The sequence below is a fragment of the Hyperolius riggenbachi genome, chromosome 1 (genome assembly GCF_040937935.1).
Source record: "Hyperolius riggenbachi isolate aHypRig1 chromosome 1, aHypRig1.pri, whole genome shotgun sequence".
NCBI lineage: Eukaryota > Metazoa > Chordata > Amphibia > Anura > Hyperoliidae > Hyperolius > Hyperolius riggenbachi.
This window is the reverse complement of record NC_090646.1, coordinates 360,177,558-360,737,969: the sequence shown is the minus strand read 5'-3', so window position 1 is coordinate 360,737,969 and position 560,412 is coordinate 360,177,558. Positions and strand designations below refer to the sequence as shown.

At 44.3% G+C, this 560,412-nt stretch overlaps 2 protein-coding genes across 8 annotated transcripts; one reads left to right on the top strand and one right to left on the bottom strand.

Annotated features, from left to right (window-relative positions):
* Nucleotides 1–109,441: 109,441 nt before the first annotated feature.
* Nucleotides 109,442–375,379, top strand: FRMPD1 (FERM and PDZ domain containing 1). 3 transcript variants are annotated; one of them, XM_068234237.1, is made up of 16 exons: nt 109,442–109,502; nt 266,303–266,413; nt 267,807–267,964; nt 292,061–292,163; nt 296,674–296,719; nt 299,406–299,510; nt 302,710–302,805; nt 308,226–308,351; nt 315,175–315,294; nt 319,385–319,521; nt 328,819–328,945; nt 334,626–334,721; nt 357,376–357,558; nt 360,579–360,723; nt 364,536–365,405; nt 368,928–375,379. In XM_068234237.1, the coding sequence occupies exons 2-16, from the start codon at nt 266,307–266,309 to the stop codon at nt 371,072–371,074; spliced, it is 4,566 nt and encodes a 1,521-aa protein (XP_068090338.1). In that variant the 5' UTR covers nt 109,442–109,502; nt 266,303–266,306; the 3' UTR covers nt 371,075–375,379. The 3 variants fall into 3 exon arrangements, with proteins under 3 accessions (XP_068090338.1, XP_068090335.1, XP_068090337.1); XM_068234234.1 differs by lacking the exon at nt 109,442–109,502 and adding an exon at nt 110,077–110,305; XM_068234236.1 differs by lacking the exon at nt 109,442–109,502 and adding an exon at nt 113,241–113,300.
* A 30,389-nt stretch (nt 375,380–405,768) lies between these two features.
* On the bottom strand, nt 405,769–559,919 carry LOC137550832 (uncharacterized). 5 transcript variants are annotated; one of them, XM_068271300.1, is made up of 7 exons: nt 559,856–559,919; nt 454,191–454,332; nt 449,477–449,525; nt 448,065–448,218; nt 427,305–427,452; nt 417,540–417,793; nt 405,769–406,104 (listed from the first exon to the last, which is right to left on the bottom strand). In XM_068271300.1, exons 2-7 carry the CDS (start codon nt 454,280–454,282, stop codon nt 405,977–405,979), a joined length of 825 nt encoding a protein of 274 aa, XP_068127401.1. In that variant the 5' UTR covers nt 454,283–454,332; nt 559,856–559,919; the 3' UTR covers nt 405,769–405,976. The 5 variants fall into 5 exon arrangements, with proteins under 5 accessions (XP_068127401.1, XP_068127396.1, XP_068127397.1 ...); XM_068271295.1 differs by lacking the exon at nt 559,856–559,919 and adding an exon at nt 456,533–456,735; XM_068271296.1 differs by lacking the exon at nt 559,856–559,919 and adding an exon at nt 456,533–456,735 and having other exon boundaries at nt 417,558–417,793.
* Between the last annotated feature and the right edge of the window lie 493 nt (nt 559,920–560,412).

The window sequence follows — 560,412 nt, the reverse complement described above, 5'->3', positions numbered from 1 at the left end:
TAGAGTGAGCCGCGTTAGGCTGCTCGATGCCCATAATATCTCCCAGAGTGGCGCTGATTGGCCAGCGGGACCACGTGATGCGGAGCGAGACACTCCGCATCACGTGGTCCCGCCGGCCAATCAGCGCCCGCCAGTGCAGTGAATATTAAGTAGCCATGTGCGCGGCTACTGTAGCTGGCTCTCCCCGCCTCCTCCGCCCCCCACTGCGCATGTGCAAACAGTCTAACGCGGCTATAGCCGCTCCAACGCCGTAGCATGCTGCACTTTGCACAGAACGTGCAGCGTTACATGTAACGCAACGTGGGCTGTGTGAACAGCCCACTTGTGTTACATTGCTGTGCGTTGGGGGAGCGTTACAGGCGCACTAACGTGCGCCTGTAACGTCTTGGTGTGCAAGCAGCCTTAAGGTAGAAATTGAATTGGTGAATAACTCACCCATTCTCAGGAAAACTGACATCATTCTTACCTCGTCTGTTCCCATAGGTTTCCATTGCATCTGATTTGTCTTTGCAGCCTGGCTATGGAAAAATGCAGCAGGACGGGACTTTGTATTTGCGGCCCGGCAAATTGTGATGTGCATTTTTGTTCCATTTGACAGCAATATTGATAACATAGGGTGCATTTACCATCCATTTTTGCAATTAACTGCGTTTCGGTAAACACGTTTTTTCACTTTAGTGCGAATACTTAGTCCACACTGGCCCAAAATGAGCATTCAGAACAGATAGATGCTTTTTTTTAATAAGAATTTTTTTATTGAAAATGTTCAACAAAACAAAACACACTCCAATAATGGAGTAAACATAACATCAAAGAAGAACATTAACCTAGGTGGGTTACAGTCAAGGTCTTAGTCAAACATTGAAAAAGTTGTACATGAAAAACTGATCAAATATATATAAACAGCATTAGCACGTTACATAGGATCATATAAAAGAGAATAAATAGCATAGTAATTGTTCAAGAAAGCACAATAAGAGTTTAGGAGCTTCCATTGGTTGCATACATAAACCATAAATCATATTCAGTTAAAAACTATATCCTGGACCGAGATGTTGATATCTACCGTAAGTTAGGTATAACGGTATCTGAAGAATCAACCCACTTTGACCAGATTTTATTTAATTTATTAGGCTGATTACGAGATTGGTAAGTTATCTTATAAAGAGGTAAAGCCAGGTTCACCAACCTCTTCCAATCTGACAGGCCCGACACCGTACTCAGTTTCCAACAAAGTACCAGAGACTTCCTAGAGTAGAATAATAGAACCTGGAGAAGCAGTTTTTCCTCGGCGGCTGCATGTAATATCTTGCAATATACAGTGGGTTGCAAAAGTATTCGGCCCCCTTGAAGTTTTCCACATTTTGTCACATTACTGCCACAAACATGCATCAATTTTATTGGAATTCCACGTGAAAGACCAATACAAAGTGGTGTACATGTGAGAAGTGGATAGAAAATCATACATCATTCCAAACATTTTTTACAAATTAATAACTGCAAAGTGGGGTGTGCGTAATTATTCGGCCCCCTGAGTCAATACTTTGTAGAACCACCTTTTGCTGCAATTACAGCTGCCAGTCTTTTAGGGTATGTCTCTACCAGCTTTGCACATCTAGAGACTGAAATCCTTGCCCATTCGTCTTTGCAAAACAGCTCCAGCTCAGTCAGATTAGATGGACAGCGTTTGTGAACAGCAGTTTTCAGATCTTGCCATAGATTCTCGATTGGATTTAGATCTGGACTTAGACTGGGCCATTCTAACACATACATATGTTTTGTTTTAAACCATTGCATTGTTGCCCTGGCTTTATGTTTAGGGTCATTGTCCTGCTGGAAGGTGAACCTCCGCCCCAGTCTCAAGTTTTTTGCAGTCTCCAAGAGGTTTTCTTCAAGTTTGCCCTGTATTTGGCTCCATCCATCTTCCCATCAACTCTGACCAGCTTCCCTGTCCCTGCTGAAGAGATGCACCCCACCCCTCTCCCCCCCCCCCCCCCCCCCCCCCGAGCATGATGCTGCCACCACTATATTTGACAGTGGGGATGGTGTGTTCAGAGTGATGTGCAGTGTTAGTTTTCTGCCACACATAGCGTTTTGCATTTTGGCCAAAAAGTTTCATTTTTGTCTCATCTGACCAGAGCACCTTCTTCCACATGGTTGCTGTGTCCCCCACATGGCTTGTGGCAAACTGCAAACTGGACTTCTTATGCTTTCTGTTAACAATGCCTTTCTTCTTGCCACTCTTCCATAAAGGCCAACTTTGTACAGTGCATGACTAATAGTTGTCCTATGGACAGAGTCTCCCACCTGAGCTGTAGATCTCTGCAGCTCGTCCAGTCACCATGGGCCTCTTGACTGCATTTCTGATCAGCGCTCTACTTGTTTGGCCTGTGAGTTTAGGTGGATAGCCTTGTCTTGGTAGGTTTACAGTTGTGCCATACTCCCATTTCTGAATGATCGCTTGAACAGTGCTCCTTGGGATGTTCAAGGCTTTGGAAATCTTTTTGTAGCCTAAGCCTGCTTTAAATTTCTCAATAACTTGATCCCTGACCTGTCTTGTGTGTTCTTTGGACTTCACGGTGTTGTTGCTCCCAATATTCTCTTAGACAACCTCTGAGGCCCTCACAGAGCAGCTGTATTTGTACTGACATTAGATTACACACAGGTGCACTCTATTTAGTCATTAGCACTCATCAGGCAATGTCTATATTCGGCCTATCTGGACGAGCTTACTCGTCCAGATAGGCACTGCTGCTGCCGCCGCATGGTGCGCGCGCTCCCACCGCTAGCCCCCCAATCAGTGAATGGGAATATAATTCCCATTCACCGATCTAACTTCCCGGCAGAAAAACCGACGCTTTCTATTCAGAGAGCGTGGTATTTCTGCCCCCAGGAAACTTCTCCTCTTCTTTTTAGTTCCTGGATGCGAGATCGTTCGCATCCAGGACTTTTTTTTACTGTAAATAAATTTAAAATAAAATAGTAAACTGCACCCACATACATTTTTAATTAAACAATTCTATTATTTTACATTTAAAATTAGCAGTTTCCCTCCCACACCAAAAATTACCCACATACATTTTTTATAGAAAAAAAAAAATACAATAAAAAAAAAAAAAAAAACCACAAATAGTTACCCAAGGTTCTGATGCATGAGGTTTTCGACACTGTGGTGCTGAACCGGTTAAACTCTGTCAAGGCAATCAGTAATGACTGGATGGGGGCCAATTGCAGTCTAGCTGAGGGCACTGCTGTTCTCCACACTTATCCTGCCCAATCTGGGACATTCCTCACATGCTGCTCTGTTGGCCATTCTTGCCCCCATAAGGCAATAGAACACATTGCTAGCTGCCAGAAGTGAATAGTTCCACTGTACTCTGCTGAGGAAAGCCTGGGTAGCGCAGGAGGGGGACCACTAGTCGACCAGGGAATACTATTGGGGGGGGGGGGGGTTCAGTCCATAGGAGCACACTGGCGTTTCTGACCGAGGGTTCAGCAATGACCCACAGGGACCCCATAGCCTGGGACCCTCTACTTAGATCAAAGCAGGTAACCCATTCACACACACCGACACCCCCCCCCCCCCCCCCCCCACCACCACCATCACCATCATAGAGTAGCACAGCAGTGTGATGTTTGCCTGCTCCAGCAATGCATTGTCTCTTATGTTCTTCCTGGCAATTGCATGCTCTGTACTTCCGTACTTTCTACTCCCAAACACATGGCTGTCAGGAAGATTAGAGGAGACCCAAAGCTGTACTGGAGCAGGCAAATATTAAACTGCTCTACTACAAGGCCAGCCACAGTCACTATAGTTACATCACTTTGTTTGAGATTGTTCGGTACATTTTAAATCTTAATAAACAATTTGGCCTGCAACTTATGTTGTAGATTTTGGCCCCTTACATTGAGTTTGACACCTCTGCTGTAGGGGGTTTGGGGACCACTAGCCATCCAGAGATTACTATTGGGGGTTGGGGAGACCACTGGACAACCAGAGAAACTTTTGGGCGTATCACTAGACTACCAGGGAACACTTTGGCAGGGTTAGGAGGCTACAAGGAAATATGGTGTTGGGATGAGAGGCGGGGGCGCTAAGCTACCAGGGAACACTGTAGGTGGATGGGGGGTCTGCCAGCCAACCTGATATTTTATTGATAATGCTTATTTACCGGGGTGAGTTAGTCACCTGTTTAATTTGCCGATCCTAGGTTAAAATACAAGAAGGATGACATTAATTGTAATAAAGTGAATACAAAACTACACTGTTGGAAGTCTTTAAAGAGATTATAAAGTTGGATGGAAGCTCTTTGGAATAAAAAGTTATGACTTGCCCACTTACTTTTAGGTCAACTCACTGCTAGCCTTGTGTGTGCCGGAGATGAAGCGTGCCATGAAAGCGCCACAGCACCTCTCTACAAGGGGGTGGGGCTATGCACCAGAAGCTGGTGTACACAAGGCTTGGGGGTCGAGTTTAAAGGGAACCTAAACTAGGAAGGATATGGATTTTTCCTTTTAAAATAATACAGTTGCCAGACTCTTCAGCTGATCATGCATCTCTAATACGTTTAGCCACAGCCCCTCAACAAGCATGCAGATCAGGTGCTCTGACTGAAGTCAGACTGGATTAGCTGCATGCTTGTTTCAGGTGTGTGATTCATCCACTATTGCAGGTAAAGAGATCAGCAGGAGTGACGAGCAACTGGTATTGTTTAATCACCCTGGCGTTCTATTAAATGCGCCAGGGTGGCGGCGCAGCAGTTTTTTTTTATATATTTTTTTTTAAATCATGTAGCTAGCCTAGCGCTAGCTACATGATGCCCCCCTCCCTGCGGCACCCGCCCGTACCTTACGATCGCCGCCATGACGACGATCGCGATGACGTCAGACGGAGTCCCGATCCACCCCTCAGCGCTGCCTGGCACTGATTGGCCAGGCTGAGCAGGGGTCTCGGGGGGGCGGGCGGTGTGTTACTCGGCGGGTAGCGGCGCATCGGCGGCGATCGTCCCCACTTTGCTTGCTCCGTGTTTGAAAAAAAAATTATGAAAATCGGCCCAGCGGGGCCTGAGCAGCACCCTCCGGCGGTCATGGACGAGCTGAGCTCGTCCATACCGCCAAGGAGGTTAAAAGGAAACATCCATATCCCTCTCAGTTAAGGTTCCCTTTAAAGGAGTTATCAAGGCATATTATAGTAAAATAAGTGCTACTTACCCGGGGCTTCGTCCAGCTCCCAGCATGTCCCTCGCCGCAGCAGCTCTGCCGTCAGCCCTTCGCCGCCTCTGCCTCCCGGTCCGCGGTGATGACGTCAGGCCGACCTGGAGGAGTCGGCCTGTACTGCGCAGTACCCTCCGGTCCACATGGCGATGATTGACAGCTCCACTTTGCGCAGAGCGCAGTACAGGCCGACCTCCAGGTTGACAGCAGAGCTGCGGCGAGGGACATGCTGGGAGCTTGGGGCTGGATGAAGCCCCGGGTAAGTAGCACTTATTTTACGATAATATGCCTTGATAACTCCTTTGAAAGACAAAAGACCCAGGAAGTAATAACTTTTTATTACAAAAGTATCCAACCAATGTCTAATTTTCACTTTATAGTCTATTTTAGGCTGGGTTCAGTTTTAAAGTTCTGCGTTTTACAGTTGCAACACAACAAAAAATTAGTAACGCAGATTAATGCTGTTACCGTCGCATAAAGTAGGTACAGTAAAGCATAGTCATTGGAAACTATGCTTTCCTGTACCTGGTAACGTGTGCGTTTAGAGGTAACGCACTGCAACAGTGCGTTGCCATAGCGCTACAGTGCAACGCTAACCTCGCACTGTGAACATCACATACACTTCTCATTGCAGTGTGGTAAGCTGCGTTATAAAACATAACGCAGCATTGCAACGTCCTACTGTAAACCTAGCCTAAGGCTTTTCTGCTTAGTTTACTTTTAGACTTTAGACTGAGCTCTTAAGAGAACTTTACTGTACATAACTGAACAAATACATTTGCTTCTTTGTACAATACTGTATTCATTTTATAAGTCATTTAGCCAGTATTTGCCCACTTTAAAATCTTACCTCAGCCTGATTTATATTCCTAAATATATTTGCTAGGTGAAGCACTGTGAATTTTTTTTTCTCTGCGCGGTGAGCAGGATCACATGATCTCTCGGAGTATGGTGGAGAGGGCTGCATGAGATTGTAGTCTAGGATAAACATCACTGAGAGTGCAGGGTAACACAGCATTATATAAATATAAGAAGCTTTTCTGTTGCTGAAACCAGGATAATGCTGCCTCAGAGTTACTGGGCCTAACAATAGCTCCCCACAACCCCTTCCATTCTGCGCATGCGGTGGGAGAATATGGGGGGGCCTTCTCATCCTCCCATGTTGCAGAGTAGTGTAAGGAGCAGTGTAATATTTACCTGTTCCAGCAATGCATCGATCTCCTCATTTCTTCCTCACACCGGCACACATATTTATGCTGCCATCTTCCAGCTCTTGACCATGTGACATACATAAGGAGGCGGAGGATGGCAGCACAGAACATGTCGCTGCCAGGAAGAACAGAGGGGACCCAACGCAATGCTGAATCAAGTAAACATTACACTGGGCCCTGTGCTACTCTCCAACACGGGAAGGGGGTTCTAGTGATAAAGTCTAGATTTCTGCCTGTGTGTTTTCTGTTGCTGGCCACACTTGTGTGTATGTGTTTTCTAGCCATTCTGGGGTGAGGGGTTTATGTGTACCAGTATGTTTTGTGTTGCTGGCCACACGGGGGGATGTTGGATCCCCAGGTTGTGCCATGTTAAAGGTTACCACAGTCGAAAAAAAAGTTTGCAGCACATGATGTGACGCTAAGTGTAATGGAGCGCACACGCAGTGCAGGGGAGGCAGAGGAATGAACGTGCTTCTGAGCCGATCGCTATGCGCCGGCCAGAAGTGAAGAGGGGAGGACATACTGCGCGCACAGGGTGCAGTATGTCCGGGTGGGGGGGGGGGTCAATCAAGTCGCCGGGCACCGGGACTTATAGGAGACTAACGGCGGCAGACGGAGGGGGCAGGACTGGCTAACGGTATGTAATTTTAACCCCCCCACACACTGCTGCAAACTTTTTTTTCGACTGTGGTATCCTTTAATTTCCCAAGGTGGTGAAGGGGATTGCATGCCTTGTTCTTACACAAATGAGTATCAATATTGCCTCCGAGCCTCTGGACCTATAATAAAACATAATTAGTGCTTCACAGTTATGTGGTCTAATTATAGCGACCATACCTCTGTTACTTCACTTAAATTGATAGTACCTGCTACAATTTATTTAAAGCCATTGCTTTAAGGCCTCGTTCAGACTATACGCGCTGCCGTGCGCATTTTGGCAGCGCGTATAGTGTGCGACACGCAAGAACGGTAGAAGGGCATAGACAGCCCTTCTACCGTTCCCATCATATGCGCTGCGTGGCAGCGCGATTGCGCTATCGCGTGCTGCACGCATTTTTGGGAATCGCAGCGCAGATCCTATTCATTGTAATGAATGGGATCTGCAGCGCAGCGCATAGGAGCGCAGATGGCGTGCGATCGGACGCGTTGCGTTCCAATCGCACAGCCATCTGCGCTAAATGATGTGAACGAGGCCTTAGTGTTACATAATATTACCAGGCATACAGTATAGTTCATACAGAGATGGTCATTTTTTTCCAAGCACTATGTAATGTTGCATGAAAGTTATAATTTCATTGAGAAACAGTATTATGAGGTAACATTAGGCAAGTGTGCACCTCCCCCAGTAGCAGTATTACATAGCCATGCAAGCACCTATTTATTCAAAGCACACAGAGGTGATTATTATAACTACAGCACCAATAAAGGCCTAATGTAGTGATTGTAGGAGGGCCTTATGTGAACCCTGGTGCACATAATCTATTGCTACCTCACTAATAGTATTAGCCACGTGAACCTCTCTCGTTGCCAGAGATGGAGCTGAAGTTACTTTTAAAACACTGTAATTCAGCCTCCAGCAATAGCTGACAGCCAAATTACATCATTCCCCACAATCCACGTGGACCTGGAGGGGGGAATAGAAATTAACACCGATTTCATTTGTGTAATAAATATTTGTTGGTTGCTATTGGCAACAACACTACACCTTCGTCTGGCACCATATCACAGGAAGTGTGATAACTTGACACTCATCACAGCAAACAGCATAGGAGATAGAACTTCTTAGACGTCAAAGGTCCAAGAGTTTATTTGTATAATATACAGATGTGTTCAGTAGCAATATCTTCATTACAGGTTAACCTTGGCAAGCAAACGGTCTGTAGAATCGTATGCGTTCCATGCATACTTGATCTATCCCTAGTCTAGATCAGGCGTTCTCTTTTTATTATATCTATGCTAGTTGCATTTAGGCCTATTTACAGCATACAGTTACAAAAAGTTACAAGAAGTTGTTCTGTGTAGTAGGCGAGAAGGCAGCGTAGGTGTGATTTATGTGAGAATGCATATTTCTTGTGATTTACGTATGAAAGTTTGTTGAATGGTTTCAATATATGCTGTTGTTCCTTAAAAAGGGATGGCAGGGGTTTGTTTTACTGTATGTGTGGAGAGATTTTTCCCAAGCTGCACGTCCTTGTCCCATTCTCCAGGGGGATGGATGGATCATTTGTTATATGTTAAGGGCTGTTTTTCCTAGTGTGGGTTTTTTTGTTGTGAGAACATAGCAGTGGGAGATTTGTTATGGTTTTTGTTTTTCACGGAGTTCTGTACACAGGATTACGTGTGTATCTGTCCGTGAGTTTGAGCAAAGTTTGAAGATGCAGGATTTGTGTGTCTGAATGTTGTGTGGGATTGCAAGATGTTCTGCAGGGTAAATCATTTTGTAAAAATGTCAATGTGTTGTGTTTTTTGTCAAAGGTTTGTATTAAGATCAATTTCTGGCAGGTTCCAGTTTCCAAGATGGTGACACAGCTCAGGGAAGGGCCGCCCCAAAATTTGTGACATGTGAAGCTCACGTGACATGTGAAGAAGCCTACGAAAAGTCACCCCCTCAATGAGAAGCTGGCAAGCATGTCAACGAGGGTGGGGGCCAGGGATCAGTGCGGTGCAAAGGTGCACCTTGCACGGAGCAGCTGATCTGGAGATCCATAGAGGGGACAAAGACACTCTACAGAGTATCTGCTTCCAGATTATTTTCCCAGAGTCTGGTCACAAGAAAAAAATAATGCCAGAATATGTGAAACAAGAAGTTGCTATGAGACAATCATGGTTACTGAGGTCATAGGAAGTGTCTTCAAGCAAGGTACAGGGAAACTGTAACGATTTGTGTCAGCAAGGAACAGAATTCTGATTATTAGGTGATCTGCAGTATCACCTATAATGCAGATATATATACCTGATTATATGGTGATCTGCAGAATCACCTATAATACTGGTATATCAGAAAGCTGATGTGACAGCAAATAGCAATATAGTGATTGGTGCAACAGTAGTACTGATAGGTTTAGCTATACCTCACCAGAGGAGCTGGTGGGTACTAACAGTACAGCGCCCCTCACCAGAGTCAAGGGCCCTCTGGTGAGAGTAGAGTGGTCAGACTGATAGGGTTGGTAACAGACAGACAGATGCAGTACAAAATCGGAAGGCAGAGACAGGAAGGTATAAACAGGCAGAGTCGGCAGCAAGATCAGATGGGCAGAGGTACAGAATCACTGAGCAAAAGAGTAGTCAGAACGAGCCAGAGTCATGCACAGATAATAACACAGTAATGAATAATCTTTAAGGCTATCAAACAATTCCTATCTTGTGTGAAATCCCCGGTTTCCTCCCCGGATCAAAGAACACCTGAACTATCTAAGGTCTGAGCGCTAACACCAAGTATTCGCAACAGCAGACAAGTTGCGAGTGATTCAGCTAGGCTTATGAAGCAGAGGAGACCCCTCCGGCATGCCCTCTCCTATCAGCCAATGAGGAGCGGCGAGCGTCTCCTCTGACGTCAGCCGAACCGGCCGGTCAGCTGACGCACCTCCTCCCCGCATAAAGGTCCTGTCTGTGCGCGCACGCACGCGATAATGCAACCCTATGTGCGGCTGACAGACCCGTCCTCGGCGTGCTAGATGCCTGAGGCACGGATAGATTGCCAGGCAGGGAGCTGGAGGCAGCTGCGGTGGTAGCGCTGTTCACCGCAGCTGCCTCTCCAATGTTTGTTACAGAGACACATAGATGTCAAATATTCCCCTGAGAATGATTTGCAAGAGTGGATCAGGGTGGTATCTGGAGAGGGTTACTTAAGGGATAATTCCTTTAACCATTTAACGGCATTATAACGTATTAAAACGTCATGCATTACCTTGTTAATGGCAACATGACGTTTTAATACGTCGCGCATTCCCGCCGCTGCTCCGCACGTGTGCGAGCCGCAACCGCTGCCGTTTTCGTCGGGTTTCCGCGTTGAGCAATTGGGGAAGAGGACTGAGCAGTCCTCTACCCAATCGCAATGCCTGGAACAGCGGCCGCATCCATTCATGAAACAGGAAGCCGTCACATTGTATTTAAATGTAAACAAAAAAAAAGGTGGACATTTCCTATATCGGGAAAATGTTCACCAGCGCCATCTTGTGGCCAAAAAGTAAAATTGCACCTACATACTTAACCAATACTAATAAAATGAATAACTTGCATTACCAAAGCCCCCCCAATTAAAAAAAAAAAAAAAACTCATAAAAAAAAAAAAATCAGTTAAAAAAAATACGTAAATCGTTGCTTTAGGGGCTCAGCTTTTTTTATCTATATTTTATGATGGGAAATTACTTTTACTTTACTACATAGGGGCTTGTAATTGTGGACCAGACAAAAGAAAAACAAAACAGAAAAATAACACCTATATTTCAAAATAATATATTGTCGCCGTACATTGTGATAGGGACATAATTTAAACGGTTTAATAATCGTGACAACTGGGCAAATAAAATGTGTCTGTTTGATCCACAGGAGAACATTTAATTTTAAAACTATAGAGGCCGAAAACTGAGAAATAATGATTTTTTTTCCATTATTTTCTTATTTTTCCCTTAAAACACATTTAGAATAAAGGTACAAACTATGAGATAGAGTAAAGGAGGAGTGAGACCTGATTGAATACAAATCAGTCTTATTCAAAAATACAAAACTTTATTCAAACATATGCTCATTATTAAAAACTGCAAGATAAAAATCCCACCATATAGCCCATCCCCCACCCCATCCATGCACATACCCACCCAGGCGTCCCCTATACTCTCCCCCTCCTGAACATAGATGTATCTCTGGATCGTGTGCACACGTGTTAATGGCTGCGCAGCCCTGCAAAAATAGATCAAAACCTTGTTATGAAAAAATGTTGCCGAATCCCTCACAAGCAGAGATTTATGGATATCATAGGAAGTTCATTTGAAAAATGGATTCCAGAACATTCATCCAGTACATAATGATTTCTTCATATCATATAGCCTCCTATATTGTGCACATGATCATCCAATGAAACAAAATGGAGTACTCAGCGTCCCATCAGGCTAGCAAGTCACCTCAGTATAGTATGTTGATATGGCAGAGTGCAGTCCTGTATTATAGCATAGCATAGCACATGCAGTGTGATTCCTAAGGAACTTTTGGCAAACAAGCACATCAAGTAGCAGCATGTATCAAGTTGAAGCAGCAGCAAGGCACATCCAGTGCTAGCCAATTCACAAAGCAAAACAAGCAGACAAGGTGCATGGCAATATTATCAATGTCACTATGCAGGCTGCATGTGCAGTTGAGGTGCCCTCAGGGCTCTTACTGTATCCACCGGTCTGGGGCCTTGATGTTGGCCTGCTATGACGGAGCCTGGAAAGACTAGCCGAGTCTCTGGTGATGGAGGTGTGGAGAGAAGGATGCAGCACCTGGTTTAGGCAGCATGGAGGCATGGAGGGTAAGACCTCATGGTGGAGGACGGCGTCCTCGATCGATTTCGCCGGACTCTGCCGGCTTCTTCAGAAGGCGTGTCTCTCTGTGGACCACGCTGCGTCTATGTGCAGGCCGCCGTCCAATCCGACCGCAGGTACGGCATCTCCCGCCCCCACACCAGGGCCAATGCGAGCGGAGGGGCGCACGCAGGCCCCGGGGAAGGGGCGGGAGACGCCAAAGCAGCCGGATCAGACGGCGGCAGCACAAACAGACACAAGCGTTCCACATCCCATCCCAAAACAACATCACAAAAACAAAATAACTTAACAACATTTAGAATAAAATAATTCTTAGCAAAATGTACTACCCACGGAAAGCCTAATTGGTGGCGGAAAAAACGAGGTATAGATCATTTTCTTGTGATAAGTAGTATTAAAGTTATTAGGGAATAAAATGGAGGAGCACTGACAGGTGAAAATTGCTCTGGTCCGTTAGGGTAAAAACCCTTGGGGGTGAACTGGTTAAGTGAAGCACCGTAAACAGCGGTGCAACATGAGTTCCAAATAGTAAAGGGGGGGGGGGGGAAACAGTACATAAGGGGGTACAGGAGGTGGAAAAAAAAAAAGGAGTTGACCAATCCCGGTGTCCGTCGCCGCGGCTGCAGAGCAGTAAAAGCTTTTTTTTGGGTTGTCGTGGACAGGGCCAGAGATTGATAAAGATGTTGATGCTGGGCTGTGTGTTTTTCTTGTCCACTGATTGGTCAAATTAATTTTTTTCCAGCTCCTACCAAGTTTAGCACGAAGAACAGAACTGAAAGCAGTTCAAGGGGCAATTAAAAAGATGCAAGGAGTTGCCATTTACAGAGGGACAGTATCAGTAGAATGTTTGCCATAGGACTACCTACCTAGTGGGCATTCAGTGATTCTTACGCAGGCATATGAAGCTGGCATGCGTAGCCCTGAACCCTGTGTAGTTAAAGTGCAAAGCACTCCTTCCTACAGGGAGGTAGCCATTTTTTTGGGCAAGTATAGAAGTAGTAGCATTGGCAAACATTGGTCAGAGGTACAACAGGATTTCTAGCAGAGCTGGTTGCGGTCAATTAATTTCTAGGTAAGTAAAAATGAAAATGAGTAAGAGCATTGCAAGTTCAACTGAAAAGCAGGGCCGGATTTCTGGCAAGGCAAACTAGGCACTGGCCTAGGGAGCCAGAATTTCAGCATTGTTTAGGGCGGCTTAGGGGCAGAAAAGTGTTTGCAGCGCAGAGTAAACAACTTAAAAGCCCTTGGCCGCTTTATTCATGCCGCCCGCCTGGGACGGCAACTACAGCTTCCCCTGCACACTCCTCCACTTCCTCCTGCCCAGCGTGTCCCAGTACACACACTCTGCTGCAGGATGCCAGACCCGGACTGTCTGTAACCACCCTGGATTGTTGGTGGCAGGTTGGACAGCCGGGTGTGCAGACACACATCTTGTGAAGGCGGCGGATGAAAGAGTCCATCAGTACACTCTGCGCAGACAGCGATCATGGCTCCAGAGCAGGGGGAGATTTCAGGTAATTAAACAGAGCGTCACGTCTGGCCTGGATTGTCCAGGAGGCTCTGCGGACTTCTGTTTCTTGCTGGCAGCTCAGAGGCTCTTTCATATTTACCTCTCCGTGCACGCTCTATTTTCTTCCTCCTCCAGCAGGTCTGCTCAGCTCTCCGCCCCTTCCCTTGGCATCCTAGTAGCCGAACTGAACTGCAAGAGGAGGAAGAAAATAGAGCGTGCACGGAGAGGTAAATATGAAAGAGCCTCTGAGCTGCCAGCTCTGCACAGGGGGAAGGGAGAATAGTGGCTGGGATGTAAATTGAGCCTCCATTGTGTCTGCACTAATAACAATCAGCATTTTCACACTGTGCAAGACACATGTGTCAATCAGCCTTTCAGAGTGCAGCATGGACTCTGCAGGCAGCATCAGAAATGTCAGGCATGTGTGACAGCCAGGCTGCTTCTCTGCAGTATGGGTCTTTTGTCTGCTTTGCAATTCTGCACTCTTCACATGGGGAAAGGCAATGTCTGTGGGGGAGAAGGGTGCAGGCATTATTTATTTGCACTATGTGTGATGTTGTAAAGGTAAAATGATTATGGTGTGCAAATGGAGCTTGACAGATGGCATTACTTGTAATATAACTGTGGCTGACATAATAGATATATTATTGCACTGCCCGCCCTCTCTCTTAGGCCCATACTCACGGGGGACGGCCGTCGCCGCAACCGCGTGGCACGCGCGTGTTGCGGCGACAGTTCCCCCGTGTGTATGATGCGCGCGCCCCGAACCGTCGCCCGTCGGAGCTGTCGCCAGGCGATTGACCTGTTCAATCGCCGGCTACAGTCGTCGCCGCAGCCTCGCCGGAACTGTCGCTAGCCCCGCATGTGTATGCGGGCTAGCGACAGCTACCCACACACACCACACGGAGCTTCCGGCGGGGGGGAGGAAACTCGGCGACAGCTTCCGCCGCATCGCTAATCCCTCTGCTGCCGTGTGGATGCAGAGGGATTTGGCGACGAGCTGTCGCCGAACTGCCGCCGAACTGTCGCGCACACGCTCCCGTGTGCGGCGACAGCTACAATTGTACCCCCGTGGGTACTTAGCTCTAGACTAGCCCTCCAACCATCCCTCTTACCATCTCCATGCCCATTTGTCCTGTCTCACTTTCCCTGTCATCCTCCGCTATGTGGCTTTCTCTATCTTTCCTCTCTTTCATGCTTTGTCCTTCCTCAGTAGCTATATACTTCTGCCAGTGTACAGTATTTAATAGTGCTGACATCTTCTGCAGCACATTACAGAGTACATAGTCATGTCAATGACTGTCCTCAGAGGAGCTTACAATCTAATCCCTACCATAGTCATAGTGTAATGTCCTACCATATTATTATTATGTATTTGAATAGCACTGATATCTGCTGCAGCTCTTTACAGATTATGTAGTCAATGCCCCACCTACATGTCCTCAGAGAAGCTCAAAATATTATCCCCTACCACAGTTCGGCGGATCGTTCAGAAACAGCCTTATCAGTCCGCTGACAGACAGACTGTACACACGCTGTACTGTCTGCTGAAAACCCGCCCAGCGGGAGGGGACGATGGACCCGTCGTTGCCTTTAGTACAGCGTGTGTACAAGCCTTTAGACCAGTTTTGTGGGGGGGGGGGGGGGGATTAACATTTCTGGGAATGTAGGAGGTAACTACAATGGGCACAGCCTGCCGTGCTCTACAATCAAATGCATTTACAGGCTTCATTTAGATGTGTGTGTTGGGAAGGATGATGGAGGGGGGGGGGGGGGCGGCTGATGATAGCTGGCCTAGGGTGTTGAAAAGTAGAAATCCGGCCCTGCTGAAAAGTACAGGGGGGATGAGGTAAGAGCTTCCAATGAGCAAAGAGCTTCCAAAAGTGAAGTCCATGGGAGCATATTTAAAAATACTTATGACGTACATAAGGTAGTGAAGAGGAGTGTAGCTCCATTCTACCAAAAAGAGTAAACAGAGTTCAAGAGAACTATAAAGAAACGAGATCAATTATGGTATACATTGATCAATCTGAGGTGTACAGAGTAAAAGCCCGCAGGGCAAAACCCGAATCATTAATTAGAATTGATTTGTTTGCATTTCGGTTTCAGGAGTTTGGCAATATGGAATCGAAACACACAAGCAATAGAACACAGCAGTACATGTATCCAGCTACATTTAAGTGGTCAGCAGGTGCTCGTCAGCCAATCAGGATGCACTGTCATACACCCTTTACCTGCCATACCACATCTAGCAGCCATTAGCATTCAGGTGGGAGGCTTCAGTTGGACGCCATCGCAAGATTGCTTCGCTAGCAGGATGGCCCCGTGCAGGCATCCCTCCCACAGGGGTCCCTCCCTAACCGCTCACCTGTCCGCCATGTCCTAGAGCTGAAAGAAAACGTTTAAAAACACACGATTGGTTCGCACGATGGCCAGGGGCTCCGGACCTCTCTCTCAATATGGAATCGAGAAAGCTGAGGTGCTGGCAGCAGACACAGACATGTCAGTCGGATAAGTGAAAGTTTCCAGAGGCCAATCCTGTTTTGGAAAACAACGAGATTACCGAGATCAAAAAGAGACTAAAAAAAACCTGACTGAACAAAGCATAATGCAAATTGCTAATGTTTTTCTGTCCCAAAGTGGTGCTCTCATAATGAAGAGTACGGTGCTGATGGTGATCCTAGGTTGCCATTTCGTCCTAGGAGTCCGAGGAGAGGACATTCTCATGAACAATAAGGGGTTAATGAGAACACAAGGCCCAAGCATGTTTATGTTTGGAGAAAAAGGTGCTGATCCTTTTTCACTTCCCTCTGATTTGCCCGAATGGACCGAACAGGGAAGGAGGAAACGATCACTCGGGCCAGGTGGAAACAGATTTCATGGCACAATGTTGGTGAAAGGTATGAAGGGTCAAGTGTGCTGGAAGTGTGATGTGAATGGCAGCTTAAATCTGCTCTGGAATGTCACACTCCCGAAACCAACGCACCGATCCAAAGTATTGTAAATGGTACATTGCAGTACAATGGGTACATGCAAAAGGTGGAGTGTGTTGTTCAGGATTACCTTGTCTTGGTTCTCCGGAGTGAGATGGTTCTAGACTAGAAAGGAACGAGCAGTAAGCATCACTCCTCCTCCAGGAGAGAAGCAGGAAACAATATCACACTCTGGAGCAGCCAACAGAGGGTGTCTCTGAGACAACTATACACACGTAAAGGCTGGAAAGCAGAAGGGTTTTGGTTCATGGAATGAGAAGTAAAAGTCAAGATCCAGCCACATTTTCAGGTGACAAATAGGGTGGGGAGAGCGATCCCAGGAAAGGGAGAGCCAACACAGGTAACATCATCCTCACTACACGGGTCACAATATGAGACAATACTACATAATCCATATTCAGCCACTTATCCTCATCCTAGATGGGTGAGGAGGGACTCTTAATTGAAAGATTGCAGAGTACATACTTCCTGACCTAAAGTACGCATTTTGCCTCAGGACATAAGGGGGGCAAAGGTCCAATCAGGACAGTTGGGAACATCTTTTGTCATTGAGAGGCTAATCAATTTCCCAGAAGAAAGAGTACCAACAGTATTCTTCTGGGGATGGCCACAAGGGTTAGCATGGGACACGAGTTTAATGGATCAGGGGACTTTTTGGAGTAGAGGTAGAATCCGGGGATATATCAGGTAGTACCCCGGGAACTCTCTATGATGGAAGGGTGATGGGACTAAAACAAGGGAGTTTAAAAATAGCGCTCTTAGTCCGGGAGGATGAAGGACCATGCACATACGGTTTTTGCATCCCACAGTCCCTAGAGTTTAAAGGACCAAATAGATCTTGCATAATAAGGGAAAGTCCCAGCTGCTTACCGGTAGCCGTGTTTCGGCGAGTCCTCCAGGACGGCTGCTGCTGAGACACTGTATGTCTCCGGCGACACTGGAAACACCTGAAATAAATTTAAAATGTAAATGAAGTGTGAGCCCATAAAGGAACTCCTCCCTCCCCATGCCTTCAGTTCAAAACCGAGTACCCATGCATACAAATATAATATATACATACACATAGATACGTCATATAGGGTTGGGAACTCAGGCAGCCGTCCTGGAGGACTCGCCGAAACACGGCTACCGGTAAGCAGCTGGGACTTTCTCCCATCGTCCTCCAGGACGGCTGCTGCTGAGACTAGCGAGAAATGTTTACCTTAGGGAGGGATGATGGCCTGCAAGACCTTGCGTCCAAAACTTTGGTCCTGGCTTGACAGCAGCTCCACGCGATAGTGTTTGATGAACGTGGTATGTGAAGACCAGGTTGCAGCCCTGCAGATCTGTTCTAGACTTGCCCCTGACCTTTCTGCCCATGAAGCTGCCAAGGACCTTGTAGAGTGAGCTGTTATTCTTAAAGGAGCTGTAATATCCGAAGATTTGTAAGCCAATGCAATAACTTCCTTCACCCATCTAGAAATGGTGCCCTTTGATGCCTGTAAGCCCCTATTTGTTCCTGCATAAGAGACTAGCAAATGACTTGACCTCCTCCACTCCGCTGTTCGTTGGAGGTATATTAAGATCGCTCTCCTAACGTCCAGAGTACTCCACTTTCTTTCCCGCTCATTGGTAGGATTTGCGGAAAAGGAAGGCAGTACTATTTCCTGCGATCTATGGAAAGCCGAAGCCACCTTTGGTAAGTATGCTGGATCTGGCCTAAAAACTATCCTGTCTGGATGTACTACCATGTATGGATCTTTGATAGATAAGGCTTGTATATCACCTACCCTCCTTGCTGTCGTGATTGCCACCAAAAAAGCCACTTTAATTGATAAAGATTTTAATGGTACCTCTGTCAAAGGCTCAAATCTTTCCTAAGTCAGGAAATCAAGAACCAGTGACAGATCCCAAGGTGGGACTAATTTCTCCGGAAGAGGCTGAGTCCTAGCTACTGAGGAAAGAAAATTTTTAACAAAATTGTTCTTTGACAACTGTCTATTAAGAAAAACTGATAACGCAGACACCTGGACTCTTAGGGAACTAACCGCTAACCCCAGATCCACTCCACTCTGCAAAAACTCCAAAATAAACTTCAAGTCATTCGTTCTGACCTCATTTTTTTCTTTCCAAAGTAAAAAGGCTTTCCAAATTTTCTCGTATTTCTTTCTAGTTGTAAGTTTCCTACATCTAACCAACGTGGAAACTACCTTCTTCGAAAACCCCCACCCCTCTAGGATGCTTTCTTCAGAATCCAAGCCGTGAGGTTCAGCATTTGAGGATTGGGATGTAGTTGGCTCCCCTGGATTAACAGGTCTCCTCTGCTGCCTAAATGCCAAGGACCCTTGATAGCTAGCTGCTGAATACGTGGGAACCAGGTCCTCCTAGGCCACCATGGACCTATGAATATCACGCTGCAATCTGATATTTCTATCTTCCTCAGTACCCTGGGAATTAGATAAAATGGGGGAAATGCATAGAGGAGGCCCGTAGGCCAATCTACCATCAGGGCGTCTAATCGATTTTCCGGAACTGTGGGGTGAAGGGAACAAAAGTCCTTTACCTTCGCATTTTGAGGGGTCGCAAATAAATCTATTATCGGCCACCCCCATTCCTGTACTATCTGTAAAAAGATTTCTTGATTGAGTTGCCACTCTGCCTCCATAGTCATGCCTCTGCTTAGTGAATCTGCCCACCTGTTTTTGATCCCTTGAATGTGGACTGCTGCCAGAGATATCAGGTTCGATTCTGCCCAGGACATTATCTGTAACGTGAGTTCCCGTAAATTTTCCACTCTGGTACCCCCGTTTCCTCAGGTAAGATACCGTCACTATGTTGTCTGAGTAAACCAGGACCTCCTTTCCCACTACCTGGTCCTGGAGTCGTAACAGACCCAGCTTCACTGCCATCAGCTCCTTGAAATTGGAAGAACTGTCCATTATTTCCTGACCCCAATAACCCTGAACCTGAAAGGTTGAGCAATGAGCTCCCCAACCTGTTAGACTGGCATCCGTATACATTTTGATTGGGGCCGTCTGACACCAACGTCTCCCCAGAGACAGATGCTCTCGGTGAGTCCACCACTGGAGAGACGTTCGCACTTGGTCTGGCAGCTGTACCAAGTCGTCTAATGACTCCTGATTCCTGTCCCAAACAGACAGAAACCAGGCCTGAGTGACTCTCGAATGAGCCTGGGCCCACTCTACTGCCGGGAAGGTTGAGGACATCTGTCCTAGTAAAGACATTACGACTCGTAATGACACACTCTCTCCCTCCCTGAACATTTGCACCCTCTGTACTAACTTGGAAATTTTGTCTTCGGGCAGGAGCACCTTCTGAGTCACTGTGTCCCATAATAATCCCAGAAATACAAGTGTTTGGGTTGGAGTCAAATTGGACTTTTCTTTGCTTATGATCCAGCCTAGTTTTATTAACCATTGTATTGAAAAATCTAGCTGCTTCTTTAAAATTTCCTCTGTTTCTGCAAGAAACAGGAAATCGTCCAAGTAGGGCAGAACCCTTACATTGTGGAGATGTAGGAAAGCACTTACCTCTGCAATCACTTTTGTGAAGATTCTCGGGGCGGATGTAATCCCGAACGGCAGAGCACGATACTGATAGTGGCAAATTGACTCTCCGATCTGCACTGCAAATCTGAGGTATTTGAAGCACGACGGGTGTATTGGAATATGAAGATAAGCATCTTCTAAATCCAACGTCGCTAGAAACGCATATGGAATCATCGAATTTTTGACAGAGGCAATGCTTTCCATGCGGAATTTCTTCTCCACAATGTAAGGGTTCAAGAGTTTTAGGTTCAAAATCATCCTGAACTTTCCCGAGGGTTTGAGAACAAGGAACACTTTTGAATAAAATCCCTGAAAATGTTCCTGGGGAGGCACTCTTTCGATTACTTTTTTCTCCAACAATGAGATTACTAAATCTCTCAGAGCTTGCGCTCTCCGAGGGTCCCTTGGGACTCCTGTTACTAATTTGCTGCGAGGAGGGACTGAACTGAATTCGATTCTGTAGCCTGACTGAATCAAATCCAAAATGAACGGACTTTTGGTTATCTCCTTCCAAACTGGAAGAAAGAAACTCAGCCTTCCCCCCACCGCCTGATAGTCACTTTGATTGTTTATTGGGAGGGTTCTGGGGTCTGTTAAACAGAAATGAACCCCTTCCCCTACCTGCATTATATGTCCATCTTTTGGACTGAAAACCTCCCCTTGTTGTGGATTCCGCCCGCGACGGGGATCTTTTATTGACAAAGGGCTTTTTAGGAATCTTTTTCCTTCTATCCGGAAATTTTTTATTTTTATCCGAGGATCTTTCCAAAACTGAATCAAGGTCTTTTCCAAACAACAACTCGCCCTGGAACTCCATGGAACACAAGTTATGTTTTGAAGCTGAATCTCCCTCCCAAGCGTTTAACCAAACCGCTCGTCTGGAGGAGTTGACCAGTGCTGCAGCCTTTGCTGAAGCCCTTACGTTTTCTGAGGCTGCGTCAGCCAGGAACGCAACCGACTTGGAGATAACTGGCAAGGATTCGAGAATCTTCTCATGCGGCGTTCCCGCAAACAGATGATTCTGCAACCCCTCTATCCATCTTACCAAATTTCTTGCCAAGCAGATTGAAGCAATTGCTGGCTTGAAAGAAAAAGATACTGCGTCCCACGCGCGTTTTAACAATGCCTCTGCCTTTCTATCCATGGGATCTTTAAGGGATCCAGCATCTTCAAAAGACAAGTCAGAGTTTTTTGAATACTGAGCCAAAGCAGCATCCAATTTTGGACACTTAGTCCATGGAGATTCCTCTTCCTCCTTAAAGGGTAATCTCCTTTTAAAAGATCTCAGAATAAAAAACCGTTTCTCCGGATCCCTCCACTGGGATCTTATGAGTTCCTTGATTGAATCGTGTATGGGAAAGACCTTCATTGTTTGTACAATTAACCCTTTGTAAATGTCATCTCTAACAGATGTGGTCGGCAAATCTGACTTTAATTGCTCAGAGTCATAAACCGCTTTTAATAATTCATTTGTGTCCTCTGCTGAAAATAGATAACGGGACGATGTTAAAGATTTCGACTTATCTGAAGTATCTGAATGCACTGCCCCTTCCTCCCCCGAGTCATCAGACACCTGAATGAGAGGCTGTCGACCAGATTCCTGAATAACTGAAGCCTGACCAGCTAGCCCTACGTCCTGCACTATTTCTGAGGTGGCTGCTGAGGACCTAGAATCTTGCACCAGAGTCTGGCTCTGATCCTGATTAACAGAGAGGGCAGACCTGAAAGCAGTAAATGTGTTTGAAATTTCCTCCTTAACTGTATTCATTAAGTCTAATAAAGCTTTAGTTGCCTGGGATCCCTCCCCCCCAGGGCCCGGAGGTTGCTTTGCTTCTAAATAACAATCTCTACATATATTCTTAGTAGCTCCCTCTTGCAGTCTGGCATTACAAACTCTGCATCTAATTTTTTGTTTTGCAGCCGCTTTCTGTGGAGGAAAAAAACAAAACAGCGCTTTAGAAAACTGAAGCTACTGGAAGTAATGGGGAGAAATAGGAAGATAATCTTCCTTACATACCCGCGGACTAGCGCTTTTTTCCCTTGGAATGGCCGCCGGGGTATTCTCTTCTGCACTGTTGGAGGACTGCACCCGCTCCATCTTGCAGCTGAGACGGCGTCCATCGTGCGCCGAAGTACGGCTTGTAAAGCCGCACTTCCTGGTATTAGGCGCCGCCCCCTGCCCTCCACCAGTCCCGGAAGTGGAAATGACGCTATGCTCCCAGTCTCAATGCGCGAGACTAGACCCGGCCAGATCCACTCCCGGCTGCACGCTCCCCGGACGCTAGAGTAGGCGGCCATGGCGGCTTCTCTTACCTCAGAGCCACAGGAAACAAGGTAAACCTACCGCACCATCTCCTGACAGGGTCGAAACATCCCATCAACGACCCTAACCGCCATGAGGTACCTACCTATCTAAAATACAGGTGCCCCAGGCCAAATCCTGTATTAGGACAAAATAACAAACTCCCTGTCTATTCAGGTGACCAGCATGCATGGGAAACAACAAAAAACTGAAGGCATGGGGAGGGAGGAGTTCCTTTATGGGCTCACACTTCATTTACATTTTAAATTTATTTCAGGTGTTTCCAGTGTCGCCGGAGACATACAATGTCTCAGCAGCAGCCGTCCTGGAGGACGATGGGAGAAACCGTGATGGTAAAAGTGGGGGTTCCCACGACTCCTAAAGCTCAGGTAGTCACCCTGCCAGTGGCTAGAGATGTAGAAAACGGTTCACCGGCGAACGGTTCGAGGCAAACTTTGGTGGTTCATGTTCGCCTGGACCAGGCGAACTTTTGCGGAAGTTCGATTCGCCCCATAATGCACTATGAGGGTCAACTTTGACCCTCTGCATCACACAGTCAGCAGGCACATTGTAGCCATACAGGCTACACTAAGTGTAGTTTTTCAAGTAGTATCACTGGGGACACCTGTTTCCTCCACACATCTTACACCATGACCTGAGAGGTCAACATTTTTTGGTGCTAGACAGAGAGGTGAAACAAGGAGACTTGTCGTCATGCTGGCAATTCTCAGAGAAGTACCTGTGTTTGCCGGGGCAAGTCAGATGGAGTGAGGAAGCATGCTGTCTCAATAGCACAGAATGCACAGCTGCCATTCGAAAGATCCATCCTAAAGCCAAACCAATATCTCCGGTGGCTGAAGGAAAAATTTGTTTTTTTAAATACGAGGTCGACTGATACATTCATGGTACATTTTCATAATTGTTCCGACAAGGTTGATCTCCCAAGGGGAACTTGCGGGTGTGAGCGGAGATCTCATTAAAAGAACTCTAAAGTTCAAAGCTCCACTGGAAGTGCCCATCCTGAGAGATAAAACGCCATGGGACAATTGGGTACAGGTTTTGACACAAGACCACACTTTGTTACAACGGTTAAACAAACAGAACACTAAACTAGAAGTGATATTTCACTATGATCAAGGAGGGCGGAGTTCCAGTCTGACCTGGTGGAAAAGGTTTCTGGCGATGTTCCAGGGACACTCAGACTGGGCCTCTGCAGTTCAAAACTTCTTTCTACACCCACTAGTCGTAATGATGGGGGTTACAATCTTGGGCATCATTATACAGGTGAGTTTGTGTGTGAAATTGCGCAAACAAATCAACATGGTTAAGAGATTGGTGTCAGATAAACAATCTCATAAGCCAATATTTCCAAGATGAGCAACATACAAGGTTAGGTGTATAGCTTTCAGCAGTATCTATGATGGAGCTGATTGTTTAAAGGTGTTTTTTAGAAGACATCTGGCAATGCTTCGTTGCTTGACAAACAAGTTTCACTTTTCCATGAACATGAAAGTTTTATGTGACGCAAATGTGGAGAGTTTGTTCAATAGGGACCTAGAAGTAGGGCATCCCCAGAGAGCCTGGTTAAAAGGAGGTCAAGAGGTCTTGCTCTCTCTCAGGTATAACCACCTAGAGCAGAGAAAGTGTGTGAGCACAAGCATCAAAAATTGAAACAAAGAATCATGGGTACTGTCTGAACCAGAAGGGATCTGCAGATCAAGCCTTTTCAGGGGAGCGGTTAGAATTTAAGCATGCTTGAATTGGTAGGCCTCAGTTACTTTAACTGAGGCTAGTTAACCTGCTGGGCGTTCTGATTCCCGTTGGCGTAAGGAAGGGTTTTTTTTCGCCAAATTGGCTACATGATTGGCTGCTCCCTTCGGCGTCCCCCCAGCATCTCCGATCGCCGCCGGCGTGAAGTCCCATCCGGAAATCCCGTTCTGAACGGGATTTCCCCATGGCGAGAATGGAGTGACGTCATCGACGTCACAGGGACTCCCGATCCACCCCTCAGCGCTGCCTGGCACTGATTGGCCAGGCTGCGCAGGGGTCCCTCTTTCACGGTGGATTGGCGGCGACGATCAAATTAAACACGAAACTAGCAAAGTGCTAGCTGCGTTTGAAAAAAAAAAATATTCAAATCGGCCCAGCAGGGCCTGAGCGGTGACCTCCGGCGTCTCTGGACGAGCTCAGCTTGTCCAGAATGCTAGGGAGGTTAAAATACTTGATTTGCAGAGAGTCTTCCTTTAAAGTGAACCTCCGGACTAAAAATCGACTCAGCAGCACTGGAAAGGCTTGGTGTTTCTTTAACGGTTTCACAGCATCAGAACTTTGTTTCTCTTACCCAAGCCTCATTTTTAGCTGCACAGAAGAAAACTGCCCGGGCTTTTTTCCCGATGCTGTGCAAAGCATGATGGGATTTCTGATGTTCTCGTTCTGCTGTTTTGGTGCAATTTTTGTTTTTTTACATTTTGAATTTGATATTTTAACCACTTTACCCCCGCCCGTACAGATTTCTCCGTCCCTTTTTCCATCCTTTAACCCCCAGGGCCGGAGAAATCCGTACTTTGCGCACTCCCGCCGCTGCCCGCGCTCCCGCTCGTAAACACGCCGCCGCCCGCTCGGAGATCAATGAACGGGAAAATCCATTCCCGTTCGTTGATCTAAGCCCCACAATGATCCGCTGCTCTCGTATGGGCAGCGCGATCATTGTGAGAAAAAACAAACACTCACAGCCTCCTTGTACTTCCTGCGAGCGTCCGGAACTACACCCTTAGCATTTTTTACATAGAAATAAATTAGTTTTACACTAAAAATTAACTCATTACCTCCCACACTCCCCAATTTTTATTTTTATTTTGTAATTAAAAAAATTTTTTTAAAAAATTTACAATTAAAAAAAAAAATACATAAATAGTTACCTTAGGGACTGAACTTTTTTAAATATTTACGTCAAGAGGGTATAACACTGTTACTTTATAAACTATGGGCTTGTAATTAGGGATGGACGCAAAACTGAAAAAAATGCACCTTTATTTCCAAATAAAATATTGGCGCCAAACATTGTGATAGGGACATAATTTAAACGGTTTTATAACCGGGACAAAAGGGCACATACATTTCATGGGTTTTAATTACAGTAGCATGCATTATTTAAAAACTATAATGGCCGGAAACTGAAAAATAATTAATTTTTTTCCCACATTTTTCCTATTTTCCCATTAAAACACATTTAGAATAAAATAATTCTTGGCATAATGTCCCACCTAAAGAAAGCCTAATTGGTGGCGGAAAAAACAAGATATAGTTCATTTCATTGTGATAAGTTATGATAAAGTTATAGACGAATGAATGGATGGAGCGCTGAAAGATGAACATTGCTCTGGTCAGGGGGTAAAACCCCTCAGTGGTGAAATGGTTAAGCCTAGTGTGTGCAGCTGGGAGGGGTAATCAGGACACAGGACAGTTGGAACTGTGTCTCCTGCTCCTTGTCACCTCCTTTCAACCAAAAAGATGGCTGCCTCCATGACAACGATGGCAGCCCCCATGAATCACAAACATTTGCCTGTTCTTTTAAAACAGGGTGGGTAAGAGATTATATTACCTATCTATTCTAATTACCATAACTAATGTGACTTGATGACAGTATGTTTGTTTAGTCTGAAGTTCCCCTTTAAAGAGGAGCTGTTAGGTATAAGGTCTCAGAGAAAATAAACACATATATCAGTAGCTAAAGATTGGCTGTACTTACATTACATATGCATTTCACTGTCCACGTTTGGATTTCACAGAATTTGTATATAGTATATGCAGAGATAGATGCTCCTGACAGCTCATGGCAGGCTCCATGTTTTTCTGTCAAATGTGTCGTCATGTCCTGCCTGCTTCCTGATCACAGAAAAGCTCCTACTTGAACAACACAGTGTGCAGTAAATATTAATGAGCCATGTGGCTAGGAACAATAGCTGACTCCTGCAGTGTACTCTGCCCGGAGATTTATCAGTGCTACGCGCTGGACTGATTACAAGCTGCTGTAACGTCTCATTAGCAGCCGAGGGGAGGGCCCCAGAATGCTTTGCAGCATAGTATGCGGCTTGCGTCCTCTTGGGTTTTAACAGCCTTGCTGATAAGCACACATCAAAGGTAACAGATTTTTATCTTCACTAATGGCTTTTGGGCTTCCTTCTAAACGGTTTAACACAGGAGAATAGAGGTTTAAATTAGCTTCTGCAGCCTGACAGTTACTCTTTAAGGAGGATTTCTAGAATCACGGGAGAACAGTGTGCTTCTGACTACACAAGGCCATAGGGCTTATCTAGCCACGATGTTCAGACATCAAGGCAGCCTTTTCTGTAAACATCAAGTGTTTTCATACTTCCTAAAGGTAAACAAACGTCAGGGAACATTTTCCCTCGTTTCTGGGCAATAAGGGAGGAAACTCCATATTTGGCTTGTCCCCTAGGAGCATGCGTAGATAGGGTCATCACATGCTATTATCAGCCAAATGCATGCGATGGGTAATAGATCATCCCTGCGGGATGATGTCACATTTAACTCTTTAGAGGTCAGTAAAAGAATAGTCAGCAAGGGCTCTCGAGGCACTGCTTTCTAATTCTGCTGACCTCTAAAGAGTTAAATGTGACATCATCCCGGCATCTCGGGTCGGCGTCTTCTGCGCTCCAACGAGTGTGTCACGTTGTCGGGCCGACGTCATCAAGATGGTACTGCGCAGGGCAGAACTACTGCGCCTGTGCAGTACCGTCCTGATGACGTCGGCCAGACCACGTGACCCCGCACGTTGGAGCGCAGAAGACGCCGACCCTGAACCCGACCTGCCGAGGTCAGGTTCTGCAGCGGAGAAGACCGGGAGCCTCCGGAGCGGGCACAGGACAGCTGCCATGGGCTGGAGGAAGCCCCAGGTAAGTGGATCTTTTTTTCCCTTGGACACTTACTTTAAAGCAGAGGACGAGTAGGCGAGCTGATGGCAGTCGGGTGCTCACCACAATTAGCTGGGTGGAACACCTGGCTAAAGGAGCCTGGAGAGAACGCTGAGACATAGTTCATACAGATATGAAGACCATTTTTACCACGAGTGTAAGTAATGTTGCTTGTAAATGGGGATTGCCTCTTCCAAGTCTCAAGGGAACAAGAATTTCAACCAGAATGGCTAATACCAGGGCTGTGGAGTCAGTACAAAAATCCACCGACTCAGACTCCTTAGTTTAGTATTCCACCGACTCAGACTCCTCCAATTTGCATATTACAATCTTGTTGATTGAAAACATGTAACGTGAAATTCGTCTTTTAACTGCCAACGCTTAGGAATTTTAAAAGACAACTGAAGTGAGAAGGATATGGAGACTGCCATATTTATTCCCTTTAGTCATAGACTAAAACTAGTTCTTGGTAAGAGTATTTGAAAAGGGTACAGACCAGAACAAAGAACATCTATCAGGCCCTAGGCAATGTAACTGTGGGCACATGTAAGAATGATGTGCAGGTACTCTGCAGGGGAATGAGGAGATTCTTCCTCTATTACACATTCTTCATGTACAATCTAAACCAGGTTTATGGGTGATAGACAACACCTCTGTGTTCAATGTGCACAGCATTCTCAGTGGATTCCCCGCAGCTCTGTGGGGAGTGCATATGTAGAGTATAGTACTACTGTGTAACAAAGTAAACCTGAGACAGATGAAATTAAAGTTTTATACATACCTGGGGCTTCCTCCAGCCCCCTTCAGGCTAATCAGTCCCTTGCTGACCTCCTCCGCCACCTGGATCTTGTGCTATGAGTCCAGGTACTTGAGCCAGTCTGCTATAGTGCACATGCAGAAACTCCGCCGCCGGGAGCGTACTACACCTGCACAGCACTATTGCACAGGTGCAGAATGCTCCTGGCTGTAGGAGCCGCACGCGGCCGGAGTGCGCTGACTGGCTGAATTACCGGGACTCATAGCAGAAGATCCAGGTGGCGGAGGACAGCAAGGGACAGATTGGCCTGAAGGGGGCTGGAGGAAGCCCCAGGTATGTATTTAACATTTTTACTTTCATCCGTCTCAGGTACCCTTTAATTCGTAGTCACCAAACCAAAATTTAACATATTAAATGATTTGATTTCATGAGCAAAGAGAGTGCATACATTTGCATAAATCAGCATCAACACAGAATGATTTTCATCTCTATTAGTGACATGGCTACACATCAGGCTTTATTCTTACAGCATAGATGTTATTTAGTATATATAAGAGATTCCTGTGTACACATCATATATACTGTATAGTCACAATCAGATATGTATATCTGACTTTAAAAATACAGGGACTGCTTTATTGAAGCAGCACAAGTAACTCATTTTGCTTGGTTTATTTCATTTTATGGACTAAGCACGTGTACGTGTACGTGTGCGTGTGTGTGTTTTTATTTATTATTATTTATGATGACTATTATCTGAGAAATAGAACATTTTATCATATTTTCTATTTTAAATTACAGTTTAAATTCATTAGAAGTCGGTGCATTTTTTCCCCCGACTCAGACTCCAGGCACCCAAAATTGCTCCGACTCCACAGCCCTGGTTAATACTCCAATTTCTTTTTTACTAAGCCCATTTATTGAAAATACTCAGTCTATGCACCATTTTTGCCAAGTGCAACACCATAGCTTGTTTGCGTGGCTTAACGCTGGATGCATGGTTCGGTTTATTACTGCACACTTGCTAGGTTGCATTGTGCAATATATGGGGTACTGTAGGATAACAAAAGAATAATAATTTCACTGAGCATTGACTTCTGGAAAAGTTAAACAAATTGAAAGCTCAAATAGATGTGTTTATTTTGAGGAAAAAAAAAAAATCTATTCAAAGTCTCTAATAGGACTATACATCTCTTCTCTTGCTAGGATGGTGGTCAGGACAAATTCTTTGCTTACAAACGAGTAACAATCCATTTGACAATGAACATTTTATTTTTACCTTTCAGAGATGAGAGGTAGTGTGGTAAAAACAAAAATAAAACTCACTAAGAACCATTCATGAATGGAGAAAAAAAATGATGTGTAGCAGTGCACAAGAATGTATGGTCACTTTAGATGAAGGTTTTTAACTCCCAAGAGTTTGTACTGGTCATACAAACAAATTCTTCAGTAGCAGAAATTGGTTTCTAGCACTCCAAGTAATCCTGCATTACTCAGTTCAGGTCCTAAAAGGAAAGCCATTCAGTCCGGCACACTTCTGTAAGAAGAATCTTAAGACAAACAATTTCTTCAAATACTGTCCAACTTCTTTAACAGATATGGCGCTGTAAGACATAAGAAAGTAGGATTAGATAACATTGATTCCAACTAGCTTTCCATTCAGCTGGTATTGCTGACTTCTAGAGACAAGGTCAACCATCAAGAAAGTTTTTAGTTATAGAAGCTGCATTTGATATCTCACACAGAAAATGTAATTTCTGGCATAAAGACCAAACAAGTTGACTTAAAGGAGTACTATCGATTGAAACGACTTTTTTTTTAATACTGTATATTAGTGTACACATTACCACTAGTGCTAGGGGCACTTTATTTATTCACCCAGGTCTCTCTCTTGCTATCCCTGCTTAAAAATTCATTTCTCACACAGCTCATAGTAGTTTGGGTCACCCTGAGCTGCTTGGTTACTCTGTCACACAGCTCACAAATATATTTCACTGTGTCACTCACAGCATGCAGGAGACATGAGGAGAAATAGGCTGATCTGAGGTGGTAACAGGTAACTAAATGAGCTGGAATATTGCTGGAATATAACTAGCTATAAACAATAGTCTGTGTTTACACTCTGTCTGGCTGCCTGCTTGTGGTGATTCACTCCAGGCTGCATCCACTTTACAAGCTGCTGAGAGGGGCAGACCACTGTTTACAATTAGCATTATTAGTATCTTTATCAGTCAAGAGAAGCAAAGATAATAAACACACATTGCTAGAATCTTTAACCCCTTACCACCATATCAATAAGATTCTTTCAGCAAGGTGATAAACTATAAACTGAGGAGTTGATAGCAACTCCCCTGTGCAGACATGGGCTTAGCCCTCTGGGAGCCCTCAGCATATAGATACATTTGTATCAAACACTGATGGCCAAAACTGACGGAGGATTTTACAGCTGAGAGGAACAGCTGTGTGAGGAATCAAATTGCTCCTAGTACTTGTCCTAATGTGTGCTACAACATACAGCATTTAAAAATAAATGCATACATCGATAGTATTCCTTTAATTCTCAAGAGATTTTCTGTTAAGAATTCAGCAAAACCATGGTCAGATTTCTTCTCACTGTTTAGTGAAAATTATTTGCACATTTGGCACAGCTCAAAATTAACTGATGGTGTGGTTCATCAAGTAGAACGCATTTCTTAGTCCACCCTAAACACTAGTATGGATATGGCCCTCAAGGAATGAAGTCCAACATTTGTGGTTTAGATTTAAGTGTATAACTCATTCATAAAAAGCCTTAAAGAGAACCCGAGGTGGTATTTATTTATGTTACTGGGGCACAGAGGCTGGTTGTGCACACTAAGACCAGCCTCCGTTGCCCCATCGTGTGCCTCCATGTCCCCCCTGCGCGCCGCTCTTCCCCCCGCAGTGCTGGCGACACGCAGCGCGTCGCCAGCACAATGTTTACATCTGCGCTGTCCGTCAGCGCCGCTCCCCCGCATCGGCGCTACCCGCCCGCGTCACTTCCCTCCTATCAGCGGGAGGGAAGAGACACGGGCGGGTAGCACCGATGCGGAGGAGGCGTGGGAGCGGCGCTGACAGACAGCGCAGAGGTAAACATTGTGCTGGCGACGTGCTGCGTGTCGCCAGCACTGCGGGGGTATAGCGGCGCACAGGGGGGACATGGAGGCACACCAGGGAGCAACAGAGGCTGGTGTTAGTGTGCACAACCAGCCTCTGTGCCCCACTAACATAATGAAATCCCACCTCGGGTTCTCTTTAAAGGAGTTATCAGGAAAACGTATGTGTCTGTAAATGGCCTACCTGCTGCTGTTTCCCAGTATGTTCTGTGCAGGATCGCATATTTTTTTTTTCTTCTAAACACTGCAGCGGCTCCGCAATTCGGGCTGTTAGTTTATCGTGCCCCGGAAGTTATTCCTCCATGTCATTAGTTCCTTTGTGTGGAATGCAGGGGGAAGTTGGTCCTCAATGCGTCCAGCCGTACGTTCACGTACGGCTGCGCACACGTACTATAGCTGAAGGGATTGGGCTGAAGTGAGTGAGAGGTGGCAGAAGAGGAGGGTTTGGCTTGCGAGTGTCGAAGGCAAGCTGAAACCCTCCTCCGGCGGCTCTAGTACGCGTGTGCAGCCATACGTCTCCATACAGCAGCACGCATTGTGACTTTACTGTGCTACCGTCCCGCAGATGGGAATGTAGGCGCAGTGCTGCTATCCTAAGATGTTCCGGGTCGCTGGAGAGCCGACCAGTGCATACCGCAGCTGAAGGATACATTTGAAAGGGGAACAGATGCCGCGATCCACCGGACAAAAAGGTCAGTTACACGCAGACATGAGTGTTTTAGCAAAGTCACTTTGCCTGATGACTCCTTTAAAGGGACTCAGAGCACCTCTCATGGGCATGCCTTTAAGACTCCGACCAATACTGCAAAGTACTTAAAGATGTATACCTTTCTGTAGCTTGTGCTCTCCTCTTTCATTTGATGCACAAATCACCGTTCTACACCAAATAGTTTTCATTCGATTTCAATGTAAAAATCACGGCTGCCATCTTGGCTGTCATAACTTTCGGGTCACCCGTTTTCTCTGTTAGAGAAGTGCATCACTGAATGAAGCGGTAGTGACACGCATGGCCATTGCAAGAGGCTCCTCCAGAGGGGTCATAGCACGACTTTGTTGGAAGTCGTTTATCTTAAAGGCATGCCCATGAGAGGTGCTCAGAGTCCCTTTAAATTACTTCTTAACCTCCCTGGCGTTTTGATTACACGCAGCCTCCCACCCACTCTTCCGATCGCCGCCTATTCCCGTCAGGAAATCCCGTTCTGAACAGGGATTTCCTTCAGGGCTTTCCCCGACGCCATGTCGCCGAACGGAATGACGTTGTGAAGTCATAGGGAGTCCCGATCCACCCCTCTGTGCTGCCTGGCACCGATTGGCCAGGTTGCGCACGGGGTCTGCGGGGGGGGGGGCCCTCTTTTGCGTCGGGTAGCGGCAGATCGGCGGCGATCGCAGCAAACATGCAGCTAGCAAAGTGCTAGCTGCGTGTTTGAAAAAGATATTATTCAAATCGGCCCAGCAAGGCCTGAGTGGTGACCTCCGGCGTCTCTGGACGAGCTCAGCTCATCCAGAACGCTAGGGGAGGTTAAAGCCAGTGTTTACCTATTTAAAAATAAAAAGGTCAGATACTCACCTAAGGAGAGGGAAGGCTGGTCCTAATGAGCCTTCCCTCTCCTCTCCCGGTGCCCTCGGTGCTGCGCTGGCTCCCCCGTTCGCGTCCGCCGCCGCAGGGACTTCGGAGGTCTTTGGTAGCACTCGGGCTTCCGAAGACGGGTCACTCCATACTACGCACGCGAGTGCATCATAGAGGGCGCTCGCGCATGCGTAGTATGGAGCGGCCCTTCTTCGGGAGCCCGAGTGCTCCCGAAGGCTTCCGAAAGCTCCTTTCGGCTACGGAAGTGGCAGTATTTGACCGAACTGGTCGAATACTGCCACGGGGGATCCTGCGCGGGACCGGGCACCGGGAGAGGAGAGGGAAGGCTCATTAGGACCGAGCCTTCCCTCTCCTTAGGTGAGTATCCGACTTTTTTATTTTTAAGTTGGTAAACATTCACTTTAATCCTAGTCATCTTTTTAGGCAGCATTCACACTTGTCTGACATTGTATGCAGAAATTTTTTTTTTTTTCACCAACGATAATGTAATTGAAAAAAAAAAAAAAAAAAAAAAAAAAAAAAAAAAAAAAAAAAAAAAACCACACTGCTATCAGTTTTTCTTCCTGAATGTGAAAAATCACATTCAAGTGGGAACTAGCCCATCGATTACCATGGGTTATCAGTTTAAATACTTTTTCCTATGCAGTAGGCCTGAGCGATTTCAGGAAAAAAATTTAATTGACAGATTTCTGTCTGAAATAGTGATTTCAATTCACTATTTCCTTCAAATAAAGCTTTGTTCCCCTTCTTTGTCCCGTCTCTCTTTGTGCACAGTCTGGTTCTCTCTTGTCCCTTTTGTCTCTCTCTTCCCCTTTGTATCTCTCTCTGTGCCTCCTCTGTCCCCCAAGCTGCAGCAGTGCTGGACATACCTTCCAGCACAGTCCAGTGATGCCAGTCTATCCACTTTGCCTCCTGCAGGCTCTAATACACGGCATACATACAGGAACCAGGAGATATGCCGTGCACAAGAAACAGCAGATGGCAAGAGAGAACGTACAGCGTTGGACTTGTGCGGAAGGTATGTCCAGCACAGCCGATGCTGCAGGCCCCCACGCGCGGGACTTGGGTGAAGTTTGAAGCCGCTTCTTCAAACTTCCCCATGTGGAAATTACGTTAGCTCGAAAAATCACTGCTTTGACGGTTCCGAAATCGTGATCTTGATAAGTGATTTCGGTTTAAATTTGATTTATCATTCAGACTTACTATGCAGAAAACGTGCACAAGAACAGAAGTATCGCCCTCCTCTGGTTGGTTGGTGTGTGTGTGTACAGAAGTGTGCAGCTTAAAGGGACTCAGAGCTCAGATAAATAAAAAGATTTATACATACCTGGGGCTCCCTCCAGCCCCATCCGCTCAGATCGCTCCCATGCTGCCATCCTCCACTGCCTGCATCTTTGGAAACCGGGTCCCTGCACTTCCGTCAGTCGGCTCCAGTCTACGCAGAAGTGCATGCAAAAGAGATATGCAAAGAGCACACTTCTCCTGCGTAGACTGGACCCGGTTCCCAAAGCTGCGGGCAGTGGAGGACGGCGGCGTGAGAGCAATCTGAGCGGATGGGGCTGGAGGAAACCCCAGGTATGTATACATTTTTTTTTTACTTATTTGAGTTCTGGTACACTTTAGGCAGGGCTGTGGAGTCGGTAAAAAAATCCACTGACTGACTTCTCAGTTTAGGATTCCACCGACTCCAACGCCTCTGATTTGCATATTACAATCTTGTTGATTGAAAGTATGTAACATGAAATTCATCTCTTAACTGCCAACGCTTAGGAATTTTAAAAGACAACTGAAGTTAGGAGGATATGCAGACTGCCATATTTATTCCCTTTAGTCATAGACTAAAACTAGTCCTTGGTAAGAGTACTTGTAGAAGGTACAGACAGGAACAAAGAACATCTGTCAGGCCCTAGGCAATGTAACTGTGGGTACATGTACAATCTGAACTAGGTTTATGGGTGATAAACACCTCTGATCAATGTGCACAACATTATCAGTGGATTCCCTGCAGCTCTGTGGGGAGTGCATATGTAGAGTATAGTACTACTGTGTAACAAGGTAAACCTGATACAAATGAAACTACAGTTTTATACATACCTGGGGCTTCCACCGGCCCCCTAATCAGTCCCTCCCTGTCCTCCTCCGCCACCTGGATCTTTTGCTATGGGTCCCGGTACTTGAGCCAGTCGGGTGTAGTGCGCATACACACACTCCGCTGCCGGGAGCGTACTACACCTGCGTAGCACTATTGCGCAGGTGCAGATCGCTCCTGGCTGTGGAGGTGGCATGCGGCCGGACTGCACTGACTGGCTGAATTACCAGGACTCATAGCAGAAGGTCTAGTTGGTGGAGGAGGACAGTGAGGGGGGACTGATTGGCCTGAAGGGCAGCTATGTATAAAACTTTTCTTTAATTCGTAGTCACCAAACCAAGTTTTAACAACATATCAAATTATTTTATTTCATGAGCAAAGAGAGTGCATACATTTGCATAAATCAGCATAAATGCAGAATTATTTGCATGTCATTGACCATCTCTATTAGTGACACAGCTACACATCAAGCTTTATTCTTACAGCATAGATGTTATTTAGTATATATAAAAGATTCCTGTGTACACCTCATATATACTAGTGGTTCCCAACCATTTTGGAAGTCGTGACACATCACACTAAACGCTCAGATCTCTGTGACACATCACAAATGTAGCTAGTATAGCTGCCCCAGTATTGGTAGTATAGTTTCCCAGTGTAGTTGGTATGGTTGCCCCAGTGTAGGACTGTAGGTAGTCAGGAAGCAGGGGAGGACGGCTGTACTCTGCTCGAATCTGCTAGCTTTCTGCTGCTCTTCCAGCCACAGCACAGGTGCAGCAGTGTGCCTTCCACACATATGCTGGCTGGCTGTAACAGGGAGAGAGACACTCGGGAAGGATGCCGCCTTTTTGCAGGAGCAGGCATATTTATGCTCCTACCTCAGTTCCTTATGGTAAATTCGGTCCTCTCCTCCCACTCTAAGTGTTTATCTCTGGCTCCCTCCTCGCTCTGGCCTCCACCCTTGCTTTGAATAGTTACTGCAGTGTTACAAAAAAAAAAAAAGGAGGCAGAGCGGGGGAACGCTGCGACACATTCCCAGTGCTGCACACTGGTTGGGAACCACCGATATATACAGTCACAATCAGATATGTACAGTGGTGTGAAAAACTATTTGCCCCCTTCCTGATTTCTTATTCTTTTGCATGTTTGTCACACTTAAATGTTTCTGCTCATCAAAAACCGTTAACCATTAGTCAAGGATAACATAATTGAACACAAAATGCAGTTTTAAATGATGTTTTTTATTATTTAGTGAGAATAAAAACTCAAAACCTACATGGAGCTGTGTGAAAAAGAAATTGCCCCCTGAACCTAATAACTGGTTGGGCCACCCTTAGCAGAAATAACTGCAATCAAGCGTTTGCGATAACTTGCAACAAGTCTTTTACAGCACTCTGGAGGAATTTTGGCCCACTCATCTTTGCAGAATTGTTGTAATTCAGCTTTATTTGAGGTTTTCTAGCATGAACCGCCTTTTTAAGGTCATGCCACAACATCTCATTAGGATTCAGGTCAGGACTTTGACTAGGCCGCTCCAAAGTCTTCATTTTGTTTTTCTTCAGCCATTCAGAGGTGGATTTGCTGGTGTGTTTTGGGTCAATGTCCTGCTGCAGCACCAAAGATCGCTTCAGCTTGAGTTGACGAACAGATGGCCGGACATTCTCCTTCAGGATTTTTTGGTAGACAGTAGAATTCATGGTTCCATCTATCACAGCAAGCCTTCCAGGTCCTGAAGCAGCAAAACAACCCCAGACCATCACACTACCACCACCATATTTTACTGTTGGTATGATGTTCTTTTGCTGAAATGCTGTGTTACTTCTACGCCAGATGTAACGGGACACGCACCTTCCAAAAAGTTCAACTTTTGTCTCATCGGTCCATAAGGTATTTTACCAAAAGTCTTGGCAATCATTGGGATGTTTTTTAGCAAAATTGAGACAAGCCTTAGGGCTGGAACCCACAAGAGCGGTTTTGTGAGCATTTTGGCAGCGCTGCGATACGCTAGCGTTTTGCCAAAACGCTCAGCTAATGCTAATGGATGGGGCAACTTCCACAGGAGCGTTTGCGTTTCCCAAAATCGCAAACGCAGGACATGCAGCATTTTTGGAGCGTTAGCGCTTCAATGGTAAGTATGTAAGCGCTGCGCAATCGCTGTGCAAACGCAATGGCGCGCGTTTTGTGAGCGTTTTCAAAATTCAGAAAGTACCCAGAAGGCTTACAGCTTCCCAGAATGCTATAAGATAAGGTTTCTGTTTCCTGTTGACGGCTTGTGGTACAACGGAAGTGCGACAGAGCTGCAGGCTGTGTGAAAAGTGGCTTCTTCAGGGCAATGTCTCGAAAAAAATGGTTTACAACGGAGGATGTCATCTCCAAAGTGCAGCCACATGAAGTTCTGTACAAGAAAACGAGCAGAGACTACAAAGTGAACCAGCTAGCCAACGAATTATGGACAAAAATAGCAAAGGAGCTGTATGAGGAGGCTGGATTGACATGGAATATGCTGTCACCCAAACTTCAGGATACAAAAAGTGAGTACCTTTTGTATGTATAAATGATGTCAAGAGTCCCTCTCTCTCTGTCTGCTTGTGTGTGTATATATATATATATATACATATACATATACATATACATATACACATATATACACATATACACACACACACACACACACACACACACACACACACACACACACACACACACACACACACACGATTGATGATGTTACATTGCCTTCTTTTTGGATAGTGTGTGAGGTTGTAATGGAGCAGGTGGAAGTTATTCATGCACAATGATGTCCTATTTATCCCGCACACAATTATGTAGGACACATGCAGCCTTTACAATTGTCACAGCATTTGCAGTGTTATAATGGTTGTCCTGCCCGGTTGATACTGGTAGTGCAATGACACATATGTATGTACAATAGCGCGAAACCTGTCACAAAATAACATTTTAATACTGTTTTTATATTATTTTACAGTACAACAAGTGAAAACTCGCTGGAAGTCCATAAAGGATAACTTTAGAAGGGAGCTGCTGGAAGAGAAAGTGGAAAGCAAAAGTGGTTCGGGGGCATCCAATAGGACAAAATATAGCTTCACTGCAGAACTAGCATTCTTAAGACCATGTATGGAATTGGACGAGTAAGTGTATAATTATTTTTGACTATTCTTAACATCCATTCACTTTCTGTACAGGCCAACACACACATCTCTCAACACATTTCTTGTTCACACTTGCAATACTTAACAACCTTTGTCCTTCCATAGGACACAAGATAACATGCCGGTTCATCCTGTGGTGACAGTTGATGACGAAGATGCAGAAGAAGACAGGGGAAATACTACTGTATCTTTATTAAGCACCTCAGACACACCAAGTGATGATATGTCTCATAGTAGCAGTGCTACTGTATTGTCTCCTGCGCCTCCTACTACCTCCACTACAAAACAGACAAAACAAATAAGCAGAGGAAGGCGACAAGGTGGAGGTGGCAGATCACAAAGCAGTTTTGAAAGTGGTGTATTAAGTTCTATGCAGGAAGCTGTAGGTGTTTTACATCATGCTAGCTGCGATCACTACAATTTTGCTGTAAGTCTTTTCCTATACATGAAAAAAGTACCAGAGGATAGAATTTTAGATCTCAGACAGGCGATCATAGATCTAGTTAAAAAAGCTATCAAAAATACACCCTCTACCTCTGCTGAACAATCACAGAGCTCTTCTTCATCCTCAACACCCTCACCATCCCCTCCAGTGGCAATTCCACCATATCACAAGCAAGCACCATATGGCACCTTTCCATACCATCACAGCTATTATCCGGCTGAAAATGAGTATGCCTACCAAAATTATCCATATAGGCCCCAAAGCAACATGGGCTATTTCCCCCCTTACCAGGGACAACCAACCAATAATGAGCCAACCCAAGAACCACTGTTATATACAGATATTGCACCAAGAAGGCCTCAACCAACAAGTGACAATACTGGCCCAAAAGCACCATGTTTTATGGATTTGCTATCACGAGATGAAAATTAGTTATGTGTAAGGAGTTTGACACAATCGCTATGTGTTTACAATGTTATTGCTTTGGCCTTCATGGGCGTACATATGACGCCCATGACTTTTTTTTTTTTATGGATGTTACTGTTCTATTATTTATTAATATAACATTGTAATACCAATCAATACTGTATATATGACATCGGGCACAATAATTAGTGTCTTGAAAGCCATGGTTATAAAAAAGTAACATATGTTAACGTACATATTGGTACACAAAACAATGTTTGACATGGAAGGACAACTGAAGTGAGAGGGATATGGAGGCTGCCATTTTTATTGTAAACGAATCAATGCCAGTTGCTAATAATCTGCCTGTAACACTATTAACCATAGCCCATAAACACACAAACAGCATATCATGGGTTGATGACCTTAATATCAGACTTCAGTACAGTAGCTGCATGGTTGTTTATTGTGTTATTCAGATACTACTGCAGCAGGGCTGCCAGACAACTGGTATTGATTAGAACAAAATAAATATGGCAGCCTCCGTATACCTCTCACGTAACTTCAACTTTATTACTGTTGCAATGTTAAACAGATATCTTTCTTTCATGCATGAACAATCGATATGAACAACAATTACTACTTTATGCAAGCATGCAAGTAAGCATGCATGTTATACTTCCTGTAAGGCCACAAACTGCTGGTTTGTTTACAACTTTTCTTGTACAGTTGTTACAGTAAACTGAACTCCTGTTTTAGTGATTGTGTTAGTTGACATGACATTAAAAAGAAGAATAACATATTGGCCTGTTTTATTTTTTGAGTGTATTTCCAGCTAAATTATACGATATATTGATGACATATATTGAGTAACCATTGTCAAGTGTGTTTATTCCATTAGTTACATTATGTCATTTCTCACATGGTGACAGTTTCACTGCTGGTAGGTGATGTTCCTAATCCTTTTTTGTTTGCACATTGCAAAGAAAATTAAACAGCTATTGCCCACAATACAGCAAGGTTGACATACAGTAAACTTCACAAAGTAGATACTTTTCTTGCTTCTTGAGGGAGGGGTTTCACCACAATATCAGCCACAATATCAGCCATACAGCTCCCCCTGATGGTCTGTTTGATAAAAGGAATATATTTCACATGTAAAGGGAGGTATCAGCTACTGATTGGGATAAAGTACTATTCTTGGTCTGTGTTTCTCTTTAAATCTTGGCCAAACCTGACATCATTTGAAACAACCAATGAAATAGCAAAACGCTTTGCTACAATCGCTAATCGCAAACGCTGACAAAACGCTCATCATTTTGCAAAAAAACGCTCCAAAAAACGACGGAAACCGCTTCAGTTATCGCTGGTAAAACGCGCATACCAAACGCTAGCGCTTGCGATTAGCGATTGCGTTGTGCAGTGGGTTCCAGGCCTTAATGTTCTTTTTGCTTAAAAGTGGTTTGCGCCTTGGATATCTGCCATGCAGGCCATTTTTGCCCAGTCTCTTTCTTATGGTGGAGTCGTGAACACTGGCCTTAATTGAGGCAAGTGAGGCCTGCAGTTCTTTAGATGTTGTCCTGGGGTCTTTTGTGGCCTCTCGGATGAGTTTTCTCTGCGCTCTTGGGGTAATTTTGGTTGGCCGGCCACTTCTGGGAAGTTTCATCACTGTTCAATGTTTTTGCCATTTGTGGATAATGGCTTTCACTGTGGTACGCTGGAGTCCCAAAGCTTTAGAAATGGCTTTATAACCTTTACCAGACTGATAGGTCTCAATTACAGTACTTTTGTTCTCATTTGTTCCTGAATTTCTTTGGATCTTGGCATGATGTCTAGCTTTTGAGGTGCTTTTGGTCTACTTCTCTGTGTCAGATAGCTCCTATTTAAGTGATTTCTTGATTGAAACAGGTGTGGCAGTAATCAGGCCTGGGGGTGACTACAGAAATTGAACTCAGGTGTGATAAACCACAGTTAAGTTATTTTTTTTAACAAAGGGGGCAATCACTTTTTCACACAGGGCCATGTAGATTTGGAGTTTTTATTCTCACTAAATAATAAAAACCATCATTTAAAACTGCATTTTGTGTTCAATTATGTTATCTTTGACTAATAGTTAACGTTTTTTGATGAGCAGAAACATTTAAGTGCGACAAACATGCAAAATAATAAGAAATCAGGTAGGGGGCAAATAGTTGTTCACACCACTGTATATCTGACTTTAAAAATACGGGGACTGCTTTACTGCAGCAACACAAGTAACTATTTTTTGATAGGTTTATTTCATAGCATAGCTATTACTGTATATATATAAATTATTTATGATGACTATTATCTGAGAAATAGAACATTTTATAATATTTTCTATTTTAATTACAGTTCATTAGGAGTCTGAGACGGTGCACCCCCCCCCCCATCCCCCCGACTCCAGGTACTCAAAATTGTTCCGACTCCACAGCCCTGCTTTAAGGCAGCCATTGCACATTTTATGCATAAAATTCAGCAAGTGTATGGCAGTCCCCCATTTTTTATGCAATCGTTATGTTTACCCCACTGGATTAAAGCTGAAAGTCTGTACTTCACCTGCCTCAGAGTTGTTTCATTTAAAATGCAATGTGGTAATGTACAGAACCTAAATTGGTCTCTAAATATTTATGGACCTAATTGTACCTCTAGGAACCCTGGTTGAAAAAAGCCCGATCTAAAACACGAGAGGATCTTGAAAGACTGCCTAGATTATAGACTACCAGATTTTTATTTTTGAGAATTGGTTTCCCTATATACTGAAATTTTGGTGGCAGAAATTGCTCTATAAGACTTAAAGAGACACTGAAGCGAGACTAAATCTCGCTTCAGCTCTCATATATAGCAGGGGCACGTGTGCCCCTGCTAAAACGCCGCTATCCCGCGGCTAAACGGGGGTCCCTTCACCCCCAACCCACCCCCCGCAAAAGTTGGTCGCAAATTTGGTCGTGGACTTTGCTTCCTGGAGGCAAGGGCTAACGGCCGCAGCCCTGCCTCCAGTCGCTTCTATCAGACGCGCATCGCCGCCTCTCCCCCGCCCCTCTCAGTGAAGGAAGACTGAGAGGGGCGGGGGAGAGGCGGAGATACGCGCTGACAGACGCGCGTGGGGCAGGGCTGCGGCGGTTAGCCCTGCCCCAATGCGGAAGCGCTCCCCCGCATTACGGAGGGGATTTGGGGGGACAGGGACCCCCGTTAAGCCGCGGGATAGCGGCGTTTTAGCAGGGGCACACGTGCCCCTGCTATATACGAGGTCTGAAGCGAGATCTATTCTCGCTTCAGACTCTCTTTAAGGCTCATACACACATCAGACCATAGTCTTTGGAAAATGAAAGATCACAGACCAATTTTACCCCCTTCCATGTAGTATGCGAGCCATACCTACACAGTCTATTCTATGGAGCTGAACTCCCCAACAGACAGAAATCTTTGCAAGATGCTGCACACACAGATGCTGTACAGACACAAAAGATCAGTATCTGCAAAAGATCTGTTCCTGCCAAAGATCCGTTCCTGCAAATTGCATTCATAGTCTATGATCTCTGCAGATCATCAGACACACCTTGTTTAACAGACATTCATCTGCAGATCAGATCCACCAGGATGGATTTTCAGATCTGCAAATGATTGTCTGATCTGCAGATGGATGTCAGTTAAACAAGGTGTGTATGATGATCTGCAGATCTCATAGACTATCATTGCAATTTGCAGGAACGGATCTTTGGCAGGAACAGATCTTTTGCAGATACTGATCTTTTGTGTCTGTACAGACATCTTTGTGTGCAGCATCTTGCTAAGGCCCCATACACACATCAGACCATAGTCTTTGGAAAATGAAAGATCACAGACCAATCTTACCACCCTTCATGTAGTATGAGAGCCATACCTACACAGTCTTTTCTATGGAGCTGAACTCCCCATCAGAAAAAAATCTTTGCAAGATGCTGCACACACAGATGCTGTACAGACACAAAAGATCAGTATCTGCAAAAGATCTGTTTCTGCCAAAAATCCATTCCTGCAAATTGCAATGATAGTCTATGAGATCTGCAGATCATCATACACACATGATTTAACTGACATTCATCTGCAGATCAAGCAATCATGTGCAGATCTGAAAATCCATCCTGGTGGATCTGATCTGCAGATGAATGTCAGTTAAATCATGTGTGTATGATGATCTGCAGCTCTCATAGACTAGCATTGCAATTTGCAGGAATGGATTTTTGGCAGGAACAGATCTTTTGCAGATACTGATCTTTTGAATGTCTACAGCATCTTTGTGTGCAGCATCTTACAAAGATGTTTTTCTGATGGGGAGTTCAGCTCCATAGAAAAGACTGTGAAGGTATGGCTCTCATACTACATGAAAGGGGGTAAAATTGGTCTGTGGTCTTTCATTTTCCAAAGACTATGGTCTGATGTGTGTATGAGCCTTTAGGCCACATACAGACATCAGACCATAGTCTTTGGAAAATGAAAGATCACAGACCAATCTTACCACCCTTCCTGTAGTATAAGAGCCATACTCTACACAGTCTTTTCTATGGAGCTGAACTCCACATCAGAAAAAAATCATTGCAAGATGCTGCACACACAGATGCTGTACAGACACAAAAGATCAGTATCTGCAAAAGATCTGTTCCTGCCAAAAATCCATTCCTGCAAATTGCAATGCTAGTCTATGAGAGCTGCAGATCATCATACACACATGATTTAACTGACATTCATCTGCAGATCAGATCCACCAGGATGGATTTTCAGATCTGCAGATGATTGCTTGATCTGCAGATGAATGTCAGTTAAATCATGTGTGTATGATGATCTGGAGATCTCATAGACTATCATTGCAATTTGCAGGAATGGATTTTTGGCAGGAACAGATCTTTTGCAGATACTGATCTTTTGTGTCTGTATAGCATCTGTGTGTGCAGCATCTTGCAAAGATTTTTTTTTGATGTGGAGTTCAGCTCCATAGAAAAGACTGTGTAGAGTATGGCTCTTATACTACAGGAAGGGTGGTAAGATTGGTCTGTGATCTTTCATTTTCCAAAGACTATGGTCTGATGTCTGTATGTGGCCTAAGATTTTTTTCTGATGGGGAGTTCAGCTCCATAGAATAAACTGTGTAGAGTATGGCTCTCATACTACATGAAGGGTGGTAAGATTGGTCTGTGATCTTTCATTTTCAAAAGACTATAGTCTGATGTGTGTATGAGCCTTAGGCCACATACACACATCAGACTATAGTCTTTGGAAAATGAAAGATCACAGACCAATCTTACCACCCTTCATGTAGTATGAGAGCCATACCTTCCCAGTCTTTTCTATGGAGCGGAACTCCCCATCAGAAAAAATCTTTGCAAGATGCTGCACACACAGATGCTGTACAGACACAAAAGATCAGTAGCTGCAAAAGATCTGTTCCTGCCAAAAATCCATTCCTGCAAATTGCAATGATAGTCTATGAGATCTGCAGATCATCATACACACATGATTTAACTGACATTCATCTGCAGATTAGATCCACCAGGATGGATTTTCAGATCTGCAGAAGAATGTCAGTTAAACAAGGTGTGTATGATGATCTGCAGATCTCATAGACTATGAATGCAATTTGCAGGAACGGATCTTTGGCAGGAACAGATCTTTTGCAGCTACTGATCTTTTGTGTCTGTACAGCATCTGTGTGTGCAGCATCTTGCAAAGATTTTTTCTGATGTGGAGTTCAGCTCCATAGAAAAGACTGTGTAGAGTATGGCTCTCATACTACATGAAGGGTGGTAAGATTGGTCTGTGATCTTTCATTTTCCAAAGACTATGGTCTGATGTGTGTATGTGGCCTTAGACTTGGTTCACACTCAGACCGCAAAATGCAATAGCTGATCAATTGTTATTTAGCACCAAAAAAATGACTGCAAGCTCAGATGGCTTGTTCACACTTATAGCGATTTCGTTTTTTTTAAGGGCTGGCGATCACCTTAAAAGCACTTCTGCAATGTTGCACTATGTGTGTGTTCTCACATGAGCGATGAGCTTTCTATCCAATGGCAAACGCAGGTCCGGCACCATGTTCTGAGCACTTGCGATTCAATAGAAAAATCGCTAAAAGCGATTTTCCGAGTGCATTTAAAGAAAAAAATACATTGTATTTATTCATTTCCAGGGCAATGAGTTCACTTCCTGACTGATGTCAGGAAGTGAAAACATTGCTACACAACAGCGCTTAGAAAAGCGCAAATCGATCTGAAAGTGCTTAGAAAAGCGCTTTCAAAAAAATCACTCAATAAATCGCTCAGCGCTGGCGATTTATAATGTAAACAAGGCCTTAGGCCCCGTTTACACTTAATCAGTTGGTGTGCGTTAGTATGCTTTTTCCCATAGCAGTGCATTGGGAAGAGGATTTCAGTTAAAACGCGTTAAGTGTAAAAGGTGCCATATGAAAACATGGGCTTTACTTTGAAAATCAGTTTTCTTTCAGTTATAACTGAGAGCAACTGATTAAGTATAAAAGGGCCCTAACTCTCTTGCTGCCTGATCCTTGGTTCGATACCATTTTTGGCGAAAGTCAAAACAATATTCCTTTAGGGCTTCTTCACATCGTGCAAAGCAGGGCTGTGGAGTTGGTACAAAAATCTTCCGACTCCTCAGTTTATGAAACCACGACTCCAACTCCGGGTGGCCAAAATTGCCCCGACTCCACAGCCCTGGTGCAAAGTTCACTTTTCACTAAAATATAAGCGGATTGTAAATGATCAGCTCAATCATTAATAGGGAGCAATTTCTTTGAGTGTTTGAAATGACAATTTTTTCAGTCATTTTGTAATTGAACATGTTGATTAATATTTATTGCATAACTCCTGGTGAGTGTTGTGTAGTACTAATTTATACCTGGATGCACAGGTAGGACGCAGTTGTGGGATTAGCAATCAACTGCTCTGCCAGGACTGTGGAGTCGGTCATTGGCCTCAATTCGCTAAGCAGTTTAAACTAGTCTACTGATGGTTTTTAGCAGGGCTGTGGAGTTGGAGTCGTGGAGTCGGAGCAATTTTGGGTGCCTGGAGTCGGAAAAAAATGCACCGACTCCTAATGAATTTGTAACGGTTATTAAAATAGAAAATATGATAAAATGTTCAATTTCTCAGATAATATTCATTAAAAATAATGTATATATACAGTAATAGTTGTGCTCAGTCCACAAAAATGAAATAAACCAATCAAAATGAGTTACTTGTGCTGGTTCAATAAAGCAGTCCCCATATTTTTAAAGTCAGATATACACATCTGATTGTGACTGTATATATGATGTGTACACAGGAATCTCTTTTATATATGTTACGGCCAGAACCCGAAGTTTGGCCACTTCTAGTTCTGGCCGGCCACTTCGGGTTCTGGCCGGCCAATGCGCGAACTGGCCGCTGCGCTGCGGCCAATGTGAGGAATGGAATGAATCCTGTAACATTCATGTATCTTCTGACCGCAGCGCAGCGGCCAAATGTATCGCAACCTAGTTATTTTAATGAAATTAAGCCGGCGGCAATGAAACAGATGAAGCCGCCGGCTTTTTCTCTGCCTCTCTCTCTCTCCTTCCTCTCCCCGCCTCTCTCTCCTTCTCTTATTATGGGCAGCACTCGTGTCCCCCCTTCAGAGTCGTTCGTCGCGCCAGGGAGAGCAGAGCGGGGAGGCTGCAGACATCGCTTCTGCCAGCACCCCGCTCTGCAGGAACGGCAGGCTTCCCTGGTGCGACGAACGACTCTGGAGGGGGACACGTAGTGCTGCCAATAATAAGAGAAGGAGAGAGAGGCGGGGGGGGAGGAGAGAGAAAGAGGCAGAGAAAAAGCCGCCGGCTTAATTTCATTAAAATAACTAAGTTGCGATAGGTTTGGCCGCTGCGCTGGGGCCAGAATATACATGAATGTTACAGGATTCATTCCATTCCTCACATTGGCCGCAGCGCAGCGGCCAGTTCGCGCATTGGCCGGCCAGAACCCGAAGTGGCCGGCCAGAACTAGAAGTGGCCAAACTTCGGGTTCTGGCCGTAACATATATACTAAATAACATCTATGCTGTAAGAATAAAGCCTGATGTGTAGCTGTGTCACTAATAGAGATGGTCAATGAGATGGAAATAATTCTGCATTGATGCTGATTTATGCAAATGTATGCACTCTCTTTGCTCATGAAATCAAATAATTTGATATGTTGTTAAAATTTGATTTGGTGACTACAAATTATAGGGTACCAGTCAGCGCAGTCCAGCCACGTGCCGCTCCCACAGCCAGGAACATTCTGCACCTGTGCAATAGTGCTGTTCAGGTGTAGTACGCTTCCGGCGGCGGAGTGTGTGCATGCGCACTATACCAGACTGGCTCAAGTACCTGGACTCATAGCAGAAGATGAAGGTGGTGGAGGGGGACAACAAGGGACTGATTAGCCTGAAGGGGGCTGGAGGAAGCCCCAAGTATGTATAAAACTTTAATTTCATCTGTCTCAGGTTTACTTTGTTACACAGTAGTACTATACTCTACATATGCACTCCCCATAGAGTTGCAGGGAATCCACTGAGAATGTTGTGCACAACAGAGAGGTGTTGTCTGTCACCCATAAACCTGGTTCAGATTGTGCATGAAGAATGTGTAATAGAGGAAGAATCTCCTCATTCCCTTGCAGAGTACCTGCACATCATTCTTACATGTACCCACAGTTACATTGCCTAGGGCCTGATAGATGTTCTTTGTTCTGGTTTGTACTTTTTACAAGTACTCTTACCAAGGACTAGTTTTTGTCTAAAGGGAATAAATATAGTAGTCTACATATCCTTCTCGCTTCAGTTGACTTGTAAAATTCCTAAGCGTTGTCAGTTAAGAGACGAATTTCACGTTACATACTTTTAATCAACAAAATTGTAATATGCAAATTAGAGGAGTCTGAGTCGGTGGAATCCTAAACTGAGGAGTCGGAGGATTTTTGGACCGACTCCTCAGCCCTGGTTTTTAGTCTGCTGATGTTTTTAGACCTGGTCTAAAACATTCGGTAATTAGGTCGGTAAAGCAGGGGAATATCGGACATGATGGAATTTATCGAACTTATTAGAATTTATCAAATAGAAAAATGTAACATGTGTTCCCAACATAAGTTCAAGCTACTTTATACTCCACAATAAATAGGAGAAATCTAGCAAAACTAGTTTGTTTTTTTCTAAGCCAATAAACTAGAATCCTGGGGTTCTCGGTTCCACTATCTAGAATAGATTTTATCTTGCTCACTTGACGTTTGCAAGAGCTGCTTTTTCATGTGCCAGTTACCTTCCACATCTCCAATACATGCCAGATTGAATGAACACTCTCACCTAGTTTGCTACCTCTTTAACTTATATACTGTCCATGACTTGCAATTACCCACTCTGTGTGTATTTGTATTGTTTCTGCCTGTGTCTGTTAAAGCCAATGTAAATTGAACAAAAAAAAAATACCCAAAGAAGGAAGGCTCTGGGTCCAGTGGAGCCTTCCCATTCCTCTCATAGTCCCCTCGCACCATCACTGAAATCTCCCGCCACGGGAGGTTTCGAAAGCCTGAGTGCTCCCAAAGACAGGCGGCTCTGCACTGCACCTGCACACGCAGGTGCAGTACAGAGCCATCCGCCTTCAGGAGCACTCAAGCTCCCAGTCTCCCGCAACGGAAGAAAGCAGTCTCCAACCGAGCGGATGCTGCAAATGGAACAGTGGCAGCACAGGAACGAGGGGACCAGGAGAGGAACAGAAAGGCTCTATAGCACTGGTAACCAAGCATTGGGTTTGTGTCACCGCTCCCGCTCTGCCATTTACCGCCTCTGCTCTGTCTGTAATTAGAGCAGGGCTACAAGAAAATGGCTGCCGATGTGTGGACATCAGCATCTATTTCCTTATAGCCATCTCACTACAGAACGAGCAGAGGCGGGAAGAAGCAGCCTATGACAGAGGAGAAGTGGCCGGCTACAAGGAAGCGGCTGCCAGCTCAGAAGGTTACACAAGCGGCAGTTACGGGAAGGGAGTGAAAGCAGGCTGGCCATCTACCTGGCTAAGTAATCCTAGGTCGCGGCTTGGCTTCCTATTGGAAGAAGCTAACAGAGGCAGAGAGTGGCAAGGGGAGCATCTTATCGAGGTGGAGATGCTAGGAGGCTGACTGACAAGCCACACATAAAGCAGGCTATCGACAAACAGATTGTCGCTAACCTGGCAATCTTTTAAGGGGGACAGCACCTCTAGTTTCTAGACTGCAACTAGGTAGGTAGGTAGAGAACGGTTTATTGACAGGTACTGAGAACCAGTTATCAGAGCTATACAGACGCACTGAAAAGGTCTGGGAGCGATGAAGCAAAAAGCTGTACACGAGAGCAACGAGTGCAGCCTCTGGTCCAGCAGGCACTAGACAGAGACTTAATGCAGTAAGGCCGTGAATGGTACTCACTGATCCTCAGCACGGCCACATAGATGAGGAAGTTCCGCACGGAGCTGATAACATCTCGCCGCATCTTTGCCCGCATCTCCTCGGGATCAACTTTGGGCCCCAAACCCTCCAGGCGGAACATGATGTTGACAGTTCGGCAGACTTGCTTCCCCACGAGGACGATACAGACACTTCCGCCTCTCCTGCCTTTGGAGGTCAAAGATTGATTAACCGCGCCTCCTCAGGACGCAGACATTGTACGTAATACGGAGGCCGCCCAGTGATAGTTGTTCGAGCGCCGCCTGCTGTCTGTAGGAGAGGCAGAAGAATCAGTTCGTGCACAGCATAGTAGTGGATGGTGTTAGGATGCTGAAAAACTAAAAATGCATAAACAGATGTTGAGTTTATTTCTTATAGATATAATTAATGAAAGTGTTGCTAAACACTAAAGTCGCACACCAGGACCCTCGCCCATGGCCTTAGTCCAACTTAAACATATTCGGCTGGTGGTCACAGTTTCCTTCTGTGGCCCCTATTTTTTTATTTTACAATTTAGTGGTTGTGACCTAATTTGCTGTGAGCAGTGGTTGTGGGTCCCCTCAACTACACTAGTGCCCACCTGCAGCTATTGTGGACCTTGGGCGCCCGGGGCGCCGAATCGTCTGCTGGCTGGGCCAGTCTTGGCTCCAGTTGGCTCAGTTGTGCCGTACTGTGCATGCGTAGCCTGTCCACCCATGCGCGGTGCCCCCATCTCGGTGTAGTGAATTTTTTTTGCAACGTTATCACATTTTGCATCCAGTTGTACTTATTTATAGGTATGGCTATCAGAAAGTGCAACCTACCAATTGACTTCAACCTATCTGTATCAGAAAATGCAATCCAACCAAACCCTATTCTCACACAGAACCTCTTGCTCAACTAATAACCCCCCTGCAGGGAACAATCTCCCCTCTTGCTCATCTAATAACCCCCCCTGGATGGGAACAATCCCCCCTCTTGCTCAACTAATAACCCCCCGTGGAGGGAACAATTCCCCCTTCTAGCTCAATGGGATCTGAGGTTGCAAAAAATTACAGGCGTGTTAACAGAGAGAAGCCACACCTACGCAGTCATACACTGTCCTCTATGACAAGTTGCAAAATATAATGGGTTGCAAAATCTTTCCTTACATCGGCAACAGGCGTGCAGTGCGGTCGCACAGCATTATTACTATTTAGTATTTATATAGTGCTGACATCTTCCGCAGCGCTGTACAGAGTATATCGTCACTTAACTGTCCCTCAGAGAGACTCAAAATCGAATACATACCATAGTCATATGTCTATGTATGTTTCATGTGGTGTATTGTAACGTAGTCTAGGGCCAGTTTTAGGGGAAACCAATTATCTGTATGTTTTTTGGATGTGGGAGGAAACCGGAATACCCAGAGGAAAACGACACAGACACAGGGAGAACATACAAACTCTTTGCTACGCTACCGCTCTGCCCAGCATGTCTGAGCTGACTGGAGCAAAGAGAATGGTATCCCCATCGGACGACCGGGGTAGCCTGGGAGGATGGTGAGGGAGCCCATGGTCCACAGGGGGCTGGAGGAAGCCCCAGGTAAGTATATAGTAAATGCAGGTCAATTGATTTCTGCATGAAATCTTTCAGGAATGAGCCTCCATCGCTGTACCCCCAAATGTTATATGTGCCCCCCGATGCCTCTACATTAAAATGTCTCACCTGTCTGCTACCACCGAGTCCACATGCTCTTCTTCGGCATTCACGTCCCACGTGACTGCCCGCCATATCATGTGGCGCATGTGTTATCTCACACATATGCCAGTGCTGTATGGGAAAGCCACATGTGACCCAAATATGCCAAAGAGTAGGTAGACTCGCGGTCAGGCCTGGATTTACCTCACAGGAGCCTATAGGCACACATGTCCTGGCACCTTAGACTTTGCCCTCCATGAACCTACAACCCCCACCAAACCGCACTGCAAATGTGCTGGCAGGCCCAGCTGTCACTTCTACCTTCTACTTTCTTTGCCCGTCATAGGCAGCTACAGGTGCCCCTTAGAATTAGGTAGCCAGAAGTACCCTCAGTATTAGGTTGTTCACAATTGAAGGGATAGCTCATCAGCGGAATTCCAAGAGCAGGGTGAGTAACCACTCATTTACACTCTGCATAGGGAAGGAGGGAGGGAGGCACTTGGGGAGAAGAGTGAGCCGCCTTTACATCATCAGGCTCCTGTAGTTACGTGCCTACAGTGCCTTATGGTAAATCCGGCCCTGCTCGCGGTGGCAGCAAACAGGTCAGATATCTTAATGCAAGGGCACCAGGGGGAACATATAACATTTGGGCGGACATCAGTTTGTCGCTTGTGGTATAGCACATTGTTTCTGCCGCGCATCCAATCGACCATGTCGGCTTGAGATTTCCCAGCATTTCATCAGATTTTCATCTGATTCGATAATTATTGCATCAGATGGGCGATCAGCCGAAAAGTCGGCAGATGTATAAGCACCTGCATGCATTGTCCATTGCATAGTTCAGCTACTGAACCACTGTAATAGACTTATTTGCCCCACAGCAGTACATAGTGGGCTAGAATTGAAAACGGGGACCAAGTCGTGGGCCAACCTTAATGTCTAGTGGTCAACTCCCTCCCTCACACAGTTCCCAGGTGTCTAATGCGCTCCATTCCCTATACAGTTCTCAGGTATTCCCATGAACTTGGGCAGCACGGTAGTGGGCGCTCTTGTCTTGCAGCGCTGGGACCCTGAATCAAATCCCAGCCAGGTCAACATCTGCAAGGAGTTTGTATGTTCTCCCCATGTCTGCGTGAGTTTCCTCCAGTTTCCTACCACATCCCAAAAACATACAGATAAGTTAATAAGGTTCCCCCTAAATTGGCCTAGACTTTGATACATACAGTACATGATACATACATAGACATGTGACTATGGTAGGGACTAGATTGTGAGCCCCTCCGAGGGACAGTTAGTAGTGACAAGACAATATACTCTGTACAGTGCTGTGTGATATGTCAGCGCTATGTCATGGCAATTTAGGAGCTGAAATCACACTGATGGCTGTCTCAGTAGACTGAAGCTTGGTTTCATATTTACTCTGCTGCCTCTCCTCTGTAGAAGTCATTCAGCTAGTTTATTATCTGAAGCAGCAGTCGCGCCCCCCCCCCCCCCCCAATAGTTTTACTGCGTCTCCTTCTATTAATCTTACAATCACAGTGTAAGTCTTCAGGGAAGGTCCCCCAGCATCCCCACTCTTTACTTCTCCCACCCATCACTTCAGCTTTACACTAGAAGCAGTAGTATTGGGATTTCCATAGCAGCCAAAGTGGCTGGTATTGGGCCCATAGCCAAGGAGGGCCTGGTCTCCGTGGCCGGCAATACACTGAACCTTATGAACACCCACAACGGGCCCCCTATAGTACACGGTAGCAAGAGGAGCGCAGAACTAACTCACCTCTCCAGTCTCCATAAACCATCCACCTTCTCCTAGTTGTACTTGACTTACACCACTGTCTCTGATCACATGATCCGGCACATGTGCAGAGAGTTACGTCAAATTACTTCTGCTCTCTTCTGCTACTTTCATTACTTTGCATATTGGAGTTGGGGAGATACCTAAGGCCATCTGGCTACCTATGGATGCTAACTAAAACTGGGGTTGTTAATTTTGGCAACCTATACCTATACTGGGGGCCCCACTGGCTACCTATACTGGGGGGCTATCTGGATTCACCTGTGCTTGCCGGTTACTTCTGGCTACCTATATGGGGGGAGCACTATCTTCTGGCTACCTATACTGGGGGACCCTCTGGGTACCTAAACTGGGGGCTATTTATTTAATACTGGAAGCCCCTCTGGGTACCAACTGTTGAGGGCTAGCTCATACTTGTGGGCACCTCTGACTACCTGACTCTGGGCCCCCTCTGGCTTCCAATACTGGGGGGCTACCTAATACTGGGGGAGCGTACCTCTAGATACCTGTACGGGGGCTACCTAATACTGTAGGTCACCTCGAGCTACTTATACTAGGGGACTAACTGATACTGGGGGGCCAAAAACATTTTGCTATATGGCCCCATAGTTTTCAACTGTGCCCCTGACTAGTGCCCTTAACTCGTCTTCCACCCTCCTGAATTTGTCTTTCCACAACAAGCTACTGCCTATTACAACCTCTTTCTCTCATCAGCTTTGGATCACCTGCCACTACCTCCCCGCTCAACACTTTCCACACAGACATGCTCTGCCATTCTCCTTTGCCCTGGAAATGGCACTAACCACTATGCCCAACCTCTCCCTCTCCACTGGAATTTTCTCCTCCGCCTTACAGCGGACCATCGTCCACCCATTGCTGAAAACACCCCCACTTGATCCTTCTAGCTGCCGCCCCATTTCTCATCTTCCTTTCACCTCCAAATTTTTCGAGTGCCTGTTTTACAAACATTTTTTCGACTCCAGGGCCTTATTTGGCCCTTTTTATTCTAGATTTCACCCTGCCTGCTCCACAGAGACAGCACTCACTAAAGTCACCAACAACCTCATCCTGGCCAAATCCAACAACCACTATTCCATCCTTATCCTCCTGGACACCCCCTCTGCCTTTAACATCGTTGACTATCCCCTCCTGCTCCAAACCCTACACTAAATTGGTATCCTCTGTGACCCCTTCCTTCCAGACCTCATTTAAATTTAACAGATCCTCTCCAGCCCCCCCCCCCCCCGACAGAGTCCCCCAAGTCTCTGTCCTTTGCCCCCTATTCTACTCTCTCTTCACCTCCTCCCTTGGCAAACTGATCTCCTTAATTAAAAGGATGCTACCATCTGTTTACCAATTGCCTCAACTATACATCTACCCTAATGGCACCCAAATCTGCCTCCAACCTTTAAAGGGACTCCGAGCAGTGCAAAAACTATGGAAAGATGCATATCATTTTAAAGCTCTCTTTCTCCTCTTTCCAATGATATATAAACCGCCGCCCTACGCCTTTTAGTTTTCGCTATTTTCGCGATTGGAATTGCCGCGGCCACGATTTCGATCGCAAAAATAGAGAAAACTAAAAGGTGTAGGGCGACGATTTAGGTGTCGTCAGAAAGAGGAGAAAGAGAGCTTTAAAATGATATTCATCTTTCCATAGTTACATTGTATTACACAGGGCGACTTTTTCTCAAAGTCAGCAGCTCCATTCAGCAGAATGGAGCTGCTGACTTTAGGAAAAAGTCGCCCTGTGTAATACAATATAATTATGGAAAGATGGATAACATTTTAAAGCTATCTTTCTGACGACACCTAAATCGTCGCCCTACGCCTTTTAGTTTTCTCTATTTTTGCGATCGAAATCGCGGCCGCGGAAATTTCAACCGTGAAAATAGCGAAAACTAAAAGGCGTAGGGTGGCAATTTATATATCATTGGAAAGAGGAGAAAGAGAGCTTTAAAACGATATGCATCTTTCCATAGTTTCTGCACTGCTCGGAGTCCCTTTAACTCATTCAAGTAGGCCTTAAAGGGACACTTAAGTCAAACAAAAAAAAAAAAAAGAGTTTTACTCACCTGGGGCTTCCAATAGCCTGCTGCAGCTGTCCGGTGCCCTCGCCATCTCTCTCCGATCCTCCTGGCCCCGCCGGCAGCCACTTCCTGTTTCGGTGGAAGGAGCTGACAGGCTGGGGACGCGAGTGATTCTTCGCGTTCCGGGCCACAATAGTGCCATCTGTGCTGCTATAGCATATATCATATACCATATAGCAGCATAGAGGGTGCTAATGTGTCTGGGAGCGCGAAGAATCACTCGCGTCAACTGCCTGTCAGCTCCTGTCACCGAAACAGGAAGTGGCTGCTGGTGGGGCCAGGAGGATTGGAGGGAGACGGCGAGGGCACCGGACAGCTGCAGGGGGCTATTGGAAGCCCTAGGTGAGTAAAACTCATTTTTTTTGTTTGACTTAAGTGTCCCTTTAAAGACCCATCTGTTTACCATCGCCTCAACTATACATCTACCCTAATGGTACCCAAATCTGCCTCCACAACTTCATCTCTTACCCCGCACTTTGGATAAAATCTTCACTTGTCTGCCGGCCATCTCCACCTGGATGTCTGACGAAATTGTAAAACTCAATCTGGAAAATAAGTAACTCCCACCCCGTTCATTGAGCCCTCTTCCAGATATCTCTATTGTTATCAACAATACGTCCATCTCTCCTGCACTGTCCCTGTCTAGGTGTCACCCTCAACAAAGCCCTCTCCTTCATCCCCCACATCTAAAAAGGTCTCTGGATCCTACCACTTCCATCTTCGCAACTCAGCAAAATATGCACTTTCCACTCTTTCAGCACTCTATGGATGTCCACCCCTCGCATCACTTGCTCACTAGCGAGGCTCCAGGACCTTGCTAGAGCAGTCCCCGGAACTCCCTTCTCCCATCAAGGCTTGTTCCAACCTTTAACTCATTCAAGTCGGCCTTAAAGACCCATCTGTTTACCATTGCTCACCTGCCATCTTCAAAGCTTCAATCCCTTACCTTGAACATACCCCCCCCCCCCCCCCAAGGTGTTCACGATCTTAGTTTGGAAGCCTATTTGGCAGGGCCCTCCTACCCATGTGCTCCTTTCCACCACCATATGAACTCAGTGACTCATCTGCTATATTTGTCCCTGAAAACCATTGTTTATTGTTAAATCACTACTTAGTGTAACATTATTTATCTTTGTAATGCCCCTGTGTAACATTGTTTAAAGTGCAACTATTAGCCATACTATTAGCCATACTATGCCAGGGGGAAAAAAAACACATATTTAAGTAGATACTTACTTGCATAACAGATGTATTGCACTGTCCACATTTTGATTTCAGTGTAATTTATATAGTGGCAGGGGCCATCTTGGGTCCCACAGGCTTTGGCATCCTCCTCCCCCGCATCACCCCTCACATCTCCTCTCCTCCCTGCACTATTATAGAGCTTAGGCACTGGAGTTCCCATCTATACACTCTGCACTACTGACGGCGGTAGCGTATAGACAGGAAATTCAGCACCTGGAACCATATGGAGGTGAGTCTGTGTGCGCTGCTTTTATTCCTCCCCACTTCGTTATGTAATAGTGCGGGAAGGAGAGTAGATGCGAGGGGGGATGCGGGGCAAAGGGGGATGCGGAAGGAGTTCGAGAGGGCACACAACAGGAGAGGGGCCGAGGACAATGACAGAGGACAGCTTCTGGCCCCCCTAGCAGCTGCATGTGACCAAAAACAGGCAGCCAATCAGAGAGGAACAGAGGTGAAGGACAGAGGCCTGAGCCAATCAGGCTTAATTAGCATGCATTACACCTTCTCTTCTGTGGCAAGCGTACGAGAAAAGAGCCTGAGGGTAGCTACCAATAACTTACATGTTAAAAAGTTTGATTCTGTTTTTATATTTCAGTATTTTTATGAGCTCACAATGTTGCCAGTAAAAATAATGAGGGGAAAATGAACATCTAAGCAAATGAAAAACAACTAGTCAAAGTGCATATTCATAGTCAACTAGTCATAGTTTCATATTGTATGTATTTATTGACCACTGTTGCTACATATAGTGGACACTAGGTGGCGCAATTTCTCTTTTATTGAAAGTGATCATTTAGTTATTCCTTGTCTGTTATGAGTCTGCATGGCATATTTTTAAGACTACAGTATAGAGAATGTTTGGTTCATGGTATTTGTAATTCAGTATCAAATAGCAAATGTTTTTGGTAGTTTTAAAAATCACCTATGAGGCACAAATGCCCACTATATAGTACTTTGGCCTTACAATGCCCTTGGTATGTACAGTATATGAACTATCCTGACTGCAGATGCAGTGATAGATTATAAACTTCACTTTGAAATGGACATTTTTCTCATGTACAGTAATGTTTTTTTCTTTTTTAATGAATGAAAGTGGGATATGAAATAATATTAAATAAAAATGTGTTTTCCTATTTTTTAAAGTGGTCTGAAAGTAAGCATTTGTACTTTGCTCTAAAACAGTGCTGTCCAACTTTGCAGTGATCGAGAGCCATTTTTTTAGACTACATGGTGGGGCCAAAGTTTTTTTAGACTACATGGTGGGGCCAAAGTTTTTTTAGACTACATGGTGGAGGGCCAACTCTATCACCCCCCCCCCTCCCTCCTCGACACACCCGCCCTCTTCCAGAAAAAAAAACAACAACAACAATCTGGCAGCAGTTCCCCACACAACACAGTTAGATTGGGAGCAGTTTCCCCCACAACACAATTAGATTGGCAGCAGCTCCCCACCCACACAACACAATTAGATTGGCAGCAGCTCTGCACACAACACAATTAGATTGGCAGCAGCTCCCCACACAACACAATTAGATTGGCAGCATAGGAAACATAAGGTTAACATCCTGTGTTTACAAATTAACTCTCTGGCATGGCAGTCAGCAGAGGGATCAAATTACTACTACTGCTTAGTCACAGAGGAGGAGGAATTAGGCAGGCTAAACTCACTAAATACCTACAGGGTGCATTTTGATGTGTTTCTTCTGTCCTGGGCAAGAGTTCAGGTCCACTTAAAAAAAAAAGTATGCTATGCGATCATCAACAGAGGGGGATGCAGCAATAAAAAGTAATGCTCGGTTTGTTTGTTTTTCCCCAGTGATCGTGCCGTAAAAAGAAACAAACAAAAACAAAAAACGAGCATTACTTTCCATTGCTGCAACCCCCTCTGCTGAAGATCGCATAACATACTAAAAAAAAAAAAAGTGGAAACAGATCCTCATGCTGCTGTCAGGGATGGAGGGAGGTAGAGAGCCTGGTACGCTGCTGTTGGGGTAAGGAAGAGTGGTGAGGCCAGTACTGGAAACGGCCCTTAAGTGGTTCCTGAGCACAGTCTCACCTCTCAAGTTTGTGGCGTGTGGCTCAGGGAATGGTGGAATGTGTGGCTGCTTGAAACGCACTCAGATGCATTCCTGGGGAGACAAAGTTCTTTGTGCCACGCCTTTTCTCCACCTCTTTCACTCCCACACCAATCATTGAACACGTCTTCTTAATGGACGTGCAGTGGGAGGGCGGAGGACTCGATGACTCAGCCTGAGGGCGGAGTGGACAGAGCGAACAAGGGGGAAAAAATGTATGAGAAATGGTGGAAGAGAAAGAGGGAGAAGAGCAGGCGGGCTGCAGGAAGACATCTGGCAGCCGGATGCGACCCGTGGACCGCCAGTTGGATGGCACTGCACGGTGGCGTAGTGGTTAGTGCTCTCACCTTGCAAGCGCTGGGTACCTGGTTCGAATCCCAGCCAGGTCAACATCTGCAAGGAGTTTGTATGTTCTCCCCGTGTCTGTGTGGGTTTCCTCCGGGCACTCAGGTTTCCTCCCCCATCCCAAAAACATACAAATAAGTTAATTGGCTTCCCCCTAAATTGGCCCTAGACTATGATACATGCACTACACGATATAGACATATGACTATGGTAGGGATTAGATAGTGAGCCCCTCTGAGGGACAGTTAGTGACAAGACAATATATATATATATATATATATATATATATATATATATATATATATATATATATATATAATCTGTACAGTGCTGCATAATATGTCGGCGCTATATAAAAACTTAAATAAATAAAAATAAAATACCTGCTCTAAAAGATTCCTCACAGCTTTAAAGCTACTATTTTTAGCAGTGAAATGGGTAAACAAAGCATTTTGTCCTGCTATTCAGCTTCAAATCCGCATCCAAACGGGAGATAACAGTATCTTTGTTTACATTCCAGTGTTGATACATTTGTCTGTAACAAGTAAAAAACACTTTTTGAGAAGCTGTCTCTGCTTCAGGCACACAAACAGCTCAGAAGAATTAATTGGAAGATTTTAATATATAATAAAAAGCAGTTGGAATAAAATGCAATGACAGTTTTCAAGGCAAGAAAAACTGCACTTTGGAAAAAACTTTTATTATCAATTAACCTCCTTGGCGCTTTTCCCGACCTGAGCTTGGGGTAGAAAAAAGAAGCTGCTAGAGGTGATCCCGAGCTCAGGTTGGGGTAGGCAGTGCAGTGCTTTACCTTTAGTTTTGGAGTCCCGCACGCAATCGCGCTGCGCAGCGGGACTCCAGCCTCTCTCCTCAGCAGTGTGGGGTCTTTCCCTGGCCGCCGGGATCCCCATGTCCCCGCTATTCTTCCGGGGACCCGGCGGCCAATTGGAGCGGCGGTGGCGGCGTGACGTCATCGGGGCGGGGCTAATATTTAAAACGAACTTCTCTATATTAGAGAAATATAGAGAAGTTCATTTATATGTATATTAGCGCCATCTTGTGGTCAAAGTGAAAACTGCAGCGCTGGAGCCCAGGAAGGTAAATTTTTTATTCTGCTGCAGATCTCTCTGCCAGAATGATTTTTTTCAGGTTATAAGGTCTGAAAGAGTGGAAAAAATTGCACCTCTTTTAGACCCTAAAACCAGGAAAGAATCATAACGGCAAGGGGGTTAAAGGCAATGGCAGCGTAGAGCAGATAAACTGTACTTTGGAAACTTGTAATTTGTAGACAGACAATATTACTTGTGCACAAAAGCAAATATGATAACTGTATGAATAATATAAAGTAGAAAAACACATTTTTACTGAATGTTATGTCAGAGTTTTAGACCACTTTAAAGGACCTTATCCCCACACTTTGATTGGCCCAATAGGCTGCCTGTCAAGTTTCCTGTCAAGTCTTTTAAGTGATTGGACCCGCAGGGGCTCAGGGCAGGACGAGTGGAGCTCTCGTCATTGCCAATAAGCAGGCATAAGTTCTTAGTGCTCGCTATGCTACTCTGATAAGACATGTTAACTCTGATAAGGCACACTATATATATTCTCCCTGTGTTTGCATGGGCTCCCTCCAGGCACTCTGGTTTCCTCCCATTTCCAAAAACATACAAATAAGTTAATTGACTTCTCTGTAAAAATTGGCATTAGACTACTATGAACATATGACTACAGTAGGGATTAGATTGTGAGCCCCTCTGAGGGACAGTTAGTATCATGATCATATACTCTGTAAAAAACGCAGCGCCATATAAATACTAAATAATAATTATAAAAATGATGTGATTTGGACTGCAAGCCATTGGCCGACTTGCCTGCACGGAAACTCTGCAGATACTTAATGTAATTGACCTTAGTGGAAAGGGAACCTAACTGTTTGAATGTTGTTCTGCTACCAATTTTTTTTCTGGTAGCAGGTTTTATGCCGCAAATTATCTTTTAGAGCCTTATTTATCAACGCAAATTATTTCAAATTGTGATCCCTTGTTCTGTTGCTCTGCATTTTGCCAAAGCATACAGGTTGCAACAGTATACAGAAACAGTGAGCTACTGTGATTTTCTGTATATTACAGCCATGCTCTGACCCATTGTAACAAGTACGGAAATGGTGCATGTTCATTTTACTTTTGCTGTTGATTGCCAGCCATCATACTACTCAGTGGTTTGTTCCTTGTATAGTTTATCAAATGAAAGTGTAGCAGCCACAGAATGCAATGCCTGATGATCCTATTGTTGAAGAAACTATGCACGTGTGTTAATGTGGACATGCGCAGTGTGTCGAAAGTAGTATAGTAGTATAGTTGTGGTATGTAAAATAAAAATACACACACACACACACACACACACACACACACACACACACACCATGCTAAACTGTTTTATTTAAATAAAACAAGTAGTTAGTCTATCTTTTATTAATGAACTCACACCATATCTTCTTGAATTAGGGTGCCATTTAATAGCTCCCTGACCCCCGTGCCACACATGTAGGTAAATGCACTGTCAGTAACTATGTTTGCATAAAGTCCATATTTGGGCAATGTCCTGACAGGTGGTGTATTCTTCCCTGAGGTGTAGCAGTAGGGTTGGGAAGACTTGGAGGTTTTAACTGATTGAGGGTCTCTCCCCACCAAGATATCATTGAAATTGCAAGGACTTACTCTCCAAAGTTGTGTTTATTGACTTCCTGATGTGCCCTGCACTGGTGTTAGGCCCTGTCAGAAAACCACCACACCATTTAATTAGTACTTTCCTTTGAGATGACCATACAGTATACAGCACCTTAAAAAACTTCTGCTCTGTTATAAGTCCTGGGGCCCACTGGAGCGCTTTCAGCAGTGTTTTGGAATCACTAGTGATTAATGAAAGTCAATGGAGGAGATTCAACAGTAGCAATTGCGGTTTCCTGACATTCTGGATCCTGTAGCATTTTTGGAGTGTTAACTCTTCAATACAAAGTATGGAATCGCTAAAAAAACAACAACTTTTCAATCGCCGTGCAAAGCAATTTTGCAGCGCTTTTACTACTAAAAACCACTAGCTGTACCCATAAAGCCTTGCACTAATGGGAATTTTAAATTGCAATTGCCATACAATTCGCTAAATCTCAAAATTGCCAGAAAGGACTCTGGAAACATTACAAAATTTGCCAAAAAAGTGCTTAAGTGATTTCAATTGCAATTTGCGATTTCTAGTTGGTACCGCCCCTAACTGAGTTGATAGGCATCAGATAATGAGCGGTGCAGAGATTTTTCAAATCAGGTCACACATGAGGTAGGTCTCATTTTGCCACTTATGAATCAGACATCCATATGGTTACCTGCAGTAATTTACTACAAGTTACTCCAGCCTTACTGAATAATAGTAAATGAACTCCAATATTAAAGCGAGACCTTCTGATAGATTTAGAGAAAGGTGGAAAATGGCTTAGAATCTGTTTTAAATCCTGTGAGTGTCCTTGTGAAGAAGAGGCGGTGGCAAGTGAAATCTCTCCTACAGGGACCCAGACCATTAACCTCAGTCTGTGTATCTCTAGTGATTGGATGTGACTGCTAGGATGACAGTTCAGGGGCCCCAGTGCTGTACAAATGAACAATGTATTTGTAGAGCATTTGGGACATGAACTGTAACACTAGTGATTGCAACCGATCGCTACAGTGGCAGTCATTAAAGGGACTCCGAGCAGTGCAGAAACTATGGAAAGATGCATATAATTTTAAAGCTCTCTTTCTCCTCTTTCCAATGATATATAAACCACCACCCTACGTCTTTTAGTTTTCGCTATTTACGCGATTGAAATTGCCGCGACCGCGATTTCGATCGCGAAAATAGAGAAAACTAAAAGGTGTAGGGCGACGATTAAGGTGTCGTCAGAAAGAGGAGAAAGAGAGCTTTAAAATGATATCCATCAAGCCATAGTTATATTGTATTACACAGGACGACACTTTCCCCAGTGTCAGCAGCTCCATTCTGCTGAATGCAGCTGCTGACTTTGACAAAAAGTCGCCCTGTGTAATACAATATAACTATGGCTTGATGGATATCATTTTAAAGCTCTCTTTCTCCTCTTTCTGACGACACCTAAATCGTTGCCCTACACCTTTTAGTTTTCTCTATTTTCGCGATCGAAATCACGGCCGCGGCAATTTCAATCGCGAAAATAGCGAAAACTAAAAGGCGTAGGGTGGCGGTTTATATATCATTGGAAAGAGGAGAAAGAGAGCTTTAAAATGATGTGCATCTTTCCATAGTTTCTGCACTGCTCGGAGTCCCTTTAAGGGCCCATTCACACTTGCAATTGAAAAACACTATCGCAATCGCCCATTGCCCTTAGTGCAGTAACTGGCATATTGTGGCAGTGACTGGAGAGGGAGCGCTGGAGATCGGCTACTTTGTAGCTAAGTCCTGGGTAGCGGCAGTCAATACAGTAACATTACCGATATTTTACTATCCGTAAGATCTCAACTTGAAAGTATCTAGCGGCGCATTAAAATGTATGCTCTCTGAAGCTTTATTCTTGATCCTCATCCTTACTGTAAAATTTGCTAAAATAAATTGGCCTGGAGCACTTGCAAGCCACTAAATACATTTGTGGTTAAAGAGTTAACTACGTTGTATACAATGGATTAAATTAGGGGAAAAAATATCATAAAAAATATTTTAATGATCAGCAATAGTCGCCACCATGTTCCTCTTAGGACAAATACTGTACAGTATATTGTTTTTAGCGTTGACATTAGTGTTAGTCATTAGTATGATGATCTCTACTTTTTCAAATACTCAACCGAAAATTTGTTTTTGTTGCCTGTAGTAACTTCATTACCTTCTTTCATTGCTGCTTTAGAAAACTAAAAAAAAATGCTGAAAGTTTCAAGGGCAACACAAACTGTTTTTTCAGAGTTTTGTAATGTCACTAGTCTATTTAGTATTTTATTGTGCTCTTTTGCAGCATTGATTTTTTTATATGCCATTGTAATGTATCTTTTTTTTAAGCTAAAGGTGGCCATACACTTATAGATTTGCAGCAGATTCGACCATCAGATAGATTTCTGTCAGATGCCTGTCAAGTCGAATCTGACAGGAATCTATCTGATGTGTGCCACACACTAGGAACAGATTTCCAATAGATTTCCAATAGATTTCAAAATGAAATCTATTGGAAATTGATCTAAATGCATTATTGGATCATTAGATCCAATGCAACTCTATGGGCCATCGATCGACCTAGATTTTCCATCCAGTCAGATCAAATCAGCCGCAAATCGATCGACGGATTTGATAGAATCGATTTCTAATCGATCGATTCCATAGAATCGATCGATCGATGTCTGAAATCGACCAGTGTATGGGCCCCTTAACATGTTGCACCACAGTCGATAGGCACCCTGGTGAGGGTATCCGTGTGCTAAGCTGATATGGCGCTGTAGTCCAGCAGCTCCCAAAACATCGGTTGAAGAGATCAGCAGCACCACGTGGATGTATTCAAGCTCTTTATTGCATAAAGATAGCGCCCAGGGACAGCGACAGACGCTGTTTCGGAGACAAGCTCCTTCCTCAAGCTGTATAGGCTCACTCCTGTATGATGTGCTGCTGATCTCTTCAACCGATGGGCCCCTTAACATGCACATTTTGTGAAGTTAGTAGTGAATTTTGTTTAGATTTATTCAGACATCTGGAGTAGCTCTGACATTGTAATCTGATCAGCAATGTCTGGGTAGTATTTTTTTTTTTCATTTTCACCTAACGGAAATGACCATTGTGTTGTTCTGCCTTTTCTGGGTGTAAAGATTATATTAAAAAGATAAGGGTATAAGATAACTTGTCTGAATCATAGACAAGCCTTTCTTGTTGAGCAGCTTTAATTAACCTCTGCTGCAACAGAAATGTTCCCCAGTACTTTGAAGCATTTTGCTTTCTTTTCAGTACCAACATTAACATCTGCATAGAAGCAGAGATTCCTTTCTTTGAGGCCTTAGAGCTGTAAAAATATACAGTGCTTATTATTTTCATTATGTAACTAAAACATTACTTCCATGTTCTTGTAGAAAGAAATAACATTAGTCTCGTGGTAAGTTGTTTCAATAATCAGTGTCATATACACTTTAGCGAATTAGGGCTTGGGCACATGGATGACTTTGGCCCATGCCTTGGCCCACTCGAGTGCTTTTGACTGGGCGCTGGAATCGCTTGCGATTTCAAAAGCGCTGGGCTAATGAAAGTTAATGGTGATGAGCCCACAGGAAAGATTGTGATTATGGAAATCGCATTTGCGGGTCCTGCAGCATTTTTGGAGTGATTGTGCTCCAATACAATCACTTTGCAAACGCAAGCACCAAAAATTGCTTCTGAAAGCGCCTAAAATTGCTCTGGAAATTGCTGTACAAAATGCTTAGCGATTGCGATAGAGATTTGCAAAGTGGATTCCTAGCCTTAATGTTTTTTGAGAAAACTGTGGAGGGGAGGTCATACAACAACAATGGATTATGTGCCTCTATAACTATCTTGGTTGGAATGCCCTTTAAACTCGGGATCATTCTAGTGGGACACAAAGAAGGGGAGATCTATCAATCTCACAGCACTGTGTAGTATTACAAAATGGACTGTACTGCAATGGTATAGGTTGTATGTAATTTTGTAGCACATAACCTCATACCTCTATTTCCCCCTCACTCACACTATGTAGAAGTAAGCAGTGTCTTATACTACATATGGGCAACGCAGCAGTAGCCATCTTTTAAAGCAGGATATCACAGAGATTTTCCCAGTTCCTTTGCAGCTCAGCCATTTCTGTAGTTACACATTGGATGCATCACTCATGAGTAAAGTAAGTTGACTTACATTGGAGGCAGTTTCAGGGAAGAAGTACATTCATCTGACACTATTTTAAAGACAGTGGTCCCAATGCGCAAAATGAGTTTTCACTCTTTCTTTTTGCCTTACTTTAGTTATATGATACCTTTTCAGGACCTTACAATTAATCAGGTACACCTTACCGTGTTTAGAGCATCTTTTGCAGTATTATACTATATATGTGAGATAATAAATGGGTGAAAAGTAAAAACTATTAAGAAGCTATAGTAGTCAAGGCCATCCTTTATTTAACCACTTAAGGACTGCAGTCATAAAACCCCTTAAAGAGAATCTGTATTGTTAAAATCGCACAAAAGTAAACATACCAGTGCGTTAGGGGACATCTCCTATTACCCTCTGACACAATTTCGCCGCTCCTCGCCGCATTAAAAGTGGTTAAAAACAGTTTTAAAAAGTTTGTTTATAAACAAACAAAATGGCCACCAAAACAGGAAGTAGGTTGATGTACAGTATGTCCACACATAGAAAATACATCCATACACAAGCAGGCTGTATACAACCTTCCTTTTGAATCTCAAGAGATCATTTGTGTGTTTCTTTCCCCCTGTTCTCATGCACTGAAGTTTCAGGCTGCTCGTTTCTTCCTGCAAACAGCTTTGCCCTTGTCTGTAATTCTTCAGTATGTGAAAGCCCAGCCAGCTTTCACATACTGGACGATTTATCCAGCTTGTAAAAGATAAGAGAGAAGAGAGAAGCTGCCCTAATCTAAATAATACACAGGCAGTGTGCATAGAGGGGCCTGGAAGGGGGAGTTCATAGCAGAACCACAACACTGAAGAACTTGGCAGCCTTCCAGACACAGGCCGACAAGTCTGATAGGGGAAAGATACATTGATTTATTACAGAGAATGTGATAGTAGAAAGTGCTGCAGTAAGCCAGAACACATTAGAATAGCTTTTGGAACTTGTAGGATGATAAAAAACAGGATGCAATTTTTGTTACGGAGTCTCTTTAAGGACCAGAGCCTTTTTTTTCCATTGAGACCACTGCAGCTTTAACGGTTTATTGCTCGGTCATACAACCTACCACCTAAATGAATTTTACCTCCTTTTCTTGTCACTAATACAGCTTTCTTTTGGTGCTATTTGATTGCTGCTGCGAGCTTTACTTTTTATTATATTCATCAAAAAAGACATGATTTTTGTCAAAAAAATGACTTTTTTTTACTTTCTGTGCTGACATTTTTCAAATAAAGTATAAAGTCCTATACATTTGAGCGCGAAAGTTATTCTGCTACATGTCTTTGATAAAAAAAAACATTCAGTGTATATTTATTGGTTTGGGTAAAAGTTATAGCGTTTACAAACTATGGTGCAAAAAGTGAATTTTCCCATTTTGAAGCATCTCCGACTTTTCTGAGCACCTGTCATGTTTCATGAGGTGCTAAAATTCCAGGATAGTATAAATACCCCCCAAATGACCCCATTTTGGAAAGAAGACATCCCAAAGTATTCACTGAGAGGCATGGTGAGTTCATAGAAGATTTTATTTTTTGTCACAAGTTAGCGGAAAATGACACTTTGTGACACAAAAAAAAGGAAAAAAAAAGTTTCTATTTCTTCTAACTTGCGACAAAAAAAATGAAATCTGCCACGGACTCACTATGCTCCTCTCTGAATATCTTGAAGTGTCTACTTTCCAAAATGGGGTCATTTGTGGGGTGTGTTTACTGTCCTGGCATTTTGGGGGGTGCTAAATTGTAAGCACCCCTGTAAAGCCTAAAGGTGCTCATTGGACTTAGGGCCCCTTAGCGCAGTTAGGCTGCAAAAAAGTGCCACACATGTGGTATTGCTGTACTCAGGAGAAGTAGTATAATGTGTTTTGGGGTGTATTTTTACACATACCCATGCTGGGTGGGATAAATATCTCTGTAAATGACAATTTTTTGATTTTTTTACACACAATTGTCCATTTACAGAGATATTTCTCCCACTCAGCATGGGTATGTGTAAAAATACACCCCAAAACACATTATACTACTTCTCCTGAGTACGGCGATACCACATGTGTGGCACTTTTTTGCAGCCTAACTGCGCTAAGGGGCCCAAAGTCCAATGAGTACCTTTAGGATTTCACAGGTCATTTTGCGACATTTGGTTTCGAAGCTACACCTCACGGTTTAGGGCCCCTAAAATGCCAGGGCAGTATAGGAACTCCACAAATGACCCCATTTTAGAAAGAAGACACCCAAAGGTATTCCATTGGGAGTATGGTGAGTTCATAGAAGATTTTATTTTTTGTCACAAGTAAGCGGAAATTTTAATTGTTTTTTTTCACAAAGTGTCATTTTCCGCTAACTTGTGACAAAAAATAAAATCTTCTATGAACTCACCATACTCCTAAAGGAATACCTTGGGGTGTCTTCTTTCTAAAATGGGGTCATTTGTGTGGTTCCTATACTGCCCTGGCATTTTAGGGGCCCTAAACCGTGAGGAGTAGTCTTGAAACCAAATGTCGCAAAATGACCTGTGAAATCCTAAAGGTACTCATTGGACTTTGGGCCCCTTAGCGCAGTTAGGCTGCAACAAGTGCCACACATGTGGTACTGCCGTGCTCAGAAGAAGTAGTATAATGTGTTTTGTGGTGTATTTTTACATATACCTATGCTGGGTGGGAGAAATGGAAGCAGGAAATTTGGGCGCATTAGGCAGGTGGACAAAAAGGGCGCTGCCATTCACTCCCATAATAAATATCGTTTAATCGGCGCCCAACAGGAAAAAAGGGCGCCGGAGAAAAATAACGTTTAAAAAGCGGCGCCCGGAGACTTTTAATGTTTTATAACTGTTTCTCATGATTACACATTATTTAATGATTTATAATTTTTTAAACATTATTTTTAAACGAAAAACAGTACAATATTTTTTAAAACATTACTTTTAAACGAAAAACCGTACAATTTTTTTTTTTTTTTTTTTTTACATTTTTAAACGAAAAACCGCACCATATTTTTTTAAAACGTCATTAATGCTTATCACAGGGGGGTCTTAGGTTTAGGCACCAACAGGGGGGTCTTAGGTTTAGGCACCAACAGGGGGGTCTTAGGTTTAGGCACCAACAGGGGGGTCTTAGGTTTAGGCACCAACAGGGGGATCTTAGGGTTAGGCACCACCAGGGGGGTCTTAGGGTTAGGCACCACCAGGGGGGTCTTAGGTATAGGCACCAACAGGGGGGTCTTAGGTTTAGGCACCAACAGGGGGGTCTTAGGTTTAGGCACCAACAGGGGGGTCTTAGGGTTAGGCACCACCAGGGGGGTCTTAGGGTTAGGCACCACCAGGGGGGTCTAGGGGTTAGGGATAGGTACAGGGAGGGTTCTGTGTGAGAGTAGGGTTAGGTATAGCTTTAGTAAAATTCTTATTAATGTTTTATAAAACGTTATTATAAATTTCAATTTTTAAACAGGGAAGATTAACGTTTTTAAAATTGCCGATTTTATACACATTATTTAATGATTTATAACTTTATAAAACATTATTTTTAAACGAAATATAACACAATTTTTTTTAAACGTTATTCATGATTATCTTTTAAAACCCTGCGCCCTTTTTTCCCGGTGCCCTTTTTTAACGTACGCGGGAGAAATATCTCTGTAAATGACATATATTAGATTTTTTTTACACACAATTGTCCATTTACAGAGAGATTTCTCCCACCCAGCATGGGTATGTTACACCCCAAAACACATTATACTACTTCTCCTGAGTACGGCGATACGACATGTGTGACACTTTTTTGCAGCCTAGGTGCGCTAAGGGGCCCAACTTCACAGGTCCTTTTGAGGCATTTGTTTTCTAGACTACTACTCACGGTTTAGGGCCCCTAAAATGCCAGGGCAGTATAGGAACGCCACAAGTGACCCCATTTTAGAAAAAAGACACCCCAAGGTATTCCGTTAGATGTATGGTAAGTTCATAGAAGATCTTATTTTTTGTCACAAGCTAGTGAAAAATGAAACTTTGTGAAAAAACAATAAAAATCAATTTCCGCTAACTTTTGACAAAAAATAAAATCTTCTATGAACGCTTCATACACCTAACAGAATACCTTGGGGTGTCTTTTTTCTAAAAAGGGGTCACTTGTGGAGTTCCTATACTGCCCTGGCATTTTACAGGCCCAAAACCATGAGTAGTCTGGAAACCAAATGTCTCAAAATGACTGTTCAGGGCAGGGGCGCTTCTTGCCACAGGCAGTACAAGCAGTCGCCTGCATCGCTGTGCCAATCAAAAGGCGCATCTGCGGCCGCCTGTCCCTACTGCCATGTCATTTATTTTGTCCCCGTGATCCTTTGTCGGCAGCAGCAGCCAGCTATGCTACACGTGTGTGTAGCGACACTTCCGTCTCCCCTCCGCCCCCTGGCGCCAGCCGGCCAATTGACAGAGGGGAAAGCTCTGCTCCAAGACTCAGCTCTTGTGAGCAGCCACACACGCAGTGGTTACTGCGTGTGGCCACGCCCCCTAACTCCGCCCACCGCCAGTCAAGCATGGAGTTTGTCAGTTAGATGCCGATCTGGATGCTGCATCCCCCCTGAAGGTGGGCAGTCTATGTCCCCCTGCATCCACCCTGAAGGGGCATCAGAGCAGAGCGGTGAGCAGGCAGATGGCTCAGCTGCAGGCTATGCTCCGTGCTCGGAAGGGAGAAGAGAGAGAGAGAGAGACAGCTACCAATCAGCAGGATGGATGGAGTGCAGGGAGGAGCACAGAAGCTGGATGGCTGACATGTGAGTAGAGGGACAGGACTGTCAGTGACACTGTGTGAGGCAGCCCCCCCCCCCCCCTCACCTAGTGACAGGAGCAAAGACACAGGCTCTGCAGACGGTAGTCTGCCTTATTTACATAAGGTGCCTTGCATTTGTAACAGGGCTGAAAAGTTCCTGTGTCTGAGTGCCCTGTGATTGCCCTGCTGGACTCCATCCCCCTCCCAGAGCTTCAACATGCTCCCTGTGTGCTCTCTGTTAAACAAGCCCACCTGTGGTGAGACACATCTGTCTCTGCTCCATTTTTCTACATTTCTCCCTCCTATCCACCTATTTTCTTCACCACTTTTCATGTGCCTCCTCTCTGTTGTGACACTCTACCACTTTCCTGGTCTGTCTCTGTTATCTGCTACTGTCTCTCTCTCTCTCTCAGGGGTGCCTGATCCACCGGCCTCACCGAGCAATCGGTTGCCTGAGGCACTGTCAGTTTGTGTCACCTGAGGCGCAGCCAGATTGTGTGACCCCCCACGGTGAACTCGCTTGCATCGTCTAATAGACGCTGTGCCAAATTGCTGGCCGAATCCCGCAGCTCACCTCAGCCTGCAGAGTCTTCCGGCAGGCAGAGCAGGGCTACAGGAAGATGGTGTCCAAAGCCCAGCACTGGAGACTATTTGTGTCTCCAGTACAGGGCTTCGGGCACCATCTTCCCGTAGCCCTGCTTTGCCTCTGTTAGCGCAGGACTTTCGCAGCGGCTGGCTGCAGGGAGATGACTTGATGAGCTGTGCGCTGGGAGAGGTGTCTGCGCTGGGAGAGGTGTCTTCTGCCCGTTTTTTTTTTTTTTTTTTTCACAGGTGCATTATTTTTTTGCGACACGCTGCCCATATTATGATTGTTTTGTTGTGAAACATTGCAGCATTACGATTAGTGATACATTGCTGCATTACTATTATTTTCTAGTAAAACATTGCTGCATTACAATTATTTTTTGGTGAAACATTGCTGCTTAACGATTATTTTCTAGTGAAACATTGCTACAGTACAATTATTTTCTTGTGAAACGCTGCCCACATTACGATTATTTTATATTAAAACATTGCTGCATTACGATTATTTTCATGAAGGGGGTGGACGGGAGAGGGGAGGGAACTACGGGGGGGGGGGCGCCACAGGTTTTTTTGCCTGGAGTGACAAAATGGCTAGAAGCGCCCCTGGTTCAGGGGTATAAGCATCTGCAAATTTTGATGGCAGGTGGTCTATGAGGGGGCGAATTTTGTGGAACCGGTCATAAGCAGGGTGGCCTTTTACATGACAGGTTGTATTGGGCCTGATCTGATGGATAGGAGTGCTAGGGGGGTGACAGGAGGTGATTGATGGGTGTCTCAGGGGGTGGTTAGAGATTAAAATAGATGCAATCAATGCACTGGGGAGGTGATCGGAAGGGGGTCTGAGGGGGATCTGAGGGTTTGGCTAAGTGATCAGGAGCCCATACGGGGCAAATTAGGGCCTGATTTGATGGGTAGGTGTGTTAGGGGGTGACAGGTGGTGAGAGGAGGTGATTGATGGGTGTCTCAAGGTGTGATTAGTGGGGGGAATAGATGCAAGCAATGCACTGGCGAGGTTATCAGGGCTGGGGTCTGAGGGTGTTCTGAGGGTGTGGGCGGGTAATTGGGTGCCCTAGGGGCAGATAGGGATCTAATCTGATGGGTAGCAGTGACAGGGGGTGATTGATGGGTAATTAGTGGGTGTTTAGAGGAGAGAACAGATGTAAACAGTGCACTTGGGAGGTGATCTGACGTCGGGTCTGCAGGCGATCTAATGGTGTGGGTGGGCGATCAGATTGCCCGCAAGGGGCAGGTTAGGGGCTGATTGATGGGTGGCAGTGACAGGGGGTGATTGATGGGTGGCAGTGACAGGGGGTGATTGATGGGTGGCAGTGACAGGGGGTGATTGACAGGTGATCAGTGGGTTATTACAGGAAAGAACAGATGTAAATAATGCACTGGCAAATTGATAAGGGGGGTCTGAGGGAAATCTGAGCGTGTGGGCGGGTGATTGGGTGCCTGCAAGGGGCAGATTAGGGTCTAATCTGATGGGTACCAGTGACAGGTGGTGATAGGGGGTGATTGATGGGTAATTAGTGGGTGTTTGGAGGAGAGAACAGATGTAAACAGTGCACTTGGGAGGTGATATGACGTCGGGTCCGCAGGCGATCTAATGGTGTGGGTGGGTGATCAGATTGCCCGCAAGGGGCAGGTTAGGAGCTGATTGATGGGTGGCAGTGACAGGGGGTGATTGATGGGTGATTGACAGGTGATTGACAGGTGATCAGGGGGGGTAGATGCATACAGTACACAGGGGGGGGGGGGTATGGGGAGAATCTGAGGGGTGGGGGGTGATCAGGAGTCCCCAGGGGGCAGTTTAGGGACTAAAAAAAAATAGCGTTGACAGATCATGACAGGGAGTGATTGATGGGTGATTAGGGGGGTGATTGGGTGCAAACAGTGGTCTGGGGGGTGAGCAGGGGGGGTCTGAGGGGTGCTGTGGGCGATCAGGGGGCAGGGGGGGCAGATCAGTGTGTTTGGGTGCATACTAGGGTGGCTGCAGCCTGCCCTGGTGGTCCCTCGGACACTGGGACCACCAGGGCAGGAGGCAGCCTGCATAATACACTTTGTAAACATTACAAAGCGTATTATACGCTTCCTATCCGGCGATCGTCGGGTTAACAACCCGCTGGTGCTTCTGATTGGCCGGCGGGTTGATGTCGCGGGTGGGCAGAGCCTATTGCCGCCGGATCCCCGGCAAAACAGTGCCCCAGGACCTGACACCATTCTGCGTTATTTGGTCCTGGGGCTGCCACTTTGCTGCCGCCGCCGCCAATATGAAGTAGGCAGTCGGCAAGTGGTTAAGCATCTCCTGAATTTTCACCTTACTCATCTTCTACAGCACAGTAGGGTGAGGGAGACCAGATATGTACCTGCCATGAGGCAGTTTCAGATAAGAGTAAGGGGTAGTAGTTAAACAATGCAACATGTATGAAATGATAAAAAAAAATTAAATATCCTCCTCCATAAAAAGTCCCATCTATGCAACTGCTACTGTTGTGCTCCCTCTATAACATGCTGTCATTATCATTTTTATAACAAGTGATACCATTATGCCCTTTCTATAAAAAAAAGTGCTTCCATTAGGTCCTTATTATATCAGCTGCAGTCATTAGGTTCACATCAAAAAACAAGTGCCAGCCCCGGGCACTCTTCCAGGGTCCCGACTACACCACCATGTGTGTGTGTATGTCTATTCACCCGTGCACAGGAAATCTATGCTTAGGTGCTGCGTGCACCACTCTCCTTCATACTCATGAGGGGCGGTGGTTCTACTGGAAGGGTGGGGCTCCGGTTGCTTAGAGGGGCCAAGCTACGGGAGCTTACTCAGCAGGCACAGTGATTCCAAGCTGGGACCCATATGGCACTGTCACTGTTCGTGCCCCAGACTCTCCATCGGCCTCATTTGGGATTGCTGTTTGTACTGCTGTGAAGGAGACCCTGGACTGATGTGCGTTGTTTAAAAGCAGACAAAAGTGGACAGAAGCATGCTATAGTGTTCAGGCCCTTAGAGTTTGTCACAGGCAGCAGTAAGTCTAGAATCAGCCCTGAAGAATATTGTGTAAATATAGCTACAGTGAGCCACAAAAAGTCATGCATCAAATGCAAACATGTTTCATTTTATTTCAGTTGGCAATTTACCATTCCTATAAGCAATATATTACAATATATTGTGCTGTTTTTAATTGTAATACTTTCAATAATTTTATTACTGTGATATTGAAATATGGAGGGTTACTTTTTTGACTGCCTTTAGTTCTGCTTAAAGCGGTATTGTCACCATAAAAATCTAATTTCAACAGCAACTGATCTGAGGTTATTAAGTGATAAAGATGCTAATCCTGCATTCAAAACTTTTTTTCTGCTGTTATGGTTTGGAGTTATTACATACTATAGGAGCACTGGCCCTAGTGCCAAACAGTGCCAAAAAGTTGAATGCTGGGAGTTCTTTTGAATGCTGGGAGTTCTTTTTATCTATAATATAGTCCTCCTCTTCCATTTATTTCCCTGCCTAGCTGATCACTTGTGTTTACAAGCAAGGCTGAGGTGACTCAGTGATTGGATGTGTAAATAAAAAAAAAGACTCTGGGAGGAGGTAAGCTAATGAATACACAATGAGCAAGAGAAGGAAGGAGGGAAAACAAGAGTCAGGGAGGATATGATGTCAGCATTAGCTTGGCAAGATGGCCACTGCCTAGAATAGGATTTTCTGCTTTTCCTTTATAAAATTCACAGGAATCATTACGTGGATAGCACAATGCATCTGTTATGCAAGTAGAAGTAGCATTTATCTGCTTATATATGTGTTTTTTATTTCTAGGTTAGCATGGGTGTCGCTTGTTCTTTAAAGTATATTTCAAGATTATTGCAGTAAAGTCCCTGTCACTGAAAGTATTAGATACCTAAGATTTACAAATTAGTTCCAAATAAATTGTATACTTCTTTGAGTTCACTTATCCATTATAGAGGAGGTAACACCTCTCAGCAGATAATGCAGCTCACTGCAGAGTGCTTTCTATAGGGCAGGAGAGTGTGTTCTTTGAAATGTTTGTCTCAATCTCAAATATGCTATAAGGCTTTTTCTAGCTGTCAAGTCAATCAATATTTACCAAGGCTCCCAGTGATCACTGATGATATATCTATTGTGCCCTAAGCAAGATAATCATTCACTTTGCATCTCTCTCACTGTTGGATATTGTAGATAGCCCTATATTTTCTACATTATTTCTGCAACAACTGATGTAACAGAACTTTATTTGTCTATAGCCTAATGGATCTATTCATGTTTCATCACATTTTCACATAGTTACAGCCTGGCCTCTGTCAGATTTACTATGACAGCAAGCAATATTTATTGATTTCTCTTATCTATCATTTTCAAGCTTTTATCTATTAAACTGTACTATTTCAGATGTCATTAGCTAGTGATCGAAAGCATTACAAGTAAGTATAAATACAATTCTGGTAATCAACAACAGCCGTTTTCCATGTTCTAAGGCTGCTTTCACAGTGGGACGTTAAAGTCCCACGTTACAGCAGCCAGTAACACAGCCCAACTCACAGCATTGAAAAATCAATGTGCTGTTCACAGTGCACACGTTCCGTAGGAGTATAACGCTGCATGTTAAATGAAAGTGCAGCATGCTGTGCGTTATACTCCTATTTAGCTGCGTTAGAATGTTTGCACATGCTCAGTAATGTTTTTTTTTTAATTTGCCGCATGCGCCGTTTTCGATCGATCAGTATGCGTCAAAAAGTATGCATCAAGTATGCATCAAGAGACGCATAACGCAGTTCAATGTAACGTCCAACTTCAAAGCTAACATGCATTGCGTTAGGGGCACGTTATGCTACCTTAACGTTGCATCAAACGCAACATCTTAGTGTGAAAGAGCCCTAAAACTCATATTTTTGATGCATTTGGATAGAGTAGTAGATTGGCATCTGTATTTGCCAAAAGTCACTTAAAACAAAGACGATAACACCAAATGCTTCTGCATAGTGGGCAGCCTCCTTGGCAAGTCTGCTGTCATGATTATCTATTGCAGCATATTATGTACTAGTTGAATATGATAATAGTGCAGAGTAAGACATGCCCAAAAACCCAAAAGAGTACATGATTTATAGTGATGGTCATGTCTAGGAGAACTCATGGAGAAGCATGTGATCAGTTTGGTCTGGTGATAGGTACGTAAGTCTCCGATTTGTGATCATGGGCTAAAGCAGGATGTGATCACAGCAAATTGTAGCTTTGCAAATCTATCAGCTGATCAAACAAATCACATGTTTCTCCATGAGTTCTCCTAGACATGACCATAACTTTTGATTTAACCTTGAACATGTTCCATGATGGTCAACGAGAGTCAGTTGTCTTTGACCTGCATGAAAATGAAATGCAAACTGTTTGCAGCTTACAATGCACTGTCTGCTAATTTGGATAGGCACAATTATAAACTGCATAAAATTTGCAATTAAATTTGCATGCAAGGTAGAAAAGTGAGCATCCCATTGAACATCCCTATTGATTATCCCAGCTCCATTATGCTGCATGCCACATCCACAAACATGCTTAAGTTGAATGCTATGTTATTTTTATTTATTTTATAGTTGGGAAGCAGAATCACCCCTTGCCAGCTGCTTGGTGGGACTACTGGCTGCTCTATGGAGAACAGAATGTTTGCACATCTGACTGGTAGAAACGCCATAGAGCATTCATCTACTGCAGGGGTGTCCAGACTGGAGAACATCAGGCTGGACAACAGACTGGAGAACATCAGGCTGGGCAGTGGACTGCCAGGCATCAGACAGGGCAGTTGGCTAACAAGCAGGGCAACAGACTGGTGGGCTTCAGACAGGGCTGCAGACTGGATACCATTAGAAAGGGCAGCACACTGGATACCATCAGGCTGGGCAGCAGACTAGCAGAACAGCTTTCTTGTGTCCCTTTTTTAATTGGATAATTATCCAATTTGTGGTAAACAAAAGGATCCGTAGAGCATGGGCTATTCACTTTTGACTTGCACCTCATTCATGTTGTCCAATATTCTGCTCTCTTCACTAAATTCTGTGGCACCTTTGGTTTGAGGCATCCTTCAGCCTCTTAAAAATCCATTCATCTCATCTAACCACACCTAGAATGGGAGACATATTTGTCATGCCAAACAGACCTTAATTTTAGTGGTGTCAGACACACTTTGGTAAGCTCCATCCTATGTGTTTCATCCTCTATCTCTTTGTACTCGTCAGAGACTACTAGCGCACTATACATCAAGACTATGTATCCCCTCTTAAACGCCTCCAACACTGGGGCCCAGGTTAGTCCAACTGGACTACTCGCATAACTCTTAAAGTGTTAGTTACATAGGAAGTAGGTAACAATGATCTAAGACCTGTATAAACAATTGATTAATATGTATGTAGTTGTATGTATGTAGTCGCAAATCCCGGAATTCAGGAGAGTCAGAAAACCCGACATTCTGCAAAGTAAGAAAACCCACCATTCAGAAAAGTCGGAAAACTCAACATTTTGAAAAGTGGGAAAACACCTCATTCCAGAATATCAGATAACTGAAAATTCTGCAAAGTTGGAAAACTGGAAGTTCCAGAAAATCAGAAAACCTGACAGTCTCAGAAAGTCAGAAAATGGAAAATTATAGAACTTTGTAACATCAGAAAATCAAACATTCTGCAATAATGTGGCCATTCACAGGGAGTGTATGGCTGTCTGGTTAGAAGTGGGACAGCGTTTGGTGCACTGGAGTTTGGCAAATTTATGTAAGTAATCTGCCCTCTGATGTGCGATCCACACCATCACATTACAGAATCATGGCAGGAGCAGCGTTGCACCATTTACCTTCATCAGCTTCCAGAACCCAAAAGATGCAGAAGATGCTGTGTATAGATGGAACAGATACGAGTTTGGTTCTTGACAGTTACATGTGGAATTCTTACAAGTTAGCAGAGGCCTCGGGGGAAGATATGGTGGTCCTTGTGGAGGAAGTCGTTTCCCATTCTGGCGAAATGAGTACAGAGTCCATGTGTCAGGTCAGCATAACAGACAACTCCATCCTCTCTCACATGATCTCTTATTTCCTGCCAGCTCCATCTATGAGCTGGCGGGAAATGAGGGAACATGTGAAAGAGGCTGGAGTTATCTGTTATGCTGATGTACACAAAGGTGGAGCAGGGTGGAGTTTTTTCAAGGAGAGGAACTAGAGGGTGGTTTGGGGAAGCTAGATTGCTCTGAATTCTGATCTCATGAAGGTAAGACTAATCACATGTGTGTCTGTGCAGAGGGAAACACCACCTGCTCATGATCTAGTTCCCGAGGTCATAATTCTACAAGTTGTCACTCTCCTCATTCCAGCAGTACTTCGTTGCCACGCAGGGATACATTCGGTGAAGTAAACACAACATTCTAGAATGTCGGAAAACATACATCCCAAAAAGTCAGAAAACCGACATTCTGTAAAAGGTGGAAAAACGGCATTCCAGAAAGTCCAAAAATGGGCATTTTAGAAAGCTGAAAGACTGACATTCTGAAAAGTGGAATACCGACGTTCCAGAAAGAGGGGAAACTGACATTCCAGAAAGTCAAAAAACCGACACTCAATACCCAAAAATTTGGAATAACAACATTCCAGAAAGTCGGAATACCAACATTCCAAAAATTAAGAAAACCAACATTCTGGAAAGTCGGAATACAAACATTCTGAAAAGTTGGAATACCAGCATATTGGAAAGTTGACAAAAAAAACATTACAGAAAGACGGAAGATCAACATTCAGAAAGTCAGAATACAGACATCCTGAAATTTCCGATGTCCAGATTTCATGAAAGTCGGAATAGCTATTCTGGAATGTTGGAATACTGGCATTCTGGAAAGTCGGAATAACGGCATTCCGGAAAGTTAGAATACCAGCATTCTGGAAAGTCCAACTTTCTAGAAAGACTTAAAACCGACATTCTAAAAATTCAGAAAACTAGCATTCCGGAAAGTTGGAATACTGACGTTATGAAAATTATACTAACATTCTGGAAAGTTAAAAAAGCTTAATTCCGGAAAGACTTACCGTAATTCCAGCACTGGGGAAAGTGGGAAAACTGACACTACAAAAACTTGGAAAACTGTCATTCCCAAAACGTGGAATACGACATACCAGAAAGTCAAAACAATGACATTCCGGAAAGGCGAATACAGATATCAGAATACAGATATTCCGTAAAGTCCGTAAAAATACCAACATTCAGAAAATACAGAAAACTGGAAAATCTGAATACTGACATTCCAGAAAGTCAGAATACTGAAAATTTGGAAAGCCATCATTCCAGAAAGTCAGAATACTGGCATCCTGGAAAATTTAGAAAGCTGAAAAGTAAGAATACCGTCATTCTGGAAAATCAGAATGTTGATATCATGGAAAGACGGAATACTGACATTATGAAAATTATACTAAAATTCTGGAAAGTCGAAAAAAAAACATTCCGGAAAGACAGAATACTGACATTCCGTAAACTCAGAAAACTGGTATACCAGAAAGTCAGAATACTGGCATGCCTGAATGTTGACATTCCAGAAAGAAGGAATAAGTACAGTCCAGAAAGTTGGAATACCGATATTCTGGAAAGTAAAAAAAACCCTACATACTGGAAAGATGGAAAACTGACATTATGAAAAATTGGAATACCAACATTGCAAAATTCCGGAAGACAAGCATTCAAGAAAGTCAGACTTCGGCTATTCTGGGAATCCCGACATTCCGGAAAGTGGGAATACTGACATTCAGAAAACTGGCAATCTGGAAAGTGGGAATACTGACATTATAAAAACTTGGAAAACCGGCAATCTGGAGAGTTGGAATACAGACATTCCAAAAAGTCGGAATACCAATATAACGGAAACTTTGAAAAAAATGACATTGTGGATGTCACGATCGCTTCTGCAGCGTGTACTGCTGGCTGCAGTTGTATTACAGCCCAAGCAGTTCTGATTTCATTACATGCATTTGCTTGCAAAGTTTTGTTTGCACTCAAACTAGTTGCTGATTCCATCTGCAGTTGTTCTGCAGTTCTGGCCAGCTCAGGATTGAATAATTACCATTCACCTGTGTGGGAATCTGCATGTCTGCTCCCATTGGATGACCTCAGTATAAAGATCTGCTTCCTGCAAGGCTCCACGGGCTATCATAGTTTCAGATCAGTCTGTTACTCTGTCTGGGCCCACCCGTTCCTAGATCTCGTGTGGACTGCATGGACTCCTGCAAAGGGGTCAGTGAGTCCTTCTAGTCCTGATCCTGTTTATCAGTATTTGTTGCTTTGCTGGTCTTGCATCATATATTGGTTCATCGCCGATATATACGCATAGTATCGCGTTTGTTATTTTCCTTGTATTCGTGTTATGTTAATACATCAGTGTTGCTGATATATACGTACTCGAACTGTTTATATCCTGTGTTCAGTCAGTCAGTTTCCAGCACGTTTCGGTAGGTTGCGCTTAGCGTGATCACCCGTGCTTAGTTAGTTCCTAGTCCTGTTCCTGTTACCTTGCGTGGATTGCGCTCACTACTGCGTAGAAGTAGCGAATCCTTCCTAGTCCTGTTCCGTGTATTGCTCCAGTTCCTAGCTAGTATTCCTTGCTTATGTTATATATCGGTTCATCGCCGATATATACATATGTTAGTCAGTCGTTTGTAGTTTCATTGATAGCTGTAATCATAATACGCTAGGAAATCATACCTATTGTATATTTGTGTGTATTATGTCTGCCTTTTTTGACTCTATTTCCCGACTATTCTGTCCTGTCCTTGTGAGGCACGCCACCGCTGCAATCGCATTGGCTGCCTCATTCCAGCCTGTCTTGTTTTGGACGCTTGCTGTCACTAAAGCAGTGACTAGTTAAGCAAGCATTAATTCTGTCTACCTGTCCAGATCTTCTGAGTTCTGGTTAATGTGCTCAGCGCTACCTTGCGCTGAGCCACTAAAGTGAAAGTATTGTTTGTGGCTGTTCGGATCTACACCTGCTCTGTGCGCCACATCTCCAATTGGAGTTAGTCCTCTCCTCCACTAAACTGGGGATATCCTGGTTCCTTGTGCTTGTGTGTGTGTGTCCTTCATGTCAGGATCCGCGTTGTGTGCTGACCGTGGAGAATATACCACCATGCGTAACAGTGGAAAGGCAGAATTACCGACATTCCGATACTTCTGAAATCTAGAAAATCTGAATACTGACATTCCAGAAAGTCGGAATACCAGCATTGTGAAAATTTGAAAACCATCATTCCAGAAAGTCAGAATACCGGCATCCCGAAAAGTTGGAAAGCTAAAAAACTAAGAATACAAGCATTGCAGAGAGTCGGAATGTTGATATTATGGAATGTTAAAACACTGACATTCTGGAAAGTCAGAATACTGCGAAATGCCAACATTCCAAAAAGCCAGAATGCCGACATAATGCCAACATTGCAGAAAATCAGAATACCAGCATTCCGGAATGTCTGAATGTCGCAATTCCAGAAGGTTGGAATACAGGCATTCTGGAAAGTTGGAGTACCAAAGTTCTGGAAAGTTGGAAAACAGCATTCTGAAAAGTCAAAATACAGACATTCTGGAAAGTTGCATACCAACGTGCTGGAAAGTGGAAAAATTGGTGTTCCAGAAAGTTAGAAAACTGAAAGTCATAATACAGAAATTCATGAAAATCAAAATACCATAATTCCAAAAATGTAGAAAACATTATTCCAGAAAGTGGGAATGCCAGCATTTTGAAAAGTCAGAAAACGGACATTATTTTTGTTACATTAATTACATTCTGAAAAGTCAGAACACCAACACTTCAGAAGGTCGGAAATCTGGCATTCTGGAAAGTTGGAATACTGGCATTCCGGAAATTGAGAATACTTACATTCCAAAAATTCAGAATATGTACATTCCAGAAAGTTGGAAACCTGGCACTTTGGAAAGTTGGAATACTGACATTATTAATAGTCAGAAAACCGGCATTCAACAAAGTCAGAATACCTACATTCCAGGAAGTAAGGAAACCCGAATTATATGAAGTTCCAGGATTCCGGAAAGTCAGAATACTCACAATCTGAAAATTCAGAATACCATCACTCTGGAAAACCAGAATACTCACATTCTGAAAAATTCAAAATACAAATATCCCAGGAAGTCAGAAAACTGTCATTGTGGAAACTCAGAACAATCACATTCAAAAAATTAGGAATCACAACATTCCAGAAAGTCAGAAAACCAACATTCTGAAATGTCAGAATACCAACATTCCTGAAAGTCAGTATACTCACAATCTGAAAATTCGGACTACCTGTATTTGGAATAGTCACATTCCCGAAAATTTGGAATAGGGACATCACGGAAAGTCAGAATACTGACATTCCGAAAATTAAGAAAACCGGCTTTATTAGTATTCCAGAATGTTAGAATACTGACATTAAAAATATTCAGAAAACTGGCATTCTGGGAAGTTGGAGTACCAACATTACAAAAAGTAGAAATAGCAACATACTGGAATGTTGACAAAACCCCCAACATTTTACAAAAATTTGAAATACCCGCATTCCGGAAAGTCAGAAAACCAACATTCCAGAAAGACTTAATATCGACATTGGAAAAAGTCAAAATACTGACATTCCAAAAATTCTGAAAATCTGTATTCCGGAAAAGTGGAATACGGACATTCTGAAAATTTTGAAAACTGCCATTCCCGGAAGTCAGAATACTGGCATTCCAAAAAGTCAGAACACCTGCATTCTGAAAAATCAGAAAATCGGCATTCTGGAAAGCTGGAAAACTGATATTACAAAAATTTGTGAAAACATCAATCTGGGAAATTGGAAGTCAGAAGCTCAACATTCCAGAATGCCAACTTTACGGAAAGTCAGAGTACTGGCATTCTGGAATGTCTTCTGAATGTTGACATTCCGGAAAGACTGAATACAAACTTTCTGGAAAGTTGGAATATTGATATTCTGGAAAGTCGAACATGGCATTTTGGAAAGTCAAAACACAGCAAAGTCCCCAGTATCCGGCACCAGCGGGGATCGCCTGATGCCGGATACATGTGCTTGCCGGTTGCTTGAGTAACCGCCGAAATAGCTCAAACCTCCCCCCTAAATTACAGCGATGGCTGTCAGTCTCCCTGAACCTCCTTGCGGGCTCTCAGTGGCTTTCTGGCTTCCCCCGTGCATGGAAGCCGGAGTGACAGCTTACCCTTAAACACTATTTAGTGAATGATAGATTTCCCACTTGGGATGAATTTCAATTACATATCCCCTTCCCATCATCAGAATTTTTCTAAACATTACAGATTTGGTGGTTTTGTCCGGTGGTGAAGAGATATTGAGCCCAGGTCACCTTCCTCATAAGTACCGCACTGGAAATTCCCATCTCACCTGATCCTCTCCTCTTGCTTCTAGGAGATAAACCACAAGGCTGGAAATATCCACAACATGGGTTGTCTCAACACATCGCAAAAGCAGCTAGGCTCCATATTGCCCACCAATGGCTCCAGCCTTTGTTATCTTTAGACCTTACAGACCACATCATAATGGATATTTTGATTTCTGAACTCCTTCTAGATCTGGTCAATGACACCTTCAAAGTTTTTAATAAGGCATGGCAACCATGGTTGTCCTGTTCAACATCTTTAGGCCTACGTTCCTGTGTGTTTTCTATTTAATTTACCATCTGTTTCATAATTGTAACCTAGTACAATGTATTTATCTTCTAGATGTACATGGCATTATCTGACTTAGGTTCGCTGTGACCTTCATTCTTCTCTCCGTTGTTCTCTGTTATAACTAAGTTATTTTCTACCTGTTTACCATTTGACATAATGCCCTTTGCTAAGGGCTATTCCATTGCTTGACTGTTTTTCCTTATGATATTCTTTCAATAAAAAACGTCTGAAACTAGTCTCACCTTTCTGCCAGCACAACTCCAGTGTTCGGTGCCGCCAAGAATGCTGGTACCACATGACCCATGTAGTGACGTCACAGACACGCCTGTGTTATGTGGAAGGTAGAAGCCGGAGAAGGCCAGGAGTCATGCCAGTGGAGAGGTAAGACTTTACACAGCACACAGGCACTGGGGAAATAATTATACACTTGGGGGGACACCGGCCAGGGATAGCGTTGGTCATCGTGATATCAAATGCCATTACCAAGGCATGCCTGATCAAGCCCTTGTGATCAACATTTCCACCATTCCACCATTCCTAATCGATCTATTTAACCCATTTCAATCAAAAATCAATCAAAAGATCGAACAGGGAGCCATGTTGCAGCACTGGTTCTCTTCCGATTTAATAAAATTATTGTACTGGAAGGCCAATCGGGCTGCAATATTGAGTAATGTATGGGCACATTAGCAGCCTGGCAAACAGAGAGCCTGGAAAAGTTCTGTAAGGAATATACATGTCACCCAGGCTGGGTGATATGTATATTCCTGACAGAACAGGTTTCTCTCCGGGGAGGACACTGTGCATGCGGGACTGTTTTGCAGCTCCAGATTTTTACATGCAGTGGCTTTCTGCTCTGAAATAAGGGCAACGTCAGAGTACATACAAGCAAAAGCTTGTACTATGATACATGAAGAGGGAAAAACGTAGGGAAAAGATTGGATGGAAAAATATTGAAACGAGCAGGAACTGCCAGAGGGGCGTAAATTGAAAGCAATAGGTAGAAGAAAGCATTTCACAGGCTTCAAACTTGCGGTTGTTTTACTGAGCAATCAGACACACTACATGTTATGGGTACACAGACCCTTCCTCAGGGTGTACATTTAAACAGGGCACCACAGTTATTTGGGTGCTGGAGAAAGCTACTAGTGGAAAATCAATAAAATATTCCACTACTTAACTACAGTAGTCAAGTATCGGTAATTTTTTTTACCAATATCTTACTAACATCTAACCTAACTAATTTACACCTAGCTTTAACCTACCCTCACATGAGCTCTGCCTCCACTGATGCTAAATAGGTGCCCATGTTTAAAAGCAATTAGCGGCTATAAGTGGTAATTTAGACACTAGAAGTGTCCAATAAAATAGCAGGCACCGGGGCCGTCCACTATACAAACTGCGGCCTGCGCTGGCACCCAAACTGCGGCAGCACCCCCGGTGCCCAATTTACCTAATTTGCCACACCTTTGTAAAGTAGAAGGAAGCAAGTGAAAAGTCTTTAAAATCATGATATGAACGCAAATAATGAAATAATGAATTCTAAAAGTGATATAATGCATTGCCATTGCACACTGACAAATGTACTTTTCATAATGTGTGCACTCAAGTATGCTGCGCAAATGCTCAGTGAAAATGCTGACATTCATCAGCTGCTTATAAGTCCATTATACTCTGTGACTAAGCGTTTACTTTTGTGCAGTGTTCAAGTATTAAGGCTTTCACTGCCATATGTCTCACAGCACAAGACATCAACAGTTTGATTCCAGAGTCATCTAACTTCTTTAGATCACTGGGAATCATTGTTCCTACAGCCGATTATATAGGGAAAGTCGTTTTGTTAATCCTGACTGATTCTATTTGTTATAAGATACAAAAAATATGTTTTACCTTTGTAATTAGTAGATGGAAGCCACTGAAGCGATACTAAAGTCAAGTAAAAATCATTTTGATTAATTAGACACTATGTGCAAGAATCAATTTCTGTGAAACTCAATAAGTTGCTGAAACTGACGACATAAAAATTGAGCCATGTATGGTCAGCTTTGCAGAAATCCAGCCCTATGCACAGCTGAACCTTTGTGTAATACTTATAAATAGTTAGGCTATGCAGCATTCACAACTCTTCTAAGTCCCCCGCTAGTTGTTATATAACCCAACTGGTACTTAGCCACACCTTATTTTGAGCAATGCAGCAGTGTAATTTAATTATCCTAAATTACTGTAGGATGTACCGTAATAGTGTATTATGTTTACATTACACAATGTATACAGCTGTATAAGAAATCCTTCTTTCATTGCAAGATTGCAAACTGCTTCTGTAGGGGCTGGGAACAGATTGCTGAGTGACAAATCTACTGGGTTCATGAGGGAACAGATGTCAGAGAAATTGGATGTCTAGAGATAATCAGAGGCAGAAGTGTAATCTAAGAACAAGAGTGTCAGGAATGACCTTGCCATTAATCCTTCACTGTATAGTACACTGCTGTGACGTTTAGACTAAAAGTAAATGAGTAAAGCAGCCCATACACTCAGCCGATTTTCTGGCTGACCGATCGATCGCGATCGATCGATCGATCGATCGATCGCAAATCGGTTGGCCAATCGACCGATCGACGGCCGATTTCGATCGATTTCGATGGATTTCCATCGAACTAGCAGGGTGGAAAATTTAGGTCGATCTGATGAGATTGCTTATCAGTTTGCATTGGCCTTAATGGAAATCTGATGGCAAAAAAATGCCATCAGATCGAATTTCAACAGATTTCAAACTGAAATCTATTGGAATTCTATCCTGGTAAAAAATGTTCTAAAAACGCATCAGATAGATCATCAGATGCATTTCTTATCTGTCTGCTGCCAATCTGACGAGTGTATGGGCACCTTTATTCTGTCTGTTGCTTGTTTTTAAAGCAAACCTGAATTACCTTAAACAAGAACTTTAGCAAAAGGGGGGGGAAATAAATCAATACATTGCAAAGTGAGAAGTTAAAAAATAGAAGAGAGATTAAGAAATTATTGATTTTTGTCATGTCATTTGTTCATATTGTTTGATCCACCTTCAGCCCGCATGTAATCATCCTTACTACTAGCAGACATGAAAAAAACAGACAGCACCAACTGCCATGGTCTACAACCACACCCCTAATAATGTGATAGGCTAAGAGGTTGTTTTTTTATAGCTATACATTTGGACGGATGGAAATACTAGTTGCTAGGCAATTGGAAACAGCCGTTATTTTCCACAATGCAACAAAGCTCCCACAGTGTGATGTCAGGACCTAGGTGCTGACATCACATTGTGGGAGGGGTTTCACCACAATATCAGCTATACAGACCCCACTGATGATCTATTTGAGAAAAGGTAAAGATTTTTCATGGGAAAAGGGGTATCAGCTACTGATTTGGATGAAGTTCAATCCTTGGTCACAGTTCTTTGTTAAACTTTCCTTCGCTTGATCTCTGCTGTGTTCTACATATCTAAAGAGCTTTATTTTGCTTATGCACATGCACATCTAACTTTACTGGCCAGACCTGTGTTATGTATTATCTTTGAAGGGATGCTATCCTATCATCAGACTGCAAATTCCACAAATGGCATTAAATGCACATCTGGAATGGTGTGTGTATGTGTGTGTGTGTGTGTGTGTGTGTGGGGTGGGGGGGGGGGCAGTGCAGAGAGCTAATCCTGCCAATTGATAAAGCATTGGCAGGGCTCGGAGGATATCTGAGGATTGGGATATCACAGGGGCAAAGTCAGTGTATATACCGTATAACATTGTGTATTAGCCACCCCTCGGATGAGCTCCCCACTTTTGGTCTAAAACAGAGGCCAAATGTCGTGGCTTGGTGATAAAACTACCCCCCAAAGTGGCACCCTATCCCCCTTTGCAGAGCACTCAGTTGTTTGCATAGCATGGCTCCAGCTTGCATCCTCTTGTCTTCCTAGCAACTTCTTAATGGCCGTTAGAGCTCCAGGCTTACTGTCAATGTGACTGCAGTGAGCTGTGAGCTCTAGCAAGGCTGGATTTATACCTTTTTTTCTCTGTGCCATGTGTGTTGGGACTCCTTTTCCATATGCAGCAGCGCTACGTGCAATCCCCACTTCCATGTATAACATCCATATACTGCAGCACTTCTCTTTCATGAACAGCTCTCTTGGACATCAGCTTCCATTTCCATGTGTCGTTCCCATTTGCAGCCTCCTCTTTCATATGTAGCAACCTCTTTTTCGTGTCCAGGTTCCACCTTGGGGTGCAGCTGCCCAAAGCCCAGGCCTTTGTGGCCTTTCCAGAAATCTGGCCCTGAGCTCTAGTGGCCAATTAAGAAGCTACTGCGGAGATGCAAGAATGCATGCTGGAGTGAGGAGAGGTGACTATGAGTCTCTAGTGTGCTTCCTACCCGAGGGAGGCACCTATGTTCCCTTGGGCAAGACAACTTTGGGTACATCTGAGAGGGACGGGCACATAAACTTAATCTGCTATGCAAACGAGATAAATCAACCTCTTTTACACTTCTACATGCACTAACAGGGTTTGTGGGTGATAGATAACAACTCTAACTAACAACTCAGAAAGTCCCCCTGCTCAAAAAGGCACATACAAAGGCCTGTCTTACTGTTACAAGTGAATAATAATTTAGAGAAGGCTTAGGAGAACATGCTCTGGACCGATTATAAAAAGATAGAGCTCTTTGGCATCAACTCAAACTGCCATGTTTGGAGGAAGAAAAATAACGAGTATCATTCAGAGAACACCATCGCCACAGTCATGCATGGGACTGGAAACATTTTCCTTTGAAGCATCTAAGAGTACAGGAAAACTGCTGGACACTAAGGCGCCAATGAACCTAAAAGTTGTGGATGAGAGCCTCCTTCCCTCAGGCAGAAAATGGGTCGCGGAAGGGTCTTCCAGCAAAACAATAAAACAGTACATACAGTATAAAGGAGTGTCAAAAGAAGAAGCACATTAAGGTCTAAAGTGGCCTAGCCAGTCTCCAAATTCTCAGTCTTATACAAAATCTGTGGAGGGACCTGAAGCTTGACGTTGCCAAGCAGCAGTCAAGAAACAAAGGACTTAGTTTCTGTAAAGGGGAATCACATACTTATTTCCCTCAATGACATACTGTATAAATCAATTTATGACTTTTAGATAATGGCCTCAATTCTGGTAGCTATGTGCGGTGCATTTTATTTTGTTGGCCAAATATCACATACGGTATTTTTTTTTCTCATTTCTAAAATATTTTTCTGCATTCCCGAAAATGCGGTAAAAACTGTGGAAAAAAGTGTGATATTTCAGTGTTAAGCATGCAGTAAATAATAATAATAGTCTTTAATTATCCTCCAAGTTAGAATAGCATTTATGTTATGATCACGTCTGCAGAATGTACTGCTGGCTGCAGTTTTTTTGAAGACTAGCAGTTTTTGATGTCATTACATGCATTTGCTTGCATAGTTTGGGTTACACTCAAACTAGTTGCTGATTCCATCTGCAGTGGCTCTGCAGTTCTGGCCAGCTCAGGATTGAATGATTGCCATTCACCTGTGTGGGAATCTGCATGTCTGCTCCCATTGGATGACCTCAGTATAAAGATCTGCTTCCTGCAGGGCTCCACGGGCTATCATAGTTTCAGATCAGTCTGTTACTCTGTCTCGGCCCCCCGTTCCTAGTCCGTGTGGACTGCACTGACTCCTATAGCCGGATGTCTTCAATCAGCGCGGGCAAGATGGAGGAGGTAAGCTGTTGCCACTGCTCACATGGGGGGCCACAGAGACACAAGGGGGAGGGAGGAGACGCAGGCAGGGGGGAAGCCAGGCACAGCGGGGACAAAGACAGGGAATCCCCGATGGCGGCGGGTCGGCGGTTCATATCGGCGGGCGTTCGTAAGTCGGGGATTCCCTGCCTTTTGGGGAGAAAAAGTGCGTCTTATACGGCGGCAAATACGGTATATTGGCGATGAACCGATACCTGATGCAAGACTAGCAAAGTAACAATTACTGATAAACAGAACAGAACTAGAAGGACTCACTGACCCCTGCGCAGGAGTCAGTGCAGTTCACATGGACTAGGGGGGGGGGGGCGAGACAGAGTAACAGACTGATCTGAAACTATGATAGCCCGTGGAGCCCTGCAGGAAGCAGATCTTTATACGGAGGTCATCCAATGGGAGCAGACATGCAGATTCGCACACAGGTGAATGACAATCATTCAATCCTGAGCTGGACAGAATTGCAGAGCCACTGCAGATGGAATCAGCAACTAGTTTGAGTGCAACCCAAACTATGCAAGCAAATGCATGTAATGACATCAAAAACTGCTTGTCTTCAATAAAACTGCAGCCAGCAGTACATGCTGCAGACGTGATCATAACAATTTAGTTGTTCTTTTTTTTTGGGGGGGGGGGGGGGTGATTATGTAGCAACCTATGGAAAGTATATTTATAGGCATCCCCAATGACAAAAAAAATCCAGTATATATTGGATTTAATCCTAATAATAATAAATAGTAGTTTAGTAGTTTTATTTCTATTTTTTTTTTTTATTACACAGCCTGAATAGGAACGCCACTAAAACAGGAATAGGAACTCCATTAAAAACTGCAAAAAGCAGACAAATTGACTTTACCTCCAGGTACAGGCAGGTCTTAAACTGACAATTATGTGCTAACATGCCCCTTATTTTTCACGAGAATTCCAATTTTTGGTAAAATACCACAAAATTACTGCACATTTTATGACCTAATTTATGACTTAATTTACCACATGCGGTAAATTCTGACTAAAACCTACCAGAATAGCAAACTGCTTTTACCGCATGCGGTAAAATACCACATATGCAGTAAACCGGACACTAAGCCTACCAGAATTGAGGCCAATGTGTTTTTTATGAATTTTAGGGTGAAAATCTCCATTACAATGAAATTACCATAAAAATTACAAAGTTCGTACTAAAAGTACAATTCTTTTAAAAATCACAAGCTAAGTGTTATATCCTAAACAGCAATGCAATAGTGGTTTTGCAATCATGAAAATAATATAGCTTTACTTTAGTGCTTCTAAGGTGAAGCATATCTGAAGGATTAACGGTGCATAGAACAACGTTGACAATGATATAACTGTAGATTTTCCTCTTGTCAGTCTTGATTCCTATTAGGCCTGCTGAGCTAGACGTGATCTTACAGGAACATTTTAGTAGCTGAAAGTTTTGCCTTGGGAATAATTTCTTACCTACAGTATACACGGACATTTGTAGAGCTAAGCATTTCAGTACTCTATTTTAATTATAGTAGAGCTACATTGTAGAGATACATGTAATTCCAGGAAAAATATATATCCATGATTTATTCTACCCAAGCCCTATAGCCATTTGTTTGTAAATCAGACTGAAATATTGCAGCGTAAGTCTGTGACATTTTTAATTTTAATACCATGGAGTGATGTCACTCAGTACTAGAGTTCCTTTTTGGACTTGAAATTAGACCTTATCCCTGACAGGAACCTGTAATGGCAGGAAGTGTGACTAAAATGAATAGCACTGCTGAGTGTAGGCATCTTATGGGCCCACTATGTACGTATAAATTCACTAATCAGTTTCTGATTAGAACCCTGGCATTCTCTTTACCAGTAGGCCTTAATTGCCCCGCCTTTACTAAAACGCCAAATTTAATGCACTTAGCCTGCTTTGAAAGGAAACCTGAAGTGAGAGGGTTATGGGGGCTGCCATGATTATTTCCTTTTAAATTATACCATTTGCCTGGCGTCCTGCTGATCTATCATGCATCAGTAATGTCTGAATCACACACCCTAAACAAGCTTGCAGCTAACCCAGTCACAATTCAGTCAGAAACATCTGATCTGCATGTTTGTTCAGGCTATATGACTAAAGGCCCATACCCATTAAGTATCCATAATCTGCCAGTGGGTACTTAGCTGTAGAGGCAGAAGATCATCAAGACAGCCAGGCAATTATCATTATTTTAAAGGAAATAAATATGGCAACCTCCATATCTCTTTTACTTCAGGTGTCCTTGAAAAGTTTAACAGCAATGTCAGAGCAACTATTAGCAACTAAAGCTTTAAGGTACATACATACGTCTGATATACATACACCCGCCAAGCGGATCCGTGAAAACCAGCCTTACTAGCGAATGACCGTTTATACTCGCCTGATTTGACGTCCAAATGACCGGTCCGAACGACCGGTCGTTTGGAAAAATCAGACGTGTGTATGTACCTTTAGTTGTAGCTAGTGGCAGTGGTACTGCCAGACAAAGCAGAACCTGAGAAGTGGTGGGAGGGGACATAGCCCAAAAAATGTATGTAGTATACAATAATCTACTTTTTCCCAGTAGTATGTGCCAAGGTTCATGTCCCTGTAGTGTACCCCAACTGTCTAGTATATCTGCATTAAGTTCAAACTTTTTAACATCCTCCGACATGTGCCCTACTTTCCAGTACTCTCCAAAGTGTGTTACAGACTTAAAGCACATGACAAAGTACAGTATTTCCCAGTTGTCCATTGCACCTATGATGTGACAGTTGCTTTGGTAAAGCAGTACACATACTTTTATTACAGGTATGTGCCATGAAAAAGCCAGTGGAGGGTGCCTTCGAGATCACAGTTGAAAGGCTGAAGAACTGTCAATGAGGTGAGTTATCTGCAAATTCTGGCAAGTTCACAGATATGACAGTGGACTTGTATGCCTCATATCTTTAAACCTAGCAGAACTACAAGACATCTTTTTGTGACTAAACTAAAATATCAGTGTTATTTGTACTTGGTAATTTTGTATTCAGTTAGTCAGCTATTTATTCTGTTTGTAGCTGCCTATACTAGGGTGTGAAAAGCCCAGTTGTCTAGTAAATGAATTGCTTTTGCCCTGTTCTTATAGGAGCATTATGAACAGCTTCCGTCTTTGTATAAGTCCTCAGCATTACTGGTTCATGGGCTCTGAAATGAGTCTAAGGAGACAGAATGATTTCTACCTTAGCATCAAGGGGTGATATCCTTTTTGGAAAAGCTTACCAAGTTGTGGCCTTTAGGATTGGAGGGTGTCACTGAGAACAGGAGTATGTCCACTATCAGTGAGTACAGGAAAAGAGGAAAATCTTTCCAGGGTAGTTATAGAGATTTAAGAAGAGAAAATGTTTTATATGGATTTTATTATTATCCAGATTCCCATTTGGAAGATCCCTTCACTTCCTGTTTGAGTGGCCATTGGCATGTAAGACAATAAGCGAATGGAAATCTCCACAATGGAAAGCCAGAATGCAATTAAGACCTGACTGCAGTTCCAAATCTTCTCCACCTCTCTACTTTATCCAAACTTTTGGCTGGAGTTCTACTTTAACTGTTGTTACAACTGCTCATGCACCCTCCTGCTGTTGATTCTCCCTCCTGTTTTTGATTGTCCCTGTTGTTGAAAGAGGGAGGTGGTTGAGTTTTTGACTACAGGATCTAGTCCTGAAGAGATTATTGAGATGGGTGTTGGCATGCCAGTTACCCTCCCTCCATTATATGTGTGTGGAGAGTGGCAGTGGCTTTAAGGATGGGGGCAGCATTAAGACAGCCAGGCTTCTGCTGAGCATGGAGGTAGCCTGTCTGCCTTTTGGGGATCAAAAGACTTCTGAAATGACCTGTGGTACTTTTTTTCTGTTTGAACTTGATGGACTGATGTCTAATTTCAACCAAACTACTTTACTATGTTAATTATAATAGGTTACCTTGATGTTGTGCACAATTTAGGGAGCAATGCTAGGTATAGGACATATCGGTAGCAGGAAAAAAGGGCGCGGACGGCTAGTGGACGAAAAGGGCGCTGCCATAGGCTCTAATGCAATTATTGTTAATACGGTGAAAAAAAGAGCACCCGTTAAATATCGCTAACATAGTTAGAACATTACATTTTTTGAAGCATGTTATCGGTTTAGAAGTTTGCAATGTTATAGTGTCATATTATTTTGTTTGTGTGTACAGATTTTACGTTATCAAAGATATTATCATTTCTATGTATAAAAGGGTGTTTCTGCAGGGGGAGTGGTTAGGGTTAGGCACCACTGGGGGGGTTGTTATGGTTAGGCACCACCCAGGGTGAGGTTAGGGTTAAGCAACACCGGGGCAGTTGGTTAGTGTTTGGCACCACCAGGGGGGTGGTAAGGGTTAGGCACCACTGGGGGGGAAGTTGTTATGGTTAGGCACCACCCAGGGGAGGTTAGGGTTATGCAAAACCGGGGGGTGGTTAGGGTTAGGCACCACAGGGGAGGTGGTCAGGGTTAGGCACCACCATGGGAGTGGTTAGTTTTAGGCACCACCAGGGAAGGGTTCTGTGTGAGAGTTGGGTTGGGTTAAGCTGTATTGTTGAATTACGTTAGGATTTTTAATGTTAGTATATTTTCATTATCAACTCCCGTCTGGTTTAAAACTGTATTTATTGTTAACAAATTTCGTTAACAATGTTTATCATTATTGAGATTTCGTTATCTACCGACGGCGTTTCGTTATCCAGCCGGGACCTTTTTCCTGGCGCCCTTTTTTCATGCACGCGACATATCAATTAGAGCAAAATTATTCTAGGGCATAGGATTACCTAACTATGTATAACCTTTATTGGTATCAAATCTGAGTGTATAAGATAGAAGATTAAACATGGAAAAAAATCAGTTACAAAAATGTGTCGATCAATAACTGGATCATACGACCCGCCCAGGGGTCGAGTCCCGTGTGAACGCGGGTGGACTACGTCCACCTACTTTTTCCGGAGATACTTTTTCCGGAGAGTGGACGTCGTCCACCCTATGATGAAGACAGTGGAGGGTAGGCAGTGCAGTGGAGGGGGAGTAGTGGGCACAGCGGTGGGGAAAGGGGGACGTCTTCCCCCTTCCCTCACCTTGGGGCTCCCCCTCCCTCGCTCTCCCCTCCAGAACTAAACATTTGTGGCGGCTGGCAGCGGGCATCAGTGGGCGGGGACTTACCTCCTCCTCGTTCCAAGCGCCTGGAGAAGTTCTGCGTGCCGCTGCTCTGGTCTAGACCAGACCAGACTAGCGGCAATGCAGAGCTTCAACTCCCGCCGGAAGGAGGCGGTAAGTCCCCGCCCGCTGCCAGCCACCGCAAATGTTTAGTACTGGAGGGGAGAGCGAGGGAGGGGGAGCCCCAAGATGAGGGAAGGGGGGAGACATCCCCCCTTCCCCACCGCTGTGCCCACCACTCCCCCTCCACCGCGTTGCCTACCCTCCTTCTGGGGACACCTGGCTACATATACTGGGGACACCTATAGACCTGGCTTCATATACTGGGGGCAGCTATACACCTGGCTACATATACTGGGGGCAGCTATACACCTGGTTACATATACTGGGGACACCTATACACCTGGCTACATATACTGGGGGCAGCTATACACCTTGCTACATATACTGGGGACAGCTATACACCTGGCTATACTGGGGGCAGCTATACACCTGGATACATATACTGGGGACACCTATAGACCTGGCTAACTATTCTGGGGACATTATACACCTGGCTATCTATTCTGGGGACATCTATACACTTGGCTACTTATACTGGGGACACCCATAGACCTGGCTAGCTATACTGGGCTATTTTGGAGCAACTGCTGTCAGATCTGTATTTTTGGGGAACCGCTGCTGCCAGATTATGTGTATTTTTGGTGAAATGCTATCAGATTATATCTATTTTTTGGGGATGCACTACAGCAGAACTCAAACTTCCCCGGCAGGCCTTTTACACCACTGCTAAGGTCATGTATATCTGTCCCCACCCATGACCACGCCCACATTCTGTGGTGTGACCACACTCATTTTTTGACGCACCGCGCAACACGCCGCACAAGGGGATTTGGGGTGAGTCCACTCACCTCTTTTCTCAGGACTAGACCCCTGGACCCGCCGCAACAACATACACACATCATGCTCATGCAATTGTGCTCATAAGTTTACATACCCTGGCAGAATTTATGATTTCTTAACCATTTTCTATAGAATATGAATGATAACACAAACACTTTTCTTTCACTCATGGTTAGTGGTTGGCTGAAGCCATTTATTGTCAAACAACTGTGTCTACTCTTTTTAAATCATAATAGTCTATGTAAACTTATGAGCACCACTGTATATGCACACTTCCTCTGACTGGACCTCCAGCAACTGCCAAATGTACTTGCAATATAAAAATGGTGCATCCACTCCCAGACTGTGGTAGCGTGCAAATATAGATCCGAATGTATCAAGGTGGTATTGTGGGATCAACAATCCCCACTATTTTCTACATAGCATACAATTTGCAGGGTAAATAATCTTGACTGCTTCCTGATAGGGCTGCAACTTACCAGCTGAGAGAGATTGTCTGACTAGCACATTCTTTCTTCTTCTTCTAATCGGCGTGTCCGATCTCTGAGGCTCCCCAATGCAGCTTCTCACGTGACTCGCCAGCATGTGGCAGCAATTAGTACTGGGGGGGGGGGGGGACACTGATGCTGCAGCAGTGTGGAGTCACAGGAGGCTCAGCACCATGATCCACTAGAGTAGGTCAGGACAACTAAGTGCCTTACTCCACCATGGTCCACTTCTACTTATCTCTGCATAGATTACTACTTATTTATTTATTTATTTATTATTAATGGGGGCCTCAGCGTGGAAGGGTACCGTTAGTAATGCACATTACTGTAGCAACGCTAATAGTGTAACTCGCAGTACTGCTAGCGGGAGTAAGGTTAATATTACAGTGCGCTGTTTGTGCACAGCAATATTCCCGCAGTTACATTCATCAAGACCCTTGTCTGCCTTAAAGAGAATCTGAACTGTCCGAATTTGTACAATAAAAAACATACCAATTGAGTCACTGTGATCTCCTGGATCCCTCTTTGCCGTTTCCGCTGCTCCCCGCCGCGATCCTGGCTTTTAATTGTCAGTTTTAGGCAGTGCTTAAAAAGAAAAAACATGGCCGCTAACCAGGAAGTGATGTTTGTATGTGTATAGACACATGTGACAGGCAGCTCCCTCCCCTCTCAGCCTCACAAACTGCATCAGACAAGCTGAAACTGAGAGCAGACACTGAGGAGTAAAGAAAGCACACAGAGCCTGCAGGGGGCTTGCATAACTTGTATTCATTACAACAGAGGCAGCCCATTCCTCCCTGGGTCGACAAAGCTTGACAAAGAAAAGAAGATTAGATATATTACAGAGACAGTGCAACTAGAAAAGGCTTCAGTAATCCAGACCACATTAGAACAGGTATAGGAACTTATAGGATAGAAGCAATAAGGCTGAACATTTTGTTACAGGGTCTCTTTAACTCATGATCTGTCTTTGTATATGTTTATCTCCTGAATTATCTTATAGTTGAGGTGTATTGACTCTACTCTCTGTGTAGTTTTGACAGCATCAGATGCTGCATACTCTTTTCTCATATTCTTATGCATTGAATATTGTCTATGTTTTTCATGTATTAGACAAATGGCTGTTTTAAATATTGCTCTGAAACATGCACATTTGTGTTGCTGTCTGTGTGATTAATATGGGAAGAATTCTAATGTTCTTCTACACCCTGAATCTATGCATCACAGTAAATCTACCTCTTTTTAGATACAGTGCTAATTAAACTTTGATGAAACTTGCAGTGCTGATTTAGGACTTTTACAACACAATCCATCCTGACCTGACACTGCAAAATCCATCTTTCTTAAGAGCTGTTGTGAGGAAGGTCGAGAAAAATACCTTGTTATCCAAAGCTTTAAGTAGTTTTTCTTGAGACCTTATCGGATGGTTGTCAATTTCCATAGGGAGGTAGTAATAATAAAGGAGAACTGCCATGATCCGTGATATAAAAACAAATAAAATTGGCAACACAAAGCGAATATTAAGAGGGACACTGAATCTTTATTTCCCAGAATTATTGTTTTGTTTTTCACTGGGACTAAGAATAGATGTATAATTAAAATCAATTTCAGCTGGATCACTTTGACATTTAGTTTTTAGATAAACATTACAAATTGTATATTTCTTTTAGCACATAAACATTACTAAAGGAATTAAAATAAGATTATTTTATGCAAGCAATAGAACCAGGGTACAATATTGAGAACACACCCTTCACAACCAATGTCACAGATAGTACTCGTGAAAGTGATGTATACCTGTAATTATTAGTCCAAAACAATTACCGTAACGTACTTGTAAACAACACACAACAACTCTTTAATGGTTACATTTGAGCTGTATAACCTGTGATGGGTAGAGGGAGTAAAATTTAAAGCACACCTGAACTGGATTCAAAACTGGGGATTTGATCATACCAGGGGCTTCTTCCAGCCCCCCATGGTCCATCAGGTCCCTTGGTGTCCTCTGAGTCCCCTCCGTTCTCCTGCAGGCAGCTCTGTTAGAACTGCAGCTGGAACACCAGTCGCACCTACAGCATATGCACAGACCCGTTAATGAACCCTTCTCGATCATGCTTCCATCACTGGGAGTGTCCTGTGTATGCTTGGTTCATTCTTTGGAGAACCACGCATGCGCAGAACTCTCCAGGCAATGGAAACAATTGAGAAGGGCATGCGAACAGGACCTTGCATGCACAGTAGGTGTTCTAATCTCAGATCTTACAGAGATGCCAGCTGTGCAACAGAGGGGACCCAGAGGACAAGGATTATGGGGGGTTGGGGGTGCTGGAAGATGCCCCAGGTAAGGTAAAATCCCAAGTTTTAAATCCTGTTTAGGGGTGCTTTAAATACTAACATCAGTAGTGGGAAGCATCCAGATGGTTCAGAGGCTTACCAGATTCTCTTCAAACCCACTCTTCTTGCACAGGACCTTCTTCTTTTTGTGGCCACGCACTCATCCAGATTGTGCATGGATGTCTAATGTCCCAGCAAGCCTCTATAGAACAAAGCCACTTGTCCGTGGTTTTAATTCCTCTGTGACCAAGTGTTTTGTTCTACTGGGTATCTGCAGGCCTTGTTTACAAATGCCCAGTCCGGATGTGCTCATACACAGAGGTAGGGAAACTCTTGATGAATTAGTTTAGAAGACCCAACTCTGGAACAGTGGGCTAGAAAAAGAACCAGGAAGCCTCTGGACTATCCAGAGGCTTCTCATTATGGTGGTATGGATCTAATTTTATCTTTTTTTCCTGCTTCAGGTGCACTTTAAATATCATGATTATTAGACAGTAGTACTGCATAGTTCTATAGATGTCTATCACAATCTTTGAACTTGCGACAGTCCCTGACTCAAAGCTGCTTTCTCAGAATTCCATCTAGTGCATATCAAGCTCCTGAATAGAGACTTATGCAGGCCAGGTATCGAAAGCCAATTTGGTTGTAATATTTACTTAGAATTTTGCAAACATTCAGATGTCTTACTTTGTATCTGCAGAAACATCTACAGACATGCCATATGATTAACAATGGGACAATAGCTATAGCTGTGTAGGTTTTTCGATCACTGCAAGTGAGTACTCCTCAAAATGGCTATCATTCATAAAGCATTACTGCATTCGGTAATGCAGAAAACAGCTGACTTTACCGAGCACTTAGCAAAATGTCAATTCATAAAAGCAGTTCCCGCACGAAAAGCTGAAATGTCCTAGCAGTGAGGTATATTACCGACTTGTGCGTTAATTACCTCAAAACATGTTAGTAAATGTCAATTCATAAAGATTAGAGCAGGCGGTAATGGCACGGAACATACCAACTGCTTGGAAGTGGTGATAAGAGAGCGATAAGAGTGAGGGACTGTGTCAATAGAGACTCATAAGCAGAAGCAGTGAGATCTCCCCCCAGGCAGCAGCAGAGCGATCGGAACAAACAAGGCTTCCCCTGAAGGAACAAACAAGGCTTCCCCTTGAGATGTCTATGCACTGGATGTGAATATCACAGAGCGTGGCATATGTAAAGTTTCTTGAAGTTCTTCTAAGCTGTGTCAATTAGATAGATTGTTAAGAAAGGCTAACAGACAGATTCAGAGCAGATTCAGGGCAAGCAGAGGCAATGTAACAAAACATGCAAAGGAAAGTTGAGATGCCTCTTTTATTTTAATGCTGTCTCTGCACGGAGATATGTAACAACTCAAGCAGATACTCTTCTCATGTTACCGTCAGTTTACTTCGGTAAATCCCCGCACTTCTATCGCAGCTGTGAAGATTTTTATGAATTAGCACACAAAGGTCTAAAATACCGAATGCGGTATTTTCCCAACCAGATTTTTTTTTACCACACAGCCTTTTATGAATGATAGCCAAAGTGGCAATGCTTCTTGATATGTACAGCTAATTACTCATGCAGGAACGGAGGTCTTACTGGTAAGACACAATCTGCCACAATGGGGTCAATTCATAAACTGGCGGTAACATGAGAAGAGTAGCTGCCTGAGTTGTGAATATGAAAAGTACTGATTGTATAGTTGATAACACTGCTGTGTGAGCCTATAGGCCATTTTACTGAAAGCTGGCAGTTAACCGAAATAGTAAGCTTCTTTGTAAACTAGTCTACCTAAGCCCATTTAAAAACGGGCTCTAGGTAGTGATAATACCCCGGTGCCAGTCAGTGCGAGCAGGCGTGTGCCCGCCGCGCGCGCACCCGCCACGAGCTCGCAGATCGCCCGCCCTCCTTGCTCCCTGGCCTGCCCGCCCTCCCTGCTCCCTGGCCCACCCTCCCGCCCTTATGGCTGTCTGTACTGCACACATGCGCAGTACAAAAAAGCCACGGATGCACAGACAGGGAAAGTAGATGGCGCAGGAACAGTTAGGTTTTATTGTATAGGATAACATTCAATTACAAACTGACTTGGGTTGCGGTGATGCCAGTCATAGCATTTTTTTAAAGGAAAGTAGACTATCACTTTACATGGCTGGGGAAAGTTTATTTTTTTATTACAAACAAATTTTACCTTTGATAACTAGAGATGGCCCAAGCTGTTCACCGGCGAACGGTTCACGGCAAACTTCCGTAGTTCGCAATCGCGGAGAACCACGAACTTTTGCGGAAGTTCGATTCACTCCCATACTGCATCATTAGGGTCAACTTTGACCCTCTACATCACAGACAGCAGGCACATTGTAGCCAATCATGTTACACTCCCTCCTGGAGCCCTCCTCCCTTATAAAAGGCAGGCAGCACCAGGCATTGTATTCACTCGTGTGCCTGCAGTAATTAGAGAAGGGAGAGCTGCTGCAGAGAGAGCTATAGGGAAAGCTTAGTTAGGCTCTTGTAGGCTTGTTAGCTTGCTCCTTACTGATTCTTATTGCTAAAAACGCACCCCTCAACAGCTCTTTTGAGAGCTAATCTTGTGCTTGTGATCTATTTGTGTGTGTGTGTGTGTGTGTGTGTGTGTGTGTGTGTGTGTGTGTGTGTCCCACAGACACTTGTGTTGCATAGACAGCCTTGGTAATTCCTACTGTGCCACTGCCAGGCCCAGCACATTCAGTGACTACCTGTGTGTGTGACCGGCAGCTGCACATTTGTAATCCCAATCACTGTACCTGTTCACTGTTCAGTGCACCTACCTACCTATACCTACGTGAGCGCACGCATTGTTAATACCACCAGTCATTGCACCTATCATTGCATTCCGTGTGTGTGTGACAGGCAGCTGCACATTTGTAATCCCAATCACTGCACCTGTTTACTGTTCAGTGCACCTACCTACCTATACCTACGTGAGTGCACGCATTGTTAATACCACCAGTAATTGCACCTGTCATTGCAGTCCGTGTGTGTGTGTGTGTGACAGGCAGCTGCACATTTGTAATCCCAATCACTGCACCTGTTCACTGTTCAGTGCACCTACCTACCTATACCTACATGAGTGCACGCATTGTTAATACCACCAGTCATTGCACCTGTTCAGGGTACCTGTGTGTGTGTGTGACAGGCAGCTGCACATTTGTAATACCAGTCACTGCAACCTGTTCACTGCACCTGTGTAACCGCACATTGTTGTACCAGCAGTCACTGCATACCTGTTCACTGCACCTGTGTAACCGTACATTGTATTAGTCAGGTCAGTGCATACCTTTCACTTCATCCCACCCAATATGGACAAAACAAAAGGCAGAGCCAGAGGCAGACCACCTGGCAGGTCTTTCGAGGTCACGCAGTCGTGATTTTGTGCGACCCTCGACCAAAGTACAATGTTCAGAAGACGGCACGTGCCATCAACCCCCAATATTGTCAGGACGTAGTTGACTAACACAGAACACCTAATCTTTCTCAGCTTCCACACAGAAGCATGACATATCTTCCTCCTCCTGCTCTGCTTCTGGCATCCCACTTAACACTCCCGGGGCTCAGCGGTGTGGAAATTTTTTTTGTGTCTGCCTCAGATGAGAGCAATGTCATCTGTACTCTCTGCCACCGAAAATTGAGCCGTGGAAAGACCAAGACCCGCGTAGGGACAACTACCTTATGAAGGCACATGATTACAAAGCACAAACTGCAATGGGATGACCACCTGAGGAAAAGCAGCACACAAAAGCAAAGCCACACACCGCAGTGGAAGATACCAGGCCGCAATTTTTTCTCAAAAAAGGCGATACCTAAACTGTACCGTGATGTTGAAAGGCAAGTGGTGACATTTTTGGCACACAGCGTTGGGTCAAGGGTCCATTTGACCACGGATGCCTGGTCTGCAAAGCACACTCAGGCCTGCCCGAAGACTAAGTCAGCCAGCACACACAGCATCTCTGCCTGCACGCCGTGTGACTGCCTGCCCCAAGACTAAGTCGGTCCCCACACAGCATCTCTGCCTACAGGCTGCTTGACTGCTTTCTCCGCCACCACCAACAGATTCCTGAATTTTTAAGGCCGCTGCTAGCAGCGGCCGCTATAATAATTTTTCTGGTGCGTGTACATGCCTGCCTAATTTTTCTGGCTGCACTGCGGCTGCAACAACAAAACAAAAGGCATGTACATGTGTCAATTCCCCTTCATGATCATTACCTTGCCGCGGTGAAGGGGCTTGCGTATCACAATAAAGCAATGACCGCCGGCTATATGAGTGTCTCGGGGGGTGGCACACCAATGATAATAAGGTTGTTGCTTCATTGTGGACAGCCCAAATTCGATCAGCTGAACAATCACTGTTGTTCTGTCATTGAGCTACCTCAGCCTGGCGACCATATGGGCTGGAAAACCGATATCGCCTGCACTCTCGCCATGTTGCGCACCAGTCCAGCACGGCTGTCACAACACAAACAGCTGTTTGCGGTGTGTTACACAGTGAGTTTGGTGTATCAGTGTGAAGCAGTACTCTAACTACACTCCCTGATTGATGTATACACATGCAAGATGTTTTAAAGAACTTTAGGCCTCCAATTTAGCATGCAATGTGATTTCTGCCCTTAAAACGCTGCTTTGCGTCAAATCCAGATTTTCCCCCGGGACTTTTGGCGTCCATCCCACTCATCCATGCAAAAACTCAGATGTTAGACCCCGTGAAACATCTTTTCCGTAACTTTTGTGGCCAGCATAAATGTTTCTAGTTTTCAAAGTTCGCCTCCCCATTGAAGTCTATTGCGGTTCGCGAAAGTTCACAACGAACGTTCCGCAACGAATGGTTGTGGAGGTTCGCGAACCTAAAATCGGAGGTTCAGGCCATCTCTATTGATAACAGGAGTGACATGATTAGCTTCCAAACTCTCTCAGACTGCCATGGCTGCAAGCTGCAGCACAGCCTCAGATCGCTGCATGAAGAGAAAGCAGCATACCAGGCAGAGTTCTGCAGCATTTTTTAAAGATGTTCACCAAGCAATGCTTTATGATGGAAGACCTAATACTTAGGGTGCTGGAGTTCACAGAGTTGTATGACAAGGTCCACCTCAGTTATAAATGTCACATGCCATCTCTGAGAGGAAATTGCAAGGACCTTCAGCACAGACCTTGACTGCGCATGAAGAACAAAGAAGATTAATAGTAAATATGAAACTTCACTCCCACAGGAAGAAGTTGCATCTAGTTCAGGATGTTGCCATCAAAGCTGTCATCTCCAGTCTATAAAAATGGGCAGAAAACTCACAGCAATGCAGATATCAATGGAAGACCAACATGGAAACCAAAAGATTATAAGGTATTCGTTAAAATAGATACTGTAAAGGTGGACATACATAAGGCTACTTGGCAGCCGATCGACCATCCAATTCGATTATTATAATCAGAATTGGATGAAAATCGGTGCTGACAATGCGACCAAATTCAGCCAGAAATTGGTCGCATGAATCGGTCGGACATGCTGCAAGATGTAGGGCCAACTTGCTTGATCGGGTGCATGACGGTAATGGCGAGCAATATCAGGACGTGTTACGAATGGGTTGAAACCCCCGATGCTGTCCCCTCTAATGTTTAGTGTGCCCCAGGTGCCCAGTGCCCCACGTGCCTAGTAACATGGCGGGTGTGTAACGTCACACACATGCCATGTTACTAGACAACAACATGGAGCACATGTGTAAATGGCAGAAGGAGCCCGGAGAGCAGGGGTCAGGAACCTTTTTGACTGAGCGCCATAAATGCCACATATTTTAAAATGTAATTCCGTGAGAGCCATTCAATATGTTTCAATCTGGGACAGTAGCGCTCACGTGCCTGTTGCCATGCTGATGTGTATACAGTTGATCAGCCGGGCAGCGGAAGTGTCAGACACGTCTTCAGCTTCTCTTGGGTTTCAGCAACATCAGCAATTTCCCCGAGAGCCATACAGGAGAAATACAGACTAACAGCTTGTACAATTAGCTAGCTGACTTGGAGGTTGATTCACTTTGTAGGACGAGATCCCACACTTAGGCCCAATAGGCTGCCCGTCAAGTGACTGCCTATTGGGACAATCAAAGTGCAGGGATCTTGTTCTACAAAGTCACTGGACCTGACAGGGTCCAGAGTGGGACAATTGGAGCAGACGTTAATTTTGGTGTAGTGTGAGTAGGTTAGTAGTGCATGCTACAGCAGTAGTGTGCACTACTTTGAAAATTTTAATTGCACTGCCAAACTGCTTGAGCAGTGTAGCTTATTGAATCAACCCCTAATGATTTGTCTGTGAGCCAGGTATAGCCATCAAAAGATCCACATGTGGCTCCCGAGCCATATGTTCTCTACCACTGGTATAGAGTGCACTGGGCACCGGGGTGCACATGAAACATCTGGGGGGGGGGGGGAGGGGGTGCAGCATCGGACCAGCGAGGTGCTGCATGCAATGTCACAATAATAATTCTAATAATAATCCTAACATTTGTCATCAAGAGCTGCAGACACTAAAGGCACACTCAAGGGGCCACCCTGCAGTGTTAGGAGGTCTTGCCTAAGGACTTCTTACAGATTAGACACTGACTCTAGCCAGGATTCAATCCCTGGTCTACCATGTCAAAGGCAGAGCCCTTAATCAATAAACTATCCAGCCACTCCGCATTCAGCATGAAATCGATCGAGAATCAGCCAGGGGTGTATGGGCAGCCGACAGATCTCTCTCTAATTGGATTTGATTAGAAAAAGATTAGAGGGAGTCGAATCTGCCCATCATCACTAGATGTATGGCTACCTTAACACTTTGGCATAGTGTAAACCCAGCCTGATAAGTTAAGAGTTCATGCAACATCTGAAACACATAAAGAACAGGAGTGGACTGGTCTATAAACTTACATTTCTAACATGACAATATTGGATAGACCTCATTATAATTAGTATTAAAGCTACACATACTGAATTTATCTCAGCATTGTTCTATATTTCCATTCCAGTTCACTTTAAGCTAGTCGGTCACATTCATGGCGATCTTTTCTCAATTCTATTCCAGACTCATAATCTTTGAACAACAGATTGATGCATCATGCTGCACTGCAGCCTCAAATTCTGATCAGCTAGTTATTTCATACCACCACTATGTGTGGTTTTGTACTGCTCAATGTAAACAAAAACCACAGCTCCGATGCTGCCAAAATAACACTTATTTCTCCACTCCTCCTGATCATTTTTGCCTGCAGGATTCATTGAACATTATTAATCAGCTCCATGGAAAGTAGTCAGTTTTAGACTGACTGAAACAAAACAACTAAAACTGCCTGTGGTCACATGATCACATGATCATTGCATAGTGTGTGACCAGCTTGTACTGTAACTTCATCTGTTCTTAAAAAAAAGACATATTTTAGGCCTGTATTGTTTCTCATATACAAAATAAAGTATCTGGTCATATTTTATTTATTTATATAGCACCAACATATTACACATCGCTGTACATATTGTCGTATATATAGTATATTGTCATGTCACTTAACTGTCCCTCAGAGGGGCTCACAATCTAGTCCCTACCATAGTCATATGTCTATGTATGTATTGTGTGGTGTATGTATCGTAGTCTAGAGCCAATTTAGGGGGAAGCCAATTAACTTATCTGTATGTGTTTGGGATGTTGGAGGAAACCAGGGTGCCCAGAGGAAACCCACACAGACACGGGTAGAACATACAAACTCCTTGCAGATGTTGACCTGGGTGGGATTCCAACCGGGGACCCAGTGCTGCAAGGCAAGAGGGCTAACCACTACACCATTGTGCTGCCCCATCATAGAAAAAAATATGGTCATACAAACGGGCGTTGCTAGGATCCTAAGAGATCCGGGGCACTTTTGGGCATTCCAGATGGAAAATGGGTGTGGCCACGCACTAGAATGTGGGTGTGGTTTTGGGTGGAGCCAAACTTACATGAACTTAACAGCAGTCTAAATAGGCCTGCCCTTCAAATTGTTGTATGAAGCCCCCTCTCCATTAATACAAAAAAAATAAAAAATAATGCAGCATATCACATAAATAGGCAGTGTCACTTAAACATAACTAGGTAGAGTTACTTGGCTTCTGTGCTGGCTGGTCTGGCTTTCTGCTGGGTGTGCTGGCCTGACACCAGTTTATCTAGCAGTTCCCCCATAACATTCCTTGATTTTCTAGTGGATCCCCTCCCATGTTCCCAGGGGCCTCCCATTGAGGCACCACAACTACCAACTTGCCCCCATAGAAGAACCACAGCTTCCTGCATGCCCCCATAAAGACATCACAGCGCCCAGAATGGCACCACAGTACCCAATATACCTACACAGAAGCACCACAGCACCCAGCATACCCCCGATTGATGCACCACAGCTCCCAGCATGCCCGCAATTGAGGCACCACAGCTGACTCTGCCTGGGGGACATCAGGGGCACCCCAGATTAGATCCAGGGCATGTGCCACTGATATTTGGGACTAGCAACACCCCTGCATACAAACTTACTTTACAATATTTAGCTGGACCCCTTATGCTATTAGCATATGTTTATTTCACTGCTAGTAATAATATTATTTTATTTATATGGCGACATCATCATCTGTCACACTATACAGAGGACAATATAGACAAAAGTAGATGCCATATGCCCCTATTACCCACTCTTTCCACCAGGCAATGACAGCCCTGACTCGTTTAAATGGTGGCTTGACCCCAGCTTACTTTAATAAAAGACTTAAAGACTTCCTGTGTGATAGAAGCTTGCTAACATGGGCATCTATCCAAGAAAGATACAATCCTCCTCCTCAACAGCTTTTTCAATATATGCAAATTAAACATTGGATCTCGTCTCTTACATGGGATAAAGCCCCCCCCCCCCCCCACATTCCTCTTTCTTTGAGAACATGTGCCTCAAAAATCCATCTGGATCCGGTTCTATCTCATTTATCTATGCTAGACTCTCACGTATCGACTCTTCCAGGCCGCACCCTTACATATTAGGTTGGGAATGGGAGACAGGACCAAAAAAGCACCACGTAGATTGGGTGGATAGAGAATTTGCGAGATGCTCCACTAACATTTTTGCCATGGGATTAGCAAACAAAGTGCTAACTAGATGGTACCTAGTCAATGTATATAGGTCCTTGGAAACACAAAAGGGCATATTGCAGCAATTTAAATGTCAAAAGGGTGCAAGTGGGAATCAGTCCAGACCAGAATCTCACTAGATACTAGTCTTCATAGACAAGGCAAGATAGCTAGCTCCCTGTATGGTTAGCCAGAAGGGCCCCACGTTTTAGACACCCCCAGTAGTTGGTCATTAGAGTATTAGATGGCCCTCAATATAGGATGCTAGAAGCAGCACCCCCCCTTCAAGGAAAGAGTGTTCACAGTATAGGTAGCCAGAGGGGCCCATAGTATTGAATAGCATCCCCAAGTATAGATAGCAAGAGGTAGACAGCCAGTATAGATAGCCAATAGGTAGCCCCCACAGAGAGTGCATATGTTCCGTCCACGTGGTAATTTGCTTACTCCCAAAACACAGTTGAGCAAAGTGGCACTAAAGGTAATCAGACAATGTTTTCCCCCACAAAAACCAAACATATAAGGCAGCATTCTCCCCCCCCAAAAAAAATTTTTTTTTACAATATTCCAGGTAGTGAATCTTTGGAAAGGCTAAGACTCCTTTTGCAGTACTCAAGTCAGGTATGTAGCTGTGAAAATGACATTAAGTCATTTTATTAAATGCAATATAAATAATTAATATATACAGAAAATTATTATAAGTAATAATTATGAAAACAGTAGCCACAGTATAAAATAAAAGGGGAAACAAAGAAAATGCACAGAAGACCCCAACTGAGGTGACTGTGTCAGTTAGTGCGGCTGAACGGCAGACCGTGGGAGGACAGTGAGGGACTCATCTTATGGGGCTGGAGGAAGCCCCAGGTAAGTATCAAATCTTTACTTTAAGGATTTTGGAAGACAACAACCATGAAATAATAACTGCAGCAGTCATTACCTCATAAGAAAAGCAGCAAACATAACACAGCATATGAAATGCAGCAAACGTTATGCTGTGTATGAAATGCAGCAAACAGTAATAATAATAATAATGGCAGTATTTGTATAGCCCCTTTCTCCTGTCGGACTCAAAGCGCTTGTGAGGCAGCCACTAGAGCGCACTCAGTAGGCAGTAGCAGTGTTAAGGAGACTTGCCCAAGAAACTCCTTACTGAAATAGGTGTTTCTTGGGCAAGTCTCCTTAACACTGCTACTGCCTACTGAGTGCGCTCTAGTGGCTGCCTCACAAGCGCTTTGAGTCCGACAGGAGAAAGGCGCTATACAAATACTGCCATTATTATTATTATTATTATTATTACTGTTTGCTGCATTTCATACACAGCATAACGTTTGCTGCATTTCATATGCTGTGTTATGTTTGCTGCTTTTCTTATGAGGTAATGACTGCTGCAGTTATTATTTCATGGTTGTTGTCTTCCAAAATCCTTAAAGTAAAGATTTGATACTTACCTGGGGCTTCCTCCAGCCCCATAAGATGAGTCCCTCACTGTCCTCCCACGGTCTGCCGTTCAGCCGCGCTAACTGACACAGTCACCTCAGTTGGGGTCTTCTGTGCATTTTGAAATGCAGCAAACATTACACTCCATGTGAAAGCAGATACATAAAAAATGCAGAAAATGTTACCCCACAGAAAAACATTACCCCACATTTGAAATACAGAAAACGTTACCCCTACATATACCTCCCGCATAAACGTTACACCATCATATGAAGTGAACGAACACACACACACACACACACACACACACACACACACACACACACACACACACACACACACACACACACACACACACACACACACACACACACACACACACACACACACACACACACACTCATATACACACACTCTACTGTGCCTCTTCTTCTATGGCACAGTCTTTGCCTCATCAACCCCAGCAGCTCCATGCAGGGATGGGAGGGTGTGCTATCTTAGCTGCGTCCTTTAAGAGACCCAGCCTGATGGTACTCCTAATGGGGGTGCCAGGCACTTACAGTGAGCTGGGGGCAGACTGCTGTGGGCTGCTTTAGAGAGCGGCGCCAGTGTTGCAGCAATGGATGCCTGTGCCACATGAGATCCTGGGCACTGTGATGAGCACTCCATGCCCTGACATCCAGAACACAGTGCCAGCGGTTTACCCGCAGACTTCCTTATTAATGTTGGCCACTGTTGCTGGCCCCCCTTGTCTACAGGCATGCTATTCATTCAACCACAAAGACTAGACAGATCTCTAAAATGGTACATAGTTTGCAGGATTCTATCATTTTTGCTGTTATTCATGTGAATTATTTGACTTCTGTACCTTTTTATTTGCAGATTATGTTGAATGATAGGAAGCCCCCTTCCCCCCTCCCAGAGGCACTAGGAGACCACTGTGGGCGATCTTGCAGGAGAGATGTTATTGCATACCCGTGATATACTTTGTACTGTATATGCCTATTTTACTATAGTGTTAATATGTTACCTGTTAACACATTGAACAGTAATACAACAGCAAATTATTTTAGATGTATTTAATCTTTATCCTGCTGTGGACATTTAACTTTACTATAATTTAATATTTTACATCTGTATTGTTGTTGTCCATAGAGATGTGGATTGCTTCTGCAATACCTTATATCATTTAATTGTTTCCCTTTACATTCTGAGGCGTGCAGACTGCTGCTAATCTACTGTCTGCCAGCATCTTTCGTGTGTGTATTTTACATTTGCTGCTGGCAGACGGGACATGCTCAGAGGGAGGTTAGCTGCCTGGGTGGAGTTACTAGGATGTTCCCGAGCATCTTTTCCTTCCAGTACTGATAGATCAGTGAAAGCTGAAGTACGCTTCTCACTGTCAGCAGCATCTCCTGTTATCAAGAAGGTGCCCCAGCGACCCAGACTGTGGGCTTCACAGAGTGTCTCTAGTAGAGCTTATCTCTCAGGGGTGTGCGCACAGCAGAGGAATCCTATCGTGGACAGCATCACTTTGTAGAATGAAGCGCTGCCCTGGCTAGACTAGAGTATGCTTTGGATGGTGTTGTGTGGGCTTCTCCAAAAAGGTAAAATGGAACAAAACCTACATCCAAGTATCAAGTTAAAGGTTATGTTTTACTGCTTTATTGTCTTGCAAACTTTATGTGATTTCTATAACTATATGCTTAGCTGTGTTTTCTGCTGAGGTAATGTTTACTTGTGGTTTTCTGCCAGACTATAAATTGCTGTTATCCTTGTTCTACCACTGTGATGTTGTTTCAGCTGCTTCAGTACACATAACATACACAGTCATAATAAGGTAGGAAATGCATTTCTGAGATACTCTGGGATAGATGCTTGCTGTCTGGATACATGCACAGTCACCTAGCGATATACAGTAGCAAGGAAAGATTTAGTAACAGAGCTGCTGAGTACATCTTGTATAGGTGATTGTATTCTAATCCTTTCTATCCAGATTCAGTGTCCATCTTATAAAATGCTTATGCTTAAAGTAGTGTACTTAAACTTAATTATGGTAGCACAATATGAAGGTTTGATCAATCATTAAATGTACCATATTTGTATTACTGATTTAGTCTTTGTTCTAAAATTCAGGCTTATCTCTGCAAATGTTTAGATTGCAAAAATAAGGCAGAAGCAGCCCCTACCCAGTGTTTGAAGGTGTGATATGCAGAGAGATATGATAATGAGTTTGGAGAGTAGAAGCAGTAGAGATGTGTTCAAAGCACTTTATTCAAGTAGAGGTGATCATCATTGTAGGCACAGTGTAACAATACCATATGCTTGTATATATTTAAAAAAGGGCTACATTTAATCATACTAGTTACTAGTACATTGTATTATAGATCAGAGCCTCATTTTAAGTTATTTTGTATAATGCTATAACCCTTTAATGAGTCGGTTTCGTATTTTTAGGCACGTAGCATGATACCTCGGCCAGTTGACAATTGTAGACTGTACTTTCACAATAGCTGAGGAATTCATGCATGTATAGAAAGTGCTCATCCACACAATACTGTCCGCTGTCATTAGTGTAAGTCTGGACTCCCACTGTGACATGAGCGAGGATTTCAAATAGAACAAAAAAAAGTTATAGCTGGAAGACAAAACTTCTGCTTTGATTAGTGAGTGTATTAATAAGAAAACGAAAAGCTGCTTTTGTCTGGTGTGCAGATGTCCTCCTATCCCAAGGTTGTTGCTTTAACCATTTAATTCTCTTATTAGTCATATAATGGATCACAGATGTACGGCTCTTTCCCTTTGGAGCCTCACGAACGCATAAGAAAATGATCACTGGGAGGGATAGTTGCTGAAACCTACACAGTAAACCTAATTTTAAAATACTTTTTTTTCTCTGTTTCAAAAAGATGAATGGAACCCTTACAAACAGCAAAATGTGTAGTGATTTTTTTAATTTTTTGCGTATGTCTCATTCTCTAGTTAGAGAGCGAGAGCATTACCAGTCTATCATTATGCTCAAAATATAACATTTCAGTTAGTTCTAAAGTGTACTGCACCTTAGGATTTGCCAACACAAGTTTTTATTATTTCACGTTCCACTAAAAATACTTGCGAAAACCATATGAAACTCAAGTGAACTTCCACCTTTTTCTTCAGAAGCCTTCTGGGTTGTTAAATATCATTTCCATACATTCAGTAAGGCTTGTCTTCACCTCTAAGATTAAGTAGGCCATGGTGGACTTACAATCAATATTACAATATTATTTTGTTTTACGTTACACAATGTTCTCATAAATGATTTTCACACATAAAGTAATGAACTCGCAAGTAGGACTTACTGCTTGGTGGGTATAGTATTCAGTTCCAGTGTTGGCAGAAGGTGACTGGAGCAGTCAGGATGCCCTGTGAGCCACTGATCCTGCACTGCGCACTTGGGACATTATATGTAGATCAGGAGCCTGACCCTCTCACTGCATCTGTCATTCACTAATCTCCAAACTGGGACAAAGTGACTCTTGCACAGGCCTCATTACATGCATTTAGGCTACTGGGTCAGCTGTCCTGCCCCTTCAAATTAGTTGAATATTGTTATTTGCTAGAGAGAACGTGAGAGGGGTAAGTTGTTTACCTTAGCGTTCTCTTGTTTGCGTTTTTATGTTTTGCTTAGTGTTGAAGAGGATCCACTTAAGAGACATATTATAGATGATTACCTCTACTTAGGATGGATACATATATATATATATATATATATATATATATATATATATATATATATATATATAGACATGCTTTTTACCCAAGCAGGAATGGGACCAGTTTTCAGTGATGAATTACCAATACATTTCACAATCATCTCTGTGTCTTCATATTGGAAAGAAGGAAATAAACATCCAGAGTTTTACAAACCTGTCCGAAATGATGAATTATTAAAATGAATCATAAAGGAGTACTTAAAGTTTTTATTTCCCATTCAGTAGACTAATTAGTAACAATTATTTACTGTCATGGAAAGAATGCCAGTATGCGGTCCAGCTTTTCAATCCATGGCAGATATACTGTACTCTTCATGCTAATTAGTAAAATATGTTAAATTTCTTTTGAGTTAATTGTATGGAGGATGGCCCAAAAATACAGGATTTTTTGTGTAATGGGTGCCAGAAATGGTTTATGGTGCTGTTTGTGCAAACATCTACATATGTCTGAAACCTCTCATTATGACTTAATCTCCTTTTAAGGAGGTTCACGTTTTTTTTGTTTTTTTGTAAAGCATTCTCAAAATGTCTTTATTGATTATAATTTCATCACTCATGGCCCCCTCCCCAACTTGTACTATACTTCACTTTGAGGCTTGTCAGAATTTATGAAATGCAGCCCCAGCCACTTGTCATGTGACAAGCCTGGTGCTGGCTCTGAATGGGTAGAGCAGGGAGGGCCCCCAGGTCCCCCCCCCCTGCAGAGTGTCACAGCGGAGCAGTGGGTCAGTGTCGTTATCTTATGGCTTTCAGGGTTACCTCATCATTGTCTGCATCATGATGTCATCGGGGCAAGCCGGAGTCCAGAGGTCGACTGGAGGGCCTGTAAGACAGAGTACCCAGACAGGTGAGCTAAATGCAGTCACCCACAGCTCCGCTGTGTCACTCTGCACCCCACAGTCAACTCTGCAGACCCTTCTGCTGCTGCGGCCAGATTGTTGAACCTGGATCGCAAACTCCCTAAAGCAGCCAGATATTCATGAACTGGTTTCACGAATCTGGCTCATTCCTTATTATTACTGCACCAAAAAGCATTGCATGTCTTGTCTAACAAGTGGCTGTTGCCCACTTAGATGTATATGTGGTGGGATAAGTGCCTCCCCACTGCCTGTATCACTCATTTATGGATCCTCAGGAGTAGTTATAATCTGTCATTTGATGTGTGGTAAGGATCTAGGGCTTGAGCACACTTTTGCATTACTGAGCAGATGTCAGCAATGTATATCAGTGTGCGGTATGCAGGGACATCAGACAGCGACTGAATAGCACTGTCTGATGAATACACATATGTGCTGTGCAGCAATGTGTTTTGGCAGGGCACTGCCCTTTATGCATGGCAGCCCACAACAGAGTAGAACAATAATATTTACATTGGCCTGCCTGCCTGCACAGGCGCACTAGTTGCTCTCTGCTCGGGCTCCAGTGGTAATAGCTGAGCCTGGAAAAGTCAGCTTTACTGCACAGACACAGACCGCTCATGCCTGCACAGTAGAGTGGACCCAACTGGGCTTGGCGATTTCTGCTGGAGCCCGAGCAGAGAGCAGGTAGTGTGCATGTGCACAGCGCCAACAAGTGGACTTTCCTGGTTCATGGCGCTGGATCGACTCTGCTGAGGAGAACGGGTAACTACTCCCCAAGGACTCTTTTTTCCCTTCAGGTTCTTTAAAATACTTGTCTTTCTGGGTCCAGTTGGTGACAGTACATACTGACTGTCTTCACACCTGACCCCTATCCCATCATCACTCACACATGAAGTGGCCACAGAGGAGTGGGAGGGGCAGCAGCTAGTCTCTGCTTATGAGTACACATCATGTGCCCCCTTCTACCTGTGCAGAAAGATTAACTCTTTGTGGTCAGCACTGCAGCTACTGCTCAGTCTCATAATGATTACAATCTGCTGAGTGCAGGCCACATGAGGACTTAAAGCGGACCCAAACCAAACATTTTTTTAAATTAAAAATATTTAGTTTCACCACTCTAACACATACAAAGATAAAAAAACACTCCTTCAAACCTCTGAGCATTTCAGTGCATGCTTTTCACCCTTCTCCTTTCATAACTAGGGTTATACTGGGGGCAGCCATTAGCAATTCCTCCATTGCTACTTCACCAGTTTGCCGGATTTTGTCCCGCAAGGGAGGGGTTCCTCCAATAAATGTAAACTATTTTATATTTGTCGTCATGCAGCTGAAAAAAAGGCTGCTATTTATTATTATAATTTAGAAAGTAGATTTTATTTCTGAAATCTTGTATTTTCAATTTGGGTCCACTTTAAGATAACAGCATAAGTAGGAAGTGGAGAGTGATAGACTCTATCTGGGATCATTCATTTTGCTGCCAGCTCCATGCTTTCCAGAGATATCGCTGGGTCACATAACTTTCTAAAAGAGAATTGGGAGGATGAAGTAGGGCTTTAAGCGCCAGAATACTATAAGAAACTCTTACGGTACAGTCACTTTTGTGGTTTGTTTGAAATACCCAACAACTTAAGGGAATTCTCATAACTATTGAATGCCAGTTCTGCCTCTTCACCTTGCCAGACCAGCTGTTCTGTTTCAGGAAAGGAAAGTCATACATAGATGGTTTTCCAGTAATGTACACACATCACCTCCTCACTTGATGCATATATTTCAAAAATATAGCTTTTGTACTTTTAAATCTGTTTTATCACCACTTTTTTTTGTTAATATATACTAAATGCCATATAGCACATCTATTCTTTCTTGCACACTCTAAACTATTATGCCTCTACAGTGCAACAATGTATAATTTACTGCTCCTTGTTAGCAAAATATTATTTAGGTTTATAAAAAAAACTAATGCCAGGAAAAAATAAAGTAATTTTGGATAGTGTGGTAAGAGGTTAGAACTTTATTTATACTTTGAACTCTGTTTATATTATAGTCCTGTTGGCCCAACTGTGAGCTTTTTCATTGAGGTACGTACACATGCAATAACCGTCTGCCAAAACTGCCGACAACGACCCTTGCAGCCGATGATCCTTCTGTGTGTACAGTGGCTACCGATCAATCCTGCTTGGACATAGGGCGTCATTAAGGATCTGTCGTGTTGGACACATGCCCGAGCATGACTGATTACAATGCTACTTTCAACAACCCCTCCCCCTAACCAAACATGCGCTGACTGTCATCCCTCTACCCCTACCAGGGACAAAACACATCGCTAGGCTTAAGACTAAGGATGGGTCTGTCCAGCATCATTGCCCAAATTCTCACCCAAGCGATCATTTCCTGATCCCTGATGGGCGAAAGTTATTGTATGTGTGTACTTAGCTTCAGGCAGTGTTCACATTTGTCCATGTGAATTCTGCATGCAATTAGTCGTGTTTTCCCACATGCACAGATCAGCATTTTGCAAGCCTTTAATTTTTTTTTTTATCCACGTTTTAATGTGAACAAGCATGTTTTCATGTGAATTTTCATAGGAATGTATCTAAGTAACTTCAAAATCGCATGCTATTATTTGCACAAAATTGATTTTTTTGGCGTTCCTATTCACTTGCATTACATACAAATTGCACATGCAAAATGCAGATATGCTATACTATTTAAAAACACAGGAACACCGCACACTTTAAAAAATGCAGGGAAAAAAATGCAGCATTGAATTACACTAGATGTGTGAATGCGAAATCGAAAATCTGCACATGAATCCTGAGAAGTGTGAACAGGGCCTCTCTTCCTGTCCAAACAGTGTAGGTGTCAGTTGACTTTCAGGAGGAAGGCAGCGTTAAGGTAAGGCTGTACACACACTCAAAAAAAGTTGGCCAGAACAGCCGATGATTACTGCTGCAGCCGATGATTGTTTGCTAATTTATTGTGTGTACACTGGCTGCCCGACGTCACTCTTAGGATCTGTAATGTTGTATCCATAACAAAGCCTAAACAACCCCAATCATATTGTTTTCGTTGTTCCCCCCACGCATGGTAAGCCACTCCTTTGTGCAACACTTGTGATCCCTCTTGGAGGTCTCTGATTACTGCTGCTACTGTCAGTTTTTTTTAATAAAAAAAAGAGCGATTTTTTAAACATTTTTTGTATCCCCCCTCCATTCCCCCTTTCCCCCCTAAATTGGCTCTAGACTGCGATCCATACAAATACACTACACGTACATAGGCATGTAGAACAGTTAAGTGACAGAGCTGTCCCTTGTACATCGCTGCACTAGATCGCAGGGCTGTATACATAAATAATTGTTGTGTTTTTTTTAGTTTCTAAAAGTCTGCCAGCTTCGATTACCGCTGGCATGCTGATCACGGATCCCCGCTCTGCGTCCCGGCACACACGCATTCCCTGCTAATCCCAGACTCTAGGACTTGATGCCAATAGGCGTTAGGCGGTCCTGGCGGCGCCACCCTCCCATCGGCGTTAGGCAGTCGGGAGGTGGTTAAGATCACTGCCGCTGTTTACCTCTGTACAACCACCACTTGTGTTTGTTGGTCTCAGTGCACTATGGCACAGTAGTCAGAAATGTGATGCAGTTACAAAAGTGCAAAAAAGAAAGAGATGCCCGGCACTGCTTTTAAGCTTTAATTGATTAGCATTTGTAACACACTCTGTGCACAACAATAAAGTACCATGTACGAACATGGGGAAAATGCTGTGTGCATTTAGAAGGCGCTGGCTGCTTGAACGAAAACCATAAATGAACACCAAATGTATTGTCCCTGATTTTCCTATTGAGTATTACGGTATTTGTTTTCTGAGCTGGAAAATTACAGTTTCTCAGAAGGATAACCACCAGGCAGATGACCACCATGATGCTTGGGTGTATGAGGCTTGACTTAGCTAATCAGGTTCCTTTAAGTTCTTCCACATAGGACTGTCTATTGATAACAAATCTTCTTTCAGTATAAATGTGGCTAAAATAGGGTCTTTTGCAGTCAAATATCCTGCAGTTCAGTAATTGCACAGAATACAAATGCTACTAATCTAAAAACCATATCTTCCACACTTAATCATATTTGTCTAGATCTAATAATCAGTCTGTGTACTTAAGTTCAGATGACCATTTATTTATGTTCTAAAAGTCTTTCTGTCATCAAAACCGGGCAATTTGTGGTTCTGTGGTGGTCTCAAAGTATAGTACATCATGTCTGCTGCCAAGACAATTGCAGATGTTTGATTACCATTCAGCAATGACCTCAGTTTCACATTATTATAGCACTTTTACTGATACTATCAATTTATTTTGCTGTAATCAGCTTGCAGATGGCCATGTTCCTTCAAGGCCACGTACCTTCTTGGAAGGGCACCAGTAAAAATCCTGAGTTGTCTAAAATAAGCAGAAGAGATGATGGCACAGGGATAGTTGAGGAGGTGGGCATACTTGGTGTAGGATTTTGAAATTGTTTCTCAGTAGCAGCTGTTTAAAAGGTAGAAAATACAGGCAGTTCTCTACTTACAAATGATTGAAGTTGCAATTTTTCAGAGATGCAAAAAAAGTTATCTACACGTACAAAATATACAGTTTTTTTTACTACACATTTTTGTCGTTAAATGTTAAGAGTATTGTATAAACTGTTATAAGTAGATGAACTGCTTCCAGTCCGCGTTGAATGAAATCTACGCCCTGCAGGCGGTTGCACGGCTCTGAAAGGATGTAGATTTTCACTTCCCTGCCGCTACCGACGATCGCGTCACTCTCTCCCCGCCGCAGTTCACTCGCCCTGCCATTTATATGAAAGCGGAGCTCTGTGAGCCGGTCAGGAGACTATTTCATTGGCTCCTGACCGCGTGATTACTATGAGTCAATCCCATTGGCTTACATTGATAGACAGGGTCAGGAGCCAATGAAAATGGCTCCTGACTGGCACACAGAGCTCTTCCGTCATAGCAACGGCAGAGAGAGGGGTCTGTGGCGATAGGAGAATGGCAATATTGGTGAGTATGTGCGTGGATTCGTCGGTAAGCACCGTTTTGTGGTACCAGCAGTCTCTGGTGCATAAGGGGCCAGAGACTGCTGGTACGCAAGGGGTTAAAACATATTGAAAACAACCAATAAACAGTTTATAATATATATCTAAACCAGACTTGTCTGAAAACAAATTACTTACCTATGTTTCAACCTGTTTAACCTCATGAGCGTTACGCCGCTCTGGAGGTTTTGCAGCTAGAGTCCCCCACAAAGATTCTAAAAGATTTAATGCCCCCCACAGGCATTAGCTAGCACTAGGCTAGCTAGCATAAGTAACCGGCATCCTCCAATCGCCGCCGATCCCCCAATTATACTTTACTCAGCCTGGATCCAGCGATCAGTGCAGACTCCCCGCACAGATCTGGTCTCTCTATGGGGAAGATCGTACATGACGTCATGACGTCACTCCCCATAAAGAGACCGGAGCTGTGCGGAAAGGCTGCGCCGATCGCTGAAGCCAGGTGGGGTAATGCATTAAGTGCCTGGATCGGGGGATCAGCAGCAATCGGAGGGTGCTGGCTACTTATACTAGATAGCCTAGTGCTAGCTAAAGCTTGTGGGGGCATTCAATCTTTTAGAATCTTTGTGGGGGACTTGTAATTCTAGCGAGCGGTATGCACGACACAGTGTCGGGCATACTGCTCAAGAGGTTAACACTCTCAACTTAGGAACAAATGTAACATACAATCTCTCAAAACGAATCTGTGTGTAAGTAGGGGACTGCCTGTAGTGCTGGCCATGAAAGGAAACCTAATGTGGCTTAGCTTGAGAGAAAAGGTTTCAGGAATTCCTGGAACAGAAAAAAATATAACGTGACAACCAGGAGCCAGTAGTGTTCTGTGCAAGTACACCAGGGCTACTCATGCTTTTCAGGTTGCCACCATTCGCAACCGGTGTTTAAGTTTGCAGGAAAATGCCGCCCTGTTCGTACTTGGGTTACAACCTCGATAGTCGCATTCCTGGAATTATGAGAGTTGTCCTTAATAAAGGACTTAACTAAAATTACAAGTTCCTTCCAGAGGTGAAAAACATTAGTATTAGGGGTTTGGAGGCACCCAGGTGAAATAAAACAATTACATTTTATAAGAAGGAGAGGTAACTGAAGACTTACCTCTCCTATAAGTTTCAGTCCTATATACACTTTACTAATTCTTTACTGGAGGTAAGCCTTCCATTATCTCATCTTCTTGGAAATTGTAATTGTTTTATTTTACTTGGGCACCTCCAACCACTAATATCATAATGATGTGGCGTAGGTTAATTTGGTCCCTCACTTTAAAGAATAGGAGATATGAGAATCACCAGTATTCTGCACTTGGTAGAAGGAAGTTACTTAGCTAAATATGTGACTCATACCTAGTTATCAAAATAGTTGCGTGATCACTTGTAAAGCATTTTTCATAGACAAATATTTGTGTTCTATGCCCTGGTTTTGACATCTATTGTTCGTAGTATTCTGTGATAACCAGCTCTCCTGGTTTCCCCTTCTTATGCTAGGTACACACCATACAATTTTCTGGCCGATTTACCTGCTAGATCAATTATTTCCAACATGTCCGATGTGAATTTTGATTGATTTATTTGTTTTTTTTAAATCATTTTTAATCAATTTTTCTAGAACTGAACAAAAATTGATCGAAGAAATGACCGAAAACACGATTAAAAAAAGATTGGAAAATAGAAAAAAATCGCTCAAAATTCAGATCGAACATGTTGGAAATAATTGATCTGGCAGGTAAATCTGCAAGAAAATTGTACGGTGTGTACCTTGCATTAGGCAGGAAAAACACTTAGCTGAATTGCATGCGTTTTCCACTATGCGCTACTGGGAAAACGCATGCAATCCTGCTGTTCCCTGCCTAAAGGATTGGTATAAGGGGCAATATTTAAAGGAGACAAGTGGATTTTCTGAGTAGGAGAGAACAAAAAGCATATTATTTGCAATAAAAACAGAACTTATTAAAAAAAAAAGTGTAAATCCTCTTTTTTGTTTTATCAGGTGTGAAAGATGCTCAAATATTGTTTTTATTGCATTTTTTTTTATTTCTTATAGAGGAACACCAATAAAAAACAGTTATTGAGAAAAAAATATCTGATACCAGGGCCCATATGCAATTCACTTTTTCTCCTGAGTTTTCTCCTAGGTGATATTTTTAAACTTGTCAATAAAATGCCTTTTAAATCACCAAGCATGCAAAAAAATACTAAAAATAATTTTTATAGTACTTTTCCATCTACTTTTTGGTACTTTTGCCATTGCAAAGTGACGAAAAGTTATTCTAAATTGACGATGAAAAATTATCACCTAGGAGAAAACTCAGGTGAAAAAGTGAATTGCATATGGCCCCAGGGGCGTAACAATAGACCCTGCAAGAGATGCAGCCATAGGTGGCTCCTCGTAGAAAACTTAGGAGGAAAAGGTAATTGCATATGACACCATGGGCCATATGCAATTCACTTTTTCACCCTAGTTTTCTGATATTTTTAAACTTGTCAATAATTGCCTTTTTAAACCACCAGCAAGCAAGAAAATGCTCAAAAAAAATTGCTAGTACTTTTTACCTACTTACTGATACTTTTTTTCATTGCAAAGTGCTAAAAAGTTATTTTAAATCAAAGATGATTTTTTTTTCTCCTAGGAGAAAACTCAGGTGAAAAAGTGAATTGCATATGGGCTCATGTGTGGCAGTATATTATTTCCTAGGAGATCATTTTAATCTTTATTAAAAAATAACTTTCCAGTATTTTACAATGAAAAAAGTACCCAAAAGTTGGTGAAAAAGTACTATCAAATTTATTTTTAGTGTTTTCTTGCTTGATGGTGGTTTAAAAGGCATTTTATGGCAAGTTGTGAAAATATCAACAAGGAGAAAACTCAAAAGCTAATTGCATATGGACTAATGTGTGCAGTGCTTCACTGCTGTCTGTTTTTATCTGCATGGGGAAAACACATTCAAGTGTGCACTAGCCAACTAAAGAACATTGGTTCTCCATTTACTTGTGCAGAAAGCAATGGCGGGGGGCATCCAAAGTTTTGCAGGGGGGCTGAGTGATTTCTAGTTTTGTCCCTGTCTGATACATGTACCTCTGACTGCCTGTCATGGAAATACACTGTGCAAATAACCTCTTCCTGCTTACATAGTGAGAAATGATCTACTCCCACTTGCAGGCAGGGGGGAGATTGGCTTTGGAGGATGCATACATGATGTAATTGGATAGACCCTATAGAGCCCTGTGAAAACAACAATTGACAAAGCAAAAGGAGAAGCAAGAGTACTACTAAATTAATAAAAAAAATGTAAAAAAGAGATTGAAATCACCTATCATTTAGTTCCATCCAAGGATAATCTTAATCCAAACCTAGATCAGTTTATTTCGTTTGAACTCTGATTTCTGTGAAACCCCGCACGGGTAAAAAATGCATTTTAAGCCACCAGCAAGCAAGAAAATACTTATTCACCTACTTTTTGATACTTTTGTAATTGTAGAGTTTGAAAAGGTTATTTTATAAAGAAGATGAAAAATTATATCCTAGGAGAAAATTTGGGAGAAAAAGTGAATTGGTTCAGGCCCAATATCTTTTGGATGTAGAGAATTATCTGTATACATCAAGGTATTTACCTTGTTGCGTAGTTGTTTGGAGATAGTCCAATGGGGTCCAGTACTTTTGTCAGCTGACTCATTGAAGGAATTCTACACAATTTATTGCATGATCATGGAGATAGGTATCAGTACTGTATGCCTCTGAAGAAGTGACCGTTTTTGGTCCCGAAACACATGTCAGGCTGCACATGAATGCTACTACCGTGATGTATTTAGCAATTTTATTTGTGCCTGTCCCTGTATGTGGACTTTTATGTGATACATTGTTCTCCCCAGCCTCATTTAGCTGGGCGCTTTGCCTGGGTAATTTAGACAGAGACCCCAGCAGTTAATTTGAGGACAGTCAAATAAAGCGATTTACTGTCCCTGTGGTCCTTAAGTAACTCTTTAAAGGAGTTATCAGGGAAAAAAGTACAAATGAGCCTTACTCACCTGGGGCTTTCTCCAGCCCCTTGCAGCCGACTGTCCCACGCTGTCACCTCCGCTCCCCGCCGCCTTCCCGCTCTCGCCGCTCGGTATTCAGGCCGACCGTGGGGTCGGCCTTACTGCGGCTGTGCGAAGCACTGCTGTCAATCATGGCCACGTGGGCCGCGCCGAACTGTGCAGGTGCAGAACTACTGCACCTGCGCAGTTCGCCGCGGCCCATGTGGCCATGATGGACAGCGCCGTTTTGTGCAGCTGCAGTAAGGCCGGCCCCGCGGTCAGCCTGAATACCGAGCGGCGAGAGCGGGACAGCAGTGGGGAGCGGATGTGACAGCGTGGGACAGTCGGCTGCAAGGGGCTGGAGAAAGCTCCAGGTGAGTAAAGCTCATTTGTACTTTTTTCCCCTGATAACTCCTCTAATGCTGGGCATGCAAGGCTTGTTTTTGCCCCTCGATTCTCCCGTTCGAGCCGTTCACCGCTCAATTCTGCAGTCGATTCTCTTATCTTCCGCTTGTTTTTCTTATCTTTTTCCATTCACTGCTATCACAAATCAAGCAGCGAAACGATCAAACGGGAGATCAAACATGTCTGAAATTATCTATCGAGCCATCTGTCTGGCTCAAAAACGAACTGTGTATTTCCAGCATAAGGCCCGTAAAAACAAGCTGTGTGTAGAAATGTTCTGCTACAGAGATAAAGAATTACACACACAGGCACGGGCAAAGTGTATCTCTCCCTTAGCTTATTTTGTAGAGCTGTCAGACACAGGCTGGGATGAGTAGTCTGTGACCTGTCCACACAGGAGCAGCTTGCTAGATAGAAAGGATTGTGTGCCAACCAACTACATATGTAATTAACTTTTCTTCTATAATAGCACTATCATTTGGACAATCAAAAGCCTTTGAGTACTTTTTCTGATAATGGTTTCTGTCATTGTTGAACTAATTAGCCTTAATTTTATCAGCTGGGTGGCAAAAAACATCTACAGCTGACCATACACATATCAATTTTGATATCTTTGAACTTGCCAGTAATCTATTGCTCATACATATCCGATTGACTTTTAATCAATGTTGTGCTGTTTATTGAATGAAAGCCTGACAGGGCATGATAGAAGCCTCTAGGAGATAGGGCAGTACAGGTGTTTTGGAGGAATCAATGGCTTTGCCCTGTATCAAGCAGAATACAGCTTGAAGTTTGATTAAGCTTGATAGGTTTTTGCTGAAACCTATCGAAACTGAGCTTGCAGTAATAAGTCGTTCACTATCCACTGGAACTCTAATGGAACAACTATACTGGGGAGATACCTTTGGCTGTCGGTGCTGGAGGCTACCTTTGCTCAGGGACAACTTTGACTGCCTATATGAAGGAAGGTGTGGTGGTGGTGGTGGTGGGGGGGGGGGGGGCTACCTCTGGCTAACCATATGTGCCAAAGTAAATTGCTGCAATCAGCAGTTATAAGTGTTAATTTAGCGGGTGCGACGGACCCCTTTACAGAATGTAGCTTTATATAGCGGTCACGTGTGATAGCCACTAATCGCAGCAATTTACATCGGCGCCTATGGTGCACCCGAATTACCATGATGCCTTCAGCTCTCAAATTAAATGATTCGATCTGGAGTTCCCTAATTTCTATTTAGCATGGTTAACGTGCACCCATATCTCAATATACTGTATAAGCAACATGACATTTGTTTGAAAACATGCAGACCTGGCACTTTCATCAGTATATAAGGGATGGGTAATGAGATGCTATTGATGCAACTGAGGCATTTCATGGTAATTCCATCCAAATGAATGCAGTTTGAAAGTATACCAATCATTGAACATCCCTAGAGTTTGCCTAGCAACAGAAATTCAAGATAAGCCTTACAGGAATATAATTGGAGGCATGCCATATGCAACATGTAAACCATGCTAGCAAAGGGAAGAGGTATAGACACATAACAGATCATATTGAAAATACTAAAACTAACTTTAGGTGAAACTTTGAAGAAAATTAAATATGAATGACTTCATCATGGTGAGGTTAATGTTTAGGTACAGTGCCAATCCTGCATAGAACTAACCTTCTTTCCTTTTTATTTTTTTACTGCAAGATTAAGAATACACATTTCTAAATGTACTCTAGCTAAATGCATTAGAGGTCATATACTGTAACTGATAACTAATTAGAGGTTATAAAACTCCTGCATGGCTGAGAAACTTTTGAGTGCAGGGAAGAGATAAAAAGTTCATTTGTTTTGGAGGCTGTGTTGGAGGTGCATAAATAATAATAATACTAATTGTGAGTCAGTCCAAACATTTAACCTAGACTGGCAACCATTAAAATCAAATTAAGTCTTTGGGATTCCAGGAAAGTCCTATTTAGGAGTATGGCTATAGATGCAATTGTTTATTTCATCAGCTTATTTTTACTTCAGGTTTACTTTAAGTGTTGAAATGGTCTCTTTATTTCTTTGGAATGTATTTGTCTTTTAAATCAATTAATACAACATACTGAGATTATGTGTTATCAAATGGAATGTTTAAGTTTATTTTTCTGTTAATGTTCAGGAAATGGTGTAGATCTGTAAAGGTTTAGACCATCAATACTTAAATACAAGTTATGAGCAGCTGAAATCTGTATGTTGACTTGAATTTGTTATTCATTTCATGGTTTGCACTATACATTTTATTCATCATGTTACATTTGCCATTGTAATTACCAATTTTGTATTTTGTACCAATGTCCAAATTTGATGTATACCATTGTCTGTATCATTATTTACCCCATGTTTGTTTGATTAAGCAGATATGTTGATACAAAAGATTCCTGAAATAAGTGTTGGAAAATTGTCACATGGCAGGGATTGGGAAATGGTCTCTGGGGGGGGGGGGGCAGTTTTGGTCCAGATACAACCCTAGCCTGTGGGCTAGAAACGCAGCCTGTTACTATAGAGTGAAGCTGAGGGACACACAATGGAGTGGGAGGAGTTAGGAGGGAGAACAATAGAGTTGGGCAGCGTTTGGCCGAGATGTTCCGACAGGCCAGATCTCTCACTGACGCATTGGGGAGTGTCTGTTGTTGCTTTACACACACCAGTGTCTTGGCAGAGGTGGTCTTTAGTTGCCAAATCTAGTGTCTGTGTATGGACCTCAAAAGAGAGCAAATGTCATGTGTTCGGCTAGCTATAATCACAAATGATAAGGTAATCTAATGGTTAAAGGACAACTGAAGCGAGAGGAATAGGGAGGCTACCATATTTCCTTTTAAGCAACACCAGTTGCCTGGCTAGTCTGCTGATCCTCTGCCTTTAATACTTTTAGCCATAGACCCTGAACAAGCATGCAGCATATCAGGTGTTTCTGATATTGTTGTCAGATCTGTCAAAATTAGCTGCATGCTTGTTTCTGGTGTTATTCAGAGACTACTGCGGCCAAATAGATCAGCAGGGCTGCCAGGCAACTGGTATTGTTTAACCTCCTGAGCGGTATGGACGAGCTCAGCTCGTCCATCACCGCCGGAGGCTGCCGCTCAGGCCCTGCTGGGCCGATTTTCTTCAAATAAAGTGCAGCACACGCAGCCGGCACTTTGCCAGCCGCGTGTGCTGCCTGATCGCCGCCGCTCTGCGGCGATCCGCCGCGAGCAGCAGCGAAAGAGGGTCCCCCCAGCCGCCTGAGCCCAGCGTAGCCGGAACAAAAAGTTCCGGCCAGCGCTAAGGGCTGGATCGGAGGCGGCTGACGTCAGGACGTCGGCTGACGTCCATGACGTCACTCCGCTCGTCGCTATGGCGACGATCTAAGCAAAACAAGGAAGGCCGCTCATTGCGGCCTTCCTTGTTTATTCTGGGCGCCGGAGGCGATCGGAAGAACGCCTCCAGAGCGCCCTCTAGTGGGCTTTCAATAGTTTTTTTTTTATTAAAAAAAAACCCTCCCGCAGCCTCCCTGGCGATCTCAATAGAACGCCGGGGAGGTTAAAAGGAAATAAATATGGAAGATTCCATACGCTTCTTATTTCAGTTGTCCTTTAAGTGATCAACAGCAAGGGCTGCTATTCGTAAATGTTTGCTGCACTGGCTAGTTCAGAATGTCTTACCTCCCAAATTGAAAAGGGACTTTAAAAAAAAAAATCACGAGACAGAAAGGTTCTCATAGATTGCAGTGCATGATGATTATTCGGAATATTGTCAGAAATTCTTACAAAATGTCTTGCAGCTGGTGTCCTCTGAGGGTGCTCTCCAAAGGAAGCAAGGACAAGCACTTCAAGTACTCAGCATGTCAGATGATTACCGCAAAATAAATTGATAGTATCACTAAAATGACTTTCATTTTAGTGTTAAAATAATGTGAAATTGAGGTGACGGCTGGAGAGGGATCAAGCACATCTCTGCCATTGTTGATAGCAGACACAATGTACTGTACTTTGCGACCACCACAGAACCACAAATTGCATGGTGTTGATGACAGAACATTTTCTAGAGACACCAATGATAGTCAGACTTTTCTTGACCAACTAAATGGTTGTTAGATCTAGATAAACATGGTTAAGTGTGGCAGATATGGTTTTAGATTACCTGCTATAAATGCTATAAATGAGATGCAATATAATTGTCAAAGTATCACACATTAATATGCAAAATAAAACTGTAATGTCTGTTTTTTATGTTCAAAGAGCACTTGTCTTCAGGCAGGGAACACACTTGTCTTTCAGTTTTCTGCGCGCGGTTCTCTGCGTACGTTTTCTGTACACCAAGTGTGTTTCTATTCAGAAAACCGCGCACGTTTTTTTCACAGCAGCTAATGTAATTGATACATAACTGACAAAATGTGCAGAATCATGATGCAGAATGTCAGTTTTTTTTCTGCGCGCGAAAAACCCATTAAGTGTGAACTAGCACATTGATTAACATGGGTTCTCAGTTTTTTGTGCATAAAACGTGTATGAAAACAGTCAAGTGTGTACCCTTCCTCAAACAAGGGTATCAGTTTGAAGAACAAGGTAAGAACCTGATTACTTTGGCAAAGTAAATAAAAAAATGTATTTCCATTCATAACTAGGATCTACCAAAAGAGACAAATATATGTGTATATATATATATATATATATATATATATATATATATATATATATATATATACACACGTTTAGTGGAAAAGGTGCAATGTCTCCTGTACCTCTTTGTAGCTACTATTCAAGTACATACACTGTACAATGGGCTCTATTCACAAAGGGCAGGTCGGTAAAATAATTGTCTTCGGTAAAATACCTCATCCGATATTTTACACTTTTTTTTTCAAATTCACTATAGTTTTCCCACATGAGGCAGAAGTTCGGTAATTTACCGAACAAACATGCCTCAATTCACTAATCCCTGCTCGGTAAGTGTGACTTACCAGCATGTAGCAGGTCGGCGGGCAGGCAGGGGAGCTGTGTGTAGGACTCTGAGGTTTTCCCTACAGTGCAACCCTGTTAACCCTTTAGATGTGCTGCAGTCACCGGGGGAAGCTCTTCTGTATGCTACAATACAAATAAGCACATTTAAGGGGAGAATTTCCCTCCTCTGCTTTGCTACACTGAAAGTTCCACCCGATAACCGCCCGCTTCAAATCAGCAAAAGAAGCAGGGCTGTGTGGCTCTCCCTATTGGCTGCCTGGCACTCCCCAAAGGCTGTCTGTGAAATCTACCGCACAGAGACAGCATAAGGAGAGCCAGTTATCGGCTGCTGTGAGGTGGAGAAAATTACCGAACACTTTTGGCTGGTAAACTTAATGGGGAAATCTTTGTGAATTGCAATTTCTTGATATTTCTTGAGGCAATTACTGCACAAGTCCGTTATTTACCTCACTAGTCAGTAATGTTTATTTTCTGTGCGGAGATATGTTTAGTGAGTTGTAACTTTAGAAGGTGATCAGTAAAATTGGATGTCTTCAGCACTACCGAATGCAGGAATGCTTTGTGAATAAAGCCCAAAATAATACATTTCTGTGACTGTGGCTGTTAAGCTGGGGTGGGCAAACAGTGCTGGGGGTAGCTGCAAATCTGAGGGCTTGCGGGGAAGGGGGCTGCGGGTTTTCAGACACTACTAATCAAGAAAAGAGAGTGGATGAGTTGAATAAAGTTTGGATTGGCAATTCTTAATCATTAATAAACATGGAACACTTCTCATTTATTGTTGAGCACGCTGCAGGTGCTCTTTAATTAGAAACAATATACTAATACTGAGTATTGTTTTTATTTATATCTAACTACGACGTCTGCTGGACTGACGTCTGCTAACAGTGGTGGGGGGGGGGGGGGGGAATGGTATCTCATATAAATATTGTTTATAATACAGGTAAGAAGGATACTTACATTCCTCAACACAAGAACCTTGTATTGTATCATCATTATTAAAAAGATGTGTAAATCATCATAGAATTATTTACATCTATGTTACATGGTATTGTTAAAATGTATTAAATCAGGCACACTGTGTTAAGCAGAAAATCCTTCTCCTTCTCCATACACATGAATCTCTCCAGTTCTCACTCTATAGCTCTATAAAGTTTACCAAAATGTGAACAGGAATCCAAAAATCAATCTTACTACACATAGGACCAAATTCTAGTTCTTCACTCATTTGCGGCTTTCAGTTTGTTGATAATGCGCAACACATACCATACTGGACCCAACATAGGAGCAGTTGAAAAAGTTGCGGCCAAAAATGGGCGCAATTGTTATTTATCAAATATATTTGGGCATTATTGTGTGTTAATGCTATTTAGCTGGTGGCTGCAATTATATTGAAATTTATCGTATTATTGGTAGCAGGGATCCAGGGGTTGTTAAAGAGAGGGTTCACAGAGAAAAAAAATACTAATCCACTTACCTGGTGCTTCCTCCAGCCTGTGGCAGGCAGGACGTGCCCTTGACACTGCTCCGTAAGGCTCCTGGTCTTCACCCGTGGCTCACGCGACTTGGCCAGGTCGGCTTCCAGGTCGGGCTCTTGTGCGCTCCGACGTGCGTCTCAGGCTGTATGGACGTCCTCCAGACTGTACTGCACAAGCTAGTAATATCGGTATTTATAGTTGTGCCTAAATTAGCTTGCGACTTTTTTAAATGTATGCACCCAACATGTGCATGCATGTTAGTGGAAAGACATTGCCCTCACTTGTAATGTCAGTAAAGAAATACTGTATGTAGTCCCTGTTAGCACTGAACCCACTTGTAGTCCAGTGCTGCAAACAGACATTCTGTAGTATTATCCATGATGCAACTTAAGGCCCAGTTTGGTCAAGCTTTGATCTTAGTCCACAGTATCGGTCTAATCAGCCATACCAAATATCAAAGTCGTGCAAAATTAGCAGTGGCGCCAGCCAAACAAGTCAAATGAGGCTGAAAAAAGGCATCAATGTACTGACTAGCCTTTTCGGTCCCCCTACCTGACAGTACAGGTCTCCTTCCCTGGTAATGGGGAGCTTTCTGTTTTTGGTTGATGGGAATATAGCCAGATGTGGTTTGGTGTGCTGTGCATTATAACATGCTTTTCTGTTCACCACAGTTTTAAGGAGTGATTATTTGAGTAAGGCTAGATTCACTCTCTGTGCATTGCATAACGCACATGTTATAGCGTGTTTGAACTGCAATGGAGATTGGACATACACATTCATTCAAAGCCTGCATGGAGCGAGTTAATGCTAGGTACACACTATGAGATTTTCTGGCCGATTTACTGTCAGATCGATTATTTCCAACATGTCTGATCTGCTTTCCGATCGATTTCCGAGCATTTTCCGATCAGTTTCCTATGGAAGTGAATGGAAATCGTTCGGAAAGCAGATCGGACATGTTGGAAATAATCGATCTGACTGTAAATCGGCCAGAAAATCTCATAGTGTGTACCTAGCATAAGAATAACATGATCCATTACAAAGCAGAGATGTGAACAGACCCATAGAATTGTATGAAAAATACATCAAGTGTTCACATACTTAGTGCTGCCTGATAAATGCATACAAGTGCTGGGTGGACTTTTTCTGAAAATCTGTGTGAATGTTAGGCCTCAGCCTACATTTAATTCTAACTATCTGTCTAGGGAGCTTATTGGCTAATGATACACACTTAAAAGATAAATGAAAGATCTTAGACCAATTTTACCACCTTCCATGTAGTATGAGAGCCATACTCTACACAGTCTATTCTATTGAGCTGAACTCCTCATCAGATAAAAATCTTTGCAAGATGCCGCACACAAAGATGCTGTACACATTCAAGAGATCAGTATCTGCAAGAGATCTGTTCCTGCAATAGATCCGTTCCTGCAAAATGCATTCATAGTCTATGATATCTGCAGATCCTCATACACACCTTGTTTAACAGACATTCATCTGCAGATCAGATCCACCAGGATGGATTTTCAGATCTGCAGATGATTGTCAGATATGCAGATGAATGTCTGTTAAACAAGGTGTGTATGAGGATCTGCAGATATCATAGACTATGAATGCATTTTGCAGGAACGGATCATTTGCAGGAACAGATCTTTTACAGATACTGATCTTTTGAATGTGTACAGCATCTTGCAAAGATTTTTATCTGATGAGGAGTTCAGCTCAATAGAATAGACTGTGTAGAGTATGGCTCTCATACTACATGGAAGGTGGTAAATTGGTCTAAGATCTTTCATTTATCTTTCAGGCTAATTTCACACCAGGACGTTGCGTTAGAGGGGGCGTTAAGGTCGCATAACGTCCCCCTAACTGAACGCCTGGTGGTGCTGGATCTGGACGTCAGAGTGAGCCGCGTTGTGCAGCTCACTCTGGCGTCAGTGATGCCGTGATGCGCACTCATGTGCGCATGCGGCATCACGTGGTCCCGCCGGCCAATCGCCGCACAGAGCGGCTGCTCCAGGAAGTAAACACTGCACGTCATAACGTGCAGTGCATATTAATTAGCCATGTGCCTAGCCGCTCTCCGCTCCTCCCCCACATTACTGAGCATGTGCAAGCAGTCTAGTACTGCATGCAGTACGTTGTCTTGTGACGCAGCGTTACAATGTAACGCAACGTCCGCACTGTGAACAGCCCCATTGATTTTTCATTACTGTGCGGTGGGCTGCGTTACAGGCTGCTTTAACGTGCGCCTGTAACGTCCCACTGTGAAACCAACCTCAAGTGTGTACACACCATACGTTTGTGTTGTTCTTCACTGTAGAGTCAGTCTGGAAAAATCACAGGGGAGAATAGAATAACTATCTTACTTCTTACCATATAAAACAATGTTTGTTTCATTTTAGGTTTCCACATTGGTGGAGTGAAATTTGCATGAAATGTAAATATAATAATGTTGCTCTGCGTTGCTTTTCACTGCTGATAAATACTTGCAGCTAGAATAATAACAATGGCACTGAGTGACTTCAGATGAACAAAGTTGACTGCCTACTGCTGCCTTCAAGTGTTCTTTGGGCTGTTTTTAAATTTGAACCTGCACATGAGCAAGGTATGATGAGGATCTACATAACAACACATATTTTCTGTATGGTAAATTTGCAGTGTTTACAATTTCATAGATCTAAGAGCTGTCACTAAACTTCTGAATTATTTTGTTTACAGTGGTATGAACACGATGACCTATATTTGTAAGCCTCGTACACATGCTAGATTGTTCTCGGCTGAGGCAGCTGGTCAGGTTTTGGTTGTTCCAGTTTGACTGCACTAGCTGCAATGTTTGCTATAGGTGTATGACTCAGACACTACTGATCAAAAACCTCCATACTCCTGTAACTACAAGTTTCCTTTATAAAAGCAAACTCTGTACGAAGGGAATACACATTTGTACTTGTGCAAAGTGACATTTGCCAAAAATAATTTGAACACCTGTTTTTTTTGCTAAGGTCTGTTTATTTACTGTTAATGTTATATACATTTATTAATTTTGTAGAGGAGATGGCACTAATACAAAGAACACGATCTTCCCACTTCTAGGTGACCTCAGTTCCTCCAATGTTGGGAGACATTTATAATGACAGGTTGGGGGGATTTCCTGCCTTGCCATTTGTAACTTACAGTTGCATTATTACTGCTTTCACCATACACCTACACAGGGCAGTTTCTAGGCTAAATTGCACCCAGGGCGAGGGTGTAAAAATCGCCCCCCCCCCCCCTTCTGTGGAGTATAGGTGCCCGCAGTATAGGTTAGCCAGGTCTAGTTGCCCCCAGTATGATTAGCCAACTATAGGTCCCCCCAGTATAGGTAACCAGGCATAGTTGCCCCCAGTATAGATTAGATAGGTAGGTGCCACCAGTATAGGGTAGCCTGTATAGTTCCTCCAGTATAGGTTAGATAGGTAGGTGCCCCCAGTATAGGTTAGCTAGGTAGGTGCCTCCAGTATACGGTAGCCTATAGAGTTGCCACTAGTATAAGTTACATAGGTAGGTGCCCCGAGTATAGGTTAGATAGGTAGGTGCCTTGAGTATGGGTTAGATAGGTAGATGCCCTGAGTATAGTTTAGATCAGTAAGTGCCCCGAGTATAGGTTAGATAGGTAGGTGCCTCCAGTATAGGTTAGCTAGGTAGGTTCCCCAGTATAGGTTAGATAGGTAGGTGCCCCAAGTATAGGTTAGGTAGGTGCCTCGAGTATAGGTTAGATAGGTAGGTGCCTCCAGTATAAGCTAGATAGGTAGGTTCCCACAGTATAGGTTAGATAGGTAGGTGCCTCGAGTATAAGTTAGATAGGTAGGTGCCCCGAGTATAGGTTAGATAGGTAGGTGCCCCCAGTATAGGTTACAAAGGTAAGTGCCCCAAGTATAGGTTAGATAGGTGGGTCCCCCGAGTATAGGTTTGATAGGTAGGTGCCTCCAGTATAAGCACAGCGGCAGGGGGACCAGGTACAACGTAGTTACAACTCACCTTCCGCAATCCCCTGCAGCCTCTATCTCCTTCCTGTCCCGGGCGTCTGTTGCATTGGTAACAGTGCCCCCTGTGATCACATGCGATCACGTCATCACAGGAAGGCGCTGTTACTAACGCAAGGGACGCCTGGGAAAGGAAGAAGATGGCTTGGTGCATGCAGGGATCATGGCAGGTGAGTTGTAACTATGCTATACCCGCTCCCCCCGCTGCTGCGCCCACCCTCCTGTCACTCAATGCGGCGCCCTAGGCGATTGCACTATTTGCATGCCCATAGAAACGAGGCTGCACCTACATCATGTAAGTACTGCAGGCATTACAGTACTTGGCACCTCATATTGGAAACTTCAGTTTATTCAAGATGCCCATTGTGGTGTTCATACATCTAGCCTGTAGATGGTACTGTACTTCTTGTACTGCTGCATAAAATGATCTGTACTGCTGTGGGTTGATGGTTCCTGATATGCTCTTACTTGGAACATGGAGAGAAGACACTGCTTATGTAGAGAGTTGGTGAATCCTGTAAATATACCTGTTTTCAGTTATCTTGCCTCCATGTTAAGACAACAGCCATTATGGAGTTTTGTGATGCCCAGTGAAGTGGACACTTTATAAACATAGTTGTACTTTCTCAATACAGTGAAATAAATGCAGATTATTAAATCAATACATATTTCTGTTGGATTTCTGCTCTTTTCAATCCTCTTTTACTTTTTCCATCGTATATGTCCATTTTTTACATTGTATATGTTTTTACTTTCACTTTTGTTAATTACCACTCTCATTTCACTGATGCCGGTGAGCACTGATTACTGGCACTTTGATCGGCTTTGAGAACACCTGTTCACATTCACTGATCAGTGTCCTAACGGGTGTGCAGGTGGGCAATTGCAGCAGAGTACAAGTATCTATGCACCTGGAGCTAAGGTGAAGTCTCACCAGTTGAATGACCAGTTAATTTTTAAAGGGATTCTGTATTGCGGTGTGCATAGCTGTTGGTAAGGTTCCATTCTAGCATTACCACCTCAGCGGTGCAGTCTGCTATTACTTTTGGGACGTCCCTAAGCTCTTCCTAGCCTCAGTGGATCTCCAAATTCAGCTGGACTTGCTAGTTTTTAAGTTCAGCCATGCTTTGTCTAATGTTCAGCGCTGCGTAATATGTTGGCGCTTTATAAATACAATAAATAAATAAATGTGTCATTATGTGTTTTTTTACATTGATTGAGAAAGAGTATATTTAACATACTTAAAATGGGACCAGTTCCCATCAATTTATTAATTACCTAGTTGACAGCGGCGTAACATTGCTACCCCTAATGGCAGTAGAGCTTAATACTTAATCTATTTTCGGTGTCAAGACAGGTCCTACTCATTGCCTGCATCATAGCCACGTGCTGTGCACTGGGGGGCCTGGCAGACTCTTGTTATGCCTCTGCTACTTGATGGAATAAAAAAGTGATGCTGCTTTCTTCAGAGATTAAATTTATGTAGAATTACGAACACTGACTGGGACAGGGACATCTTATTAAAAAGATGTTGACATCATAGTTATATGGGCAGATAAACACCAGATTCAATTTAACTACCTAACGACCGCATCACACCGATGGGTGTGAAAGCGGTGGCTCCTTCAGGACCGCCTAACACCGATTGGCGTCAAGTCCTGGGTGCGTGTTTTGCAGGAGATCTCTACTTGATTGAGTTCTGCTCTGTCATCAGTCTCCCAGCGGCAATCGATGTACAGCGATTAGATCTGCAAAGCCGTGTCCCCCTGGGAGGCAGAGAAGAGAAGCTGAGTTTTACGGCCCTGCAGCGAGCCCTTAAAGCTGCAGTGGCCTAATTTGTAAAATATAGCCTTGTCACTAGGGAGATGTAAGCCTACGGTCCTCAAGTGATAGTGTACCTACAATACCTTAAAACTAGTTCTTGATCAATAATGCAATATAGGTATATTACTGGAAGTACTTGTCTTGTAAAATGAAACCTTCTCTCTAGCATTGCCATTGAGTACATTACCAAAAAAGACTAAGCAGCAGCATTCTTTCCTCTGGGATGTAGTGTCTGCAGGTGTTATCAGCTAGCAGTTCAACAGAGGTATATGCTAATGACTTTAAAGGGTCATTGTAAAGGTAGTAGCAGCAGTGTTAGTGCCCGTTATGCAGGGATTGATGTTTTGTTTTTGAAGTTTCAGTATAGACACTAATTAACATAATAAAAATAGGTAATAGAGCACAATATTACCAAGTATAAGGTATAATAAAATATCAAATGTTTATGTTTATTAACCCTTTCCAATTCATTTACAAACACCCAAGCCCCCCCAAAGCAGGGGGATTTGATGCCATGTCCGAGCCGTGTGGCGCCTGAGATGGGAACAGCTATAGTACGCATTGGGGTTCCGGCCAGACCCCAAATTACTTCTCCCTCCGAGTTGCTATGACTCTTAGGGGGAAAAGTATTTAACCCCACAGGAATTTGAGCAGCAGCAGGGTGCGCAGTTATAATACGTATCCAGCACTTTATTTTTCATGTGCTGTGAAGGGAGGATGTGGGTGATCTTGCTGTGATGTGCCTGGGGTAGCTGGTTGGGTCTCTACCTACCAACTTAGTCCAACACTTTGATCTGAGGGGCCTGATGCCATGGTGGACTAGATCCAGTGGTGCACAGGGAGCGGGTGCCCAAATGTGCCCATGTAATATTTATTTTTACGTGGTGCAATGTAGTTGACACCATGTCGGATTATATTAGACCGGGGCAGTTCTAGTAACAATGGAGGCCCAGGTCAAATTTAACCTGGGGTACCCCTGATAGACCACCCCCTACTTGTAGTGGCTTAAGTGCCATTTATTGCAGCCCCAAGCTCCAAGCCGGCCCCTCCAAGTTACCCCTCCCCAACTTAGCTGTGCTTCTCATGGAGCCCACTATGCAATGCCCCAATTTGCATATTGGCAGGCCTCGGCACCCTTGATTTTATCAGGAGCCTCCAGGTGTCTGAATTTGCCTTCTTTGTCACAAATTGAGGCTTTGCGGCAGGAGTGGGTTTAGGTTTGGGGGGTAAGTGTTAGGTGGGGTGGTTAAGTATTAGGCATAGGTAGAGAGGGAGGTCTTAGGGTAAGGCATTGGTAGACGGAGGTGTTACGGTTAGGCATCAGTAGAGGGAGGTCTTAGGGTCAGGCATTGGTAGAGGGAGGTGTTAGGGTTAGGTATCAGTAGAGGGAGGTCTTAGGGTCAGGCATTGGTAGAGGGAGGTGTTAGGGTTAGGTATCAGTAGAGGGAGGTCTTAGGGTCAGGCATCGGTAGAGGGAAGACTTAGGGTCAGGCATTGGTAGAGGGAGGTTTTAGGATTAGGCATCGGTAGAGGGAGGTCTCAGGGTCAGGCATTGGTAGAGGGAGATTTTAGGGTTAGGCATCGGTAGAGGGAGGTCTTACGGTCAGGCATTGGTAGAGGGAGGATTCTATGTGAGAGTAGGGTTAGGTTAAGACATAGTAAAATATTGGCAAAGATTATAGATATTATTAAGTCTAGGAGTAAAGGGTTGCCGGCACTACGGGATCTGTAGCCGTGTCACTGGGAGTGAGGATGGACGGATACTCAAAAAGCCACCTTGATGATATTATTGATACTGCGTGCTCATGACTAAAATTACGAAACATACACATAGGATCAGCATCAAAAAAGGAAAACAGTTGAATCAGGCACTGCTGTGTATACTGTTTTAATGGTGTTTTCAATTGTGAGTAAAATCACCATTTGCATCAAAAATTGTGACATTCAAAAGGTAGGTACAAAACATCATCATCTGTAGAAAAATTGTCATGTGCAAACATCTTGTGCGTTCAAACAGTTGCAAGAGGAGGACGTCCTACCATATCAGAGGGTGGAGGTAGTGGGTGCAGGGCAAAAACGATAGCCTAAGGGCCGTTTCGCAAGTGCAATGTAGCACACATCAAATTGATTTTCAAAAAGCAAAAAGATCCAATGCAGTCAGAATCCTACCGCCCTATTTCCCTGATCAAGCAAGACCTTTTTATTATTATTATTGATTTATAAAGAACCAACATATGCCATGGTGTACATAATAATACAGACAATAGTGTACACCAATATACAAAAAACATAATTGGTGCCAAAATACAAAAAACGATACAGAATACAACATACAGAATTGGTAATGACAATGATAAAAGTAACATAATGAATAAAATATATAATGATTTCCAAGACACAAAAGGGGAAGAGAGCCCTACCCTTGCAAGCTTACTATCTAAAGGAATGGGGGGACAAGAGTTGGGGTCGTATACAATAAACATAAAGAGGCAGTGTGTTTTAGAATTTCTTGTAGGAGTGCAATTTGGTCTTAGGACAAAGGGAAAGTGGCCTAAGGTAGAGCATATGCTTGTCGGAACAAGTGAGTTTTTACAGAGCGTTTAAAGGTAGCAAAGGTCGGCGAGTGACAGATGTGTTGTGGGAGGGCATTCCAGAGGAGGGGTGAAGCACATGCAAAATTTTGTAAATGGGAATGTGAGGAGGTAATTCTAGAGGAGGATAACAGAAGATCATGTGCAGATCTAAGATTGCGATTGGGTTGGTATCTGGAAATTAGCGAGGAGATGTACAGGGGAGAGAGATTGTGGAGACCTTAATATCTTAACTAAGCTGATGTGGCTCCATTCTTAACCCTAGTCACCCAAAGACCGACTGTGCCAAGTTTGGGGACTCTAGCTTTAATACTGTGAGAATGACAGCTTTTTACATTTTCTCATTGGAGTCAATAGGGAAAATCTGACTGGTAGTTTGTGGCTCTGCCCACTTTTTCAGTCCCCAAAATATGACAGAATTGACTCCATAACCAAGTGACCCAAGTTTGGTGAGTTTAACGTCAGGGCTGTACAAGTGGAAAAAAAAATAAATTTTCCAATTAAAATCTATGGGAAAAAATGATTTTTTTTTTTGGGGGGGGGGGGGGGGGGAGCGGAAGGTGGGAATGCGTAACAAAGCTGAAGAAGTGTGAAAAGTTTCATAATTTTACTAAAACTGTAGGAGGAGTAGTGTATAGAAAAGAGAGAACATATTTGAATTTTTATTGGTCATTGCAGGTGCAGAAGTGGATTAGGCCATATGTTCCAGATGAGAGCTTTTCAAAACATCTGGAGAGCCCCAAATAATAATTTACAATTAATGCAGTAAAAGCTGCTGTTGAGATGGTTGGTACTTTTACCCCTCACATCTGGCAAAAAATAAATGGGTAATCGGATCCCTTTTGTTGGAAGTGTTATATAGTTATTTGGGTTGAAAAAACATATACGTCTATTGAGTTCAACCAGAAAACAAAGTACAACACCAGCCTGCTCCCTCACATATCCCTGTTGATCCAGAGGAAGGCGAAAAACCCTTACAAGGCACAGTCCAATTAGCCCCAAAAGGGAAAACATTTATTCCTGACTCCAGATGGCAATCATATAAAATCCCTGGATCAACACCACTGGGCATTACCTAGTAATTATAGCCATGGATGTTTTTCAACGCAAAGAAAGCATCTAAGTCCCCTTTAAATGCAGATATAGAATTTGCCATAACTACTTCATGTGGCAATGCATTCCACATCTTAATCACTCTTACTGTAAATTATTATTTCCTAAATAAATGGCTAAAATGTTTTTCCTCCATGCGCAGATCATGTCCTCTAGTCCTTTGAGAAGGCCTAGGGACAAAAAGCTCATCCGCCAAGCTATTATATTGCCCTCTGATGTATACATGTTAATTAGATCCCCTCTAAGGCGTCTTTTCTCTAGACTAAATAAACCCAGTTTATCTAACCTTTCTTGGTAAGTGAGACCTTTCATACCTCGTATCAATTTTGTTGCTCGTCTCTGCACTTGCTCTAAAACTGCAATATCTTTCCTGTAATGTGGTGCCCAGAACTGAATTCCATATTCCAGATGTGGCCTTACTGGAGAGTTAAACAGGGGCAATATTATGCTAGCATCTCAAGTTTTTATTTCCCTTTTAATGCATCCCAAAATGTTATTAGCTTTAGCTGCAGCGGCTTGGCATTGAATACAATCTTTTAACCTGTTGTCGATGAGTACTCCAAAGTCCTTCTCCAAGTTTGATGTCCCCAACATCTGTATCCCGTTTATTTTGTATAGTGCTAGACCATTGGTACAACCAAAATGCATGACTTTACATTTTTCAACATTGAATTTCATCTGCCATTTATGTGCCCATATAGCCATCCTATCCAGATTCTGTTGCAATATGTCACTATCTTCCTGAGAGTTGATGATTCTGCACACTTTTGTATCATCTGCAAAAATAGCAAAATTGCTTTCTACTGCTTTCTATATACTAGGTAATTAATAAATAAAGTGAAGAGCACTGGACCCAGTACAGACCCCCGTGGGACCCCACTGCTAACAGTCATCCATTTTGAGTATGATGCATTGACCACAACTCTTTGTTTTCTGTCCATTAACTAGTTCCCTATCCATGCACACAGACTCTTCCCCAGTCCTTGCATCCTCAACTTTTGCACCAGACTTTTGTGGGGAACAGTGTTGAAGGCCTTTGCAAAGTCCAAGTATATCACATCTACAGCGTTCCCAATATCCACATTAGCGTTCACTACCTCATAAAAGCTGAGCATGTTAGTCAAACAGGACCTGTCTTTAGTGAACACATGCTGATGCTGAGAAATAAGATTATTTTCTACTATGAAGTCTTGTATAGTATCTCATAGTAACCCCTCAAACAGTTTGCATACAACTGATGTTAAGCTTACAGGTCTTTAATTTTCTGGATCTGATTTTTTGCCCTTCTTAAATAATGGTAAAACGTGGGCTGTACGACAATCTACTGGAACTCTGCCAGTTGAAAAAGTGTCACAAAAGATAAGATAAACGGGTTTATCAATAACTAAACTTAATTCCCTTAGGAGCCGAGGATGCATGCCATCCGAGCCAGGTGCTTTGTCTATTTTTAATTTATTTAGTCTTGCCTTCAGAATATGTATGATTGCCGCGCACCTAGCAGCACCACAATAAGGAGCTTTAAAAAATGTTGGCTGCAAGGAGAAAAATTGATCTGTACCCCAATCCATTAGAATTGAACAAAAAACACAGTATTACTCCTGCGCACTCAAAACCAATTTAATACCATCAATTAAATAACAATAAAAATCATACCACACACGAGTAGCTCCACTAAAATCGCAACCACACTGTGAGGATATGGTGTGAGGATATGGATGGTATATGTGGTGATGACGATATGTACAGTAATACGCAGGACATGGCAACTATTTATGATATGGTCATGATATTAGAGGTAACTGCCATCTGGTTTATCTGCTATATCTCACATGTGTATTCTGCTTTGAAGCGATTGTCATCTGGCTGTACTACATTTGCATCTAAAGGATTTTAGAGAAAACCGGTGCACAGGCCCATTATTGTAATGCAGGGATCACCCCAAATTTTGGGGGAAGGCAGGTTGAAAATTGGATACTGCATACATATAGAAATACAACCGCCACTCAAATGATCATTTGCTGCAAAAAAAATTTTTTATTATTCAATATAGAAAAAACGTGGAAACCACCCTATAAAACCAAGAACCCCCATAAAAACACGATGTGGGCATCATTCTAGGAGTACTCCTGGAACACATGCACGCCTCCACTTCAAATCACACACACACACACACACACACAGATAGGTCGGCTGACCCTTTTAACTGCTGGATATGTTTGAATCGGGGGTGCATTAGTAGGCTTGCTGTATGAAAGAAAAAACTTCCACGTCGGACCAGAAATGAAGAGACAGTTGGAGATGCAGGACACTTATGAAAGACTTGTGCGGGACCCCTTTCCAGACATAGTTTCAAGGAGAGATAAAATCATTGAAAAAGCATATGCTGAGGGAGCAATTTCTGCCGCAGAGTTAAAATACATGAAGTCAGAACATTATAAGAAACCAGTCCTTTATATCATTCCAAAGATCCATAAGAACAGTGTTAGCCCCCCAGGGAGGCCCATTGTAGCGGCCATTGATGGGCCCTTGGAAAAAATAAGGATTTTCGGTAATGAAAATCTAAAGGGCCTGGTAGAGGAATTGCCATCTTTTATCAAGGATACGAGAGAGTTGCTCAATCTGATGCAGGAGTTTAAAGTGGAGGAAGAAGACTTGTTGGTCAGTATTGACATAGAGTCATTATATACCTCCATACCTCACGAGGTTGGAGTAGAAGCTACAAAATATTTCCTACGAGAATACAGGGGATGGACGGAGAAAAGAAACCAGGTGGTGGTTGATTTGCTGGAGTTGGTGTTGTTTAAAGAGAACCTGTACTGAGTAAAAATATTTAAAATAAACACATGAGGTAACTTCAAGTGAACATTACAGAGTTCCCTTGCCATCAGTTCCTCTCAGAAGCTCACCATTTTCTTCTGACAATAATCCCATCCAGTTCTGACAATATTTTGTCAGATCTGAAATATATCAGTTGCTGTCAGTAAAATATCAGTTGCTGTCAGTTATAGCTGAGAGGAAAACTGGTGTACCAGGTAATGTCCATGTTTCCCTATGGCTCAAGTGGGCGATGTTACAGTTTAACTGTGTGCTGACCAGAAAGCTGTTATCGGTATTGGCTATTTTCAAAATGGAGGACGGAAAATTTCCTTGATCATAGTGAACAAACAGGACGCGGGACAGGAGAAAGACACTGAGGAGTAGACTACATGGAAGGTAAGTATGACTTGTGTATGCTTATTTTGACTTTTATTTTCAGTACAGGTTTTCTTTAACAACTGTTTCATGGCAGACGGGGAATTGTACCGGCAGACGAGGGGGACGTAGATGGGGGCCGCGTGCGCGCCATCCTATGCATGTTTGCATCTGGGTGCGTGGAAGAGACAGGATGTCTACCCCCAGGAGGCATTTGGCGCGCACGCGGCCCTCTGGTTTCCACGGTTTTTCTATATTGAATAAAAACATTTTTTTTTGCAGCAAATGATCATTTGAGTGGATAGAGCTGGGGTTAATCAGACAATGGCAGAAGTGAAGGGTTTTGTTCCACCTTATCTGGAGCTGAAGCTTTGAAGTCATTGACAATTGAAACATTTACACTTCTGTTGATGAAGGCTGTTAAAGCATTGTGAAGAACTCTAGACTAGTCAGGAAGAATCTCCTCACCAAACGTTTGACATGTGTGTTAAACACTATTTCATTGTGAGGAAATTGAATTATTGGTGGAGGTGCAAACTATATCCTGTGAATTACATCTATTGGAAGGGGTTGGAAATCTCTGCAGACTTTAAAAACGGAGACAGGAAAGCTTTGATGCTAGGAAATAATGTTGTGGAAGCCTTTTGATGTCTGTTAGGATACAATCTTACCTGTTGAATTCTGCAACCTTCAAAAAGCTAAAACAGGAACCCTTTAAAGTTCGCATATCACAGGAAGACTAGGACAAGCGTTCGGTAATGTCATAAATGGGGAAATTGCATTAGTTCCTGGGGGCTGGACATTAAATGCCCCAGGGGACACTTCAGACTATTTAATTTGGTCCAGGACAGTCACAGGTATCTTCTCCTGGAGGTAGCGCATAGCTAGGGATGATCTCGACTCCTGGTCGAAAAAACGGCGTCCTCCCGTCAAACAACGTTCTAACCTAAGCTGGTAACGTTCTTTTTTTCCCCGTTTATTTTTACGCAAATATCCTTGTGTGTATCTTTGTAAACTCTTATCTTGTACTTTTACTTTGTAACTTTTTTACTTTGTTTTTTGCACATCTGTTGTATATATTACTTTCTGCACTGTTCCACGTTTTCCTGGAATATTAAATCGTTATTTAAATAAGTTTGACTTCTGCTGTACTAAACTAACACTCACAGCCTAGAAGAGACTGCAGTGTAACTGTGTATAAGTCCATGCCTAATTGTATGCTTGAACAACACTACCATATGAAATTGTTATTGCATTGTGTGTATGGGGCACTTCTGCGCTCGACAGCAGAGTGGGAGTGGCTAACAGTATCGTTAGGAACGACTGTTAGTGGTTTTGCTGCACGACAGTGTAACTTGCATTACAAGTCAGTGCCTGATTGTGCTGTTTTACTGTACAACTGTACTGTGTGTGTGGGTGCGTGGCGTTCCTGTATTCGGCCTAAAGCGCAAAGCTGACCCGAATATGAAAACGCGGATTGCGCGCTGAGGACTCGACAGCAGAGTGGACTTGTCTAGCAAACCGCTAGTGGTGGCAGTGAGAAGTGTTCTGAGGGGTCACAGCCTTGTTTGTAGCTTGAATAAGGCTGCTCCCCACTTGATCTGTTCAAACAGTCGGGAACCGTATACGCAGGCGTGCCACGGGCCGGTTCCTGACACACACTGTCACTCACATCCAGACAAATCTGCAGGTATGCAGAGACCTTACACACCTCTCACACTGAAAAGTCCTGCAGGATCCTGCTAATGAGCCTGATGGTTCAGAGCGGCAGTTTGAGGATGCAAAAATATGCGAGCAAACACTTTAGTGGCAGATTAAGGATCCAATAAAAAATTCCAATAAAAAGTTCCACAATAAAACAATAAATTCTCCGGATCAATGCCAGTGGTATATATTATCCTCTTAGTAATGTAAAGCAATAAGGCTGCATACTCACGACTCCTGTTATGAGTAGTGGTAACGATTTTTATCAGACTTTGGCAGATTCTAATGAGTCCTGTTACTTAGTAGGTATATCCAGTATAGCTGAACAGTCCGTTAAAGGAGGAGTCGGACTTGCACTCCTGGGAATGAGCAGCTGCGGCCGTCAGATCTCACTCTATGCTGGGATCCGGGTGTTGTATTCAGCGGACACTGTAATCAGCCCCGTAGTCCAGAAGTGATGGTATCGTGGCGTCACATACACTGTATCCAATCACGCTGACATGTTTCGAGAGGATTCGCCTCTCTTCCTCAGAGCATCGTGACTGGCTATACTGATCTGTTCTTATGCTGTCTGCTAGGGGCTGGTGACTCCTCCCTCCTCCATTCAATTCAGCATTAATTAACATTAATTAAAAGCAAAAAGTTCAATATCCCGGTTTAACCCCTTTGGTGCAAGGGAATTTAATGTAAAGATCCAGTAAGACTCTCTGCGAGACATTTCTTTAATATAATCTCCACCTCTTCAGTTGTGCTGCACATGTTCAATTGCATAAAACTTGATCAAGTTCAAACGTCCACTTTTGCATTCCCTGCAGTATTTGCTTAATGGATATTTGTCACTTCCTTTGCTCATATTTTTTGTATGCTCAGAAATTCTTTCACATAGCATTCGCTTTGTTCTACCCACATACTGTTTCAGACATCCACATTCCACAACATATATTACACCTCTACTATTGCAATTCATGTTTCCTCTAATTTCATATGTCTCTCCTGTCACTGTTGATCTAAAAGTAGTGATTGGTAATATTTTCTGAGTACTCCTGCATGGCACACAAAATGAGCACCTTTTAAAACTGCTATCTTTTCCCAGGGGGGCATTCTTAATAGGAATCGTGGGGGCTATAATACTCTTAAGATTCGGGGCTTTCTTAAAAATAACTTTTGGTTTCTCAGGCAGTATGGCAGTTAACGTTTTGCCATTCTGTAAGACATGCCAATATTTATTTATTATTCTCCTCACATTGCTTGCCTGTTGTGTATATTGCAAACTTATGCAAACTGGAAAATCTGAAGATTCTTTTACTCTTGGTTCCAGCAGCTGGGCTCTATTCATTTCCCCCACTTCATCCCTTATCTTTTCAAGCTCTTCTTTATTATAATTCCTCTCAAGGAAGCGGCCCTGTATAATATCAGACTGCTCATTATAATGTATATCCTCAGTACAATTCCTCCGCAGTCTAATATATTGGCCTTTTGGTACATTGCTAAGCCATCGCAGAAGATGACAACTTTCTAAGAATATATAACTGTTCATATCTACAGCTTCAAAAAATGTTTTCGTATGAATCTCATCATTCCTAATAAAAATTGTCAAATCCAAAAAGTTCACCACTTTCCTACTATATTCACATGTGAATTTTAGGTTAAAATCATTATTATTTATCCATGATATAAAGGCAGCAAGGCTCTGCTCACTACCCTTCTACACAAAAAGTGCATCGTCGATGAACCTTTTCCATAGGACGAGATTCGCTCCGGGACCTCCCACACCCCTCTAGTCTTGCCTTCACTTCTTCCTGCGTTAAGTATTTAATATTACAATTGGAAGATTGAGACTCTTCTGCATCTGTAATTTGCAACAGTGATGTTTCCCTTGTGAATACAGAAGCAAAGAAAGCATTTAATAACTGCCTTACCTTGGTCATCCATCATTGAGTTCCCACCCTCATCCTTTAGGAGTCCAATACAGTCAGGAGAGTTGATGTACTTGTAAAACTTCTTTGGGTTAGATTTGATATCCCTAGCGATTTGATTTTTAGCTTCAATCTTTGCCAGCCTAATTTATTTTTTACAGCTTTCATTGTACTCCTTATAATTGCTTAATGCAGCCTCCGTCCCCTCCTGTGCCAAATGGCATAGAAGAATTCTCATACCATGAGAAACTAAATTCTCAGGTCTGATGAGACAAAGATTGAACTCTTTGGTGTGAATTCCAGGCCTCACATCTGGAGGAAACTAACCCTACAGTGAAGCATGGTGGTTGCAGTATCATGCTGTGGGGATGTTTTTCAGTGGCAGGAACTGTGAGAGACTAGTCAGGATAAAGGGAAAGATGACTGCAGTAATCTACAGGGACATCCTGGATGAAAACTTGCTTTAGGGTGCTCTTGAACTCAGACTGGGTTGACGGTTCATCTTTCAGCAGGACAACTACGCTAAGCACACAGCCAACATATTATTATTATTATTATTTAGTATTTATATAGCGCCGACATATTACACAGCGCTGTACAATGTATATATATATATATATATATATATATATATATATATATATATATATATATATATATATATATATCTTGTCACTAACTGTCCCTCAAAGGAGCTCACAATCTAATCCCTACCATTGCCATATGTCTATATTATGTAGTGTAAGTACTTTAGTCTAGGGCCAATTTTTAGGGGGAGCCAATTAACTTATCTGTATGTTTTTGGAATGTGGGAGGAAACCGGAGTGCCCGGAGGAAACCCACGCAGACACGGAGAGAACATACAAACTCATTGCAGATAGTGCCCTGGCTGGGATTCAAACCAGGGACCCAGCGCTGCAAGGCGAGAGAGCTAACCACTACGCCACCGTGCTGCCCATGTCAAAGGAGTGGCTTCAGGACAACTCCGTGAATGTTCTTGAGTGGCCCAACCAGAGCCCAAACTTGAATCCAATTGAACGTCTCTGAAGAGGTCTTAAAATTGCTGTACATCAACACTTCCCATCCAACCTGATGGAGCATGGAGTTCCTGCAAAGATAGTTGTCCTAAGCTTGTGGCAGCATATTCAAAAAGACTTGAGGCTGTAATTGCTGCCAAAGGTGCATTGACAAAGTATTGAGCAAGGCTGTAAATAGTTATGTACATGTGATTTCTCAGTTTTGTTATTTTAACCACTTGCCGAACGCCTTAAGCCGATGGGCGGTGGCAAGGGCTGGGCCCAAACGGCCACAATACGCCCATCGGCGATGGCGGCGGGCGTGGTTATGCGGCGATCACATCATTCATGACGCGATCAGCCGCCGGCGACTGGCTCCGCCCCCCTCGCGCTGTAACCCGCCGGCCGTTCGGAAGCGCCGGCGGGTTACTAGCACCCGGATCGCCGCATGACACGCGTATAATAGGCTTTGTAATGTATACAAAGCCTATTATACAGGCTGCCTCCTGCCCTGGTGGTCCCAGTGTCCGAGGGACCACCAGAGCAGGCTGCAGCCACCCTAGTCTGCACCCAAGCACACTGATTTCCCCCCCTGCCCCCTGATCGCCCACAGCACCCATCAGACCCCCCCTGCCCATCCCCAGACCACTGTTTGCACCCAGTCACCCCCCTAATCACCCATCAATCACTCCCTGTCACTATCTGTCAACGCTATTTTTTTTAACCCTAAACTGCCCCCTGCTCCCTACTGATCACCCCCCACACCTCATATTCTCCCCAGACCCCCCCCCCCCTGTGTACTGTATGCCTCTATCCCCCCTGTAGTAACCCACTGATCACCTGTCAATCACCTGTCAATCACCCATCAATCACTCCCTGTCACTGCCACCCATCAATCAGCCCCTAACCTGCCCCTTGCGGGCAATCTGATCACCCACCCACACCAATAGATCGCCCGCAGATCCGACAAAAAAACACCTCCCAAGTGCAGTGTTTACATCTGTTCTCTCCTCTAAACACCCACTAATTACCCATCAATCACCCATCAATCACCCCCTATCACCACCTGTCACTGTTACCCATCAGATTAGACCCTAATCTGCTCCTTGCGGGCACCCAATCACCCACCCACACGCTCAGATTGCCCTCAGACCCCCCCTTATCAATTTGCCAGTGCATTATTTACATCTGTTCTTCCCTGTAATAACCCCCTGATCACCTGTCAATCACCTATCAATCACCCATCAATCACCCCCTGTCCCTGCCACCCATCAATCACCCCCTGTCACTGCCACCCATCAATCAGCCCCTAACCTGCCCCTTGCGGGCAATCTGATCACCCACCCACACCAATAGATCGCCCGCAGATCCGACATCAGATCACCTCCCAAGTGCAGTGTTTACATCTGTTCTCTCCTCTAAACACCCACTAATTACCCATCAATCACCCCCTATCACCACCTGTCACTGTTACCCATCAGATTAGACCCTAATCTTCCCCTTGCGGGCACCCAATCACCCACCCACACGCTCGGATTGCCCTCAGACCCCCCCTTATCAATTCGCCAGTGCATTATTTACATCTGTTCTTCCCTGTAATAATCCACAGATCACCTGTCAATCACCCATCAATCACCCCCTGTCACTGCCACCCATCAATCAGCCCCTAACCTGCCCCTTGCGGGCAATCTGATCACCCACCCACACCAATAGATCGCCCGCAGATCCGACGTCAGATCACCTCCCAAGTGCAGTGTTTACATCTGTTCTCTACCGTAAACACCCACTAATTGCCCATCAATCACCCCCTATCACCACCTGTCACTGTTACCCATCAGATTAGACCCTAATCTTCCCCTTGCGGGCACCCAATCACCCGGCCACACGCTCAAATTGCCCTCAGACCCCCCCCCCCTTATCAATTCGCCAGTGCATTATTTACATCTGTTCTTCCCTGTAATAATCCACTGATCGCCTGTCAATCACCTGTCAATCACCTATCAATCACCCATCAATCACCCCCTGTCACTGCCACCCATCAATCAGCCCCTAACCTGCCCCTTGCGGGCAATCTGATCACCCACCCACACCATCAGATTGCCCCAGACCTACCCTCAGATCACCTCCAAAGTGCATTGTTTACATCTGTTCTGCCATCTAATCACCCACTGATCACCCATCAATCAGCCGCTGTCACTGATAAACATCAGATTAGACCCCTATCTGCCCCTAGGGCACCCAATCACCCGCCCACACCCTCAGAACGCCCTCAGACCCCAGCCCTGATCACCTCGCTAGTGCATTGCTTGCATCTATTTCCCCCCTCTAATCACACCTTGAGACACCCATCAATCACCTCCTGTCACCACCTGTCACCCCCTAGCACACCTACCCATCAGATCAGGCCCTAATTTGCCTCGTGTGGGCTCCTGATCACTCGGCCAAACCCTCAGATCCCCCTCAGACCCCCTTCTGATCACCTCCTCAGTGCATTGATTGCATCTATTTTCCCCTCTAACCACCCCCTGAGACACCCATCAATCACCTCCTGTCACCCCCCTAGCACTCCTATCCATCAGATCAGGCCCAATACAACCTGTCATCTAAAAGGCCACCCTGCTTATGACCGGTTCCACAAAATTCGCCCCCTCATAGACCACCTGTCATCAAAATTTGCAGATGCTTATACCCCTGAACAGTCATTTTGAGACATTTGGTTTCCAGACTACTCACGGTTTTGGGCCTGTAAAATGCCAGGGCGGTATAGGAACCTCACAAGGGACCCCTTTTTAGAAAAAAGACACCCCAAGGTATTCTGTTAGGTATATGACGAGTTCATAGAAGATTTTATTTTTTGTCAAACGTTAACGGAAATTGATTTTTATTGTTTTTTTTCACAAAGTGTCATTTTTCACTAACTTGTGACAAAAAATAAAATTTTCTATGAACTCACCATACACCTAACGGAATACCTTGGGGTGTCTTCTTTCTAAAATGGGGTCACTTGTGGGGTTCCTATACTGCCCTGGCATTTTAGGGGCCCTAAACCGTGAGGAGTAGTCTAGAAAACAAATGCCTCAAAATGACCTGTGAAAAGGACGTTGGACCCCTTAGCGCACCTAGGCTGCAAAAAAGTGTCACACATGTGGTATCGCCGTACTCAGGAGAAGTAGTATGATGTGTTTTGTGGTGTATTTTTACACATACCCATGCTGGGTGGGAGAAATCGCTCTGTAAATGGACAATTGTGTGTAAAAAAAAAAATCAAAAATGTGTCATTTACAGAGCTATTTCTCCCACCCAGCATGGTTATATGTAAAAATACACTACAAAACACATTATACTACTTCTCCTGAATACGGCGATACCACATGTGTGACACTTTTTTGCAGCCTAACTGTGATAAGGGGCCCAAAGTCCAATGAGTACCTTTAGGATTTCACAGGTCATTTTGAGACATTTGGGTTCAAGACTACTCCTCACGGTTTAGGGCCCCTAAAATGCCAGGGCAGTATAGGAACCCCACAAGTGACCCCATTTTAGAAAGAAGACACCCCAAGGTATTCTGTTAGGTGTATGATGAGTTCATAGAAGATTTTATTTTTTGTCACAAGTTAGCGGAAATTGATTTGTATTGTTTTTTTTTTTTCACAAAGTGTCATTTTCCACTAGCTTGTGACAAAAAAAAATCTTCTATGAACTCACCATACTCCTAACAGAATACCTTGGTGTGTCTTCTTTCTAAAATGGGGTCACTTGTGGGGTTCCTATACTGCCCTGGCATTTTAGGGGACCTAAACAGTGATGACCTGTGAAATCCTTAAGGTACTAATTGGACTTTGGGCCCCTTAGCGCAGTTAGGGTGCAAAAAAGTGCCACACATGTGGTATCTCCGTACTCAGGAGACGTAGTATAATGTGTTTTGGGGTGTATTTTTACACATACTCATGCTGAGTGGGAGAAATATCTCTGTAAATAGACAATTGTGTGTAAAAAAAAATCAAAAAATTGTCATATACGGAGATATTTATCCCACCCAGCATGGGTATGTGTAAAAATACACCCCAAAACACATTATACTACTTCTCCTGAGTACGGCAATACCACATGTGTGGCACTTTTTTGCAGCCTAACTGCGCTAAGGAGCCCAAAGTCCAATGAGCATCTTTAGGCTTTACAGGGGTGCTTACAATTAGGCACCCCCAAAATGCCAGGACAGTGAACACACCCCACAAATGACCCCATTTTGGAAAGTAGACACTTCAAGGTATTCAGAGAGGAGCATAGTGAGTCCGTGGCAGATTTCATTTTTTTTGTCGCAAATTAGAAGAAATGGAAACTTTTTTTTTTGTCACAAAGTGTCATTTTCCGCTAAATTGTGACAAAAAATAAAATCTTCTATGAACTCACCATGGCTCTCACTGAATACTTTGGGATGTCTTCTTTCCAAAATGGGGTCATTTAGGGGTTTTTTATACTATCCTGAAATTTTTTTTTTTTTTCACAAGTGTTTTATTACATTTTCCAATAAACCATAACAGTTGAAACGACCTTTCCAAATGAAGGTATCATACAAAACATGTAGGCGTTACATCTGAGAACCCTCCCTCCTCCCCCCACCCCTCCCCCCTCTGCCCACCCCTTGGTCACTCCTGCTTGATATGTTTGAAATCCAATTGCGTAAGTCCTAGTATCTGCTAAAAAAGTCTTTCATGGTCAAGTACGTTGAGGGTGCCTCAAGCCCGAACTTTTAACCTGCCTAGAGCGCCCAATAGGTCTGCTTTAGCATACCATGAGGTATATTTGAAGGGTTGCATTAGATGATGTAGGTCTGGGTCCGACATTGTATGCAACAAGAAGGGCTTCCATCTGTTGAAGAATTGTTTTGTTTCTTTATCCAAGTTCATTGTTGCGTCCAGCTTTTCCATAAGCATTAGATGCCTTAGTTCCTCAGTAACGTCCCAAAGTGTGGGAGGTGTAGGATATATCCACCTATTGAAGATCGTTTTCCTTGCTGCCAGCATTGTTATGTGTATAATGTCCTGCAGCTTCGCAGGTTGAGCTGATCCGTTCTCCACAGGAGTGGCGTTGAATAGGAGGAGCATCGGTTCCTTCATGGTGGTACCTTTACCCATTTTGCCTGCAAATATACATACTGTGTCCCAGAATGCTTGGATTGAGGGGCAGTCCCATATGCAATGGACCATATTGGCTTGGGGGTGGCCACACTTGGGGCAATGGTTTAGATACCCTGGTCTCGGTGTCTTATAGATTATATTAAAGGCGTATTTAGCCTTGTTTATCAGTAACAGGTGGGATTCCCTCCATTTTTCACTTACTATTACCTTTCTCACCAGGTTATTGCCCCCCAGTATCATTTTTTCTAAGTTTGGAATCTGGAATGTTCTCGTCCAGCTGCTCATGTTATGAACTGCCTTTTCTTCCATCCCTATTGCTGCAATAGACCTTTGGATCTCCGAGAGGGATAGCCTCTCTCCCCTTGGCTTTAGGAAGAGATCGAATGGCAGAATTTCAGCTATTGAGGCTATGCTTTGCAAGTTAGCCCTGACGTACGACCGGATTTGGTTGTAAATAAGAAAATCTGATTTTGGTATACCATAGTTTTGGGATAACTCTCTCAGGGTCAAGAGCCTATGCTCCTGGAGATCCAGAAGGTTGCCTAATTTGGTGACCCCTTTTTCTGCCCAAACTGTGTAATGTTCATGAAGGGAGCCCGGTTTAAAACCGGGATTTCCTCCAAGGGGCATATATTTTGAAATCTTCCAAGGGAGATGAAATAGCTTACGTATTTCCCTCCAAGTTAGAAGGGTGTCTCTATAAATCACATTATACTTAAGACGGAGTGGTAGGGAGGACCATCCTGTGTGCAAAAGGCCGGTAAGCTCCCACGGTTCCGCTACCTGGCTCTCTAACTCTATGTTTGAAAAGTGATCTGTATTGGCAATCCAGTCTCTGACATGGCGAAACATGCATGCTAAATTATATTTTCTGATGTTTGGAAAGCTCACGCCCCCCATCTCTTACGGGAGTTGTAGTCTTGTCAGGCATATGCGAGTGCGTTTACCCCTCCACAGGAATTTAGTGAACGTAGTGTTTAAGGCTCTGATATCTTTGTGCTTTAGCAGGAGAGGAATGACCTGCATAGGGTATAGCAATCTCCCAAAGCTAATCATTTTAATTAGCGCTGCTCTTCCAGTAACCCCTAATGGGATTTCTTTCCAGCCTTGGATTTGCTCAATTATGGATTTAATAAGCGGGGAGAAGTTACGTGTGTACAGGGAGTTCGGGTCTCTGCCAATGTCTATCCCTAGGTACCTTATTTTTTCTTTTGCAACTTGCAGTCCTAGCCCTTTGACAGATTCATGGTCTGCGAATTTGGAAAGCATTAGCAGTTCGGATTTGGCTGTATTAATTTTAAATCCTGAGTGGCGACCTACTTCCTCCATAATTTCTAAAGCTCTTGGTAGTTGCTGAATTGGGTCTGAGAGGAAGAGTAGGAGGTCATCTGCAAATAGGGCCTGCACTACTCTTCTATCACCTAAGCGTATGCCATCTAGGTTGTTATGTAAGCCATGGGTTCCAGGGAGATATTGAATAGAAGGGGTGACAAGGGGCACCCCTGTCTAGTGCCTCTGTGCAAAAAGAGGGGGCGAGAGAGGAAGCCCTGCGTAAATATCCTAGCTTGAGGAGATTTGTACATGGAATGAAACATAGTGATGAATGACCCCTGAAATCCCATTTTAAGGAGGACTGCCTCAATCCAGCTCCATCTAACAGCGTCAAACGCTTTTTCTGCGTCAAAAGTTACCAGGGCGCAATTTTTATGCATTTTAGGGTATGCTTTAACTTGTTCAAGTACTAGAAGTACTTTTCTAATGTTGGTGACCGCTGCTCTCCCTCTGATAAAGCCAACTTGCTCCCCTCTAATTAGTTTAGGCATGCTTTCTGCTAACCTGTCAGCCATTATTTTAGAGAGCAACTTTGTGTCCTGATTGATTAAGGAGACTGGGCGGTAGGATCCTGGATTTTGTGGATCCTTACCCGCCTTGAGAAGTAATTTAATGTAGGCTTCGTTTCCTGTTCCCAGGAAACCCTTGCCCTTTAGTGTCGTGTTGTATACCCTTTGGAGTACTGGGGATATCTCATCGCGCATAATTTTGTAGAACTCCCCTGGGAGCCCATCTGGGCCTGGCGCTTTATGGTTGGCTAAGTTCTTTATGGTTGCTTTAATTTCCCCCTCAGTGATATCTGCGTTAAGGCATTCTACCTCTTCCTGAGTAAGTTTAGGTAATTTTATCCTCCCCAAGATTTTTTGAATGCCCTCAGCGTCTACTTCCCCAGCGTCAGCATATAGTGCCTCATAAAATCGTCTGAATCGCTCGTTTACTTGTTTCGGGTAGTATATCAGGCTTCCTCCCTCGTCCCTGATGGCATGTATTTCTGTAGGTGCGTAATGACCCCGCGCCATAAAGGCTAGAATGCGCCCTGCCTTACTGCCATGTTTATGATACTTCAACTCTATGTATGATCTGGACATCGTTTCTTTGTCCTTAAACCATTTGTCTGAGTTCGCTTTAGCCGAAAGCCAGTCAGTTTTTGTCTGTGTATTTGGGGATAGCTTATATTTCCTAAAGGCCTCCCTGACCCGCAGAGTTGCCTCCATGTATTTTTTAGATGTTTCCTTTTTTTTTGCACTCACATATGCCATTATGCGGCCCCTTAGGACTGCCTTAGCAGTGTCCCAAAAGAGAAGGGGGGTTGCCTTGTGATCTTTGTTGTTTTCGCTGTATTCGAACCACCATCCCTTAAGCAGCGCATGGAATCCTTCATCGCCATAAAGGAAGGATGGAAGCCTCCAGATTATGTCAGTGCCTTTCTGGGTCATTTCCTGTATGTCTAAGATTGCCGGGGCGTGATCAGAGATCACTATGTCCCCGATTTCCACCTCCATTATTCTATTTATTAGGCGCTCGTTCACAAAGATATAATCTAGATGGGAGAAGGTCCCATGCACTGCCGAGTGGAATGTGTATTCCCGGTCATATGGGTGTGTATATCTCCACGTGTCAGTCAGCTGCATTGTGGTTTGGAATTTGGCCAGAGGAGTTTCTCTATTCCCTGGGTGGTGTCTAGCATAGTTTACTCCTGATCTGTCCTCATCTGTATGCATTACTGTATTCCAGTCCCCTCCTATTATGAGATTGTTGGGCATCTCTTTTGTTAACTGCCATTGTAGGCTCTGCAAGAACTGGCTCGTGCCTGAATTTGGGCCGTATATATTAAAGATTGTAACCGTGTCTCCTGGCATGGAAAGCTTTATTCCTAAACCTCTTCCCTCTTCATCTGACCAAAGAAACTCTGATTTCACTCGAGCCGTCTTACTAATTAGAGTCAAGACTCCTGCTTTGCGGTTCGGTGCCGGAGATTCGTACGCCTCAGCTACCCAGCTTTTCCGCATTAGTTTTACCTCCCCCAGTTTGAGGTGTGTTTCCTGCAATATCGCCACATCCGCACGCAGTTTCTTTAGATGGCGCAGGACCTGCGATCTCTTTGATGGGGACCGCAGGCCTTTCACATTCCATGATACAACCTTAAGTGTCATCTAGATATCGGTCGTGTATTAGGTGCCCAGCGCGAGGACAATGGGCTCGGCGATCAGAGTTTCCCTTGATAGCTAGATGAACACACAGCATAAAGTCTCTACATATGATAACCTGAAGCCAGGAGTGACCAAACATAAACCCTCCCCCCCATACTGTACCCCCTAACCCTGTGTACCGTGAACAAATATCAAACTTTCCCCCTGGGCTCAATTTCCAACTCTTCTCCCCTCCTGTATCGGACTTCACTTCTTCCCTGCATGTCACTTCCACCATCTCTATCCCTCAGTGAATCTTCTCTCCTGTTCCCCCGACTTCGCCGTTCTCCATTAAAACAACCGCTTAATGTACATGGGCAGCCATGCAGTTATTGTTAAAGAGACTCCGTAACAAAAATTGCATCCTGTTTTTTATCATCCTACAAGTTCCAAAAGCTATTCTAATGTGTTCTGGCTTACTGCAGCACTTTCTACTATCACAGTCTCTGTAATAAATCAATGTATCTCTCTCTTGTCAGACTTGTCAGCCTGTGTCTGGAAGGCTGCCAAGTTCTTCAGTGTTGTGGTTCTGCTATGAACTCCCCCTTCCAGGCCCCTCTATGCACACTGCCTGTGTGTTATTTAGATTAAAGCAGCTTCTCTCTTCTCTCTTATCTTTTACAAGCTGGATAAATCGTCCTCTGAGCTGGCTGGGCTTTCACATACTGAAGAATTACAGACAAGGGCAAAGCTGTTTGCAGGAAGAAAAGAGCAGCCTGAAACTTCAGTGCATGGGGGAAAGAAACACACAAATGATCTCTTGAGATTCAAAAGGAATGCTGTATACAGCCTGCTTATGTATGGATGTATTTTCTATGTGTGGACATACTGTACATCAACCTACTTCCTGTTTTGGTGGCCATTTTGTTTGTTTATAAACAAACTTTTAAAAACTGTTTTTAACCACTTTTAATGCGGCGGGGAGCAGCGAAATTGTGACAGAGGGTAATAGGAGATGTCCCCTAACGCACTGGTATGTCTACTTTTGTGTGATTTTAACAATACAGATTCTCTTTAAAGAAAAAACAAAAGGAACAATGGCAGTCCCCAGCTAAGGATCATTACTAAACTTACAGCCGCCCGGACAGTCTCTTCTTAGTTGTTTGATCCCGGATCCTCCGCGGGTTGGTGGGCAGATTCTTTGGCCGGGCTTTTAAACGCAGATGGATGTGAGAGGAACTTTTCGGCGTCTGAGGACTTTTTGAAGATATAAACTTCCCCATCTTTGGCCGTTACTTTCAAGGTTGCTGGGTACATCAGGGCAAATTTGACTTTCTTTTTCACCAGCTCGGAGCAGACCTCATTAAAAGCTTGGCGGCGCTTGGTGACATCGGCAGAATAATCATTAAAGATCATTATTTTCTTCCCGTCTAGAAGGAGCGGTTCCCGCCGCGACTTGAAGGCTGAGAGTAACTTGACTTTGTCCTTGTAGTCTAAGTAGCGAACCATTACCAAACGGGGTGGTCTTTTGTCGCCTTCTGCTCTCTGGGGGCCTACTCTGTGTGCTCGTTCTGCTCGGCATACTCCATCTATGTTTAAGAGTTCTGGCAAAGTCTTTTCGCAGAAGTCATCGATGTCCTGGAGTTTAAATTGTTCAGGGAGGCCTACTACCCGCAGGTTGTTCCTCCTCGAGCGGTTTTCCATATCTTCAATGCGATCATAGAACATTTGTTCATGTCTCTGAGAGTCTTCGAGCTGTTTTGTTGTTTCCTCCACGTCTTTTTCCAGGTCCCTTATCCGCCTCTCCGCTTCACCAATCCTTCCCGCATGGTCTTGAAGCTGGCGCGTCACGTGCCCCAGGGATTTTTTTACCGCTCCCTCCACTATGGCTTGGAGGTCCGGCGTGATGTGTTTTGCTACCTCTATAGCGATTGCCCGGTAGTCTTCGCTGTGGAGTGTCCCCCTGAAGCGCTCCTCTTCCATGCTTTCTGAGTCCCACGTTCTCGCGGGAGAATGATTCTCCGGGCTCTGGGAGTTGCGCGGCCTACCCGCCGCCATCTTTGCTGTCTGGGATTCCTGGCGGGCGCCTTTCTCGGCCTTTCTCCGTGAGGACCGGGTAAGATATTTGTCCATCGGCGGTGGTTTTGTATGCTGGGGATGGTGTGCCGCAGAGAGGGTCCCCTCCGTGCGTGTTTCTGGCTGCGGGGTGTTTGCAAAGCCGGCGGATACACGGAGCACTCACTGCTCACCTCCGATCATGCAGGCGCCGGAACCGGAAGTCCTCTATCCTGAAATTTTAGCACCTCATGAAACATGACAGGTGGTCAGAAAAGTCAGAGATGTTTCAAAATGGGAAAATTCACTTTTGGCACCATAGTTTGTAAACGCTATAACTTTTACCCAATCCAATAAATATACACTGAATGTTTTTTTTTTTATCAAAGACATGTAGCAGAATAACTTTTGCGCTCAAATGTATAGGAAATTTTACTTTATTTGAAAAATGTCAGCACAGAAAGTTAAAAAAAGTCATTTTTTTGACAAAATTCATGTCTTTTTTGATGAATATAATAAAAAGTAAAACTCGCAGCAGCAATCAAATAGCACCAAAAGAAAGCTGTATTAGTGACAAGAAAAGGAGGTAAAATTCATTTAGGTGGTAGGTTGTATGACCGAGCAATAAACCGTGAAAGCTGCAGTGGTCTGAATGGAATAAAAGGCTCTGGTCCTTAAGGGCTCTTTCACACCAGAGCCCACTTCTGGCGTTTTAACGCAAAGTCTATACTTTGCGTTAACCAAGGTAAAAGGAAAGTCCATAGACTTTCCTTTTACCTTTCACACCCGACGCTGCGTTTCGATGCGTTGCGGTACGACGCGTCCCGGCGCATTTTATCGTCGGGAATCGGCGCTTCCCCTTCGGGGTAATTAACTACCACCGGAGTTTCCCGACGACACGCCGCAACGCGTGCAGGAGCCGTTCTCCTGCACGCTTTTGGTGTGTAACGAGCCTAAGGGGCGAAAAGACTGTGGTCCTCAAGTGGTTAATTATTTTTAATTTTATTTTAATAAATTTGCCAAAACCTCAAGTAAACCTTTTTTTGTGTAGAATTCTGAGGAGAATAATTACTTTAATCCGTTTTGGACTAAGGGTGTAACATAACAAAATGTGGAAAAATGTGGAAAACTGTGAATACCTTCTGGATGCACTGTAAGTATTGTAATTATCTCATAGAAAGATTTTTATTTTTGCTAAGCAATTAAAAACAGTAACTTCTTGCCCACACGACTATCCCCATTCCTATCTGCATTGAAATCTACCATAAGAATATGATATGTACAGTATGTAGTCCATTTAAGTTCTAAAGTACAGAGTTTGTTATCACCAGCAGTGTTTTCCACTGTAACCCTCGGTCATGCACACACACTTAATGTGTGTCAGCTGTCACTGTCAGGACCTACAGTTCAGTAATACTATCACCAGATTATATAAGTGTTTTATTAGTATCTGCCACTACACTCTCCCACCTTTCATCTGCTAATATCCGTTTATCACACTTCCATTTCTGCAACCGCCTAATAGCTTCAAAGCTTATTCCTCTTAAAGCTCATCTACAGGCACAGATCTAAAAATATCATGAGTAATGAGTACATATACCTGAGTAATCAAAATGCTTTTTTTTTTAGTTTTTTGGTGTACTGAGGCTTATGAAGCTAAAAATCCTATACTGAAGCTTTTATCAGATGACCAGAAGTTATGGAGTACAATTGCTTTTGTTTCACGTCCTGTGGGTATAGTTTCTGCAGTTCTATTGGAGGAATCAACCCCAGTGTTTAGACTAGAAGGTGAAGATACAGTCGTAATCTGCCTGAGAAGACTGCAGCCTATAGCATTGGCAGTCTGTAGTTAAAGGACAACTGTAGTGAGAGCTATGCGGAGGCTGCCATATTTATTTCCTTTTAGGCAATACCCGTTGCCTGGCTGCATTGCTGGTCTATTTGGTTGCAGTAGTGTCTGAATCACACCAGAAACAAGCATGCAGCTAATGATGTCAGATCAGACAAAATTGTCAAAAAACACCTGATCTGCTGCATGCTTGCTCAGGGTATATGGCTAAAAGTATTAGAGGCAGAGGATCAGCAGGACAGTCAGGTAACTAGTATTGCTTAAAAGGAAATAAATATGACAGCCTCCATATACCTTTCAGTACAGTTGTCCTTTAACGAGACACTGAAGCGAAAAAAAAATGATGATATTATGATTTGTATGTGTAGCACAGCTAAGAAATATAACATTAAGATCAGATACATCAGTGTAATTGTTTCCAGTACAGGAAGAGTTGAGAAACTCCAGTTGATATCTCTAAGCAAACAAGCCATTAAGCTCTCCGACTAAGTTAGTCGTGGAGAGGGCTGTTATCTGACTTTTATTATCTCAACTGTAAGTGAACTGTTTACTTTTCCTCTGCTAGAGGAGAGGTCATTACTTCACAGACTGCTCTGAAAGACTCATTTTGAATGCTGAGTGTTGTGTAATCTGCACATATTATAGAATGATGCAATGTTAGAAAAAACACTATATACCTGAAAATAAAAGTATGAGAATATTTTGTTTGCTGCTAATCTTCTAGTAATTATTCATAGTACACAACCAATTCACTATATCATATTTTTTTTTCGCTTCAGTGTCTCTTTAAAGAGAACCTAAACTGAAAATAAAATGTCAAAATAACCATACACAGGTCATACTTACCTCCTGTGTAGTCTACTTCTCAATCTCTTTATCCTCTCCTGCGTCCCATTTGCCCACTGTGATAAATTGAATTCTATGTCGTCCATTTTAAAAATGGCCATTACCTCATAACAGCTTCCTGTTCAGCGCACTGTTAAACTGTAATATCACCCACTTGAGCCATAGGGAAACATGGACATTACCTTGCACATTCAGTTGTAACTGACAGATGCTGATATATAACTGACAGCAACTGGTATATTTCAGTTCTGATATTTTGTCAGAACTGGAAGGGATCACTGTAAGAAGAAAATGGTGAGCTTGTGAGAGGAACTGGGCGGTGAGGTTAGTATGTAATATTCATTTGCAGCTATGTCATGTGTTTATTTTAAATAATTTTACTCACTTCAGGTTCCCTTTAAGGAAGTGTCCAATGTTTGTGTGTGGACTCCTAAACAAGTGTTTTACTACTAATTTTATTTACATTAGTTATTAGGGGTCTTACATGCAGAGCAATAACAAGCTACAATCTTTGCAGCTTATGGCTACACAGATCCAGGAAAACAGTTGTATCTGAAATTTTGCTTTAATAGTACTTTATATAATGTTGACATTGGTTTCCGCAGTTTATTTTATATTAACAGAGTATGAGAGTAACATAATTCAGAGAGGTTGTATTTCTGGTCTGAAAACTCCACCAGATGTTAAAGGATTTTATGCCACAGTTGTAGGCGTGAGATAATTCTAAAGTGATGCAGGCTGAGGTTTTCCCCGTTATGGAGTGTTGAAGGACCCTCAAAAGAACCAATCACCTTTTGCATTCTTGCTACCTACACACCTGAAATGTAACTTTCACAAGGGTTGTAAACAAATTATGATATAGTTTAGAAGAAGCAAGATGAAAAAAAAGAGGTTGATAATAAAGGTCAGCGATGAGAATGTATGCCTGACGTATGTTTCGCAAACCCAAAAAAGCCACTTCTTCAGAGGCTCCATGCAAAGTCATACGTTATCTTGTTAATACAAATTTGTAATAAAAGCAATGTGTGTTTAAAAAGACACTGAAGCGAAAAAAAAAATATGATATTATGTTTTGTATGTGTAGTACAGCTAAGAAATAAAACATTAAGATCAGATACATCAGTCTAATTGTTTCCAGTACAGGAAGAGTTGAGAAACTCCAGTTGTTATCTCTATGCAAACAAGCCATTAAGCTCTCCGACTAAGTTATGCTGGGAATACACGTTTCATTTTTGCCTCCGTTTTAGCCTTCGATTCGTTCGGTAAACGAATCGAGTGTTGAAAACGTATGTGAAAATAGTCATAATCTCATTATAGTTTCGATTAATAGACCCCAAAAACGAACGACTAGTGATCGAACATGTTTGATATTATCTCTCTTTATCCATCTAATCGAGCCATTGGTAGGCTTGATGGCTGTTCAGATCGATTATATATTCGTTTATGCCGTCCGTCCCTGTACTACGTTTCGTTTCTTTGCAGCCTTCGATCATTGGAAAAACGAAACCATCAGAATCGAAAAAAAAACCGAAACCGTGGGTGGTGATATTAACCGTACGATCGATTATTTCGGGATCGAAAAGGACAAAAGGCACAATCGAAACGAAGGTTTAAACGAAGGCAAAAACGAAACGTGTATTCCCAGCATTAGTCCTGGAGAGGGCTGTTATCTGACTTTTATTATCTCAACTGTAAGTGAACTGTTTACTTTTTCTCTGCTAGAGGAGAGGTCATTACTTCACAAACTGCTCTGAAAGAATCATCTTGAATGCTGAGTGTTGTGTAATCTGCACATATTATAGAATGATGCAATGTTAGAAAAAACACTATATACCTGAAAATAAAAAGTATGAGAATATTTTCTTTGCTGCTAATCTTCTAGTAATTATTCATAGTACACAACCAATTCATTATATCATTTTTTTTTTCGCTTCAGTGTCTCTTTAAACAACCAGTATGCATACAAATACTGTATATGACCACAGTCCTTGCTAAAGAGTCCAGTTAAGGGCAGTAAAAGGAGCACAAATAATGTTGAAATGCTGGCATAGTAAAACCTAGTACAGCGTGAATAATTCAGAGGAGTGTGTTTGACTTGCAGTGTGCTGGCATGTTGCTTAATATCACTGGAGTGCAAGGGGCCAGAGAAGGCATTTCCATCACTCTATCAGTCCGTATAATTAATGTATGAATAACATATTATTTGAATGGTTGGAAATCGTGCAGGCCTGAAAATTGAAGTGCTCCGTTAGAGATAATGCTCCTAACGAATTTTGTCCCATATGCAATTAACTTTTCTGCTACGTTTTCTCCTAGGAGATAATTTTGGTATTTTGAAAATATTACTTAGAAGAAAATTCAGGTGAAACATTTAACCTCCTTAGCGGTAACTCCGTGCTACATACGGGGTAGCCGCCGGTGAAGGATCACATGGCCCCAGGACTTGAAAAAAATAAATAAAAATGGTGCAATACGCTAGCTAAGCATATGCGCAAAGTTGCTCCGGTCCCCCGCGATCACCCGTAATAGCCGCCTGTATATGCACCCCCCAGCATTCCCACGCCGGCACAGCCGCCCAAATGGCTCCAGGCTTCGCGATGACGGCGATCGGGATTGCGGCTGACGTCATGATGTCATCTCCGATCGTCGCCATGGCAATGCCGGAAGCCGATCAGGAAACTGCACTTTGCGTGGGATCGTGGCGAGGTATATATAGCCGGCGGCGATCGGCGGGCATGGGGGGGGACCGGAGCAACCTAATACATACGCTTAGCTAGCGAAATGCTAGCTAAAGCGTTCAAAAAAATTTGGTGGGGCAAAAAACCTCCTGCGGACGCAACGTCAGAAACTGCGTACCGCTAAGGGGGTTAAAGGGCAAGTGAAGTGAGAGGGATATGGAGGCTGCCATATTTATTTCCTTTTAAACAATACCAGTTGCCTGGCAACCCTACTGATCTGTTGGGCTTTAGCAGTGTCTGAATAACGCCTGAAACAACCATGCAGCTAATCCTGTCAGATCTGACAATAATGTCAAAAACACCTGATCTGCTGCATGCTTGTTTAGGATCTATTACTAAAAGTATAGGAGGAAGAGGATCAGCAGGGTTGCCAGGCAACTAGCATTGCTTAAAAGGAAATAAATATGGCAGCCTCCATATTCCTTTCTATTCAGTTACCCTTTAATTGCATATGGGCACTTATGTCAAAGATGTAGGCCTGAGACCATTCTGGGGTGGTGCAAGTTGAGATTTCCCCCATTATGGAGTGTTGAAGGACCCTCAAAAGGACCAATCAATCTTTTGTGTTTCTGAAATGTAACTTTCATAAGGGGGTTAAACAAATTCTGGGATAGTTTCTCTAAAGACATCACATGACCCCAATATTGCCACTTCAGAGTATCTGCTACATCATGGATGTCAAACTACATCACATAAGTGGCTTTATTCACTAAACCGTGATAAGACAAATATCACACCATATCAAAGATATCACACGTTATCAAAGTTATCACACGTTATCCAAAGTTATCACACATTATCAAAAGTTATCACACGTTATCAAAGTTATCACACGATATCAAAGTTAACACGCCTTATCAGAGTAGCATAGCTAGTATATGTTACACTGCTCTGCTGTGGTACTCTGCTATATGAGGAGGGAGTGCCAGGGGGAAAGGTGTGCGTGTTTTATCAGCCACATGAGGGGAAGGGACTTGGATCCAAGGAGGATGCCCCATGCTAATTTTGCAGGGGGTTCTTGTGGGTTGCCGGCAGATGTGCGGTTCGTGAGCGGGCGGTGGCGGGTGAGCGGGCAGACACGCGTGGCGGGAGGCGGACGTGCGGCACAGACCTAGAGCCCGTTTTTAAACGGGCTTAGGTCTACTAGTTACTGTATAATCTCGTTATAGTAAACTCCAAGGGACCAAGATAAGTGGTTTACTATATCAGAATTTTCCTAGAAATGGCCCAGCATGACCTGGGACCTTCTGATCTGCACTACAAGTGAAAGTAGCCTGTGCTGTGTTCCACACGCTACCAGAAGCATCATTGCTAACAAGGGAAGAGACACCTAAGATTGCGTAGAACTGTGACAATACTTTTATTAGTGATTGCAAAGTGGAAGTGGTAATGTTGCATCCTCTTTTTTTAACATTCACAATATTCCTTATTTTCCTCAGGCTGTTTATTTGTACAGTACCGTATATCGTGAACTGTATATATGTTTTACAAATGTTACTAGGCATCAACTCACTTGCAACCAGCCTAAAGAGAGAACAGACCATGGGTTTCACACTGACATATGACGCATGTGCCGCCCACTATTTTTAATATATCAGCGTCACGTAGGGGCCAAAAAACATCTTTATTATAACAGATTGGGGTTTACTATACCAGACGTTGCTCCCATAGACTTATAATGGAGGTTAGCTGATACCCATCCATTGTTTAATGCTTTACTGAAAGACCTCTGGAACAAGAGTGAATATTTTTGGCAGTCTCAGTGATGGAAAACTCGCTTGACTCAGCCACTCTATTACTTTGCTTACTTGTGCTGTAGCATTAACTAACTTTTCTGGTGTGCAACTTATTGACAGACAATAGAGAGGTGCATGTCAGCTTGCCTATTCTGTGCACTATTGACAGCACTACACTTTTATCGCTCTACACTGCTGACTCTATCATTCCTAAGCCTGCCTGACACTAGACATCTAGCGAACACTAATGCAGTAGAGACACAGCTGATGTACAGAATAGTACACAGATTGATTCTGTATAACTAACCCCTAACAGGAAAAAAAAGGAAAATAAAGTGGACTTACAAATTATAGCGAAAACAAAATGTAAGGAATTTCAAAACGAAGCACACAAGTAATATCTGCTTTTTAACATGGTGTGAAATCATTTGTTCCTTTATCAGTAGCAAATAATGATCCAAACAATAATCAAAAGCCAATGAGTTTGACACAAATATCTTCTGAAAAGTTCAAAGTTACTCGATTTAAAATATTTTTTTTTATTCAGATTCAGCCTTGAGTCAGAGTCCTAATTACATACTTGGTTTCCTTTGCACTTTACAGCACTCAACCAAGGGCATAATCAGAATCCCAACCAGGCAGTGTAAACAATCACAAGGTGCTCACTAATGATACAATCTTGATTGTACTTTTTTAGAAAATCTATGTAGTAGAATGGTAGAATGGATATTTTAGGTAGTCCCTAATATTACATAGAATTGATTAGACTGTACAATCAAGATTGTATCATTAGTTGGCCTCTTTAGACTGAGAGAGAAGTATGTTGGGATTGGATTAGAGCGTAAAGGGAACCTGCGATGAGAGGGCTATGGAGGCTGCCATATTTATTTCCTTTCAAACAATACCAGTTGCCTGGCAGTCCTCCTGATCCCGTGTCTCTTATACTTTTAACCATAGACCCTGAATAAGTATGCAGCAAATCAGGTACTCTGACTCAGCTGACTCAGGTTTTACTGGATTAACCATATGCTTGTTCCAGGGTTTTGACTCAGATACTACTTATGCTAGAAAATCAACAGGGCTGCCAGGCAACTTGCATTGTCTACAAATAAAGAAATATTACTCCGAGAATTTTATGTGTGCATCAAACCAAGTTGAATCTGACAAATCCAGCTTTGCAAATTTGGCCTAATTGGCTTCTCACGAGACATCGCTCATGCAAATATGGATTTGCTTTCGCATGCCAAATTATGCAGGGTCAAAAACCAATACCGCAAAGCAGTTTTCCTGCGAGAATTAGTTCATGCTACATTAGCACTATCCAGGAGCGCCATGGGGAGGCTTCCCAATGCCCCCATACAACCAGGGGCCGCGGGGCTCCAAGTCCTCTCACTGCTTGGAAACCACAGCTGCACCCCGGAGGGGGAGGCTGGGAGGTGCAGGCGACCCCCCCAAGCGTGGCCAGTGCCGGGAAGAGTGGCCCGCACCTACCTCCCAAAATTTAAAAACAGGCACTTACCTTAAAGGGAACCTAAACTGAGAAGGATATGAAGTTTTCCTTTTAAAATAATACCAGTTGCCTGACTCTCCTCCTGATCCTGTGTCTCTAATACTTTTAACCACAGCCCCTCAACAAGCATGCAGATCAGGTGGTCTGACTGAAGTAAGACTGGATTAGCTGCATGCTTGTTTCAGGTGTGTGATTCAGCCACTGCTGCACCCAAAGCGATCAGCAGAACTGACAAGCAACTGGTATTGTTTAAAAGGAAACATCCATATCCCTCTCAGTTAAGGTTCCCTTTAACGTCCATTGGGTTCTCCTACATGAGCACGACTTGGTAGCTAACACATGAGAAAGGGGTGATGCATGGGCCACCCCAAGCTTACGAGCTCAGGGCTGGCTTTCACACAACACTCCAGGGGGGAGGGCAGGCGCAGACAGCTCGCTCAAGGGCTCTCACTTAGAACAAGCCATCCACCACCCGCCTCCAAAGGGGGGGGGGGGGGTAGAAATGTAAATACTACACAGAGAATTTTATATGTGAATCAAACCAAGTTGAACCTGACAAATCAAAATTCTCTGTGTAGTGTAAATAAATAAATATGGCAGCCTCCATATCCCTCTCACCTCGGTTTCCTTTAAATACATGGGTGTAGCTTTAATTGTATGTAAGTTTGCAGAGGGCAGAAGCAGTCAGCTGACAGAATATATGAGAAATCTTGTGATGACAGAGTGGTCATTGGTGGACTAGATCACTTGACGTGTCACTTGCATAGCACACGCATGAGCACCATTTATTTATTGGGATTGGTTGATGAAATTATAAGTTCAGTGAACAATCATTTTCTACAGTGTTTGATGCTTTCAAATGGTTAGTTTTAAATTTTACAATTTTTTTTGTCCAATCTCACCATTTCTATGTTAAATGAGGGACTACCTAAAATATCCATTCAAAGTATATTCACTCCGTTTACTGTTCTACTACATAGATGTAATGCTGGGGGTGTGACGAACATTACGGAAAGTCGTGCGCATAAACGCCAACGATTTTCGCATGGTTGTGCACAGTTACTGTCAGCCCTGGGTAGAATAACAAATACCTTTCTTTTGCTCTTCTTCTGAGAGCATTGCAGAGAGTACAGTGACCTTCCCCCCACATCCTGTTCAGGTCAGGAAGGAATTTAACAAGGGGCTAACTCCCCTGGGGAGCAGCCATTTGGTCGCTCAGCTCATCTCCACCAAACCAGCTCAAACTAGTTGAGATTCAAAATTTCCCTCCAAGCTCATAGCTTCACACAATGGGAACATTTACTTTATTAATAATTCAAAATAGGTTTGGCACAGCAAGACCAAAATTACATTTCCTGATACCTAGGAAACAGGTCTATAATTCACATGAATTATTATTCTCTAGCTATCAGGAATCAATAGAGAAACCACTTTATCCGGCATGCGTAGAGCGAATTCGTTAGACTAGGCATGTATAGCCTCATTTAATACAGAGTCGCATGCTGCTTATGAATATGGGCTCGGATTTGCGATACACTAATCTTGGGCCGAGTCACACAAATTATTAATAAATTGGTACATTTCTTGCTCTAAGTCTGAGGGTGGCAACCTGGCTTCCAGGAGGGAACCCTGTCTTAAACACACCTACTTTCCAGGTAGTGACCGCCCCAAAACTGAGGTCAGTAAAAAGTGTTTGCGAGGAACTCCGCCTCAGTTCTTCAATTTCCATCGACTAGGGAGGTCCAGACATGTGCTCAAGAAGAACCGGGCGCATGTTGTGTACAAAGGACTTTTAACCTGAATGCCTACCTTTAAACTGGACTATTTTTCTTCATGCTTCAAATGGACTGCTCAGCTAACTAAGTAAGAACTTTCTGATTTTATTCCTTTTATTTTTAAGCTCTGTGTTTATGTGTTAATAGGTGTATATAACTGTATGTAATGCATTTTTGTTATTAAACGTTTAAAAATCGTTTAGCGGTTATGACCTGTTGCTGAATATATACAATCGTACCTATTCTCCTGAAATCGCTACCCTGTGTTTAATAGAAGTATACACTTATAACCCGTATGCGTGAATCCGGCTCAGATAGTCAGATCTGACCCAGGTTCCTGCATACTGCTAGGGGTTAATAGAGCGTTCTCCAAATCCTAGTATAATTACAGTAGCGGGCTGTGTAACTCGCTTGGTGGCAGATCTTTGAATTGTATGGGTGTGGAGTGATTCGGTTGGTATCAGAACGCTCCCTTCGTGAGTCAGTTCATCACATTGCGAACGCGGGTTACCCTTCGTGATGAACAAATGACCGTGTGAGAGGATTTCTGACGCTGATCGACTGACCCACCCGCATACCGGCCTAGCGGTCTGTGACAGGGGGGTCATACTTTCTGACCACCCAGCACAACAAGGCTAAGAGCTGGATAATGGAAGAGGCTACACAGACTGCCCAGAGCAACTGCAGCTCTGGGCTTCTGATAAGACGCAATAGTAGCGCAGTGCGATGTTGTGCTGCTCTTGCGATAGCAAACATTCAGACAGATACAAGACAGACTGGAGTGAGGTAGCCAATAGCAACCGCAGCAATGGCTATCTCGCAAGGACAGGACTAAGAGGACAGAGGCTGACAGAATGAATGCTTGCTAATCTAGTCACTGCCTCAGTGACAGCAAGCATTCACAAAGACAAGAGTGAGGCAGCCAATAGCAACCGCAGCAATGGCTACCTTGCAAGGACAGGACTATGCTAGCTAAGCACGGGTGATCACGCTAAGCGCAACCTACCGAAACGTGCTAAAAACTGACTAGCTGAACACAGGATATCAACGGTTCGAGTAGGTATATATCAGCGGCACTGATATATCACCGTAACACGAATACAAGGAAAATAACAAACGCTGACTAGAATATGTATATATTGGCAATGAACCAATATATAACATAAGCAAGGAGACTAGCTAGATCTGGACTGGAGCAATACAGCGAACTAACTAGGCAATACAAACAATACAAATTATCTGCACTAGAAGGAGTACGTATATATGTCCCTGTGGGAAATATATAATCGTAGCTCCACAAGATAACTGAACTAGAAAGTAGCAAGAGAATGAATATATTTTACAGTATCAAGGGACCCAGTAACAGCTTAGACAGAGCTGAAACTATGACGGGCGAGGTCTAAAAGGGGAGGAAGACTTTTATGTTGGCATCAGCCAATGGATGCAAGCATGCAAATCTCCACACAGCTGAGTGGTAATCATTCAATCCTGAGCTGGCTTGGTTACCATTTGCTAGCTGAAAGACTATCTGTACCGATGCATGCAGTCCTATGCAACAACATGCATACAGGAAATCCAGGGCTATCTGGCTGCAGTTCAGCTGTAGTAAGCCATATGTGGAATGATGACAGCATTCTGAGCTGCCCAGACCTGCAGAGCAATTGCAAATGACAATGTGACTCATTGCGAATGCACAACCGAATGCAAGCAGATAAGCCAGAACTGTCCGTTTGCAGCTCCACCACAATGGACAGAACATGCCACAGGAGGAATCCTTACAATATATTTGGTAGGATTGAACCAAAAAAAAAAACATTGTATAGTTATTTTGCACTGGGGTATTGAAACTGGCTATGCAAAGACATTCTTTACTCATTGAAATCCAGCTCCTTTTTCCAAAATGATATGATTGCAACTCAACAGTGATAAAAGTAGTATTGCGTGTTAGTAGTGTGATGCAACACATACAGTATACGGAAGGATACCTCACTGTCGTATTAATGCGCACATTGTCCAATAAACACACAGCATGCTGTGCATTATTTTGACAAAAAAATGCACTGCTGATGTGAACATACCATAGAAATATAATTGATTATATTGTCAATTGCACGGCACGCAAAGGCTGTAGTTTTGCCTTTACAAGTATCAGGGTGCAATTGTTCTGGACATACAGTAGGTTGACAAAAGCATATTACAATCTGTTCATATATACAATCTGTATATTGAATACTGTATATAGAAACTCTATATAATATTATAAAACAGTACAGTAGAGTCACGGTTATCCAGCATTAGCGGGGATTGCCTGATAAGGAATAGGTGAATTTTCAGTTGCTTGAGAGTACAAGCAGCTAGAGCCACATTGTGACCCCCCACCCTGAGTCCTCTATTTCAACAGTGCGCCATGGAAAAGACATATTAGAGCTCCAGGCACCATACGCTTCTCTTCTACAGCTACCGGCTGTGCTGCTACATCCTCCATACGCCTCCCGATAGGTGTCACATGACTTGATGCACATCCGGTGACACTCAGCAGGACCCTATGGAGGATGCAACAATAGCTGTAAGAAGATAAGAGGATGAGATAGAGGAAGAGAGGTACGGCCCCATGGCCCACGCGTAATTGTTAGTTACTTGAGAGTGACGATTATTTGATTTCTGCATAACTAGGACTCTTCTGTATTACTCAAGTAAGAAATCTGTGTAATCATGTTTCTCTATTAAGCACACCAATAAGTGTGGATTTACACTAGACATTTGTGTTGTGCTGCATTTTAACACAGTGGATGCATGTATTCCTTTACAAGACTGTTGTGGAGCGTGTGTTCACAAGAAATTCACTTGTTATAAGTTGTAACGCATCCTTTGTCTGGAAAAAAATGTGTGCTGTGATAAAGCAGACAGAAATGCAATGGATATATTTGGAGGGCCTAGAGGAAGTTTTGCATGTCTGACTCAATCATTTTGTAAGGTTTTATGTGTACAAACACACTATTTCAGCTACTATCACAGTGTTTTTAAATCAACAGTGGTCATGGCTTTTTTTGCTGTGTTAATAATTCACTCTGAAAAGAAATCTAATTTAGCTAAGCTGTAATTTCCTGGAAGAGATTTTAGTCTTAGCACCTCCCATGCACCTTCCTTTTTAATTTCACTTAGCAGTATGGACCTCAATTAGCAATCATCAGTAAACGATACTTTGGATGACTTGATGATATCCACTAGATGAGTGCGTAAATGAGTGCTAATACCAAACTCCACAGAAGAAAGCAGTAGAAAGCCACTTATATTTTTCTTTGGATCCCCTGGGACCATATAGAATAAGATGCATTTCAGATAACTGTTAAGTTACTCTACTGTGTTACTGCTCTGCAATATGTACTAAAATGAGAGTCTGTCTCAAGTGGAATATTAAGAAAATTATTATTTCCTGTCCTAGTGTTTATCATGTTCTGTGGTATAGAAGGCAAAATAGTGAGCAAAATTCTGTAGGATTCAGATAGTCTTATTGTTGTGTATTTGTATAGCACTGACATCTTTTGCAGCGCTTATACAGATGGTAGTGCATATAGTCTTGTCACTAACTGTCCCTCAGAGGAGCTTACATCTTATCCCCTCAGGCACTGCCATATGTTCCCATTGTAGTGCTATTGTGGCCAGTTTATGGGGGGACCCATTAACCTCTAAATTTTTGGGATGTAGTAGGAAACCCAAGTACCAGGAGGAAACCAATGTAAACACAGGGATTATGCAAACTCTGTACAGATAGTGTCCTGGCCCTGATTTGAACCAGGGACTGTAACGCTGCAAAAGTGCTTCCCATATACATTTACAATACAACTTTATATATAGGTCCATTTAAAGACTGTAAGTATAAAATTCTGTACATATAAAAGTCTTGTCCAGGCAAATATGCAGTGCTGACATCTTCTGCAGCCCGTTATAGAGTGTATAGCCAATGTCACTAGCTGTCCTCAGAGAGGCTTACAATCGAATCCCACTGCCACAGTCATACATATATCATGGTCTAGAGCCAATTTTTTGGGGAAGCGTTTTTACATACAGATGATGCCATCTAGTAGGAGTGACTCTTTATGCAACCAGCAAACAGGGTGTTCAACCATTTCAGGCTGGACTGTCAGGCTGCTGCATACTATTAGGACAGCACTGGGCTCTCTCACTAATGGGCAACCACATACTACTGTACAGATACTGATGCGGACGTGGAGGTAATGAACTGGAGGAAGCCCCAGGTAAGTATAAATTTATTCATTTGAAATGGCTCAGGTTAACGTTGATGTTGAATTATCACAAATAACTTTTGTTTTAAGAAAGCAAAATTACATTTAGTCTATTTTATCCAAGAGGGGGGGAGGGGGGAATTGAGAGGAAGGGTGTCCACATGAAGTTGTCCCTGGGTATGAGGTGCTCTGTAGATAAGATTACTATGCTGGATATCATGTAAACAGCGCTTTCATAATGATATGGATGACTGACAAGCTGCAAATATTTGGTTTTTGCATCCTAATTACATGAACCTTGGAAGCCAGACAAAATAATGTAGGAGGGACAGCATTTCTTTCATTTCTCTGATAATGATAGTTATTATTAGTATTGGTATAAGGTTTATATGACCAAACATGTAGTCATCTCTATTTTCAGATATTATGATAAAAATGTCTACTAAAGGATGCATCATTTGCCAACTTCTGGGCTGCATTGAAAATGTATTTAGTCTCGTGCCACAATGATGGAAATTAATTAGAACTCTTTAAGCCGAAAAGGCGCCTCGCAATGCTGCCAACAACACATGTGCAAGTCATATTTTAAGTTTAGTTTCTGCCTGAACTTGAGCATTAAAGACACTGAATCATTGTTCTGTTTTTAGACAAAATAATGAGCCATTAATGTTTTTTATTTATGTATTTGTTTTAATGTTAGAAGACACTGAGAAGTAGACAGAATTTGCTGTATGCACTAGATCAAGCACGTAAATGCCTTTAGGGCATGTTCCATGCTAGACATGCTGCATAATAGGTGTCAGGGGCGGACATACGGCCGTGCAGGCCGTGCCGCCGCACGAGGGCCCCTGAAGTTCCGTTTTCTTCAGGGGCCCATTAAGTATTTTTTTTTTTTTTTATATTTTTTTTTTTTTATTATTTTATTCCCGGGGGGCCCCCCGACTCCTATCCTCCCTCCCTCCCTCACCTCGGGGGGCCCCCTCCCGATATGCGCGGCGGGAGAGCGAGCGAGCGGCAAATGCAGGAAGGGCTCTCCAGGCATCCGCTAGAGGCCCAGCCGCTTGGTCTCCAATATGTCTCCAGTTGGAGACATATTGGAGACTCAGCGGCTGGGCCTCTAGCGGATGCCTGGAGAGCCCTGAAGACTTCCTGCATTTGCCGCTCGCTCTCCCGCCGCGCATATCGGGAGGGGGCCCCCCGAGGTGAGGAAGGGAGGGAGGGAGGATAGGAGTCGGGCCCCCCACCCGGATAGCCCCCCACCCGGCTACCTAACCACCTACCCACCCGGCTACCTACCTACCCACCCACCAGGCTTCCTACCTACCCACCCGACTACCTAACCACCCACCAGGCTTCCTACCTACCTACCCACCCGGCTACCTACCCACCCACCAGGCTTCCTACCTAACCACCCACCCAACTACCTAACCACCCACCCGGCTACCTACCCACCCGGCTACCTACCCACCCACCAGGCTTCCTACCTAACCACCCACCCAACTACCTAACCACCCACCCGGCTACCTACCCACCCGGCTACCTACCTACCTACCCGGCTACCTACCTAACCACCCACCCGGCTACCTACCTAACCACCCACCCGGCTACCTACCTAACCACCCACCCGGCTACCTACCGGGCTAGTTACCAACCCACCCACCAGGCTACCTACCCACCCACCCGGCTACCCGGCTACCTACCTAACCACCCACCCGGCTACCTACCTAACCACCCACCTGGCTACCTACCTAACCACCCACCCGGCTACCTACCGGGCTAGTTACCAACCCACCCACCAGGCTACCTACCCACCCACCAGGCTACCTACCTACCCACCCACCAGGCTACCTACCCACCCACCAGGCTTCCTACCTACCCACCCGGCTACCTACCTACCCACCAGGCTACCTACCCACCCACCAGGCTACCTACCTACCCACCCACCAGGCTACCTACCCACCCACCAGGCTTCCTACCTACCCACCCGGCTACCTACCTAACCACCCACCCGGCTACCTACCTACCCACCCACCCGGCTACCCACCCACCAGGCTTCCTACCTAACCACCCACCCGGCTACCTACCTAACCACCCACCCGGCTACCTACCGGGCTAGTTACCAACCCACCCACCAGGCTACCTACCCACCCACCCGGCTACCCACGCACCCACCAGGCTACCTACCTACCCACCCACCGGGCTACCTACCTACCTACCGGGCTAGTTACCCACCCACCCACCAGGCTACCTACCCACCCGGCTACCTACCCACCCACCCACCAGGCTACCTACCCACCCACCCACCAGGCTACCAACCCACCCACTCACCCACCAGGCTACCAACCCACCCACCCACTCACCCACCCACTAGGCTACCTATCCACCCAACCACCCATGGGAGCTGCGCGCCGGATGGAGGCTGGGACAGGAGGTCTGCTGCTGCAGGTGAGTAAATGTTTTTGTTTTATTTATATTAGCAGGTGTATGTTCTGGGCAGGTCTGCCACATGATTGCATGTATTTTCTTCGCAAATCTGCCGACATGATTGCATGTATTTTCTGGGCATATCTGCCGACATGATTGCACGTATTTTCTGGGCATATCTGCCGACTTGTTTGCACGTATTTTCTGGGCATATCTGCCGACTTGATTGCATGTATTTTCTGGGCATATCTGCCGACTTGTTTGCACGTATTTTCTGGGCATATCTGCTGACTTGATTGCACGTATTTTCTGGGCATATCTGCCGACTTGATTGCACGTATTTTCTGGGCATATCTGCCGACTTGATTGCACATATTTTCTGGGCATATCTGCCGACATGATTGCACGTATTTTCTGGGCATATCTGCCGACATGATTGCACGTATTTTCTGGGCATATATGTGTATTTTCTTGAGAAAACCTGCACAATTATGTGAATTTTCTGGGGAAAGGGTCACCAAAACTTGGGCCCACTGTCTTTGCGTTGCACTTTTCAAGGGAACCTGAGGTGAGAATAATATTGAGGCTGCCATATTTCTCTCCTTTTAAGCAATACCAGTTGCCTGGCTGCTGTGCTGGTCCTCTGCCTCTTATTCTTTCAACCATAGACCCTGAACAAGCATGCAGCAGGTCAGGGGTTTCTGACAATATTGTCAGAACTGAGAAGATTAGCTGCATGCTTGTTGCTGGTGTAATTCAGTTTATTACTGCAGCCAAATAGATCAGCAGGGCCGCCAGGCAACTAGTATTGTTTAAAAGGAAATAAACCCTCACCCCGGGTTCGCTTTAAGTTACAGTTAGCTCCGCCCTCATCCGGTCATTGCCACGCCCATTTTTTTGCCGCGGCGCTATGCGCCGCAGGCTCTATCCACAATTATAATTTTGCACAGGGGCCCACTGCTGGCTGTGTCCGCCACTGATAGGTGTTATACGTTGTGTATAAAACAACACACACTATGGCCCATATGCAGTTGACTTTTTCTCCTAGGAAATAATTTTTCAACTTCTTTTTAAGAAAGGCATTTTATTGACAAGGTGTGAAACTATCACCTAGGAGAAATCGTAGGAGAAAAAGTGAATTGCATATGGCTCTATGTGCATTTATGTGTTAAATGCATGCATTATTTCAAGGTCTGATACCATAAAATGTGAATTAAATATTTTCTTTTCAATGGTGAATGAAGTTACCAAAGTCTTTTCTAACTACAGAGGATCCCATGGCTCTTAAAGTGGCCATATATACTGTATTAGTTAATCCTCCCTCAATATCGGCCATTAGATAGATCACTCTGATCAAACCTCATAAGAGAGCGATCTATTTTCTGCCCGGACACTGCACATGATTTTCAATAGATTTTCTTCCCCAAGTGTATATGTGTGCCCACCCCCCTTCCCCGTGCCAGTGTGCAGTGTTGAAGGGACACCTGTTAAGCGCCAGCATGAATCCTGGCATCCTCTGGCATCTGGTGTCACAGTGAGCGCCTGTACCACATGACACCAGGCGTATGTAGTGACATCACTCCATGTGCTGGTGTCATAAGGTACACATGCTCATGTTAATATGGGGTGCTAGAGGAGGCCAGGGTTTGTGTCCCCAGACAGGTGAGCCTTTAAAGAGACACTGTAACAAAAATTTCAGCCTTAGTTCTTCTATCCTATAAGTTCCTTTGCCTGTTCTAATGTGCTCTGGCTTACTGCAGCCTTTCCTAATTGCACAGTAGCTGTGTTATCTCTGTTATATGATATAATCTTCTCTCTTCTGTCGGCTCTGTTGGCAGAGGCTGGAATGTGTGGAATGTGCTGCACTGCTTGTCATTGGCAGAAGCTATACACACACCTTCCAGGCCCCCTGCAGGCTCTGTATGACTCACACACTCTGCTTATGTGAGCCTATCACAAGCTGGTTAGTTTGTTTGTAAACACTGCCTAAAACTGGCAATTACAAGCCAGGTTTGCAGCAGAGAGTGGCAGAAACAGCACAGAGGGGCCCAGGAGAACATAATGAATAGAATGGTATGCTTTTTGCTGTAAAAATTTTAGAGTACAGATTCTCTTTAACACTGCACATGGGCAGGGAGGATACATATACATTTGGGTCCATCAGTCATCACTATATCAAACGCAGGTACCGCCACACACCCAATTGAGCCCTTGCTACAATGATTTTACAGCATTCCTGATCCATCTTTTCAATAAATTTCAGCAAGAAATCAAATGTTTGGCCAGGTGGCAATGTTGTGGTATCGAGTCTCCTTCGGTCTTCAACTTACTCCATTTAGTCCCCCTAAGAACTTCAATGATATTAATTTGTCATGTAATGACCCAAACATGAAATCAGTCTGTGATTTGGGGCATCATTCATGTATTGTTTTACACTAGAAAACAAAATCATTTGCGGACATGCCAAACGTACTTTTTATCTTAAAGCATATACTTATAAAAACAGTCAACATAACAGTTGACAAGAAAGATAGCTTATAACCTAACACTAGGAATAGGCAACCTCATTAACTTTATATAGTATAGCAAGGGACAGGAAGTGAGTGGAGATTCCAGGGTATTGTAATGTTCTTGATTATTATGCCCTGCATCCTTGTGTTGATTATTTACTGAGATCTCCTGTAGTGTTTTGCATTTATATTGCCCCCTGTTTTAGTGCCCTCCATTGAATTCCTCCTACACTAGTGCCCTCCATTTACTGCCCTTGTTTCTATTCTCTTCCATTTATGTTGCCCCCTAAAGGTGCCCCCAGTCATAATGCCCTATTATAGTGTCCTTTGTTATATTTCCATGTCTTATAATGACCCATAAAGGTTTCCTCCTTTATATTGCTAAAGCTGCAGTAGAAAAAAGATTTAAAGTAGAACTGTAACCAATGATTGAACTTCATCCCAATCAGTAGCTGATATACCCTTTCTCCAATAGATCATCAGGGGTGTTTGTATGGCTGATATTGTGGCAAAACCCCTCCCACAGTGTGATGTCAGGACCTTGGTCCTGACAGTTTCCGGTCTGTGAGCCTTGTTGCATTGTGGAAAATAACAGCTGTTTCCAGCTTTACTTATCATTAAGTAGCGTTCCAGGGGCAGGTGATAAACTGTATTTACACTTCTTCCCTCAGAACACGCTTGCAAATATTTAGCATAATATGAGCAAGACTTTAGTCCCATAAAGCATCACTTTGGGTATTCATTACTTTATGTCCTTAAAAAAGCACACATATATCCAGGGCCACTGGATAACAGCATGCCTGTGGCCTACAGAGCTTCCAGATTGCTGATGGAGGCTGTTGACCTTCATCTTTGTAAGACCTTATGATGAGGACTTATCAGTAGGAATGTTTCAGCGTACCCCTTTTAAGTTATAAAGAACCATGATGTTTGTAGATACAGTTATCCTCTGAATGTGTCCTCTTCTGGACTTCTCTGTCCCTCTCTGCTGGACTGGCTCCATACCTATGTACTTGAGATCCAAGGTCATATTCACTGAATCCATGGAATGCTCTTCTTCCTAAGGGATTCTTTTGAGCAGCTGTTGTTTACACTAAGCAATCTACATTTCCTTCCCAAGTATCTTCTAATTCAATAACCATTTCAGTTGCAGATGTAATGGTGATCTTTTTGTTTTTATGCTGCAAAACTTGATGTTTTGTTAGTTACCTGTCTCTTTTATAAAACAATGATGGTTGGAACCTGTTATATTTTTATGCCAGATGCTGTTGTATGTGACCCATTAAGAACTGATTAAAATATTAATAACAGTTATGCTGAATAGTTTCTGTGTCACGGTCTTGATCATTTTAAATAAGAGTACCACATTTACTTTAACCCAGTCTACTTGTTTCCCCCAGTCACTGAAATCATATACAATGGCTTAGAAGTAATCATGTTTAGCGTATGAGTATATGCCATCTAATTCAGGTGGTATTTTGATATTTATTTGTTTTTGTACTACATCCTGATTTAATTTTCATTGTCAGCTTCTATAAATGTCTGAATTACATTTCATGTCCTTGTTTTGAAGCTCTTTTACTAAAAACCTTTAAAGTTAGATTAGAGCAGGAGTGAGTAGACCGTGTTCAGCCAATGCACCTTCCTTTTTCATTTTTTTTCTACCCTGTGAACCCCAAAAATCCAGAGTGGCTTTTAGGCGTTCACGTGGTATTTTATGTGTGGCGGATTTGCACAAAAGAGGGTAGATTAGCAGTGTGTACAGTTTGGAAAATTGGTTAATCAGTCGAAACACAAAAATATGCAGAGCCTGCAGGGTAGCTGTGCAGAGTAATGACACTATGGCTATCATTCATAAAGCATTTCCGCATGCGGAAATGCTAAAAACAGCCGACTTTACCGACCACTCGGCAAAGTCAGCATTCATAAAGCCTCTTTCCGCATGGAAAAATGACACTACCGAGCAGAGTGATAAATCACCGCCTTGTGCAGTGATTATCGGTACAAATGTAGCAAAATGTTCATTCATGAAGATCACCGCAAGCGGTGTGAGGTCGGGAAATACCGCTCACTCTGATGTGGCGATACCAATGTAAGTGAATGGAGACACACAGACCTCCCAGGCAGCTGCAGTAGAGCGGAACACGGAGAAATGTATCAACTCGGCAGCTTCCGTGTCTCCGCAAGCCTACCGCCTGCCTACCGCCAGCTTAGTTCGGGGAATCTCCGCACTGCTTCCGCACATGGATACATCTTCATGAATGCCCACCCAAGAAGTCTAAAAATCCGCCAGCGGTGTTTTCCCGCACTGATCCTGTTTACCGACAGCCTGTTCATGAATGATAGCCTATGTTTCCTAAATACTCTGGCAGCACAGGATTGAGTTCCCATATTTTTGCTGCAGGAACTGGTGTAACTGACCGCAGAACTGTGCAGGAGAAAAACCTGGGAAACACTGTACACAACATAGCTTCCCTACAGTTACTGTATCTGTTAGCAATTGGGCTGAGTGACCATAAGTCTCTATATCCATGTGGTCTGTACCTTAAAGCTGATCTGAACATCCTCTCTCCTCTAAAAGATACACAGCAGCATAATAACCCTTACACAAAAAAACATTTCTTTGCACAGTTTCTACTTCCTGATTCATGGAAGCAGACATATTGTTAACATGCTGTACTTTCAAATGAGCTTATCTGCCTTCTCTGCCATGGCAGTCATGTGACACAGGGGAAAGCTCAAATAACAACTTGTGATTAGTCAGAAATGAGGGGGAACTTAACAGACTAAACTCTGTGAATACATACAGGGCGCATTTCTCTCTGTTTTCTTTCTGTCCTGTGCAACAGTTCAGGTCCTCTTTAAGGATCCTTTCACACTATACTCATTGTGTACAACACAGCTGTGCTGAAAAGTTGCATGGGTGGTACTATGCATACAGTGCAATGAAAGTATGCTTCACTGTCACTGTAAACACACACAGTATCCGGTAAATGCACAGCATACTGTGGGTTACTCCGATGGCATTCTATATGAACATACTATAGAAATATCAGTGCATATATTGTCCATTGCAATGGAATGCAACAGGTTCAGTGTGAAAGGACCCTTAGGTTGGCCAAAGGTATAGGGTGGTCGTTCATGTCTATTCTGTTATGGTGAATGCATAAGGTCTGACTTTGAGTTTGGTGGACTATAAATCTTCATGATCACTTGCTGTGTGTATGATAGGTGACTATTCTCCACCATGTCCTGTCTTATCCAATGAGGGGGATCGTGGAAGGTGTCCATATAAAGGTGTACCATATTTTGTAGTTAAGACTGCAATATTGGATCTCTTGTAAACAGCTTTTTCACAATGACCAGTACAAACATTCCAGGTTCACATCCAGATTTCCTTGGAAATCAGACAGACAAATGCAGGAGGTGCAGTATTTGTTTGGCTGAATTCCAAGCTGTGGGCAGTGTGCATGCACACCCAGGATATGTGCTTCTCGCAACCCAACTGTGATAATAACAGTCATTACTAGCATTGCTATACGTTTTTAAAGGGCATCTGAAGTTAAAATAAACTTATGATATAATGATTTGTAAGTGTAGTACAGCTAAGAAATAGAACATTAGTAGCACAGATATGGGTTTCACATCGTTTCCAGTACAAGAAGAGTTAAGAAACTTCAGTTGTTATCTATGCAAAAGAGCTTCTCTAAGCACTCCAACCCAACTTGGGTTGGCTACAGTGCGTTTTTCTGAAGCATTTATCTCAATCTGTCTCTCGCTGTTTCTCGTTTGTTTAAGGTTTTTCTGCCAGGAAGTTCAAAGGGTCATTAGCTCTGCTCTGTTTCATCGTTTAAAATACAGAGTGTAATTTGTAAACTTCAAATATTAGAGAATGATGCAATGTTATTTTTTAAAAAAAAAAGCTATAGAACTGAAAATAAAAATGAGACTCTTTTCTTTGCTTCTAATATTCTATTAATTATCCGTACTACACATACAATTCATTATAGCATTTCTTTTTTTTCGCTTCAGTGTCACTTTAAAACAAAGAATGTATGGTAAGCACCTATTCTTAATTTAAATATTAAGATTAAGAATTTTGCCAAAGGGTAAATTACATTTTTCCAAATTTTGGACTACATTCAAAATGGGATTGTTCTATTGCCACAATGATGGAGATGTTCTGGGTGTGCTCAAATGTAGCTGAACGCACTGTGTATGTCACTTCTAATGTAATGTTTTGACAGAGGAACTCCCAGTAGACTTTCTCCCTGTTGTATTATTCAGAGTCTAAGATTAAAGCTAAAAAAAATTGCAAAATCTGCTGCTTGAAAAGTAATCCTGCAAACTTGTAAGTGGGACTAGAGCAGAAAGCACTTTGCATGAAAAGACTCTTTCTAATTTGCAAGTGCTTGTTCCAGCAATACGTGAGCTAAAATACAGTACCATGGGATGAATGGCCTTTAAGTGATCATGTTATGAAATAAATAGTATGATAGCTGGCTTCCTTTTTTAGGGAATGCTTTTTCTCAGGCATAAGGATGGGCTAGATTTACTAAGGTTCCATAGCACTGCAGGACATATGTGATCCAGCAAATACAGACAGGATGTTCTTTTAAGAGTCTTATTAGATGGCAAAAGTTTAGCTAAGGTGCTATTAGCTATTGTCCTGCAATTGCGATTACCACTAATCGCAATCACACTAATGGGTTCGACCTCACTTACTTCCATTGGCAAAGCGTTTTTGAGAATCGTTGGCGATCCCAAAATGCTGCCAAAAACGTCCTAGTGGGTTCCAGGCCTTATCCTGCCCAATTATCAAAATTGAGTGGGTGGGGGTGATACATCAATCTTTACTGGTTTTTGATCAGAAGGAGACTTGCTGGGCTGTGATGGCATCAACCTGTGTATAGCTAGCTTTAGATATAGAAGCTGGAAGTATTGTACTTCGAGCCACCACACAAGAATGTTATGTAACAAAACCCAGGGTGCTTTATGCACATATACAGGTGTCCTTTAAATGAGTTCACATATACTGTACTGTGCAAACTGTTTCTCTTGGGTTGGCACTTGGGTTGGCACCTCAGTTCATTATAAACGACAGTAACTGACAAACTTTCAGCCATTTTTATTCAGTAGAAGAGTGCCTGGAGGCAGTGAGGGCCACGACATTAAAGTGGAACCGAGATGAACTTTTACTCATTCCATAATTGTGTTCCTTACATATACTTTATAGGGCATTCCTCAAGCCATATACTTTTTTCTTTTTGTTTTAATACTCTAATTCCCTATAAACTAAACAAGCCTCACCCACAGCTTCTCAAAAACGCCAAGGCACTCAGACCCACGTAGCAAGGGCTTATGGGAGCTCAGTCTGGGCAGGAGGAGGTTACTAGCCATTGATTTCAGAGGCAGAGGGGAGGAGGGAGGAGGAGGGGGGGGGGAGTGAGCTGAGGGCTGGAGATGCAGTTGCAGATTACCTGTGTAATGATGACAAACAGAACATGGCTGCTCTCATTGTATCACAGGAATAATGAATCATACACTGTTGAAGCAGTGTGCAGCCAGATTTGCTGTGTAAACTATCTAAACTTTCGATAAGATATATAAACAAGTTACTTGTTATAGTTAGTTTTTCATCTCGGATCCGCTTTAAGGTGGTCTCCAATACATTATGGAGAGGAACAAAGCTTGAAAGGTCTCAAGCTTGAAGACTATATCATGACCCATACAGTTTACAATTACGGTAGGCGTCAGGAAGGGGTGAAAATAAACTGATGAGATATTATTAGTATTATTTATATAGCGCCAACATCTTACTGTACAGAGTATATATTGTCTTGTCACGTAACTGTCCCCCAGAGGTGCTCACAATCTAATCCCTACCATAGTCTTATGCTGGGTACATACCATGCGTTTTCCCGCTCGATCCGTGGGTCGATCGGGATCGATACGATTATTTCCGACATGCTCGATTCCGGTTTCGATCGTTCATCTGTCGATTTTGCAGACTTAAAATGCAAAATCGACAGCTGGAACGATTGAAACCGGAACCGGAACGATTGAAATTAAAGCGGGAAAATGCATGGTGTGTACCCGGCATTATGTCTATGTAGGTATTGTGTAGTTTATGTATCGTAGTCTAGGGCCAATTTTTATGGGGAAGCCAATTAACTTATCTGTATGTTTTTGGGATGTGGGAAGAAACTGGAGTGCTCGGAGGAAACCCACGTACCCAGCGTTGCAAGGTGAGAGCGCTAACCACTACGCCACCGTGCCACCCATGTATTGTAACAATTTTATTTATCCTCTTACTCCTAAAATGACTTTTTTAAATATCCCATGATTTTATTTTATATATAAACATTTGCAAAGTAGATTGAAAGTGTATTGTCTCTGCTCAATGGCTGTAATTTGCTTAGCAGTGAGGTTTGATTGAAAGTTTATTGTCTCTGTTTAATGGCTGTAATTTGCTTATCAGTGAGGTTTGATTGAAAGTTTATTGTCTCTCTTCAATGGCTGTAATTTGCTTATCAGTTAGGTTCACTATATTCCCAACAGGGTAAGTATAAAGGTGCGTACACACGCCGGACTGGAGGCAGCGACGGGTCCGTCGTTGCCTCCCGCTGGGTGGGCGTGCCAACGACAGTCCGGCGTGTGTACGCACTGTCGGCGGACTGACACGGCTGTTTCTGAGCGATCCGCCGGGCGGATCGCTCAGAAACAGCCGTATCAGTCCGCCGACAGTGCGTACACACGCCGGACTGTCGTTGGCACGCCCACCCAGCGGGAGGCAACGACGGACCCGTCGTTGCCTCCAGTCCGGCGTGTGTACGGACCTTAAGACAGAAGCTGTCATTTGCATGCCTGAAAATGAACTCTTTCAGGCAGCAAAATAAGAAAAAAAGAAAATCAGACTGGTTATTAATGTTTTGCACTGTACATACACATGTTTATCTCTCCATGTCCCATCGCCTCAGGTACGCTTTAATGTTGGGGGTAAGTGTCAGGGATTGGTTAATGATGGAGAGGAAGTTAGAGTTAATTTTGAGTGGATGGAGAGGATAAAGAGAATTTCAGTAAGGGGATCAGTTAGGGCTAAGTGATCAACAAGAGATAAGAATTGATAACAGGTTTGCATACCTGAAGTACTTGTGGATCAGCAGGGGTTCTGCTGATATTTCAATATAAAAGAATTGTCAACCAAAGAGTTAAAGCAGTATTTTCATTAAACTCAAGAAAAGGTAAGGTTTAATACGTTTGATGTGTTTAGCAAATTAAGATTTCCCAGCTTTGCAGATTGTTAGAACCTTTATCCAGTGCAGCATGAGTTCCTTTATCATACTTGTGTGAGCAGATGTAGCATATGCTGTAGCACAGTGCTGCAAGGCTGGTCTGCCTCCTGCATAGGCACCATTGTCCCTGAGCAATATTACACCTGTGGAAAAACTAGTAAGTCTGCTTTCTTATTTCCATATTGTGCCACAGGGTCCCATATGGCTGTGGAATTTATAGTCCTTAGGAGGAAACAGGGCACAGAGTAGATAGAAGATTGTGGCAGTACTGTGGATTTCATGTAGGCTATTGCAAGCTAGGAGTGGAGAAACTCTCATTACTTTGGTTGTGGGTGACCTGTCTTTACTAAATACTAGCAGTCAAATGTAGTAGGACAGGCACCACTATATTGTAATAAGCTCTTTTATTTACATCAGATAAAAAGCAGTATTACAGTGACAGACACTGGTAGTCGCTGGAATGCTGCTTTTTCTCTGATGTGAATATAAGAGCTTATTACAATACAGTGGTGCCTGTCCTACTACATTTGATGACTTTTGCTCCGGTGGTGTGGAGACTATTGACTTGGACACACTTGATCTCTGATACACGGTGCTTCTCCTGTCTTTTTCTTGAATAAATACTTGCAGGAGAGAGGGGACCCAGATACCCCAGGGCTGAGGTACACAAATAATGTTACCATATAGAGTACAGTCTTGCAATCTCTCAATCCACACACATTTTTATTACAAATGCCACTTAGTGTTCACGTTTTTCCCATGATAGAGTGCACCACCTAAACACACCCCTAGCTATGTACTCTCTTTCCTCATCATAGAATACTAAGTGTACTGCTTTAAGTAAGCCCTTACTACAACTTAGCCAGCCATTGCTTGTGGCAGTACACCCGTGGGCATCCTATACATGCATCCTCTTTTGGGACAATACATGTGCTGTTCAGTTTGGCCACTGGTACCCTAAGTCCAATACTGGGGCCACAACTGCTATAAAAACAAAAAAAGAGGTTCTAATCCCTTTTCCATTACAAAGTCAAAATAAACATTTAGATTGGATTTTGATAAGAAAGGAAGAACAGTATTTTATAACTTTCTTTTAATGACTTTTTCAAATTTTTAGCCTGAGAAGGCAGCCTTATATCAAAGTTGAGCCTATTTCTCAGGCATAGCATAAAAGTACATCTAGAAAAAGTGGCATGCAGATATCTAAAGTCCTGATTCCAATGACCCTCAAGTAAGCAAAAAGTTGACGTGCTAAAATTAGCATTTAACCAGTTCAGCACCACAGGGTTTTTTGCTTAAAAACCAGAGCAATTTTCACATTTCAGCGCTCCTCCCATTCATTCACCAATAACTTTATTGCTACTCATCAGATGTAAATGATCTATATCTTGTTTTTTTGCCACAAATTATGCTTTGTGAGGGTGATATTTGCTTTTAGTAATTATGTTATTATCTGTGCATTTTAAAGGGAAAAATGAGGAAAAAAAAAGTAAAAATACACTATTTCTCCATTTCCATCCACTATAGTTTTCAAATAAACAATTTTACCATAGGTAAAACTCACACATTATATTTGCTAATTTGTCCTGGTTATCTCAACATTTAAATAATGTTCCTAGTACAATGTATGGCGATAATATATTAGTTTCTGGTTTGTGTTTTTTGTTTTCTCATTGTACTCTATCAGTAATTAAAAGCCCTTATCTTCATGATTAACAGTAATACACTCTCATGGCATACATATTTAAAAGCTAAGTCCCAAGGGTAACTATTTATGTATTCTCAATGCTGTCACTTTTGGTTTTTTTTTATTATAGTATTTATTTGGGGGTACAGAGTATATGAAAATAACAGTTTTATTGCTTTTCATTCAGTTTTCCAGTAAAAAAAAATCACATGACTTAGCCCTCAAACAACACAAAATCTATTCTCTCATTTGTCACGGTTAAAATGATACCCTATATACATAATCAGATAGCTTATTGGGCATACAGCACACTGTTAACCACAAGTACGCCCATGTACTCCCCGTGCTGACGCGGCGGATTTCCTCCACAAGCGTATTATTGCGGACACCCAGGCTAGGTGCTATGCACCCGCAGAGGGCAATTCCCACCGGCAGATGGCGCTGTGGAGTGCAGGCGAACACAGCCGCTGCACAGCCACAGATGCCAAATGGGAATTGTACAGATCCGGGACAAGGTACAATCAGGCAGGGCTGGATAGCCCACAGGGAACAGAGCAAAGGGACAGAACCAATGTGTGCCCACCAAATTAGTCGCCACCCAGCGACGGCGAACACACAACGGCGGAAACGAAGTAGGAAACGCAATCGCAAGAATGGCGATTGCCAATAGCGACACAAGACTGAGCAGGACAGAGCACAAGGGTAGCAAAGGCACAGCAAATCATACAAAGAGAAAGATAAAGAAAATAACAAATGCTAGCTGAACGCGAACACCGCACTCATTCGCAACAGTGCACGCGTTCGTGCGCGGTCTCCGCGTGTTACGCACAACAGAGACAAGCACGCCTAACTAACCAAAGACAGACAAACACGAAACAGAGAACACGAGCGCCTGCTCAACGGTTACCTCACCGAGCCTACAGCAAGCGTTTCGAATCAGACAAGACAGACAAACGTGAAACAGGAACTAGGCAGAAAGGATCCACTGCTCTTCCGTCAGAGCAAGTGTGATCCAAGCAGAAACACAGATCAGAACGATCCACAGCCGCTACCGCTAGCGGTTAGTGCGATACAGGAAGACAGATCAGAAGGATCCACAGCACTAGCGAAAAGTGGCTAGCGCGATCCAGGTACAGAGTAGCAGAACAGAAGGATCCCCAGCGCTAGCGAAAAGTGGCTAGCGCGATCCCAGAAGACAGAACAGAAGGATCCCCAGCGCTAGCAAAAAGTAGCTAGTGCAATCCCAGGAGACAGAACAGAAGGATCCCCAGTGCTAGCGAAAAGTGGCTAGCACGATCCCAGAAGACAGAACAGAAGGATCCACAGCACTAGCGCAAAGAGACTAGTGCGATCCAGAGAAGATAATAACAGAACAGAAGGGCCTACCAGTAGCAACCGCTGCTCTGGTTAGCACCCCACAGACAGACAGAACAGGCAATACAAATAATACAATCCTAACTAGACTAGGGAATCTGCCTAGCGCAGTCCCACAAATAACTCTAAACTAATCTTCAACGAGAAGTAGCATGACTGACACTCACTAGGAGTGTATACTACATAGCAATGGCTGACACTCCAGCAGTGTCCATCAGGAACAGACCATGGAAGGGAAATGTCCAGCAAAGCATTCTGGGAGCAGCATGCTTTTATAGTGCCAGTCATCAAAAGAAGGCAGGTAACGGATTTGCATGACTAATGTATGCAAATCCCTCAGCAACACAAGCTGCACAACTGACAAAAGGTCTCTCTTAAAGAGACCTGCAGAATGCAGACGTGAACAGTGGTCAAAACGCTGCCTGTCTGCACAGGCAGCTGAGCAGATTCTCACAGTACCCCCCCTTCTAGGGTCGAATTCCAGACGACCCTCAAAACTGATATCTCCAAACCATTCTAACAGAAGACTCATGAAGGTCGGGGCAGCCCGACAAGGTCCAATTCCAGAGTCAGACCACTCGAAACCGACCTCATCGGAAACAGAAGCCACCGAAACATGCCCATCAGTACTACCAGTCTCAGTATAACACCCATCAGGACTGTGAACGCCAGAGAAGAAGCCATCGACACCCTCCAGACAATACCCACCACCTTCCAAGGAGCGTCCGAAAATACCAAACCTGCCACAATACCTGTTTGAAGTGTCCCTTACAACACAAAAGCCACCGTTGATCTTATCCAGGGTACCAAGCAAAATCTCTCCCGGAATCTCCCAGAACCTTTTGAAGCTCCACAGAGATCCCAAGAGGGTAGAACAATCACCAGGCTCACATGGAGAATTACCAAGAACCCCTATGGAACCAATGACAATTCCGGATTCAGAATTACGAGGACACCCATCAAGATCAAGACTTTCAGGGACCACTTCTGGGCATGCAAGCAGGCAGGCCATATCAGAGCATGTCTCCACCGAGGAAGCATCTGAGTACGCTGGTACCCGAGGCACACTTGGGCTTTCTGGGTCACAGAGCACACTGGGGTACACCAGCACAGGAGAAACCTCAGGACATGTCGGGGAACTGCCAACCTCAGAGTCCGGCACGTCAAGACCAAAACCAGTACCGGGCAAAGAATCATTATGAGTGGAGGTCACAGGCACTGGACTTTCAAAAGAAGACTCGGATACAAATTCAGAAATTTCTGTGACAATAATATCATCATTGACTACACAGGCGTGAAGCTCTATCAGAGCTGAAAAGGTAGCCAGCAAGGCAGCAATGCCTACTGAAGTGGGCAACACCTCAGAAGGACTTGGGGGGCAGGAGACGTCTCCTACAAGTTCTGCACCCTTTGGGAGGCACTCAGAGTTCTCCAGGAGGTCAGACAGGACCTCAGGAACATCCTTTTTCAAGTTTCCTAAGAAGGATTCTGAACTATCCATGTTACAGGGCAAGGCTTGAACTTTATTTTGTGAACCGGGCAGATGTCCCAGGGAAGGTTCCACCATAAACTGAGACTGAATTTCATCATCAGGACAGGGATACACAGAAATATCTAGTGAAACTAACTCTGGCTTTCTGAGTTTCGTTTCACTGCAAGGAAATTCCTCCATAGCAGTCAAACCCGACTGCAATTCCAAAATAGCAGAGAAACAGGTAACAATGGTTGCAATACCTAGACGAGCCTCTAGGGACACTGCAGGAGATTTTAACCAAAGTAATATTGACTCATCCAGATTACTGGGTGGAGAGTCAGTACTTACTTCAGAATCAGACTCGCAAATGTCAATGCGAGTGGACATAATGTCTTTATTCATGATACAGGGCAGGCTCAGAGACATCTTCTCTGGACAGAGCAAAGGTGCTTCAATATCAGGTTCACAAAACCAAAGTGCTGTCTCATTCTTAGACTCGGCTAATGATGTCGAATCCGAGGAGACAGAACGCAAAATTTGCGAATCCACAATCGCTTTAGGTTGCGAAACCGAACACTCCAAAGACAGGGATTCTGAGGTCTCCAGGCTGCATTGCTCGATCTCAGAAACGCCAGCTGACAATGTACCTTTACAAACGTCACCTGAATGACGTACACGTAATTCATTCAGAATCATTTTCCACATACAAATCAGCGGACTCACAAAGTCAAATTCACACCCCTCTTTTTCTCTTAAGGCGGAAGCATAACTTATACATGCTCTCAAGACAGATTCACTTCTGGCAATGTAGTACTCACAAAACGACTCTGAATCGTTCTCCAATTCATACGACAACGCTTCGAGCTGTTTTTTCTGGAACGGGGGCTCCCATTCACACCTGACTAGGTCTGAGCATTCATACTGAACAATGTTAGGGGAAGTTGTGGCAACAACATGAGGAATCATATTAATTTTACTCTTGAAACTGCATAGTTTGGGAATTTTCCCCATAGCAAGATCATAGATGGAGGATCTTAAAGTAGTACTGAGAGAAGAAGATCTGTTTTTACATGACAAGGGATCCCACAAATCATTGACAAAACTGACACACTCACGCCGATCACAATCGGCAGGAACATCTGAGAGACAGGCATCAGATCGCACAGATTTAACCTCTAAACAAACGGGAGAAACTCCATCAGAATTCACGCAGGTGTCCACAGTCGAGGCACACCCATTCATTTCAGGTCGCACAGTGTCCAAACTCACTTGCTTTACCCCAGAAAGACAGGAATAATCATGTGACAATGGTGTCTCTTTATTGGAAATAATTGGTTGGTGTGTGTGCAATTCGTCCAAAATAGTCTGCCACACATAAATTACCAGATCCACATCACACTCATCACATTCATCAGAATCGATCAAAAGGTACATAGAGTCGAGACAATCATTCAGGTCATCCGCGCTCTTTGCGATATAAAAATCGCAAAAGGCTTTCCAATCGAAATCAAATTCTTCCAACAAGGCCCCAATTTCCCATGAGGCAAATGGCGGTTCAAACAACCCAGTATCTAGGTAATCTCCATATGGGTTGGGGTCAGGAACGAGGACAGACTTTTTAACTGCTTTAATGTAGTGTGCGATCCTACCTATAATAGGATCCACATATGCCTTTGCCTCAGGCAATGACATCTGAACAAAATCGAAGGTTCCCTCTGCCCTGGGAATTTTGGTTTGGCTGGACATTCTGTAACGATTGTGGAATCGTCTCCGTGGTCAGCGCACCAGACGTACGCTGACGCGGCGGATTTCCTCCACAAGCGTATTATTGCGGACACCCAGGCTAGGTGCTATGCACCCGCAGAGGGCAATTCCCACCGGCAGATGGCGCTGTGGAGTGCAGGCGAACACAGCCGCTGCACAGCCACAGATGCCAAATGGGAATTGTACAGATCCGGGACAAGGTACAATCAGGCAGGGCTGGATAGCCCACAGGGAACAGAGCAAAGGGACAGAACCAATGTGTGCCCACCAAATTAGTCGCCACCCAGCGACGGCGAACACACAACGGCGGAAACGAAGTAGGAAACGCAATCGCAAGAATGGCGATTGCCAATAGCGACACAAGACTGAGCAGGACAGAGCACAAGGGTAGCAAAGGCACAGCAAATCATACAAAGAGAAAGATAAAGAAAATAACAAATGCTAGCTGAACGCGAACACCGCACTCATTCGCAACAGTGCACGCGTTCATGCGCGGTCTCCGCGTGTTACGCACAACAGAGACAAGCACGCCTAACTAACCAAAGACAGACAAACACGAAACAGAGAACACGAGCGCCTGCTCAACGGTTACCTCACCGAGCCTACAGCAAGCGTTTCGAATCAGACAAGACAGACAAACGTGAAACAGGAACTAGGCAGAAAGGATCCACTGCTCTTCCGTCAGAGCAAGTGTGATCCAAGCAGAAACACAGATCAGAACGATCCACAGCCGCTACCGCTAGCGGTTAGTGCGATACAGGAAGACAGATCAGAAGGATCCATAGCACTAGCGAAAAGTGGCTAGCGCGATCCAGGTACAGAGTAGCAGAACAGAAGGATCCCCAGCGCTAGCGAAAAGTGGCTAGCGCGATCCCAGAAGACAGAACAGAAGGATCCCCAGCACTAGCAAAAAGTAGCTAGTGCAATCCCAGGAGACAGAACAGAAGGATCCCCAGCGCTAGCGAAAAGTGGCTAGCGCGATCCCAGAAGACAGAACAGAAGGATCCACAGCACTAGCGCAAAGAGACTAGTGCGATCCAGAGAAGATAATAACAGAACAGAAGGGCCTACCAGTAGCAACCGCTGCTCTGGTTAGCACCCCACAGACAGACAGAACAGGCAATACAAATAATACAATCCTAACTAGACTAGGGAATCTGCCTAGCGCAGTCCCACAAATAACTCTAAACTAATCTTCAACGAGAAGTAGCATGACTGACACTCACTAGGAGTGTATACTACATAGCAATGGCTGACACTCCAGCAGTGTCCATCAGGAACAGACCATGGAAGGGAAATGTCCAGCAAAGCATTCTGGGAGCAGCATGCTTTTATAGTGCCAGTCATCAAAAGAAGGCAGGTAACGGATTTGCATGACTAATGTATGCAAATCCCTCAGCAACACAAGCTGCACAACTGACAAAAGGTCTCTCTTAAAGAGACCTGCAGAATGCAGACGTGAACAGTGGTCAAAACGCTGCCTGTCTGCACAGGCAGCTGAGCAGATTCTCACAGTACCCCCCCTTCTAGGGTCGAATTCCAGACGACCCTCAAAACTGATATCTCCAAACCATTCTAACAGAAGACTCATGAAGGTCGGGGCAGCCCGACAAGGTCCAATTCCAGAGTCAGACCACTCGAAACCGACCTCATCGGAAACAGAAGCCACCGAAACATGCCCATCAGTACTACCAGTCTCAGTATAACACCCATCAGGACTGTGAACGCCAGAGAAGAAGCCATCGACACCCTCCAGACAATACCCACCACCTTCCAAGGAGCGTCCGAAAATACCAAACCTGCCACAATACCTGTTTGAAGTGTCCCTTACAACACAAAAGCCACCGTTGATCTTATCCAGGGTACCAAGCAAAATCTCTCCCGGAATCTCCCAGAACCTTTTGAAGCTCCACAGAGATCCCAAGAGGGTAGAACAATCACCAGGCTCACATGGAGAATTACCAAGAACCCCTATGGAACCAATGACAATTCCGGACTCAGAATTACGAGGACACCCATCAAGATCAAGACTTTCAGGGACCACTTCTGGGCATGCAAGCAGGCAGGCCATATCAGAGCATGTCTCCACCGAGGAAGCATCTGAGTACGCTGGTACCCGAGGCACACTTGGGCTTTCTGGGTCACAGAGCACACTGGGGTACACCAGCACAGGAGAAACCTCAGGACATGTCGGGGAACTGCCAACCTCAGAGTCCGGCACGTCAAGACCAAAACCAGTACCGGGCAAAGAATCATTATGAGTGGAGGTCACAGGCACTGGACTTTCAAAAGAAGACTCGGATACAAATTCAGAAATTTCTGTGACAATAATATCATCATTGACTACACAGGCGTGAAGCTCTATCAGAGCTGAAAAGGTAGCCAGCAAGGCAGCAATGCCTACTGAAGTGGGCAACACCTCAGAAGGACTTGGGGGGCAGGAGACGTCTCCTACAAGTTCTGCACCCTTTGGGAGGCACTCAGAGTTCTCCAGGAGGTCAGACAGGACCTCAGGAACATCCTTTTTCAAGTTTCCTAAGAAGGATTCTGAACTATCCATGTTACAGGGCAAGGCTTGAACTTTATTTTGTGAACCGGGCAGATGTCCCAGGGAAGGTTCCACCATAAACTGAGACTGAATTTCATCATCAGGACAGGGATACACAGAAATATCTAGTGAAACTAACTCTGGCTTTCTGAGTTTCGTTTCACTGCAAGGAAATTCCTCCATAGCAGTCAAACCCGACTGCAATTCCAAAATAGCAGAGAAACAGGTAACAATGGTTGCAATACCTAGACGAGCCTCTAGGGACACTGCAGGAGATTTTAACCAAAGTAATATTGACTCATCCAGATTACTGGGTGGAGAGTCAGTACTTACTTCAGAATCAGACTCGCAAATGTCAATGCGAGTGGACATAATGTCTTTATTCATGATACAGGGCAGGCTCAGAGACATCTTCTCTGGACAGAGCAAAGGTGCTTCAATATCAGGTTCACAAAACCAAAGTGCTGTCTCATTCTTAGACTCGGCTAATGATGTCGAATCCGAGGAGACAGAACGCAAAATTTGCGAATCCACAATCGCTTTAGGTTGCGAAACCGAACACTCCAAAGACAGGGATTCTGAGGTCTCCAGGCTGCATTGCTCGATCTCAGAAACGCCAGCTGACAATGTACCTTTACAAACGTCACCTGAATGACGTACACGTAATTCATTCAGAATCATTTTCCACATACAAATCAGCGGACTCACAAAGTCAAATTCACACCCCTCTTTTTCTCTTAAGGCGGAAGCATAACTTATACATGCTCTCAAGACAGATTCACTTCTGGCAATGTAGTACTCACAAAACGACTCTGAATCGTTCTCCAATTCATACGACAACGCTTCGAGCTGTTTTTTCTGGAACGGGGGCTCCCATTCACACCTGACTAGGTCTGAGCATTCATACTGAACAATGTTAGGGGAAGTTGTGGCAACAACATGAGGAATCATATTAATTTTACTCTTGAAACTGCATAGTTTGGGAATTTTCCCCATAGCAAGATCATAGATGGAGGATCTTAAAGTAGTACTGAGAGAAGAAGATCTGTTTTTACATGACAAGGGATCCCACAAATCATTGACAAAACTGACACACTCACGCCGATCACAATCGGCAGGAACATCTGAGAGACAGGCATCAGATCGCACAGATTTAACCTCTAAACAAACGGGAGAAACTCCATCAGAATTCACGCAGGTGTCCACAGTCGAGGCACACCCATTCATTTCAGGTCGCACAGTGTCCAAACTCACTTGCTTTACCCCAGAAAGACAGGAATAATCATGTGACAATGGTGTCTCTTTATTGGAAATAATTGGTTGGTGTGTGTGCAATTCGTCCAAAATAGTCTGCCACACATAAATTACCAGATCCACATCACACTCATCACATTCATCAGAATCGATCAAAAGGTACATAGAGTCGAGACAATCATTCAGGTCATCCGCGCTCTTTGCGATATAAAAATCGCAAAAGGCTTTCCAATCGAAATCAAATTCTTCCAACAAGGCCCCAATTTCCCATGAGGCAAATGGCGGTTCAAACAACCCAGTATCTAGGTAATCTCCATATGGGTTGGGGTCAGGAACGAGGACAGACTTTTTAACTGCTTTAATGTAGTGTGCGATCCTACCTATAATAGGATCCACATATGCCTTTGCCTCAGGCAATGACATCTGAACAAAATCGAAGGTTCCCTCTGCCCTGGGAATTTTGGTTTGGCTGGACATTCTGTAACGATTGTGGAATCGTCTCCGTGGTCAGCGCACCAGACGTACGCTGACGCGGCGGATTTCCTCCACAAGCGTATTATTGCGGACACCCAGGCTAGGTGCTATGCACCCGCAGAGGGCAATTCCCACCGGCAGATGGCGCTGTGGAGTGCAGGCGAACACAGCCGCTGCACAGCCACAGATGCCAAATGGGAATTGTACAGATCCGGGACAAGGTACAATCAGGCAGGGCTGGATAGCCCACAGGGAACAGAGCAAAGGGACAGAACCAATGTGTGCCCACCAAATTAGTCGCCACCCAGCGACGGCGAACACACAACGGCGGAAACGAAGTAGGAAACGCAATCGCAAGAATGGCGATTGCCAATAGCGACACAAGACTGAGCAGGACAGAGCACAAGGGTAGCAAAGGCACAGCAAATCATACAAAGAGAAAGATAAAGAAAATAACAAATGCTAGCTGAACGCGAACACCGCACTCATTCGCAACAGTGCACGCGTTCATGCGCGGTCTCCGCGTGTTACGCACAACAGAGACAAGCACGCCTAACTAACCAAAGACAGACAAACACGAAACAGAGAACACGAGCGCCTGCTCAACGGTTACCTCACCGAGCCTACAGCAAGCGTTTCGAATCAGACAAGACAGACAAACGTGAAACAGGAACTAGGCAGAAAGGATCCACTGCTCTTCCGTCAGAGCAAGTGTGATCCAAGCAGAAACACAGATCAGAACGATCCACAGCCGCTACCGCTAGCGGTTAGTGCGATACAGGAAGACAGATCAGAAGGATCCATAGCACTAGCGAAAAGTGGCTAGCGCGATCCAGGTACAGAGTAGCAGAACAGAAGGATCCCCAGCGCTAGCGAAAAGTGGCTAGCGCGATCCCAGAAGACAGAACAGAAGGATCCCCAGCACTAGCAAAAAGTAGCTAGTGCAATCCCAGGAGACAGAACAGAAGGATCCCCAGCGCTAGCGAAAAGTGGCTAGCGCGATCCCAGAAGACAGAACAGAAGGATCCACAGCACTAGCGCAAAGAGACTAGTGCGATCCAGAGAAGATAATAACAGAACAGAAGGGCCTACCAGTAGCAACCGCTGCTCTGGTTAGCACCCCACAGACAGACAGAACAGGCAATACAAATAATACAATCCTAACTAGACTAGGGAATCTGCCTAGCGCAGTCCCACAAATAACTCTAAACTAATCTTCAACGAGAAGTAGCATGACTGACACTCACTAGGAGTGTATACTACATAGCAATGGCTGACACTCCAGCAGTGTCCATCAGGAACAGACCATGGAAGGGAAATGTCCAGCAAAGCATTCTGGGAGCAGCATGCTTTTATAGTGCCAGTCATCAAAAGAAGGCAGGTAACGGATTTGCATGACTAATGTATGCAAATCCCTCAGCAACACAAGCTGCACAACTGACAAAAGGTCTCTCTTAAAGAGACCTGCAGAATGCAGACGTGAACAGTGGTCAAAACGCTGCCTGTCTGCACAGGCAGCTGAGCAGATTCTCACAGGCTACACATATTATGGATGTGAGATCATGATGGCCACACTTGTTTTATGACTCTTGTGAGCTGGTCCTCAAGACAGTAAGGGGCTCCAATGGGAGGCAAGGGGACATTTGGGGGCTCCGTCAAAGTTTTGCCGGAGGGAGCCCATGGATTGTAGTTAGCCACTGGCAGCAGGGTTATTTCAGGCTACATGTGGCAGTTTATCAATGTTCCTTCCAGTAATTTATTATTATTTTCGATCTGAGTAATATTTTTTAGCTAGCCACATGCACAAAGAGGAACTGTAGTGTAAATAACATAATGAATAAAAGTGCTTATTGTTTACAGTATTCATTTATAGATTATTTAGTCAGTGTTTGCCCATTGTAAAATCTTTCCGCTCCCTGATTTACATCCTGAAACTTATCACAGGTGGCGACTTTTAGTATTGCCAGGGTATCTGTACGGAATGTTCTTTACTGAGAGTTCTATGCACAGAGGAAGATATTGCTTGCTTGGCAGCTAAAAAAAAGCCATTATTTCCCACAATGCAACAAGGTTCACAGACAGCAAACTGTCAGGACTTTGGTCATGAGATCACACTTTGGGAGGGGTTTCACCACAATATTAGCAACAGAGACAGATGATCTATTCAAGAAAGGTAACGATTTCTTGAGGGAAAGGGGGTATCAGCTACAGATTGGAATGAAGTTAAATCCTTGGTTAAAGTTCTTCTTTAATGTTTTCCATTTGCATACATCTCGATACACCTTTCCCCCAGTATATGATCCAATGCTCACTGTTAGGATGGGGACACCCTTGCAAGTGCGATATCGCAGATGGTGTTCATTTTTCTGTTGTGCTACGATCACATTTCAGTTTGAGTTTTCCACACGCAATTTTTTGTTTTTATTTTGTTATTTTTTTGTCTTGCGGCAAAAATAGAATTCAAAATGCGCATAAAATGAGAAAATAAGCAGAAAGTTGTTCACATTTTTACCACAGTGGAAAACATACAAATGGAATGGGGCCAACCACAAGAGAAATGCTGATATTAATTAAAAGTGCATTTCCAGTAATGCGGCAAAATTCGGGCGATATGAGCAAGTGTTTTCTCTGCCTTATCTTCAATTGTGAAAATAGCACAGTATAAAATGTTATTATTACTATTATTAAGAAGTGTTATAAGATACAGAGCCGTCTCACCCACCAGGCAGCTATAAATTCCTGCCTGGAGCGGCAGGAGGAGCCAGGAGCGCTGTTGAGAGTTGAGAGAATAAATGCCTCTCAGCCCACTTAGGTTTCAGTTTACACAGCAGCAGCTAACAGCAGCGCCTGACTGGACTCATAACTGGATTCACTCACTGATTAATTCAGTTCCTTCAGCTCAATGATTCAAAGAACCACAGTACTGAGTCAGTGAGAGAAGGCTCGGAGTACAGCATCAGCTTCTGAGTCCTGACTCTTCACTCTGATTCACTGATTAATTCAGTTCCTCTCTCTCTGCTACTAGTAACTGAGTGGATGTAGAGACTGAGTGTAGCAGGATTAGCAGCCAGGCATGGACTGCCCCCCAGGCTTTTATTCAGTGATTTAGGGATGGTCTGGTGTATTCAGGTTTGTTGTTGTACAGTGATGTGAAATACTAGGCTAGCTGATAAAAGTGCAATTAGAGGACAGGCAAGCTGGTAAATATACACAGCATGATGCAGAGCTTGCCTGGAGGGTCCCTGGGAAAACATCTGTCTGGTCTCTCCCCATTGTTATAATGACTGCATGTGCAGATATGGTGTTAAATAGGTTGAAATGCCGCAATAAGTATATTTTATGGTGAAACGCTCTGCTGCAACTGTTTTGTGGTGAACCCATGCCGCAATAAGTGTAATTTCTAGTGAAACGCAGCAGTATCATGATTTTCGGGGGTCTTGGGGGGTGGGGTTCACGGTGTGTGTGTGTGTATAGTGTATATCTACTGTGTGCTGTGTGTGTATAGTGTGTGTGTGTGTATAGTGTGTGTGTGTGTGTGTGTGTGTACTGTGTGTGTGTACTGTGTGCTGTGTGTGTATAGTGTGTGTGTGTGTGTGTGTGTATTGTGTATAGTGTGTGTGTGTGTACTGTGTGTGTGTACTGTGTATAATGTGTGTGTGTGTGTGTGTGTGTGTGTGTGTATATACTGTGTATAGTGTGTGTGTTGTGTGTACTGTGTGCATGTGTATATTGTGTGTGTGTGTGTGTGTGTGTGTGTGTGTGTGTGTGTGTGTATGCCGCAATAAGTATATTTTATGGTGAAACGCTCTGCTGCATTACAACTATTTTGTGGTGAACCCATGCCGCAATAAGTGTAATTTCTGGTGAAACGCAGCAGTATCATGATTTTCGGGGGTCTTGGGGGGTGGGGTTCACGGTGTGTGTGTGTGTATAGTGTATATCTACTGTGTGCTGTGTGTGTATAGTGTGTGTGTGTATAGTGTGTGTGTGTGTACTGTGTGCTGTGTGTGTATAGTGTGTGTGTGTGTGTGTGTGTGTGTGTATTGTGTATAGTGTGTGTACTGTGTGTGTGTACTGTGTATAATGTGTGTGTGTGTGTGTGTGTGTGTGTATACTGTGTATAGTGTGTGTGTTGTGTGTACTGTGTGCATGTGTATATTGTGTGTGTGTGTGTGTGTGTATGCCGCAATAAGTATATTTTATGGTGAAACGCTCTGCTGCATTACAACTATTTTGTGGTGAACCCATGCCGCAATAAGTGTAATTTCTGGTGAAACGCAGCAGTATCATGATTTTTGGGGGTCTTGGGGGGTGGGGTTCACCACAGGGGTGGGGGGTATGGGGCTGGGGGGCAATCACGGGGGGGGGGGGGGTGCACCACAGGATTTCTCGCCTGGAGTGACAAAATGGCTAGAGACGCCCCTGATAAGATATAAAGCTGTGGAAAAGTATAGGGAAGAATGAATGTCAGGTTGAAGAAGCTGATGACATATTGCAATAAACAGATGGTTTCTGTGTGGCCAAGAGAGTGAGGCTGCTTACAGGCATCAGATGAAAGTGACTCAAGTCTTTCAAGCTTGTGCCATGATGCTGAGAGAACGAATGAGCAGTGTACGTCTCAATATCACAGCACTGCATGTCTGGCAGTGTAACAGTTATTCCATCATCTGGGTGAGAGGTGACAGCTCCTGACAGGAGCGCTAGAGAGTGAATATCATGGTCACCAGTGATTCTATGGTCTCCAGCCAAGTCATTCCGAAAGGGAATTACAAGTGCTCAGACTTCTAGCCAACAAGTACAACATGGATTGAATTTGCATGGAGCTCTGTAGTTTGAAACTATTTTTGTAACAGTTCAGATAGTCGCAGCTGGGTTTAAAAATAGATTATTTAAATGTACCTGAAATGTACCTGAATTAGATTTGTTTGTAATCTTATGTGTCACCATTTTTTCTAAGGAAAAAAACAATCCTTATCCAATTGTTTCTATGTATTTCAACTATTTTACAAGCTATATTATAAAGACATATCTGTTATTTCTCTTTTGTTAGAACTAGTCACTGCTATGAAGGCATGCAAATGCTGCAGTGGAAAATGTGTCAGTTGTTATTAAGATAGACATCATTACTCTAGCTGCCATGTACACATAGGCAGCATCTCCAAATGTGAAGATCTCTACTTCCTATATATTTTATGAGTTAATCCCAGAGACATAACATACTCCCCATGACCTCTACAATCATAAAGGATAGGGGCCCACTTCCATCAAACTCCACAACCATAAGGGATGGGTCGCTCACTGCTCTGCTCCTCCCCTTTCCAGAGCCCTCCTTCTGTACTACCCTGCAGCTGGTGTCCAACTGAATTTGTCAGTAGCACATTGCAGCACAGCATTTTACCTTCTTCAGCAACGTATCAGGCCTACACTGCACTCATTCACTCCTCTCCACTTCAGCCAGGTGCTGTGCTGCAGCATACCTCTGTACAGCTCCAGATGCATGTTATGTTGCATGTAGGAAAACCTGGGAGCTATAGAAGCATGTAGCTGCAGTGGAGGGGAGAGGAGTATTTACCTGACCTGCTGCCGGAGCTGCTAAAAATACTGTGCTCTACTGCACTGTTCTGCATCTGGAAGGGGGTGTCTGAGTGGGGGGGGGGGGGGGTCCACTTGTTCAGTAGGATTGTTTTTTTTTATACTGGTCACACTTAGTGTGGGTGGAGGAGGGGGTAGCTCTGGCCACACTTACTATGGGGCTGGGGGAGAGATGCTACCCTTTCTATGGAAAGGAGAGAGGGGAGTGTTATACTGGCCACACTTTACAGTATATGGGGTGAGCGGTACTATACTTGCTACACCTGCTATGGAGGTGGAAGAGAAGTGCTAAACTAGCCACACTTGTTGTGGGAAGGAGGGTGGGGAGTGTCATGCTGGCCAAACTTGCTGTGGGTGAGATGGGTGTTCTATTGCCAACACTTGCTATATATCTTTTGCACCACACTGTATACTGTTGCCATGATACCAGGCAAGTTTACCTAAAAGCTGCAGACTGGCATTCTGTTATAAAATGACATGTACAGTGAATATATTTGATATGTAGATTAGGAATTTTACTAGTGTATAGTGAGTTTCATTCCCCCTCTAGTACTACTTGTACAGAAATAGGAAAACACTGGTTTTGACATTGCAGCCTTTCTAGCCTGATGAGAACTACCTACCTAAAGCAGCTGTGACTGGTGATGCATAATGTTGGACACTTTATTACCTGCTTGACCATCTATGTAATTTATCTGATTATGTACATTTGCCAAATGATTCATCAATGAAGGATCAGAGGAATTTTTATGTTAAATTAGAAGGTACTTCCAAACTAATCAAGCATGTACAGGGAGTGCATGGATATGATTCTAGCTACCTTGAGTTGCAGGACGAAAAAAAGATCCTCACACTGGAGGAAGGATGAAGAACACCTTCTTTTCCAGAGAAAGTCTTGCAATGAATGATAAAAACACTGGTAAGACTGGTTCCAAAAGCCATTTATATTCCAGGCCCAATTTATGACCCATGTAGATTGCTTGTGTGGTGACCTGTAAAAGTGTGGTTCCTATAGTGGCTGGGCAGATAATGTGCACCTCCTTTTCTACCACCTTACTTTTTTTCTGCACTAATTCTTTAATGAAAAAGTCAGCGCAAGTGTTTACATAGAGCTACATATTACCACAAGGCAGTGCACCACTTGACTCGGCTTCACCCCATTACTTGGAAGTGTTATGCCATTGACCATGCCTTGGTGATGCCAAACAGCCGTCGGGTCACCATCTGTCCCATATCACTAGACGCTCCTACTTTTAAATTCCTGGTGATGCAATAATACGGTAGCTGCAAATTCTGAAAAAGAAACAGTGGCTAGCTTTGTGTTCTGCTCCATATATTGTACATGCCTTCAAGGTGTCCGTTCTCATTTCCAATTTAGGGATGGTCAATGAGATGCAGATAATTATGAGCTGATGCAGATTTCATGCTAATTTTAATCAAATGTATGCACCTTGCAATTGTACGAATGCGACAAATTCTCAGAATTATGTGTCCCTCAATGATTATCCCTACTCAAAAAGTTGGAACGCATTTTATTGTAGTTGTAATGGGCAATTGTGACCTGTACAGCCCTTTTTCTTACGCTATTGTCTGTATACCAAAAGGAAAGTCAGGTTCAGTCACAAAGCAGCAATTCAGCCTAAGTAATATATTGATTTCTTTACAGCAACAGAACAAAGAAGGTGATATGGAGCTCAGCCAGGCTATTTTTAAATGTGGGCAGTTTGGACTATTATACAGTGGTCAGTGTTTCTCTTATTACCACATATAATAAATATCTCCGAAGAGTCTTTGTGTAATGTTGCATCTTGAGTCAAAGCATACAACTGCATTCATCAAAATGGTGTAGTTTTGCTGAAAGAAACCATGAGATGCGTTCATAAGAATTCAGACACAAAATAGTAAAAATTAAAAAAATTGTAAATATCTGTTAACAAAAATAAGCATAACTTTTTGTGACAATAGAGGCTTTTGTAGTATTTAGGAAATTCGTGGCTCAGGAAATGCCTGGTGCAAGGGTTCCTGACCAGGCAATACTCCACAAGGAAAAGTTCATTCTTTATAATAAAGGGTTAAAAGTAATACGTTAATCAAATAAGCAGACTTTGTAATAAAATTTGTTATTCAAAAAAAAACTTTAATTGAATTCAAATAAAAAAAATGTATAAAAAAAAATGTTTTTAATTTGTCATCTCTATTTTTGTGAGCATCCTTCTTTTATTGTCTGTGTGTTTCAATCTCGTGACATTGGCCTCAATTCACTAAGCTTATCTCCTGTCTTTAATAACTCTTCTAGAGTTGTTACCATGGTGATAAGGCATGTATTATTCAGGAAACATTTTACCTCAGGCAAACCTAAAGTTAACTCTTCTGTCTTTAAGTTAACTCTTTAATCCTTAAAATAACTCCAGAGTTAAAGACAGGCTGTTCATTAACTGCGTGTGAAAATAACTACAGAGCAGGTAACTTAACTACAGAGGAGGTAACTTAACTACAGAGGAGGTAACTTGACTACAGAGGAGGTAACTTAAAGCGGAATATAACCCTGCATTTCAACTTTGCTCTAAAACATTATTTACAGCATATTATATGCAACCAGCATTTTTTTTTTACTAGACCAGCATTGGAAGGGTTAAACACAGACGTTTCAAGTTCCGTGGAGAGAACTGCAGAAGTCAGATTGTTACATTGTATTTAGTTAGATGTATTTATTGATAAACAGTTACACACTCTTTGGCAGTCCTCCAAGCTCCTTTTCAGTGAGAGAGATGAGTCACATTCAAGAATTAGATACATGTATGTAAACAAAATGTATCTAATTGCAGGTTCGGATGCGTCTACAGAAATCTCAAGGGACTTTAAAGCCCTGTGTAACCCTTCCAATGCTGGTCTAGTAAAAAAAAAAATGCTGGTTGCATATAATATGCTGTAAATAATGTTTTAGAGCAAAGTTGAAATGCAGGGTTATATTCCGCTTTAACTACAGAGGAGGTAAATTAACTACAGAAGAGGTAACGTAAGGAATGAAGAGATAAAATAACTCTCTTACTAGTGGAGGTAAGTTTTCTCTTGCCTTATTATCTACAGCATGATCTTAGTGAATTGAGGCCATTATCTTCTACTGTGTATGACTTTCTTTTGACATATTCATCTTTAAATTTCCATCTTCTTCTTCTTCGTCTTTGTTCTTCTATTTCTCATATTTTTTTTCTCCTGCCTTGTTGGGAAATGACAGGATGGCATCAATCCTTGCTGCAACCTGCCACAGCATTTATCAGGAGCACTGTTGGCTTTGGGGTTTCCTATTGGCCAGAGCCGAAGCCCCGGCTGGAAAATTCAAATGAGCCCCCAGTAGTTGTAAAATCAAAATTTTAAAATAACACGAACATGTCTATTAATACAGACTAAAAGAAATGTTCAAAGAAGAAATTCAAATACTGAACTTTTCACAAGGGATGAGTTGAGGCAGACTTGTTTGAATTCTTTCACTGAGCTGTTAGCCCTGGGGTTTCCTATTGGCCAAAACCATGGATCAATAGGGAGCCCCAGCTGGAAAATTTAAATAAGCCCCTGGTAGTAGTTAATTCAACATTTGAAAATGCCACAAGCATGTCTAGTAATACAGGCTAATAGGAATTTTCAGTAAGAAATTAAAATACTGCATTTTTCACGGGGGGTGAGTTGGGACGGACTTGTTTGAATTCTCCCACCGATTTCCTTAAGTGTAATCAACCAATGGGAAATAAAAAGTGCATGCTGAAAGTGCTACTGAGCAGTACTGCAACAAATAGCGAATGGCAGCTTGAATGATTATGGAATAATTGAAGTCTAGAAGAGAAGGTAGAACTCAGCTATGGCTCCAAAAGTGCAATAGCTCAGAATCTTGTCTGTTTGTTGCCATTTGTCTAGTGTTTAGCCAATTGTATCATTTTAAGAGAGAGATCACACAAGTACAATCCCTTCTTTTATTCAATTTGGGCTTTAGTTTGTGATTGTTTTAATAGCAGGGTTTTTCTGCACAGTTACTGTATGAGACTATTCTGTTCATTTCAAGCTGGTTACTTTAACTCACTTTTCTGTATGGTGCTATTTTATTAAAAAAATTGGGTATGAGGTCTATGGGAGATTCATGGAGAGCTAGGTAAGTATATAATAGGTAACACAAGATCACATCATTCACTGTTAAAACCTTCATATTTAATTTCACATTAAGAGAATAGACGATACAAACATAAATCATCTTAAAAAAGAATCCAGAGTACACTGGTCTTGTTGGCTACAATATATCACAGTAATACCTATATTCTTTTTGCAAACCATATAGAGCAAGAAAAAAACTAATTCTTCCTGTGGTTTAACCTCCCTGGTGGTAAGCCCGAGCTGAGCTCGGGCTATGCCGCCGTGGAGGATTTCTCAGGCCCCGATGGGCCGATTTGCATAATTTTTTTTTATTACACGCAGCTAGCACTTTGCTAGCTGCGTGTACATAGCAATCGCTGCCACTCCACGCCGATTCGCCGCTACCTGCCGCCCCCCCAGACCCCTTGCGCAGCCTGGCCTATCAGCGCCAGGCAGCGCAAAGGGGGGGATCGGGACTCCCCTGTGCGCCATGAGGTGGATGACGTCGATGACGTCATCCCGTTCGTTGCCATGGCGACGGGACGACAAACAGGAAATCCCGTTCTGAACGGGATTTCCTTTTTGCTCTGATTGCCGAAGGCGATCGGAAGGGGAGGGGGGATGCCGCTGCACAGCGGCTATTATGTAGCTAGTGCTAGGCTAGCTACATTATTAAAAAAAATAATTTAAAGTGCTGCGCTGCCCCCTGGCGGTCTACTAAGGAAATTGTTTCCGACGAGAACCTACTGTACATAAATATGGACTTGTGTCTATCAAATCTTGTTTACATGGCCGAGCGCTTGAATCAACGCATTTCGTCAAGAAAAACTTCACTTTCTCAGAAGATGTTTGGCTCATAGATATACTGTATGTCTATAGTATCCCTTTTAGGTCCACACAGCAGTGTGGATCCCTGCCCTCAGTGCACAGCTTGTAGTTAATTATATGTTAAAACAGCGATCACTCAATTACATAAGTATTATAAAGTACATGGAACCATCAAGTATGGTAAAACAAGGAAAACCATGGCAAAAAAACAGCAGCTTTTTGAACAGAGTCATACATGTGCTTGACCCCAAAGCGGTCAGCTCATCAAATGCAATCTGTATAACAGGGCTTCTGTTTCAAGGTAGATCCAAAGTTTGTAATCAAGGAAGATCCCTCCTAGACAAGAGGAAGGTGTGTAGTGAGGGCTGGTGTAATGACAGCATGGTGTGGTGCTATTTTATACCTCCCTATCTTTACTCCTGAGAGACTGAAGGTACATACACATACTAGAATAAACTTGTCCGAGGCAGCCACTAAAAACCTCCTCCCGCCAGAAATGGATTAAGGTGAAATGGGGCCCCAGGCAAGATAGCAGTGTTTGCCCACCGCTGATGGTCACCTGGCTTTTCTTAGTAACATTTGGTGGGGGTTAGCATCCACCAGGCCCCTGGACTCTCTCCAGGCCTTAAGCAACTGCCTTGGATTACCTTGTGGAGGATCTGGCTCAGCCTGGGGTGAGAATCATTTAGTGTGTGCATGGTGGCCTCAATACACAGGCAGGAAATTTGGCATGCCAGATCATTTTGCCCAAAATATGGTCACAAGCATGGACGCCAGAAATCATATCATCATTTTAAAGGCACTTGTATTGACTTGAAGAAGCAGGCTGAGACCCGTAAAATGCATTGTCCTTTTAATCTTTCAGAATAAATAATTTAATCTTTTTAAAATTTTGTAGTTTGAGTTCTTCCATCTAGAATGGTAAAGACACCTCCTTCCACCTTATTATTATTTTTTGTTTACCATTACCTATTTTGGGGCACCTTCACTCCCAGTTGCTTGAAATGCCTTTTCCTTCTTCTTTTGCATATGCTTTTCTTTGCTCTCTTCTTCTTTTTTCTGTATTTTTTAACAACCGCTAGGAAGAATGGTTAGATGGAATAAGACTAGAGATAACTTTTCTGTTCTTTTATCACTTTTTTTGCGGGTGAATAATTCTGAATAACAATGTGTAAGATCCATGAAGACAGCTTCTGTGCTGCAGCCTTAAACATGAAACACGCCTGTCTTGTCTTTTCTCCATTTTTTCTGAACAAATGCTGCTGAAATAACTTTATTGTTACTTATGAAGTATACAGGAGAAAGATGAAAGGCAGTACATTATGACATGCATTTTTAATGACACTTCACCCATTTGGATTACCACAGTGCATTAGCAACTGCCCAAGTAGCACAATAATGATTTCTAAATCACTTCAATCACTTGCTTCTTTGTGTTTGTACAGTATTCCTGCAGCCAAGTCAGTGCTTGGTTCTTCACAGCAATAAACATTGTATGATTTTTTTTTTTGCTACACTATGCTGTGCTTTTAAATGGAGAGCATTCTTTGTGGATGGATGGTTTAGTTGGGGGACTTCAGTTTTTGTTTTTGTACGCTGCGATTCACAAATGCAGCTAAAAATTACATTAATCTGTTACAATATTTACGCAAAGGCATTATAATGTACGGGGATGGCTGTTCTCCTGCACAGTCTGCTGATGGGGTTATGCTGATGTTTGGCCATTCTGTTCCATGCAGCTGTTCATCAGCAGGTGTCTTCTTGGACTTCAGACATTTCTAATTACCCATCACATATATTTGGCTCTTTAGTGTATCGCTCAGTAGTGCCATACACTACTTTTTTAGTTTTTGCTGATTTTGTCCCGTGGTCCTTCTCCAAGTACTTTGCCCTACCTTGTAATGCTTTATTATCGTTTCTAGGGGCCATATGTTCCTATACTGTGTATTCCTTGGTAATTATCATACCACAACTTTATCCCAGCCTTCCACTTGTTCATTGTTCCCTGTTCCTAGTAAGTTTGCTTTGGGAACATTTAGGTCTGTCTTTGTTGAATGTATACTGGTTTCTAGCCCCATCTTCTAGTCATTCACCTGTCGGTTGCCTGGTTACTATAATAACATTATTACAGTTTTATAGCACCATCATCTTCTATGGGTTTAATCAACAATACACACATGGTTCATGCACAGTACAGTTACAACATCCAAAAATGCAAGTTCAAAAACACATATACACTTAATGCATGCGGCATAATAGATTCTACCAACACAGGTACATATTCAAAAGTACCCCAGAGGCACCCAGTGTTATTCTGCCAGAAAAAAGTATGTCAGTAGTATACCTCCTCTTGGCATCTAGTCCCAAGTGCCACTGCAGCATCTTCCTAGCCAATAGAATTCTCCCAGCAAGCTGCCATTGCAAAGTTGCAAAGTTACCAAGAGACCATATTTTTTTGTTTCTTTCCCAACAATAAAAATGTGAACGTTATTTAATCAACAATATCTGACCCTTGAAAGCCCGAGTGAGTGAGGAGCACAGTGGAACTCTCGACAATCCAACACACACCACACAATCTTAAGTAGAAATTGAAGAGAAATATCTGGCATTCAGGATCGATTTAAATTGAAAAAAACGGGAAATCCGATCGGATTTTTCAGTCGAATGAAAAAAAAAACTTTCGATTTTTCGAGAGATACGATCGTTTTTCTCGAATTACTGTAAAATTGGATCATTTTATTGTATCGTGTGTGGCCACCTTTACATGTACCCACAGTTACATTGCCTAGGGCCTGATAGATGTTTTTTGTTCTGGTCTGTATCTTTTTCAAGTACTACAATAACTAGTTTTAGTCTATGACTAAAGGGAATAAATATGGCAGTCTAAATATACTTCTCACTTCAGTTGTCTTTTAAAATTCCTAAGCGTTGGCAGTTAAGAGACAAATTTCATGTTACATACTTTCAATCAACAAGATTGTAATATGCAAATTAGAGGAGTCGGAGTCGAGGAGTCGGAGTCGGTGCAAACCTAAACTGAGGAGTCGGTGGATTTTTGTACCGACTCCACAGTCCTGCCCGTAACTATGTGATTTCCTCCAGGCACTCCATTTTCGTCTCACATCTCAAAAACATACAAAAAATAAGTTAATTGGCTTCCCCCCTAAATCATCCCTAGGCTATGATGGGCATATGACCTTGGTAGGGAATAGATTGTGAGCCTCTCTGAGGGACAGTTAGTGACAAGTCTATACACGCTTTGAAAGAATGCTGTGGAAGATGTCAGTGCTGTGTAACTACTACTACTACATAATAAATCCCTCCACACACAAAAAAAAAAAAGAGACAGAGGGAGAGAGAGCAGAGCAGATGGACCTCCTCCCAATTATTGTATATCCCATGTCCCCATGCAGGGATTCCCCAGTGAATTTAGAGCTTGCTAGTTTGTGGCCCACAGCAATGACAACCAGCATGGTCCATAAGATTAGTGCCCGGTATCCAATGTTATGAGAGTCAGCAGTTAGTGACAAGACTATAAATTCTAAATAATACATATTGGTAATAATAACCCCCAACTCTTGTATAGGAGGTGCTTATAACTACTGCTACACATGGCGATGACTTATGGAATTTAATATTAATTAGTGTACATCCAGATTCCTCCCATCTCCGAGGTGATACAAGTATTGGGGTATGTTTATACCTAGAACCTATTCCCAAACAGTCTGGAAAACCAGCCACCAATGCCAGGGTCAACAAGTTTCAGCTACTCTGTTAGGGCTGATTCACACTAAAAATCGCAGTCGCTAAATGCTTGCGGTTGCGATTTTGCTTGGCAATTATTCAGCGCTTGCAATTCTCGTTCCAGGAATGAGAATCACAGAGCAATCACTCCCAAGATGCTGCATGCAACACTTTTGTAAATCACAACACTGCAGTGTGAAATAGCCCATAGGGAGTCTCTGTACTAGCGCACTGCTGATCTCCAGCAATTGGCAAGCACAGCACAATCGTCCCCCAATCACCTTCAGCATGAAAGGATACTTAGACTCTTTGCAATTCCTTATCACTATCAGAACAGCTTCATCCCTGGAGGTGTGTTTAAATCCAGATTAAAAGGCTGCCTGTTTAGTCTGGCATATATAGACACATAGCTTTCTTCTGAAACACAGTACACCCCACCAATAATTACTAGCCTGAGACATACCAAGCGATTTAAGGCCCTCTGCACACTGCAAACGCTATTTGCGCTTCCGATTTGCGATTTTGATTTGGATGCTATCAAAATAAGAAGAAAAACACAGCATGCAGTATCAATTGAAAATCACAAATAAGAATTGCATGTAAAGTCACATCAAAATCGGAATCGGAATCGGAATTGCATGTAGTGTGCAAGAGGCCTTAGGGCCTGTACACACTGCTGCGCTTGCGCTGCGCTTTTCAAATCGCACACGCTTTTTAATCGCAAGGTCTTTTGAAAAATAATGAAAATCGTGAAGACCTGTACACACTGGTGCGATGCGCTTTTTCTATTCTCATGAAGGCTTGCGATTTTAAAATCGCATGCGATTTTAAAAGCGCAGCAGTGTGTACAGGCCATTAATCATATGGGAGTAAAGTTCTCTAAAAATGTCCTTGTTCTTTTTACCCATTAACCACTTGATGACCCACCCTTTACCCCCCTTAAGGACCAGCGCTGTTTTTACTGATCTGTGCTGGGTGGGCTCTGCAGCCCCCAGCACAGATCAGGTAGCAGGCAGAGAGATCAGATTGCCCCCCTTTTTTCCCCCCTATGGGGATGATGTGCTGGGGGGGTCTGATCTCTTCTGCCTGCTGGGTGTTGCGGGGGGGGGCGCCTCAAAGCCCCCCTCCGCGGCGAAATTCCCCCCTCCCAGCGCCGTACAAATGTAAACAAAGCGGATTATTTCCGCTTGTGTTTACATTTAGCCTGCGAGCGGCCATCGGCGGCCCGCAGGCTATTCACGGAGCCCCCCGCCGTGAATTGACAGGAAGCAGCCGCTCGCGCGAGCGGCTGCTTCCTGATTAATTAGCCTGCAGCTGGCGACGCAGTACTGCGTCGCTGGTCCTGCAGCTGCCACTTTGCCGACGCACAGTATAAGCGTGCGGTCGGCAAGTGGTTAATAACAAGTCCATACATAGAAGCTGAATGCTTTTGTTTTCCAAAAAGATGTGACAACAGTTTTCATTATTTTACTGATATTACAGCTTATTAATAAATACATTAATAAATAAAATTGTAAACATTTTCAAGCCTTTAGATGTTTGGATTTGTGTTGGTGCCACTGATTTCTGTAGCGAACTATATAAGTGGCTCAGGAACGCTGAGCACTGTGGCTATTCAGCGCTAAAGTAAGCAGTGCTGAGCAGCAGGATATTACTGTATGCTGAATGCTATCCAGGTACAGTATGCTTGGATTTCAGCGAGACCCATGTGTATTACAATCCTGCAGATATTTCCAGACACTGCAAATGAGAGTTTAATTGCTTGCTATGAAAATGAGAAAAAACAGAAGTAGAAGAATAATAGAGAGCTATTGTTCCGGATTTCTTCTTTTGATAAGATTATGGGAAATATTCTCTGTAATTAAGTGGGAAGCAGTAGAGCTGCAGAATGCTAATGCTCCCCCACCCCCTCTCTCCGCACTGAAACTTTTATCTCTCAGTCTATTTGAATTAAAAACATGCTGCATTTGTATCAGCAACATCGGCAGACTTCGGTGGACAGATCATCGGCCTCATTTTTGTAACAAAAGTTTAAAAAGAGGAAATGTGTTGTGATACTGAGGCGTTTAAAAGAGGCCATCTGTAGTGATCCAGATAAGTGGTTAATGCAATATCGAGTATTTAAATAGATTATAATCCTATTAGAGAGATTTGGAGTTGTTGTGCCATATGTCGTTTGGGATTGTATGACTCATATCAATAGACCATTTACAAAAGTTCAGTAGGCCAGTATAGGATCTGTATTATGTTTGTTTGCTACAAAAAAGAAACATAGTTCCGCCTCCTACTTGGAAAGCAGTGTCTTACCTGAATTGTGACTGGATTGAGAAGCACATAAAATGCACATTTTCATCTAAAAATCATGGAAAAATATAAACTTGTTCATAATGATATGACCTGACCAATTATTTATGTCTGTATACATTAAAGAACGACTAAGGTGAGAGGTATATGGAGGCTGCCACATTTCATTTTAACCACTACCTGCCCATGCTGCGTTTTAAAACATCCTATTAGTCCCTCTTAACTGACCACAGGACATTTTAAAACTTCCTCCCTCGCCACCTCTACCATGCACAAGCACACTCTCCCGCCGCTGGCAACGGTCGGAACCCGCAGAGCTGCATTTGGTGAAAGGGAAGAAGTCTTCCCTGAACCAATCATAGTGCCCGTAAGGCAAAGACCATGGCTTCAAGGAGAAGCCATTGAGCTTTTGCTGTGACAGCACTGTCTCTGTGTTCCCTCTAAGCATAGAGACAGTGAGTCTGAGGACATCTAGTGGTAGAAAAAAAAATTCACGCATAAGTAAACATACACATTTTACACATTGTAAATTAAATAAAAATAAATTATTACCCCATTCCCCCTTTCCCTTCCTGCAGGAAGTGATGTCAGACGCTAGAGCGAGGAGTATGCGGTGGAACACACGGAAGGTATGTATCTGCCCGCCGCTGCCCACACTCTAACTTAAGCTGGAGGGGAGCGCAGAGGGGAGAGCCCCGAGGTGAGGAAGAAGGGGGACCGTCCCCCCTCCCCGCCAACTGTGGCCATGGCTTTCCCCTCATGGTGCGTCCCCTCCAGCAGGCATGCTCAGGTCCCCATAGACTTCCATTATGCTCGGTGTTCGGCCGAATATACCGAACGTCTGGACCATGTTCGGCCGAGCCAACCCGAGCCTGAATATCTGGGTGCACAATAAGGGTATAAGAGGCGCCCTGGTGTAATAAAAGCATCTAAAAGCAGTTTAAAAACGGGAAATAAATTTGAGGTAGCTTACCTCAGTGACGAAAAAAATCTTTGTATTTAACAAAGGTTTTTATTAGTAGCACAGGCAACGCGTTTCGCGGGTCAGAGCCCGCTTCCTCAGGCCAATAACAGTGCCAAACTAAATGACAGATTCAGCAAAGGGAGCCTCTCAATGCTGAATCTGTCATTTAGTTTGGCACTGTTATTGGCCTGAGGAAGCGGGCTCTGACCCGCGAAACGCGTTGCCTGTGCTACTAATAAAAACCTTTGTTAAATACAAAGATTTTTTCGTCACTGAGGTAAGCTACCTCAAATTTATTTCCCGTTTTTAAACTGCTTTTAGATGCTTTTATTACACCAGGGCGCCTCTTATACCCTTATTGTGCAATCATACCCCCTTACCTCACCCGTCTGAGGGGTGGGTACAGACCACACGTGGCTTCGACCACGGCGGATATCTGTCCCCTTTCTTTTACCAAGGAGAGCGACCGCACCCAGGTCCCTAGGGACCACCCCGAGTGGAGTCGGGTTTGTTGTCTCCACCTGCTTCCTGTGGTCGGTTGCCCCTCTGCAACCCACCTTTGTGAGTAGTGTCTTACTTTTATTACGTTCAATTGTTTTTGACATACTACACCATTGGGCTCCCACTTTTGTCTCCTGTATCTTTTAACTAGAGGGTGTTTTTGACACCCACATCCCACTATGAATATCTGGGTGTTCGATCATCACTACCCTGAACACAACAATTCTCACCTGTGACCAGCTGTTGCTGGTCACAAAAAAGCTGAACCCAAAATGTGGCTGTAACTTAGGGTCTGCTGTACACTTTGGTCTGGATTGGCCTCATTTCCACCTCACATTATAAATATTTGTGGGGTTTTAGAGAACTTAGATTTATAAGAAAACTCAAACTTTTTAAAGAAATGTATGCAGCCGTTATCTGCCATTAAAATGACCCAGGACCCAGAAATCAAGGTGAAGGATGCCAGTTTTCTGATATAGTCCATTCATGGCATGCAAGAATGGGCGTTAAGACCTTTTTGGTTGGCTTCTGAAAGTGATTTTTTCCCCTCATTTCATAAAATGCATATTACTTTCAAAAGAAAGCACAACTTTATTTTCAAAAAATGGCTGTAAAGTGGATAGGATGAATCTTGCCCAATTTTACTCATCTTTATTGACTACTAGTCATATGAGACCTGTCATAATCAATCAGTGTCTATCCTATTTTGCTTTGTTAGCAAAAACAAGCCTGTAACACAGCAAAATTGATGTGCATCTTTGCAGAAAAGTTTTATTATGTGTTTAAAAAGTATTTGTAAGCTGTATTCATGCACTGGGCTTGGGCCAATTGCTCCTATATTTAGCACTCATCATGGGCCTATTTATAAAAGGCTGATATCAATATTTTTTGACTGTTTCAGGGGAAAATACTTTCAACCGTAATGTCAATGTATAAAGAGGCACCGTAACGACATATAGTAGAATGCAGTAAATTATTCATATCCACATTTACGATCATTTTCCTAGTGTCAGCATCAGGAACACTTCCTACAGCTATGCAGTATATTGCTATGTATGGATTGTAGCCCTGCCATCCAAGTTGTGTTTAGCTAGGAGGATTAGGTATGGAAATTTCCCTCTCTATTCCAAGCATTCTGAGAGACCAGGTATATTTTGTACTGGCTTCAGAACTCTCAGGGCCTAAGCCCACTAACACAGTTATAGCTGCATTCAGCAGACCTGCACCTGCCAACAGTAAAGATGTCACCACTTATGATAACTTTCAGAAGGTAAATCATGGTGGCAAAAGATTTTACTATTAGTATACACTGACTACCGTATATCATCGAATATAAGTCGACCTCGTGTATACGTTGACTCCAATATTTGACCCTTTTAAACTGGAATTTCTTATTGACTCAAGTATAAGTCTACTCAGCAAAGTTAATGGCTGCACTTGGGGACCAGGAGGGGTTAATGTCTGTACTGCATACAATATTGCAGTCATTAACCCCTCCTGTCCCTTAAGCGCGGCCAATAACTCCTCCAGCCCCCCAAGTGCAGAAATTATTTACCCCCCTTCCTGCAGACCAGATTTCTTCCCCCTGCCCCTTTCTTTGGTAATTGTTGTAGCCGGCACTTTCAGACCTGTTTTCTTGGCATTTCCTTTATCAAGAAAGTGTCACTTACCACTCGGCAAATTGCTACAAATGGGAATGTCACTAATAGTACACACATTACTCAGTGTGCTCAGTGTTGCTCGTGGCTCTTGTATAATTCGACGCCTATACTTTTATTTAGTCAGAGACAGACCTACATTTCTAGACTTATAGTCGAGTATTGTAACGATTGGTGTCAGCACGCAGAGAGAATCTGATTATTGGCGATCTGCGGTATCACCAAGAATGCAGATATATACCTGATTATTGATGATCTGCAGTATCACCGATAATCAGATATATTACTAACCTCTGGACACCTATATAGTGTGAGTGTTTGGTGCAACAGTAATAACTTTGAGTGAGGACCACCCAAGGAGCCGGTGGTCCTTGGCAGTATGAGAAATACCTCCCTTTGGAAGTGCAGCAGCCTGAGACATCCAAGGGGCGGAGTCTCAGGCTGAATAGCAAGAAGACCCGGTGACTAGTGACCCCTGGAAGATGGGCGTCACAAGCAGGTCTGGAGAATAACACAAATGATAATACAGTTCCCTAGTCTTGGGTGCGAGGTCTGTGGTCTCAGCACCCTGGAACTAGTCTGGAATATAACACAAATGATAATACAGTTCCCTAGTCTTGGGTGCGAGGTCTGTGGTCTCAGCACCCTGGAACTAGTCTGGAATATAACACAAATGATAATACAGTTCCCTAGTCTTGGATGTGAGGTCCGTAGTCTCAGCACCCTGGAACTAGTCTGGAATATAACACAAATGATAATACAGTTCCCTAGTCCTGGGTGCGAGGTCCGTGGTCTCAGCACCCTGGAACTAGTCTGGAATATAACACAAATGATAATACAGTTCCCTAGTCTTGGGTGCGAGGTCTGTGGTCTCAGCACCCTGGAACTAGTCTGGAATATAACACAAATGATAATACAGTTCCCTAGTCTTGGGTGCGAGGTCCGTGGTCTCAGCACCCTGGAACTAGTCTGGAATATAACACAAATGATACACAGTATTCCTAGTCTGGGGTGTGAGGTCCGTGGTCTCTACACCCTGGAACTGGTCTAAGGAATAACACAGATGATACACAGTGTTCCTAGTCTGAGGTGTGAGGTCCGTGGTCTCTACACCCTGGAACTGGTCTAATGAATAACACAGATAATACACAGTAAACTGGCTAAATGTGGATTCCCAGGTCCTCCTGGTTCCACCACACTGAAAGATCTGACTAGGTCTGAGTGCTAACACATAGGTATTCGCAATGGCAGACAACCAGCAACTGGCAAGCAAGCTATATATATAGTTGCAGGACTCTGCCGCCCCGCCCGAGCCACTCAGCCAATCAGGAGTCCAGCAGGAATCAGCTGATCGTCCTGATCAGCTGATCCATCTCCTGCAGGCATAAAGGTCCTGACTTCTGGCTCGCGCGCGTAGTTCTCCATCCAGGTGCACTAACAGACCCATCCACACCAGACGCACGCCGCCGCGTGCAAACCGCTGCGTAGGACGTGGAAACAGCCGCCTTGCTGCCAGTACATGCGGCGGTTTTTCCACGATCTACTATAGTATCAGACGCATGCTGCTGCGTACAAACCGCCACGCTGGACGCGAAGCCAGCCGCCTTGCTATCAGTACAGCGGCGGCTTTTCCGCGTTTTCTCACAAGTACCGGTATATAGGGTAAATAATTTATAATTGAATATTGTACAAAAATAAGTAATTTTATAAATCATGTTGTTTTCATTACAGTTCCTCTTTAAGGCTATATCACCTGCCATTTTTATCAAATTCAGACAACAATGAAAATAATCTGTCTGTTTATATAAAAAAAATAAAAATAAAAACATTGCACCCTTTTCTCTGTTCTCTATTTTCTTTCCTTTTCTAACAAAACCACAAGCGAGGCAAGCATTTATTTCAATAAAGATATAAAGCAAAGGAAAGTCTAAAACGTAATTCGCTTTGGGCAGTCATTGTCATGATCTTCTAGTTGATGAGATTATCCATATTAATACTGATTACCTGCTAACTTCATTTTATATCTTTGCAGTGCCTGAGGTGCTGTCCACATACCTGTGACTTATTACAGAAGTCAGTCTTCATAGCATTGTTTTTGTGCCTTACGAAAAAAAGATACAAATAATTCCAATACTTTGCATTGCAAAACACAAACTGAGCTTGTCAAAAAGCTGTGAAGTATACGGTAAACACAGATTCAGTATCAGTTAAGAATATAATAACCTCCAAGAAAAGGTCACGAACACTTGACAAGCTGATACATTTGATCTGTCAAAAACAGTCAGACCTGGCTATTATTATTGACAATGATCATTTACCAGCCTATGATTAATGCATCAGGTGAAGTCCAGTCTGCATTGGTGGAAAATATAATTGATCTCTAGACCTTTGTACATGGTATTGAGCAATTGTTTAACTAATCTGTAACGATTGTGGAATTATTCCTGTGGTCAGCGCACAGGACGCGCGCTGACACTCCGGAAATCCTCCACAAGCGTATAATCTGAGAGGACCCGGCAATGGTGCTACACACCTGTAGAGGGGAATTCCTGCCGGCAGATGGAGCTGTGGAGTGCAGAGGAACAGATCCTCTGCCCAGCCACAGATGCCAGATAGGAATTGTACGAGGGGAAGCAATGCAGGGCAAGATAGCCCTTAAAGAGAGAGAGCACAGAGACAGGGTGTATGCGCGTCCACCAATCTAGTCGCCAGAGCGACGATGAACACACAACCGTGAAGACCAGGTGAGAAAGCAATCGCAAGAGATGGCGATTGCTAACAGCGACACAAGACTGAATAAGCACAGAGAAGGAATGTATGTATGTCCACCAATCTAGTCGCCAACCAGCGACAGCGAACACACAACAGTGGAAACCAAGTGAGAACAAAGAGATGCGATTGCCAATGAGAATGAGCACAGGGACAGAATGTATGTGTGTGAACCAATCTAGTCGCCAACCCGCGACGGTGAACACACAACAGCAGAAACAAAGTAGGAACGCAATCGCAAGAGTGGCAATTGGCAATAGTGACACAAGACAGAGCAAAGGTAAACACAGGAGCAGAGAGAAAAGCACAGCAAATCATACAATGAGAATGTCAACGAAAATAACAAACGCAATACTTAAATGCGGTCACTGCGCGATAGGCGCAACAGTGACAAGCACGTTTACGTTGCGGTCTCCGCACGTTAAGCGCAACAGAGACAAGCACGCCACCCTGACTAACACAAATGGACAAATAACAGGAACGCTTGCTAAACGGCTGCCTTACCGCAGACAACCGCAAGTGTTTGCTGCAGACAGACAGACGAACGGAAAACAGGAATAGGTCAGATACGATCCACCGCTCTTCCGCCAGAGCGAGTGCGATCCGGGTTCAGGGATAGGACAGGAAGGATCCACTGCTCTTTCCGCCAGAGCGAGTGTGAACCAAGTAGAGAAATAAAGCTAGCAGGATCCACTGCTCTTTTCCACCAGAGCAAGTGTGATCCAAGTACAGAAACGGAGCTTGTAGGATCCACTGCTCTTTTCCACCAGAGCAAGTGTGATCCAAGTACAAAAACGGAGCTAGTAGGATCCACTGCTCTTTTCCACCAGAGCAAGTGTGATCCAAGTACAGAAACAGAGTTAGCAGGATCCACTGCTCTTTTCCACCAGAGCAAGTGTGATCCAAGCACAGAAACAGAGTTAGCATGATCCACTGCTCTTACCGCCAGAGCGAGTGCAATCCACACGGCAAGACGGACAGAAGGAGCAACCAGTAGCAACCGCAGCTACGGTAAAACTCCAAGACATAGACTAGAGAGATCCACTGCCACTACCGGTAGAGCAAGTGTGATCCAGGTACTGGACCAAACAATTCACCATCGCCAACCGCTGGCGACAGTGCAATCGCAAAAACAAGACAAGACAGGCAATACAGATAATACAACCTGACTACACTAGAAGGATTGCCTAGTGCAGTCCCCAGGAATTACTCTAAGATAATCTTTAGCAAACAATAGCAAGGCTGACACTCAAGGAGTGTTTAAGTGGTAACAAACCATCATGACCAGCAAAGGATTGTAGGATCACATGGTATTTAAGCTGCAAGCCTTCAAGGGAGGCGGCTATGCAATTTGCATGACAAATGTATGCAAATTCCTCAGTAGCAGAGCAGGTCTGCAACTTGCAAAGTGAAGACAGGTCTCTCTTCCAGAGACCTGCAGCCCACAGACTTGAGGAATGGTCAAACAGCTGTCTACCTGTGCAGCCAGCTGAGCGGATCATTACACAATCATTACGAGCTGTTGTTCACTTCAGTTGCTTGAGTGAATGATCAGATTGCTACATGTATTGCCACCTAAAGCACTTTCCTATTTGCTTAGTAGAAACAGCCAAGATGGATTTTACTGAATATGCATCGAGGGCATCATCATGAGTGGCCCACTCTGAGGCCGCCAGTGTTGTAAGAACTTGATTTCAACCCACTACGTAGGGTGCAGGGGCGTAACAATAGACCCTGCAAGGGATGCCTCCGCAGGTGGGCCCAGACACAACCCCCAAGCAGTAAGTGGGCCAACAAACAATGAATTTGATGAACAGAGCTAAAATTGGCTAATCAAAATTGTATTTGTGTACCAGGCTTTACAGCTAATACTGTACATACTGAAAGTAGCAGGGATCAGCATACAATACAGCTGGTTTACAATCAGTAAAGGCACAGAGTAATACCTTATACTGTACACACTGGAGGTAGATCAGCACACAGTGCAGGCACTAGAGAACAGCTTATACTGTACATACTGTGTGCGGCCATGGACCAGAATGTGGGTGTGGTCACGGGTGGAGACAAATTTACATGAACTTAGCAATGGTGGGACATTAGATTAGGACAGTGGTGGCGAACCTTTTGGAGGCCGAGTGCCCAAACCGCAACCCAAAAGTCACTTATTTATCGCAAAGTGGCAACAGCAATTTAAACTAAATACTGTACAAACGTTTTAACTCATACATGAACATTGTGGAAAATCCAAGTTGAAAATAAACTGTGAAGATAAACAATTTCATCCATCCTACGCATGAAAAATGTATTCATTTTTTTAGAACCTCCCAGTTTTATTTTCTGTTTTAAAAAGCTAAAAAAGGTAGGTTTAATGCTATTGTCTCATATGATGATGATTCAGCTTTTCCCATAGTCTCGCAGTTAGCAATCATGTGACCCCCAACAAGACAAATTCAGAAATCATGAGGCCCCCCCATCAAGACAAATTCAGCAATTGTGAGGCCCCTATCAAGACAAATTCAGTAATCATGAGGCCCCCAACAAGACAAATTCAGCAATCATGAGGCCCCCAACATGACAAATTCAGCAATTGTAAGGCCCCCCAACAAGACAAATTCAGCAATCAGGAGGCCCCCAACATGACAAATTCAGCAATTGTAAGGCCCCCAACAAGACAAATTCAGCAATCATGAGGCCCCCAACAAATCATGAGGCCCCCAACAAGACAAATTCAGCAATCTTGAGGCTCCCAGCAAATCATGAGGCCCCCAACAAGACAAATTCAGCAATCATGAGGCCCCCAACAAGACAAATTCAGCAGTCATGAGGCACATAAATAGACAACATTTCACATAACTAGGCAGAATGCCCCTTAATGTGGTAGACACCTCTCACCTGGCTTCTGAATTCTCCTGTACTGGCTGCTGTGCATGGCAATACTGTTTTTGGCTGTATTGGGGATGATGTGTGGGCTGAAAGGCCTGGCAGTGATGCTGTCGCCTGGCTGGCAGTGATGCTGTGGCCGATGCTGTGGCTGGGTTGGCTGGCAGTGATGCTGTGACCTGGCTGGTGGTAATGCTGGGCTGTGCTTGGCTGGTTGAAGTAAATGCTGGCCTGACTGGTGGTGATGCTGTGGCCTTTTTGACAGTGATTATGGGCTGGTTGGCTGGTGGTGATGCTGGGCTGGCTGGCCTGGATAGTTTAGGTAGTGACAGGTGCCCCCTAGTTAAGGTAGCGCCAGGAGTCCCCCAGTTTAGGTAGTGAGTGACATGGACCCCCAGTTTAGGTAGTGAGTGACGGGACCCCCCAGGTTAGGTAGTGAGTGACAGGGACCCCCATGTTAGGTAGTGAAAGACAAGCGACCCCCAGGTTAGGTAGTGAGTGACAGGCGACTGCCAGGTTAGGTAGTGAGTGACAATATTCCCCAGGTTAGGAAGTAAGTGACAGGGACTCTCAGGTTAGGTAGTGAATGACAGGGACCCCCAGGTTAGGTAGTGGGTGACAGGGACCCCCCAGGTTAGGTAGTGAGTGATAGGGACTCCCAGATTAGGTAGTGCATGACGGGGACCCCAGGTTAGGTAGTGAGTGACAGGGACCCCCAGGTTAGGTAGTGAGTGACAGGGACCCCCCAGGTTGGGTAGTGAGTGACAGGGACCCCCAGGTTAGGTAGTGAGTGATAGGGACCCCCAGGTTAGGTAGTGGGTGACAGGGACCCCCCAGGTTAGGTAGTGAGTGATAGGGACTCCCAGGTTAGGTAGTGCATGACAGGGACCCCAGATTAGGTAGTAAGTGACAGGGACCCCCAGGTTAGGTAGTGAAAGATAGGGACCCCCCAGGTTGGGTAGTGAGTCACAGGGACCCCCAGGTTAGGTAGTGAGTGACGGACCCCCCAGGTTAGGTAGTGAGTGACAGGGACCCCCATGTTAGGTAGTGAGTGACAGGGACCCCAGGTTAGGTAGTGAATGACAGGCAACCCCCAGGTTAGGTAGTGAGTGACAGGGACACCCCAGGTTAGGTAGTGAGTGACAGGCGACCCCCAGGTTAGGTAGTGAGTGACAGGGACCCCCAGGTTAGGTAGTGAGTGACAGGGACCCCCGAGGTTAGGTAGTGGCAGGGACCACCAAGTTAGGTAGTGAGTGACAGGGACCCCCCAGGTTAGGTAGTGATTGACAGGCGCTCCCCAGGTTAGGTAGTGAGTGACAGGGACCCCCCAGGTTAGGTAGTGAGTGACAGGCACCCCCCCAGGTTAGGCAGTGAGTGACAGGGACCCCCCAGGTTAGGCAGTGAGTGACAGGGACCCCCAGGTTAGGTAGTGAGTGACAGGGACCACCAGGTTAGGTAGTGAATGACAGGCGGTGCCCCCCAGGTTAGGTAGTGACAGGGACCCCCATTTAGGTAATGACAGGTACTCACCTCCCAGCAGCAGCGTCAGACCTCAGTATCAGCCGGTGACCCGACCAGTTAGAACGGGCGCACGGACGCACCACGCTCTATATGCGGAAGTGATGTCACTTCACACATATCAGTGTGCATATCGGTGTGCTAGGTCCTAGCGCCCGCACTAGTGGTCGCCGGCTGATTGAGGTCTAACGGCAGCGGCAGCCAGCGGGGAGGGGGCAGCGGCGGCCAGCGGGAGCAGCAGGCACCCCTGAAAATAGATTGGGGGCGCCCGCTGACATGTTGGGTGCACGGGCCCTCCTAAAATAGGGCTAACGACGCCGCTGGCAGGTACAATTCTATTTAAAACCACGCAAGCGCAGAATGGGAGCATCCACACCCCATTTATGAAAAACTTCTCTTCTGCCATAGAAACACATCATTTTAACTAGCACAATTCAGTGTGAGGAAAGGGTAGAGTCAGTATAAAGGCCAAGGAGGAGCATTTTCGGGTCAACCACTATCCTTTCCCCATCACCTCGGGCCAATTTAGTCCAGTAATTCAGGAGAACTGGACAGCTCCACAGCATATGAAAGAATCCCCCACGTCGGTTTCACACTTTAAACAAATGTCCGATCTTTCAGAAAAATAGGAGTGAAGTTATTGAGGTGTATGATAAGCTAGGTCAGGTGAGCATATCTGAAGTGGAGATCAGGACCTCACTCATACTGTCCAGAACCTCCACCCACTCCTCTTCAGTTAGTGGACCCATATCCGCTGCACACTAAGCATGAACTTCCGAGTCTCACTTATTTAGTTGTTTATCCAGTCACTGAGGGAATGTAAAGCAGAATAGCCAGGTTTGCTAGTTGAACTACCATACCATACTATTCCTTGTATGGGCAGGAGACTTGTTTGCCATTTCAAAGTAGTCAGAACAGCAACCAACACATCAAGTCAGCAACTCACCTACTGAAGCCAAAGTCAAACACTTAGCACAGTAATTAGCACAAAACCTCAAAGGCCTCTGAGACACTTAAAAATGCGATGTCAACAGTAAATATGCTTAATTGCTGATTGCCTCTTTTGGTGTTCAAGAAACAATATTTTTAATGAGCATGAGTAAAGGACACTGCTATCCTGATAAATGTCAGAATTATATGCAGAGGCTGCCAATTCCATTCAACTCGAGGCACATTAAGATGTTTTTATTTGTTTTGCATTGATCGATGTGTGAGAGACAAGCTTTAATGAATCATAACATAATGAAGTTTTTAAAGTACACCTGGCTGCCTAAAAAAAATTCCCAATAAGACAACAGACAGAATACACAAAAAAAATCCACATTTGTATTTGACAAAGTCATGTGCAAAAATTAATAACTATGTGGATTTGTGGCCATGCTTTAGGGTCTGTTTTGCTTTAGGGTCTGTTTCCCCTTCATGCAAATTCGTGTGCATTTTCTGCACACAGATTCGCATAGCAATTGTGTTTCAATGGGCCTGTTTCCACTGTATCCAGAATTTGCAAGCACCAGACAGTGGACCATCAAGGAGCCCCGATAGGGAGCTTCAAAGATGCTTTGCCGGGGCTCTGCGAGAATTAAAACTAAGGGACTTGCGACTGGGGAGGTGGGTGTTCGGCGAAGATGCAGGTGAATTGCTTGGTGGTGCTTACCTCAGCAGTGGGGGTCTTCGGCACTGTGTGGATGGACCGACAAGGAGCTATGGGGGTCTCCATATGAAACACATGTGTTAGCTGGTTTATACCTGCTTTTTGCAGGTCTAAGCTAACACTCATGTCTGACAAAAAAGCATCACATCGGAAAAAATCTAGGTGAGTTTTGGGCTGTTTGGAGAGAGGTTCAACCCCAATTTTATGTCTGAGAACTTCTTTTTGTGCTATTGTAAATTGCTTGTTTAACAGTCAGCCGCAATTTTACACATTCTGTGGTTTTCCAAACTGGCGTCAATTGCATTGTATAACTTGAAACTACTGCACAATGAAAGGTCACTGCTACCAACAACTAATGTAGCACTTATCATATAAATCACTAGTATTCCAGTGCATTATTTACTTGTGGTGTTAGTGCCTCCTGGAGGTTATTTCCCCATCTCTTGTACAGTAGACTATTCATTCAATGTGCTATGTTTGTATTTTCTTTATCTCACCGGTATGAGTAACAATATTCCAGTATATTTTTAGGTAACAACATTTAAATAGTTTAATAATTTACCTTAAAGGGGCACTACAGTGAAATTGGTCAAATTTAATAATAATTCCAAAGGAAATTAAAATTGAAAGCAATAAAATTATTATTAATAATAATAATAATAATAATATCAGTATAAGTAAAAGTATTCTCTTTTAATCATTAAATTATTACAGTCAGGAATTCCAGTTGCTGAGGATCTTATAGATGAGTACATTTTCCCACAGGGGACTATAAAAGCAACTGTTTATTAAATTAAATCCCCTGTGATGCTGTGGGAGTAACATTGGATTATTCCAACTACATCTGCTGTAGATGGGAGCACTACATTAAGCGGCATCCCTTACTGTAGGGTACGGTGCCTGATGCATAGCACACAGTGTGGCTGTAACTGGGCTTGTAAGTTATGGGAGGGACCTCGAGGTGCTATGCTGCTGCATGAGCAGTGTAGCTCAACCCTCCATACATACATACAACAAGTACTGTCCCAACCAGTTCAGGGCTATTGCTGTACAAAGGTATTGCTAGCGCAGTGGCTAGTGACACATGTGTTGCTATGGAAGAGGTGCAATGTGTGACACACAATGGAGGGGCAGGCAGGCTGAGGAAGAAAACAATGTGCTTGGGGGTTTGGGGGCTTCAGCAAACACTAAAGATCCATCATGCTGGATCTTTTTGTGATTTTGAAGGGCTCCTGTGCACACACTCTATTCATCGTGCGTTTTATGCGCAGAAAAACTAATTTTAATCAGTGGGTTTGTTCACACAATGTATTTTTTGCATGCAGCATAATTCTGCACATTTACTCTATCAATTACATTAGCTGCTGTGGAAAAAAATGCGTGTTTTTCTGCATACAAAAACACATGGTGTGCAGAAAACGCACGCAGAAAAACGTGTGCAGCAAAAACTGAAAGACAAGTGTGTCCCCTTCCGGTTGACACATCATCTAGTGCTCTTCTAGGAGCTATGTATGTAGTTGGAATTATCAAACATTACGCCCTCAGCCTCAAAGGAGGAGCTATATTTCATTCAATAAACTATTGCTTTTATTCTCCCCTGCGGGAGAATATACTCATCCATGAGTTCGTAGTGAACTGGAATTACTGACTGTAAAAAATGTGATGATGAAACATTAATGCTTTTATTTATATTTGAAAAAATATGATTTTCTTTTATCTGACATTTATTTAAATTTATTATGCCATTATATTTACATTAAAATTTGACCAATTTTGCTATAGTGTACTTTTTATTTATTTATTTAAGTATTTATATAGCACTGACATATTACGCAGCGCTGTATAGACTACAGAGTATATTGTCACTAACTGTCCCTCAGAGGGGCTCACAATCTAGTCCCTACCATAGTCATATGTCTATGTATGTGTCATGTAGTGCATGTATCATAGTCTAGGGCGAATTTAGGGGGAAGACAATGAACTTATCTGTTTTTGGGGATGTGGGAGGAAACTGGAGTGCCTGGAGGAAACCCACACAGACCCGGGGAGAGCATACAAACTCCTTGCAGACGTTGACTTGGCTGAGATTTGAACAGGGGACCCAGTGCTGCAAGGTGAGAGTGCTAACCACTACGCCACCGTACTACTTTTAAAGCACACCTATCAGGAGAGATGACTAGTAAGATTGTCATTTAAAGGGGCACTTTGGCAAAATGACTATTTTTAAAATAACCTGCATAATGTATTTAAAGAGGCACCATAGTGACATGCAGTGAAATGTAAGTATTCAGAATACCCACTTATGTTATGCATCCTGGTTTCAACATTAGAAACTATTCTTACCGATATGTCCATATATTGGTATGTAGCCCTGCCTTCCCAGTGATGTCTCAGTCTAGGCTGTTTAGATTTGGGAATTATCCTCTCGGAGTGTTCTAGGAGACCAGGTATTATTTTCACTGGCTTCAGAACACTGATTATACAAACATTCTGCAGTGATGCACCTGCCAGCAGTAAAGATGTCACCACAAGTAATACATTTCAGAATGTTAATCAGGGAGAGGAAAGATTTTACAATGGGCAAACACTGACTACATAATTTATAAAGTAATATTATAAAAAAAATAAGAAATGTTATTCATTATGTTATTTTCAGTACAGTTCTTTAACATTTTTAAACCATTTTAAACAAATAAAATGTTATATTCAAAAATTGTCCTTGTTATCTATATCTACCACCCTGTGGCAAGTAGAGTCTAAATGCAGCTAAAGAACTCCCTCTGAGGCAGTGGAAGTGCCCACAGATCTTATGTGGGCACCTCAGGCCTCAGGTTATCTTTGCAGCTAGCTTTGCTGCTCTTAAAGCAGTGTAGCTCATCCACCCCCCTCACAGCATCCAAAAAGTCTGTGCAGCCATTCTGAGTGTTCTCCACTGCACAAAATTACATTTATTGTAAATTTAAAAAATAAAGTAAATTTACTGAAACTTTACTAAAAAAAATGACTCCACCGGTCAGAGCAGGGACAAGGTCCTACAGCACCCAAGGCTGAGACACCAAAGTGCGCCCCTCCATCCCTCCCACCCCAGCTGTCACACACTGATTGCTATTACACTAAGAGGGCCACAGGGCCCACAACCTCCCCAACACCTTAATATCTAGTTATCTGGCTTGCAGTCACTGCTATGTATCCCCTTTTCTTATTTCTTTCTGCTTCATACATAATTAGGAATGACAGCTGAATGAATTGTGCACCCCCTCCTACACTGCGCCCTGAGGCTGGAGCCTCTCCAGCCTATGCCTCGGCCCGGCCCTGCCACCGGTATCACGGCTGTCAAGCCGCTTTTTCAAGGGATGCAGGGGGAAGCTCCTGTGAGTTTCCCCTCCAGGAGCTTCGCCCCGCATCTCTTGAAAAAGTGACTTGACAGCCGCGATACCGGTGGAGTCGTCCGCCGGGGGCTCCCTCCTCATCTCCACTTGGATGCCTCTCCATATGGTCTGGGTATAGTATAGCGCATTCCTATCATTGACAGGCCTGGGATCGTAGTCGCCTCTTCACTCAGCACTTTGTCACTTTTTTGAATTGTTTGTATTCACTATACTATTTCTTGTGAATACTATCTATGAATTTTGCACAGATTGCTTCTTTGCTCTTTGGTCTGTTATGACCCCAATTCACTCCCTTTCCCCTTCCCTGTTGCACTTTATGGCATAATACTATGGAACCCGGGTTGTACATCTGAGGTTAGCTCTATGTGAACAACTCTGGTGATACTTTTCTAGTGTTATTATACCCTTGATATATTGATGCAGATGCTATACATTATATAGGAGGTTATCGTACATCCAGTGTAGTGGATTTATTTTAAGTGTTTTTAAGGGGGGGGGGGGGGGGGAGAATAGTATTTTTGTTGGGGGAAGAGGGCTGCTAAAACACTGAGGGGTGTAGTATTTTATTTTAAGGAAGCTGTTAGCTTCAAATGACAAGATTTTTCAAAAGTCAAAATGACACGATCACAGATCCAATAATGGCCTTTGTAGCATGATTTAAAGGACCACCGTTGCGAAAATCTTAAAATTTAAAATATATGTAAACATATACAGATAAAAACTAAGTTCCTTTCAGAATAAAAAGAGCCATAAATTACTTTTCTCCTATGTTGCTGTCACTTACAGTAAGTAGTAGAAATCTGGCATTACCGACAGGTTTTGGACTAACCCATCTCATTATAGGGGGTTCTTGGGCCTTTCTTTATTTTTAAAAGCACTTAGTGAATGGCAGTTGCTCCGTCCAACTGCCAAAAAAGTGTACGGTGAACAGGGAAGCTGGCCAGCATCATTGTATAAATATTTTCCAGGGAGTTTCTTTATAAAGAATAAAGGCCATTTTGAGAATCCCCCATGAAGAGATGGACTAGCCTAAAACCTGTTGGTAATGTCAGATTTCTACTACTTACTGTAAGTGACAGCAACATAGGAGAAAAGTAATTTATGGATCATTTTATTCTGGAAGAAACATACTTCTTATTTGTATGTATGTGTTTAAATATAGCTTACATTTTATGATTTTCATGACAGTACTTTAAGAATGACTGGCTCAAAACAGATTGCCGGTTTTCATTTGTAATCTTGTCCTGTACCAAAGTCAATTCAGTGTTAAAATGCAGTTTCAACCAGTCCTTCTAAGTTCTGGTCCTTCTAAGTTTTTTTTTTTTTACTTTCTGTGTCTCAGCTGAGGTAATTTTTCCATTTCTTGTTCTCGGAGACCGATGTGACTATAACAGGAAGTGAAGGTAAATCTCTTCAGTGATGATATACACATAAATTCTGACTTTGGTTTTCTGAAATAAAGGCGTTTTCAAAGCAAGTTCAACTTTGAATTCCAAAACCTGAATTCATTTCAGCCCTGTTTATTGCAATGATTAGTGCTTAGTTGGTTTCAATGTTACTAGTATTTTACTTGTTAGAAATTCCATTTTCAGGGGCATAGCAATAGGGGGTGCGGAGGTTGCGACCGCATTGGGTCCCCCGAGGGAGTCCTCCCTCAACTTCGGTATTAGCTCTCTATTGGTCCTGTGTTCATAATAACCACTTCTATAGATGCTTTGAAAAGTGGTAATCATTAACAAAGTGCTCTTCATCCCCTTTTTGCACCTCAGACACTGTAATTGTCATTGGCATGTTTTGGTGCACTGGATCAATTGTTATGTAAAGCATGCTTGGGGGCCCCAATGTAAAACTTGCATCAGGGCCCACAGCTCCTTAGCTATGCCACCGTCCATTTTCAACACCATACACTGATTGGCAGCAAACTTTGATACACCTGTTTGTCAGATTAGAAAAACAGTGGATTGACTGAATTTTATATGCCCATAAAAAACCGACTTGTGTGTATTCATGGCAACTGTAAAATGAAATCAGAATTTCCCTTCAGTTGCAAAGTACATACGCACCGGAGAGATTTCCCTCGATTTCTTGTCCTTGGTAACCTGGATTAGACTGAATGAAAAGCCTCTTAGCAAGGACACAGTACTCAGTCCAAAGCTAGAAAGAAAAACGTTGTCTGCAGTGATGTAATGGTCACCTACAGTATATTGCAGCCTTTCTCCACCTTTTCACAGTGGAGGAACCCTGCAAATACTTTTCGGATCACAAGGAACCCCTGCAAGTAATTTTTGGATCTTGAGGAACCCCTGGCATGTTCCTAAAAAGGTGGTGTGGCTGTTTGTTACTACCCCCTATTACAGTGCCCTTCATTACAGTGTCTCCTTATTCTAGTGCTTCTTATTAATGTGCTCATTATTATTCTGACCCCAAATTTAGTGCTTATTTTTACAGTACCCCTTTTATAGTGTGCTCTATTATAGAGTTGTCGCGAACCTCCGATTTTGGTTTGCGAACCTCGAACTCGAACACGAGAAAAAAGTTTGCGAACATGCAAACTTTCGAACCGCCATAGACTTCAATGGGCAGGTGAACCTTAAAAACTACAAACATTAATTGTGGACACTAAAGTGATGGAAAATATGTTTCAAGGGGTCTAACACCTGTAGGGGGGCATGGTGGAGTAGGATACACGCCAAAAGTCCTGGGGAAAAATACGGATTTGACGCACAGCGGGGTTTAAAGGGGAACTGAAATAAGAGGTATACGGAGGCTGTCATATTTATTTCCTTTTAATCAATACCAGTTGCCTGGCAGCCCTGCTGGTCTATTTCTCTGCAGTAGTATCTGAATAACACCAGAAACAAACATGCAGCTTGTCTTGTCAGATCTGACATTAATGTCAGAAACACCTGATCTGCTGCATGCTTTTTCAGGGGCTATGGCTAATAGTATTAGAGGCAGAGGATCAGCAGGAGGGCCTGGCAACTGACATTGCTTAGATGGAAATAAATATGGCAGCCTCCATATCCCTCTCACTTCATTTGTCCTTTAAGGGCAGAAATCCCATTTTATTGCTAAATTGGAGGTCTAAAGTGCTTTAAAACATCTTGCATGTGTATACATCAATCAGGTACTGCTTCACACTGACAGACTAAACTCACTGTGTAACGCACTGCAAACAGCTGTTTGTGTAGTGATGGCCATGCAGGACTGGTGCGCACGATGGCGAGAGTGCAGGCGATGACGGTTTTCAAGCCCATATGGTCCGGCTGAGGTAGCTAAATGACAGAACAACAGTGACTGTCCAGCTGATCGAATTTGGTCTGTCCACAATGAAGCAACAACCTTATTATCTTGGGTGTGCCCCCCAACCCACTGATATAGCTGGCGGTCATTGCTTTATTGTGATACGCAAGCCCCTTCACTGCGGCAAGGTACCGATTACGAAGGGGAATTGACACATGTACATGCCTTTTTTGTTGTTGTTGCAGCCCTAGTGCATCCAGAAAAATTAGGCAGGCATGTACAAGCACCAGAAAAATTATTATTCTTTTTTGTTCAGGAATCCACCTGGAGTCCTGGACCCTGTTGATGGTGGCGGAGAAGGCAGTCAAGCGGCCTGCAGGCAGAGATGCTGTGTGAGGACTGACTTAGTCTTGGGGCAGGCAGTCACACGGTGTGCAGGCAGAGATGCTGTGTGTGTGGGGACTGATTTAGTCTTTGGGCAGGCAGTACCCCTTCAGGATCCATGCCCCATTCATTTTGATAAAGGTGAGGTATTGAACACTTTTTTGACCTAGGCGACTATTCTCACTGACAACGCCTCCAGCTGCGCTGAAGGTCCTTTCTAGGACGCTTGAGGCAGGGCAAGACAGAAGTTGGATGGCAAATTGTGACAGCTTTGGCCACAGGTCAAGCCTGCGCACCCAGTAGTCCAGGGGTTCATCGCTGCTCAGACTGTCGATGGTTCTTTCTCTGTTAAAGAAACGGTACGGCCGGGGAATCGGGGTTCGATTCCGCTCCAGAGTGGGAGCCTGAGAAACGGCTACCACCACACATCCACACCATGACTCGGGGAGGTAGTGACGAAAAATAACAATACAGGACTCTTTTGAGGCTCTGTATAATGATGAGTACACTTGAAATCCTTTAATGGGAATCTGTTATTGAGGGCAAGTCTGCCATTCATTCAACTGTGTGGTCAACTCTCTTTGGTACTTTATGCACCATGGTGATCACGGGTAATGGCTGGGGAATCAGGGTTCAATTCCAGTCCGGAGTGGGAGCCTGAGAAACGGCTATCACCACCAGTGGCGTTCCTACCGTCAAGCGGCAGGGGCGGCCCGCACCGGGTGTCTTGATGCTTAGGGGGTGACACCGGGAGTCCTGTGTTGCCGCCCCTGCCGCTGCAGTCAGTGCACATGTTGTGCAAATTTGGGATTTTACACCCCCCCCCGTGGCCGTCCCCGCTGACAACCTATGTGTGTCGTCCCCCCCCCCCCCCCGGGGCCTTCCCCGGTGACAGGCAGGACTCAGGAGCAGCCCAGCTTCAGACCTCCGACCAGCCGGCGACCAGTATGCGGGCGCTAGGACCCAGCGGACACCGCACTGATATGCGGAAGTGACATCACTTCCGCATATACGGCTTGGTGTTCACTGAGTTCGGTGCGCCCGCATACTGGTCGCCGGCTGATACTGAGGTCTGAAGCTGGGCTGCTCCTGCCTGTCACCGGGGAAGGCCGGTGAGGTGAGGTGAGGTGAGGTGAGGGGGGAGGGGGGGGGGGGTAGGTTGTCAGCGGGGACGGCCACGGGGGGTGTAAAATCCCAAATTTGCACAACGAGTGAAGGGCACCTGTCACTATCTAACCTGGGGGGGATCCCTATTACTATCTAACCTAGGGGGTCCCTGTCACTAACTGGGGGTCGCTGTCACTATCTTACCTGGGGCAGTGGGGGGTCCCTGTCACTATCTAACCTGGGGTGTCCCTGTCACTATCTAACCTGGGGTGTCCCTGTCACTATCTAACCTGGGGTGTCCCTGTCACTATCTAACCTGGGGGGTCCCTGTCACTATCTAACCTGGGGGGGTCCCTGTCACTATCTAACCTGGGGGGTCCCTGTCACTAACCTGGGGGTCGCTGTCACTATCTAACCTGGGGGGGTCCCTGTCACTATCTAACCTGGGGGGGTCCCTGTCACTATCTAACCTGGGGGGGTCCCAGTCACTATCTAACCTGGGGGTCGCTGTCACTATCTAACCTGGGGGTCGCTGTCACTATCTAACCTGGGGGTCGCTGTCACTATCTAACCTGGGGGGGTCCCTGTCACTATCTAACCGGGGGTCGCAGTCACTAACTAACCTGGGGGTCGCTGTCACTATCTAACCTGGGGGGTCCCTGTCACTATCTAACTGGGGGTCGCTGTCACTAACTAACCTGGGGGTCGCTGTCACTATCTAACCTGGGGGGTCGCTGTCACTATCTAACCTGGGGGGTCGCTGTCACTATCTAACCTGGGGGGTCGCTGTCACTATCTAACCTGGGGGGTCGCTGTCACTATCTAACCTGGGGGGTCGCTGTCACTATCTAACCTGGGGGGTCGCTGTCACTATCTAACCTGGGGGGTCGCTGTCACTATCTAACCTGGGGGGTCGCTGTCACTATCTAACCCGGGGGGTCGCTGTCACTATCTAACCTGGGGGGTCCCTGTCACTGCCTAACCTGGGGGGTCCCTGTCACTGCCTAACCTGGGGGGTCCCTGTCACTGCCTAACCTGGGGTTTCCTGTCACTATGTAACCTGGGGGTCGCTGTCACTATCTAACCTGGGGGTCGCTGTCACTATCTAACCTGGGGGTCACTGTCACTATCTAACCTGGGGGTCACTGTCACTATCTAACCTGGGGGTCACTGTCGCTATCTAACCTGGGGGTCACTGTCGCTGTCTAACCTGGGGGGGTCGCTGTCTAACCTGGGGGGGTCGCTGTCTAACCTGGGGGGGTCGCTGTCTAACCTGGGGGGGTCGCTGTCTAACCTGGGGGGGTCGCTGTTTAACCTGGGGGGGTCGCTGTCTAACCTGGGGGGGGGTCGCTGTCTAACCTGGGGGGTCGCTGTCGCTATCTAAACTGGGGGTCCCTGTCACTATCTAGAATTCAAATATACCAGCACTCCAGCTTTCTCAAAGAATCACGCTCTTTTATTGATATTGGTAACCACACACGCCTTGAGAAAGGGGGACCCTGCGAGGCCCCGAAACAATTGTCGGTCATTTCTGTGGATATGTTAGCTCAATAAAAGAGCGTGATTCTTTGAGAAAGCTGGAGTGCTGGTATATTTGAATTCTGGACTTATACTTTGGTGGTTTGCCTATACCACAATACCAAGCACCCTACCTAAGATGGTGTGCCCAGTCACAACTTTTCCTGTTCCTGTCACTATCTAAACTGGGGGTTCATGTCACTACACAAACTGGGGGGCACCAGTCACTAGCTGAACTGGGGGGCACCAGTCACTAGCTAAACTGGGGGGCACCTGTCACTAGCTGAACTGGGGGGCACCTGTCACTACCTAAACTGGGGGGCACCTGTCACTACCTAAACTGGGGGGTACCTGTCACTACCTAAACTGGGGGGTACCTGTCACTAACTGAACTGGGGGGCTCCAGTCACTAATTGAGCTGGGGGGCTCCTGTAACTACTTAAACTGGGGGGCTCCTGGCACTACCTAAACTGTGGGGCACCTCTCACTACCTAAACTATCTAGGCCAGCCAGCCCAACATAACCACCAGCCAACCAGCCCAGAATCACTGGCAAAAAGGCCACAGCATCACCACCAGTCAGGCCAGCATTTACTTCAACCAGCCAGTCCAGCCACAGCATCACCGCCAGCCAGCCCAGCCACAGCATCACCGCCAGTCAGGCCACAGCATCACTGCCAGGCCTTTCAGCTCACACATCATCGCCAATCCAGACAAAAATAGTATTGCCAGCCAGGCACAGCAGCCAGTAGAGGAGAATTCAGAAGCCAGGTGAGAGGTGTCTACCATATTAATGGGGCATTTTGCCTATTTATTTGAAATGCTGTCTATTTATGTGCCTCATGACTGCTGAATTTGTCTTGTTGGTGGCCTCATGGTTACTGGATTTGTCTTTTTGGGGGCCTCATGATTTGTTGTGGGCCTCAAGATTGCTGAATTTGTCTTGCTGGGGGCCTCATGATTGCTGAATTTGTCTTGTTGGGGGACTCATAATTTATTGGGGGCCTCATGATTGCTGAATTTGACTTGTTGGGGGCCTCAAGATTGCTGAATTTGTCTTGTTGGGGGCCTCATGATTTGTTGGGGGCCTCAAGATTGCTGAATTTGTCTTGTTGGGGGCCTCATGATTGCTAACTGCGAGACTATGGGAAAAGCGGAATCAACCTCATATGAGACAATAGCATTGAGGCCTGGAACCCACTGAAAACCGCAAACGCAAAACGCAACCGCTAGCGTTTTGTCTGAGCGGTTTGCAAGCGGATTCATGCGCGTTTTTGGTCGTGTTTTGCAACATTGTATTTTTTTCCCCAGCGGGTGCCTAGCGTTTTGCGTTTTGCGTTTTTATCCTAATTGGTCCTGTGAATTATTTTTCATTTTGTTACAGTGTGCTGAACCGCAAAACGCTAGCAAAACCGTTCAGTTTAGGTTTTGCTGAACGTTTCCGCTAGCGGTTCAATACTTTACATTGAAGCGCTAACGCTCCCAAAATGCTGCATGTCCTGCGTTTGCGTTTCTGAGAAACGCAAACGCTCCTGTGGAAGTTGCCCCATCCATTAACATTAGCCCAGCGTTTTGGCAAACTGCTAGCGTATCGCAGTGCTGCCAAAACGCTGCCAAAAGCGCTCCTGTGGGTTCCAGCCCTAAAGGAGTTATCCGGGCAGTTTTAATAAAATTAACCGGGGGCTTCCTCCAGCCCCAAGCTCCCAGGACCTCCCTCGCCGCATCTCTGCTCTCAGCCGTTCGCCGGAGCTCCGACCCGGTCCCCGGCGATGATGTCAGAGCGACCTGGAGGTTGCTCTGTACTGCGCCTGCGCGATCGGCGCTGTCAATCACCGCCACGTGGGCCGGAGCGGACTGCGCAGGTGGTAGTAGTTCTTAGCCTCCGGCGAACGGCTGAGAGCAGAGATGCGGCGAGGGAGGTCCTGGGAGCTTGGGGCGTTCATTTTATTAAAACTGCCCGGATAACTCCTTTAAACCTACTTTTTTTTTTTTTTTTTTTTTTTTTTTTAGCTTTTTAAAACAGAAAATAAAACTGGGGGGGTTTTAAAAAAAAAAAAAAAATACATTTTTCAGGAGTAGGATGGATGAAATTGTTTATCTTCACAGTTTATTTTCAACTTGGATTTTCCATAATGTTCATGTATGAGTTAAAATGTTTGTATTTAGTTTAAATTGCTGTTGGCACTTTGCGATAGATAAGTGACTTTTCGCCACCACTGTCCTAATCTAATGTCCCACCATTCCTAAGTTCATGTAAACTAGTCTCCACCCGTGACCACACCCACATTTTGGTCTATGACCACACACATTTTTTTGCGCAACGTAGCCCCAATTACGGGGGGGGGCAGGGCTGTGGAGTCTGAGTCGAAGAGTCGGAGTCTGGGCAATTTTGGGCACCTGGAGTTGGAGTTGGAGTCGGAGTCGTTGATTTCATAAACTGAGGAGTCGGGTGATTTTGGTACAAAATCCACAGCCCTGTTAAGTATTAAGACTAAGGAGTCGGAGTTGAAGCTATTTTGGGTACCCGGAGTCGGAGTTGGAGTCGTGGTTTCATAAACTGAGGAGTCGGAAGATTTTTGTACCGACTCCACAGCCCGGGGGGGGGGGGGGGGGGGGGGTGTGGATAACCAGCACCGGGTGCCAAATACCCTAGGTACGCCACTGATCACCACACATCCAAGGAAGGACCCAAATGTGCTGTACAAGTAATGTACCTGCCCTGACCGTGCTTTGCAGACCAGGCATCTGTGATCAGATGGACACCACTTGCCTTTAACGAGAATCTGTTATGGAGGGCAAGTCTGCCATCCATTCAAGGGATGTGCAGCTGTCACACACACAGGTGCAGTGAACAGTTATGCAGTGACTGCTGGTATATAACACTGTGTGCTGTCACGCAGGTACAGTGAACATGAACAGGTATGCACAGTCGGACTGGTATTACAAATGTGCATCTGTCACACACACAGGTGCATTAAAAAGGTAGGCACTGAATGTGCTGGGCCTTGCACAGTATAGCAATTAGCAAGGGCCAGCTGCAACACACAGGGCTGTATAATGCAGTGTCAGTGGCACACACACACAAAAAAAAAATACTTCACAAAAACATTAGCTCTGCAAAGAGCTCTCTTTGTGGTGCTTTTCAACAACAAATATCAGCTAGGAGCAAGCTACAAGAGCCTACTTAAGCTTTCCCTATCAAGCAGCTTTCCCTGCAGCAGGTTCCTCTCCCTTCTCTCGCTACTGCAGCAACACCGAGTGAGATAATGGCCGACGCAGCTGCCTTATATAAGGGAGGGGGGCTCCAGGAGGGAGTGCAGCCTGATTGGCTGTCATGTGCCTGCTGACTGTGATGTAGAGGGTCAAGGTTTAGCCCTATTATGTAGTATAGGGGCGGGTCGAACTTGCCATAAAGTTTGCATTTCGACGCGAACGCGAATCACCGATGTTCACACGAATAAATTCACGGCCAAACCGTTCGGGACAACTCTACTCTATTATGGTTCCTCCATGATGGGGGAAAATGCCAAGGAACCCCTGCACAGTACTCAAGGAACCCTGGGGTACCAGGGAACCCTGGTTGAGAAAGCCTGGTTTATTGTAAAGCCATCTCTGCTCTTAAAAAAAAAAGTCTGTTTAAGTCCTTCCCTGAAAGTTTCCCAGTTCATGATGACAGTGAGAAGGTACTCATTGTGGCCAAGCCTAGATCCCTAAGGGCCTGAGCCCACTAACGCAGTTGTGTGCAGTTGTGTGCAGTTGTGTCTGCTTTTCAGCATCTGTTACACTGATGTGTTGCTGAAATGTGTTGCGGACACACCTGCGCACAACTGTTGGTGAACTGGAGTCAGCATGCAGCTGAACTGAACCTGAAGCCAGAGTTGGATTAAAAAGAAATGGGGCCCGAAGCAACATAACAGGTCACACTCCCACGGCTTGCTACCTGTTTTTTTTTCAGAAGTGAATGTGAGGTGGGGGACAGAATCAGAGGCGGTGCCAGTCAAGTCCCTGGACAACCACCATGCCTTGGGCACCTACTTTAGGTTGCCTTGTCAATAGTCTGGCTTGGCCTAAACTGAAGAAAAACTGATCAATTGATGTCAAACAGATGCTAAAGTGGCGTGAAACTAGTATAGAACTTGGCTGCGTGTACATTATCCTTTGTGATTTATTTCGCTTCAGCAGATGCCACTTTGTAGAGACTAAAACAAGCTTTACTATTGAGTATCCCCACAGATCTAAGAACATGTTTGTCCCTGGAGATTGGCATTACAGGCAGATGCAGTTTTACATGATGGAACCTGTTTTGCATTGTACAGGTTCAATTAAAACGACCAGTTAGATAGATTTTTCCCAAAATCTGGTCGGATTTGTTGGAAAAATCAGATGCAAAAAAATAAAAATGTACATTTTTATTCGAACATTTGTTTGATATTTTCAGAAAAATCAATCATAAGTGATGTGGTAAAAATCAATCATAAGTATATTGGTTCGATTTTTCTGATTATTCCATCAAGCAGAAAAATCAATCAGATTTTTCTGATCAAAAAAACAAACTAAAAAAATTGAGCTCTCAGCTTCCAGAAGTTTACATAGGGGCGTAACTAGAAAATCACTGGGCCCCCCTGAAAAACATTGAATGGGGCTCCCTCACCCTGCAAATTAAATAGGGACTGTCTATAAATCTTTGTCTACAAAACTTTGTATGATTCATTATAAGTGGCTAAGCAGATGCAGTCATTAGAACAATTGTGCAGAGAGCTTTTTCTCTCCTTGCCCTTAGTTGTCAGTCTCTCAGGACGGGGCCCCCTGTGGCTTCTGGGCCCCCCTGCGGCTGCATGCCTTGCAGTGTCTATTGTTACGCCCCTGAGTTTACAGTTTGGCTTGTGACCTAAGGTAGAGGCCTGCGTGGGTCCAATTTTTCATATCCGCACCCGACTCGACCCGCAGACCCGCTACCCGCTCCCGACCCGCTTTCAGCGGAATTTAATACCCGCACCCGACCCGCAGACCCGCTACCCACACCTGACCCGCACCCGCAGACCCGCTACCAGCGCCTGACCCGCTATCCGACCCACGACCCACAACCCGCTTTTGCCATTTTCTTTTAAAGTACACGTTTAGGGCTCTTACACAGTAAGACATTGCATTTGATGCGACGTTAAGGTCGCATAACGTGCCCCTAACACAGTGCATTGAAAGACTATAACTTGGCCGTTATTTAGCCCTGCGTTTGGTGCGCCATTTTCGTCGTACAGTGATAGAATGAAAACGGCGCATGCGTAAAAAAAAAAAAAAAAGGTAACATTACTGAGCATGTGCAAACAGACTAATGCAGCTAAAAATGTGTATAACGCATAGCATGCAGCACTTTCATTTAACGTGCAGCGTTAGACACCAACGCAACGTCTGCACTGTGAACAGCCCATTGATTTTTCATTGCTGTAAGTTACTGTACGTTATATGTTGTTGTAACTTGCGACTTTAATGTTGCACTGTGAAAGAGCCCTTACAGTAACATTGGGGAGCTGTAAAGTAAATAAAACCTTTTTTTATACCAAAGCCAAAGAAGTGTTTTTTTTACGCTTATTTATTTATTTTTTACTCTTTATATCTTGATGACCACAGTGCTAAACCCCTCTAAAGACCAGGTGGTGTTTTGTGTAATTGGCCACTGCAGCTTTAAGGCCAAGCTGCAGGGCCGCACAACACAGCACACTAGTGATCCCCCCCTCCTTTTCTCCCCACCAACAGAGCTCTCTGTTGGTGAGGTCTGATCGCCCCCTTTATGTCAATTTTTTTTTAAAATATTTATGTTGTGATTTTTTTTAAATATTTTTTACTATTTCTATTATATATATATATATATATATAATCCCCTCCCTCCCCCCAGCCGGCCAATCATGTCGATCGGCTGTCATAGGCTTCTGCCTATGTGAGCCGATCGCTCTCTAATGCCCTAGGGCAGTGCTGTCCAACTTCACGGGCATGGAGGGCCATTTTTTTTTCAGACCCCATGGTGGAGGGCCGAAGGTTCTTGCTAGCGCCGCAGACCCCCCCCCCCCCCCCCCCCCCCCCCCCCCCCCTTGGAACAAAATGCAATTAAAGGACAGTTAGATTGGCAGCACTTTCCACAAAATGCAATTTAAGATTTTGCGAAGTTGGGTGCTGCACACAGCACGCCAAAAAGCATGGGGGTTCCGTGGTGAGTAGAGCGTCGCGCGTAGTGCGCCGCGCCGAAAAATGGGTGTGGCCATGGACCAGAATGTGGGTGTGGCCACGGGTGGAGACAAATTTGCATTAACTTAGCAATGTGGGACATTAGATTAGGACAGTGGTGGCGAACCTTTTGGAGGCCGAGTGCCCAAACTGCAACCCGAAAGTCACTTATCTATCGCAAAGTGGCAACAGCAATTTTTTTAACTCATACATGAACATTATGGAAAATCCAAGTTGAAAATAAACTGTGAAGATAAACAATTTCATCCATCCTACTTCTGAAAAATGTATTTTTTTTTTTTAGAACCTCCCAGTTTTATTTTCCGTTTTAAAAAGCTAAAAAAAGTAGGTTTAATGCTATTGTCTCATGATGATGATTCAGCTTTTCCATAGTCTCGCAGTTCGCAATCATGTGTCCCCCAACAATTCAGCAATCATGAGGCCCCCAACAAATCATGAGGCCCCCAACAAGACAAATTCAGCAATCATGAGGCCCCCAACAAGACACATTCAGCAATCATGAGGCCCCCAACAAGACAAACTTAGCAATCATGAGCCCCCCAACAAATCATGAGGCTCCCAACAAGACACATTCAGCAATCGTGAAGCCCCCAACAAATCATGAGGCCCCCAACAAGACAATTCAGCAATCATGAGGCCCCCAACATGACAAATTCAGCAGTCATGAGGCACATAAATAGACAGCATTTCACATAAATAGGCAGAATGCCCCTTAATATGGTAGACACCTCTCACCTGGCTTCTGAATTCTCCTCTACTGGCTGCTGTGCCTGGCTGGCCTGGCAATAGTGTTTTTGGCCAGATTGGTGATGATGTGTGGGCTGAAAGGCCTTGCGGTGCTGGTGTGGCCGGGCTGGCGGTGATGCTGTGGTGTGGCCGGATGAGTTAGTGACAGGTGCCCCCCCAGTTAGATAGTGACAGGTGCCCCCCCAGTTAGATAGTGACAGGTGCCCCCCCAGTTAGATAGTGAAAGGTTCCCTCCCCCAGTTAAATAGTGACAGGTGCCCCCCCAGTTAGAAAGTGACAGGTTCCCCCCCAAGTTAGATAGTGACAGGTGCCCCCCCAAGTTAGATAGTGACAGGTGCCCCCCCAGTTAGATAGTGACAGGTGTCCCCCCAGTTAGATAGTGACAGGTGCCCCCCCCCCCAGTTAGATAGTGACAGGTGCCCCCCAGTTAGATAGTGACAGGTGCCCCTCAGTTAGATAGTGACAGGTGTGTCCCCCCAGTTATATAGTGACAGGTGCCCCCCCAAGTTAGATAGTGACAGGTGTCCCCCCAGTTAGATAGTAACAGGTGTCCCCCCAGTTAGATAGTGACAGGTGCCCCCCCAGTTAGATAGTGACAGGTGTCCCTCCAGTTAGATAGTGACAGGTGTCCCCCCAGTTAGATAGTAATAAACATACATATATCCAGGCACATCGCCTCTAGTTAGGACATTAAATAAATTATTAGGGAAAGAGAGGTGCTGAAGGGGGTGTGGCTAGAAAACAGCAAAAATCTATTAACCTCTCTTTCCCTAATAATTTATTTAATGTCCTAACTAGAGGCGATGTGCCTGGATATATGTATGTTTATTCTTATCATTGACCCCTGTGGCTAGGGTCCAATTCGGTGCACTCCCCCCTTCCCCTGTATGTTTGTCAGCATGCAGACAGCTTATGCTGGTGTATGCGCATGGTGCACATGGACACATAACATTAGCTCCCTTGTGCGATTGGTAAGATGCACTGTCTTTCCCAGGAGAGGAAGTTAGGATGTGTGCTCCTAATCCATTGATAGGTTTGATGCAATGAATGTGTTTGCATGTCTGCACTATGCATGTTACAGGGCCAGAGTTAGGACACCTATGTTTACCTGGGTACTTCTGCGCAGTATAGGTGATTAAGCATAAGAATGCATTCTTCTGTGAACTAAAACCCTGGCTTTTAATTTAGCTGTAGGGATAACAGTTGTGCCTGGATGAGTGAATCTGTGAATGCAATTGTTTGAACATTTGCATGTGAGTGTGCGAAGGGTTAATAGATTTTTCCCAGTTAGATAGTGACAGGTGCCCCCCCCAGTTAGATAGTGACAGGTGTCCCCCCAGTTAGTTAGTGACAGGTGCCCCCCCAGTTAGTGACAGGTGTTCCCCCTTTTAGATAGTGACAGGTGTTCCCCCAGTTAGTGACAGGTGTTCCCCCTTTTAGATAGTGACAGGTGTTCCCCCAGTTAGTGACAGGTGTTCCCCCTTTTAGATAGTGACAGGTGTTCCCCCAGTTAGTGACAGGTGTTCCCCCTTTTAGATAGTGACAGGTGTTCCCCCTTTTAGATAGTGACAGGTGTTCCCCCAGTTAGTGACAGGTGTTCCCCCTTTTAGATAGTGACAGGTGTCCCCCCCAGCTAGATAGCGAGGTGTCCAGTGCCTCGCCCGTTACCTCCGATCTGCTGCTGTGTTCCCGCTGCCACTGCCTCACAGCTCAGACCTCACAGATCGCAGCGAATGAAGCAAGCAGAGCGCGCGCATGGCACCCGCGCAGCAGAACGTCACATGCGGAAGTGACTAATGATGTCACTTCCGCATGTGACGTACTCCATGCGGGTACCATGCGCACTCTGTTTGCCTCAGTCGCCGCGATCTTTGAGGTCTGAGCTGGGAGGCAGCGGGGACACAGGAAAGGCCACACAAGAGGGAGCAGGCATGGCGCCCATAGCGCAAGCCATGCCTGCATCTTGAGGAGACGAGTGAGCCGCAACAGGAGGCCTGGCGGGCCGGATGCGGCCCACGGACCGCCAGTTGGACAGCCCTGCCCTAGGGGGACATCACTGCGCTGTACTGTGTAAATAGACAGCGATTCCGCCGTCTAACATTCTTCCAAGCGGCAATAGTGGAGCTCCGCCCCTCAAGCAGGAGATGCACATGCAGTCTGTGCGCGATCTCCTGCAGTAGCTGGCCCCAGGACCTGACGCCAATCGGCCTTAGGCAGTCCTGGGGCTGCTGCCGCGGCCACGCCCTTTGGCGTGGGGTGGTCGGCAGGTAGTTACATCAATAAAAATCGAGAAGTAACAGACCTGCTCAAATAACAAATAGCAGAGCAGAGCACCCATATCCCTGTTCCTGTAGGCTGTAGGCTGCCCACCATCTACACTAGATCTAGAGAAAGTGCCCCCCCCCCCCCCAGTCACTGCAATGCACACTGGGAGATGTAGTACATTAATGTAATCACAGGAGATGTAGGCACATTAATGTACTACATCTCCCAGCATGCATTGTGGTGGCCAGGGTGACACTTTCACCGCTGCAGCTATGAGTTGCAAGGAATAGACTCTGCGTCCAGGCTCATATAAATAATTTTCAGATTTAAGAGTGCATATACACACACAATCTTGATCTTCCATGTAGTATGAGGGCCAATCAAAATCAGCCAATCAAAATTGTGTGTGTGTGTATATGCACCAAAGTGCAATTACTTCTGTTATTTGTTAATGATGAGCTACTGCTGAATGAAGGTGCTTGGCAGATCTACCTGTGCAAAACGTGTAGGCTTGAGAAAAAATATTGTTAAGTGCCAAAATTAACTTGTCAATGTGGATACGAGTATGTGTGATTGCTTTGCGTCATGCGGCTGTAACGACTATGAGCAAATTGAGTAGTTAATCTCTCATACTACATGGGAGATGTAAAATTGAAAGACAATTGGCCAATCCAAATTGAATGTGTATATACACCCTAAATTATATTTTCTTCTTATTACAGTAGCTCAACAGTAAAATAAACGGTAATTCATTAAGAAAATCAGAATTGCGTAAGAGTACAACAAGTCTTTGTCTCCAACCGTCCTATTTTCGTCGGGACTGACCCGATTTGGGGGGGCTCTCCCGCTATTCCGTTATGACCCCCAGTGTCCCGGCTGGCTGGGGGGTCAGATGTAAAAAAAAATTATCGATGCCCCAGCCTCGCGGATGCAGTGTGTGGGATGCGGGTCTGGCATAATATTGTCCCTCCCTCCCTTCCTCCGAATGTTCCCCCAGTGTCCCCCCTATTTGCAGAGTAAAGAGTGCATCGGAGCAGGCTTTCATTTCATCTTACCATTCATCCTCGCATACAGGGATCTGGCTTCACTCTACTTCCAGTGACGTCACAGGAAGCAGGAAGAGGAGAAGAGCCAGATGCCGGTATGCGAGGATGGACGGTAAGATGATAGCCCGCTCCGCTGCTACTCTGCAAATAGGGGGACACAGGGGGGCACATTCTGAGAGAGGGAGGGAGGAAAGTAATGCCGGACCCGCATCCCATTCACCGCATCCGCGCGACTAGGGCCTCGATCATTTTCCCCCCCTCCTCTCCAGTGGCACCCTCCTCCCCACCCACGGGCACCATCACCCTCCTCCCCACCCACAGGCAGGGTAAATTGTCAATTTTTTTTTTTATTTAAAGGCCCAAATGTACTGTATGCTTGACTAGGTGTGTGTCAGGGGTGTGGCCTAAGTGTCCCATTTTCTCATTCCAAAATGTTGGGAGGTATGCTTTTAAGCAGGAAGAACAAATATGCTGTACATGCGCACCTACTAAGGATCAAAGTTAACTGGAACAGATTTATCACAAGCAAAATAAAATAAAAACCAGCACACATCAATTGTTTCACTTTTGCAATAGATATTCCTCCATTTTGCATGCATGCGTGTTGATAAATCTGCCTCATTGTCTTGTATCTCTCTGATAAAATCATGTATTTAATTATTCTTTAAACATACCTGTGTGTGTTAGATTGCTGTGGATGCAGCTACACAGTCTGCAGATCCTGTCACATGAGCACATGAAGCATGTGCTTCTCTATCTGCCATGTGCTTCTCTGCCTCCTCCCTCCAGCTTTAGAGAACATGCCTGAACATTCTCTAGCTCCTGTCCATTCAAATATCCCCAGAGCTTTCCTATCACACCTTTTCCTCTAACAGAGCATGCCCCACTGATTTCTGGCCATTTATGAAAAACACATCTTCAATATCACACTGGCATAGAGTGACCAGATTTTTGTAGGCTCAACCTGGGACAGGGGCCGGGGGGGGGGGGGGGAAGGATTGGGGGGCTGCGGCATGCCGAAAAATAGGGGGGTAAATGTGGTGCCTGCCGCGCCGGAAAATGGGCGTGGCCATAACATTCTATGGGCGGAGCTAACGTAATGATGCAACAGCGAGGCATAAGAAAGCAGTGTTTACGCCGTGATGTGGTCAAACGAGGATTCGCATCATGGGTGTGCAGAAACTGTGTGATGCTATTTAATAGTATACCATAACTCCAAAGCAGCAAACACAGACTATGACCATTAAATAGTAAATGCAGCAACAGTTACCCCAGACACCACAAAATAAACGCAATGGGCAACATGTCAGCACAAATAAACGCATTGCGGGCAACATTTCAGCACAAAATAAACGCATTGCGGGCAACATGTCAGTACAAAATAAACTCACTGCGGGCAAACGTGTCACTACAAAATAAACGCAATGGAGGCAAACATGTCAGTACAAAATAAACGCACTGCGGGCAAACATGTCAGTACAAAATAAACGCACTGCGGGCAAACATGTCAGTACAAAATAAACACAATGGAGGCAAACATGTCAGTACAAAATAAACGCACTGCGGGCAAACATGTCAGTACAAAATAAACGCAATGGAGGCAAACATGTCAGTAAAAAAACGCACTGCGGGCAAACATGTCAGTACAAAATAAAGGCACTGCGGGCAAACATGTCAGTACAAAATAAAGGCACTGCGGGCAAACATGTCAGTACAAAATAAATGCAATGGAGGCAAACATGTCAGTACAAAATAAACGCACTGCGGGCAAACATGTCAGTACAAAATAAACGCACTGCGGGCAAACATGTCAGTACAAAATGAACGCAATGGGGGCAAACATGTCAGTACAAAATGTACGCAATGTGGGCAGACATTTCACCTGGGAAAAAAAAAGCATTTACTTACCTGACATAAGTCAGCCGGCCGGCCGGCCTCTGGTGTGTGTGCGCAGCTCCCCGGGCTCACAGGCACTCAGGCAGAGCAGGGCTACAGCAATATGGCATCCGGAGGCGGAGCCCTGTACTGGAGACACAAATAGTCTCCAGTACAGGGCTCCGCCTCCGGACGCCATCTTCCCGTAGCCCTGCTCTGCCTGTGCCTGCCGGAGGAGGACAATGCAGGCTGCTGGAGCGGGGCTGCGGGGAATGAAGTAGTGCAGCGTCTAGGAGACGCTGCGGCTAGTTCATTGTACAGTGGCCAGAGTCCCGAGGCCGGGACGTCCCGCTGCTAAAAGCGGGACGTTTCCCGGGACCTCATGCAGCCTGGGACAGGTGGGACGCGTCCCGGGTAAAGCGGGACGTATGGTCACCATACACTGGCATGTTCCCAGTTATATGCACTAGTATGGGGGGAGGGGAGGTCTCAACTTGAGAGCAGGAAGGAGTCCTGAAGCAGTAAGCAGTCCTGAGATGAGAAGCAGTAAGAAAGTCAGCAAGAAAGTATTCTGTTGCCAGCATTCATCACAGATTCTGGGAAGGCAAAAGATACAGAATTATTTTATGCTTGTTTTGACTACCCGCGACCCAACCCGCACCCGCAGACCCGCACCCGACCCCCACCCGCAACTCTCTACCCGCGACCCGACCCGCACCCGCAGTACCCGCAATTTGGGTACCCGCACCCGACCCGCATTTTGGGTAACCCGCGGGTACCCGACCCGCTCAGGCCTCTAACCTGAGGTCTGCTCAGTGAACTCTGCTATGTTCTGATACCTCTCCCAAGGACAGTAAGCTGCCAAAATAGCAGAGCAAACAAACAGTCTTTAATATTACATTTAGTGACAATTCTTCTCAAGCCACAACCCATAAACCTATCCACAATTTGGTATCTGCATACATTGCCAGATCCTGTTTGTAAGTTAGAATGAATTATTCATGTGCACAGCACACGAGTCATGCTATTTTTGTCAAGAGAAATTAATGTATGAATTTTACTTAAATGTGAAAATCTGTAAAGTAGGATTGTTGTTCATGCTGCTTGCCTTTGACAATGTTTTGGAAAAAAAATTACCGCTGTGTGATAACTGTCTCTTTCCTCTATTTCAAAGCACGATACGCCGAATGTAATGATTTCTTTGCTATATATTATCTTAGATTATACATTTGTATGCCCAAATTAAATGTGTATGTACAGTTTCCTAAATGTGTCCATCTCCTGCATAAGATAAATATAGCATAACTGAGAACAAACATGCTCCAAATACTAATCTTCATGGCTTTGGGACTCTGATTTGTGACTTCAATAGAACTTAGCAAGGTTTCTGTTTGGGAGGATCATCAGCCCTCTCCAATGTTTCAGAAATCCCTCCTCCTCCCCCTTGATAACTACCTTTACTATTTAGCCTTATTAAGAAGGCAATTGTCAGAGTTCTAATGAACCGTCCAGGATCTGTTGATTCCGTTATTGGTATCAAGGGGCGAGCAGCCCCAGGGCATGGGGTCTAATCAAGCACTGGTCTTCCCCAGTGCACCCCGCAAGGGATGATGGGCCGTCACCCCTAGTGAGTGGTGGACTACTTTGCTGCCTAGTGCTTGCCAGGTCGCGATTAGTGACGGGAAGAACAGAGGTTACCTGAGGGGAAAGGAGGGGGTATGGGCAGAGCAGATCGTTGAGCTATCAGGCCAGGGCAGGCTTGACGGGACTAGCTGGGCAGGAAGACCTAACCTAAAGGAAATCCAGGGAGAAAAATGAAAAGCTGGGGTATCCAGGAAGGAAACTTACAGGCTGGAAAAATCCCAGGAAGGGAGCTGACTGGAGGTAATCCCATAAGGGGAACAGACAGGCAGGGGAATCCCAGGAAGGGAGCTGACTGGATGGGTTCCCAGGAGGTGAACGGACAGGAAAGGGAATTCCAGGAAGGGAGCTGACTGTAGGAGTTTCCATGAGGGAAACCGACAGGCAGGGGAATCAGTAATGGGAGCTGACAGGGAAAGGGAGCTGACAGGGAAAGGTTCCCAGGTGGGGAATGAACAGGCAGGGGGAATCCTGGGAAAGGAGCAGATGGTGGGGTTCCCAGGAGGGGAATGGACAGGAAGGGGAATCCGGGAAGGGAACTGGCTGGAGGGGTTCCCAGGAGGGGAACAGATAGGCAGGGGAATCCTGGCAAGGAAGCCCTTTAAGGGAGCAGACTGGAATGGGATCCTGGAGGAACTGATAGGTAGGAGTCACCCGGGTTAGGCTGCTGACAGGCAGGAATCCTGGGAAGGATCCTGACAGGCAGTGGAAATGACTGGCAGGTGACTGACAGGCAGGGAACCAGGGATAGATAGTGACAGGCTGGGGAAATGACTGGCAGGTGACAGACAGGGGAGATCCCAGGTTAGGTTCAGGCAGACTGGAAGGGAGCAGCAATACAGGGAATGCCACAAGGGAGGGAATCCTGGAACTGGTCAAGAGGAGGAGAATAGCGAGGGCTTGCCGTTGCTGTAACTAGATGCAACAGCGCTGGTCTATAATACCGCAGAGTTCAAATACCCTGGCTCTCAATTAGTGCGAGGGTAGTACTTCCCACCGTCACCAGGACTAAAGAAGGAGAGGCGAGCACACCTAGCAACAGGGGACTCCTAACCCAGAAGTCCATCGGGTTGCCGTCCCTCCACCATCATGGAAGAGCAGCGTGACTAGGCGGCTGGAGTGTAACGAGCGATCGTTATACTCTGTTGCCCTAACAAGAGCCATCGCTGGATGCAAGGGCAGGTAAGTAACCAATCAACCATGGTTACAGTAATTATCTAAAGAAATGTAGGTGAGACAAGCATGTACATAGGCAGTGGCATAGCTAAGGAGCTGTGGGCCCCGATGCAGGTTTTACGATGGGGCCCCCAAGCACTCTATACATAACAATTGATATGGCGCACCAAAACCTGCCAAAGGCAATTACTGTTTCTGAGGTGCAAGAAGGGGATGGGTAACAGTTTGCTAATGATTACCACTATTCAAAGTATCTATAGAAGTGATTCTTATGAGCACAGGACCAATAGAGAGCTAATACTGTAGTTGAGGGAGGGCCCTTTGGGCCCCTGTGGCCCAAGGGCCCCGATGCGGTTGCAACCTCTGCAACCCCTATTGCTACGCCCCTGTACATAGGTTAATTTAGTATAATTTCCTTTGCCATATCCAATTTAAGGTGGGGAATTACTGAACATTTTTATACAGTGATTTTGGAAGTACATTTGCAAGATATGATGAAAGCAGTTACTAATAACTATAAGCCACTGACTCAAAACAGTGCTGTCCTATTCCTATTACTACAATTACACCTTAAAATATATTTTGTGGGGGGTACCTTTAAATGAAATAGAACATGTAGTGAAGCCTCATTCATTTTTACACATGGGATTTTCACTTTCTTTAGAAGTCTAATCTAATGCTAATGCAAAGCTGCAGCCCAAACTGCTAAGCCGTGCCATGTACGGCCATGGTGATTCGGCTGTGTGCTGCAAAAATCTGCAGCATGCTGTCCAGATTATCAACAAAGTGCAATCTGGATGGCAGGCCATGAAATAGATAGGCAGCGATTCCCCGCCCCTCTTGCATGCGGGGAAATGCTGCAGATTTGGGCGTAGTTGAAAAAGGCCCTAAAGGAAAAGGTTTTTGCGGGAGTTCTGTACAGTACATGATGCTGTTAATTACTGGGTAGAACATGGAAGCTTACTAATAATCCCTCTGCTGCTTTCAAAGAGGTTTAGCAATGTTGCTTTGCACAGTGCAAACAAATCATGATGTATCAGTGCTGAGCAAATAACTCAAGTCCTGTTCAGGTTCCTGTTTTATGAATGCATTTGTTGGAACATGCATAAGTAATGCTTATAAGAAAAACATGCAGCTGGATCGATGCCATTGCCTACTGCCCCCTTATGCAGGCCACCTGACTGTGGCACTCACATCAGAGCCGGGACAAGGTCCTCCAGCACCTAAGGCTGAGACACCAAAGTGCGCCCCTCCATTCCTCCCACCCCAGCCGTCACACACTGATTGGGAAAGGGAAAAAATTCCTTCTCGACTCCAGATGGCATTCAGATAAAATCCCTTGATCAACACCACTTGGCATTACCTAGTAATTATAGCCATGGATGTCTTTCAATGCAAGGAAAACATCTAAGCCTCCTTTAAATGCAGATACAGAATTTGCCATAACTACTTCCTATGGCAATGCATTCCACATCTTAATCACACTTATTGTAAAGAACCCTTTCCTAAAAAAATGGCTAAAACGTTTTTCCTCCATGCACATATCATGTCCTCTAGTCCTGTGTGAAAGCTTAGGGACAAAAAGCTCATCCGCCAAGCTTTTATATTGCCCTCTGATGTATTCATACATGTTAATTAGATCCCCTCTAAGGCGTCTTTTCTCTAGACTAAATAAACCCAGTTTATCCTTTTTTTTTTACCTTTCTTGGTAAGTGAGACCTTCCATCCCTCGTATCAATTTTGTTGCTCGACTCTGCACCTGTTCTAAAACTGCAATAACTGCAATATCTTTCTTGTATTGTGGCGCCTAGAACTGAATTCCAAATTCCAGGTGTGGCCTTACTAGAGAGTTAAACAGTGGCAATATTATGCTAGCATCTCGAGTTTTTATTTCCCTTTTAATGCATCCCAAAATTTTATTAGCTTTAGCTGCAGCGACTTGGCATTGAATACGATTATTTAACTTGCCGATGAGTACTCCTAAGTCCTTCTCCAAGTTTGATGTCCCCATCTGTATCCCATTTATTTTGTAAGGTGCTAGACCATTGGTATGACCAAAATGCATGACTTTACATTTTTCAACATTGAATTTCATCTGCCATTTATGTGCCCATATAGCCATCCTATGCAGATCCTGTTGCAATATGTCACTATCTTCCTGAGAGTTGATGATTCTGCACAATTTTGTATCATCTGCAAAAATTGCAACATTGCTTTCTACTGCATTTTTTTTTTTTTTTTTTTTTTTTTTTTTTTGGAGTGGAGGTTGTTCCCAGAGGTTGACATGATGTTATTAGTAGTCTGATTGGGGTGGGGAACATCTGAGGGAGGATGAGGTTTTTCAATAACGGTTTTGGTAGTGGGTTTAGTTTTGGGACCCTGAGGGGGATGTTTATGGGTGTGTTTATTGGGGACAGATTTGGTAACATTTTGTCCGAAACAGAATTTGGGTGCCGTTAGAACCAGTGGAGTGTTGGAATTGTTAATGGAAGTCTCTTGGGTAGTGACTGGTGGTTTGAAGCCCGGGGGGGGAACCAGTATAGGTGGTGGGTATGGTGGATACTGTGACGGGCGTGGAACCGTGAGACTCATGAGTGGGGGTGGTGGTGTAGGGTTGGGGAAAAAAAAAAAAAAAAAAAAAAAAAAAAAAAATGTTATGCCTTTTTTGCCTTATCATAATATACTGCTGCACTCACTCCTTTAAAAACTAAACCTTTCCCTGTTTCTCCCTGTTTTAAATTCATTTTTTTACTGTCTTATCATTTTACTAAGAGTGACTCATACTCTGCCTTTATATTATGGATATGTGCACTGTCACTTTATACATGCTATTTGCACACGTTCTCAGTCTATTTTGTATGCATATCTTGCTGTTAAATGCATATTGCACATTTTATTGCTGTAGACTTGTGGTGCACCTTTGGGTGCCTGGTATTTGCGTTCCTCTGGCAATCCCCTTTTTTTTCCTTTTGTTTCCCTTCCCCAGCACCCTCCAAATAATCGTTTGCCTGAAGAAGCGGGACTGTTACCCGTGAAACGCGTTGCACTTTTGGAGTTACTAATAAATGTTACTTTAGACTGTAAGTAACCTGTCCATTGTCCGGCCATTTTTTTCAGAAGGGAGGTGAGTCCACCCACTTCCCCCTTTTTAACAATTTTAACTAATTTTATTCTGCTTGGCGCCTCTGTTATCATATTTCAATATCATCTTGTGAGTACCCCCCTTAATTACACCTATCCTCCCTCTTGCAGAAAATACTACACGATCTGGGCTCCCAGACGTCTCTGTGTTTAATTTTTAAGGTTTGCCTCTGATCGGCTTGTTGCAAGTGTGTGACTCAAAAACAACTAAAGTCAAAAGCTCAGCATGACAGCCAGACAACTGAAATGAAGATGACAGCATCTGTATTCCTTTCACTTCAAGCTTCCTTTAACCCTTTTACTGCCAAGCACGTATTAGGTACGTTGTGGCAGGTAAATGCTTTAACTGCCAGCAATATACCTAGTACGTTATTGGCAGTTTTGTCCCCCAGGAAGCAGCGGGGATGGGGGCCGACATTATTCCTCCATCCCTCCACATGGGCCCCCCCTCCTCTGTCTTCCTGCATGGCTGGATTAGCAGTCGGGAATGTAATTATTCACCCGATTGCTCCTCCATGCCGCGTGTCCCCCTCCGGCAGCTGCCGGCTCTCTCTCCTCTCTACTTCCTGTATGACGCATAGTAACTACACGTCATACGGAGATCAGGAGAGGAGAGAAGAGCCTGCCACTGGAGGGGATAACGCGTGGAGCCAGCAATTGGGTGAGTTAATTACACACCGACCGCTGCACTCCAGCCAGACAGGGGGGGCCACATGGGGGGGGGCATGTGGAGGGAGGATGATGTCAGTCCTCCTCCCCGCAGTGTCCCCTATACCTGCTTCCTATACCGGGGGCTCCTATACCTACTACCTATGCTGGGGCAACTATACCTGTTACCTATACTGGGGTCACCTATACCTACTACCTATACTGGGGCAACTATACCAGCTACCTATACTGGGGCACCTATTTATGGCTACCTATAGTGATTGCTCCAATATCTGGCTACCTGTACTGGTGGCACCTATACCTGGCTACCTATCCTGCCTGCATCTATACCTGGCTACCTGTATTGTGGCACCTATAGCTAGCTCCCTATACTGGCTGCACCTGTACCTGGCAACCTGGACTGGGGCATCTATTCCTGGCTACCTATACTGGCTACACCTTTATCTGGCTACCTGTACTGGCTCACATATTCAAGGACAGGAAAAGTGGGATACCAAAACATATCTGGCATTGTTTGTTAATTCAGCAGAATCAGGGCTTTTACAAAGAGTAAAATTTTTGCCTGTAAATGTAATTCTTCTTTAAATTAAAAAACACAACAGAAAAATATTTTATTTTTTATTTCACTTTTTTTTTTTAAACATATTTCACGCCAAAATGTTGTTATATCTCCAGAAAAATGTACAAAATTTTGTTTCAGTGTTCAAGCCCAATTCATTACAGAAAAAACAATATATAATATGTCCTATTTCATGTAGGTTTTCCTGTCAAAAATTCTAAGTAAACCTAATGAGTGGAAAATGTCTAAAAACTGATTGGCAGTAGATTTTCGCGATTAGGACAAATCGTCTGGCAGCGAAAGGGTTAAAGAGAAACTGTAATGCAAATAACTTAATGAATAAAATTGCTTTTTTTTTTTTTTTTTTACAATATTCACTTATAAATTATTATCAGTGTTACTGTTTACCCATTGTAAAATCTTTTCTCACCCTGATTTACATTCTGAAATTTATAACAGGTGGTGACATATTTAGTCCTGACAGGTGAACTCTGCACAATGTTTGTTTACTGAGAGTTCTCTACACAGAGGGACACATGGCTTGCTAGGCAGTTGGAAACAGCTGTTATTACCCACAGTGCAATATGACTGGGGCTGCAGTATGGGGCCCAAGTGAGTTTGGGGCCCGGCGGACAATGCCACACATAGGCTCCAGCTGCAAGTCTGCCACAGGATGTACAGACTGTCAGTGAATGTGGCTGTTTTCGCCTCAGCCGGCTGATTTTGCATTCTGATTTTTTTGAGATTTTGACATGTTTGTGCTTCACCATTCTCATATCAGTGAAGGAAAATCGCAATTGCTGATAAAATGCTGCATGCAGCATGTTTGCGATTTTCTCAAATCGCAAACGCTGCTCAAGCACTGCAGTGAGAGTAATCCCATAGGATTGCATGTGTCACAGTGGTTTGCTGATCCTCGGTGACCACCTTAAATATAGGGGGATCACCTTAAATATGAGTGGGGAGTGAGGGTGGCCCAATGGGTTTTCTCAGTATGGGGCCCAGAAACTTCTGAAGGCAGCCCTGCATGGCCCTAATATCACACTGTGGGAGTGGTTTCACCATAATATCAGCCATACAGATGTCCCATGAGGTAAAGATTTCTCTTGGGAAAGAGGGTATCAGCTACTGATTGGGATTCATTTCAATCCTGGTTAAAGTTTCTCTTTAAGTTACTGTATGTCAGTATCAGCATTTTAGTTTATGCCTCTTGCTTTTTGAAAACACTCCGATTATTTAAGTGAATTAGTGTAGAAGACTGACATATATTAGAGGCCTTATTAAGACAGCTGATGATGCCTTTCCAATGTACAATATTCCTGGCTGGGTGCACATAGCAGAACCTCTTTAGAAAATGATCGCCCCCACCCCCAGGCAAAAAAAAAAAGGTCTTAGATTGGGGTAGTGATACTTAACTAAAATAGAGATATTAAATTGTGAGCTCCTCTAAAGGGACTGTGAATAATAATATGCATTATACGCTGTAAAGTGTTGTAGAAAAGGTTAGCGCTATATTGATACGTGATGATAATATAAAGAGCTCTATAACTGATGCTGTTATGCATACTCACTACCTGAGAGAAAGTGCCAGCACAGGTCAGCCAGCTGAGAAATCAATGTCACTATTCTCAGTTGAACTTAAATGTATTTTAAGTGAATAAATATGGAAGCTGTTTTTTTGTAGATGTTGCCAGCTGTCACCATGCTCACTGGATTCACTGCTACTTGGGGCTTGATTCACTAAACCGTGATAACTCAAATATCACACCTTATCAAAGATATCACACCTTATCAAAGATCACACCTTATGAAAAGATATCACACCTTATGAAAAGATATCACACTTTATCAAAGTTATCACACCTTATCAAAGTTAACATGCCTTATCAGAGTAACATAGCGAGCACTACGAACTTATGCCTGCTAATTGGCAATGGCACTCGTCCTGCCCTGAGCCCCTGCGGGTTCGTAGCGCTTGCTATGCTACTCTGATAAGGCGTGGTAACTTTGATAAGGTGTGATAACTTTGATAAGGTGTGATATATTTTCATAAGGTGTGATAACTTTGATAAGGTGTGATATCTTTTCATAAGGTATGATATTTGAGTTATCATAGTTTAGTGAATCAAGTCCCTAGTCTCTAACAATGACAAAAGACAGGTGGTTCAAGGCTTCACTGAAGAGTTTTTCTGGGTCTAAATTTTAATGAAGATACTACCTACTTACAGCCTAACCTGATAATGGCCTCAATTCACTAAGCTAATGCTGGTGATAATAAGGCAAAAGAAAACTTACCTCCACACATCAATAATGTAATATGTTGGCGCTATATAAATCCAATAAATAATAATAATAACACCGATTGTGAGCTCCTCTGAGGAAAGTCACTGGCATGCCTATGTGCTCTGTTAAGTGCTGCAGAAGATGTCAGAGCTATATAAATACATAATAATAATATAAAATACATAATAATAATATAGGAGGACATTAGACTATGACTATGGTAGGATTAGAGTGTGAGCACCTCTGAGGACAGTCAGTGACATGACTATGTACTCTGTAATGTGCTGCAGAAGATGTCAGAGCTATATAAATACATAATAATAATATAGGAGGACATTAGACTATGACTATGGTAGGATTAGAGTGTGAGCTCCTTTGAGGACAGTCAGTGACATGACAATGTACTCAGTAAAGTGCTGCAGACATCAGCACTACAGGGAGTGCAGAATTATTAGGCAAGTTGTATTTTTGAGGAATAATTTTATTATTGAACAACAACCATGTTCTCAATGAACCCAAAAAACTCATTAATATCAAAGCTGAATATTTTTGAAAGTCGTTTTTAGTTTGTTTTTAGTTTTAGCTATTTTAGGGGGATATCTGTGTGTGCAGGTGACTATTACTGTGCATAATTATTAGGCAACTTAACAAAAAACAAATATATACCCATTTCAATTATTTATTTTTACCAGTGAAACCAATATAACATCTCAATATACACAAATATACATTTCTGACATTCAAAAACAAAACAAAAACAAATCAGTGACCATTATAGCCACCTTTCTTTGCAAGGACACTCAAAAGCCTGTCATCCATGGATTCTGTCAGTGTTTTGATCTGTTCACCATCAACATTGCGTGCAGCAGCAACCACAGCCTCCCAGACACTGTTCAGAGAGGTGTACTGTTTTCCCTCCTTGTAAATCTCACATTTTATGATGGACCACAGGTTCTCAATGGGGTTCAGATCAGGTGAACAAGGAGGCCATGTCATTAGTTTTTCTTCTTTTATACCCTTTCTTGCCAGCCATGCTGTGGAGTACTTGGATGCGTGTGATGGAGCATTGTCCTGCATGAAAATCATGTTTTTCTTGAAGGATGCAGACTTCTTCCTGTACCACTGCTTGAAGAAGGTGTCTTCCAGAAACTGGCAGTAGGACTGGGAGTTGAGCTTGACTCCATCCTCAACCCGAAAAGGCCCCACAAGCTCATCTTTGATGATACCAGCCCAAACCAGTACTCCACCTCCACCTTGCTGGCGTCTGAGTCGGAGTGGAGCTCTCTGCCCTTTACCAATCCAGCCACGGGCCCATCAAGACTCACTCTCATTTCATCAGTCCATAAAACCTTAGAAAAATCAGTCTTGAGATATTTCTTGGCCCAGTCTTGTCTTGTTCAGTGGTGGGCGTCTTTCAGCCTTTCTTACCTTGGCCATGTCTCTGAGTATTGCACACCTTGTGCTTTTGGGCACTCCAGTGATGTTGCAGCTCTGAAATATGGCCAAACTGGTGGCAAGTGGCATCTTGGCAGCTGCACGCTTGACTTTTCTTAGTTCATTGGCAGTTATTTTGCGCCTTGGCTTTTCCACACGCTTCTTGCGACCCTGTTGACTATTTTGAATGAAACGCTTGATTGTTCGATGATCACGCTTCAGAAGCTTTGCAATTTTAAGAGTGCTGCATCCCTTTGCAAGATATCTCACTATTTTTGACTTTTCTGAGCCTGTCAAGTCCTTCTTTTGACCCATTTTGCCAAAGGAAAGGAAGTTGCTTAATAATTATGCACACCTGATATAGGGTGTTGATGTCATTAGACCACACCCCTTCTCATTACAGAGATGCACATCACCTAATATGCTTAATTGGTAGTAGGCTTTCGAGCCTATACAGCTTGGAGTAAGACAACATGCATAAAGAGGATGATGTGGTCAAAATACTCATTTGCCTAATAATTCTGCACTCCCTGTATATACATGCATTTTAATAATATGGTAAACATTAGGGGCCAGATCTATCAAAGCATTACTAACAGTTTTTTCTTCTAAAACTGCTCTAATCAGCAGAGGAACTGTTCTGCGCTTCTCAAAACTTACGTAATAGTGGCAGTTTTGCGTGGATTTCTAGAGCTGCGCTACAGTTAAAGAAAAGTGCAAATCCATTCCTAAACTGCTGCAAGCAGATGGATGCAGAATGAATGCAGAAAAACGTACTCCAATTAAAGCCTATGGGCCTGCTTCCACTAAACGCAATTTTTCTGATGCAGATTTTCCCGTAGGCATACATTGGAGTCAGTTTTTCTGTATCCATTCTGCATCCAATCTGCATGTAGTGGAAACAGGCCCTAAGAAGTGCTTCATATCGGTGCTCCAGATTGTGCAGACTACATGTAATTTGTGAAGGGCTCCTCCCCCTCATTCAGAGCATGCTGACAGCAGATGTGTTGGTTACCTCAGCAACAGTAATTTCCCTCACACACTGCACAGCCTGAGAGACCTTTCTAACTCCTCCTATTCCTAAAAGTTTAAGAAGGAATCTGCACTATTTAGTGATTTCTTATACGGTGACAATACGTCCCGCTTTTCCCGGGATGCTTCCCGCCATGGGGTTCGCAGTCCCAGGCTGCATGAGGTCCCGGGAAACGTCCCGCTTTTAGCCGCGGGACGTCCCGGCCTCGGGACTCTGGCCACTGTATCTGCATGAACTGGCTGCGGCGTCTATAGACGCCGTGCCAGTTCATTGCCCGCAGCCCCGCTCCAGACTGCATACTCTTCCGTTCCGGCAGGCGAGCAAGGCTATGGGAAGATGGCTGCCGAAGCCCTGTACTGGAGACTATTTGTGTCTCCAGTACAGGGCTTTAGGCGCCATCTTACCGTAGCCCTGCTCTGCCTGTCAGCGTGGGAGACTGCAGTGCAGGAGCAAGACGGTCCCGGGAGCAGCGCGCCAGAGGCCGGAGACTTCTGTCAGGTGAGTAAATGTTTTTTTTTTGAGGTGAAATGTTGCACACATTTGCCCATATGCAATTCACTTTTTCTCTTGAGTTTTCTCCTATAAGATAATTTTTCATCTTCTTTTTAAAATAACTTTCCAGCACATTTCAACTGAAAAAGAACTGAGAAGTAAGTACAACAGTACTATCAAAACTATTTTGAGTGTTTTCTTGCTTGCTGGTGGCTTAGCAGGCATTTTATTGACAAATTTAAAAATATCACCTAGGAGAAAACTCAGGTGAAAAAGTGAATTGCATATGGCCCCTTGTGTTTATTTTGTGTTGACATGTTGCCCACAATGCGTTTACTTTGTGCTGAAATGTTGCCCACATTGCATTTACTTTGTGCTGAAATGTTGCCCACATTGCGTTTACTTTGTGCTGAAATGTTGCCCACATTGCGTTTATTTTGTGCTGACATGTTGCTCACATTGCGTTTATTTTGTGCTGAAATGTTGCTCACATTGCGTTTACTTTGTGCTGAAATGTTGCCCACATTGCGTTTATTTTGTGCTGACATGTTGCTCACATTGCGTTTATTTTGTGCTGAAATGTTGCTCACATTGTGTTTACTTTGTGCTGAAATGTTGTTCACATTGCGTTTATTTTGTGCTGAAATGTTGCTCACATTGCGTTTATTTTGTGTTGACATGTTGCTCACATTGCGTTTATTTTGTGCTGAAATGTTGCTCACATTGCGTTTATTTTGTGTTGACGTGTTGCTCACATTGCGTTTATTTTGTGCTGAAATGTTACTCTCATTGCGTTTATTTTGTGCTGACATGTTGCTCACATTGCGTTTATTTTGTGCTGAAATGTTGCTCACATTGCGTTTATTTTGTGCTGAAATGTTGCTCACATTGCGTTTATTTTGTGTTGACATGTTGCTCACATTGCGTTTATTTTGTGCTGAAATGTTGCTCTCATTGCGTTTATTTTGTGCTGACATGTTACATACATTGAGTTTATTTTATGCTGAAATGTTGCTCACATTGCGTTTATTTTGTCCTGAAATGTTGCTCACATTGCGTTTATTTTGTGCTGACATGTTGCCCCTTGCGTTTATTTTCTGCTGACATGTTGCCCATTGCGTTTATTTTCTGCGGACATGTTGCCCATTGCATTTATTTTCTGCTGACATGTTGCCCACATTGCGTTTAGTTTGTGCTGACATGTTGCACACATTGCGTCTATTTTGTGCTGACATGTTGGCCATTGCGTTTATTTTCTGCTGACATGTTGCCCACATTGCGTTTATTTTCTGCTGACATGTTGCCCACATTGCGTTTATTTTGTGGTGTCTGGGGTAACTGTTGCTGCATTTATTATTTAATGGTCATAGTTGGCTATGTTTGCTGCTTTGGGGTTACGGTATACTATTAAATAGCATCACACAGTTTCTGCACACCCATGATGCAAATCCTCGTTTGACCACATCATGGCGTAAACACTGCTTTCTTATGCCTCGCTGTTACATCATTATGCTAGCTCCGCCCATACAATGTCATGGCCACACCCATTTTTCAGCTCGGCGCAGCAGCCCCCAGTTTTCGGCGCGCACGGCGCCGGCCCCCCCCTTTCTCCCCTACCCCCCATCCCAGGTTGAACCGACAAAAATCTGGTCACTCTATTTCTTAGGATGTCTGAGGACAGTTCTGCACGGATTTCTAAAAACCTACTAATACTTTGTCTCAGACACTCTTGATTATGGTAAGGATTAGATAGTGATTTCCTCTGAGGACAGTCAAAAGGCAAAAGACAGAGGGAGGAAAGGGGAGAGAGAGGAAGGGAGACTAGCAAAAAGAAGGAAAGGATAGGGGTGAGGAGGGAGGGGAAAAAAAAGCGAGGGAGAGAGTGCAAGGTGGGAGATTAAAAGAGATGATTCATCAATGTTACAGTGTTACAATGAAACAGCGAGAGTTAAATGTTCTTGCGTGTGCTAATCACATAAGCGCTACTTAATTATAGCAGGGGCATGGTATGCACGCAACTGGCAGCGTAGCCTGTGCTCCTTAGCAACGGCCAATGCTTGTAAAAGCAGCGGGAAAGTGACGTGATCTACCATGATACGTAGGGGCCATGCTATTAGCAGTAGCTATGCATTACTGTCACGTGACGTTTGCAAGCATTGGCTGTACATGCTACGCAGTGCATGTAGCGTGCCCGCATTAAATACGTAGCCCTAATGTGATTTGTGCACGTAAGAAGATTTAACTTGCACTGTTCCAACGCAGTAATATTGATGAATCAAGCTGAGAGCAAGAGCAAGTTGGGGAAGAGGGTAGGCAAGAAAGACAGAAATAGAGCACATGATGGGATAAAACAACAGAGGGAAGATGGGATGGGAAGAAAAATGAAAACAATGTAGGAGGAAAGGAGACCTTTCACATCCCATCCCAAAAATTCAAACGATTATCCCATTTTTTCGAGAAAAATGTGATCGGCCATACTGGAAAAATCTTTATATTCGATCTAACGGAATAATCGAACTAAATTATCTAATCGAAAAAAAAAATTAAAAACTGTACCATGTATGGCCACCTTTAGACTTGGCAGTACAGGGGCATCGATGGATGGATGGATAGATAGATGCATGCAATACCAGCAAAAAAATAAATAAATAATGCAGAGCACATTTCCCCAGGTGTTACAAGACTGCAACGAGGAATGTCATTATGCAAGCAATATCTTCATTATGCCAGCAGTACAATCACAAGTTTAGATTACTTTTAATAGTGCATTATTATGTTAATATAATGGCTGTTTTTTCAAAATGCCTCTTAGTCATTCTGTCTGTGTCTTATACTGTTTTTACATCTGAGAATACCATTAACTGTATGAGCTTTTAATCTGATCTTTTCTGTTCTCTTGTCTCATCTGTCGAGCCAGCATCAATTGCACTTAATTGTAGACCTACACACCTATTCATTTTAGGGATTCTTTTCTCCAGTAACTGCAGTAATATTTGCATATCTTTATGTGAGAATGTAGGGAATTAAAGTAAATGGGAATGGGAAAAAAAAATCAACCAGATACTTACCTAAGGAGTGGGAAGGCTCTGGGTCCTATAGAGCAGGGGTGTCCATACTTTTCTGACTCGCAAGCTACTTTAACCCATTCGCGTTCCGTCGTTTTCACTTGAGAAATGTTCACCTCCCATTTATTAGCCTATAACTTTATCACTACTTATCACAATGAACTGATCTATATCTTGCTTTTTCCGCAACCAATTAGGCTTTCTTTGGGGGGTACATTTTGCTAAGAGCCACTTTACTGTAAATGCATTTTAACAGGAAGAATAAGAAAAAAATGGAAAACATCATTATTTCTCAGTTTTCAGCCATTATAGGTTTAAAATAATACATGCCTTCATAATTAAAACTCACGTATTGTATTTGCCCATATGTCCCGGTTATTACACCGTTAAAATTATGTCCCTATCACAATGTATGGCGACAATATTGTATTTGGAAATAAAGGTGCATTTTTTCCGTTTTGCATCTATCACTATTTACAAGTTTAAAATAAAAAAAATATAGAAATATTTCATCTTTACATTGATATTTAAAAAGTTTAGACCCTTAGGTAAATATTTACATGTTTTTTTTTTATTGTAATGGTTTTTTTTTTTTTTTTTATATATTAAACATTTTATTTGGGTATTTTTGGGAGGGTGGGATGTAAACTATAGTTTTATAATGTAATTGTGTGTTGTTTTGAATTTTTTTTACTTTTAGTTGTAGTTTTACTTTTTGGCCACAAGATGGCGGCCATAAGTTTGTTTACATGACGTCACTCTAAGCATAACACACGCTTAGAGTGACGCAGGGGGAAGGCAACGGCCAGAAAAAGCACAGCTTCCGAGAGAAGCTGTCGCTTTTTCAGCGGGGGAGAGGAATCAGTGATCGGGCACCATAGCCCGATACATTGATTCCGTGGCTACCGAATCCGCGGCCGGGAGTGCGCGTGCACGCGCGCGATCGGCCGTGGGAGCGTGCGGTAGCGCGCATGGTTCCTGGACGTAGTTTCTACATCCAGGAACCAAAATAGGTTAAAAGCTTCCGAGTCTAAGGGATCTACCCCCCCCCCCCCCAAAAAAAAGGAAAAACCCACATAAGTAGGCAAACACCCCTCCTCCCAGTTATATTTACTACCCCCAGTCCCTTTACAAAGTGTAACAGCCACCTACACTGCTTGCTGTCACACTCACACTATGCTCACTGACAACTCGTACCTACATTGTGGACTACACAGAGAGAGTGGTATATGCGCTCCTCAGCAGACACTAATGTAGCAAAAAATTTACTTAAAGAGATAAGAACCAATGTTAACCTCAGGGGTTAAACTTCCAAATGCACACACTAGCTAGGTGGATCGCTGAACTAATGAGTGAGTATTGACACCCTATAAATTATAAAATGAATTGAGTTCAGCGCTCTACATCAGCCAGAGAAAGTCCAAAAGTTAGCCACAACACAGTTCTTTAACATAGAAGTCCACTTTAACGCCACAATGTCAGGCCTCCATCCCAATAGTAAGTATTGCGCTCACCAAATGTGATGGCTGATTAGTTATGATCAGCATAAACAGCATATAGCAAATGGTATTTCATACTCCACCGACCATCTTCTGCGTAAATCTCAGAGCAACAAAACAATATATAGCGTAATATTGTTAGGGACCAAGTATAGTAGCACCTCCAGCGCTGAGTGGAGACGCAAGACTGGCAGCATAGAGGACGTCCGGATGTTTTTTACTATATGCGCATGATTCTTTTACGAAATGTGTGTGCACTACTTGTATTTTAATGCTTTTAATAAACAGTATTACACTACAGAAGCTGTGTTTGAGTCTATTAAGGGAGAAGACTCTACTCGATCAAGGAAGGTGAACTGTGTTGTCAATGTGCTGAATGCTGGTCTATGATATGGTCAGCAATTTGATCTGGTGAGCCCGCATCCAAATAAGTGTGTACACTGGGAGTGGTGTGTTCAAGTAGTTCATACACGGGTGACCAGTCACATCGGTGGAGGTGCTACTATACTTTGGCTCTTCTGTCACCCAACTCACCGACAACGCGTACATACGCAACAGAAAGACTGAGGAACTCTTTGTACATTTTAAGGGAGATAGTACTGCAGAAGATAAATAGAAAAGAAAAAGTTAATTATACATAAATATTCAAAAAAAAATTCACAAAACACAGATTTTAAAAAATGTATTTTTCTTTCTCTGTATCTAACTTGCTTATACTTCTTTAGTTGTTTTGTTTGACCCAAGATTGTCCTATGTGACATTTGAATGTTCCCACCTATCATCAGGGCCGGATTTGTACTCTTTACCGCCCAAGGCCACTGTCACCAGCCCCCCCCCTTCATTATAGGTAGCGAGATGACCCCTCCCTCTTCTCTCCAGTATAGGTAGCCAGAGGACCCCTCCCCCTTTCCCTCCAGTATAAGTAGCCAGATGACTCCCTTAATCCCTCCTTTTCCCACCCCCTTTAGTATCGGTAGCCAGCTCACCTTCACACTTCAGCAGACATCAGTGTCACTCATTTCTCCACTCATCTCCAATGCAGAAGCTTCCTCTTCCTTTTTGTCTCCAATCCTGCCCAAGTCCATAGCTGCCGGCCACAATGCAAATGTGCACAGAAAGCAAGGTGGCTGCTGCATAAGCGGCTAGCAGCAGAGTACCGCGGTCAGGCGCTCGTCTGATCTCCCTGCATTGCAGCATTTGCAAGCTTGCAAATGCTGCACCAGTTTAGCCTGCTGCTTTGGTGCCCTTGTTCCTGTGGTGCCCTAGGCCATGGCCTAGGAGGCCTTGGCCTAAATCCGGCCCTGCCTATCATACAATATGGCTAAAATCAACAATACAAGTATATTGTAGTACTGATTTGACCCCAATTTTAACCATACTTAAATATACATACATCAACACTGGGTTGTAAAATTACCAGTTTATAGACAAGTCCACATGATTAGTCAATAACTTCAGTGCAAAGAATATATATGCTTTAATTTGAAACCACTTAACCACTGAACTTGAAACATAAGATGCCTTGTTATATGTATAGGTGTAAATAATAGGAACGGTACACATTCATACAACAAACTATTAAATCTTAGTAGCTGTAGGGGGATTTCTTAACAATGTATTGAACACGATAACAAGGTACAAGAAACAAATGTTTCCAGCAAGTTAGATTATAGACTATATAAGATTCTTACTGAATATGCTTTTTTTTTTTTCAAGTCTCTAACCTTTCATAAATATCTAGGGGCAATCTCTGATATTGCTAAACTCATCAGTGTAGACAGCTGCGACCACTAACTATTTTTATTATTATTATTTATTTACTAGACTGCATCTCCTGTGTTCACTTATAGCAAACCTTGAGAGAAAACTAAAGATTGGTGTGGATCTTTTCATTCCGTCATTTGACTCCACTCACTATAATACTTTCCGAATCATGGACCATAAAATGAATTTCTTTCTAATTTGATTATATTCCAGGGTAGCATGCCTAGTGATCCACACAAGTGGACCAATAGGAGCTCCTGGCAGGAAATGCATATGAGCCGCTGATTAGTACTGCAACAGGATATGGTGAGGATGGACAGCTTGCATTGTATTGCAAGCAAGATTAAAGAATAAATAAAAAACAAGAATGTATTAAATTATGGAAGATTTAAAGAAGAAAGATGTATACAGCAGAAGTTAATAAAAAAGAGAGAAGAACACATGAAAAATAAAGAAAAGGACTGAAACTTTTTAAAATTATTTTTGTCAGTTTTCATTTACAATACATGTTAAAGTTTTTAAAGTGTAATTAGGGGGTAAAAAAGGACATTCTACCTAGGGCCCCCTTATCATTAACCGGGATTACCGATTTGAGCTGTGGATTTCCGTCACCAGCCTGACTCGGGATTACCGCTGAGGTTAGGAAGGCTTCCAGATTCCATTCTAAGTCCCCTGCCCCATTATATTATTTCTCCTCCAAGGACTGGAGGTGGGGAAAAATCTACACAGATGAGCCCCAAATTAACCCCAAGGGGTTCATAAAAAAATACTTTGTTACCCTTAACCCCCCTCCCCCCAAATCAAGTGCATGGATATTTTATAAACATTTTCCAAGGAACAAAATGTCAATGTAACCTGAACAGCCTCAGAAGATTGCTGCCTCCATTGTCTCCATTGTACTCCTCTCTCTCTCTTTTATTCCTCACATTTACTCCCTGAGCAGCTCCTGTTATCTCCAGTTCAAATACATATCTCGCCTCTGACCTTTTCTCACTCAGGACACAAAAATGGTTATACATGCTCTTATAATATCTCCTCTTGACTATTGTAACATAAAATACATTGTGGACTACCAACTAACAGACTGGCACCACTTCAATCTGTACTGAACTCGGCTGCTCGTCTCATTCATCTTCTTGCTCTTCCTGTGCTGCTCCTCTCGGGCAAGTTCTTCATTGGCTACCAATTAACCAGAGGAACCAATTCGAACTCTTAACTGTAACTTACAAAGCTCTCCACAATCTCTCTGAATTGTACATCTCCTCAATAGTTCCCAGATACCAACCCAACCGTAATCTTAGATTTGCAGATGACCTTCTTTTGTCCTCCTCTAGAATCACTTCCTCGCATTCACGTATACAAGATTTTGCACGCGCTTCACTCCTCCTCTGACACACCCTGCCACATTACATCCGCCACTCTCCATCCTTTGATATCTTTAAAGGTCCCCTCAAAACGCATTTTTTTTCCCATCAAGCACAGTAGCACACGTTATAGCTTAGGCCAGTTCCTCTTTTGACCTCTGGTCAAGTTTTATTCCTACTAGATCCCCCCTCAAATTCCTTTAGATTGCAAGATTGCAAGGGGGCAGGGCTCTAACCCTTTTGTGTCTCAGAATTTGTTACACATTTATTCATATTCATTTTGTCACTGTAACTACCAATTCTGTAATTTGTACTGATTCTGTATTTTGTATATTGGTGTATACCATTGTCTGTATTATTTTGTACCCCATGTTTTGTTTCTTACTTTGTACAGCGACACTGTATATGTTGACGCTTTATAAATCAATAATAATAATAACTGTTTGGGTCTAAGAATTACATAATAATGTAGCATTGCACAAGATAGTTCACTTCTCTGTTAAGCCAATGTGCGTTAGCTTTTTTTTTTTCGTAGAGAGAAAAGAAAAAAAGTAGTAAAAACAGTCAGTGGAAATGAAGCGTGAATTTGTAGCATATACATACAATATCTCATATCTCCAGTGAATGTATGGCATATTGTGATAATTATGATGGACGACAATGTGGACAAATGTATTGTACAGCTGCCAGAAGCAGAGTTAATGCTTCTGTATCACAGTTTTATCTGTATGTTTGCTCCTTTCTCAGCTCTGTCTCCAAGCTACAGCACAAACTCTGTATTGCAGCTGTTACACTCTGTACTGTCAGCCCCTCAGACATTTGGCTCAGAATTGTTTACAGTGATTCAGCGCTACCTGCACTGACCAAAGGCAATTTCTGTATGGGAGCTTCCATTGTAGTCATCCACATAAAACTAACAAATGGAGCTATTTGGGAAAAGCTGTACCCACATTTATTCTGTTCTAGGAAGCTGGATTATAAAGTGATTTATTGTGATTTACTGCAAGCTCATACTTTTTTTTTACTTTGACCTCTGTTTAGGTAAATGGAGGATCCAGATCCAGACACGCATCTCTTCCAGACCCGCAAAGGACACCGAATAGAACAGATGGTTGTGAGATGGCTACGCCGGTCACGAGATAATTCATCCCGGTAAGCTTAGTATAATCTATTTATTTGTTAACTCTTTCTCACCCAGGCAACGTTTAGCTCAGTTCATATTAGTGCACTGATATATTGTTCCACTCAGTGTTCTGAATTGATGGATTAATTATTTTTGGTACTTCCTGCTTTATTTGAGGGTACAAATTGTAAATGCTGCCTCTTTTTACGAAGGGAAAATTGTGTTGAACAAATATGTCTGAAATCTCATAATTTTAATTCTTAGCACTAGCAAAATTGTAGCTATTTAGCACAGGTATGAAAATAATGAGTTGTAGGCTTACAATGTGCAGCTGGCTGTGGCCAGAGAGTGAGATTGTGAGGGAAAAAAGGAGGTTGTGTGTGGGGAGTAAGAGGAAGGTTGTGTGATGAGAGACATAAAAGTTGTGTATGGCGAGATAAAATAGGTTGCCTGTGAATTTCGAAAGCTTTCACCGCTCTACAAAAAAACTAACATCCTGCATTGTATTATGCGACTACAAGGATAAACACACCTAGACATTGCCATGAGTACCTTCGGGCTCAGGGTCACATTTTAGGCTTCAGCGGAAAAATATTGCTTCAGCTGAGAAAACTTAGGAGAAAAAGTGAATTGAATAAGGGCAGCTGAGTCTGTTTGCCCACAGCAGCATGTCATTATTTAAAATTGTGTACTAAGCTGATGATAGACCTTTATCATCAGCTTAGTATGAACTTATACATTAACCCTTTAGGGATCGGCCGCCTAACCCCCTCCCTTAAGGACCAGGCGCATTTGGAAGGGGGGGGGGGGAGGGCAGGCAGCCAGATGCCTGCAGGGGCTTGCTGGGCATCGTGTCCCCTGTGTGGCCAGGTGTCCCCCTGTATGCAGCAGCCTTTACTCACCTCTCAGTCTCCAGCAATGAGCCGCTGTGGACCCCTCCGCTCACTTGCCAGCATCCCTGCTCGTACTGACGCTCAGTTCTGGGTCGCGGCTTGATGACATCATCAAGCCGGGCACTGGCACTGATGTCAGAGCAAGCGGGAATGCAGGCCAGAGCGGAGGGGAGCGCTGATCGTCATGGAAATGGCAGGGAGGTGAGTGAATCCTCTTCTCCCCCCCTACCGCCGTCACAGTGATCACTATGATCCGCCGGGGATCGTAGTGATCACGTAATCATAAGCCATAAACAATGGTTTCTGATCACTGAGGGGAGATGTCAGCTGTCACATGACAGCTTAATCTCTCCTCTCGGGTGCACACGATTGCGTCAGGAGTGGAAACCGCGGGCGGCATAGATCCTACGCCGCATCAGGCTAGAACAGCCACAATTGCGGCGTAGGATCTAAAATAGGCGGTCCCGAAAAGGTAAAGATGCTGGTGTGTACTTTTTCTTATGCTTTTCTTTCGTTATTTTATTTGCAGGGGAAGAATCTCTACTGGAGACGGTTCATCTGTTGGCTCTAATCAATATGGCTGTTCCTTGAAGCTGACATTAGAGATACAGAAAGATCCCTATTTTCACAATCGTGGCTTTGATTTATCACAAAGCCTTCCCCTTACTGTTACAGCTGTCACCGCAGGTATGTGGATTTATGAAAAACAAAAAAGAAAAACATGAAGTTGCAAGGCTTTGAGACACATTAGCCCATATGAAATTCATTTTCTTGTATGTTTTCTCCTAGAAGATCATTTTTCATCTTCTCTTTAAAATACATTTTCAGCACTTTGCATTTGAAAAAGTACCAAAAAGTAGGAGAAAAGGTACTTTTAAAAGTCTTTTTAGTATTTTCTTGCTTGCTGGGCCCATACGCAATTTACTTTTCCTATTTAGTTTTCTCCAAGTTGATATTTTCACACCTTATCAATAGAATGTCTTTTAATGGATACCCGAACTGACATGTGACATGATATGGTAGACATGTGTATGTACAGTGCCTAGCACACAAATACCTATGCTGTGTTCCTTTTTTTCTTTCTTTGCCTGAAAGAATTAAATATCAGGTATGTAAGTGGCTGACTCACACAGGAAGTGACTACAGTGTGACCCTCACTGATAAAACACTTTCCTAGTTGAAAATGGCTTCTGAGAGCAAGAAATAGATAAAAAGGGAAATTTCTTATCAGTGAGGGTCACACTGTAGTCACTTCCTGTCTGAGTCAGGACTCAGTCAGCCACTTACATACCTGATATTTAATTCTTTCAGGCAGAGAAAGGAAAAAAAGGATAGTTATTTGTGTGCTAGGCACTGTACATACACTTGTTTACTTCATCACGTCACATGTCAGTTCAGGTATCCTTTAAACCCCCCAGCAAGCATGAAAATACAAAATATAATTTTGATACTACTTTTTCTTTACTATTTTTGGTACTTTTTTTTTAATCGCAAAATTGAGAAAAAAGAAGATGAAAAATCATCCATGAGGAGAAAACTCAGGTGAAAAAGTTATTTGCACATGGGGGACTTTTTTCAATTCACTTTTTCTCTGAAGTTTTCTCCTAGGATATGTTTCATCTTCTGTTTAACCACTTGCCGACCGCGCACTCATACCGCGCGTCGGCAAAGTGGCAGCTGCAGGACCAGCGACGCAGTTCTGCGTCGCCGGCTGCAGGCTAATTAATCAGGAAGCAGCCGCTCGCGCGAGCGGCTGCTTCCCGTCAATTCACAGCGGGGGGCTCCGTGAATAGCCTGCGGGCCGCCGATCGCGGCTCGCAGGCTAAATGTAATCACAAGCGGAAATAATCCGCTTTGTTTACAAGCAGCGCCGTAAGGCAGATCGGCGATCCCCAGCCAATCAGCGGCCGGGGATCGCCGCCATGTGACAGGGGACGTCCTGTCACAGGCTGCACAGGACGGATAGCGTCCTGTGCAGCCCCGACCACCAGGGGGCCAGGTAGGAGAGGGGGAAGCGGAATTTCGCCGCGGAGGGGGGCTTTGAGGTGCCCCCCCCCCCGCCAGCCACATGCAGGCAGGGGAGATCGGACCCCCCAGCACATCATCCCCCTAGTGGGGAAAAAAGGGGGGTGATCTGATCTCTCTGCCTGGTGTTTGATCTGTGCTGGGGGCTGTAGAGCCCACCCAGCACAGATCACAGAATTCAACGCTGGTCCTTAAGGTGGGGTAAAGGGTGGGTCCTCAAGTGGTTAAAATAACTTTTCAGCTCTCTAAAATTAAAAAAACTACCAGAAGGTAGGGGAAAAAGTACTGTTAAGGCCTCTTGCACACTACATGCGATTCCGATTTTGATGCGATTTTACATCCGATTCTGATTTGCCGATTTGCAATTTTTAATCGGAACTGCATGCTGTATTTTTCAGCATTTTTCTAATTGTTTTGATAGCATCCAGGGAAAATCGGAATCGCAAATCGGATCTGCAGTGTTGCGGGGGCCTCAAATTGTTCTGAATATTTTCTTGCTTGCTGGTGGCTTATAAGGCATTTTACTGACAAAGTGTGACCTTATTACCTGGGAAATAAAATCACTTTTTCTCCTGAGTTTTCTCCTCGGTGAAATCTCTACACCTTATCAATCAAATACCTTTTAAGCCACTAACAAGCAAAAAAAAACCAAAACAAAAATAGAATAATTTTCACAGAACTTTTCAACCTACTTTTTGGTACTTTTTCAATTGCAGAATGATATTCTCCTTGTGAGGAATAACGGAGCCGCCGCTGCCGCCGCGCAGGGCAGCATGGCGGCGGCCTCCGCTTCCCAGCCGACTGGTTTCCGACTCTCAGACAGAGCCGCGGGCGCAGAGCAGGGCGGTCGCCATCGCGGCTGACAACACGGCGGCGGGTCCCGCAATCCTGCTGGCGGACTTCGGCACGCGGGCTGTGCGCTGACCAGGGACCTAGCCTCTCTGATGTTCAGAGGCAGAGGGTCATGCGCACGCGCGCAAGGCGGCAGAACATTTATCTTCTAAAAAGACGGGTCAGCTGATCCGGCGATCAGCTGACCTCAGTCAGCCAATCACATGCTGCACCAAAACAAATTGAGCACAATAATAATATAATGGAAAAAATCCATGTTCATGGACCAAACAAACACTAAAGTACTAAACAGAAGTCCACACTGAACCACATGATAGCAGAAAATACGTTCAGCTCCATGTTGAATTAATAATAAACTTTATTTGAGGAATAACACATAAAAACAATTAAAAAAGACCAGAGCCAGACACTGTACTGAGCAGACAAAATGACTAATGTTGTGAGAAAAATACACAAGTAGAACAGCATGAATCAAGAGGTAAGTAGGACACCAATATCAATGCAAGTCCGGATAGCTGCAATATAAGTATATACATTCAAATAGCTGGCAGTCATAAAAGAGATAACTATGCAGCGCCGGCTGCAGCAGGTCCGCTTACCCTAGAAACGCTGATGTCCGCTTAGCAAGGCTGGGCTCAGAGACTGTTTGACGCGTATCGGACTTCCGTCCTTCGTCGGAGACCTCTCTGCTCAGTACAGTGTCTGGCTCTGGTCTTTTTTAATTGTTTTTATGTGTTATTCCTCAAATAAAGTTTATTATTAATTCAACATGGAGCTGAACGTATTTTCTGCTATTATGTGGTTCAGTGTGGACTTCTGTTTAGTACTTTAGCCAATCACATGCTGACTTCAGTTCCAGCCCCCTGGGCGGGCTGGTGGAACAGGGCTTCTGCATTTAAGCCCACAGATGTCATTTGCTCACTGTCTGCTGTCGTGAATACATATTGTGTTAGCGCTCAGACCTTAGCTCAGTTTCGCAGGTGTTGTCACCAAGGATGTCACACCTTAGATTAGGATTGTATTGTATATTTATCTGTGTTTTGACTCTGGCTATCCCTGACTTTTTACTCTAAACGCTCTTGTACTTCTGCCTATCTGATTCTAGTTGCCGACCCTGCCTGTTTAAACGACTCTGAATTAGCCTTACGTTTCTGTACTGTTGCCGCCTTCTCTGTTGCCGAACCTTTGCTCGCCTGACCTTTCTCCCTTCAGTGGAACGTCTCCCACTGTAGGGATAGCTCTGAGGCTTGCCTCTCTGAGACGCCTGCCCTAGCAGACGATTACTGCTAGAGGCCGAGACTCCTCTCTTTGCCTGGACTGAGGATCTCACACACGGGGTTCCCATTCAGAGGTAACCACACCTCTGAGGAATCGCCGTGTGGTGGACTTTTCCACGATCTTGCGATATTATTGCTGTGGCTATTGTTTATTTCACTGTGTTAGGTGTCCGGAGGTTAGTCACACTTGTATTATTGGTGATTCTGCAGATCATCAATAATCAGGTGACATCTGTATTATTGGCGATACTGCAGATCTCCAATAATCAGATTCTCTCTGTGTGCTGACACCCATTCATTACAGAACAGCAGACCACTAATGATTGATGCATTATGCAGCCAGGTTGAGGCTTTAAACACCTCAGTTAATAACCTCGTCGAGGTGGTTAATACCCTGCAGAGCCAGATCAATCAATTGTCTGGATCTGTGCGGGTCCTCCAGACGGCTGTAGCTACCATGCAATCCCCTCCAGTCACAGATCTGCGTTTGTCAGTACCTGAGAAATTTTCAGGAGACAGGTCTGACTTCCAGAACTTCCGTAACCGAGTCTTATCATACGTTTGAATTGAGGCCCACTTTGTCGGGTACCGAACCTCAGAGGGTGACATTTATAAAGACCTTGTTGTCTGGAGACTCACAAAACTGGGCATATGGTCTTCCGCCAGAAGACACGGCATTAACCTCCATCCAGGAGTTTTTTAAAGCAATGGCCGTCATTTATGATGACCCGGATGCTTCTATCACTGCGGAGAGGAAGCTCAAAACTCTTAAACAGGGTTGAGATACCGTGGAGGTCTATGCGGCAGAATTTAGAAACTGGGCTGTGTCAGCTAGGTGGGGACCCTATGCTTTACTGTACTGCTTCCTTTCAGGTTTATCAGACGCAGTTTCTGAATTGATGTTAGGTCATCCTGAGCCAAAGTCAATTGATGATGCGATTTCTCTGGCGGTGCGAGCTGACCGCCGGTTACGTTATCAGCGTCAATCCAGAGGCAGGAATGCGGTTAGGGCACTTTCCTATGCGTCCTCCTCACCTACCCCGCCTACTGACGAACCGATGCAAATCGGACACTCCCGATTGACTCGGGCTGAGAAGGAACGCAGAAGGGCTGAGAGGCTTTGTTTGTATTGTGCGGAGGAGGGTCACATTGCTCAGAATTGCCCCAAGAAGTCGGGAAACGCTGCCGTCTAGGTGTAGTCAGAGGTAATACCCTAGACGAGCAGAGTCTACCTCTAAATAAAAATGATCGTTTACTTCTCCCTTGTTCCATTTCTTGGGGATATTTGACCACTTGCACCCAGGCCTTCATAGACTCAGGGTCTGCAGCCAACTTTATAGACTATGAGTTTGTGAAAGGTCTGGGAATTCCACTATATCCGTTGGACCGACAAGTGGTAGTTACTGCAATTGACGACTCCCCACTACAGTACAAACAGCCTCTCTCTCAGACTCCGATGTTGTCTTGCACTATTGGCGTTCTACACACAGAGAATTTACAATTCCTTGTACTGCGCATGACAACCTCTACCATTCTCCTCGGAATGCCATTGTTACAACTCCATTCCCCGCAGATTGACTGGGCCTCAGGTCAGTTGCTCAGTTGGTCACCTCACTGCCGTACTCATGGTTTGGGGAAAATCACCATTGGTGCCACCAGGTTAGAGGGGGTCCCGAGACAATACGCTGAGTATGCTGACGTATTCTGCCCTAAATCCGCAGATAAACTTCCACCCCATCTGAGTTTTGACTGTCCCATAGACTTAAGATCTGGTTGTATGCCCCCGAGGGGACATCTCTATAACTTGTCGGGGCCAGAGATGTTGGCTATGGAGTACATTAAGGAAAATCTGGAAAAATTAAGGGTTTTATCCGTCCATCCCGGTCCCGGGCCGGGGCTGGGTTCTTTTTCGTACAAAAGAAAGACGGTGGTCTTAGACCATGTATCGACTACAGGGGTCTAAACAAGATCACTGTAAAGAATCGTTACCCTTTACCTCTGATAGATGATCTTTTTGCTCAGATAACCAATGCCAGTATTTTTTCTAAATTGGACTTACGTGGCGCATACAACTTGGTACGCATCAGGGACGGTGACGAGTGGAAAACGGCCTTCAATACACCCGACGGGCATTACGAGTACCTGGTTATGCCCTTCGGGTTGTGTAACGCTCCGGACGTCTTCCAAGAGTTAATAAACGAGGTCTTCAGGGAAGTGTTGGGGAAGTTTGTGTTGGTTTATCTTGACGACATATTAATTTTTTCACCCACTCTTAGGCCTGGTGCACACCAAAAACCGTTAGCAGATCCGCAAAATGCTAGCAGATTTTGAAACGCTTTTTCTTCTTTTTCTGTAGCGTTTCAACTAGCATTTTGCGGTTTTGTGAAGCGTTTTTGGTGTAGTAGATTTCATGTATTGTTACAGTAAAGCTGTTAATGAACAGCTACTGTAACAAAAAACTCCTGGCAAACCGCTCTGAAGTGCCGTTTTTCAGAGCGGTTTGAGTTTTTCCTATACTTAACCACTTGAGGACCGCGGGCTTTACCCCCCTTAAGGACCGGCCACTTTTTTTCCATTTAGACCACTGCAGCTTTCACGGTTTATTGCTCGCTCATACAACCTACCACCTAAATGAATTTTGGCTCCTTTTCTTGTCACTAATAAAGCTTTCTTTTGGTGCTATTTGATTGCTCCTGCTATTTTTACTTTTTATTATATTCATCAAAAAAGACATGAATTTTGGCAAAAAAATTTTTTTTTTTAACTTTCTGTGCTGACTCTTTTCAAATAAAGTAAAATTTCTGTATACATGCAGCGCGAAAAATGTGGACAAACATGTTTTTGATAAAAAAAACCCATTCAGTGTATATTTATTGGTTTGGGTAAAAGTTATAGCGTTTACAAACTATGGTGCAAAAAGTGAATTTTCCCATTTTCAAGCATCTATGACTTTTCTGACCACCTGACATGTTTCATGAGGGGCTAGAATTCCAGGATAGTATAAATACCCCCCAAATGACCCCATTTTGGAAAGAAGACATCCCAAAGTATTCACTGAGAGGCATAGTGAGTTCATAGAAGATATTAATTTTTGTCACAAGTAAGCGGAAAATGACACTTTGTGACAAAAAAAAAAAAAAAAAGTTTCCATTTCTTCTAACTTGTGACAAAAAAAAAAATGAAATCTGCCACGGACTCACCATGCCCCTCTCTGAATACCTTGAAGTGTCTACTTTCCAAAATGGGGTCATTTGTGGGGTGTGTTTACAGTCCTCGCATTTTGGCGGGTGCTAATTTGTAAGCACCCCTGTAGAGCCTAAAGGTGCTCATTGGACTTAGGCTGCAAAAAAGTGCTACACATGTGGTATTGCCGTACTCAGGAGAAGTAGTATACTGTGTTTTGGGGTGTATTTTTACACATACCGATGCTGGGTGGGAGAAATATCTCTGTAAATGACAATTTTTTAATTTTTTTTACATAAAATTGTCCATTTACAGAGATCTTTCTCCCACTCAGCATGGGTATGTGTAAAAATACACCCCAAAACACATTATACTACTTCTCCTGAGTACGGCGATACCACATGTGTGGCACTTTTTTGCACCCTAACTGCGCTAAGGGGCCCAAAGTCCAATGAGTACCTTTAGGATTTCACAGGTCATTTTGAGAAATTTCGTTTCAAGACTACTCCTCACGGTTTAGGGCCCCTAAAATGCCAGGGCAGTATAGGAACCCCACAAATGACCCCATTTTAGAAAGAAGACACCCCAAGGTATTCCGTTAGTAGTACGGTGAGTTCATAGAAGATTTTATTTTTTGTCACAAGTTAGCGGAAATTGATTTTAATTGTTTTTTTTCACAAAGTGTAATTTTTCGCTAACTTGTGACAAAAAATAAAATCTTCTATGAACTCACCATACTCCTAACGGAATACGTTTGGGTGTCTTCTTTCTAGAATGGGGTCATTTGTGGGGTTCCTATACTGCCCTGGCATTTTAGGGGCCCTATACCGTGAGGAGTAGTCTTGAAACCAAATGTCGCAAAATGACCTGTGAAATCCTAAAGGTACTCATTGGACTTTGGGCCCCTTAGCGTACTTAGGGTGTAAAAAAGTGCCACATATGTGGTACCACCGTACTCAGGTGAAGTAGTATAATGTGTTTTGGGGTGTATTTTTACACATACCCATGCTGAGTGGGAGAAATATCTCTGTAAATGACAATTGTTTGATTTTTTTTACACACAATTGTCCATTTACAGAGATATTTCTCCCACCCAGCATGGGTATGTGTAAAAATACACCCCAAAACACATCATACTACTTCTCCTGAGTACGGCGATACCACATGTGTGACACTTTTTTGCAGCCTAGGTGCGCTAAGGGGCCCAACGTCCTAATCACAGGTCATTTTGAGGCATTTGTTTTCTAGACTACTCCTCACGGTTTAGGGCCCCTAAAATGCCAGGGCAGTATAGGAACCCCAAAAGTGACCCCATTTTAGAAAGAAGACACCCCAAGGTATTCCGTTAGGAGTATGGCGAGTTCATAGAAGATTTTATTTTTTGTCACAAGTTAGTGAAAAATGACACTTTGTGAAAGAAAAAAAAAATCAATTTCCGCTAACTTTTGACAAAAAATAAAATCTTCTATGAACTCGTCATACACCTAACAGAATACATTGGGGTGTCTTTTTTCTAAAATGGGGTCAGTTTGTGGAGTTCCTATAACGCCCTGGCATTTTATGGGCCCAAAACCGTGAGTAGTCTGGAAACCAAATGTCTAAAAATGACTGTTCAGGGGTATAAGCATCTGCAAATTTTGATGACAGGTGGTCTATGAGGGGGCGAATTTTGTGGAACCGGTCATATGCAGGGTGGCCTTTTAGATGACAGGTTGTATTGGGCCTGATCTGATGGATAGGAGTGCTAGGGGGGTGACAGGAGGTGATTGATGGGTGTCTCAGGGGGTGGTTAGAGGGGAAAATAGATGCAATCAATGCACTGGGGAGGTGATCGGAAGGGGGTCTGAGGGGGATCTGAGGGTTTGGCCGAGTGATCAGGAGCCCACACGGGGCAAATTAGGGCCTGATCTCATGGGTAGGTGTGCTAGGGGGTGACAGGAGGTGATTGATTGGTGTCTCAAGGTGTGATTAGAGGGGGGAATAGATGCAAGCAATGCACTGGCGAGGTGATCAGGGCTGGGGCCTGAGGGCATTCTGAGGGTGTGGGCGGGTGATTGAGTGCCCTAGGGGCAGATAGGGGTCTAATCTGATAGGTAGCAGTGACACGGGGTGATTGATGGGTAATTAGTGGGTGTTTAGGGTAGAGAACAGATATAAACACTGCACTTGGGCGGTGATCTGACGTTGGATCTGCGGGCGAACTATTGGTGTGGGTGGGTGATCAGATTGCCCGCAAGGGGCACTTTAGGGGCTGATTGATGAGTGGCAGTGCCAGTGGGTGATTGATGGGTGGCAGTGACAGGGGGTGATTGATGGGTGATTGACAGGTGATTGACAGGTGATCAGTGGGTTATTACAGGGAAGAACAGATGTAACTAATGCACTGGCGAATTGATAAGGGGGGGGGTCTGAGGGCAATCTGAACGTGTAGGCGGGTGATTGGGTGCCCGCAAGGGGCAGATTAGGGTCTGATCTGATGGGTAACAGTGACAGGTGGTGATAGGGGGTGATTGATGGGTAATTAGTGGGTGTTTAGGGTAGGTAACAGATGTAAACACTGCACTTGGGAGGTGATCTGACGTCGGATCTGCAGGCGATCTATTGGTGTGGGTGGGTGATCAGATTGCCCGCAAGGGGCAGGTTAGGGGCAGATTGATGGGTGGCAGTGCCAGGGGGTGATTGATGGGTGGCAGTGACAGGGGGTGATTGATGGGTGATTGACAGATGATTGACAGGTGATCAGTGGGTTATTACAGGGAAGCACAGATGTAAATATTGCACTGGCGAATTGATAAGGGGGTCTGAGGGCAATCTGAGCGTGTAGGCGGGTGATTGGGTGCCCACAAGGGCAGATTAGGGTCTGATCTGATGGGTAACAGTGACAGGTGGTGATAGGGGGTGATTGATGGGTGATTGATGGGTAATTAGTGGGTGTTTAGGGTAGATAACAGATGTAAACACTGCACTTGGGAGGTGATCTGACGTCGGATCTGCGGGCGACCTATTGGTGTGGGTGGGTGATCAGATTGCCCGCAAGGGGCAGGTTAGGGGCTGATTGATGGGTGGCAGTGACAGGGGGTGATAGGGGGTGATTGATGGGTAATTAGTGGGTGTTTAGGGTAGGTAACAGATGTAAACACTGCACTTGGGAGGTGATCTGACGTCGGATCTGCAGGCGATCTATTGGTGTGGGTGGGTGATCAGATTGCCCGCAAGGGGCAGGTTAGGGGCAGATTGATGGGTGGCAGTGCCAGGGGGTGATTGATGGGTGGCAGTGACAGGGGGTGATTGACGGGTGATTGATGGGTGATTGACAGGTGATTGACAGGTGATCAGGGGGATAGATGCATACAGTACACAGGGGGGGGGTCTGGGGAGAATCTGAGGGGCGGGGGGTGATCAGGAGGGGGCAGGGGGGGGGGGAATAAAAAAAAATAGCATTGACAGATGGTGACAGGGAGTGATTGATGGGTGATTAGGGGGGTGATTGGGTGCAAACAGGGGTCTGGGGGGTGGGCAGGGAGGGGGTCTGAGGGGTGCTGTGGGCGATCTGGGGCAGGGGGGGAGAAATCAGTGTGCTTGGGTGCGACATAGGGTGGCTGCAGCCTGCCCTGGTGGTTCCTCGGACATTGGGACCACCAGGGCAGGAGGCAGCCTGTATAATACACTTTGTAAACATTACAAAGTGTATTATACACTTTGCATGCGGCGATCGCGGGGTTAACATCCCGCCGGCGCTTCCGTATGGCCGGCGGGATGCTACAGCGGGTATGCGGAGACAGGCGCCGGCGGAGGATCGTGTCACGGATGACGCAATCGCTCCACCCATGCCCTTACAAGGACCGCCGCCTCTGTGGGTGAGCTGGTTCTTGCGGGCTCCACTTCCCGGCCTCCCCTGTGCGTTAGGCGGTCGGGAAGTGGTTAACATTGAGGCAGAAACGCATCCGCAATCCAAAATCTGCAGCAGCCCGGGAGTATGCGTTTCTGCAAAACGCCTCCCGCTCTGGTGTGCACCAGCCCATTGAAATACATTACCCTAGCGGATCCGCACCCGCAAGCGGATCGCAAACCGCAGCCGAACCGCTCTGGTGTGCACTAGCCCTTAGAGAGCATTGTAGTCATGTCAAATTCGTGTTGAGGAAATTGAGACAAAATTCCTTGTATGCTAAACTGGAGAAGTGCCTCTTCGAGGTCACACAAATCCCTTTTCTGGGTTATATTATTTCAACTTCAGGTTTCTCTATGGACCCAGAAAAGGTCTCTGCTGCCTTAGAGTGGCCACAGCCAGTGCGTGTAAAGGCACTTCAGAGATTCCTTGGTTTTGCTAACTACTACCGGAGATTCATCAAGGGATTTTCTTTGGTAGTAGCCCCTCTGACTAGGCTTACCAAGAAGGGGGCTGACCCCTATCAGTGGTCATCGGAGGCCCAGGCTGCATTTAATACCTTGAAGAAACTGTTTTGCTCGGCACTGTCAGGAACCGGCCCGCGGCACGCCTGCGTATACGGTTCCCGACTGCAGGTTTGATCAGATTAAGCGGGGAACAGCCTTATTTAAGCTACAAACAAGGCTGGAACCCCTCAAACACTTCCTACTGCCACCACTAGCGTTGCTAGACACATCCCCTCAGCTGTCAAGGGCTAAACACGCAATCTGCGTTTTCGTATTTGGGTCAGCTTTGCGCTTAGGCCGAATACGAGAACGCCACGCACCCACACACACAGTACAGTTGTACAGTAACACAGCACAATCAGACAATGATTTGTAATGCAAGTTACACTGTCGTGCAGCAAAACCACTAACAGTCGTTCCGAACGATACTGTTAGACTTCCCACTCGGCTGTCGAGCGCAGAAGTGCCCCATACACACAATGCAATTACAATTTCATATGGTAGTGTTGCTCAAACATACAATTAGGCACGGACTTATACACAGCTACACTGCAGTCCCCTCTAGGCTGTGAGTGTTAGTTTAGTACGGCAGAAGTCAAGCTTATTAAATAATAATTTAATATTCCAGAAAAACATGGAACAATGCAGAACAGAATATATACAAAAGATTACAAAAAACAAAGTAAAAAAGTTACAAAATTAAGAGTTACAAAGATACACACACGGATATTTGCATAAAAATAAACGGGGGGAAAAAGAATGTTACCAGCTTAAACGTTGTTTGACGGGAGGACGCCGTTTCGACCAGGAGTCGCGATCATCTCTAGCTAAAGCGCTACCTCCAAGAGAAGATACTTACTAGGTATCTGCCTCTGCTTTTTATACTCTGAAATGTCCCCTGGGGCATTTAATGTTCATCCCCCAGGAACTAATGCAGTTTCCCCGTTTGTGACATCACCAAACGCTTGTCCTAAACCATCAGTTTCTGCAGTCTTTGTATTAACATGTCCCACTCCAGGCCTAGGCACTGGAGAATCACTAGGGCTGGCTCCTAGCACACAGTCCATAGCCCCTGGGGGCCCACTAGCACTCCCCACTTGCACAGCATTATCAAACAGTACCTTGCAAGAGTCCTGAACTTCTGCTGGGGAAGCGGGCTCCACGGGGGTTGGATTAGGCTCATACCGGGCTACTAACCGTCCCAGGTCAGTACCCAGCAAAACAATGGTGGGGATGTTGTCAGTTACCCCAACTTCCTTCATTCCGCTGCCGGCCCCCCAATTCAGGTGGACCATGGCGGTGGGTATGGCTGGGGTGACACCCCCAATTCCTCTGACAGCAATCATTTTCCCAGGTATGTACTGCTCCGGGTTCACAAGCTGGGGATGTATGAGAGTCACTTCTGCTCCAGTGTCTCTCAGCCCAGTGGCAACTGTACCTCCAACCATACCAGCTGCAGATTCTCTGCATAGCCAGTGGCATTTCTCGTAGCACACAAAGCAGTTGGGACTTCACTGGGGTTTGAGGCCTCACTGGATTTTGGGGCCTCCCTCTTCCTCTCTGGGCAAGTCATGCTGATATGACCCACCCTGTCACATACAAAGCATTTCCGAGTGTCAGTGGTTGGTTGCCTGAATCCAGGAGACAGCTGTGCTTGCCTCCTCTGGGTGCTGGGTGACACAGGTTTAGCAATCTGTTCTCTCCTCCAGCTGGGCGTATCAGTCCTCCGGGACTCAGGTGCTCTATGGGCGGTGTAGGAATCGGCCAGTTCCGCAGCCTCATCCACTGTCTTTGGTTCTCGATCTAGCACAAACAGCCGGACCTCAACAGGACAGGTGTGTAGGAACTGGTCTTTTATCATCAGCTCCTGCAGGGCATCCAAGGTTTTGACTGACAGTCCTTTTAACCACTGCTGGAAGGCAGTGCGCAGGTTGCAAGCATGATCCAGGTAACTGTCATTAGGACCTCGCTGCACTGTCCTGAAACGTTTTCGATACACCTCTGGCGTGAGGTGGTATCGCGCAATGATGGCTTTCTTAATTGCCTCAAAGTCTGTTTCTTCCTCCTGGGGGAGACTCACAAACGCCTCCAGGGCCTTGCCTCTCAGCCCTGGTGTGAGGTATCTTGCCCACTGCTCACGGGGCACCCCATACTGCCGACAAGTCCTTTCAAACCCCTGTAGGAAAGTGTCTATGTCAGAGTCCTTGTCCATAGCGGGGAACTTATCCAGGGGGATTCTGTGGACTCGCTCACCTTCGCGTTCTGTGGGTCCAGCAGACCGGTTCTGCTGCTGAAGTATAGCCAGCTCCAGCTGGTGTTGCCGTTCAGCACTTTCCCTCTCGGCCTGGTGTCGCCGTTCAGCTCTTCCCTCCTCTGCCTGTCGGTGCAGTAGGATCAGCTTTAGGCGCAGTTCAGGATCAGCCGAGTTCAGTAGCTGTAGATCAGGTTCCAGAGATGGCATCTCCGTGTTCGGTGGATCATCCAGGACATCGTCTCCCCTCGCATTCTGTGGCGGGAGCGATTCCTCCTCTGGCGTGTCGTGAGCTGCATTCGCTGACGTTGAAGCACGGGCTCGCTCTGCCTCATCATACTCCTCGAGCGCACGAACTAACTGCTCCTTAGTATGGCCGCTCACCGTCTCGATGCCTTTGTGCTCACACAGGTTGAGTAGTATCTCTTTGTTTTGCCTTGCATAGCTGGATGCTTTCTGAGCCATCGTGTTGCAAAAAATAAAAAGAATAAAGGGGGGGGGGGGGGGGAAGCAAATACCAAGTGTATATCTTTGAACAAAAAAAAAAACGTATATAGATTCTGCACTGAGTAGACTTCTGTAGGCTAGTTGCTTCTAGCAAGCTTCCAGCCTTTAGTACTCAGAATAGCGAGCTAAACTGCGTACTAATGTACTAAACGTTCCCACCACTGCCAGCCAATTATGTCAGGAACCGGCCCGCGGCACGCCTGCGTATACGGTTCCCGACTGCGGGTTTGATCAGATTAAGTGGGGAACAGCCTTATTTAAGCTACAAACAAGGCTGGAACCTCTCAAACACGTCCCCTCAGCTGTCGAGGGCTAAACACGCAATCTGCGTTTTCGTATTTGGGTCAGCTTTGCGCTTAGGCCGAATACGAGAAAGCCACACACCCACACACACAGTACAGTTGTACAGTAACACAGCACAATCAGACAATGATTTGTAATGCAAGTTACACTGTCGTGCAGCAAAACCACTAACAGTCATTCCGACCGATAGTGTTAGACTTCCCACTCGGCTGTCGAGCGCAGAAGTGCCCCATACACACAATGCAATTACAATTTCATATGGTAGTGTTGCTCAAACATACAATTAGGCACGGACTTATACACAGCTACACTGCAGTCCCCTCTAGGCTGTGAGTGTTAGTTTAGTACGGCAGAAATCAAGCTTATTAAATAATAATTTTATATTCCAGAAAAACATGGAACAATGCAGAACAGAATATATACAAAAGATTACAAAATACAAAGTAAAAAAGTTACAAAATTAAGAGTTACAAAGATACACACACAGATATTTGCGTAAAAATAAACGGGCAGGAAAAGAACGTTACCAGCTTAGAACGTTGTTTGACGGGAGGACGCCGTTTCGACCAGGAGTCGCGATCATCTCTAGCTAAAGCGCTACCTCCAAGAGAAGATACTTACTAGGTATCTGCCTCTGCTTTTTATACTCTGAAATGTCCCCTGGGGCATTTAATGTCCAGCCCCCAGGAACTAATGCAGTTTCCCCGTTTGTGACATCACCAAACGCTTGTCCTAATCTTTCCTGTGATATGCAAGCTTCAAAGGGTTCCTGTCTTAGCTTCTTGAAGGTTTCAGAATTCAATAGGTAAGATTGTATCCTACCAGACATCAAAAGGTTTCCTCCACATTATTTCCTTGCCTATTGAAGGTGACTGGTAACGAGGTTCCCTTTTGTCTGTCTATTGACACCCACACACAATCACATTAACAGTCCATGAAGCTAGCTGCCAATATCTTCAAGCCATACTGGCTGACATCCACCTCTGAAAGATATACAGCAGACATAAAAATGATAGAATATGTTTCTGTACTCCCTAATATCATCAGCACCTCAATATATCTCCACAGGCACCTATACTGAGACATATTAATATCGCTCTCCCCTTCATAGTAGAGGTAGATGCCTCAGAGATTGGGGTGGGGGCTGTGCTGTCTCAGTGATCGGGTCTGCAGGGCAAGGCACATCCTTGTGCATATTTCTCACGCAGGTTTTCTCCTGTTGAGAGAAACTACGATGTGGGTAACAGAGAACTCTTGGCCATCAAGCTAGCCTTCCAGGAATGGCGCCATTGGCTGGAAGGTGCGGAACACACCATTACTGTATATACTGACCATAAGAACTTGGAGTACATTGAGGGGGCCAAGAGGCTCACTCCTCGTCAGGCCCGCTGGTCTCTATTTTTCTCGCGGTTAAGATTTGTTATCACGTACACTCCAGGTTCCAAGGATGTTAAAGCAGATGCTCTCTCCAGATGTTTTGAACCCGAGACAGCTCAGCCCGCACTTCCCGAAAGCATTTTACCACACAAGGTGGTGCTGGCAGCCATTGAAACCTGGGAGGATTGGGCAGTCACATTAGCGCGTCATCAGCTAGATACCTCAGAAGGGAAACCTGAGGGGTCCTTTTTGTTCCACTTCCATTTCATTTGCAAATCATGCAGCTGTTCCATGCCCATAAGAACGCAGGTCACCCGGGGGTCACCCGCACTCTAGATCTACTCACGAGGTGTGTTTGGTGTCCTTCATTGGCCTCTGATTGCAAGGAATTTGTCAGAGAGTGTGTGGTGTGTGCCAGGAGCAAACCATCTCGCCAGGCCCCAGTGGGTACCTTACAGTCCTTGCCAGTTCCAAGTGAACCATGGACCCATCTGTCCATGAACTTCATTGGCGAACTTCCCATGTCGGAGGGTATGACTGTGATATGGGTGGTCGTGGACAGGTTCAGCAAGATGGCCCATTTTGTTCCTCTTAAAGGATTCCCATCGGCTCAGGGGTTAGCCGACCTCTTCATAGTTACATAGTTACATAGTTACATATGTATACAGCACATCTTCCGGTTACATGGGATTCTGGATGATCTGGTATCTGATGGAGGTATCTGAGGAGTCCAATTTATATCAAAGTTTTGGAGACCCTTTTGCCGTAGTTTGGGTATGAACCTGTCCTTTTCATCTGGGTATCACCCACAGACCAACGGGCAGACCGAAAGGGTTAATCAGGCACTGGAACAGTTCCTTAGATGCTATGTGGCAGATGCACAAATGGAATGGGTTAAGTTTTTACCCTTTGCGGAGTTTGCACACAACAACCTGAAAGGCGCTTCAACAGGTCTGTCCCCTTTTCAGGTTGTGTCATGAAGGTCTCCTAAATTTTCCCCATTGCCGGTGTGTTCCTCTTCCTTCCCAGCCCTGGAAGATTGGCAGAAGGTTTTGAAGAAACTTTGGGGACAAGTAAAAGAAAATTTGGGAGTAGCCTTCCAGAATCAAAAGAAACAGGCTGACAAGAGACGGTCTGTTGAGTGGCACTTTTCTCCTGGAGACATGGTGTGGGTGTCAACAAGACATTTGGCACTCAGACAACCGTCCACCAAGTTGGGGCCCAAGTTCATAGGGCCTTATCCGGTGGCCAAAAAGATCAATGAGGTCTCGTATGTGATTGATCTCCCAGCCTGCATGAGAGGTGGGAGATCATTCCATGTTTCCTTGTTGAAACCAGCAGTGTATGTGGATTCCTCTCCCCCCCCCCCCCCAGTGGTAGTGGAGGGCCAGACAGAGTACGAGGTTGGGAAAATTTTGGATTCCCGGCTGGTGCAGAATTCCGTACAGTATCTGGTCCATTGGAAAGGGTATGGGGTGGAGGACAGATCTTGGGTACCAGAGGGGCGCATGCATGCTGAGAAATTAAAGAAGAAGTTCCATCAGTTACATCCTGGGAAGCCGGGTGGGAAGTGTCCGGAGTCCACTCCTCAAAACGGGGTACTGTGAGGAATAACGGAGCCGCCGCCGCGCAGGGCAGCATGGCGGCGGCCTCCGCTTCCCAACCGGCGGTTTCCAACTCTCAGACAGAGCCGCCGGCGCAGAGCAGGGCGGTTGCCATTGCGGCTGACAACACAGCGGTGGGTCCCGCAATCCAGCTGGCGGACTTCGGCACGCGGGTGTGCTCTGAACAGGGACCTAGCCTCTCTGATGTTCAGAGGCAGAGGGTCATGCGCACGCGTGCGAGGCGGCAGAACATTTATCTTCTAAGAAGACGGGTCAGCTGATCCGACGATCAGCTGACCTCAGTCAGCCAATCACATGCTGACTTCAGTTCCAGCCCCCTGGGCGGGCTGGTGGAACAGGGCTTCTGCATTTAAGCCCACAGATGTCATTTGCTCATTGTCTGCTGTCGTGAATACATATTGACCTCAATTCACTAAGCTTATCCCCTGTCTTTAATAACTCTTCTGAGCTGTTTCTACAGTTATCACCATGGCGATAACAGTACAAACAGCTCAGAAGAGTTATTAAAGACAGGAGATAAGCTTAGTGAATTGAGGCCATTGTGTTAGCGCTCAGACCTTAGCTCAGTTTCGCAGGTGTTGTCACCAAGGACGTCACACCTTAGATTAGGGTTGTATTGTATATTTACCTGTGTTTTGACTCTGGCTATCCTTGACTACTCTTTACTCTAAACGCTCTTGTACTTCTGCCTATCTGGTTCTAGTTGCAGACCCTGCCTTTTTAAATGACTCTGAATCAGCCTTCCGTTTCTGTACTGTTGCCGCCTTCTCTGTTGCTGAACCTTTGCTCGCCTGACCTTTCTCCCTTCAGTGGAACGTCTCCCACTGTAGGGATATCTCTGAGGCTTGCCTCTCCGAGACGCCTGCCCTAGCAGACGATTACTGCTAGAGGCCGAGACTCCTCTCTTTGCCTGGACTGAGGATCTTACACACGGGGTTCCCATTCAGAGGTAACCACACCTCTGAGGAATCGCCGTGTGGTGGACTTTTCCACGATCTTGCGATATTATTGCTGTGGCTATTGTTTATTACACTGTGTTAGGTGTCCGGAGGTTAGTCACACTTGTATTATTGGTGATTCTGCAGATCATCAATAATCAGGTGACATCTGTATTATTGGCGATACTGCAGATCTCCAATAATCAGATTCTCTCTGTGTGCTGACACCCATTCATTACACTCTTCTCCTCAGTTTTCTCCTAGGAGATAATTTTTCATCTGCTGTGTAAAATAACTTTTGCACTCTGCAATTCCAAAAGTATTAACAATTAGGAGAAAAGCACTATCAGAATTATTCTGAGTATTTTCTTACTAGCGGGTTGTTTAAAAGACATTTGATTTATAATGTGGAAATGTCATCTAAAAGAAAATTTAAGAGAAAAAGTGAATTGGATCAGGCCCAACGTGAATTGAATAAAGTCCATAAGCCTTTATTCAATTCATACATTTTCTCCTAGGTTTTCTCCCAAATTATATTTTCTCACCTTATCAATAAAATGCCCTGTCCATAAGGCACCAGCAAGCAGGAAAATACTCAAAATAATTTTAGCAGCACTTTTTTGACTTTCTTTTTGATACTTTTTCAATTGCTAAGTTATTTTAAAGTGAACCCGAGGTGAGAGCGATATGGAAGCTGCCATATTTATTTCCTTTTAAGCAATTCCAGTTGCCTGGCTGTCCTGCTGACCCTCTGGCCTATATGTACACGATCAAACACACCCTTGTGGGCTCCCACGCACAGTATTCCTCGCTGCCGGTTTGTACACCAATCAATAAATGGAAACACAGTTCCCATTCACCAATCTAAGTGCCTGCTGTCGGTGGTCATTGACAAAGTAACACACACACATTACTTCTTATGTACTGTTCATCTAGTGACCAAATAGTAAAATTACACCTACATACAAAAAAATTAAATAAAAATACATAAAATCCCCACTAATAAACCTTGTACCTTCCTCACTCTCCCATAGTTACCAAAATAAAACACTTGCACAGTGGGATGCGAAAGTTTGGCCAACCTTGTTAATCATCATGATTTTTCTGTATAAATCGTTGGTTGTTATGATAAAAAATTTCAGTTAAATATATCATATAGGAAACACACACAGTGATATTTGAGAAGGGAAATTAAGTTGATTGGATTTACAGAAAGTGCGCAATAATTGTTTAAACAAAATTAGGCAGGTGCATAAATTTGGGCACCACAAAAAAGAAATGAAATCAGTATTTAGTAAATTCTCTTTTTGCAAAAATTACAGCCTCTAAACGCTTCAAGTAGGTTCCAATGAGATTCTGGATTGTGGTTGAAGGTATTTTGGACCATTCCTCTTTACAAAACATCTCTAGTTCATTCAAGTTTAATGGCTTAAAGGGAACCTAAACTGAGAGGGATATGGATGTTTCCTTTTAAACAATACCAGTTGCTTGTCAGTCCTGCTTATCTATTTGCTGCAGTAGTATTTGGATCTCACACCTGAAACAAGCATGCAGCTAATCCAGTCTGACTTCAGTCAGAGCACCTGATCTGCATGCTTGTTGAGGGGCTGTGGCTAAAAGTATTAGAGACACAGGATCAGCAGGAGAGTCAGGCAACTGGTATTATTTTAAAAGGAAAAGTCCATATCCTTCTCAGTTTAGGTTCCCTTTAAGAGCATGGACAGCTCTCTTTAACTCACACCACAGATTTACAATTATATTCAGGTCTGGGGACTGAGATGGCCATTGCAGAATGTTGTACTTGTTCCTCTGCATGAATGCCTTAGTGGATTTTGAGCAGTGTTTAGAGTCGTCATCCTGTTGAAAGATCCAGTCCAGGCACACCTTCATCTTTGTCACTGATTCCTGGACATTGATCTCCAGAATCTGCTGATACCGAGTGGAATTCATGCGTCCCTCAACTTTGACAAGATCCCCAGTCCCTGCACTGGCCACACACCCAACAGCATGATGGAACCACCACCATATTTTATTGTCAGTGGCGTAGCTAAAGAGCTGTGGGCCCCGATGCAAGTTTTACATGGGGCCCCCCCAAACACTCTATACGTAACAATTGATACGTCACACCAAAACCCGCCAATGGCAACTACAGTGTCAGAGGTGCAAGAAGGGAATGGAGAGCAGTGTGTTTATGATTACTACTATTCAAAGTATCTATAGAAGTGATTATTACGAGCACAGGGACCAATAGAGAGCTAATACTGCAGTTGAGGGAGGGCCTTTCAGGGCCCCGATGCGGTTGCAACCTCTGCAACCCCTATTGCTATGCCACTGTTTACTGTAGGTAGCAGGTGTTTTTCTTGGAATGCTGTGTTCTTTTTCCTCCATGCATAATGCCCCTTGTCATGCCCAAATAACTCAATGATAGTTTCCTCAGTCCACAGCACCTTATTCCAAAATGAAGCTGGCTTGTCCAAATGTGCTTTAGCATACCTCAAGTGGCTCTGTTTGTACTGTGGGCGGAGAAAAGGCTTTCTTTGCATCACTCTTGCATACAGCATCTCCTTGTGTAAAGTGCGCCGAATGGTTGAACGATGCACAGTGACTCCATCTGCAGCAAGATGATGCTGTAGGTCTTTGGTGCTGGTCTGTGGGTTGACTCTGACTGTTCTCACCATTCGTCGCTTCTGTCTATCCGAAATTTATCTTGGTCTGCCACTTCAAGCCGTAACTTGAACTGAGCCTGTGGTCTTCCACTTCCTTGATATATTCCTAACTGTGGAAACAGACAGCTGAAATCTCTAAGAAAGCTTTCTATATCCTTCCCCTAAACCATGATGGTGGACAATCTTTGGCTTCAGGTCATTTGAGAGTTCTTTTTAGCCCCCCCCCCCCCCCCCCCCGTTGCTACTCTTGAGAGAAAATTAAAAGAGGAGGGAAACTTACAATTGACCCCCTTAAATACTCTTTCTCATAATTGGATAAACCTGTGTTTGTAGGTCAGGGGTCACTGAGCTTACCAAGCCAATTTGAGTTCCAATAATTATTTCTAAAAGTTTTGGAATCAATAAAATGACAACAGTGCCCAAATTTATGCACCTGCTTAATTTTATTTAAACAATTATTGTGCACTTTATGTAAATCCAATAAACTTGATTTCACTTCACAAATATCACTGTGTATGTCTCCTATATGATATATTTAACTGACATTTTTTATTGTAACAACCAACAATTTATACAGGAAAATCATGACGATTAACAAGGTTGCCCAAACTTTCGCATCCCACTGTATATAAAAAAGTGACATTTAAAATAGGCAGCATTTATGTGACTTGGTTGGGGTAAATGCTGCTTTTTCCACATTTAAGTGGAATTGGGTCATAACTTGAAGGAGATGCTAGATATCTGTGTCAATGGTAGAGATTGCCCTTGCCACAGTTCGTAGTCTCATCCTCCTATCTGTGAATCCAACAATCTCTGTTTTGTGTATCTGCTGCTTTGTGTCAGTTTGAGCCATGTCCCTTTATTCACTTGTATGCCGCGTTCACACTGGCACTAAAAAATTCAGTTTAGCAGAACAAAAAAGAATGGTTACTTTAGGGGGTAATGAGGGTATATTACTGTTATTTTTGCAAATAAGGGCTTGAAATTAGTAACGGATGAAAAACTGAAAAAATACACCTTAATTTCCAAATAAAATATTTTCCCCATACATTTTTACCAGGGACATAATTTAAATCGTGTAATAACCGGGTCAAATGGGCAAATAAAATGTGTGGGTTTTATCCACAGAAGCACATTTTATTTTAAAACTATAATGGCCGAAAACTGAGTAATATTTTTTTTTATTTTTTATTATTATTCCTGTTGACATGCAGATAAAATAAAATAATTCTTATTGAAATGTACCACCCAAAGAAAGCCTAATTGGTAGCGAAAAATACAAGATATAGATCATTTTTTGTGATAAGTAGTGATAAAGTTATTGGTGAATGGAAGGAAGAAGCACTGAAATGTGAAAATTGCTTTTGTCCACAAGGGGGAAAACCGCTCAGTGGTAAACTAGTTAAAAGATGTTTTAAGCACAAAAATATATATTCGGTTTTGTGGAGTTGGGCTATAAACATACAGAAATAAATATGATATCAACATCAAGTGGCACGCACAGATAAAAATCATCTCTTATTATTCCATTTGAATTTGCAGTCCGTAAAGAATTTTCAAAGTTAATTTATTTTACAGCTTCCCCAGAATTTCTCACCCTGGAGTAAAGAGCTGCACAGAGCAGGATCCCTTGCTACTAATTTTCAATATGTGTGTTAATTTATTAACTGGCAGATTCCTGTCTGTTTCTGTTAGAAACAGTGTGGAAAGACTGTGTTTTATATACACATAGAAACACTAAGCAAACTGAAATAATTTTTGTCATTATTCTTTCATATAGATAAAGCTTAAAGCGGACCGAAACCAAACATTTTTTTTTATTCAAAATATTTAGTTGCACCACTTTGACACATACAAAGATAACATGAACACTCCTTCAAGCCTATGAGCATTTCAGTGCATGCTTTACACCCTTCTCTTTTCATAACTAGGGTTATACAGGTGGCAGCCATTAGCAATTCCTCCTTTGCCGGAAACCTTCTACTCCACCAGTCTGCTGGATTCTGTCCCGGCAATATAAAAGGAAGGAAGGGGTTCCTCCAATAAATGTAAAATATTTTATATTTGTCATTATGCAGCTGAAAAAAGGCTGCTATTTTTTATTATAATTTAGAAAATAGATTTTATTTCTGAAATCTTGTATTTTTAATTTGAGTCCACTTTAACTAATTAAACTGTTTTTTTGTATTGTATTTTTTTTTACAAAAGTAGAGCTTTATTATAAGCTCACCCAGTGGTATTTATACCTGGGTGAGTGAGTAGAGGGGTGCATTTTAAACTCACAAGATTCCGGACATCAGCAGAAGTCGTCCTTTGAAGTCTTCCTGAAACTCACTCCTATTATACTCATATTTCATGTTACATTGCAGCTTCATTATCTGGCAATTTTCTGTGCAGCCCTCAAACAAAAATAATGGTCAAGCACATATTACCAGCATCAGCTACAATTAATACAATAATGTAGATAAGGCCAATGCTAGAGCAATCAATCAGATCTGAGTGGTTGAAGAAACAAGGATTATGACTGGCTGCTTTATTTTTGTTGAGTTTTTCTTGTTAACTGCTTTAGGACCGCGTCACGCCGATGGGCATGTTCGCAGTAGCAGCCCCAGGACTACCTAACGCAGATCGGCGTAAAGTCCTGGGGCTGGCTTTTCCAGGAGATTGCGCACACATCTCTGCTTGGTAGGCGGAGCTCCTCCTTCAGTCTCCCAGCGGCTGTTAGATGGCGAAACCGCCATCTAATTACCATGTACAGCGCTGCGATCTAAGGCAGCGATGTACTGGGGACAGCTGTGTAACACGGCTGTCCCCTCTGTTGCTGCGGAAGTGATCCGCTGCCATAGGCTGAAGCCTATGACAGCCGATCACGCTGATTGGCTGGTGGGGGGAGGAAGGGGGAGTTATAAAATTATTTAAAAAAAAATAGGGAAAAATATTAACAAAATAAAGAAATAAATATTTATTTGAAAAAAAAAAAAAAAAAAACAACACCTGGGGTGTGATCAGACCCCACCAACAGAGAGCTCTGTTGGTGGGGAGAAAAGGGGTGCGGTGGAATCACTAGTGCTTAGTTGTGTGGCCCTGCAGCAAGTCCTTAAAGCTGCAGTGGCCATTTTTGTGAAAAATGGCCTGGTCTTTAGGGGGGTAAAGCCTGTGGTCCTGAAGTGGTTAAATCCTGTGGTGAGTGAAGATCCTGACAGAGAAAAGATTTCTAAATAAACAAATAGATATCACACATACACAGCATACCACACATACCACAAACAAATACAGCCTGCACATGCCAGGGCACAATTACTGCACATGACTGGCATCTGTGATATGTTCTAATTAGATATGGCTGTTCCTTGGTGTAATAGAAACTCTGCTTCCAATCTCTGACAGGCGGTCCAGCTGAAGGGAAGCTTTTACCAGGTGACCAGATCTTTGCAATAAACAATACAAATGTGGAAAACATCCATGCTCAGAAAGCAGCCGACATGGTCAGGTAATGTATCCTGTATGTTGGCACTGTCTAATGCTAAGTGCAGGGGAGAATGCTTTTAGAAGAACATTAACAGTGTTGGATAATGCATGATATTGGGAAGAGAAAAATACTCCAGCTGATTATTCCAGCTTCTGTAACGTAAGCTGTTTACAAGCGAATGATCCAGGGGTGAAATGTTTCTTTGCTGACATAATGATGACATTTCTAATGTTAGTATTACGAGTCCTGAACCCAAAAAGAAGAAAACATCCCGATGGTGAAGTGCTGAATAGTTAGTACTACCCTACAAGTTTTCCCTCCTTCAGTGTGGTTTCTGTAGATAGGTGAGCCCAGACCTTTGCAGCAGAAACAACTGTTAGCTTCACATCCAAGACTGTGGCACCTCCTATTTCTCTTGCACATTGCTGTGATTCTCTGGCTGACATGGCCCAAAGCTAGATGGCATGCCCATGTTAGTGCGTGGACTGCTGTGAGAAATAAAGCAGGTACTTTGATTAAGGTCACACCTCATTTTTCTTACCTATAAAATTTTGTTTTGAGGTTTAGATGGGCTTTAAATAGAGACGTCCCGAAGGGTTCGCACGCGAACTTATTCGTGTGAACAACGCGGGCTCGTGATTGCATCAAATCGCAAACTTTATGCGAGTTTAACCCGCCCCCTATACTACATCATTGGGCTAAACTTTGACCCTCTACATCACAGTCAGCAGACACATGGCAGCCAATCAGGCTGCACTCCCTCCTGGAACCCCCTCCCCCCCCTATATAAGGCAACAGCGTTGGCCATGTTCTCACTCTGTGTGCTGCTGCTTTAGTGAGAGAAGGGAGAAAGGTTGCTGCAGAGATAGGGGAAGCTTAGTTAGGCACTTGTTAGCTTGCCCCTTGCTGATATTTGTTGCTGAAAAGCACCACCAAAACAGCTCTTTTGAGAGCTAATGTTCTTGTTATGTGTTTTTTTTTTTGTGTGTGGCCCACTGACACTGCATATAAAGCCCTTTCTGTCGCAGCTGACCCTTGCTAATTGCTATACTGTGCCTTGCCCAGCACATTCAGTGCCTAGTGTGACTGCTACACATTGTATTATAATACCAGTCACTGCATACTTTTCACTGCACCTGTGTTACCGCATGCTGTTTTATATAACAGTCACTGCATACCTTTCACTGCATCTGTGTGACCGCACGCTGTTTTATATACCAGTCACTACATACCTTTCACTGCATCTGTGTGACCGCACGCTGTTTTATATAGCAGTCACTGCATATCTTTCACTGCATCTGTGTGACCGCACGCTGTTTTATATAGCAGTCACTGCATACTTTTCACTGCATCTGTGTGACCGCACGCTGTGTTATATACCAGTCACTGCATAACTTTCACTGCATCTGTGTGACCGCACGCTGTTTTATATACCAGCAGTCAGTGCATCTATTTTCACTGAATCTGTGTGACTTTACATTGTTATACCAGCAGTCACTGCAACCTTTTCACTGCACCTGTGTGACTGCTCATTGTTATACCAGCAGTCACTGCATACCTTTCACTGCACCTGTGTTACTGCACATTGTATTATACCCGCAGTCAGTGTATACCTTTCATTGCATCTGTGTGACTGCACATTGTATTAGTCAAGTCAGTGCATACCTTTCACTTCATCCCCCCCAATATGGACAAAACAACAGGCAGAGGCAGAGCCAGAGGCAGGCCACCCGGCAGGTCTGTTCGAGGTTGTGCTGTTGTGATTTTGTGCAGCCCTCGACCAAAGCACAGTGTTCCGAAGAAGGCACGTGCCATCAACCCCCAATATTGTCAGGACATAGTTGACTATTTAACACAGAATACCTCATCTTCCTCAGCTTCCGAACGGAAGTGTGACATATCTTCCTGCTCTGATTCTGGCACCCCACTTAACACTCCGTCGGCAGCCATCAGCAAAGTGCCATCATCCCAGGGCTCAGCAGTGAGGAAATATTTTTGTGTGTCTGCCTCAGATGAGAGCAATGCCATCTGTACTCTCTGCCACCGAAAATTGAGCCGTAGAAAGACCAAGACCCGTGTAGGGACAACTACCTTACGAAGGCACATGATTACAAAGCACAAACTGCAATGGGATGACCACCTAAGGAAAAGCAGCACACAAAAGCAAAGCCACACACCGCAGTGGAAGATACTAGGCTGCAATTATTTATCAAAAAAGGTGATACCCAAACTGTACCGTGATGTTGAAAGGCAAGTGGTGTCATCTCTGGTACACAGTGTTAGGTCAAGGGTCCATCTGACCATGGATGCCTGGTCTGCAAAGCACTGTCAGGCCTGCCCGAAGACTAAGTCAGTCCCTACACACAGCATCTCTGCCTGCATGCCATGTGAATGCCTGCCCCTGTATCACAATGAAGCAATGACTGGCTATATAGGTGTGTTGGGGGTCACACCTGACCCAAGAAGATAATAAGGTAGTTGCTTTATTGTGGACAGACCAAATTCGATCAGCTGGACACTCAGTCACTATTGTTCTGTCATTGTGCTACCTCAGCCTGATCGTATGGGCTTGAAAACTGCCATCGCCTGCACTCTCGCCATGGTGCGCACCAGTCCAGCACGGCCATCACTACACAAACAGCTGTTTGCGGTGCGTTACACAGTGAGTTTGGTCTGTCAGTGCGGAGCAGTACACTAATTACACTATCTGATTGATGTATACACACACAAGATGTTTTCAAGCACTTTAGGCCTCCAATTTAGGAATGCAATGGGATTTCTGCCCTTTAGGGATTATAACCCTGCTCTGCGTCATATCCAGAATTTTCCCGGGGACTTTTGGCATGTATCCCACTCCGAGTCCGCCATGCCCCCCTCCAGGTGTTAGGCCCCTTGAAACATCTTTTCCATCACTTTGTGGCCAGAATTAGTGTTTGTAGTGTCGAAAGTTCGCCTGCCCATCGGTTCGCAAACTTTTTCGCGTTCACAGGTCGTGAACAAAAATGCGCGGGTTCGCGACATCTCTAGTTTTAAAGTATTTATTCTGTCAAAATATAATTTTCCCAGAGGTGATGGTGGCTTATTACAGAGGGCCACATGACATGTCCCCCTGGTGAACTCTGAAACACAGAGACCTGCTTCTATAAATCATTCATGTATTACTGTATACTCACATAAAAGCCAACCCGCGTATAAGCCGAGGTACCCCCTCTTCACTCAAAAACCAGGAAAAAGTGCAGCCCGCGTCCCATAGCCAGATGTGCCCCCAGTAGGCAGCCTTCCCTCTCATGGTGAGCAGAACGATCTTGGAGTGCACCGAAGCTGGGCACCGTCATAGCAGCAATGCTGCCAGACTCCAAATTACATCTCCCTCCGAGCTCCAACAACTCGGAAGGGGAATAGTATTTAATGACGCCTTGGAGTTTAGCAGCAGCAGGGAGAGCTGCTATTCAGCTCTACCCGCGCCAAACTGAGTGGTGCCCAGACACTATGTGCTCCTCCCCACTGTGTCTGTGCCCCTCAGACCCCCGCAACATGTAGAACATTGTTCAAAAAGTACCTGTGTGCCCACTAGCATATGGAGTGTTTGACATGTCAGCAGCACTGATGCAGTGTTCGGGGGACGCTTCCTGTCTCAATCGCTGTGCCTCTGTGGCCCTCAGCCCCCGCAATATGGTGACCGCTGTGCCCGCCGACTTGTGGAGCGGAGTGGTGTGTCCGTACTGGTGCAGTGTTGCGAGATCCTTCCTGTGTAGCAATTCGCTGTGTTTCAAGACACCACTAGATGGTGTCATAGATATGAGACAGTAATTGCTACACAGGCAGAATCCCGAAACACTGCACCAGCACTGACATGCCGCTCTGCTCCACAAGCTGGAGGGCATCAAGTTGCAGGGGCCTGAGGGGCATGGAGACACAGCATCTCATGATAGAAATCTCATTCTTGCCTTGTGACTGGAAATCCCATTGTTGAATGTCACTCTTTAGGATGAAAAGTTTCTGCGACATGGATTGGTTGTCTCTAATAATGATTTACAATATAGTGCAAAACTTTTCCCCATTCCCATAGTTTTAAACATAACTCATATTCCCTAGCATTCTAGAGACCAGTTGCCACCAGTTTGAGGTCAGATTGAAATGGTCCTAAAAGAGTATACATTATGCTAATATAAATTAGACACTATTATTGAATAGAGGTGGTCACTGGTCAATGAGATGCTAATAATTTCAAAATGATGCAGATGATATATTCATTTTATGCACATTAATGTTGTTTGGAAGTGGAAATCATAAGCTACTGATCCAGTTCCAACATGCATAAATTAATATAAAATCTGCATCAGCTTGAAATTATTAGCACCTTGTTGATAAGTTGCTTGAACAACTTCTTGTGAGAGTTGTGGAATATCAGTGCAGGTTCCATAAGACTGCTAGACCTAACGTCAGCAAAAAGTGTGCTGTAGCATTCTGCATGGTAGATATAAGTTGTAATTGTTTATATTATTACTATACATCTGTGCTTATTTTATAGAGATTCCGATGACACGCTTACTGTAACAGTACTTCGTAGTACATCGGTAAGTAATAAACTTTCTGCTCATACAGTATATTGATTTATGTTTGGCTATAATTTACTGCAGACTCTAGGGTAGGCCATTATGGAGTAACTCTGCTCAGAGTATAACATCCTATGATGCACATACTCAGTTGGCTGCTGTTTGAGTTATGGAGAGAGGAGGGGTAGTTATGAGTGGACAATGATGATGATGTGTGGGTAAAAATTAAATTTAGGGAGTGTTGTCCAATATTCCTTATGACTTTCTTCTTGATTCATTTGAGTGCTGCACATTAGCAGTGTCTGCTAGTACCACACATGCATGAAATCATTAGTCAGTTTGGTAAAAGACAAATGATGGGTCTGCAGTTATTATATTCTTGTGCATGGTAGTGTATGTAATTCTAATTTGGCAGAGGAAGTGTAGTTTGAGGGATATTTAGGGCTTTTTTTTAGTTGACTGTAGGGAATATAACTTAATTAATAAAATTGCTTGTTTTTTTTATAATATTCATTTATACATTTGTTATTGCCCATTGTAATTATTTTCTCACCTTGATTTACATTCTGAAATTTATCACAGGTGGCGACATCTTTAGTCCTGTCAGGTGATCTCTGTGGAATGTTTGGTTACTGAGCATTCTGAAGCTAGTATAAAATATACCTGATCTCCCAGAATGCTCTGGGAAGGAGAATTCCCCATAGCTAATCAGTCTTGGCTAAATATCACTGGGAGGGAAGGGCTACATTCAACATACACCAATACAGTAAAGTCCTGGTTATCTGGAAATCGCTGTGCCCCTCCGAACAGCGGACATGTAAATATTTACCTCCCCGGCTCCAGTGCAGGCGCAGTATCCGCTCTCCGCTCGGAGATAGGCGGAAATACCCGATCGCTGTAGGCCCGCTCTACTGCGCAGGTGCACTTCTCCTGCGCCTGCGTAGTAGAGCGGACCCGACAGAGATCGGGTATTTCCGCCTATCTCTGTACGGTTTGCCGCAACAGCGGTCCCGCTGGAGCCAGGAAAGGTAAATAAATCAACGCTTATCAGCGCTTGTCAGCCTTGTCAAATCCTTGTCAGCCTTGTCGAAGGAGGATTCCGGGACACTTCGGGGAGCCAGTGCTGGACCGCCTGCAGCTACAGTGGAGGGGGAAGCCTCCTTGGGACTCCCCGGGGGACCTTGTTTTGTTACAGTGTCTCTTTAAGGGGAAAACCCCTGGAGGTGAAGTGGTTGAAGAATGGGTTCCGTTGCTCCTTCAAAGTTAATATACTTTCAGTTACTGTATTTTAACATTAAATGCAGAGTTCATGGTATGTACCTGCTGTATATAGAGTGGGGCATAGTACTGTATTAGTCAGGCCTATTTTTAACATTAGGTCTCAAGCACACAGAAAGCACTTTTATCCGGCATTCGCTAATCCCTGTCGGTGCTGGATAACCAAGACTCTGCTGCTCTACTGTATGTAGATATAGGAAATGTTTCTGATCCTGAGACCAGGATATTTAACGTAAAATCGGTATCCAATACTGATCAATTTAATATATATATATATATATATATATATATATATATATATATATATATATATATATACTGTATATGTTATTACAGTGCATCTTTAACATCCATTAACTATGTATTACATAAAATAATGTGAGTGATCAGATAACACATACGCATACACAACTTTGCGCCTGTTATCTTCTCACTTGCCATTATTTAATGTATCCTATAGTTAACAGCTGTTATGTTTTGAGAAGTAAGGACCTAGGATGTCTGCTTCCAAGGGGACAATAGGACATGGGAGGGCAGGACTGCATGGTGGCATAGTGGTTAGCGATTTTGCCTTGCAGCGCTTGGTCCCTGGTTCAAATTCCAGTCAGGGCAGTATCTACAAAGAGTTTGTATGGGCTCCCTATGTCTACATGGGTTTCCTCCATGCACTCCAGTTTCCTCCCACACCCCAAATACATACAGATATGTTAATTGTCTTCCCCCTAAAAATAGGCTTTAGACTATAATACATACACAACAGGATACATACATAGACATATGACTATGGTAGGGATTCGATTGTGAACCCCTCTGAAGGACAGTTAGTGACAAGACAATATACTCTGTACTGCTCTGCGGCAGATGTCGGCGCCATATAACTACTAAATAATAATAATAATGGGAGAGGTGTTGCTGCATATGAAAGAGGAGGCTGCAAATGAAAAAGGGCGGAAACAACTGGGGAGCTAGAGGAAAACTGCTGCCCAATGAGAGCTGTACACAAGAGAGGGGCTGTTGTATATAAATGTTACATATGGAAGAGGAAGGAGAGCTGCTGCACATGGAAGGGATGCACAAGAAAGTTAGGTTAGGGGCAGAGGAAGATCTTTCATAATCACCAGTGATCTGCTGTCCTCGGAAGGAACCTCACCCGCCAGTTCAGCAGACTGGAGTGGCAACGGAGTGAAAACGGATCCGATCGACCGATGATCAGATCAATTTTCACGGATCCATTTGCCAGTGTGAACCAAGCCTTATGGATCTGGTGAAGTGGAAACTGGATCCGTTTGGCTGAGAAATTGGCTGAGAAATGGCAGTGTGAAACGGCCCTTAGTGAGGTATATGGTATGTGATATATGGTCTTCCAGCCAGTTGTGTAACCCCAGGATGACAGCATAAGCTGACTGAATTTGTTATGTTCTTTTTGCAGAGCCCCAAGTCTTCTTTCCTCACAGCAGAGAAAAGAGCCAGGTTAAAAAGTAATCCGGTGAAAGTAAGGTTTGCAGAAGAAGTGATTGTCAATGGCCACACTCAGGTATGTAGGCTTTTTGTGGTATAGATAAGCATAAAGCTGACCACGCACTTATACATTTCTACCCTTTGTTCCAAAGCAGAAGAAATCAACTCCTACCTCACAGCACATCAATTTTTAATGGATTCCAGCAGAGAATCCATTAAAAACTGATCAAACCGCGGCATTGCACTGTTCGATTCAATGCAGCGCTATAGCTTATTGATCGTCTGCTACTCCTGCCCTGCCCTCAATCCACCTAAATTTTCCATCCTGTCTGATTGATACTTTCGATCAATTCTTTATCAAAATCAATTGAACTGAACATTTAAAAGAATCATTTCCCATCTGATTAGCTCAGAGTGATCGAATCTGCAGGGAATCGAATGTGAAAATCAATGTGTGTATGGGCACCTTATCCAAGTAATGCAACTGTCCGAGTAAGAAATGGTGCTCAACCAGTTGTGACGTTTTCACAAAATAATTTCCATTGTTATCTGGAGGCTCCTGAACCACAATACATGAGCCTGCAGGTGTACCTTCATTTTTGTATGGGCATCTTAACAGACATTCATGTACTCCATGTATGTGAGTTCTGAAACGGCTGTGTTTCTTATCTCTCACCTTCAGTAGGAGAAAGGAACAATTACTGTAAATTATTTTACAGATCCATTGGGTGGCACAGTGGTGCAGTGGTTAGCGCTTTTGCCTCATAGTACTAGATCAGAAAACGTTTGTGTGGTAAAAAAATATCCTTTCTTCTATCTCTCTCTCAACAGCAGCATTTTTCTGTTTTTTTTAAAAAAACCTAGTACACACTAGCAATAATGGTTGCCCAAATGATTATTCTTGATAATTTCTGGTTGGCCTTTTACTGTAAGAACCTTCTGTTCTGTTGCCTGCTGAGAAGTGTGTACTGCTATGTAGAGAGTGAAGGGAGGAGATGAGCAGGATTGAGCTGCTGGCTCCACCAGAGAGGAATAACAGTTGCCATTGGCCATAGCTTTCCAACATGTCCAATCTCTAGAAAGCAGTTGGTGCAGCAGGGGGATACCCATACAAGTGTTGCAAAGGCACCCAAAACTATCACGTAATATCAGTTTAGATCAACCTAAGTTGCTAGTGTGTATGAGCCTATAGGACCTATGACAGGCACCTCAGATATGTGTCTGTCTGTTCTGAGTGTCAGGAGAAGAGAAAACATTGAAACATTGAAAACATTGAAACAGCAATCTGAGGGTCAACATTTCAAGACTAAAAATAATTCCCAATTATATCAGGATATTGGCTTTTACTCTTGCCACATGCAATACTGTCTTGATTCTGTGATGGAAGATATACTCTAAAGGAAACTTGTAGTGGGAGGTATATGGAGAGTGCCATCTTTACTTCCTTTGAAAAAAAAAAATTTGGCTGCCTATTATACTAATCCTTTGGCTTAAGTAGTGTGACCTACATATGCATTCTGTCAGTGTATTAAAGTGTTAAGAGTGAGAATATCAACGTGACAGCTAGGCAATTTGCACTTTAAAAATGAAATAAAGATGGCAGCCTGGCAGCCTCCATGTCCCATCACTTCAGGTTCTCTTACAAATACAGTTTGACTATCTTGAGTATTTCTAATCCTGTATACATTGTATTTATGTGTTTTATGGCTTTGTATGTGTGCTTTCTAATCCCAGAGCTCACTTGATCGTGTTGTGGACCTTTCCCCTAATTCCTTTCTGTACAGCTAGTGAAATCTCACATAATAGCACATGGGCTTCTTAAAAGTCAGGCATACTGTAAGCATCAGACAAACGTTAGGGCACTCTGAAATTATTTTTGATTGAGATACAGATCGAGAATGTGCATTTTGTTTGTTCTTATAATTTGGGGGGAGGTGGGAGGGAGCAGGGTATGATTGACTTAAGCCTCATCTACACGGTACAATTTTCCATCAGATCGGATCTATTAGACCAGCTTTTCTCAACCTTTCTACCCTGGAGGAACCCTGCAAATAGCTTTTGGATCTCAAGGAAGCCCTGCAAACAATGTTTTGCTCTCGAGGAACCCCTGCATTTATTTTGCAGGAGGCATGGTCATTAAAAGTATGTGTGGCTGTTTATTTCACTACCCCATTACACTGTCACTCATTATACTGTCTTCTGAGCCCTCAATTTAGTGCTTCTTGTTACAGTACCACCTATTACAGAGTGCTCTATTATACTTCCTCCACGATGGGGGAAAATGCCAAGGAACCCCTGCAGAGTACTCAAGGAACCCTGGGGTTCCAGGGAACCCTGGTTGAGAAAGCCTGTATTAGACAGACCACATCGTTTTTTTTACGGCATTGAGCAGTTTTTAGCAAGCAGTCATGGAAGTCTCATCAATATTCATTCAAATTTCTTCTGAAATCTAAAGATTGGATCTATTAGACCAGTGATCTGCAAACTTGGCTCTCCAACTGTTAAGGAACTACAAGTCCCACAATGCATTGCAGAAGTCTGACAGCCACAGTCATGATTCATAAAGGCAAATGCATTGTGGGACTTGTAGTTCCTTAACAGCAGGAGAGTCAAATTTGCAGATCACTGTATTATGCTGGGTACACACTATGAGATTTTATGGTCGATTTACTGTCAGATCGATTATTTCCAAAATGTCCGATTTGCTTTCCGATCGATTTCCGTGCATTTTCCGATAGCTTTCCTATTAAAGTTGACAGAAATCGATCGGAAAATACTCGGAAATCGATTGGAAAGCAAATCGGACATGTTGGAAATAATTGCTCTGACAGTAAATTGACCATAAAATGTCATAGTGTGTACCCAGCATTAGACTGATCTATTAGATCATTTCCAACCAGTCCAATCAGATTGTATTAGATTTTGCAATAGATTTTGGGTACTTATCAAAGCAAAATCTATTGCAAAATTGATCTAAAAACAATTTGGACATCTACACACGATGCAATTTCTTATTAGATCTATCTAATAGATGCATCTATCTGATGGAAAATTGTACCGTGTAGATGAGGCTTGATATTGACTGGTGCAAGGTAGGAAAATAGTCTGCCTTCCTCTCTCAGTTTTTTCTCAGGGAAGTCTTGATTATTTGCCATGGTGGGCATATATTTAACAGTAGTTGTGCCTAGTTTTAGAAATTCCCCTGCATGTTCGTATGTACATAAATACCTGTGCTTTATATTATCTGCCTCTAACATGGTATTTTCTTTTTGTAGGGGAACTCACTTCTTTTTATGCCTAATGTCCTTAAAGTCTATTTGGAAAATGGTCAGACAAAGGCTTTTAAATTTGAGAAAAAGACAACTGTGAAGGTAAAAAGTATGAGTATACTATAAGTAAGGATAGTATATGAGATGTTAATGGAAAAAAAAAAAAGCATAGCATTTGCATCAACTTGAAATTACCATATTTTTCGGACTATAATATGATCCTGACCATGAGAAGGACGTATGTGTAGAGGACAAAAGCCAGGGGAAAAAATATATACTAAACCTGGTGCATCCATGGTGAAGGAGCATCTTGTGGATTATGCCCCTTTTGTACCTCATGCCCCCGTGTACCTCTTGTGTCTCCCTGTGTCCTCCTGTGTCCCCCATGTGTCTGCCTCTATGCTCCTTATGTCCTCCACTATGCCACTTTGTGTCCTCCTCTATGCCCCTTTGTGTCCCCCTCTGTCCTACATTTCTCCCCCTGTGTCCTCCTCTGCATGGGCACAGTACAGGGAGTCCCCGACATTGCGGTGGGTTGGAGGTTTGTATTAGCTGGTGTTCACAAGTCAGGAACTCCCTGCATTTAGACTAGGCTGTTTTCCCCACTTGGGGGAGAAAAAGTGAATCTTATAGTCCAAAAAATATAGTATTAGCATTTCATTGGCTATCCCTAACTATGTGTATTTTTGATCACATATCATTAAATTATATGGAGAACATGGAACCACACATAACGACCGCCTAACGCCGATAGGCGGCGGCTGGTCGTTTGTGGTTTTACATGGAAACGGCCGCTCACATCATACTGCGCTTCTGCGCAGCAGCGCCGTAACAGAGATCGGCGATCCCCGGCCTCTGATAGGCCAGGGATTGCCGGCATCTGATGGGCTGAAGCCTATCAGAGGCGGCGCAGGACGGATCGTCGTCCTGTGCCGCCCAGAGAGAGGTGGAGAGGGAGGGAAAGAGAGGGAGGCTGGGAATCGCTGCGGAGGGGGGCTTTGAGGAGTCGTCCCCCCGCTCGGCCACACGGACCGGCGGCGATCAGACCCCCCCCCAGCAGGTCATCCCCCTAGTGGGGAAAAATGGGGGAAGTCTGGTCGCCCTGCCTCATTGCAGATCTGTGCTGTGGGCTGAAGAGCCCACGCAGCACAGATACGCCAAAAATAGCCCGGTCCTTAAGTGGTTAAAAGGGGGTTCATATATTCACTCCAGGTGGTCATTTTACAATAAAGGTATGAGCAGCTTAAATAAAATTATTTCTTGCAATATGGAATGTTCATTGGCCCCATCAGATTTTAAATATGAAGCAATAATGGTGCCCACTAATGATCCAATCTTTTTTGTCCAATCTTACCAAATGTACATAGTAGGACTGAGTGAATATACTTTGAATATATATTTTAGGTAGTCCCTTAGTATAGTGGGCTCCTAAAGAAAACCTACTAACTAGCAAATTACTGATTTTTTAAGTATTTTTGAAATGGACCTAAACCCAGGAATTGACATTTGCATGCATCCTATCGTGAAGCTGCACTATAAATGTAAAGAAGGCTTAGATGCTTTCCTTGCGTTAAAAGACATCCAAGGCTATAATTACTAGGTAATGCCTAGTGGTGTTGATCCAGGGATTTTATCTGATTGCTATCTGGAGTCGGGAAGGAATTTTTTCCCTTTTGGGGCTAATTGGACAATGCCTTGTAAGGGTTTTCCACCTTCCTCTGGATCAACAGGGATATGTGAGGGAGCAGGCTGGTACTTTATTTTCTGGTTGAACTCGATGGACGTATGTCTTTTTTCAACCTTAATAACTATGTAACTATGTTGCATGAAGCAAACAGAGGCGCCAAAAGAATCAAAATTGCTAAAATGCTTAAAAATAGATAAAGGAGGCAGTAGTGGACTTACCTCCTCCAAGCAGACACAAGAACTGTTAATTTTCAAAATCACAAGCATGTTATTAATAAACTGCAAATAATGGTTTCACAGGAGTGACCCTGCTTCATCAAGCATTATGGTAGGATGATGCAACAGTAGCAGTTCTATGTAATCCCAAGCACCTCTGTCTACTAGAAACGTTATTCAATCTCAAAGCTAAAAGAAAACCGTTAACATCACCTAAACAATGCCATGCATGCATATACCTGCCTTACAGTACTGTGATGGTGATGTATTGTTATCTTATGTGGTTGTAGGATGCTTTTCTCTGAATTTTCTACCTATTTGAAATATAAATATAAACTAGCATTGAACTTAAAAAAAAGCTGATTCTGAATCTCTCATTGGACTCGGATTTTATGGTGACAATACCGCTTTAAGTCACTGACCCAGGGTAAGTATTCAGATCAGATGTTTTGACTCTAGTGTGACTCCACTAGCTGCATGCTTGTGGTAGGTGTGTGACTCAAAAACAACTAAAGCCAAAAGGTCTGCATGACAGCCAGGCAACTAGCATTGTTTACAAGTAAATGAAGAGGGCAGCCTCTGTATTCCTCTCACTTCAGGTTCCCTCTAAGGTCAGGAGAATGCCTGGATTACAATTGCAGGAAAAGTTTAGGCTGGCTATACTTTTCAAGCTTGCAACCCTCACCTTGGCACATGAGTATTCCCTATAGGTTAGTTAGCATACGTGCTATAGCATTCACATGCACACATCCACAAGAACTGTAGTAAAAAAAAAAGTCTAGAATAGCTTATTAAATAAAAAAAAGTGTGTGCATGCTTATGTTATCACTTAACTGCCAAGTTATTAAACTTAACCTTTTACTGTGGCCTAATATGAACCAGGTGAGGGCTGCATTATTTTGCCACCTAAGAGCAGATAGCATTAAAAGACCACAGGTTATTAAAAGCATGCTTTTTTAATTGTTTTTCTAATTTGGAGAGCAGTTTCAAATTGGGACCAATACATCAGTTAAATTCAAGAGCTCCAAGAGGATAAATGCTGGGAGCAGCCTTTATTTACCCAACATGACATGATTCTTTAATCAACGTAAAATATTTCAAAACAGTACTTCCAATAGGAAAACTGTGTGGGATGGATGGAGCCCCATGTATGTGACCTTTCCCTACCCCAGGCACATCCACCCACGATGGCTGATTAAGGGGCTAATAAGGCTTGCAAGGAGAGTTACGCTTAATAAAAAAAAAAAAACAGAAGAGTAAATGATATTTTCACATGCTGAGCATGCATGTCTAGTAATGGGATAGGCGAGGGGGAGGAGCCCAAAAAGTTTAAAAGGTTTAAAATACTTTTAACAAGTAATAAAGTATCTTACCTCAGACAGACGAGAAATAGGGCATCAAAAATATTTATTGTAATACTAAAAAGATGACACCCCTCAGGTCAATATTTACAGTGTTATATTCACAGTGTTATATAACATTCACAATATTCACTTTGTTCAGATCGCCATGCATTTGGAGCCCCTACTAGTAATAGGCACTATAAGTCTGTGGTGATCTCCACATTGTCTCTTTTTTTTGTAACAGTTAAACTTTATTGAAGTTTTTTAACATTTACAGAACAAACCACACACAATGTGGAGAGGCACATTAACTGTTCCATTACAGTAAACAATATCATTATGGCAACAATAAACATTATAATACACTCAGCTTTATTGTTAATGAGATGCGATTTATTGCTGCTCAGATAACAAAGTCATCAGGTATAATTGGTTAAGCATTTAGAGCAGCTGTGCCACTCCAGTGAACATGTATAGATAGAAGGAAGAAAAGAAGAGAAGAAAAATAAATAGAGAGAAAGAAGAGAGAATAGTCCGTCCCCCGCCACCCCCCCATCCCCATAGCGCCACCCCTGGTTTTAAGGAGCAATCGGCGGATCAATCCAAGATTGGGATGAAGCTGGAGTTTGTAGAGTCCATGAATTTATCTTCCCAAATACCCCAGACTTTGTGGTATTTTTTAGAGCACTTCCTGTTTAAGTAAGTGGTTTTATATAGGGGTAGAAGCTTGTTTACCGATTTGGCACAGTTACCCAGAGTAGGCACAGAGGACTGTTTCCAATTTAAGAGTATTTGTTTCCTAGCTTGGAAGCATAACACCCGGACGAGCAATTGTTTATGTTTATTTAGAGACGTCTCTCCAAGATGACCCAATAGCATCAAGGCAGGATCTAAGATAAGGGTAGTTTGGAGTATGGTGTTGATTGTATTCAGTACAGCACTCCAAAACGGTATAATATGAGGGCATGTCCAGAAGATGTGTATAAAACTACCACATTGAGTTTGGCACCTCCAACACCTATTTGAGTTATCTCTGTTTATTTTAAACATACGCTCTGGGGTGAAGTAGATTCTGTGTAGAAATTTGATTTGCTGTAGATGATCTCTAGCTGAGACTACTGTACTTGGGTATTCCTCCAGTATCGTGTCCCAGTCATCTCTGTCAAGGTCAGGAACATCTTCAGTCCATTTTTGTAATGAGGAGTCCAGTTTACTGTTATTCATAGTCAGGAGTTCAGAGTAAATTGTTGATAGCATTTTTGTCAGATCTTTAGTTAATAGTAGCTGCTCAAGGGCATCTGTTTCCAATGTTAAGTGTAGGTTATTGAATCCACATTGTCTCTTATGTGATCTTCACAAAGACACTATGGATATTGACCTGGGGCACGTCGTCTTTCATTGTTCCAATAAATATTTTTGATGCCTTATTCTTCTCACCTATTCTGAGGTAAGATCCTTTATTACATTTTAAATAGTTTTAAAACCTTTTATACTTTTTGGATGCCTCCTTTCCCCCGTGTCCTATAAGCAGCTGCAAGTTCTTGTTTTTGGAGAGCGACTAACAACTTCCAAGAAGTTATCTTCTACAGAACTGCATGGAGATGGAATTCTCCACATGCCTGAGATAGTGGTTGCATGTTTTCTCAACCCGGTTTTGTACGTAGTATTTGAATTATTTATTGCCCATTGGTTTAAATACTACACTGTTGTGGTGCTCCTGATGTTCTCTTTTTCTCTTTCTTCCCCCGGTTCCCACAGTTCACAGGTTGAGCCCATCCACCAGAAACACCCACACACCTGATAATGAGTGAGGAAATATGCTTCTCCATGCCCTTATACCCATTTCATTACAGTAGAGTTGGGCACAGCTCCCAAATTTCAGAAACCTATAGAAGTCCTCAGTTTTTACACATCATAGCCAATCGCTACTGGGCAGGATGCAATTGTATGCAGCCTGGCTACTGCAACTGACCAAAGTCAAGGTCCTCATAAATCAGGCACTTAGTCTATGTGCATTCTACTGATATGATAAAAATACAAAGTTAGGGTTCAAAATGCAAGATAGACTTTGCAAGTAAATGGGTTACATCAGTGCCAAAAGCAAGTGTTTTTAAACAAATGTGCTCTGTGCTGGTTTGGTGGGTTACAGTATCTTAGATTATTTGGTTTATTAATTGGTTGTACTGTACATACAGGATGTCTTTTATGTGATTCCTTTGTTTGTTTGTTTTTATTATGGCATGTTAGAACTCTTTTAAAACTGTGATTTCTTTTCAGGATATAATCATGACCCTCAAGGAGAAGTTGTCGATTAACATAATTGAGCACTTTGCACTAGCTTTAGAAGAGCAATATAACATCTCTAAGCTTTACCTCCTTCATGAAGAAGAACTTATCGAACAGGTGGGCTTTGAATATTCACCCACAAATATCCAGCAAAATGACATTGCTTCTTCACTCTTATTTGTTAAATATTTTTTATTAAGGTGCATAAAACAAGATATGAAAACAATTGTCAGCCAGAAACAGAGGTTAAATCAAACAGAAGATAACATCACATTAAATAACAAGAAAAAATCAAACAAACTATGGATAACAGCCTGATGCTTAAGAAAAATTGTTTTGGTTGCAGCTAGGAACTACAAGGCTCTCAAAGAGCAGTAAGTTGCCAGAACTATACTAACATAAAAACTGTACAAGATTAAAGTAATAGAAATTATTATGGTAACCTTAGTGGAAAGGGTGAACAGCTATAACTAGAGATGGCCCGAATGGTTCGCCCGCGAACTTATTCGCGCGAACTTCGGTGGTTCGGTTCGCAGTGAACCGCAAACTATATGCGAGTTCGACCCGCCCCCTATACTACATCATTAGGGTCAGCTTTGACCCTTTACATCACAGTCAGCAGGCACAGGGTAGCCAATCAGGCTACACTTCCTCCTGGAGCCCCCCCCCCCCCCCCCTTATAAAACGCAGGCAGCATCAGCCTTTTCACTCACTCGTGTGGCTGCAGTAATTAGAGAATGGAGAGAACCTTGCTGCTGACATAGGGAAAGCTTAGTTAGGCTCTTGTGTTAAGCTTGTTAGGTTGCTCTTTCTTGCTGATCTTATTGCTTAAAAGTACTCCTCATCCTCAACAGCTCTTTTGAGAGCTAATGTTGTTCTTGTGATCTATTTTTTTGTTTTTTGTGTGTGTCCCACAGACACTTGTGTTGCATATACAGCCCTGTCAGTCAGTCGCAGCTGCTGGTGGGACATTGGCCCCTTGGTAATTCCTACTGTGCCACTGCCAGGCCCAGCACATTCAGTGACTACCTGTGTGTGTGACAGCTGCACATTTGTAATACCATTCACTGCATGCCCACCTGTTCAGTGCACCTACCTACCTACGTGACCGCAAGCAGTGTTATATACACAGTGTCACTGCACCTGTTGACGGTACCTGTGTTTGTGACAGCTGCACATTTGTAATACCAATCACTGCATACCCACCTGTTCAGTGCACCTACCTACCTACGTGACCGCAAGCAGTGTTATATATGCAGTGTCACTGCACCTGTTGACGGTACCTGTGTGTGTGACAGCTGCACATTTGTAATACCAATCACTGCATACCCACCTGTTCAGTGCACCTACCTACCTACCTACCTACGTGACCGCAAGCAGTGTTATATACCGGTCACTGCACCTGTTCACGGTACCTGTGTGTGTGACAGCTGAAAATTTGTAATACTAGTCATTGCATAATTGTTCACAGTACCTGTGTGACCACACGCTGTGTAATATACCAGTCTGTGCATACCTGTTTAAACAGATAGAAGCGGCTGGGCACATCCAGTAAAACAGACCTTTAATATGATTCCATTAAAATGCAGTACATGCGATTGAAGCAGCAGTCAGCCAAGCAGAGAGAGGGGACACTCCTGGAGGAAGCACTCCTGTGGAGAGTGCGAAACAGCTGTAGACGTTTCTTGTTCATGCTTGTCCCCTCTCTCTCCTTGGCTGACTGCTGCTTCGATCGCATGTACTGCATTTTAATGGAATCATATTAAAGGTCTGTTTTACTGGATGTGCCCAGCCGCTTCTATCTGTTTAAACATTTCACCTGCTGGAACTTTATTTGGGCTTTGAGCACTCCGGAGTGACCCTGGCTGGTAGTCCTGTGCACCTTTTCTTCTACCCATTGCTGTGCATACCTGTTAACTGAACCTGTGCGACAGCTGCACATTGTATTGTAATACCAGTCACTGCATACCTTTCACTGTACCTGTGTGACTGCACATTGTATTAGTCAAGTCAGTGCATACCTTTCACTTCACCCCCCCCCCCCCCCGATATGGACAAAACAACAGGCAGAGGCAGACCCAGAGACAGGCCACCCGGCAGGTCTGATCGAGATCGTGCTGACGTCATTTCGTGCGGCCCTGGCCCAAAGTAGAGTGGTCAGAAGAAGGCACGTCCCATCAACTCCCAAGATTGTCAGGACGTGGTTGACTATTTAACACAGAACACCTCATCTTCCGCAGCCACCAGCGCTACTACAAGTGCCACATCCGCTGCATTTGACACTTTGCAGGAGTTATTTGGGGGGAAATTAACTGATTCACAGACATAATTGTTAAAACAAGATGAAGGCGCTAAGCAAGTTCCACCACCTCATATGTCTGAGTTAGGTGACACTATGGACATAACATGTGAGGAGGAGGGTGATGAAGTACCTGCTATTGGTGCAGTTTATGAGGTGTCTGAGGCAAGCGAAGCTGGGGAGGATGATTATGATGATTATGATGATACAGATGCCACGTGGGATCCTAAGAGACAAGATGACCAAGGGGACAGTTCAGAGGGGGAGTCAGAGAGGAGTAGGAGGAGACGAGTTGCTGAAAGAAGCAGGGGGAGCTCATCTTCAGAAACAGCTGGTGGCAGTGTCCGGCGCCATGTATCGCCACCTATGGACAGCCAGCCAACATGCCCTTCAACGTCAGCTGCTGAGGCCACCATAGTGCCCACACCCCATGGGGGCTCAGCGATGTGGACATTTTTTTGTGTGTCTGCCTTAGATCAGAGCAATGCCATCTGTTCTCTCTGCCACCAAAAATTGAGCCGTGGAAAGGTCAACAGCCGTGTAGGAACAACTGCTTTACGAAGGCACATGGAGAAAAGGCACAAACTGCAATGGGAAGAGCACCAGAGGAAAAGCAGCACACAAAAGAAAAGCCACCCTCCTTCTCCTCTTCCTCCTTCATGTGCATCATCTTCAGCTGCTTTCTCCCTTGCACCTTCACAATCACAGCCACCCTCCTCCACTCCGTCTCTCACCTTGAGCGGTTCCTGCTCCTCTGCACACAGCAGCAGCCAGGTGTCCGTGAGGGAAATCTTTGAGTGGAAGAAGCCAATGTCTGCCAGTCACCCCCTTGCCTGGCGTCTGACAGCTGGCTTGGCGGAACTGTTAGCTCGCCAGCTGTTACCATACCAGTTGGTGGACTCTGAGGCCTTCCGAAAATTTGTGGCCATTGGGACACTGCAGTGGAAGATACCAGGCCACAATTATTTCTCAAAAAAGGCGATACCCAAACTGTAACAAGAAGTTGAAAGGCAAGTGGTGTCATCTCTGGCACACAGCGTTGGGTCAAGGGTCCATCTGACCACGGATGCCTGGTCTGCCAAGCACGGTCAGGGCAGGTACATTACTTACACAGCCCATTGGGTCAACCTGGTGACCTCTGGCAAGCAGGGAGTACGTGGCTGTGCAGCGGACCATGTTGTGACACCTCCACGGCTTGCAGGCAGGCCTGCTGCCACCTCCTCTCCTTTTCCTCCTACTCCTCCTGCTACATCCTCTTCGCTGTCATTGTCCTCCTCCTCCTTGGCTGAGTGGCAGTGGTATTCTACTGGTGCTGAGCTCTTCTCTCCAGCTACACAGCCCCAGCTCCACAGGGCCTATGCTGCATGCCAGGTACGACGGTGTCACGCCATCTTAGACATGTCTTGCCTCAAAGCGGAGAGTCACACTGCAGCAGCTCTCCTGGCTGCTCTTAACAAACAGGTGGATCAGTGGCTGACCCCGCACCAACTGGAGATCGGCAACGTGGTGTGTGACAACGGCAGCAATCTCATTTTGGCTTTGAATTTGGGAAAGTTGACACATGTACCATGCATGGCACATGTGCTGAATCTAATAATTCAGAGATTTGTGTCTAAGTACCCAGGCTTACAGGATGTCCTGAAGCAGTCCAGAAAGGTGTGTGGGCATTTCAGGCGGTCTTACACGGCCATGGCACGCTTTGCCGATATTCAGCAGAGAAACAAATTGCCAGTGAGACGCTTGATTTGCGATAGCCCGACTTGCTGGAATTCGACCCTCCTGATGTTCAACCGCCTACTACAACAGGAGAAATCCGTCAAACAGTATCTCTACAACTACAGTCAAAGGACACGCTCTGGGGAGATGGGGATGTTCTGGTCAAGGTACTGGACACTCTTGCAAAATGCCTGCAGGCTCATGCAGCCGTTTGAGGAGGTGACAAACCTGGTGAGTCGCAGTGAAGGCGCCATCAGCGACTTAATCCCATATGCTTTCTTCCTGGAGCGTGCCGTACGTAGAGTGGTGGATCAAGCTGTAGAGGAGTGTGAACTGGAACAGGAACAGGAGTAAGAGTTGTGGGATCAATTCTCAGCAGAAGCAGATAATTCCTCAACACCTGCGACAGCACAGAGGGGGGAGGAGAGGGAGGAAGAGTTGTGTGGGGAAGAGGAGTCAGATGATGAGGAAGGTGTTTTTTTTTTGGAGGAGGAGGCGGTAGAAGAACAACCGCAGCAGGTGTCACAGGGGGCTTGTGCTGCTCAACTTTCCCGTGGTATTGTTCGTGGCTAGGGGGAGGAGGAGAACTTAGCTGAAATCACTGAGGAAGAGCAAGAGGAGATGGATAGTACATCTGCATCCAACTTTGTGCAGATGGCGTCTTTCATGCTGTCCAGCCTGTTGAGGGAACCCCGTATAAAAAAAACTCAAGGGGAATAAGCTGGACTGGGTGGCCATGCTACTAGACCCTGGGTATGTGCACAAAGTGGCAGAGATGTTTCCAAATCACCAGAAGGCAGAAAGAATGCAGCACTTGCAGAACAAGCTGGCAACTGTGCTTTACAGTGCATTTAAGGGTGATGTCACAGCACAATGAAATAAAGGTGCCACTGCCAGTAATCCTCCTCCTCCCATGTCCATGCAGGCAAGGACAGGACGCTCTAGCGATCTCATGGTGATGTCGGACATGCGGACATTCTTTAGCCCTTCCCGATCCACCCTCCACCGATGTCTTGACCGACAAGTAGCCGACTACTTGGCCTTAATTGTGGATGTAGACACTGTGAGCAGCGATGAACCCTTGGACTACTGGGTGCGCAGGCTTGACCTGTGGCCAGAGCTGTCACAATTTGGCATCCAACTTCTGTCTTCCCCTGCTTCAAGCGTCTTGTCACAAAGGACCTTCAGCGCAGCTGGAGGCATTGTCACTGAGAAGAGAAGTCGCCTAGGTCACAAAAGTGTTCAGTACCTCACCTTTATCAAAATGAATGAGGCATGGATCCCGGAGGGCTACTGCCCGCCCGAAGACTAAGTCAGTCCCTGCACACAGCATCTCTGCCTGCACGCCATGTGACTGCCTGACCCATGACTAAGTCGGTCCCCACACAGCATCTCTGCCTTCAGGCCGCTTGACTGCCTTCTCCACCACAACCTACAGGGTCCAGGACTCCAGGTGGATTTTGAATTTTAGCTGTTAGCAGCGGCCGCTATAATAATTTTTCTGTTGCGTGTACATGCCTGCCTAATTTTTCTAGCTGCACTGCAGCTGCAACAACAAAACAAAAGGCATTTACATGTGTCAATTCCCCTTCGTGATCACTACCTTGCCACGGTGAAGGGGCTTGCGTATCACAATGAAGCAATGACCGCCGGCTATATTATTATCTCGGGAGGGGGCACACCCAAGATAATAAGGTTGTTGCTTCATTGTGGACAGACCAAATTCGATCAGCTGGACAGTCACTGTTCTGTCATTGAGTTACCTCAGCCCGGCGACCATATGGGCTTGAAAGCCGCCATCACCTGCACTCTCGTCATGGTGCGCACCAGTCCAGCATGGCCGTCACTACACAAACTGCTGTGTGCGGTGCGTTACACAGTGAGTTTGGTCTGTCAGTGTGAAGCAGTACACTAATTACACTACCTGATTGATGTATACACATGCAAGATGTTTTAAAGCACTTTAGGCCTCCAATTTAGCATGCAATGTGATTTCTGCCCTTAAAACGCTGCTGTCTATCAAATCCAGATTTTTCCCCGGGACTTTTGCCGTGTATCCCACTTCCCCAAGCAAAAACTCAGATGTTAGACCCCTTGAAACATCTTTTCCATCACTTTTGTGGCCAGCATAAATGTTTCTAATTTTTGAAGGTCGCCTCCCCATTGAAGTCTATTGTGGTTCGCGAAAGTTTGCACGAACCGAACTTTTTGCAGGTTAGCGAAACAAAAATCGGAGGTTCGAGCCATCTCTAGCTATAACTCATTAACCCTGGAAGTTGTTACAGTGAAGGTGAGACAGGGTTGTAATAGAGCTAGGAGGCACTGAGAAACTATTCTAAGGTCTGTTGGACAGTTGAGTGGGGAATAAAATTTGTTGGCCTGTTGGAGAAATATTCTGCTATCACTTTTCAGCCTTATTTTTGAAATCTACTATATACAGGACTGTTACCCATAGTAACTATTCAAATTATAGTTAAGATGGTAATGTTGGAGGTAAGCTTCCATGTACTTAGTGGCCAAGATCGCAATTTCCTGATTATGGTAATTCGGTGTTATAAAGATCATTGTTGTGCAATTTTAGTGTTGGTCAAAAAACAGTGAAACAGCACCCCCTGCTGTATCTGTTTGGAAATTAATCATCAGTTGTTACGGTACTGTACTTCATAAATGTTATTTTATTTAGATGTTTAATCAGATATTTACTGTAAAAAAAAATTAACTGCTGTTTTTTTTTTAACCATTTTGAAGAGTCTGCAATTTCATAGCTTATAAAAAAAATATATTTTCTTTTAAAAGGAAAGGTCCTTGTGAAACTGGTCTTGAAGCAGCACCTTAAAATAGCTAATTATTACAACAACAAAAAAAAGTTAATACAAATTTGTAGAAAGCAATCTCCTTACATATACTTATAATTGTGCATTGCAGGTGGTTCAGAAGAGAGAATCCCATGACTATAGATGTCTCTTCAGAGTCTGTTTTGTACCCAAAGATCCCTATGAGCTTCTGCAGGATGATCCAGTTGCCTTTGAATACCTCTACTTACAGGTGAATACTCATTGTGTTGTAAAATAAACATTTCCAAATGAATCTCCTGCAGTTTAGGTTCTTTAAAATTTCTGTCTGATTTGCCTTGAGGATTAGGGAATGTGCCTGGTACTTGTCCATATTCAGTCCTTGATTCAGAGTAATCCACATACAATAGTCTCATTTGCTGCAGAATGTATATGATAGTACAATTTCATTAATTAATAATGTACAGTGTTTTGGGGTTGCATGTCTGTATTCTACCCAAAGATATATTAGCTGAGAGAAAAGGGGTAAGGTTATCACGGATCAGGTGACTTGGGTCCTTGGATAGCATTAATTATTGGTAATCTGGCACCTAAGCAGTGAGTTGGGTATGGGTACGTAGCCAAAGCTGTTAGTAATCAATCAGCTACTACATAGGAATTAATGGTTGTTGCCGAATGTTGACAATTGGCTACAACTAGGGGTCATTTGTGTGCGAGGATTAGGAGGTTCATTAAGCCTTAATGCCCAACTCTAACCGCCACCGTAAGTCCCTTAATGATTAAGGGACTTATGGTGGGGGTTAGCGTTGGGCATTAGGTGTGGGAAGGGTTTGTCTTAGAGGTGGGGGTTAGGCATTTGGCAGCTCCTCCACATGGGTCCAGCATGTAGCACCACAGACAATTCCAGCTATCAGGTCTTCTAAAGGGTGTTGTAAATATCAACGCGTTTCTCCACTCTCACTGGGGCTTTGTCAAGATGTAAATTATGTAACAATGTTTAGAAAGTTCCTTTTATATACACAGGAGAATGGTAGCACATTGAATTTCAAGTCATTTTCTGTTCTTTTATAATTATTATATAATTTATAAAGCGCCAACATATTCCATGGCGCATAATACTTTAAGGTACAAAAAGGCTATATTTCCATTTGTGGAAATGCACTGGCTAGGTTCTGTTCTTTCCTCTTTGTTTGTATGTAAAGCTCATGCTACCAGTCTAAGCACCCAGAATATATACTGTTTATAGCACTATGATGCTCCCAGGAGGTTTTTACTGCTAATGTTTAGTTACCCTTAAGGGCAATCCTACCCTCTATGTGCGGTCTCCAAGCGGTGTCAACATGCTCGTACTGCTAAGCTTATTGCTAATGTATAAAAAGCGTCCTATTGGTTAGAAGGTTGCCTTTCCTCCTTTTTAATGCCACATGTTTCACTGGACTGAGACGTCTTTTTTAGGTGATTTCCTAAAAGAAGTATACTTCAAGAAAATCACTGTTGCGATAATAAAGGAATTTTTTTAATACCTGAAGAGTCATCTTTTGGGAGGTATACCAACCTTCTTAACAATAGAGCCTCTCTTATACAGTCACAATCAGATTTGGAGAAGGAATTGGGAATATGTTTTACTGATTTGTTAAGTAACTGTATTCAATGGCAAGTAGCCACAACTAAAGCACATCAAGGAAAATAAAAACACCAGATTTTAGTGTGCTTCTTCCTCTATATAAATCACTTGTGAGGCGTCAACTATGATATGGCATATAGTTTGGCCATGACATTAGATATTTAAGTTTTAAAACAGGCGCAAACATGGGCAAGTAAATTAATCGAGGAGATGGAAGGTTACCAAGAAAGTAGGCTTATTTATATCGGAAAAGTGGGATGTTTTGAATCAGGATGGTACCACTAGAAAAAGACACAACTAAGAGGTGACCTAATAAATATGTATGATTACATCCAATAGCAAAATAAAGCTTGGAAACAGAACTTGTTATTTCCAGGTCTGTACAAAGAACAGGAGGATGTGAACTGCACTTGCAAGAAAATAAATTATACCCAATGTTTATATACATGGTAGCTGACACTCGACTAAGGCGGCCATTCAATACCATCTCAGACTAGAGTCTAGGATGTGTACAGGTGTCCCACAATCTCACATAGAGATCCTGCATGCTGGATCTTTAGTCACATCAAAGCTGGAGTGCACTGTTTCCCTCCTGACCCTGCCCGCCCACCAGAAGCCGCTTAATAATTTGATATGGTTTAAAATATCTTTATAGTTATGGTTACTAGATGTGATACCTTCATCCAGTCACAGAGAGAGTTTCTGCTCTTGTGGCTTTTTTTCATCTGATTTAAAGTGCAGTGAGGTTCAAGAGGTTGAACCTGATGGAAATGTGTATTTTTCATCCTGCTATATAATGGCTTTCCAAGTAGTCGGCTAAGACGACAAGCAGCCAAAGGCTGTGCAACAGGTGAGCTTGTTACAGGCAATGCAGCTGCAGGCTTAGTGAAGTCCCTGGGTGGTACTCAGTCAGTGGGCAGAACTCTGACAGAACAGGTCAGCAGAAGGTTTCTCAACTAGACAGCTCAGGATCTCTGTGAAAAATTATGTAGGCACGCTGGAAGAGGAGAATGCTATGTTAACTTAGGAGCATCTAAAAAATGTAGGCTACACCCATAATACATTAGTTGGAGGAAGGACAGGGAGGAGGCAGGCATGACAGGCAGTGGTGGGAGCTTCCAAGCTTCCATGTCAGCACCACAGTGGCTCAGGACATAGCATGGGTGTGTGAGGACGTTGCATAAAACGGGATAAAATGTGGCACTGAGTTTTGTACAGAAAATATTGGGAAAATTAGTAAAGTCCAAGCAGTCTATGGAATTACTGTGCCCATTGGAATTGTAAGTCCAAAAAGATGGTCGAAAGTACTTTGTTAATAGTCCTAAATAAAAGGAAGTTGGGCCCCGGTCCCATTGGGCAAGCAGATAGATCCTGGGAAGGATGGATCCAGGATAGAGAAAGGAAATAGCATGGACAGCCTGCAAAATAGACCTTTTAAAACCCTCTCTCCTGGGCTGCAGATCATATTGAGAAATGGACAATCTCTGCCATCTGATCTAGTTCTGTCCCTCTCATTAGAGGAAGAATTTAGTCTGAAATATGACGAAATATCATAATTCTCTGGCCATACATTGGGATACGAATAAGATAACAATTTCTGATGTATCATGTTCATACGTATTAAACACTGGGTAGTTATCATCTTATATAACAGAGAAAGTCATATCTCCATTTCAGAATACACCACAATGATGGATATCTTGCCACATTCATATAGTGTGCAGTGATAATCCCACTGAGATCCAAAAGGCTGGCATTAATCGTAGTATGGAAATGTGATAGAAAGCCTATATTGTTTATTCTTAGGTGAATCAGAGGTGACATTAAATTCCATCTCCCTCTGCCCCTTCTGGTATCTGTTTCCTACTCTTTCATACCAACAGAGAAAGAAGATTTACGAACTCAGACCCTACACTGCTTATCAGTTCTCTATGAAGAGCGGATCATGAAACGTGGGTTTGGTGCAATTTAGTGGAAGAGCCAGGCCTTTCAGGAGGAGGTAATGACCCTCCAGGATCAGCTTTGCCATTAAGGCTCCTAACCCCACTTCCAGTGGAAGGCTCACCAGCAAAAATGAACTATTCTGGGCTTTTCAAACCAATGTAAAGGGAAACTCTGGCTATCACCAACCCAGGATCTCTGCTGAATTTAAATGAATGACTTTGGTGAATGCACAAGGCCAAAAGGATATAACTCCAGACAGAGTATAATTGTATCATAAATGATGATCACAATCTTGAAGGGACCACGTTTCTTTTCAGTGTAGTCTATGAGGGTATTTCTTAGGGTAAATTTTTGGCATATAATTTTTAGTTGATCCTAGGTTTTGCAATATTAATGTTCTGCATTAGTCACTGTATAACGGAGCTATCGCTACAGCTAATTTTTACTGGACTTTCACTTTGGTAATAGTCCAAATTTTAACATAATGGACTTTACAAAAAAATAAAATAAAAAAATCCCAGGTCAGATATTCTCATATATGTAGTTATGGTCACTGTGATAATAATTTGTACTGCAATGAGACCTGACAGAGCTCAGCTTTATCCAATGCTATGCTTTAAAACTGACACCATTGCTTTAATTATCAATTGATTTACATGGATAAGATACCTGAGCAAATGATTTTGTCTTTTGAAAAATAGTTTTAACTGGACTGTAGTGTTGTGATTTGAGCAAATACTTCATGACTTGACCTAATTCTGTTCTGTCTGTGTAGAGCTGCAGTGATGTGCTTCAGGAGAGATTTGCAATTGAGATGAAATGCAGTGTTGCTCTACGCTTGGCTGCCTTACACATACAGGAGCGAATTCAGACTTGTGGTCAGCCACAGAAAATATCCTTCAAGTACATTGAGTGAGTACAAGGAGACTGCATTTTACGCTTATGACAGAGCATACCTCTGCTGCAGTTCCCTGTGCAGTTATTATATTTTGAAAGTAGAACTCTGCTATGCAAAGTTTAGCTGTACTTTAATTTGGGCCCTGGATACATGAAGGACTTACTGAAACTGCACCACACCTCTTACAACCTCAGATCAGCAGGATCTATAAACTTGGTCACTCCCAGAGTACACTTCAAAACGTTATGAGCCAGAGCTTTCTGTTATACTGCCCCTACCCTTTGGAATTTCCTACCACACCCAGTAAAGACAGCCCCACCCCTGGAGCTATTCAACTCCAGACTGAAAAGCCACCTGTTTAGCCTGGCATTTGTGGACTTACAGAATTCTTCTTCTGTACCACTAGATCCACATTGAGCAGGCACCAGCAATGAAAGTAATTGTCTCTTTATTAATCACATCAGTTAAAATCAGCAGTGATATAACAACGACAGACCGCTGTTTCGAGCCATCGTGCTCTTTATCAAGTTGTCAGAACTGCAATACAAACATTCACCTTCCACCCCTCCTTATATACAAAAGCAGCACCAATCAGTGGTCAGTGTTTGAATCAACCAATCACAGTGCATAAACAGCATGGAGCACCTGATGGGGAACTGTGTGATACTTCAAAAAGCACACCCCTTTAGGTCAAACCACTCCCACTGTATATGAATATAAGAGATTATATGAAAGGCCCCCATGGCCCGTTTCGGGCCATGGGGGCCTTTCATTGGCCGACATTTGCCACAGCGGATTGGCTGAAACTGGCGAGAACGGCGTTTTGATACTTTAGGCAACGCGGCTGGCTGGAGGCTCTTCCCGTGTTTAGATGTGAAGTCAGGGAGACAGGAGAACATTTTGTCTCCAATAGGTGAGATTTTCAAGTACTTTTAATCTCTTATATTCATATACAGTGGGAGTGGTTTGACATAAAGGGGTGTGCTTTTTGGAGTATCACACAGTTCCCCATCAGGTCCTCCATGCTGTTTATGCACTGTGATTGGTTGATTCAAACACTGACCACTGATTGGTGCTGCTTTTGTATATAAGGAGGGGTGGAAGGTGAATGTTTGTATTGCAGTTCTGACAACTTGATAAAGAGCACGATGGCTCGAAACAGCGGTCTGTCGTTGTTATATCACTGCTGATTTTAACTGATGTGATTAATAAAGAGACGATTACTTTCATTGCTGGTGCCTGCTCCATGTGGATCTACTGAATTAACGGCTCCAGTGGTGTGGAACGCCATAAGCTTGGGCACACGCTTCTCTCTATCTGATGGGTGCTGATCCAAACCTTCTCTGTGTTTACTTCTTCTGTACCACAATTTACCAATCAACCACGTATTGGTCTGAGCCATGCTTATGTGCTTTAAGCCCTACGGAGGCACTTTACAAAAGTTATTTGCTGTTGTTATATAACTTAAGTTATTACTCTAAAATTTCTCTTATAAAAAGCAAATCGTACAGACCCAGTCATAAAATGCAAACATGCATTTCCCTTAACGATTATGTACGTTTAAACGCGACACATATTTCATGACACAAGGATGGTTTACAGAGTACGTATTGTGGCGCTACCCTTTGTATTGGGCATTGAGAGGAGCAGATAGTCAAAATAACAGTAATGTAACCTTACCAATATTTTACTATAGATTTACCTGGTGTCTCACACTAACTCTCCCTCCTAGTAATTATCACTACTCCACCCTCCTAATGCCTAACACTAAACCCCTCCCAGTCACAAACCCCACCCCCCCCCCAAGTGCCAATTGCCGACACCTTGCATTGGTGTCCATTTGACACCTGCCAAATCGAGCACCCAAATCACCTTATCCCATTTTTACAGAGGCAAACAATTAGTAATTAAATATGAGTAGCAATGGATGCATGCCAATATATATAACAGTGTCTTTATACATTTCCAGCTTTCTGGTAGGAACATCTTGTTGTGTTTCTGCTATCTGAGTTTGATGTCTTCTAAAAGTATAATAATAAATGTACACTTAGAAAATCGACATGTATTGGCTTATGTTATGCATTTGTACTGCCCCTCTAGTGATAGGTGTAAGGATGGAGTTCTGCTTTCCTGTACTCCAAGTTCACTGTGCACCCTGCATCCAGCCATATGTGGCTTACTTGCTGTTTAGACAAGTTAGAGTCCTTAAATGTACCACTAGATGGGTAATACTTATGCATAGCATAATTCCTAAGTCAGCTTCCCATCTTTCAATGGATATCATAGGAAATGTGTGTGAAGTAGAAATTCACAAAGTTTTGAATGGCACAATCCGTTCTTTCAGCAATAAATACCGTAAAGAAGATGGGCACAAGTGGTGTGCGAGAAAGTGACATGCACATTGCCCGCACACTGCAAGTGTGAACCCAATCTCTTAGCAGAGATAGAAGGTGAGCAGGGCAGGATCTTTTGTTCATAGGGGATGACTGGTTGCTGCCTTCAAACAAATTCCTACCTCATGTGGAAGATGGTAGAATAGTGGGAGGAGCAGTGGCGTAGAAATAGGGAATGCAAAGGTTGTGACTGCACCAGAGCTCCTGGAACAGGGGGGCTCATTAGGGGCCCTTCTTAATACATCTTATTAGAGTTTCATTGGTTCTATGCTATTATTGAACATCTCTTCATGTTCTTTGAATAGTTGTAATCCGTAACTAACTCTTTGCCGGATTATACCTTTCTGACACTGAAACTGTCCTTGGTAGGTTTTGGGGCTTCATATCAATAGAGTACTTGGGGCCCCATGTAAAACTTTCACTGGGGCTCCAAGCTTCTCAGTTACACCACTGGGGAGGAGTTTGGCCAACTGCCTCTCCAATAAAATCACACTGACATCTCAGCAGGATATAAAGTTATAGGGCTTACCCAGACAGGAATTTAAAATATATTACAGTAATCGTAAAAAAGTTAGTGCATTGCTATAAAAGGCAAATTTACAGTCATATGGATAAAAAATTGCAAGTTTGTACTGTTTAGACTACAATATTTTTTCATGTTCCAATTGAAATGCAAAACTTTATTTTACATATTTTTTATGCATTATATAAAGTTTAGACTGGAACATAGCCCAGTGTTCTCCCCCGATTTTTTTTCCAGCATGAAAAAGTAGCCGGGTGACATGAAAAAGTAGCCGGGTGTGGGGGAATGCAGCGCTGGCGCAACTCTGCTTACAGCATAGGAGAAGGAGAGCCAGCCGTGGAGCACCCGGCTTAAAGGGCCTGGGGAGAACACTGTAGCCCTTGTTATTTTTGAAGGCCAAGAAAAACCAAAACATTGAGGTCATGGAACCTAGTCCCGAGAATTATGCTTACGGTACTTTCAAAAAAAGAGAAGAAGGCGAGCCAGCCAGAACTACAATAGTTAATGCACAATTCATAAGCAAGGAACACCACTGTGGTAGTGCAACACACTCAGCATGCTCTAGGCATATGTTGGAAGAGGTACACAGAGCTGAAGATATATGACACAGGAAAAAAGATCACCTGGCACTGCTGGAGTTTAAAGAGAATCTGTACTCTAAAATTCTTACAATAAAAAGCATACCATTCTCTTCATTATGTTCTCCTGGGCCCCTAAGTGCTGTTTCTGCCACTCCCTGCTGCAATCCTGGCTTGTAATTAACAGTTTTAGGCAGTGTTTACAAACAAAAGACTGGTTTCTAACCAGAGTATCATAGGCTGAGAACTAGCTTACTGTGTGACTCTTGCAGAGCTTGGAGAAAAGTGTAAAGCTTCTGCCAATGACAAGCAGTGCTGCACATTCCACACATTCCGGCCTCAGCCGACAGAGCCAACAGAGGAAAGAAGATAAGATTTATTACAGAGACAGTGCAACTAGAAAAGGTTGCAATAAGACAGACCAGGCTCAACATTTTGTTACAGAGTCTCTTTAAAGAGACTCTGTAACAAAAATGTCATCCTTTTTTCTACCATCCTACAAGTTCCTAAACCTATTCTATTGTGCTCTGGCTTACTGCAGCACTTTCTACTATCACCGTCTCTGTAATAAATCAATGTATCTTTCCCCTGTCGGACTTGTCGCCCTGTGTCTGGAAGGCTGCCAACTCTTCCGTGCTGATCTGTTATTCACACCCCTCTCCAGGCCCCTCTATGCACACTCCAGTGTGTGTGTTATTTACATAAGCCAGCAGTGTCTCTGCTCTCTTTATCAGTGAAAAGAGAGCTGGATAAAAATCCTCCTCTGTAGGCTGTGAAAGGAGCTGGGCTCACACATACTGAGGAATTACAGACAGGGCAGAGCTGTCTGCAGGAAGAAACGATCAGCCTGGCTGTCACTATTCAGTGCATGAGAGCTGCAGGGGACAGAAGGTAAACACACACATGATCTCTTGAGATCAAAAACGAAGGCTGTATACAGCCTGCTTGTGTATGGATGCATTTTCTATGTGTGGGCATACTGTACATCAACCTACTTCCTGTTTTGGTGGCCATTTTGTTTGTTTATAAACAAACTTTTTAAAACTGTTTTTGACTACTTTTAATGCGGTGGGGAGCGGCGAAATTGTGACAGAGGGGAATAGGAGATGTCCCCTAACGCACTGGTATTTTACTTTTGAGCGATTTTAACAATACAGATTCTCTTTAAGCTTAGATGCAACATGTATTCATGATGACACACGTTGTATACAACAAAACACCATCAAGTTCCAACATACCGCATGGATGGAGCATAACAAACAGTTGGTACATGGTACAAGTGTGTTTACTCAATATACCTCATTGTTTTAACTTTTGTATCCTTATTTCTCAGACCTCTATGTACTGCAGACGCTTCTCTATGTTTCCTCTTGCACAACCTAACTATGGTCCAAGAAAAAATATATACTCTTATATATGCACACTCTAAGCCCAATTTCCAACGCAGCCAATGCCAGAGTGCTATTATTTTCAAGAAAGTTGGAACAGGGACAACTACATTTTAAATGCATGCACAACACACACTCTCATACAACACTCTCATACACAATATGACATATGAGTATATTTAAAGGTTCATTTGTATTGTAAATGGCCCAAGGTGCTCAAGAAGTTTCAGTTACACCTCACCTGTACATTTTTTTTTATCCAAAAGTCATTCTGCATTGAATCATATTATAGAAACATTTTCTTTCCTTCATAAGTTGGAAAAAATCCCTGATTTTCTTTTTTGTATTACTTTCTTTAGAATGCACATTACTATTTCAGTACAACTCTTTTATCAAGCCAAACAAAGAATGTTGTAAAATTTAAAGAGAAAACTCATAAAAGTAAATAAAGGGGAAGACTTGGCCTATCCCCAGAGAAACACATTGAAAGTCCTTTAAACAATAAAAACGCACACACTTGCTTTAAAAATAAAGTTTATTAGTGTCCCTTGAAGTAATCCGCTTCAAAATCTTCCAATTTCTTAATTTTTTTTTTCTGTCTTTAGTAGCAATGAGTTGCCTCTTAGCTTGCCAACAAAATTTAAAGGAGCTGCAAGGGATCTCTGACTGGCATCATCATTTATCATAAAGTGGCCTTTGGTGTGTTTAGGCCGCGATGTCCCCCGGGATCCTCCTGGCTCCTCTCCTGGTCCAGCTGGTGACTTAATTACCGGCGACACCTGGGCTGAGTGTCGGCCGAACACTTCCTGAACGGAGATGCCCCTACGTCATCACGCCGGCCGCTATGTGTCATCACGCCGGCCGGCGAGACAGTCCTGCGCATGCGCGGCTTAGACAACCACGCATGCGCAGGACTGTCATGCTGCCCGGTGTGATGACGCGTAGCGGCCGGCGTGATAATGCGGAGCATCACCGTTCAGGATGTGTTGAACCGACACTCGGCCCCAGTGTCGCCGGTAAAGAAGTCTGCAGCGGGACCTGGAGAGGAGCCAGGAGGACGCCGGGGGACCTTGGAAGACTTTAACTGGTTCAGATTCCAAGGTTTTTACCCCTTAAGGTTCCTGACATTTTTGATACTTTAGCTGTGTTGCCTTGATATAGCAGTAACTTTTTTAGTCACTTATACAATCTTAGTGATATATATTTTGTTTTGTTTTTCAGTACAATCTAGGCTTTAGTTGGGTAATATTTTTTCCCTCAAAATTTATGCAGACTTTTTTTTAATTTTTCACCCTTCCTAATTTTCATATGACACGTCCCACAGTTATAAAACACATATAAATTAATTATTTGGCACTTCCCAGTTAAAAGTATACCCCATATGCACTATTTAATACTAACTGAGCATGTGGCGGACCGTTATCCCCAGCCTGTTCATTATCAGCAGTAGCGATCGCATGTGTTTGCTAGAGCGACAGTTCGGGGACCCTAGTGCTGTGCAGATGCATCGCTAGGCAACGGCATAGTGATACATTTGTAGAGAATTGAGGCCCTAAACTTTTGCCCTAACGATCGCATCTGATCACTACAGGTGGCAGTCATTAAAAGTTTATAAACAGGTATAGGTATTGCAGGGGTTAACAGTGGGTTAATAGGCTATGCTGAGGTTAAAACTTAACTGGGGATTAAAAAAAACCAAAACACTTTTTATGCTGTTGAGACCATGTCACGTTTTTAACATTTAAAACTTTTTTTTTGCATAGCTTTATTGAATGACTCATTCACTCGAGCGTGCACAATCGTGTGCAAGCATGGCAGTGATTTTTAAGGGGGAATGTAGATTCTACATCCTACAACCTACAGCAGCACTAATTAGGATGTAGAATCTACATCCTAAAACAAGAAGCAGTTAAGGAGTGACAAAGATAGCACTTAACTTGTGCTAAAAAACTACTACTGAAAATCATTAGAGGTATTACCTGTTGGCATTTAACATCATTGCTTTTGCTGAAAAGCATGCTGGCTCATGTGAGTTAATAGGAGGTGGGCTATACATTTTGCTAGTCCTTTTCTTGCTGACCAGCAACTTGAAAAGAAGCACAGCTGGTAACCAGGACATGAATCACGCGCATCAGGGCGGCAACAACTAAAGGGTGGCAAAAAAAGCAAAAGACGGCCTCCATCCCCAAATGTCCCCTCCTTCATTCCAGCGATGGGATCTCTGTCCAGCGTCCTATATCCATGGCTACAGCAGTGCCTCATGTGACCTGTTACGTGGTGCTGGGTCCTTAAAGGGACACTTAAGTCAAACAAAAAAAATGGGTTTTACTCACCTGGGGCTTCCAATAGCCCCCTGCAGCTGTCCGGTGCCCTCGCTGTCTCCCTCCGATCCTCCTGGCCCCGCCGGCAGCCACTTCCTGTTTCGGTGACAGGAGCTGACAGGCTGGGGACGCGAGTGATTCTTCGCGTTCCCAGACACATTAGCACCCTCTATGCTGCTATATGGTATATGACATATGCTATAGCAGCATAGATGGCGCTATTGTGGCCAGGAACGCGAAGAATCACTCGCGTCTCCAGCCTGTCAGCTCCTGTCACCGAAACAGGAAGTGGCTGCCGGCGGGGCCAGGAGGATCGGAGGGAGACGGCGAGGGCACCGGACAGCTGCAGGGGGCTATTGGAAGCCCCAGGTGAGTAAAACTCTTTTTTTTTTTTTGACTTAAGTGTCCCTTTAAGTGACCCAGCACCACGTAACAGGTCACATGAGGCACTGCTGTAGCCAAGGATATAGAACGCTGGACAGAGATCCCATCGCTGGAATGAAGGAGGGGACATTTGGGGATGGAGGCCGTCTTTTGCCACCCTTTAGTAGCTTGTTGCTACATTACTGTATTTGATTGGCTGCTTGGGGATATGACTGTAATGAAAAAGGGAGTAACTGTCTGCTATAGCAAAGCACAAAAATACTTTTTGGACCCAAGGATCAAAACTTGTCTTAAAGGGTACCAGAGATGTACCCTAGCTAAAAAAATGAAAAAGAAGCTATACATACCTGGGGCTTCCTCCAGCCCCATATGCCCTAATCGATCCCACGCCGCCATCCACCGCTGCCCGCATCTACGAGAACCGGCTCCCGTCGCTGATGTCATTGGAGCCGGCCTACGCAGGAGAAGTGTGCCCTCTACGTATCTCTCCATACACTACTGCAGAGATACGCAAAGAGCGCACCTCTGCTACGCTTAGATTGGCTCCGACAGACGGATCAGCGCAGAGCCGGCTCTCGTAGCTGCGGGCAGAGGAGGATGGCGGCGTGAGATTGATCAGCCCGTATGGGGCTGTATAACTTCTTTTTCATTTCAGCCTTGGTTCCCTTTAAAGTGGAATATAACCCTGCATTTCAACTTTGCTCTAAAACATCATTTACAGCATATTATACGCAACCAGCATTTTTTTTTTTACTAGACGAGCATTCGAAGGGTTACACACAGAGCTTGAAAGTTCCGTGCAGAGAAATGCTGCCGCAGCCGAACTTTACGTAATGATACATTTAAGTAAACACAAGATAACAAGTGAGGAATGTGACACATTCTCTGACGGTGCAGGAGCTGCTGGAGCCAGAGACACTGAAAGCTTGTCTCCCCTGAAAAACAGCAACGAATAAAACCAGTTATTAATAAAATGCAAAGTCAGCTCACAAAGCAAAAAACTGTACTTTTAGAAACCAATAACTTCTAAATGAATAATAATACGTATGCACAAATGCAAATATGATAACTGTATGACATATAAAAAGTAGGTAAACATGTTTTTATTGAATATTATGTCAGGGTTTTAAACCACTTTAAATATTGCTTAATCTTGTCGTTAAACTGTATAACTTTACTGCCAGAAATAGAACCATACTACAATGGTTGAAATCCCATATTGTGTTAAAATGTTGTAGAAGCAATGCAAGAGGATATTGGGGTTTCTTGGAGTCAAAGTGCATGAGGCAATATTGCAAATACATTCTGTTTATTATGTGTCACTATAGGAAACATCAAAACTGAGACATATGATATTGCAAAACATAGCTAAACATACTTTGAGGATTCTCCAAAATGGATGTTGCACAATAGTGTTTCCAGGCAACAAAAGTGTTTGGACTGTTATTTCTCCCCCTCTCTGTACATGAAAATCTTTACACTCCTCACAGTTAAAGCATAGCAGACTCAGAAGTGCTAAGGGCCTTTACCAGTATACCACAGCCACTCACCTATGAATACTGGCTACAGAGTTCCTCTACATAATTTCTATAAGAACTTGATTTTGTTCATGGATAATTGAATATTTCCCTTTTTTGCAGACCTAGTAAAGTTTGTTTTTGACAGCTGCACTTCCATAGCAAGTCTGAGTGTGATAATTGTATAACTTTGTATTCAACCAACAGGAAGGACTGGGGAATAGACAATTTTCTCTCTCCTACATTGTTGCGCAATATGAGAGGAAAGGATATAAAGAAGGCCATCAGCTTTCACATCAAGAGGAACCAATGTATTCTGGAGCCAAGACAGAAGGTAATCATTTTTGTTGGTATCTTATAGTGAACCGGTCAGTTATCAAAAGCAACACTGCTACTAAAGTGCAGATACTTCCAGGTGCTAGTAACTCTGTTGTGCTGCATGTCCTCTCCCGCGTGGACACGAACCTTTACAAATCTTGTGACCTCTACAATCTACAAAGATTTGAGCCCTTCACTGCCCCGCCCCAACCTGCTGTCAAAAAACAAATCACCTTAGGACCTCAGTTCCAGACAAACAGTGTTTTAATTGGTTTGTGGAAAATGTGGTATTCTATCGTGAAATTTCAGGTATCAAAAAGCCTCCTTTAATACCTCTGTAAGAAGTACAAGAAATACCTTCCCTGTGTTATACTTACCAGTCCCGGGGTCCAGCAAAAGCCTCTTCAGACGCCATCCTGGCAGAGCTCAGGGAACGGCGTCCAAGCAGTCCTTTCCCTGGGGCTGCATGCCCTAAGGAGTGTGGCACACTTCTTCCTGTAAGTTATATATGCGGGGGGGAGGGAGGGCAACAGCACTTGCGCGAAGGGCAGGGTATTTAAACCCTGGCCACTCATTGCTGTTCCATCTGAGTACAGGCGTGGCATGTCCTCCACGCCGTATGCCAGTTCTGTCAATCCAGACTCTTACCAGTCAGTCCTGTCAGCCTGGTCTCCCCTGCAAGTCAAGTCAGTCATGCCAATCCTGTCACATCAGTCTTGTCAGTCAAGTCAGTACAGTTCCACCAGTCTTTTGTCAGCCATTCCTGCCACGTCAGTCCTGTCATGCCAGTCTTTGTCAGCCAGTCCTGCCACGTCAGTACTGTGAGGTCAGTGCTGTCACATCAGTCCTTACACCTGTTAGTCCAGTCATCCAGTCCTGTTAATTCTGCCATCCAGTCCTGCCATCAGTCAGTTCTACTGCTTGTCAGTCTAGTTGCCATTACCGCTAGTCCCATCTTCAACCAGGTTGATCATTAGTTTGACGCTTCTTCCCACTATGCAGAGTTTGCCCCTCCTACTCTTCTCGTTGCCGGTGGGACAGCCCTGGGAGTCGTGACCTGGTGGGCACCAGGCAGCAAGGTAGGGGTGATGGCCCATCACCCGCTAGGGGTGATGGCCTATCATCCCTTGCAGGGTGCTTTGGTGAAAACAAATGCTCACTTAAGACTCCACGCCTCAGGGGTGCCCACACCAATCACTGGTGACGAGATCAACAGGACCTTGACACCCTGCTGCATTCCTCCAGATGTTCAGTGCTAGCCTAACCCATGGCTAGACATTGATATATAAGGCTGGGGGAAATTAAAACACACATATCTAAGGAAAAATATTTGATTTAATTTGAATACATACTTTAATGATGCCACAACCATATCCTTGAAATTACAGTCCCATGGTAGCAAGTGGTTGTGCATCCTATCCACTGAAAAAAAATGTCCTGCAGTGGAAAAAAAAACATACAATGGGCTTGATTCACAAAGACAAATAGCATGTCTTATCAAAGTTAACACGCCTTATCAGAGTAGCATAGCGAGCACTACAAACTTATGCCTGCTAATTGGCAATAACGAGAGCTCCACTTGTCCTGCCCTGAGCCCCTGCGGGTTCGTATGCTACTCTGATAAGGCGTGTTAACTTTGATAAGGCATGTTAACTTTGATAAGGCATGCTATTTGTCTTAGTGGATCAAGCCCCATATCTTCAGAATAAATGCTCCATGGTGAAAAAAACACCAGAAGATAAGAAATAAGTCTTATACTACACACCTAAGCCATGAGTTTGCAAAGTCTTCTTCATTATAAATCTCACCTGTTGATATCATTATAGAAAATAATAACAGTTTATTAATTGATGGTGTCACTGAAGAAGTCACTAGGGATGATCGGAAAGAGCAAATTCCGTTCCGACGGAATTTGCGGATTCCACCAGCGCTTAATTCCGCCGCTATGAAACTTCCGCCGGATTTTTGTGAAATTCCGCGGAATTCCGAATTCCGGCGGAAAAATTAAAGTAATCGCAAATGGAACCTTGTTTATGTTATATGATAGCCCATAGAACCTATTGACTGTTCCCTTAGTTCTTTTTCTCCTTCCTCCTCCTCCTCCGGAGGAGGAGGGTCTTGTCTTCCAGGGAATTGTAGGAATTGTAGGAATGGTTAGGATAGCAGCCTACCGAGCGGTAGGCCTGGGTTCAATTCCTGGCCAATGTATGTGAGTTTGCTTTTGACATCCTACAAATCCCTAAGCAAGCTCATTTTTCTTTTGGATACATCACAATGGTACATGCTAGGCTGGCTTCAGCATGTAGCATTGTAGTGTGTTGTGTTGGTGGTATAATGGTTAGGATAGCAGCCTACAGAGCGGTAGGCCTGGGTTCGATTCCTGGCCAATGTATGTGAGTTGGCTTTTGACATCCTACAAATCCCGAAACAAGCTCATTTTTCTTTTGGATACATCACAATGGTACATGCTAGGCTGGCTTCAGCATGTAGCATTGTAGTGTGTTGTGTTGGTGGTATAATGGTTAGGATAGCAGCCTACAGAGCGGTAGGCCTGGGTTCGATTCCTGGCCAATGTATGTGAGTTGGCTTTTGACATCCTACAAATCCCTAAGCAAGCTAATTTTTCTCTTGGATATATCACAATGGTACATGCTAGGCTGGCTTCAGCATGTAGCATTGTAGTGTGTTGTGTTGGTGGTATAATGGTTAGGATAGCAGCCTACAGAGCGGTAGGCCTGGGTTTGATTCCTGGCCAATTTATGTAAGTTGGCTTTTGACATCCTACAAATCCCTAAGCAAGCTAATTTTTCTCTTGGATATATCACAATGGTACATGCTAGGCTGGCTTCAGCATGTAGCATTGTAGTGTGTTGTGTTGGTGGTATAATGGTTAGGATAGCAGCCTACAGAGCGGTAGGCCTGGGTTCGATTTCTGGCCAATGTATGTGAGTTGGCTTTTGACATCCTACAAATCCCTAAGCAAGCTCATTTTTCTCTTGGATATATCACAATGGTACATGCTAGGCTGGCTTCAGCATGTAGTGTTGGTGGTGGTATAGTGGTGAGGAGAGCTGCCTACAAAGCACTAGACCTGGGTTCGATTCCCGGCCAATGTATGTAAGCTGGCTTTTGAAATCCTACAATTCCCTGGAAGACAAGACCCTCCTCCTCCGGAGAAATCTGTCGAGCAGAAATCTTCTTATAAGGCAGAAAATAGTTCGGTGGGAAAAAAAAATTGCATTCCGTAAAATTCAGCGGAATTTCACATTTTTCCGCGGAAATTCCGCCATAGTGATATAGCAATTCCGTTCCGTCAACAGAACGGAATCACCAAATTCCGGCCGGAATCACGGAATTCACAGTCACCATCTTTTCTCCATCTTTGGGGAGAATGTAATTTACAGCCTACAACAGGGGGTTTGACACTCTTATTGTGGCAAAGCTTTCCTATTGTGTAAGAGCAGCTTTCCCCCACCCATTGCAAAGTTTTAAATAACATAATTTCCTTTGATGAGATGAGCGTTTGGATATAAACCCACCCTGATTGGGTGCCTCATTTGTGGTGCATGATCATTGATTTGTTTGCATGTGAAGGTTCACTTGTAGCCTATAGAAGTCTGTTGTGACCTGTAATAGGATGACCAGATGGGGTGACAACTGGGGATTGTTTCAGTCAGAGTGTTCAATAACAAAAATAGTATACAATCACTAAAGGGTTTTTGGACCCTTTTGGCAAAGTATATATATATTTTACAGTGCATGTCAGCTGCATTATTGACCATAGATCACAGGTACAGGAAGGTCATAAGTGTGTTACATTGAGAGACTATTAACATGCTGTATGGAGCTTCTATAAGGGTCTGCAGGGGTGCAATACTCCCCCCCCCCCTACACTTTCAGGTATTTCCTTCCAGTGTTTTTAGGTCTCATGCACAATTATACCACTCATATCCACTCATCCCTATTTTCTGTCGGAATTACCATTGCCCAATAGCAGAATATTGTACATTTTATCAATATTCTAGTGGCTATCTCCGGTGCCCAAATTACCGCGGTGCCCTTTTTAGATGTACACATGCAGCCTATGATGTGACAAAGAGCCTGATGCATAAAGCAGCAGTAAAATTGCCATGCAAAGGGAGCGCATGGCAATTTTACCAGTGCTAATAGCAGGGGGCAGTGCATGTTACCCTATTAGTGCAATTTGGGTTACCAGAGTTGCATGCACATTGTTATGGTAAAGTAATGCACAGTACACGCATGGCATTGCGCTACTAGGGTAACACTCGATGCCTCCTTGCCGTTAGTAACGTTAGTAGCTACCTGCACACAACAATTTTACTGCTGATTCGTGCATCAGGCTCAAGATAACTAGAACCTCTCCTAATATGCTTCTCTGCACTGTTTTTAATGAATGGAAAAACATGAGTATTTTAGCCCTGACTAGGAAAATAGTGTCCCTAATATAAGCTGGCCCATTTGTTTTCTTAACTAAAGTTGAGTATAAAATACTCAACAGCAAGGTTCCTTCGTGTTCTTGACAAAGGACACACTGGCAAAGGACTTGATTCTCACAAATGCATACAGTTGAGTTCAATTTTTTGTAAACTGATTGGTTACAGTCTGAGTTCATTAATTTCTGGAAGCAGCAGACAGTCCCTCTTTATTGTCTGTCTAAAGATGGCCACTAATCACACATTTTGCTGAACGATCGATCGCTTGGACCAATAATGGACAAAAATGTCCCAACCAATCCAATTGATGGGATTGATCTGAAAATTGTATTAATTTAATTAATCGGATTGGTTAGGAGATTTTTTTTCATTAGTGGTCCCAAATAATAATTTCCAATTGTTCATATGGATAATCGTCCATAAACGATCGTTCAGCAAATGGTATCATTAGTGGTCACCTTAATCCAGGTCCTCCAGAAAACTCTCAATATATGGGCTGGGAACACATTATGAGGGGAACTGGAAAGCTGGCATACACAATTCGGGAACCCGAAAGCTGGCCTGTATACAGGGTGATGGGGCACTAACAGACTAGGGCACATTTCAGAGCGCTAGGAAGCTAAGACCCGTGTTGGTGGCAGGCACTGAAAATACAGGAGCACTGAAAACTGTGATAGAGAGGACATTGGAAAACGGACACGTCATATGTTCTGGAGAGTTGGAACACATATTGAGCGACACTAAAAAGCTGGGACATAGAACAGGTGTTCCTAGAAAGCACTAGCAAACTGGTTCTCAGAATAGAGGGATGCAAACATCTGTAAAGAGGTTCCCAGAAGTCTTTCTAGTGTGGACCCCAGAAAATTCTCATGAAACCATGTAAACAAGGCTCCCAGTCTGATTCTCATTTGCATGATACTTCAGGATTTGCATATCCCATTTTTGAGTTTGTAGTATGCTGTGTAGGTATGAGCAAAATCGTCACAGGCAGTTTTGCAAGACTTTTATTAAACTTCTGGTTGGATTATGAGAGTCTTGCAAATCGGTGTCATAAAACTAACATAATGCTGACACTGGAAACATTAGGCCCAAATGTGTGCAGAGTGTAAAGCTCTGTGTAAGACATTGCAGAGTAAAAATTCTCATTTTAATATTTTTTTCACTTTTCATGAATGCCAAACTTTTGACGTTATGGTGCCCTCTGTGTACATAAAGTGATTGCCCTTTTTGCCTATTTTTCAGCAACCTGTGTCTGCAGCTCAGATTCGTTTACAGTATTTAAAGATTCTTGGAGAATTGAAAACTTATGGAGGAAAAATTTTTAATGCCACTTTGATGGTATGTACTTAAAGCATAAATTATGAATTTGTATAAAATGTGTACAAGTATAATGTTGTATATTGTGCATACTATGTTCTATATTATGTATTTGTGTGTAATATATTTAAAAGTTTTGTCCTCTTAAATCAGAAGTTATTTGCAAGTATCTCTTCCAAATATGAAAGAAGCAGCATCCATATTTGTAATACATTAACATCAAATGAATTCTGTGAGCTTGTGCAATGGTAATGTTTACTTTTTCCTCTAAAATGCTGTGCATTATTATTGATTTATAAACTGGTACTTGTCATTTTAGCCTTGCTAATTTGGGTTTCAGTGTTGGCTATAAAGATATTAGCTTGAATTGTTTGGATTCAGTGCTGGGGGTGAAAATGATAAAGGGTGAGTATTGGTTATTTATATTCAAATGAGAAAGACTACAATTATTCACACCACTAAATTTATGAATATGTTTATATTAATTCAATCCTAAGAGCATTATCTTGTGAAAGCAAAAGTTCTAACCATGGAAAATGACATCTTATGTTATACTGTATGAAATTTTGACTGAGATGTACTGCTCTTGCAAGATGTACTCCATTATTATCAGAGATGAGCGTAATGACGTAATTACGATTTCGCGAAATTTCGCGTAATTAGTGTAATTACGATTATGGCCGTAAGTACATAATCGTAATGAAGAAGGATTTCGCGAAATTTCGCGTAAGCGTAATTTTCGCGTAATTTTCGCATTACAATGGGTATTTGTTCATGCCTTAATTTCGCATTAAACGCTACCGTAATTTCGTGTTAAACCGTAACGCTCTGTATAATATAAAAAAGCCGCCGACTTTAAGGGTTAATAGCAAAGCCCCCTTTAATGCTAAGAGCCTCAAATTTGGAGAATATATTAAGGAGATCAGAAGGAATAAGAGGAAATTTTTTTTTTTCAAAAAGACCTTATAGTTTTTGAGAAAATCGATGTTAAAGTTTCAAAGTAAAAATGTATACATTTAAAAACCCGCCGACTTTAACGGTTAATAGCAAAGCCTGCTTAAAGTTTAGGAACACCAAATTCCTAGGGTATATTAAGGGGATCAGTAGGAATAAGAGGAAACATTTTTTTTTCAAAAAGACCTTATAGTTTTTGAGAAAATCGATTTTTAAGTTTCAAGGGCAAAAATGTCTTTTAAATGCGGAAAATGTCAGTTTTTTTTGCACAGGTAACAATAGTGTATTATTTTCATAGATTCCCCCAAGTGGGAAGAGTTTTACTTACTTCGTTCTGAGTGTGGGAAATATAAAAAAAACCGACGTGGGGTCCCCCCTCCCAGACCTCTTTAACCCCTTGTCCCCCATGCAGGCTGGGATAGCCAGAATGCGGAGCACCGGCCGTGTGGGGCTCCGCACCCTGACTATACCAGCCCGCATGGTCCATGGATTGGGGGGTCTCGGAAGGGGAGGGGCAGCCAAGCTTTCCCCTCCCCCTCCGAGACCTTGTCCAATCCAAGGACAAGGGGCTCTTCTCCACCTCCGATAGGCGGTGGAGGTGGAGGCCGCGATTTCCTGGGGGGGGGGTTCATGGTGGAATCTGGGAGTCCCCTTTAAAAAGGGGTCCCCCAGATGCCCACCCCCCTCCCAGGAGAAATGAGTATAGAGGTACTTGTACCCCTTACCCATTTCCTTTAAGAGTTAAAAGTAAATAAACACACAAACACTTAGAAAAAGTATTTTAATTGAACAAAAAACATAAGCACGAAAAAAGTCCTTTAATATTCTTAATTAACCATTAATACTTACCTGTCCCTTTAAATAAATGATCCCTCGAAATAGCCTCGGAAATGTTCTATCAGTTACAATGTAACAAAGTTATTTACAATGTAACAACTTTGTTACATTGTAACTACGCCGCACCCGACGTCACTCGCCGCTCAGCCGCCGCATACGCGTCTGCGCTGCACAGACCCGACAGAGCTCTGAGCTATATAGCTCAGAGCTCATAGCTCAGAGCTCTCTAAGCATCTTTGAATTTGGGCTCCAAGGAGCCCCATTGGTCCTTAGCAGACCAATGGGGTTCCTTCAAATCAGAAGGAACCCCATTGGTCTGCTAAGGACCAATGGGGCTCCTTGGAGCCCAAATTCAAAGATGCTTAGAGAGCTCTGAGCTATATAGCTCAGAGCTCTGTCGGGTCTGTGCAGCGCAGACACGTATGCGGCGGCTGACGGCGAGTGACGTCGGGTGCGGCGTAGTTACAATGTAACAAAGTTGTTACATTGTAAATAACTTTGTTACATTGTAACTGATAGAACATTTCCGAGGCTGTTTCGAGGGATCATTTATTTAAAGGGACAGGTAAGTATTAATGGTTAATTAAGAATATTAAAGGACTTTTTTCGTGGTTATGTTTTTTGTTCAATTAAAATACTTTTTCTAAGTGTTTGTGTGTTTATTTACTTTTAACTCTTAAAGGAAATGGGTAAGGGGGTACAAGTACCTCTATACTCATTTCTCCTGGGAGGGGGGGGTGGGCATCTGGGGGACCCCTTTTTAAAGGGGACTCCCAGATTCCACCATGAACCCCCCCCCCCCAGGAAATCGCGGCCTCCACCTCCACCACCCATCGAAGGTGGAGAAGAGCCCCTTGTCCTTGGATTGGACAAGGGCTCGGAGGGGGAGGGGAAAGCTTGGCTGCCCCTTCCCTTCCGAGACCCCCCAATCCATGGACCATGCGGGCTGGTATAGTCAGGGTGCGGAGCCCCACGCGGCCGGTGCTCCGCATTCTGGCTATCCCAGCCTGCATGGGGGACAAGGGGTTAAAGAGGTCTTGGAGGGGGGACCCCACGTCGTTTTTTTTTTATATTTCCCACACTCAGAACGAAGTAAGTAAAACTCTTCCCACTTGGGGGAATCTATGAAAAGAATACACTATTGTTACCTGTGCAAAAAAAAATGACATTTTCTGCATTTAAAAGACATTTTCGCCCTTGAAACTTAAAAATCGATTTTCTCAAAAACTATAAGGTCTTTTTGAAAAAAAAATTTTTCCTCTTATTCCCACTGATCCCCTTAATATACCCTGGGAATTTGGTGTTCCTAAACTTTAAGCAGGCTTTGCTATTAGCCGTTAAAGTCGGCGGGTTTTTAAATGTTTACATTTTTCCTTTGAAACTTTAACATCGATTTTCTCAAAAACTATAAGGTCTTTTTAAAAAAAAAATTTTCCTCTTATTCCTCCTGATCTCCTTAATATATTCTCCAAATTTGAGGCTCTTAGCATTTAGGGGGGCTTTGCTATTAACCCTTAAAGTCGGCGGCTTTTTTATATTATAAAGAGCGTTACGGTTTAACGCGAAATTACGGTAGCGTTTAATGCGAAATTACGGCATGAACGAAACGCGAAATTACGCGTTGAAAATTACGCTTACGGTATTTTCAATTACGATTTTAATGGCAATTACGCTACTGTAATTTCGCATCGTAATCGCAAATTTCGCATGCGTAATTTTAGTAATGCGAAATTACGAAAATTTCAGCTCAACTCTAATTATTATATATTTTTTATGAGCAGAGCCTATAGATTCACTTCACATGTATGGAATATACCTTTGCAACATTTTGTTTGCAGAATATAAATTCTTGCACTACCTTTTGCAGTGATATCAATTGGGTACATGACTAAGGAACCATTTGCACTGAGGAGCATATAGTGTCTATGGCCTCAATTCACGGAGCTTTATCAAACACTTTATCAAACGTTTGATAATTTACCTCATGGGTAAATTTAATTTTGAATTCCCTAAGGTGTTATATATTTATTGAATGTTTTACCGATAAAGCGTTCAATAAATATATAACACCTTAGTGAATTCAAAATTAGATTTTACCCATGAGGTAAATTATCAAACGGTTGATAAAGTGTTTGATAAAGCTCCTTGAATTGAGGCCTATGTGATATCATTTTTGCTATTTCAGTGTCAATATAGATTGCCGTGACACACCCTATTATTCACATGATTATGATGGGACTCCTATGTTGTGATTGATTGTTTGTCTGCCACTCACAACTGTTTTTACATTTTGTTTTCTACTGTCTGGGATATGTCGCTTAATAATTCTTTACTTTTTCATTATCCTTGGAGTGGTGTGACCAATTGTAGGATAACTCTTTCTCCTTTGAATATAATACTGCTGTGTACTATCCTGATCTCACCCCCGGTCATCCAGGGGATGATATTTGCCAATTTTTTTAGATTTAAGTTGATTTTATTGGCTATACAGTTAAAGTCCATAAATATTTGGACCGAGTCCAATTTTCGCCAATTTTGGTTCTCTACTTTACCTCAATACATTTTAAAATGAAATCGTGGTTGGGGTGTCTTGGCACCCTATGGAAAAAAATACAGGAGACAAAAAAGGGAGCCCGATAGTGCAGTATGTCAATAATAGGTGTGTGGAGAAATCAATTGTATGAAAGGGCTACTCACAAAGGAGGGTTGCAAGGGGCAACCGACCACAGGAAGCAGGTGGAGACCATAAACCCGACTCCACTCGGGGTGGTCCTGGATGGACCTGGTTGCGGTCGCTCTCTTAGACGAAAAAGGATGGACAAAACATTAACCGTGGTAAAACAACGGGTGTTCTGTCATCACCCCTCGGACAAACATGTACGGGGGTATAACTATGCACAATAAGGGAAAGAGGCGCCCTGATTTGAATTAAAGCTTTTAAAACCAGTTTAAAAACGAAAAAGAAAAATGAGGTATCTTACCTCAATGACGAAATCTCAGTAAACTTACAAAAGATTTTTATTTGAGCACAGGCAACGCGTTTCGCGGGTCTGAGCCCGCTTCCTCAGGCCAATACAGAGCCAAATGACAGAAATCATGTAGCAGGAGGCTCCCTATGCTACAGCTTAAAGCTTTAATTCAAATCAGGGCGCCTCTTTCCCTTATTGTGCATTTTAAAATGAAACTCAGAAGCAGTTGAAGTACAGATTTTCTGCTTTAAATCAGTGAGGTGAACAAAACAATTGCACAAAAATGTGAGACAACTCACATTTTTTTAACCCAATCCCTTCATTTCAGGAGCTAAAACGTAATTTAACCACTTGAGGACCCACCCTTTACCCCCCCTTAAGGACCAGCGCTGTTTTAGGTGATCTGTGCTGGGTGGGCTCTGCAGCCCCCAGCACAGATCAAAGAGCACTCAGAGCGATCAGATCGCCCCCCTTTTTTCCCCACTAGGGGGATGATGTGCAGGGGGGGTCTGATCGCTCCTCCTGGCTGGCATTTTGCGGGGGGGGCACCTCAAAGCCCCCCTCCGCGGCGAAATCCTCCCCCTCCCTCTCCTACCTGCCACCCCCGGGAGATCTGGGCTGCACAGGACGCTATCCGTCCTGTGCAGCCAGTGACAGGACGTCCCCTGTCACATGGCGGCGATCCCCGGCCGCTGATTGGCCGGGGATCGCCGATCTGCCTTACGGCGCTGCTGCGCAGCAGCGCCGTACAAATGTAAACAAAGCGGATTATTTCCGCTTGTGTTTACATTTAGCCTGCGAGCCGCCATCGGCGGCCCGCAGGCTATTCACGGAGCCCCCCGCCGTGAATTGACAGGAAGCAGCCGCTCGTACGAGCGGCTGCTTCCTGATTAATTAGGCTGCAGCTGGCGACGCAATACTGCGTCGCTGGTCCTGCAGCTGCCACTTTGCCGACGCACGGTATAAGCGTGCGGTCGGCAAGTGGTTAACAAATTATATAACTGGAAATAAAATGTTAATTTCTAATACTTGATTGAACACCCTTTACTGGCAATGACAGCCTCAAGTCTTGAACTCATGGACATCATCAGATGCTGAGTTTCCTCCTTTTTAATGCTCTGCCAGGCCTTTACTGCAGCAGCTTTCAGTTACCGTTTGTTTGTGGGTAGTGATGATCCTAATCTGCTAATTACGATTACGCAAAATTACGTGTACATTTTCGGAAATACGCATACATGTAATTACAAATTAGTAGTTCAATTGACTTTGTGTATTCATTCGTAATTACGCATGAATTTACGCATTATTTTATGCCGACTTTGGTGGTGAATAGCAAAAATCCATACATGCCATTGCTACCAAAATTGATACATACAGTATGTTAAAGAGAATATTGGTTACAAGTCAAAAAAATAATTTTTCAAAAAGACCTTGTAGTTGTTGAGAAAATGGATTTTGAAAATGTAAAGAAAACAGGATTTTAACCCTAGAAAAATGACAGTTTAAAAACCATTGGTTTTTGTATTTTTAAAATCGATGTTCTCAAAAACTACAAGGTCTTTTTGAACTATTCTTTTTGTAACTTGTACCCACTATTCTTCTCAACGTATGTAGCAATTTTGGCAGCAATGGCATGTACGGTGGATTTGCTATTCACCGCCCAAGTCAGCACAAAACGACACGTAAATTATGCGTAAATTAATGTGTAATTACGATTGGGAACAATTAAGTATGAAATTGCTTACACTATTCCCTTGAAATTCCGCATTACGATTATGATGCGTAATTGCGTATTACAATGTGTAATTACGCATGTGCGTAATTTCTGCTCATCACTATTTGTGGCCCTTTCTGTCTGAAGTTTAGTCTTCAACAAGTGAAATGCATGCTCATTTGGGTTAAAGTCATGTCACTGACTTGGTCATTCAAGAATGTTCCACTTCTTTGCTTAAACCACTTATACCGTTCGCGGCTATATATCTACGCCCCACAGGACTTCAGTTCCTGCCCAGGGACCTAGATATATTCGTCTATTGCTGCGAATGGCATACTCGTCTCTGCCTATTAGTATGGAGATCAGTGAATGGGAGCACAGTTCCAATTCACCAATCTAAGTGCCTGCATCAATGACACCGGCATCAATGAGATGCTGGCAGGGGCGCCCCTAGCCATCTTGTCACTCCAGGCGAGAAAACCTGTGCCCCCCCCCCCCCCCAATGAAAATAATCGTAAGGCAGCAATGTTTCACCATAAAATAATCGTAATGCAGCAATGTTTCACCATAAAATAATCGCAATGCAGCAAATAATCGTAATGCAGCAAACTTTCACCAGAAAATAATCGTAATGCAGCAATCTATTACTAGAAAATAATCGTAATACAGCAATCTTTCACCAGAAAATAATCGTAGTGCAGCAATCTATCACCAGAAAAGAATCGTAATACAGCAATCTTTCACCAGAAAATAATCGTAATGCAGCAATCTATCATCAGAAAATAATCGTAATGCAGGAATCTTTCACCAGAAAATAAACGTAATGCGCCAATGACAGACAGCATTTCCCCAGTAAATGCACGTAATGACAGACAGCGTTTCGCCAGTAAATGCAGTTAATAACAGACAGCGTTTCCCCAGTAAATGCACGTAATGACAGACAGCGTTTTCCCAGTAAATGCATGTAATGAGAGACAGCCTTTCACCAGTAAATGCACATAAGAGACAGTGGTGGGCTGGGTGGAAGGACTCAGGCTCAGGCTGGTGGTGGTGGGCTGGGGGCCCCAGAGAAGCTCAGGCCTGGCTGGTGGGCTGGGGGCCCCAGAGCAGCTCAGGCCTGTCTGGTGCTGGTGGGCTGGAGGCCCTAGGCTCAGGCCTGGCTGGTGGTGGTGGGCTGAGGACCCCAGGGCAGCTCAGGTCTGGCTGGTGGTGGTGGGTTGGGGGCCCCAGGGCAACTCGGCCCTATCTGGTGGTGGGCTGGAGGCCCCAGGCTCAAGCCTGGCTGGTGGTAGTAGGCTGGGGCCCCAGGGCAACTCAGGCCTTCCTGGTGGTGGGGTGGGCTGGGCTGGGCTAGAGGCCCCAGGCTCAGGCCTGTCTGATGGTGGTTGGCTGGGGGCCCCAGGGCAACTCAGGCCTGTCTGGTGGTGGGCTGGAGGCCCCAGGCTCAGGCCTGGCTGGTGGTGGTGGGCTGGCGACCCCAGGGTAGCTCAAGTCTGGCTGGTGGTGGGCTGGAGGGCCCAGGCTCAGGCCTGGCTGGTGGTAGTGGGCTGGGGGCCCCAGGGCGGTGGTAGGCTGGAAGTGGAGGCCCCAGGCTCAGCCTAACTGGTGGTGGTCGGCTGGGGGTCCTAGGCTCACATCAGCCTCACATTTAAAAAAATAATAATTCAAGTTGGCAGTTACCTGCCCAGTGCCCACCCCACAGTAACCCACCTTGAGACTTGAGTCCTCCTCCTGCTAAACTGTCAGTCAATGGTGTGGCTGGCTGGCTGCAATGCCAATGAGTCCCCGGGCCCCGGTGCTGCTGCTGGTAACAGGCGTCGGAGCGAAAAGCGGCAAGCCTCTCTGAGCTCACTCTCTGCCTCTGAAGCTGGACGAAAACCTGGGACCCCCCCAATGAAAATAATCGTAAGGCAGCAATGTTTCACCATAAAATAATTGTAATGCAGCAATGCTTCACCATAAAATAATCGCAATGCAGCAAATAATCGTAATGCAGCAATCTTTCACCAGAAAATAATCGTAATGCAGCAATCTATCCCCAGAAAATAATCGTAATACAGCAATCTTTCACCAGAAAATAATCGTAATGCAGCAATCTATCATCAGAAAATAATCATAATGTAGGAATCTTTCACCAGAAAATAAATGTAATGCGCCAATGACAGACAGCATTTCCCCAGTAAATGCACGTAATGACAGACAGCGTTTCCCCAGTAGATGCACGTAATGACAGACAGCGTTTTCCCAGTAAATGCATGTAATGAGAGACAGCCTTTCACCAGTAAATGCACATAAGAGACAGTGGTGGGCTGGGTGGAAGGACTCAGGCTCAGGCCTGGCTGGTGGTGGTGGGCTGGGGGCCCCAGAGAAGCTCAGGCCTGTCTGGTGCTGGTGGGCTGGAGGCCCTAGGCTCAGGCCTGGCTGGTGGTGGTGGGCTGAGGACCCCAGGGCAGCTCAGGTCTGGCTGGTGGTGGTGGGTTGGGGGCCCCAGGGCAACTCGGGCCTATCTGGTGGTGGGCTGGAGGCCCTAGGCTCAGGCCTGGCTGGTGGTGGTGGGCTGGGGACCCCAGGGCAGCTCAGATCTGGATGGTGGTGGTGGGCTGGGGGCCCCAGGGCAGCTCAGGCCTGGCTGGTGGTGGACTGGAGGCCCCAGGCTCAAGCCTGGATGGTGGTAGTAGGCTGGGGCCCCAGGGCAACTCAGGCCATTCTGGTGGTGGTGGGCTGGGGGCCCCAGGGCAGCTCAGGCCTTCCTGGTGGTGGGGTGGGCTGGGCTGGAGGCCCCAGGCTCAGGCCTGTCTGATGGTGGTTGGCTGGTGGCCCCAGGGCAACTCAGGCCTGTCTGGTGGTGGGCTGGAGGCCCCAGGCTCAGGCCTGGCTGGTGGTGGTGGGCTGGGGACCCCAGGGTAGCTCAAGTCTGGCTGGTGGTGGGCTGGGGGGCCCAGGCTCAGGCCTGGCTGGTGGTAGTGGGCTGGGGGCCCCAGGGCGGTGGTAGGCTGGAAGTGGAGGCCCCAGGCTCAGCCTAACTGGTGGTGGTCGGCTGGGGGTCCCAGGCTCACATCAGCCTCACATTTAAAAAAAAATAATTCAAGTTGGCAGTTACCTGCCCAGTGCCCACCCCACAGTAACCCACCTTGAGACTTGAGTCCTCCTCCTGCTCAGCTGTCAGTCAATGGTGTGGCTGGCTGGCTGCAGTGATGCTTGGATACCCCTTTTTATTATTCGAGTTTGGTCGAATTCGAATAGTAAATTATTCGAATTCGGTCGAATATTCGAGTCGAATATTTTTTGCTATTCGATTCGACCTCGGACTTCGAGCTCACTATTCGAGTCGGTATTCGAGCTCATTATTCGAGCTGACTATTCGAATTGGCCTTAAATAGCTTCCAACACTTGTTTTGAGGGTGAATGATGCAAGAAACATCTTTTTTCCCAAGTAACAACAGCAAGTGATTATGTGGGGATGTTCCTTTAAAAAAAAAGGTGGAAAGAGAAGAGAAGTTGTGTCCAAAATTCTGTTCAGTAGTGTATATACTTCTTCTTCTTCTTCTTCTTCTTCATCTTCTATATCTTCTTCTTCTTCTTCTATATCTTCTTCTTCTTCTTCTTCTTCTTCTTCTATATCTTCTTCTTCTTCTTCTTCATTTTCTTCTTCTTCTTCTATATCTTCTTCTTCTTCTTCTTCATTTTCTTCTTCTTCTTCTTCTATTTCTTCTTCTTCTATATCTTCTTCTTCTTCTATATCTTCTTCTTCTTCTTCTTCTTATTCATCTTCTTCTTCTTCATCTTCTTCTTCATCTTCTTCTTCATCTTCTTCTTCTTCATCTTCATCTTCTTCATCATTTTCTTCTTCATCGTCTTCTTCTTCTTCTTCTTCTTCTTCTTCTTCATCTTCTTCTTCTTCATCTTCTTCATCTTCATCTTCTTCATCATCTTCTTCTTCATCGTCTTCTTCTTCATCTTCTTCATCTTCTTCATCTTCTTCTTCATCTTCTTCATCTTCTTCTTCATCTTCTTCATCTTCTTCATCTTCTTCTTCTTCATCTTCTTCTACTATATCTTCTTTTTCTATATCTTCTTCTTCTATATCCTCTTCTTATTATTATTTTTCTATTTCGTCTTCTTCTTTTTCTATATCTTCTTCTTCTTCTATATCGTCTTCTTCCTCTTTACTTATTTCTCTTTTATATATATTTTTTTAAAGAAATGCAGCTATTTTTGAGCGTAATAAATAGCTGGTGGCGCACGCATGTTGGAAGCGCCATTGTATGTGCTCCCTGGCAGTGGAAACACACAGACAGCATGAGGTAAATTCAGCAGCAGCAGCAGGAGGAGGAGGATGATTGTGTGGCAGCAGGCAGTCAATGAGGCAGGCAGCGAGACATAATAGGCTGTGTGGTACCTAGCGGTGGTACCAGGCCGTAAATACACAGCATGAGGTTCCAGACAGCGGTCGTGAAGCCCAATACACAACTGGGACAACACAGTTTTCAACCCGGACACCTCTAAAAATAATATCACAAAGTATTAATAAAAAGAATATATATTTTTTTTGTTTTTTTAAAGAAATGCAGCTATTTTTGAGCGTAATAAATAGCTGGTGGCGCACGCATGTTGGAAGCGCCATTGTATGTGCTCCCTGGCAGTGGAATCACACAGACAGCAGGAGGTAAATTCAGCAGCAGCAGCAGGAGGAGGAGGATGATTGTGTGGCAGCAGGCAGTCAATGAGGCAGGCAGCGAGACATAATAGGCTGTGTGGTACCTAGCGGTGGTACCAGGCCGTAAATACACAGCATGAGGTTCCAGACAGCGGTCGTGAAGCCCAATACACAACTGGGACAACACAGTTTTCAACCCGGACACCTCTAAAAATAATATCACAAAGTATTAATAAAAAGAATATATATTTTTTTTGTTTTTTTAAAGAAATGCAGCTATTTTTGAGCGTAATAAATAGCTGGTGGCGCACGCATGTTGGAAGCGCCATTGTATGTGCTCCCTGGCAGTGGAATCACACAGACAGCAGGAGGTAAATTCAGCAGCAGGAGGAGGAGGATGAGTGTGTGGCAGCAGGCAGTCAGGTAGGTAGGCAGCGTGACATAATAGCCCTGGTACCTAGCGTTGATACCAGGGCTGTAAATAAACACAACAGGAGGTCCCAGACAGCGGTCGTGCAGCCCACATCGTGTCCAATACACAACTGGGACAACACAGTTTTCAACCCGGGCACCTCAGAAAAATTAAACCTTTTTTTTTTTTTAATGGTTTACTGTTTGTTTGTTTTTTACAGCAAATTACACAGATATAGCTATTGTTGGACGTAATAGCTGGTGGCAGAGTGGCAGCAGCAGAAGGTAAAATCTGTGTACCCTTGGCAGTGGGAAACACAGACAGGCAGCAGCAGCAGCAGGAGGAATGGAGGAGTAGTGTGAGTGTGGCAGCAGGTAGGTAGGCAGCGTGACATAATAGCCCTGGTACCTAGCGTTGATACCAGGGCTGTAAATAAACACAACAGGAGGTCCCAGACAGTGGTCGTGCAGCCCACATCGTGTCCAATACACAACTGGGACAACACAGTTTTCAATCCGGGCACCTCAGAAAAATTAAACCTTTTTTTTTTTTTTAATGGTTTACTTTTTTTTTTTTTTTTACAGCAAATTACACAGATATAGCTATTGTTGGACGTAATAGCTGGTGGCAGAGTGGCAGCAGAAGGTAATTCTGTGTACCCTGGCAGTGGGAAAAACAGACAGACAGCAGCAGCAGCAGGAGGAATGGAGGAGTAATGAGAGTAGCTATTGTTGGACGTAATAGCTGGTGGCAGAGTGGCAGCAGAAGGTAATTCTGTGTACCCTAGCAGTGGGAAACACAGACAGACAGCAGCAGCAGCAGGAGGAATGGAGGAGTAATGAGAGTAGCTATCGTTGGACGTAATAGCTGGTGGCAGAGTGGCAGCAGCAGAAGGTAAAATCTGTGTACCCTTGGCAGTGGGAAACACAGACAGGCAGCAGCAGCAGCAGGAGGAATGGAGGAGAGTAGTGTGAGTGTGGCAGCAGGTAGGTAGGCAGCGTGACATAATAGCCCTGGTACCTAGCGTTGATACCAGGGCTGTAAATAAACACAACAGGAGGTCCCAGACAGCGGTCGTGCAGCCCACATCGTGTCCAATACACAACTGGGACAACACAGTTTTCAACCCGGGCACCTCAGAAAAATTAAACCTTTTTTTTTTTTACAGCAAATTACACAGATATAGCTATTGTTTGACGTAATAGCTGGTGGCAGAGTGGCAGCAGAAGGTAAATCTGTGTACCCTGGCAGTGGGAAACACAGACAGACAGACAGCAGAAGGGCAGTACACAGCAGCCCACTGTAGATGTAAAATGTGTGGCTGCAGGCGACGTAATAGTCAAAGTGAACCAGGCTGGCTTAGTGAGCAGGAGCCAGGAGGTGGTAAAGGGTGGTAAGGCACATTAACGATGGTTCTTCCGGCAGCCAGTTCATGTCCCCCTCTCGCCGACAACAGTGGCCAGGAACTCGCCTTCCACCCACGCCTGGTTCATCTTGAGAAACGTCAGTCTGTCCACAGACTTGTGAGACAGACGTGAGCGTTTCTCGGTGACCACGCCACCAGCTGCACTGAAGCAGCGCTCGGACAGCACGCTGGAAGGGGGGCAGGACAGCACTTCCAGGGCGTACTGCGCCAGCTCGCTCCAGATCTCCAGGCGCTTGACCCAATACTCCATGGGATCAACAGGGGCATCGCTGTCAAGCCCGCTGTAGGACCCCATGTAGTCAGCCACCATTCGGGTCAGGCGCTGGCTGTGACCGGAGGAGGATGCTGCTGCATGCACCTCCTCTCTAGTCACTGCTGCCGGAGCCTCTACAGTCCTGTAGAGCTCGTTGCTGAGAGACAGCAGGTCTGTGGGGCGCTTGCTGCTGGATGCAGGCACCTGCTGCTGCCTCTGTGCTGGCTGGACAGTGGGGGTGGAAGGCTGGGGGAAGGCTTCCTCCAAGCGCTCAACAAGGGCCTGCTGCAAGCTCCTTATTTGTTGCGCTGGGTCTCCTCCTGCAGGCGGCAGGAACTGGCTCAACTTCCCCTTGAGGCGTGGGTCCAACATCATGCTAATCCAGATGTCCTCCCTCTGCTTCATCTGGATCACCCTGGGGTCCTTGCGCAGGCATGTCAGCATGTGCGCTACCATTGAGAAGAGGCGGGCCACGTGTGCTGGCACATCGACGGCAGTGCTGTCCTCATCCTCCTCCTCTGCCGCCTCATCCTCTCTCCACCCCCGCACCAACTCAGCTGCGCTGTGCTGATCCCCCTCATCAGCAGCAAGGTCAGGGACCTCCACCAAGTCCTCCTCCTCCTCCCCCTCAGAGGTGGACTGTGCAGCTGCTTGCCGCTCCTGCTGGTCCAAGGCTGCCGCTCCCTGTTCCAGCAAAGCATCGAGGGCCCTGTACAGCAGACAAACCAGGGGCACCCACTCGCAGACCATAGCATGGTCCCTGCTCACCATGTTAGTGGCCTGCAGAAAGGGAGCCAGCACTAAGCACACCTGCTGCATGTGCCTCCAGTCATCATCGGGGACGATGGACGGGATGTTGCTGGTCTTGTCCCTTCTCTGAGCGGCGGAAACAGTGGAATGGGCAAGGTACTGGTTGACAGCGTGCTTCTGTTCAACCAGACGCTCCAACATCGCCAGGGTGGAGTTCCAGCGAATTGGAACGTCAAGGATCAGCCGATGGCGTGGCAGCTCCAGCTCCTTTTGCACGTCTTACAGGCTGCAGCCGAGTGCCAGAAGTGACGCACAACGTTCCTTGCCGTTTCCAGCAGTTCGCCCATCCCCTGGTAGGCGCGCAAGAACTTCTGCACCACCAGGTTCAGCACGTGGGCAAGACAGGGGATGTGGGTCAGGTTTCCCCTGTCAATTGCGGCAACCAGATTGGCCCCATTGTCGGCCACCACCTCTCCGACTCTGAGGCCTCTGGGGGTCAGCCAAATCCTCTCCTGCTCCTGGAGTTTGGCCAACACATGGGTTGCCGTCAGTTTGGTCTTCCCAAGGCTGACCAACTGCAGCAGCGCTTGGCAGTGGCGGGCCTTCACGCTGCTGCTGAGGCGGGGGGTTTGGCCAGGTGTGCCGGAGGATGGCAGAGGATCGGAGGAACCTGCTGCAGTTCCCCTGACCCTGGGGGGTGGCACCACCCACTGTGTTGCTGCTGCTGTGCCCGCTGCTGCTCTCCCATCCTCACCCCTTCCACCAAGCTGACCCAGTGGACAGTGAAGGACAGGTAGCGGCCTGTCCTGAAGCGGCTGCTCCAGGAGTCCATGGTGACGTGGACCCTTTCACCAACCGCGCGCTCCAGCCCTCGCTCCACATTGGCCATCACAAAGCGGTGCTGTGCAGGAATGGCCTTGCGGGCGAAAAAGTGTCTGCTGGGGAGCTGCCAGTCTGGGGCTGCACAAGCAAGCAGCGCACGCATGTCGCTCCCCTCCTGCACGAGCGTGTATGGCAGGAGTTGGGAGCACATGGCCCGTGCCAGCAAGCCGTTCAGCTGACGCACGGGACGGCTGCTGGGAGGCAGAGCCCTAACCACCCCCTGGAAGGACTCGCTCAAAAGGCTCTGGCGTGGCCTTTTGCTGGCACGGGAATCAGCGGACACAGCAGAGGAGGCCACTGAGGACTGGCTGCCAGAACAGGCCTCAGTGTCGGCGGCAGGAGTTGCAGAGGGGGGAGGAGCAGTGCGTTTCCGCACTCCTGCTGGTGCTGCTGGAGGAGCAGGAGGGCAGGTGGCTGCTGTTGCTGCTGCTGCTGCTGAAGGCTGTGCAGTGATGGGTGTGGTGCCACTGCCAGCACCAGATGCCTTCAGCCTCTGGAACTCCTCATGCTGGTGGAAATGTTTCGCAGCAAGGTGGTTGATGAGCGAGCTGGTGCTGAACTTTAAGGGGTCTGCACCTCTGCTCAACTTCCGCTGTACACTGTGGGCATGGTGAAAAATCGCCAGATTGGTGACAAAAACAACCCCCTACGGCCTGGAGCCGCTGCTGCCTGTCTCCCTGTGGTGGTTGGGGCAGGGGCTTGGGTGCGGCTGGTGGTGGTACTGGCAGATGCTGCTGCTGCTGAGCCTGAGACACCAGCAGGCTGTGGGACCTGCCTACTGCTGCCAATGCTTGCAATGATGCGCCTCCTTGCAAGGCCCACAAGCGCATCCTCCTCCTCCTCCTCAGAGCTGCTGATGACGACATCCCCAGGTGCTGGTTGTGGGGGCACCCAGTCTTTGTCTGTCACCACGTCATCATCATCATCATCATCCTCCCCCTCCTGAAACATGTCCTGCTGGGATGATGACCCCCCAAACTCTTCTCCTGATGCATGGATGGGCTGCTTGACTGTCGCCACAGTCTTGCTGTCCAATCCCTCCTCCCCCAAAGTGCCCATCAGCATCTCCTCCTCAAGATCGCCAACAACAGCAGACAATTTACTCATGATGCCTAGGGTCAAAAGACTGCTGAATGACAGGTCGGCGACTGACGGTGAACTGGCCTCCTCCCCAGGCCCTGCTGGGCGGCTGCTGTGAACATTGGTGGTGGTGGTGGTGGTGAGGGTGGAGGCCTCGGATGCAGAGCTGATGGCGGGCTGCTCATCCTCCGTCATCAGTTGCACCACAGTGTCTGCATCCTTTTCCTCAATGGGACGTTTCCGACCCGGCTGGAGGAAAATAGGAGCAGGTACTACACGCTGCTGCTGCTGTGTCTTTGCAGCGTGAGTTGCTCCTGCTGGGCGGCGCCCAAGGCATCCACGGCCAGTGGCTATAGGAGGAATGTTAGCCACTGACGCAGCTGCTGCGGAACTGTGCATGGTGGCGCGGCCGCGGCTTGCCACAATGCTGCTCCCTCTCCTCTTGATTCCCTTGCTGCCCTTCCCCTTGCCCAAACCGCGCTGGCTGCCACTTCCAGACATCTTTGATGTTTTGGGCGTAAACAAAAAAGTTTTTTAAAAGGGCGGGTGAAAAAGTGGGGTACTTTAATGGAGTGGGTTGGTGGGTGAGGTGACACTAATCACTAAGTGATTAGATCGCTAAGTGATTACTAGTACAGTACTAATACAAAATACAATAATTCAGTAATCAGTATAAGTGTGAACAGTGAACAGTGAGTGTGTCCCCTAGTACACTAACTAGAAAATACAATAATCAGTAGTAATCAGATTAAGTAGAAGGAAATAGAGTTTGTGTGTGTACTGAGTGCACGCACACACACACGCAGGAGCTAGCCTATGAACAGTGACTGAGTGTCCCTAGTAGTAAGTAGTAAGTAAGTGTACAACTAGAAATTACAATAATCAGTAGTAATCAGAAGGAAATAGAGTGTGTGTACTGTACAGACAGTGCACGCACACACACACACGCAGGAGCTAGCCTATGAACAGTGACTGAGTGTCCCTAGTAGTAAGTAGTAGTAAGTAAGTGTACAACTAGAATTTACAATAATCAATAGTAATCAGAAGGAAATAGAGTGTGTGTACTGAGTGCACGCACACACACGCAGGAGCTAGCCTATGAACAGTGACTGAGTGTCCCTAGTAGTAAGTAGTAAGTAAGTGTACAACTAGAAATTACAATATCAGTAGTAATCAGAAGGAAATAGAGTGTGTGTACTGAGTGCACGCACACACACACGCAGGAGCTAGCCTATGAACAGTGACTGAGTGTCCCTAGTAGTAAGTAGTAAGTAAGTGTACAACTAGAAATTACAATATCAGTAGTAATCAGAAGGAAGTAGAGTGTGTGTACTGACAGTGCACGCACACACACACGCAGCGCAGGAGCTAGCCTATGAACAGTGACTGAGTGTCCCTAGTAGTAAGTAGTTAGTAAGTACAACTAGAAATTACAATAATCAATAGTAATCAGAAGGAAATAGAGTGTGTGTACTGTGCACGCACACACGCAGGAGCTATGAACAAACAGTGACAGTGAGTGTCCTAGTACAGTTACTACAAAATACAATCACTCAGTAGTAAAGGTAGGACAGCAGAAACACTGGTATAATAAACTAACAGAGGACAGTCACAGGAGGACAGCTACCCACACAGGCAAGGCCCTGAGGCCTAAAGCAGTGTAAGCTTGCCTGCAGCAGCTGTGTCTGTCTCTATGTAACACACAAGCTACTAACTAAAATACAATGTCTATCTAACTAACAACAATATAGGTGTGTATAGGAGGTGTATGTGAGCAAAAACGCTAGGTAGTTGACCACAATAAAGCTCTTGCTAAGCCAAAGCACAAAGGAGCAGATCTCTCTCTGTACAAAGTCAGGCAAGGACGGAAAAAGGGAACATGGCGGCCGCTATTTATAGGGTAGGGGCTGGCTCTGTGATTGGCTGCCGTCAGAGGGCCTGGGAGCCCTCTGATTGGCTCTAAGGACATCAATCTGGGCTATGACGCTATTCGAGCTCGGTATTCGAGCTTGAATAGCGCTGTTAGCTCGAATAGCTCGAATAGTGAATGGGCTATTCGAGTTCACTCGAATAGCCCATTCGAGTAGCTGCAGCTATTCGAGCTCGGTATTCGAGCTCGAATAGCTGAAAAAAGAGCTTGAATATTCGAGCTACTCGAATATTCGAGCTCTGCTGAGCACCACTGGCTGGCTGCAATGCCAATGAGTCCCCGGACCCCGGTGCTGCTGCTGGTAACGGGCGTCGGAGCAAAAAGCGACAAGCCTCTCTGAGCTCACTCTCTGCCTCTGAAGCTGGACGAAAACCTGTGCCCCCCCCCCATGAAAATAATCGTAAGGCAGCAATGTTTCACCATAAAATAATCGTAATGCAGCAATGTTTCACCATAAAATAATCGTAATGCAGCAATGTTTCACCATAAAATAATCGCAATGCAGCAAATAATCGTAATGCAGCAATCTTTCACCAGAAAATAATCGTAATGCAGCAATCTATCACCAGAAAATAATCGTAATACAGCAATCTTTCACCAGAAAATAATCGTAATGCAGCAATCTATCATCAGAAAATAATCGTAATGTAGGAATCTTTCACCAGAAAATAAATGTAAAGCGCCAATGACAGACAGCGTTTCCCCAGTAAATGCACGTAATGACAGACAGCGTTTCCCCAGTAAATGCACGTAATGACAGACAGCGTTTCCCCAGTAAAATGCACGTAATGACAGACAGCGTTTTCCCAGTAAATGCATGTAATGAGAGACAGCCTTTCACCAGTAAATGCACATAAGAGACAGTGGTGGGCTGGGTGGAAGGACTCAGGCTCAGGCCTGGCTGGTGGTGGTGGGCTGGGGGCCCCAGAGAGGCTCAGGCCTGGCTGGTGGGCTGGGGGCCCCAGAGCAGCTCAGGCCTGTCTGGTGCTGGTGGGCTGGAGGCCCTAGGCTCAGGCCTGGCTGGTGGTGGTGGGCTGAGGACCCCAGGGCAGCTCAGGTCTGGCTGGTGGTGGTGGGTTGGGGGCCCCAGGGCAACTCGGGTCTATCTGATGGTGGGCTGGAGGCCCTAGGCTCAGGCCTGGCTGGTGGTGGTGGGCTGGGGACCCCAGGGCAGCTCAGGTCTGGCTGGTGGTGGTGGGCTGGGAGCCCCAGGGCAGCTCAGGCCTGGCTGGTGGTGAGCTGGAGGCCCCAGGCTCAAGCCTGGCTGGTGGTGGTAGGCTGGGGCCCCAGGGCAGCTCAGGCCTTCCTGGTGGTGGGGTGGGCTTGGCTGGGCTGGGCTGGAGGCCCCAGGCTCAGGCCTGTCTGATGGTGGTTGGCTGGGGGCCCCAGGGCAACTCAGGCCTGTCTGGTGGTGGGCTGGAGGCCCCAGGCTCAGGCCTGGCTGGTGGTGGTGGGCTGGGGACCCCAGGGTCGTTTAAGTCTGGCTGGTGGTGGGCTGGAGGTCCCAGGCTCAGGCCTGGCTGGTGGTAGTGGGCTGGGGGCCCCAGGGCGGTGGTAGGCTGGAAGTGGAGGCCCCAGGCTCAGCCTAACTGGTGGTGGTCGGCTGGGGGTCCCAGGCTCACATCAGCCTCACATTTAAAAAAAAATTATTCAAGTTGGCAGTTACCTGCCCAGTGCCCACCCCACAGTAACCCACCTTGAGACTTGAGTCCTCCTCCTGCTGAGCTGTCAGTCAATGATGTGGCTGGCTGGCTGCAAAGCCAATGAGTCCCCGGACCCTGGTGCTGCTGCTGGTAACGGGCGTTGGAGCGAAAAGCGGCAAGCCTCTCTGAGCTCACTCTCTGCCTCTGAAGCTGGACGGGCGGGTGAGCCAGGCAAGGCAAGATTGAGCGGCGCGCTGCACCCTGCTACCTGTCACGTGATGGACGTCATCACGTGACACATTTTACCATCACAAACTTTCCCTTGCGGGCCGCTGTGCCTGGTAACCTGGTTGCGTGCCATGCGTATACACACTGACAGTGTGTATAATTACCCAGGGCCAACCCCCCTCCTCCTCCTTCTTCTTTCTGAATCTAAACCGCAGCCAAATACAGACTTGCCGCGGCCGCGGCCCGCGGTGGGGCTTTAGGGGGGGCTGACAGGTTGACAGCTGGGGCTGAAGCCTGGGTAAGCCCCAGCGTGGTGCCCCCACTGGCAATGGGGGCTCAGCTGGAGGGCAATTAGGATCCGGCGGCGAGTCACGCTTGCGGGGGGCGGAGTTAGAGGCGGTGCCGCCGCCGGACACAAGGGAATCAGAGAACCCGGGCCGTGTGGCATCTGCTATGAAGAGGGGGCTGGCCAGGCTAGAGGAGGAGGAAAAGGGTGGGACCAGAGCTGGCCAGCATCATGCCTATTGGCTGGGGGAGAGCATAGAGGCGGCAGCAGCGGGGGAGCTCGTGGTTCATCATGTAAACAAACCACAGGCTCCAAGTTGGCACACACAGTGTGTAGTAGCGGCGAATTTCCCCCAGCCTCCCCCCCCCCCCCCCCGCGGCGGCGCTTCCCCCATCTTGCCGCTCCAAGCCGTTGCCTGGATTGCCTTACGCTAGGAGCGCCCCTGGATGCTGGTGTCATTGACAAAAGAGTAAGTAACGCATATACTCATTCCTCCCTCTGTGTACTGTACTGCACAATAGAGGAAAAAATTTGGGGGGGCGGGGCAAAAAGTAAAATTACACCTCCATACATTTATTTATTAAAAAATACATATTTTTCCTATTAAAATTAACCCCTTACCTCCCCCACTCTCAATAGTTGCCAAAAAAAATGCATATATTTTAAAAAATGATATTTTTAAAAATACATAAATAATTACCTTAATGACTGAACTTTTTTTTTTTGAATGTATGTCATGAGTGTATATTACTGGTATTTTTGCAAATATGGTCTTATAATTAGTGACAGACCCATCATTCTGGTAGAGGTTGATTTTGGTTTCAGATCTGTACTGGCTTTTTTAGATGTTATTGATTTTTTTATTGATTTATTTGTTTAGCAAAGTCCAATCTAGCCTAGCTGTTCTTGAGGCATTTGAGTGGCTTTCACCTTGCAGTGCCCTCTATATTTTCTTTCATGCAGTCTTCTATTTATGGTAGACTTGGATATTGATACGCCTACCCCCTGGAGAGTGTTGTTCACTTGGTTGGCTGTTGTGAAGGAGTTTCTCTTCACCATGGAAATGATTCTGCGATCATCCACCACTGTTGTCTTCTGTGGACGTCCATGACTTTTTGAATTGCTGAGTTCACTATTGCTTGCTTTAATTCTCAGGATGTACCAAAAGGTAGATTTTGCTACTCATGATATTGTAGCAATTTCTCGAATGGTTTTTTTTCCTGTTTTCGCAGCTTAAGGATGGCTTCTTTCACCTGCATGGAGAGCTCCTTTGACTGCATGTTGTCTGTTCACAGCAAAATCTTCCACATGCAAGCACCACCCCTTAAATCAACTGCAGGCTTTTTATCTGCATAATTGATAATGGCATAATGACGGAATTGCCAGCACCTGCCCATAAAATAGCCTGTGAGTCAAATGTCCAATTTCTTTTGAGCCCCTGAAATAAATGGATTGCTTTTTTTTAAATGCTATAGTTGCCTCACATTTTTATGCAATTGTTTTGTTCGACCCCACTGAATTACAGCTGAAAGTCTGCACTTCAACTGCATCTGAGTTGTTTTATTTAAAATTCATTGCGGTAATGTACAGAACCAAAATTTGAAAAAAAGTTATCTCTGTCCAAATAATTATGGACCTAACTGTAGCTACACATCATTTAGGAGGGTTAGTGTTAGGAGATAGGGCTGGTGGAATTTAGTTTTAGATACTAGTGTCTGAAAGTTAGGGTTAGGTGGTAGAAAGTTTTTTTTTCTCTTGCAACTGCTCCATAATGAACTATGTAATGAGGTGGTTGGGCCTGATTTACCAAGTTATCTCCAAACATCTCCTAGTCTACTAAAGCATCCAAGCAGGTTATTTGCTATGATCATCTTGATTGCAGCCTTGTTCTAGCTTGACTTAATAGACTACTGTCTTATATCCCCATGCTCCAGGGTGTGTACACTTATACAGGTGTTCAAGTTATTTTAGTTATATCACTAACTTAGCCTCAACATGTGTATAAATGTATGCGTGGCTGGTAGTATTATATCAGTATGTTAAAGAGGAACCGTAACCAAGGATTGAACTTCATCCCAATCAGTATCTGATACCCACTTTATTATGATAAATCTTATCTTTTCTCAAACGGTTAATCAGGGGGCTCTGTGTGGCTGATATTGTGATGAAACCCCTCCCACAGTGTGATGTCAGCACCTAGGTACTGACATCACATAGTGGGAGCCTTGTTGCTTTGTTGGAAATAACAGCTGTTTCTATCTGCCAAAAAAGCAGACATCACCTTCCAGTGGTAAAGATGTCGCCATGTGATACATTTCAGAATGTAAATCAGAGAGAGGAAAGATTTTACAATGGGCAAACATTGTTGAAATCATTTATACATAATTATTGTAAAAATGTTTTTTTTTTCATTACCTTACTTTCACTGCAGTTCCTCTGGGAGTCAAATCACATGTTAGCATATTACTGAATTAAGTGTCCAGTAACTAGTGGTAATTAATACCTTGGATACGTCATATTTACTAAACTTAATGGAAAGAACATCTTTCATTTTTTTTAGATATCTATGCCTTAGTGTGTATCTTTTTTTACCAACAACAGTTTATTTACATGTACTATTTTTTTGAAAAATACTAACACATTTCTCCTGGCAGTTGCAGGACAGAGAATCCTACGTCACTCTTCTAGTTGGAGCAAAGTATGGCATTAGTCAGATTATTAACAACAAGCTCAGTATTATGATAACATTAGCCGAGTTCCCCAGCATCAGCCGACTAGAGCTGTCCCCAGAGTCGGAGAAAGTGAGTCTGGTAAAGGTCTACCTACAGGATGTCAAGGTAACTTAAGGTCATTGCTGTAACCTATCAACAAAGCTGAATTCTTGTTTATTATCAAAAGACAGAAATCACATAATGTAACAAAATGCTGAAACAGGGATCATTCTAAAGAAAAATAAGAAATGAATAAAAAAAATAAATTCAACTGTTCCTTCCTCCAAAAGTGCCAAAAGTGTGAAATTATTTTTCTTCTGTAAAAGTGATTTTTACAAAAAATGCTTTCAGGCCTGTAAACGTGATAGATTGATGTCGCCCAACAGGGATCAGGAACCAATCTCTTGGGCGACATCACCGGGCTAATGCTGTACAGGTGCATAATCAGCCTATAGGCTGACTACGGGTTCTGTTGCAATGCAGGGGGGGGGCGAGGGCTAACAGAGTGGTGCAGATGTGACGTCACATGTTAAGCAGAAAGAACAAAGCGATTGGCTCAGATGAATTGATTAATCAGCTTAGTGGATTGCTGGCCAGGCGGTGGTTGGCTGTCGGGGCAGCTGTACTCACACCAGATTATCGTTAAAGGTGGTCATTATTGGCCGCCTCAGCCGACTTAAATCTAGCGTGTGTATGGGACTTTAGATCTCCATTGCCAGAATAGAGAGATAATAGATAGACAGATAGATAGTGTAATGCTTGAGGGGCATACTTTCTGAATCAGCGTGTGTGCTCAAGACTATGTAGCTGGGTAATGGAAGAGGCTACACAGGTGGCCACAGGAGTAATTAACAAGGGAGCAAGATTGCCCAGAGCAACTGCAGCTCTGGGCTTCCGATATCGCCTGTCATGCTCGATGCTATGTGATACAATACACAACAGACGTAGTCAGTAACAGGCTAGGGTCATACACGTTAGATCAGATGGCAGTGGTACAGTGGACTACACAGAATTAGAGTCGGTAACAGGCTAAGGTCATACACGTTAGATCAGATGGCTGTGGTACAAAGGACTAGGCGAGAGACCGGGCAGTAATGCTAAGGCCGTATCTAAGTCAGTCTGGCAGTCGCATTGAAATACATTAATTGAGTAATGAAAGTCGCATTAATATACAATGGCTGCTTAGTGCAATGCCTCACTAAGCCTCAGGCTGAGTAACAAGACAAACAACAGATAGACAGATGGAATGCTTTGCCAATCTAGTCGCTGCCCCAGCGCCGGCAAACATTCACACTGACAGACAAGATAAACAGGTAGGAGCATAACTAATGGCAACCGCTGCATTGGTTATGTCCTCAGGAACAGACTAGCAGGAATACTACCAATCACCAACGTGATGATGGCAGAATCCAAGCTATCAGGATCAGAAAGACTTCACTGTATCCCCACGGACACAGCAAATGTCCAAGCAAGAAACAAGGTTAAACAATGCAATATACAATTCACATGAATGACCCAGCAACAACTCAGGGAGCTGTACGCTATGTCGGGTGGAGTCGGAAATAGGAGGCAGACTTTTACAGTATGTCAACATCAGCCAATCAGGCATGGTCGGAAGAGCCTATTTCCGATTCCGCTGTAATTCCGCATACCGTCATAACGAAATTCCGCTACCGCTGCATTCCGGCGGTATTCCGCCGGGTACATTTTCCGTAATTTTTAAATGGATTTCCGTAAATTTCGGAGGAATTACTCAGTCGCTCATTTGAAACATCGTTTTTGTATCTGAAATTTAAGATGATCATCAATACTGTTGATAATAGTCTATTGTTAATAAAGTTGATTTGTACTTTTTAAATTTGGCAAAAAAAACCTACTTTCGTTTTTTGCGGAAATCCGTTTCTTTTGTAATATGGAATGATTGGGTGGCGCCCAGGCGGAAGTTCGCAGATGTCACTTCCAGCCAGGAGTCCCTGAGTGCATGTAGACGGCGATAGTGAAGAGAGTTACCAGGACAGGAGGAGTGAAGTCAGCATCAGCAAGCATTTGCAAGTGATTTCACCAGCTGATCATGATTGGTCAACTAATTCCGCATCTCCTGATTGGTCAAAAAATTCCGATTCCGAATTCACGGTATTCCGCATATTCCGACTACCGTTTTGTAATTTCCGTGTTCCGCGGAACAATGTGGAACACCCAATTCCGGCGGAATTTCGGAAAATTAGCTTCCGTGAAATTCGGAAGCTCATGCCTGCAGCCAATGAATGCAGGCATGCAAATTCCCACGCAACTGAATGGTAATTACTCAATCCTGAGCCAGCTTGATTACAAGCTACTACCTGAAGGACTCTCATAACAAATACATGCAATATTATGCAACAACATGCATGTAGGAAATCCAGGGCTATCTGGCTGCAGTTCAACTGCAGCAAGCAATAGGAGGAGTCATGAAAGCATCCTGAGCTGCTCTGAACTGCAGAGTGATTGCAAATGACAATGAGACTTATCTGCTTGCATTCGGTTGGGCATTCGCAATAAGTCAGAACTGCCCGGTTGCAGTTCCACAGCAACCGAGAGAACATGCTACAGGAGAGATCCTGAGAGATAGACATATAAATAGATAGACACATAGATTGTATTACATGTATTAGCAATGCACATCATTTTGTGTACTGCAAATTTGTACTTTTCTCCAATAAATCTGTTTGAAAATACATGAACATCTGGCCCTGTATCGCCTTGCTGCCAGGAGAGTAGGAGTTGCTTTCCTAGCGCAGAGCACATCACCTGACCCCAACCATCCATTTTCCCCAGCTCATTTTGTAATAAAGTATTGACCTTTCACACACCCTCCCCAGTATGTTTATAAAAATCATGTGTACCTTTCATCAAGTAGAGCTGGAAAAATAAGGTATGGGACAGAAGACAACTATAAGGGACCAAATAAAGAGGTGAGCAGGAGAAGTTTAGCTGTAGTAAAATGGTTACCGTTGATGAAGTTTATCTGACCAGATTATGCAAACAGAACATGTAGGTCCATGTATTTTACCATGTTTCTGAAAAGAAATGTACAGATTTCTCCCTTTAGCTGCTAAACACAATTGTGTAGATAACAATGTTTTTCCTGTCTTTTCTTTTTGTTAAAGCCACTTTCCCTCTTGCTGGAATCAAATAATGCAAAGGATATTGCTCTTCTGATTTCTGGGTATTGCAAGCTGCTGGTGAGCTCTACTGCATCCATATTTGAGTGGACCATAAATAGCCCAGTCCATCGTATATCTGCTGAGGAAGGTAAAAGGCTAGCAGAAAAGTTTGAAATTACCATTTATAATCTATTGTGAGCAGGAGCACACTGTGACATTTCTGCAGATCCTTTATGCTCAGCTGAACTGGTGAAAGGGCCAATATGATCCCTCACCAGTTCAAAAACAGAACCTGCCATTTGTTGCTAGACAAAGCCATTTGGCTCTATCACAGACCTGAGGTTCCACATTTTGAAATGATGAATGAACTCCAGTTAGCATGTAAGCTTTTGTACTACAAATCTAAGAGATTGATTGTAAATACATGATGTCATATAGACATAGCCCTTCCTTGTCGTCATGTGACCTATGTAATTAACGCTTTCCAACACTATTTCGGACTGTATCCTACATGGGCATTTTCCTCTATAGGTTCAATGTTGGACATAGACTGACACAGGAAAAAGTAGCGGTTGCTGATAAAATCCGGTGAATCACAATCCTCTTTGGATTAAAGAGTCGGACTAAGATCGACACTCTCCTCGCTGGTTGCCCCATCCACCACTGCTGAGTCATGTTATATAAATATTATGCTGGCGCATTTAGGATTGCTGTAAAGGTGCCGCTGCTGGATTTAGACCCGCACCGCAACCCCATATGTGCATCAACCCCACACCATCACTAAGCTCTGTCCCCTCACACATGCCTGCAAAGCTCCACCCCCAGGCCCTTGAGGCTCCGCCTCCACAGGCATATGCCTGTGTGTAGCTTGATCCTTTTCCCAGCACAGCAGGGAAGGAAGGATAGGATGAGTTGATGCACCAAATGAAGACCTTGCAGATGTGCAAAGAGGAGGATCTGAGAGGTAAGTTACTCTCTCCTCACTGCCTTCAAACTTTGTGCCCGTTGACCTCCCCCCCAACCCTCAATAATTTCTATTCTCCTTCTAGCCCCCTTCTTTGCATTCCCTCTTTTCTCTCAGCAAGCCCCTTTGTCCTCATCCACCCCTCAGCAAGCCCCCTTCTCGACCTGTCAGTAAGCCCCTCTCTCCCCCCTATCTACCCCTCAGCATGCTCACTAGAGGTGGACACAGGCTCTTGTAGGCCATGTAGCTGTAGAGGGGCCCTGCATCCTCTAGGGCCCATGCAGCTGCATCACCTGTTTAGCCTCTCTCCCCTTTTTCAAGTACCATATATTCCAGCGTATAAGAAAATCTGCTTACAGCATAGGGGGAGGATGAGGAGGGGAGCTGATGACAGCCGGGTGCTCACCAAAATTAAGCAGGTGGAGCCACTGGCTAAAAGAGCCTGGAGAGAACACTGTGTCCTACCATATTATTATTATTATTTTGTATTTAATAGGACTACAATCTTCTGTTGCACTTTACAGAGTACATAGTCCTGTCACTGACTGTCCTCAGAGGAGCTCACAATCTAATCCTACCATAGTCATAGTCTAATGTCCTACCATATTATTATTACATATTTATAAAGCACTGACATCTTCTGCAGCACTTAGCAGGGAGTACATAGTCATGTCATTGACTGTCCTCAAAGGAGCTTACAATCTTATCCTACCATAGTCATAGTCTAATGCCCTACTACTATATTATTATTATTATGTATTTATATAGCACTGACATCTTCTGCAGCATTTTTACAGAGTACATAGTCATTTCACTGTCCTCAGAGGAGCTCACAATCTAATCCTACCATAGTCATAGCCTAATGTCCTGCCATATTATCTATATATATATATAATAGGCTACGTGCCTCAACCTTCAAGCAAGAAGAAGAAGTAGCGCCCTGCCCCCAGGGCCGGTCCAACCAAGAAGAAGGGGTCGGTCCAAGCAAGAAGAAGTAGCGCCCTGCCCCCAGGGGCGGTCCTAGAGTTACCACCGAGCTGGAGGGGGTAGCGGGCAGGAAGGGGTTATTGGGCACAGCGCGGGGAGGGGGGTCGGACCCCCCACTCCCTCACCTGGGAGTTCCAGTTCCGCGTTCCAGCGTGCATTCCACTGTCGTCACTTTCTACAATGCCATCCACTTACAATACAGTGGGTGGCATTGCAGGAAGTGACAACAGTGAAACGTACGCTGGAACGCGGAAGAGGTGAGTCATCCCCTGCCTCTTGCTAATAGCGGCTGCTGAGCTTAAGCTGGAGGGGGACCGCAGATGGGGGACCCAGGTGAGGGAGCCGGGGTCCGAACCCCTCCCCGCCGCTTAAGCTGGAGAGGAGCGCAGATGGCGGACCCAGGTGAGGGAGGGTCCAACCCCCCTCCCCGCCGCTTAAGTTGGAGGGGGAGCGCAGATGGGGGACCCAGGTGAGGGGGGAGGGTCTGACCCCCCTCCCCGCCGCTTAAGATGGAGGGGGAGCGCAGATGGGGGACCCAGGTGAGGGAGGGGGGGTCCGACCCCCCTCCCCGCCACTGTGCCCAATACCCACTTCCTGCCCGCTACCCTCTTATGCTACGCTGCGGGTCCGCTAGTTCTTATATATTTATATAACACTGACATCTTCTGCATCTTCTGCAGTCATGTCATTGACTATCTTCAGAGGACCTTACAATCTAATCCTACCATTGTCATAAAATGCCCACACACCATACAATGTTTTTATATTTCTCTTTAATTCAAGAATTACAATACATTTATTTAATTGATTATAACATATGAAAAATCAGATCAATGCATAACACACGTTGCTTAATCTCTCCCCAATTATGACAAAAGAGATTAAAACTCTGAGAAAATTGCTCGAAGCTCGCAATCTAATTTTTGCCATTGTCATAATCTTATGTCCCTACCATAATATTTTGGTAATTGGAAAGGGGGTGGGGGACACTTAACTTGTTGGTATATTTTTTGGGATGAAATCAGATGTCCAAAAGAAGACCTACACAAACACAGAGTTGGACATTGGATTCCAGTAATGCAAGGCAAGAGTGTTAGCTATAATACTACCACTTTACCTTATCTCAAGTTACTGTTGTTATTTTGAGAAAATAAGTGGTCAAGGACCAGTGAGCAGAGTCATGGCCTGGGTTTTACCTTGTCAATTATGATGGTCAGGCGGGGGCGCAATTTTAGTGCTTGCCATTGGCGCCATTTACCCTAGATAAACCACTGGTATGCCCCCCTCTTCCCCATTTCTCCATCCATCTGTTTAGTGAATATTCCCCTGTGTTTGATATTCACTCGTTCCTTGGTGTCCCAGTGTAAGGGTCATAATCGGGGAGGGGGGGTGCAAAGTCTAGCTTCATTCAGGGTGCTGGAAAACTAGAGGCCGGCCCTGAGCATAGACCCTCCAGATCACCGCCGCCAATCCTTTTCCCCAACCCCTTTTCACATGGAGACACTTTTTCCTTCTAAGAAAAAGTCTAGCCTGGCTTTAGCATGATAAAACATACACATACAAGTTATCAGGAACAAAGTTAGTTCTCGTACACACTTACAATTTCTGTCAACTGCAAGGATCAGGACTCCCTCTCTCTGGTGACAGTAAGGTGCTGAGAGTTGTACAGACACATCGCTAGCCTAGAGGCCCATGATAGGGCAGAGAGAGGAGAAGAACAATGCACTCAAGGGTCTATCAGGTGTGATAGACGCTAAAGATCTGGTGTTCTGGATTTTTAGGTTATGTCAGGGAGATCCTATGCACACGCTACATTCGTTGCTGAGATGGTCCTTATTGGCCACTTTGTTCAAGTTTCATCTAGCTTGTTTACCTAGCTTTAGAATAGTCTGTTTGTTTGAACAATTATATAATCTATACAGTATATCTGTTTATCTTTGAGATACATGTGATGCCTTCATTAAATAATGAATGCATTTCAAATATATTGTCTACCTAATCCTTTACAGGCTATGAATCTAGAGCGTGCAGTGATTCAGAAGAGTCGTCTGAGCTTGATTCTTCTTTAGACCTCTCATCTGATCTACAGTTTTTGAGGCAACATAACATAAAGCCATTGCATGAAGAAGATGAGGATGAAGAAACAAAAGGAGAAGACTGCACAATAACACCAAAGGAAGAAAAGAAAGAAAGTAATGTTGAAGAAAGACACTGTGACGGGGGAAACAATGATACAGACAGTATTTCTGAAACCTCTGATTCGGTTAACACAGAAAGTCATGGTTACAAGATCAGCTGGTCTAGTGATTCCATTGATGCTTTGGAAGAGGATGACTTAGAAACCTGTTCTTCTAGTAGGCCAGAGTTTTTCCAGTTTTATACACCCGTCTTGAAAGACATCATTTCAGAAGATCATGGTATTTTTACAGATAATCCAGACATGAACTGCAAAGGAGATGGATGTCAAGAATCAGATCCGTTACTTTGTTTCTTGCAGGCGGCCAACATCAGAGCAGACACGGCAATGGATGTTAAAGACCAGTGTAGATCACCCAAAGACGTGGACTGCAGAGAAGACCAAGACATCCCTGTGTTTCCTGGATGTCACCTCATTGAAAATAATGTTATGGAATACTATAGCCTGTGCTCAAATATCTCCCCTGCCAGCAGTGTGGACAGGAATGACCCCAGTAGCCCCGAAAGTTACTGTGCAAAAGATCCAATTAGAGAAATCAAAGGAAAGGAAAATTGCTGTATTCGGAAATTACATGAGGTTGATGTTCTCATCCTTGATCCTCCCCCTGGATTTGGTGACAGCAGTTCTGAAGAAGAATTTTTTGATGCTACAGACAGATTCACACCTACATTAACCTCTCCAGGTAAAATATTCCTCACTATAGTTGCACAGTAAAATAAGACTGATACTACCAAAGAGGTCAAAAGTAGGTTCTACAAATAAAGTTTCACATTATCCTTATGGAAGAATTAAAAACGTCCATTCATTATTCCATGAATTGTAGAATAATTTCCAATGCAAGTCACTCATTACCATATGTACTTCAAATGTAAACGAAACTAATATAGCATTCCCTTTCCTGGTGGTCTATTGGCCTCCCTTCCAGCGCCCCTAATAGCAGATTAGTGGCAACTGAGGTACTTTAACCACTTTTTCCACCAGTACAGTATATCTATGTCCACAGTGAATTCATCCAAGCCACGAGGATGTAGATATACGATTTTTAGTAATGCCACAGCTGTGTATGATTGGGCACGCTCCTGTGTGTGCCCCAGCACTTTCAGCTGCATCACTAATTGGTCTAAGAGAAAAAGTGAATTGCATATGGGCCTCTGTCTTTTAAGCTATAAAACAAAGCAGAATAATGACCCTTTTAACATTCCTGCAGTAAAACCTGCAAACTGTGTCACTGTTTGTTGTCTGTTTAGCACTGTGAATAGCACAGAGACTCTCATTTGCATAGATAACTGAAGTTTTTTTAACTCTTCCTGCACTGGAAAACAACATGTTTTATTTGCTACTAATGTTCTATTTATTAACTGTACTACACCTACAATGCATCATTTTATAAGCTTATTTTAACTTTAGATGTACTTTAAAGACAAGAAAATGGCTCATCATCATTATCACAAGCTGTAAAAACACTTTGTAAAGATTCACTTTTATTCAGTGCATAATTCCTAGTGCTTACAGGAGCAAGAAATGCAGTTTTAAAAAAAATTGAAATCAGTATAATCTAAAGTAGAATAATATTTAAATATTAGTTGGTAAGATACAACTATGTGTACAGTTTTATTGAACACATCTTGAGGTTCCACCTTAAAATCCTATCAGTGCTTGTAACACTACTGTTAAATCCCAGGAGGGGTTTCTCAGAAGAGCATATTGGGGATTGGGTAGTCTTTAAGCACTGACTGACTGTTCACCTACAGTACTTCACTTGTTAGTCAATATTTAGCATTAAAAGGAACCTGAGATGGGGGAATAAAATAAATGTTTACATACCTGGGGCTTCCTCCAGCCCCCTTTGGCCTGATCTGTCCCCATCGCCATCCTCTGTAGGGGCTCCCGTAAGTTTGGCCATTTGGAGCTTACTGTGCGTGCGTGGCCCACACTACTGTGCAGGTGCAGAATGCTCCCAGACATGGGAGTGCGACAGGGGAGGGTGTGCAGCCGCACTGCGCAAGCACCGACTGGCCAAACTTACAGGAGCCCTTACAGAGGCCGTTGAAGGGGGCTGGAGGAAGCCCCAGGTATGTATACATTTTTTTCTATCCCCTGTCTCAGGTACACTTGAATATGTATGTGATATTGAGGTGTGATATGTAGGCAGAAGGGGAGAGATTCCCAACTAACTTGTTGTTTTTTTTAAACAATGCTCTGAAGAATTATGTAGAGAAAGGCATTTTTCAGCATGTAAAACATTTTGAAGTGTTCTGAGAAAGGGACGCTATTGGGTGTATGTTTTACTACAGATCCCTGGACTTGTGATTTCATTTGCATTTATATTGTAACGTTTGCGGGTTTTTATTTCCGTGGTCAGCGCACAGAACGCGCGCCGACACTACGGAAATCCTCCACAAACGTGTATTTAAGTATAACCCAGCTATGGTGCTATGCACCTGTAGAGGGAGATTCCCACCGGCAGATGGAGCTGTGGAGTACAGACGGACTCAGCCTCTGTACTGCCACAGACGCCAGATGGGAATTGCACGAGTTGAAGCAATGTAAGGCTGGATAGCCCTAAAAGAGAAAGTGCACAGAGACAGAATAAATGTGTGTCCACCAATCTAGTCACCACCCAGTGACGGTGAACACACATGAGCAGAAATGAAGTATGAACGCAATCGCGAGAGAGGCGATTGCCAGAAGTGACACAAGACTGAGCAGGACAGAGCACGAGAGTAGCAAAGGCACAGCAAACAAGAACAATAAGGAAAATAACAAACGCTAACTAAACGCGAACACCGCACTCATTTGCAACAGCGAACGCGTTTAAGCACGATCACCGGGCGTTAGGCTCCCAGTGATAAGCATGCCACCCTAACTAACCAATGACACACAAACACGAAATAGAGAACGCGAACGCTTGCTAAATGGTTACCTCACCGAGCCTACAGCAAGCGTTTGTATCAGGCAAGACAAAGAGAAGGAGCAGCCAGCAGTAACTGCAGCTCTGGCCTACACTCCCAGACAGAGTTCAGAAGGAACCACCGCTGCTACCGCTAGAGCGAGTGCGATCCAGACAGACAAACAGATGGGGCTACCAGTAGCAACTGCTGCTCTGGTTAGCACCCCTAAGGCAGAATACAGAGGGAGGCACTGCCACTACCACTACAGCAACTGCGATCCAAACAGATGGAGCAGGCCAGGAGCAACCTCAGCTCTGACCTACGCTCCGAGACAGACAGAACGATTCCCTGTCGACCGCCGCTGGCGAGAAGGCAATCGAGACAGAGAGACAGAACTAGGCAAAACAGATAATACAACCTGACTGCACTAGAAGGGACGTTTAGTGCAGTCCCCAGGAATACTCTAAGATAATCTTAGCAAACGACAGCAAGGCTAACACTCTAGGAGTGTTTGCAGGAACAAACCTTCATGACCAGCAAAGGATTCTGGGAGCACATGGTATTTATACTGCAAGCCTTCAAAGGAGGCAGCTAGGCAGTTTGCATGACAAGTGTATGCAAATTGCTCAGCAGCAGAGCAGGTCTGAAACTTGCAAAGCAAAGACAGGTCTCTTTTCCAGAGACCTGCAGCCCTCAGACTTAAGGAATGGACAAACAGCTGTCTGCCCGTGCAGACAGCTGAGCAGATCGTTACATGTATATATTTGTAGTGTACACAACATGCTTGTCTCTTCACCTTTCACAAAAAAAACCATTGCGTTATGTATAGTTTTACTATGAAGGATTTTTTGATAGATGTAGAATATCATTTTACAGGTAGTCCCCGACTTACGAAAGACCGACTTACGAACGACCCGCCGATACGAATGGCATGGATTCTCTGTTTCCATGGGAACGAGTCAAAAATAAATTCAAATTGGATTTGTAGTTTTTGAGAAAATCAATTTTTAAAAAGCAAAGAAAAAATCTTTGCTTTTAAACGTGTATAAACAGGTACAAAGGGCAGAGGTGACACAGAGGGGGACACTGGAGGCACAGATGAGGTACAGGGGACAGAGATGGCACAATGTTCCGACTTAAGAACCGATTCAGGTTAAGAACTAACCCACAGTCCCTATCTCGTTCGTTAACCGGGGACTACCTGTATATATTTAAGATTTAAATTTAGTTCTAGTATTATATCTGCATTTTAATGCTTTTAAATATGTTTGAAAATGTGCACTATGAAATTCAAAATCTTGTTCCTCTTGCAGGCTCCAAACCAGGCTTATTATTTGTATACCCGGACAGTGGATCAAGTATCTCACTGGAAAATTCTACAGAAAGATACACAAAGGAAAAACATTCAAAAAAGTCATCAAAGATGCAACGAAAAAGAAGATCTTACTTACAAACAGACTATACGTCTCAGGTCACGTTCCCTTTGTCACCCTCCTATTCACAGGAGAACATGGACCATGTGTGTTGCTTTGAAAAAGAGTCTCATCTCCCTGTTGAGCCTCATTCTCCTACAGTTTCCTCCCTGAATGACATTGAGGCTGAACCAGCACTTCTTGAAACCAAACCCCTTGTTAAACACAACTCCATATCCAAATCTAAAAGCAGAACACATTCCCCAAACCTAATGGAGATGGAACCTGACACTATGGAGACCAAGTCTGTGACCGACTCAGTATCATCCTCCATATCAGCTGTACGCTTCAGAAATGACTCAGGGATAGAAAAGAGTCACAAAGGTAACCATTGTGCTGTTGGAAGTACTACTAACACTTTTGACTGTAATATATTAGAACAAGATGGTCATGTTAGTCCCTCTCAGATATCAATACAGCTGGACAAAACTGATATAATTGGACTATCACATGCCTCCTTCACACCAGATAGCTGGGATACAAAAAGCTCAACAAACCATTTGGAGGACTTCACAGATGATTTTAAGTCCATACAACAAAGCACATTTGAATATATACCTGAAAACAGACAAAGCTTTGGTGTTATGTCATCACCAGATCTCAGTGACAAAATATTACCAAACATTTCAGAGTCAGAACACCCTAAGGCCTCCAAACACCTCACACTCAAAAATGAGTTTGTTCATGCAGGGGATACATCTCACAAGGAGGCAATAAGTAATGATCATTCTTCACAGAATTCTAAAACACGGAAGTTGTTTAGTTTCTCACAAGCTACTGATTTACTGTTTGATTTCAAAGGGATTGCTGATCTTTTCACCAGTTTCCCTATAAACTCGTTTAAAGATGGAGGAGCTGCAGGAACCAGAGTGTCTCCTTGTGAAGAGACAGTGCATCTGTTAACAAACCAAGAGTCAAATGGCTTAACCTCAGTCGGTTCAGTGGCTATGACAAGAAGCACATTTGATAGGAGAGACTGCTTGTCTCCCTCAGTGTGTTCTTCTGAGACGGCCATTGATACTCTGGAACTGTGCTATGATGAAAATGATGAGAGGATTGATTCATGTGCCGAAACCTTGAGCTCAGATGATGGCTCTGATGGGCATTCTGTGTATAAGGACAATTATGTTTTACAGTCACAAACATTCTTACCAAAACGTGCTGATTCAATCAACAGAGATCTTAAGAGTTATGAATTATTTGAATACAGATGTGCAGATCCTTATGATTCAGAGCAGATGAGTCCTAAGACTTCCAAAGCAGGAAACTGTAGTTGTCAGTTATCTTACACAAATTGTTTCCGCCCCATAGATAATGATGCTGAGGATGAAATTATTGATTTTGGTGGAACTGTGTCACCCTTACCTAGAACAAAACCACCTAGTTCAGGAAGTTCCTTGTTTGTGGACAACAATCATCTTTCTGTAATCAGCAATAGAGAAAACTTGGCGCCTTTAGAGCACCGTGAAGCTCTAGATCTCTTAACAAGAAGAATACATGATTCCCCAGTGGGCTTTGGGAAGCTGCAAGACATTGTTCTGGATCTTCAAAAGATTGTAGAGGAATATAGAAACAAGCGTAAATCACACACTGAGGACAAATGTGCCACCTTGTTCTCAGAACAAAAGTCTCGCCTTTGTAGTGTCTCTCGGAATGTAATGTCTACATCTCAGAAAGTGGTCAGACCAGACCAGTCAGCAGAGGAGATCTACCAGGCAGTAGAAGAAACATTTTTTGGGCTAATGCATATGGCCGATGTGTGTTTACAATTTACCATTTGTGCAGGTTGCAACAAACGGCAAAATGAAGTCCAGACTAATCTTTGTGACCTAATATGCACTTATCATCAGTTTGTACAAGCTGCTAAAAAGGCCTCAGAGAGGGAAGACCGGGAATTGCATCTCAAACTGCTTTCTCGCCAGAGCACTGCACTTACTGCTGCTATATTTTGCTTAACTCAGCAGTTCAGGACACTAATGTCCCTATGAACAGAGATAAGCATTTTTCCTCTTTATGTGTGTGTGAAAATACTTGCAGACTCTAGAAAAATACCTAAGATTTGCACAATTTTCCTACAGGAAATTACTGTAACATTTAAGACAAACTGTATGTTTTGTAGCTCATTGGCTGCGTCTGTATGATTTGATATAACATTAATGCTTGCTACATCTGTTTTATCTAACTGACATTATGGCCCTATTTACTAAGCTTCTATAGGGCTACAGAACACAGAAGTACATGAATTCTCCTGCAGACCTGGCATGGCTTTACTTGAAATGGGCAGAGGTTTGTTATCCTTTATCTGGAAGAGTGCAAATAACAGCAGTCACATAGCCACTCATTCTCCAAGTTTTCAGCAATCTTCAGTATAGTCCATTGGGACCCAAGTGAAGGTTACCAACCTTTGCAGTCTCACGGCAGACAATATCAGGTCTGCAGGACCATTTATGTTTTACAGTGGACTACAGCCCCAAAGAACCTTAGCAAACCAGGCCCAGGGAGTCAGGAACAGAGTTGGTACCAAGTAATGTAAAGAATGAATCCAGAAGTACCATTTTTGAATGTCTAGGCACTATATTCGCATTACCTTTTATTGCTATAACAGTTGGATAAATCATTGCACAAATGCCCCTAATCTATCACATAAAAAGCACTTGTGATTTGAATGCTTGCAGTGATTTTAAAAATGAAAGTGAACCTGATGTTAGGAAACACACTTCAGGTTAGATATATACCTATAATACCATAGAGTCCTCCTGGCCCTTGGTCCGTCCAACATTTCCAGGTCCTGTTAGGTCAAATACTTTCTCAGCACTCCTCGGTCAGACATCAGAAGTACTTGTGTCTCAATCCAGTTGGTAATTGCTTTCACTTAATTAAAAAATTGCTTAAAACTAATACAAAATAGTATTTCAATCAGGGATGGTCGTAGTCAGCCAACTTCGCTACGCTGGAACTAGGCATAGTTTTACGCAATTACACTTCGCCAAACTACGGCTTCGAAATCAAATATTCGCTTTGTATGCATTTCGTAGAATACGCGTTAAAATACGCAATTACGCGTAGTGCGAAGCGTAGTGTATGCGGATGCTTATGCCTGTATGCAGAAAATTTTACGCATTAATTTCTCTTTAGATGCTTATCCCGGGAACTCTTCTATGCATACATTCCCCTTTCCAATGCGTAAATTTGTAAGCATACAATCGTACGTGGAAAAATAGACGTGAGTAATGCATACGTAGTTCACTAAGCAATACACATGTTAACTACGCATAGTAAGCGTAAGCTACGTGTAGCGGTACTTCGCTACGCGTAAATTCGTAAGCATAGTTCTGCAACTTCACCTACGAACTGCGATACGTAGATGCAAACTACGATGCGTAAATTCGCACTGGTGTAGTTTCAGCTCATCCCTGATTTCAATGGGTGCCATATTCCTAGTCCCTTTGCAGTCTTCTTACTACAGCACTTCACAGTCCCCTCTCAAATTGCTCTCTTTTTTCTCGATATCTATAGCTGTTGGTATTTAATATCCAGCTAAGATGTCGAGAAAAAATAGAAAACAGCAACTTTAGAGGTGACTGTGAAGTACTGTATTTAGATTTTTTTTTTCAATATTCATCAAATGTATAACTCCTGTGACTGCAATTCAAATAGAATAAACTAAGCTTGCTATACACCAGCGGTTCTGGATGTAAGCCTGACTCCAGAACTGATTCCAGATTTTAGTCTTTAAGACTGTTGAATAGTTAAACAGGTTAAAGAGACTCCGTAACAAAAATTGCATCCTGTTTTTTATCATCCTACAAGTTCAAAAAGCTATTCTAATGTGTTCTGGCTTACTGCAGCACTTTATACTATCACTGTCTCTGTAATAAATCAATGTATCTTTCCCCTGTCAGACTTGTCGGCCTGTGTCTGGAAGGCTGCCAAGTTCTTCAGTGTTGTGGTTCTGCTATGAACTCACCCTTCCAGGCCCCTCTATGCACACTGCCTGTGTATTATTTAGGATTAGAGCAGCTTCTCTCTTCTCTCTTATCTTTTACAGGCTGGATAAATAGTCCTCTGAGCTGGCTGGGCTTTCACATACTGAAGAATTACAAAGCTGTTTGCAGGAAGAAACAAGCAGCCTGACACTTCAGTGCATGAGAGCTGCAGGGGGAAAGAAACACACAAATGATCTCTTGAGATTCAAAAGGAAGGCTGTATACAGCCTGCTTGTGTATGGATGTATTTTCTATGTGTGGACATACTGTACATCAACCAAATTTTGTTTGTTTATAAACAAACTTTTTAAAACTGTTTTTAACCACTTTTAATGCGGCGGGGAGCGGCGAAATTGTGTCAGAGGGTAATAGGAGATGTCCCCTAACGCACTGGTATGTTTACTTTTATGCGATTTTAACAATACAGATTCTCTTTAACCAGCTTACAAAATCTCACCAAAGATGACAGGGTAATCCTTGTCATGATGAGATTTATGATCACACTACTCTTCCTTAATATTGTTCACTTTGCAGTATTAATGCCTGGGAAATCAGCTACACTAGAGAGACAGCTTATAGTCACCCTGAAGTAAATATAGGTCTACAATATAATCTGAGCATATGATAAAAAAGTACATTATAAGTAGGGATGCTCATTTGGATTCCAAGGAATTGAAATTTCCACATTTCTGATCAAAAATGGGCTTACCACAGCAGTAATTGGAAATCACAGAACTCATTGGACCAATCAGAGAATGTAGAATTTTTCTGTGAAAATCAGATTGCCGCAGTAATTTTAGATCATTCACAAGATTCGGATACCACAGTGTATTTATGAGTCTTGCAGCTGGCCTAAAGTTTCTGTGGTATGCCGATTACCGCAGTAAAATTCTGCATTCTCTGATTGGTCCAAAACTCAGAAGTATTATAATCATCCAACTTTATCAACAAAATGACAAAAAAAGACTTTCCTCAGAAATCATATTTTGCAAATTTGAAATCCATGGAATCGTTTATCAGCATTTTTGTTGATCAGAATTTCCACAGAATGAGAAATAGGCATTTCCAACCATCCCTAATTATAAGATGCTTCCTACAGTGAAAACTGCCTTATTACATCTGCTCCAATCTGTGGAACTACTGAAAATTTAGATCTGCAAAGTGAAAGTGAGTACAGTGTGTTGGGCTACTCTATTGGTCAGTGAAGCAACCTATTGCATGGAGGTCTAATAAGCAGGCTTCAAAAGTCAGAGGAGAGGAACTTCTTTCTAAAACTAAAGGACTTCCTTCTGATACTCTTAGCAACAGAAGCCATTTGCATATATTTCTCCTTGGCATATCTATGGAGAAAATCTTAATTTTGTCTCTGTAAGTAGGCTTGTAATTATGAGTAAAACATACTTCAGTAGAGGAAATCTTATCAGTAGAACCGCCAAGACTGCAATATAAGTTTTGGGTAGGGCTGGCTTACCCCACATTAATGTAGTGTGACTTTAGTTATTGACCAACAAATGTACTGTTCTTTTAAGAAACTGGTATTACTGCTTTTCTTCAATTTACCATGTCTACTTTCAGAAATGGCTGAAAGACATGGAATGATGGTAATACAGTGAGAAGCAATTGATCTACATACATGATTGCAGCCATGTATTCACAAGAAAACTATAGACTCTTCAGTAGATATGGAGGACATTATGACATATGTATTTGAGTAGCATATGTGTGTATTGCTATAATGTTCATGCACAGAGCTCAGATCTGTCTCAGCCTGAAAGAAGAGTATAGCACAGAGACAGATGGCAGAGTTTGTGCACACATAGCTTAGCTTTATCAGACCAGCTGAATGTGGAACAAGATTGTCAAGTCTGACATCTCACTATTATACAGTCAGTTGTACCATGGAGCACAATATCAGTATTGCCTTACTCTTTGTCTTCAAGAATTCAACATAAAGTGTTAATATATTTTTTTCTTGGGAACATTATATTGATTACATTATTCCACTCATCATTAGACTATTATATATTGTTATGGGTATAAAACTGTCCATTGAGTAGAATGTTTACATGTATGGCTCCCTGTAAGTATCTTTATTAATGTTTATATTTAAAGTATATGCACCAAAGACGTATGATATCAAGAGACAGTCTATAAAGTTGTCTATATTTTGAACTTGAACAAATAAATGATATTATTTTCGGTTTCTCTTTGGTTAAGAGCAGACTAATTTTGCTATTAAGAAACGTATGCTTCTTGTATTTTTCTTGTATAAATATGTTATAGTATAAAGTTGGACTATAATATGCACCATGAAAATATAGTCTTGTGACTTCATTTTTAATTGACTGGAAGAATTGTAATTACAATCACTTTATATATTGTCATATATTCATTTGACTGCACAATGTTATGCTTTTAAAAGGTAAAATACATTTCTGATGTGATCCATTGGTGTTGTATTGTTCCTGAATGCACTAGGAGTTTATGTGTCGTTCCTGAATAGTTGTTAAGCAGATAACAGGTGTATTATGGTATCAAATGGTTCTATTTCAGCTCTGGTCATAATTAGAAGTTATCGTTTCTCCTAACCCATTACAGAAAGACAGTCACCTAATAAAGTAATCATATTCTTCTTCACAAATTCTTCTTGCAGGAGAAAATCTACAAGAATTAGTTAGCCCTAGTCGTAATAATAAAAGCTTACTTCTAATGAGCCATAGAGCATAATGTAATTTTTAGATGGTAGTCAGAATGTAAAGCGTGATCCAGTTACCATTCGTCCCTCACACAAGACTAGGCACAAGTGGGAATGCAGAATTGTTCCGGCACGTACAGGGGTTAACTTACCTATGTTGCTGCCTCTCACCAATGTGCCGCACACTGCTCTCTACGTTCCCGTCACTTCTACCTTCAAAACTGGAGTACGGCTGTGAAAGCAAAAGTGTTGGGAGGATCTAGAGCAGTGTGCAGCACAGCGGCAAGAGGCAGTGACATAGGTACCCTGCTGACCGTGCCCCTGTACACGTTGGGACAGGTTTGCTTGTCGTAAAACTGTTCCTGATCATTCCTGCACAAGACATCAAAAAGTTAGCATGCACACTTGGCTAATCATCCATGGTAATTTCCTTGGAGAAGAACTTTTAAAAAGCAACTTCAGTGACATATAGAAGAACATTAGTAAATTATTCAAGATACCCAATTTTATGGTTTCAGCATCAGAAACACTCTATCTATCTATCTATCATCTATCTATCTATCTATCTATCTATCTATCTATCTATCTATCTATCTATCTATCTATCTATATGTATATGTATATGTATATATATATATATATATATATATATGTTTATATACTCAAATATAAGTCGACTTTGTGTATAAGTCGACTCAATTATTTGACCGTCTTATGCTGACATTTTTTGATGACTCAAGTATAAGCTGTGTCAAGAAAGTGTGCTATTAAAGGCATGAATCCTTAAATGCAGCCATAGTATCTTGTTGAGCCATTAACACAGCCAGTAGCAGCAGAACAGTGCCTCATAGTACTGCTTGTGTAAAAAGGGGGAAGAGGTTGCACAAGTGCAATCCAAAAAACCCCCCCAAAATTATGAGGTCTGCTCAACTAGCATTATTAAAAGTGTTACCGTAATATATAGTATTCAAAAAAGCAATTAAAACATGCTAAAAGTGCAGGGTGAATGCAGAGACACACAGGCAGTAGCAAGATATATAAAACCCTGCACACAGCTCTGACATATAGAGGTGCAGCTCTAAATTACAACGTCCAAACAAACAAAAGAGACGGCACGCTACTGGCTGCAAACAATTTTGCTGTATTGGAGCAAGTGCACACTACATGTTATGGATATTACATCCTTCTTCAGGTGTCAAACAGCAAATGAAAGAACATACACCCAGGGCCGGTCCGCCCATGAGGCAGGGTGAAACAAATGCCTCAGGCGGCACTTCTAGGGGGGCACCCGCCTGTCCGTGGGTGTGGGGGGGCCACCGAGCTAGAGTGGGTAGCGGGCAGGAAGGGGGTATTGGGCAAAGCAGCGGGGAGGGGGGTCTGACCCCCCTCCCTCACCTGGGTCCCCCAATCTGTGCTCCCCCTCCAGCTTTACAAAGTTAAGTAGCAGCCGCTACTAGTAAGAGGCAATGGGCAAGGATCACTCACCTCTTCCGCGTTCCAGCGTGCGCTCCACTGTCGTCACTTCCTGCAATGCCGTCCACTTACAATACAGTGGGTTGCGTTGCAGGAAGTGACGACAATGGAACGCACACTGGAACGCGGAAGAGGTGAGTGATCCCTGCCCATTGCCTCTTACTAGTAGCGGCTGCAACTTAACTTTTTAAAGCTGGAGGGGGAGCGCAGATCGGGGGACCCAGGCGAGGGAGGGGGGGTCCGACTCCCCTTCCTGCCGCTTTGCCCAATACCCCCTTCCTGCCTGCTACCCCCTCCAGCTCGGCGGCCCCCCACCCATGGCTTGAGGAGGGGGGCGGCAATTTCTTCAGGTGGCAAAAAGTCTAGGGCCGGCCCTGCATACACCCTTATAAATACTCAAGAGGGGGCCACCACACCCGAAGGGGGCGGCTCCATAGTCCATCAAAAACACATCTCACGGTCATATGGCACTCCATGTCGGCTACCAATAAACAATGCAAAAAGACTGACCGTTTTCCAGGCACTTCCACCCATGGACTGCCACTGTCCAACCTATAAAAAACATGCAATCAGCAACATGTAAAACTGGCAACATATTTAAATACAAAATATTGCACTTAGCACACCTTCAAGCATCATTAACCACTTAACGACCACGGTCAGCCGATTGGCGGACCTAGGTGTTAAGTGGTTTTACATGGAAGCGGCCTTTCCATGTCAGTTCACAGAGGGTGTGGGGAAAAAAGGGGGGAAATCTGACCGCCCTGGCTGATCCCTGATCTGTGCTGTGGGCTGGAGAGCCCACGCAGCACAGATCTGCGCCAAATCCCCTGGTCCTTAAGTGGTTAAATACAAACGCTTTAAATACAATATATTGCACTAGAAAACAGCTTCACGCATCAATCATAAAAAACATTTAAGAGGCAGCCTTTCGTTCATGCCTCTAGGGGCTACTACATCCAACATATGGATCCATTTAGCTTCCTTCTGTTGTAATATTTTTTAGAAATTGCCTCCTCTGTTGGATGGATTCAGTGATTCTAATACACACCACCTCACCTGCACCGCACCATGGCCCATAGCACCAAAGTGCCTTTCGACTGAGGTGTCATAATTTTTCCTTTCCCCTTCAGCATATTTGCTGATGGCCCTCTTATGTTCTTGTATCCTGGTCCTCACTGGCCTGGTGGTGTCGCCCACGTACATGAGCCCACATGGGCATTTAAGCCCATATATGGCCCATGGTGTGGAGCAATAATGTCTCCCCTTGATATTAATCTTGCGCCCTGTGTGGGGATGCCCAATGAATTCTCCCTTAATGCCATTGCAAACATTGCAATTGAGGCAGGGATGTGTCCCTGCTTTACCTGTGGTGGGGTCTATTTTTTTAGGGACCGTATCTGTGTGTCGCACACTGTCTTGAATAGTCCTGCCCCTCATAATGGAAAAAATGGGTTCTTCCTTAAACAAAGGTCCCAGATCCTTGTCTGTGCTCAACAGGGGCCAAAATCTGCGTATAGAATTTTTAATCAATGCAGTGTTTTTTCCTAAGCTAGTGACGATTGGTACCCCCTTAGGACCTCCAGACTTTGCAGATCTATGCAACAGCGTAGAAATATCAATGGCAAGCACCTCTTGTCTGACTTCTTCAATTTTGGAGGCGTTATAACCTTTCTGCACAAACTTGGACCTCAATGCCTAACTAGCTTTCAAGTAGTCCTCATCGTTGGTGCAAATACGCCTGGCCCTAAGGAATTGCCCCCTTGGTATGGCGTTGATGACGTTACCATGATGATGGCTATCGTGTCGCAACAAATTGTTGCGATCAGTGGGCTTGCGATATAGTTTGGTAACAAATCGCTCTTCCGATGCCTTAATGGAAACGTCCAGAAAGTTCACACTCTCGCTGGACGTCTCCAAGGTAAATTTGATGGTAGAGTGAGCTCGATTCGCTTTGCTCACCATCTCGAGGAGCAATTCCCTAGGGCCTTTCCATAATACCAAAATGTCGTCCACAAAACGGAAATACTAAAAAATATGCATCTTTTACACTGGATTGTTCAGAAACATAGAACGTTCTAATGATTCGACAAATATGTTGGCAACGGACGGGGCTGCTGGTGACCCCATACTGGCCCCTTGGTGTTGTAAATAGATCTCATCATGGAACCTAAAATAATTAGATTTAAGTGTCAGTTCCAGAATGTCTAGTAGAAAGTACATCAGCCCATTAGACAGGTTGGTTTCCAGCAACCTGTCTTCAATCACGGATATAGCCTCATCCTGTGGAATCGCTGTGAAGAGGCTCTGAATGTCCAAACTGCAAAATAGAATGTCATTGGGCACATCTGTCAGGCTCTCCAACCTTACTAGCAGGTCTGTAGTGTCTTTAAGACAATGCGTAAAAGGTGACACGATGGGTTGCAATTATGTGTCCAAAAACCCTGCTAATGGATAGAGCACTGAACCCCCGCTTGCAATAATGGGGCGTCCAGGAGGATCCCACAGCTGTTTGTGCACTTTTGGCAGTAAATATAATAAGGGTACAACCGGATGTTTAGGCCCCTCACAGTATTGCTGTCAATAACCCCATCTTCTACTGCAGATGTTAACAGTATGTTCACTTTTTCTTTGATTGTTGTTGTGGGGTCATCATCACATTTAACATAATGCATCTCAGTTTGCACCTGGTGGAACCCTTTCTGCAAATAATCTTGTGTATCCTTTACAACTGTGACCCTCCCCCCCCCCCCCCCCTTTGTCTGCTTTAGTGATAATGATGTCAGGATTATCACTTAATCTCTTAAGGGCCTGTTTCTGTGCGAAGGTGAGGTTAGAATGAGCATATTTGCTGTTATCCCACTTTTGCTTAATATCACGCTTAACTGCTTTTTCGAGCAGATCTATGGCTGGAAATTGTTCCTCGAGACACCAATTCGATCTCTGCAAATAGCGTGTCAATCTATTATCAGACATATTCTCATGTGCTGTGTCCTTAAAATGTGCCTTTAACCTGAGCCTCCTTGTAAATTTAAACAGATCTACCTCCCAATTGAAAATAGAGTGATAATGGGTGGGCACAAATCCTAACTAAGACAATTCTGCAGGATCAAGCATGTAGGTAGAGATGTTAATGATATTGCTCACCTCGTTTATGTCCTCTTTCTCAACTCGTAGGTGTCCCTCTGTTGCTGTTGATTCCTCCTGCTGGGGATTCAAGCTATAGTATTCAAAAAAGCAATTAAACATGCTAAAAGTGCAGGGTGAATGCAGAGACACACAGGCAATAGCAAGATAAATAAAACCCTGCACACAGCTCTGACATATAGAGGTGCAGCTCTAGATTACAACGTCCCCTGCATTTACCCAGCACTTGTGGCACTTTTTATAACGGTACTTTGAAAATGTACTGAATAAACTGGTCTGTCTTCATTGATGCTGCTTCGGGCACCAGTAGCACTGATAAGAAGACACAATAATGGGAGATGGTACTGTGGGAAGAGACAGAGTTTAGTAAAGCAAATTGTTGACAGTGTTAAAAGACAGAAATTTAAGTCGCCCCCTATGATTTCAAATGCTTCCTATAATTGCAGACCAGCTTGTAGCATGTCTCCACGGGTATATTTGCCCATTCACCTTTAGCAATGATGAATAAACCTTGTAGAAATGAGGTCAGCACCAGATACCCACACCAGAAAAAGACACACTGCAGCTTTCCCCAGGATGTGCTCATGGTGCGGTTTACTGTGATTAAGTTCCCTGGTCCATTGTCTGAAAAAACAACCCCAAAGCATTAGGTTCCTACCACCATGTTTGACAGTGGGGATGATGTTCTTTGGGTTGAAGGCTTCTCCTTTTTTACACCAAATGAAGGAAACATCATTGTGACCAAACAATTACATTTTTGTTTCACAGAAGACTAGGAGTCTTCTTCTTTGTCCAGATGAGCATTTGCAAAGGACCAGCAAGCTTTTGTGTGCCTTATCTGGAGAAGTGGTGTCACCTTGTTCTGCACACTGCTGGAACTCAGCAGTGTGCAGTGTCTGTTGGACTGTCTGCCTTAAGACATTGCCACCAGCAGAGCCCAAATTCACCAGAATGGTCTTGGTGGTGATCCTTGGATTCTTTATCACCTCTCTCACTATCCGCCTGGCCAACACAGGTGTCACTTTTGGCTTCCGATCACATCCTCTGAGATTTTCCACAGTGCAGAACATCTTGAATTTTTTAATAATTCTTTGCTTTGCAGCCAAAATTTTATTTGGTTAACTGTAACGATTGGTGTCAGCACGCAGAGAGAATCTGATTATTGGTGATCTGCAGTATCACCAAGAATGCAGATATATACCTGATTATTGATGATCTGCAGAATCACCGATAATACAGATATATTGCTAACCTCTGGACACCTATTGGTATGTGAGTGTTTGGTGTAACAGTAATACTTTGAGTAATGCACCTGCTGAGCAGGTGGTAATAGGCAGTAAAGAGACACTGCTCTGAGAGCACAGGAATCTTCCAGCAGCCTGAGGCTCCCCAAGGGGTGGAGTCAGGCTGAAGATAGGAAGGGCCAGAGAGTGAGTGACACCTGAAGGTGGATGTCACTATCTGGTCTGGAGACTATCTCTTAATAGGAGAGATAGCTCTCACGAGGTCGGCCTCGCCTGGTCGGCAACACACTGACAGATAAAGTACAAAGACAGAAGGCTGATTCGGTATCCAAGGCAAGCAGGGTCTGGCAACGGAATATCAGATATGCGAGGTACCGAATCAGAAGACAGAGGAGTAGTCAGAAAAGCAATAAGTCATAACAGATATCAAACAATGCCTAGTCTGGGTGCGAGGTCCGTGGTCTCAGCACCCTGGAACTAGTCTGATGTATAACACAGATGACAATACAGTTCCCTAGTCTGAGTGCGAGGTCTGTAGTCTCAGCACCCTGGAACTAGTCTGAAATATAACAGAGATGATAGCACAGTTCCCTAAACTGGGTGTGAGGTCCTTGGTCTCTACACCCTGGAACTAGCTTGAGCATAAACATAATAACAGAATAAATAATCTGGCTAACTGTGAATTCCCAGGTCCACCTGGTTCAAACACACTGTTGGATCTGACTAAGGTCTGAGTGCTTCCACGTAGTGATCGCAACGGCAGACAACTTGCAACTGGCCAGCATTAACTATATATGGAGTAGTGCTCTCCAGCACCACCCTTAATTGCTCAACCAATAGTATCCTGCTCTGGAGTCAGCTGATCGGCGTGGTCAGCTGACTCTCCCTGCCTAGTTTAAGAATTCTGCCTCTCAGCGCGCGCGCTTGTATTCCTAAGCCTGTGTGCACTAACAGACTCAGCCACACCAGACACACACTGCCGCGTGCAAACCGCCGTGCTGGACGCGGAACCAGCCGACTTACTGTTGTTGCATGCGGCGGCTTTTCCGCGTTCTGCCCTGTTACCAGACACACTCTTCCGCGTGCAAACCGCCGCACTGGACGCGGAGTCAGCCGCCTCATCAGTAGCACACGCGGCGTCTTTTCCGCGATCTCTCATAGTAACTTTTTGGTGTGGGAAATAAACAGTTAATTTTTAATGTTATTATATGTGTAAACTTTAATGTAAAAAATATGTAGATGTGGGGACGCGGATCGGTGATCGGGAACCATGTTCCCGTTCACTGATCCCAGGGCTACCGGGGGGGCACCACAGGGGGCACGGGGGCGTGCCTGCAATCGCACGCGGGAGTGCACCGAAGCGCGGCACCACAGCAGAGCAGCCGCCCAGACGTGAGCTTCACGTCCGGGCGGCAGAAATGGTTAAAAGTTCAAATGAAAATATTGTAGTTTTGATTAGTTTTACATATGAGTCAATATAGGTTAGCTTTTGTGGCATTGTTTACTGTATACCTGTTGGAAAGCTTTTCCTTTCTCTTGAACCTCTATGACCTCAGTGGTTTATTATGGACCATGTTGGTCTGCGGAATAGGAAGTGAGGGATAGAAGTAAAAACTTGACAAGCACTTTAGCTGTTCACCATTTTTAAAAAAATGTTTTATTTGTTACTGTACCTAATCAAGAACGTATGGGATATCAACCTTTAATAATATTCATGCCTGCCTCACTCTAGAAAACTGTTACTGTACCTGTTTGAAATATATACCTGTTAGGAGAAAATGTGAGGGGTATCCTTTCACACATGGACACAAACAGGAATAATTAGCCGAATATGGTTCTGACTCCTTTCATGCAATTCAGAACTAACACCTTTTCTCCCTTGAAACTTTGTGTGTGTGTGTGTGTGTGTGCGCGTGCGTGCGTGCGTGCGTGTGTGTGTGTGTGTGTGTGTGTGTGTGCTTTTTTGCATATTAGCAGAAAAACATTTGACCAAGATGCCGGGCTGCTGCAGGCTGCTGGTTCAAATGCCTGTCTGTACCAGCCCTAAGACTTCTGTATCACTGATGTACAGTAGGCATTATCAGGGTTTTTAATCTATACCACATTCCACATTATTGTGCAAATTATATTTCCCTCGTATTTTCCTAAATAGTGGATGCAAGTAACAGTCAGCATCATCTTTTAGTCATTAACCATTAAATCATTACGGAATTAAAGATGGCCCGAACTGTTCACCGGTGGACATGTACCAGCGAAGAACACATGTTTGCGCTCGCATCGACAGGCGAACACACGGCGTGTTCAACCTGCCCCCCTATACATCATCACGGAGCCAAACTTTGACCCCTCACTCCAGAATCAGCAGGCACATGCCAGGCAATCAGCTATCCCTCCCTGCTGAACAACTCCCCCCCCCCCCCCCCCCCCGTATAAAATATAAAAACACCAGCACAGCATCCATTTTACACTCTGTCTGTAGCTGCTGTACATTTTTGCTACTATTAGGGAAAGCGTTAGTTAGGCCTCTGTTCTGTGTCCTAGTGGAGTTTCTTGCTGTTATTATATAACGGCTAGTACATTGGTTTTCTTGATATTATATTGCAATTCTGTGTTTCTGACTGTCCACAGTGCATTGACTTTAACTGTTGGACACAGGTGTGCACATTGCTGCTAGTGGTGGTTAGAGATGGGTCGAACTGTTCTGCCGGCGAATACTTTGCAACAAATCAGTGGTATTAAAAATTTGCATTTAACACAAGTTTAAAAAAGAAACAAATTTGCATTCACCTTTTTCCCATAGACTTTAACCTCCTGCCGCCCGCGTCACGCCAGTAGACGTGGCCGCGGCGGCAGCCCCAGGACCGCCTAACGCCAATTGGCGTAAAGTCCTGGGGCTCTGTTTAGCATGAGATCGCGCGCATGGTGCGCGCGCATCTCATGCTCGGAGGGCGGAGCTCCGCCCCGCCTTCAGTCTCCGAGCGGCTATTGCCGCTCGGGAGACTGTTAGACGGCGATTACGCCGTCTATTTACACTGTGCAGCGCTGCGATGAGCAGCAGCGCTGCACTGGGGACAGCCGTGTGACACGGCTGTCCCCATGGAGGACAAGAGATCGATCGGCTCTCATAGGCAGAAGCCTATGACAGCCGATCGCCATAATTGGCCGGCTGTGGGGAGGGAGGGAGGTAATAAATTTAAAGAAACAGTTTTTTTTTCCTAAAATCCCATAACAATAATATTTATTTAAAAAAAAATAAACATGGGGGGAGCGATCAGACCCCACCAACAGAGAGCTCTGTTGGTGGGGAGAAAAGGGGGGGGGGATCACTTGTGTGCTGAGTTGTGCGGCCCTGCAGCTTGGCCTTAAAGCTGCAGTGGCCAATTTAGCTAAAAATGGCCTTGTCACTAGGGGGGTTTAGCCCTGCAGTCCTCAAGTGGTTAATGGCAGACAAGAGGCAGCCGACTTTAGCAGTTAATAGCAAAACCCCCTTTACCTGCTAGAAACACCAAATTTTCAAGCACTGCATACGGGCCCCTAGAAACCCTATCATGAAATTCATTGCTCTATCTTTTGATACACGTAAATTTACACTACCATTAGGTTTGCTACATTATCTGTCATTTACTGCATTTAAGTGTATTCTTTTTTCCTTTGAATCTTTAAAATAGATTTTCTCAAAAACTACAAGGTCTTTTTGAAAACAAAATACTTTGTTTGATGTGCCTGCTGCTGCTGCTGCCTTTTGCGAGTTGTCAGATACAAGTAGTGTTGGGCGAACATCTAGATGTTCGGGTTCGGGCCGAACAGGCCGAACATGGCCGCGATGTTCGGGTGTTCGACCCGAACTTCGAACATAATGGAAGTCAATGGGGACCCGAACTTTCGTGCTTTGTAAAGCTTCCTTACATGCTACATACCCCAAATTAGCAGGGTATGTGCACCTTGGGAGTGGGTACAAGAGGAAAAAAAATATTTGAAAAAGAGCTTATAGTTTTTGAGAAAATTGATTGTAAAGTTTCAAAGGAAAAACTGTCTTTTAAATGTGGAAAATGTCATGTTTCTTTGCACAGGTAACATGCTTTTTGTCGCCATGCAGTCATAAATGTAATACAGAGAAGAGGTTCCAGGAAAAGGGACCGGTAACGGTAACCCAGCAGCAGCAGCACACGTGATGGAACAGGAGCAGGCGCAGGAGGAGAAGGCCATGCTTTTTGAGACACAACAACCCAGGCCTTGCATGAGGACAAGAAGCGTGCGGATAGCATGCTTTTTACCGCCATGCAGTCATAAATGTAATAAAGATAAGAGGTTCAATAAACAGGGACCGGGCGTCAACGCTAACCCAGCAGCAGCAGACGTGATGGAACAGGAGGAGGCGCAGGAGGAGAAGGCCACGCTTTCAGGTGCAACTCAGGCCTTGCATGAGGACAAAAAAATGTGTGCGCAAAGCAATGCAATGAGTAGTTTTCAGGACACAATGGGCTATTCGGAGGAGCTATTCCCACTCCCACAATCTTCTACCTGTGAAAGGTCAATGGAACAGCCACAAATATTGTGCCCGGATTCACAACCTTTTTCTGTGGAAAATGCACCTCGCACTGAAATGCAAGGCGAGGCCGAGGATGAACATGACGTCAACAACTCAACATGACGCAAAATGGGGGCGGAACAGAAAGCTGCTTTCAATGTTTTGAAGGCCTTAATTGCCTCCGGTGGCCAGTTAGATGCATCATTCATCACACCCAAATCCCAGAGCAATGTGTGCAGGAATTTGAATCTCAGGAGGTGTACCGAGATCATCTGGACAAGTGACCAAGTGACAAAGTGACTAGTGACAAAGTGACAAAGTGACAAAATGACAAAGTGACAAAATGACAAAGTGACAAGTGACAAAATGACAAAGTGACAAGTGACAAAGTGAGAAGTGACAAGTGACAAAATGACAAAGTGACAAGTGACAAAATGACAAAGTGACAAGTGACAAAGTGACAAGTGACAAAGTGACAAGTGACAAAATGACAAAGTGACAAGTGACAAAGTGACCAGTGACAAAGTGACAACTGACAAAGTAACAAAATGACAAAGTGACAAAGTGACAAAGTGACCAGTGACAAAGTGACAACTGAGAGGTTGTTCTGGGGAGCTCCACTGCACTCAGTCGCATATGAGGAGAGGTCTCGTCGGGACTGCTGATCCTCCTCAGCTTGCTCAAAGCCTTGAGGGTTCCTGAAGATCCTCTGCTTGGAGTTCGCCGGGGTTCAGCTTGGTGTCGGGGTCGGCGGCGTCCTCCTCACTCCAACGTGGCAGATCTTCTGTTGAAGGAAAAAAAAAAAAACATTGTTAAAAGTCCAGTACCGCTTCTGAAGGACTCACCAAGAGATGCAGGAGCGCTTCAATCCAGCGCACCATCGCTCGCTGGGTGATGTCCCTGCCTACGCGCTGGAATTCTACGCTGCACATGCTAGCACGCTTTTGCGCAGTGCCGAGGCGCATTCCAGCAGCTAGTAGCTACCAAGCTTCTGTGGATCTGATTGGGCCACCATGTTGGATCTCTGCCAAGTCCTCCAAAATTTTGAGCAATCCACGTTGCGTGACTGAGCAGTGACAACTCTACAGTCAGCATTACAATACCACTGCTGTGTTTACTGAAGAAATCAATGTTGAAGATGGAAACCGCTGGCATGATGCAAGTGGGGGATTCTGAAGATGAAAACGATCAGCGTGATGATACCAACTCAGGCAACCTGCCTCAGGAAACGCTGGTCCCAGCTATGACAAAGAACAGGACGAGGAACAGCTGGAGTTGGAGCAGGAATTGGATGCCCCCACTGCCGAGGGACAGAGCGGTGCACGTTGGACTTCCACAATTTAGCGGGAAAGGACAGCAGAAGAGGAAGAAAGTGATGCTGGTGACGAATATGGTGCATCACAACAATCACAACGCTTACAAGAACATGAAGATAGAGGAGTCTGGCAGGACTCTCTGGCACACATGGCTCAATTCATGCTAGACTGCATTGAAAGCGGCCCGCGCATTATTCACTATTCATTATTATTCATTATTCTGGAATCTGGACAACACCAATTACTGGGTTTATACCCAGTTTATACAAACACAATGTTAAAAAACTGATTGAAGAAAGTGTCAGACAGGTCAAAAATGGAACAATTCCAGCAGGCCCTTGAGGATGGAGACTTTAGAGAGGAGATTGACATCCTCCTCCTTCTCTAGCCAGTTGTACGCCGACAGACTGACTTCAGCAAACCCAGGAGGACCAGGAGGGCAGCAAAGAACACAAGCTGCTGCTAGTGCCCAAAAGGGAATGGTATTGGCAGTGTCCTTGGAGTGGGAACATTTTCTGACACCCATGCAGCAGCCCACAGAACAGCAATCGGGCAGTTCCACGTCCTCCAACACCAATCGCCTAGAGAAGATGGTCAAGGTCCAGGACTACATGTCAGATGGCGTAGCTGTGTTGAACAATCCATCTGCAGACAGACGGTGAGTGTGACAGGCAGCACAGAAGGACCATGGCAACTCACTCATAGTACCACAGTTTGATAGTGCTGCCCAAAAAATTATATGGATCCGTGGACCCGGGCACTGCGGGCAGTACTGGGAAGTGGGAACGCAGATTTTAGTACCTAAACACACGATACAACATGTTTTCCGGGGTCGGACTCTGAGGCACATACAGATGGTCCCGATCATCATCCTCATCATACAACTCTTCTCCTGAGTCTGACCCACCCACCACCTCTGCCACCCCAACATCCCCAGACACAGACCCCTCATCGTCCTCAACATTAACTTGGGATGCTGGCCTGAGCCCGACCTCCTCCTCCACATCAGGCCCCATCATCTCCTCAATGGCAGCCCTCATTAATCGTTCTGGCGACGGACCGATGGACACAACATTCTCCTCCGGAGAGGGCTGCTGCTGACCACTGGCTGCTGTAGTGGATGTTATAGCTTGCGTGGGGCGTTGGCTGTTGCTGTTGTTGGGAGTGCTGCTCACAGCGGAGGTCTCTGAGGAACTCATGGTGAGCTCATATAGTGGTTGGCGGTGAGTGGAGTATTACTGATCCCAGCAATATACACACTGACTGGCAGAGTACGCAATGCTATATAGTCTGGCTGAGCGGTGTACACAGAGTGGCAGTACACACAATGCTATATAGTCTGGCTGAGCCGTGTACACAGAGTGGCAGTACACACAATGCTATATAGTCTGGCTGAGCGGTGTACACAGAGTGGCAGTACACACAATGCTATATAGTCTGGCTGAGCCGTGTACACAGAGTGGCAGTAAACACAATGCTATATATAGCGTGGCTGAGCAAGGTGCACAGTGGCAGTACACACAATGCTATATTAGTCAGGCTAAGCCGTGTACACAGAGTGTCAGAAAACACAATGCTATATATAGCGTGGCTGAGCGAGGTGCACAGTGGCAGTACACACAATGCTATATTAGTCAGGCTAAGCCGTGTACACAGAGTGTCAGAAAACACAATGCTATATATAGCGTGGCTGAGCGAGGTGCACAGTGGCAGTACACACAATGCTATATTAGTCAGGCTAAGCCGTGTACACAGAGTGTCAGAAAACACAATGCTATATATAGCGTGGCTGAGCGAGGTGCACAGTGGCAGTACACACAATGCTATATTAGTCAGGCTAAGCCGTGTACACAGAGTGTCAGAAAACACAATGCTATATATAGCGTGGCTGAGCGAGGTGCACAGTGGCAGTACACACAATGCTATATTAGTCAGGCTAAGCCGTGTACACAGAGTGTCAGAAAACACAATGCTATATATAGCGTGGCTGAGCGAGGTGCACAGTGGCAGTACACACAATGCTATATTAGTCAGGCTAAGCCGTGTACACAGAGTGTCAGAAAACACAATGCTATATATATAGCGTGGCTGAGAGAGGTGCACAGTGGCAGTACACACAATGCTATATATAGCGTGGCTGAGCGAGGTGCACAGTGGCAGTACACACAATGCTATATATAGCGTGGCTGAGCGAGGTGCACAGTGGCAGTACACACAATGCTATATATAGCGTGGCTGAGCGAGGTGCACAGTGGCAGTACACACAATGCTATATTAGTCAGGCTAAGCCGTGTACACAGAGTGTCAGAAAACACAATGCTATATATATAGCGTGGCTGAGCGAGGTGCACAGTGGCAGTACACACAATGCTATATATAGCGTGGCTGAGCGAGGTGCACAGTGGCAGTACACACAATGCTATATTAGTCAGGCTAAGCCGTGTACACAGAGTGTCAGAAAACACAATGCTATATATATAGCGTGGCTGAGCGAGGTACACAGTGGCAGTAAACAATGCTATATATAGTGTGGCTGAGTGAGCGGTGTACTACTGTTCCCAGCAGCGACACACAATGACTGGGGGGGACCCTGGCTAGCGTGGCTGGAGAGCGAACTACCCTGCCTGCCTACCCAAAGCTAAACCCACAGACAAATGGCGGAGATATGACGTGGTTCGGGTATTTATTTACCCGAACCACGTGACCGTTCGGCCAATCAGAGCGCGTTCGGGCCCGAACCACGTGACCCGTTCGGCCAATCACAGCGCTAGCCGAACGTTCGAGGAACGTTCGGCCATGCGCTCTTAGTTCGGCCATGTGGCCGAACGGTTTGGCCGAGCACCGTCAGGTGTTCGGCCGAACTCGAACATCACCCGAACAGGGTGATGTTCTGCAGAACCCGAACAGTGGCGAACACTGTTCGCCCAACACTAGATACAAGTGAAGCAGCTGATGCTGACAATGTGTTCATGGATGTGACATGGGAGGCCACAAGAAGAGATCAAGAGGAGGACTGTTCAAATGGGGAGACAGAGAGAAGAAGGGGATGAGTTGGAAGCAGGGAGAACTCACAAGTAGCTGGTAGCACTGGCAAACAGCATTTATTGGCTCCTGGGGTCAGCCAGCCAACACGCACGCCAACTTGGAGAAGGACCTGTACTGGGTGGTTACGTTACTAGACCCTCAGTAAAAGCACAGAGTGGCAGAAATGTTACCAACTTATCAGAAGTCTGAAAGGATGCAGCATTTGAAGCAACAGCCTGCGAAGTATGTTGTACAATGCGTTTAGGGGTGATGTCACAGCAGCACAGGAATATAACAGGTGCCAGTAATCCTCCTCCCTCGACCTGCCGGAAAGGACAGGGCACAACCCTTCAGGGTCCATCCTCAGAGAACGCCCGACCGACAGATAGTGGACTACCTGGCATTAACTGCTGATATCGACACTCTGAGGAGCGATGATCCCTGGACTACAGGGTGTGCAGGCGTGACCTGTGGCCAGAGCTGTCACAATTTGCCATCGATCTTTTGGCTTGCTCTGCCTCAAGCATCCTCTCAGAAAGGACCTTCAGCGCAGAAGGAGGGATTGTCACTGACAAGAGAAGTTGCACAGGTCACCAAAGTGTTGATTATCTGAGCTTTATTAAAGGGGCACTATGACTAAATTCTTCATTTTAAGTCCCTTTAACATGAAGATTTGTATGTGTAGCAATGTTAATGCTAAGTATTATGGCTGATGAAAAGTATTTTTTACACTGATAGTACATATATATAGCTAAGGAGTCACGTCGGGAAGATTTACCTATCTGACGCCGATTCAGCATAAACCATTGTGGGATAGGAGGCACTGTAACTGCTCTCCATGTTGTCGTTATATCTCTCCCCCCTCTGGTCCGCTCAGATGGGTTTATCCCAACTTGTAACTGCCGAATTCCGACTGGAGCTTTTTGCAGGCTGCAGCCGCCGTACGCGTACAGCGCAGGACAGCGCTGTGCGGCTCTATAGGTCCACACTGCTCACTAAGGACCCCTGATTTGAAGCTGGCACAGCTACGGACACCTATTGTTGTCCGTTGCTGTGGTAACCAGCTTCAAATCAGGGGTCCTTAGTGAGCAGCGTGGACCTATAGAGCCGTACAGCGCTGTCCTGCGCTGTACGCGTACGGCGGCTGCAGCCTGCAAAGAGCTCGAGTCAGAATTCGGCAGTTACAAGTTAGGATAAACCCATCTGAGCGGACCAGAGGGGGGAGAAATATAACGGCAACATGGAGAGCAGTTACAGTGCCTCCTATCACACAATGGTTTATGCTGAATCGGCGTCAGATAGGTAAATCTTCCCGACCAACATGGAGAGCAGTTACAGTGCCTCCTATCCCACAATGGTTTATGCTGAATCGGCGTCAGATAGGTAAATCTTCCCGATGTGACTCCTTAGCTATATATATGTACTATCAGTGAAAAAAATACTTTTCATCAGCAATAATACTTAGCATTAACATTGCTACACATACAAATCTTCATGTTAACCTCTTGCCGACCGCGTCACGCCAGCAGGCGTGGCCGCGGCGGCAGCCCCAGGACCGCCTAACGCCAATTGGCGTAAAGTCCTGGGGCTCTGTTTTGCAGGAGATCGCGCGCAGGCTGCGCGCGCATCTCCTACTTGGGGGGCGGAGCTCCGCCCCGCCTTCAGTCTCCGAGCGGCTATTGCCGCTCGGGAGACTGTTAGACGGCGAGATCGCCGTCTATTTACTCTGTGCAGCGCTGCGATCAGCAGCAGCGCTGCACTGGGGACAGCCGTGTGACACGGCTGTCCCCATGGGGGACAAGAGAGCGATCGGCTCTCATAGGCAGAAGCCTATGACAGCCGATCGCCGTAATTGGCCGGCTGTGGGGAGGGAGGGAGGGAGCGAGGGAGGGAAGGGATTTAAAGGAAGAGGGTTTTTTTTAAAAAAAACGTCAACACAAATATTTATTAAAAAAAAAATAAACATGGGGGGAGCGATCAGACCCCACCAACAGAGAGCTCTGTTGGTGGGGAGAAAAGGGGGGGGGGAATCACTCGTGTGCTATGTTGTGCGGCCCTGCAGCTTGGCCTTAAAGCTGCAGTGGCCTTTTAAACTAAAAATTGCCTGGTCACTAGGGGGGTTTAGCCCTGCAGTCCTCAAGAGGTTAAAGGGACTTAAAATGAAGAATTTAGCCATAGTGCCCCTTTAACCACTTGAGGACCGTGGGCTTTACACCCCCTAAGGACCAGGCACTTTTTTTCCATTCAGACCACTGCAGCTTTCACGGTTTATTGCTCGCTCATACAACCTACCACCTCAATGAATTTTGGCTCCTTTTCTTGTCACTAATAAAGCTTTCTTTTGGTGCTATTTGATTGCTGCTGCGATTTTTACTTTTTATTATATTCATCCAAAAAGACATGAATTTTGGCAAAAAAATGATTTTTTTAACTTTCTGTGCTGACATTTTTCAAATAAAGTAAAATTTCTGTATACATGCAGCGCGAAAAATGTGGACAAACATGTTTTTGATAACAAAAAAACCATTCAGCGTATATTTATTGGTTTGGGTAAAAGTTATAGCGTTTACAAACTATGGTGCAAAAAGTGAATTTTCCCATTTTCAAGCATCTATGACTTTTCTGACCCCCTGTCATGTTTCATGAGGGGCTAGAATTCCAAGATAGTATAAATACCCCCCAAATGACCCCATTTTGGAAAGAAGACATCCCAAAGTATTCACTGAGAGGCATAGTGAGTTCATAGAAGATATTATTTTTTGTCACAAGTAAGCGGAAAATGACACTTTGTGACAAAAAAAAAGTTTCCATTTCTTCTAACTTGCGACAAAAAAAAAAAAATGAAATCTGCCACGGACTCACCATGCCCCTCTCTGAATACCTTGAAGTGTCTACTTTCCAAAATGGGGTCATTTGTGGGGTGTGTTTACTGTCCTCGCATTTTGGGGGGTGCTAATTTGTAAGCACCCCTGTAAAGCCGAAAGGTGCTCATTGGACTTTGGGCCCCTTAGCGCAGTTAGGCTGCAAAAAAGTGCCACACATGTTACATAGTTACATAGTTATTTTGGTTGAAAAAAGACATACGTCCATCGAGTTCAACCAGTACAAAGTACATCTCCAGCCCGTCCCCCACATACCCCTGTTGATCCAGAGGAAGGCGAAAAAACCCCCACAAGGCATGGTCCAATTAGCCCCAAAAGGGAAAAATCAGATAAAATCCCTGATTTTTGCTGTATTGCCGTACTCAGTAGAAGTAGTATAATGTGTTTTGGGGTGTATTTTTACACATACCGATGCTGGGTGGGAGAAATATCTCTGTAAATGACAATTTTTTCATTTTTTTTTACACACAATTGTCCATTTACAGAGAGATTTCTCCCACTCAGCATGGGTATGTGTAAAAATACACCCCAAAACACATTATACTACTTCTCCTGAGTACAGCGATACCACATGTGTGGCACTTTTTTGCACCCTAAATGCGCTAAGGGGCCCAAAGTCCAATGAGTACCTTTAGGATTTCACAGGTCATTTTGATACATTTGGTTTCAAGACTACTCCTCACGGTTTAGGGCCCCTAAAATGCCAGGACAGTATAGGAACCCCACAAATGACCCCATTTTAGAAAGAAGACACCCCAAGGTATTCCGTTAGGAGTATGGTGAGTTCATAGAAGATTTTATTTTTTGTCACAAGTTAGCGGAAAATGACACTTTGTGAAAAAACCCAATAAAAATCAATTTCCGCTAACTTGTGACAAAAAATAAAATCTTCTATGAACTCACCGTACTACTAACAGAATACCTTGGGGTGTCTTCTTTCTAAAATTGAGTCATTTGTGGGGTTCCTATACTGTCCTGGCATTTTAGGGGCCCTAAACCGTGAGGAGTAGTCTTGAAACCAAATGTCGCAAAATGACCTGTGAAATCCTAAAGGTACTCATTGGACTTTGGGCCCCTTAGCGCAGTTAGGGTGCAAAAAAGTGCCACACATGTGGTATCGCCGTACTTGGGAGAAGTAGTACAATGTGTTTTGGGGTGTATTTTTACACATACCCATGCTGGGGGGGAGAAATACCTCTGTAAATGGACAATTGTGTGTAAACAAAATCAAAAGATTGTCATTTACAGAGGTATTTCTCCCACCCAGCATGGGTATGTGTAAAAATACACCCCAAAACACATTATACTACTTCTCCCGAGTACGGCGATACCACATGTGTGGCACTTTTTTGCACCCTAACTGCGCTAAGGGGTCCAAAGTCCAATGAGTACCTTTAGGATTTCACAGGTCATTTTTGTTTCAAGACTACTCCTCACGGTTTAGGGCCCCTAAAATGCCAGGGCAGTATAGGAACCCCACTAATGACCCCATTTTAGAAAGAAGACACCCCAAGGTATTCCGTTAGGAGTATGGTGGGTTCATAGAAGTTTTTATTTTTTTGTCACAAGTTAGCGGAAATTGATTTTAATTGTTTTTTTTCACAAAGTGTCATTTTCCGCTAACTTGTGACAAAAAATAAAATCTTCTACGAACTCACCATACTCCTAACGGAATACCTTTGGGTGTCTTCTTTCTAGAATGGGGTCATTTGTGGGGTTCCTATACTGCCCTGGCATTTTAGGGGCCCTAAACCGTGAGGAGTAGTCTTGAAACCAAATGTCGCAAAATGACCTGTGAAATCCTAAAGGTACTCATTGGACTTTGGGCCCCTTAGCGTACTTAGGGTGTAAAAAAGTGCCACACATGTGGTACCACCGTACTCAGGAGAAGTAGTATAATGTGTTTTGGGGTGTATTTTTACACATACCCATGCTGGGTGGGAGAAATATCTCTGTAGATGACAATTGTTTGATTTTGTTTACACACAATTGTCCATTTACAGAGAGATTTCTCCCACCCAGCATGGGTATGTGTAAAAATACACCCCAAAACACATTATACTACTTCTCCTGAGTACGGCGGTACCACATGTGTGACACTTTTTTGCAGCCTAGGTGCGCTAAAGGGGCCCAACGTCCTATTCACAGGTCATTTTGAGGCATTTGTTTTCTAGACTACTCCTCGCGGTTTAGGGCCCCTAAAATGCAAGGGCAGTATAGGAACCCCACAAGTGACCCCATTTTAGAAAGAAGACACCCCAAGGTATTCCGTTAGGTGTATGGCGAGTTCATAGAAGATTTTATTTTTTGTCACAAGTTAGTGAAAAATGATACTTTGTGAAAAAAAAACAATAAAAATCAATTTCCGCTAACTTTTGACAAAAAATGAAATCTTCTATGAACTCGTCATACACCTAACAGAATACCTTGGGGTGTCTTTTTTTCTAAAATGGGGTCACTTGTGGGGTTCCTATACCGCCCTGGCATTTTACGGGCCCAAAACCGTGAGTAGTCTGGAAACCAAATGTCTCAAAATGACTGTTCAGGGGTATAAGCATCTGCAAATTTTGATGACAGGGGGTCTATGAGGGGGCGAATTTTGTAGAACCGGTCATAAGCAGGGTGGCCTTTTAGATGACAGGTTGTATTGGGCCTGATCTGATGGATAGGAGTGCTAGGGGGGTGACAGGAGGTGATTGATGGGTGTCTCAGGGGGTGGTTAGAGGGGAAAATAGATGCAATCAATGCACTGGGGAGGTGATCGGAAGGGGGTCTGAGGGGGATCTGAGGGTTTGGCCGAGTGATCAGGAGCCCACACGGGGCAAATTAGGGCCTGATCTGATGGGTAGGTGTGCTAGGGGGTGACAGGAGGTGATTGATGGGTGTCTCAAGGTGTGATTAGAGGGGAGAATAGATGCAAGCAATGCACTGGCGAGGTGATCAGGGCTGGGGTCTGAGGGCGTTCTGAGGGTGTGGGCGGGTGATTGAGTGCCCTAGGGGCAGATAGGGATCTAATCTGATAGGTAGCAGTGACAGGGGGTGATTGATGGGTAATTAGTGGGTGTTTAGGGTAGAGAACAGATGTAAACACTGCACTTGGGAGGTGATCGGACGTCGGATCTGCGGGCGATCTATTGGTGTGGGTGGGTGATCAGATTGCCCGCAAGGGGCAGGTTAGGGGCTGATTGATGGGTGGCAATGACAGGGGGTGATTGATGGGTGATTGACAGGTGATTGACAGGTAATCAGTGGGTTATTACAGGGGAGAACAGATGTAAATATTGCACTGGCGAATTGATAAGGGGGGGGTCTGAGGGCAATCTGAGCGTGTAGGCGGGTGATTGGGTGCCCGCAAGGGGCAGATTAGGGTCTGATCTGATGGGTAACAGTGACAGATGGTGATAGGGGGTGATTGATGGGTAATTAGTGGGTGTTTAGGGTAGAGAATAGATGTAAACACTGCACTTGGGAGGTGATCGGACGTCGGATCTGCGGGCGATCTATTGGTGTGGGTGGGTGATCAGATTGCCCGCAAGGGGCAGGTTAGGGGCTGATTGATGGGTGGCAGTGACAGGGGGTAATTGATGGGTGGCAGTGACAGGGGGTGATTGATGGGTGATTGACAGGTGATCAGTGGGTTATTACAGGGAAGAACAGATGTAAGTAATGCGCTGGCGAATTGATAAGGGGGGTCTGAGGGCAATCTGAGCGTGTGGGCAGGTGATTGGGTGCCCGCAAGGGGCAGATTAGGGTCTAATCTGATGGGTAACAGTGACAGGTGGTGATAGGGGGTGATTGATGGGTAATTAGTGGGTGTTTAGGGTAGAGAATAGATGTAAACACTGCACTTGGGAGGTGATCTGACGTCGGATCTGCGGGCAATCTATTGGTGTGGGTGGGTGATCAGATTGCCCGCAAGGGGCAGGTTAGGGGCTGATTGATGGGTGGCAGTGACAGGGGGTGATTGATGGGTGGCAGCGACAGGGGGTGATTGATGGGTGATTGACAGGTGATTGACAGGTGATCAGTGGGTTATTACAGGGAAGGACAGATGGAAATAATGCCCTGGCGAATTGATAAGGGGGGGGTCTGAGGGCAATCTGAGCGTGTAGGCGGGTGATTGGGTGCCCGCAAGGGGCAGATTAGGGTCTGATCTGATGGGTAACAGTGACAGATGGTGATAGGGGGTGATTGATGGGTGATTGATGGGTAATTAGTGGGTGTTTAGAGGAGAGAATAGATGTAAGCACTGCGCTTGGGTGGTGATATGATGTCGGATCTGCGGGCGATCTATTGGTGTGGGTGGGTGATCAGATTGCCCGCAAGGGGCAGGTTAGGGGCTGATTGATGGGTGGCAGTGACAGGGGGTGATTGATGGGTGGCAGTGACAGGGGGTGATTGATGGGTGATTGACAGGTGATTGACCGGTGATCAGTGGGTTATTACAGGGAAGGACAGATGTAAATAATGCCCTGGCGAATTGATAAGGGGGGGTCTGAGGGCAATCTGAGCGTGTAGGCGGGTGATTGGGTGCCCGCAAGGGGTAGATTAGGGTCTGATCTGATGGGTAACAGTGACAGGTGGTGATAGGGGGTGATTGATGGGTGATTGATGGGTAATTAGTGGGTGTTTAGAGGAGAGAATAGATGTAAACACTGCGCTTGGGTGGTGATCTGATGTCGGATCTGCGGGCGATCTATTGGTGTGGGTGGGTGATCAGATTGCCCGCAAGGGGCAGGTTAGGGGCTGATTGATGGGTGGCAGTGACAGGGGGTGATTGATGGGTGATTGACAGGTGATTGACAGGTGATCAGGGGGGATAGATGCATACAGTACATGGGGTGGGGGGGGGGTCTGGGGGGGGGTCTGCGGGGAATCTGAGGGGTGGGGGGTGATCAGGAGGGAGCAGGGGCAGGGGGGGATAAAAAAAAAATAGCGTTGACAGATAGTGACAGGGAGTGATTGATGGGTGATTAGGGGGGTGATTGGGTGTAAACATGGGTCTGGGGGGTGGGCAGGGGGGGGGGTCTGAGGGGTGCTGTGGGCGATCAGGGGGCAGGGGGGGGAAATCAGTGTGCTTGGTGCAGACTAGGGTGGCTGCAGCCTGCCCTGGTGGTCCCTCGGACACTGGGACCACCAGGGCAGGAGGCAGCCTGTATAATACACTTTGTAAACATTACAAAGTGTATTATACACTTTGTATGCGGCGATCGTCGGGTTAACATCCCGCCGGCGCTTCCGTATGGCCGGCGGGATGTTGCGCCGGGTGAGCGGAGCCAGGCAGCGGCGGAGGATCGCGTCACGGATGACGCGATCGCTCCGCCCATGCCCCTAGAAGGACCGCCGCCATTTGTCAATACGGCGGTCCTTGCGGGGTCCACTTCCCGGCCGCCAATTGTCAATACGGCGGTCGGGAAGTGGTTAAGATAATGGAGGCATGGATCCTGAGGGGTTATTGCACGCTGGAAGACTTGTGACTCAGTTCCCGCACAGCTGTCTTTCCTCTCTGCATGCCACATGACTCTTCACACAGCTGTTCTTCTCGGCCACCACCAACTAGGATCCAAACCTTTTTTTTGGGGGGTGGAAACATTTTATGCAGGTAAATCCTGAATTTTTCAGGGTTGTAACAAAACCTAAATTTTCAGGCATGCGTACATGCCAAATTTTTCTGACCTCTGGTGCTACACAGTGGCTGCAACTAAATAAATAAAGAAAGCATGTACATGTTAATTCCCCTTCATGATCATTACCTTGTCGTGATGAAGGGGCTTGCGTATCTCAATGAAGCAATTACCTATATTAGTGTATTGGCACACCCAAGATGATAAGGTCGTTGCTTCATTGTGGACAGACTAAATTTGATTTACTAGATAAGTTTTGGCAAAAACATTTTTTTTATGGTCACCTCAGGTGATCAATAAAGCCTAGTAGGCCAACACTGGCCCCACATTGCAGAATCAGTGTTTTTCAGTCACTTTACAGTCATTGAACTACCTCAGCCCGACCATAGGGGCTGGAAAACTGCCATCCCCAGCACTCCCGCGAACATGCGCACAAGCATGGTAACCACTACACAGCACCATACAGAGATTTGAGGACTAACATTTAGAGGACTAAAGGTGCGTACACACGCACTACGGCCACCAATGACGGGTCCGTCAGACCCTCCCGCTAGGTGGACTTTCAGGCGACAGTAGCGCGTGTGTACGTGCTGTCGGCAGACTAATAAGGCTGTTTCTGAACGATCCGCTGAGTGAATCGCTCAGAAACAGCCTTATCGGTCTGCCAACAGCACGTACACACGCGCTACTGTCGCCTGAAAGTCCGCCCAGCGGGAGGGTCTGACGGACCCGTTGTTGGCGGCCTTAGTGCGTGTGTACGCACCTTATGGCCCGGTTCACATGAGCGTTTTTTACTGTACAAACGGAACGGATGTGATTGGATCCAATGTTAACCTAAGGACCCATTCACATGCATCCGTTGGTATGGATACGTTCCGTACGTTCCGATCCCCGGACCTAAAAATTACCGCAGGCCCTAATTTTCCGGACCGTTCTGCTTAGTTGAACGGATCCGGACAAAAATGCTGCAGCATTGGGGGCAATAGGAAACGGAACGTTTCTTCACACTAGTGAAGGATGGGGGCATGGGCCGATGCGAATCTAGCGATTCGGGGGCATGGGCCGATGCGAATCTAGCGACGGGAGGGTGAGGGGAGGATGCAGTAGCCGGGCGGGTGTGCTAAGGAGGGTTTATACATACCTAATCTTCCGTAGCAGCCGATGGTAGAGGCTTCCGTCTTCTACCGCCTCATGTGACTTCATGATGCGTCATGTGACTAGTCACAGGACACGCTGTGTAGTTACAGCGGAAGAAGAGGAACCCTCTACCGCTGGCTGCTGCAGAAGATTAGGTATGTATATGCTGAGTGAAAACGGATCCGATCAATCATTGATCAGATCCGTTTTCATATGTGAACCGAGCCACGGACTGAGCCATCCGGATCCGGTGAAGCGGAGACCGGATCCGCTCACCGGATCCTTTTGGCTCGTTTTGCAGATGTGAACCGGGCCTAACATTTATGTCCTGAGGATAATAAACTATTAAAAACTATGCTCTTCACTGTTGTTTGTAGTGCGTTAAATGGGGAGTTTGGTCTGTCAGTGTGAAGTAAGCCTAACCCTTAAGGCTCATACACACATCGGATTTTCACAAACGACCCGTCGTTTGGACGTCCAAACGACCGGTCTTTTGGACGTCAAATCGGGCGTGTGTACAGTCTGTCGTTCAGCTGATAAGACTGGACTTGAGCGATCCGCCAAGCGGATAACTCAAGTCCAGTCTTATCAGCTGAATGACAGACTGTACACGCGCCTGATTTGACATCCAAACGACCGGTCATTTATACGTCCAAACGACGGGTCGTTTGCGAAAATCCGACGTGTGTATGTACCTTACACTACCTGATCAACATGTAGATACACACGTCGCACAGTTTAAATATTTATATGCAAACCTGTACCATCCATCATGTGCAGAGCCAAGTCACCGCATCCCTTGTCAGTGTCACCATGTCTGCAACAATTATTTAAAAAAAAAAAAAGATTTTTCTTGTATGTAAAATGTATATACCATGACAACATAATTCTGGCCTTTACTACAGTGGTTGCAACAAACTAATTTTTTTTCTAAATAAAATAAATTGTTGTATGTGTAAACTTGCACCATGTGGAGAGCCAAGTCACCGCATCATCTTGTCAGATGCCACAAACATTAAAAAAAAATATACTTTTTTGTATGTACAATGTATATGGCACGACATTGTTCTGGCCTCTGCTACAGTAGCTACAAAAATACAATTTTTTCCAAAATAAAATAACTTTATGTGAACATGCACCATCATGTGCAGAGTGAAGTCACTGCATCTCTTGTCAGTGTCACCAGCGCTGCAACAAACATTTAAAAAGAAAACAACAATCATTTTGAGTATGTAAAATGTATATGCCATGACAACATTGTTTTGGCCTCTGCTGCAGACCTTCATACACGGTCACGGGGTGCCTTGCTGAGATTCAGCGGTGAAACAACATGCCAGTGAGGTGCTTAATTTGCACCAACCAGACTCGCTGGAATTCCATGCTCATGTTTGAACAAGAACAAGTTTGCATACGGGTTCGCAAACCGAAAATTTCATGTTCGTCACTAAACATAAAGAGAATTAAAATGCACTGCTGCAAATTATTACGCACAACAGAGTTTTAAAACATTTCATAGGCTGTAAAGTACTGAAAATGGTCATTTGTTGATTTTGCAGCATTAGGAGGTCATATTTTTTATAATCAAAAGCTATTTCAATCAAAAACAACTTAACAGGTCAAGTTATGTATTAACATAAGACCCCTTATTTGATAGCAGCTTCAGAATTCTTGCATACATTGAACTTGCAAGTTTTTTGGGAGTATCTATTTGAATTTCTTTGCAAGATTTCAGAATAGCCTCTCAGAGCTGCTGTTTGGATGTAAACTGCCTCCCACCCTCATATATCTTTTGCTTCAGGATGCGCCAAAGGTTATCAGTATGATAGAGGTTAGGGGAGGATGAGGGCCATACTTTGAGTGTAAAACCTCGCCACATATGGCGGCAGAACGCAGAGACCTATGTTGAGGCGCAAGCCTCTGGGTCTCGGCTAAGCTGTGATGTCACTGGAGCACATGGCACTCCTTCCCTATTGGCCAAGTGGTGGACACGTCCTCTGAACGTGCTCTGCCACTGTAAACAATAGCAGCATGCATACTGGCGTGTCAGCTGACTTGCTGACACGCCGCAGAGTGATTGGGGGGTTTTGGATTCTGTTACTTTTGATTGGTTAGTTCTAGTATAAGAGTAAGGCGAACGCCCTCAGTCTTTGCCTGTGATAGCCTATGCTGGGCTTGTAGCTGAGATTGCGCTCACACCAAGTGCCTTGTCTTGCTGCAGATTTGTCTGTCTCTTGACCAAGCTCCTTGCAGATTGGATCACCTGTTGCCGACCCGGATTGTACCTGACTACGTTTTGTAATAGATTGCGGAAAAGCCGCCGCGCGGACTGGCAGCGAGGCGGCTGGTTCCGCATCCAGCTCAGCGGTTTACACGCGGCGGCGTGTGTCTGATGTGGCTGAGCCTTCTAGTGCACACAGATTAAGGAATACGCGCGCGTGCGCGGAGAGGCAGAACCTTTATGACAAACGTAGAGGGGTCAGCTGACCAGGTGGGTCAGCTGATCTCAGAGCGGGCGGCTATTGGTTGATCAGCGATGGGTGGCTCCGGGGAGCGCCGCTCTATATATAATTATTGCTGGTCAGTCTCAAGTTGTCTGCCGTTGTGAACACTTACGTGGAAGCACTCAGACCATAGTCAGATCCCACAGTGTGTTAGAACCAGGAGGACCTGGGAATTCACACTGAGCCAGAATTACTACTGTGTTACTATTGTGTATACGTCAGACTAGTTCCAGGGTGTTAAGACCACGGACCTCACACCAAAAACTAGGGATACTGTGTTACCATCGTGTTATACTTCAGACTAGTTCCAGGGTGTTGAGACCACGGACCTCACACCCAAGACTAGGGATACTGTGTTACCATCGTGTTATACTTCAGACTAGTTCCAGGGTGTTGAGACCACGGACCTCACACCCAAGACTAGGGATACTGTGTCACCATTGTATTATACTTCAGACTAGTTCCAGGGTGTTGAGACCACGGACCTCACACCCAAGACTAGGGATACTGTGTATACTTCAGACTAGTTCCAGGGTGTTGAGACCACGGACCTCACACCCCAGACTAGGCATTGTTTGATATCTGTTATGACCTATTGCATCGCTGACTATCCTTCTGTTTTCTGATTCGGTACTTACGCATATCTGATTACCTGTTGCCAACACCTGCATGTTCCTGGTTACCAAATCAGCCTCCTGTCTCTGTACCTTATCTGCCCATGTGTTGCCGACCTAGCCTGCCCGACCTTGCGAGCTATCTCTCTCCCTTGAGAGATTAGTCTCTACTCCTGCTTGTGACGCCCACCTTCTAGGTGTCACTCAGCCACAGGGCCTTCCTGCTACTCAGCCTGGGGCTCCACCCCTTTAGAAGTCTCAGGCTGTTGGAAGGTCTTCACACTTCCCGGAGGGAGGTATTTCTCATACGGCCAAAGACCACCTGCTCCTCGGGTGGTCCCACTCAAAGTTATTACTGTTGCACCAAACACTCACACTATAGAGGTGTCCAGAGGTTAGTTATACTTGTATTATTGGTGATTCTGCAGATCATTAATAATCAGGTATATATCTGTATTCTTGGTGATACTGCAGATCACCAATAATCAGATTCTCTCTGTGTGCTGACACCGATCGTTACACGTTTCTTCTGAAAACCTGTTATCGACCCAGCTTGTACCTGACCTTGCTTCTACTGGATTTCCTGCTGCCAAACTCGGATTGGTAAAGGACCTTGCATGAATGCTGCCTGCCCTGATCCGGGCCTGATTTGATTACGCATCTGTATTGTGATTTCACAGTCATCTGGATTGCCTCAGCCCTTAGGCCTCAGGTGACTATTCAAGTATACTGTGTTTGCATTACTTTGCTGTGTTTGGTGAATGCTATTTGGCCAGGTTGTATGCTACATCTACCTGCAGAGTTTTGTTATTAGGCAGGAGTTTGCTCCGGTGTTAGGGCTGGGTTATAGGTCAGTCATATTAGCATACAGTCTGACCTAGAGCAAGTAACCAGACAAGCCTGACAATGAGTTTATCTCCTTTTATGCTCACAGCAGCCTATGGTGCAGAGGCATTACTTGCAGCGTGAGCTGGTGCATTGTCATGCATGAAGATGATTTGGTCACCGAAATACGGATTCTTCTTTAACTACCATGGATGAAAGTGGACAGTCAGAAACTCTGCTTACTTTTCAGAAATCATTTTCACACCTTCAGGGACCCTAAAGGGGCTTACTAGCTCTCTCCCCATGATTCCGACCTAAACCATGACTGATGTCCCAGTTTTACTGTGACATGATGGCCGCCCAACAACCATCCACCACTCCATCCATCTTGATCATCTAGGGTTGCACTGCACTCAGTATTGGTTTATGGAAAGGCTAAATATAAGGTTTACGCATAACTGCATTCCTCTGGAGGATCCTGCACCTTGATGTTCACAGGACTCCAGAGACATCAACTGCTTTGTTATGGCATTTTAGCAGCTGCTCTCTTAATCCAATGTATTTTGTTTGGCAGTCACCATCTGTGAGTTTAATAGAAAAACAAAACATTTAATCTTTATGACAATTACCGTATTTTCCGGAATATAAGACGCACCTTTTCTTCCCCAAAACTGGGGTGGAAAAGTCAGTGCGTCTTATATTCCAAATAGTACAAAAAGATTACTGTGTGTGTCCAATACCTTTAACGGCAGCTGAGCCGCTGCAGGTCCACCCCACTTCCTGCACACGAGAAGCACGCTGGGGACATCAGGGCTTGCTGTTCGGCATGATTGGAGGACTGGAGGGTGCATTCAGCTGGCGCAGCACATTACCAGAAGTACCGTACTGAGGGGGAAGTGAAAAGATCCATGCTGGATGAAGACACGCTCGTATCACTTTTCTAGAGTGGAAACTGACAGCCAAAGCTGCGGAGTGTTGAAAATGCAGACACTCCCTGCACATTCTAGCGAAAGGGGCTTCTCTAGCTAGCCTTACGCTAAAGTCAGAGGTCAGGTCACATGATCGGAGCCTTTCCGGAGTTCCGATGTTGTAAGTTATGTGCTGTCTGCAGAGCGATGTTTAGAAGTGATTTATGGAAATGTTTATGTGGAGGTCTGCAGCTGCTGCAGGATTAGAGATGGTTATGTGCTCCTGGGTGAGGTGCTCTTAGGTGAAGGTGAAAGGAAAAGCCTGCATGTTTAATACAGCAACTGTGTGTTTGCATCATTTTGTAAAAACTCTCTCTACAATAGCTGCTGATGCTGAATCATGTCCCTTATCCAGCTGTAGAGTTGGGAATTGTTCTGGATATCTAGGGGCATTTCCACTTTTTGCTGATCTGTTGCCCAGTCTATAGCAAAGCATGCCAGCAGGCATTTGAACTACATATCCCAGGATGCTCTGGGTATTCCTAGAGATGTACAAGGGATTGGCTGCCTCTAAGCTGTAGCACAAACTGGTAATTGTTGTGTTTCCAGAGAGAGGGGGGATTATTTTAACTAGAGAAGCTCCATAAGACACCCTCGCACTATGGATGCACCAGGTTTAGTATTTTATTTTTTCCCTGATTTTTGCTCTCTAAAATTAGCTGCGTCTTATAGTCCGGAGCATCTTATATGCCGTAAAATACGGTAAATACAATTTGCATATTTTTTTGTACTTTATTTACATATATTTGCATGTACGCCTCAGTGGTAAGAGGCAAGGCAGCTGAGTCTGGGTCCAGACTGATGCAAGTAGGTGACATAGAGGCTGTAAGACTGGAGGGGGAAGCTGCTCTTTGATGCTATAGATCTCATCTTTCTCTCTGGTGCTGGAGATACAAGTGTCATCTGGCTCTCTGTATTGTCCTTGATTACAGGAGGCCATAGTTCCACATGAGCCAACCAGCAGCGCCAATGAGGACAGTTACTCCAAGGCATACACCCAGTTTACACCAGAACTTGCACATTCGGCGTTCACGTCTGCTGTTGTTACTGGGATCTGTAGGGGTAGAGAGGAAAGTAGAATTAGTGAAACAAAGTTCTAAGCCAGCACTGTTTTTTTGCCCACTGGAAACCTTTGGAAGATTCAGGTCCTGAGAATACTGCATAAAATTACCAATTTTTCCGGCGTATAAGACGACTGGGCGTATTAGACAACCCCCCAACTTTTCCAGTTAAAATATAGAGTTTGGGATATACACGTATAAGACCTCTCTTCCAATGCACAGCAAATAAAAAAAACAAAACAAAACATTGTTTACTGGTCCTATGTATGAACAGCTACTGGTGCTGTACTGTATGTAGTACACAGTATATAACAGTATACAGGTGATTGACTGGTTAGATTGGTCAACTCTCCCTCTCTCTAAGCAGATTGGTCAGCTCTACCTGTCTCCAAGCGGATTTGTCAGCTCTCCCTGTTTATCAGAGCGGTATGGAAGAATAGATTGCACTGTGCCCATAAAACATCGGTCTGGCCCGCCTTTGTATTCTATTTACCTCCTTCTCTGCCTCTCAGATCTCGCACATGTGGTAACAGGATAGGGCGGGCCAGATGGGTGGAAGAGGTGTGTTTTATGGGTACAGCGTGATCTCTTTCTTCCATACCCCTGGGCTTCTCAGACCTTGCAGCATGAGTGATGAGCTCCCACAGCATATGCGGTGACCGCAAAATATCCAGCACCCGGTAATTAAGCATCAGCATCGAGTTACAGCAACGCGTATCACCCGGCATTAATGACACCCTGTCTATAAAACGACCCCCAGCTTTTCAGAAGATTTTCAAGGGTTAAAAAGTAGTCTTATACACCAGAATATAGAGTACATTACACACACTATAAAACATATATATTTATTTGGTGCATTTATTATTATAACCTACTATTCAGCAATCATGAAACCCCTGAATGAGAGATGTAGCATCCACAAGACCCAAAATGACAACTGTAGCAACCATTAGCCATCCAATGACAAATGCAGTTGCAGAATAACAACTGCAGACATCAATTTCCCTGTATAAAAGTGGGTACTTTATGTTCCATATATTATAAGTGTGCTCCTACCCCCATAAACACAGGTGTTTAGTAGTGTTTGCAACTGTAAAAAACAAAACACCATGATCACCACTTCCTCCAGTCTGTCACAAACTTCCTTCCTTAAACTCTTTCACTGAGTCGCAGGGGCATAACTACAGGGGAGCAGCCCTTGTGACCGAGAACTGCAAGGGGGTCTCAAATACTACTTTACTCCCTTCGATAAAAGGGTCCATCCTTCAGATCAGGTGTTTTTGTGGCTATACTTATCATAGGTGTTAATATTATGATGTCCACACTTTTTTATGGCTCTTTCAAGATGGGCTCCCTGGCTGTGAGAGTCACTAGTGGTAGGCAAAGAAACAGTGTAAACATTGGGGGGGGCCTTCAAAGTTATCCTGGGGGGGGGCTTGTGATTTATAGTTACGCCCCTTCTGAGCTGGCACTATGCAGCTGGCTTCAGAAGATGCAATGGCAGCTGGTATCCCTCCCCCACTAGCAGGTTTGTAACTAGAAATCAGTGCCCCCCCCCCCCCCCCGGGGAAACTTTGGATGGGTCCCCGCTCTCCCCCCTTCCTTGCTTTCTGCACAGGTAAACTTAGAACCAATGGTATTCAATTGGCTAGTGTGCACTTGAATGTTTTTTCCCCATGCAGATAAAAACAGACATCAGTGAAACACTGCACTTATTTTCTCTATCAATTACAGTAGCCAGAGATAAAATGTGAATATTTTCACATATACACACACAAATGGTGTGCAGTAAACGCATAAAGTGAACCGACAGACAAGTAGCCTTCCATCCTCAGCTTATTACACTCACTCTGTCCAACTCTGATGGAGCAGAACTGGCTCTGCAGACTCCTCCAGCATCACTACAGTACAGAGCACTTGGGGAGGAGTAGAGAGGTTGGGGATGGGCCAGGCCAGGATTTACATCAAAGGATCCTATAGGCACAGATGTCCTGGCACCTTAGACTTCGCCCTTCACAAACCTATTGTTACGTCCCTGCCCACTAGCAATACCAGAGATTGTAAAGTGGGACTAAGATATCCTACAGCAGTGGGGGAAGTGGGGCTATTTTGTCACATGTAGGTGTCACATAGAACCAATGCAGGGCTCTAATGGAATCCTGGCTGAGGATCCCTGTTCTAAGCAATACATTCCATTCTTCATTAATAACCTATAGTTTTGCCATCCAGTTTTACAGAACAAATACTGTGATTGGTGTGAAATGATCAGGCATCAGCTGATATTGTTAAATATCTCCTATAGTTTGTGCTTGAACAGTGGATGGTAGTATATTGGTCCCAGCTAATGAAAAGCTGCTCTGTATTAGGGATGGTCAATGAGATGCAAATCATTTCAAGTTGTTGCATGATTATGCACATTTTGTATTCAAATGTATGCAACTTGATAATTGATCAATCAAACTTTACCTCATTTAATTGGTTAATTTTCAAGCTGCTTGCATAATATTGTATCAACTAAAAATGATTTGCATCTCATTGACCATCCCTATTTTGTATTATTGTCAAGTACAACACAGTAACCAAGCAGCTCAGGGAGACCCAAAAACACAAGGAAAGTATAGGGGACTAAAAGAGACTGAAAAGCCATCCTACTAAAAAGCAAAGCTTATAGTGGTTTGCCTTCTTAAAACAGAGGGAATTTGCAAAAATTCAGCTTTAAGTGAACACCAGTGGTGCACTGCTACTGAATATGCAAATTATCTCTTTATGCCCCTGAAGCCAGGCTTGCATCCAGAACGGTTGGTGTATAGCAAGCTTATAGCTTTACATTTTGCAGAGCAACACCAGGCAAACCACTCTAAGCATTTCTTATTCTCAAGGAGAGAGGGTAAGGGTGAATGCTTTATTATACACAGAGCAGGGATGATCTCTGCAGACTTAGGGCTTGATTCACAAAGCGGTGCAAACTGTTTAGCACGGGTGTGCTAAACAGTTAGCACGTGAAGTGCTTTTCGCGGACTTTTGCGCGCGCAAAGTGCCGCGATTCGCGCAATCGCGGACTTTTGCGCACGAAATTTGCAGCAAATTGCGCACGCAAAAGTCCGCGATCGCGCGAATCACGGCACTTTGCACGCGCAAAAGTCAACGAAAAGCACTTCACGTGCTAACTGTTTAGCACACCCGTGCTAAACAGTTTGCACCACTTTGTGAATCAAGCCCTTAGGGTCTATTTTCACTACACACGGATTATGGATGCAGAAAACTGACTCCAATGAATGCCTATGGGAAATCTGCATCAGAAAAATTGCGTTTAGTGGAAACAGGCACATAGACATTCATTGGCATTCATTATTTAATGAGCTGGAAAATAATAATCAGTACAAAGACCTGACCAAGATCCAAACCTGGAATCAAAGTGCTGTGAGGCAAGAGTGCTAGTTATTGCACTCCATGACGTTGCTAAGTAGCACTCAATAACCTGTATCTACGTAAACATGTACTGTCACTGTACTGTACTGTAAAGGTGGCCATACACTCGTTAGATTAGCAGCAGATAGATCATCAGATAGATTTCTGATCTATGTGATGTGTTTAGGAACATTTTTTACTAGGAACAGATTTCCAATAGATTTCAGTATGAAATCTATTGAAAATCGATCTGATGCAGAGGCGGATCTACAAGGGTGCAGCCATGGCTAGTGCCATAGACTACAAAGCCCCATGGGCGCCATGCCTGCTAGTCCTGGTCTGCGGCAGAATTGCCTTGCTACATGCTCAATTTACTATCCTGGGCAGCGGCTGTGTCACTGCAGCGGGCCGCTATCACTTAGACACTATCTCCGCCCTCTTTTCGCCTCCTGCCTATCAGTGGGGTGGAGGGGCGGTGAAAGCACAGGAGCCGTCCATGCACAGGAGTTGTGGAGAGAACGTGTGGCTCGTCCAGTGAGTACTGTAATCAATCTCCCTAGCTACTACAGGGCTCTTCTCCTCCAGCAATCGCATCTCGTAGCAGGCTCTCTCTCCCCATGTGCTTCAGCCTCGTGGTTCAGACTCAGAGGTCAGAGCACACAGAGGAAAGTTCGGAGCAGCTTTAGCCAGGGCTGGGAAGTAGCCACAGCCTTGCAGTGCAGGTGCATCCCAGCAGCAGATCCTTGCTGTCTGGTCACCTCTTCACAGCTGCTACCCTTCCCCTACTGCTCTGCTCTACTCTGCTGGAGAGACGTTACAACTCCATGAATGTAGCTTTCCCTGGACATCAGTGTTTCCCTCCGACCTCCTGCAGTGTGATGTGCAGGACAGGTTACACAGGAGCTGTGAGAGACCTGCATTCCTTGCATGCATTCAATGTGTAAATTTCATATGGTAGGCAATATTGCTTCTCCAACTTGCAATTATCCTCTTACTCCCCTCTCACACATACATTCTCTGTTTAGCATCCACACAGATACACATTCTTTTCACTGCTCTCCCACCTCAGTTTCCCACACTCAAATACATTTTTTTCTGCATTTAGTCTGTTCCTCACTCACCACACATACACTTTCTTTCTGTCTCTCACTCACACTATAGGCCTCAATTCACTAAGCTTTATCAAACACTTTATCAAACATTTGATAACTTACCTCATGGGTAAAATCTAATTTTGAATTCACAAAGGTGTTATAGATATATATTACGTTTTATCAATAAAGCATTCGATAAATATATAACACCTTATTGAATTCAAAATTAGATTTTACCCATGAGGTAAATTATCAAACGTTTGATAAAGTATTTGATAAAGCTTAGTGAATTGAGGCCTATGCCTACACACTCTTTTTCTCTTTCCCATTCCTTCTCACACACTCTCTGTCCCTCAAAGACAAATTATCTCCTTCCTTGACACTCAGTCTCACTACTAATTCTCTTCCCTTAATTTTTTTTTTTTTTGGATGATAAAACTTTGTATATATTACATATATTGTGCTGTAACCATACCTAACCTTACTCTCACACAGAACCCACCCTGTACCTATCCCTAACCCCTAGACCCCCCTGGTGGTGCCTAACCCTAACCACCACCCTGGTGGTGTAAATTGTGCTGTAACTATACCTAACCTTACTCTCACACAGAATTCTCCCTGTACCTATCCCTAACCCCTAGACCCCCCTGGTGGTTCCTAACCTTAACCACCCGCCTGGTGGTTCCTAACCCTAACCACCCCCCTGGTGGTGCCTAACCCTAACCACCCCCTGGTGGTGCCTAACCCTAAGACCCCCCTGGTGATGCCTAACCCTAAGACCCCCCCTGGTGGTGTCTAACCCTAAAACTCCCCTGGTGGTGCCTAACCCTAAGACCCCCCTGGTGGTGCCTAACCCTAACCACCCCCCTGGTGGTGCCTAACCCTAAGACCTTCCTGGTGGTGCCTAACCCTAACCACCCCCCTGGTGGTGTCTAACCCTAACCATCCCCCTGGTGGTGCCTAACCCTAACCATCCCAACTGCACAAACACTCTTACACACATATAAACAATAATATATTTAATCCTTAAAATACTTCACTATAAATAACATGAATAGAATAATTTATATATTTGTAATAGAATAAATAGTCTTAAAATCACGTACACATATATAATATTATAAATAGAAAAAGGTATATATATATATATATATATATATATATATATATATATATATATATATATATATATACACAATATATAGTAGAATAAATAGCCTTACGATCATGTAAGCATTAGAATTCTTAAAATAATGGTAATAATAATAATAATAATAATAATAAAAGTGATATATTAGTAAGTTAATAAAACTATAATCGAAGCATTATAAGAGTGAAAAACAAAGTTAATACCAAAAGCGATGTATTTCTAATAGAATAAGGCCCCGTTCACACTTGCGGTTGTTTGCCAAACGGACCGGATGACCTGACCGGATCCGGACCGGATCCGGATCGGAACCGTACGGTTCTGATCCGGATCCGATCCGGATCCGGTCAGGTTGCATCAGGTGTCCATCAGGATGCGATCCGGATCCGTTTGGCAAAAGTTACGTTAAAAACAAAAAAAATGTTGGGGTCTGGGAGGTCAGCAGAAGGGGGACCTGTGGAATCAGGCCCTCTGCTGTTTAGCACTCACCTCCACCTGCGACATGCTGCCAACATCTCCGGATCCGGATCCAGCTGTGCTGCTCCACTCCAAAATGCTTGCCCATGTGTCCCCATCCAATATCGCCGCAACAATCCCCATAGGAAGTGGGGTAGAACATCCGGATTTCTCAGCCAGTGTGTTGTGCGCTCTCCGGTTCCCATTGGTTTGTATTGGCCGGATGGTGCAGTCCGGCTCCGCCCCGGATACGGCTGCCGGAGGAGCCGGATGAAAAAATAGCGCATGTTGGAACGGAGGCCGGAGTCCGGATCCGGCCCGGATCCGGTCCGGCTCCGGTTCGGCAGAACGGACGCATGTGAACGGACGCATAGGCTTTCATTGCTATGCCGTGCATCCGTTCCGTCCGTTCTGCAAGCGGTGCGGCTCCGGCACGGCGATTCCGGAGGGCCACCGCAAGTGTGAACCGGGAACGATATTTAAGCATTATAAGTATGAAAACAAATTGTGTTTACATATTTATATCCAGGCTGTCATTTCCCACTGCTCCCCCGCCTCCTCTACAGTGCCGCTCCTCGCATGTGTCCTTTCCCTCCCGCCTCCATAAGCTGATTGGAGGGAAAGGACGCAGGCGGGGAGCGGCGATATAGAGGAGGCAGGGGATCGGCGGTAAATGACAGCCTGGATGTAAACAGCCGGCTAGCGACAAGCTGCATGTTGCTAGCATGGCGTTTTTTTTTGCGCCTGGGGGGCACAGTATAGTAACAGAGGCTGGTCATTGTATGCAGAACCAGCCTCTGTGTCTTAATAGCATTTTTAAAACTCACCTCGGGCTCTCTATAAACTGCCTCTGGTAGCACTGTACACTCTGCTTAAATGTCCAGCCCAACAGCACACAGCAGCACTCAGTAGGAGTATCCCAGGCCCACCATCACCCGAAGGGAGATTGCACTTTTTCCATTAGCATCATCCATTGTAAACCCCTCTGCACACCCAGAGCGGTGAACCTCTAGATCAGGGGTCCCCAAACATTTTGGGTTGAGGGCCGGGTCAACATACTTCAGACTGCTGGGGGGCCGGAGTATACACAAGATGATGTAGAAGTCTTTGCGGGCCAGACAGTGATGCATACCCAGGTGACTACCTGCAGTCCAATTGGACAGCAATGTCACCTGCTGTGGAATTTGATTGGAAATCAGCAAAATTATTGCTTTCTGGCTTCCATGTGGATGAGTGGTGACAGCACTGCTATTCCATATGCGGACCACCAATATTTAAAGATGTAGCTGGCTGCATCTATAAGTAATACATTTTCTGTGTGGGGGGCTGGTATAAAAGCCTCAGGGGGCCACATTCGGCCCGCGGGCCTTAGTTTGAGGACCACTGCTCTAGAGTTTAGATAAATCCAGCATGATCCTCCCACCCCCCTCCTCATTCACTAGCACCCAGCATAATTCCCCCACTCTTCTCCCCACCAAGTAGCACCCAGCATTATATTCCCCTCCCTACCTAGTAGCACCCAGTGTAATCCTCCTTTCCACACAGCAAGACCTTACTTACCCACCTGCTGTAAGAAATATCTGGGGAGAGCACTGCTACTTGATTATCTGGAGGCATGTGACTACTTGATTCTTTTAACTTGAGGCATGGAACTATTTGATTATTTTATCGGGCAGCATGTAGCTACCTTATTCTTTTATCTGAAAGAATGTGACGATTTAACTTTCAGGCACATGGCTACTTAATTCTAATATAGAGATATTTCTGAAAAAGTGACTATCAATATCCCTTGCCAAAAAACAGTGGCCGATGATATCAAATATATGCAAGAAAGGATTTTGTTTTTACAGGGGAAGGGGGCTCTGAGGAGGGGGGGGGGTGCGCAGTTTCAGTGTTTGCCATAGGCGCCATATTACTCCGATATGCCCCTGATCTGATGGCATTTATTTGCCATCAGATTTCCATTAGGGCCATTGCAAAATGATAAGCAATCTCAACAGATCGACCTACATTTTCCAGCATGTCGAAATTGACCGCAAATCGATCGATTAGTCAATCGGTTTGCAATCGATTGATTTTGATCGATCGATCAAGCTAATCGGCCCAGTGTATGGCTCTGTAACAAAGGTCCTCAAATGCTGCGGTATATCTCTATAAGGACTAAGGACACTATCAGAAAAAAGTTAACGGTTTGCTGTGTCCTGTAGAACCTTGGAAACAGTTCTCCAGCATTGCTTTAGAGAAATAGGACACCTGAGGTTCCATCTAGAGAAGGAATGTCAAACCGGTCCTTTGAGGGCCAAGATCCTCACACATTTTTGACACAGCTCAAATTAATTGATCGGTCTGAATCAGGAAAGTGGTGGTCCATCAGGTAGAACACATTCCTCTCTTTCTCAGTCCATCCTAAACACTGGCATGGATCTGGCCCTCCAGGCAGGGCTGGATTTACAACTCAGGAGCCTGTAGGCACAGGCGTTCTGGCGCCCTAAGCCCCTCCCTTCAACACAGACCACACCCCCAAGTAAAAATATTCTGAACTCTAATCCCTGCATCATGTCACTAACAATCTTTAGAGTGTAAGAACAGTGACATGATGCAGGGATTTGAATTCAGAATATTTTTTTAAAGAGGAACTGTCGCAAAAATCTTAACATTTAAAACACATACAAATAAGAAGTACTTTTTTCCCAGAGTAAAATGAGCCATAAATTACTTTTCTCCTATGTTCCTGTCACTTACAGTAAGTAGTAGAAATCTGTCATCACCGACAGATTTTAGACTAGCCCATCTTCTCATAGGAGGGTTCTCAGGGTTTTCTTTATTTTTAAAAGCACTTAGTGAATGTCAGTTTCTCCGACCAACTGCCAAAATAGTGTGCAGCGAGCAGGGAAGCTGGCCAGAACCTTTGTATAAATCTTTTTCAGGGAGTGTCTTTATAAAGAATAAAGGCCAAGCTGGGAATCCCCTATGGAGAGATGGACTAGCCCAAAACCTGTCGGCAATGTCAGATTTCTACTACTTACTGTAAGTGACAGCAACATAGGAGAAAAGTAATTTATGGCTCATTTTACTCAGGAAGAAATGTACTTCTTTTGTTGTATGTGTTTAATTTTAAGATTTTCGCGACAGTTCCTCTTTAAAGAGAAACTCCGACCAAGAATTGAACTTTATCCCAATCAGTAGCTGATACCCACTTTTACATGAAAAATATAATGATTTTCACAAACAGACCATCAGGGGGCGCTGTATGACTGATTTTGTGCTGAAACCCCTCCCACAAGAGGCTCTGGTACCGTACGGTACTCTGGGCAAACTGCCACAATGTAACAATGACACACACAGGAAATGGCTGTTTATAGCTGTCTGTTAAAGCCAGAACAGCTACATAATCTGCCCACAGTAACAATGTCACCATGTAATACATGTCAGAATGTGAATCTGGGAGAGGAAAGATTTTACAATGAGCAAACTCTGACTAAATCATGTATACATAATTATTGTAAAAATTAAGCACCTTTTTATATTAAATTATTTTCACTGGAGTTCCTCTTTAAGGATAGAGGCTGGTTTCCACTAGGAGCCACAGCCATTTCCGATTTGGCCCAGCTCTCGTTGTGTTGCAAATACACAGCCTGAATCACTAAGCTGTGCCGTGGCAGCGCGCTATACAGATTCGCATAGTTGTGCAATCTGAAAGACAATGGCATTGAGAAGATAGACAGCGTTTCCATGCCCCTGTCACCTGTGGAGAAACGCTGCGGATTGGTGCGAATTTGGCACTAGTGGAAATGGGCCTTTATGGTGTAAGCTCCTGAGAGCAGTGATGTGAGGCAGGGATAGAGGAAAGAGCACTGAAGTAGGAAGAGTAAAGACCAGTGAAGTTGAGGATGAGGAGAACAGAGCAGTCAAGCTGGGAGATGAAGAGGACAGAGCAGTGAAGCTGAAGGATCAGGAGGACAGAACAGTAATGGATGAGGAGGACAGATCAGTGAAAGATGAGGAGGGGAGAACCGTGAAGCTGGTGGGTGAAGAGGAGAGAACAATGAAGCAGGAGGATGAGGAGGACAGAGCAGTATAGCAGGAGGACAGAGCAATGAAGCAGGGGGATGAGGAGGACAGAACAGTAAAGCAGGAGGATAAGGAGGACAGAACAGTGAAGGAGGAGGATGAGGAGGACAGAACAGTGAAGGAGGAGGACGAGGACAGAACAGTGAAGCAAGAGGATGAGGAAGACAGAACAGTGTAGCTGGAGGACAGAACAGTGAAGGATGAAAATGATGAGGAGAGAGCAGTGAAGCAGGAGGATGAAGAGAATAGAGCAGTGTAGCAGAAGAAATAGGAGGAAAGAGCAGTGAAGGATGAGGAAGATAGGAATAAAGGACAGAGCAGGACAAAATAGGATGATGAGCAGGGATCACCGTGAAGTTGTGGCCGTGCTGAGGTAGGGAATGTGGCTGGGCAGGGGGCTGCCCCCCTCCTTGCACTGATCCAGGATCTCAGTGAACAGGTCTGATTCTGAAAGCAGACACTCCCGTGCGTGCAGGGCCAGCGTGTATCAAGCTGTCTGCCTATGTTCCTGTTTCTCTTCAGGCTGGGGCTGCGAGAACTTCCCTCCAAACGTGGAAGTCAGGGAGGATGAGTCGCTGTCACTGCGGGGGTATGCCTGTCGGCAGGGGGCCGATTTGTCCTGAGCTGGTGTCTAGGTGGCCTTCTGCTCCCTGATAGATAAGTTGCTGAAGCAGCTGGAAGCTGCTGATTAATCCCTCCCACTGCCAGAACAGCACCTTCCTGGTCTTCTTCTCCTTCCGCCCCGGCATCCCTAACCTATGCACACCCGAAAGGGGTGGGTGGGGGGCTTAAGCTGAGCAGAGCGGTGCCTGGCTTCTTGTTATTACAGGGAAGGGAGAAAAGCGAAAGAGAGGAGGAGGGAGTTGTCGAGGAGTGGAGTGAGCTGCCTGTCCCACATAAGGTGCCTGTAGGCACGTGCCTTATGGTAAATCTGGCCCTGCCTCCAGGCCTGGAGTTCGACACCTGTGATCTAGAGCATTCTGAACTGGCTGTATACCAAATCTTCCAACTAGTGTGATCATATTTAAGCCTCCGCACTGGTGTAGAGGTCAGTGGATGCAGTGGATGATGTAAAAGGACCATAACTGAATATCCAAATGCAGAGGTTCAGCATAGTGTCACATAGGCCCATGTTCGCTGAAGTAAAGCCACACTGTGTGTAAGGCTGCAAAAGCTACAACCTTAGTCAAAGTTTAAGGTTTGTACATCAACTACAAAATTGCTTTGAAGGCAATACAAATGGGATAGTTACATAAAATCTTATTGTTACCCGTATGAATCTCAATGATTACAGGTTTCTCTCTGAAGGAAACCGATTTCTTTTTCATTGCCTCAGGCATCCCGACTGAAACACGTTTCTCTATGATTGCCTCTGGCATCTCGATGACAACATGTTCCTCAGGCAGGTGCAGCATAATGTCATTATGTGGGTATAGCCCAACAGTCAAAGTCCTGGTTCCAGATTCAGGTTCAGGTTCAATGCATTCCTTTTGAAAAGCCTCTATGCTATAATATAGAATGTAAAGATCAGTTCATTAGATAATTGCTTGCAAATTGTCAGTATACTTGAAACTAATATCAGGGGCATAGCTAGAAACCATGGGGCCCCATAGCAAAATAATTGTTGCCCCCCCCCCCCCAAAAATAAAAATAAAAATCATTACGGATAGTCAGAGCGTCTTCCAGTAATAATGCCCAGTATAGGTAATCAAAGGGGTCCCCAGTATTTGGTAGCTCCCCAGTATGGGTAGTCATGATCAGAAGGTCCAAATTCCGTTCCGCCGGAATTGGCGGATTCCGCCAGCGGTAAATTCTGTCGCCATTGCATTTTCGCGGAATTCCGCATTCCGGCGGAAAAATTAAAGTAGTCGCAATTGAAACCTCTTTTGAGCTAAATGGTAGCCCATGGGACCTAGTGGCTGTTCCACCGTTCATTTTTTTTAATATATATATATATATTTATTTATTTTTGCAGCAGGAGTTGTCGTGTAAACTATGGTGTTCCACGGCGGTCATTATAATTGTGGTTTGGAGTTGCAGGAGTTGTCGCATAAGCCATGTTTTCCACGGCGGTCATTTACAAGTGTTGTTTGGAGCAGCAGGACTTGTCGTAGGCCATGGGACCTAGAGGTGGTTCCACGGCAGTCCTAAACATTATGTAGCGCAGCAGGACTTGTCATAGGCCATGGGACCTAGAGGTGGTTCCACGGCAGTCCTAAACATTATGTGGAGCAGCAGGACTTGTCGGAGGCCATGGGACATAGAGGTGGTTCCAAGGCAGTTCTACAAAAAATTTCAGTGGACCCATTCTGTGGAATCAGTGAGAGGGGCCTTGTAGTTGTCACTGATCCATAACTCGTTCATTTTAATGAATGTTAGCATGTCCACATTGTCTGTGGACAGTCGGGTCCGGTGGTCGGTGAACACTCCACCTGCAGCGCTAAATACTAGCTCAGAAAGAACACTGGCGGCGAGGCATGCAAGAACCTCTAGTGCATATTGAGCTAGTTCAGGCCAGGTATCCAATTGTTTGGTCCAATATTGTATTGGGTCATCATTACTCTCCATATTGTTTGGAGCACTGGCTGACCCCAAGTAATCGTCCACCATACGGGCCAGCCGCTGGCGGTGGTGGTGATCACTTTCTCCGCTGGTGGTGCTGCTGCTAGAAGGAGTATCTGGCACTGGCTGGTAAAATGCTTTCAGCATACTCAGCAGGTTCACAGATTGGCTACTGGTGCTGCTGCTGGTGCTGGGAGTGGGACCACCAGACCTTTGCTGAGTGTGATTAGTAGACTTGGTAGCTTGGGGCCGGGGTACAGGTGAAGGAAACGCATCTTCTACCCAACGATGAAGGGCATCGTGGATCTGGTTCATCATGGTGTCTGCTTGGGAGGGGGTTATGAACTAGCGCATTTTCCCCTTGCACCGGGGATCTAAGATGGTGGCCACCCACATGTCGAGCCTTGCTTTTAAACTTTTAATCCAGGGGTCTTTCTTTAGGCACTGGATCATATGTGCAGCCATGGGGAAGAGATGTCTGCCATGAATAACCTCTTCCTGGCTGTCAGAACTGTCGTCGACATCATGATCCAGCTCCGCATCAAAATCTTCTTCCCACCCCCGGACGATAGGCTCTTCCGCTTCCAAAAGCTCTGCCTCCTCATCCAGGACTGGAGCATGCCCACTCACTCCTTCACCTGACTGGCCACTGTTCAGTAGGGCTTCCTCCACCCGTTCGAGCACTTTTTCAAGAGTTTTTTCCATGGTGAAGACAAGAGGGAGCGCCTCTGATATACTCAGAATCAGAATCAGAATCAGCTTTATTCGCCAAGTACGCGGAATGACGTACCCGGAATTGTTTTTGGTACACATGGCATGGCAGTCGAACATATACAAACATAGCAAACATATACAACATAGCATTGCATGGCAGTCGAACATATACAAACATAGCAAACATATACAACATAGCATTGCACTACATCAAAAATAGCATAACACACATGGAGAGCCTAGGGGACATGCATTCAGGGCAAGGGCCAGGGGATGGCTGAACTGGTCATGGGGGGCTCGAGGTTGAGTTCAGAAGGTGTACCGCCTGAGGGAAGAAGGTATTCCAGCGTCTGGTGGTTCTGGAGGGGATGGCTCTGAAACGGCAGCCCAGTGGGAGAAGCTTGAAGAAGCGGTTGCCGGGGTGGGAGGGGTCCTGCGAGATCTTGATGGCTCTTGTCCTCATTCTGGTAGTGTGGAGAAGATCAAGGGGCTGCAGGGGCACTCCGATTATCTTTTCTGCGGTGCTGATTACTCTATGCAGTTTGTACTTGTCCCTGGCAGATGCCCCTGCATGCCAGACGATGAGAGAGGAGCACAGGATGGATTCCACGGTAGCCGTGTAAAAGCTCTTAAGCAGTTCATGCGGGATGCCGAATTTTTTCAGCTGGCGCAGGAAAAATAGCCGCTGCTGTGCCTTCTTTTGGATTTTAGTGGAGTTCTCCCACCATCTTAGGTCATTAGTAATGTTTGTGCCGAGGAATCTAACGCACGGAACCCTGGAGACCTCGGTCTCCCCAATGTGAACTGGAAGGAGGGGGGGCGGACGCTTCCTATAGTCCACAATCAGTTCAACAGTCTTTGCCGCATTGAGGACCAGATTGTTGTCTTTGCACCAGTTGCAGATCCTGTCTATCTCATAACGATAGGCATGCTCGCTATTCCTGCTAATGAGGCCGATGATTGTTGTGTCATCTGCGAATTTAATGATCTTGACAGAGTCATCAGTTGAGGTGCAGTTGTTTGTGTATAATGAGAACAGGAGCGGGGACAAAACACACCCCTGCGGTGCTCCTGTGTTAGTTGTTCGCTCGCTGGAGTAGCAATTGCCAAGCTTAACTTTCTGCGATCTGTTTGAAAGGAAGTCTCTAATCCACCTGCAGAGGTAGGGGGCTACTCTCAGCTGTGCAAGGTTGGCAAGCAGGATGTCTGGGCAGATGGTATTGAACGCAGAACTGAAGTCCAAGAACAGGAGCCTAGCATAAGAGTCAGGTCTATCGAGGTGCTCCGTGATGTATGCCAGACTGATGTTGATGGCGTCCTCTACCGACCTATTGGCCCTGTAGGCAAATTGATGTGAGTCCAGGTGGGCATTCGTGGATAGCTTCAGCGAGGCAAGAATGAGCCGCTCAAAGATCTTCATGATGGTGAGGGTTAGAGCTACTGGTCTGAAATTCTTGTGATCTGTGTTCCCCGGTTTTTTGGGGACTGGGATGATCGTGGATCTCTTAAAGCAGGAGGGGACCTTGCCTTCCGTTAGAGAACTGTTGAAGATGTAGGTGAGGACAGGAGCTAGCTGGACTGCACACGTTCTCAGACAGATTGACGACACGCCATCCGGGCCTGAGGCTTTCCTGGGGTTGAGTTTGCGCAGGTGACGTAGCACCTCCGCTTCTTGGACTGCCTCTGAAGCTGCGGGACCACTGTCCTCTAAGTTAGGTGGAGGGGAGTGCGCCTCTCTAGCCATGGCCCCAGAGACTCCAGGCTCTTGGGACTTTGCTCGAACCTGCAATAGAAGTCATTGAGTTCATCAGCCAGCTGGGTGCTAGGTGGCGTTTGCTGGGGGGGGGGGGGGGGGGCTTGAAGTTTGTAACTGCCCTCAGGCCTTTCCAGACCTCATGTGAGTTGTTGGACTGAAGGCTCAGACACAGCTTGTCGGAGTAGGCCCTCTTTGCATGCTTCAGTTCACGATTTAGGGCATTCCTGGCAGCTCTGAACTCTTCAAGGGAGCCAGACTTGTGTGCTACCTCCTTCAGTTTTCTGAGCCGGTGCAGCTTGCCGCTAAACCAAGGCTTGCTGTTCGGGTACACCTTGAAGGTCTTGGTTGGGATGCATGTGTCCTCATAGAAACTGATATAGGAGGTGATGTTCTCAGTCCATTCCTCCAGGGTGGGGGCCGCCAGGGCTGACCATTCCATGCAATCAAAGCATGCCTGGAGCTCACGCTTAGCCTCCTCAGACCACCTTTTGGATGACCGGATGGCAGGCTTGACGGTGTCAAGGTGTCTCCTGTAGGTGGGGATCAGGTGGATTAGGCAATGGTCGGAGTTCTCCAGGGCAGCGCCTTGAGCAGCCTTGTACGCATTCTTGTGGACAGTGTAACAGTGGTCGAGGGTGCGGTCGTTCCTGGTGGGGCAGGTCACATGCTGCTTGTACTGAGGCAGTTCTAGGTTCAGTTTCGCATTGTTAAAGTCCCCCAGTATGATGAGGAGGGCCCCTGGGAGGAGGGTTTCGCACCTAGAGATGCAGTTGCTCAGGATATGTAGGGCCTGCTTGGTGTTTGCGTCAGGGGGGATGTAGACTCCGACGAGAACAAAGGATGAGATCTCTCTGGGCGAGTACTGTGGCCTGCAATTGATTGCTAGGATCTCGGCATCAGGGGAACAGTTAGTGCAGAGGATGGTGGTGTCGGTGCACCAGGCGGAGTTTATGTAGAAGCATATCCCTCCTCCTCGCTTTTTCCCGGAGAGGGTGTGATCACGGTCGGCAGGGTGGAGGTTGTAGCCTGGCACCTGTAGGTGGTTATCGGGAATGCCATTGTTCAGCCAGGTCTCTGTGAAGCAGAGAACTGGGGTGTTCCTGCTGCTTGCTGGTTTGCTGTCGAGAAGTAGGAACAGCTCGTCCACCTTGTTAGTGAGAGAACAGACGTTCCCTAGAAGAATAGCAGGGATAGGGGAGCGGAGACCCTTCTTCTTTAGACGCACAAGGGCACCTGCTCTACATCCCCTGTGGCGCCGTTTCTTCGGGGCGCTGTGGACGCTGACCATCAGGTGGTTGATGTGGGTGTTGACAATGTCCCGCAGTTGGTCGAATGGTTTGCTGCGCACTCTGGTCTCCCAATGAAGTAGGTCCTCCCTGGACTAGGTGAAAGGGTGTGGAGGTGCGGGGGAGTTTGTCTGCCCTCCTCCCCTGCCCGGGGGCAGTGGCATAGTACTGCAGGCCATGTTAGATCCCCTTAGTGGAGCTTGCTTCCCGAGGGCAGTGGTATAGCACAACGAGTCCGTGGACGAACCCCTTGGTGCGGGAAGGGATGCATAAAGTCTACGCCGGTAAGGGCTGTACCGAGTGGCACCGGGGTACTGTACCACTGGGGTGGGCGATGGCGAGTGCGGCGTGGCACCGCAAAACTGCTCCCTACAGCAGTTCCTGCTCAGAGCAGTAGCTGCGGACGCAGGGCAGACTCAATTCTAGGGCAGGTGCGGCAGAGGTGGATGCAGGGCAGATGCAGCAGAGGTGGTTAGAGGACAGCAGGGGCAGAAGGAGTTGTACTGCTGGCCCGACAGTGGGCAGTGGCTGGGGGCCCCAGGGAATGCTGACCGTGGGCTGTGGATGGGGAGCAGAGAGCAGGGGAAGCAGCTGTAGCTTACCGTGCAGGCATGGCTCCCACATCTCATGGAGTGGAACGGAATGGAGGCTCCGGGATGTCACCATCGTGCAGGACAGGTGGCTGGTGCTGGCTGTGTCGGCTGATAGGGAGGCAAGGTGGCTGGTGGATGGCAGTCCATTTCCGATGCTAGTACTGCAGATGGGCAGTAGCGGAGACCCTCTGGCTGAGATGTAGGCCAGGAGCCACGTGGGTGGTCAGCGGGGGCAGCAGCAGAGACTCGTCCAGCGGGGATGGTGCCGACAGCAGACCTCTCCCTCTGGTGGTGATGGAGTGCAGCAGGGGATTTCCGAGGAGCGGGACTCTGGAGCTGCGGCGGCGAAGGGGTGCTCTCCGAAGGTGATGGGGACCAGGGGCCACGTGGGTGGCCGAGCGGCAGCAGCCAAGTCACGTCCGATGGGGATGGAGCCGGTGTGTAGTGACCTCTACCTCCCACGGCGATGGAGTGTGCAGCAGGAGAGGTGGCCGAGCGATGAATGCCGGAGCTGTAGCGGTGACGGGAAGCAGAGGCCTCTCCAGAGGTGATGGGGGTCAGGGGCCGCCTGGCAGCCCGGCGGCTACGGAGGATCTGAACCACTGGGACAGCAGGAGCAGCGGCGGTCCCCAGTAGTAGGCAGAGTCGGACTTCAGCGCAGCAGCCCTGGGAGTTTACTGGGACAGCAGGAGCAGCGGCGGTGGCGGCGGCGATCCAGGCAGGCAGGCCGTGCAGCAGCACCGGGAAATTTTGCTGGTCGGGATCTTGCAGGCTGAGTGGGTGAGTGAGTGAAATACTCCAAATACCTTAAAACACTAACTAAACACTAACTAAACACTGGCTAACTAAACTAAACACTCGCTCTAAAACACTAAACACTAAACTAAACTAGACAATTGCGGGGCCGATGTGACCGAGGCTGCACACGTGGGCGCCATCTTGGTCACACGTACAGTTCTCCTCACTGACCACTTTTGTTGCCTGCTCAAATGGCTCCAACACTTTGCACATCTGTCCTATCAGCTGCCACTGGTCCCCAGTAATGTAGTCCAGTGGCCCTGTTCTGGTGGAAGATGCCTCAGACAGGTATAGCCTGACCTGCTCCCACAACCTCTCCAGCATGTGGAGTGTGGAGTTCCAACGCGTCGGACAATCTGAAATAAGCCTGTGTTGCGGCAGGCTATGGTGGCGCTGCAGCAGTTTCATGGCCGCGGTGGCAGTTGCAGAGCGACGGATGTGGGTTGAATCACATTGGTGATTCAACCAACAAGGATGATGATGAGGAAGTGCTTGCCGGCGAGGTCGGCACTCCTCTACCAACCTGGCCACCAAACACCTCTGTAGTTGACTGGTGTTGTTCGTGATGTTGACTGGTGACACTGGATAAAGAAAACACAGTGGCCAATGCCATTTCTGTCACCACAGAACCCACCACTTCTTGGGAGCTTGGTCCCATGGTCTCCTCCAATGCCTCATGCCAAACATTCTGCACATCTGTCTCAACGATGGCGTGCTGTACTTCTGGAGCGGACTCAGCGGAGTACTGGGAGGAAACAAGCTCGTCATCATCAACAAAAGAAGCAGCTGCGCTCGGGTTCTGGTCATGAGGAACCTGGCGGCCACTGCTGGTGGCGCTGCTGCAACTAGCTTCAAGTTCCTCCTGGGTAGAGGGTTGTGAATCTGGTTCCTGATGTTAATAATCCACACCTGTCTTCAACTCCTGCTCTGACAGAATTTTCCTGCGTGCTGCTGAGCCTGCTGCGGACACAGGGAAGACATTTTTGTCCCTGCAGGAGTGGCCGGAATTTTCTGCTGCCTTCGTCTTCGCTCCATTTTTTGGGGACCACAAACTTTATTGGGGAAGGGGTACGTAGTGAGCAGAACAGAAAATAAGGGGGTGAAATAAAGATAATAAATCCAAAACACAAAATAAAGAAAACCCTAAAAAAATTAATAAAAACAAAAAATAAATCACTACACTCACTCAGCTAATCAATCACTAATCAAACAAATCACTAATCACACAGCTAGCTAACTCACTCTCACTATGTCAAACACTAAGCCTGCGGCCTGGCTGGCTCTGCACTGCAGCAAGCAACTACTAACACACTACACTACAATCTCTACTAATATAGCTAGCTGACACTCTAACTCTCTCTCTCACAGTCACAGAGTCTTGATTTATACACAGTCTTGAAAAAGACTTGTTTTATGTAAAACAAGTATGGGTCTGTGTCTTTCTCTCCTCTCTCCACACTAGACTGAAACCCACAAGCTTCCTGCCTGCATGTCTCTATATTATATACAAAATGGGTGGGATAGCTGCTGATAGGTAGCTAGGGAGCTGGTTGCTAAGGTAGGATTGGTTGGTTCTCATTGGTTCTCATTAAGACTCTTATTGGTGCAGAAATTCCATTTTGCAGGCAGAAATACACTGAGAACAGTGAGAAGCTTCTTCCTTGTGATTGGCTAATTTAACATTTGCATTCCGGCGGAATTCCGCATTTTTCCGCGGAATTCTGTATAAGCGCTATAGCAATTCCGTTCCAATGGCCGGAATCGGAATTGACCCAATTCCGGCCAGAATCGCGGAATTTAGCTTTCCGCGGAATCGAGCGAGCATCCCTGGTAGTCATAGGGTCTTCCAGTAATAGTCCCCCTGTATAAGTTGCCAGAAGTGCTCCCCACTAAAGGTAGACAAAGGTACCCCCAGTATTAGAAAACTCCTCAGTACGGATAGTCAGAGGGTCTTCTAGTAATAGTCCCATAGTATTGGTTGCCACAGAGGTCCCCAGTATAAGGTGGCTCTCCAATATGGGTAGTCATAGGGTCTTCCAGTAATATACCCCCAGTATATGGAGCCAGAGGGACTCCCAGTATTAGGTAGCTTCCCAATATGAAAAGTCATAGAGTCTTCCAGTAATTTTCTCTCAGTATAGGTAGACAGATGGGCCCTCAGTATTAGGTAGCCCTAGTATAGATAGCTTCTCTCCTTTTCTAATGGCCATTACCACTGGGCCCTCCTTAACTAGTGGCCCCATTGCAGTTGTTATGGCTGCTATGGTGATCCCTACACCACTGGCTAATATAAATCTTTGGATGTTCCAAGTGTAGTACATCTTGAGACATAAATAGCATAATGGTCCCTCCGTGTCCTCCCTGTTCCCTCCATTGTGCCACTATTGCCCCATGCGATGTCCCAGCCGTGCGCACCTTCACAATCATGGTCCGGTTGCCAGGTGTATTCTGCACTTGCACAGTCCATAAAACTTGCAACTGCACGTATGCAGAATGCTCTCAGTAATGAGCACATGATCGAGGAGATGTGCAGCCGGGACATGAATGTGCAGTAGCCCGTGACTGAGACAGACGCAGGCGTAAGCTGGGAGGGGGGGGGGAGGCAGCAGCACAATGGTGGTGATCAGGAGGACACCAAGGGACCTGAAAGACTACGGGGGGCTGGAAGAAGCACCAGGCAAGTAAAGTTTAAATTTTTTCCCGCTTAAGGTTCATTTTAAGTATTTGGGATTGAGGCTTAAGTTTAAAACAAGTAAGCGAAGACCTCTAACAGTCCATTAAACATGTTTCTGAATAAATAAGACAATATGCACAAGGCAAAAGTTTTAAAAGGGTGAGCCACATGTACAATGTCTACACAGAGTTACATAGCAGATACTTACAGCAAATCATTTTGCCATATAAAGATAGCTGTCCATTGTTCAGAGTTTTACTATTATTTTTTATATAGCTCAGACCAAAGAAGCTCTGATTCAGTAGCATCCTGTCCTGTACTGTCCTCATTGTGCGCAGCACAAAAGCAGATAGTTGAATGCTTCATGTCAGGTGGCCAGAGCATCCATAAGACAGCCAAAGCATATGCCTACGGCTTGGTGGGATTCTAGAAAACTGGATACCAATACCTGATTTCCCATCCCATTTTCACTTCTCACTAGGTAAGTCAGTTGGTAAGCAGAGCAAGACAAGGCCTCCATTTCTTCTTATTCTTTCTAAGCTGGTGGCAGCAGGTTTCCCCCCTGGTGTAGTATGTGAAACAACCTAAAATACATATACATTTAACAAAGGTTAGTTTTTTTTGTGACACTTACTCTTCAACAGTATCATCCTGCATTGTCCTGCTTCTGAAGACTCGGATTTGTATGTCCTCTCCAGATCGAATAGTCTGCAGGAGAGCATCTAATTTCTTCCTGCTCCATCCATCCATATTTTTGTGCTGTACTTCTATCAGCTCATCATCTGGGTAGTAGACAGACTTACTTAAAAATGTTATATAATTTTGAATTTACCACCCCCCCCCCCCGCCACCACCACCAAAAACAGCAATTATTAAATATTGATTGAAGATATGTAATACAGTTATGAAAGCACTCTGGGATCTCAAGCATCAAAAGCCCATAATTGACTGCAAGAATAAAAGAACCTTTGTAAAAATAGGGTCCATGTTAAGTGGAGTCATCTCATTTATTCTACTGCAAGATAAAGTAATGGGAGGAATTAGCATAATACATGTGGGCAGTAACTGTCACAGAGAGGTATCGAGACCTGATCCCTAGGGCAATATTTGTGATCACCAGCTATTACAGGTGTGTCCCTTGGCTGCAGCTGAGTGACGCGTACTATTGCTACAAAAAGCAGAGGAGGAACAACTGTGCAATGCATGATGGAGCATCTTCTGGCAGGCAGGGGAATGAGTGGAGCAAACCGCCAAGCATTGATGACACTTTAAAGATCCGATGTCTTAATTTATCAGTAAAGATGCTTCCTCATCTCCATAGATAAAGCATGGGTTAAATTATGTTTGCAATACGGAAAGAAAATAAAAGGAAACACTGGCAAGTTTTAAGTAGAATTGGTATCATATATAACCATGTTAATTGCATTTTGCCATGTGTCACTTTAAGTTCTCTTAATTACTCTTTAGTACTTTGTCACTTGCTCGGTATTAAAAATGTATTTTGTAGGGAAGATGAAACATTTCTGTTGTGAAGAAACTCAGAATAAAGATTAACTGAATCAGTACCCGTTAATTGAGTAATCACTTTTGGGTGGGTCCATTTTTCTTATATGCTCTCTAATTGACATGCATTGTGGAACTGATAAACATCGCTAGCGATATCAATTTAAGTTCAAAGAAGTTTTGCAAGTATGGTATATCAAACGTTTATCAAACACTTTATCAAACGTTTGATAATTTACCTCATGGGTAAAATCTCATTTTGAATTCACTAAGGTGTTATATATTTGTTAAATGTTTTATCGGTAAAACATTCGATAAATATATAACACCTTAGTGACTTTAAAATGAGATTTTATCCATGAGCAGGGGCGTAGCAATAGGGGGTGCAGAGGTAGCCACCGCATCGGGGCCCGAAGGGCCCTCTCTCAACTACAGTATTAGCTCTCTATTGGTCCTGTGCTGGTAATAATTACTTCTACAGATACTTTGAATGGTAGTGATCACTAGCAAACTGTTCCCCATCCCCTTCTTGCACCTCTGACACTGTAGTTGCCATTGGCAGGTTTTGGTGCGCCGTATCAATTGTTGTGTATAGAGTGCTTGGGGGGCCCCATTGTAAAACTTGCATCGGGGCCCACAGCTCCTTAGCTACGCCACTGCCCATGAGGTAAATTATCAAACATTTGATAAAGTGTTTGATAAACGTTTGATAATGTTCGTGAATTGAGGCCACTGTCTGCAACACTTGCTCCTCAAGTGTCTGCTAGCTGCAGTAGAGTCTTAATCACCCGCTCCTCAGGTGATCATCCTTTCAGCACAGTCAGTGGTCCCTGCTCCTCATGTGTCCACTGGCTGCAGTACAGTCTGAATTCCCTGCTCCTCAGGGGATCCTAGGCTGTAGTGTGGTCTTAAACACCTGCTCCTCAGGTGGCAATCCTTGCAGTACAGTCAGTGGTTCCTGCTCCTAAGGTGCTCACTGGCTGCAGTGCAGTCTGAATTCCCTGCCCCTCAGGGGATTCTTGGCTGCAGTATTGTCTGAATCTCCCGCTTCTCGGGAGATCTCATCTTTCATTACTGTCGCACCAAAACACAATTCCACATTGGTTGTCCTGTGTCTAGCTATAATAGTATTATTGGTGATTCTGCAGATCACCACATAATCAGGTATAGCCTTTGTATTATTGGTGATTCTGCAGATCACCAATAATCAGAAAAATCTGTGTTGCTGACACCAATTGTTACAGTGGACAGTATAGAACGCCTAAGTTGAGTTGGGAACTCAATGATGGATGACCAAAGTAGGGTGGAGCTATTGAATGCTTGCTTTGCTTCTGTCTTCACATGAGCAACATCATTGTTTCATATTACAGATGCGAGAGGGACCCAATCTTCCCATTTTAAATTAAATACTTAACGCAGAAAGGAGTGAAGGCAAGACTAAAATCAAAACTTATAAGGCACCAGGCCTGGATGGCATACATATTTAGGTGCTAAGGGAATTAAGTTCAGTTATAAATAAACCCCTTTATCTTATCTTTTGTGACTCTTTCAGGTGGGATAGTTCCAATAGATTGGTGTAAAGCCCACGTATTCACATTTAACCACTTGAGGACTGCAGTGTTAACCCCCCCCCCCTCCCCCCATCCTTTATTTTTAAATACATTTTACAAAAAATTTTTTTATACTTTATGCTCCCTCCTTCCCTCTCCCCTGCCGGCCAATCACGTGATTGACTGTCATAGGCTTCTGCCTATGAGAACCGATCGCTCTCTTGTCCCCCAGGGGAACAGCCGTGTCACACGGCTGTCCCTAGTACAGCGCTGCTGCAGATCGCAGCGCTGTACAAAGTAGTTAGACGGCGAAACCGTCGTCTAATAGTTTCCCGAGCGGCTATCGCCGCACGGAGACGGAAGGCGGGGCGGAGCTCTGCCCCCCGAGCAAGAGATTTGCGCGCAGCGTGCGCGCAATCTCCTGCTAGCCCCATAGAAGACCGTTCACGCTAATGGGCGTGGAGCGGTCCTGGGGCTTCCGCACTGCTCACGCCAATTAGCGTGGAGCAGTCAGTAAGCGGTTAAAGGGAAGGTGCGAGCTCAAAAAAAACAAACAAAACACAGATCTACTTACCTGGGGCTTCCTCCAGCCCCTGGCACCCTATGTGTCTCTCGCTGCAGCTCCGGGATCCCCTCTGTTGCAGATGCTGACCTCGCCAGGTCAGCATCTCCTGCGCAAAGTACTGTGCTTGCGCAGAACTCTCCAGGTAAGTAGATCTGTTTTTTGGGGGAGCTTGCCCCTTCCTTTTAAGAAGGAAAAAAATTCACAATTGGGACATTATAGACCTGTAAGCTTTGCATCAGTTGTGTGCAAACTATTTTAGGGGTTCCAAAGAGATGCTATACAATACTTCATAACAGAGAATAACCTAATTTATCAGCATCAACATGAGTTAACTAAGGACAGGTCTTGTTTGACTAACATGCTCAGCTTTTACGAGGTGGTGATTGCTAGTGTGAATATTGGGAATGCTGTAGATGTGATATACTTGGAATTTGCAAAGGCCTCTAAAACTGTTTCCCATAACAGTATGGTGCAAAAGTTGAGGATGCAAGGACTGGGTAAGGATCTGTGTGCATGATGTAGAACTGGCTAATGGACAGAGAGCCAAGAGTTGTCAATGGATTATATTTAACCACTTGCCGACCGCACACTCATACCGTGCGGCGGCAAAGTGGTAGCTGGAGGACCAGCGACGCACATCTGGGTCGCCAGGTGCCTCCCTAATTAATCAGGAAAGGCCGCTCGCGTGAGCGGCCGTTTCCTGTTAGATCACGGAGCGGATCTCCGTGAATAGCCTGCGAGCCGCTGATCGCAGCTCGCAGACTAAATGTAAACGCAGGAGACGTTTGTCTCCTTTGTTTACATTGAATGGCGCTGCTGCTACAGGAGCGCCGTAAGGCAGATCAGCGATCCCCGGCCAATCAGCGGCCGGGAACGCCGCCATGTGACAGAGGACAGCCTGTCACAGGCTGCACAGGACGGATAGCGTCCTGTGCAGCCCAGATCACCAGGGGTGAGAGGGAGGAAAGGGAGGGGGAATTTCGCCGCGGAGGGGGGCTTTGAGGTGCCCCCCCCCCTCAACACCCAGGCAGGCAGGAGCGATCAGACCCCCCCTGCACATCATCCCCATAGGGGGAAAAAAGGGGGGTGATCTGATCGCTCTGCCTGCAACCTGATCTGTGCTGGGGGCTGCAGAGCCCACCCAGCACAGATCATAAAAAACCACGCTGGTCCTTAAGGGGGGGGTAAAGGCTGAGTCCTCAAGTGGTTAAAATGGGTGACTGTTAGCAGTGGGGGTCCCACAGGGGTTGGTACTGGGTCCAGTGCTCTTCAATGTATTTATTAATGACCTACTATATGAAGTAGAAAGTAATGTTGCTATTTTGCAGATGATACAAAATTGTGCATAATTATGAACTCTCAGGAAGATAGTGGCATATTGCAGAAGGATCCTGATAGGATGACTATATGGGCACATAAATGGCAGATGAAATTCAATGTTGAAAAATGTAAACTTGCATTTTGGTCATTCCAATGGTCTAGCACCATACAAAATCAACGAGCTACAGATAGGGACATCAAATTTGGAAAGGGACTTAGGAGTACTCATTGACAACAAGTTAAATAATTGTATTCAATGCCAAGCAGCTAAAGCAAATCAAATTTTGGGATGCATTAACCACTTGAGGACTGTGGGCTTTACCCCCCTTAAGGACCAGACCCTTTTTTTCCATTCAGACCACTGCAGCTTTCACGGTTTATTGCTCGCTCATACAACCTACCACCTCAATGAATTTTGGCTCCTTTTCTTGTCACTAATAAAGCTTTCTTTTGGTGCTATTTGATTGCTGCTGCGATTTTTACTTTTTATTATATTCATCAAAAAAGACATGAATTTTGTCAAAAAAATGATTTTTTTTAACTTTCTGTGCTGACATTTTTCAAATAAAGTAAAATTTCTGTATACATGCAGCACGAAAAATGTGGACAAACATGTTTTTAATTAAAAAAAAAAACCCATTCAGTGTATATTTATTGGTTTGGGTAAAAGTTATAGCGTTTACAAACTATGGTGCAAAAAGTGATTTTTCCCATTTTGAAGCATCTATGACTTTTCTGACCACCTGTCATGTTTCATGAGGGGCTAGAATTCCAGGATAGTATAAATACCCCCCAAATGACTCCATTTTGGAAAGAAGACATCCCAAAGTATTCACTGAGAGGCATGGTGAGTTCATAGAAGATTTTATTTTTTGTCACAAGTTAGCGGAAAATGACACTTTGTGACAAAAAAGAGAAAAAAAAAAGTTTCCATTTCTGCTAACTTGCGACAAAAAAAAAATGAAATCTGCCACGGACTCACTATGCTCCTCTCTGAATACCTTGAAGTGTCTACTTTCCAAAATGGGGTAATTTGTGGGGTGTGTTTACTGTCCTGGCATTTTGGGGGGTGCCTAATTGTAAGCACCCCTGTAAAGCCTAAAGGTGCTCATTGGACTTTGGGCCCCTTAGCGCAGTTAGGCTGCAAAAAAGTGCCACACATGTGGTATTGCCGTACTCAGGAAGAGTAGTATAATGTGTTTTGGGGTGTATTTTTACACATACCCATGCTGGGTGGGAGAAATATCTCTGTAAATGACAATTGTTTGATTTTTTTTTACACACAATTGTCCATTTACAGAGATATTTCTCCCACTCAGCATGGGTATGTGTAAAAATACACCCCAAAACACATTATACTACTTTTCCTGAGTACAGCGATACCACATGTGTGGCACTTTTTTACACCCTAACTGCGCTAAGGGGCCCAAAGTCCAATGAGTACCTTTAGGATTTCACAGGTCATTTTTGTTTCAAGACTACTCCTCACGGTTTAGGGCCCCTAAAATGCCAGGGCAGTATAGGAACCCCACTAATGACCCCATTTTAGAAAGAAGACACCCCAATGTATTCCGTTAGGAGTATGGTGAGTTCATAGAAGATTTTATTTTTTGTCACAAGTTAGCGGAAATTGGTTTTAATTGTTTTTTTTCACAAAGTGTCATTTTCCGCTAACTTGTGACAAAAAATAAAATCTTCTATGAACTCACCATACTCCTAACGGAATACCTTTGAGTGTCTTCTTTCTAGAATGGGGTCATTTGTGGGGTTCCTATACTGCCCTGGCATTTTAGGGGCCCTAAACCGTGAGGAGTAGCCTTGAAACCAAATGTCGCAAAATGACCTGTGAAATCCTAAAGGTACTCATTGGACTTTGGGCCCCTTAGCGCACTTAGGGTGTAAAAAAGTGCCACACATGTGGTACCGCCGTACTCAAGAGAAGTAGTATAATGTGTTTTGGGGTGTATTTTTACACATACCCATGCTGGGTGGGAGAAATATCTCTGTAAATGACAATTGTTTGTAAATGGACAATTGTGTGTAAAAAAAATCAAACAATTGTCATTTACAGAGATATTTCTCCCACCCAGCATGGGTATGTGTAAAAATACACCCCAAAACACATTATACTACTTTTCCTGATTACGGCGGTACCACATGTGTGACACTTTTTTGCAGCCTAGGTGCGCTAAGGGCAGAGGCGGGACAAGGTCCTCCAGCACCCAAGGCTGAGACACCAAAGTGCGCCCCTTCATCCCTGCCACCCCAGCCGTTACACACTGGTTGCTATTAGACTAAGCGGTGCCACAAGGCCCACAACCTCCCCAACACCTTAATATCTAGTTATCTGGCTTGCAGTCACTGCTATGTATCCCCTTTTCTTATTTCTTTCTGCTTCAAACACAATTAGGAATGACAGCTGAATGAATTGTGCGCCCCCTCCTACACTGCGCCCTGAGGCTGGAGCCTCTCCAGCCTATGCCTCGGCCCGGCCCTGGCTAAGGGGCCCAACGTCCTATTCACAGGTCATTTTGAGGCATTTGTTTTCTAGACTACTCCTCACGGTTTAGGGCCCCTAAAATGCCAGGGCAGTATAGGAACCCCACAAGTGACCCCATTTTAGAAAGAAGACACCCCAAGGTATTCCATTAGGTGTATGGCGAGTTCATAGATTTTATTTTTTGTCACAAGTTAGTGAAAAATGACACTTTGTGAAAAAAAAACAATAAAAATCAATTTCCGCTAACTTTTGACAAAAAATAAAATCTTCTATGAACTCGTCATACACCTAACAGAATACCTTGGGGTGTCTTTTTTCTAAAATGGGGTCACTTGTGGGGTTCCTATACCGCCCTGGCATTTTACGGGCCCAAAACTGTGAGTAGTCTGGAAACCAAATGTCTCAAAATGACTGTTCAGGGGTATAAGCATCTGCAAATTTTGATGACAGGTGGTCTATGAGGGGGCGAATTTTGTGGAACCGGTCATAAGCAGGGTAGCCTTTTAGATGACAGGTTGTATTGGGCCTGATCTGATGGATAGGAGTGCTAGGGGGGTGACAGGAGGTGATTGATGGGTGTCTCAGGGGGTGGTTAGAGGGGAAAATAGATGCAATCAATGCACTGGGGAGGTGATCGGAAGGGGGTCTGAGGGGGATCTGAGGGTTTGGCCGAGTGATCAGGAGCCCACACTGGGCAAATTAGGGCCTGATCTGATGGGTAGGTGTGCTAGGGGGTGACAGGAGGTGATTGATAGTTGTCTCAAGGTGTGATTAGAGGGGGGAATAGATGCAAGCAAGGCACTGGCGAGGTGATCAGGGCTGGGGTCTGAGGGCGTTCTGAGGGTGTGGGCGGGTGATTGAGTGCCCTAGGGGCAGATAGGGATCTAATCTGATAGGTAGCAGTGACAGGGGGTGATTGATGGGTAATTAGTGGGTGTTTAGGGTAGAGAACAGATGTAAACAATGCACTTGGGAGGTGATCTGACGTCGGATCTGCGGGCGATCTATTGGTGTGGGTGGGTGATCAGATTGCCCGCAAGGGGCAGGTTAGGGGCTGATTGATGGGTGGCAGTGACAGGGGGTGATTGATGGGTGGTTGACAGGTGATTGACAGGTGATCAGTGGGTTATTACAGGGAAGAACAGATGTAAGTAATGCACTGGCGAATTGATAAGGGGGAGTCTGAGGGCAATCTGAGATTGTAGGCGGGTGATTGGGTGCCCGCAAGGGGCAGATTAGGGTCTGATCTGATGGGTAACAGTGACAGGTGGTGATAGGGGGTGATTGATGGGTAATTAGTGGGTGTTTAGGGTAGAGAACAGATGTAAACACTGCACTTGGGAGGTGATCTGACGTTGGATCTGCGGGCGATCTATTGGTGTGGGTGGGTGCTCAGATTGCCCGCAAGGGGCAGGTTAGGGGCTGATTGATGGGTGGCAGTGACAGGGGGTGATTGATGGGTGATTAACAGGTGATTGACAGGTGATTGACAGGTGATCAGGGGGATAGATGCATACAGTACACAGGGGGGCAGGGGTCTGGGGGGGGGGTCTGGGAAGAATCTGAGGGGTGGAGGGGTGATCAGGAGGGAGCAGGGGGCAGTTTAGGGCATTAAAAAAAATAGCGTTGACAGATAGTGACAGAAAGTGATTGATGGGTGATTAGGGGGGTGATTGGGTGCAAACAGTGGTCTGGGGGGTGGGCAGGGGGGGGTCTGAGGGGTGCTGTGGGCGATCAGGGGGCAGGGGGGGGAAATCAGTGTGCTTGGGTGCAGACTAGGGTGGCTGCAGCCTGCCCTGGTGGTCCCTCGGACACTGGGATCACCAGGGCAGGAGGCAGCCTGTATAATACACTTTGTATACATTACAAAGTTTATTATACACTTTGTATGCGGCGATCCGGGTGCTAGTAACCCGCCGGCGCTTCCGAACGGCCAGCGGGTTACAGCGCGAGGGGGGCGGAGCCAGTCCCCAGCGGAGGATCGCGTCACGAATGATGCGATCACTCCGCCCATGCTCGTACTAGGACCGCCGCGCCTGTGCATGCGGCGGTCCTTGCGGGATCCATTTTCCGGCCGCCCCTGTGCAGTGGGCGGTCGGTAAGTGGTTAAAAAGGAAACAAAAACATAGGATGCTTGCATAATACTACCCCTGAGGAAGGAATTCCCTTTTGGGCACCACATTACAGGAGGGGCACTGCAGTTTTTGAGCAGGTGTAGAGACGAGCAACAAAATTGATTGGAAGGATGAAAGGTTTCAATTGCCAGGAAAGGTTAGATAAACTGGACTCGTTTATCCTGGAGAAAAGACTCCTGAAAGTGACCCTGACATGGGTCACTAGCCCGTATTTATACTTACCTGGGACTTCCTTCAGCTCCATGAGCACCGTGGACTCCTCGCTGTCCTCTTCGGTCCCTCCATTCTCCCGTAATAACTCCTGATAATCTGGGCAGTCACAGGCTTCTGCACATGCACGGCTCGGCCTCAAGTGCACCCCCTATTGCACTCCCTGCCCCTGGAGCATTCTGCATCCAGGGGACAGGAGCATGACAGAGGCATGTGCGCAGCTAAGCCACGCATCCGGTGACTGACCGGATTACTGTGAGTTGTAGCCCCAGGATGGAGGGGCGAAGAAGACGATGAGGGAAGATACGCTGCTCATGGGACTGGAGGAAGCCCCAGGTAAGTATAAATACTCTGGTACATCTCTGGTACACTTTAAAGGAGATTTAATTATCATGTATAAATACATCAGAGGGCAATATGAAAGCATTGCAGATGCGCCTTTTATTCCCTAGGCTTATGTAAAGGACTAGGGGGACATGATCTGCGCATAGAGAAAAAAAGTTTTAGCCATTTATTTAGGAAAGAGTTCTTTACAGTAAGAGTGATGAAAATGGGGAATGTATTACCACAGGAAGTAGTTATACCAATTTTGTTATCTGCATTTAAGGGGGGCTTGAAAGCTTTCCTTGTGTTGAGGGACATCCATGGCTATAATTACTAGGTAATTCCTGGTGGTGTTGATCCAGGGATTTTATCTTATTGCCATCTAGAGTTGGGAAGAAAATGTTTTCCCTTTTAGGGCAAATTGGTCCAAACGTTTTAAGAGGTTTTTTTTGCCTTCCTCTGGATCAACATGGATATATGAGGGGGCAAGTTTGTGTTGTACCTTATTTTTTTGGTTGAACCTGATAAATGTGTCTTTTTTCAACCCAAATAACTAGATCTATATATAATTGACATACAATTTATATGGCGCTGGTAAGTAACGCTACACAAGCTGCGTGTTGCAGAGGGATACCTTCAACCCTCTCTCAATGTAATACCACAAAATATAATATAATCACAACTCACGCTAATTCTATATTCTTAGAATAAATTTTATTAAAATATAATGGCCTCAATTCACTAAGCTTAACTCCTGTCTTTAATTACTCTTCAGTGCTGTTTTACAGTTATCCAGGGCCGGATTACCGACCAGGCAACAAAAGCAGTCGCTTGGGGCCCCATTCAGAGTCAAAGGGTCCCTATCAGCACATAAACCAGCCCTTGCCATCCTGTCAGCTGTGGCTGGATGGTATAATGGTTAAAGGGACTCTGAGCAGTGCAGTAACTATGGAAAGATGCATATCATGTTAAATCTCTCTTTCTCCTCTTTCCAATGATATATAAACCGCCGCCCTATGCTTTTTAGTTTTCGCTATTTTCGCAATCGAAATCACAGCCGCGGCAACTTCGATCGCGAAAATTGCGAAAACTAAAAGGCGTAGGGTGGCAGTTTATCTACCATTGGAAAGAGGAGAAAGATAGCTTCAAAATGATATGCATCTTTCCATAGTTACATTGTATTATACAGGACGACTTTTCTCCAAAGTCGGCAGCTCGATTCAGCACAATGCAATGAAATATAAGGAACCCAGGGGCATATAATTACAAACATCATGCTGGTAGGTGTGAGGATGTAATTAGTTGTGGATATGCTGAAAGGCATACCCACTGGCACTGCTCGGAGTCCCTTTAAAGGCTTTGTCTCTGACACAGGAGACCAGGGTTCGAATCTCGGCTCTGCCTGTTCAGTAAGCCAGCACCTATTCAGTAGGAGACCTTAGGCAAGTCTCTCTAACACTGCTACTGCCTATAGGGCGCGTCCTAGTGGCTGCAGCTCTGGCGCTTTGAGTCCGCCAGGAGAAAAGCGCGATATAAATGTTATTTGTCTTGTCAAATGATGCCGTGCGCTGCTGATTGTCTTCAAAGCCAGGCTCTCCTCCTAGGTCCCACTCCTGCTACTGTGCGCTCTGCCGCTGCCCACTCCTCCCTCCCTTCCCACAGAGAACCACAGCTGCAGCAAGAATGATAGCAGCAGATGGCAAACGCTCCCTCACCTATCCATGATCCAAGCAACAACAACAACAAATAACATTTGTAAAGCGCTTTTCTCCCGTAAGACTCAAAGCGCATAAGCATGGCTCCGACCATCGTGGTACAGAGGAAGAATTTATTAAATCTGGAAAAGCGATAGAGATCCCATCATCTGAAACCTATCTGTCTCTTCTACAGTGCAGGCGCTCGCTCTGAACTTCCTGATTCTCAGATCAGACAGGAAGTAGGAAGTAGTAATAGCAGTAGTAACAGAGCGGCAGCACTCTAGAGGAGACAGATGGGCTCCAGATGACGGGACCTCTATTGCTTGGATAGCAATAGGTGAATGTGAGTCATCTGGTGCTGTCATTCTCCCCCGCTGCGGCTGCCTTCTCTGCTGGACTAGCGTATTCACTGGGATGGAGGCTGCATGGTGGCTGTCTAGTTTGGGAGGAAATCGGTTGTTCGGTGGTGGGGGGTGGTTATGTAATTCTGTCTGGGGAACGGCTTCCGGTTTGGCGGTGTCCAGAGCTTTCTGCTATTGCCAGGCTGGAGATACAGAGGGAAAGTGCTGCTGTGATATCTGGTGCCCTCTTCACAGGGGTGCCCCAGCCCCTGAGTGCAAATGTCCCAGCCATTCATCTCTCAGGCCTGGTGCACACCAAAACCCGCTAGCAGATCCGCAAAATGCTAGCAGATTTTTAAACGCTTTTTTTTATTTTTGTGAGGCGTTTTGCTAGCGTTTTGCGGATTGCTGCTGCGGATTTCAGTGTAACATATTTCATATATTGTTACAGTAAAGCTGTTACTGAACAGCTTCTGTGACAAAACTGCCTGGCAAACCGCTCTGATCTGCCGTTTTTCAGAGCGGTTTGCGTTTTTCCTATACTTAACATTGAGGCAGAAACTCATCCACAATCCAAAAAATGCCTCACCCCGGGAGTATGCGTTTCTGCAAAACGCCTCCCGCTCTGGTGTGACCCACCCCATTGAGATACATTGACCAAGCGTATCCGCAGCGCAAGCGGCTGCAGAGACGCTCAAAAAGCCGCTCGGTGTGCAACAGCCCTCACTCTGCATTTTGCCGCTGCTATTCCCTGCATTGTGCACCCACAGAGGAAAGCGGGCTGTTGCCCATAGCAACCAGTAGCTCGGCTGCCCCGGTGTGTGCGGCATGTTGCTGTGCAGCTGCATCTTCTGATTCTATTACGACATGATGGGGGGGCCCAAATCAGTTACTTTGCTTAGGGCCCCATTTAGCCTTAATCCGGCTCTGCAGTTATCCCAATTATATCACCATGGTGATAACTGTAAAACAGCTCTGAAGAGTTATTAAAGACAGGAGCTAAGCTTAGTGAATTGGGGCCAATGTATAAAAGATCCAATACCCTGCAGTGGTGACGTCACCCAACTAGCGCACACCGGTACCAACTGGGCGGAAGCAGTACAGCGAGGGGACTCTGTGGACAACCAGAGCGTCCCCGCCTGAACACCGCCGACAGAGGATAAGCACTTGCATCAGAGCAGTTTTCAGAAAAGAATCCGTAGTGAGTGCAGCTGGCTATGAGAGACTGACATATAAGAATTAAATATGCAAGGAATCGCTGTACTGGATACTAAGTGATTACTAACAGAGCTCCTATATAAGAGACCTGAACCCTGTCACTCTGAGACATAAGTAGGATCTGTTTGTAGTTTTCTTCAATGAAAACGGGACAATTTAAATTGGATCCCCTTTGTGCACAGATATGAGCGCTTCTGCACAATAAATGTGGAGTGTATTATCTATAAACATAAGAACTATCTATTCACAAGTTTAAGCACAAATTGGATCCCATCTGTGCATAGATAAGAGTGATTCCTAACAAACGTATTATATTATAGTTAGTTGGCAATTAGAGCGCTGCTGATTCAAAGGGCCCTATAGCAATATTGAGTGGTTGTGGTGTGTATGAGTGTGGAGTGTGGATTGTGAATTTTGGAATTTTATACATTATATTTTAATAAAATGTATTCTAAGAATATAGAATTAGCGCGAGTTGTGATTATATTATATCTATATATATAATAGAGTAAGTGCCTCAACCTTCAAGCAAGAAGAAGAAGTAGCGCCCTGCCCCCAGGGCCGGTCCAAGCAAAAAGAAGAAGTAGCGGGGCGTGGCCTGGCTATGGAGCTGTGAGGACGTGCGGCTCTTAGCTCCTCAGATCTCCACGGATCCTGCTTAAAATCCTGTCTCCTGTGTCGGCGATTCTCACCTTCTACTACGGGGCTGTGCTCTCCCCACATCCAGGCTGCTTTCAAAGATGCAGAAATCCGCCGCTCAGCCGCCGCGGCCCATCACAGAGCGGCTGGCGAAATTCGCGCATGGAGCTGCACAAGATGGCGGCGGCCCGGTGCTCAGACGCTCTGGAGGCTCTGCTGAAAACATGGATGATACTCTACCGTTAGACCCGGAAGGTCCATCGCTATCATGCCCTGGCTCTCCTTTGACTACGAACAGTGAGTACCCCACCGCTACAAGGCCAGATGACCCCACGGTCTCCCTCGCTGGCATGGCGGATATATGCTCTGACGCAGCTGAGGAACCGTCTAGGCTGCAGTTGCTAGAGGCCATATCGGAGCTAAAAACGTTTATTACTGGCAAATTCGATTCTGTGCAAACAGAACTCTCATTTGTTAAAGCTGATATGAGCAAAGTGAGAGACCGTGCAAAAGAGACAGAGAGGAGGATTGGGGTACTGGAAGACGAGGTCAGGCCTATGCATACAGATATAGCCTATCAAGGCAAGATAGCTGACGCACATACGACTAAACTCACTGACCTGGAAAATAGATCTAGGAGAAGCAATCTACGATTCGTTGGTTTCCCTGAGAAGTCGGAAGGATCTTCTCCTGAGGAGTTTTTGGAGGACTGGGTCACTTCTGTACTGCCGGAGTTTAAGCCATCCAGAATGTTCTCTATTGAAAGGGCCCACAGAATCCCTGGTGGCTTACCTAAGCCAGGAGCACAATCGCGCCCATTGATAGCAAAATTCCTCAATTATAGAGATAAAACTGCTATACTGAATGCTACCAGGCAACTGCGTGACCCTCTGAAATATAATGATGCCCAGATTCATATTTATCAGGACTTCTCAGTGGAGATCCAGAAACAGAGACTTGCTTACTTTGACGCCAAAAAACTCCTGCGTGACAAGCAAATTCCGTATAGTATGGTGTATCCTGCTAAACTGAGAGTTGTTTCTGAGGGTAAAGTCCTGTTCTTTGCTACCCCGAGAGAAGCTATGGACTGGCTTGAAGGCAAAGGGTCTGACAGACAACGCCGCAGGCAACCGAATCGTTAATCAATCTTTTACTGAGGTGTTGTTTTGCATTTTATACTTCCTTTTGGAGAGGAATACATGCCTTCTCCCAAAGAGGCACTCTGTTGGTGCTATAGCAAAAAATCTCTATCTTTATCCTGCCATTTGGCTGTTTTGTATGTACTACTGCTATATCTGCGGCATTATACTTTTCTTAAAGTCATATGACTAGATATGCAAATGTGTGACTAATGCTACTTTCATGTTTACAGGCAAGGACTCATGTTGATTTTCTACCTTTATGCTCCTGTTTAAGCTTAGGAATCGTTTAGTCTAATTGGCTTTATATGCTTCTAGATAAAGGATTGGAGAGTTTGGCCGATAGTGGTCGCAACGTCTACTATCAGTGCCGACATAGGTAAAAGTTTCTGATGTCTCTTGAAGTGGAGTTCTGGAGTTTGTACTCTAGCCTCACACTCCAATTATGCCGCTCTGGTTGGGTTATCAAGCGGGTTGTAGTTGGGGACAACTTGCGGGGCGGGTTAGGGATGTTTGGGGCTCAGTTGGGGGGTGGGGGATGGGGTTTCTTGACAGTGCTTGTGATGAAGATCTCTCTGTATTATTAGATAGATTTAACATAATTTGTGGATATTTCTTGAAAATTGATAATGGCTGACCTCCAATTGATCTCATGGAATGTTAGGGGTATGAATAATCCCATTAAAAGGCGCCTGGTATTGGATCATCTTAAAAAACTTAGCCCCCATATCCTATGCTTGCAGGAGACCCATTTGGTGGGATCCAGATTAGCAGCGTTGAAGAAACCCTGGATAGCAAACGTATATGCCTCTCAGTATTCCACATATTCTCGTGGTACGGTCATTATGATTACCAAAAATGCACCAGTTAAAATTTTAACAGTTCATACTGACCAATTGGGGCGCTTTGTAATTGTGCAGTTACTGTATGAGGGCCGCCCCCTTACTATAGCCTCTGTCTATGTACCTCCCCCGTTTCATGCAGCTGTTTTAGAGAAATTATTCTCAATAATATACAGTTTACCGTCTAGTCCTATTTTAATCTGTGGAGACTTTAACGCTGTGCTGGATCACACTCTAGATAAATCTAGTCCAGGGGAGCATAGGGGACAATCTGCTTTTAAGGAATGGGTTGCTAAGCATAATATGTTTGATCTATGGAGATGGCGTAATCCCACTAAGGTTGTATACTCCTGCTTCTCTGATTCTGCTGGATCTATGTCTCGATTGGACCTAATACTGGGCTCTTATGACTCTTTAAACGGGGTTAAGAAGCTGGAGTATAGAACTCATGGTATTTCTGATCATACCCCTGTAGTCTGCTCTGTTAGATCTTGCTCCCAAGCAAATGCAAATTCCTGGAAAATGGGTCATATTTGGTTGCAGGATGAAACTGTAGTTAATCACTGTGTGACCATGATGAAAGAATACTGGCATTTGAACAATGGCACTGCCACTCAAGATATTTTGTGGGATGCATCCAAGGCCACTTTAAGGGGGCATTTCTCCTACATTAAAGGGGTGACATTAAAGAATGATGAAGCATATATTAGCAGGACTGAGTCTGCTATGATTTCTGCTAAATCTGAATATGAATCCTCCCCTTCCTCAGATAAATATTTTCTTTGGGCTAAAGCAAGAAGGGACCATGAAATAACTTTGCTTAAGAGGGCTAAGCGTCGTGAATTTATTATGCATCAGAAAATGTTTGATTGTGGAAATAAATCAAGTAAACTCCTGGCGTCTATGCTTCGAGCTCAGTTCGCCTCGATATCAATTCCTAGAATTATATCTCCCCAAGGAATTGAGCATTGTACTACTGAGAATATTCTGGAAGAGTTTAGGTTATTTTATAGTGACCTGTATAAACAGGTCCCTTTATGTGATTTACCCTCTGTACGTGGTTTTTTGCTTGATTGCCAATTACCAGGGCTAAAAGATGAAGACAGACAGCTCCTAGATGCCCCTCTGATGTTAAGTGAGATTACTGCAGCGATAAAAGACCTTAAACCTTGTAAGGCCCCGGGACCAGACGGAATTCCGTCAGAATGGTATGCTAAAAGCCTCCCCCTCGTGGCTCCCGGTTTGCTCCAGACCTTCAACAATGCCCTGGCCACAGGTAATCTGCCAGACTCTATGCGGGAGGCTCATATTACATTATTACTTAAACCTGGGAAAAATCCCGACTCCTGTGACTCGTACCGCCCTATTTCTCTGTTAAATACAGATATTAAAATACTGGCCAAAATTTTAGCTAGTAGATTGAAGCTGGTTATTGAGAAACTTGTTTTTCAAGACCAGACTGGTTTTATTCCGTCACGCTCTACAAAACTGAACCTCATGCGCTTGTTTACCAATCTTCAGCACTCGCATGTTAATTCTGGCTCCAGAATCCTCCTAGCTTTGGACACCAATAAAGCATTTGATACGGTATCTTGGCAATACCTACATGAAGTGTTATCAGCATTTAGATTTGGTGACACGTTTAAAAAATGGGTTACATTATTATATACCAATCCCCATGCTCGTCTCCGTGTCAATGGATGCCTATCATCTATATTTGATATTGGAAGAGGTACCAGACAGGGGTGTCCCTTATCACCCATGTTATTCGCATTGGCCATGGAACCCCTAGCTGCATTCATCAGGGAAGATCCCGAGGTGGGAGGTTGGGTTATTAATAATGTTCGCGAGAAAATCTCTCTCTACGCGGATGATGTCCTGTTATATCTGGATGGACCTGGGGCCTCGTTGCATAGAGTGTTGAAGATTTATGAGAAGTTTGGAGACATTTCAGGTCTCAAAGTAAACTGGTCAAAATCCATTTTATGTCCGGTGGATGGGTTACCCCCCGGTTCTCTACCCCCTAACCTCCCTCTCCAAGTTAACTTGTCCTTTAAATACTTGGGCATATGGATCACACCCTGTAATAAAGATTACATTAAACTTAATTTATTACCCGTTATACAAAGTATAGAGGATAAATTAAAAAAATGGGCATCCTTACCTCTGGACCTTATGGGCCGAGTGAATACTATAAAAATGATAATTGCCCCCAAATTATTATACGTCCTACTTATGTCCCCGGGCTGGGTCCCTACCCAGTTGTTTAATAAAATTAACATGCTGGTAAAAAATTTTATTTGGGCGAATCGTGCCCCCAGACTATCACTGGACACGCTCAGGTTACCTATAAGTAAAGGGGGGCTCGCTCTCCCCCACTTTCAATTATACTATTTAGCGGCCCAATTAACTTACATATACAGATGGCTACATTGTATTAGGGATGATGCGTCCCTTGATGCAGAAGCTGATATCGCTTATTCCTTTGAAACTTTATGTAGTTATATATACCGAGGAGAAGGGTTCTCATCCACAGAGTCAGATATTCTCAAATATTCCCTCAAAATTTATTATAAATGCCAAAAATTGGTGGGTGAGGAGAAAACCCCATATTCTCCTAGTGCTCCTCTTTGGTGCAATCCAAACTTGCCTGAATTTCGGTCCTTGGAGAACGTGGGATTCTGGGTCAAAAGAGGGGTTAAATATCTTAACCACTTATTTTTACATGACAAATTTAAATCCTGGACCCAATTTGTTAACGAGTTTCAAGTTCCAATTGCAGCTCGTCTGCAATATTTTCAACTCCGTCACGCTACCCGCTCCCAGTTTGGTGGTCTGGAGGTCGCTTTACGCCCGGGCATTGTGGAGTCATGGCTGCTAAACAGAGACCATGATAAGTTAATTTCTAGATTCTACTCTAATCTGTTGATATCAACCTTCAAAGGCAAATTGACCAAAGTTAGGTCCAATTGGGAAAATTGGGGGGAAGAAATCTCTTCTGCAGATTGGGCTGATTTTGAGGAGACCTATATGAAGACAGTAATTAGCTCAAGAGATAAACTTATTCAAATCCGTTGGTTTCATCAAACATATTACACTCCCCAAAAGATTTCCAAATTCTCAACAAACACTTCAGATGCATGCTGGAGATGTGGGTACAGTCCAGGTGATTTTAAGCACATGACATGGGATTGTGCGGTGATTCAGTCCTTCTGGAACAAGGTGACAACTTTTATAAATATTGAGCTTAATATTCAAGTGGTTTCCTCCTATAGATCGTGTATATTAGGTATGCTGGAAGATGTTCCATTAAGTATTAAGAAAAAAACATCATTACGCCTATTATTCTTTTATGCTAAAAAAGTAATATCCATTGAATGGAAAAATGCTACTGAACCTTCACTAGCAAAGTGGAAACAATTAATAAATTTATCACTTCCATTCTACCAACTTACCTGGTTGATAAGAGGATCCAATGCTAAATTCTCTAAGATTTGGGGGAAATGGCTTAATAGTGTCGGTACTGTCAGTGACAATATGGATATTACACCGCATGTTCTCGATTGTCTGTAAATTCAGTAGGAATTGCACTGCTCGGGAGAATAAGGGTTTATGGAGGGTTGTTCATATCTCTACAATTTGTGCCTTTTGTATCGATAATATCCATATGGAAATAATATTCTGATAATATGTATGTTAATATCACTTTGCACTGTCAAGTAATTGTTGATTTTGTGAAAAACAATAAAAAGACTTTAAAAAAAAAAAAAAAAAAGAAGAAGTAGCGCCCTACCCCCAGGGCCGTTCCAAGCAAGAAGAAGGGGCTGGTCCAAGCAAGAAGAAGAAGAAGTAGTGTCATATCAAACCAAGGGCAAAGAGGGTTAATTTGCATATTCAGTAGCAGTGCATTGTGGGTAACCACACATTTTCACTTATAGCTGAATTATTGCAGATTTGCTTCTGTTTTAAGAAGGAAAATTACACCAAGCTTTGCTTTTTTTAGTAGGAGGGCTTTTTGGTCTCTTTTATCCTCCTATACATTCTTAGTAGTTTGGGTCACCCTGAGCTGCTTGGTTACTCTGTTGTACTGGTCCAAGCCCTATCTCATACAGCCTTATCAATTCCTGCTATGTACTGATGAGGACCAAACGTCTGAAATAGGCTGTTGCATGTGGGTTTGATATGGCTGTGTAAAATTTAAAGCTATAGGCTTGCTATACACCAGTGGTTCTGGATGCTTGCTTGGCTTACTAAGGGTAAAAAGGAATTATTTGCATATTTAGTAGCAGTGCATTGTGGGTAACCACAAATGTTCACTTATAGCTGAATTATTGCATATTTTCTTCTGTTTTAGGAAGGCAAATTACACCAAGCTTTGCTTTTTTTTTTAGTAGGAGGTCTTTTTGGTCCCTTTTATCCCCCTATACAGTCCGAATGGTTTTGGTCACCCTGAGCTGCTTGGTTATTCTGTTGTACTGGTCCAAGCCCTATCTCATACAGCCATATAAATCCTTGCCATGTACAGATGAGGACCAAAAGTCTGAAACAGGCTATCACATGTGGGTTTGATATGGCTGTGGAAAATGTAAAGCTATAGGCTTGCTATGCACCAGTGGTTCTGGATGCTTGCTTAGCTTACTAAGGGTGAAAGGGAATTATTTGCATATTTAGTAGCAGTGCATTGTGGGTAACCACAAATGTTCACTTATAGCTGAATTATTGCATATTTCCTTCTGTTTTAGGAAGGCAAATTACACCAATCTTTGCTTTTTTTAGTAGGAGGTCTTTTTGGTCCCTTTTATCCCCCTATACATTCCGAGTGGTTTGGGTCACCCTGAGCTGCTTGGTTACTCTGTTGTACTGGTCCAAGCCCTATCTCATACAGCCGTAATCAATCCCTGCTATGTACTGATGAGGACCAAAAGTCTGAAACAGGCTGTCACATGTGGGTTTGATATGACTGTAAAATTTAAAGTTATATGCTTGCTATACACCAGTGGCTCTGGATGCTTGCTTGGCTTACTAAGGGGGAAAAGGGGTAATTTGCATATTTAGTAGCAGTGCATTGTGGGTAACGACAAATGTTCACTTATAGCTGAATTATTGCAGATTTCCTTCTGTTTTAAAAAGGCAAATTACACCAATACAGTGTGCGGCATTGCAGGAAGTGACGACAGTGGAACGCACAAAGGAACATGGAAGAGGTGAGTCATCCCGCCCGCTGCCTCTTACTAATAGTGGCGGCTGCTACTGTGCTTAAGCAGGAGGGGGAGCGCACATGGGGGACCCAGGTGAGGGGGGGGTCCAACCCCCCTCCCCGCCGCTGTGCCCAATACCCCCTTCCTGCCCTCTACCCTCTTATGCGGCGTATGCTACGCCGCGGGTCGGCTAGTAACTATATAATTACTCACCTATCTGCAGGCCACTATGATGGAGAGAGACACTTCTTAATATCCGGGTTATATACAGATGGTTTTTCATGGTCTCAAGCATCACACTCAGTCCATTATCATTCATTGGGACGGTGAACTCTATAGTTGCCTGAAATCCAAAAGGGTTATCCTCCTGAAAAATACAGAATAGATCACAATGACATAAAATAATAAAACACACGTATTCATGCATTTCACAATAGAACAAGCACAAAGCATGGATAAAAAAGGAAAGCTGGAGTAGGAACAGGCCCATTGCCATGTGGAAAATATTCCATGATGGTAGAAATGGGTAGCAGTGGATCCAGCAGTTGCCCAGACAAAAATCAGCAGGTAGTGCTCATTACCAGCCCTGCTCCCATGATTCTCTGAACTCTGCCTATAGTACTTCCTGTATGTCTCAGCTCCTTACTTCATAGACAGCTTCTCACTACACACACTTTTTTGACTGCAATTTAAAGGAAGTATTGCTACCACCCTTTTTATAGCTCAAGCAGGACTAAATAAAGACAGAAAATAGTTTAGGATACCAGTCATGTACTATACCGATCCACAGGCTTCTGTCCTTTCTGAAGAGCTCCATGATACACGTTGCCATGGCTGGTGTTTGTGATGGGTTAAAAATATGTTGTAACTTGAAGGCAATAACAGCACTTCAGGTTTGATACTTTTCTTAGTAGAGATTAGGCTGTGGATAATATAAAGCCTCCGTCCAGCCCATCATTCCTGTGCTGTCCTCTAGTGTAGCTATTTGGCCAAATAGGTCGTTGGAACTTCTCATATCTCAGAATAGTTCTGAAGAGAAACACATCCCTTTTATGCATACGTTCTTCTTTAGAACTACTTGGGGGATGCAAGTAGCTCCAAAAATCTCTTTGATCCGGCAGGTTAATTAGCTACAGAGGACATGTTGGAATGACGAGCCGGGTGCAAGCCGGGTATCAAGGCTTGACTGGAGGTGTGATGAAGGTGTGACTTGAGTTGTAGTGAGATTGTGTTTTTATCTAAATTTGTTTGCAATATAAGGTATCCCTCTTTCTCATCTTAGAAAGTTGGGAGGTATGGCTATTTACACTCCTAGAAATCATAAACATGTCCTAGAAATTATATAGTTCTGTGGGCCTTATTCCAGTCCCTCCCTCTTCCCAACAGAGGTTACCATCTGTATGGAGGTACACTTAGTGGAGGATTCAGCTCCTTTTATGTTTTTTTCTTTACTATATAAAATAACATACAGTATGACTGACAATGCTTAGATAAAATGTGCTGCCTATACTAGATATGGTCTAATGGTAATTGGTGGATAATTTGTGGGGTTGGCAGGAAGCCTTGATGCATGTTAAATTAGAATTATGTTCCCATTGTAGTAAATAAAGAGTATGGAATCTTACCATAAATGTAGATGATAGTTCCTCAAACGAATGGAGGTCAAAAAGCCGGCTGGAAAAGAGGGGAAGAATTAGTGTGCATCTCTACATGACAAAATGAGGGTGAGTCTCCATTATTATTATTGATTTATAAAGCACCAACATATTCTGTGGCACTGTATAAAGTAAGAAATGAACATGGGGTACCTAAAATACAGACAAATGGAATACACCAAAAATACATAATTGGTGACAAAATACAGAATCAATACAAAATATAGAATTTGTAATGACAGTGACAAAAGAAACATGATGAATAAAATGTATAATTAATTCCAAGACACAAAAGGGGAGAGAGTCCTGCCTTTGCAAGCTTACAATCTAAAGGAATAGGGGCAAAACAAGAGTTGGGGTAGCATACAATAAACATACACCAGTGTGTTTTAGGATATCTAGTAGGAGTCCAACTTGGGCTTAGGACAAAGGGGAAGTGGCCTAAGGTAGAGCGTATGCTTGTCAGATGAAGTGAGTTTTGAGAGAACGTTTAAAGGTAACAAAATAACAAAGGTTAGAGAGTGATGGATGTGTTGTGGGAGGGCATTCCAGAGAAGGGGTAAAGCACATTAGAAACCTTGTACATGTGAATGCGAGGAGGTAATTTGTATATGTGAATGCAAGGAGGTAATTCTAGAGGAGTACAACAGAAGGTCATATGCAGATCTGAGATTGTGATTGGGTTGGTATCTGAAAACTAGTGAGGAGGTGTACAGAGATTGTGGAGATTTTTGTATGTTAGTAGGTTAGGGTGTTGAAGAGTTTGAACTGGATCCTCTGGGCAATTGGTAGCCAATGAAGAGCTTGACAGAGAGGAGCAGAAAAGGAAGAGCAACAAGAAAGATGAATGAGACAAGCAGCTGAGTTCAGTGCGGATTGGAACAGTGCCAGTCTGTTAGTTGGTAGTCCACAAAGTAGTATGTTACAAAAGTCCAGACAAGATATTATAAGAGCATGTAATAACATTTTAGTTGTGTCTTAAAGGGACTCCGAGCAGTGCAGAAACTATGGGAAGATGCATATCATTTTAAAGCTCTCTTTCTCCTCTTTCCAATGATATATAAACCGTCACCCTACGCCTTTTAGCTTTCGCTATTTTCGCGATTGAAATTGCCGCTGCGGCGATTTCGATCGCGAAAATAGAGAAAACGAAAAGGTGTAGGGCGACGATTTAGGTGTCGTCAGAAAGAGGAGAAAGAGAGCTTTAAAATGATATCCATCTTTGCATAGTTACATTGTATTACACAGGGCGACTTTTTCTCAAAGTCAGCAGCTCCATTCAGCAGAAAAAGTCGCCCTGTGTAATACAATGTAACTATGGAAAGATGGATATCATTTTAAAGCGCTCTTTCTCCTCTTTCTGAGGACACCTAAATCGTCGCTCTACGCCTTTTAGTTTTCTCTATTTTCGTGGCAATTTCAATCGTGAAAATAGCGAAAACTAAAAGGTGTAGGGTGGCGATTTATATATCATTGGAAAGAGGAGAAAGAGAGCTTTAAAATGATATGCATCTTTCCATAGTTTCTGCACTGCTCGGAGTCCCTTTAAGTGAGAAAAGGTTGGATGCAAGATTTGTTTTTGAGTTGGAGATGACAGGAGCTGGTTAGGGAGTGAATGTGAGGAATAAAAGAAAGAGAAGTCAAATATTACTCCTAAGCACTGTGCTTTGGGAACTAAAGTTATGGGAGTGTTATTAACATTTATTGTTATTTCAGGCAGAGTGGTGGACAGAAATGGTTTAAAAATGATTAATTCTGTTTTACTCATGTTAAAGTTTTAAGAAGGGAGAGGACATGAAGGAGGATATAGCCGACAAGCAGTCAGGAACACGTGTGAGAAGGGAGTTAAGGTCTGGGGCCAAGAGGTACAGTTATGTATCGTCTGCTTATAAGTGGTATTGAAACCCAAATTAGTTTATTAAGTTGCCAAGACCGTGCATATAGATGGAAAAGAGGAGGGGACTGAGGACAGAGCCTTGAGGTACCCCCACAGACAAAGGATGAAGAGAAGAGATCTGATCTGAGTAAGAGACCGTTAAGGACCGTGAAGAGAGATTGTGGAAATGGGAGGATATTAGGGATGGAAAATAGGACTGTCTTGCCACAAAGAGTGCATTTCTACAGTTGTTCAAGGCGTTTTTTATATGACATGAAGTGCTCACTTGTGTTACTTTTCCTCTAACACCGCTCAGCTACTCTAGAGCATCCTTTCAGCTGGTTTAGTAGCTTTGGTCAGCCAGGGTTGACGACTGACATGATAAGGGCGGACATTGGTAAGAGGGGCAAAGTCATCCATAATGTTTGTGATGGAGCTGTTGTAGTGTGTAGCAACTGAATCTGGGTCAGTGAAGGATTGTGTTAAGAGAGGTGCCAGGGCATCAGAGACAGATGTCTAGGTTGTGATATTTTTTGTGATTATGTAAGCGTGCTTGTGCCAGGGCCAGGGTAGTAGGAAAACAGGAGGAAAGAGAGATGTTTAGTAAGTTATGGTGGTGGTGGTGGTGGGGGGGGGAATCATTAGTAAAATCAGACCACTGAGACAAGCCATAGGAGGAAGTGAATGACATGAGTTTGGTGGGGACAGAATTATTGGTATCAGTAGGAATGTTAAAATCACCCATGATGATGGTAGGGATTTCAGAGGACAGGAGCTGGAGAAGCCAGGCAGAGAAATTATCTAAAAAAAACAGAAGCATGGCCTGGAGGTCGGTAAATAACTGCAATTTGGAGGTTAGAGGGAGAGCATAGTTGGACTGCATGGACTTTAAAGGATGGCAGGGCCAGGGAGAGAGAAGCAATAGGAGTGAATGGTTTGAAGGAGCATATATCAGAAAGAAAAATGCCCACACCACCAAGATGTTTATTCCCACTTGCAGGAGTGTGACTAAAGTAGAAGCCCCCATAGGAGAGGGCAGCAGGTGAGACTGTGTCAGAAGGAGTCAGTCAAGTTTCAGTGATCCCAAAGGATGTGAATGCCTTGGAAGTAAAAAGATCATTGATGAAGGGCAATTAGTTGCAGACTGAGCGTGCATTCCAGAGGGCAGCCGAGATAGGAGGGGGAGTAGAGGGAAGAAGGGGAATACTGTTGAATTGGTGGATGCGATTTGTTGATAACAGGGGGGAGTGAGCGTCCAGGGTTAGGTGAAATGTCTCCTGCAGCAAGGAGGAGGAGGCAAAGAGAGCGAAGCAGAGGGTGATACACACACACACAGCATGAGAAGTAAAACCAGGTTGTTCTCAGCTTCTCATGTGAAGGAAGCTGTGGAGTGGATAAGAGTGAGGGTGAAATGTACAGCATATTGCTGACAGCGGGAGGATGTAGTGTGTTTAGAGACTTGAGGATGGCTGGTGAAAGCAGGCAGATGGTAAACACCAGACAACATTTTTTTTGCAACTAACCAGGCATGCAGAGTCTTGTGTCAGTTCCTTCTGGTTTATTTCTGATCTAATTCTGGTCTTTGTATTTTCATTGGACTTAGGGCTCAGATACACCATACGTGCTTTTCTGAGCCCTTTCTGGCCTCCAGAGTTTTCTGAGAGCTTTTTAAAAAACGCTCCCATTGACCTAAATTAAAATCACAGTAAAATCACAATCACTGCAAAATTGCGCGATTTTACCACGATCACGGTTTTACCGCGATTTTAATGTAAGTCAATGGGAGCGTTTTTTTAAAAGCTCTCAGAAAGCTCTGGATGCCAAAAAGCACTCAGAAAAGTGATTACAGTGTGTCTGAGCCCTTAGATGCACTTTGAGTTCAGATGCTCCAAACTGATCAGTGGTCAAAAATGACCTCCTATCCTAGCTATAGCTATATGCAAACAGGCTGCCAGAATCTTAATTAGAGACTGAATGCAGGTGAGATTGTTAAATGGGAGTCTCAGCCTCGTAGGCAGGATTTAAAAGAGACTATTTAAAACTGCAATAATAGAAAGTAATCTGAACTCTGTATCTCTTGTACAGATCTGGGGATGAACAGCTGAAGGAGGAAATCCATATAGGAAAAGGTAAAAACAAGCCAGTTGTGCGATGCTCACAAAACTAAATTAGAGGAGGAAGGGTAAGGTGGCACAAGATGCATTGCCTGGGACATCAAAATTGCCAAAAATGGCCCTGACGTCATGTACTGTATGTATAGCCTAGCATTTCATATAAAATACACAATATTAAGCTTAATGTATGAAATGTGTTGTCGCCCATGGTAATGGTCATTTACAGTTCTGTTTTACATGGAATCGGATTGGTTGCTACAGCAAGTAAAGTCACTCATTAGACCACTTTCATACACAAGGAAAATTGCAAAAAATACTATATCAAAAGTGGCTGAAAGGTTTACTAAGGTTACTTTAATTTCCTCTCATTTCTTTAATTTTCTCCTTGGAGCTGTGGTAGGAAGTGCCCTAATGAGTTCTTATCAGCAACTGTCAGTTGACTGCTGGAGAGATCTTCCAATGTAACCTTTCATACAGTAAACACAGAGGCTTAACCCTTTTAGTTCTATCTGCAGAAGTGAAACCAAGTAAAACTCCATGGTTATTTTTAGGATTTCTATAAAATGGAATGAAGATTTTTTTTTTCCATAAAGGTTATCATGCTGTGGTTATCATGCTGTGGCTTACAGCACAGTGGAAGTTTTGAGCTTGGTCCCACTTTAAGTCCATCAATTTTACAATTCATGATACTTACTAATAGCCGTCCATGGCTACCGACGAAGGTTGTAGAAGAGGAGAGATATCGTCAAGGTGAGATAGGATGTTGATCATTTCTGACCGAATCATTATGGTGTCACGCCACAGTGTGGTGCTTAATAACAACTGATGATTGGTCCCTGTGGAAAATAATGTGGGTAGGTTAGTACAAAATATTATAGAACCCATACAAAACAAGCAAACCATTTTTAGAAGCTGCTTATTATCATTTAAAGTGTACCCGAGGCAATATGTGAAATGATGAGATAAAAATGTGTATGTACAGTACTAAACATATTAATAAACAGGCTGTTTTACTTGTTTTATTTTGCTGCCTGAAAGAGTTAATTTTTAAGGATGAAAGTGACAGCTTCTGTCTTGTCAGCACCTTGTCAGGAATATAATGAACATCACTGATAAGCAAATTACAGCCATAAAAGTTTTCCTGGCAGAATACATTTTTTTTACATATTTCTGAGAGCAGAGGGAGAGATAAAAGGGTCAATATAGTTCATGTATTTTCATTTAGGGACACTTAATAGACTGTGCAGAGACAACAAAACATTCAATCCACTTTCTAAATGTTTCAATATAAAATAAAATCCTGGGATGTCTAAAAAAGTCATTTTTAGGAGTAGAAGGATAAATACAATCGTTTACCTCACCCGTTTATTTTCTCCTCGGGTTCACTTTAAATCACTAAGTCTTCAAGGGTGGCCTACATGCTAGGTCCAGGGCTGCATAATCAGCAGGACTGTAACGCCTGTGATACACTGGCAGATTGCCCCCTGACATGTCCAACAGATAGATCCCTCTCTGATTGAAATCTGATAAGAGAGGGGTCTTTGCTGATACACACGACACAACAGCTTTTTAACAGATTTCAGCACAAATCTATAAAAAAAATCTATAGAACTGCCGCTCCTCTGGAGCAAGTGATGGGGCCCCACAGGTCTTCCTCCAGCTAATACTGCTTCTAGGTACTCACTACTCACCTGTCCACCTGGCGTCCTCCCTCATATGTCCTTCTATCATCTGCTGGAGCCAGTGCACAGGGCATACAGGTGAGTGGTGAGCTTGCTCCACTGAAGCTAATACTCTGTAGGAGCACCGCAGGAGCAGTATTAACTGGGGTAAGACCCGGTTCCCCTGAGCTGGACACTCAATAAGAAAATAAGCACATTATTTATTTGTTTATAAAAATTGCATCCTTCAAAAGTTATTTGCTGTAAATGTTTTTAATATTCTCCAAACTGTCTGTTCAGCCAGCTCTCCACCTAATTACCTAGGAATAATGCTCATGTAGTCACAGATAATAGAATAACTGGGTCCATACTTAAAGAAAACCTGAACTGAAAATTAAAAGTCAAAATAGGCATACACAGTCATACTTACCTCCCATGTAGTCTTCTCCTCAGTGTCTTTCTCCTCTCCCGTGTCCTGTTTTTTCACTGTGATCAAGGGAATTTTCCATCCTCCATTTTAAAAAGGGCCATTACCCATAACAGCTTTCTGGTCAGCACACAGTTAAACTGTAACATCGCCCACTTGAGCCATAGGGAAACATGGACATTACCTGGTACATCAGTTTTCCTCTCAGCTATAACTGACAGCAACTGATATTTTACTGACAGCAACTGATATATTTCAGATCTGACAAAATATTGTCAGAACTGGAAGGGATTATTGTCAGAAGAAAATGGTGAGCTTCTGAGAGGAACTGATGTCAAGGTAACTATGGAATGCTCATTTGAAGTTACCTCGTTTGTTTATTTTAAATATTTTTACTCAGTACAGGTTCTCTTTAACTATGAGCCACAGAAACAAAAAAGTGGTCAGGATTGTGTGAAGGAGATTCCTTATTATGGATAACTCAGGAAATTTGAGTAACTGCACTAAAGTCCCTTTTCCACTTGCCTCGTTGCGATTCGATTTTCGCCTTGCTTGCACTTTGCAGATTGCAATGGCACCACGGTTAACATGCGAATTGGGGTGCTCTTTTTCCACTGGTGCAATTCGTTTTTTACTAAAGCTCAATCGATCGCTGTCCTGCTGCATTTTTGCTGTTTTGTATAGCAATCATGCGGCTATGCGATTTTCCCACAATTTGGAAATTCAAATTATTCTCCTGCCTGGATTTTTTTTTCTCCTGTCAGAATGAGCAAATGCACAGCAAAATTGTGGTAGTGGAAAACAGAACAGCGATTGTGTTTCTTAGTTCAAAACGGCTCTAAGGGTTGTTTAGAAATTTGCTACAATACAGAACTGTTGCAGGGGCTGAACAGTATATTTAACCTGTGTTCCCTTCAAACACTCATGAGGGTCAAATAACACACATACATGCATGCGTAGTGTCTTGAAGTCGGTGGCATGGCATATCAGCATATTGCATTTTATTGTTTACTACCTGAAGAACCATCGTTGCCCAGGTATGTATTTGGTGGTTGTTTGGTGGTTGTTGGGTCCAACTGCTTTTTCTAACCTTGACACACAGTCGCTCAATGACCAAGTTTGTGAGCTTTGGGGTCCTTGGCATCATTAATGTGAGAATGGAAGCAGTTTATTAATCAAACAAATCTGATTGGCTGTTTATTGCTCCACCCCCTTTTGAGAATTTGAACACCTAGTCAACCAATGTATCAAGTTTGAGGCCTCTGCCATTAACAGTGAAAGATTGGCAGCAATTTAAATATTCCCCTTTATAATCAATAAAGGGATTTTGATTGGCTATTGTAGGCTCAACTCACTTTCCTGAATATTAATACCAGTCAACCAGTGACCAAATGTGCCAAGTTTAAAAACCGTGAATGGCTGCAGTTTACATTTTCCCATTAAAAATCAATTGCTCAAGTTTGATTGGCTGTTTTATGCTCCACCCGCCTTCCCTGAATTTTTCACCTCGGTCATTAAGTAACCAATTGTACCAAGTTTGGGGACTCTAGTTTTATTACTGTGAAAGTGGCAGCCTTTTATTTTTTTCCCATTGACATTAATTGGTGAAATCTGATTGGCTGTTTGTGGTTTTGCCAAGACGTGCAGGGGAGGGCACAAGACCCCCCAGAACATATTTTCCCAGGTAGTAAGGGATCTGTATACAAAGTATTTCGAGTGATGGCGGCACGTGCACACACACACAATTTTATATATATACAGTAGATCAACTTGTGGTGCATGCTACACAGTAGTGTGTACACCATCTCTCTGGGTGCCCCGCGCATGTGCCATTCCATATTACCTGATTGGACCAATCAAATTGCATGGCCAGACTAATTAGATTGGACCAATTAAATATCACAATTGGACCAATCAGATTGGACCAATGAAATTGCACAACTGGGCCAATTAGATAAGATCAACTGAATTGTACAATTGTTTTCATCAGATTGGATCAATTACATTGCACAACTGGATCGATCATATCAAACACATCGCACAATAGACCATTTGATTGGTCCAATCTGATCCAATCCTGCAGTCCGATGGGTCCTATCTGATTAAAACCCAGTCACTCTGTGACCGATTGTGCCAAGTGTGAAGACCTTAACAGTCTATGAAGGGCTGTAATTTAAAATGTTCCCATTTAAGGCCTCGTTCACATTAGGTAATGCGTAGGGCCATGCGTTTGGGACACAAGTGCATCCGAATCGATCGCACACCATCCGCGTTGCCGTACGTTGGGCTGCTGATCCCATTCATTACAATGAATAAGATCAGCGATGCAATTTGGCAAAAATGCATGCAGCAGTGCGATAGCGCATTGCACTGCTGTGGGAGCGCGCATAGTCTGAACGTCAGAAGTGCTCTCTATGCACTTCTGATGTTCATGGTGATCGCATACTATACCCGCTGTCGAAATGCGCATGGCAGCGCGTATAGTGTGAACGAGGCCAAAGGGCTCGATCACACTATAGGAGCTTTTCTAAGCACTTTGTGATTTTAAAAGCTCTTGCTAATGTTATCCTATGTGTGTGTTCTCACTTGAGCAACGTGATTTTGTAAAAATCCCCCATAGCATTGCATTAGCAAGAGCTTTTAAAATCTCTACAGTTTAAAAAGCTCTTGTAGTGGGAATCAAGAGAAACTCTGACCAATTTAACTTTATCCCAATCGGTAGCTGATACCCCCTTTTATATGAGAAATCTATTCCTTTTCACAAACAGACCATCAGGGGATGCTGTATGATATTGTGGTGAAACCCCTCCCATGAGAAACTCTGAGGACCGTAGTACTCCTGGCAGTTTCCTGTCTGTGAACCTTGTTGCATTATGGGAAATCACTGTTTACAGCTGTTTCCAACTGCCAAAACAGCATGCAGCCGCTACATCACCTGCCAACAGTAAAAATGTCACCATGTAATAAATGTCAGAATGCAAATCAGGGATTTAAAAGATTTTACAATGGGCAAACACTGACTAAATCACTTATACATAATTATTGTAAAAATGAAGCACTTTTTATTACATTATTTTCACTGGAGTTCCTCTTTAAAATGAATGGATGGAATTTGATCGGCTGTTGTAGGCTCTGCCCAATTTCTCAGAATTTTAACCCCAATTACCTAGTTATCCATGCAGTACCTTCATACCTGAAGGTGCTGAGTGGAAGGAAGTTCTGTTCTAGTTAAACATTCAATCCTCCTCACCTCTTCCTTCATATTGCTGTGGTGCCATAGCAATGGCTGACATGTCACTCAGAAATGGACCCGGACTGCGCAACTGCCACTGCCCAAACACGCAGTCAGTCACTGTGACGTTAGCATGTTCAGGCTAGTGGCAGCCACATAGTTCAGTTCCATTTCTGATTGACACATTGGCAGTTGCCACGGCAACACATCACTATGAGGTAGGAGGTAGAGAGGAGTAGTATTATAACCAGAACAGAACTTGCGGTATCTTCCGGTATAAAGGTACTACTAGACAAGTAGGTAATTGTTATGTTTATATATTTATAAATTTAAAAAAAAGTGGAGGTGGGAACTATGTTAAACTACTTCGCAATAGGTACAACAGTTTCTGAAGTCCAGTTTCATCCCACTTTAAGAGAGGATACATGAGGTGACATGCGACATGATGAGATAGACGTGTATGTACAATGCCAAGCACATAAATAACTATGCTATGTTCCTTTTTTCCTTCTCTGCCTGAAAGAGTTAAAAATCAGGTATGCAAGTCCCAGTTTCTGTCCAGGCCGGGTCGGACTATAGCGTATCCCTCATTGATAAGGAATTACAGCCATAAAACACTTTCCTGGCAGAAATGGTTTGTAAAAGCAGGAAAGAGATAAAATTGGTCAATAGGTCATAGATTTTAGCTCTGGCATACTTCAACGCATGTGTCATTGAGCAGAGACAATGAAACAGTTAAAACTTAAAAAGTAGATTTAAAAATAAAATAAAACTGTGGGATATCTTAAAAAGTCATTTTCAGGAGGAAGAGTATACTGTATTATTTGGAAATAAAGGTGTATTTTTTCTATGTTTTTTTTTTGTTTTCTCATTGTATCCTAGCAATCATTGCAAGCCCTTATTTGCAAAGACAACAGTAATATACCTTTATCTATGTATCTATATATATAAAATCGGATGTATGTACCTGTATGTATATGTGTATGTATGTGTGTGTGTATGTATGTATGTGCAGCGATCACTTGAAAACTCCTTCACCGATTTGAGCGAAACTTGGTATACAGAACCCTTACTACCTGGAATGATATGTTCTGGGGGTCTAGCGTCCCCCCTGCACACTTGGGCAGAGCTACAAACAGCAAATCAAATTTCACCCATTCATGTTAATGAAAAAAATGTGAAAGGCTGCCATTCTCACAGTAATCAAGCCAGAGTCTCCACACTTGGCCCACTTGATCACTTGGTGACCGAGGTTACAAATACAGGAAAAGTGGGCGGAGCATAAAACAGCCAGTCAAACTTCAGCCATTCATTTTCAATGGGAAAATGTATACTGCAGTCATTCTTACACTGTTAATCACAGGGTTTTCAAACTTGGCACACTTGGTCAGAAAAGTGGGTGGAGTCTACAACAGCCAATCAAAATGCACCTATTGATTTTCAAGGAGAATATTTAAATTGCTGCCATTCTTACACTGTTAATGGCATAGGCTTCAAACTTGCTACAGTCGGTCATTGGGTGATTGAGATCCAAATTCACTAAAGGGGCGGGCCATAAACAAATTTCACTGGGAAAATATAATATGCAGCCATTCTTACACTGTTAATGGCAGGGTTCTCAAACTTTGCACAGTTGGTTACTGGGTGACTGGAATTAATATTCAGGAAAATGGGTGGAGACTACAACAGCTAATCAAAATTCACCTGTTGGGAAATATTTAAATTGTTGCCATTCTTACACTGTTAATAGTAGATATCTCAAACCTGGTACAGTCGGTCACTGGTTAACTGGGGTTCAAATTCAGAAAGAGGGCGGAGTCACAAACAGACAATCAGATTTGTTGAATTTCAATGGAAATATACAAATGATTGATACCAGGGACCCCAAAGCTCATAAACATGGTCATTGAGTGACTGTACAGTATGTCAAGGTTAGAAAAAGTGGGTGGCACCAACAACTAAATTTTTTACATAGGAAAATATAGACTGCAACCATTCTTACACCGTTATTGGCAGGGTTCCCAAACTTGACACAGTTGGCCTCTTGGTGACTGGAATTAATATACAGAAATGTGGGTTGAGCCTACAACAGCCAATCAAAATTCACCTAGTGATTTGTAAGAGCTGCGTAATATGTTGGCGCTTTATAAATACAATAAATACATAAATAAATAAGAGGAATATTTACATTGCTACCATTCTTACACTGTTAATGGCAGAGGCCTCAAATCTGGTACAGTCAGTCACTGGGAGACTAAGGTTTAAATTCTAATAAGTGGGGCAGGTGGGCCACAAACAGCCTATCAGATTTGTTTAATTTCAATGGGAAAATGCAACTTATTGATGCAAAGGACCCCAAAACTCATAAACTTAGTCATTGTGTGACTGTATGTCAAGTTTAGAAATAGTGGGCGGCACCAAAAACAACTAACTTTTACATTGGAAAATATAAACTGCAGCCGTTCTCAAACTTGACACAGTTGGTCACTGGGTGACTGGGATTAATATTCAGAAAAGTGGGTGGAGCCTACAACAGCCAATTAAAATTCACCTATTGATTTTAAAGGGGAATATTTAAACTGCTGCCATTCTTACACTCAAACCTGCTACAGTCGGTCATTAAGTGACTAAAGTTCAAATTCACTAAAGGGGCCGAGCCACAAACAGCCAATCAGATTTCTTTTCTGGATAAACTGCTTCCATTCACACAATTTTGATGCCAGGAACCCGAAAGCTCACAAACTTGGTCATTGAGTGACTGTGTGTCAAGGTTAGAAAAAGTGGGTGGAGTCAAAACAGATTTTCCTGGGAAATGTAAACTGCAGCCCTTCTTCACTGTTAATGGCAAGGTTCTCAAACTTTGCACAGTTGGTTACTGTGTGACTGGAGTTAATATTCAGAAAAGAGGGTGGAACCTTCAACAGCCAATCAAAATTCACCTGTTGATTTTCAAGGGGAATATAAAATTGCTGCCATTCTTGCACTGTTAATGGCACAAGCCTCAAACCTGGTACAGTTGGTTATTGGGTCACTAGGGTTCAAATTCAGAAATGGACCCACAAACAGCCAATCAGATTTGTTTAATCTCCCTGGTAAAATACAAATTATTGATGCTAAGGCCCAAATCTCCAATTTTCGCAAAAAGTTCGGTTCGCGCGAACTTCCACGAACCGCAATAGACTTCAACGGGGAGACGAACTTTGAAAACTAGAAAAAATTATGCTGGCCACAAAAGTGATGGAAAAGATGTTTCAAGGGGTCTAACACCTGGCAGAGGGCATGGCGGAGTGGGATACATGCCAAAAGTCCCGGGGAAAAATCTGGATTTGAAGCAAAGCAGCGTTTTAAGGGCAGAAATCACATTGAATGCTAAATTGCAGGCCTAAAGTGCTTTAAAACATCTTGCATGTGTATACATCAATCAGGGAGTGTAATTAGAGTACTGCTTCACACTGACACACCAAACTCACTGTGTAACGCACCGCAAACAGCTGTTTGCGTAGTGACGGGCGTGTTGGACTGGTGCGCACCATGGCGAGAGTGCAGGCCGTGGCGGTTTTCAAGCCCATATGGTCACCGGGCTGTGGTAGCTCAATGATAGAACAACAGTGACTGTCTAGCTGATCAAATTTGGTCTGTCCACAATGAAGCAACAACCTTATTATCTTTGGTGTGCCACCCCCGAGACACTCATATAGCCGACGGTCATTGCTTCATTGTGATACGCAAGCCCCTTCACCACGGCAAGGTAATGATCACGTTCGGGCCATCTCTTGTGTGTCCAGGCTACAAGAAGTGGGCAGAGCCAAAAACAAATTTCACTGGGAAACTATAAACTGCAGCCATTCTTACACTGTTAAGGGCAGGGTTCTCAAACTTTGCCCAGATGGCCACTGGGTGACTGAGATTAATATTCAGGGAAGTGGGTGGAGCATTTAATAGCCAATCAAAATTCACCTGTTTATTTTCAAGGGGAATATTTAAATTGCTGCCATTTTTACACTGTTAACAGCAGATGCCTCAAACCTGTTACAGTTGGTCATTGGGTGACTGGGGTTCAGCCAATCAGATTTGTTTAATTTCGATGGGAATATACAAATTATTGATGCCAAAGACCCCAAAGTTCCAAAACTTGGTCATTGAGTGTTTGTGTGTTAGGGTTAGAAAAAGTGGGCAGAGCCAACAGCAGCCAAATACATACCCGGGCAATGCCGGGTCATCAGCTAGTGACATATATATGTTTAAAAAGCTGAGTCCCTAACATAACAATTTATGTATTCTGTTATAAATTCTGTCACTTTGTAATTTCTTTTGATTCAGTTTATCCCAGTTTGTCACTAAAATTAATTCACAAGACATAGGCCTCAACATTAATATACCCTAAAATCTATTCTAGAACTTATTGCGTTTAAAATAATACCACATATCTCTCATCTAGCAGGCCATTTACTCCAAAGTAGGAGTGGCCGGGAATGACGATTTTTGATTATGGATTCTGCAGATTTCCATTGAAATCCTATACCGAATTCCCGATTTCTGTGAAAAGATTTTTCTGTTTGTCATTTTTGTTAATACATTTATATAATTTAAAAGTTATTTTGCAGAATCCGTTATAGTTTGTAGATGCCAGCTATTTTATATACATCCTTGATACATTACCGAATTCTCTGATTGGCCAATTACTTCTGAGTCTGAAGCATTGGACCAATCACAAGCTGTAGAATGTTTTCATATTCCAAAATGAAATTCCATATTCTCTCATTGGTCCAATGCTGCCAAATATTTCCAAGTCCAGTGACTGGCCTAAAATGTTTTGGCCAATCACAACACTCAAAATTCGAAATACTCTGTAGTATTGGACCAATCAGAGAATGTGGTAGGCTACCACAAAAATCGGAGTACCACAGAATTTGTGTGGTCAATCACAAGACTCGGATACTACCAAGTTTTACAGAATCTAGTATTTCCATGGTTTTCCGATTTTCATAGAAAAATTCTACAGCCTGTGATTGGTTTAATGCATTCATGCTCTGAGATTTGGCTAAAATTTCTGATTTGCAGGAATGCGGTATTTTTGAGGAATACTGATTTCCGATTACTGCTGCGGTAAGCCCACTTCCAATCAGAAACTCAGAAATCCCTACTCCGAAGTTTGCATGTGGCTTTTTAGCGCCATACTTTGCTTGCATAGCCCCAGAAGAGTCAGGACAGCATAAGAAGGCACCATTACAGAAAGCTAACAACCAGGGATATTCAAAAAGTGGATATTTTGTAAGCTACCGACTGTAGTGGTGTAGTTTATCATAACTGCTTGAGGACCATAGGCTTACACTCCCCTAGTGACCAGGCTATTTTTTTTTTACAATTTAGTGCTCTGCAGATTTAAAAGCTTGCTGCAGAGCCATACTACTGAGAACACAAATGAACCCCCCCCTTTCTGCCCACCAACAGAGCCTTCTGTTGGTGGGCTTTGATCGCTGCTGGGATGTTCATTTATTTAATACAATCCCCTATTTTTTTATTTATTTTTTCTCCCCCCCCCGACAGCCAATGACATTGATCAGCTCTCATAGGCATCAGCCTTTGAGAGCCAATTGCGCTGTGAGCCTCTCCAGGGGACAGCCGAATGACACGGCTGTCCCCAGTACAGTGCTGCTGTAGATCACAGCACTGTACAATGTAAATAGATGGCGGTTTTGCCATCTAACAGTCTCCTAGCGGCGATCGTCACTCAAGAGAGATTCGCGCGCATTGGCGTGCACAATCTCCTGTAAAACCCTGTCCCAGGACTTGATGCTTTTCGGCGATATGCAGTCCTGGGGCTGCCACCTTCCTGACGCCTATTGGCATTAGGCGGTTGGGAAGGGGTTAAACTCCCAAGTTTGATCATAATTTTTAACATGACATTTTATTTAATGATGAATTGCGTTTGTCCCTACCTATTTTTTATGTTCAAGCTATAAGACACATGGACATTTATTTTCACCTCATTATGATTAAAATGAGGTCACATATATGTCGTTTGAAAGGACAAACTGGGTGCACAGCAATCCATTATTCTCAAGGTGTACCTATGGCTTTTTTGCAGTTCATTCAGATAGGGACTGGTTAGTGTTAGGAGCAGGTGGTGGGTGTTTAGGGTTACAAGTACTTGAGGGGTGGTTAGGGTTAGGCATAGTTAGCGGAGGGTTCAGGAGAAAGTTAGGGTATGGTGGATGAAAGTAGAATATCGGTTAAATTATCATTATTCTACTATAGTGGATAATTAAATTAGCAATATTCTATTACTGTTATTTTGTGCCTATCACCGTAATTTTTGCTCCTATTTTCCTCGCTGCACTATTATAGATACGCCCTATCTATGCTTAATACTAACTCTCCCATATCTCTTCCTAACCCTAGCTACTCCTTACACTAATCTATACCTGACAATAATAGGCCCCGCCATAACCGCCTATGTAAAACACAGCTAATAGTGACTATAACAGTAAATTTGGGTGCTGGAGTCACCCGATAAAACAAAGGGTGCCAGGACTGCCAACCATAGAGGCTGTGGCTATAAACAGCAGGTGTGATGGTTCCCGCTATTTTTATATTTATAAACGCTATATTGTTTTTATAGTGGACGGTCCTGTCAGCCACTATTGTATGGGGCAACTCAACCACTTCAGCCTTCAGTGTTTTTTCACCTTATGCATCCGAGGTATTTTCACATTTCAGTGCATTCATTCACTAATAACGTTATCACTACTCATTACATCTAAATGATCTATATCATGCCACCAATTAGGCTTTTGGGAAGTGGTATTGGTTTTCAGTAATTACTTTATTTTCTATGCATTTTAAAGGGAAAAATGAGGGAAAAAATGAAAAAATACACTTTTTCTCCAATCCAATCCCCTATAGTTTTAAAATAAACAATGCTATTCTAGATAAAACACACACATTTCATTTGCCTATTTGTCCTGGAAATTCCAACATTAAAATGATATCCCTAGTGCAATGTATGGGGATAATATATTATTTGGAAGTAAAGGTGTATTTTTTCTATGTTGTGTTTTCTGTTTTCTCATTTTACCCTAGCAATGATTGCAATCCCTTATTTGCAAAAAAAAAAAAAAAAACACATTAATATACCCTCATGACATACATATTTTAAAAACTCAGTCACCGAGGTAACTACGTACAGTACAGACCAAAAGTTTGGACACACCTTCTCATTCAGAGTTTTCTTTATTTTCATGATTATGAACATTGTAGATTCACACTGAAGGCATCCAAACTATGAATTAACACATGTGGAAGTATAGTACATAAGCAAAAAGTGTGAAACAACTGAAAATAGGTCATATTCTAGGTTCTTCAAAGTAGCCACCTTTTGCTTTGATTACTGCTTTGCACACTCTTGACAGGCAATCTCTTGATGAGCTGCAAGAGGTAGTCACCTGAAATGGTTTTCACTTCACAGGTGTGCCCTGTCAGGTTTAATAAAGGAGATTTATTGCCTTATAATTGGGGTTGGGACCAAAAATCTCAAATTTGGACTCATCAGACCTAAGCACAGATTTCCACTGGTCTAATGGACATTCCTTGTGTTCTTTATCCCAAACAAGTCTCTTCTGCTTGTTGTCAGAAGACTAGCAACAAGCAGAAGAGTCTTGTTTGGGCTAAAGAACACAAGGAATGCCCATTAGACCAGTCCATAAGACCAGTGGAAATCTGTGCTTAGGTCTGATGAGTCCAAAATTTAGATTTTTGATCCCAACCCGATTTATAAGGCAAGAAACCCCCTTTATTAAACATGACAGGGCACACCTGTGAAGTGAAAACCATTTCAGGTGACTACCTCTTGGAGCTCATCAAGAGATTGCCTGTCAAGAGTGTGCAAAGCAGTAATCAAAGCAAAAGGTAGCTACTTTGAAGAACCTAGAAGATGACATATTTTCAGTTGTTCAACACTTTTTGGTTATGTACTATACTTCCACATGTGTTAATTCATAGTTTGGATGCCTTCAGTGGGAATCTACAATGTTCATAATCATGAAAATAAAGAAAACTATGAATGAGAAGGTGTGTCCAAACTTTTGGTCTGTACTGTATGTATTCTATTTTAAATTCTGTCACTTTGTTTTCTTTTTACAAGCTTTTTATTTTGGTACAGAACATAGGAAAATAAAAATAGTATTGCTTTTAACTCCATTTGTCAGTAAAAATGATTCACATGACCTAGGCCTTCAGCTCTCCAACACACCAAATTCTATTCTCTCACTTCTCGCGGTTAAAATGATATCATACATACATAATCACATAGCTTTTTGGGCACACAGCAGACTGTTAACCACGGACAGCACCAATTGATTTTTCAAAGCCATTTTTTGCAGCAAAAGTAATACAGCCATTTTTTATTAGCAAAGTTCATGGAGCATCTCAACAGTCAAGGAAAGCCATAAATGTCACCATTCAGAAAACTAGAGACCCAGGCCTACCCAGATATATATATTTTGTAACATTTGGACTGATGCGGTTTTGATGAAATTGCACCAAAACTTTGAAAATGGTATTTCTTTACAGTTTTTTCCACTTTGGTACTTAAAAAAAAAAAATCCCATGACATAGATCTAAGCTCTCAAAGACCCCAAATTCTATTCTCTCACTTGTCACGGTTTAAATGATACCCTACATACATGATCACATAGCTTTTTGGGCACACAGCAGACTGTTAACCACGAGCAGCACCAATTGATTTTTCAAAGCCATTTTTTGCAGCAAAAGTAATACAGTCATTCTTTCTTAGCAAAGCCCACGGAGCGTCTGCACAGTCAAGGAAAGCTATAAATGTCGCCATTCAGAAAATGAAAGACCCAGGCCTACCCAGATATACATATTTTGTAACATTTGGACTGATGCGGTTTTGTTGAAATTGCACTAAAACTTTGAAAATGGTATTTATTTACAGTTGTTTTCACTTTGGCACTAACAAAAATTCACATGACAGATCTAAGCTTTCAGGACCAGAACAAACATATTGAAACTCACCCTCAGAGGTCTAGCAGGCAGCAAATTCCGAAGTAGCAGAGTAGTGGAATCAGTCCTAAAGTACTAATTGCATTGTATTATTTGTTATGACCTCTTGCTTGTCTTGACCATTCTCCTGTCTTCTGATTCTGTGCCTCAGCCTATCTGATATCGTTGCTGACCTTAGCCTGAATGCACTCTGATCTTGCCTCCTGTCTTTGTACGCCTCTGTCTGTTTGTTGCCGAACCTGCTAGTCTGACTATCCTACCCTCACCAGCAGATCTAGTCACTGGTGAGGGGTTCTCCGTATTCTGTACGCCCGCTCCTCGGGTGGCAGATACTCCAGTAGGGTCTGAATCACCCGCTCATCGGATGATCAGTAGTTCCAGCTGTACCCTTTATCTACCCGCTCCTCGGGTAAGAGTCTACTGCAGTAGGGTCTGAATCACCCACGCCTAGGGTGATCAGCTACTCCTGTATAGTTGTGGTCGCCCACTCCTCGGGTGATCACTGTCTGTGTTGTATTATAGCATCTGCTCGTCAGATTACTGACAGCTGCAGTACAGTCTTAATCACTGGCTTTCCCGGTGATAAGTAACTGTAGCTCAGCCGTGATCACCTGCCCCCCAGGTGATCTCCTGCTGCAGTACTGTCTTAATCACTCTCTCCTAGAGTGATCAGAACACTTAGTCTTAATGTTCATCACCCACTCCTCGGGTGAACTGTATCTCTGTCCTTCTGCACCTCCAGCTTGCGGGAGTGCAGATTCCAGTGTTCAAAGGGATAACTTACTCTACCAGCTCCTCTGGAGAAGTGGGTATCACTATATACGTTACTGTTGCACCAAACACATTACATACATCTGGTTCCTTGGTGTCGCTATATCAGCATTATTGGTGATTCTGCAGATCACCACATAATCAGGTATAGCATCTGTATTATTGGTGATACTGCAGATCACCAATAATCAGAAAATCTGTTCTTGCTGACACTAATCGTTACAGCGAGCGTGTTTCAGCTCATTTTTGCACGTTTTTGTATGCATTTCTATGCGTATTTCCCCCTGAATAATGGGAGGGCTGGGCAGGATTTCAATATGTGTACAAAACTACAAGTAGAATTATGCATAAAAAAAGACACAATACCTTGATTTACCACAGCTGATTCACCAGCAGCGTGCACAGTCGATTGAAACAGTACCGTTGAAATCCAGCGGTGTAAATACTATGCCGCTTCCGAGACAAGTGGCCACAACTGCGGCGAAGGATTTACTTATCTCGAGGCAATTAAGCAGTATCTTTTGAATTTTCAACTTTCCTGTCATGTGAGTCCTGTGCGGTGCATGTCCAGATTTTGCCGCAAAATTAACCACTTTACCCCCCGCGGTACGGATTTCTCCGTCCCTTTTTTTCCCCCTAAAAAACAAGGGACGGAGAAATCCGTACCTTCCGCGCTACCGCCGATGTCCGTGCTCCCGCCGCTCATGCGCTTGCTCCCGCCGCTCGTGCACGCCGCCGCCCGCTCGCCCGGAGATCAATCTCTTGATGAGCTGCAAGAGGTAGTCACCTGAAATGGTTTTCACTTCACAGGTGTGCCCTGTCAGGTTTAATAAAGGAGATTTATTGCCTTATAATTGGGGTTGGGACCAAAAATCTCAAATTTGGACTCATCAGACCTAAGCACAGATTTCCACTGGTCTAATGGACATTCCTTGTGTTCTTTATCCCAAACAAGTCTCTTCTGCTTGTTGTCAGAAGACTAGCAACAAGCAGAAGAGTCTTGTTTGGGCTAAAGAACACAAGGAATGCCCATTAGACCAGTCCATAAGACCAGTGGAAATCTGTGCTTAGGTCTGATGAGTCCAAAATTTAGATTTTTGATCCCAACCCGATTTATAAGGCAAGAAACCCCCTTTATTAAACATGACAGGGCACACCTGTGAAGTGAAAACCATTTCAGGTGACTACCTCTTGGAGCTCATCAAGAGATTGCCTGTCAAGAGTGTGCAAAGCAGTAATCAAAGCAAAAGGTAGCTACTTTGAAGAACCTAGAAGATGACATATTTTCAGTTGTTCAACACTTTTTGGTTATGTACTATACTTCCACATGTGTTAATTCATAGTTTGGATGCCTTCAGTGGGAATCTACAATGTTCATAATCATGAAAATAAAGAAAACTATGAATGAGAAGGTGTGTCCAAACTTTTGGTCTGTACTGTATGTATTCTATTTTAAATTCTGTCACTTTGTTTTCTTTTTACAAGCTTTTTATTTTGGTACAGAACATAGGAAAATAAAAATAGTATTGCTTTTAACTCCATTTGTCAGTAAAAATGATTCACATGACCTAGGCCTTCAGCTCTCCAACACACCAAATTCTATTCTCTCACTTCTCGCGGTTAAAATGATATCATACATACATAATCACATAGCTTTTTGGGCACACAGCAGACTGTTAACCACGGACAGCACCAATTGATTTTTCAAAGCCATTTTTTGCAGCAAAAGTAATACAGCCATTTTTTATTAGCAAAGTTCATGGAGCATCTCAACAGTCAAGGAAAGCCATAAATGTCACCATTCAGAAAACTAGAGACCCAGGCCTACCCAGATATATATATTTTGTAACATTTGGACTGATGCGGTTTTGATGAAATTGCACCAAAACTTTGAAAATGGTATTTCTTTACAGTTTTTTCCACTTTGGTACTTAAAAAAAAAAAATCCCATGACATAGATCTAAGCTCTCAAAGACCCCAAATTCTATTCTCTCACTTGTCACGGTTTAAATGATACCCTACATACATGATCACATAGCTTTTTGGGCACACAGCAGACTGTTAACCACGAGCAGCACCAATTGATTTTTCAAAGCCATTTTTTGCAGCAAAAGTAATACAGTCATTCTTTCTTAGCAAAGCCCACGGAGCGTCTGCACAGTCAAGGAAAGCTATAAATGTCGCCATTCAGAAAATGAAAGACCCAGGCCTACCCAGATATACATATTTTGTAACATTTGGACTGATGCGGTTTTGTTGAAATTGCACTAAAACTTTGAAAATGGTATTTATTTACAGTTGTTTTCACTTTGGCACTAACAAAAATTCACATGACAGATCTAAGCTTTCAGGACCAGAACAAACATATTGAAACTCACCCTCAGAGGTCTAGCAGGCAGCAAATTCCGAAGTAGCAGAGTAGTGGAATCAGTCCTAAAGTACTAATTGCATTGTATTATTTGTTATGACCTCTTGCTTGTCTTGACCATTCTCCTGTCTTCTGATTCTGTGCCTCAGCCTATCTGATATCGTTGCTGACCTTAGCCTGAATGCACTCTGATCTTGCCTCCTGTCTTTGTACGCCTCTGTCTGTTTGTTGCCGAACCTGCTAGTCTGACTATCCTACCCTCACCAGCAGATCTAGTCACTGGTGAGGGGTTCTCCGTATTCTGTACGCCCGCTCCTCGGGTGGCAGATACTCCAGTAGGGTCTGAATCACCCGCTCATCGGATGATCAGTAGTTCCAGCTGTACCCTTTATCTACCCGCTCCTCGGGTAAGAGTCTACTGCAGTAGGGCCTGAATCACCCACGCCTAGGGTGATCAGCTACTCCTGTATAGTTGTGGTCGCCCACTCCTCGGGTGATCACTGTCTGTGTTGTATTATAGCATCTGCTCGTCAGATTACTGACAGCTGCAGTACAGTCTTAATCACTGGCTTTCCCGGTGATAAGTAACTGTAGCTCAGCCGTGATCACCTGCCCCCCAGGTGATCTCCTGCTGCAGTACTGTCTTAATCACTCTCTCCTAGAGTGATCAGAACACTTAGTCTTAATGTTCATCACCCACTCCTCGGGTGAACTGTATCTCTGTCCTTCTGCACCTCCAGCTTGCGGGAGTGCAGATTCCAGTGTTCAAAGGGATAACTTACTCTACCAGCTCCTCTGGAGAAGTGGGTATCACTATATACGTTACTGTTGCACCAAACACATTACATACATCTGGTTCCTTGGTGTCGCTATATCAGCATTATTGGTGATTCTGCAGATCACCACATAATCAGGTATAGCATCTGTATTATTGGTGATACTGCAGATCACCAATAATCAGAAAATCTGTTCTTGCTGACACTAATCGTTACAGCGAGCGTGTTTCAGCTCATTTTTGCACGTTTTTGTATGCATTTCTATGCGTATTTCCCCCTGAATAATGGGAGGGCTGGGCAGGATTTCAATATGTGTACAAAACTACAAGTAGAATTATGCATAAAAAAAGACACAATACCTTGATTTACCACAGCTGATTCACCAGCAGCGTGCACAGTCGATTGAAACAGTACCGTTGAAATCCAGCGGTGTAAATACTATGCCGCTTCCGAGACAAGTGGCCACAACTGCGGCGAAGGATTTACTTATCTCGAGGCAATTAAGCAGTATCTTTTGAATTTTCAACTTTCCTGTCATGTGAGTCCTGTGCGGTGCATGTCCAGATTTTGCCGCAAAATTAACCACTTTACCCCCCGCGGTACGGATTTCTCCGTCCCTTTTTTTCCCCCTAAAAAACAAGGGACGGAGAAATCCGTACCTTCCGCGCTACCGCCGCTGTCCGTGCTCCCGCCGCTCATGCGCTTGCTCCCGCCGCTCGTGCACGCCGCCGCCCGCTCGCCCGGAGATCAATGAACGGGAAAATCCATTTCCGTTCGTTGATCTAAGCCCCCGCAATGATCTGCTGCTTCATTGAGAAACAGCGTGATCATTGTGATTGTCCCAGCCTCGTACTGCTTCCTGTAAGCATCCTTCCGGACGCTTACAGGTTGCATGTAAAAAGACTCACAGACTCACTGTAAACAGACTCACAAATTGTAAAACTACACCCTAAAGCATTTTACATATACAAATACATTAGTATACACAATAAATTAACTCATTACCTCCCACACTCCCCAATTTTTTTTTTTTAATTAAAAAAAAAATACAATAAAAAAAAACATAAATCGTTACCTTAGGGACTGAACTTTTTAAATATTTATGTCAAGAGGGTATAACACTGTTACTTTATAAACCATGGGCTTGTAATTAGGGATGGACGCAAAACTGAAAAAAATGCACATTTATTTCCAAATAAAATATTGGCGCCAAACATTGTGATAGGGACATAATTTAAACAGTTTTATAACCGGGACAAATGGGCAAATACATTTCATGGGTTTTAATTACAGTAGTGTGCATTATTTAAAAACTATAATGGCTGAAATCTGAAAAATAATATTTTTTTCCCACATTTTTTCCTATTTTCCCATTAAAACACATTTAGAATAAAATAATTTTTGGCATAATGTCCCACCTAAAGAAAGCCTAATTGGTGGCGAAAAAAACAAGATATAGTTAATTTCATTACGATAAGTAATAATAAAGTTATAGACGAATTAATGGAAGGAGCGCTGAAAGGTGAAAATTGCTCTGGTGTTCAAGGGGTAAAACCCCTCAGTGGTGAAGTGGTTAATAAACCTGTATGAGTCTGCATTTGCATTTTTGCTCTCGCTTGTATGCACATGAAGCACTCACTTTCAAGAAGAAAAAAACGAATGCGGGCACTGCTGTGGTAACTAGTGGCGTAATGCTGACGTAAGGCCCAGTTATCAGCCTTTCATATATCAGACCCTTAACCTCAAGTTCACTGCGATAAGCTTATTTTAACCATTTATGCCACGCGGACGTGAGCTTCACGTCCCCAGCAGCAGCTGATACAGCCGCAGGGACGCGCTAGTCACGTCCCTGGAGTTTGGGGGGGGGGGGGGTTGCACGCGATCATGCGGGCAGATGCTCACGATCGTGATGTTGCCGGCAACAGGGGGGATTGGCTGCAGGGGACAAAAGTCACCTGTGCCAATCCGTACGTGTCCACCGAGAATAAACACTGTTCTTGTTCAAAGACAGTGTTTATTCTTAGATAGAGCCGACGTGCTTCCTTCTGCCGACGATTTCCGCCGCTTTCCACCGCCCAATCGTTACACTAATGAATGAGAACAAAGTTCCCATTCATTAATCTCCCCACAGGACACCCGTGATGCAGGCTTCCATTGAAGCCTGCATCACTTCCCTAGGAACAATGGAGCAACACATTGTTTGCTACATAGAATTTTGCTCAGCGGGGACATCTTGTGGCCAAATAGTAAAATTACATCTACTGACTTTAGGGAATAAAAAAAATTTGTATGTCGAGAGGCCATATTATTATAAATGTATGGGCTAAAAATTAGCGATGGATGTAAAACTGAAAAAATGTACCTTTATTTCCAAATAAAATATTGTCACCATACATTATACTAGGGATATAATTTTACCATTGCAATAACCGTGACAAATGGGCAAATAAAATGTGTGGATTTTAATTACGGTAGCATGTGGTATTTTAAAACTATAATGGTCGAAAACTAAGAAATAATGATTTTTTCCATTTTTTTCTTAATTATTTCCGTTAAAATGCATTTAGAATAAAATAATTCTTAGCATAACGTACCACCCAAAGAAAGCCTAATTGATGGTGGAAAAAACAAGGTATAGATCATTTCTTTGTGATAAGTAGTGATAAAGTTATTGGGGGATGAAAGGGAGGAGCGCTGAAACGGGAAAATTCCTCTCGGTTATAAGATGAAAAATACCCATGGGCTGAAATGGTTAAAAAAAGTGGGCGGAGCCAGCAACAGCCAAAGGGAAAAAATTAATTGCTGCTAAAATCAGTCAGAAAGTATTGTGACATAAAAATTTGGGCAGGTGTGACGCAGTTACTGCGTCGTCCCCAGGGTGTTTGAGTCAACGTCCCAGCTCCCACCATGGACATTAACCCACGTCCAGGTTGCCCATGCCAGCTCCCTGCTGGTCCAGGAGTCGAACTCACAATGTTCCGCTTGGTAGACAAACACAGTCCCCCTTCGCTACCACACCTGCCCAATGTTAATCGGTGCAAATAATCCTTTTAACATGGAAACGCTATTCATCCCACAGTTTCAAGAGTTTTAGGAGGGCATGTGTGAAATTTTGCACACTTCTTCGGCCCATAGCAGTGTAGGTTGCTTGTGCTCTGTTAAGCGATCTTACCCTCGGTGCCCCTAGGGTGGCCCCCCCAAAAACCCCATTTTTCCCCATAGACTTTCATTGGAAAATGTTAAACTTTTGCCAATCAGACAGATGTGAAGGTAAACTCACCAAACTTGGGTCACTTAGTCATGGGGTTGACGTAACATTTCTGTCACATTTTGGGGACTGCAAGAGTGGGCGGAGCCACAAACAACCAATCGGATTTTCCCTATTGACTTTAATGAGAAAATTGTAAAAGCTGTCATTCTAACAGTTTTAGAGCCAGAGTCCCCAAACCCAGTGACCACCGTGGGTCACTGGGTTACTATGGCAAGAATTTTGGAAACATGGGCGGAGCCGTCGACAGCCAATCACATTTCAGCTGTTTGTTTTATATGGGAAAATTTAAATTGCAGCTTGGGTTGTGGCTTTGGTTCAAATGTTTAAAAGTGGGCGAGCCACAAGCAGTCAATTGAATTTCAGTGATTTATTTACATGGGAACATTTAAAATTCTGCTATTCTCATATTATTAGTGTCAAGGACCCCAAAGTTTACAAATGTTCTCACTGGGTGTTTGCACTTCAAGGTTAGAAAAAGTGGGCGGAGCCACCAACAACCAATAATATTTCACTCATTGATTTTCAATGGAGAAATTAAAACGTCTGCCATTTCGACACTTTGAATGCCATGATTCCCAAACCTTAAAGTGTTGGCCACTGAGTGACTGTGGTTCACAGTTAGGGGAAAAAGGGGTGGGGCAATAACAGCCAATCAGATTTCAGCTATTGACCTTAATGAAAAAAGATTAACAACTGCTATTATTGCAGTTTAAATGCCAGACATCCCAAACTTAGTACAATTACTCACTGGGTGACTGTGGTCAAAATTTAGGAAAAGTGGGTGGAGCCACAAACAGCCAATCAGAATTCACCTATTGACATCAATGTAAATGTTTTAAATATTGCCATTCTCACAGTTTTAAAGCCAGAGGCCCCAAACTTGGCACACACCATGACTGGGTGACTAGAGTTAAAATTCAGAAAACTGAGTGGAGCAGAAATAGTGATTTTTTTCAATTTTTTCTTAATTATTTCCGTTAAAATGCATTTAGAATAAAATAATTCTTAGCATAGTGTACCACCCAAAGAAAGCCTAATTGGTGGTGGAAAAAACAAGGTATAGATCATTTCTTTGTGATAAGTAGTGATAACGTTATTGGGGAATGAAAGGGAGGAGCGCTGAAATGGGAAAATTCCTCTCGGTCATAAGATGAAAAATACCCATGGGCTGAAATGGTTAAAAAAAGTGGGCGGAGCCAGCAACAGCCAAAGAGAAAACATTAATTGCTGCTAAAATCAGTCAGAAAGTATTGTGACATAAAAATTTGGGCAGGTGTGACGCAGTTACTGCTGATCCAGGAGTCGAACTCACGACGTTCCGCTTGGTAGACGAACACCATCCCCCTTCGCTACCACACCTGCCCAATGTTAATCGGTGCAAATAATCCTTTTAACATGGAAACGCTATTCATCCCACAGTTTTAAGAGTTTTAGGAGGGCATGTGTGAAATGTTGCACACTTCTTCGGCCCTTAGCCGTGTAGGTTGCTTGTGCTCTGTTAAGCGATCTTACCCTCGGTGCCCCTGGGGTGGCCCCCCGAAAACCCCATTTTTTCCCATAGACTTTCATTGGAAAATGTTAAACTTTCGCCAATCAGACAGATGTGAAGGTAAACTCACCAAACTTGGGTCACTTAGTCATGGGGTTGACGTAACATTTCTGTCACATTTTGGGGACTGCAAAAGTGGGCGGAGCCACATACAACCAATCGGATTTTCCCTATTGACTTTAATGAGAAAATTGTAAAAGCTGTCATTTTAACAGTTTTAAAGCCAGAGTCCCCAAACTTGGCACCGTGGGCCACTGGATTACTATGGTTAGAATTTTGGAACAGTTGGCAGAGCCGTCGACAGCCAATCACATTTCAGCTGTTTGTTTTATATGGGAAAATTTAAATTGCAGCTTGGGTTGTGGCTTGGGTTCAAATTTTTAAAGTGGGCGGAGCCACAAGCAGCCAATTAAATTTCAATGATTTATTTACATGGGAACATTTAAAATTGTGCTATTCTCATATTATTGGTGTCAAGGACCCCAAAGTTTACAAATGTTCTCACTGAGTGTTTGCACTTCAAGGTTAGAAAAATTGGGCGGAGCCACCGACAACCAATCATATTTCACTCAATGATTTTCAATGGAGAAATTAAAACATCTGCCATTTCGACACTTTGAATGCCATGATTCCCAAACCTTAAAGTATTGGCCACTGAGTGACTGTGGTTCACAGTTAGGGGAAAAAGGGGGTGGGGTAATAACAGCCAATCATATTTCAGCTATTGATCTTAATGAAAAAAAATTAACTACTGCTATTATTGCAGTTTAAATGCCAGGCATCCCAAACTTAGCACAATTACTCACTGGGTGACTGTGGTCAAAATTTAGGAAAAGTGGGTGGAGCCACAAACAGCCAATCAGATTCCACCTATTGACATCAATGTAAATGTTTAAATATTGCCATTCTCACAGTTTTAAAGCCAGCCAGGCCCCAAACTTGGCACAGACCATGACTGGGTGACTAGAGTTAAAATTCAGAAAACCGGGCGGAGCTTACAACAGCCAATCAAATGTTACCTATTGCAATTCAATGGTAATATATACATTTCTGCTTTTTCACAGACATGCTTTGGAATATGGCAGAAAATCTACCCAAAAAATGATTCAGTAACTCCTTTTAAATAAAACAATATCAGATATGTGTGGTTACATTGTTTTTGTAGTAAAAAGCAGTGTCCAAAGAAAATTGTCAATAATTGAGCTTTCACAGAGCATAAATCACATGCTTGTATTTTCCAGTGTAGGCCGCTTACAATGAAGTCTGAGGTAAAGAGATTGTCAAATTCCCACCAAAAATGACTTCATTTAGTAAACTACACCCCCTGAGGTACCCTTGGATGGATGCATTGATCATTTTGGCTGCAGAGATTATTGGTGAAATATTGGTGAAATGGTGAGCTATTGTTGAGCGTAATAGCTGTTGGCGCATGGGCAGCAGCACCTTGTAATGTGTTCCCTGGCAGTGGAAACACACAGACAGCAGGAAGAAATACAGCAGCAGGCAGCGTGAGGAGGATGAGTGTGTGTGGCAGACTGGCATTTGGCAGCAGGCAGGAGGGCAGGCAGCGAGACATAATAGGCCCTGGGTCCTAGCGGTGGTTCCAGGGCCATAAATAAACAGCATGAGGTTCCAGACAGCGGTCGTGAAGCCCACATTGTGTCCAATACACAATTGGGACAGCACAGTTTTCAACGCGGACACCTCTAAATTAATTACAATTTTTTTTCCTCAAAATAATACAGCTATTTTTGAGCGTAATAGCTGGTGGCGCATGGGCAGCAGCACCTTGTAATGTGTTCCCTGGCAGTGGAAACACACAGACAGCAGGAGGAAATACAGCAGCAGGCAGCGTGAGGAGGTTGAGTGTGTGTGGCAGACTGGCAGCAGGTAGGAGGGCAGGCAGCGAGACAGAATAGGCCCTGGGTCCTAGCAGTGGTTCCAGGGATGTAAATAAACAGCATGAGGTTCCAGACAGCGGTCGTGAAGCCCACATTGTGTCCAATACACAATTGGGACAGCACAGTTTTCACCCCGGACATCTCTAAATTATTTACAATTTTTTTTTCTCAAAATAATGCAGCTATTTTTAAACGTAATAGCTGGTGGCGCATGGGCAGCAGCACCTTGTAATGTGTTCCCTGGCAGTGGAGACACAGACAGCAGGATGAAATACAGCAGCAGCAGGTGTAATGTGTGTGTGCCACTTCATGTCCCCCTCTCGCCGACAACAGGGGCCAGGAATTTGCCTTCTACCCAAGCCTGGTTCATTTTGAGAAACATCAGTCTGTCCACAGACTTGTGAGACAGACGAGATCGCTTCTCAGTGACGACTCGACCGGCTGTACTGAAGCAACGCTCTGACAGTACGCTGGAAGGGGGGCAGGAGAGCACTTCCAGGGCGTACTGCGCAAGCTCGCTCCAGATCAGCAGGTGCTTGACCCAATACTCCATGGGATCAACAGGGGCAACGCTGTCAAGCCCGCTGAAGGACCCCATGTAGTCAGCCACCATGCGGGTCAAGCACTGTCTGTGACTGGAGGAGAAGGATGCTGCTGCAGGCACCTCCTCTCTAGTCCCTGGCAGCTCTACAGTCATGTAGAGCTCGTTGGTCAGAGACAGCAGGTCTGTGGTGCGTGTGCGCTTGCTGCTGGTGGATGCAGGCACCTGCTGCTGCCTCTGTGCTGGCTGGACAGTGGGGGTGGATGGCTCAGGGAATGCTTCCTGCAAGCGCTCAACAAGGGACAGCTGCAAATCCCTCATTTGTTGCGCACGGTCTCCTCCTGCAGGCAGGAACTGGCTGAGCTTTCCCTTCAGACGTGGGTCCAGCATCATGCAGATCCAGATGTCCTCCCTCTTCTTCATCTGGATCACCCTTCGGGCCTTGCGCAGGCACCTCAGCATGTGCGCTGCCATTGGGAAGAGTCTGGCCACGTCTGCTGGCACATCATTGGCAGCCCCAGAGCCGACAGTGCTGTCCTCCTCTTCCTCTGCCCCCTCCACCTCATCCTCTCTCCACCCCTGCACCAGTCCAGCTGCGCTCCGCTGCTCGACCTCATCAGCAGCAAGGTCAGGGACCTCCACCAACTCCAAGCCCTCCTCCTCAGAGGTGGCCTGTGAAGCTGCCTGCAGCTCCTGCTGGTCCAAGGCTGCCGCTCCCTCTTCCACCAGTGCATACAGGGCCCTGTCCAGCACACACACCAAGGGGACCCACTCGCACACCATTGCATGGTCCCTGCTCACCATGCTGTGGCCTGCAGGAAGGGTGCCAGGACTGAGCACACCTGCTGCATGTGCCCCCAGTCCTCGGTGGAGATGATGGATGGGAGGTTGGTGGCGGCACGCCCAGTTGCAGTGAGGGAGGCAACTTTTGCTCGTGCAACGTACTGGCTGACAGCCTGCCTCTGTTCAACCAGATGCTCCAACATCGCCAGGGTGGAGTTCCAGCGAGTTGGAACATCGAGCATGAGCCAGTGCTGTGGCAGGTGCAGCTCCTTCTGCACCTCTTCCAGGCTCGCTACGGCTGAAGGCGAGTGCCGGAAATGACGCACAACCTTCCTTGCCGCCTCAAGGAGTCGGTCCATCCCCTGGTAGGTCCGCAGGAACTTTTGGACTACCAGGTTCAAGACGTGCGCCAGGCAGGGGATGTGGGTCAGGTCTCCCCTGCTGATTGCAGCAACCAGGTTTGCCCCATTGTCGGACACCACCTCTCCGACTCTGAGGCCTCTGGGGCTCAGCCAATTCCTCTCCTGCTCTCGGAGTTTGGCCAGGACTTGGTTCGCCATCAGTTTGGTCTTCCCCAGGCTGACCAATTCCAGCAGTGTTTGGCAGTGGCGGGGCTTCACGCTGCTGCTGAGGCGGGGGGTTTGGGCTGGTGTGCCGGAGGATGGAAGCGGATCAGAGGAACCTGCTGCTATTCCGCTGACCCTGCATGGTGGCACCACCCACTGCATTGTTACTGCTGCTGCTGCTGCTCTGACAGTGCCCGATGCTGCTCCCCCTCCTCACTCCCTTCCACCAAGCTGACCCAATGCGTGGTGAAGGACAGATAGCGGCCTGTCCCAAACCGGCTGCTCCACGAGTCCATGGCGACGTAGGCCCGTTGACCCACCGCGTGCTCCAGCCCTCTCCTGACATTGGCCATCACAGAGCGGTGAAGTGCAGGGATGGCCGTGCGTGCAAAATAATGTCAGCTGGGGATTGGCCAATCGGGGGCTGCACACATCAGGAGCGCACGCATGTCGCTCCCCTCCTGCACAAGGGAATAAGGCAGGAGTTGGGAGCACATGGCCCGTGCCAGCAAGCCGTTCAGCTGACGCACGCGACGGCTGCTGGGAGGCAGAACCCTGACCACCCCCTGGAAGGTGCCGCGGAGCAGGGTCTGGCGACGCCTTTTGCTGGCATGTGAATCAGTGGAGGGAGCAGAGGAGGAGGCCACTGAGGACTGGCTGCCAGAACAGGCCTCAGTGTCGGCGGCAGGAGTTGCAGAGGGAGGAGGAGCAGTGCGTTTCTAAAAAACTCCTATTGGTGCTGCTGGAGGAGGTGGAGGAGGGCGGGTGGCTGCTGCCGACGGCTTCGCAGTGGTGGCGGGTCTGCCACTGCCAGCTTCCTTCAACTTCATGAACTCCTCATGCTCATGAAAGTGTTTCCCTTCAAGATGGTTGACCAGAGAGGTGGTGCCAAACGCAGAGGGCTCCTTCCCTCTGCTGAGCTGCTTGTGGCACTGGTTGCAGGTGGCATACTTGCACTCCACATATGGCAGGGTGAAATAATTCCAAATTGGGGAGGTGAAGTTGCCCCTTCGACTGGAAGGTGCTGCTGCCACTGCTCTCCCTGTGGTGGTTGGGGGGGGGGGTTCTTGGTGCGGCTGGTGGTGGCACTGGCAGAACTCATCTCCGGATCAGCACGTTGTGTGGCCTGCATACCACGCCCACTTGTGATCCTGCCCATGCCTGCGATGCTGATCCTTCTAGCAAGGCCCACAGATGCATCCTCCTCCTCCTCCTCAGAGCTGATGACATCCCCACTCCCAGGACCTGGCACCCAGTCTCTGTCCTTCACCGTGTCATCATCATCCTCCCCCTTCGCAAACATGTCCTGCTGGGATCCCCCAAACTCCCCTTCTGCATGCATGGGCGGATGGACAGTCACCACTGTCTGACTGTCCAAAGCATCATCCCCCAAAGTGCCCATCAGCATTCCTTCCTCCTCCAATTCTGCCGCAACAGCACTCCATAACCCCGCTGTGCTTGGGGATAAGAAGGTGCTGAGTGACAGGGTGCTGGTGTCGCCCGCTGGGGCTGGAGAACTGCACTCCTCCTCCCCAGGCAGTGCTGGTCGGCTGCTGCTGCTCTTGCGAACAGGAGTGGTGGCGGGGGTGGAGGACTCGGTTCCAGAGCTAATGGTGGCCTGCTCATCCACCATCAGTTCCACCACAGCGTCTGCGTCCTTCTCCTCAATAGGACGGCTACGACCTGGCGGTGGGAGGAACATCTGTGCCACACGCTGCTGCTGCTGTGTCTCTGCAGCGTGACTCCCAGCTGTTGGGCAGCCAAGGCGTCCACGGCCAGTGGCTAATGGCGGAAAAGCCACTGGTGCAGACGCAGAACTGCGCATGGTGGTGGTGGTGCGGCTGCCACGCCCACGACCTCCTCTCTTGGCAATGCCCTTGCTGCCTTTGCTGCCCCTGCCCAAACCACGGCTGCCAGTGCCAGACATCGTATATTTTTAATATTATACAAATGAAAAAAAAAAACTTATGTATGTAAAGACGGGTGGGACAAGTGGGGTACTTTAATGGGGTGGGACTGGTGGTGGTGGGTGTGTGAGGTGATGGACTGGTGTACTCTACAGCAGAGAATGGTGTAGCGCTAACGAGAGAGTGCGCAGTGCGCACACAAAGACCCTAGCTGACGCTGACTGACGGTGTCCCTATACACAGACTACAGTACAATTCAGCGAATACACAATAGAACTAATATAAACAATAGGACGTGTGTAGCACTAACGAGAGGGTGCGGACAGCGCAGACGTGCACTGCGCACACAAAGACCCTAGCTGACGCTGACTGACGGTGTCCCTATACACAGACTACAGTACAGTACAAGTCAGCAAATACACAATAGAAGTAATAGAAAAAATAGGATGGGTGTAGCACTAACTGGAGGGTGCGGACAGCGCAGACGTGCACTGCGCACACAAACACCCTAGCTGACGCTGACTGACGGTGTCAGACTACAGTACAATTCAGCGAATACACAATAGAAGTAATATATAAACAATAGGACGGGTGTAGCACTAACTGGAGGGTGCGGACAGCGCAGACGTGCACTGCGCACACAAAGACCCTAGCTGACGCTGACTGACGGTGTCAGACTACAGTACAATTCAGCGAATACACAATAGAAGTAATATATAAACAATAGGACGGGTGTAGCACTAACTGGAGGGTGCGGACAGCGCAGACGTGCACTGCGCACACAAAGACCCTAGCTGATGCTGACTGACGGTGTCAGACTACAGTACAATTCAGCGAATACACAATAGAAGTAATATATAAACAATAGGACGGGTGTAGCACTAACTGGAGGGTGCGGACAGCACAGACGTGCACTGCGCACACAAAGACCCTAGCTGACTCTGACTGACAGTGTCCCTATACACAGACTACAGTACAGTACAAGTCAGCAAATACACAATAGAAGTAATAGAAAAAAATAGGATGGGTGTAGCACTAACTTGAGGGTGCGGACAGCGCAGACGTGCACTGCGCACACAAAGACCCTAGCTGACGCTGACTGACGGGGTCAGACTACACTACAATTCAGCGAATACACAATAGAAGTAATATATAAACAATAGGACGGGTGTAGCACTAACTGGAGGGTGCGGACAGCGCAGACGTGCACTGCGCACACAAAGACCCTAGCTGACGCTGACTGACGGTGTCAGACTACAGTGCAATTCAGCAAATACACAATAGAAGTAATATATAAACAATAGGACGGGTGTAGCACTAACTGGAGGGTGCGGACAGCGCAGTCGTGCACTGCGCACACAAAGACCCTAGCTGACGCTGACTGACGGTGTCAGACTACAGTACAATTCAGCGAATACACAATAGAAGTAATATATAAACAATAGGACGGGTGTAGCACTAACTGGAGGGTGCGGACAGCGCAGACGTGCACTGCGCACACAAAGACCCTAGCTGACGCTGACTGACGGTGTCAGACTACAGTACAATTCAGCGAATACACAATAGAAGTAATATATAAACAATAGGACGGGTGTAGCACTAACTGGAGGGTGCGGACAGCTCAGACGTGCACTGCACACACAAAGACCCTAGCTGACGCTGACTGACGGTGTCAGACTACAGTACAATGCAGCGAATACACAATAGAAATAATATATAAACAATAGGACGGGTGTAGCACTAGCTGGAGGGTGCTGACAGCGCAGACGTGCACTGCGCACACAAAGACCCTAGCTGACGCTGACTGACGGTGACAGACTACAGTACAATTCGGCGAATACACAATAGTAGTAATATATAAACAGAAGCACGGGTGTAGCACTAACTGGAGGGTGCGGACAGCGCAGACGTGCACTGCGCACACAAAGACCCTAGCTGACGCTGACTGACGGTGTCAGACTACAGTACAATTCAGCGTATACACAATAGAAGTAATATATAAACAATAGGACGGGTGTAGCACTAACTGCGGGGTGCGGACAGCGCAGATGTGCAGTGCGCGCACAAAGACCCTAGGTAACGCGGTGACGGACGGTCCCTATACACAGACTAGAGTACAGTACACACAGTACTACTAACTAAACAATAGAAGAATCGAGCTAAATAATAGAACAGGTGTGACTAGATTACTGAGAGCAGATACAGCAGGACAGGTATAACAGTAAAGCTGGGCCTTGCTAACTACAAAATAGTACAATAATCTATCTAACACAGAAGTAGTAGTACAGGAGTAGAGAAGGACAGGTAAGAGGACAGGTAAGGTAGAGACTAGAGCACAGAGCAGGGCAGGCTCCTTGCCTAGGCACAAGGCCTAGCTGCTGGCTGCAGGCCTGCAGCAGCACCAGTGACAGACTGTCTCCCTCCCTAGTCCCTTGTAATCACACAAACTTAACTGCCTAAAATACAATCTATCTACAATACAAAGCAATACAGTTGAATATCAAGTGTTGGAGTGTAAAAACGCTTGGTTTAGAACAATAGAAATGCACCTGCACACAGACAAAAAGCACTGCTGCAATCTCTCAGTACTATCAGTCAGTAAGTCGCAAGCAGGACAAGTGAGGCAAGATGGCGTCCGCTATTTATAGAGCGGGGCTTGGCCAGGTTCCCCTCTGTGATTGGCTGCAGTCAGAGGGCTGGGAGCCCTCTGATTCGCTTGTGAGGACTCGAGGTGACGTCTGTCGTGATGCTATCCGAGCTCGTGACGCTATTCGAGCTCGGATAGCTAGGATATCTCCGGATAGCTGCTTGCTATCCGAGTGCGCTCGGATAGCACAGCCCGGATAGCTGATACTATTCGAGCTCGGTATTCGAGCTCGAATAGTGAAAAAAGAGCTAGGATATCCGAGTATCTCGGATATCAAACAACAAAATGAAAAATTCATTTCTTTTATTCAGATATGTCAGCTGTTCAGCTTTTTCACAGATATGTTTTGGAGTATTGTAGTAATTCCCCCCAAAAATCATGCAGTAACTCCTTCTGAACAAAAACTATATAAGATATATGTGGCTACATTGTTTCTGTAGTAAAAACCAGTGTCCAGAGAAAGTTGTCAATAATTGAGCTTTAACAGAGCATAATTCACATGCTTGTATTTTCCAGCGCAGGCCACTTACAATGAAGTCTGAGGTATGGAGATTGTCAAATTCCCGCCAAAAACGCTTCATTTAGTAAACGACACCCCCTGAAGTATCCTTTGATGGGTGCGATTATAATTTTGGCTGCAGAGATTATTGGTTAAATTTGATGGAATGTATAACAACAAAATTGAAAATTAATTTCTTTTATTCAGATATGTCAGCTGTTCAGCTTTTTCACAGATATGTTTTGGAGTATTGTAGTAATTCACCCCAAAAATGATGCAGTAACTCCTTCTGAAGAAAAACGATATAATATATATGTGGCTACATTGTTTCTGTAGTAAAAACCAGTGTCCAGAGAAAGTTGTCTATAATTGAGCTTTCACAGAGCATAATTCACATGTTTGTATTTTCCAGCGTAGGTCACTTACAATGAAGTCTGAGGTACAGAGATTGTCAAATTCCCCCCAAAAATGGCTTGATTTAGTAAACTACACCCCCTGAGGTATCCTTCAATGGGTGCGATGATAATTTTGGCTGCAGAGATTATTAGTGAAGTTTGATGGAATGTATAACAACAAAATTTAAAATGCATTTCTTTTAATCAGATAGGTTAGCTGTTCTGCTTTTTTTCACAGATATGCTTCGGAGTATTGCACTAATTCACCCCCAAAATGATTCAGTAACACCTTCTGAATAAAACAATATAAGAAATATGTGGCTACATTGTTTCTGTGGTAAAAAAACAGTGCCCAGAGATAGTTCTCAATATACATACATTACATAAACTAACTGTGTAAGGGATACAGCCCCTGTATACAGTAACTTTACACAGTATATATATATATATATATATATATATATATATATATACTGCTGACTTCACCTACATCCTAGAGGTGACTGGAAAGGGATCACAGGGGTTGTGGGGTGAAATTATGTGAATAAATGTGTTTTACACTGTAACGCTGTCTGTGAGACACAGACACACAGCAGCTACAGCTCTCTCTGTCCAGAGATCACTGCAGACTGGTGGAGAAAGCTGGAGAGAATACAACTTTATTGCTTTCTATCTAGTGATCACAGTGATTGGCTCACAGCAATCACATGGTAGGGAGCCAATAAAACTGGCTCCATACCGATTCATTAAGGCCTTGTTCACATCAGGTGCGTTTGGGATCGCACATAAATGGACTTTAAAAATGCAAGCGTGTTTCAGCTCATTTTTGCACGTTTTTGTATGCATTTCTATGCGTTTTTCCTCCTGAATAATGGGAGGGCTGGGCAGGAACTTCCATATGTGTACATAGCTACAAGTAGAATACACAATACCTTGATTTACCACAGCCGATTCACCAGCAGCGTGCACAGTCGAATGAAACAGTACCGTTGAAATCCAGCGGTGTAAATACTATGCCGCTTCCGAGACAAGTGGCCACAACTGCAGCGTAGGATTTACTTATCTCGAGGCAATTAAGCAGTATCTTTTGCATTTTCAACTTGCCTGTCATGTGAGTCCTGTGCGGTGCATGCCCAGATTTTGCCGCAAAATTAATAAACCTGTATGCGTCTGCATTTGCATTTTTGCTCTCGCTTGTATTGTTGACTTTGATATCAGCATGAAGCACTCACTTTCAAGAAGAAAAAAAACTAATGCGGGCACTGCTGTGGTAACTAGCGGCGTAAAGCTAACGATAGGACCAGTTATCAGTTATCAGCCTTTCGTATATCAGACCCTTAATCTCAAGTTCACTGCGATAAGCTTATTTTAACCATTTATGCCACGCGGACGTGAGCATCACGTCCCCAGCAACAGCTGCTACAGCCGCAGGGACGCGCTAGTCACGTCCCTGCAGTTTGGGGGGGGGGGGGTTGCACGCGATCATGCGGGCAGATGCTCACGATCGCGATGTTGCCAGCAACAGGGGGGATTGGCTGCAGGGGACAAAAGTCACCTGTGCCAATCCGTACGTGTCCACCAAGAATAAACACTGTTTTTGTTAAAAGACAGTGTTTATTCTTAGATAGAGCCGCCGCGCGTCCTTCTGCCAACGATTTCCGCCGCTTTCCGCAGCTTAATCGTTACACTAATAAATGGGAACAAACTTCCCATTCATTAATCTCCCCACAGGACACCCGTGATGCAGGCTTCCATTGAAGCCTGCATCACTTCCCTAGGAACAATGGAGCAACACATTGTTTCCTATGTAGCATACTTGGCCAAATAGTAAAATTACATCTACTGACTTTGGGGAATAAAAAAAATGTATGTCGAGATGCCATATTATTATAAATTTATGGGCTAAAAATTAGCGATGGATGTAAAACTGAAAAAATGTACCTTTATTTCCAAATAAAATATTGTCACCCTACATTATACTAGGGATATAATTTTACCTTTGCAATAACCGTGACAAATGGACAAATAAAATGTGTGGATTTTAATTACGGTAGTATGTGGTATTTTAAAAGTATGATGGTCGAAACCTAAGAAATAGTGATTTTTTTCCATTTTTTCTTAATTATTTCCGTTAAAATGCATTTAGAATAAAATAATTCTTAGCATAATGTACCACCCAAAGAAAGCCTAATTGGTGGTGGAAAAAACAAGGTATAGATCATTTCTTTGTGATAAGTAGTGATAACGTTATTGGGGAATGAAAGGGAGGAGCGCTGAAATGGGAAAATTCCTCTCGGTCATAAGATGAAAAATACCCGTGGGCTAAAATGGTTTAAAAAAAGTGGGCGTGGCCAGCAACAGCCAAAGAGAAAACATTAATTGCTGCTAAAATCAGTCAGAAAGTATTGTGACATAAAAATTTGGGCAGGTGTGACGCAGTTACTGCTGGTCCAGGAGTCAAACTCACAACGTTCCGCTTGGTAGACAAACACCGTCCCCCTTCGCTACCACACAGAGGCGTAGCTAGGGCTTTCAGCGCCCGGGGACAAAGACAGTTTATGCGCCCCCCATGGTGGCAAAGCGCAAAAAGGGGGCGTGGCCCGCTTCAGAATGTGAGCGTGGTCATCGGTGCCGCTATACAAATACATAATAATATGGTAGGACATTACACTATGACTATGGCAGGATTAGATGTACTCTGTAAAGTGCTGCTGCAGAAGTGATATATTGAGAATGGACCCAAGTTGTTTCTTAGTTCCACTTAATCAACACAGCCATTTGAATTGATAACCCAGCCTCTACATATGATGGTTTTGATACCAGTATTTAATACCACAGCAACTGGATAGTGAGCGGTGTGACCTAGTAGACCGTGCTTTAATAACTGCCTTTTATTATGGGGTCTTTTCCATGTGCTTTCAATTGAATTTTTAAATGTGTTAAATAAAAGCTTTATACTTTTTATAAAATCCATGACTCATTGAGTGCTTTGATTTGCAGACTCTTGTCTGCTTTTTCATCAGTGACAGCATCCTGCACGTGGGTGCACAGCACTTAATGACGTGAGCTGGCACCGCCGCTACTCTCTCCTCATTGGTTGTTCGCTCTGCAGGCGGCAGAACCTCTTCCACAGCAGCCACATAATGTAGATTGCAGGAGCCAGGAGGTAGGTCCCTGCCAGTGCAGAGCCAAATTGGGCTTGGCTGGATGCTGGCTCCGCTCACTCTACTCATCCATCTCCGCCCCCCTCTCCGCAGTTGCACTCCACTTCTCTGCCTGCCTCCGGCGCTCCTCCTCACTCACCATCCGGCTTGTGACGTCACACAGGAAAAGCCTCGAGCAAGGCAGCAGCAGCAGCTGACTCCGGCACAGAGAGGAGACTTACACAAAAAATAAATGCGGCTGGGCGCCCTTAGTGAGTCAGCGCCCGGGGGCACATGTCCTACCCCGCCCACCCCTAGCTACGCCCCTGCTACCACACCTGCCCAATGTTAATCGGTGCAAATAATCCTTTTAACATGGAAACGCTATTCATCCCACAATTTTAAGAGTTTTAGGAGGGCATGTGTGAAATTTTGCACACTTCTTCGGCCCATAGCCGTGTAGGTTGCTTGTGCTCTGTTAAGCGATCTTACCCTCGGTGCCCCTGGGGTGGCCCCCCGAAAACCCCATTTTTTCCCATAGACTTTCATTGGAAAATGTTAAACTTTCGCCAATCAGACAGATGTGAAGCCAATCACAGCCAATCACATTTCAGCTGTTTGTTTTATATGGGAAAATTTAAATTGCAGCTTGGGTTCACATTTTTAAAGTGGGCGGAGCCACAAGCAACCAATTAAATTTCAGTGATTTATTTACATGGGAACATTTAAAATTCTGCTATTCTCATATTATTGGTGTCAAGGACCCCAAAGTTTACAAATGTTCTCACTGGGTGTTTGCACTTCAAGGTTAGAAAAAGTGGGCGGAGCCACCGACAACCAATCATATTTCACTCAATGATTTTCAATGGAGAAATTAAAACATCTGCCATTTCGACACTTTGAATGCCATGATTCCCAAACCTTAAAGTATTGGCCTCTGAGTGACTGTGGTTCACAGTTAGGGGAAAAAAGGGGTGGGGCAATAACAGCCAATCAGATTTCAGCTATTGACCTTAATGAAAAAAGATTAACTACTGCTATTATTGCAGTTTAAATGCCAGGCATCCCAAACTTAGCACAGTTACTCACTGGGTGACTGTGGTAAAAATTTAGGAAAAGTGGGTGGAGACACAAACAGCCAATCAGATTTCACCTATTGACATCAATGTAAATGTTTTAAATATTGCCTTTCTCCCAGTTTTAAAGCCAGAGGCCCCAAACTTGGCACAGACCATGACTGGGTGACTAGAGTTAAAATTCAGAAAACCGGGCGGAGCTTACAACAGCCAATCAAATGTTACCTATTGCAATTCAATGGTAATATATACATTTCTGCTTTTTCACAGACATGCTTTGGAATATGGCAGAAAATCTACCCAAAAAATGATTCAGTAACTCCTTTTAAATAAAACAATATCAGATATGTGTGGTTACATTGTTTTTGTAGTAAAAAGCAGTGTCCAAAGAAAAATTTGAATGTCTAACAACAAAATGAAAAATGCATTTCTTTTATTCAGATATGTCAGCTGTTCAGCTTTTTCACAGATATGTTTTGGAGTATTGTAGTAATTCACCCCAAAAATGATGCAGTAACTCCTTCTGAAGAAAAACGATATAATATATATGTGGCTACATTGTTTCTGTAGTAAAAACCAGTGTCCAGAGAAAGTTGTCAATAATTGAGCTTTCACAGAGCATAATTCACATGTTTGTATTTTCTAGCGTAGGTCACTTACAATGAAGTCTGAGGTACAGAGATTGTCAAATTCCCCCCAAAAATGGCTTAATTTAGTAAACTACACCCCCTGAGGTATCCTTCAATGGGTGCGATGATAATTTTGGCTGCAGAGATTATTAGTGAAGTTTGATGGAATGTATAACAACAAAATTTAAAATGCATTTCTTTTAATCAGATATGATAGCTGTTCTGCTTTTTTCACAGATATGCTTCGGAGTATTGCACTAATTCACCCCCAAAATGATTCAGTAACACCTTCTGAATAAAACAATATAAGATATATGTGGCTACATCTGTGTTTCTGTGGTAAAAAAAACAGTGCCCAGAGATAGTTCTCAATATACATACATTACATAAACTAACTGTGTAAGGGATACAGCCCCTGTATACAGTAACTTTACACAGTATATATATATATATATATATATATATATATATATATATATATATACTGCTGACTTCACCTACGTCCTAGAGGTGACTGGAAAGGCATCACAGGGGTTGTGGGGTGAAATTATGTGAATAAATGTGTTTTACACTGTAACGCTGTCTGTGAGACACAGACACACAGCAGCTACAGCTCTCTCTGTCCAGAGATCACTGCAGACTGGTGGAGAAAGCTGGAGAGAATACAACTTTATTGCTTTCTATCTAGTGATCACAGTGATTGGCTCACAGCAATCACATGGTAGGGAGCCAATAAAACTGGCTCCTTACCGATTCATTAAGGCCTTGTTCACATCAGGTGTGTTTGGGATCACACATAAATGGACTTTAAAAATGCAAGCGTGTTTCAGCTCATTTTTGCACGTTTTTGTATGCATTTCTATGCGTTTTTCCTCCTGAATAATGGGAGGGCTGGGCAGGAACTTCCATATGTGTACAAAGCTACAAGTAGAATTATGCATAAAAAAATACACAATACCTTGATTTACCACTGCCGATTCACCAGCAGCGTGCACAGTCGATTGAAACAGTACCGTTGAAATCCAGCGGTGTAAATACTATGCCGCTTCCGAGACAAGTGGCCACAACTGCGGCGTAGGATTTACTTATCTCGAGTCAATTAAGCAGTATCTTTTGCATTTTCAACTTGCCTGTCATGTGAGTCCTGTGCGGTGCATGTCCAGATTTTGCCGCAAAATTAATAAACCTGTATGCGTCTGCATTTGCATTTTTGCTCTCGCTTGTAATGTTGACTTTGATATCAGCATGAAGCACTCACTTTCAAGAAGAAAAAAACTAATGCGGGCACTGCTGTGGTAACTAGCGGCGTAAAGCTAACGATAGGACCAGTTATCAGTTATCAGCCTTTCATATATCAGACCCTTAATCTCAAGTTCACTGCGATAAGCTTATTTTAACCATTTATGCCACGCGGACGTGAGCTTCACGTCCCCAGCAGCAGCTGCTACAGCCGCAGGGACGCGCTAGTCACGTCCCTGCAGTTTGGGGGGGGGTTTACACGCGATCATGTGGGCAGATGCTCACGATCGCGATGTTGCCAGCAACAGGGAGGATTGGCTGCAGGGGACAAAAGTCACCTGTGCCAATCCGTACGTGTCCACCGAGAATAAACACTGTTTTTGTTAAAAGACAGTGTTTATTCTTAGATAGAGCCGCCGCGTTTCCTTCTGCCAACGATTTCCGCCGCTTTCCGCCGCCCAATCGTTACACTAATGAATGGGAACAAAGTTCCCATTCATTAATCTTCCCACAGGACACCCGTGACGCAGGCTTCCATTGAAGCCTGCATCACTTCCCTAGGAACAATGGAGCAACACATTGTTTCCTATGTAGCGTACTTGTACGCTACATAGGATTTTGCTCAGCGGGGACATCTTGTGGCCAAATAGTAAAATTACATCTACTGACTTTGGGAAATAAAAAAAAAAAATGTATGTCGAGAGGCCATATTATTATAAATTTATGGGCTAAAAATTAGCGATGGATGTAAAACTGAAAAAATGTACCTTTATTTCCAAATAAAATATTGTCACCCTACATTATACTAGGGATATAATTTTACCTTTGCAATAACCGTGACAAATGGGCAAATAAAATGTGTGGATTTTAATTACGGTAGCATGTGGTATTTTAAAAGTATAATGGTCGAAACCTAAGAAATAGTGATTTTTTTCAATTTTTTCTTAATTATTTCCGTTAAAATGCATTTAGAATAAAATAATTCTTAGCATAATGTACCACCCAAAGAAAGCCTAATTGGTGGTGGAAAAAACAAGGTATAGATCATTTCTTTGTGATAAGTAGTGATAACGTTATTGGGGAACGAAAGGGAGGAGCGCTGAAATGGGAAAATTCCTCTCGGTCATAAGATAAAAAATACCCATGGGCTGAAATGGTTAAAAAAAGTGGGCGGAGCCAGCAACAGCCAAAGAGAAAACATTAATTGCTGCTAAAATCAGTCAGAAAGTATTGTGACATAAAAATTTGGGCAGGTGTGACGCAGTTACTGCTGATCCAGGAGTCGAACTCACGACGTTCCGCTTGGTAGACGAACACCATCCCCCTTCGCTACCACACCTGCCCAATGTTAATCGGTGCAAATAATCCTTTTAACATGGAAACGCTATTCATCCCACAGTTTTAAGAGTTTTAGGAGGGCATGTGTGAAATGTTGCACACTTCTTCGGCCCTTTGCCGTGTAGGTTGCTTGTGCTCTGTTAAGCGATCTTACCCTCGGTGCCCCTGGGGTGGCCCCCCGAAAACCCCATTTTTTCCCATAGACTTTCATTGGAAAATGTTAAACTTTCGCCAATCAGACAGATGTGAAGGTAAACTCACCAAACTTGGGTCACTTAGTCATGGGGTTGACGTAACATTTCTGTCACATTTTGGGGACTGCAAAAGTGGGCGGAGCCACATACAACCAATCGGATTTTCCCTATTGACTTTAATGAGAAAATTGTAAAAGCTGTCATTTTAACAGTTTTAAAGCCAGAGTCCCCAAACTTGGCACCGTGGGCCACTGGGTTACTATGGTTAGAATTTTGGAACAGTGGGCAGAGCCGTCGACAGCCAATCACATTTCAGCTGTTTGTTTTATATGGGAAAATTTAAATTGCAGCTTGGGTTGTGGCTTGGGTTCAAATTTTTAAAGTGGGCGGAGCCACAAGCAGCCAATTAAATTTCAATGATTTATTTACATGGGAACATTTAAAATTGTGATATTCTCATATTATTGGTGTCAAGGACCCCAAAGTTTACAAATGTTCTCACTGAGTGTTTGCACTTCAAGGTTAGAAAAATTGGGCGGAGCCACCGACAACCAATCATATTTCACTCAATGATTTTCAATGGAGAAATTAAAACATCTGCCATTTCGACACTTTGAATGCCATGATTCCCAAACCTTAAAGTATTGGCCACTGAGTGACTGTGGTTCACAGTTAGGGGAAAAAAGGGGTGGGGCAATAACAGCCAATCAGATTTCAGCTATTGATCTTAATGAAAAAAGATTAACTACTGCTATTATTGCAGTTTAAATGCCAGGCATCCCAAACTTAGCACAATTACTCACTGGGTGACTGTGGTCAAAATTTAGGAAAAGTGGGTGGAGCCACAAACAGCCAATCAGATTCCACCTATTGACATCAATGTAAATGTTTAAATATTGCCATTCTCACAGTTTTAAAGCCAGAGGCCCCAAACTTGGCACAGACCATGACTGGGTGACTAGAGTTAAAATTCAGAAAACCGGGCGGAGCTTACAACAGCCAATCAAATGTTACCTATTGCAATTCAATGGTAATATATACATTTCTGCTTTTTTACAGACATGCTTTGGAATATGGCAGAAAATCTACCCAAAAAATGATTCAGTAACTCCTTTTAAATAAAACAATATCAGATATGTGTGGTTACATTGTTTTTGTAGTAAAAAGCAGTGTCCAAAGAAAATTGTCAATAATTGAGCTTTCACAGAGCATAAATCACATGCTTGTATTTTCCAGTGTAGGCCGCTTGCAATGAAGTCTGAGGTAAAGAGATTGTCAAATTCCCACCAAAAATGACTTTACTTAGTTAAATACACCCCCTGAGGTACCCTTGGATGGATGCATTGATCATTTTGGCTGCAGAGATTATTGGTGAAATTTGATAGAATGTATAACAACAAAATGAAAAATGCATTTCTTTTATTCAGATATGTCAGCTGTTCAGCTTTTTCACAGATATGTTTTGGAGTATTGTAGTAATTCACCCCAAAAATGATGCAGTAACTCCTTCTGAAGAAAAACGATATAATATATATGTGGCTACATTGTTTCTGTAGTAAAAACCAGTGTCCAGAGAAAGTTGTCAATAATTGAGCTTTCACAGAGCATAATTCACATGTTTGTATTTTCCAGCGTAGGTCACTTACAATGAAGTCTGAGGTACAGAGATTGTCAAATTCCCCCCAAAAATGGCTTCATTTAGTAAACTACACCCCCTGAGGTATCCTTCAATGGGTGCGATGATAATTTTGGCTGCAGAGATTATTAGTGAAGTTTGATGGAATGTATAACAACAAAATTGAAAATGCATTTCTTTTAATCAGATATGTTAGCTGTTCTGCTTTTTTCACAGATATGCTTCGGAGTATTGCACTAATTCACCCCCAAAATGATTCAGTAACACCTTCTGAATAAAACAATATAAGATATATGTGGCTACATTGTTTCTGTGGTAAAAAAAAACAGTGCCCAGAGATAGTTCTCAATATACATGCATTACATAAAGTAACTGTGTAAGGGATACAGCCCCTGTATACAGTAACTTTACACAGTGTATATATATATATATATATATATATATATATATATATATATATATATATATATATATATATATATACTGCTGACTTCACCTACATTCTAGAGGTGACTGGAAAGGGATCACAGGGGTTGTGGGGTGAAATTATGTGAATAAATGTGTTTTACACTGTAACGCTGTCTGTGAGACACAGACACACAGCAGCTACAGCTCTCTCTGTCCAGAGATCACTGCAGACTGGTGGAGAAAGCTGGAGAGAATACAACTTTATTGCTTTATATCTAGTGATCACAGTGATTGGCTCACAGCAATCACATGGTAGGGAGCCAATAAAACTGGCTCCTTACCGATTCATTAAGGCCTTGTTCACATCAGGTGCGTTTGGGATCGCACATAAATGGACTTTAAAAATGCAAGCGTGTTTCAGCTCATTTTTGCACATTTTTGTATGCATTTCTATGCGTTTTTCCTCCTGAATAATGGGAGGGCTGGGCAGGACTTCCATATGTGTACAAAACTACAAGTAGAATTATGCATAAAAAAATACACAATACCTTGATTTACCACAGCCGATTCACCAGCAGCGTGCACAGTCGATTGAAACAGTACCATTGAAATCCAGCGGTGTAAATACTATGCCGCTTCCGAGACAAGTGGCCACAACTGCGGCGTAGGATTTACTTATCTCGAGGCAATTAAGCAGTATCTTTTGCATTTTCAACTTGCCTGTCATGTGAGTCCTGTGCTGTGCATGTCCAGATTTTGCCGCAAAATTAATAAACCTGTATGCGTCTGCATTTGCATTTTTGCTCTCGCTTGTAATGTTGACTTTGATATCAGCATGAAGTACTCACTTTCAAGAAGAAAAAAACTAATGCGGGCACTGCTGTGGTAACTAGCGGCGTAAAGCTAACGATAGGACCAGTTATCAGCCTTTCATATATCAGACCCTTAATCTCAAGTTCACTGCGATAAGCTTATTTTAACCATTTATGCCACGCGGACGTGAGCTTCATGTCCCCAGCAGCAGCTGCTACAGCCGCAGGGACGCGCTGGTCACGTCCCTGCAGTTTGGGGGGGTTTGCACGCGATCATGCGGGCAGATGCTCACAATCGCGATGTTGCCGGCAACAGGGGGGATTGGCTGCGCGGGACAAACGTCACCTGTGCCAGTCCGTACGTGTCCACCGAGAAGAAACACTGTTTTCGTTCAAAGACAGTGTTTATTCTTAGATAGAGCCGCCGCGCATCCTTCTGCCAACGATTTCCGCCGCTTTCCGCCGCCCAATCGTTACACTAATGAATGGGAACAAAGTTCCCATTCATTAATCTCCCCACAGGACACCCGTGACGCAGGCTTCCATTGAAGCCTGCAACACTTCCCTAGGAACAATGGAGCAACACATTGTTTCCTATGTAGCGTACTTGTACGCTACATAGGATTTTGCTCAGCGGGGACATCTTGTGGCCAAATAGTAAAATTACATCTACTGACTTTAGGGAATAAAAAAAAAATGTATGTCGAGATGCCATATTATTATAAATTTATGGGCTAAAAATTAGCGATGGATGTTAAACTGAAAAAATGTACCTTTATTTCCAAATAAAATATTGTCACCATACATTATACTAGGGATATAATTTTACCATTGCAATAACCGTGACAAATGGGCAAATAAAATGTGTGGATTTTAATTACGGTAGCATGTGGTATTTTAAAACTATAATGGTCGAAAACTAAGAAATAATGATTTTTTTTCCATTTTTTTCTTAATTATTTCCGTTAAAATGCATTTAGAATAAAATAATTCTTAGCATAATGTACCACCCAAAGAAAGCCTAATTGGTGGTGGAAAAAACAAGGTTATAGATCATTTCTTTGTGATAAGTAGTGATAAAGTTATTGGGGAATGAAAGGGAGGAGCGCTGAAATGGGAAAATTCCTCTCGGTCATAAGATGAAAAATACCCGTGGGCTGAAATGGTTAAAAAAAGTGGGCGGAGCCAGCAACAGCCAAAGGGAAAAAAATTAATTGCTGCTAAAATCAGTCAGAAAGTATTGTGACATAAAAATTTGGGCAGGTGTGACGCAGTTACTGCGTCGTCACCAGGGTGTTTGAGTCAACGTCCCAGCTCCCGCCATGGACATTAACCCACGTCCAGGTTGCCCATGCCAGCTCCCTGCTGGTCCAGGAGTCGAACTCACAACGTTCCGCTTGGTAGACAAACACAGTCTCCCTTCGCTACCACACCTGCCCAATGTTAATCGGTGCAAATAATCCTTTTAGCATGGAAACGCTATTCATCCCACAGTTTTAAGAGTTTTAGGAGGGCATGTGTGAAATTTTGCACACTTCTTCAGCCCATAGCCGTGTAGGTTGCTTGTGCTCTGTTAAGCGATCTTACCCTCGGTGCCCCTGGGGTGGCCCCCCAAAAAGCCCATTTTTTCCCATAGACTTTCATTGGAAAATGTTAAACTTTCGCCAATCAGACAGATGTGAAGGTAAACTCACCAAATTTGGGTCACTTAGTCATGGGGTTGACGTAACATTTCTGTCACATTTTGGGGACTGCAAAAGTGGGCGGAGCCACATACAACCAATCGGATTTTCCCTATTGACTTTAATGAGAAAATTGTAAAAGCTGTCATTCTAACAGTTTTAAAGCCAGAGTCCCCACACTTGGCACCCTGGTTCACTGGGTTACTATAGTTAGAATTTTGGAAAAGTGGGTGGAGCCTTCGACAGCCAATCCCATTTCAGCTGTTTGTTTTATATGGGAAAATTTAAATTGCAGCTTGAGTTGTGGCTTGGGTTCAAATTTTTTAAAGTGGGCGGAGCCACAAGCAGCCAATTGAATTTCAGTGATTTATTTACATGGGAACATTTAAAATTTTGCTATTCTCATATTATTGGTGTCAAGGACCGCAAAGTTTACAAATGTTCTCACTGGGTGCTTGCACTTCAAGGTTAGAAAACGTGGGCGGAGCCACCGACAACCAATCATATTTCACTCATTGATTTTCAATGGAGAAATTAAAACGTCTGACATTTCAACACTTTGACTGCCATGATTCCCAAACCTTAAAGTGTTGGCCACTTAGTGACTGTGGTTCACAGTTAGGGGAAAAAAGGGGTGGGGCAATAACAGCCAATCAGATTTCAGCTATTAACCTTAATGAAAAAAGATTATCTACTGCTATTATTGCAGTTTAAATGCCAGGCATCCCAAACTTAGCACAATTACTCACTAGGTGACTGTGGTCAAAATTTAGGAAAAGTGGGTGGAGCCACAAACAGCCTATCAGATTTCACCTATTGACATCAATGTAAATGTTTTCAAATATTGCCATTCTCACAGTTTTAAAGCCAGAGGCCCCAAACTTGGCACAGACCATGACTGGGTGACTGAGGTTAAAATTCAGAAAACCGGGCGGAGCTTACAACAGCCAATCAAATGTTACTTATTGCAATTCAATGGTAATATATACATTTCTGCTTTTTCACAGACATGCTTTGGAATATGGCAGAAAATCTACCCAAAAAATGATTCAGTAACTCCTTTTAAATAAAACAATATCAGATATGTGTGGTTACATTGTTTCTGTAGTAAAAAGCAGTGTCCAAAGAAAGTTTTCAATAATTGAGCTTTCACAGAGCATAAATCACATGCTTGTATTTTCCAGTGTAGGCCACTTACAATGAAGTCTGAGGTAAAGAGATTGTCAAATTCCCACCAAAAATGACTTCATTTAGTAAACTACATCCCCTGAGGTACCCTTGGATGGATGCATTGATCATTTTGGCTGCAGAGATTATTGGTGAAATTTGATGAAATGTATAACAACGAAATGAAAAATTCATTTCTTTTATTCAGATATGTCAGCTGTTCTGCTTTTTCACAGATATGCTTCGGAGTATTGTAGTAATTCCCCCCAAAAATGATGCAGTAACTCCTTCTGAATAAAACGATATAAGATATATGTGGCTACATTGTTTCTGTAGTAAAAAACATTGAGAAAGTTGTCAATTTTCATACATTACATAAACTAACTGTATAAGGGATATAGCACCTGTATACAGTAACTTTATGCATTATATACATATAACATATAACATATAACATATATATATACACAGTAGAGGTATCCTTCAATGGGTGCGATGATAATTTTGGCTGCAGAGATTATTAATGAAATTTGATGGAATGTATAACAAAATTGAAAATGCATTTCTTTTAATCAGATATGTTAGCTGTTCTGATTTTTTCACAGATATGCTTCGGAGTAGTGCAGTAGTTCACCCCAAAAATGATTCAGTAATTCCTTCTGACTAAAACAATATAAGATATATGTGGCGACATTGTTTCTGTGGTAAAAAACAGTGCCCAGAGATAGTGCTCAATATACATACATTACATAAACTAACTGTGGAAGGGATAGAGCCCCTGTATACAGTATATATATATATATATATATATATATATATATATATATATATATATATATATATATATATATATATATATATATATATATACACACATACAGTGGCTTGCAAAAGTATTCGGCCCCTTTGAAGTTTTCCACATTTTGTCACATTACTGCCACAAACATGAATCAATTGTATTGAAATTCCACGTGAAAGACCAATACAAAGTGGTGTACACGTGAGAAGTGGAACGAAAATCATACATGATTCCAAACATTTTGTACAAATAAATAACTGCAAAGTGGGGTGTGCGTAATTATTCAGCCCCCTGAGTCATACTTTGTAGAACCACCTTTTGCTGCAATTACAGCTGCCAGTCTTTTAGGGTATGTCTCTACCAGCTTTGCGCATCTAGAGACTGAAATCCTTGCCCATTCTTCTTTGCAAAACAGCCAGCTCAGTCAGATTAGATGGACAGCGTTTGTGAACAGCAGTTTTCAGATCTTGCCACAGATTCTCGATTGGATTTAGATCTGACTTTGACTGGGCCATTCTAACACATGGATATGTTTTGTTTTAAACCATTCCATTGTTGCCCTGGCTTTATGTTTAGGGTCGTTGTCCTGCTGGAAGGTGAACCTCCGCCCCAGTCTCAAGTTTTTTGCAGACTCCAAGAGGTTTTCTTTCAAGATTGCCCTGTATTTGACTCCATCCATCTTCCCATCAACTCTGCCCAGCTTCCCTGTCCCTGCTGAAGAGAAGCACCCCCAGAGCATGATGCTGCCACCACCATAATTGACAATGGGGATGGTGTGTTCAGAGTGATGTGCAGTGTTAGTTTTCCGCCACACATTGCATTTTGCATTTTGGCCAAAAAGTTTCATTTTGGTCTCATATGACCAGAGCACCTTCTTCCACATGTTTGCTGTGTCCCCCACATAGCTTGTGGCAAACTGCAAACGGGACTTCTTATGCTTTTCTGTTAACAATGGCTTTCTTCTTACCACTCTTCCATAAAGGCCACCTTTGTGCAGTGCACGACTAATAGTTGTCCTATGGACAGATTCCCCCACTTGAGCTGTAGATTTCTGCAGCTTGTCCAGAGTCACCATGGGCCTCTTAACAGCACTCTCCTTGTTCGGCCTTGTGAATTTAGGTGTGTCACAGGAGCCCTAGTGGCTGACCGCACTTAGCCTTCTAAACGGTGCCAGCGCACAGATCGTGCGAACTCTGGTCGCAGTCAATGCGCATGAACCGTTAAGAATTAGCCGCAGACAACTCAGAAGGGAGCCTGTGAGACACGGGTGATTACAACTTCACCCACTGGTTCAGAGTAAACTGCCACCACCGCGGTTATCATGGGACCGTGGAGCCCACTAACTGACTAGTCCTGCGAATAAAACGGTTAAACACACGATATTCTGTCTAGCCAACAACAAACAAACGGTAGCGTATCTTCAGAGACCCGGGATCAGTTCTGTGTGTGCTGATAAGCAGGGTAGCGGAACAGTGAATGACTTGGAGGAAGTCTTTTATTCACACAATATAAATAATTAATATATACAGACAATTATTAAAATCACAATTATTAAGACGGTAATAGCCAGTATAAAAAATAAAAGAAGGGAGAAAAATACTTAGTTCCTGGAAAGATGTCCTTTTTGTGGGAAAATCATCAGTTCAAGCAAAACGGTTTCAAGTTCTTAGAGTTCTTTGTTTCAGAGTAAAGTTCAGCAAGATTTAAAATCCAAACAAAATGGAGGATGTCCTTTGTTTCAGCTCTGTCAAGATGGCCACCACTTGTTCCTCATAGTGGCCGTGTGTCATGAAGATGGTAAAGGGAGGAATTGATGCCCTCCTGCTGGCCAGGTGCTTTTGATGAAGCTGGTTTGGGGGTGTGGCAATGCCGGCCCCTCTGAGTCACCCACTAATGACAGTTCATTCCCTCTGAGAGATTTTAGGGCTAAACTTATAAAATGCTGTAACTCCTGAACCATACACATTATATTTAGGGGGGTAACAGCTTCAGACTTGTTGGAAAATACAGATTAATATGACATCAGACACGGCTAAGCCAGCGGGTCAGGCTCCTGAGAAGATTCATATCTCGATAACCGGACGGTCTATCCCAAGGAATTTCATATCAGCACGATGGCCAGATTTTACCGGACAAGACAATATGAATTTTATAGCTGTGCGACATACGGTTTTCGTATGCCGACAGGAAATCATATCACCCATGCTTTCCTTATGGCCCATGCTCGGTGCCGGATCGGCTGGCTTTCTATGGCCCCCCTGTGGAGCCAGTTTCCTGGTCCTTTTCATGGGGACATCTGCTGTAGGGGGAATGAGCTGGGCCCTGCAGGGAGTCCAGCCACGTGCGACATTCCGGAGGGGTGAGGGGACTGCTCTGGCTCACAGGGGAACATATCTCTGGATTTAAAATAACACAAAATGTCATTTTCGGATCGCTTGCACGACTGCTCAGATCCGACAGGGAGCGATCAGGAAAGCGACTGTGAATTCTCTAGATTCACCTGCGCTTCTCACGGCTATTCCGTGACACCTCCCTTTCCTGACGCTGTGAAGGGGGTTGTCAGCAAGACATCCGCCGTAGCAGCCATTGGCACTGTTGGGTCTAGTTCCCCCTGACACCGGGACAGCCCATCAGTGTTCCGGTGTCGGCCAACCTGGCTGACAGGTCTCGGGTTGCCGGTGCGGCGGGAAAACCTATTGGAGCCTGTGGCTCGGTTCCCCTGGACCGGTCGCGGTCTGCTACCCTCAGGTTTGACCCGACATGGACCGTTCTGGACAGGGCGTTTGCGCCACTGCAGTCGGACGTGGTGTCTGCCGGGACTGCTGACAACGTGCAGTGGGTTGGTTAGGTCAACAGCCAGCCCACGCAGGGTTCCCCTGCTAAGTGGCTGTGGACCTAAGGGAAATCCGCGGGAATCCCTGGACCTTCCCAGCTCCTGACAGACGGCACATGCTCTGCAGTAGTTTGCTACATCCCCGTTCATCCGGGGCCAATAAAACTGTTTCCGAATACCGGCAAGTGTCTTGCGGACACCCGAGTGCCCTGTCAGAGGATTACCATGTGCGGATTTCAGCACATGTCCCCTGAACGCACTCGGGACCACAAGCCATTTGGTATTCGCGTGGGATCTACCTGTAGGGGGCTGTACAGACTCACTGTACAGTCTCCCACCTTCCCAGTACACCTTGAAAGCGGCCCCGTCTGCGAGGGGCTCAGCGGCTTGCTGCCTGAGCACCTCCAGGCTTGGGTCACTTTGTAGTGCGGCTGAGAATACGGCGCTGTCAGTTTCAGCCAACTGGCTCATGTCACACAAGGCCAGCGGCTGAAAGGTCCCATCCCTGCGGTCAGAGGAGGGGGAGGAGGCCGTAACCCCCTCCACCTGTTCTGAGCTCGGGTTCTGAGCAGTGCAGTTGCGCGGTACTGCTAGCACAGGTACACGGTCAGAATGGCACAGACGGACATTCCTCAAATCATCATTGCATGCAGTAATGACATTGACAGGTATAGACAGTTTTTCATCACAGACAGGTTGTACAGTAAACTCAGGTACAGTTACAGCATCATCACAACAGACAGTCTGTACCTCAAACTCAGGTGCCTTTGAAGCAGGCACTATTGAACCTGGTACCCTTGAACTGGGCACATTCAACCCACCTCCCCCTGGTGCTCCCCCAAGTGTATAAAGTACCTGGTGGTGGGTGGAGAGTCCGTCTCCTTCCGTGAGCGACAAGGCGGTCGTGGCAGGTTCATAGTAGGACACAAGCTTGCCCAAATCAGTCCCTAGCAACACAGGGACTGGGAGATCCTTCATAACCCCAACAACCCTTTCTTGGACTCCTCCTACTCCCCAATCCAGCTTCACTCTTGCGTGGGCTATGTGAAAAAGGGTGCCCTCTACTCCAGTAAGGGCAAGGGATTGGCTGGAGCTGATGCTCTCCTTTGGCACAAGGTGTGAGTGAACTAACGTGATGTCAGCTCCGGTGTCTCGGAATCCGGTGACAACTTTGCCGTTCACTCTAACAAGTTGCTGCTGGTCGGTTCGGTCGCGGATTTCCTTTCCGCGTGCAAACAGGACAAAATCTGATGATCCAGGCTGTGGTTCGCTGGCGGGTTGCCTCTGCTGTGGGTGAGGTACAGGTGATGCAGATGATCCAGGTGCTGGTGGTGTCTGTCTCCGCTCCGGACAGTCGAATTTCATGTGTCCGGGCTGGCGGCAGTAGTGACAGGTGACCTCTCCAGGGGCTGCAGCCCTGGGTGCAGAAGCTGTGCTGGATGGCCTCTGTGGCTGACGGCTCACAGGGGCAGGAGAGTCTGCCGAGGTATTGGGCTGACCTCCTCTCCAGCTGGATGGGACAGTTCTGCGTGTATCAGCCACCCGGGTAGTTGCAAAAGTCTCAGCAAGGTCTGCAGCGACAGTTGCTGAAGCCGGCCTGCGTTCTAGCACAAACTGGCGTACATCAGCAGGGCAAATGTTCAGAAATTGTTCCAGGACTATCAAGTCCTCCAGGACATCATAAGACTCTTTGGTGAGGCCTAGAGTCCACTGGCGGAGTGTGGTGAGCAAGCTGCTGACCACATCTCGGTACGAATCAGAAGACTTTTTCTGCCAGGCCCTGAACTTTTTCCGATAGGCTTCTGGCGTCAGCTGGTACTTAGTAATGATAGCGTCTTTTATAGCAGCATAATCATTATCCTTTTCCGCAGGCAATTCTGCGAAAGCATCAAGCGCTTTGTAGCGCAGCAAAGGTGTCAGATGTCTGGCCCACTGGTCTTGGGGCAGACGATACTGACGGCATGCTTTTTCAAAAGACCGCAAAAACAAGTCAATGTCTGTGTCCTTTTCAATATTAACAAATTTAAACTTTGCACTTACGGGTGATGCAGCTCCTTCAGCAGGGAGGCTGGGCGGTGAACTCCGGCTGGCCTGTTGCACTTTTGCCATGTTTAGCTCATGCTGTCATTGGCGCTCCCGTTCTCGCTCAGCGGCATCCCTCTCCGCGTGGCGTTCAGCAGCAGCAGCAGCTTGCCGCTCCCGTTCCTCCCGCATTTGGCGCTCTGTCCGCGCTTCTGCAGATTGGCGCTCCTCACGCATGTACTGCAGGTACTTGTCCAGGTCAGTGTCCATCAGCTTTTGTAATGCCTGCTGCATTATCGGATCAGTACAAACGGACAGTCCAGTACTGGCCGGTTCCAGGCGAGTACTTTCAGAAACTCTGGGATTGGGGTCCATACTGACAGTCTCTGGCGTAACTGTTGCAACAGGGCCCGCAGGATGCTCAACCTCTGTACGCCTAGGATCTTCAGCCTCTGGTTCCCCTTGCCTTGAGTCAGATGGGGCAGCGTCTACCTCAGCAGACACATCCAGCTCCCGCGGTTGCTGGGTATCCCATTGAAACAAGTCATTTACCATGTCCTGTTTGTTCCTGCGGAGGGTGTCAATGCCCCGCAGCTGACAAAGATTTTCCAGGTCGGATACGGCCATGAGCTTGTAGTTCCCGGACATTTCCATGCCAAATAAAATAAAACTTTTGGGGAGGGGTACTGGCTACACAGTCTCTCTGTATATATAAAAAATATATTGCCTTCCAGCTACACCAACGAATTAGTTCGTTTCTCGATAGCGCTAGCGCTATCGCAGATACTTTCAGCACAACACAGGTCCCAACCGCTGCCTAACACTGTCACAGGAGCCCTAGTGGCTGACCGCACTTAGCCTTCTAAACGGTGCCAGCGCACAGATCGTGCGAACTCTGGTCGCAGTCAATGCGCAGGAACCATTAAGAATTAGCCGCAGACAACTCAGAAGGGAGCCTGTGAGACACGGGTGATTACAACTTCACCCACTGGTTCAGAGTAAACTGCCACCACCGCGGTTATCATGGGAGCGTGGAGCCCACTAACTGACTAGTCCTGCGAATAAAACGGTTAAACACACGATATTCTGTCTAGCCAACAACAAACAAACGGTAGCGTATCTTCAGAGACCCGGGATCAGTTCTGTGTGTGCTGATAAGCAGGGTAGCGGAACAGTGAATGACTTGGAGGAAGTCTTTTATTCACACAATATAAATAATTAATATATACAGACAATTATTAAAATCACAATTATTAAGACGGTAATAGCCAGTATAAAAAATAAAAGAAGGGAGAAAAATACTTAGTTCCTGGAAAGATGTCCTTTTTGTGGGAAAATCATCAGTTCAAGCAAAACGGTTTCAAGTTCTTAGAGTTCTTTGTTTCAGAGTAAAGTTCAGCAAGATTTAAAATCCAAACAAAATGGAGGATGTCCTTTGTTTCAGCTCTGTCAAGATGGCCACCACTTGTTCCTCATAGTGGCCGTGTGTCATGAAGATGGTAAAGGGAGGAATTGATGCCCTCCTGCTGGCCAGGTGCTTTTGATGAAGCTGGTTTGGGGGTGTGGCAATGCCGGCCCCTCTGAGTCACCCACTAATGACAGTTCATTCCCTCTGAGAGATTTTAGGGCTAAACTTATGAAATGCTGTAACTCCTGAACCATACACATTATATTTAGGGGGGTAACAGCTTCAGACTTGTTGGAAAATACAGATTAATATGACATCAGACACGGCTAAGCCAGCGGGTCAGGCTCCTGAGAAGATTCATATCTCGATAACCGGACGGTCTATCCCAAGGAATTTCATATCAGCACGATGGCCAGATTTTACCGGACAAGACAATATGAATTTTATAGCTGTGCGACATACGGTTTTCGTATGCCGACAGGAAATCATATCACCCATGCTTTCCTTATGGCCCATGCTCGGTGCCGGATCGGCTGGCTTTCTATGGCCCCCCTGTGGAGCCAGTTTCCTGGTCCTTTTCATGGGGACATCTGCTGTAGGGGGAATGAGCTGGGCCCTGCAGGGAGTCCAGCCACGTGCGACATTCCGGAGGGGTGAGGGGACTGCTCTGGCTCACAGGGGAACATATCTCTGGATTTAAAATAACACAAAATGTCATTTTCGGATCGCTTGCACGACTGCTCAGATCCGACAGGGAGCGATCAGGAAAGCGACTGTGAATTCTCTAGATTCACCTGCGCTTCTCACGGCTATTCCGTGACACCTCCCTTTCCTGACGCTGTGAAGGGGGTTGTCAGCAAGACATCCGCCGTAGCAGCCATTGGCACTGTTGGGTCTAGTTCCCCCTGACACCGGGACAGCCCATCAGTGTTCCGGTGTCGGCCAACCTGGCTGACAGGTCTCGGGTTGCCGGTGCGGCGGGAAAACCTATTGGAGCCTGTGGCTCGGTTCCCCTGGACCGGTCGCGGTCTGCTACCCTCAGGTTTGACCCGACATGGACCGTTCTGGACAGGGCGTTTGCGCCACTGCAGTCGGACGTGGTGTCTGCCGGGACTGCTGACAACGTGCAGTGGGTTGGTTAGGTCAACAGCCAGCCCACGCAGGGTTCCCCTGCTAAGTGGCTGTGGACCTAAGGGAAATCCGCAGGAATCCCTGGACCTTCCCAGCTCCTGACAGACGGCACATGCTCTGCAGTAGTTTACTACATCCCCGTTCATCCGGGGCCAATAAAACTGTTTCCGAATACCGGCAAGTGTCTTGCGGACACCCGAGTGCCCTGTCAGAGGATTACCATGTGCGGATTTCAGCACATGTCCCCTGAACGCACTCGGGACCACAAGCCATTTGGTATTCGCGTGGGATCTACCTGTAGGGGGCTGTACAGACTCACTGTACAGTCTCCCACCTTCCCAGTACACCTTGAAAGCGGCCCCGTCTGCGAGGGGCTCAGCGGCTTGCTGCCTGAGCACCTCCAGGCTTGGGTCACTTTGTAGTGCGGCTGAGAATACGGCGCTGTCAGTTTCAGCCAACTGGCTCATGTCACACGAGGCCAGCGGCTGAAAGGTCCCATCCCTGCGGTCAGAGGAGGGGGAGGAGGCCGTAACCCCCTCCACCTGTTCTGAGCTCGGGTTCTGAGCAGTGCAGTTGCGCGGTACTGCTAGCACAGGTACACGGTCAGAATGGCACAGACGGACATTCCTCAAATCATCATTGCATGCAGTAATGACATTGACAGGTATAGACAGTTTTTCATCACAGACAGGTTGTACAGTAAACTCAGGTACAGTTACAGCATCATCACAACAGACAGTCTGTACCTCAAACTCAGGTGCCTTTGAAGCAGGCACTATTGAACCTGGTACCCTTGAACTGGGCACATTCAACCCACCTCCCCCTGGTGCTCCCCCAAGTGTATAAAGTACCTGGTGGTGGGTGGAGAGTCCGTCTCCTTCCGTGAGCGACAAGGCGGTCGTGGCAGGTTCATAGTAGGACACAAGCTTGCCCAAATCAGTCCCTAGCAACACAGGGACTGGGAGATCCTTCATAACCCCAACAACCCTTTCTTGGACTCCTCCTACTCCCCAATCCAGCTTCACTCTTGCGTGGGCTATGTGAAAAAGGGTGCCCTCTACTCCAGTAAGGGCAAGGGATTGGCTGGAGCTGATGCTCTCCTTTGGCACAAGGTGTGAGTGAACTAACGTGATGTCAGCTCCGGTGTCTCGGAATCCGGTGACAACTTTGCCGTTCACTCTAACAAGTTGCTGCTGGTCGGTTCGGTCGCGGATTTCCTTTCCGCGTGCAAACAGGACAAAATCTGATGATCCAGGCTGTGGTTCGCTGGCGGGTTGCCTCTGCTGTGGGTGAGGTACAGGTGATGCAGATGATCCAGGTGCTGGTGGTGTCTGTCTCCGCTCCGGACAGTCGAATTTCATGTGTCCGGGCTGGCGGCAGTAGTGACAGGTGACCTCTCCAGGGGCTGCAGCCCTGGGTGCAGAAGCTGTGCTGGATGGCCTCTGTGGCTGACGGCTCACAGGGGCAGGAGAGTCTGCCGAGGTATTGGGCTGACCTCCTCTCCAGCTGGATGGGACAGTTCTGCGTGTATCAGCCACCCGGGTAGTTGCAAAAGTCTCAGCAAGGTCTGCAGCGACAGTTGCTGAAGCCGGCCTGCGTTCTAGCACAAACTGGCGTACATCAGCAGGGCAAATGTTCAGAAATTGTTCCAGGACTATCAAGTCCTCCAGGACATCATAAGACTCTTTGGTGAGGCCTAGAGTCCACTGGCGGAGTGTGGTGAGCAAGCTGCTGACCACATCTCGGTACGAATCAGAAGACTTTTTCTGCCAGGCCCTGAACTTTTTCCGATAGGCTTCTGGCGTCAGCTGGTACTTAGTAATGATAGCGTCTTTTATAGCAGCATAATCATTATCCTTTTCCGCAGGCAATTCTGCGAAAGCATCAAGCGCTTTGTAGCGCAGCAAAGGTGTCAGATGTCTGGCCCACTGGTCTTGGGACAGACGATACTGACGGCATGCTTTTTCAAAAGACCGCAAAAACAAGTCAATGTCTGTGTCCTTTTCAATATTAACAAATTTAAACTTTGCACTTACGGGTGATGCAGCTCCTTCAGCAGGGAGGCTGGGCGGTGAACTCCGGCTGGCCTGTTGCACTTTTGCCATGTTTAGCTCATGCTGTCGTTGGCGCTCCCGTTCTCGCTCAGCGGCATCCCTCTCCGCGTGGTGTTCAGCAGCAGCAGCAGCAGCAGCTTGCCGCTCCCGTTCCTCCCGCATTTGGCGCTCTGTCCGCGCTTCTGCAGATTGGCGCTCCTCACGCATGTACTGCAGGTACTTGTCCAGGTCAGTGTCCATCAGCTTTTGTAATGCCTGCTGCATTATCGGATCAGTACAAACGGACAGTCCAGTACTGGCCGGTTCCAGGCGAGTACTTTCAGAAACTCTGGGATTGGGGTCCATACTGACAGTCTCTGGCGTAACTGTTGCAACAGGGCCCGCAGGATGCTCAACCTCTGTACGCCTAGGATCTTCAGCCTCTGGTTCCCCTTGCCTTGAGTCAGATGGGGCAGCGTCTACCTCAGCAGACACATCCAGCTCCCGCGGTTGCTGGGTATCCCATTGAAACAAGTCATTTACCATGTCCTGTTTGTTCCTGCGGAGGGTGTCAATGCCCCGCAGCTGACAAAGATTTTCCAGGTCGGATACGGCCATGAGCTTGTAGTTCCCGGACATTTCCATGCCAAATAAAATAAAACTTTTGGGGAGGGGTACTGGCTACACAGTCTCTCTGTATATATAAAAAATATATTGCCTTCCAGCTACACCAACGAATTAGTTCGTTTCTCGATAGCGCTAGCGCTATCGCAGATACTTTCAGCACAACACAGGTCCCAACCGCTGCCTAACACTGTCACAGGAGCCCTAGTGGCTGACCGCACTTAGCCTTCTAAACGGTGCCAGCGCACAGATCGTGCGAACTCTGGTCGCAGTCAATGCGCAGGAACCGTTAAGAATTAGCCGCAGACAACTCAGAAGGGAGCCTGTGAGACACGGGTGATTACAACTTCACCCACTGGTTCAGAGTAAACTGCCACCACCGCGGTTATCATGGGACCGTGGAGCCCACTAACTGACTAGTCCTGCGAATAAAACGGTTAAACACACGATATTCTGTCTAGCCAACAACAAACAAACGGTAGCGTATCTTCAGAGACCCGGGATCAGTTCTGTGTGTGCTGATAAGCAGGGTAGCGGAACAGTGAATGACTTGGAGGAAGTCTTTTATTCACACAATATAAATAATTAATATATACAGACAATTATTAAAATCACAATTATTAAGACGGTAATAGCCAGTATAAAAAATAAAAGAAGGGAGAAAAATACTTAGTTCCTGGAAAGATGGCCTTTTTGTGGGAAAATCATCAGTTCAAGCAAAACGGTTTCAAGTTCTTAGAGTTCTTTGTTTCAGAGTAAAGTTCAGCAAGATTTAAAATCCAAACAAAATGGAGGATGTCCTTTGTTTCAGCTCTGTCAAGATGGCCACCACTTGTTCCTCATAGTGGCCGTGTGTCATGAAGATGGTAAAGGGAGGAATTGATGCCCTCCTGCTGGCCAGGTGCTTTTGATGAAGCTGGTTTGGGGGTGTGGCAATGCCGGCCCCTCTGAGTCACCCACTAATGACAGTTCATTCCCTCTGAGAGATTTTAGGGCTAAACCTATGAAATGCTGTAACTCCTGAACCATACACGTTATATTTAGGGGGGTAACAGCTTCAGACTTGTTGGAAAATACAGATTAATATGACATCAGACACGGCTAAGCCAGCGGGTCAGGCTCCTGAGAAGATTCATATCTCGATAACCGGACGGTCTATCCCAAGGAATTTCATATCAGCACGATGGCCAGATTTTACCGGACAAGACGATATGAATTTTATAGCTGTGCGACATACGGTTTTCGTATGCCGACAGGAAATCATATCACCCATGCTTTCCTTATGGCCCATGCTCGGTGCCGGATCGGCTGGCTTTCTATGGCCCCCCTGTGGAGCCAGTTTCCTGGTCCTTTTCATGGGGACATCTGCTGTAGGGGGAATGAGCTGGGCCCTGCAGGGAGTCCAGCCACGTGCGACATTCCGGAGGGGTGAGGGGACTGCTCTGGCTCACAGGGGAACATATCTCTGGATTTAAAATAACACAAAATGTCATTTTCGGATCGCTTGCACGACTGCTCGGATCCGACAGGGAGCGATCAGGAAAGCGACTGTGAATTCTCTAGATTCACCTGCGCTTCTCACGGCTATTCCGTGACAAGGTGGACGGCCTTGTCTTGGTAGGTTTAAAGTTGTGCCATACTCCTTCCATTTCTGAATGATCGCTTGAACAGTGCTCCGTGGGATGTTCAAGGCTTTGGAAATCTTTTTGTAGCCTAAGCCTGCTTTAAATTTCTCAATAACTTTATCCCTGACCTGTCTGGTGTGTTCTTTGGACTTCATGGTGTTGTTGCTCCCAATATTCTCTTAGACAACCTCTGATGCTGTCACAGAGCAGATGTATTTGTACTGACATTAGATTACACATAGATACACTCTATTTAGTCATTAGCACTCATTAGGCAATGTCTATGGGCAACTGACTGCACTCAGTCCAAAGGGGGCTGAATAATTACGCACACCCCACTTTGCAGTTATTGATTTGTAAAAAATGCTTGGAATCCTGTAAGATTTTCGTTCCACTTCTCACGTGTATACCACTTTGTATTGTTCTTTCACGTAGAATTCCAATAAAATTGATTCATGTTTGTGGCAGTAATATGACAAAATGTGGAAAACTTCAAGGGGGCCGAATACTTTTGCAAACCACTGTATATATGTATATATATATATATATATATATATATATATATATATATATATATATATATATATATATATATATACAGGATCTTCTCAAAAAATTAGCATATTGTGATAAAGTTCATTATTTTCTGTAATGTACTGATAAACATTAGACTGTCATAAATTTTAGATTCATTACACTACAACTGAAGTAGTTCAAGCCTTTTATTGTTTTAATACTGATGATTTTGGCATACAGCTCATGAAAACTCAAAATTCCTATCTCAAAAAATTAGCATATTTCATCCGACCAATAAAAGAAAAGTGTTTTTAAAACAAAAAAAGTCAGCCTTCAAATAATTATGTTCAGTTATGCACTCAATACTTGGTCAGGAATCCTTTTGCAGAAATGACTGCTTCAATGCGGCGTGGCATGGAGGCAATCAGCCTGTGGCACTGCTCAGGTGTTATGGAGGCCCAGGATGCTTCGATAGCGGCCTTAAGCTCATCCAGAGTGTTGGGTCTTGCGTCTCTCAACTTTCTCTTCACAATATCCCACAGATTCTCTATGGGGTTCAGGCCAGGAGAGTTGGCAGGCCAAATGAGCACAGTAATACCATGGTCAGTAAACCATTTACCAGTAGTTTTGGCACTGTGAGCAGGTGCCAGGTCATGCTGAAAAATGAAATCTTCATTTCCATAAAGCTTTTCAGCAGATGGAAGCATGAAGTGCTCCAAAATCTCCTTATAGCTAGCTGCATTGACCCTGCCCTTGATAAAACACAGTGGACCAACACCGGCAGCTGACATGGCACCCCAGACCATCATTGACTGTGGGTACTTGACACTGGACTTCAGGCATTTTGGCATTTCCCTCTCCCCAGTCTTCCTCCAGACTCTGGCACCTTGATTTCCGAATAACATGTAAAAGTTGCTTTCATCCCAAAAAAGTACTTTGGACCACTGAGCAACAGTCCAGTGCTGCTTCTCTGTAGCCCAGGTCAGGCGTCTCTGCCGCTGTTTCTGGTTCAAAAGTGGGTTCATGCTTCCATCTGCTGAAAAGCTTTATGGAGATGAAGATTTCATTTTTCAGCCCGACCTGGCACCTGCTCACAGTGCCAAAACCACTGGTGAATGGTTTACTGACCATGGTATTACTGTGCTCAATTGGCCTGCCAACTCTCCTGACCTGAACCCCGTAGAGAATCTGTGGGATATTGTGAAGAGAAAGTTGAGAGACGGAAGACCAAACACTCTGGATGAGCTTAAGGCCGCTATCGAAGCATCCTGGGCCTCCATAACACCTGAGCAGTGCCACAGGCTGATTGCCTCCATGCCACGCCGCATTGAAGCAGTCATTTCTGCAAAAGGATTCCCGACCAAGTATTGAGTGCATAACTGAACATAATTATTTGAAGGTTGACTTTTTTTGTTTTAAAAACACTTTTCTTTTATTGGTCGGATGAAATATGCTAATTTTTTGAGATAGGAATTTTGAGTTTTCATGAGCTGTATGCCAAAATCGTCAATATTAAAACAATAAAAGGCTTGAACTACTTCAGTTGTAGTGCAATGAATCTAAAATATATGAAAGTCTAACGTTTATCAGTACATTACAGAAAATAATGAACTTTATCACAATATGCTAATTTTTTGAGAAGATCCTGTATATATATATATATATATATATATATATATATATATATATATATATATATAGCTGACTTCACCAACATACTAGGGGTGGCTGGAAAGGGATCGGAGGGGTTGTGGGGTGAAATTATGTGAATAAATGTGTTTTTATACTGTAATGCTGTCTGTGAGACACAGACACACAGCAGCTACAGCTCTCTCTGTCCAGAGATCACTAGAGATGGCCTGAACGGTTCGAATGCAAACTTGTTCGCGCGAACAACGAGAGTTTGCATTCGCATCGAAACGCGAACAATCAGCGAGTTCGACCCGCCCCCTATACGTCATCATTGGGCTAAACTTTGACCCTCTACATCACAGTCACACATGGCAGCCAATAAGGCTGCACTCCCTCCTGGACCTCCCCCCCCCCTTTATAAAAGGCAGCAGCGTCAGTCATTTTCTCTTTCTGCTGCTGCTATTAGTGAGAGAAGGGAGAGACATTGGACAGATAGGGAAAGCTTTAGTTAGGAGGTCTGTTAGCTTGCTTCTAGCTGATATTTGTTGCTGAAAAGCACGACAAAAAAAGCTCTTTTGAGAGCTAATGTTCTTGTGATGTGTTTTTTTTTTTGTGTGGCCTGTTATAAACTGTTATAAATCACCTTTAGATCCGGCACCAGCAACTTCTTACAGTTGCGTCTCACAGACTGTGAGATAACTTGACTCTCAACACAGCAAGCAGGAGATAGACTTTTCTCAGGCTTCTTCAGTGTTTAAGGACTTTATTCAGGAAACATATATACAGATATAGTTCATCATATCCTAGCCAAGCCAATCCTCATGTTGCGTTACAGCTTCTTGATTACCTTCCTAGTGATTGCAATCAGGTCCTCTTAGGTCTATTCTAAGTTACATCTAGACTACCTATGTACAGCATACATTAGATCAGATTACATAAAGAATGGAAATACTTAGATTTCCCAGTCAGCATAGCAGGAAAGTAGGAAAGCAGGACTCAGAGCAGGAATCAGAATGCCCTCTGTCCGCCCGTCCCGGGTCTTTAATACCGACTAGGAAAGAGTTAAATGTGACATCATCTTCGCCATCCCCTAGACCCGACTATTGGCTTAGCCCCCTCGTGGTGTCATAATACACACCTACTCGATTAATATTTAATGATGCCTTTCGCTTACATACTGGAATGTGGTATTTTGTAAACATGGCCTATGTTGATTGTTCTTGTGGTGTACATATTGAGGTCAGTGTAGGCCTGTGGCCTTCTTTCGGGAACATGTTCTCGGTATCTGCTTGTTATTCATTTTGCTTCAAGCAGACCCCGAGATGCTTATGCCTGCATCACAAGAAACTCTATTTATTTTAAAGGCATACTCTGCGGACAAGCCTTTTACATAAAACTCAGGCCAAATAACTGAGGCCTACTTAAATTATAACATGGCCCACTGACACTGCATATGCAGCCCTGTCTGTCGCAGCTGGCACTTGCTAATTGCTATACTATGCCACCAGGCCCAGCACATTCAGTGCATACCTTTTCACTGCACCTGTGTGACTGCACATTGCATTATACCACCAGCAGTCACTGCATACCGTTCACTGCATCTGTGTGACAGCACGTTATTTTATATAACATTCAGTGCATACTTTTTCACTGCACCTGTGTGACTGCACATTGCATTATACTACCAACAGTCACTGCATACCTTTCACTGCATCTGTGTGACAGCACGCTGTTTTATATACCAGTCAGTGTATACCTTTTCACTGCACCTGTGTGACTGCACATTGTATTATACCAGCAGTCAGTACCTTTAACTGCATCACTGTGACTGCACATTGTATTATACCAGTCACTGCATACCTTTCACTTGAATGGATGGCAGACTTGCCCTCCATAACAGATTCTTGTTATAGGATTTCAAGTGTATTCGTCTCGTCATTATACAGCAGTCAGTGCATACCTTTCACTGCATCTGTGTGACTGCACATTGTATTATACCAGCAGTCAGTGTATACCTTTCACTGCATCTGTGTGACTGCGCATTGTATTAGTCAAGTCAGTGCATACCTTTCACTTCATCCCTTCCCAATATGGACAAAAAAAACACAAGAAGCAGAGGCAGGCCACCTGGCAGGTCTTTTTGAGGTCGTGCTGGTGTGATTTCGTGTGGCCCTCGACCAAAGTACAGTGTTCAGAAGGCACGTACCATCAACCCCCAAGATTGTCAGGACGTAGTTGATGAGGGACAACCGCCTTATGAAGGCACATGATGAAAAAACACAAACTGCAATGGGATGACCACCTGAGGAAAAGCAGCACACAAAAGCAAATCCACATACCGCATTGGAAGATACCAGGCCGCAATTATTCCTCAAAAAAGGCGATACCCAAACTGTACCGTGATGCTGAAAGGCAAGTGGTGTCATCTCTGGCACACAGCGTTGGGTCAAGGGTCCATCTGACCACGGATGCACGGTCAGGCCTGCCCAAAGACTACGTCAGTCCCCACACACAGCATCTCTGCCCCCACGCCATTTGACTGCCTTCCCCAAGAGTAAGTCGGTCCCCACACAGCATTTCTGCCTGCAGGCTACTTGACTGCCTTCTCTGCCACCGCCAACAGGGTCCAGGACACTAGGTGGATACCTGAATTATTAAGGCCGCTAAAATGAACAATAATAATTTTTCTGGTGCGTGTACATGCCTGCCTAATTTTTCTGACTGCACTGCGGCTGCAACAACAAAACAAAAGGCATGTACATGTGTCAATTCCTCTTCGTGATCATTCCCTTGCTGCGGTGAATGGGCTTGCGTATCACAATGAAGCAATGTCCGGCTATATGAGTGTGTTGGGGGCACACCTGACCCAAGATAATAAGGTCGTTGCTTCATTGTGGACAGACCAAATTCGATCAGCTGGACAGTCACTGTTGTTCTGTTATTGAACTACCTCAGCCCGACCATATTGACTTGAAAACCGCCATTGGCTGCACTCTCGCCATCATGCACACCAGTCCAGCTTGGCCATCACTACACAAACAGCTGTTTGCAGTGCGTTACACAGTGAGTTTGATCTGTCAGTGTGAAGCAGTACACTACTTGCACTACCTGCTGATCCATGTCTACACACGGAAGATGTTTTAAAGCACTTTAGGCCTCCAGTTTAGGAATGCAATGTGATTTCTGCCCTTTAGGGATTATAACCCTGCTCTGTGTCAAATCCATAATTTTCCCTGGGACTTTTGGCACATATCCCACGCCACCATGTCCCCCTCCAGGTGTTAGACCCCTTGAAACATCTTTTCCATCACTTTTGTGGCCAGAAACAGTGTTTGTAGTTTTGAAAGTTCGCCTGCCCATTGAAGTCTATTGCGGTTCGCATGGTTCGGGTAAACGCAAACTTTTGCAGAAGTTTGCTTTTGAGGCTCAAGAACCAAAAGTCTGAGGTTCTAGCCATTTCTAGAGATCACTGCAGACTGGTGGAGAAAGTCGATCCAGGAATCGAACTCACAACTTCCTGCTTGGTAAGCATCCGCACAGCACCCCTTCGCTGATACAATGATATCCATACTAGATTCATACAAGCCCTAAACACTGAACAAACATATAATACATAACTCCACGATACAAAACTTATCAAAACTAACAAGACCCCCCAAAAAAACCACATCAAAGTTAACAGAAAGAAACTCCTATTATGTCTGCAGCCAATCATCAAAAATATGAAGAAAAAATATAAAAATCTAATTGTGAACAGTTGAGAGATAGCAAGCTCACCCAACGAAGAGGCTTCCACCGGTTCAAGGAGGCTTGATGTTCTACCATGCTAGAACCCAAGGTCCTCTCCCCAGTTTGCCCCCCTCCAAGCACCAAATTTTCCCTACCTCACCCAGAATATTCTGTGCCACCTAACGAACAGGTAGGATTTTTTGCCTAATCGCTATATTACAACATGCAAGCCAAGTGTGCTGTCTAACCACACTAAGCTAATTATATACAAAGTGCACAAATTAAAGCCCCGGCATGGTTTGAACGCTCCATATGCCCACTCAGCATAACTCAGACGCCTCAGGAATATGATTTTTAGAGCCCTACCCACCTCTTTGTACACATCTAAGTTAAAGTGACATTCCATTAGAAAGTGATCCATGGTCTCCTCAACACCATTACACTCCTCCCGAGGACATACACGGTCTGCCACTCTCATGAACTTCATGTTTCCTCTAACATAGAGTTTACCGTGGAAAGAAAGCCAAGCAATGTCTCTTAATTTGTTTGGAATACGCGGTGAGTTAAACGCAATCCCTCCTCCATCATTGTGCTTGGGTAATCTCTTAAGGACAGTGAGTCATGAAAATAAGAATCAATCACCCGGTCTGTGAGGACTTGCCTCTCAACCGATCTGACATCATCCACACTCAATCCCCACTGCCTTAGTTTCTTCAAACACGGAGCAACATAAGCCAGAAGATAGCCATTACGTGCCCTCAGACTATTCACTGAGCCACCGCTCTCCCATCTCGTGAGAAAAGGTTCGTACCAGATACGGAAAAGGCTTACCCAATCAGGTGGGTTCTCTGAAAGCATATTACCAATATTGTATTTAATAAAAATCAGAGAAAAGAAAACAACTGGGTTGATCATTCTTAGGCCACCCTCCTGCCTGGTTTTGTAAGTTATATTTCTGCGTACAGGGTTCAATTTATTCTTCCAGAGCACCTGAAAGAACAAAGAGTAAATCTTCGTATACAGAGATTCTGGCAAGATTGCAACATAACTGACATATAACATTGCTGGAATCAGGTAAGTTTTAATCAAGTCTATCCTTTCCCTCAGGGTTAAATTCCAACCCTTCCAAAGAGTCACCTTAGTGTTGACATCTTCAAGTCTACTTTCCCAATTTTGCAGGCCATAGTCGCCTGGGCCAAATGTGATGCCAAGGACTTTGATTTTATCCTGGGGCACAGGAAAGGGGTTGGGAAGTACAAAGCTCTCTCCATTATTTCCCATCCAGAAAATTTCACTTTTGTCATGGTTAACTTTGGAAATGGATGCCAACGAGTACTTTGCAATCTCCGCAACCACTACCTCCGCCTCTTCTGGCTCAGAGACTACAACATTAACATAGTCAGCATAGGCCACCACTTTCAAGGATGAAACGCCAGGGATGCCCACCGGAACCCCACTGAGTGAACTGCCATCTAACCTTCTTACAAAAGGATTGATCGTGAACAGATACAGCAATGGCGTCAAGGGACAACCCTGATGGACCCCTGCGCTCACCTCAAAAGGTTGACCAACCCATCCATTAACAAGCATGAAACTTTCAGCCCCTCTGTATAATACACAGAGCAGAGCCAATTAATGAAGCCACCCTGTAGACCATAGACAATGAGTAACCGCCACAGGTACTCATGATCGACTCGATCAAAAGCTTATGACTGATCCAGCGCCAGTAAATACTTTCCCCGACCTTCAGCCCTGTACCGCTCCAGGATGTGCCTTTACCCTGAACAGAGCAATGCTGATGGTGAGAAAGTACACGTTACCTGGGATAAACGCCAGAACAAAATCTTAGCCAGAATTTTTCTGTCAATATTGAGAAGGCTGAGGGGATGCCAATTCTCAATCATCTCTGGATGCTTACCTTTTGACAATAGAATCACTGCTGATTGACTCATGGAGGGTGGTAACTCTCCCTCAGCAAGACAATCATTGAATACATCTGCCAATTGTGGCGTCAGAAATTATCTAAAAGCCTTATAAAATTTAGCTGTCAAACCATCCGGGCCAGGGGTCTTTTTAGATGCAATGCTATCAATAGCACTTGCTACTTCATCAGCAGTAATATCACCTGTCAAAATCTGTACCAGAAACATCTACATCTTCCAGACCTGGTACAGAAGCCAATTAGCTTTCCATCCCTGTTTGGTCAAGTGTCCTCTTTCCAAGCAGATCAGCATAAAAACTTCTAGCGAATGTCAAGATCTGTGACCTGGACTTTGTCACAGAACCCGAGGCATCCCTGAAACCACTGACCATCTTAAGTGTTGCGCTTTGCTTGCAATTCTGATAAGGGTCAGGCGAGTGGTATTTTCCATGATCCCTTTCCAGAACCAAAGAAGTCAACCGGTCATACTGCTGCTGCTTAAGCTGAGATTTGACCTCGGAAATCTCCCCCTGACTTCTGCCTTCTGAAACGAGGACTTCAAGTCTCCTTCTCAGTTGCTGGTAAGCAACGTGTTTACTAACTTGTTTCTTTCTTGCTAGGCTCTTGAAAAGTCCAACCACACGCTTCTTCACTACTTCCCTCCACTCAGACTTGTTGCTAAAACAGTCCAGGATGGTAACCTGTGTCTGAAAAAACTCCTCAACAGATTGTCTTATTGTTTCCTCCAACAGTAGTGACACAAACACAACAATTGTTACAACATTGACAATATACGTATACACAAAACTAGGAGGCATCCCCCTGACCAGGTGCTGAGACCTCCATTTCTTCAACTGGGGAGTCTTCCTCCTCCAGAGCACTATACCAATATGAAAGGAGAATATCTTGCCTTTTTGGCCTGTCTCCTCCAGTTTCTCCTTAACCATTTTCTCTTTAGATGTTGCTTTTTTAGTTTTTTTCTTTACGCTTTCCCATTTGCCTTCAGAAAATCCTCCATCCTCCAAGGAAGGCTTAACGCCTCCCCGGATTCTTACAGGACCTCCAGAAGGTTCAGACTTAGTAGAAGAGGATAGTTGTGAGGGTTGGGAAGAAAGGGGAGAGAGGGGTTGAAGGGAGGGATCTGTGGGAATAGGCTGGGAAGGGATATAGGAAGGAATATTTGAAGAATAGAGAGAAGGAGATAAAGGGGGAGAAGGAGAAGAAGTTTTAGGGTTTTTTGCAGGGGGACCCTGAGAGGTAGGGTCAGAAGGCCCTCTTCTCCCATTGTCCCTCCTATGCCCAGGCGGCTCAGGAACCCCAAAAGAGAGACCTGCACCCCCTGGAGTATTCTCCCCTGGAACTGCCAGACTTTTCTTTAGCTTCCTTGGAGGACTTGTTTGAAGAAAGACCAGTGGGATGAGACACAGAGGAAGGAACAGCATTTTGAACAGACTCAGAAATAGACACATCAGGAGGGATAGACTGACTAGAAATAATAGGGAGGATGGGATCAGACTCCTGGTCTTTCTCACGCATAGGATGTCTCATGTCCTCCTCTACTTCCTGCGGTACACTTGCATCAGAGAGTGGACACTATATGGATGTCCAAACTTAAAGAGACTCTGTAACAAAATTTTCATCCTTATTTCTTCTATCCTATAAGTTCCTATGCCTTTTCTAATGTGGTCTGGCTTACTGCAGCCTTTCCTACTTGCACAGTGGCTGTGTTATCTCTGTTATATGATCTAATCTTCTCTCTTCTGTCCACTCTGTCGGCTGAGACTGGAATGTGTGGAATGTGCTGTGCTGCTTGTGATTGGTTAGAAGATATACACACCCTCTCCAGGCCCCCTGCAAGCTCTGTATGACTCACACACTCTGCTTAGCTGAGCCTATTACAAGCTGGTTAGTTTGTTTGTAAACACTGCCTAAAACTGGCAATTACAAGCCAGGTTTGCAGCATAGAATGGCAGAAACAGCACAGAGGGGACCAGGGGCACATAATGAATAGAATGGTATGCTTTTATTGTAAGAATTTTAGAGTACAGATTCTCTTTAAAGCATAAATTGCATTTGATCTTATTACATTCCTTTGCAAAATGACCACTCTCCTGACACAAGTGACACCGCTGTGTCTGGCAGCCATAGCTGAGATGTCCCCCACTACCACATCTGTTACACACCCTCGGTTGACCTGGATAGAAGACTGTAATTCTGTCTCTCCCAATAAGGGCCGACCGAGGGATATGGGTGACTACACCATCTTTCTGGCGGATCTTGACAGTCACCTCATACCCCCCCCACCACCACCACCACCACCACCACCACCACCACCACCATCAAATATCCAGGTCACGAGGACTTTGTGGTTAGGGGACACCACTTCAGCAAAATGCCCAATCCAGAGGAGAAGATCTCTCACCAGGATGGATTCATTTGTAACTATGATGTGAGCTTTCTTGGTCAGAGATTGCCTAGACATAGGTGTTGCTAAAAAAACCTTTCCATGTGGTCTCACTTAGTTTGTTCATTTCTTCAAGAAAGTATTCTAAACCACCTGCCGTCACAAAGCTCACATGATAGTAACTAGGGGGGTCCCCTGGAGCCAAGATAGCAAAAATGTCTTGGGCCTTAACACCCAGGCATAGGAGGAGACCTACAAACTCTTTTTTATTAGGAACTACATCTTCCCCAACCCACTTCATTCTTACCGCATTTCTCCTCCCAAACCCAGGACTGCCGGACCCAGACTCTAGGGGAGCAGGGACTCTCTTACCATTAACAGGTTGGCCTCTAGCTGATTGCCCCCCAGCCGCCTGGGCATAGGATATACCAGGTCTAGAATTGGATGATCTTGTTTAACCAACCCTGACGGCTCACTCGTACTTTCTCCTGTCTGAGCAGGATTCAGGATATGTTGCCCAGGCTCCACGGCCTCAACCAGGATAGGGGGCACAGGGGTCAGCCGCGGACAAAGCGATGGGTGACTTTTACCTATACCTATAATTCTATCTCTGTATACTTCTGTAACGATTTCCGGTAGATCTCCAAAGACAGCGCACGTCGTGTTCGCTGAGCAGTGGAGCATCTCCACAAATCGTGGAAGCAGAGTACCCAGATATAGATGTATTGATATAGAGAGGAATTCCAACCGGCAGGTGGAGCTGTGGAGTGCAGAGGGACCGATCCTCTGCACCGCCACAGATGCCAGATAAGAATTGTACGTAATGGGGCAGTACAGAGCAAGATAGTCTCTCTCTCTCTCTCTCTCTCTCTCTCTCTCTCTCGAGAGAGAGAGAGAGAGAGAGAGAGAGAGAGAGAGAGAGAGAGAGAGAGAGAGAGAGATAGCATAAAGACAGAAAGTGCGTATGTCCACCAATCTAGTCGCTACCTGGCGACGGTTGACATACGACAGCGAAGACCAGAGTGAGAACGTAATCGCAAGAGTGGCGATTGCTAACAGTGAGCAGGATAGGCTCCCGAGAGGGAGAGAGTTCGGAGATAGACTGTATGTGAGTCCACCAATCTAGTCGCCACCCAGCGACGGTGAACGCACAACAGCGAAAACAAAGCAGGAAAGCAATCGCAAGGGATAGCGATTGCTAACAGCGACACAAGACTGAATGAGCACAGATATAGATTGTATGTGTGTCCTCCAATCTAGTCACCACCCAGTGACGGTGAACACACTACAATGGAAACAAAGTGGGAACGCAATTGCAAGAGTGGCGATTGCCAATAGTGACACAAGACCAGATTAAGACAGAGGACAAGTGTAGGGAAGAGACACAGCAATAAACAATAATAAGGAAAATAACAAACGCTAACTAAACGCGAACACCGCACTCATTCGCAACAGCGAACGCATTAAAGCACGATCACCACGTGTTAGGCGCCCAGTGATAAGCGTGCTACCCTAACTAACCAACACAAGACAAACACCAAATAACAGGAACGCTTGCTACACGGTTGCCTTACCTCAGGCACCAGCAAGCGTTAGCTCCAGACAGACAGACAAACAGACAACGGGAATAAGTCAGACAGGATCCACTACTCTTCCGCAAGAGGGAGTGCGATCCGTACACTGGAACCACTGCTCTTACCGTCTGAGCCAGTGCGAACCAAGTATGAGAACAGGACAGGAAAGATCCACTGCTCTTCTGCCAGAGCAAATGTGATCCAAGTACAAGACAGACAGAAGGAGTAACCAGTAGCGACCGCAGCTAAGGTTAGCTCCAAGATTCAGACTATAAAGATCCACCGCCTCTAACGCTAGGGCGAGTGCGATCCAGACAGACAGAACGATTTCCTGTCAACCGCCGCTGGCGACAAGACAATCACAAGACAGAAGGAGTTACCAGTAGCAACTGCTGCTCTGGCCTACACTCCCAGACAGAACAAGGCAAAACAGATAATACAATCCTGACTGCTCTAGCTAGGATGCCTAGTGCAGTCCCAAGAATTACTCTAAGCTAATCTTCGAGAAATAGGCAAGGCTGACACTCTAGGAGTGTTTCAGTAACAAACCATGGTGACCAGCAAAGGAATGTGGGATCACATGGTATTTATACTGCAAGCCTTCAAAGGCTGTGGCTAGGCAATTTGCATGACAAGTGTATGCAAATTCCTCAGCAGCAGCAAGCTGCAAAACTGACAAAAGGTCTCTTTTCCAGAGACCTGCAGAATGCAGACCTGAACAATGGTCAAAAGGCGCAGGCAGCTGAGCGGATCATTACAATTTCATTATCGTTGATATTTTATCTGTATAACCAATCAGCAGGGCCGGTTTAAGCCACACGGGGGCCCTGGAGCAAAAGTAACTTGGGGTCCCCTAACCCCCCCCCCCCCCAACGAAGTCAGCCCCCAAACCGACTGCTGCCCCTCGTGGTCTCCCATTGACTTTTCCCTTGGCGCCCGCACCTTATGTAGCTCAGCTGCCTTGTAATAACTCACCTGTATCAGCTGCTCCATCCTGTGCTTTTCCTTCAGCCCTGATGCCTGTGTCTCCTCCATCCGGCACATGTTATGTGTAAATAACATGCACAGGGTCATAGAGGCAGTCAGCGTGGCTGAAGAGGGAGCACAGGATGGAGCTGCTGCAGAGACAGGTGAGTTATTACAAGGCAGCTGGGTAGGGATGTAACTACAACAGGTCCCTCTGCAGAGATTTGTTGGTAGACACCCCCCTTGGACCAGAACAGAGACATACCAGCAGAATCAATCAGTAAAGAAATTAAGAGTGCCGCCTAAGAATGTCCCACAAAGCTACATATGCCATGTTCCAACAAGCTATTCAGTCAACTATTCAGACATTTAAAAAAAAAAAATCACCAGGATTGCACTTTCATTTAGCTTTCCTTTATAAGAAGAAGGCACAGCCAGCAAGCACTAGGGAAACAGGGAAACAAAGGTGAATGAGGGAGGGCTGGTGCACACCAAGAGTGCTTCTGAGCGTTTTTCAAATCGACAGCGATTTGAAAAGCACTTGGCTAATGTTACCATATGATGGTGTTCTCACAGCAGCATTGTGATTTTTTCAAAAATCACAAACACACTGCATGTAGCATTTTTTGGAGCGATTCATTCAAAAATCGCTCTGAAAATCGCTTCACAAAATCGCACTCACAAATTGCTAGCAATTGCTATTGTGATTTTGGCGTGCACTAGCCCAGAGAGAAAAGGAGTGGAGAGAAACAGGACCTGCCGCTCTCTCACACAAGTCAGAAAGCAGCCCTCCTGGAGTCTAGGGACTGTCAAAAACTTTTCAACTTGTATAACACCTTATCCACACATGCAGTCATTATAACATTGGGGAGAGACCAGACAGATATTTTCACATGGACCCTCCAGGCAAGCTCTGCATCATGCTGTGTATATTTACCAGCTTGCCTGCCCTCTAATTGCACTTATCAGCTAGCCAAGTGTTTCACATTGCCTTACAACAACAAACCTGAATACACCAGACACCAGACCCGCCCTAAATCACTGAATGAAAGGCGGGCTGGGGGGAGATTGCCCCCCTTCCTCCCAGCCAGTGTGGGCCTGCCTGCCTCTGCAGCTGAGCTGAACATGCAGGCATATGGGAACAGTCGAAGAGACCACCTGGGGGGCCCCGCAGAGGTCGGAGCCTTCCTTTGCCTCTATGGTCGCACTGGCCCTGCCAATCAGAGAAGAATTTGAATGTGTTACTGCCAACCATGAAATCTGTTTGCTGACCTTCATCAATGCCTAAACCAACTGTTGATATTTTTCTTAGATGAGGATTACATTTTATGGAACTTGACCCCAACTCTTCACCTGTCTTAACATGAAATATAACCAGTTTATATTCAGTGACTACATATCTCTCTCTCTTCGTAGAATAAAAGTCACCCATCACTTCATCTATATCGGCCAGTGCACCCAAGGCCAGCATAACTTCTTCCACACTTTCAACCTCCATACTTCCTGTGTATGCACTGACCGATACATCAACAGCAACCGACCCCTCTGCCCCCCTCCCCCCTTTCATTGGTTCTGTATCAACAGTTTTTTCCGACAAATGACCATCACTAGTTCCTATTGTAACATGCAGTTCACGTTCTACAATATTATCAACAGGTATCATATCCTTACTTTCAATTTCAATTATTGCTTCATTTACCACATTTTTTAATTCAGTGACACTTTCTTCATTACAATTAGTTTTTACAAATTTATCGCCATAAATCATTTCAAACATCTCATCTTCACCAACAGCTTTTTTAGACATTTCATCTTCCCCACTCTGGGACAATTCAGTATTACCTACTGCTTGCTTTTCTAACTCCATATTACATATTTCTCTTACTGCAGCTGCTGATAAATTATCATTACTATTTACCACAGCGGGTAAGTCAGTGTCAGGTAATGTAGGTAAAACAACCACCAGCTTCTTACCCTTCCTTTGGCTTGTAGAGAGTTCATCCTCATTTTTTTTAACAGTTGCAATGTCCTCATTACTCTCCTCATTATCCACGCTGTTACAATGAGACCCACTGGGAATGGCTTCAAGCCCATCTCTAGATTTATCAGCCAAAGCCTCCAAGTTTTTCTTTCTCCTTCCTCTTGTGATTACCCCGGGGTCAGGTTGTGAGGTGTTGTGGGACTACGCAACCAGGCTCAACTGCCCCCAATTACGTCCTTTTCTTGCTGCCTTCTTCTCAGCTTTTGTTAACCTTTTTGCTGGTTTCCCTGCTTTTGCCGGAGGACGCTCCTCACCACGCTTGCTTTGTGATGCGGAGATTTTTCCGCCTCCGATGCGACCTTCTCTGACATCATCAGAAGTGTTCTCCGTGACACCGGAAGTACTCCTATCATCACTTCAGGTTGTGGGCGCAGCTCCTTCACTCGCGGTACCACTCATCGCGATCACTTCATTACTGTTGGGCACTTCCAGTTCCAGCAGACCAGCAGCAGCACCTGAGCTCTCCTCCTCCACTGCATCTCCAACATCTTCACTGGATATCTGCTCAGGTACAGCATCACCGTCTTGGATCATCTCGCTTTCCTCATCTTTATGCTGCTCAGGCTCAGGATCTAGGGAAGCTAACTCCGCATTCACCACACCATCATGTACCTGCACAGCATTAGAGATCGGCTTCACTCCCACAGGTAAGACTTTAATACATTTGTCACCAATTCCAGCAGAAAGGGAAACATTTGCATCAGGCATCCCTCTATTCGAAGATTGCATGCCTATAATTACTTTCAGGATTGTGTCATCTTCCTCTACCATTTTAACTGACACAGCAGTAGATTGCTCCTGAAAAGGGACTGACTGACAGTGCATAGATGAGGGTAAACTTTCTTCCACCATCTGAGATGCCTGACTTGATGGCACCCCTGGTGTACTGCCCTCATCCATGACTATACAGTCCTCCTCACCTTTACACAGAGCCTCATCTTCACTGTCAGATAGTGCAGCTTGGAATCTCTGAAGGCACACAAGGGCTTCACTCATCAGCCCTCCATGGACTTTCAGCCTTTCAAGCAAGGCTTTCTGCTCACAAAGCTTTTTCTCCAAGTCCACCAGCTCAGGATCCATTTTCAAAAAGTCAGGTTGCCACTTGATGCCATAACGGAAGATGGCTAATTTTAGCTGATATTTCAAACCTTTAATCAGGTTGCAGCACTCATCAACTGCATGCACCCAAGCCACAGTGTCCTCCACAGTTGAAGTGCTATCCCCTTCCAAGCAAGCAGAGTCAGGGGGTTTTGGAGCCAACTGCTCCATCCTGGGGTAGCCGCCTACAAGGTAGGCTCCTGCCGGCAAAAGGCCTTAGCAGGGCCTTAAAGTTCAGACTCTCTCTCTGCTCCTCCTGCACAGATGATCAGACAGGCACACCAGAGACTCTCTCCGCTCCTCCTGCACAGATGGTCAGAGCTCCAGAGACCAGTGTTCTCCCTTCAGCGATCTGAGTTGCACTCACCGAACTTGGGTCACTTAGTCATGGGGTTGACATAAAATTTCTGTCACATTTTGGGGACTGAAAAAATGGGCGGAGCCACAAACAACCAATCAGATTTTCCCTATTGACTACGATGAGAAAATTGTAAAAGCTGTCATTCTTACAGTTTTAAAGCTTGAGTCCCCAAACTTGGCACCGTGGGTCACTGGGTTACTATGGTTAGAATTTTGGACAACTGGACAGAGCCTACAACAGCCAATCACATTTCAGCTGTTTGTTTTATATGGAAAATATATGGTTAAATTGCTGCTTGGGTTGTGGCTTGGATTCAAATTTTTAAAGTGGGCGGAGCCACAAGCAGCCAATTGAATTTCAGTGATTTATTTACATGGGAGGCTTTACAATGCTGCTATTCTCATATTGTTGATGTCAAGGACCCCAACGTTTACAACATTTACAAATGTTCTCACTAAGTGTTTGCACTTCAAGGTTAGAAAAAGTGGGCGGAGCCAACGACAACCAATCAGATTTCACTCATTGATTTTCAATGGAGCAATTAAAACTTCTGCCATTTTGACACTTTGAATGCCAGGATTCCCAAACGTTAAAGTGTTGGCCACTGAGTGACTTTGGTTCACAGTTAGGGGAAAAAAGGGGTGGGGCAATAACAGCCAATCAGTTTTCAGCTATAGACCTCAATGAAAAAAAATATTAACTACTGCTATTATTGCAGGTTAAACGTCAGACATCCCAAACTTAGCACAATTACTCACTGGGTGCGGTAAAAATGTAGCAAAAGTGGGTGGAGCCACAAACAGCCAATTAGATTTCACCTATTGACGTCAATGTAAAATGTTCAAACATTGCCATTCTCACAGTTTTAAAGCCAGAGGCCCCAAACTTGGCACAGACCATGACTGGGTGACTGGGGTTAAAATTCAGAAATTCAGAAAACTGGGCGGAGCTTACAACAGCCAATCAAATGTTACCTGTTGCAATTCAATGGTAATATATAAATGTCTGCTTTTTCACAGACTTGCTTTAGAATATACCAGACAATCTACCCAAAAAATGATTCTGTAACTCCTTCTAAATAAAACAATATCAGATATGTGTGGCTACATTGTTTCTGTAGTAAAAAGCAGTGTCCAAAGAAAGTTGTTAATAATTGAGCTTTCACAGAGCATAAATCACATGCTTGTATTTTCCAGTGTAGGCTGCTTACAATGAAGTGTGAGGTAAAGAGATTGTCAAATTCCCACCAAAAATGACTTCATTTAGTAAACTACACCCCCTGAGGTACCCTTGGATGGATGCATTGATCATTTTGGCTGCAGAGATTATTGGTGACATTTGATGGAATGTACAACAACAAAATGAAAAATGCATTTCTTTTAATCTGCTTTTTCACAGATATGCTTCGGAGAATTGCAGTAATTCCCCCCCAAAATGATTCAGTAACTCCTTATGAATAAAACAATATAAGATATATGTGGCTACATTGTTTCTGTAGTAAAAAACAGTGCCCAGAAAAAGTTGTCAATACATATACATTACATAAACTAACTGTAAGGATACAGCACCTGTATACAGTAACTTTACACAAATGTATATATATATATATATATATATATATATATATATATATATATATATATATATATATATATATATATATATATATATATATCAATACATTTTATGGACAACAAGCGTTATGCATGGTGTCAGCATTGCGCTACAGTGCAAAAAACGTCCAAGATGTGAATCAGTATTTTTAGCATTTTCAGCTTACCTGTCATGTGAGTCCTGTGCGCTGCATGTCCAGATTTTGCCGCAAAATTAATATATCTGTATGCATCTGCATTTGCATTTTTGCTCTCGCTTGTATTGTTGACTTTGATATCAGCATGAAATACTGCCTCTATCCAGAGGAATGCCCACACCCAGCAGAGGCAATTCTTACTTTGACAACTGAGGAAGCTTCTGATGAGCTTCTACACTGCCACTATCGAATCTGTCCTCTGTTCATCCATCCTAGTCTGGTACACAGACTCCTCCAACAGAGACAGATATAAACTTCAGAGGGTCATCAGATCAGCAGAGAAGGTCATTGGGAAATCCCTCGCCCACTTGACCTCCTATACATTTCCAGACTGTGTTCCAGAGCATTGAGGATTGCCAAGGATCCCTCTCACCAGGGGCGTTGCTAGGATCCTAAAAGATCCAGAGAACCCTGGGGCACCAAGGGCAGAGAGAATGCGGCGCACACCACGGCGAAAGTGGGCGTGGTCATGGCTGTAAAAGCAGCCTCGGACAGACCCACCGAAGTTCCGAGGATTTGCTCGGTGGGCCCCGCCTCCACATCTCCGGTGGGCCCCGCCTCCACTCCTGGGGTGAACAAATCCCAGCCTGCAGCACAAAGTTTCTCCTCTCAGCGTATGAATCATTCACGCTGAGAGGCTGCTGCAGGCTCAGGCTGGGCTGTGTGTGTCATGTAGCTCCGCCCCCCCTGTGATGCTGGGCTGGGGCGGCATGGTTCAAAGGCTCCAGCCCAGCGTGAAGAAGAAATACGCATCGGGCAGTAAAAGGAGTGAAGTGCCACTCAGGAAGAGGTAGGGGCCAGTGCCACTGAAAGCAGGGGTGGGAGAATGATGAGCTGCAGCAGCTTCTTCCCCAGACCATCAGAACTAAATTGCCATCGCTATTGCAGCCATTTAAACAGGGGCTGAGATCCTGCCTTCCACCCTGACTGTCACTCTCCCTGTTATAAGTTATTGAGGTTTCTAGTTTCCCCCTGCAGTAGTGAACTTGGCACTAGCTGCTCTAACTCCGCCCCCTGCTCTGTCCTGTGCTACGTGAGCCTTGTGGAGCTGCTGGGGCTGATGGTCAGAAGGGCTCAGCAAACACATATAGCAAGAAGTGTTCCCTGAGTGTGGCTGCAGCATGGGGAAGAGAGGCAGGTGAGAGACTGGGCTGTTGTGAATTGCCTGGCTGCTATATCCCTGATTTCCCTCCCCACAAGATGCTCAGCAGGCTGTATGTGTTCTGTACTGTCTTCAGTCACCTCGGCTCTGGCAGCTGCACCTACTCTGTGACCTTTGCTGACATATCACCCTGATTTGCATCCACACAGGCAGCCCATCCAGCACCCAGCAGCATGATATCTGCCTCTGTTTAGTCACATGTAGCCCTTCATATCTGTATTCCTAAATGCTGCAGAACAGACTTCTGCCTCCTCTGTAACCCAGGCAAGGCTCATACTGTAGCTTGCCACAAGGTAGTTTGAGCACTGAGGGGTTGGGAGGATTAGAGAGTACAGTTGATATAGGGAAAGTGGGCTTCAGATGGTTAATTTTGCACACTTAAGCCCCATCTACATGATACGATTCTTTGTCCGATTCGATTACGATTCTATTTACGATCTGATTTAAATCCAACATGTCCGATCGGGATTCTATTCAATTTGATTTGCCATTGTTTTGCAATGGCAAATTGAATTGAATCAAATCGAATCCTGATCAGACGTGTCGGATTTAATTGAATCGTAAATAGAATCGTAATCGAATCGCACAAATAATCATATCGTGTAGATGGTGCTTTAAGGGAATAACAAGCCAGATAATGGGGTCAGGTAGGGCTGGGAACTGTGGAAGTCCTGTCAGTTGGTCCAAGGTTTTGTGACGAGGATTCCTGCAGACAATGAATAAAGCATAGTGAGTGTCACTGATGTGCACCGTATCAGGGCATGATACAGCAACAGCTTTGTTCCCTCCTTACTGATGCCAGGTAGCCATTGCCCAGTCAAATTGTTGTGGAACAGGACGGGAATTAGGGGCTCTGTCTGTGGAGGTGGCCAAGGACTGGATAAGAGATGCCAACTTCTGCATTGTTATAGTGTAGGCTACAAACACCAATGCCGTCCAGTTCCAAAATGCTTTACATTACACCTGCATCAGGGCCATGTCAGGATATGGACTTCAGTATCCCCATTTACTCCAGGTATGTTCAGACATCACAGCTCAGAGCATTAACTGAGAGACTCGCAAATATTACGTACGAGGAGTCCATGTCATGTCGTATTGATTTAATTTTACAAAAATGAGAACTGATTTAAGCCAATTAACTTATCTATATGTTTTTGGGATGTGGGAGGAAACTGTAATGCCCGGATGAAACCCACGCAGACACGAGAACATACAAGCTCCATGCAGGTAGTGCTAGGGCTGCACGGTTTCTCGGTTTAAAACTGAAACCGCGGTTCGTGGCAAGACGATCTGCTGATCGTCAGTAACCTCAGTTTTTCGGTCCGCTGTCTGTACCTTGTCTGGCCCCGCTGTGCGCGGATTGGCCAGAAGCAGTGAATATGTATGAGTGTTAATGAGCAGGGGGCGGATCCACTTGAGCGAGCGGCCGAGCACATACAGCTTTACCAATCCCTGGATAGCGATGGAATGATGGCAGCGGTAGGCGGAGCTGTACAGAGCGTACAGCTCCGCCTACCACTGCCGTAATTCCATCGCTATCTACAGACAACGGGCCGGGCAGTGCGGGCACAAAGCTGCTGCAGATAGTAGACGATCACCAGATCGTCTTAACATGAATCACACCCCCCCCCTCCACCCCCACCCCGTCCCGCTGCCCTAAAGTGCAAAAGCTTGTTTAGAAAAAAAATTGGGGAAAAATCGAAATTGCAATTTCTGAGAGAAAAATCGCAATTTCGATCTTTTCCTAAAATCGTGCAGCCCTAGGTAGTGCCCTGGCGGGGATTCAAACTGGGGACGCAGTGCTGCAAGGTGAGAGTACTAACCACTACGCTACCATGCTGCTGACATGCCAGATCCATGGGATGAGAAGGGAGGGGGGGGAGAGGTTGTAACAGGATTTATACTTCTTAAGCCCCCTTCAGTCTGTCAGCTCCCTCAGTGTTTTTACTTTACCCTCCATTCTGCCATTATCAGCCCAGTAGTAATGGACTACTGCGCACGCACAGCACTGGCCACACGCCTCCTCAATCGTGCTTCATTGCCAGGATTGTTCTGTGTCTGTGCAGTTAAAGCAGAACTGAAAAAAAAAAGTTTGACTTGTCTGGTGCTTCTGCAATCCCCTTGTAGCCTTCCTGTCCGATGCCGCTCCTCCTTGATCCTCCTTTCTCCCGCCCCAAGCTACTTTCAGCTCGGTCGACTTGGCAACTGCTCCTGCACACCCCAGGCCACACGTATCTTTCTCTGCAATAGCGCAGGACACTTTTGCAGGCAGGAAAGAAACGGGTGGCTTGCCATCGACTTACAAGTCCACAGTACCAAAAGCAGCTAGCGGCGGGAGAACGGAGGAATGTGGAGGACCAACGCGGGACAGGAAGGCTGCAAGGGGCTGGCAGAAGCAACAGGTAAGTAAAACACTTTGTTTTTTTATTACAGTTCCGATTTAAGGCTTTTGGCTGCGCAGGCGCAGAATACTCTTGACTATGGGAGCACGATTGAGGAGACTCTGGGGGCAACGCATGCGCAATAGTCACGACTGAGCTGAGTTGTGGACTTTACTAGGGCTGACAGCGGCAGAACAGAATGGACCAGATGGACACTGAGGAGTTGATAGACCACAGGGACTGGAATAAGCCGCAGGTAAGTATAACTCCTCTTCTCCCCCTGATGACAGGCTGTGGAATTAAGGACCACTAGACACCAGGGAACTGTATAGGGGAAAGAGGGGACAACTAGACACCAGTGAACTGTATAGAGGCAGAAGGACCACTAGATTATAGGGAACTGTATAGGGGAGGGTGCACAAGATGCCAGGAAACTTTTATAGGGCAAGGAGGAGGTCCACTAGACACTAGGAAACTGTATAGGAAAGGAAGGTCCACTAGACTTCAGGGAACTGTATGGGGAAGTTGGGCCACTAGAATTCAGGGAACTGCATAAGGAAGGGTGGACCCCTAGACTCCAGGGAATTGTACAAGGGAGATAAGGGTCCACTTGATGCCAGGGAAATGTATATTGGAGGGAAGAGGTCCAATAGACTCTTCAGGATTGCTGCATTTCTTACTACTTGGAGACACTTGACATCAATTGTCATTGCTCACAATCAAATGATTACCACCATATCTTGCCTAGTGTGCTATATTTGTATGATGCATTTATATAGCATTTATATCTTCTGCAGCACTTTACAGAGTACATAGTCATGTCACTGACTGTCCTCAGAGGAACTCACTCTAATCCTACCATAGTCATAGTCTAATGTCCTACCATATTATTATAATATATTTATATAGCACTGACATCTTCTGCAGCACTGTACAGAGTGCACACTCATGTTACTGACTGTCCTCAGAGGAGTTTACAATCTAATTCTAGCATAGTGTAATGTCCTACCATATTATTATAATGTATTTATATAGCACATACATCTTTTGCAGCACTTTACAGAGTACATAGTTATGTAACTTACTGTCCTCAGAGGAGCTCAGTCTAATCCCTACCATAGTCCTGGTCTAATGTCCTACCATATTGTTATTATGTATTTATACAGCACTGATATCTCCTGCAGCCCATTACAGAGTACATAGTCATGTCACTAACTGTCCTCAGAGGAGCTCACAATCTAATCCTACCATAGTCATATTCTAATGTCCTACCATATTATTATGTATTTATACAGCACTGATATCTCCTGCAGCACATTACAGAGTACATAGTCATGTCACTGTCCTCAGAGGAGCTCACACTCTAATCCTACAATAGTCATAGTCTAATGTCCTACCATATTATTATTATTATGCATTTATATAGCACTAAAATCTTCTGCAGCACTTTACAGAGTTCATAGTCATGTCACTGACTGTCCTCAGAGGAGCTCACAATGTAATCAATTTCATATGTATGGTAACTAGGACATTACTTTATAATAACATTACTTTATATAAATACTATGCAAAGATTTGCTGGGCAGCGGTGTCTCAATTACAATGCTGCTATGTACATTTGGCCCTGTCCATGATACCTCACGGCCACGCCCACCTTCTGGTACATGGTCACGCCCCTTTTTCAACGCAGTCAGGGGATGTGTGGGCCCCAGGTTGAAATTTCTCTGGTGGGCCCCCAGGGTCCCAGTCCGACCCTGTGTAAAAGTGGGCGGGCTATGATGTAGGCATAGCCAACTGTAATGTAACAGAAACTCAAAAGGGCCCAGAGTTTTTTCCAAAACACAGTTAGGCGAAGTGACCCTAAAGGCGATTAGACAAAAACTTTTCCCTCCAAAAGCACACATACTATATAAGGCAGCATTCCCTCCTGCAAAAGAAAATGCACCTACCAAAGAAGTGTTTCCCCACGTACAGGAAATGCATAAAACGGAGCACCACAGATTTGGATTGCATAATACGGAACACCGCAGATTTGGATTGCATAAAATGGAACACCACAGATTTGGAATGCATAAAACGGAACACCGCAGATTTGGATTGCATAATACGGAACACCGCAGATTTGGATTGCATAAACCTGAACACAGCAGATTTGGATTGCATAATCCTGAACACCGCAGATTTGGATTGCATAAAACGGAACACCGCAGATTTGGATTGCATAAAACGGAACACCGCAGATTTGGATTGCATAAAACGGAACACCACAGATTTGGATTGCATAAAACGGAACACCGCAGATTTGGATTGCATAAACCTGAACACCGCAGATTTGGATTGCATAAAACGGAACACCGCAGATTTGGATTGCATAAAACGGAACACCGCAGATTTGGATTGCATAAAACGGAACACCACAGATTTGGATTGCATAAAACGGAACACCGCAGATTTGGAATGCATAAAACGGACTACCACAGATTTGGATTGCATAAAACGGAACACCACAGATTTGGAATGCATAAAATGAAACACCCCAGATTTGGATTGCATAAAATGGAACACCACAGATTTGGATTGCATAAAACGGAACACCACAGATTTGAAATGCATAAAACGGAACACCACAGATTTGAAATGCATAAAACGGTATGACACAGATTTGGAATGCATAAAACGTAACGCCACAAAGTTGGAATGCAGAAACCTTTAACAAAAAACACACACACACAGTCACACACACAGACACACACACAGACACACACACAGGCACACACACAGACACACAGACACATACACACTCAGCAGTGCACTGTCACATTGCACTTACTTTCTGAAGGATGAGGCACTGGGCTGGAAGCAGGCTGGTAAAGGTTACATAGTTATATAGTTATTTGGGTTGAAAAAAGACATACGTCCATCGAGTTTAACCAGACAACAAAGTACAACACCAGCCCGCCCCCTCAAGAACCCCTGTTGATCCAGAGGAAGGCAAAAAATCCTTACAAGGCATGGTCCAATTAGCCCCAAAAGGGAAAAAAATTCCAGGTTCCAGACTCCAGGTGTCAATCAGATAAAATTCCCTGGATCAACATCATTGGGCATTGCCTAGTAATTGTAGCCATGAATGTCTTTCAACGCAAGGAAACCATCTAAGCCCCCTTTAAATGCAGGTATAGAATTTGCCATAACTACTTCCTGTGGCAATGCATTCCACATCTTAATCACTCTTACTGTAAAGAACCCTTTCCTAAATAAATGTCTAAAACGTTTTTCCTCCATGCGTAGATCATGTCCTCTAGTCCTTTGAGAATGTCTAGGAACAAAAAGTTCATCCGCCAAGCTTTTATATTGCCCTCTGACGTATTTATACATGTTAATTAGATCCCCTCTAAGGCATCTTTCCTCTAGACTAAATAAACCCAGTTTATTTAACCTTCCTTGGTAATTGAGACCTTCCATCCCACGTATCAATTTTGTTGCTCGTCTATGCACCTGCTCGAAAACTGCAATATCTTTCCTGTAATGTGGTGCCCAGAACTGAATTCCATATTCCAGATGTGGCCTTAGTAGAGAGTTAAACAGGGCAATATTATGCTAGCATCTCGAGTTTTTATTTCCCTTTTAATGCATCCCAAAATTTTGTTAGCTTTAGCTGCAGCGGCTTGGCATTGACTACGATTATTTAACTTGTTGTCGATGAGTACTCCTAAGTCCTTCTCCAAGTTTGATGTCCCCAACTGTATCCCATTTATTTTGTATGGTGCTAGACCATTGGTACGACCAAAATGCATGACTTTACATTTTTCAACATTGAATTTCATCTGCCATTTATGTGCCCATATAGCCATCCTATCCAGATCCTGTTGCAATATGTCCCTATCTTCCTGAGAGTTGATGATTCTGCACAATTTTGTATCATCTGCAAAAAAAGCAACATTGCTTATTACTGCATCTACTATGTCATTAATAAATAAATTGAAGAGCACTGGACCCAGTACAGACCCCTGTGGGACCCCACTGCTAACAGTCACCCACTTTGAGTATGATCCATGGTGGGCTTGTCTCCATGCCCAAAACCTGCTGGCTGGTGATGGTGGCAGAAACAGCTAGAAAGCTGGAGCAAAGCTGAGGATGCCATGTGTCTGGCAGGCAAATGGCTCTGCATCCACACGTGCAGGGGGCGGAGCTACTAACACTCTCTCCAGCCCCCTGCCTCTTGACTTCAAATCACCGTCCCTGCCAAATGCTCATGAATGGACAGGGGGCAGTGTTGCTGACACGCATGCTGTGAGTGGGGCTTCCAGCAGCCATCCACCCTCTCCTCAGCCTCCGCCGCTGTGTAGCTCCGCCGCCCTCCCCCCCCCCCCCCCCCCCGAACGTTGTGCATACACAAGGAGGCTTGCCAGGCAGAAGGCTGTGAAGCGGTCTGTCACTGTGTAGCGTGCTACGCCTGCGCCCACTATCATGGCGGCGCCGCAACCATGGCAACGCTGCTGAGGTTCGGGGCACTATACATGGGGTTCAGGGCCCGGTCCACATATAAAACCCCCTAGCGACACCGCTGCTTCTCACCTAGGCCAAAGCTACTTCAGTAGACTACTATCAGCCTGTAGGTTTTGGGCCATTACTACTAAGGCCTCAAGGCAAAGGAACTCTTTTTTTTACCTTCTGCTGCCAACCTCTTGATCTCTCTCCATGCCCTCACCACTCCAGAGCTCCCCTACCTTAAAGCAGTAGCTAAATACGGCTGTAGTTATTGTTTGATGGACGGTCTAGACCAGGCATGGGCAAACTTGGCCCTCCAGCTGTTAAGGATATACAAGTCCCACAATGCATTGCAGGAGTCTGACAGCCACAGTCATAACTCATAAAGGCAAATGCATTGTGGGACTTGTAGTTCCTTAGCAAAATTGTATAGAGAACAACTGACTCTTGGGTGCATGCTATATTATTTTAATGTAGAAAACTGGTATACAAAAACCACATATACATATAATTGAATCACATATTACATAGACTACATAGACACGGTTACAAAATTAAAACCAGGACACAAAGGCCCTGGAGAAAAAGCCAAATCTCTCACAACCACATTTGAATCTGTTGGAGGCTGCAGTCCTCCAACAAGATGCAGACCAGGACACATCAAGAACCACTAAGGAATGAAATACTGGATGGAGAATATGTACGCCAGTTGATGTAAACTTCAGTAAGTTATATGGCCATCATACCCAAACGCACCATCAGTGAGGTTTATTGATATATTGATTGAGCTCAATCACAGTCCTAAGAATCACATGAGCCTCTTCAGTGATTTGGAAAACACTGTACATCGACCTATGACATCAGGGATGGACTCAGTCGCAGTCCTCAAGATCACAGCCTGTAACATCAAACACCATCAGTGGATAGATTATATGGACTCAGTCGCAGTCCTCAAGATTATATGCACCTCTTCATTAATTATGCATCCACCAATGGGCTAAGGTATAATACATGTAGCATATATATTCATGGGATCAGCTGTAGCAAAGCAGAGGGAAAAGAAGCCATGCAGATGTACAAGGACTATCCTCAATGTAGCAGTTCCGCAGACCTTGAAGCTTATTGTATGCAGAAGCCCATGCATGTCCAGACATTAACATCCACACGCAATGTGTAAGTGCAGCCAGCAGCTGGGACACTGAGCAAATGGATCATAGGTTCATAGTTACCACACCGGTGGGTATGCGGGGAGATGTAGAAAAAGTTCCAACTGGAAATGAGGTTGCTGATATCGGGTTCCGGGTAGTCCTGATGAGTGGTATAAGGGTTGTGGAGATTGGCGTCAGACGCTAAACATCTTTTAGATGTTTAGCGTCTGACGCCAATCTCCACAACCCTTATACCACTCATCAGGACTACCCGGAACCCGATATCAGCAACCTCATTTCCAGTTGGAACTTTTTCTACATCTCCCCGCATACCCACCGGTGTGGTAACTATGAACCTATGATCCATTTGCTCAGTGTCCCAGCTGCTGGCTGCACTTACACATTGCGTGTGGATGTTAATGTCTGGACATGCATGGGCTTCTGCATACAATAAGCTTCAAGGTCTGCGGAACTGCTACATTGAGGATAGTCCTTGTACATCTGCATGGCTTCTTTTCCCTCTGCTTTGCTACAGCTGATCCCATGAATATATATGCTACATGTATTATACCTTAGCCCATTGGTGGATGCATAATTAATGAAGAGGTGCATATAATCTTGAGGACTGCGACTGAGTCCATATAATCTATCCACTGATGGTGTTTGATGTTACAGGCTGTGATCTTGAGGACTGCGACTGAGTCCATCCCTGATGTCATAGGTCGATGTACAGTGTTTTCCAAATCACTGAAGAGGCTCATGTGATTCTTAGGACTGTGATTGAGCTCAATCAATATATCAATAAACCTCACTGATGGTGCGTTTGGGTATGATGGCCATATAACTTACTGAAGTTTACATCAACTGGCGTACATATTCTCCATCCAGTATTTCATTCCTTAGTGGTTCTTGATGTGTCCTGGTCTGCATCTTGTTGGAGGACTGCAGCCTCCAACAGATTCAAATGTGGTTGTGAGAGATTTGGCTTTTTCTCCAGGGCCTTTGTGTCCTGGTTTTAATTTTGTAACCGTGTCTATGTAGTCTATGTAATATGTGATTCAATTATATGTATATGTGGTTTTTGTATACCAGTTTTCTACATTAAAATAATATAGCATGCACCCAAGAGTCAGTTGTTCTCTATACAATTTTGCTATTTACTTTGCTGACAAGGTGCATGCTAGTTATTGTATTATGATCTTTTGAGGCTTTTTATCATTAGGAATATACAGATGATGACCCAGTTGGGTGATCAATGTGTATAATTGGTCATTTGCCACTTTAGTGTCCTTTTCTTGTTTCTTTACACTTGTAGTTCCTTAACAGCTGGAGGGCCAAGTTTGCCCACGCCTGGTCTAGTAGAACTCTGTTATGTAACTTATTGTTGTTTGCTTTCTTTTTTTTTTTACTGTATTTTATTTTGCTGTTCTTACTGCACTTTTATTATTTATTCTCTATCATCTTTTACTCTACTCTGAGCCACACATGTGCCAAAACCAATTCCGGGCACTACCCTGTCGTGCTTGGTCAATAAAACAATTATGAATGTTTTTATTGTTTTTCTTTCCCTTAAGGCTCACTTTAAGGAACAGTAGAGGAAAACATTTATCACATTGGGGTTGATTCACAAAGTTTACTTATTTTTCACCTTAACTGTAAAGGTGCTCATACATCTACTGATTTTGGTGGCCCATCGATCAAGAGACAGATCTCTCTCTAATCGGAAAGAGATCTATGGCTGCCATTAACCACAGGCCAATTCCTGATAGATTTCACTGTGAAATCTTTTAGGAATCAGCCTAGTAATGCCATCTCATCACCCCAAGCAGCTGACCGCCCATGTGATTGCCGGCGTATTGCACATGGTCGCATGTGAAGTCACACATGCACCCGTGGGCAATACGCCAGCAACTACATGGGGCATGTGTGTGAGGAAGAGTGAGGAGACAGAGCCAGCAGTGCACAACGACAGGTAAAGTATTCTTGCACTGGCACCAGGGAAGCGCATTTTACAGTAGGGGGGACGACACTGGGGATTCCGTTGCGTTTGTCGTTCATCCCGATATTGCACGCATCATCAGCTTCGATCGAGCATGTCAGCCTGAGATTTTGCAGCATGTTTGATTGATACATGCAACCAATTTTGGGCATGCTCTTGGCGGCGCCAATTTTCATCCAATTCGATTATAATTATTGAATCAGGTGGTTGATGGGCCGAGATAGGAACTCACCATCCATTCATTCCGCCCTTGTAGATTTATTTGTAGCACTTTATATGCTGCAAAGATTTAGTTGCAGTTATTGTTATTGAGTTGTTTGATTTTTATATTCTTGTAATATCTATCCAATCGGAAGTATGCTGTGACAAAAGCTACTGTTTTGATTATTGGATGTATTTACTTTGCTGTACAATGGAAATTACTTGAATAAAATTTGCTAAAAGGAATGTCTTAAGGAGATTTCTTATTACTCGTAATTTCACTACTGGTAACTGTTTAGAAATTTGCTAGGTTACAAAACCATTGCAGGGGCAGAACAGGATGTTTAACCAGTGTTCCCTTTGAACACCCAATGGGGTAAACCTGGTTACAATGTACAAACACACCCACATACATGTGCACGCATGCACGCATGCACGTAGTGTCTTGAGGTCAATAGCATGGAATATCATTATGTTGTATCTTATAGTTTATTTTGGTGATTTGGTGATTTGGTGATTTTTTATTTGGTGTATGTCTTTTTATTTCTCTTTTAATGCATCCCAAAAGTTTATTTGCTTTGGCTGCAGCTGCTTGGGATTGAATATGATATGCATGTATGTTTTTGTTTTCATTAGAATTTTCTTGTGAGAATACGATAGCAACTTTTTCTAGTGAAAATTCAAGCTGATTCACCTCTATGTTACAACTACTGACAGTGTTTTTTTTTCATATGCAAGAAATAAGCTGATGATTAACTTTAGATTATTAGTTTTGATTTATAAAGTGCCAACATATTCCATGGTGCTATATATGCAGAAAGCAGGCTAGCAATGCTGCTGGACCCCGAAAGTCTTTTTCATATTAAAATAAATAATTAAAATAGTATTAAAAAGAGCAGAATGTGGTCTGCCACCTTCCTACTTTTCCTGCCAAAAAAGATATGCAGACTGAAAACCAAATGACAAGAATGATGGTAAGGCATAGATCCCCTTGGCATGTTCATATCTGCTATTGTATGATCGTCAGTGTTGTTGAGGAAATTTAGCAGTGCCCAGTGTTCATGAGTAACAAGCTCTTCAACATGCCCAATAACCCCAGAAGGCATGGTGGCATTGAGGGAAATTATATGGTACCTTCCTGCTTCTGTGGGATGGAAAGCATGCTGCCACTCCCTATAAAATTAATTCATATGGGTTCTTTTCCAAACCCCACTAACCATTGACTTAGTTAATGTGTTGAAAATGTGAAAAAAGAACTCTCCACTGACCTGATAAGTACATAACCATAAATGGTCAGTTAGTCGTTCCTGGCAGCTGTGATCTCAGAAAGTCATAGGTGGCGGAGCAGTGCTTTTCAGCGCTGCTAGATTTGGGCGCAGCCGGCGCCTCCATAGACTTCAATAGGAATCACTCCTATTGAAGCGCTCAGTGAGTAACGTCGGCTCCGTCAGAAGACGGAGCCGAGGTTGCTTAAAAACATAATAATTCGGCCTCCAGCAATCGCTGGAAGCCAAATTATTTCATTCCCCCACTATCCATGGCCTGGAGAGGGAATAGTAATTAAATCGGCCCGGACTTGTGCAGAAGCAGGATCAGCTATATACCGCTGTATCCTGCGCCCAAGTCTACCGGCGCCGATTTCAAATGTACTCATAGGTGGGACATTGAGGAATCAAAGTGCAAGAATCATTCTTCTGCATGCAAGTCATGAAATTGACAACTAAAGGGGGCCATACACTAGCTGATCAACCAACCAATCTACCATCCAATTTGATTATTATAATCGAATTGGATGAAAATTGGTGCAGCCAAGTGCATGCCCGATGACAAAGCAACCAATTTCAGGACAGAAATTGGCCGCACGGTCGATCGCGCATGCTGGAAAATGTTGCGTCGAAGTTGGTTGGTTGGGTGCGCAGCGGTACGGCAGCCGAATTGTGAACGAGCAACGAAACGACGAAACCCCTGCCGCCGCAATATATAAATGTATGTAGTGTAGTGCATTTATACATTACCTGTCTGGTGTCAGCCTCCACGCGGTTTCCGTCCATCTCGCCGGGTTCCACATACATGCCGGCGCGCTATGTCTGACGTCAGATGCTATGCGCCGCCGGCGTGTATGTGGCTTACCCGGCGAGATGGACGGACACCGTGCAGAAGCTGCTACAGGACAGGTAACGTAGAAATGCACTACACTACATACATTTATACATTTTGGGGGCTGCGGTGGGGCGGACGCGGCGGCTCAGCCGATTCCCTGATGATTTCATGCTGAAATCGGACGGGAATCGGCCTGTAGAGTATGGGCAGATTCGACTAAAGACAAATTTATCTCTAATCAGATTCGATTAGAGATAAATTTGCCTCTTGGTCGAATCTGCCCATAATCGTTCAAATGTATGGCCACCTTAAGAATGAAAGGTAGAAGGTGGCAGAGGATATTAGGGAACATAATAAACTTTACCTTTATAGGATGACATGATTTTCTTAATTAAAACACTTCAAGTGTTTATTTTTAGCTGATATTTTTTTTAACACTTGTGCCACTGAGGGATAGAATGAGTAAGGGGGCTGGAAGCAGGTGGTTGTTTCATGGGAATATATACAGTAGATAGCACCTGAACCTCCCTAATGCCCACACCCCTCCTAGGAGAACTGGGCTGTCATAGGTAGGTACTAGTGACCATCTGCATTTGGCACTGGCATTTTGTGATGGCTGCTAGATTTATTTTTATTTTTTGTTACAATCTTTTTAAAGTTATTTTCTGTCAGTACTAGCAAAGTAACAATCCAATTTTGAAAGTCATGCTATTTATTAAAGAGAACCTGAACTGAAAATAAAAAGTCAAAATAACCATACACAGGTCATACTTACCTCCTGTGTAGTCTACTCCTCAATCTCTTTCTTCTCTCCTGCGTCCTGTTTGTCCTCGGTGATCAATGGAATTCTCCGTCCTCCATTTTAAAAATGGCCATTACTCTATAACAGCTTCCTGGTTAGTGCACTGTTAAACTGTTATATCACCCACTTGAGCCATAGGGAAACATGGACAGTAGTAACTGACAGCTGCTGATAGTTAACTGACAGCAACTGGTATATTTCAGTTCTGACAAAATATTGTCAGAACTGGAAGAGATCACTGTAAGAAGAAAATAGTGAGCTTCTGAGAAGAACTGACGGCGAGGTAAGTAAGTAATATTCATTTGCAGCTACATCATGTGGTTATTTTAAATAATTGTACTCACTTCAGGTTCCCTTTAAGGTTATGCAAAGCTCACAACTGTCCCTCTTTGGGAGTCCTGTCCCTCTATCCCTCTTTCCTCCTCATTTGTCCCTCATTCAGGACTTTGTCCCTCTTTCTATGTAAATATATATATGTATATATATATATATATATATATATATACACATATATATATATTTCTCTACTAAAAATGTGTTTGATTGACTCTAAACTTTATTGCCATCCTTCAAATTGATACATTACTAATTCTAAAATGTTAATATGAAGGAAAATGAATCAGGATAGAAAGGACCAGTGTGGTGTGAATTATAAAACAACATATTCTTCTTAAGAAATCTTTATGATATGCGTGATTAGGGTGTGACAGGGGTGTAATTAGGGGTGTGGCAGGGGAGTGGCTTAAGTGTCCCTCTTTCTCATCTCACAAAGTTGGGAGGCATGAGGCTATGTTTTTAAAAATAATGTTTTAGTGCTAAATGTATTATTTCTATAAAATCACAGATTCAGCACCGTGGACAGCACATGGGAAGGGTAAATTCACTGACATTATGCAAAGGTGCAAACATCAAATTCTGTTTTTCACACATTTACACATCAAAAATCATCTATGTGCATTCATCCCAGGCACTGGCAATGGAGCAGCATTTGCCTGTTTAATTGCAGCTGTGTCAATGCATCTACAGCAGGGGTCTCAAACTCGCGGCCTGCAGGCCATTTGCGGCCCTCGATACAATATTTTTTGGCCCGCACCAGACACGGAAGCAAACTATTATTTGCCTATTTTACCTTATAATTTGCTTTAGTGCTCCCAAGTAATCCGCCGCATCCCCGCCGCTAAACGAGGGCTGCAGAGCCCCCAAATCCCCCGGGCAAACATCCACGACTGCGCTGAGGGGCAGAGCTTCCAGCTGTAGCTCTGCCCCTCCTGACGTCAATCGCTGCATGGATCCCCGCCTCTCCCCGCCCCTCTCTGTGAAGGTAGAGTGAGAGGGGCAGGCAGAGGCGGCGATCCACCGTGATTGACGTCAGGAAGCTGAAGCCGGGCGATTTTGGGGCTCTGCAGCCCTCGTTTTGCGGTGGGGACACGGCGGATTACTTCTAATGGGAGCACTGAAGCAAACTATAAGGTAAAATAGGCAAAATAGTTCGCTTCAGTGTAAATTTGATTTTGAATCTAAATAAAAATCAATGCAAGGGACAGGGGGATGGGAGCTGCTGATTGTGGAAATGACATGCCATCAGAACAGTTATATGGGAAGAGTGGAAGACGTTCTGTGTGCACAATTAGCTGCTAAGGCAGCCAATTAGAATTAGAACAGACACAAGGGAACGAATTAGATTTTCATTTTGTCATATCTTCATCATGACTTCATCAAAGCCTGCAGTGACGAGAAAGATTGATGACGAGCACAGACAATTTCAGGAAAAGTGGGAGATGCATTATTTCTTTATTGAGCACAGGGGCATCCCCACATGTCTTATTTGCACAGAGAAAGTTGCAGTGCACAACAAATACAACTTGAAACGCCATTATTCCACTAAACATGCTGAGGAATGTGCAAAATATCAAGGGGATGAGAGAGCCAAGCGGGTTGCCAGTCTTAAAGCAGGATTAATGAGGCAACAAGATTTCTTCAAGAAAGCAACCAAAGAGAATGTGGCATCAGTCCAAGCTAGTTACATGGTTAGTGAGATGATTGCTAAGGCAGGGAAACCATTTACAGAAGGAGAGTTTGTTAAAAAATGCATGTTACAGGCTGCAAGTATTATCTGCCCGGAAAAGAAAGGTCAGTTTAGCAAAATCAGCCTTTCTGCCAACACTGTGGCAGAGCGCATTTCTGACATGTCAAGTGACATTTATCATCAACTGTGTGAGAAAGCCAAATGTTTTGATGCATACTCAGTTGCTCTTGACGAGAGCACAGACATAACCGATACTGCTCAGCTCACAATTTATGTCCGTGGTGTTGATTGCAATTTTGAATTGACGGAGGAGCTGCTCACAATAATTCCAATGCATGGCCAGACCACCGCTAAGGAGATATTTCGTCATTTGTGTGATGCCATTGAGAATGCAGGTTTGCCATGGAAGAGGTTTGTTGGAATAATAACCGACAGAGCGCCATCAATGACAGGGAGGAAAAATGGACTGGTGGCAGTTGTTCAAAAAAAAAACTTGAAGAGGAGGGTGTAGAGGAGGCCATTGCTCTTCACTGCATTATTCATCAGCAGGCCCTTTGCAGCAAATGCCTGCCGTGTGATAATGTAATGTCTGTTGTTGTGAAATGCGTCAACCAAATCAGATCCAGGGGCTTAACGCACAGGAGATTCTGTGCTTTTTTAGAGGAAATGGGGTCAGAATATGGAGATGTGCTCTATTTTACCGAGGTACGTTGGCTCAGCAGGGGAAATGTCCTGAAAAGATTTTTTGAGTTGAGAGAAGAAGTGAAAGCCTTCATGGAGAAGGATGGGAAGGCTGTTTCTGAGTTGAGTGATCACAAATGGCTCATGGACTTAGCTTTTCTTGTTGACATCACACAAAAGCTGAATGTACTAAACAAGATGGTACAAGGCCAGGGGCAGCTCGTCAGTGCTGCCTATGACAACGTGAGAGCATTCTTCACAAAACTTGTGTTATGGAAATCACAGCTCTCTCAGACAAACCTTTGCCATTTCCCATTATGCAAGGAACTTGTGGATGCAGGCATACCATTCAGTGGTGAGAAGTATGTTGATGCTATTTTTAAGCTAGAGAAAGAATTTGATCACAGAATTGGTGAAAAGAGAAATAGTTATTTTAAATTTTTTTCTTTTTTCCTTTAAAATGCATAGGAAATAAAAAGCAACAAAAGAAAGTCTAGTTTGTGCCGGGAAAACAACTTGATGCATATATCACTAAGGTGTCATAAAGGCATACGAAAGGAATCGGCACGGGAGACTTGGGTGCAGGTTACAGCCGGTATATGGCTGATCCTGCTGCCGTACAAGTCCCGGCCGTGTTAATTACTATTTTCCCTCCAGGCTGCCATGGATAGTGGGGAATGATGTAATTGATGTAATTGCTGGAAGCCGAATTACAGTGTTTTAAATGTAATTTCAGCTCCGTCTTCTGACGGCACCAAAGTTACATTCTGTGCGCTGCTATAGCTGTAATTCCTATTACGGCCTATGGTGGCGCTGGCTGCGCCCAAATCTCCTGCGCTGGCTTCTTAGTATTTAGTGTTCGGTAATAAAGAGTGAAAAAGTTTTTATTGATTAATTAAAGGCACAGCTAAAACATCAAATTGTTTTGGTAGATAAGGAGAAAACAAGCTTAGATGCGAAGTGGTTAAACTCAGAGTACAAAAAAAGTTTGACAAAATTGCCCTCTCCATAGTCATGTACTGTATGTAGACAATGCTGGACAATGCTGTTCTGTGGTGTACAAACCTACATTAAAGCGGACCTGAACTCAGAACGTCCTCTCTGCTCTGAAAGATAAGCAACCGCATAATAACCTTTAAGCAAAAACATACCTTTGTTACAGCTGATAAAAATCCTAAAATAAACCTGCAGTTTCTACTTCCTGATTCATGGAAACAGACATATTGTTTACAGCCTGTACTTTCAAATGGGCTTATATGCCACAGGAAGTCATGTGACATGGGGAGATCAAATTACAAGTTTTGATTAGGCTGGTTTCACAGTGGGACGTTACAGGCGCACGTTAGAGCAGCCTGTAACGCAGCCCACCGCACAGTAATGAAAAATCAATGGGGCTGTTCACAGTGCGGACGTTGCGTTACATTGTAACGCTGCGTCACAAGACAACGTATTGCATGCAGTACTTTAGACGCGGCTGAGCCGCGTTAGACTGCTTGCACATGCTCAGTAATGTTGGGGAGGAGCGGAGAGCGGCCAGGCACATGGCTAATTAATATGCACTGCACGTTATGACGTGCAGTGTTTACTTCCTGGAGCAGCCGCTCTGTGCGGTGATTGGCCGGCGGGACCACGTGATGCCGCATGCGCACAAGAGTGCGCATCACGGCATCACTGACGCCAGAGTGAGCTGCACAACGCGGCTCACTCTGACGTCCAGATCCAGCACCACCAGGCGTTGAGTTAGGGGGACGTTATGCGACCTTAACGCCCCCTCTAACGCAACGTCCTGGTGTGAAATTAGCCTTAGACAAAGATGAGGGGGAATTAGACAGCCTAAACTTTCTGAATACATACAGGGTACATATCTCTATGTTTCAGGGCCACTTTAACCAAGAGCCCCTACAGCAGACTTACGCGGTACCTGCAGTCAGGTAGAGGGCAGGCCATGACAACTCTCTAAAAAAAAAAAAAACATAAATTTTAAGAGTAAAAAAAATCAAAATGCTAATTACCAATGGTAAGAAGATTTTGGGAACAAGATTTTTCGGAATAAGATTTAAAGGATCATCGCATAAACATCTCCCACAGAAATTCAAAAGCAGTAAGATCTTTAACGATACCATAGTGACTTGGAGAGAGTTATGCAAGATATTCCATACGCCTTATTTTTTGTGTGGGTTACCTGAGTTTCCAGCAAGCTTAGCTCATGGAAGTTCCTTCGAATGGAGGGATAGGGGAAACAAAGGCTAGGGCAGCTGCTGGACCTAAATTCAGGTAGTTTATTGTCTTTTCTGGGTATTAGGTCTAAGTTCAATATCCCTCGCCATCATTTCCTATACTACGGCCAATTGAGAAAGCAAGAGGGCTCAATATAAAAAAATTTCCACCTTAAATTGCCTAGATGAGTTCTTGGTCCCGCATGTTCCCAAAATGTCTTTTTCCACAATTCAGATAGATCTTCAACAGCAATCCGCCTCTAAACAAGCAATAAACGACCTGTCTAACTGGTCCAAATATTTGCCAGACAACGACCTCCCAACTAAGATCCTTAGATCCTTACAAAGTAATCCACAAACTTATTATTGGGGAAAGTTGGAGGGAATCTCACCTCAAATTTATACATAAGGCAAAATATGCATTTAAAGTTAAATATAAACACCCTCCTGCCCATTATAGTCCAACAGGGATGGTCGTAGTCAGCCAACTTCTCTACGCTGGAAATACGCGTAGTTTTACGCAATTACGCTTCACCAAACTACGGCTTCGAAAACAAATATTTGCTTCGTATGCATTTCGTAGAATACGCGTTAAAATACGCAATTACGCGTAGTGCGAAGCGTAGTGTATGGGGATACTTATGCCCGTATGCAGAAAATTGTACGCATTCATTTCTTTATAAATGCAAATACTGGGAACCCTTCTATGCGTACATTCCCCTTTCCAATGCGTAAATTTGTATGCATACAATCGCATGCGGAAAATTAGACGCGAGTAATGCATTCGTAGTTCACTACGCAATACACATGTTAACTACGCATAGTGGGCGTAAGCTACGCGTAGCGGTACTTCGCTACGCGTAAATTCGTAAGCGTAGTTTTGAAACTTCGCCTATGAACTACGATGCGTAGATGCGAACTACGATGCGTAAATTCGCACTGGCGTAGTTTCTGCTCATCCCTGTAGTCCAAAATGTCCTAAATGCTCTCACCCTGATGCGAACATATTGCATTGCGTGAGAAGTTGTCCCGTGATGGTAGACTTTTGGAATAAAGTGTTAAAGTATATCAAACAAATGTGCAAAGTCCAATTGGAATTATTAACGTTACTGTTATTATTCAATTATGAGGAACGCTCCTCATCATTAGAGGTTAACCATCAATCCACTCAAAAGAGCATGAGTAAACTGGCTCACTTAGTTCTAATTGCAGCTCGAAAAGTGATCTTTAACAAATGGATATATTCATGCGCCCCCTCAACCTGGGACGTGAAAGAACAATTTACACTTATTTCAGCTGGATAAACTGGATGCAATGAGCCACAAAGATAAAAAAAAACAAAGTAATTTTTTAAGAAATGGAAGTTATTTATTCTAATGACTCATTCTCAACAGGAAATCAAAGATCTGATGGAACACTTCAAATATACACGAAGTGGTATTTAACGGAACATCTACTGGGCACGTTGGGGAAATTAGACATTTCAGAAATTCTTTCAACACAATAGATGATAGGTCTGGCTCTGATGAGGACTCCCCTTTGGAGGACGGAAACCCACAAGGCGCAGTAGGAGGCGTACAAGGCCCAACAGGCAAAGGAAGTGACAAAAGTATTTTGAAGAAAAACCAAATCACCTGGGATCAGAAGGAGCTGAGACGGTCACAGAGGTGGCACAACAACAGGGTTTAGATATTATTAATTTATCTGACCTCTATCTGAATGAGTCCTGCATTTCCCTCCTCAGAAAAGGTCTGAACTTCTGCCCTAGTGTAGAATTTGACGAAGTAAAATTTGAAATCGAATGGTTCAAAAATGTTCGTAAGATAGCGTGCCACAGATATTTTGAGTCTCAGAAAAAGTTGGGCCTATATAAAGATCCTGTTCCGCCCAAGGTGATTCCCATCCCAATTATTTTAAGTGAAGAGTTCTCTAGTGAGGAGCAGGGTTGGATAAGGGATATTTGTGAAATGGAGGGGGTTGAGAAATAAGTGTGGTCACAACAGGGGTTGGAGGTTCCATCCCATATAGGACCAGGATCTAGGTTCAATCCCCGACTAACCCCAGGTTCTGCGTTGGAACTCTTTTATAATAGAGTGAAGCAGGATGTAAAGGCCCTGATCTATCTGAAAGCGGAACTAACCTTACAATGGAAGAAAGAAAATCACTCAAATGGTTGAAGGAACAGAGGGAGGTGACAATAAAACCCTCAGATAAAAGGGGCAACATTGTTTTGTGGCCAACATCTATGTATCAGAATGAATGTATGAGCCAGTTGGAGGATGGAGTGACATATAGGAGACTCAGAAGTGATCCTACTGAAAAACATCTGCATAAGTTGAAATCTATTTTGAGAGAAGCAGTGTAGGCAGGCGTAATGACCTGGAGTTCTGCCAACAAGCTGGTTCCGGTAAATCCTAGAAAGCCGATGTGGTATTGTATACCAAAAGTACATAAAAATATGACTTGTCCACTGGGCCGACCAATATGCTCGGCAATTGTATCGGTTTTTGAGAATCTGTCACAGTTTCTGGATTACAAACTAAGACCGTTAGTAGAAGCCTTGCCGTCCTTTTTGCTTGATTCAACACAAGTATTAAATAGGTTGCAAGCAGTGGAATGGGGGTAGAATTTCCAACTGGCTTGTGTGGATGTTACTTTTCTTTACAGCAGGATTCGCCATAAGAATGGCTTGGTGGCTGTGAACTCTTTCTTACCACTGCTGCAGGAAAATCTGGAGGTAGTTAGGTTCATCCTTGCTGGCCTGGAGGCGGTCCTGACCGGGAACTCCTTCCCCTTCAACGGCCGGTGGTACCATCAGGAGGTTGGCACTGCGATGGGGACCCCTGTGGCCCCCACGTTTGCCAACCTCTTCATGGCGCGCTGGGAGCTGGACCAGGTTTTTCTGGGAGGGGAGGAGTTTCGGCTCGGGTCCGCCTCTGGGCCAGGTATATTGACGATATCCTAATTATCTGGGAGGGGAAGCTGGACGCATTTGAAAATTTGATCTCCATATTAAATCAAAATGATATTAACCTCCATCTGACATCAAATTGGGGGGGGGGGGGGGGGACAGTTTAGATTTTTTAGATCTAAGGATTGAGATTGTGGACAATAAGATTACTACAAAGACATTTAGGAAGAATACGGTCTCAGACATGGTCCTCCATGGAGAAAGCCAGATGGTACGGATGAAACGGAACAACTCAGATGAATTTGAGGGGATTAGACAGATCACGGAAGTAAAAAATATATTTGCACAAAGAGGGTACAAGGCACAGGTACTTAGGTCAGCTGTGAATGGGATACATGGTGTAGATAGGTCAGTTCTCCTGCAACCAAGTAAGAGAAAGAAAAGAAATTGTTTCTTCATGCACTTCTCACATTCACTAATGGGGGACCTCATTGCCAATTCTATAAGAAAGAACTGGGGTATTTTACAGACAGATCCTCTGCTGAAAGAGAGATGTATGGAATTGCCGTGCATCTCTTTTAAAAGATGCAGAAATTTGAAAGATGACCTGGTTAAGAGTGAATTTATTAAACATCAGGAAAGGACAAAGGTGGTGGGCATATACCCCTGTGCAAGATGCATCTTTTGTAGGTTTGTGAAGAGTGGCACAGGATTTATGCACAGGGACAACTACTAACTAAGGGACTAAGACACTTCTTCAATTTTCTAACATTTATATAGGGAAGATCACAAGGGCCATGAAGGAGAGATTTTCAGAACACCATAAATCAATTAGTAATGGGAAGGGAGCAAGAAGGTTAATCAACCATGTTAGAGAGAAGCATAACTCTGATGCGGAGGGGTGGATAAAGTGACACCTAGTACTAGGGGAGGTGTAGATCAGGAACAACTACTTCTGCAGATTGAAAGCAAATGGATTATGAGATTACAAACAAAAGGACCGATGGGGGTCAATGATAAATTAGACATGGCGGTTTTTCTCTAAATTGTAATAGGTTGCACTATGATAACTGAGACCCCGGGCAGTTTATCCTCCTTTGGACGGTCTCTCCTTGAGGCAGCCTAGTTTGTGTATATGTATGGTTTACTGCCTTGTTTTTGACAATGTCTTGGTGTATGTAGTACAATGATGATGGTTGATGGTGGGGTCGGTTTTATCTGACCCTTGTAATTAACCTTTGTTGAGTCTACAGCTTATAACTGTGTCTTTTCCTCCCTCCTTTCTAATGTAATGGGTTGTACAGTGATAATGGGTGACGGTCTTTGGAGGTATCTTCCTCCTAGGTGGGTCACATTTTGAGTCAACCTGAGAATGAGTATGTATACATATATTGCAGGTTATGGGTTGGGGGGCGGGGGCTTGGGTCTGTAAATGCACCAGGTACGAGGGAGTATCTCCTTGTGATATTGTGTGGTTGGTTGCTTTAGACTCCATCCACTGTGCTTTGCATGGAGTTCCCTTGTATTACAAAAGATTTTTCTTTCTAAAACTGGGTCTTGGTCCTATTTACCTCTCTTCATATGTCTCTCTAGTGGTGAACATGTTGGACCTATCCCCCTCCCCTTTATCCTGATTGTACGTTTTATAGTTGGGTGGGGGGAGGTTTTCCAAACCCCTTGAAACTGTTATTATTCAGGAGTCTTGTATTTTGATGTGGGTAACTGCTCAGCTTTCACACTTTGTCTTTTTCTAGGATGGCTCGTGTTTCTTTGTTTTAACAGTTTTTGTTTTGTTAATATGTTTATTTTGTGTCTAAGTATGCCTTCCTGTGGAGAGTGTTGCTCATATGCGATGCGTGCTTCTCCTTTTTGGCTTTGTAAGGCGGTGTGGTTTCTATTTCCGCCACTAGATGTCAGCAGTGGCAATGTTAACGTCTTTCTTATGCGACGCTACCGGCGCATTACTGCCGGAGTCATCGCCGAAGGCCCTTTGGAGCGCAGAATGCGATCCGGCATAGTTCCAGCCGGATATCCGGTCCAGTGCGTACGTCCCCGCGTCATTGAGGTCTGCAGTCTGGATCTTCGGTAATCCCTTTCCCGATTGGCCAGCCCGCTGGCTGCAATTGACAGCAGATGAATGTGTGGCAGTACTGGGCCAGTTCGGGTTGGTTGATTGGATGGCATGACCTCGGGAGGGCGGGCGGACCGGGTGCTTGCGATCGGGGAGGAGGACAGGCATTGCAGTTTATAGCCAGGCTCTCCACAGAATAGGGGTGTTCGGTCTTGAGAAAGCCCTAATTTGGGGCGAAACGGCTGTCGACTCATCCTCTGCACCTCCACGTCATCTCATGTGCCTGATAAGTATCGCTGTCTTTTTGTTACACTATTTTTTATTGCACTTGGCATATTTTTTAAAGGCAAATGATTAAAAGTTGGTTTTACTGCTGGTGAGCTGCTCCTGGAATCTCCTTTTCTCTTGGAATAACACAATAGATAGGGTTAACTGGTCGGGAATGACAAGGGGAGGGAGGAGGGACTCAGGGTGGGTTTGGGTTAATCTCGATATGTATGTTCATATCAGTTATATGTACAAATTATTATAAGTTTTCTTTAATATTAATACTTGGTGATATATAACTGTAAACTCTTGATATGTGGATTTACCCATTCGGGTTGTTAATATTTAAAAATTCAAATAAAATTTGTTTTAAAAAAAAGATTTAAAGGATACCCAAAGTGACATGTGACATGATGAATATGTACAGCGCCTAGCAGCCACACAAGTGAGTGAAAAGGATGACGCTGCCTGCGTTTTATAAAGGGGGCCTTCAGGAGGGAGTGTAGCCTGATTGGCTACCCTGTGTCTGCTGACTGTGATGTATAGGGTCAAAGTTGACCCTAATGATGTAGTATAGGGGGCGGGTCGAACTCGCATATAGTTCGCTGTTCACTGCGAATGCGAACCACCGAAGTTTGCGCGGATAAGTTCGCGGTTGAACCGTTCAGGCCATCTCTAGACATGTGTATGTAAGTGGCTGACTCAGTCCTGACTCAGACAGGAAGTGACTACAGTGTGACCCTCACTGATAAGAAATTCCTCTTTTTATCTCTTTCTTGCTCTCAGAAGCCACTTTTTGCTAGGAAGTTAAGGCTCATACACACATCAGACTATAGTCCTTGGAAAATGAAAGATCACAGACCAATCTTACCACCGTTCATGTAGTATGAGAGCTGTACTCTACACAGTCTATTCTATGGAGCTGAACTCCCCATCAGAAAAAAAAAATCTTTGCAAGATGTTGCACACACAGATGCTGTACAGACACAAAAGATCAGTATCTGCAAAAGATCTGTTCCTGCCAAAAATCCATTTCTGCAAATTGCAATGATAGTCTATGAGATCTGCAGATCATCATACACACATGATTTAACTGACATTCATCTGCAGATCAAGCAATCTGAAAATCCATCCCGGTGGATCTGATCTGCAGATGAATGTCAGTTAAATCATGTGTGTATGATGATCTGCAGATCTCATAGACTATCATTGCAATTTGCAGGAATGGATTTTTGGCAGGAACTGATCTTTTGTGTCTGTACAGCATCTGTGTGTGCAGCATCTTGCAAAGATTTTTTTTCTGATGGGGAGTTCAGCTCCATAGAATAGACTGTGTAGAGTATGGCTCTCATACTACATGAAGGGTGGTAAGATTGGTCTGAGATCTTTCATTTTCCAAAGACTATAGTCTGATGTGTGTAGGCACCTTTAGTCTCTTGTGCTAGGCTTGTTAGGTTGCTCCTTCTTGCTGATACTTATTGCTAAAAAGCACTCCTCATCCTCTCTTTTGAGAGCTAATGTTGTTCTTGTGATCTATTTCTTTTGTGTGTGTGTGTGTCCCACAGACACTTGTGTTGCATATACAGCCCTGTCAGTCAGTCGCAGCTGCTGGACCTTGGACCCTTGGTAATTCCTACTGTGCCACTGCCAGGCCCAGCACATTCAGAGACTACCTGTGTGTGACAGCTGCACATTTGTAATACCAATCACTGCATACCCACCTGTTGAGTGCACCTACCTACCTACTAACAACAAAACAAAAGGCATGTACATGTGTCAACTCCCCTTCATGGTGGTTACCTTACCGCGGTGAATGGGGCTTGCGTATCACAATGAAGCAATGACCGCCGGATATATGAGTGTCTCGGGGGGGGGGGGGGAGGGGCACACCCAAGATAATAAGGTCATTGCTTCATTGTGGACAGACCAAATTCGATCAGCTGGACAGTCACTGTTCTGTCATTGAGCTACCTCAGCCTGGCGACCATATGGGCTGGAAAGCCGCCATCACCTGCACTCTCGTCATGGTGCGCACCAGTCCATCACGGCCGTCACTACACAAACAGCTGTGTGCGGTGCGTTACACAGTGAGTTTGGTCTGTCAGTGTGAAGCAGTACACTAATTACACTACCTGATTGATGTATACACATGCAAGATGTTTTATAGCACTTTAGGCCTCCAATTTAGCATGTGATGTGATTTCTACCCTTAAAACGCTGCTGTGCATCAAATCCAGATTTTTCCCAGGGACTTTTGGTGTGTATCCCACTCCTCCATGCAAAAATGCAGATGTTAGACCCCTTGAAACATCTTTTCCATCACTTTTGTGGCCAGCATAAATATTTCTAGTTTTCGAAGTGCGCCTCCCCATTGAAGTCTATTGCGGTTCAAAAAGTTCATGCGAACCGAACTTTTTGTGGATGTTCACGTTCAAGGTTCGTGAACCAAAAATCAGAGGTTCAAGCCATCTCTACACATGTTTATCTCATAATGTCACATGTCACTTTGGGTATCCTTTAATATTTGATTCTTGTTTAACTTTCAGAATCGATGTGTAATTTATGGGATACATGTAAATACATTTATTTGTAATTAAAACCCCCTATTAGCTGCAGGTTGAATGTGATTATTAAAATGATGATATTAATAACAGAATTACAATAAAAAAGTAATGTTAAGCAATGTGCTTTGCTTGTGCCTAGATTGGTTGAGTATATTACCATTTAAACCACAAGGTGGCACCATTACAGTTTGATCAAATGTTTCACACTATGGGCCATATTCTATTGCTGAACTCGCCAGCGCTAAGCACTGGCGAGTTCTTAACTTAGGCAATGGGAGCATCATCTAATCTGATTAAACTTTAGACCCCCCCAGGTGGAAAAGAACTCGCTTGGGCGATATAATCGCCCAGCGAGTTCTTAACACGGTATCCAGTTACCCTTTGCATGCCTCCGGGAAGCAATGCTTCCCGACAGACACGAGCGTTAGCTTAGACCTGCAAAAAGCAGGTCTAAAGCAGCTAACGCACGTCGTCGCTGCAGCATCTGGGGGTCTCCTTTAATAACCTTACAAGCCCCCCACGTAGCTCTGCCGGGTACCCCTGTTATTATACATACCGCCGCTGATCACCAGATGCCTCTTGCCGCAAATTCCGTTGCGTAATTACAGTGTATCTAACAATGTAATTACTGTCCGCATAGGAGCCCGGGCAAAGCATCTTTGAATCTGCAGCCGGGGCTCCCCATTGGTCCGCTGTCTGAGCCATTTTATTGGTTCAGACTTTACATACCGTGTGTACACAACTGTAAGCATATAATAGATCAGAAAGAAAAAGTGTTGGGTCTCTGGATCAATTTCAAAATTCCCAGAATTTGTGAGAGGATTAGGAAGAAGACAATGTGTCAGCCTGCCGCCAACCTTTTAGCGAATCTATAAGTAGACCGCCTCTGTAGATTATTATTATTATGCCTGCTGTATGCAGGTCTTAGTTTACTCCCTAAGCCATGCATAAGGGAACTGCAAAGGTTTTTTTTTAATCACTCCATAGACCAAAACTGGTAATTGATGCTTACATTTTGCAAATGTGTTAATGTAAGCACATCATTAGGTGTTAAATTAATTGGAAAACTTTGCTCACAGCTGTTTAATCTTTTAGCATTTGGAGATAAAGTGAAGGTATATAAATCCTGGGAAAAAGTAGATAAAATAGGTGTTTATAGCAACAAAGAAGTTTGATGACCAAACCTGAAAAGCTGCTACTGTGGATAACCATTAAAGGACAACTGAAGTGAGAAATATATGGAGGCTGCCATATTTTTTTCCATTTAAATAATACCAGTTGCCGGCATAATGCTGATCTATTTGGCTGAGGTACTGTCTGAATCACACCTGAAACAAGCATGTCAGATCTAACAATAATGTCAGAAACACCTGATCTGCTGCATGCTTGTTCAGTGTTTATGGCTGAATGTATTAGAGGCAGAGGATCAGCAGGAGAGCTGGGCAATGTGCATTGATTAAAAGGAAATAAATATGGCAGCCTCCCTATTCCTCACACTTCAGTTGTCCTTCAAGAATGATATATCACAGAACAATGATTGCTACAATCAACGCCAAAGATTTAGGTCTGCATCAATCAGGGGCGCCTTTTGCCATAGGCAACATAGGCAGCCGCTTGAGGCGGAGTCCAATCACAAGGAGCAGCTGCGGCCGCCTGCAGCTACTACTTTATATTTTATTTCTGTCCCCCTCCGTCAGCAGCGGCAGCCAGCATCCGGGTGATGATACACGTGAGTGCAGCGTGCTACCGCACTCACGTCTCTCCCCTCCACCCCCTGGAGCTGGCCGGCCAATAGACAGGGAGGAAGGCTCTGCTCCACGCCTCTCCTCCTCTAACCAGCTACAGAAGCAGTATTTACTGTGTGTAGCCACGCCCCTAACTCCGCCCACCACCAGTCATGCCTGGAGTTACCGTAGATGCCAGGCTGGATGTTGCGGCTGACCTCTGGCCCATTACTTCGGGAGATGGCCAGTCTGTGCCCCAATGCATCCCCCAATGGACAGCAGAGCGGGGGAGAGAAGAGAGAGATAGCGAGCAAGCTTCAGCCAGAGGGACAGTCACACGAGGGTCAGAAGCCCCACCGCAGCAGTATCTGACAGGACGTCTCATGTGAGCAGACAGAGCTGTGTGAGACGGCCCCCCTCCTGATGACAGGAGCAGAGACACAGACACACTGAGGAAGGTAATAGCCGCTGTAAAGTTCCTGTGTCTGGCTGTGTGTAATTTCCCTGCTGGAATCTGTTCCCATATACTCCATCTCCCTCCCCCTCTCTCCCTCCCTCCTCTTGTATTCCCCAAGTGCTTCAACATGCCCCTTCAAACAGGACCACCTGTGGTGAGACACATCTGTCTCTCACTCATTAACATCTCCATTTTCCAACAGCTCTCCCTCCTATCTACTTATTTTCTTTCCCAATCTCCCTTTCCTGTACCCAGGGGTGCCTGTGAAACGCTGCCCACATTGCGATTAATTTCTGGTGAAACGCTGCGCACATTACGATTATTTTCTGGTGAAAAATTGCCACATTCCGATTATTTTCTGGAGAAACATTGGCGCATTATGATTATTTTCTAGTGAAACATTGGCGCATTACGATTATTTTCTGGTGATAGGTTGCTGCATTACGATTATTTTCTGGTGATAGATTGCTGCATTACAATTATTTTCTGGTGATAGATTGCTGCATTATGATTAATTTATGGTAAAACATTGCTGCGTTACGATTATTTTTTTGTGAAACATTGCTGCCTTACGATTATTTTCAGGGGGGGGGGGGGGGGGGGAAGGGCGCCACAGGTTTTCTCGCCTGGAGTGACAAAATGGCTAGGGGCTGGCATCAATAGTTAATAGCCCACCCTCTCTCTGTAGTTTAAGTTGTTGTACTACTACTACTACTACTACTACTACTACTACTACTACTACTACTACTACTACTACACACCCCTTCCTTAAGAGGCGCTGTGATCTCCACTTTTCATAGACTGGCAGGGGCGTTTCTAGGTTCCTGGGAGATCCGGGGCACCCCTGGGAACCAAGAGGGAAACATAAATGGGCATGGTCAGGCCACAGGAAGTGGGCGTGGTCATAGGTGGGGCCAAACGTACATGAACATAGCAGTGGTGTAACTTAAATATATTCAATAGGTAATATTTCACATAAATAAGCCCCTCACCTGGCTTCTGTCTTGCTTTCGGTTGACTGTCCTGTGTGCTGTACTCGGCTGGTGGTTATGCTAGGCTTGCCGGTGGTTATGCTGGGCTGCCTGGCTGGTGGTGATGCTGCGCTGGCCTGGCTTTGCTGGGTGCTGGGCCAGGGGCTTTGCAGGGTGGTTTGCTGGGGGCTTTGCTGGGCTGGGCAATTTGCTGGGGGCTTCACTGGGGTGAGGGCGTTTTTGGGCGCTTTGCTCGGCTGCTGGCTTTACTAGGCTTTGCTGAGCTGGGAGCTTTGCTTGGCTGTATGCTTTGCTGGACTGGGGCCCGGAGGCTTTGCTAGGCTGAAGGGTTTGCTGGGCTGGAGCCCCGGGACTTTGCTTTGCTGGTCTGGGGGCTTTGCTTTGCTGGGCTAGGGCCCTGGGGCTTTGCTTTTCTGGGCTGGGGGCTTTGCTTTGCTGGGCTGAGACCCAGGGGCTTTGCTTTGCTGGGACTGGGGGCTTTGCTTTGCTGGGGCTTTGCTAGGCTGGGCTATGGGCTTTGCTTTCTTTGTCTGGGGCCCAGGGGCTTTACTTTTGCT

Excerpts from the sequence above, each read along its gene's own strand:
- FRMPD1 (XM_068234237.1), top strand. The coding sequence starts at position 266,307 with ATGGAGGATCCAGATCCAGACACGCATCTCTTCCAGACCCGCAAAGGA. Across the intron at positions 267,965-292,060 it reads TGTTACAGCTGTCACCGCAG|GCGGTCCAGCTGAAGGGAAG; the intron begins GTATGTGGATTT and ends AATCTCTGACAG. Across the intron at positions 308,352-315,174 it reads AAGAAGAACTTATCGAACAG|GTGGTTCAGAAGAGAGAATC; the intron begins GTGGGCTTTGAA and ends TGTGCATTGCAG.
- LOC137550832 (XM_068271295.1), bottom strand. The coding sequence starts at position 456,731 with ATGATGCCAAGGACCCCAAAGCTCACAAACTTGGTCATTGAGCGACTG. Across the intron at positions 449,526-454,190 it reads GTAGCCATGGACGGCTATTA|CCGGCTTTTTGACCTCCATT; the intron begins GTAAGTATCATG and ends CCTCTTTTCCAG. Across the intron at positions 448,219-449,476 it reads AACTATCATCTACATTTATG|GAGGATAACCCTTTTGGATT; the intron begins GTAAGATTCCAT and ends TGTATTTTTCAG.